Source organism: Talpa occidentalis, unplaced genomic scaffold, assembly GCF_014898055.3.
Source record: "Talpa occidentalis isolate TD23 unplaced genomic scaffold, MPIMG_talOcc4v2.1 talOcc4.16, whole genome shotgun sequence".
In the NCBI taxonomy this organism is placed as follows: Eukaryota; Metazoa; Chordata; class Mammalia; order Eulipotyphla; family Talpidae; genus Talpa; species Talpa occidentalis.
In genome coordinates this window covers 8,666,426-9,184,615 of record NW_023601653.1, presented here as the reverse complement: position 1 = coordinate 9,184,615, position 518,190 = coordinate 8,666,426, and the positions used below count along the sequence as shown (strand labels likewise).

At 47.2% G+C, this 518,190-nt stretch overlaps 6 protein-coding genes and 1 long non-coding RNA gene across 10 annotated transcripts; 4 read left to right on the top strand and 3 right to left on the bottom strand.

Annotated features, from left to right (window-relative positions):
* Positions 1-5,297: 5,297 nt before the first annotated feature.
* ASCL4 (achaete-scute family bHLH transcription factor 4) lies at positions 5,298-6,483 on the top strand. Its single transcript, XM_037513679.2, has one exon. It carries the CDS (start codon positions 5,965-5,967, stop codon positions 6,481-6,483), a length of 519 nt encoding a protein of 172 aa, XP_037369576.1. The 5' UTR covers positions 5,298-5,964.
* A 14,240-nt stretch (positions 6,484-20,723) lies between these two features.
* On the bottom strand, positions 20,724-39,374 carry RTCB (RNA 2',3'-cyclic phosphate and 5'-OH ligase). Its single transcript, XM_037513678.2, has 12 exons — positions 39,193-39,374; positions 35,965-36,043; positions 34,732-34,799; positions 33,416-33,515; positions 31,552-31,708; positions 29,982-30,138; positions 28,436-28,595; positions 27,545-27,720; positions 26,855-27,043; positions 26,059-26,169; positions 24,459-24,578; positions 20,724-22,697 (listed from the first exon to the last, which is right to left on the bottom strand). Exons 1-12 carry the CDS (start codon positions 39,283-39,285, stop codon positions 22,590-22,592), a joined length of 1,518 nt encoding a protein of 505 aa, XP_037369575.1. The 5' UTR covers positions 39,286-39,374; the 3' UTR covers positions 20,724-22,589.
* A 1,180-nt stretch (positions 39,375-40,554) lies between these two features.
* Positions 40,555-86,689, bottom strand: BPIFC (BPI fold containing family C). Its single transcript, XM_037513677.2, has 19 exons — positions 86,055-86,689; positions 78,223-78,307; positions 78,023-78,144; positions 75,394-75,483; positions 68,922-69,045; positions 66,436-66,556; positions 62,841-62,969; positions 61,551-61,706; positions 61,361-61,424; positions 59,244-59,304; positions 56,361-56,452; positions 55,224-55,400; positions 54,043-54,096; positions 52,169-52,339; positions 51,479-51,546; positions 45,428-45,470; positions 44,335-44,398; positions 42,157-42,233; positions 40,555-41,216 (listed from the first exon to the last, which is right to left on the bottom strand). Exons 5-19 carry the CDS (start codon positions 69,043-69,045, stop codon positions 41,094-41,096), a joined length of 1,524 nt encoding a protein of 507 aa, XP_037369574.1. The 5' UTR covers positions 75,394-75,483; positions 78,023-78,144; positions 78,223-78,307; positions 86,055-86,689; the 3' UTR covers positions 40,555-41,093.
* A 307-nt stretch (positions 86,690-86,996) lies between these two features.
* On the top strand, positions 86,997-103,457 carry FBXO7 (F-box protein 7). 2 transcript variants are annotated; one of them, XM_037513675.2, is made up of 9 exons: positions 86,997-87,180; positions 89,313-89,607; positions 93,919-94,146; positions 94,420-94,561; positions 96,940-97,023; positions 99,766-99,861; positions 100,887-101,063; positions 101,731-101,768; positions 102,788-103,457. In XM_037513675.2, exons 1-9 carry the CDS (start codon positions 87,059-87,061, stop codon positions 103,175-103,177), a joined length of 1,572 nt encoding a protein of 523 aa, XP_037369572.1. In that variant the 5' UTR covers positions 86,997-87,058; the 3' UTR covers positions 103,178-103,457. The 2 variants fall into 2 exon arrangements, with proteins under 2 accessions (XP_037369572.1, XP_037369573.1); XM_037513676.2 differs by lacking the exon at positions 86,997-87,180 and adding an exon at positions 87,321-87,375 and having other exon boundaries at positions 89,465-89,607.
* A 5,946-nt stretch (positions 103,458-109,403) lies between these two features.
* Positions 109,404-514,273, bottom strand: SYN3 (synapsin III). The gene is made up of 15 exons (XM_054696079.1): positions 514,161-514,273; positions 511,002-511,202; positions 441,611-442,072; positions 425,968-426,025; positions 396,173-396,264; positions 355,709-355,865; positions 353,439-353,528; positions 165,253-165,315; positions 131,331-131,473; positions 126,814-126,888; positions 122,547-122,649; positions 118,327-118,461; positions 117,407-117,479; positions 112,674-112,965; positions 109,404-109,564 (listed from the first exon to the last, which is right to left on the bottom strand). The coding sequence occupies exons 3-15, from the start codon at positions 441,919-441,921 to the stop codon at positions 109,432-109,434; spliced, it is 1,725 nt and encodes a 574-aa protein (XP_054552054.1). The 5' UTR covers positions 441,922-442,072; positions 511,002-511,202; positions 514,161-514,273; the 3' UTR covers positions 109,404-109,431.
* On the top strand, positions 301,089-349,625 carry TIMP3 (TIMP metallopeptidase inhibitor 3). Its single transcript, XM_037513673.2, has 5 exons — positions 301,089-301,493; positions 340,194-340,276; positions 345,882-345,993; positions 346,638-346,759; positions 347,837-349,625. The coding sequence occupies exons 1-5, from the start codon at positions 301,379-301,381 to the stop codon at positions 348,032-348,034; spliced, it is 630 nt and encodes a 209-aa protein (XP_037369570.1). The 5' UTR covers positions 301,089-301,378; the 3' UTR covers positions 348,035-349,625.
* On the top strand, positions 367,126-382,673 carry LOC119247321 (uncharacterized). Of its 3 annotated transcripts, XR_008552139.1 has the most exons (5): positions 367,126-367,330; positions 373,395-373,681; positions 375,047-375,122; positions 377,175-377,289; positions 382,230-382,673. It is a non-coding gene; the product is annotated as an uncharacterized LOC119247321 (long non-coding RNA). The 3 variants fall into 3 exon arrangements; XR_005125711.2 differs by lacking the exon at positions 375,047-375,122; XR_005125710.2 differs by lacking the exon at positions 375,047-375,122 and having other exon boundaries at positions 373,395-373,852.
* Positions 514,274-518,190: the final 3,917 nt, after the last annotated feature.

Here is a 518,190-nt window from a genome sequence, read left to right as displayed (position 1 = left end):
TAAAAGGTTGAATTATTTCACTGGTTTTCCATGTCTATTTTTTATGAACAATTTTATTAATTTCAGAAGCATCTGTAAAAATCAGGTCAGATAAATTGTAAGAATGAAAATTACAATACTTACAATAGAAAATATAAAAGAAACTGTCACCTTGCTAGGATACAAAAGTCAGGAACGACTAAACAACTGACAAATCAAACTTCATCAGAATTAAAACTTGTAGTCTTCAAAAGATACTGTCAACAAAATGAAGTCAAGCCAGACATGGGGGGAGGAAAAAATGTGCAAAACAAATATCTGAAAAGGACTTGTATCTAAAAATATCTAAAGAGGGCCTCCCCTGGTGGTGCAGGTGGTTGAGCGCCACGCTGTGAAGCTGTCCGCAGCCTCTGCAACGCCGGTTCAATCCCGGCCTCGATCCCTGCCAGCCGGCGAGGGTCCCACATGGCATGGCAGACCTCTCCTGTCGCACCCGCTGCTCCCCTCAGTAGTGTATTTCATCAGTCTGCCTGTTCTGTTCCCCACTCTGTCTCTGGTGAATCCTCTCACCCTCCTACACATCTGGCCTGTACCCCAGTTCTTGTATAAATAAATAAATCTTTTTAAAAAAATAAAAATATATAAAGAATGCTTTAACTCAATAAGGCAAACAACCCAATTTTTTTAATGGGCAAAATATTTAAATAGCCACATCACCAATGGCTGACAATGGATGGCAATGAAGCACACATAAAGATGACCAACATCAGTTATTAGAGAAAAGCAAATCAAAACCCAATGAGGTAACATTACATACCCACTAGCACAGTTAGGTACTCAATAAAGAGCTGATGAATGAAAGAAAGCCAAATAGGCATAATTCAAAGCTATACTTAATGATTCACATGTCTATTTACTTGGAGACATACAGCAAAATGAATGCCCAAAGACTAACTACAAAGCTAATTTAGGGTAACACGCCACTTTGAGGAAATAGCGACTTACCATTAAGACAATAAAAACTGGGAGGATTACTGCTCCATCAGTAATCCTTTTCAAGTAGAAATGAAAAGCATAGGTGTCCTTTTAAAACCCAAGTATTAGAACGGTGAAGGAAAGATGTAGGGCTGCAATCAAGCACAGATGTCAGAGAGATCTGTATATAAGAAAAACCCAATAATAGCCGTCAGCATGTTTGCTCAATGGCAAGGGTAGATGCAAGGGGAAAGTTACCTTTAAACATTATTGTCTAGCCCTGAAACAAGGACAGTAACAGGTAAATTGGGACCTGGATTGGGCTGCTTAAGATATCTTTCTTTCAATTGACTCTAATTAAGGCTTCAGATCCTGCTTCTGATCTCTTATGTTAAAGAGGGCCTGGAAATCTGATTTTTTTAAGAGGGTAAACCTGTTCTTTGGCATTCTTGGACTTCTCCCCCATAAACCTAATACAAAGAAAATTTATTATACTAGATTCTCATGGACTTGTTGCTTTATTTGATATTTGCAGAAAGGCATGGGGACGCTAGCATTCATTCAGCAAACATTCATTAAATGCCTACTATGTGCCAGGCCTTGTTCTAGGTACTGGGAATATAGCAATAAGCTAAAAGAAACCCCCGCCCCCTTAAAAAAAAAAAACAAAACTCACCAGTCTTTATGGAGCTTACATTAAAATGGAGGAAGACAGAAAATAAGTAAATAAAGTATAGAATACTCCAGGCAGCAAACAATACCATGAAAAAGAGTATGGCGGGCAAGATAGAAAATGCTTGGAGATGGAGACTATAATTTTAAACATGGCAGTCATCAGTGAAACCAAAGAGGTGAGGGAGCACTCCATGTGGACATCTAGAAGAAGAATGTTTCAGGCAGAGGGAAGGAAGGAAAAATGCAAAGGCCTCAAAGCAGAACACCTGACAAGTTTGAGGAGTTGCAAGGGCGTTAGGAACACTAGAACTGTAACAGGGTGGTCCCCAGGAAAGGGGGAGGTTCCCTGCCCCCACCCAAGGGAGGGTGGAGCTGAGCAGGAAGAGGAGAAGCTGAAGAAGAGACTGAGGAAGGAAGCAGGATGGAGCCAGGAGACCTGGAGGAGGCGCATGGAGCCTAGAGACACGTGAAGAAACTGCGCTTGTCTTTTGGTCGTGGACTGGGTGACACAGATGTGGGTGAGACCCATGGGGAGGTGACAATGGCAGCTTTTATCTGGATGTTGATTTTGCTCTTTTCCTTCCGGGCTTGTCCGGTTGTTTGTGACCCTTTTCTGTGGGTCCCCACGGGAAGATGCTTTAGACTTGTGGCAGGCTTTGGGGCCTTGCTCTGGGCCGACCCCATATGGATGGAGTTTTACCCACGAGGGGACGGGTAACTTTGGGTGCTTCATTTAGAAACTAGACTCTTTGCCTCACCTGTATTGTTTCCTAGTTTTTATTAAAGATCCTTCCCATTAAAGTGTCATATGTTTTGTGTTGATGCGGCGGATGGCAGAACCCATCTAGAATAGGCAGGTTTGCGGGGTTTGGGCTGCCCCTCTCCCTGTCCTATAACAGAACTACCAATGGCAGCCCTGGTCCTGTCATTACTGAGCACTTGAAATGTGGCTAGTTCAAATCATGTAATTATTTTAGCATGGGAGAACAAAATAGAATGAATGTGTTAATGGCCCCAATTCTCCATTCCTTTCCATAATAATGCCTGCGAGGTGACTTCACAGTGCATCCCAGGAAGAGGTGGAGTGGGTTTTATTTTCTTTTTTTTCTGCCTTTTGATTCTGAGTTTGCCACAGCACTAGGACTGAGCCTAGACCACTGCCACTCAGGTTCAAGAATGAAATAAATGCTTATTGTTTTCAGCTACTGAGTTTCTTTGATGGCCATTGGGAGTGCACCTCCCTTCTCTTGTTTATCAGTGATTCTCTGCTCTCATCTTTGGAAACTGTTAGCAGCATTTAAAAGACTTAAAGCACTAATGTTTGAAACATTTTGCTCTTGCACCAATGTTCCAAGTTCTTGGTTTAATTCCCTCCCCCCACTGTGTTCCACTAACTCTTTAGACTGTCAAACCTGAACACTTGTGGTGTTGAGCTAATCAGATCTGAATGAATTGTACTAATTTCAGGGGAGGCTGCCCCAGGTTGTAACTGCTGACAGAAGCCTCACTCTATTAAAAGTAATGTGTACCTTTTGTGATAAACAATAAGATCCAAAAAGAAAGATGGATGCCCCCATGCCACCTTTTTTAGGCAACCAACGAGGAAATTTAATATGTGTGTTTTCATTTCTTTCTCTGTGTTCAAGTACATATAAAGACACATACATGCTATAGAATAGTTCATTTTAAATTCGTGCTGTACATATTACATTACAATTTGCTTTTCTCGGGCCTCCCCGGTGGCGCAGCGGTTGAGCGCTGGGCTGTGAAGCTGCCCGCAGCCTCTGCAGCGCTGGTTTGATCCCAGGCCACCAGGCGAGGGTCCCACATGGCGCGTAGACCTCTCCTGCCGCCCGCTGCTCCCCTCAGCAGTGTACTTCGTCAGTCTGCCTGTTCTGTTCCCCACTCTGGCTCTGGTGAATCCTCTCACCCTCCTGCGCTTCTGACTGTACCCAGTGCTTGTGTAAATAAATAAATCTTAAAAATTTTTTTTTTGCTTCTTTCACTTAACTCATGGACATTTATACAAGTTCTTATATACAGAAGGAACTCTTTATCTTTGATACTAGCATAATATTCTAGAAGTATTAGCCCTTCCCCCATTGATGGACATTCAGGTTATTATTTCCCCTCCCCCTTTTTTTTACTCACTACAAGCAATGCCACAATCAGTGTTACTATATGTCTACTTCTACCCTGGTGCCTTTAATTCTATGGGACAAAATTATAGCCATCTCTAGGTCAAGGGACATGTAATGTTTACTATTAACTTTAATAGTTACTTTTCCAAAAATTGCAGCAATTTATGCCTCCTTCCCTTCCCTCAAATCCTTGCCTATTCCGGATGTTAGCAATTTTTAATTTTCATTGGTTGTTACTTGCAATCTTTTTAATTGTTGCCAATCTGAGGGTTTGAAAAGTATCTCTTAACTGTTCTCCCTTTAACTGCCCTCCAATTTACTTTCCACTCTGCGGAAAGAGTGATCTTTTCGAAACACCAATCTTATAATGTCACTGTCTGCTTATTCCCCATCACTCATACAATAAAGGCCAAAACCTTTGATGCCCTGTGGCCTAATTGTCTGCCTCTCCGGTGGGCCTTCTCCAATAGGAAAGACTGTTGGGATTGTTCTCAGTCTTCTGAGAAGTCAAATGCCATTTAGATTGTTGCTGGTACAAGCCTCCTAAGGAGCTACACCTTTGAAAAGGTGACTAACTTATGCCTGAAAGGAATAATTATTTCTATTTTATTTGCCTCGATGGAAGTGTTTTTCCAGTTGCTTCAGGCAGATCACTTAACATAAACAGGGAAGCATAAGACTTGTCCAAAAAAAAAAAAAAAAAACCTAAAAAACAAAAAAACAACATGTTAGGGCGACACCTTGGCTCCCGCGGAATAATAGGCAGAAAGTCTGATCATAAATGTAGGGGGTTTTGCTTCTCTTGTTTTTAAGTTGGACTTTTAAAGTTGAAGCTGCCTTTAATGTTCTGGTTTGCAGAACAGGAAATCTGATTTTCAGGGTGATAACACATTCTTTGACATTACCCAGTACACTTGGATTTTTAATGACACTTTCATCTTCAAAGCCCTTCACCAACTCCGATGGATTAATTATTCATTTTTTGGTTGTGGGTTAAAAAGACAAGTCTTCAAAGCCATCATCCTTTTTTTCCTTGCAACTGGGGCTCTCCACCTTTCAAATGTTGCTTTCCTGCCCCTCCCAAGGGAGAAAATAAATTGCATCCTTTTTTTTAAAAGACAAAAAGAATACAATAGAAATATAATCTTTGTACTATGGAGAGATGATGTCCTTATATCCTGGGTGGGATGAGAAGAGGTCGGGAAGCAGCGTTGAAGCTGTGTTTACTGTAAGCACGGCGAGAAATAACTCCGGTTAAAAGTGTTTGTTGCTGCTCAGCCTTTTGATGTGCGTTTTTTAAAAAAAGTAGCACCAATACACATAAAGTGCGTGCGTTCTAGCCAAGTGGGACGCAACATGCAGACCCTTCTCTTGGTCGCTGCAGTATCTTTCTTTCCTGTTCCCTTCAAAAAGAAAAGTCTAATTGGGTTTTTGAAAGGTTGGATTTTGGAGAAGAAAACCCTCCAGCCTCCCCCGGGGTCACCCTTGGCTTGACACATCTTGCAACCACAAGGGAGCAGTCTTCGCTTTGATGAGGTCTTCCCTCCTCCTCCCCAGAAATGAAAGAGCAAGTGTAAGTTTGCAAACAATCTAAAAGCTCTTTCCATTAGTCCACCACGCCGGAAACCACAAAGGACAGTCAAGTTGGACTTTTCAAGGAGAAAGCCTCGGGTAAAGCTTCCCTCCGCCGCCGGGAGAGCTGCAGGTTCCTGGGAGGGGCGCTCCCGACACCTCCCGATGCCCAGGCCCTGGAGACCCAGGGCGGTGGATTACAGGAATTGAAAAGCTGGGGTGGCTTTGGGAGATTACCCTGTGTTTGGTGTGCGCTCGCATTTCCAGGCTAAGGGACGAGCGGAGGGGCCCTTTTGTTATTTTTCCAAAAAACCCTCGAAGATCAGAGGGGAAGAAGGGGTTTGAAGTGTGGATTAGGGGCTCCCCAAACTTCGCCTGTCACCTCCGTTCGGATCTTTATAAAAGCATCCAGGAGTGCCATGGATTTAGAGAGTCGTGCCCAGTTTCCCTGAAGCCTGTCCGGGGGAACCTCCTGGCTTTGGGGACTCAGAAACCTGTCCGGAGGCCGGCGGTGTCAGGCAGTCTGAATGGACCAGCATCTCCGCTGTGCAGCTTGGAGATCTCCCCTCGCGCTGAGCGCTCCATCTCTGCAGAGATTAACCTGTTTGCTGGTCGGCGAAGGATGGAGACGCGTAAACCCGCCGGGCTGCTGACCTGGCCTTACCACCTGCGCACGGTGCCCCTGGGAATGCGGGCGCCCCTCCCTCGCCTCCCGGCGGGGGACCCCTGCAGGGTCTCCCTGCGCCTGGACGCCGCGTGCTGGCCGCTGGCGCGCGCGGGCTGCGCCCCGGGGCGGCCCTACCTGGCCCTGCCGCTCGGGGGCGCCTTCGAGCCCGCCTTCCTCCGCAAGCGCAACGAGCGGGAGCGGCAGCGGGTGCGCTGCGTGAACGAGGGGTACGCGCGCCTGCGGGACCACCTGCCCCGCGAGCTGGCGGACAAGAGGCTCAGCAAGGTGGAGACGCTCCGCGCCGCCATCGGCTACATCAGGCACCTGCAGGAGCTGCTGGAGCGCCACGCGCCGGAGCAGGAGGGGCCGGCCGGCTCCGGCCCCCCGCGCCGGGCTGAATGCAACAGCGATGGCGAGTCCAAGGCCTCCTCGGCGCCCTCGCCCTGCAGCGAACCCGAGGAGGCGGGCAGCTAGCGGGCGCCGGGACCCCGACCCTGGCCCCGACCCCGGCCCCGACCCCCGGGGTTGCAGCTCTGAGCGTTGGGTGCCTGGGCTGGGCCTCCCTCCGAATGGTTTGCATTTTCATCCTCCTGCCCCAGCTCCTCCCCAACCCCCAGCCCCATCCAGGACTTAAATCTTAGGAAAAAGTAATCATTGCTTTAGGGGTTTTGATAATCGGGTTACTCCCCCAGCCCCTTACCGCGCTTGCAACGCGAAGGTGCTTATTAAGGAAACTTTTCCTGTGTTTCGAAAATGCAAACGGTGCAAGGTTCTGAGCATCTTATTCTAAAAACGATTATTCTGAACGCTCAAAAGGAATTCCCTCCGCTGGGCGTGCGGCCGTGGGGGTAAATGATGTGCTTATGTTGAAATGAATCCAAAGTTAACCAAAGGTCTTGCCCAGAATAAACGCACACACGACAGTCCTTACGACGAGAGGATGGTTCTCCTGCAGGCCCGCCTTTGAGAATGGATCAGAAACTTGGCTGACACCGTGCTTGGCGTGAAGGGGACTCTAAGCTGACACCTGAGAACAGTTTCCAGAGCTCCACAGGACTGAAATGTGGACCGGGTGCGAGAGAAGACATTTAGTGTTTGATGCATCCTGTTTTTATGGCGAAGTTGCCAGACGAGGACACCGTTACAGGAGTTAGCAGATAACCTATGTTAGTGATCTTTTTGGAACAGAGCTCAGATTTGTCTGCAAGCTTTTCCTCTCGGTTGTTTTCAACACTTTTTTCTTTTCTTTTCTTCCCTTTTATCTCCCTCCTTATGGCTCTCGTGCCATCTACCCTTTGGTTTAATTAAAGTGACACCATGACTTGAAAAAAAAAAAAAAAAGGAAATACTTAGATGGTTGGATGGGATGGATTGAGACTGGAATATTCTGGAACTTTTATCGCCATGTGGGCTTCCAGGTATGTTGAACTTTGGCTGTGACTTTGGCTGTGTTCTGGTTATTTTTTTCCCTCTGAAAAAACGTCATGAATTCAGTAGATAAGTCAAGTGCTTGTTGACACAGAATAAGCATTGTTGAAGATAACTTTTCTGTCTTAAACATTTTTTAATAGGCTAACTTGCCTTTTCCACGGATGCAGCTTTGGTATGGAGGGTCGAGGGTGGGGCCAGGCAATGCCCATGGAGAGTAAACCAACAATGATGAGCCTTGTTTCCGGTGTTCCCCACAATGGCCCCCACTAGATGGGCTTTATTACCTCCTATTGATCGATGTGTCAACTGAGCAAAGCTGATCTTTAGTGACCTTCTTTTGCATGCTGGGAATTAGCATTGGGTGTTTTTCATATTTTTTCTATTCTCACATATCTGTGAGGTGGGTATTACATGTATTTTGTCGTTAAAACAGTGAAGCTGGGCCTCCCTGGTGGCACAGGGGTTAAAGTCTTAGCGCTGCAGCATGAGTTAAAGTCAAGCTATCGCCAGCCTCTGCAGCATGAGTTCCATCGATGCCTGACCAGGGAGCTGACCCACGTGGCACTGCAGACCTCTCCTTTCCCGCCGGCTGCTCTTCTCAGCAGTGTTTCAGCAGATCTGCCTGTTCTGCTCCCCATTCTGTCCTTGGTGAGTCCCCTCCCCCAGCCGCCCAGGCACCTCTGGCCTGCTTTGTACCTGAGTTCTTATATGCATAAATAAATAAATCTTTAAAAAATAACCAGCAAAGCTCTGAGAGGTTACACACCTAGTCAGGTTAGTGTCGGGTTAGTGGCTGAGCTGAGATTCAGTCTTGAGTCTGCCTGTCCCTGGGTGTCAGCCTGCTTGCTTCCTGGCCATGATCTCCATTGCTGTCATTTAGCTGGGTGACCCAGCCAACCTTATTTAACCTCTGCGCAACTCAGTTTCCTGGTCCTGTTCCCAGGAGTGGAGTAGTGGAAGGCCTTGGTGATCGGCAAGGTACTATCCAGTGATAAATTAGTAGTTATTTTTCGGAGAAAGTCCTATTTCTTACATCTGTGGAGAGCAAGCTTGGTTAAAAATGTTGGCTAGGTGGAGTTAGTGTGATTTTTTCAGTGTTGCAAGAGGGCAGAGTAACCACATTCTATTAGGATTTAACCTTCTACCATAAAATTCTAGGTAATACTTGCTCTTTGGAACGCTGGATCCACATCAACACATATACTTGCTACTATTTCTAATGAGTTATAATAGGATTTTGTTGTTTCCAACTGTGCCGATAAATGCTGTATAGTGAATGATTCAGGACCAAACTTTCCTTTTTCTTAAATGCTGGAGACTTTCGGTCAAATAAACAAAATGCAATCGCTGTTTCCTCCTGCCTATGACATGAATTATATCCTGGCAAACACCTGTAACTAGCAGTTTTGGTCTCCTACTGGTTGTTATTCCACATGGGGGTTTCATAGAAGCAAGCCCCCGAGTGAGACATATTTACTAATCAGGAAGAAACAGAGGAAACACCCATGTTGCCTTCTTGGCGGAGTTGGAGGAGAAGTTAACACTAGTTGCAGAGAATTTTAAGACTTGTTTCTTTATGGCATCTTACATGCTAATAACACTCTCCATTCTGCTCTGGTGTGGGGCAGGCACCTTGACATTCTCTTTTCTAAAGTAGGAACAATACTACTCATAAAACAGTCTATTTTTGTTTAATCTACAGCGATGATGTGGTTGCTTTTTAATGCATAAAAATACTTTTCTTCACGTACATTCTTTAAATAAATGTATAACATGTATGAAAAATATAATACATTTGGCTGGCTGAGATGGATGATTTATAACAAAAAGCTTGAAGGTAGTTTTAAAAAGAGAAATTTATTCTGAGAAACCTTGTGAGGTTTTTAATATGGTTTTGTCTGGAGGCTGACTGGAAATGAGTGATTTTGAGAAACCTTTAAAAAATAACCCATTTCAATCATATACTTGTAGAGGAAAGAAAATCTGGTCCCCCTTTTTTTTGGAACCTGGCTTACAGGAGGTGCAACAAAATTTTTAAAGATTGTAATATTTTAATCCTCTCGTGGCCATCTATATACTCCCCACAGATAAGGTCACTGCAGAATCTTTAATCTTTACTCCTTCCTTTCCCAGCACTGCGCTGGCCTCTGGCCCCCGAACTTTCTTCATTCTGTGTTTGCAATTTGCTGTTTTCTGGAAGGTCTTTTCCTTCTCCTGAGGGCCGTGTCTGGCAAGTCTATGTCTGGTTCCTTCCCCTTTGCGTATCCAAGGGGTCGTAGATCATGCCAAAGCCGGTTGTCTTGTCTCCACCAAAATGAGTTCTGAGTCCAGATGCAAAGAAGATGGCGGGGTGGTCTTGCACATTTAAGCAAGTTCCTCTGACTTTCTGTCTTAGGTTCTGGTGTCTTCCTGGGTGAAGGACAAAGGTGATCACTTGTTCCTCTGAAGCAGTGGGTTGGTCCTGAACTTCCTGGGCCTGGATAGTTACTATGTAGCTCATGATGGTGGTGGGTTCTTCAGATAGCCAGGGAGGAAAAGGGCAACAAACATTTTTCAATGTTCAATGATTCCTTTTCCTGTGAATGCATGCTTAATGAACTGTACAACAATTAGATGCTCCAAAATTAATCTTTACAGAGTTAATTACCACTAAGTTTTGCAGAAGCAGTGGAGTGAGGGGATTTTTGTGCAAATTAATACATTTATGAAAGGAGAAAACTTCTATGTCCTTCACAGCCATCATCATATTTTTCTTAAATTTTTTGGTCACTCAGCCCAGATATGGCCATTGATTACACTTTATTGATTTAGAATATCGCCTCAAAGCAGAAGAGTGACAGGGTGGAACAGAGTGTGCATCTTTAGGCCTTGTTCAGCTCTGCTCCCCACTGACCTGGTGACCTTGAGCGAGTCTCTAACTTCCGAGGTCTAAGTTCCTTCGGTAGAAGGGAAGATTGGAATACATGATCTTGAAGGCTCTCCCAGCTGGGAAATGCTATTCATCTAACATGTGCAAAGCCCCGAACTGGGGAGAAAAAATGTCACTAAGCCACTCCCACGTCTGGCCATGTGGCGTGGCAGCTGTTTCTGTGTCCTCTTTTCCCACTAGAAAGATCCAATCCCAGAGCTGCAACTTGCCCTTTTTTGAGTCCTAGTTGCTGTTACAATCCACCCCCTTTTTTAAAATGCAAGCGCCATTAATTGGTTAAATGGAATTTGAAGGATTTTACAGTCTGGAGGAAAAATGGACTCATTTCACTTCAGTATGAAGAATAAAGGTATCAGGGTTCTAACTGAGATCCAGAATGAAAAGGCTGCAGAGGAAAGAGGGATCTGTTTCTGCTTCAAGTGAGTAGAAAATCAGGAGAAGAGGCTGCTTAGGGGAACACAGCATATGGCTGGCGAAGATGGAAGAGAACTACAGGCAGAGGCCAAGGGGGGCAAAGGTGTCCAGAAGGCAGGAACTATGGGGACTAGACACTGAGTGGCAGGAAACCAGAACGGATGGCTGCAACAGGCTCCAGGAGGTGTCGGAAGCCAGGCTGAAACAAACAACATACTTGAACTTTATATTTTAGATAATGGGAAACTATAATTAAAAAATTTTTTTTTGGTTTGGAGAGAGGGTGAGGTGTTGGGTGCTGTGGTTGTGGAGTGCCCTGGTGGCAGGAAGCAGCAGACTAAGGACAGGAAGCTGGGCGCAAAGGAAGGCAGCAACAGTGGGATGGACAGGAAGGGAGGCCTTGGGAGAGGATGTGGGAGGGGCATCAATAGGTCTGGGGGAACAGACTGGGGGTTCGGAAGAGGTAGAGGTTAGAGACAACTCAAGTGTGCTCCTATTAGCTCTTGCGGAAACTCAGAAAGAGAAGCAGGTGTAAAAGATGTGAAAGTCTTGTTTTAGATGTGCTGGATTTAAAATGCCTGTAGGCCCTTCCTGCCTGCACGTGGTTGGAAATGCTGATCTCCAGGTCAGAGGGAAGGCGGAGATGGCTGTTGATCTGAGAGTCAGACACATGTAGGTGGTAATAGGAGTAGATGAGATCTCCTGGGGAGAATATTGATGAGAACAAGAGAAGAAAGTCGGGGCAGGCCCACTTTCAAGGAGTGGCAGGAGAAGAGATGTCTTTGAAGAGGAACTGAAGAGTTGGAAGGAGAAGCAGGCATGATGAGATCATGGCAATTAAATGTGGATACATTTTAGAAGAAGGAGGGAGTGGCTGACAGCAACATGTGAGTCAGAGCTGTCAAGGAGTTTAAAAGTATGACAGGGACCCATTGGATTTGGCCAATAAAAGATCACTGGAGACCCTCGTAAGAGCAAACAAGGGGCCGATGCGAGCCCAGAGGTAAGATGGAACACTTCCCTTTCAAGAAGCTTCCCAGTCAGCGGAGAGAGAGCGGGGGTCATACAGGGAGCCCGCAGAGGGAAAGGTGGCACAGCAAAGGCGGTGCTGAGCCTGAGGCCTTCTAGGTGGAACAGAGCTCGTTGATTCAGAGGCTCGAGTCTAAAACCAAGTGGAGGTGAGGGTGCAAGGAACTGAGGGCATGAAAGCTGAGAAAGCAGGGGACACGACTGGGGTGAGTATTAAGTCATGAAAAGTTAGAGCAGGCGCTGCCATTTATAGGTGATAGCTGTGAAATGCTTTCCAATGTATCAAGTTAACTGTCTTTAATGACTTGTTTAAGCAGTTGCGCCAACTTCTCTGTCACGACCTAAAACTTAAGACTATTTATATTTATTTCCTATTTTATAGTTTCAGGACCAAAGGCAAATCTCGACAGTTCGCCAATATTTATAATAGTAGACACAACACACTGCCCAAGAGTCTGGCAGCAAATAATGGCTACTTAGTAGTTCATTAATTTTCTTTTTTCTGGGGTTTGAAAAAATTACTCTTATTGTGTAAAACATCTTCAACTCATCAGCCAGTACAGGGTAAACGCAGTGGATCGAGGACCGGGGAGAAACAAGAAAACAGTACTTTCTTTCCTTCCTTGGGTGGAGTTCCTGGAGATAGAGGAAGAAGAAAATGACCTAGCAAAAAAGAGCAGGGTTTGGAGGAGAGCAGAACTGATGTGCTTTTCAGTCATTCAGGTCTGGAAAGATGGGGCTGCTCCCTTGGTCTCAGACCTCGATACTTAAACTCTCAGCCTCCTGACTCTGGGTACATAAGCCTGAAACTGAATTTGAAAGCAAAGTTCCACAGGCCGGGCATAGCATCAGGGGATGAATCTGCATCACCCAGCTGTCACCAAGCCAATCGAGGTTCCAGAGGGTGCATTTCAAACATTTCTGAGCCATTGCTGTCTAGACAAAAGGTTATCTAAAAAGCTTCCAAAGTTGTCATTGTCATCTCCAAAAGTGGATCACAATCCTACTGGTGCCCTGGGAATGAGACTTGAGATGGAAATGTGGACGGAGGGACTCCTCCTCTTCAGAGTGACCTCTAAAAAGGCAGACCGTACCCCTGGGCGAGCTCTCTTGACCCTTCTCTATCAGCCATCGCTGTCTCTTTCATCTGCGTGTCGGAGGATAGGCTGCCTGCAGAAGGGAGAGGGGCCTGAAGTTGCTTTTTGTTTTCTTTATGGGTCCATGAAACCATAGAACTGTTTCCAGCTCTTTGATTATTATCTCTGAGTTGCATGTGTGTTTTACTCCCAGGCTCTCTGGGTGGTGAGATGGGTTTTTAATCCTTTCGTTGCTATTTAGCTGCGTCCTCTGGTGAAAACCTGTCAGCGGCCTTTTCATGTCGGTTACTCACTGTCATTAACCACGGCCAACATGAAACCGCAGATGCTGCAGAGGAAGCGTTTCCAGATGATCAAACTCTCCAAACTGGTTTTTGCCTACAGAGCAAGCCTGGAGGGGGCCACTCCTGAAGACATTTCTCATTTCCCTGACAGTAGAGACATCTCTGAAGAAGGGATCCAATCTCCGAGTCATAGGGCCAGAAAGGGGTGTAGGAATTGACCTGATTCAACCCCAGAGGTTTTAGTGAAATGAAAGAGAAAACCAAGCAGGGCCGAAAGTCTGTCAGTTCTCCTTGCAAACCTACACTGACAGAAATTCCCCACCAGCAATTATTGTCGGAGGGCCTTTGAGAAGGCAGCCAGCCAAATCTGTACTATTCTCATCTTATCTTTACAACCATTGACGAGGGGTGTATTATATCACTTGCATTTAAAGATGGGGAAAGTGCAACTTAGAGAGATTAATGATTCATCATATGGATAAGTGACAACTAATGGCCTCGCTGCTCACCATCCATTCATCATCAGCAAACATTCACTGATTGTCCAGAGGGAGCTTAGTTTTAGGAGGAGGACAGGAATTAATAAACAAGTATAAATACATATTTCAGGTGGTGATAATGGGTAAGAAGAAAAACACAACAAAATATCTGTTATTCGATTGCTTTTCACCCTTTGGTTATTCTGAAGCAGCCCCTTGAGATTCGAGGCGAGGGCATTTTCCACGCTAACAGCATACTTGAAGACTGACATCAAGCACCCTTTGTCACATGAGATCTGTGGTCACAGTTCAATATCCATGTTTGAAAAAACAAGGATAGGGCCTCCCTGGTGGTGCAAGGGGTTAAGCGTCAGCAATATGAAGCTGTCTGCAACTACTGCAGCAGGAGTTTGATCTCCACTCAGCGAGGTGACCCACATGGCGCAGCAGACCTCTCCTGTCTCGCCCGCTGCTCCCCTCAGCAGTGTATTTCAGTCAATCGGCCTGTTCTACTCCTCGCTCTCTGGTGAATCCTCTCACCGCTCTGCACCTCTGGCCTATACCCCAGCTCTTGTATGCATAAATAAATAAATCTTAAAAAAGAAAAAACGAGGACAAATAAAGTGCATTTGGCATCCTGGCTGCTCAGGAGATCCCCATCCACTTGTGTTCCCATTCCCAGAGACCAAGGGTGACTGAGCACATTAGAACACTTCCTGGGGAAACTGGTTGGACAGCTGAAGGGAGAGCAGATGGGGTCTTCTTTAAAGAAGACCCAAGGTTTTAGCTGCACTAAAAGGACCTCCACTCAGTCCTGGCTTTAGCACTTACTGGCTGTGCTTCCTGGGAAAGTAATATGACCTCTCTGAACCTATTCCCCCCTCCTGGAGGGGGGTGGTAAAGGTGGAATGAGGCTACATAAGTCAAAGTTCTCTATGAGTAGAAGGCTGCCGTCACTGGCAACCCACACACCAGTTCTCTAATGGAATATAGACCAGAGAAACATGAGTCTATCCAGTCTGCAAGAAAATTCGATGCAACCAGTCATTTGGTGTTGGTTACGTTCTTTGGTATACTGAAGGAAATAGTTTTCTAATGCTGTATTAGTAGCCACTCTAAAATGTGCAATAACAAAGATTTATCATTTCTCACAATTGAGATTGTGAGCTTCACCGGTGTCTCATCTGCTGGTCTCCCCTGGGGCTCCACCCGTGGTTGCAGACCAGAATTGGAGGGTGGCCCAAGATGCCCTCTCTCTGTGTGGTCCTTCTTCCTCAAGGAGAATCTGGGTTTCTTTCTAAAATCATCTCACAGTGGCAAGAAGGCAAATGTGTCAGCTCTTTGGAGGCCACAGCTCGAGTCACGCAATGTCTACATTTTTCTGGTCAAAGTTAAGTCATGAGGCAGGTGCACAGTCAAGGAGATGGAAAATAGACTGCACTTCTTGATAGGAGAGGCTGCAGAGCCACACTGCAAAGAGGTGTCCGGGGTAGGAGAAACTGTCATGGTCACGTTCGCCAGTGATCTACCACAAATGCTCTGCATCTGAGGTGTCATTCTATCTTTAAAATAATCTCTTAGAATTACATCAATCTTACACTAAAGTGGCCAGGACAACAAAGATCTCCCATATCGTCCCCCATTCACCCACATTCTCCAGTTGTTCCTATTCCCTGCATTTGCTCCTTTGCCAACTCTGAATACTTAAGTACTAATTAGCATTTGTTGTCATTTTCTGAATGTCTAACCATGATGTCCCATCACCTTAAGCACTCTAGCATGTATTTCTCATGAACAAGATCTGCTGTGTGTTTTCTCCAAGACCACCAAGCAATTCTCCAGCTCTCAGTGGACAAAGACTAGGTGTCCTACAATTCAGCTCAATTCTGCTGCTATCCAGAGATCACATCGGAACCCACAAGTTAGGGGTTCCGTCCCATGAGATGGCCTCCACCTTGGACGTGAGTCCAGGTTGTCAACTGTGCCTCTGACTGACTGACATTAAATCAGAGATGCCTATGGCTCCTGCCTCGGGTTTGATTAATTTGCTATAGTTACTCACATAACTCAGGAAGCTAGTTTATTTACTAGCTACGAAAGAACAGCCAGATGAAGAGAGACACAGAGTGAGTTCCAGAAGGGTCCTGAGCGCAAGGGATCTGTCAAGTCTGGGATGTGCCACCCTCCTGGCTTATGAGTGCATTCTGGTTCACAAATGGGGAAGCTCTCAAACCCCATCTTCTGGGGTTACATGGAGGTTTCATTGAGATTGATTAAATCACTGGTCTCTGGTGATGAGCCAATCTCCAGCCCCTCTCTCTGCCCAGAGGTTGTGGGAGGGGCTGAAAGCACCAACTCTCTAATCACAAGATTGTTTCTCCTGGCAACCAGCCTCCATCCTTAGGGGCTTTCCAAAAGCCACCTCATTAGCACAAATTCTGGTGTGGTTGAAAGGAGCTTGGTAAGAACAAGCCACCTTTATCGCTTTTATCACTCAGGAAATTCCAAGGGTTTTCAGGAGCTCTGGGCCAGAAAGGGGGATGAAGACCAAATACATCTGTCTTATTATAAACCACCACATCACACCAGGGCATAACCTCCAAACCAAGAAATCAACTTTCATGCATCATCATTGACCAATTCACAGATTCTTGTCAAATTCAGGAGAGTTAGGATCAGCGGTCTTAACAAGGCCCGTTTTTCCTTTTTGGTTGATCCGAGATCCCATCCAGGAATCAATACTGCCGAGGGTCATATCATTTCAGACTCCCTTTAGTGTCTGCTAGGTTTCTCTCTCTTACATTCACCATTTTCCCATTTGTCACTGATTAGTATTTGGGGGTGGAGAAATTATAATATTATGCCAGTAACTCCCACCAACTAACCCTAGTGGTCACTGACAATTCCCATCTGTAATTGGTCACCTCCAGAGTGGCTGCCAAATTCTGGTTCTCTATGTCCACTAGTAAGTCCTCCCATACTCATCAGCTGGTATTCTCCTACATGGAAGCATTCACCCCACTCTCTAGCTGGCTTAACTCCTAGTCATCAGTCTGGTCTCTGCTTAAATGCACTTCCTAAAAAAATCCTCTCTTACCCCTAGACCAGATCAGGTATCTTCAGGTTTCCTGACTTTCTCTGTTACAGCAACTAACACAACATAGCCATTTGTGGGGTTATTTGCTTACTCTTTGCCTCCTCCTAGAGACAAAAAGCACCATATGTATGAAGGCTTTTTTACTCACCACTGTCACTGATGGACTGGACGAATGACTGAAGGCCCTGCAGGACTTGATCTCCTTTTATTTTCACCATGAGCGGGAGGTTTGCTGGGAGTGCAGTGGAAAGAAGGCCTTCTTTCCCTGAACGCCTGGAAAGGAAAAGGCACAAAAAAGTAAGTAAAATGTTAAGAGTGTGTCAGAGTGATCACTGCAACCCAAACAGAAGCCTCACAGCACATTTTCTCTCTTTTGTGGGGGATTCCAGTCCAGAGAGAACACGACCCTTTCAAACTCTCTGCTGATACCCTGGCCACACAACACCCCAAAACAAGTTTGAAGCACAGAATTGAACATTCATTCTCCTTAGGACTATGGCTCCTATGGCAGCCACTTTGGAAGGAAATCTTTGTAAGAGGCTGAGTGTATTTTTCAGGAAGGTTAAGTAATGCTGCAATAACAAACATCCCCAAAATCATTATGACTTGAAGCAAATGGCATTTCTTCCCACAAATGCTACATGTTCACTGAGACATGTCTGGGGGCTCATCTGTGCTGGTCACTCTGGGACTGGGTCACGCTGGCTCCACCGAGGGATGGGTGGTCTGGTCACAGCCACATCACACATCTCACTGGCCCCCACCAACAATAGGGCCATGTTCAAGTACACAGGGTAGGGACAGAGTCTCACAGAGGGAGGGGTTCTGAGTATCTGTGAACAATAATAGAGACTACCATATTGGTGGTTTGAGTGAACTTCCCTCGGTCTCGGGTGCTTCGGAGTTCACTCTGTTACCTGGATTCTTCTGACTTATTCTAAATGTTCTGGATGAGGAAGGGATCCAGAGCACAGGGTTGATCTGAGTGTGACTTTGAGATGCTCCTGGAGAAAACTATTGCTCCTTTGAGAGAGAGGTGAAAGGTTTACTTGTGCTGGACTTAGGTAAAGGCTTTGAATTATTTTACAACAGATGTGATAAAGATCCAACTTATGGTCACGTCTCAAACACTTTATGACTAGATCCAAATCACATCGGGAAAATGACTTAATCTTCCTGTGTTCTTGTATGGTTGTCTCCTCTCTGGTAAGGCAGACTGTGAGGTTGGTTAAGTAAGCGGGATCAGTTGGAAGAAGGAAACCACAATGAAGGACATCCAGAGCAGGAATGTGGAGGAAGTGGAATGTAGAGAATAAAGCATGGACAGTCTTGCATTCAAATCCTGTCACTTGTGTGATCTTGAACAAGTGACTTAGTTTCTCTGAGCAAGCTTCCTCATCTGTGAACCAGGAACACTGTCTACTTCATAGAGTTGCTGTGATGGCTTCATGAGACAGTGTTTGCAAAGGGCCTGCCAGCTATTAGGTGCTCAGGAAATGGCGTGTGTGTGTGTGTGTTTACTGTTATTTACAGGTGGTGATGAAAATGGCAGGCTCAGGAATTTTACAGTGATGGGTGCCTCCAGCTGCCTTCAATCTGGTCTTTGCTTTTTAAGTCTGTTCACACTTCCCTAAGACAGGCAGTCATCCTGAGTCACTGCCACCATGCAAAGACGCCCTTTGTGATCCAGTTGCCAGAGGGCAGGGTTCAGTCCACTGCAAAGTACCAGGGCCAGCTGGCCTGGCCCAGGATTCGGTGATTGCACCATGTGAGCTAGTGTCTCTGATGTGGTCAGTTGATGGGTTTGGATGTAGGAGTGGTCTGTCTTGCAGTCAAACTCCCAAGAACCCAACACAAAGATGCTGAACAACATTCTCTCAGAATGTGACTTCTGAGAGGCCTTCACACTTCTGAGAGGCAATTCCTCCAGGGAATTGGGAGGTTCCCTGTCGCACATGGAGGGTGCTGGGACAGGTGGCAAACCCAAGGTGATTTCTTGCCAAGGTCAGTTGCTAACTCTTGTCATCTAAGAGATAAGGAGAATAAATATTCCAGGAACATTCTTGAGTTGAACCTGCACTTAGGAAGGTAAACTTCCTTGGTTTTGCATTGACATGAGATCTTCATTACGGCATAAATCATTTGAGATTCATGTAAGCATTTATCTGAGGAACTCTACAACTCATGCTTTTCCAAAAGTTTACTAGGATATTTATTCTCTTAGGGCAAATACGTATAAAGTGAGTGTACAGAATGGAAGTTGACAGTATCCATGTCACAGGATTGTTCTGAGGATAAAGTGACTAAATGTTAAGGATTCAGACCAGTGCCAGGTACATGTTATGTAAAGGTAGTTGTTTTAATTAACATAAGCACTTGTCCAAATATACTATTGAAAATACACTGGTGTAAATATAAATCCAATGGATGTCATAGGTCTACTTTTCTCAGAAACATTAAGCAAGGTTAAATGAGAAACCTGCTCCCCTATGTGTGTCCACAATATCATTTAGTCTATCTAGCTGTTCTCTCTCATCCTTGCCAAACTGCGCCTTGCGGACAGAGGCCACAAGACTGGCACAAGCCTTTGGGAGAGAGCTTAGCTCCATCTAGTACTCAGCACTTGCTGAATGATTGAAAATGAGCCATTGAAGCAAAAAAGTTGTTTGCTACTTTGTCCTGGCCTCGGCTTCTTCTCACCTAGTAAGCAGAGCTATACTCTAAGCTTCATTCTCAGCCCTTCCTCATACTTACACAGGCTCTCTTGCGAGTATCCCCTTTGTTGAAATCCAACAATCCATTCAGTCCATTTTCTGAACTTCTGTAGCTCACTTTCAGTTGCCACTTGGATAGCCTGTAGCACCTTCAGTCCAATGTAGGTCTAACTTCAAACTCACGCTTCCTTGGAAATGTTTTGTTCAGGCCCTCCCTGCTTCTGTGGGTTGGGGACCCACCTTTCAGCGTTCCAGGCACAGCACTGCAGACCCACTGTTGACTCCTTTCTTTCTAAAATTCCATTGCCTTATCACCATAGCAGTCAAGAATAGCTTGGTTGTAAGAAAATTCCAATCAAACTAACTTAAGCACAGATAATTTGTTTCCCTCTCACAAACCGGCAAGTCCACAGGTATTGTTTTTTAGGGACAGATGAGTCTGGAGTTAAAATCTTGTGTCACAGAAACTGCTTTTTCTACCCCTCAGCTTTGCAGTTCTTTATGTGGGCTCCATTCTCATGCAAGGTTGCTCATGTGGCAAGATGGCCGTTAGCAGGTCCAGGATTCCATCACATGCTCCAAGCAATACCAAAGGAGAGTAACTTCTCTAGGTAACAGAGAACTCCTGAGATTAGCTTTTATTTTAACTGGATCAAGTGACAATCCCTGAGCCAGTTCCTGGGCTGGGAGCTGGGGATGGAGGAAGTGATCGGAGTAGCCAGGTCAGAGTCTAGCAGTAGGGTTGATCGCCCAAACCACATGAACTGGGGAAGGGGGTAGGGTGGTTCTCTACACAACGTGACTTCGGTAGCAGAAGAGGATCTGTGCAGGGCAGGTTACAAGCTAAGGACACACCTGCCACAGTCTAAGAGACAGCAGATATTATCTGAACAGGTGTGTGACAGGCACTGAGAATGAAGAGTTAGAATTGGCAAGACTTAGACGAGGCAGGCATCAAAGACGTCAGTGATTTCTGGGTGGTAGTGTCTTCCCTGAGACTGGGAAGAGACCTTAAAAGAAGAAAGATAATGAGTTAACATGTCAATTTTGAGATGTTTATGGAGAAGAGTAGGTGGCGGTGTCCAGATGTGGGCTGGAGTGACGAGTGTGGGGTCATCAGTCAGATAATGGTTGAGGTCACGGGGACCAAGACAAGTAAGTCAGAGCACAGTCTCAGGGCCCTCTTGGTTGTGTGCACATGACAGGCAGGGGTGTTGATACTCAAGGCAATAAAAACAGCCAGTTACCTCAGTTTCATTTGAACATTTATTTTTTAAGTTTTTTTTTTTTTTTGGTCTCAAATGGGAAAATAACATCTTTAGAACAAGGAAAGCAGTATTTATACTTTTCTTTTTTAACTCAAAATATTAACCATTACTTTCTACTGTTAAAAATGAACAGGGCCAAGTTCACTAGAAATGCTACATATTAAAAAAGGGCTTATAAAGCACAAAGGCCACTGTAAAAACCATTCTTTTCACCTGCTCCTCTCTCACCTTCCTGAAGCTAACTTTCAAAGCATCTAATAACATTCACCTAAGTATTTAAGGTGAGCTGCAACATTTCTGACCATGACAGCAGTTAGTTTTGGGAGCGGTTCTAGCTTTGAATTGTTTCAATGATGTGTCATTAGGCAAGCCTAGTCGAGGGAGTCCACAGACACTCCAGGGGTGTCTCATCTCCAGAGAATCTAGCACCTGCTGGAAGCCTGCTTCACACCTTTAAGTGGCTTTGGTGTTCAATGTTAACTTGTATCCTTAACTTACCTGTGCAGAACAGCCACTGGTTCTGTCTGAAGGCCTGAGTAATCCGTAGTTACTGTATTAAGATCCTTAACTTATTTATTGATAACTTTTTAAACTCTATCGTCAAAAATGCTTATGTTACTGAGTGTGTGGTGTGAAGACATGTTATACTATTTTACAACATACGCTTTTCAGAGGAAGTCTTTTCCCCAGCCGTCTAAACATCTTTTCCCCAGCCTCTGCAGATACTCCAACGGGACCTTTGATTATAAATTGAGGGATGTTTTAGGAAAGAAAAGTTTTAGGATGAGTCTCTGAAAACAACCTGGGAGAAAATCAGAAAAGAGTAAAGTAAATCAAATTCAAATCTAATTGTCCTAAGCTACAATGAATTTAGCACAAAATATAAACAACATACTGTAATTTAATTAGCTTTTCCATTTTACTGGCTATTTAAACTCTACCAAGGCCTTAGTAACCTATAATTTCAACATCTTTGTTAAATTTATAGAGCAGTACAGAACATGAATTCTGATTAGGTGGCACAAGACTAGGCAGCCCATCAACACAGAGCAACCGTCAACATCACAGCCGTGGTCGTTTAGTGCTTTCATAACAATTTAATGAGGAATGTAGAGATGTTCAGTATCATGTGAGGGGTCACTGCTGTGACTCCAACAGATACCACTTTGCAGGTAAGTTAAAACCTGCCTTATATTTAGAATAAGAAAGGTGGCAAGTCTATGAAAAATTATTTTCTCTTTTGGGTCCCTAGTCTCACACCTCCACACACATTCCCTCTTCAATCTGTCTTATTATCTATTTCTATCTAAGATCTTGACATGACCATGGTGGTATTCTCTAAGTAAAAGTGGTATTGAGTTTAGCTCACTGCAGGGGAAGTGGGTGGATGGGTGAATGAAGGACAAACTGACAGAGGGAGGGAACAAAGAAAACATTACAAGCTTTTTTAATAGAACATTCTTCATGACACCTCCCAGGATGTAAATAGAGCTTGGTGTGAAGAAGTTCATTTTGATGATTAAAGACTTACATGACTGAGTAAGACTATTTCTTGACTCATCCCCACTCCCTAATAGATCTGCTGAAAATCTGTGGGACAATGAAGGAAGATGCATATGAAACCCCTTTTCACTGGGGGCAATGTGACTCCTGCCAGGTCATTTAGAACACCTGCTCCTGAAAGCAATCACCTCCTGTCAGTCATTTCTGATGCAAAATGCAGCTATAACTGCACGCAAAGGAACCTGTCAAGTCTCTGGAGGCTGATGTTTAAAGAGTGTTTCAGTTCAGTCCACTTCAGCGAGGGTCAGGGGCATCTGTCAGCCTGGGTCAGGGTTCTAGCCTTTGATAACAGCAATTGGTCTCAGTTTAATGGCCTTCTTGCTGATTCCAGCATCGTGGCAGGTGTTCACCACGTCGGTCACGTTCTTGTAGGACTCAGGAGCCTGCAGGGGAGGAGTTAACATTGTAAAAGTCTACTTACAATGGAATCTTTAGAAGCATTAAGCTTCACTTGTAATGAGGTTTTGTTTTTCCTTTCAAGTACTCAAAGAGTAAAAGAGATTTAAGCTCAGTGTTGGTAAGGGGGGTAGTAAAACATTCTCATCTTGTTTTATATTTTTCTGTGTAGTTCTCAAAATTTCCTCAAAGAACATATATACATTTGTATTAACTAGGAAAAGCAGTAAATTTAATTGGACAAAAACACATTCATCAGTATTCCACTAGAAGGAAATAGACCAAACCATCCTGTTAGTGTGACTGTTTTTAGATAGAGTTATTTGCAATTTTGAATTTCTCTACATATTTCTGTAGTTGCTAAAATTCCTGGAATGAACCTGTATTACTTTCACAATAAGGGAGTTATTATTAAATTCACATATATAACACAGACTATGTGTGTGTATATAAATATGTACACATACATATAGACACACATACAATTTAGTTTCTGGCACCCTTCTTCCTTCCCACCACTCTCACCACAGAACAAATCTCACCACATAACCACCCTTCCCCATCATGTTAACATAGGAAGTTTAGGCTTCCAGAAGTGACTCTCACGGGACTGCATAGCCCCTTTCCAGCCCATCTCTCATTCCCTTCCAATTTCTGAAACTTTCCCACGGTAGCCTCTGGAATTCCCTTCCACTGAGTCAAGTGAAAATCCCCTCCAACTTCCCTTTTTGAACAATCCCCTCGTAACTCTACTATCCTGTAACTCTACTATCTAAAAACAGTCACACTAACAGGATGGTATGGTGTATTTCCTTCTAGTGGGATATTGGTGAATATGTTTTGTCCAATTACATTTACTGCTTTTCCTAGTTAATACAAATGGATATATGTTCTTGCTGAAACATGGATTTTCTCTGAGTATATTACTGCTGCTCCCAACTTTCTGAAGTGGCAGCTGCTGCCTCTCCTAAACTGGGTCATGCCAGTAGGCCCAGACATGACACACATACCTTTGTCCTCTAGACCACTCTCCCCCCTTACTCCTAGTTATGAATCTCTCAGTCATCACTTATACCACCTATTACCTCTTCCTGAGCAATTATCTGCTAGAGTTTGAATCAATCCCCATCATTACTTGATGACTTCTACCTTCTGGGCACTGTCACTCTCTCTGCCAAAAGTGTGAATGATTTCAATACCCAGGAAGTGAACGTCTTCAGTCCTCAGCTTCTTGGTGCTTGATTTCTACTCCTCCATTGCTAACTGCAGTCTTTCACTCCTGTAACTTGTCGCTGCCAGTAATTATAACTCTTCCATTATCTCAGTTTTTAACCACCCCTGGCCAATAAACAGAGTGTGGATTTCTAGCTCCCCACCCTCATGTTCCATCTCCAATAATCCTTTAAGCACGTAAGACTTACATTCCTTTCCAACACCCTCAACAACCTTGCTTTTCTTTTACTGTATACTTGTAACCATGAGTGAAAGTAAAAAAAAAATTCTGGGGCCTCCCCTGGTGGCACAGTGGTTGAGCCCTGGGCTGCAAGGCTGCCTGCAGCCTCTGCAGCGCCGGTTCGTTCCCCGGCCACCTGTGAGGGTCCCACAAAACAAAACAAAACAAACAAACAAACAAAATTCTGTAAATAAAACATAAAACACAATTTTTGTTAATAAACCAAAAATTGCTGTTTCAGTGCACTGGCCTACATTAAACAGTTTTATGCTGAATATTTATCAGTTTCACTTACCTCTTCCATAACCAGTTTGGGTGAGGCAACACGAATTGCAATGCCCATATCTGCCAATTTGTCTAACACATCCTGGAAATCTAAATTACGTCGAGACTTGGCTCGGGACAATGCACGGCCCTAGAATAGAAAGGAATAAACTTCACTTTATGAATTCTGAGCTCAAATTATGTCCAATCCCAGCTAGCAGTCAAACCCTTAGGACAAAAACAAACAAAACCTTAAGGATGATATGTTTCTTTTTTTTTTTTTTTTTTTTTTTTTTTTTTTTTTATTATAGAGGCATGCTTTATTTATTTGTTTGCTGGTTTCTTTGTTTGTTTTGTTTATACATGCACTGGGTACAGTCAGAAGCGCGGGAGGGCGAGAGAATTCACCAGAGCCAGAGCGGGGAGCAGAGCAGGCAGAAGGACCGAAGTACACTGCTGAGGGGAGCAGCGGGCGGCAGGAGAGGTCTGCGCGCCATGTGGGACCCTCCTCCGGTGGCCGGGGAGCAGCCGGGGATCGAACCAGCGCCGCAGAGGCCGCGCGCAGCTTCGCAACCCAGCGCTCAACCGCTGCGCCACCGGGGAGGCCCAAGGATGATATGTTTCTTGATTTCTAAAAACTAAAAGAAGTTACAAACAAGCATTTTCTATTTTATCAACCTTACTATACGCCTGTTGCTATAAGCCTCATTCTACCCTTCTGGAAAAAACTTAAAGTATTCTTTAAAGATTTAATTTTATGTTTCTAATTACTGTTACTATCCATTCAATATATTAATTTTTAATTGTAAACAGTATGTATGTCAACACAAAAACCTTGTGCTCCTGTGATTTAAAACAGTCTGTCAACCTTAGCACTATGACATGTTGGACCAATTCTGTGCATGAAGATGTTTAACAGCATCCCTGGCCACCACTTAGTAGATGTCAGTAACGACCACCTGCTGTGAAAATAAACACATGCCAGTGTGGGGAGGGAGCTGTCACCTTGGTTATTGGAACACTGCAATGTCCATTTCTTTATGTACTGCCTATGGTTGTTTTTGCGCTATAATGGCACAAGTTGAAGAGATGCTATAGAAACCATACGGACCAAAACAGATAAAGTATTTATTGTCTGGAGTCTACAGAAAATTTTACCAACCCTTGGCCTAGGAGAGGCAATATGATGAAGTGGGTGTGCGGTCTATGCACACCTGCTGATGAGGCATATCCCCCAAATCTTGAGCTGACCCGCTCAGTCAGAAGCAAATTATGCAAATAACCAGTTACAATTAATTGCTGAGATAAACTGTGATGTAAATTTGCATCAGTTAAAGCTGTAGCAGTTATGCTAGTATGACTAATTTTGTCTGGATTTTCTGTACATGCAGAGGTGAAGAACAGTCCCTTACTCTGTAACAATGGAGGGTCACACTGAGATACCAGTGACCTCACTTAGTTCACTAAACAGTTTATGTTATGGGGATAAATTCAGGTAGAAGACAGATCCAAACCTCACCTTTGTTGACGCTCATTAGGTACATTTTGACAGGTACATTTGATTGGTATACACCTGTCAAAATGTAAAACAAGCAGAAAAGAGCATTTCTAAGTTTGTTTGTTTTCCTTACCGCTCCATGACAGGTTGTTCCAAAAGTCTCAGTCATGCCCTGTTCAGTGCCGGTAAGAACGTAACTACAGGTTCCCATGGTGCCACCAATCAGCACTGGCTGGCCTGTGAGCTGAGGACGCATACAAATCATACATGTTAACAAATCAGGAAAGCATGAGTCTTTTATGCTCGAGACTGAAATTTCCCCATCCACTGGATGGAGAATTGTGGGAATAACTAGAACACTAAACACACTGCTCTCACAACTACATTAAGAAATTATTTGGTTTCTTTGGTAATTGGGAGGAGAGGGAAGAGGAACGGGAAACGGGAAAGCTGGCTCAAACAGGTAATGGAAGAGCAAAGCAAAACGGCAAGGTGCAGGGAAGTCCACTAGAAGACTATCCTGAGCAAAGCAGCTGCTCTGGCCAGGCTTCCGTGCTCTTCTGTGAAATGGGGGCAGGCTAAGGAGGGTCTTTGTAACTCTCACAGCCAGACGCTAAAAGGATAAAAGGCACAAAACAGACTGAGTTTAATCCTAATTCTTTTTTCAATCACTCCAAGGCCATAAAAAGACCATCTTTACTCATTTTAACGGAGTAAAATACTCTTCAGACAGCACTTTTTAGACAGCACACTGTACGCACGAACAGTGGGGGGATGAGTCACTGCTTCAGAGAAGAGTGGAAATAATTGTTCTCAAGATAACAGATCATCTTCTTTAACAACTGCTGCTTTTCTGTTTAACTTCATCCATATTTAGAACTCTTAACCAGGCCCCCGCTGCCTAACATCACGAATGATTTAATACGTACTTGGTAATCAACGGCAATGAGCGGGTGGTGAGGAGGGAAAGCGCGGGTGGACCCCTTGCGGTGTACCAGCAGCGTCCGTTCCTTTCCATCTACCACATGCTGTTCCACTTTGGCAATATTGTGAGAAACATCATAGATCACATGTAGGTCCAAGTCGTCAGGGGTTGTGTTGAAGACCTTGGCGAAAGCCTAAGAGGAAAGCCTAAGTTACAGGCAGTCAGACCAGCTCTCCAGAACCTATCCTGTGGAATTCAGTTAGTCTGTTCCTTACGGGAGTGAGGAGGTAAGAGTTCAAAAATTAATCTTCATGAAAAGGACAAAAACATTTTAGACCACAGAGCAAAGTCTATTCCATCAATTCCAAATGATCGGGTACTCTTGCTCCCTACCCTTCAGAACTGCTTTTTCCTCAGCCTCCTGAATCTAAGCAGATGGTATGTCTATCTCTTCTGCTATGAAAGGGACATTTTAGGAATAATTCTGCCTTCTCTTCTTCCTGTGTTCCCCATGCCTGATACCCTGCTGATTTAGTTTAAGGAGATACCAAAGGTGTGGACACTTATCACAATTTTTGTATTTATTACAAAAATTTCTCAAATTTCTATAGATTTTGATTTGAATAGACTCTATTTTAAAGTGTCAACATCACTGTAAATATAACTCAGAACAGAAAAGCAACTCTGAGTGCACCTGACGGGTTAAGAAGGTCATGGAAGAGCGGTTGACCCAGGCGTAGTTCCCAGCAGCTGCCATTCCCTTGAGATAGTCCTGACCCTCGGGGGACGCAATTCGTGCACAAGCCAGCTGGCGGTCATTGACAATAATCTTGTCTCTCTTCATGGCCTTTTCCATAGCAACCAGTGCATCTGGAATAAGAGGGCAACAAGTTCAACTAGTCAGAGTCCAGCGTTACTGACTAAAGATAGCCTACACTCAAACCCACTCCATAACAAACAAGTAAAATACAACTTTCCCTTAAAAAGTGTTTCAGTCCATCTATTTGCTTGGTCAAGATATACTTATTGAGACTCTTCTGCCATCAGAGGCCCTATTCTCATTATTTTCTGATGAAGAATTGAAGGCCCAGTGAAGTAATTTAATTTATTCAAAATCATACTTGTTGGTTAGGAGAACCAGGGTAAAACTCATGCAGTGTAGTTCCAAAACTTCCTCTCTTCAATCTCTATATGGCTTCCCATCAACATAATGTTTTAGCATATTTTATGTAACATGTTCATAGCAAGTCAAAAATCAGGAGCATGACCTCCCCAGTGGCGCAGCAGGTTGAGCACCATGCTGTGAAGCTGTCAGCAGCCTCTGCAGCGTGGGTTCGATTCCCAGCCGGCCAGGGAGAAACCACATGGTGCAACAGACCCCTCCTGCCTCACCCACTGCTCCCATCAGCAGTGTCTTTGGTCTGTCTGCCTGTTCTGCTCCCAGCTCTGTCTCTGATGAATTCTCTCACCCTCCTGTGCCTCTCACTGTACCCCAGTTCTTGTATAAATAAATCTTTAAAAAAAAAAATAAATTTCCACTCTTTAGAAAAACAAAACAAAACAAAACATCAGGAGCAGAAAATACCTGTGGCTACTTGGTGGCCCAATCCTCTGCTTCCGCTGTGGATCATCACACACACCTGTCCCTTATGATCGATGCCCATTTTCTTAGCAGCGTACTCATTGAAAATCTCATCCACAACCTGGATTTCTGCATAGTGGTTGCCTGCTCCCAGGGTTCCCAACTACAGGAAAAAAACATAAGAATAGATGACAAAACTGAGTACAATTTCTGCACTGGCAAAATGCAGCTCTCCTGAAGGTCCCTCTCTTTTTCTTTCTCCTTTTCCCAATAAACCTGTTCTTTTAGAATGTTAAAAAAAATTGATAAAACAGCCTCTACTTTGGTTTAAAAAGCAGAGAGGCAAAATCAACAACAGAATAACCACACGTTTTATGTAACAAAATAATTTTTCTAAGCCTTAGAAATTTAAAACAATACTCCACACAACAAAAATAAAGCAGCTCCTGATGTTTACTGTATCATCTGCTTGAGGTACACCCATTTGGAAAGCCTCAATACACCAAAAATTCAGACTACTAAATGGCTTGTAGGGCATTAAGTATCATGAAGAGTAGTTAACTCTTAGGATGAACCCTGGGGAATGCTGACTCTTATACAGGGTTCAAGATCAAATGATTGTTAAAACATCTGTGAATTCACTGACACCCAACATTACCATCACTGAAAGAATATATTCCATAACTGTAGTGAACAGACGATCTAGGAAACCAGACAGCTGCAGTGCTGGAAGAGTCTTCAGATTTCACCTATTTTTAACAATCCCAATTTCCAATTGAAAAAATGAGACTCAGGTAGGCAAGAGACTTCCCCAAGGTCAGAATGAGTTAGTGACAAAGCTATCACAATTAGCTGTAAATTTCAAACATCTCATTTATCTTTTTCTCATAAGCATCATGACCTGCAAGGTCTTTCTTTCATCTTAGATGCCAAAAAACAAGGTCTTTCTTTCATCTTAGATGCCAAAAAACATTCAGCCAAGTATGAAATTGTTAAGTATGCACACATGTAATTTTAAACCTATAACCCTATCTGATTTTTCTCCCATCCACTTTAAATTCATGATAGGTTGTTCCATTTTATGAATATCTGAAAATTCGTAAGTTTTTAAATAAAAGATTTATTTATTTATTTATGTATGTATACAAGAGCTGGGGTACAGGCCAGAGGTGTGGGTGGTGAGAGGATTCACCAGAGACAGAGTAGGGAACAGAACAGGCAGACTGACTGAAATACACAGCTGAGGAGAGCAATGGGAGAGACAGGAGAGGTGTGCTGCGCCATGTGGGTTAGCCCCCTGGCTGGCTGGGGATCAAACCTGTGCTGCGAGGCTGAGGACAGCTTCACAGTGCTGTGCTTAACCCCTTGTGCCACCAGGGAGGCCCCGAGAGTTTTTTAAAAGAATAAGGACATATATAAAATTAATTCATTCTTTTCAGTACACTGTGAAAAAAAAGGGGATATGTTACAGAAAGATAAACTTTTTTTACCCCAACAAAAATTAAACATGCAAAGAATGAACAGGTTGCCTCTCCAGAAGGAACATTACCTGAGGAAGGCCTCTTTTCTTAGCCCTTGCAGAGACCTTATTGGGGTCAGCTTGCAGCATCCTTCCATATTCTTCACAATGTTCCTTGTCTTCAGCCCATGCATAGCCTTCTCTTAAGGACCAGTCTACACCCATCTCCAAGGCCTCCTCTAAGTCCCTGAGTGAGTGATAAGTAAGTGCTAGTCATTTTACAGCCACGGAAGACCACAAAGGTGGACATCTCAAAAGGGAGGAGGGAAAGTATCACAATTTTAACTATCTCCTGTGTCTCAGGCACTGTGTTAGACACACAGTTCATGCTCACAGCAACTCTAACTTTTTGAAGAAAGCAGTTTCATAATTAAGCACAACATAAATTGTTAACACCATATTTCAGATGATTACAGTTTATCATAATATTTATACAGCCCATTGGAATTTCCAAATCTTACCTCCATTTGATTTGCCTAATACTAAATTCTATGAGGTGGTGATTAAGCAGCTAAAGAAAATTTATAAACACAACCAGATATCGCTATCCACAACCAACTTTCCCACAGCTACCCACCTTCATTAATAATTTGTTAAAACATTTACGAACAGTAAATAAAGCTGCACATATGTCCTCAGGCAATACATGTTAAATTTTAAAGTCTATTCCCACTTTCACAAAAGTACATTGCGGCTTTACTGCACCTGCACTATGAAGCTGAGAAGCATACTTTAAATCCTTAGGAGGAAAAATGTTTTGATCATCCTTTAAGATCCAGTCCTCTTCCAAACCACTAACTGGAGAGATCACAGTGTTCAGTGTTCCCTCCCACTACAGTCTGTTTCAAACATGATTCATTAAGGCAAAATTCCTATCTATAATATTTGAAAAGGTATATAGCAATTTATTTCTATGTTCCATATACTTGTTATTTACCTAGACTTTTCAAAGTGGGGCTGCATGTTAAGGAACATATGAAATCACAGACTAAATATTTCCCAAGATACCGCTGTCACTGATTTTACTCCAATCTTTTTTTTTTGGAGGGGAATTGTGTAGCTAAAAACATTTCAATATTAATGCACGTACATATTTGAATAGAATACAAAAATTTGCATGAATTTTAAAGTTATAAAAGAAAATGTTAAGGAAATATAACCTGTTAAGCGCACAATTTTGCAAAGTTTAAGGTGCATGGTTTTACCTAAGTTATGACACAGTCCAGTCAATGCTATCTACGAGGCAGTTATGCTGCTGCCTCATTTACTTCTCCACTTTAAAAATATCTAACACTGTGCTGAAGCATACCGTCAGTGCTATCACTCAAAAAGGTGGTTATAGATATAAGCCAAGTGACAAAACAGCACTGAGGTCCAGTATACAGCCTTTGAAGCCAAAGGACCCTTGGCTTGAATGTTGGCTTCAGTTACAAGCTCAGTTACTATTAACTTTCTAAACCTCAGTTTCTTTTCTTGAAAATTAGGGTTAGTATTAGGGACTAATCTAGATGAAATATATGACATATATACCATGACACAGTGCCATACACACACGAAATGCTCAATACATATTCTATCCCCTGGAAGCTTGTGCTCTTACTTGGCATTCATTGGGATGACACCCTTTGATCCCACTCCAACAGGGATGTGGTCAAACATAGCTTGGGCTAGTTGCTCCTTCACAGGCTGGACATCACTTTCATCTAAGTTGGTTCTTAGCAAGCGGACACCACAGTTGATGTCAAATCCTACGCCACCTATAACATACAGAAAAGTTAATCAAGTATTAGCAAAACCAGGTAGTTGGGCTTCCCACCATTATCACAGGATTAAAATGATAGCCACTCATTTAAAGATAAGTTTTAAAGTAGTTAACCAAGTTGTTCTCTGGCTACAAGCTGGTGACACATTTTGAAACAATTTAAAGTAACATACAAACTGATAGTACTTTGTGGACCAGGGAGGTAGTGTATGAACAAGTAACTTCTAGTCTAGAGATTAAAATGTGAATTAAAATGTCCCCTCTTTTTTTCTTGACCACTCTTGTACAGGGGTTATGAATTCTATTCATTCTCAAAAAACCAACTTTACCCTTTGTTGATCCTTTTTATTTTGCTCTTAATTATTTCTATCTTTACACTTTCTTCATCCGTAAGTTGTGCATTTAGGGTGTGTACACACACTCTCTATGTATACATGTATAGCACTAATAGTAACCCACAAAGACCAAAGTGTTTATTAATGTTAAAATTATCTTATAGGTTCCATTATGGATTTTTTTTTGACCAATGGGTTATTTAAAAGCATAGGGCTTAATTTATAAATACATGTTTTTTCTCAGTTGTTCTTGTTATGCTCAGCATAGGATTGGTCCCCCCCCACAAAATCTGCTTCTGTTTGCCACTGCCAGAGGCAGAACTCTACAAGATATAATTTAAACTTTACTTTTTCCCCTCCCAGACCCCAGAAATAAAGTTGTGATTTCTGGTGTGAAATACTTTCAGTGAAAGCATACCCCAGAAGAAAAGACATAAAGAATTGGAGGTGAATAATAATGAATAATGACAACGAAGACAAAAAAAACTTCTCAAGTATTTCCTAGCACTTATACACACATATTTCCTGTATGTTCCTAGCATTGTTTTAAGTATTTTACACAGATTACCTCATTTAGGCCCACAATAATGCTCGGTGATAACATTAGCCTCAATGTGCTCAGGAGGTCATTAGGATGCAAAGAAGGTAACTTGACAGAGAAGTGTTTCAGTTTGTTTTGTTGTCAGTGTGCATGTGTGTGTGGCTTAGTACTTTATTTTTAAAAATATTTATTTATGCATATTCATGCATATAAGAGCTGTGGTGTAGGCCAGAGGTATGGGGATGGGGGGTGGGGTGGGGTGGGGTGTGTGTGTATATTCAACAGAGACAGAATGGGGAGCAGTACAGGCAGACTGACTGAAATACACTGCTGAGGGGAGCAGCAGGTGAGACAGGAGAGGTCTGCTGTGCCACGTGGGTCACCTCCCTGGCCCAGGATAGAACTTGTGCTGCAGTGGCTGAGGATAGCTTCATGGTGCTATGACTTAACCCCTTGTGCCACCAGGGAGGCCCCTGTAGTCAGTGTTTGATTAGTGTCTAGTATATAGTAGGAGTCCAAAGTGTCAATTGTTTTATTTGGCATAAATGCTTTCCTTGAATTAAAATGTGAAATATTAAATTTAATATTAAAATATAGTATTTAATACTAATATAATATAACATTAATATACTTAATATTAATATTTAATATTAAATATTTTAATAGCCTCTGAGTGTCCACAGTGAATTCTCCCCCTAAACGAGAGGAAAAGAGATGGCAGTATATAAGACTGAGAGATGCATACACAATAAGTACTCATTCTCTATTTCAGAAAGGCAGTGACTCAGAAGCTACACATCTGATGGCAGGTGAGCAGTGACCTTACCTGGGGACACCACTGCTTCAGGGTCATTCATATCAAAGGCTGCCATATTCCCAATAGCAAACCCATAACCTGAATGGACATCAGGAAGTCCAATAGATTTCTGAAAGAGAATTAAATAGTAAAATCAGCTTTTAACCCTGGCACTCAAGTTGTGTGATGGACTTGGTTACTGATCCTCAAGTAAGCTATGGGCTGAAGACTGTCCCTCATCAAGATTTTAGTTTCATGGGCAATTCTCCCTGCCGGGGTCTGTGATTATGCAGGTGTCTCTCTTTTTTCCTTTCTCCTTTTCCTGATAAATATGTCCTTTTAAAATGTCAAAAAAAAATTTAGTTTCATAGGATTTTCTGCTAGTGGAAATTAGGAATTTTCTGTTAGCGCCTAGTGATAAAATTAGATATTGCAAGAAAAAAAAGCCTTATAGAGTATGACCATTAACTAAGGAAACCTAAAACGAAGTCTCGGTCTGACAAGATATAGGACGACCACATACTAATTTTAATGTATTATTACATTTTAAAGATGATCTCTACAGATACCGACAATTTGTGGCTAAGCCAGATTAAGAAAGAAATATCCAATTTCGACAGGCCTTTGGCATTTATGTAACCACAGACAAATGTAATCCACTTGATAGTATGAGTACTCTATACTTTCTACATCTGGGGTCTAGAAAAGGATCCTGAGTGTGGAAAAATGCAGGTGAAATATGTAAGGATGAATGAAGACACCTAGATTCTTAGGATTTCCTTAAATGCACAAACCATGTCTTTTCACCCTCCGCCAGTGCCTGGCAGAGTACCTGGCAAAAGACCTCAAAAAAATGTTGAATGGATTCATCTTAACATCTACCACTGACGGTGGACTGTGGTGGGGCCACCCAGTACTATCAGCACTGTTCTCCTGTTACCACTACCCTCCACTTCCCGTCACATCCAGACAGGTATGCTGCCCTCCCTCCCTCCTCCTCAGTCCTAACCTTTAAACTTCTTGTCACTCCTCCAATCACTCTCACGAATGGAGCCAAGTGAAAGCTATCACGGCAACAGCTCACTAACAATGATGTACCATGACAAAGAAATTGGGAAATAAAAAAAACTACTTCAAAGGTTCTTGAAAGCTTACAGATTCCAGTCAGAGACAACCAGAGACTAAAATGTTACCTTAGTGCAACAGTTTCTTTAAGTCCCATGGCTGTTTCTAGATGTCGAAAGGTTGTCTAAATGCACCACTATCACTCAGGCATGGCTATTCATCCACACAACAAACTTTAGATTCTAGGAAATGAATGATTAAAGCTCTGGACATGGACTCACATGAACAATCCCAGGAAGAGCTGCCACATTGCCAATCTGTTTCATGGCTGGCAGGAAGCCACCAACACCTGAAGACAAAAATTCCATATTAGAAAAGAGGGCACATTCAATGTTCATGGTTAAGTATGTTCACATTTCTGGATTGCATTAAAGAAAGGGATAGTAGTTAGGATGGCTAAAACAAAACAGCACACAAGGATGTTTGAGAAAGACGCGGGAAGGGAGTTTCTTCAAGAGGGCAGCACATGCACTAAACGGTGTGGGCAATCAGACCAGTGACTAATGTGCTGCCAGTGTTCTGGGCACCCCATGAGAAGGAAGCCTGCAAATATCACACTGGGAGCTATAAAACATAACCATTAAACGCTATGTCGCCAATATAAAGTATGCATTCTTTCAGTTCATGTTACTTATCAAATACATCAACTGTGGATTTACTCTAAGTGACAGAGAAGAGCAATATAAAAGAGCAGGGAAATCACTGGAATGAGAACCAAAGGCAATGGAGTTTAATCCCAGTTCTGTCACTTGGTTGCTGTGTTATTTTAGACAAATCAGCAAACCCTAGAAGGGAGGGGGTGGTATTTAGTTTGTTGACATAAACAACAGCAGGGTTAAAACCAGTTACCTATTCCACCATTATTGTTGGGGAGCAGTATGTTTAGCTCTAGATCTTAGTGTAGTCCGGATAGGTGGATTAAGTAATTTTATAGATGAGTTAACTGAAGTTTAGTGAATCTCATCAGTGTCCTGGTTAAAAATACTGATTTTTGGGATCAGACACTCCTGAATCTGAATTGTGACTTTGTCAATAAGATGTTATGTAAATTTGGACAAATTAAAATTACTTAACTTCATTGAATCTCGACTTACTAATCTATAAAATGGAGATATCTTCCTTTTAGAGCTACTCTAAGAATTACATGAGATAATCTATGCAAAGTACCTGGTAAAGTGCCCGGCAATGTAAGTGCACAATAAATGGTAGTTCTTGTTATCATCAGTCAAGGTTAGCTGCAACACCAACCAGGACAACCTAGCTCCAAATGGCTTCTACACAGCTAGGAGGCTAGCAATGTGATCACAAATAACAGTTTTTTGGTCTCATTTCAAGTCCTGGTCATTCTTTAACAATATTTTTGTATTTTAAAACCAATTATTTGAATTATCATTTTCTTTGGGGGGAGAGGGAAAACACCACTTGAACTACTCATAGAACTCTGATGTACTTACCACCACCTCGACAGGCATTCCTTAGTTCCTCAAACATTAATTTTTCCAGAGCATCATTCACATAGAAAACTCCTTCAACCTGGTACCAAGGAAAAGGAAAAACTGTCTGAGCACATGTACATGATGCATAGAAACTGGATAGAATATAAATGCTGCATGCAACATTTATTTTGCTTTAGGTTTTTTTTAAATAAAAAGCTTTCATATTACTTTAAACAAGCAGGAAACTTCCTATCAAAAACTGTAAGATGTTCCCATCTTTACATCTTAAAAATGTATTCTGCAATGTCTGCAAATTATCTTGTTTATTCTATCCTCAAAGCCACATTTAATTCTTAAGCATTCAACAGCTTTATTTTTTGTGTGTGAAGTCTTCCAACTATGATCTCACTAAGGTCAAAGGTCTCAGAACTCTTGTGCTTCTAAAGTATTAACGGGTTTAAAAATACAGACCAATCAAAGACTCATTCTAAACATAAACATGTATTCACCTGACCTTTGTACTTTTTCTGTGCTTAAGACAACAGCACATTACATTTTATTGTGCCCTATGATGACTTACAAATGTATGCATAGGTAAACAATGAGTAAAAAAATTAACATCAATCTATGCAGCTATATGTTCAGTTCTGTAATTCACATAATTTTAAGAGGATAACAAAATTTGATGATAAAGGTACACAGAAGGCAGTGGAAGATATAATTATGTAACACCAAAGGTCAGAACATTTTTATCACAGATCAAATATTATGGAGCTGCCCAGTAATGGAGAAGCAAAGATTTAACACTTAATTGACGGGACAAGTAAATTTCCCTTTTCCCAGCCAGATGACTTCTGAATCTTACCACTGCATGAATAATATGCAGTGTTACCCTGTGATGGAAAATGTCTCCAGTAACGGATCATTTAACTGACCAAACATTTACAAGGAACTCATTATATGTCAGGTACTATATTGGGGACCAGGGAGACACAAAAACAATTTGAATTTCTGCTTGAGAAGCACCCAGTTTAGGAAGCAGTCAAGGCAAGAAAATGAAGAGTGAGCTGAACCAGCGCCATCACAGAAGCACACAGAGCTAAGGCAGAACCTGGTGAAAGCGGCAGTAACAGTCCAGGCAGCTGGGGGAAGCCTAACAGTTTGTTCATTTTTGCACTGGCTCCTGACAATAGACATCCCTGGGCACCAGCACATTTAGGAGTTGAGCAGAAAGGTAGCATAAAGACGAGTGGGCAATGCTTTCAGGAAACAAGGATAAATTTTTAGCGCAGCCCAGGGAGTTTAAGGAGGAATGGAGGCTAAGTGAGATACTATTATTAAAAGTGTGAAATTCGGGCCTCCCTGGTGGCGCAGGAGATTGAGCAAAGCGCTGTGGGGCTGTCTGCAGCCTCTGTAGTGCTGGTTCGATCCCGGCCTGCCGCAGAGATGCCCACATGGCGCAGCAGACTGCTGTCTCACCCGCTGCTCCCCTCAGCAGTGTATTTCAGTCTGTCTGTCAGTTCTGTTCCCCACTTTGTCTCTGGTGAATCCTCTCACCCTCCCTTGCATCTGGCCTATACCCCGGTTCTTGTATAAATAAATCTTAAAAAAAAAAAAAAAGTGTGAAATTCTACTCTCATGAGACTGGGAACACAGTTCAAACCTGGCATCGAAGGCAATAACAACTTTGGGAGCAAGATAACCAGATTTCAACTCTGTGCCCAAGGGAGCGCTGGTAGTAACAGGCATCGCATCCCCTCATCATGACCATGGCAATGTGTTTTTTAAAGTTTCTACTTCATTTAGGGAACCAGATCACAGACACTGAAACTTGTCAAATGGAAAAGATCAAAAAGGACTCTTAGGACTATGGGTTTTTTCTTTTCAGGGCCTAACTGCATTGGTGGTAGGGGACACTCAGTAAATTCTGATACTGAATAAATGGTGCAGTGGGTAGGGTAGTTTTATCAAGTCACAGGATTCCAAGCCTTCAGTACATCTGCATGGCAGTTAGAGGGATTTAAAGGCCATTTATTACCACGTGCACCAAGACCTCATAAACACCCTCTTTTTTCACTTAACGGGAGAGAATGAGCAGAGATAGCATAGAGCCAGAGAGCGCCAGGGAGCCCAGGCTTTCAGACTCTCGGCACTGGTACCCGGTCGCCTTCAAGAATACATCGTCATGTCAGAGGAGAGAGAAGTGAACTGGACATGGAGTCCTGGCTGGGCTGTATGCTGCCCTCCTGGGCAGAGGGAGCTGTACCGCCAAGGTCCTCCAGGTCCTTGTGCGGAGCAAACAGGAAAAACAACCCCTGCCAGGGTCTCCCTGGTGGCGCAAGCGGTTGAGCGCAGCGCTGTGAAGCTGGCCGCAGCCTCTGCAGTGCGGGTTCGATTCCCGGCTGGCCAGAGAGATACCCACACGGTGCAGCAGACCTCTCCTGTCTCGCCCGCTGCTCCCCGCAGTGTCTTGGGTCTGTCTGCCTGTCCTGCTCCCCACTGTCTCTGGTGAGTCCTCTCACCCTCCCTTGCCTGCGGCCTGTATCCCAGTTCTTGTATAAATAAATACAATCTTAAAAAAAAAAAAAAGGGCTTCACTGGTGGCCAAGGTGTTAAAAAGCAACCTGTGAAGCTATCAGCAAGAGTTTGATCCCCAACAGGGGAGATACCCACATGGCTTGGCAGACCTCTCCTGTCTCGCCCGCTGCTCCCCTCAGCAGTGCATTTCAGTAGATTCAGTAGATTCAGCTCCCCACTCTCTCTCTGGTGAATCCTCTCACCCTCCCGCATCTCTGGCCTGTACCCCGGTCATTGTATAAATAATAAAATCTTAAAAACCCCCCAAAAACCCCTGCCACATTTTTTCCACGTGAGGGGCACGATCGTTTCATGTTAAACCAATACGGTGCAGAGAACACAGGTCTGTGACCGTCACACACATGACCCGTGTGGCTCGGAGACTGAGGCCGGCCGCACCCGCTCGCCCCGGGGCTGCCGGTGCCACCTCGCGGGGGGCAGGGCCGGCGTGGAGGACGCTCGGCCACCGCCACTTTCACCGACTCCGCCTTCTGGCCCCAAGAGGAGGCGCGGCCCGCACCCGCCCCGCAGCCGCGGACACCCAGAGTGGGGTGTGGAAGGGGCGCCCCGCGGGGGGCGAGTGGGGGGTGACGGGGGGTGATGGGGCGGGGGGCGCCGCGCGCCGCAGCCGGGGAGGCCCCGCCACCCGGTCCTGCTCCCTCGCCTCACCTGCATGTTGGGGACGAAGCCCTTCTTGATTCTCCAGCAGTTTTTATTGATCTTTTCCAAGAACTGCAGCTCGTCATTGTAGTTGCGACTCATGGCTGCGCCCACCGTGAGAAAAACCCTAGGCCAGGCTTCGCCGACCGGCCGCCACGCACGCCCGCGGCTCCCACCGGCGCCTTCCGGGGTCAGCGCGCAGGCGCAGCGGCGCCACGGCCGGGCGCGACGGCAAGCGCCGAGGCTCAAACTCAGCCCAGGAAGCGCGTTTCTCTCGCTGAGGTAGACTGCCCTCTAGTGTGCGCCTTTTCGGAATTCGCAGGTCGTTCTCGTCCAGGCTACAGGGACGTTACACCTGGTCATTTTCAGTCAAAACCCACGGAAACCGGGTCAACTTCGAATGCTCTAATAAATATAAATGCTCAGAGATCACATCCACAGTGGGAAGGGGAAGAGGAAACGATGAAATTAATACAACTGAAAATTTGTAATGGTTGAGAAAGAATTCTTGGATACACATCAAAGAACTTTTCTGTCAGAGAAGAGCAGTCCCAAGAATGAAACATAACGGTTTATCATTTATTTCAACAAACACTTTTGGGAGCACTGACTATGGCCAGTGTTCTGATGAGGAGGAAATCTCAGTCCCTGTGGGTAGCCAGGACTACTCTGGGATCGTGCATTTATATGTGGTGTCTCTTGTTCATAATAAGTGAGATTTAAGTGATTCTACCTTCTAATCCTGCTTTATGCAAATAATAGTGGCTTTGGAATCACAAAGTCTAGGATTCAGTGTCTATCTTTCTGTCTACCAGTGTTGTGAGATTCATCTCTCTAAACCTTTGTCTCCTCCTCTGTAAAATGGGATCATAAATCTTTCCAGAGTGGCTGTGAGGATTAAGTGAAATGACACTTGAGAAGTAAACAGTCCAGTGCTTGCAGCATGGTAATCACTCCACTAAATGGCTGTCTTCCCTTCTCCACTAAATTGTGAGTGCCACAAAAGCAAAATTTATGGTTTCTATACATTTCTTAATTCTCCATATCAGCTTCCTATTCCTCCTCTTGTACCCCAATTTCACCCCATTAATTGTTCTAAAAACATTAATCATCATCATCAGCTATGACTTATCTAGGGTTAGCGTTCTGCCACTTCAGTTCATCTGGGAGAGAAAACATCCTAAGACTTAAAGAAGGGACACAACTTGCAGAGTTTCCTGCCATCAGTGTTATTCACAGTTAACATCTAAGAGGCAAGATTGTCCCTTTTAAAGTCAAACCTTGAAATCTCAATTTTAATCAACATTAAACACACTAAATTCTCTTCTTCCTTGTCATTCATATATATTCAAGGACAGGACATTTTGGAAATAAAAAGACAAGGTTCACATTGATAGAAAACAATTTAATTAAATACAGGGGATAGTTACAGTGAATATAAAATAAAATCTAAAATGCAGGGACAGGGAAAATTTACAGACCTGAGAGTGCTGAATGGATCACAGAAAACAATTGGTACAAATCTGTACTTAAAGAATTTCTCATGCTTCTTGTTGGAAATATATGTCTAGCTCTTGGCCCCAGAATCTTATAAACATCAGAACATGTATCACGCGTTCAAATATGAATACACATTCAACACCCCCCCCCACACACACACACCATGGAGAGACACCCACACATATACCCCCGTTTAGCTCTTTAACCCAGCTTGCCTCTTTCTACATCCTAGGTAGAGCTACAATATAGAAAGAAAGAAAACTTTCTTTCAATAAGAAAGAAAACTTTCAGCAGACACACAATTCACCCTGACGTTAAAATTCTAGTGTGTGTTGTCTTCCCTCTCTGTGTTTACAGTAGCTGTGGGCTTAAGGCCCATTTACTTCCTGGAGTGAATTCCAAACAGGCAATCAAGGGGCTGGTTTCCCTCTCCATTGCCAGTTGCTCAGGTCCAGGCCTTCCCAACCATAGAAACCAGGCTGCTGCTTTGAGGACGTTCCAGACTGCAGGTCCGTGGAAATCAAAAGGAAACCCTGAAAAGGATACACGATAAAGATAATGTCAGCTGGGCTTGGGCAGCCACAGGGAGCCTGGGTTTGCCTGAGGGGCAAGGGAGATGTAGTTTCTTGACCAAATGCTATGGTGTCACGCACCTGCCTGCCCTGCATCCCCTCTGTGAGTCTCTGAGTCACAGGAACAGCCATTTTGGATGACTGTCTATTGCTGCCGAGGGGAGGCTGGCAGGGGAGACCCAGTACAGGGTGGAGAATTCAGTTAGTCTTCTTACCGGCTCCCCGAAGGAGCCTCCCAAAGGAAGAAAAGAGGTGTTCAGAAGTTTGTTGATAAGGATTAACCAGGAAGCAGCTTGCAACAGAGCCCAGAACCCAGAAGAGGGGTTTGGGTTCCGGCAGAAGTTTGTAAATGACTTTCATGCCGGAAGAAGCCCTGCGGATTGCCAGCCATTAAAACTGTGTCTACAGCACAGAGTAGAAGTTAGCCACGGGATATGATTGAATTCAGTCTTTCAACAGGTATGAAAAATGTTACCTGTTGACTGACTGAGAGTCAGAAGCACCAGTGCAGGCACAGCCATGCCCTTTTCCAGCCACAGAAGACACTGCCCCTACCCCAGTCTTACTTTCCTCTGGTATAACATGGGGCTAATATTCCCAGCCTCACAGGGGATCTTGTAGAATAAATAAAATAGAACATGATACATGCATCTTCTTTTCCTGTTGTGTGAATACCCTTGACTGCAAAGGGAAATCAGACTTGAACTGATTTTGAAACTCACATTTACACGCTTTTCATGGTTAATTGAAAACTTTTAAGTGCTAAATATTTTGTTTATGAAATTCCTTTGAGTGGGAAAAAACACAGCAGAGCAAAGTTTTAAAACATGAGCAGAATAGGAAGAGGCCTATCCTATAATGAAAAGAAATGGGTCAGTTGAGAGGTGATTTGCATTCTTACCTGAAAAATTTCAATATCTGAATTGACCAATGAGAGATTGTATGGGTTGGGCAGAGGAAATCCTTGCTGCAATTTTGCTAAAATATAAAACAAGATGTAAAATAATTAGACACAGGCCCGCGCATTTTGGCAAACTTTTTAGTTAGAGACTAACAAGCAGCTTTTTAATAATTTAGCTTTTCATTCCCTCAGCTTCTGTGTTTACATTCTCTCTGATTATGCCACTGGCATATTTCTGGAAAAGGTGTTACTGAATCTGTGCTTTGTGAAAATGCACCTGCACTCTTTGGATGGCAGGAAAATGCTGGCAATTTTTCTGATTTCTATTTTGCAAATATCTTATTTAGTGGGTCCTGAGAACATTTTGGTCTCTAAAATACAAAGTATTTTAACCAAGCCAAATTCAAGATGCTGTAGTTTGTAAACAACTGCTGTGCAGGAAGAAACCTGCAGATCGTCATTCATTAAAACTATGCCTATATCAGCAACAGAAGTTAGCCACAGGATAAAATTCAGTTCAGAGTTGCTCAACAGCTATAAAAAATGTTACCTGTCGACTCTATTCTATGTGGACTCCCAATGTGGGTGGCAGTAACCTCACATCAGTTCCTTCATAAAGCATCGATTTTAGATGAATTAACTCTAAGGATTTTTTGTTTGCTTTTCATTTTATTCAGCTCAGACCTTACTCTATTGGGCAAACAGGATTACTTTTAAGAAAGTGGTCACTGAGTATATTTATTTATGGTAGCTATCTTATTTCATTCAAAGACATGTAATGTCCTAGAAGCAGTAGGTGACTCAGGTTAAGCAGCCTGTCTAATGCAGTCAAGAAAAATGACTGATTCTGCTATTATAAATAATTCCTCAGATTTCTAAGGAGCTTTATGACTTGTAAGGTGCATTTTGTTACCACCTCTCCAGCAGGTGCATTGTATTGCATTTTGTATTATCAAAACTATTTACATAAGGCACACTTTTTTTTTTTTAAAGATTTATTTATTTATTTATACAAGCACTGGGTACAGTCAGAAGCATGGGAGGGTGAGAGAATTCACCAGAGCCAGAGCAGGGAGCAGAGCAGGCAGAAGGACTGAAGTACACTGCTGAGGGGAGCAGCGGGCGGCAGGAGAGGTCTGCGCGCCATGTGGGACCCTCCTCTGGTGGCCGGGGAGCAGCCGGGAATTGAACCAGTGCTGCAGAGGCTGCGGGCAGTTTCGCAACCCAGCGCTAAGAGCTGCGCCACCGGGAGGCCCATAAGGCACAATTTTAAGCCTTATCCAACTCAACAAAAAATAAAATCCAATGGTAATTTGATGGGGGAGAGGAAGGAATCCTTTTACAATTATCCATATGGCAAATAATTACATTTTACACATTAATTATCTTGCAGTTTTATTCACCGGATATGCCTCATTGAAGCTAGAAAAAATAAATTTAAAAAATCCAGACACAAGAAGTTGATAACTTTTGAAATTCAAATACTGTCAACTCATATTTTCACCCTCTACCCCTATCTCATTCACCTTCTTATTCCTTCTACAAAACGCTTTACCTCTCTGGCCTGGTGACTTTTGTTCTTACAAACACAGAGACAGGTGCCTCAGAACTTCAGTTTTCACAGTGGCTTTATCCCTGCATCTAACAGTAGGTTTTGATTTCTTCTACTTTGTGTTATTTAATTGGACCTTTTGTTGGACATTTAATTGGACCTTTTTCTTAAAAAAAAAAAACAGTAATTTCACATTTTCCTTTCACATGGTTTGCACTGTCTCCCAGGCTCTCATGTGATATGTTGTGGACTCTCAAAAAACAACCATCAAAATTGTATCTATCCAGATGCTGGAACTTGCCTAAGGACCACAGATAACTCCTCAGGAAAATCATCTCATTTCCAGCTGACCTGAGAAAATGCTTTACTGCCAGCAGAAAGGGGTTTCCATCTCTTTAACTCAACGGGAGTCTGCAAGTAGAGTCATTAACGTGGCTTTGACCCAGAATAACTCATTTCTCAACCCCATCATTGATGGTACCTATTATTGACGTAAATTCCGGTGCTAATAACAGTCTGGACTCATAATAATGGTCCAGAAGTACGAGCCTCTGGGTGGAGAATCCCGAACAATCCCCAACATTTAGACAATATCAGAGTCACATAGTTTTCCGAGAGTCTCTTACCGTTGGCCAGGGGAAGGACACCAAAGTGGAGAATGGAGGACAGAATATTCTCAAACCTCAAGACCTAAAGTGAAAAGAGAAACTAAGTCACTTGCCAAGACAGGGCATTTTGAAAGGACACTGGCCGGCTGGACATGCCCTTTCCCAGACCTAATCAGGACAGGGGACGATAACTGGAATCTCCCCACAGAGCTATTGTAACTATCCAGCTATTTCGTGGGAAACCATATGATGGCACTTCTCAATCTTTTGTTCTCCTTAAGGAGAGACATTTCTGCTCCTCTCAACTCCAGACCATGGTGACAACAAATGTGAGGGATGCCATGGTGGCAGCAACATGGTAGTTTAGAGATTTACCAAGTAAGATGAGGTGGAACAGTGAATGGATTTCAAACTTATAGTCTTCTCTTACTTCACTGGGAACCCCAGTCACAGGAGTTCCTTGCATTATACCATTGTTCTGTAGTTAAGACCATCACCAGAGCATATGACTTATCTTTAACAAATGATGGTGGTTTTATAATCTCTAAGAGTGTTGGTTTTGGGGAAGATGCAGGTATTAAGAATGAATGGCGTAGAGGAACCATCAAGGAGTCTTTGACTCACCATCAAATGACTCACTCAATGAGTCTCTTTTGAGCATTCTGTATGCTTAGCAATGATAAGAACCTCTTTGCAGCTTAACCTTGATCTAATTTTAGGAGATGAGTAGAAGGCCTTGGAAGAACAAACACAGTCATGGGCTAATCACTTATATCTAGCCTCTTCCTTTGGGAGCCATGATCTTAAATTTAACTCTATAGCACTATCTTATCCAAAAATGAGATCTCTCTGAAAATTCCAGGCTTTCCCATTTACAGCCTTTGGAATTCTTTTAAAAGGCTTTTTGCATAAATGAAGGTGAATTGGAAAGGCCCTCTCATCTAATAGCTCATGGACTTGGTGGATGAGTAGCTACACATAGAATTTAAAGTTAAAACCTACACTCCCAGGGAAACTAAGTGCTCAGAGACAGAGCAAACAATCACCCAGCTGCTATGTGGCAGAATCCTTACTCTGCCCTGGACAGGAGACTCCGCTAGCTGTTTCCTACCTCAACATTACTGTGATTGGACTCTGGCAAGGACAGGCGGAACCTGAAACAAACAAACAACAAAAACAAATTTTTTGTCAGTACAAATACACACAAAAAAAAAGGGAGGGTTTTTTTTTTTTTTTTTAGTTCAGTAAATCACTCTTAAAAACACACACTCGTAAGGATATAATGTACTATGGAATCTTTACCCTTATGTTTGCTGCTTAAGGAGCAAAGCAGGAATAACAGAAGGCTGGGATTTGTAACCAGAAAGGGCTCCCTAAGTGTATTTACTGCATGGGACTATAGTTGACAACTTGGAATGCAGAATAATGTTAAAAAAGTTTCCTGTCGGGCCTCCCGGGTGGCGCAGTGGTTAAGCACTGGGTTGTGAAGCTGCCTGCAGCCTCTGCAGCGCAGGTTCAATCCCTGGCTGTGGGCGAGGGTCCCACATGGCTCACAGACCTCTCCTGCTACCCGCTGCTCCCCTCAGCAGTGTACTTTACCACTCTGCCTGTTCTGCTCCCACTCTGGCTCTAGTGAATTCTCTCACGCTCCCGCACTTCTGACTGTACCCAGTGCTTGTATAAATAAATAAATAAATATTTAAAAAAAAAAAAGAAAGAAAGTTTCATGTCTTCTTGCTCTGACCTTAACCTTAGAGCTTCTGTGTGCCATGCTGCTCCCTTATTAATAAGTATGACTATGATGCTGATGATGGTGATGGTGACGGTGATGACACTGCGGGACATGCATGGTTCTAGGAGCTTTATAAACATTTTACAATTTAATCTCCCCATTGATGCTGTGATAGATGCTATTATTATTACCTCTTTTGCAGATGAGGAACTGATGATCAGAAAGCGCAAGTGAATTACTCAAGTCAGAGTCAGCAACTGAGAGACATAGGTAACACGTCTCACTCTGCTTGATTTTAAAGTCTATGCTCACGCAGGCCACTGAAAGGTAGATGCAGGGGCCAGGAATAAGGAAGCCCACATGGAAAAAACAAGATGGCCCTGACACCAGGACCACTGATACCATCAAACCGAAACTGCAGCCACAAACAGGAGAAAAACAACTCGGCTCCATGTAAAACAACTTTGTTCCATCTAAACCTGTTTCTCCCCTTGCCAACCCAGTTTTCCTGCCTAACCTCTCCTCACCCTATAAAAGGGCATCTCCTCCCACAATGGGTGTGACTTCACAGACCCCCACCTTGGGTCTGTGAATTTTGCCTGGGGGTGCAATAAATCCCCCCCCCTCTTTGAGAAATTTCGCCTGGCTCTCCTTTTCTTTACTGTGCCAAACATTTCAGCCACACTTCTTGGCGGCTGTACTGTACAGATTATTGGTTTAAGCTGCTGAAGCCTAACACATAAGGGTATGTTGGCTCTGACAACCATCTGACATGGAAGGCAGTTTAATTGTGAAAGAGAAGGGACTCAGCAGAGTGCCTGAGTTTGAATCTCATTTCTGCCTCTTGCTAACCATGTAGACTTATTTAATCTCTCTGGATCTCAGTTTTCTCATCTTTAAAATATAAAAATATGGATGTCATGAAACCCAGGCTAAATGGCTAAATTGGTCTTAGAATCTAGGATCATAAAGGAGAGAGGAAAAAAAAAACTTATCTAGCTCTCTGTTTGAGGCTTGTATTTAAGATGCAGTCTACCTGAAGCAGCCGGAGCAAGCAGAAGCAAAGAACTTGAGCTGAGCTCCAGGGCTGGCTGGAGACTGAGAGCTCAGAGCTGGAGAGTGCTCCCCAGAGAGAGAGCACACTAACAGAATTTCAAAACTCCAGTTATCTGAAGAAAAGCCTCTTCATACTTTGTCATGTATGAACTGCCTGGGGACTAGACAATGAACTTCAGTCAAGTCCACTTTTCTTTACCCCTTACCTGCTTTCAGCCTATACCAGTTGGTGCCTTTGTTCTCAAGTCTGGTCCCCCAAACCTATATAAGCTCATTTCCTTTCTTATTTGAGTCATCTCCTATCTTCTTGCCAATCAATTAAAGAATTTTTTTTAAAGATGTATTTATTTATTTATACAAGCACTAGGTACAGTCAGGAGCACGGGAGGGTGAAAGAATTCACAAGAGCCAGAGCGGGGAGCAGAACAGACAGACTGACTAAGTACACTGCTGAGGGGAGCAGCGCGCAGCAGGAGAGGTCTGCGAGCCATGTGGGACCCTCGCCGGCGGTCGGGGATTGAACCGGTGCTGCAGAGGCTGCGTGTAGCTTTGCAGCCCAGTGCTCAACCATTGCACCACCAGGGGAGGCCCCAATGAAAGAATTATTTAAAAATAAATTGATTTGTCTTATCAAATATCTGATAATACCTGATCCATGCATGTCAGGTAGAGACCCCACCCGTCATTTAACACCATGAACAAAGTCCACCTTTCCTCCTAAGGCCATCTTAATTCTGTCCCTTCCCTAGTTCTCTGGCCTTATTTACCAGGATCATTTACTCAAAGACACGACTCATTAACTGCAGAGAAACGGGTAGAGCAAAGAGCAAACTCCCAGCCTTGGTTCTGAAAAACACGCAAGCTTAACTTGGACACTAGATGGCGATCGAGTTCAGTCCTTTCACTTTATCCTCTTACAGCCTCTTTTACCTGTTGTTTAAAGAGCCCCCAACCCCACTTGGAACTAATTTTTATTAGAGGGCCACAGAATGGTTGGGGAGAAAAGCAGCTCAAATAGCAGCCCACCGGCCTTTTGTCTGCACTGGCTTCAGGAGCAGCTGAGAAGTGGGTGGAGCTGGAGGTCAGCCAAGCCTTCTCTCTGCTGACCTGCTGAAAGCACCAGCACTGTTCCAACAGAAACCAAATCCCTTCTTCCCAGACCTGTTTTCCTTTCTGGGGTTCTCTCCAGGAAGCTCATGTTGGGAAATGTTTATCTGTCCAGGCTGTGAGGAGTGGAGCGAGGAGGTGATTCTATCTCCTTGTCGTGAGCTATGATAGCATTCTTTGACAGTATGGCGTGGGAGGGGTTGTAGGGTGTGTGTGTGTTAATGGGGGTGGGGTGGGGTGCAGTTTGGGAGTGTCTAGACCCTTAATCATGGCAATTTGCAAAAAAAAAAGTTCCAGAGTTCTAAATGGTTCAACACGAATGTACCTTTGATTGCCTTGAGCTTTGCAAGTGATTAAAGGCTCCATTAAGTTGCTTGGATCAACACCAAGACAGGGAAAGTGTCTTGTAACCTGGTCTCTGAATTAGCCTACAGAATATTTACAATGTGGTCCAATCTGTACTGGGGTCACCTCAAATTGAACTATGTTTGGAACAAAAGCCTCAACTGACACAGAGAGGTAGGAATCTGGTGTATGACTTTGAGGGCAACACCACAGCTTTCAGGACCATCCTGACTTGTCATGTCTCCTGAGACCAACTGCTCCCCACTTCCTTGGGCAAACTTTGATCCTAGAATGGGGAAAGAGGAGGAAATACTTCTTGGTTGGAACAAGTATCTCTTGAGCCAATTGTGCGGGCAGCGTGCCTTCATACATCATCTCATCTGCCAGGACAGTGGCTCCACGGAGAGGCGCCTGTGTTACTGATAAGGAAATTGATTTGTAGGAGAGTTAATCCCCTTGTTCAAGGTGCCACAGCTAGCAAACCACAGGGAAGGATTCAGATCCAGAGGTGCCTGACTTCAGAGCCTGATCTCCCAAGCAGACATACCCAAAGAGGTCAAGTTTATTACTCATGCACCCAGGTTTTGCTCTTTATCCTTTCCTCCACTCGGATCCTTAGGCTGAGTGCTTTTCCGCTTTAGGCCATGATGCCTGTGTCTCCTCTTCTATCAATGCTTAACACTGAGAGGGGACCTGCTGCTGTTTCAATGTAGTGTGACTCATGCTCAGGGGGTTCCTCTTCCAGGCCAGGATATCACTTTTCTGTCTTAGGTCTATGTCTTGTTTTCTAAGCCTTTATCCATCCACCACATCAAAGGCAGTATCATGCAGTAAGTAAACAGCCTCACCCTGGTTCAAGTCTGGCTCTGCCATTCAGTAGCTTCATGACTCGACTAAGTTATTTGACCTCAATGAACCACAAAATGAGGGTAGTAATACCTACCTCCAGGATTATTCATTTAACCTACAGATATTTAATCTACACCATGCCTGATCCTGAAGTTAAAGAGTTGGAAGGTCTAAATGAAATAATACACAGGGAGTGGCTAGCACAGGACCAGGAGACAGTAAAGGCTCAATAATGAAGAATAGGTGTAAATGGTAGCCCCAAAAATCTACAGCCATCCCTGGGCAGGGGGCAAGGGAAGGAGATGTTTCCTGAACAGGGGACCCCTGAAGTGATCTTGCATGATCAGGTGCCTTTTTCCCCTGGCTGAGGTCAGCCCTTGGTTTTAATAATAACCATTGCCAGCATTTCCTGAACATTTAACATGTAATTTATGTGTATGAACTCATGTATTTCTTATGCCCCCCCCCAGCAGATTTTACTATATCCTTCATTTATAGAGGAGGAAATGGAGGTCTAGCCAATGAATGACAGGGCTGGAAATGGCACCAGCTAGTCTGATTCCAAAATCATGACCTCACGCCTCTTCTAAATGCACCACACTGGACAGCCTCTCATTTCTGCATCTCAGGTTGGTGTAACCAGGCCCGAGCAGCTCCACAAAGAGCCACATTCAGGCAAAGGATGGTTAGAAAGTCTGTGCCATCCTGGGAGCCGGATTTGGGGACCATGTGCTCCCCTGTTCTTCTCAGGGGTGCTTCTCTGATCCCCACCCACTCTATACCTTTTCCAGCTATGTTCGAACCAGCTCATCCTGAAAAGCAGCCCTTGGGGAAGCCAGAAGCAGAGGAGTTGGCTGGGGCAGCCTGTGTGGGAGGCAGGGCTCCAGCTCTTGCTGCAAAGCTGAGGCCCTCTTTTGGGATAGCCTCAGCTCCCGGGAGGCTACCGTAGGCCTCAGTGATGCCAGGCCCTCCTGCCTCACCCCCAATCTGCTTAGCACCTGAGGTCTGCTCTAGCCCTACTGTAGGAGCTGCCCTCAGTCCAGTGCTGTGGTTGGGACAGGGCCGTGTGCTCAGAATGGCTGCAGTTTGCTTTAATGCTCTGCTGCTCCATCTCGAAAGTCTTTATCATTTTTGAACAAGGGGCCCCTTCTATGTCTGGAGGGAAGCTATTTTATATGGCTGACAGTTGGGTTTCTGCAGTTCTGCTTGCTCATTTAGTACTATCTTATGGACAGCATCTTCCATGGTTCTGTGAGTCTTCTAAACCATTGTGTGGATTTGGGGTGACTGACTGATCAGTCCTTCATTGGTTCCCTATTCCTTCCTGACTCTCCATTGTCTGTTGTTGCTTCCTCTTTTCCTTTGAGGGTTTCGTCTGGGCTCTGTGATCATTCTGGATGTCCTCCAGCCACGGCTCCACATACTGAGGAGCATGGGCTGTGCAGGCGGTTCTTTCAAATGGCAACCAGTGGCAATGATCCATGTCAATGACCTGCTTGAGCCTTTGCACACCATGTGGCTTGCATTTGAGAGCTAACAAGGCCCCAGGACACAGTTTTGTTAAATCTATGCTCTATAATAAAGTCACAGCATCAGAGCCTGAAGGCGTCTCAGAGGTGATTCAGTCCAATTTCATTATTTTCACAAAATGGCGGATAGACTTCATCATGGTAAGAGAACCAGTTAGCAGGGATCTGAAACTCCATTCTTTGGCCTCAAAGTCCATTCTCTTTCCTAATACATGGATTTCTGAATTTGTTGGAGAACTTTAGTTACTGCTGAATTATACTGCTGTACCCTTAGAATGTGCATTTATAGTTTGGTCATTTATAATTATTTTGTTGCCCATTTTCTCTTATTCTTATATGATGGGGAAAAAAAGAAGAAAAACTTCCCAACACATTTTAAGCTAAGTCCATATGTTGAAATTGTGGGTTGAATACAGGAGAGGTACTTAAGTGATTCATTTTCTATTCAGTGGTAACTTCGCCTGTTCTGTTCATGTTCATTTTGTCTGGTCTGTTGACCTACTTAATACTAAAAATTTCCAACAGTCAGATCAATTGATCTTACCTGTTCAGAGACAAGGAGCAGATCAGTCTTTGTCCCAAAATAGCCAGGCCAACGCTGGTGCTGGCGACCTGCAGACAAGACAAGTGTTCATTACTGAGTGGCTCTGTCCATTCGGACCACACATCATGTCCTGGAGTGGAAACATCACAAGCTCCACTTTCCCTTTTAGTCCGAGAGACTCTAGAAAGAAAGAGCTCTGAAAATACTGTTTTTCAGGTAGGGGAAGTCACTATAGAGACTTTTTTGTTTGAGGATCTCCTTTAAATCATTTAAAAAATTTCTTCTACTCTCTTCTCCATGTATATTCTCTCTCTCTCTCTCTCTCTCTCTCTCTCTCTCTCTCTCGCTCTCTCTCCCGCTTGCTCTTTCTTTTTCTCTCTCTCTCTGACAACTTGCTTAGGTTTGTGAACCTTTTCTTGGACTGATTTGGTCTTCACCTGCTCAAGTAAACTGGAATTTTATCTTGACTTATTTCAAGGAAAAAAAGGAACTCAGCTATCAACTGAAGCAGCAGAAAGGACACACAGGAAGTGGGGAAGGGGGGAGAGCTATTTTCCAAGGAGCACTGGCCTCCCATAGCCCCCGCAGCCCAGCCTCACTCCTAATTGATGCATCACCTCCCAACACTTATGGTCAACTGCAGGAGCTGAAGTGCTATCCACAGTCTGCCCCCTGTTCCTGAAGACTTACAAAATCCATGGAAACGATGGTTTCTGCTGTGGAGTTCTCAAACTTGGCGAGTAACATGATGGAGGCAGGGATGTCCAGGGTGAAGTTCCCCGGCAGTAGGTTGATAACAGGGGGTTCGGTTGCCATGATCCGTACCATGAAGGGCTGGGACAGGATGTAGATCTCTGCAATCTGCCACATTTGGGGGAAGAAACAGAAACAGAGTCATGAATTGGTGAGGCAGTCACAAACTTGGTGTGGCTTGTGGTGATGGAATTTTATTTTATTTTATTTTTTAAAAAGATTTATTTATTTATTTATTTATTTATTTATTTATTTATTTATTTATTTATTTATTTATTTATTTATTTATTTATTTATGTATACAAGCACTGGGTACAGTCAGAAGCATGGGAGGGTGAGAGGATTCACCAGAGCCAGAGCGGGGAGCAGAGCAGGCAGAAGGACCGAAGTACACTGCTGAGGGGAGCAGCGGGTGGCAGGAGAGGTCTGCGCACCATGTGGGACCCTCCTCTGGTGGCCGGGGAGCAGCCGGGGATTGAACCTGTGCTGCAGAGGCTGCGGGCAGCTATGCAACCCAGCGCTCAACCGCTGCGCCACCGGGGAGGCCCGGTGATGGAATTTTAAATCATGCATTTTGAATAGAAAAAAATCTTTTAACAATAATAATGACAACACTTGGAGAACATCATAATCACAGCTGACGTTTTTTGAATATGTACAATGTGCCAGGTACACTGCCAGGGCTTTCTGTAGGGTCTCATTTAATCTTTTTCAAGATTCTGTTTCACAACTGAAGAAAGAGAGTCTTAGCAAGCTTAAGTGATTTTCTCCAGGTTCCAGGTAGAACTGGGATTCAGACCTGACTCAAGCTCTTTGCTCTAGAACCAGGATGCAGGTTGAGGATCTCTCTGCCTCAAGGCTAAGTCTGAGCCAGCAAAGGCACAACATTCACTGCTGCTCTCCTGTATCACAAATGTGGGCATGTTCCTTCAGTTCCCACCTAAGCTGATTATCTCAAGGATGATGGAAACTTAAGGAAGGAATCAAGGACTCATCTTTTGAGCATACACTGCCTTCATAACTTGTTCAGTATATGCTTGCAGATATTTTATTATTATTATTCTTTTTAAAGATTAATTTTATTTATTTATGCATATAAGAGCTAGGGTGCAGACCACAGGTGGAGGGAGGGTGAGAGGATTCACCAGAGACAAAGTGGGGAGCAGAACAGGTGGATTTACTGAAATATACTGCTGAGGGGAGCAGTGTGTGAGACAGGAGAGGTGTGTGAAACATGAGAGGTCTGCTGTGCCATGGGGGTTAGCTCCCTGGCTGGGGATTGAACTCAAGCTGCAGTGGCTGCCAATAGCTCAATAGTACTGAGACTTGGGCCTCCCCGGTGGCGCAGCGGTTGAGCGCTGGGTTGTGAAGCTGCCCGCAGTCTCTGCAGCACCAGTTCGATCCCCGGCTGCTCCCCGGCCACCGGAGGAGGGTCCCACATGGCGCGCAGACCTCTCCTGCCGCCCGCTGCTCCCCTCAGCAGTGTACTTCGGTCCTTCTGCCTGCTCTGCCCCCCGCTCTGGCTCTGGTGAATTCTCTCACCCCACCCCCGCGCTTCTGACTGTACCCAGTGCTTGTATAAATAAATAAATAAATAAATAAATAAATAAATAAATAAATAAATAAAAATAGTACTGAGACTTAACTCCTTGTACTACCAGGGAGGCCCACTGTGGATATTTTATTAAACTATTTTGAGAATAGGAAGTTGGACTCAGATCTGGACTGAAAAGGAACAAAAGAACACATGAGTCTCCCAGAAATAATTGCACTGAAACCAAACTCAAAGGAATCAAAGCCCAAATACTCACCCTGGAGAGAAGGTTGCCAACACCTTGAGAATTCTGAACCAAATGCTTAGAAATCTGGAAAATCAAGGTCTTCATGTTACTGTCGAGTTTTCACCTGGGTTGTCTTTTCAGGGAAAATCTCTCATTCATTATAATTTTTATGAATCATCTTGCACCAAAAAAATGGCATAGTGTTAGAAACAAACTATTATTTTTATAATTCAACCACAGGAAATCTGAGGCCCAGAGAAGTAAAGTGACTGGCCCAAGGTCACACAGGAACGTGAGCGACCTTTTGATCTTGGGAACGCTGTGTGTATCATCTGCATACGATCCTTGTGTAAACATTCTACAGTCATTGCCAATGAATCTTGTGCTACTGCCTCATTTTCAGAGATTACTGAGACATAAGAGAAATTAAGTACTTTCTCTTCACAGATGAATGGTTTTCAAGTCAGAAGCTAGATATATCTGGTTCTTAGCACTACATGGCACCTGGTGAGGTCACACTTAACATTTTGAACATTTTTGATTCATAACTACTTGTATAATTAAGGCCTAGATGAAAAGATTCATATGGGATGTGTAATAAAAGTTGCTGGTTGACTGGCTGGAGAGTGTTCTCATTATAAGAGGGAGGGGCATGGCAAAGGAATCAATGAGTATCTGTACTATTAGTGGTCACTGAAGAGAAGTCAGTTGCAAACACCAACAGGAGAAATCTATGTTGGCATAATACAAAGAATAATAACAGTGATGATTAATAGGCAACACTTACAGAGACTTACTATGCTGTGCCAAGCATTGGTCTGAATGCTATACATGTATTTAAACCTCATTAGTACCCATATCAACCCTATGAATATGGAACTATTACTTTTCTCCCCATTTTCCAAATGAGGGAAGTCTGGCCCAGGGAAGTTAAACAAATTGCAGATTCCCAAGGTCAGAGGTAATTGGTGGTGGAAGGGGATCTGGCATGATCTAAGATCAGTCGAGAGCTGTGGCTGAATTTTAGGGAAGAGAAATGAGCAGAACTGGAAATGCAGCTCCCCAACATTCGTACAGGGCTCCCTCATTCACTGTCCTGCTAGGGGTGTAATCTAAAAGGCACGGGAGTAGAAACATGACATAGAACCCCCATAGTGAGACTCTCATAAAGCAATGAAATGTGGGTATCACCAACCCTGAGCTCTGCTCACCTCCTCGGTGGACAGAGTAACATTGAAAGCCCCAGCGGCAAAATGAGCGAAGGAGGCAGATTTCAGGAAATACTCGGAGATTCCAAAGTAGAGCATGGAGTCACTGCGATTGGGGAGCTCGAAGGGAGCTGGTGAGAAGGGGGGGTCTGCGAGGTTCTCCAGTGGGTAGAAAACGCCCTGTGGGGAAACAGAGAAAGACCGATGTCTCAGCGGAGACTCAAATGTGCAGAACCAAGGGCGGTGGGCCTGCTCTAGTCAGAATAAGAAAAATTCTAGAAACTCAGTAGGGATTTAAAAATGAGGCTCTCTCACTCCTTGACTAGTGAACATATTTCAAAGTTGTGCTGACTCCTGAGCGTATCTGGTGGTATCTATATGGTGAGAAGTTCCTTGTCGGTCCTTTTCTCAGAGAAAGGAAGTCAGGTACATTTTACTGGAGGGGATGGTTCTGAACTGCTCCCAAGGTGACTTGCAGTGATGCCACACCCTTGACCTTTAAAATTGGGGAGTGTTGAGCATCTGGGGCCACAGAAAGATGCAGAGGGCCCAGGACTTTAAAGGGTTTACAGCAGTTATTGCGGTAGTCCTAATGCTATTCTCATTCTATAAGGTGTTATTATGAAATGGTGTCTTGTGTGACATTTAACTGATTTGAATGACTCTGAGTGATCAAAATATAAGCCAATATGCATTTTAAAAAATAATGTTTGCTCTGGGGCAAAATTAGACATCGTTGATTTTTCCAGATTTTGCAAATCCCATTTTCATGTGCTAATGACCCTGACAGAGGTCAGCAGCCTTCAGTTAATGGACTAACCTAAGAGTTAGGAATGGAAGTCTCAATAAGGGGAATCTACTGCTATCTCATGGTCTTAGCCTCAAACCTATGCCTAGAGACAGAGATCTCATGATATTTTAGCTGAAGAAGGCAGATGCATACTGTGCAGTCCAAATGATCATTTCCTAATCAAGAGGATATTCAATCCTTTGAAATAGCACACACGCGAGGTGATCGCTTGAAAGGAAATTAAATTATTGGAAGAGCATGTAGTTAAGATTTCCTCCTGCACATAATACTTGTTCCTGAATCCTGGCTACTGATAACCAGAGTGAAGACTCTGAACAGGATGAAGTTACCTTCAAATTCAGGTCAATGTGATTCTCAGTAATTTCTGGAGAACTGATTAGGGAATAATCCAGCACAGTATAGTCATCAATCTTGGTTAAAACTAAATCACAAAGAAAAGAAGAAAATTTATAATCACTAAAGGCTCAGTGTAACATGACCAATGTCCAAGAACAGTATACTTTTTACATCTCTCTTTTTTAAAATAACAATTACTCTATTTCTTAAGCAATACATGCTCACTTTTCAAAACCCAGGAAAAGTAAGTAAGTTAAAAGAAGTGAGCATGCTTCTTAATCACATCATGCTGGGAGAAATATTAAATTTTAAAATCAATTAAAATTTGGGTGTAGGGCCACCCTGGTGGCGCAGGTAGTTGAGCGCCGCACTTTGTGAGGCTGTCTGCAGCCTCTGCAGCGTGGGTTCGATCCTAGCCGGCCGGCAAGAATCCCACATGGCGCTGCAGACCTCTCCTCTCATGCCCGCTGCTCCCCTCAGCAGTGTACTTCGTCAGTCTTCCTGTTCTGCTCCCTGCTCTGTCTCTGGTGAATCCTCTCACCCTCCTGCACATCTGGCCTGTACCCCGGTTCTTGTACAAAAATAAATAAATCTTAAAAAAAATTGGGGTGTATATCCTTTGATACACTCATATCCAATGCATATATACTTCTTATTTTAAAAAGAAAGTTAGACAAACAAAAGCCACTTATGAATTTTAACACACATATGCCATGTTGATATAATGAGCGAAGACTTTCAAGTTTTACTCCCTCAAGTTTTATTGATTTGCCAATTGTTTGCATGGCTATGTAATACTGGGGCTCAACTTTACATCTCAACATGAGCACACGTCCTCACTCACCCCCACTAGTGCTCCAGGCCCACACACTATCACTCACCCTCCACCTCTCCCCTGTTGTGGCCACTCTATTTTTCATACTCTAAGGGTTATTTTTGTTGAGTTTTGCCAATTTCTTTTCTTGTTCCTCTGCAAATGAGGGGGAAATCACCCTGGAATTCCCATGGAGCTAGGACTTCACTTTTTACAAGGACTATGGATTCTGTTGCAACTAGAACTATTTTTTTAAAAGGAAATGTTGAGAGAATTCTCTAAATTGGAGAGGTCAAGGGAATGCTCAGGGACAGTGCTAACAGTTCAAGTCACTTTTTGTGTTATCACTTTCAGAACAAAGCAAGCCAGTGGACACGGGGAGCCAGGTGGGTTCTCAGGAAGCAGGGATTTCGGGTTGAGTCAAGCTGAATGTGCAGGGGCACAAGGTGAGGGGTGCTGAGTGCAGGGGTGCAGGGTGCTGACATCTGCACATACTACATTGTGATCCCCACCGGCCTAGTTTCCATCACCCCCACCACAGCCCCCTTTACTCACTTCGCCTGCCTCACACCACCCCCTTCCCTTCTGGTAACCAACATTCTGTTGTCAGAATCTACGAGTTGGCTTTTGCTTTCTTTTGTTGGTTCATCTGCTTTGCTTTTTTATGTTTAACGTAGGCGTGAATTCATATGGTATTTGTGCATTCCTGTCTAGTATGAACAGACAGAAGCCGGAGGCACCTGCTTAAAACATAAGTCAGAGCACGTGAACCTTGCCCAGCACTCTCTAAAGGTTTCCATCTCAGGCTAAGTACCTGCCTTCACAGTGACCTGCACACCCCGAGACCTAACCAGTGCCTTCCTCCCCTCTGACCTCATCTGCTACTCTCTCCCCCATTCCCTCTGCTCTCGGGGTGTGCCTTTCTCACAGTTCCCCCATCACACCATGCTCTTGCTCTGGGGCCTTGGAGCCTATGGTTTCCTTCACCTGGAATGCAGACCAAGGAGAGGCTCACTCCCCACAAACCCCTATTTCCTTAGGGTTCTTACTCTAAGGCCACTTAAGGTCACCTACTCAGGGGGTTTTAACTGGAAACTTCTCCCCAGCTCCTTCCCTGCTTTATTTTTCTTCTTGCCACTTATCACCAGGATGCCATAGATTTTACTTATTATCTTGCTTGCTGTCTGTCTCTTCCCACTAGTCTTACAAGGGCAGGGACTTCTGTCCCTTAGGCTTCCTGCTGCATCCCCAGCACTAAGAACAGTGCCCAACCTATTACAGGCACAAGTACACCATCAGTGAATGAATGGATGGGATGCAGAGAGATACATCCAAAAATATCATGTGAGCACAGAGGAAGCCAAACTTTGGGGTACAGGCTGTTGGGTAAGCTTTCTTGGGAGAGATTTACTTGAGCTGAGTCTTATAAGATAAAGAGAAGAGACCAGGAAAGGGGATGACCCGGGGGTAGGGAATGGAAGGGGCTGTATCTCTCAGGACCCTTAGCACACCGTTGGCAAAGAAATAGGTATGGAATAAATACTCACTAAATGGATGGATGGAAGATAAAGCTTCTGTGGGCAGAAAGGACAGCATGAGCAAAGGCCAGAGAAGTGGTTTGATTGGGGGAGCAAAGATGAAGCCGAGAGAGGTCAGTAGGAGCCAGAGCATGAAGGGCAGGATAATCCATTTGGACTTGAACCTGAAGACAGTGGAGGAGACACTGGTGAGAACCAGCGGGGAATAACCCAGATCAAGGTTGGCATTCATCATCCTGAAGAGGATGGATTCAGTGCCAGAGCTGGAATGAAAGTTCCAGAGAGATTAACTCTGGTTTGCATCTTGTTCCTGGAGTCACCCTCCTGCAGTGAGCAGTGGAGCAGCAGCAGAGATCTGCCCTGCACAGGCCCTGTCCTCCCACACACCTTCCTATGGTTCCTGCGTATGGAGCAAGATGCAGGTGGAGGAGCAGAGCTATAGCCTGCCTTGAAAAGCAACCTGGAGTGTGCCAGGGTTTGAAGGTGGGATGCCAACCATCCAGGAGAGATGGTGCCAGACTCACCTTCCAGCATGCTGAGATTGGTTTTCAGAGCTTCCACCTCATTTGTGATGATGGGACAGAGCTGGTCATAAAAAGGAATTAAGAAAAAAATGCAAGTCATCATATGATACTGGAAACATCCACTTGTGGGTGGAGACCCTGTCAACAAAGGCCTCTGGTTAGAAGCTGTTCTCCTTTTGGTCATCAAGACTGTCCCATCAATTGGTTGCTGCCCAAAGGCCCTGGGTTATGTCGAATGGGCAGCATGTCCCTGAGTGCTGCTAAATGCCAGAGCCACTGGGACGACACCCGGTTGGTGCCATAAAGAGTGAGCCCCTGGCTTTCCTCTCTGTGGCACGACAGGACAGGTGCCCCATCCGTGCGAGAGCTGTCACACCTGAGGAATCTGCTGAGCCTCCTGACTGCAGGGTGCTGCCGCCTCCTCCCTCTGCCAGCAGCAGTGCCAGCTGGGAGTGGTCACAGCTGGGCCCTCTCCTTTCCTGCTAGGCTGGTTTGAGAGCCCATTCCACGAGACATCAATGCAGCTCAGAAGCCCTTTTGGGGTTCAGTCTTGAATGATATTCAAGTGCATCTTCAGGGAGGGGAAGAGCTCCATCTGTGGGCCTGCTGTGTGCCCACCTGGGCTAAGTGCTCCACGGGTGGTTCCTAACAGAGGCTTGGGAGGCAGCCTGGGGCTGAATTCCTTGGCGAGTTACTTGTGTTCTCTGTCTTCCTTTGCAACATGGGGGTGCAAGATGCATCTACTCCTCAGATTGTGGTGAGAGGAAGGGTATTCCATGTAAAATCGCCCAGCTGGTTGTAAGCATTCAGTAAATACCAACTGCAGTTATTTTAACCCCATGCCATCCTCACTGCCCCCGAGGTAGGCACTCCTGTTTCCGGTTTACAAATGGGAAGACTGGGACTTAGCAAGGCGAGGCGAGTTGCCAGGAGCTACATTGCTAGGATTTGAAATCCGGTCTGACAGCTAGAAAGCTGTGAGGGTGAACATTCTCTTCTGTTTCCAGTGGCACTGAGGGGCTCATAGAGGCAAAAAAAAATTGGGACTCTGAGCCAGGAGTAAACTTCAGGCAGACTTAACCTTTGGTTTCTGGACAGAGGCCAAAATACCACATTTCATTTCAAGCAGAGAGATGAAGGTGTGTGGGGTGCCTGAAGGTGACTCCCTGCAGGGTTTCCCAGTCTCTCTTGAATATCCACACTCAGTTGTCTGGTCAGGTGGAGAAAGACTGTGAACTTTAGGGAACCCTGACCAGTGGGCTGATCTCGTTAGACAAGTTGCTTAGTGTTCTGAGCGCTAATTTCCCCACCGACGTTCCTCAGGTGGCTGCTGTCTGCCAGCACTGACTGGCAGGAGGGAGATGGAGAGCCAGACACTGCTCTTGCCCTACCTTCCAGAAAGGAAACTCCCTTCCTTCCAGTCCTCTTCACTCTTTCATTGTCTGCCCCAAAATATGGTCGCAGGGAAGGTGTGTCAGGATCGGAAAGAGCAATTCTGATCATTCTCCCTCCACAAACAGGGGTTTCTGGAATTGAAATACTTGGAGCTTTGCAAGTCCTCGCCATTGATACTGCCCCTACTAGTGGAAATATCCACTCTTCTCCCCCATTCCTTACCTGTCTAAGCCCTACTTATACTTTAAGGCCCAGTTCAAGTCCTGTATCCTCCAAAGAATATCTCCCAGGACACTTCCAGACTCCATTTACTGAATTTTTCTATTTCTCAGTTCAATCTAAGGATCATATAAGTACATATTAAAGTTAAGTCATATTTCACTGACCTAATAAAGCTTATATATTAATTCCTTTTACATATCCCAGCAAGCCCTAGCCTAGTGCTAATAAACAAACTCTAGTTGATTGTGGAGGCAAGCATGTGTGTGTGTGGGGGTGCTAGTTGGTCATCTCCAGCCCCATCACAGTATCTGATATACAGAAGGCACTTGAGAAAGTGTTACTAAGTTGCAAAGGATAATATGTGTGAAAATGCCTAGTATGGCACCAAGCACACAGTAGGTGCTCCATAAAGGTTTTTTGACTAAGAATTAATTACAGGACAGCAGAACTGATAAAAACGGATGGGTTTTTAGCACAGTTGTGTAACCTTTAAGACTTACCATTTCATTTAAATTCTTTAAAATGGGTTTTTCCATGGGATCAGCAAAGGAATTATACAGGATGCTTTGGGAAAAAGGAAAGATGAAGGGCTTAGTTGGGGACCATAATCTGCTGGTACAAACCTCCCCTAGAGACCACCTGGGGATCCAACCCCAGATGGGCCACTGCCCCCAGAGGACTCTCACTCACCTGAGCTCCCCAGAAAAGGAGACGTGGGCATGGCTCACTTGGGCGTAGCAGTCTTGGAGCTTCAGGATTGGGTGGCCAAAGTCATTTCTGGCCAAGATCACGATACCAGTGAAGTAGACCCCAGAGAGAAATAGATCGGCTCCCCCTGAGTCTTGACTGTTGAGAGAAAAAGTGCAAAGTTAGTGACCCAAGTCTGGGCAGTGTGGAGATGGGTCTTGTTTCTCTGATTACCAATGGGCTCTAAACTCCACGAGTGAAGGAAAGGTGTCACATTCACCTCTGGTTCCTACAACAGAAGGGGCGCAGTGGGTGCTGAATATTTACTGACCATAAAAGCAGTAAATCTGTGACAACTTTAGGAACTTTGTGATCATCTCATGCTCAGTGCCTGCCCTGCCCTGGGTTGTTTCGAGAGACAAAATGGGGGTTGAGGATTTAGGGGGGGCACAGAGGCAGAAGTGACATTTCAATGTAGCCTGTGAAGTCTTTGAGACAGTGGACTGCGGCTATTCATCTCTATGTTGACACTATATGGGTGATGAGTCAGCAAAGTAATGAATGAATACTTGAGTCTACATTACTTATGGGGGAATGTGTTAATCCTCCACAGTCTACAGGACTGGAATTCTTGAGATGGGGATAAACCACCCTTTATAAACAGACACAGTAGGCACTCAATAAACAGCTGTTGTAATGGCCGAATGAATGTGTTATATGGGGCACCTAATAAAGCTGACTAAATATTACACCAGGACACTGACTTGCACATGGTGGTTGGTCTGTCTGTAAGTGACCTTGAGTTTGAGTCCTCTTTTCTATGTGAGGTGCAAAGACCTTCTGATGGGGGGAGGGGAACTGGACTTAGTTGGACTCCCACCGTTTGACCTCATGTGAGGCTCCCTTTCCTGCCAGCTGTCCCTACAGATGGGGAGTGTGTTGAATAATGGGTTCGAGAGCACACAGCTACCTGGAGACTAACACACTGAGCACTTCTCTCTCACGGTCAGGGATTTCTAACACTTAGGAAATCTTAAACGACATTTTGATCAGTTGCCATATCTTAAGGAAAGGGATGCTTTCAGCCCCCTCCCTCCCCATCCCCCCCTAATTCTACCTCCCCCAACAGAGATTTCCTGATTTAAATCTCTGCTGGAAAAAGTGCTCTTAAGAAATATTGTTAATGATAGAGGGAAAGAAGCCTAACATTAAAAACATCAGCAAAACTATACACTTTCAATTTTGTTGTATCTGCCCCCAGAGATGCAGCAGACTTTTCCATGGGACACTTACAAAAGGGGAGACCTGACTTCCCAGTCTGTGCTGATGTTGGCAGTACCGTGGTTGGTCAGCGCCTTGATCCCCACGCCAGGCACAAAGGCTAACGATGTATTTGGAAATGAAAAGACACTGATTTTTATGCTGCAAAACAAGAAACAGGGGAGTTAGTGCAACTCTTCCAGCACATGTCAAATGAGTAAAAAAAGATAGGAAATGCTGTTGTACAACACCCAGCAGATGACGGGCAGCTGTGAATTCTTCTTTTTTTTTTTTGCATTTTTAAATTTTTATTATATATATTTTTACATCATTTTTCATTGTTGCATAATGTATGCATTTTCATCTTGGTTATAGTCCCCAAACAATCCCCCTCCAATACCCCCCCCCTCCATTTTCTACCAAGGAAGGAACCTCAGGTCTGCAGTGTTGCTGCCTCTGGGCACTGCCTTCTACTTCCCCTCCAGCCCATGCCAGGGAGCCCTTGGGTCAAGTCTACCCTCTCGTCCTCAAGGGGGGAAATGAACAAGTTTAGAAGCAGATTTTCAAATAATCTACTTTTTTTTTTAACTTTTTTTTTAAAGACAGAAAGAGATCCCATATTGTCATTATTTTTTTCCTTCAGTAGTTCCAGTGTTTCTCAGTGAGGGGGAGGTATTAGTATCTCAGATGGGACAACTGTTTTTGCAGAAGACTATTATATAAATCATAGGTCATTTGGTGGATGTACCAATGAGAGGTGGTCCTCTATCATTGCAACAACCCAGTGGGCCTTCTTGTTTCCAAAAGCCCTCTTTGTGGACAGTATGTTCCCTAGTTGAGAAACTTATGTTAGTGTTAGCATTTCCTAGGATTTTCTGAACCATCAAATAGGTAACTAAGAGGCAGTAGCTTACATGAAATCTGTACAGGAAGATGCCCCATGCAAACAGTAATATATTATTGTTACGAACATTGAGGGATTATTACCAGCCAGACACCGTGTGACAAGACCTTACATGCAATAGCTCATTTTAACCCTCTCAATAATCCTAGGAGGCTGTTGCTGTTTTTGCAATTTGCCATCTAGAGAGGACAAGATAAGAAACTCAGTGAGAGTCATATAAAGAAGGAGAACCAGACCTGGAGGTCTTCCCAATCTGTCTTCAGACTATGTTTATAACCACTAGCCTCCTGTTATGTCACATACTGCGCAAAGCATACTCAACTTGGAGCTAAGTATTGTGCTAGCTGGACAATCTTAGGGAAAGCACATAACCTCTTTCAATCAATCACTCCAAGAAAGTATTCCTCAAAGGGAGGACAAAATGAGGTCATTTGTGCCTAACTGTGGTACAGGAGAAAGGCATTTTTAAACTAGGGTTAGGAAGATTCTAAAACATAGATATGGTATTGATAAGAAATGTTTCATTAAACTAAAAAGCTTCTGCACAGAGAAACTTGCATGGAGACAAAAACACACGCTATTGGGAGAGGGTATTCAAATGTCATATATCCAACAAAGGATTAATATCCAAAAAATATAAGGAACTCATAAAACTCAATAGTAACAACAAAAAAGAACATGATCAAGAGATGGGGAGAACACTTGAATAGACGCTTCTCCAAAGAAGATACGCAGAAAAGACACACCTGACAAGATGTTGCTTATCTCTTATTAGGAAAGTGCATATTGAAACCACAACAAGTGATCACCTTACACCTGTGAGAACACTATTATCCATAGGAAAAGAAGCCACAACATTGGCGAGTAAATGGGATAAAAGATGTGTACATGATTGGTGGGAAGGTAAATTAGTGCAGCCATCATGGAAAGCAGTTGGAGATTCCTCAAAAAATTAAAAGTAGAAATTCCATATGATTCAGTCATCCTACTTCTAGGTATTTACCTGAAAAAAATACAACTGCAGCAACAAAAAATAGTAAATAAAAAATTGAAGATATATGTACCCCCTTTGTTTATCACAGTTCTAGTTACTTTTTACATTTCTAAAAGGACAGGTTTATTAAAAAAAGGAGAAAGAGTTGTTGTTGCTTTTGAAAGGAAAAGATTTGTGAAAGAAACACCTGCATAGACACAGGTGGGCAGCCATGGGATGAGAGCCTCTGTTGCAGCATTATTTATAATAGCCAAGAGCTGGAAACAACCTACATGCCCATGGAGAGATGAATGGATAAAGAAGCCGTGGCATATATACACAATGGAATACTACTCAGCTATAAAAAAGATGAAAATATGCTATTTGCAACAATATGGATAGATCTAGTGGGTATTGGACTCAGTGAAATAAGTCAGGAGAAAGACAGACGCTATTACTTCACTCATGAGTGGTGTATAGAGAAAACAAATAAATGGATGAATTAAACAAAAGTAAACTTTTAGACTATAAGAAACAGGACATACCTGGCCTTAACATTCATTGGAATATCATTCATTGGAGTATCTACTATGCCTAGAACAATGTCTCAAAACATAATAGGTGTTCAATAAATTCTTGCTCTGTGACTGACTCTGTTACAGACCAGTGCCCTCTGCCAGGAACTGTCCCCAGGTTGCCTTCCCAACACCCCCCCCCAAAAAAAAAAAACCTCTTAGTTTTATGGGACTTAGTTCATAGAATATTATCCTGGGGAGCAGGGTATTTATTGCTCCAAAGGGCTGGGATAGCAGGGAATTATTGCTGGATTGATAAAACATTGGGGCAAATTGTGAATCACAGAGAATTCGATTTCATAAAAGTATCTTCACATTTGTCACATCTGAATTTCACTGTTCAGTGATTTTGATGGTGGAAGAGATTACAACTGCCACCAGAAATCCTTGTGGGAGGAGAAATTTATTGATTAGAAATTGTTTTGAAATGCATTTAGAGTACAAGGGGGAATTCTTTGGTAGTTAGGAATGGGTGAAACTGCTTGCAAGGGGAGAAACTCATTGCTCCAGAAAAGGGTGGTCCAGATAACACAAGGACAGAAGGCCCCAGGCCCTGCGCCCCAGTCCTGGGACGCCTGAAGGCTGGACTACAGTTGACTGAAATAAGATAAGTCTTGAGTTGAGGGTGAATTCCATATCTAGGCTTATGGGGGCAGGGGCAGCAATGGGTACAAAAGGACAATAATTTCATTTTGAATTCAAAGGGCACAGGGGCCACAGCTGACATGAGCACTGAGTTAGAATTCTCACTTTAGGAAGCAGGTGAGCATGTCGAGCCTCCAAGCAGACACGCCAGGTGCCCGCGACCCTTGTACAGTGGAGATAAGACTTGGGCCCAGGTGTGCTGACTCAAATGTCAACTCTGTCGCTTCCTCTTGGCTTGAGCATCTGCTAAGCCTCCCACCGAAGGTCAGAGAGCCTCCCCTCTGGGTCCTGGTGTTAGAGCAGATGACCATGCACAGGAAGGATACCCTCAAGCATGCCTGAGGTTTTAAAGATTAATTTTGTGGCGAAAAAAAGCTGCTCTTCTCTTTTACTTACTTACTTTTTTTTTTTTTTTTTTGTGGGACCCTCACTGGTGGCCAGGGATTGAACTGGTGCTGTAGAGGCTACAGGCAGCCTCGCAACCCAGCGCTCAACCACTGCGCCAACAGGGGAGGCCCTCCTTTCACTTACTTTGAAAAGTTGTAGTTCACATAGTCAACCTTCAGAAATTCAAGGGATTCAGAACCTTCTAAATCTGGGATGTCTTTTTCTTTCACCATTTGCTCGATCATTTCCATTCCAACTTGCACGCCTGCGAAGCAACCAAAGGAAGTGTTACTAATAGTAACAGATACGATAGAAATATGAATCTTTAGCCGCCAGAGTGAAATTTAGGAAGGCATGCTCTTAGACGCTTAGAAAAGAGCAGCCCTATCAGATGCAGATCATTGCTCCTGCTTTACCAATGGAAAGATGGGTCCCCCGAAAAGCTAAGGGACTTGCCCAGGTCCCCAGAGAGAGTTTGCATGAGAGGGTTTCCTTATATGGCCAGGGCTCAAGAACGCTCCCACGACAGTGGGATAGGAAAAGTACAAAATGTCTCATTTTTTACGTTTTATAGAGGAGAAACCAAGTTTCAAAGAGGGTTAATTTTTTGCCTATATCACACAAGTAAGAACTGGGCAATCTGGCTCCATGCCTTCTAGTTGGTCCCAGAAAGGTATTCCACAGCCCCCTTCCCCATGATCTGTAAACTCAGGAAATTTTGGCTGGAGGACCCATGGCCTGTTGGAAACTCTTGACTTTTTTTTTTTAATAGAGGCATGTTTTATTTGTTTGTTTGTTTGTTTGTTTGTTTGTTTGTTTGTTTATACATGCACTGGGTACAGTCAGAAGCACGGGAGGGTGAGAGAATTCACCAGAGCCAGAGCGGGGAGCAGAGCAGGCAGAAGGACCGAAGTACACTGCTGAGGGGAGCAGCGGGCAGCAGGAGAGGTCGGCGCGCCATGTGGGACCCTCCTCTGGTGGCCAGGGAGCAGCCGGGGATTGAACCGGCGCCACAGAGGCTGCGGGCAGCTTCGCAACCCAGCGCTCAACAGCTGCGCCACTGGGGAGGCCCACTCTTGACATTTTAATAAAAGACTGAATTGTGTGTGTGTGTGTGTATGTGTGTGTATCATATTTTTCACGGGAGAGGGACCCATTTTCGTCATTTTCTTAAAGGACTCCAGCACTCCCAAAAGGTTAGTGACCCCATTTTGTTTAATTCTGGATTAAACCCATCTTTATATGAAGGTACTGCAGAGCACGTTTCTCTGTGCAATTGGAGATAGAAGCTCCCTTTCTTCCGCATTAAAGAGCTCGAGAGCGGAATTTACACAGTAATGATCTTTTAATTTTAACCTTCAGTAGGAGGAGATGCTGCCTTTTGCCCTATACTTTGCAGCTTAAGCTCATTTCCATGTATCCCAATCTTGTTAAAGATGGAGAAGAGCAGTTCTTATCTTGCATAATGCTGCAATTCATGCTGTAAGTGGGGATGTCAGGACAGAGTGTAAAGCTGGAACCAAAGGCACCATTCGAAGCTGAGCTTTGAATCCCAACATGGTCACTTACTAGTCTGTGACTGCACATTACCAAAAATCTCTCCCTTACCTTAACCTGGGGACAGTAGTAACCTTGGAAGTACTGTTGATGTGTGCGGAAATAACAGTAGCCAGTATTTATTGTAAATTTGCTGTTGCCACACCTGTTCCAAGTGCTTTATATGTGTTCATGCATGCACTTCCGATAATAACCCAATGGGTAGCTACTATTATTATTTCCATTTTAATAATATCTTATAGATGCTACCAGTAAGAGGTACATTAATTTTTTTCCTGGAGAGATGTAGGGCATAAATACTTGATGAAATAAAAAAATAATAATAATAATTTGTATTGAGCACTTGTCTCAATACATTCTCTATACATTCTCAGGGCAAACCACTGGTATTACAATCCCTATTTCACCTAGGAGGCAGCTGAAGCTCAGAGAGATTCATTAGTTTGCCCAGAGCCCACAGCTAGAGAGTGCCATTGCCCAGTGCTTGGGGGAATGGGGAGGGAGGACAGGGCATACAGGTTTTGAGATCTGGCAGAGCAGACCTGAGTTGATATCTTGCCTTGGTCCCCTTCTGGCATGTGAGTGGGGACATTTAGCTCAATCCCTCGAGACTCAAATTCCACCTCTGTAAAATGATCTTCCTACGGGTGTTACGGAATTGAAGTAACCTGGGCTCCTGAAGCATAGACAGAAGAGCCTGGCTGTCGTAGATGCCAACGGCTCTGACCTCAAGGCCTGGCCTTCTGCACCATCACAGATGAGCCTCTCTGATCCTCATATCACACCAGACAGAGGCATCATCGGTGGGGGAGAGAGAGAGAGAAAGAGACAAAGAGAGAGAGAGAGAGAGAGAGAGAGAGAGAAAATCTGTGAGTGCTTGGCAATGTTTCTCATTAGGGTGATTAGGCAACAGATTCTTTCTGGCCATCTTAGCAGCTTCTGTGCACAGAAGCACTTGTCTCAGCCATGACGGAACTAGTATGAGCTTCTGGGTTCAGGTCACAGACTCCACCTGGTGGGTGGGGGTGGGGGAGGCTACAGCCTGGCTTTTCAAAGTACTTGCCTCTACTCACCATAGTCCAGAGCCCGCTGAGTAGCCCTTGCCTTGATTCCAGGGTAAATGGTCTGAGAGGCTGAGATGCAGAGATTCCACAGGAGGAAACATCTCCAGAGCACCTGGACTGTCCTTGTACGCATCTGCAATCAACCAAAGTGTAGTTTCATTAAAGGACTTTCTTATCGACTCCATGCAGGATTTCTAGGTTTTCTCATTTTCATTGCTAACTTCCAGAACTCACTCACTCACTCACTCACTCCATCCATCCATCCATCCATCCATCCATCCATCCATCCATCCATCCATCCATTGATGCCTGCATGCATGCATATATCAATCAGTCACTCATTGAACATACCAAAATGTATTCTAGCTGTTGAGGATACAAACATGACCTAAGTGTGGCCCTGGACCTCTGCTTTCCACAGACTAATGGGGGAATCAGACATACACACACACACACACACACACACACACAGAGTTAAAACACAACACAGAATAATGCAACTTGACAAAATAAAAAAAGCTTTGCAGTAAACATAAAGATGGGAATAGGCCTGAGGGCCAGTACCGGGGTGGGGACGGGGGGATTCTTGACTGTTTTAGACTCAGCAGTTTAGAAAGATGGCCTCCAGGGTATGAGGCAGTTACCCATCAGCTTAAAAATCCCCCGGTGATTCTCTTTTGCCCAAAGGATGGGGCTTAGGCTCTTATCACGGTAATCAAGGATTTCAGAACTGTCCCCAGACGTTATTCTAGCCCCTGTCCCTCCTCTCCTGTCCAAAGGGCAGTGTTCTAAGCTGGCCATGCTGAGCTATTTGCTTTTCCTCAATTGGCCAGTTTTCCCATGAGTAAGGGCTTTATGTTGAACCATCCTGATGTAAACACGCATGTGTGTACACATTCTCTCTCTTTTTTCCTTCTTCTCCTACCCACTTCCTCCCTACTTCTGGGTCATGTACCCTCAGGGCCAGTTCCAGACACCTCTGTGAAAATCCCTCTGTGAAAATCCATGGGTCTCTTCACCCTGTCCTGAGTGCTTCTCCACACTACCATTCTTTTTATTTATTTATTTAGTATATTTTTTACATTATTTTTCATTTTTGCACAATGTATGCATTTTCATCTTGGTTATAGTCCCCGCACAATTCTTATCCCCCTTGTTTTGATCCTACTCCCTTTTCCCTCCCCATAGTGTGTCTCTGGTTTATAGTTGCTTATTGATTTTGATTTTTACTTTAGTATAATTAGTCTTTTTCCTGGTCCCTTATTTAGCTTTTCTTATGTGGCATTGAAGCCATGCCACACATGGTGAGCATGCAGACAGGCTCACCGCCTCTGCCGCAGGCTCACCATCACCACTGGGGTTTGCAGGAGCCTTCTGACTGGTCTCTGTTCCTGTCCCGCCTCTGGCTATTTGCCACATCACAGCTAGAGGGGGTCTTTTAAAATGAAGTTCAGATCATGTCATTCATGTAGGCCCCACCAGCTTAAAGCCCTCAGGTGGTTCCACATCTTACTTAGGGTAAAAGCCAAAGAGCCCTTCCTCCAGCCACACGGCCCTGCCTGCCTCCACACCTCTGCTTCTCATTGACCTCCTTCCCTCACACACTTCCTTGCTTTAGCACCTTGAACAGTGGCTGGCACACACTACAGAAATGGGTCAATATTGAATGATGAATTGAATGACAGGATTAAAGTCCCTTCTTTGAGACAGACTGTGACATGGGCCAGGTGTGCCTTTTGAGTTCCCACAACATGCCAGTCATCCTTGATCTTAGTAATGTGCCATTCTGTACTGGGATGGTCTTTGCCCCACTATCACCAGGATTATGTCTAGCTCCTATACCTCCTGAGCCTAGCACAATGTCCAAGGCATAGTAAACACACACACACAGACATCTTAATAAACCTCTCCAAGGAGAGGGACCACATCTTCCTGGTGTATAGGAAATGTTTAGTGTATATCTGTTGAATCAATGGACTCAGTGGATCAATGTCACTCCATTTCCTTGATGAATGAAGGACAGATACCAGAAGCAAGAGTGACATGGGCTTCTTTTAGTGACAGCCCAGTGAGTAACACATTCATGGGCCTTGTTTCCAGTTCTGGCAGTTTATATTCTGGGTGTGTTCTTGTAGCTGCATTTACATATGCCAAAGACCCACAGGCAAGAGGTGCCCACTGAGTTATCAAACAGATATGAAACAAATCAGAGAAGCATTTGTGGGGGTGTCAAGGAAGAGGAAGTTATGGGAACCATGCATTTAGAGAGCGGGAGGGGCCAGTCTAGGTGAGGCCAGGAAGGAGTGAAGAGGGGCTAGAATTCACAAATAGACTGCTGGAAAGGGTCATTGTAAGAAGAGGGGTGTGTGTGTGTGTGTGTGTGTGTGTGTGTGTGTGTGTACTCTTTGGCCAAAATAAACAAGAGGCTTTATAAAGGGGATTGTGTGGGCTTATAGGTGAGGCTACAGAGGTGGCAACGGGATAATACTGACAAAGGCTGTTCCAGATAACTTCTGAAAGAGCAGAGCAGTCTGAGCAGGGGAGGGAGTGTCCATGCAGGGCTGCTGGTAGCCTCTCTTGGGCTTTTGTGTGAAATGGGCAAAGGTGCCCTCTGGAGACACACCAGTCTTCCAGCACAGCGTGAAGTCAGGGGAGAGTCTTCTAGGCAAAGCTCACAGTGTAGTGAGGAGCAATGGCTGCCCTGCCCTACTCACCCTTGGGCAGCATTTTGCTGAGTGTGTAAGCTGCCCAGCTTCTACAGTGGGCCTGCGCTCAGATTCGTGACTGCCCATGAAGGTAATCTTTCTGGGGAGCCAGGAGATTGAGAGTTAGGGTCTCTGTAGTACATACATCTACCTTTAGGTCCCAGAAGAGTCTGGCTCAGTCTAAGCTTCAGGGGCTTCCTCTGTGGCCATTGTCCAGAAAAACTGAGCTTTCTGTATACCATGAATCTTGCCCAAGGCCTTTGCTCATGCTGTCTCCCTTTACTGAGGCCAGTGGAAACACATGAAGATGCAACAGTGCATCCTATAGGTCCATGTCACTTATGTTTATTCTTTCCAGCCCCCTCTCCCTTAATGTCTTTTTTTTTTTTAAAGATTTATTTATTCATGCATACAACAACCAGGGTACAGGCCAGATGTGCGAGAAGGTGAGAGGATTCACCAGAGACAGAGAGGGGAGCAGAACTGGCAGACTGACTAAAATACACTGCTGAGGGGAGCAGCAGGTGAGACAGGAGAGGTGTGCTACACCATGTGGGAGTCTCGCCAGCCGGCCGGGATCGAACCTGCACTGCAGTGGCTGTGGACAGCTTCACAGTGCTGCGCTCAACCACCTGTGCCACCAGGGGAGGCCCCTTCATGTTTATCTTAAACAGGCTTCTGAAGCCATTTCTGACTTCCCTAAGCAAACCTCATTCCTTTATGAACTCTCAGTCAAAAAATATATTCATTCCTGTGTGTAAGCTTATTTCCTTGCTTATGGTCTGTCTCCTCTACCAGAATGCAAGTGCTGGGCAGGCGAGACCTGATAATGGGTCCTGGCAGAATGAATTAGTGAATTCATCCATGATGGACTAGCTCTCACTAAAGTCTTTATATTATAGTTCTTTGTAGAGATGATTGACAAAATTTATCACCTACTCGAATGAATATACTCATCAGAGCAAATGCTGACCCTAGTCTTAGAGCATGGGTGGGGAGGCCAGGCTCATGGGGACGTAAGGGGGTTCAGGGCATTGGGGGTAGATTAATGACTATTTACTCTTGGATACTGGGATATTTCAATATTTAATAGCTCATGGCCTTATGCATCCATGTGATGTTTCATTCCTGTGAGTTAGTCTGGATTACATAAAACAACCAATAGAAAGAGCCTGGGCAGCAGTGTTGGGGGCAGGGCTAGGGAGGGGTGGCTGGCATGGTCAGGGCCCAGACAACCCTAAGGGAAGCACAGAAGAATGACAGTGAGAGCACAGGGGAAATGGTTGAGGCAGGAGAAGAGGCACCCTGGCCAGGCAATGAGTGCTCTGAGGGTTAGAGGACAAGGGAGGCGTGGAGAAGGGAGTGTGAAGTCCTCCACATTCTGGGAGACCAGGTGATATTAAAAGCTCCTTCTACTCGGTTAGAATAGATCCAGGAGCTAGGCCCAGTTACCATCTGTGCCAGGCCTTCTTGATCCTTTTATTGTTCCGGAGGTAGGCAGAGGTGGGCAGGCCTATGGAAATGAGGGTGATACTCCCAGAGCTCAAGTTAGTGACTATGGATCAACTGGTGTGGAAGTGTTTCCACATTTTAACAAGTGGTGAGATCATCCTGATGAACAGTCCTGCGAATATCATCATGGGCCAAGAATTGTAAAAGGATGGCTCATCCTGACGCAGACATAAGAGGGCTGTTTTGGAAGAAGAAAACATTTCAAAGCCGTGGAAAGCAATGGGAAAGAAGGGAAGGCCATTAGACTCTATGCAAACCGAGCTAGAATTTATCTCTCGGCTTGGTAAATGGCTGGACCTCAATAAATATTTACCAGCTGATCAAAGATTCTGGTTGGCTAAGAAAGGCTCTAGAAATGTTGAAAAAAATCCAGAAATCCAAGCTAGCATCTAAGTAGCTCTCTGTTTCTCCAGAGAAAAAGCACAGTAAATCAAAGGAGTGATGTTACTTGCTAATGAAATAATGACTAAAATGATGAGTATTATTTATCATTTGTGAAACACACAATTCTTCGGGCTGTACCCTATGTATGCTAGGATAATAGGACACAGGACTATTGTTCTATGTCCTTTTTTACACTATTGGACACACACATACACAGGCTTACAGTCTCAATGACTTGACACAGGTGACACTGTAAACCACAACACCTACGACTCAAACCTCTATTTCTTCTGGCTCCTAATTCTAGCATTTATAAATTTCTTTTTTCCATGTAAATGACTTGATTAGTGCTAGATTATTTCATTTTCATCTTGTAAACTGTAAGTAGGAATTGTAAGTCAGGATAGCTTGATACTATTTTCTATGTGGAAAAATTTCATTAAGCCACTGGAAATTTTTAAGCATCAAAGTGAAAAATCCCTTTGTATGTCCTTGGGCACAAACAGAATTTTAAATTCCCTTCCAGCAGTAAAAACCTGTTTTTCCTTCTTAGTTAAAGGAAGTTTCTCATGTGGTATACTTTCATGGATATCCAGGAACTCTAAATTGCACATAAAAAAAAGCAGTTTTTCCTCTAGAAATTTTTATGAGTGAATGAAATTACTGGGCTATAAAGGTATGGATTGCATGTAACTTTCAGTTGAATTGCTTGTGAGGATGGTAATTTATGAGCAGGGGAGGAAAGGAACCTTGTCAAGCAAGGAGATGACTCCTAAAAGGTTAAGTAATTTGGCCAACAAGTAAGGGCAGGGTGAGTCGCCTCTTAAAAAAAGTGATACAAGAGGCATTGAACTTTGTCAGCAAGTTACCTATTTTGTTGCTTCTGAGGAATTGCTTCTTTCTAAGATGCTGTGTCTCAGAACTCATTATATTCCCATACCGATATATAGGCAGAAGAACACTTGTGAAGTAAATGGCCCTTGCCTGTGAGAAATAGGACTCCACTAGTACAAGTGAAAAAAAGTTCTGAAATTCACATATTGACTCACTAAGCCTGCTTGAGTAGGAGAGATTAGACAGACTCCGGAAAAAATGATCAGAGTGATGAGTGACTGAAACATAGCCTTCCTTGTAGAAGCAGAGATTGAAAAATTAAATCCAGTTGGTTTAAAGATGCTTAGACGGTAGGGATATTTCAACATAATGGTCAAAGAGAGAATGTATGTAAGAAGTCTAAACCAACAGGCATACAATATGGGCAGAAATGGAGACAATTTCAAGGGATTCAGCTCATACATCTGATTTTATAGCAAGGTTTCTAACCACGATGATCTTGAAGATTCATGGCAAGGCTTTCCTCTCAGTACTCCCTGGTTAACACGGACATGCTTAACAATGCAGGTGAGTGGGCAGATCATTCACTCTGGCAGTATCTAGGTCACTCAAGTGGTTTAAGAGCTGGTTCCAAAGCATAGAGATCAGGGCTGCTTCTTAATCCTAGCCATACCGATTGAAAGACAGCGTAGAGTTTCCAGCTGAAGACTGGATTCCCCCACTGAAATGGAGGTAAAATTAAGTAAGCATTGAGTGATCCTCTTAGCAGGGCTAGGTGGCACAAAACTAACCTTGTCATCCAAACCAACTCACCTTAGAATCATTCACAGTCTTCACTAAACAATCCTCTTGTCTAAGAAGCCTCCAGGTAGGCAAGCATAACAAAAGAGTAGACTCAGAAAAACCCAGACAGACCATAATAACTCAGGATCAGGGCAGCTGACTATTCAGGGTGTCCTACCAGATCTGGGGCTTCTCCAGTGAGAGGGTAATCCCCGTTGGGAGACAGTGCGCTGGCAGAGACCACGAGTTGTCATGATTCTTACCTCAAGCAGAGGAAGTGTCCAAAGCTGGGGAGCACCTTCTTCTCTCTGCCTTTGAAGTCGATGTGCTCTCCACTTGAGCCTTGAACTCAGCTGCCGCAAAGATAATTAAGTCTGAATCATCTAGTGGTGGATTTTTTTTAAATGCCTCTTTCAAAATATGATGCATAGTTGCTTCACTTCAATTACTCAATGGCATGAATGAAACACTACAGTGTCTACCTAGATGAGTAGACAATGCTATCTATGCAATAATTACCTCCCTCAAAACACACAGAGACAGACACAGACACACAGACACACACACAGAGAAAGAGACAGAGAAAGAGGTGAACGTTATGGGTACTTTACGAAAATGATTAAGTCAAGATTTCCAATGTATTGAAAAAGGTGTCAAAGGCTTGAATTGGAAGAGGAAGCATTTTCCTCTCTGAGATCAAAAGCCGGTTTTTCCTGGTCAGAGTACCTGCAGTGAAAGGCTCCAGGGCTGCCCACAATGCTGTTTGGACAATGCTGGTGGATCAGATTCAGTTCAAAAAACATGAGTCTTGATAATGAGGCTGACCTAGTTACCATCCTTAGTTTCCAGCACAGGACCACAGATGGCCTCTGTAAGTGTCTGCTCCTTTTCAGAAGGTTATTCATGACCTCTGGTCCCAGCATTTCTTTGAAGTAAGTCGGGTGGCTTTGTCAACTATTTTGTAACCTGATATCTTTATTCTAAACCCTGTATGCACTGCTGTCTCCCATGTTGTAGTCATTGCATTTTTAATGGCCAGAGATCTGATTACATGAAGCGTCTTATTTGCAATTTTCTGGGTAAGATTAGGTGACCAACTGTCCTGGTTTTCACAAGATAGAGGACTTTCAGTATAAAGCCAGGAGTCCTGGGAGAAGCTGGGAAGACCAAACTAGGGAGATCGATCACTCTAGCAAGAACAACAGGCTTACCATCACCCACATGCTGATGGCTTTCCTGATTTTTTTTAAAAGATTTATGCATACAAGAGCTGGGGTACAGGCCAGAGGTGTGGGTGAGGGGTGGTGAGAAGATTCACCAGGACAGAGCGGGGAACAGAACAGGCAGATTGGCCAAAGTACACTGCTGAGGGGAGCAGCGGGCGAATCAGGAGAGGTCTGCTGCGCCATGTGGGTAGCTCCCTGGCCGGTCAGGGATCTAACTCGTGTTGCAGAGGCTGTGGATTGCTTCATAGGTTGTGCCTTAACCCCTTGCGCCACCAGGGAGGCCCCTTCCCTGGTTTCATACCTAGAGTACCTCAAGATATATTGCCCTATTTAACCCGAATTTTCTTAGGGGTAAAATGGGGCTAGAAATAGTATCTACTCCCATAAGTTCTGGAGAAAAATTGTCTTAGTCCTTTTAGACTGCTCCAACAAAATCCCGGACTGGATAGTTTAGAAATAGTTCTGGAGGCTAGCAAGTCCAAGTTCAAGGTGCAAACACGGTTGATTTGGAGTGAGGGCCCCTCTTCCTGGTTCATCGCTGGTAACTTGTAGCTGTGTCCTCATAAGGTAGAAGGGGCCAGGGGTCTCCCTCGACCCTCTTTAATAAGACACTAATCCCATTTATGAGGGCTCCACAGTCACAACTTAGCTATCTCCCAAAGTCCCTAAATACTAACACCATCAGCTTTTAGGATTTCAAGTTATGGATTTTGGGAGACACAAACATCAGCCCACAGCAATAACCTGTGGGAATGTGCTCTTAAAACTATAAGCGCTATAAAATTTCATTTGCTAATATATGGCTATATCAATGGTGATATGAGCCTGTAGACATTCTCCTCATGGAGCCATCTGTTGTCAGTCAGTCCAGATGAATACATTCATTAACTCAGCAAGTATTTATTGGGCATCTACCATGTGCCAGGGTCTCTTCAACTAGAAAGACAGAATCCCTGTCCACAAGAGGTTTAAGTTTTAGCAGATGGAGAAAAAAATAAACAAGTAACAAAAGAGGTAAAAAAAAATAGATTGTGACATGTATTATAAAGAAAATTAGGAGATATGGTTGGTGAGGTGGTCTTGTAATTAGAGGGGTGATGTAACTGGGGGAGGTGTGCTCGTTTTGTTAGGATGGTCCAGGAAGGCTTCTCAGAGGAGGTAACAATTGAGTTCTGAGCATTAAAAGCCAGGCAGGCAAAGCACTAAAGGAAAATGGTGGAGGCTACAGCAAAGGTGGTCCATGCGTTTGAAATGTAGTTAAGGGCAGAAGAGGTGTTAAGAGATCCAAGTGGTGATATCAGTTGGGAAGCTGAAGTTCTGGAGAGAGGTTGGCTAGAAACAGGAATTTCTAAGTCATCATCCTAGAGGTGGAATCAAAGTCACAGAAGTGGATGAGATAACCCAAGGTGGTTTCCTATGATGCCTGGGCTACCGGAGGGATGCAGGAATTGAATTGTACAGTGACTAGTTTTAGTGTATTAGGAAAAAAAAAAAACACGGAACCAGATGTGGAAGAAGATGAATGACATCACCCATCATATGGGATAGAAAATCATACAGTACCTCTAAATCTTTGTGTCCTTTCTTCACAACCTTCTCCAAGCAACACTAGCCTCCCGCCCTCTCTCCCTGCCTGCCTCCTGCCCTCCTCCTCATCTCCTCTCACCTTTTGGCCTCCACCTTTCTCCCCTGCTCTTTGTCTTCAGTCTTGCCCATTCCTTTTCTCTGCCAGTTTAGATCTTGCTCATATTCAGTAGCCAACTGCATCTGATCCACTAGACTCCAAAGCTGAAAAATGTAAAGTAATAGCATTTTTCTTGATGCAGACAATTTTCCTTTTTGTTGCAAAAGACCCGAAATTCTCACCACATCTTGGTGATAGCTGACGTCATTGCTGCGTAGTCAGTGACCCTGGGTGCAGGGTCTGGGGAGAGTCCTCAGGGAGGGCGACCTGGATGGATGACAGGAGAATGTGAGATGTGGAGACTCTGCCCAACAGTCTAGGATGCTCTTCCTCACCCTCCCCTGCTCTGTCCACCCCAATTCTTGGGCAATTGACTTCCCTTCTCTGGGTCTCAGAGCAATCATCAGTAAAACTGGCGATCCCATTTACTTTGGAGAGTCCAAATGAGAATTTGACTAAATGAGCTAAGCTTTCCATCCGGTGTTAATAAATTAGATGTACTGTAACTTGCATTTCCTCTATTTTTATTTTAAATCAATAACTTAAAAGATATTTAAACTTTATTTTAAAAGGAATATACAAAATTTACTCTGTGGCTTTTTTTTTTTTCCTTTGTGGCATTTTTTTTTTTTATTTACCCTCTTTATTTGAAAATTAGTGCAAGTTTTCCCTTTACATAGTTCCCCCTTTTAACAAATCTATATGCCATTTCAGGCGAGGGTTGATTTGTGGGGGAAAAGGAAATAACAGTCCAGCTCATGTGGGACATGGAATAACGTTAGACCAAGAGGTTCAAATAATTGAAGTTTAGGAAACAAAGTTTGAGGAAGAAAGGGTAGCTAATTTGTTTTACTTCATTTGAAAGGGATCTTAGAAGTTGGTTCATTAATCTTCTTTTCTACTGGAGGAATCATGGTGGGGCAAATTTGCCGCATTCATCATTAAAAATGACAAGCACAAAAGCCAGCAGCACCGTCTCACTTTCATTATTTCCATTAGTTTTTCAGATTGAACTGAAGATCTGCTGAGAACTCTTGCTCTTCCAGCCTGCCCATGACGGCAATCTAGAAAGCTAGATTAATTATTTCACACTAATGGCCAACAGTGTATTCATCTCTGCAGATCAAGGGCCACCTTTAATTAGAACGCCAAAAGAAAAATCATAATCAACTAGGTAGAATAATTGTTCATTTAAGAAAGATATCGAGATACAGTGTTAAGAATCAGGTATCTAATTCTTGGCTTCTAGATTGTTTGGGCTGTTCCCATATGCAAAGCAGCTTTTAATAAATTAATATTGTATTAATAATACAATATTAAGTTAATAAAACACTTTCTTGAGTTTGGAAGATACACGATGTTCTTTGTGGGAGACAAAAGAAGAAGGGGCAGGGGTATGTATATATAGGGGGACAGATAGAGCTGTTTTAGGGTAGAAAATAATTGGAGCTCTAATCTCTCATTGCTCCATCCCTAACATTTTGTGTTAGTTAGATCTGGTTAAAGGACCCCCTGAAGAAGGCTAGCGAAGGCAGAAAATAAGAGCTAACATTTATTGAGTGTTTATTATGCTCATCAAATCTCCACCAAGATTGTATGAGGTACTATGCCCATTTCCATTTTATGGATGAGGAAACTGGAGAGTTAAGCAATTGCCTTCACGCAGGCCTTGCAGCTTGAAAGGTGTGGAGCAGGACTTAGGACCCCAGTGTTCTGCTTCCAGGACTCTGTCCTCTTAACTACTAGGTTAGGCTACCTTTGTAGGCAGGTCACTAAAGGACAACCTGCAGCCCAGGGGATGTGGAAGGTAAGGAGCGAGAAGGATGTTGTTGCTAGGCAACCCATCTGGTTTTCTGAGCTGCTAATTGATATGTGTGAGTAACTCAGCTATATGTGTTGTTTGAAGTTGCTTATTCCTGACTAGTGGCAGCTGCTTAGGGAGTGTGTGTCCAGAGAGGAGTGATGCTATAGCTCGTTCTGGAAGGGCTAGAGGGCCATTTCCGGCAGAATCATCCTATCAACTACCATCCCTTCTCCTCCCAACTCTGTCCCAGGCCACTCTTTCCTGATGTCTGTGTGATGATGTTTCTGGGTGGACACCAATGACTGACTCAGATTGTGGCTTCTTGCACCAGTTGGGTCTGGCATGGTTTATGGCAGTGAATCCCTCTTGGTTTTGAAGAATAAACACTCACTTACCCACTTACTTCATTTATCGGTTACCTCAAAAGGAATCACATTTTATCTTTTGCAGTTCAAGCTAAGTTTAAATTCATGCTAAATTAAAACATGTGACTTATGAGATATGAGGGATTTTGTGGAATGAAGCAAACAAGATAGTGGGATAAAATTCCAGACCCTGGGACTCACTGGTGAACCCAATTCAACTGGACAAGGACATATAAGCAAAACAAAACAAAGCCAAAAGCAAATGGATGGGGATTTCTTCAACTCCATGCTATTGACATTTTGGGACACATAATTCCTCGATACAGGTTGTTCAACTGCACCCCTGGCCTCTACCCTGCTAGATATTAGTGGTACCACTCCTGACAAGTTGTGACAAAATTGCCTTAAGCCTACATTAAGTAACCCTCGGCAGGCCTCATTTGAGAACCAAGGAATTAAAGTATATTCAAGTTTTCTGTTTAGCCCTTATAGTCGAAAATGCTATTCCTATTGAGAATATGATTCTAATATTCTTAATAATATTTTTCTTAATTGTCCAATAGTTATGTAAATATATTCTTTTGGTGAAGGATTCAAACAATACTGGTTAAATCATTGGCTTCACCCCCTCCCCTCCCATCCCTGTCTTCTGTATGTCTCCTTTTAGTTTGCTTTCCCGGAACAGTCTATTTCATTGGATTATAGACATCTTCATCTGGCCCCTAGATAGGGTTAATCATTTCAACAACTTCTACAGATTATTTTTTTTCAACTTGTGCAGTCCTAATTTCAATTCACAACATTTTAGAAGGCCAATTTCAATTTCTCACCAAACACAGCTACCTCAGTCTTTTTTAAGTATTAAAACAAAACAACCACTGCAAGAACACATGGTATATATTACATACTATAGATAGATAGATAGATAGATAGACACCTGAAAGTGTGAGAATTATTGGCAGATAAAGCTCGAGGTCAGGAAAAAAGGTTTGATTTCTAAGAAAACACCCAAGCAAGGCCAACCTGATTTTCTCGGTCAGAAACATCTTTTGATTTTTCTCTGACAGAGGTGGAATGAGGACATTACTTTTCCAAACAGACTTATCAGAAACTCAGAGACAACACGGATATCTTCATATCATTTAAAATCTTGCTTCATGAATTTTCACATTGGAGGTGTGGGTTGAGGATTCTTGAAGATATTCATAACCTTGGATTGGAAAAACCCTGGTGTGCAAATAATCCCATGTGATATGAATAACATTGAAAAGTATGTACCAAGTGCTCTTGGGGCAAAGGGAAGGAGCAACCTATTCTTTTTTTTTTTTTTTTTTAAATATTGAGTGGCTAAGTAATACAAGGTTTGCAAGGCTCACAAGACAAACCTGAGTTTATTTTTACTTTTTTAAAGATTTATTTATTTATTTATACAAGCACTGGGTACAGTCAGAAGCACGGGAGGGTAAGAAAATTCACCAGAGCCAGAGCGGGGAGCAGAGCAGGCAGAAGGACCGAAGTACACTGCTGAGGGGAGCAGTGGGCGGCACGAGAGGTCTGCACGCCATGCGGGACCCTCCTCTGGTGGCCGGGTTGCAGCCAGGGATCGAACCGGCGCTGCAGAGGCTGCGGGCAGCTTCGCAACCCAGTGCTCAACCACTAGGAGCAATCTATTCTGTCTGGAAGAAGGGAAGGAAAGATATTCCAGGCCGAAGAATCAGCAGGTGCAGAAGCACAGAGATATGATTTGGTTGAAGAGGATGTAAGGGGAGAAGCACTTTGGAGCAGTGTAGAGGGAGCAGTCTGTAGGGGTCATTGATCAGATCTAAGAAAGTGATTTTCCTGCCGAATTAGGAAAGATTTTTTCCATGTACAGACATTTGATTTTTGTTCAGGAAACTAGAAAAGAGAAAAAAAAAGAAAAACCAACTCATTAAAAAAGTGGTGAAAAACGTCACTTGTAATCAGGGAAATGCAAATCAAAACTACCATGAGATACCATCTTACACCAGTGAGAATGGCACATATTAAAAAAACTAGCAACAACAAATGCTGGCGAGGGTGTGGAGAAAAAGGAACTCTCCTGCACTGCTGGTGGGAGTGCAAACTGGTCCAACCACTATGGAGAGCTGTGTGGAGATTTCTGGACCTACTAAACATAGAGCTTCCATATGATCCAGCAATTCCACTCCTAGGTATTTACCCAAAGGACACAGAAACATCAATTCCAAAGAGCACCTGCACCCCTATGTTTATAGCAGCACTGTTTACAATAGCTAAGCTTTGGAAACAGCCCAGATGCCCAAAAATAGATGACTGGATGAAGAAGATGTGGTACATATATACCATGGAATACTACTCAGCATTTAAAAAAGATAAACACATGCAATTTGCAGCAACATGGATGGCGCTGGAAGGGATCATGCTCAGCGAAATAAGCCAGAAAGATAAAGAAAAATACCGGATGGTCTCACTCATAGCAGGAATCTAGAAAACTTAAATAAGGGACCAGGAAAATGAATAACTGTAAGAAAGTGAAAATCAAAATCAACAAAAAACTATGAACCAGAGACACTTTTTTGGGGGGTGGGGGGCAGGAGGGGAGGGACTGGGGTCAGAATGGGGGGTTTGAAATTGTATGGGGAATATAAAAATAAAATTTATTATTAATTAAAAAAAAGTGGTGAAAAGATCTAAACAAACTTACTGAGGAAGATATAGTGATAACAAATAAGCATATGAAAAGATGCTCAGCATTGTCATTAGAGAATTGCAAGTTAAAACAATGAGAGATGGGGAAGGGACATGATGGGGGCTGATATAGGTATAGGGGGTCAAAAAATATAAAATTTCAGTTGTAAAATAACTAAGTCATGGGGATGTAGTGTATAGCCTAGTGGTTATCCATAGTGTACTGCATATTTGAAATTTGGTTAGAGGACTTCAGTCCCCCCCATCAATAAAAATAAAATTGTAACCCGATTTATTGTGGTGATCACTTGGCATATATATATATATATATATATATATATCAAATCATTATGTGCTATATCTAAATTAGTATAGTTATATGTCAATTATATCTCAATCAAAAATAATGAGTACATCCATATACCTATTAGGATGGTTAAAAAAACACCACCACCTTGACAATACAAACTGATGGTGAGGATGCAGAGCAACAGGAGCTATCATTCAGTGCTGGTGGGAACGCGGTACAGTCACTCTGGCGAAAAGCAGTTTGTACAAGAATAAACCTACTCCAGCCATAAGACCCCAGTAATGTTCTTAGATATTTATCCAACTGATTTGGAAACTGAGGTCCACACAAAAACCTGCATAACCACAAATGTTTAAAATAGCTTTATTCATAATTGGCCCAAATTGGATGCAACCTAGATGTCAATAGGTTAACCATAAACTATGGTATAGCCATACAGTGGAATGTTATTTAGCAGTGAAATTGAGATGTGGAGTCACAAAAGGCCATGGAATAAATGAATAATGTGAAAGAAGCCCATTGTGAAACCAGAAAATGCAACATACTGTATGATTCCAATTATATGACATTCTGAATGTGACACCTTGATAATGTGGACTTTCAGGAATATGACAGTCTGGAAAAAGCAAAACTAAAGAGACGGTAGAGATGATTGCCAGGATTTAGTGGGTAGGAGTGGAGGAGGTTGAAACATGGATTTTTTTGGTTGGTGAAACTATTCTGTATGATACCATAATGGTGAATACAAGATATTACATATTTATTGAAAACCATAGAACTTTATAAGTAGCTTAAAGAGTAAATCTTAGTGTATGTAAATTTAGGAAAAAAAAAAACCACTCAGGAGACTGAAGGACCAGGGATGGAATATAAATGTAGAAAGATAATCTAAATGTATTTCAAATGTATAAAACAACCTTGTTGTAGGGATAAGGTGCTGACTTATGTAACTTTGAGAATGAATGGCGTCTGTAAGATTAAAAGCTTCAGAACTGTTGGTTAAGCACTGTTCTCTAGTTGACAATGGTGTTTCCCACAGGGTTACGGATTCACATTTCTGAAACCACTATATGTGGTAAATGGATGGTGGGTGTTGGGAGCCAAGTTGTCACAGGATTAGGAGATTATAGAATCAGGAAGTCAGAATGATCCAAGTGGTGGTGGATTAGAGTTCAGAACTCATGCTTAGTTTAATATAAATATTTGCCTGTAGAAATAACACACACACACACCCCCTTCTGCTCTGTCAGCTGAGATAGCCTAGAAGCGACAACACCCCTGCAGCAATGACTACATCTGGCACCCCGATCCTGATTCTTAATGCCATTCTCCAATAAAAGGAACAAAGGCTCTTCTGAAAAATGGATGATTCAGAAGTTAGGACAACAAATACACAAAGTGATCCAAGTGCATCTTAACTGAAGATGTAAGAAAGTGCTCGAAGCAGAACAAAACAAAACAAAACAAAGATCCACAGTCCAGTCCAATGGATATAGTGTGAATGGAAAGATCTCCCAATGGCATTTTGTGGACAGATATCAGGGATGTTGCTAAATGTCCTACAAAAGACAGGACAGTTCTCTACAACTTAGGAGACCCAAAATGTCAATAGTTGTTGAGGCTAAGAAACCCTCATCTAACATCTGCCAGTGACAGATTGGCATTTCAAGTCTGACCCAGGCCCTGTGTGGTGTACACCTGTCACATTCACAGCCTCCTACATTGTCTTTTGAAAAGTATTTTCCCGTATTTGGGAAAATTCCAATATTATAAGTCCTGCCTCCTCAAGGAAGAAGCTAAGACCCCAAATCAGTCTCTCTTGCAGCCAGGCAGGCACAGGGTCTGGACTCTCTCAAACAGCTGCATTCCTAAGAGCTTCCTATGATTCAGAAGTTAAGCAAGGTGCGGAAACAGGCTTTTGGAGAAGCATGGTGTTTTGTTGGTGCAGAAGGATGCAAAAACCTGTGGCCTTGAAGGGAGCAGCTGTTCCCCACCGGCAGTGGTGACAGCAGTCTCCTCACTACTGTATTGGGTGGGGCGCCTCAGCAATCCATCATGGGGGTTTCCTTATCAGGCCAGTTCAGTGTGGTTCTGAGCTTCATTCCTGAAAGCTTAGCCTGCAGCCACCTCTTCGGTACTCTCCACAAGTCCCTGAACTATGCAGTATCTTAATGTTCCTTTTGTGCTTAGTCAGAGTCAGCTTCTATAGGTCAGATCTAAGAACCCTGATGGATAAAGACCTCCCTGCTCCAAACTCTCCAGTGGCTTCCTACATATTCTAGAATGTGTCCATTCTCTGTTCAGCTAAAGGCTCTTCTTTATCTGGGATATACCCACTCAGTCCTCACTTGGACACAATGAGCCACCCTGGTACTGCCACTCATCTTGTTTGCCAAGAATGACCCCCATTGGCACAGCAATCCTCCTTTATGCACCCCAAACCCAGTACTGCTCTTACCCCTATCCTAAACAAGACACTTCTTAGGCTCCACTGTAAGAGATGACCCACTAAACTGAGATCTCCATGGGTGGGAATGTGCCTCTCTAGTGTCTGTGTCTCCAGCACTTAGGATGGTGCACAAAGTAGGTGATGGGTACCTGCGAATGAATGAACCTTAGGATGTGGACAAGTACTGCCACCTACTGGGAGGAGCTTGATTCAACTCAAAATTTTTGGGGACAATGACAATCATATAAAGATGAAACTGGATGATAGTCTCTCCCTCATCTAAGTCATCATGGGCAGCACTGCCAGACCTTCTATGGTGGCCAGCCTCCCAGATGGTCTCCAGTGATTCCTGCCTCTGGGTATTCATTTCTTTGGGCTGATTCCCAAGGTATACATACCTTGGGTTGATCCACATCTAAGGATTGCTTCTTGACCAACAGACTACGACAGAAGTGCTCGGAGGTGACTTCTGAGGCTAGAAATAAACAGCACGGTGGCTTCTGCCTTGGTCTTTCTCGGCTCTCTTGCTGAGGGAAGCCATATACCATGTCATGGGGACATTCAAGTAGCCCCATGGGTAGTCCATAGAGTGAACACCGAGGCCTCTTGCCGACTGCCATGCGAGTAGCCACCTTGGAGGCAGACTCTCCTCCGGAGTCAAGACCTCAGATAAATGCACCTTAGCCTACATCGTGTCTGTAACCCCAGAGACAGAAACAGAACCACCAGCCCAGCTCACCGTGCCCCAAGTCCTAACCGATAACCGAACCCGTGGGACAGTAAATGTTTTGGGGGGACTGTCATGCAGTCACAGCTTCCGAGTGCCTCGTCCGCGCTCGCTCACTGACCACCCGCGGTTTCACATTGTGCCGTCACCAAGGAAACTGCCAGGGCCGGGGGCCACCCAAGGCTTTTCAGAGCAGAAGCCGCTAGAAGTGGGCGCCCAGGGAAAATGGGGTAAAACCCTGGCCCACGCGGGGCTCGGGGAGTGGCGCGCGGCACCGCCCGCTGCATCCTCCCCGGCACCCCTGTGGTCCAGGAACACCTGGAAGGCGGCGGTGTAGACGCCGCCGGTCGCAGGGCAGCCGCGCCACCCGCGCGCCGCGCGCATAATCTACGCCTGCGCGTCGCCCTCCGCGCGCCCCCAGGCGGCGCCGTCGAGCACCGAGTCATCGATCGCAAGTTTCCCGGCGGCCTGGCCGGGCGCCGACGCCAGCGGCCCGCCGGGGGTGGGCTCCAGGGGGCGCCCTCAGCCCGGGGGCGGAGCGCTCCAGTTCCGGGCGGCCGCCGCGGCGGGCCTCCCCCCCGAATCACCTCAGCCCCCGCCCCGGGCTGCGGAAGTCGCTGGTCCCGGGCCGCCGCCGCCGTCGCCTCGGGCCCAGGCCCCTGGCCCGCCGCCGCCATGAAGCTGCGCGTCCGCCTCCAGAAGCGGACGGGGCCGCTGGAGATGCCGGAGGCCGCGCCGACGCTGGGGCAGCTGCGCGCGCGCCTGGGCCAGGCCCTGCTGCCCACCTGGGGGTACAGGTAGGCGGCCGCCTCGGGGCTCGGCGGCCGGGGGCGCGGGCCCGCCGCGGGGTCACGTGAGGCCGGGCGGGGCCGGGGCGCGGCGGGGCCCGCGCCCGGGACTGTGACGCGCGCGGCGGGCAGCGGCGGCAGCGCGGGGGGCCCGGCGCGCGGGGAGCATGGCCTGGCGTCCTGGGGACCCCGATCCCCTCCAGGGTGAGCCGTCGCCCCGTTTTTGCCGCCCGCCTGCCCCGGGCTGGGCTGCAAATCCTCGCGCCCCTGCACTTGTCAAGTTGGAAATGGACGAGCTTGGCCGGGTCCTACCTTTCCGGGCGCTTGGGGGGGAAGCCCCCCCATCCCCCGCGGTCGGGGGGACTTCGGCGGAAAAGTTGGGAAAGGATTAGAGGTGTCAGAGCTTGGCCCTCCGGCCGGTGCCACCTGTAACTGCGGCTGCTGCGAGGCTGCGCTCGCGCGGCTGAGTGTTCAGGTGCCCGCGCCGTGGGAGCGCCGGGCTTACCTGCAGAGTTTCTCCAAGTGCAGGCGGGTTTCTAATTATTTTGTATTTTCCTGGGTGGCAGGTTGCGCCTTTTTTCTTTTTTTTTTGCAGTGGTGGTTGGTGCTCAAACTAAGTAGACGTGGGCCTTGAGATGACAGAGCTTGCGGTTTGGGGAGAGTGACCTGGGAAATAAAGGATCAGATTCTGTTATTTAGGGGCCCAGGTGAAGCTGCTTTGTCTCCACGCAGTGTTTTGTGGCAGCAGCAAGCAAGGAATAGAGGGGAAAAGTAAGGGTGGGCCTCATCAAAGGCTGAGCTAGCGAGTTTGAAGCTTAGGAGCGTGCTTGAGAATACATGCAGGGCATTTTAGGTGAATTCTTCAAAGGAAAATCTTTCTGTTAAGTAGTTCCTCTTATAAGGCTTATTCACTTTAATTTTAGGAAACTCAGTAAAAGGAGACCTTTAAAAGATTATATTAGGTGACACGTCTGTTTTTTTTCTTAGTGTAAAACCTAAGTATTTTGCATGCTGGACTCCTTACCCCACACGTTTTCTCTTTTAAAGATATTTCCGTACGTATATATGAAATAATATACATGTGTTATAGGAAGGGCAGTCTTGAAAAGATGTGAAACCTAATATGACTCTTTGTTTACCCAAGAGCCCAAGTTCGCTTCACTTTCAGGTTTGTTTTTACAGTGAGGTTGCTTAACTCAGGAATAATAGTTTCAGTTTTTGAAAGTAAATTCATTCTTTGGAAAATAAGTTCATTTTATAAGTGGGTGATTAAAAAGTGTCCAGCTGGCATTATTTTTAAAGTGCTTTTACTGAGTTGAGATAACCATAAGAGATTCTTTGAAAGACTGGAGATTTCTAGGCTGGCATTTCTTGAGGAACTTAAGTTTTGTTTTCACAATTTTGGAAATTAGCCATTTTTTAACTCTTCTCCTGGAAGACCAGGTACTACTAAACTGTTCCCTTTTTCTAACAGGGGACCAAATGCTGACATTTTTATTTAATAGACAATTCTTTACCTTTTCTACAAATAGGTCTCTGAATGAACATTACAGTAGATACCGTTAAACAAACAGCCTTTTGATATGACAAAGATCCATAAACACACAGTTCATTTGAGGTGTTTTTCTTTTTTCTGCCAAAGTTTGGATGTTTTTTATTCTGGGCAACTGGCAGATTTCCAACATTTTATTTATGGAAGAATTTGAAGACAGAAGCATAGCCATTTATTTTCTAATAAACAGGAATCGTTTCTAAAATTCCAGTAATTTCTCTGCCAAAGACAATTTAAGTGGTAAGAAAAAATGTATTTAATTGAAAGAAAAGCATCAATTATTTTGAACACTTACGAAAATGCTATACTGTTAAGGAAGAATAAAAAAAAATCTCAGAAAATTAATGAAATCAGCATCACTGAGTGTAAGTATCTTATAAACTGTTCTGTAATCTACAACCTAGGGATTCAGTGATAAGAGTAAATAATTTTGATAGTTTCCCAAAACTCTAACTTCATATTTGTGTTTTGTTTTCATTAGTTAGTATTTCTAGGGTCATACCATATGCATTAATATATGTACCAAATGTTTTATTGGGGGGAATGGTGATAGGTAGCTCTTACTATCCTTATCCATCTTTCTTGGCAGTTCTGATACCCGGTTTGCAATTACATTGAACAACAAGGATGCCCTCACTGGAGATGAAGAAACCTTGGCTTCATATGGGATTGTTTCTGGGGACTTGATATGTTTGATTCTTGAAGATGCCATTCCAGCACCTAACTTACCTTCATCCACAGATTCAGAGCATTCCTCACTCCAGAATAATGACCAACCCTCTTTGGCCGCCAGCTCCATTCAGCCCAGCACACAGCATGAACTATCGAGTGATTCAGTCCAAGAACAGGCAACCCAGTCCGATGTCTGGAATGATGACAGTATGGTGAGTATTAAAGAGGAAATAGGGTGTTTTATAAATCATACAAACACCTGGATTCAATTTTGTATCAATCGGGATAATTATCATTAGTAGATTGCAGATTATATGCTTCTATAAAGTTTTTTAAACTGCTAAATCCTGGGCTGGTATTCCAAAGAACCCAGTTTTCACTTGTTTTGTTCAGACATTTACTTTTCAGATATCAATAAATTATCCCTGGGCTTATGTTGTTGCCTTGAAGCTCATGAGTCTCTGCTTTGCTTCTCTGGTCTACTCTGTTAAGGCTGTATATCCTTCCATTATTTCCAAATGATTTATAGGACATTTGTCCTTGGATTTTAATGTTGTTACCTCAGATTATATGTGCCACCATCAATTTGAAAATAAGTGCAACGATGTCCTTTTCTTCCCAGGTCAGCTACCCCTTTGTCAGTGGCACTGCTGTTTTCCTGCATTAAGACCTTGGGATGATTTTTGACTCTTTCTCCAACCTCTTAACAAGCCCTGTTTGTTTTTTCCTTCCATTCTAGGCTCCCAGAATCTGTTCTTCAGCCTGTTTTCTAGGTTCATATTTTTGATCATGTTAGTCCCTTGCTTTTTAATAATTGTGTCATAGATACAGCTGTGTTCACAATTTTTGAATGAAAAAGACTAAATATCTGTAGTTCAACCCTGTCCTGTTACAGAGGAAGAAAAGGCTGCCTGTCCTGCTATACCTGGTTTTTAAGGCTTTCAGAGAAGTTGCCCCACCCAACCTTTCCAGGGCTAGTTTCTGTTCTGCCCTTCTGTAAACTGTAAACCAGACGCCTCATTTTCCCTTCACTAGCCAAGTGCGCTCACACGCTTGCATATACACATGCACACCGCCGCGCCTCCTGTCTAGATCCCTCCCGACCCATTCCCAAGCCCTGCCAGCCAGAGCCCAGTATTTATTCTTTATTGCCTTATGAACATCTATTTATTTTTCTGCCTTTTCATTTCTTGGATAGCACATATGACCACTTGTATTACTTAATTTCTTAGTACTGATATTTATGCTGTCTAGTTGATTGTGTTGTATGTGTATACTTACTTACCACCCCAACTTAACTTTTTATGAGTATAAGTATTCATTGTGCCCTCTGTGACATTAAGTGTACACAGATAATGGAAAATGAACAGATTGGTTTAACAGATCTGTTTTAATAGATTGGTAAATTATGAAAAATATTTATGTTCAGATTTTTAGTCATAGTGTCTGGAGTGATTAAGCGTTATTATATAAGAATTATTCTAAAGGATTAATTTTTATAAAGTTCAAAGTATTTTTTATTTTTTATTTTTTGGAAATTATTATGGATGTCCATATTCTGGTCTTATAGAGGTAATTTGGGGAATGAGTAAGAATATTTAGTCACATATATAAATTATATTTCAATTTTTTTTTTTTTTTTTTTTTTTTTTGCTGATATCTCATTCAAAGATTCTGGTAGAAGGGCCCATTCTTTTACTTTGTTAAAATTGTCCCATAAGATAGAGCTTTTCATCAGATATGTGAATTACTTTATTAGTGTCCCTTTGGAAAATTTTGAGAAATGAACACTGCCTAAAGTTAGTAATTTCAGTTCTAAAAGCAGGTTTTGTTTTCTAAGACTTGTATAGGGTGACTGTAAAATCTAAGTGTGGAAACTGAGCTTGACATCTCATAAATAATGCCTTAAACACTGGAAACACTATGATCTGCCAGTTAAATGTAGAATGCAGTATTAGAAAAGAAAACTGGATGGATAAAATGTAAAATAATAGGAAAGTTTACTCTTGCATCTAAGTATAAATTAATTTTCTTATTTCATTCTCTTTGGAAATTCATCTAATACTTGTTGAGTCTTTAATGGGGTGCAGGGAATACATGGTATCAGATCCTCAGATTAGCTCTAAACTGCTTTTTAGTTACTTGTTCCAGTCTTAATAAATGACAGATCTGGTCAGTGAAAGGTGATGCTGAACTTTCCTCCCCCATTTTCACACGCATGAAGGGTATGATAAATAGTCATATCTTATCAGAACCACTCAGAAAATGTCAGTGGATCTCATGGAGGGGGAGTAAGGTTTGACAAGCTCACCAGGGGATTCTGATATTGCCCTCCCATGTCATTATCAATTTGGGGTAACCCTTTAAAATATTTTTTCTACATATATTCATGCTTTCCCGCACAACTGTCAGTAAGTAGTAAATGCACAAAGAAAGCAAAGAGCTTCCATGTGTTTCATAGTTTAACTAGATATTAAGTTTTTTTTTTTTTTTTTAACACAGTGGTTTCTATTTACTCAAACATATGAGGGCACCTCCTTTTTAGATAGTGTAAATTGTCAGTGGCTTCTGGGTTTTAACAAGTGAATTTGGTGGTGTTCCACAGCCCATCCTGGGGTATGGCCTTGGATTTTGGAAGAATAGCCTCTTGTTCCCTTACATCTTCTACCCTTTCATTCATACTACAGGACTTTAATTTCCTCTACTCCTTATTTAATGGAAATACGAACTTAAAAAGAAACATGTGCTTTGCATTTAGAGTTGAACACATGCCTAGGAAACAAACTTTCTGAGCAAAATTAATATAGGTAACTTAGTCTTACTGAAGCAGTGTATTATGTCTAAAAGCCCTGAACTCAGCGAGTCTGGAAATCTGGGGTTATTTCAGAATTACCTGACAACCTGGATTGTGTTACTTAATCAGTGTCATTTACGTATTTATAAAAAGCATATACCAATTTACAGAATTGGTATATAGTGCAAAGGAGAAATTACTGAAAATGAAAACATTATGAAATTATAAGGTATTATCTGTCAGTATTTGTTCAAGAATTTATTGAGTACCTACTATGTGCCAGGTAATATATTTGGGTTACAAAAAAATGGATGACCTGTAGTCTTTTCCTTTCTTTTTTTTTTTTTTTAATAGAGGCATGTTTTATTTATTTATTTGTTTGTTTGTTTTGTTTATACATGCACTGGGTACAGTCAGAAGCGCGGGAGGGTGAGAGAATTCACCAGAGCCAGAGCGGGGAGCACAGCAGGCAGAAGGACCGAAGTACACTGCTGAGGGGAGCAGCGGGCGGCAGGAGAGGTCTGCGCGCCAGACCTGTGGGACCCTCCTCTGGTGGCCGGGGAGCAGCCGGGGATCGAACCGGCGCCGCCGAGGCTGCGGGCAGCTTCACAACCTTGCGCTCAACCGCTGCGCCACCGGGGAGGCCCAGTCTTTTCCTTTCTAAACTAGAGGTCATGGTAGGATGTAGGTGTGTAGTCAGAGAATTGAATGCACTATAATAAAGCACAGCAATCAAAGCCTTTGCAGAGTGGAGGTCTGTATTGCCTCTGTTATGAGGCGGAGAATACTGGAGTGGGCAGGAGGCACTGGCAGAAAGTGAATTTGATACAGTGTCAGGGATCAGGTAATAAAGGAGCTGGTATGTTACGGAGTCTAGGAGCTTGGACTTTATTTGTAGGCCTGCATTTCTCAGCATGTCCTCTGTGAATAACCTGTTTCATGAAATTATAAGTAAGTGTTATGGGGATGCTGAGTGTTGAGGAAGGAGGATAGTGTTTCTTGATTAAGTGTTATGCACAGCTATTATTATTAAACTTCTCAGAGCTTTGTAATGCCAATAATGTATTTTGTGAATATAAAGAGTGAGGTTAGGTGGCTATAGCATGTGGCATTTTAAAAACTTGATAGCAGACCGCTGTTTCCCCTAAAAACATTTAGGGTCACACTCCAAGGCACAATTTGGGGAAATGGTACTATCTGCATTGGGGAAATACTGGCAAGTTTTAAGCTGGGACATAGGGCATCACTGGAGTCTTAATTATTAAGAAACTGGCAGCAGTGGGTAGAATCTTTCTTGGAAGACAAGAAAGAGGAGTAAGTATAACTAGAGAGGATATTGCTGGAAGTCAGGAGATAAATGAGTCTGAGGTACCAACGGAGTAGGAATAGGCAGATTTGAGAGAGATTTAGGAGATACAGTCAGTGGAACTTCATGAGCAATCAGGTTGAGGGTGGGACTTAGTAAGGTGGTGGGAGAATTCTAGTCCAGGTTTTAGACTTGTCAGCCAAAATTAATAGAGATCAGGGATTCAGGATGGAAGACTAGATTGCAGGCTCACTTATTTAGGAGGGCTTACTTACAATATGTCCCATTTTTGAACCCAGTAATGTATTTTGACATTGAGCCCTAATCTCACTTCTCTTTAGGAGTCAGTTTATACTGTGCACAAATAAAAGATTATGTAAGTAATAAAAGATTAAAACTTACTGTTTTTGTGACCCTTTTCAGCCAGGGCCTAGTCAAAATTTTGAAGCTGAGTCAATTCAAGACGTGGTGGATATGGAAGAGGGCACAGGCGTCTACCCCTCAGAACCAATGCTCTGCAGTGAGTCGGTGGAAGGGCAGGTGCCACATTCACTAGAGATCCTGTATCAGTCGGCTGACTGCTCTGATTCCAATGATGCCTTGATAGTGTTGATACATCTTCTGATGTTGGAGTCGGGTTACATACCTCAGGTGAGTACTCCAAGCTGCCAACACACTCCTTGTTGGGGTGTAAGTTTCCCATGGTGGCGGAGGTGGGGGAGGGTGTACCAACAAGCACCTCCAGGCTGCTGTGGTACTCTAGATTTCTTTGTCAAAATTTTATTAATAGTAATATTAATGACTTGAAAAATTGTACTAAGGGAATGCTTGTTTCTAGATAAGTTGGGGGCCTCTTGAACTTTTAATCTTTTTGATAGTAACATTTTTCTTCATAATTTGTTCCCCTTTAATTTCCTTCCCCAGGGAACTGAAGCCAAAGCTGTGTCCATGCCAGAGAATTGGAAGTCGGGCGGAGTGTATAAGCTGCAGTACACACATCCTCTCTGCGAGGACGGCTCTGCCGCTCTCACCTGTGTGCCTTTGGGAAACCTCATTGTCATAAATGGTAACTGGAGGGAATAGTCGTGGTCATCAGTTTATGAATACTTGTATTTCTATCGAAGTATTTTATAGCCATTTCACTGATGGGTTAGTATGATATAGATGATACAGTTATGAGTGTCTCCCAACTTTATTTTATCCCTAGACCACTGATGACATGAGTCTGGAAGATTCTAGAACCCCAGGGTTGATGTTTAGACTAGCTGCCTTCACTCTTGGGGCAGCCATACTCTTTTACTGTCTTAACATTGTGACTTTTTTTTTGCCCCAGTGGAGTTGTGATAATAGGAGTAGGTGAGTTACTACATATAGACTCTTTGAAGAATACTTTTTCTTTATGCCTGAGGTTGACTTTTTAATTTTTTTAACGAAGGTCTTAGAACTGGGAGACTATGAGCTGAGTTCGCTTTTTAACGAGTTTGGCATCTGTGAGCACTGCTGGAGGTTTCGATATATGTGTTTCATCGCCCAAGAAAGTCACTGCATAGTTTTTCTTTTTTTAGTTCTCTTCACATTAAGAAACTTCACTGAGATAGCAGTACATTCCATCTTTGCATTTCAGTTCAGCTCAGCTGCCACCCCAAAGTCCATACCAGCTGCTAGCAGTCTATGGAGTAGTCTCAAAACTACAATCTGGAGGTCCAGAATAGTGACGAAGATCTTTCATTTTCTGTTTTGGATTTTTGAGGTTTATCCTCTAAATAAGATAGTAGGGTAAGGCTAGGATGACTGTATATTGTCTTTTTTAGTACAGCCCATCTGTGTAGCAGAGACAGTCACTCTGACATGCCTTAGCTCAGTTTTCAGTATGTTTTGCAGCTACTAGCTTAGGAGGAGGCTTAATAGAACCCCCAACACCACTTAAACCTTGAGTAGCAACATGTTTGTTTTAGTTATTGAGATTTTTTTTATCATAAGATTTTGTTTGAGAAGTGATTTTTCTGCTGAAAATATATATATATATATATATATTTTAAAGATTTATTTATTTATTTATACAAGCACTGGGTACAGTCAGAAGCTCGGGAGGGTGAGAGGATTCACCAGAGCAGGGAACAGAGCAGGTAGATTGACGAAGAAACACACTGCTGAGGGGAGCAGCGGGCGGCAGGAGAGGTCTATGCGCCATGTGGGACCCTCCTCTGGTGGAGGGGGAGCAGCCGGGGATCAAACTGGTGCTGCAGAGGCTGCAGGCAGCTTCACAACCCAGCGCTCAACCGCTGCGCCACCGGGGAGGCCCTAAAATATATTTTAAAGGTCACTGTCTTAACACTGTCTGGATCCTTGAAGTAAAAGATAGTTCTGTATCCCTTACTACATCATTGCTGCTTTTTAAATCACTGTATTTCTTGAAATGTTATTTAAAAGTTTCAGAATTCCAACTTTAACAGCTCTGGTGGTGGTCCACGTTTGTCAGGACATGGCTTTCCGAGGGCGTTAGGCCCTGGCATTATCTCTTCGGCTCATCACAGTTAGCACATGTCACTTTAGTTGGGTGCCTTAGACACAAAGGGTGTCTAATCAGTAATCATACAGCAGGATCTTTTGATTTGTAAATGTAAAGTTACCAAATAGTAAATGTGAGGTTGTACTTTTTGCCTCAGTTTCTTATAATTGCACTTTACCAACATGGTATGATAATTTAAAGATACTTAACAGAAAGTGAATAGGTGCTGAGTGTCTCTATGATGTCCTAAAATTTCTTACTTTGTTTCTTTACTATTCTTGGCAAATCAGCTGCTTGCACACGTCTGTGGCAGACAAGCAGACCCGAGTCTTTGGTAAGGAGCAGTTATGTCCTTAAATCTTTCCTTCACCAGAGACATCCTGCTCACGCACATAAGCACATCACTCGCTCTGCAGGGGACTGAGATGAAGCGCTCTTTGTAGATAGGACTAAAATTGAACTCTCTGGTGATACTGAGAATATTTGTCCTTTGGTCTAGAGAGGAGATGATGCTGTCCAAACTAGCAGGATTCTTTTAACAACATGGGAAGTCTCATTGCCAAGGTTAAAAAGTACATGGAATTTTTGGTGACCTTGTTAGAAATAATGATTTTATTGTGTTTAACTTTCTCCTACTAACCTTGTTGCATATCTTTTGAACACTGATCGGTGCTGTTGGTAATACTGAGTGGATTTGATGTAAAGGTGCTTACCGAAGTTCTTCAAGGTGGTGCTTTGGAGTGACTTTACTTCATTGAATGGCAGGTTTACACTTTGGACTTCACTCTGAAGGAAGGAAATAGGCATTTGAGCAGTTTTGTATAATGTGTCCTTTATCTATTGGGGCAAGGAAATGCAAGCCTATACAAAAACAAAATGTAGACAACTGATAAAGTGACAAGATTTTTTGATCATCATTCTTTTGGTTTTTACAGCTACACTAAAAATCAATAATGAGATTAGAAGTGTGAAAAGATTGCAGCTGCTGCCAGAATCTTTTATTTGCAAAGAGGAACCAGGTAATATAACAGTGATTTAACTTTGGGGATGAAGCTTTGAGAGGGTCACTTAAAAAAAATCTGAAAGGTAATATTCAAAAGGCTGAAAATTTCTGCATGAGAGTAAAGCAAGTGGTGGGCATTGTTGCAGAGTTTCTGTTATTTGTAGGGCCTTGGGGTGCTGCATTATTAGGCATATTGCCGCCATGGAATGCCAGTAGTATGCAGTCCAGCACATGGGGATGATGCTTTAGCTCCTGAATTAATCTTTCTGTGGATCTTTCTAGCAATGTATTTGACCCATTTGGATTGGAACTGTTTTGTAATTGTGCAGTGCAACTTCATTACTGAAAATTATTGGAGGAAAACTGCACTCAGAGTGTATGCTTAAATTGATGTAAATTTGGTTGCTATTTGATGCAGATTGGAATTTTACCAAGTTTGCATTATAGGCATGATTTTGCTTATATGCTCTTAAATTATTGCTACAAAGACAGAGTGTTCCTTTTTATTTTTTCAGTTAAACTTAGCTGAGAGGCAGGTTAGTAGTCGAAAGAGAAGAGATGGGGTGGAGAGGAGCTAATATCTTTTAAATGGCTGTTTTGTGGACATGGGCCTTAGTGAACATTACTTTATTTCATCCTTATAGTAAGTAAGCTGAGGGGTTTTAAAACCCATATAGAGTGGTGTGGTATGGCAGAGATGATATTTACAGTAATGTATTTTAAGGGAAGGCTGTATAGGTCTAGATCTTTGCTTTGAAGACCTAGGGACTTGTTCTTGTTACTTCCCAGTCAAGATCAAGTCCTGAGAGACTGGCTTTCTCTAACTAAAACTGATAGGAAAAGGAGACCAGTGTTCCTTAACTTATTTACCCCCCATTATCAATCCTCTAAGGAGCCTTTCTACACATTCCCCCCATTACTCTCTCCCAGGAGATTTTTCATGCCATTGGTATTGTGTATTTATGTACTATGGCCCTTTGGAAAGTCATAAACCAATTTAATAGGATTTTTTTTTTTTGCCCTTCAAGAGCCAGTTTTGCCACGTGGGGGCGTTTGTTGAGAATGCATTATAGATGAATACAACCTGTAAAGATGGTCTTACCATTAGGACCAGAAAATCATGAAATCCTTGGCTGCAGCACTGCATGTTGACCTCCATACTACTGGGGAGGACCTTGCTGTGGGGGGTAGAAATACTCTATAGCAGTGGAGATTACTGTGCCCATTTTATAGATCAGGAAACAGGTCAAGAGGAGGTGACTGACTTCAGGAACACAGAGGTAATAATGGTGGAATTTAGAGTATATTTGACTCGTAAGCATATTTTAAAAAACTTTGATAGGAATTAGCTCAGATTCATACTTTCTATCTAGTTTCTGTTAAAGAAAAAGGAAGTGAAAGGGAAGGAGGAAAGTTAATATTGTTATAAGTTTATGGACTATTTTAATTGAATATTTTTAATACAAGACTTTTATGTTGGGTAGGAGTATGCTGCCGAAGTTTAACAAGTTTAATTTTTACTGCAGCTTATAGTACTTAGTATGTACTAGATAATATTATACATCCTTTTACTTAACTTTCAAATTTCTGATGTTCTTTTTTTTTATCAACGGTATATCATTTTATATCCTTGTTTTTTCATGATAAGGGTTTTATTCCCTCAGGTGTGGTTACCATAGTTTTCCTACCATCAAAGCACCCACAGTCTAACCCTTTTATTTGTAAGCTCCTTGCTACTTTATATATGTAATAGGTCACTGAAGGAAAAAAGTAGCTTAAAGAAAATCAGTTTTTGCACTTGAAAAAAAGACCATGAACCACACTGATTTTTAAAACACCTTCACAGAGCAAGCATAAACTGAGTACCTCTCTACCTGTATGCTAGGCACTGTGTGCAGAGCTTTAAATTTAACCACTTTGGTGTAGTGATGGTGTCTTCTTTAAACAGGTAAGCAAACAGGTGCAGCTCAGAAGGTTCAAGGTAATACACTTGGTCAAAATAGCAGAACTGTGGGGGTGACCTCTGCTGTTTGACAGTGCTTCTCACATAGCGATGTACAGGTGAGGCATCTGGGGCTATATAAATGCAGGTTCTGATCAGGACGCCCAAGAGTCAGTATTTCTAAACAGTTCCAGGTGATGTCCTTTCTAGTGATCACTGGCCATACTTTGAGTAGGGGGTAAAATCATTGCTTTGGATCCAGACAGAATTAGCACATACCCTGTCCTGCTGCTGATGGTTCTCTCCACCTTGTCCTGTGTTTAAAATGGGGGTTGTACTGTGTATCTCATGATTACAGGGGAGTGACTAATTTGAAAGAAAATTTGAAAAATGCTTGACACAGTTACTGGTACATGGGCCTTACGTGATAAATACTGTTACTATCCTATTAGCCTTCGGCCCCCACAAAAGAAGTTAGTCCCCCACTGTATCCCTGGCGCCCAGAACAGTAGATACTCGTTCAATCTTTGTGTGTATGGCGCTCATACAACAGTTTCCCTTGTGTAATGTAGCCTATGAGCTGTGTAGGTCGGTGCAGCTCTGGTCTTTTGATATCCTGGGATTTTCAGCTTTGCACTTGAGGGTCAGTCTTCAGAGTCCGTGTGCTTCCTCCTCCTCTAGGGACTTTGGTTCATGTCTGTGTAGGAACCGTGACGATTTATTACCGCTTTGCTTTGGTTTGGCAGAAGTAGAGGGCACCATTGCAAATTTTTCCACTTGATTTTGTGTTTTGATTTTTCATTAAAAATATTCCAGGGGAAAATGTAGCCAAGATATACAAAGATCTTCAGAAGCTTTCTCGCCTCTTCAAAGACCAACTGGTGTATCCTCTTTTGGCTTTTACCCGACAAGGTGAGCGTTGATAAATCATCTCAGGTTGAGTAGCTAGAAAAAAAACAGTAAGTTTACATACCATGCTTGTCTCTGACATAGGACTTGCTGCTTTTCTCCTAGTGAAATTCCACTCTTTTAAGACTAAGTTTAAATGTTAATTTATTAAATGTTACTCGTTTCCTCTGTCTTTCCATGGCATTTTGTACATATCTTTATGCTAGCCCCTTTTCCACTATATTGTTTATATGATGTCTTTCCACCTGAGGCTAAGAATATTTTGAAAGTAGGAAATATATCTTATTCACCTTTGTATTTTCATGGCCCACTGCAGGGTCTGTATAGATGTTCAATAAACACGTGGGGAAGTGTAATTACAGGGTAGAGAGTGGTTGAGAATTATAATTTACAACAATATTTTAGCTGTTCAGTAATTTCAGACTTAGACAAAGAGACGTGGTTTTATTTGCTATTTGTATGTAGAACAATATTTTAGGTCTCAGATTGCATGTTGCCAAGGCTGTTAGTACCATAGTTTTCTTCTTCAGTTGATGGTGAGGGAAAGGTATAAAATGAATTTTAAAACCCTTTATTGGATTTTGATTATCTTAGCTAACGGACAGTAGTATCACAGGTATTCCCGAGGGACTAATAATCAAAACACAATTTTCATTTGACTTAGAATATATCCTTCTTTGTTTTGCTTTGCTTCTGAATTTATCTATATCCCTCTTTTTTTCCAGTGTAGTAAACATCAAATGATAGTAATTGCTGACATAAGAGTGCTGTTATTTAGAAACTGTGATCTTTATTTATTTGATGTGTATTAAAAGTGTGTATTCCCACTAAGACATAACAGGAATAAGGGACTTAGACTTAATGGTAGTCTGGTCACGCTGGGATTAAAAAGTTGATGTCGCTGAAGTATATGCGGATTGAGACCACCACCTATTCATCGCCTCTTTAGAAAGGGAGGAAATGGTAACTTCTCTTTACTCTGTGGGGAGAGCTGGGTGCTCTCGGTGATCCCGTGTTTTTCCTTTTAGCTCTGAACCTCCCAGATGTGTTTGGGTTGGTCGTCCTTCCTCTGGAGCTGAAGCTGCGCATCTTCCGACTCCTGGACGTCCGTTCCGTCCTGGCTTTGTCTGCGGTCTGTCGAGATCTCTTTATCGCTTCAAATGACCAACTCCTGTGGAGGTGTTTATATCTGCGGGATTTTCGAGGTGATTTCCAAGATAACATGTTAATGTGAAAAAAACTCTTTCTTACTGAGATCTTCATTACTCAACTTGCCAAACTTAGTCTTTTTTTTCTTGTGAGTTGCAGAGAATCATAACAGTATCACCTTACTGTAAAGCAGATCTAAGCTTTATATGCCTTTCCCCATGTCTTGAAAACTCCCATTCTTTTTTGTGTTTTCTGAAACACAAATTGCCCGTTAGACTAAGTTGACTATTTCAAGATAAAAAAATGGAAGCAAAACACGTTTATTCTCTCTTTAGATCACCCTCGGTATCTGACCTGGAGATCCACCGCATTCCTAACTTGCCACTAGAGGCAGAGGCCACACCCAGATGAGGTTGGGGCAAAGAGGTAGTGTGGGCCAGTCAGTGCTGGGAGAGGGGACCACACTTTCCTCTGTGTCCCTGAGGGAATCACTTGAGTGAATTAGCCACGGAGCACAGAATGGTGTGGTTGCCCTCAGCTGTCAGGAGAGATTTGAGTTAGGTTCTGGAATGTGCAGATGATATCATATCTGTTAAATGATTCATGTTCCGTTTTGTGTTTAATGAGTAAGCTTCAGTTTCCTTAGGGACAAGAACAGAGCCTCTGCTTAATGCCAGATGAATGAACTGTTTTAAAATCTTGTTTTTTGTTTTTACTTTGTAGATGGAACTGCCAGAGTTCGAGAGACAGATTGGAAAGAAGTAGGTACTATCAAGGCGAATATTCAATAGTCACAGCATTAGAAGTAACTGATGGATTAATACATTAAGGGCTTATTTTTACTTTTATTATGGTAGAGTGAGATTTGTTTATATTTATAGCTGTTTTTCAGTAAAGGAAAATGTTTTCAACTTTTTATACTCAATCCTTATTTTCTTGTAACTATACAAGGAAAAATAATCTTAACAAGATGATTGTCTTTCACCTTCACTTAAAACATTCTTCCTTCTGTTAGAAAAAAATTTCTAAATGAATTATATTTGTACCAGAGTAGTCTTCCTCATGTATGACGATTGGTCATGTTTTACCTGCAGATGACCACTGTGAAAGACATTGCTAGCACTCAGGATGACTTTGCATAAAGTACTAGTGGGAAAAAAACCAACGACAATGAAAGTCTCAAACATGTACAAAAGCCCGGTACTGTTCTTTAGACTATATCCCATCCTCTAGAATGGGCATCATTTGTTGTTATTTTATTGAGGAAAGAAAAAAAAATGAAAGAGAGATGCCTGCATAGACACAGACAGGCCATCTTAAAAGACAAGAACTGCCTGTTTAAATTGAGACCCACCATGGACATAACGAAAAAGTAAATTTAAGTGCTCACCTTAACTATATTTTGTGTGATATTCAATAAATATAAGGAATTTACACTTTCAAGAAAGACTGACCTACTATTGCTTATCAGCTCGAGAGCTCTAGAGTGCATGTCAGAATAGAAAGTACCTGTCTCTCATTTATCCCTCTTTTGGATTTCTTTTTCCTTCAAACCAGCACAGCAGCTCCGTCGCAGTGTGGTTAAAGAACGGGGCTCCTCTGGCATTGTTTGCAGAGCGGCTGCTGTCCTCATGCACATAGAAACTGCTGAGAGTTCTTCTCTGTGCACCGGCTTATCTGCCTAGACGCGTGGGAAAGGGAAAGCGTAGGTCTAGACAACAAAAGCCAACTTAGAATTTAAGGAAAACATCCAGGTTGCTAATTTCTTGTTTTTCTACAGCTGTACAGGAAGAGGCACAAGCAAAGAAAGGAAGCTCAGCGGGGACGACACGTGATGTTCCTGCCATCGTCGCCTCACCCCATTCCATTCTACCCCAACCCCTTGCACCCCAGGCCCTTTCCCCCCAGTTCTCTGCTTCCTCCAGGAATTATTGGTGGTGAATATGATGAAAGAATAATACTTCCCTATGTTGGGGACCCAATCAACTCACTCATACCTGGGCCTGGGGGGACACCTGGCCAGTTCCCCCCACTCAGACCACGTTTTGATCCAATTGGCCCACTTCCCGGACCTAACCCCATCTTGCCGGGGCGAGGTGGCCCCAATGACAGATTTCCCCTAAGACCCGGCAGGGGTCGGCCAACTGACAGCCGCTTACCGTTCATGTGATTGATTTGTAATCTCACTTCTGGAGCTTTTCTGGTTTTGTTTTTTAAAAACTGCAGCTGTCATCTCATTGGGGTGCTGTTCTCTAGTGTTTTCTAATGGCGTGGAGAGAAATGCACTCATAGAAACCTTTCAGTAGATCCATGTACAGCTCCAGGGGTGGGGTGGCCCCGGTGTCTGCATGCCAGGGTTGGCCTCGGGGGTAGTTGGCTACTCACTCCCTACTCTAATTCCCCGTTGTTCACGGATAATATTCTATACCAGATTAAAAAAAAAAAAAACATTCATGGCAGTCTTGACTTTTATTACAGAAGATGTGAAATGAATTTCAGAACAGCTTCACAACATTACTTGGACATTTCAGAATTATCAGAGAACGTATTCATTGTCATCAGATTGTTGCGGGGGATTATTTTTACTGTTTGGTGGCACCCTTTCGTCAAAGGAAATCGCTTCAGAAGCCTGACATAAATGAATAAAAGCAGAGCTAGTTGGGTTGAACGGGGCTCTGCAGCTCTTTCTCATGCTCCAGGGTGGAACCTACTAGGTCCTGAAGCAGTGCTATTTGACAACCATTGGGTTACAGAACTCTCGCTTCTGCTGCTTCTGGAGAGGAGTTGGATCATTTCTCCTTGTGTTTTGAACACCTGGTGCCTAATCCATAATCTGAGGAGATGACATCTTTTAACCAAGTTCTGCTTTGCATGCTGGTCAGGCACTTGTTCTTCAAAGATAACCTCTTATTATTTGAAGAACATTTGTTTTGAAGACTTAAAATGTCCAAAAATCAAGATTTATTTTTCCTACAAGAAAAAGGCCAAACACAAATACCTCATACAAACAACTGTAGAAACATGCTATAGTGACAAATTAAAATCCAAATTACAACACGGGAATAAAAGGCTATTAGTATTTGCAGAAAATATTGAGGACTATTGCCAATGTCTTCCTGCTTCTTAAAAATGTTTTGCATATAAGGAAATGGCTTGGAATGTTATGTGCTGCAAGAATATTTTGAGTCCTTCCTACATGTGAAAATTTTTTTTTTGCTACACAGATTTTTTTTTTCCATCACAGTGAAGAAAATTCAATCAATAATGTGATTTTCCAGAGCCATGTTGCCTTTTAGTAGCTTAATGTACAAGTAAAGGATTAGGACTGTTGATACTTCCTTCTGTGGCGTTTTGTGGTATCTGAGCAATAGGACAGTTTTTGAAAAACTGTCCACTGGATGCCATATGGCTTTTATTGGGGCTGGACTGAAAAGAGCCACCCTGAAGCTTTGATGGGTTGAAATACATCCTAGTTCTCCAATACACCTCCATGTGGCCTTAGAAGTTTGGGTTGTACCGGGTGGGGGGCGCATGTGGTGGGGGTGGAGCACACAGTGATAACTAGAAGCACCAAATACTATAAAACAATGAGTTTTCAAGATGCAGTCCTTTCCGAAGGGTCCCTGGGGGGTCCATGGCGGTGCTGGTGTCACGCAGGTGCTGCCTTCCCACCGGACCTCGGACTCTGCCATTTATCACAGACCTCCTAGTTCAGGGCATTGGCGGGGTGCCAGACACCTAAATTGGCAGTCCTCTCGCAGCAGCTCATCTACAGTCTTAAAACAACCCTCCAAACTTTTCCTCTTGAATAGCTAATTTATAGTTAGAAGCTTATAAAACCCTCCATTCGTTCCGTGACGCAGACTGCAGCGTTATATATATTGCTGGTGTGTAATGACGGCGGATCATGGTGGGCAGCAGCCCGTTCACTGTGGCTTTCTGACACCACTGATTTATTGTGATGGAGGCAAGATGGCCGAGAGCCTGGGGAGCATGGTAGCATGAGGTGGTTCGGGACCATTGGCCTGTTAACGACTTCCCGTGGCTCCTTCCTTCCCCTTTGAGTTAGTTTTATTAACTGGATCTTGCTCTTTTTCACTCCCTTCCCTGCTTATAAATGAAACGGGCTTAGCATGCCTGTTGCAAATCAAATCATGGGAGAGATCCTCTCTTTCCAACTTAAAGTTTTGTGATCTGGTAAAAAAACAGTTGAATTGTATCCTTCCTCAGCAATGGCTGACTCTATTCCTGAGATCACTACCTAGCTTAATGCTGCTGTTGTCTGATGGAGCTGACACCCCTCCCTTCATTGCCCGTACGAGGGGTCCAGCCCAAGCTGCACCTTTCTCCAACCCTGCACAGTAGCTGCGGAGGACACAGCCTCAGACCCCAGATCTCTGCTGTGCTGTAGAAACATGCTATAGTGACACATTAAAATCCTAATCACAACACGGGAATAAAATGCTATTAGTATTTGCAGAAAATATCGAGGACTATTGCCAGTGTCTTCCTGCTTCTTAAAAATGTTTTGCATATAAGGAAATGGCTTGGAATGTCATGTTAACATTCTGGTTAACACCCTTCCATTAATTTCCAGTTCACTGAAGGAGACATGGAGTCGATAAGACTCCTGGGAAGTCCTAGGTAACTCACACAAAGGTTTAAGCATGACTAACATCTCTTGGGATTCCCCAACACAACACTGAAGTTTCTATTTCAGAGGAAAGCAGGGGAAATGTTCATTGAGACCCCAAGATAATGTTATCTCTTGCTCTCGACTACCAATGCAAGGCCAGAGAGAGAAAATACTTAAAATGCAAAGTTTGGAAACTGAAAAGTGAGAATCAGAATAAACAGAAGGTATTTAGGATTTTAAAGAACCCACATACCTTGTAGAAGGAATGTTCAGTATTAGATTGGTTTTCCCTTAAAGGGATGCCTCTCTACTTTCAAAGAGCACTTGCAGGCCATTGTCATCGTTTCCTCCAGCCTGCCCGTTGAGAGAGCTCTGAAGACACAGCCCGAGTGTCCAGCCTCATCTCTTTCGGCTGCATGTTGTGTCTACGGAAACAAGACGCCTCTGTCCCCTCTGTGCACCCTGTGTGGTTAATGGGCCGATTGGACTTCCCTGGAGCCCGGCGTTCCAATTTGCCTCCAGCCAAACCCATGCTAACAGGGTCTAAATATTAGCCTAAAACTGTGCATTTAATCAGGGACCGCTTAGGACTTAAGGCCAGCTTCTGACACTTGTCTGCAGGTGGTAAATGACCTGCTTGCTCTCTGGGGTAAAGCAAGCATGTAATACACAGGAACGTGCCCTCAGGCTGTTTCTCCACAGAATTACATTCCCACGGCCCCTGCAAGGCTGACCGAGGACGCGTCACCCGTGACTCCAACCTGCATCTCTCCTAAACACACAAAACGAGCCCCTGTCCTGCCAGCAGATGGACAAAGGAGAGTCTTAGAGCCCTCCGTGGCTTTTCAGGCATGAATGCCCTTTCTACACCAATTGTTGTGGGGCAAGCCCGCAGGCTGGTAAAGCAGGAGGGCTGGCGGGGCAGGGGGAGGGGACCGCAAATCTTACTCTTTTTCTCTGGGCTCTCTCTGGCGTTCTCCCATGGCCGCTTCCTCTCGTAGTAGCCGTTGCCTGTCCTCTCAGAGCCATTCCGCCATAGCTGTTCTCATGGCTGAGTGACGCCGCCCTTATGGAGCCTCCGCCTCCAGGCTCAGGTGTGCCCACTTACGCCTGCCTGCACCGTGATCCAGGTGTCCACAATCAGGGAGCCCTGCGCCTGCCTCCCAAGCGTCTCCTGCATTCAGGGCTGCAGGTGATGCCACAGAGGCCAGTGATGTCAAAGCCTGACCCATTTCACTTACCCTACGGTTGCCAACCTGTTGTGTGAAATTGCACAAAGCACAAGATCCCAGTCTGCTCGCCAGCGCTGGGGGGACAGGGCTCTGAAGTGACACCGCAGTGGGAGGACGCAGCTGGGGCTCTGCAGTGGTCTATCTCAGGGTGTGTGGTCTGGGAGGGGATCCATCGTGCTGTCTGCCCCCTGCACCCTCTCACCTGGGCTGACAATGGCACCTCACCTCTTCCGCCCCAGCCCTGCAGTCAACTCACCATGAGGGAGGGTCCATCACCTGCCCTTGTCCCCATTCTGCTTTGCTCCCGTCCCTTTTCAGACTCAGGTTAGTGGAAAAACTGCCATCGACTTTCTTCAGCTTCTATATTTCACTAACCTCTCTGTTGGTTTTATTTCCTGGGCAAGGAAATTTGTCACATTGATGCTCTTGGAAAAACAGCTTTTGTCCTCAATCTAAACACTACTCACATTTTAGCAACTTCATAGTTTTCTAAGAAGGCCAACCTGAAACATGCCTGCACTCCTACTGTGTGCCAAGGCTCTCTCTGCTTCCCTTACACAGCATCCCTGGCAGCTCCAGGCCAGCCTAGTTTGCATGACATGGGTTGAGCAAAAATAAGGGAGGGGAGTCCCCAGCAGAGCAAGCCCCAACAAGCTGGCAGGGACTGCCCTGGAGACATTGAGCCAGCAGGGCACAGAGATGGAGTAAGAGTGGTGGTTTTGGGGATCTGGAAAGAATACTGAGCCCTCCCCTCACACAGTGCCCATCATATTCACTGCCAATCCTAGTCAATGCCAATCAGGCCCCATGAGGTCTCCAGCTGTGCCCCATGGTCACTGGCAACTGAACCCATTTGACCTTTCTTATGCCAGGGTGGCCATGTTCTACTAAGTCCAAGACCAGAGGTCTGAACAGAGGAGAAAGAGGTGTTCTTGCTCTTAGTACTTATCTGATCACGAGGGAGGGAGGAGGGCAAGGTAGAGTCCGACAATCCTAATGGCCACGTGACTCTCTGACAGCCAAGTGCAAAGCCAGAACTTTGGAATCTGAGCCAGCTTCTAGCCAATCATCTGTGGGGAAACCAGCTTAAAGGTAGGCTCTTCTGAGGGCAAGGATGCTGGGTGACCCAGTGCAAAGGAGAGGGTCTCTGACCTCACCTTCACCACACCCATCTGACGTTGGAGGACCTAAGAGATGGTGACTACTGTTATGTCCTGGGAACCTGGACAAATCTCAGCTGATTACCAAGGGATCCAGATCTCTCGGGCCTTGGAAGCTGCACCAGACCAAGTACACTTTGATTCTTGCCTCCCTTGTTTCCCAGTGAACAGAGGGCAAGACATGCCTCAAACCACCAAGTGGTGGTGAGGGGATGGAATAGCTGTGTCCCAACACCCTGCTCTTTTGGGACCAAGAGGTGGTTGTGGCACCTGCAATGTGTCTAGCACCAGGTGCGCAGTGATTCAGGTCACCCTTGTACCCCATCTGATCACGGAGGAAGTCTGCTTGGCGCGGAAGAGCCCCTGAAAGGGAGTCAACACTGACCTATCTAGCGCTGCAGTTAACTGTCAAGTCAATTAAGTTTGGATTCAACCAGGTTAAAGCCAATTTCTTTACCGTGGGAATTTCAAGAGGATTTGCCATGGGAAGTGCGTTACCAATCTCAAAAGAAGAAACCAAAGCAGTGTTTCCTACACACATTTGACCATGGGGTCCTTTTGTAACTGGATAACCACTGCCTTGTGCAGGGTTTGTGTCCACCTGCTGACCTCCTCTGGCTCCCCCTATGGGCTGGAAGAGGAAACGCGCCTGATGGGAATCGTCCAGTGCACAGGCCGGGCGGAGCAGCCCTACGCTGGCGCCTTCCTGGGGAAGTTCAGGTCCTGGTCCTCCTCTTTATGATTCCTGCAAGGACTCAGGTCGGTTCTTGGCAGTCCAATTTAGGGTCATGCTCAGGGCATGGGGGCGTCGTGAGGATCTCCCTGTTTCCATGTCACACCTGTTCTGGTTCCTGATGTCCTCAACTTGCCATGGTGGCCAGATGTGATGGGCCTCTGCCGGCCTGGCCTGCGGGGTGTTCTCTGGGGTCTGGATGGAACTGGCCATGGTAGGTGCTTCTCTTACGTTTGCCAAACACGTCCAAAGAGTATTGCCTCCTGGACTCTGAGGTCTGACCACAGTGTCTGCAGTTGATGGAGGTGGGGTATGGCTGACACGGCCCCTTTGCCAGAAACGAGCAAAACACTAAGAAAGGTGAGGACTGGCCACGCACAGCATCTCACTGGAATATCTGAGGCAGGGAAGCAAGCATTCGGGAAGGCAGGGTGGCAGACACCGTCTTCACGGCCCCCACGAGTCAGACAGCGCCACAGGTCAGGGTAAAAGGAAGTGGGGACAAGTAGAGGAGTCAGTTTCTGGAGCAGAGGCATTCAGACTGTCCTCAGGCCCTCCGTTCTGTTCCCACCTGGAACTGAAGCTGAGAAGATGAGGCGGGAGAGGCCAGGGTAGCGGGGCGCCCCCATCCCTGCCCCCAGCCAGTGGGGGGGGCTGGACGAGCTAGTCAGAGAACAGGCTGGCGAAGGACTTCCTCAGGTTGCGGATGGTCTCGGCCTTGGCCTCGTCCTCACTTGGGACCCCACGCTGGGAAGTGTCAGATGTGCTGAGGCTGTTAGTCAGGGACTGGGATTTGCTGAAACAGAAAGGCAACGGGAGTTGAGACTTGAGGACTGGGCTCCTGAGGAAATGAGTCGGGGGCTTCCCTGGAAGCCTGCTGGCTGAGCCCCATCCCCACCAGGATCCTCAGACGGCCCCTGCATTTACAGGATGGGGGCACATCTCACATGGTGGCACCTGTAGTGGGTCCCAGCATCCTCTTGTTTAGAGGTACAGGCATTGGAGCAGCTGAGGCTCATGGTCTGCTAAGCCAGGCTGCTCAGATGGCGGGGTCACTGGAGAGGGGCCTGGCCGTTCTCCCACCCACTGCACAAACCTGTCCAGAGCTCAGGAAATCAGGAGGCCTGAGTGCTAGCTCCTCTCCCCTCTCCTCCACCTCCTTTAGCCTCACCTGTCAAAGGAAGGTGTGGTAGAGCCCACCCTCTGGCCTCCTGTAAGCACTAACATTCTGGGCTTCAATTCCTGCCTCTTCCCTGAAGACTTTAGAGGCCCAGCCCCTAGTGGGAATCTCACCAGGCCAGCTGTGAGGGCAGTGTGGCAGCCTGCAGCAGCCATTTTGTACTGCCTAGGGCTGGGTGATGGGTGCAGGCCCTGCCCTCAAGGGGCTCACAGTCTACTAGAGGCGACAGACGTAGGAAGAAGTGATGTGGCCAGTCGCAAGCTTACTAGTCTGCTCATGGTTGTCGTCATTAGAAAAATCTGAAACCCTCCTCTTCAAAGCAAGGAGTTTTTACCCTTGCTAATTCTCCACAGGTGTGCAAACTCAGTCTCACCCTTGCAGTAACCCTGTGGGGTAAGTCCTGTTTTGCAAGTGAGGCTATTGAAGCACAGAGAGGTTAAGTAATTTTACTGAAGTTGTGCAGCTTCTAATTAGAAGAGCTGAGATTTCAACCCAGGTCGTCTGACTTTGGAGTCTGTGCTGTGAACCACTGTGCCCTATTTCCTGGAAGGCCACTTGCTAAGATCTATCAAAATATAAATGCATTTACCTTCTGATCTAACTATACCATTTCTATAGCTGATCCTGCACAAGTAGGAAACAACATAAGTAAGAAACAACTTATGTTCATTGCAGCCTTCTTTGTGAGGCTGTTACAAAGACCATGTTTTCATGGTGGATTCATTATGGTACAATAAAACAGTGGAATACTATATAGCTATGAAGAGAACGCTTCAATGAAATGAATGGAAGAGTTCCACAACTTGTTAAATGTCAAAAGCAAGGAGCAGGATGGTGTGAAGAATGAATACTACCATTTGTGTTAAAAAGTGGGGGAAGGAATTAGAATATAGTTTTGCATTTGTATAAGGAAATGCTGGAGGAACATACGAGGAACTAACAAAAGTGGTCACCTTTGGGGAGAGCAGGGCAGCGAAGCACTGAAGAGAATGAGGTGGGAGTTACGTTTTGCAATGTATACCTTTGATATTACTGATAACTTAGATGTCTGAACATGTGAATATATCACCTACTCAAAGAACCTTCTGGCTAGCATGATCTGTGGACTGGATGTCTTCTGTTCAAAATCCTGCCTCTTCTACTTAGTATACACTAGGCAGATGACAACATGCTAGCTGGGAAAGTCTGGTTTTCAATATTAGCACTGGAATTGAAGGAAGAGAAAAAGAAAGCACATTTGGGATTTCTCCTTCTGACCTCAATCCAAGAGGTGAGTGGAAAGAGAATATGTGTGTACCATGAAGGCTGTTTACAAAAATGCTGCAACAATTCCTCCAGTTCCATAGACTAGCCTTTTGCAATGTGATTTTTTGGGTCCTCCCCTGCAGAGTCTATTTCCCTCTGTCTTAAGTCTGGGTTTGGCTATGTGACTTGATCCTAACCAAAAGTATGTGATGGAATGAAACAACATTGTGTGACTTGTATGACTTGACCTCTAGAGGCTTTGAAGTGTCTACTTCTACTCTCCTTCTACCCTTTAGGAATGTAAGTCTACCACATTCAATGGATGAGGCCCAGTAATAGCCAACACTAACAACCAAATGCGTGTGTTGGCGCTCTTGGGTCATCCAGTCCGGTTAAGCTGCCAGGTGATTGTAGTTATGAGTAATTCTGTAGGACTAGATTGCTAGATTTTATAAATAAAAATGCAACACACCCAGTAACATCTGTACTTCAGATGACACATACTTTTTTAGTGTAAGTATATCCCATGCAATATTTGAGGGTGTAGTTTTACTCAAAATTATTCACTGTTTAATCAATTCCAAAGAACACCTGCACCCCTATGTTTATAGTAGCACTATTTACAATAGCTAAGCTTTGGAAACAGCCCAAATGCCCAAAAATAGATGACTGGATCTAGAAGATGTGGTACATATATACCATGGAATATTACTCAGCATTCAAAAAAGATAAACACATGCAATTTGCAGCAACATGGATGGCGCTGGAAGGGATCATGCTCAGTGAAATAAGCCAGAAAGAACAAGAAAAATACCGGATGGTCTCACGCATAGCAGGAATCTAGAAAACTTAAATATGGGACCAGGAAAATGAATAACTCTAAGAAAGTGAAAATCAAAATCAACAAAAAACTATGAACCACAGACACTTTTTGGGGGGTGGGAGGCGGGAGGGGAGGGATTGGGGTCAGAATGGGGGGGTTGCAATTGTATGGGGGAATATAAAAATAAAATTTATTATTTAAAAAAAAATAAAATTCCAAAAAAAAAATTATTCACTGTTTATCTGAAATTCACATCTAATTGGCTATCCTGTGTTTTATCTGGCCACTGCATGGGAGAGAGCAGGAGAAGAACCTCCCACCTGAGCCAAATTAGAACAAATTGTTGAACCAAAAAGTTGTAAACAAAGAAGATGACTCCTTAAGCCACTGTTTTAGAATGGCTTGTTATGCAGCAGGAGATAACTGATGCAAGCACATGTACATGGGGAATCCTGGTGGAACATCACCTATATTCTCACCTTGCTGGGTCCTGTCTGCTGTCCACGTTCCATCCTTGAGGCCTGTTTCTACCTATTTAGAGTCTGGGTGAGGTCTGCTGGGTCTTACTTTGTCTCTGAGTCCCTGACCCCGAATCAGCCCAGCTCCCTCCGTACCCCAGCTCCACCCAGTAGCTTTCCCAACTCCCACAGCACTTACTTGAGTTGGGGGTGGGGTGGTGCTGGCTTCTTGGACTCCTCACCCTGTTGGGAGGTGCTGCGGCCTTGCATTGGGGGCCGGGGCTGTGAGGTGAGGGTGGTGGCCTGCTTGGAGGCCTGATTTGGAGAGCTGCCGCCGGATGCCCGGGACAGCTGGGGAGAGCCTGGGGATCTCTGCTGCTGTGGAGATCCAGAAGAGGGGCTCAAAGGCTGCTGGCCTTGAGGGGAGAGCCTCTGTTGAGAGGGGCTTCCAGATCTTGGGGCCTGAGGAGACTGAGCTTGGCGAGGGCCCCCTGCAGGATAAAACATTATCACATTCAAATTCCTCTTAGGACAAATTTGGTATATAAATGTCACTTTAAGGATGTTCATTACAGTGTTTGTTTATAACAGCGTAAAAGTGAGAACAATATAAATGTCTAAACTTAGGGGATCTAATTAGGACCATTAAGATACTTTCCTATCATGGAAGATGCTGTGGCATGATGTGGCAGAATAATATTAAATGGCAAGGGATATTGTTGATAATATATGCTGAAATATCTATATGTTAAATATATCTTACACATATATAGCATCTGTGATATATGCTAAATATATACAGCTATATATTAAAGGGCAGCTTATAAAACAGTCCAGATGGTTTTATTTCATTATGGCATGAATGTATAAAGTTAAAAAAAAAAAGTCTGGATGGTCATGCACTAAAGCCAGCATGTCTCCACTTTCATGTGCATGTGAATCACTGGGGGATCTTGTTAAAGATTCTGATACAGCAGGTCTGGCTGGTGTTATCAACTGACTTGTATCCCCTTCTGACTTCCAAATTTGCTTGTTGAAGTCCTAACCCCCAATGTGAGCGTATTTGGAGACACCCTTAAAGGAGTAGGTATTCTCAAACGAGGTCAAAAGGTGGGGCCCTAATCCACTAGGACCATGTCCTTGTAAGAAGAGACACCAGGGGCTGTGCACACACGGAGGAAAGGCCATGAAGACACAGCGGGAAAGAGTTCTCTGCAACCACAGAGATAAATTTCCCCAGAAACAGACCCTGCTGTCACCTTGATCTTGGACTTCCAGCCTCCAAAACAGTGGGAAAATAAGTCCGCTGTTGGATCCCCCAGACCGTGCTATTTTGCTACTGAAGCCTAACATGTAGCAAGGTAACAGGCCTGGGCAGCTTTCCGCCTGCCTGTGACTATGCAGGTAACTCTCTTTTCCTTTCTCTTTTCCTAATAAACCTGTCCTTTTTTTTTTTTTTTTTAAGATTTATTTATTTATACAAGCACTGGGTACAGTCAGAAGCGCAGGAGGGTGAGAGGATTCACCAGAGACAGAGCGGGAAACAGAACAGCAGACTGATAAAGTACACTGCTGAGGGGAGCAGCGGGCAGCAGGAGAGGTCTGTGTGCCATGTGGGACCCTTTCAGGGGCCGGGGATCTAACTGGCACTGTAGAGGCTGCAGGCAGCTTTGCAGCCCAGCGCTCAACCGCTGCGCCACCAGGGGAGGCCCTAAAACTGTCCTTTTAAAATGTAATAATGGAGGGCCTCCTCTGGTGGCTCAGCGGTTGAGCGCTGGGCTGCGAAGCTTCCTGCAGCCTCTGCAGCGCCGGTTTGATCCCCAGCCACGGTGCGCGGGTCCCACATGGCGCACAGACTCCTGCCACACCCGCTGCTCCCCTCAGCAGTATATTTCATCAGTCTGTCTGTTCTGCTCCCCGCTCTGGCTCTGGTGAATTCTCTCACCCTCCCGCGCTTCTGACTATGCCCAGTGCTTGTATAAATAAATAAATAAATCTTTTAAAAAAATGTAATAATGGAAATGGTAGTTGATGCCTAAGTGGGCCTGGGATTCTGCATTGCCAACAGCTCCCAGGTGAGGCAAAGCATGGCTGGTGCTCACCATACCTCGGAGTGGGGGCACTAACCATGACTACACACTGGTGGGCTTCCACTTATGTTCTCTTCTTATTGCTCATGGATGTTTTCCACACTGAAGATGCTCGTTTGTCACGTAACTAGCCCTCAACCACCCTCCACCCCCTTCCCAGCTCCTGCCCCCACTTTCTAAGTCAGATCAAGCTATAGCACTAATGTAGGAACTGGCTTTGCTCACGACTTGAATTCATTCTCTACCTCTACCATGATCATATGTCCCCTACATTGGACGATTAATCTCAAATCTAAACATCTACAGGACCAGGGAGGTACATGAATAAATAAAACAGGTGAGTGTCAGAAAAGTCATGTGGGTTTAATGTTATACCACTTGACATAAAAATGTTCAGAGAAACATTTCTCTGAAGAAGCGCAAGAGCAAAGAAAATAGCAACTGACACTGTGCCACTGTGGAAGTGACAATGGGGAGGAGTAGAGTCTGAGGCAAAGGAAGGAGTCGCTTCCCTGTCCAAGGAAGAAGTTGTTGCTAAATGTCGGTAAACAGTTGTCATGGAGGAAAATCAGCCCACTGTATTGAGAGTTTCTGCTCTTTCAAGAGAAGCTAGAAATCTACATATTTATGTAAAAGCTCCTGATTTTTCAATGTAGGTTTACTTTGCTTTTTAAACCCATTGCAGGTCAGTGAAAACATCTGTTTTCTAATTTCATCTCGTCTCCCTGCCCTAGTCCCTCTACTTCCCAGAGTGGATAATATCATAGAAACCTGGATAATTTCTTTCTCATTCACTTTTTAACTATTTGTTGAGTCCCTATTATACAGCTGGGATTTATCGGGAGATACTCTAGTTATTTCTCTCTTGGCAAAGCAAAGCAAACAATTCAGTACTTTTTTTCACTTGAACACATATAAAAATCTTATCTGTATATCTTCTTGTGTATGTGAGAGAGAGAGAGAGTATGTGTGTATGTGTGTGTAGTATTTGCCTAAATACAGGATTGGTGCTAAAAAAAGATCCAGTTTATTAAAAGAAAACTTCACTTTTATGGAGACAAACATGATCCGTGAGTTAAAAATTCAGTGAATAATGTGACTTGTTAGTTTAGAAACTCAAGGAAAGCACTGTTTTTAAATTGGTTTTTAATTTTTAATCGGAATGTTAATTCAACAGGCATGGTATGCTCATTAATTATCTTAATTGGCTTAAATCTGTTGTTTTTCAACTCCCTGAGAGTGTGTTGAGTCTTGTATCCCTTAAAATAATCTCTCTTTATCAAGCATGTCTCTACTCTGGACCAGAGAGCAAAGCAGAATACAGTAGCTCTCTGTTTTAAAAATGCTCTGTTCAAATGTATTTAAAAAAGCCAGTCCTCTGGCAGTGTGCGAAAGGACAGGGCAGGGCGAGGCACAGCCAGGAGCCTGGTAGGGTGAGGAATTAGTCATTTTGAACAGTTATATTATTATTGCCAGGCAGAAGGGCAGTGGGCTAAATGAGTTATATGGATTGTGAAGGATCTCACTCATTAAGAACATGTGTAACTGTTAATGAGACAAGTTATTAATAGGAAGCTACTAACAGTATGAGTTACATAATGTAATTAACATAAATTAGAAGGACTAAGAACTAACACCTGTGTGCAACACCTCCATGCAGGACACCTTCCTAACTACACATCTCAAGGGCAGCTCCCGGTAACTAGCAGAGCAGCTGTTATTTCCCCCCGAAGAGTTGGGGGACACCCAGGCTGGGAGGATTGAGGTGGCAAGGCTCACGCTGCAGGGGGACGCAGCCTGGGATCTGGATTCAAACGCACACTCTCTGCCCGAAGAAGAACCCCAGTGTTCATTGATACACAGTGGTCCAAGTCGGGCTATTTCCTCTTTCTCAAATGCTTTCTGCTGTCCCCCTAAGAGAGGCGCAGACCAGAAAGATGAATGGGTGGTTTTATGGAAGCCTGTGCAAGCGGAAGCGTGCAGAGCCCAAGGCTGATTTTCCCAAGAAGCGATGAATCTGTAACTTGTGTAAAAGGGAAGGGGAAGACCACATGGTGATAGGGCTGCTTTCTCTCAGGTGGGTTTTTAAAGCCCATCCCCAAAAGGTCGCCGTGAAACTGCCTGGCCTGGTTTCTTGCAGCAAATCCCCCTGAAGCACCAGGCTGTCCCCCGAGGGCTGAGCAGGCCAGAGGGACACAGGCATTCCCCAACCAGCGTGTGAGCGCCCCCAACACCCGCCCATGTTCCCAGAGGGATCACGATTTCTTTTCATCTGCGTGTCCACAGTCTGTCCATTCCTGAGCAAGTGGCGTCTACATAGCAGTGCTACAGTATTTATTTATTTTTTTGAGGAAGAACTTCAGTCAACAAGGTTATATATAACAGGCTGTTTTTCCTTCTCACTCTAGTTGGTGGGCTCATAAATGTATAATCAGGCACCAGCAGTGGCAAAGGAGCAGAACTTTCTAGAAGATCTGAAAGGCCCTATTTGTAAATCGGCCATTTTCTTGTTGGGCATCCTCGAGCAAGGCCTCAAGGGCCACCTGTGTTAAAAAGGAGTTTTCGAAGCAGGGATTTTTCACTCTAGAGCGATTGGGAAGCTGGAACGAGACAACAGATGGGAAAGCCCTTCTGATGCACGTTCACTGGCGTCCCCCGCCTTCCTGACTTCGAGGGGCTGACAAGCCTCAAGTCCCCGGCAACCTGTGTTGAGCGAGTGCACGTTCCACGGATAAAGTACTAAGGTGGAAATTTCTAGAATGCTTCCAGGACGTCACAAGGGACGCCTACATGCCTTTCCACACCCTGACCGGGCGGTTCCCAGTGGCTGTGGGGGTCCTACCTTGCGTGGGTGGACGCGGCTGCGATTGTCCCAGGGGAGGCCCTGGGGATTTTGCTGGCTTGCTCTGGGGCGCCTAGAACAGAAGGGAACAGCAGCCTCGTGATCGTCACGGCCATTTACCGCCTGGGTGTGAAAGTCTTTTTGTTACTGATGTAAGCTCACGTAGGGTACACAGACCTGACATGACAGTGAAGTTCACATGCTTGCACATCCGGTAACCACCCCCAGGGTCAGGCCAGAACATTCCCAGGGAGCAGACATCTCCCCGCCCCGCCCCCCACACCCCGCTGCAACTCCCTCAAGTACAGCGATCATTGGGACGGCTATTATCAGACACTATTTTTGTGGGGGAAAGGGCTGGGGGTGCAGGTTTCAAGCTTGGCTTTCCAGGAAGCTGGGGAGCTGGTCCATTCTTTGGAGAATGAGCTGGTAAGCCACGGTGAGGCTTGTGGAGGGGAAGAGCTGTGGGGAGCTTGGCGAGGTTGGGGCTTGGGGAAGTGGAAGACACAATTGTATTGACTGGTGGCCTGGAGACACACACAGGACACGTGTGTACACACATGTGCGCTCGCAACATGCACAAGCTCCCCTCTCAGGGATGGAGGGGCCTGGCCGGGACAACTGACGTCACATGTAGAATCTGCAGACACCCTGTGCCGGTTGAGACAAGGTTTTCTCCGGGATGGAGGAGGGGGACAGGCCCTGCAGGGAACCTCCCTGACTCACCCCTCAGGAGTGGAGGTGGGGAGGGAAGGGGGCAGAAGCTCTCCCCTTGTCCAGTCTTGGTCCACACTCCATCCCTTGCTTCCCTAGGTGGTGCCCTCCTGGGAGCTATCTCCTTTGGACCCAGGGACTCCCAATTCCCAGAAACGCCAGAATTTCTCATAACTAAAAACGTCCTTTGTTTCCAAGGACCTTACCCAAGGTCTCAGGGGTGAGGGCACTGTACCCCCTGGCATCAGGAGTTGGCTCATTTTGGAGATAACAAGGTCGGCCATCAACTGTCTGTCCTCTTCCACGTGCTCTCCGATCAGGGGCATTGAGCTGTCCATCACCTGTGGGACAGAAAGGAAGCCTGAGGGACCCCCAGGCGCGGGGAGCCAGGCCACTGGGCTGCACACCCCAGGAGGGCGCGCTCAGCGCTCAGAAGAGACCACTAGATGGTGATGTTCTCCACGGAAACCGGCAGCTCAGCTGGGCGGGACCCCAGGCAGACACCCTGCGGCCTGCAGTTCAGTCTAAATCAACCGGCTGGATTCAGTTCAATCCAGCCCACGTTGGGGACTACAGAAATGTGACCGAGGCCTGGGGCATCTTTGCTGACCTTTTCTGCTCTTTTCTTTATGGAGCCTGCATCCACCCCCTCCTTTCCCACCTTGGCCCCAGCCCAGGCTTGGGGTTGGCCTTCTCAACTTTAACCCAAGGTCAAGGCTTTCCATAAAGCTGAAAACAGTGAAGGTGGGGGCTCAGTTATGACAGAGAAAAAAATAGATGTGGATTGGGGTTGACCCAGGTTTCAGAGAGAAGAAGGCCTGTGCTCCAGGGCTCTGGCAGAACATGTGCCCGGAGACACAGTCCCCAGGGTGTTCAGGAGGCACAGGGCTCATGACAAGGGGCCTCCGAGGCCCAGAAAAGGGAGGGGGCTCCTCCAAAATCACACAGGTCCCCCCCATCCAGTGACCCACCAGCCCCAGGCAGCTATGGAAAGTCTTGAGGGGGAGCGAGGCCTCTCCTCCTCCACTGTGGAATCTAGCCCTTCACCCTCTCTGCCCCCATCGAACTCACGGTCTTACTCCCTCTCTTCACAAACTCTGTACCTGCCAGGTTCCTGTTCCCACTGGGGTCCTTCTGCACGTCAGTCCCTCTGCTCACTCTTTACCAGTCTGACTGCTCCTCCATCCGGGAATTCCTAGCTCGCTCTCTGAGGGCGGCCCTCATCTGTTTTCCCCTGTCCTCACTTAGTTGTCCCATTGGCCAGCTCACCCCACAGCCGTCACCTCCTATTTACTTGTATCTTCCCAACCAGGACCCCTGAGGTCCTTGGGCCTGTTAAACAGGTGTGCCCTCAATAACTACCTGTGGATGGAGGCGTGAGAAGTCCTGGCTGTGAGTCCTGCCCAGACAGGACACTGGTACGAGCTGCATTTTACTGAGCACTTAGTGTGCCCCAGGTGCTGTTCTGAGCTCTGGGTGTGGAAGGACTCACACAAGCTCAGGAGCACACTTGAGGCAGGTGCAACTATTGGCCGCATCATAACGATGAGGAAGCGGAGGGTCAATGAAGTAGCAAGTTCAAGGACATGTCGCGTTATCAGCAGACTGGTTCTCACTAGGCCCCGAGACAGCTCTCTGTGGTAGGAACCGGGAACAGGAACCTGAGGCTCCGGTCCTCAGCTCTGCTGGGGCAGGCTGTGCGATCTCGGGCAGGACACTTGATCTCTACGCCTACTGTTTTCCTCAACTGTGAGCTCATTTTGGAGAAAACTCAAGGATGTGAATGCAGATTCCAGGTTCTGAAAACTGTCCTCAAACTGAGCTCCTGATGGGTTGGCCTGGGTCCTTGGTACCTGGGTTCCAGTGCCTGGCACACGGGCCATCTCTCAGCCTGGACTGAGTTGAATTCTAACTCTGGAGCCTGTCTACACGTATACAGGCCTGTCCTTGTTCCCCCTGGCCCTGTCCACCCTTTATGTTCTGGTTTCTGTTCCCTCTGCTCCCCGTGGAGGAAAACAGCCACCACAAGGAACCTGAGGTCAGAGTGTTTTGGGATCCCCACGGTGGACACAGCCAAAGGAAGTGGACATTCTGGTCTCTCCTGGGAAACATTTTTTCCAGTGAGCAACATCATTCCCTGGACAGGTCATGGAGGACAAGTTCAAGGGTCTTTCCCCTGAGTATTTTCCTGTGAGGATCTTCACAAAACATGTCACACAAATTTTATGTTCTCAGCCCCGAGGTGGCTGAAGAAACCAGGATTTTTGGATCTCATCTGTCTTTTTTTCCAAGCCGGGGAAAAATACCTTTTATATTCCCGGTAACAAGTTCCCCTTGACCTTCCTCCAAACCCCAAAGCAAGGGAAACAACTCTGTAATGTTTCTGAGAGAAAAAACAACAATCTAAAAGGCCGTCTTTTTTTTTTTTTCCAGAACATTTTCGAGAGGTTATTTTCTTGTTTTTTTTTTTTTTTTTTTTGAAGTCCAAACCCCCTAATTTTGCTTTTTTTTTTTTTTTTTTTTAATGTGCAAAGTCTTTCATTTCTGACCCTCTGAAAGTCTGGGCCCATGGGTGAGAGTGAAAGTTGAGGAAATTCAGGGAGCAGGAGCTCTTGGGAACAGGGGGAGGGGAGCCCTCACTGCCGACTGTGGGGTGGGGGTCAGCAGGATTGCTGGTCACTTCTCTGGATAGAAGCTCTGGAAGCAGGGTTCTTGCCAGTGTCCACTGCCGCACCCCCATACCTGGCTCAGGATCGGGCGCCCATTTAAGGGTCCCGTAGTGGAGGATGAGTGACTGTGTGAGTGCCCAGCGGAGCTCATGTCTGGTGGTCCCATGAGGCAGGAGGGCCGGGGGTTCTCGGGAGTGCAGTGCCCCAGGCAGAAAGCGCTCGGTCCCCCTTGGTCTCAAGCTCCCGGGGCTCCTCAGGAAGGTGGGGAACAAGTTCCCCCAGGGAGTAGCCTGGCTCAGAAGGGAGTGTGCAGGCCTCACAGCCCCTCCCCAGCTTTCATGGTCTCCTGTGAGAAGGAGCTACTGGGGAGTTTCAGGTATGGCAGCAGCCGGAAGGAAGTGACTCCGGGCTTGAAGGAGAGCCGTTGTCCAGAGCAGGACTGAAACCTCAGAGATAGGCGCAGCTCTTCCGAGGGCGCTTCCTGGCCTTTCTGGGGTGGTAGAGGAACCGTGATCTTCCCAGCTTGCTGGGCACAGGTGGGAAGGCCCTCTTGGCATGGCTGGTGGAGACCCAGGGTCCTGCCCACTGAGTCCCCTGGTCCTGCCGCGCTGTGGGGCCAGGACACGCAGGACTGAGGACGGGCTGGCCTCTGTGATCACCCCAGCCATGTGCTTCCCGCTAGCCACCCATGGCCAGGGGGTGGGGGTGATGGGAGGGCAGCAGGTTCTCCTCTTCTGTCTAGGCCTTGGGTGGGCACTGCCCCTGTGCTGTGGCTTGAGGAGCAGGCATGGAGGGGAGCACTGAACTGGCTCTGGGGTGTGTGGGCTAGGAGATGTGAGGCTGGGAAGAAGGGAGGGCTCTGAGGCCAGGGGAAAGGAGTAGAGAGCCAAGAGCTGTGCTGGTGGCAGCAGGGCAGGGAGTTGAGGAGGGAGAGATGGACGGTGGGCCAGGAGATGGACGGTGGGCCGGGAGATGGACGGTGGGCCGGGAGAGACAGGGAGGAGCTGGGGGGGAGGGAGGGGATTGTGGGATTGGGAGTAGCATGACGAGGAAGCTGGGTGGGAGGAAGAGGAGGATGGTCAGATTACAGAGACCTTGGGGATAGTCCTGGGGCCAGCATGGGGTTAGGCCTGGGTGGCTGCAGGGATGTGGGGGATTCTAGGTCCCACAGCCCCTCCCCAGCTTTCCCTCTTGGAGTTCTATTTCCTTACCTCTTTCCCTCCACTAGAATCCCCTGTGGCTGTATCCCCTTCGCTAACTTTCAGTCCCTGCCATCCCTTACCCTCTTCCTGGCCAGGCTGCACAGCCCATGTCTGTCTTGCTCAGGACTGTCTCCCCAGAGCTGCACCAGGCCTGGCCCACGGGAACACCTAAGTGCGTGTTTGTTGAGTGAACAGGCCATATGACCAGAGATGGTGCCTGCTTTACCTTGGACACCAAGAAAAACTGAGGAGCCTGATGGTCAGGATTTTGCTGACCCTTGGCCTGATGTTCTCGTTCTATGCTTAGGCCAGGTCGGAGGACAGTTGTCAGACTTCATGCCAGGATCCTGGACACAAAGTCTTGGACGCAGCTGAGGGTGGGAATGCAAGGGTTTGTGAGAAGCCCCAGTAGCTGCTTGCTGAGCCCTGGGTGGCATGTGCCAGGCTGAGAGCCAGGCCACGGCTGACCACGCTGGAGGCCACACTTGGATTCTTTCCCTCTGGCAGGTCCCAGGAGCCTGACCAGCCAGGAGGACCTCCCTCTTCCTCTCTCACCTCGATGATGTAATCCCTGCCGTCCTTGCTGTGCACGGCCTTGACAGCACAGATATCCAGGCCGCCAAACATTTCCGAGCAGCTGTCCACCCACAGCCTGTACCTGCAAGAGTGGACAGACAGACAGTGAGCATGGGGGGGCGGGAGGGGGCAGCGAAGAGGGGAAAGATGGACACAGGGAGGGGTAGAGACACAGACACACACACATAAACAGCAGCGCCCCCTGCCCCCAAGAGAGACAGTAGCCAAGAGCGAGAGTGAGGCCCTGGGAGCGAGGTGATGGCGAAAGGGAGGCAGAGACATAGATGGACAGTGACAAGACAGTGGACAAGAGACTGGAAATGAGGCCAGGCAGGCAGGAGAGAGGGAGGAGGAGAGGGGATGAGAGCTGGGAGGGATCGAAATCCAGCCCCCACCCCATGCCACCCCAGAACCTTGCTGGCTCCCCAGTAGAGGGGAGCTTGCCCTGCCCCATCTGGAACCATCCAGGACACCAGCAGCTGCTGCAGTCCTTTTCCCTTGGGAAAACTGCTCGAAAGCTTCCAGAAATCCCTCCCAGGCGGCCCTCCCAGCCCCTGCACAGTCCAGATGAGAGCCTGCGGGGGACAAAGGGCGCATTCTCTCCGAGCCTGGGGCAGGCAGGCAGGGGAGGCTGGCAGGCTGCTCCCGCCAGCGGCCTGGTCCTCTGGACGGACCCGCTGCTTTTGTTCTGTTTCCAGCCACTTGATGGCTGCAAGGCCAGTTTGCTTTGCAGGGGAAAGATCTCAACGCTGGACTTTGACCCGGCAACAAGGGGATGGTTGTATCTGGAGAAGTCTTCCTGAGCCTGCACTTGGCTTCCCCCCTGGTGGCTGCCTTTGGGAGTCACAGGGCACTTTGTGTCAATGTTCTAGCTTCTCCCCCCACTCTTCAAGGTCACCCGGGGCACGCCTGCTCTGAGATCTATTTGTGTCCCTGAGCAGTAAGGGCCAGAACGAAGGGAGATCATGGCTGAGATGCTTTCAGAACCAACTCTCTCATCTTATCCACCAATGCCAAGGCCCAGAGGGAGAATGGCTTTGCAGGGTCACACAGCAAGAGGGTTAAGACAGCCAAGATCACCCAGTTTTCCTTGTCCCTCGTCTCGTCTTTCATCCAACTGAAACAAGGAGCATGTAAGATCATATTCAGGTCACCTACTGAGACCTGAATGCGCACCTGGCTGGCTGGCATCTCCCCCCAGCCCCTTCTCTGTACGCATTAGTGGAGGGTATGACTTCTTCTCCCTAACCCCTACAACCACTCTTTCACCAGGGTTGAACCCATTTTGCAGATGAGGAGACTGAGGTTCAGAGAGGTTCACAAAGAGACCACGTTGGCTTTGGCTTTCAAACTCAGCTCCCGGCTGACTCCACATTCCAAGCAAACCACCCTTCCTTGCGGCTGGAAGGCGTCCTCCATGGGAGACCGGTGACGTGGACAACTGCGCTGGGTGAGCCTCTCCTTCTTGCAGCCTCAGCTTCCTTCTTGAGCCATCAAAGGCTTAGGTGTGGTTCTGTTTGTGCATCAGAATCACGAGGAGAGTCGAGCAAAAACACACCCACACACAAGCCCACTGGGGTCCTGGTCGATGCTAGAACCATCCTATTAGTTCTGAAAGCTTCTGAAAGCTTCTGGAGCTCTAAGAGTCCCTGGGCTTTCTGATCAGGGCCCCTGTATTTGGCACCAGTGGCTGACTAGGACCCCTTAGGGCAACGGTGCCCTGGATCACCCTCAGAAATCAATTTTTTTCCCTCTCGATGGAAGGTAGAAGTCTGGGCCTGGCCCAGAGGGAACTGGTTTCTAGAGGCTGTTTTTAAATGATGAACTCCCAGGTTATTACTGGCTACACCTCATGGGGCCCAGCCCATTGCCACCCCCTCTCCCTGGTCAAGGAAGAGGCTACATGGGAAGAAACTGGGGAACATGGGGTCCAGGCACCCCTCTGCCAGGTGGGCCTAGTACCCAGCAGGTCACACCATTGGTTTTGCCCTGGAGTCACATTACCTGACCAGCAGCTGAAGCAGGTAGAGGGGTCAGGGCCTTTTATGGGACTGGGGTGCTCTGTTCCAGGCCTGGGGCTATTGCCCATGACTCTGCAGGAAGGTAAGTGAATTCCAGGCCTGAGCAGACTCGCTCTCATGGTGGGCTTCTGCAGAGGTGACTCATGTGGCCTGGGACTGAGCAGAGCCAGGGAGAGGGTGGCCTGCTGGAGGCACCTGTGAGTGGCTTGTGAGAGACTAGGTAAACTGGGCTCACATTCTGGAAAGGGCCATGGAGAAGGGGGTCATTCTCTCATGAAAGCCCCCTGGGGTTGGGGACAATGTGACTAGCCCAAACCAGATGATCCAGTTGCTCCAGGTAATGAGCAAACACCTCGCCCACTTGAGTTAATATAAGTGGGTCCCATATTGAAGGCAGCAGTTGTCACCTGGGGTTGACAGGAAGGGAAGGAAGCGAACACTTAGAGCACCCCTCTGCCACGGAGCAGTACAGGGGTTGCTACTGCATATCCCTCTCATTCAGCACTCTGACTCGGGTATTTTTACCTCCATTGTACAGTTGAAGAGGTTCAGAGAGGTTAGTTAACTTGCTGGAGGTGATGCAGCATTTGTCCATGCTGCTTCCTCAGCCTAGATCCCCGGAACCAGAAGTTCTAAGAGGACAGGTATCCATATCCTGTTTGTCTCCCCATCTCCAGCCCCTTCCACTGTTTCCCCAGGGTCTGGATCTGTAACACCAACTCCCAGCTGGTGTTCAGCAAATAGCTAACAAAGAAATAAACGATTCCTTCCAACTCCTCCTGATTCTGTGCAACATGATGCTGGCGTCACCTCCTTCAGGAAGCCTTCCCTGATCTTCTCCTCCCTCACCTGTGTTACATGCCCCCTGCTCCCACTGCAAGCTCAGTGCTCACTTTCACCCTAACATCACCACACTCTGTCTCCTTTGTTAGCTGGGCACACAGGAGTGGACATCTGTTGTTTTAATCTGCACAGCATCTACTTCCCCTCCTACTAAAGTCTTCTTGATATCTCTTGTATTATGGCCCTCTGGAAGTCTCCCTCAGTCATCGCAGCTATAGCAGGTGGGCGGACCCCATTCTCCAGGGGCAGACACAGGACCTGGGCCTGGCCAGTCACAACATGCAGATTTCTGGGGAGTAATGATGGTTCAGGAGCGATCATGTGACCCAAGCCAAGCCAATCAGCGAATAAGTTTCAATTGCAGGCTTTGGTGGGGGAAGAGATATTATCTTTCCTCTTGGACTTGACACTTTGAGGATGTAAACCCAGAGCCACCATTATGAACGACTGACTGGAGTGAAGCTGACGGAAGAAGGCTGAGTGGAGGTGGGTAGAATGAGCCATGAAGTCTTACCTGGGGCTGTGCCTCTGGAGTCTCTGTTGCCACAAGCTAATAAATCCCCTTGGCTCAAACCACTCTGTGTTGAGTTCTGACACAGTGACACAAAACTCTTAAAGGGAGGGACTGGATCTTCTCATCTTGGACTCCGCAGTGCTCAGTACAATGTGGCATGCAGTAGACACTTGATAAATGCTCACTGAACAAAACTGACCCCAAAGTCCATTGCTGTTCCGTACCATTGGGTACTTGCAAACAGAGGCCACTTGCCATGCCGGGAAGGTTGCGAGTGTGCTCCTGTGCATAAAGGCAGGTGTCTGGCCCTTTCTCAGGTGAGCAGGGCTCATGCACATAGTGTCTAAAGGGAGAGAGATCTGAGGACCCACCAACCTCTACCCCTGACACATTTATGAGTCACAGGGAACCAGCCTTTCCCTCCTTACACTGTAATGAGAGAGGAATGCCACCCCCCTCACCACCGTAGTTCTTGTGCCTTGTAGAGATGGCTTCACAGCTGTCAGAACACAGGAAGAACTGGAACGGTCACCTGCTCTCTCTGCAGCAGGTGGACCAGGCTGGAAAGACCCCTGGACTTGGAGTCAGGTCATCAAGGTTCCACTTGCAGTTCCATCATTGATAGGCTTCGTGGCCTGGACAAGTCACTTTCCCACTCTGAACGTTCGCCTCCCATCTGTACAATGGGTTATTATCATAGCAGCCCTGCAGGCTGTTGAGTGTAGAGAGGTGTTGTGACTAAGACAGTGCTCTGTGGGTGGTGAGGCACTGGACACAGGGGAGGTGGCATTTCTCATGGGCTCCTCATAGCCACACCCTCCTCCCACGTGGCTGTTGCTTCTTCCTGTGCCTGTCCTTTGTCTCTTACCTCTCTGTCATGGCCACCTGCTCCAGCATGGCAGAGCCTGTGTTGGCCTTCCAGTTTCCAGAGATGGAGGTTCTCCTGTATCAGAACAAATAACACGTGGAGGACATTAGGGACACCTGTCACCACTCTGCTCTCCTATCTTGCTTTGGCTGCCAGGAATTCACTGCATTACAGCAATTAGCCTTAAGTATATGTTCTATCCTTAGCCTCAGTTTTATGTTCATCTCTGTATTTCCCTTTATGTTGACTAGCTTATTTATTTGTTGGATCTTATGTATCTTTTTCTAAGTCACCTTTGAAATCTAAAAATTAAAGGAAAAAAATGCTCACATCATCCCATGAAATCCTTCCAGACTTGGCCTCCTGGTTTTGAAAAGGATAACCAGGGCAGTAGAGATGCTAGTGGTTCTGGAATTTTTTTTTTGGGGGGGGGGCGGGGAGGCCAGATGTAGGAAAAATGATCCATGGAGAGAAATGACCACATCTAAGATGAAGGGCAGAAGGCCTCATCAGCCTCTCTGTTCCTTTATCTTTTCTGTTCCAGTAAGTGCTGGCTTCCCTTGGGAGCGCCAAAGCCTGTGTCTCTTTGCTGTGTTGAGGCCTCGAAGCCCATTCTTCCCTTTATCCATAGTCTTCATCTCCATCTTTGTCTCCCTAAGTTCTACTCATCCATTAAGCTTCATCTGAAATGTGACTGCCTGACAGCCACCTCCCCTGACAATGGGTAGCCCCCCAATGACCCTCTGTGCTCATCTTCAGTGATGCTCATCTCACTTATAAAGGTTGTGTCAGTGTCCTGTCTTCCCCGAGGACAGGGAACATGTTTGACTCATCCCTGTGCCCTAGTGTCCAGCAGCACCTGGCCTATAGCAGGTGCCCATAACGATCTACTTACAGTAGGAGTCTGTGTATACTGGGAAAAAATCCAGACATACTATCTCCAGTGGCTTATCTGGACTCAGCAAAGGCTAAAGGAGTTTAAGCCAAGTGACAGCAGTAAAATGATTTGTTTTATGGCCAAAGGGTGATCCAGGGATAGGAACTGCTACAGAAACGTCATCCCAAAGGAAAACGAAAATGTATCTGAGAATAGCAGCTGCTGAGACTAGCTGGTGGCCAACAGGAGCCAGCCTTATGAGGTATTGGTATGCTGTATATCAGTTTTGTTTATTTCCGTTCAGTTCAGCTCAAGTCAGTTTGACAAACACTTACTGGACCATCCTCTGCACTGGGGACTGGCTAGTGTGCAGCGACACCCTCTCCTCTGGCTGCTCACTACCTAGACGGGGGGAAGAGCCTAAAACCATAGTATCAGCATGGGAGGATCAGAGGTGTACATGTGAGCAGAGAAGGCTCCAGGGAGGCAAAGGAAAAAGCAGAGTCACTTAATGTGACCCCAGTCGGTAGCCATTGAGATGAGGCTTGACACACAACTCTTAGAGGGAGGGATTGGATTTTCTCATCTGCACGTAGTGTCTAAAGGGAGAGAGACCTGGGGACCCGCCAGCCTGGTGGCAGAAGATAAGAGCTGACTTGACAGATGCAAGTGTGAATCTCGGCTCCAGCATTTTCAAGCTGTCTTATCACAGACAACATCTCTGAGTCTTTATTTTCTCATTGGTAAAATGGGAACAATTCTAGTACCATCCTTACAGGGTATAGTGAGGGTTAAAGGAAACATTCCCCTACATCTCTTAGCACGCCGGGTGCTACTAGTGTTTTCCAGTAAATGGAGACAAGAAAAGAAGGCATTCCAATGCCAGCGGCTGCAGGAACACACGCCAGATTGCTCTCCTTCCAAGAAGATAATGAGAGTAAGAGTAGCTATTTAATGAGTGCTTTCTATGTCTGAGACATGGGTCTAAGAGTTTTATAGTCACTGGCTTATTTCAACTGCACAAAACCCAATGAGATGGACATTGTGTTACTCTCATTTCTACTTAGTGGTAGAAGCCACCAAACCCAATCTGGGGAACTCCGTGCCCTTAGCCATGACTCTCCATAGCAGAGTCCATCACAGGTTTAGGAAAAGGGCCAGTTGGTGCAAATGAGATGAGCTGCTGGTAGGAAGGAAAGAAGGTAGTAGGTGACGAAAGAATCCAAGCACCTTACAAATGTATTGACCTGCTTATTGAAGAGGCTAGAGGTGGGTGTTAAGGTGCTGGCTTGAAAACTTGGAAATGACTGGAGACTGACGAAGTACAAAAGGGACTGTATACAGCCCTGGCTGCAGATGGCAAAGTTATTTCCTTCGGGATGTGGGTTTATAGTCCACCACTGTACTGGGAGTGAGCAAATGAGGGAGCCAGGTTTTACCCTGCTGGAGTGGGAATTGCTTACCTGTAGGTAAGCAATCTGGAACGGCGAAAATGAATCACACAGTACTAGATGAATGTGTGAGGCATCGACATGAACCCTATTTAGCTCCAGAAAAGGGTGGCTATATATAGAGGTAATTACAGAGATGCGCGCATGCACAGGTTAAGACACACATTTCCTGACTCTGTCTGCTGAGGGGACTTAAAGCACAAAGTGCTTTAAGCACTTTGAGGCAACAAGCACAAAGGCCCAACTGCAGGGCAGGAAGTGGTCCTGAAAGGAGGGTGAATGGCCAGGGGCAGAGAGGACATTCTACGCTGAGGTCTGACACGAACCCCCTCCCTAGGATGTGGGCCAACCCAGCGTCCAGGAAATACCATTAACTAGTGACAAATGGGAGCCGTCAGGGCAGAAAGGCTCAGCGTACAGGGTGCGGCAGTGAGGTAATCCTCAAGAAGAGAAACTGGGACAAGGTGCCGTCAATGTCAAGTGACAATCCTAACAATGAGGAGAGGAGGGAAATGACGTCATGACGGACGTGGTGCCTGTCTGGGGAATGCACCAGCCAGCCGAGCTGGAGGCGCCCTACTTCAGTGGGGCAGGAGGAGGGGATCTTCTTACCCTGAGGACAACTGGGAGCAGTGACCTGGCTCATGGGTGGGGGAGAGGGATGGGCAAGACTGGGCAGAACTATTCCTTGAGAATTGGCTGTATCCTTTTCTTGGGAATATTTCCTTAGAGAAACATTCTGCCTGCGCCTTCTGCAGTTTCCCAGGCAGTGGCCAAGTGCAGCAGATGCAATAGAGACTGTATGAACAGTAAAGCCTAAATTTAATTACCATCAGGCCCTTTACAGCGAAGGTTTCCTGACCCCCAGTATAGGCAATGCAGGTAGAGCCAAAGCAACCCTACATAACACCCGAATGGCTGTGCAAACCCTGAGCAATAAAACTTTATTTATAGACACAGGCGGCAGATGGCTTTGGCCTGTGGGCTGTGGCTTGTTGGCCTTGACCTAGAGCACAAGCTCCACCGCACAGCAGCACGTGGAGAGACTTTCCAGCTGGCTAGAGCCAGCCATGGCCACGCTTGAATAGGGAGCCAGGCACAGAGTCAGTGCTCCATGAATGCCTGGCAGCCAGACACTGACCTTTCTGGGGTCTCATTCTTTCAAGTGGAACCAGCAGCAACGTAAGTGAGAGACAGGACTTGGAGAAGGTACGACCTCTCCAACCAGCGGGACCGCCCCCCAATCGATGACGCCCACTCATCCTTATAACCACAGCTCAGGGTTGAGTTATCCTTTTTGGTGGGTGGGAGAAAGAGCATTGGGTTTTCTGGCATTAAGTGCTCTTCCTTTGGTCAAAACGTTTCCCTTTCCATTGGAGAATGAGGCTGCCCATCTGATGCGCCATCTTGGTGGGATTTCCCTATGGGCTGTCTGTCTTTCTCTCCCCTTAAGCATCTGACCAAAGCTGGCCTGTGGACACTGTTTAGGTGAGTAACTCCTTGAGTTAATCTCTGAAATGACTGGGAAGATTCATTTCCCAGTGGGGGAGCCATGAAGATTGTGTATTCCTTCTGGCTACCCAGATTCTGGGGCTGACCTAGATCCTAATATTTCTGAAACTGACAGTTTTGTGTGTATGTGTGTGTGTGTTTACGTTTCTGATCATCCATGGTTTTCTAATAAATTCCCTTTAAATAACTCTGTCAGCTCGGTCCAATGTGGTTCTGTTGCTTGCAGTCGGAGGAATCTGATATGATTTCCTAACTGGTCTCACTGGTTCCAGAAAAACCCCTTTGCAGTCTTTGGCCCCAGAGCCATCTTTTTATAAATGCAGGTCAGAAGAGAACAGAAGAAAATCCAGAACCCTCAGCCAGGCATTCTTTCATTTGTCCCCAGTGTCTCTTCCAGTCTTATCTCCTATGATGTATATCCTGTATATACTTCAAGTTCCCCCAAACATGTCAAGTGTCACAACCCTCATTTGGGCAGACAGATTTCTACCCTGGGATAAGCTGTAACAGAACATCAACCCTTAGCTCCACTGACTGGAGAAGGGCAGTGAAGGAAAAAGAAGGGGAGGAAGACTATGTGCCAATGGGGTCACTGGCCTGGGAGGGCTGGACGTGCATGTCTCATCTCCATCCCTCCCACACTTTCCTCCCAGACCCCTTGTGCCTGAGGGACTCACATGTAAGCCTTGTAGTTGGATCCAATTTTCTGGATGCGGATGTCATACTTGGAGTCAATGAAGGCCTCAGTGGTGGCATAGGTTTTGGCCATGGCCACCATGCTGGTGATGTCCTGGTAGTCGAGCTGGTTCTCCACTTTGATCTGTGTAGGGGAAAGAAGGGCTTAGTGCCACCCAACCAGCCTTCACCCATCACCTACCCAAGACTAAGACCCAGGTTGCCAGACAGTGACCTTGAGAAGGTCAACTGCCCAGCAGGGGAGAAAGGACATAGAAAATAAGTCCTTCCATGTGTGCTACTTGGGTAGTGAAGGGAACCTTTATAGAAGGTAAGCTCTGAACAAGATTTGGAACAAAGAATGCGATTTTCCAGCTGGGCCTCTCTGGAGTGGGATGAGGATGGGCAAGGCAGACATGGGAGGAGCTGCCTGGGGACAGAATGGCTGACGGGGCAGGAGAGAGGGGGATAGGAAGGAGCTCAGGGAACAGACCAGGGTGAGCTCAATAGTATTGGAGGGGTCTTGAGTTTTAGCCAGAAAGCTCTGGAAAGCCACTGGGAATTGATGAGTTTAAGTAAGAAAGCCTCATTTGTGTTTTTGAAAAAAATCACTCAAGTAGTGGGATAGGAAGAGACCAGTCAGAAAAAGGGTGTGCAACATATGCGTGTATATGTTGTGTGCATGTTTTTGTGCATGCAGATAGCATGTGCATGTGCGTGTGTGTTTATGTATGTCTGTCATGTGCACTGGCAAGGCTAACACTTACACTATTTATGGAGCTAATCCCAGAAAAATGGGGTGTCGCTGAGGGACTGGTGAGAGGCCCCAGCAGAGCTTCTAAGGCCAGGTACAGGCTAAGACACCAAGGTTCCGTGATATCTGTCTCAAGGTGGAACAGAAGCTGACTCCCAGCCACCCAGAATAAGTGTCACACTTCCCCACCTCCCTGGCACCTGTGTGTTGCCATGTGGCCAAGTTCTGGATGTGAGCCGACCTGGGGTCTGCATTTCTAGGTCTGCTGTTAAAGGGAAGAGGAGGGTTTTCCACTTCCCCTTTCCTCTTCCTGTGGCTGGGATGTGGATCACCTTGGATGGGCTGACGGGCTGAAGGGCAACACCCCAGGAGTGGATGAGCAACGAGTTGGGAGGAGGCTGGGTCCTGGCAACAAGGAGGTCCCATACCCACTGTGGGCTTTTTTTTCGACTGCTATGTGGGCGAGAAAGCCCAAGCTTATTAAGCCTCCATGCGCTTTTGTTACAGCAGCTGAACTTTATCCCAGTGATTATAGGAGCCCTTAATTAAATATTTGTTGGTTACATCAAGCCTGCATTCACTTATTCACAGGGTAGGCAAAAGAGCAAATTATAGACCTCGTGGTTTAATCTGCCAATTGATTAATTAGTGTTGCAGCCCATCTCCCGTTGTGAACTCTTCCTCCTATCTTTTTTTTTTTTTTTTTTAGAGGCCTGTTTTATTTATTTGTTTGTTTATACAAGCACTGGGTACAGTCAGAAGCGCGGGAGGGTGAGAGAATTCACCAGAGCCAGAGTGGGGAGCAGAGCAGGCAGAAGGATCGAAGTACACTGCTGAGGGGAGCAGCGGGCGGCAGGCCGGGGATCGAACCGGCGCTGCAGAGGCCGCGGGCAGCTTCGCAACCCAGCGCTCAACCACTGCGCCACCGGGGAGGCCCTCTTTCTCCTATCTTGATCTGGGGGGTTGGGAGCAGGGTGCTCATCCTACCCAATCCAGGGTTGTGCTGGTAACCCAGGATTTTCATGCACTGGCACTTCCAGAACCCCAGGAGAGGCTCCCCTCAATGTTCCTCGTGAGTTTATGTTCTTTTCCTGATAGAGGGTGTAGGGTAAGTAAATGATATCAGGCTTTTCTGCCCTCCCGCCATTAGGATGGATGAGGGATCCCTGCAGACCCGAATGCATGCCTGATGGCGGGCACCTGGAATAGGGTGTGGGAATGCGTAAGTGGGTACTCCTGGGCTGAGAGACTGAACTTATAAGGGTAGCGTCAAACGGGAGAGCGGAGAGCAGAACCACGAGAGAGGCCCGGACAGCCCAGATAGAGTGAAGGATTGCTAGGGGCTGGGAGGCCTGCCAGCCTTCCACACCCCCTCCCCCCAGCACCCCTGCCTGCCATGTACCTGGTAGATTCCAATAAAAGCCTGAAAAGCCACCGAGGGCTCCAGCACTCTCTCCTCCTTTACCGGGTCTGCTGGATTAGAAAACCTGCACTGTGCCCTTCCTGCCCGCTACAGAGCGCCTCCCAAATTGTATCATGTTGGGGGGGGGAACCCATAAAAACCTGGCTCCACCCACATCTTTCGCCAGGAGACTGCAAGCTCCTTGAGGACAGAATGCAAGTGTCCTTTGTCCTCAGCTGGGACCCTGCCTGGCACGTTGCCGCTGCTCCAAGGGTGCTTGCTGGATTGAATTGAAGAAGCTTGGATAAAGATCTGCTCGAAACTTGGAAGGGGGCAGAAGAATGGAAGGAAAAATAAGGGAGCTTGGAAAAAGGCAATGAAATTGGGTCTCCGGGAAACTCATCTTTCATAAAGTAGCTCTTTCTGTAAAAGGCGGGACTGGATTCTACCCTCTCAGAGGGTTATGGCTTCCCTGGTGAGCCCTTGAGAATCTATAGTCAGGGAGCCTGGCGAAGGGGGCAGGTGGTCAGGAGCCCAGGAAGGGGGTGGTGGCTCTGAGGGGCTTTGGGCTGGTCTCAGGAGGTAAAGGGTAGGTGGGGCTAGACTGGCGGTGAAATGGCTGCTGGTCCCCGGGGGCGGTCTTGGCGCTTGGCTTTATTTACTAGCTGGAAACCCCTCTGAGTGTTCCCAGGATATGCTGAAAACAGGAAGCCCCAAATGAGCTGCGATTCAAGACTGCCCATTTGCTGCTCTGGGGACCTGCACCGTGGTCACCTCGACCTCCCTGCCTCCCCAGACACCCCCTTCTCCTGCTAGTCTCCTCTCTCCTCTTTCCCATCTCTCACTGCCTTCACTCCCTCTCCCTCCCGCTCCCCAACTCCTCTGCTGGCTCGCTTCCTTCCCCTCCTACTTTTAACATCATCTGTCCCCTCTCCGGTCTCATTCCCCCTTCAGTTTTCCTTCATCCCCTTTCTCTGTCAGTTTCCCCTGGCTCACCTCACTGTGGGGTCTGCCCTTCCTCCTGCCTTTCATTTCTTCCCGATCCCTCCCCCAGCTCCTCCCCTGTCCTCTCCTCCCCATCCAGTGCCCCCTGCTCTTCTCTCCTGCTTTTTGAATTGCTTCACCTCCCTCTGGTGGCTGGTGCGGTGCCATGCTGTGTGTCTGTGTGCTCAGTCCCGAGGAGGAGCAGGGAGGGGCAAACGGGAGAAAGGCACGAGAGGATACAGTTCTGAATCTTCTCAATGGGATTCCCCTCAGAGAATCCCCTCTTCCAGGTTCCAGCCTGGGATGGGAGAGTCATTGTTTACATCTTAGCTAGATTATCTGCTAGTCGCTTGAAGACCTCCAGTAACAGGGAGCTCACTTCTGGGAAGGCAAATCCCCCCACTTTAGGGAACTTGTTCTGCTGTACCTTACAGCATGGACGCATGGGTGGTCCCGGGTATTGATCACAGGAGTAAGTCTTGATTCTTTGCATTGGTCTGCTCTGGGTACTACTTGAAGACAGGTACCCAGAGAAACCAAAGTTAGCCTGCTATTTAACCCACCCTACCATGGTTTCAGATCCTCTACTACCTTGAAACGCTTTCATTTGACAATCTCTTAGATTATGTAAGGCCCAGGCATATATGTCATACTCCAGATGTGCCTTCACCAACACAGATTCAATAAGACTGTCATCTCCTTTATCTGGAATATATCTGGCAAATGGCCACCCCAGGACCTTTGCACTTGCTTGCAAGGCTCACACCCTCACTTCATTCAGGTTTCTGCTCCAGCATCACATCTATGTGATGTGACTCCTGCTCCCTCCAGCACACCTCATCTACCTTATCCTGGTAATTTTTCTCCATAGCACTTCCACCACCAATACACACCATTGTTTTATCTATTTCGTTGTCTTTTGTCTTCTGTCATTCCACTAGAATAGAAGCTCTGCAAAAGCACCACTGTATTTCAAGCATCTATAATCACAAATGCTCAGTGAATTAGTTTAATGATTAAATAAATACATCTAAGGATTTACAGTGATGAATTGAGTGCCCATTATGTCCAGGTAATTACTGAGTGTTTTTCCAGATACTACGCTGGAGACTGGGGGATGCAATAGGGAACACGAGATTTATAATTCTTCTCCAGATGGAGTTTTTAGTCTATTAATTATCTTGTTCCTATTAATTCGGCTCAATAGAATGTTAGCTTTTCTAAGATCCACATGAAACTTGTTCTCAGTTAATATCTCTAGGTCATTTCTTAAACATAAGATCCTGATAACTCACCTTGCTCCAAGCTCAGACTTGAGTGGTTTAATCACAGAGCAGGACCTTACATTTACCCAGTGGTAGTGATCAACTCTCATGTCTTCATCTATCCCTATTTGTCGTCCAGTATGGATTCTGTTCTCTCTCCCTCTCAGTCTATGCCACTCACAATGTTGGCTCACGTTTCCCTACCTAATTCAAGCTGAAGTTAGAATCAATGAAGGGGCCAGTGATGCAATCAGCATGGTGAAGCAAGTCTAGACAAAGGCAAAAGCAGGCATAATGGTCCTGGGGCCAACCTACCAGTTGAAGAGAGATTCACAAACAGTAGAAAACTGAAACTCAACATCTTTCTATGAAGATGTGGGCTAGTGAGGCTCATACTAGGGCAGAGGCAACTCCATTTTCCTTGGTGGTATGGCCAAGTTCCAGAAGATGGCTCGGAATCAACCCTGATGCAGAAACACACAAGCAACTGAAGTTCATGGCCCTATTTCAATAGCCTAGAGACACTGAAGGCAAGTATGACCAGCAGCTCACCCCAGCCAAATCCAACTCCATCAAGTTTCCATAGAAAGTCCAGTTTGGAGCCTGCCAGTGTGATGGCTGAGACAAAGCTGTTTTTTCTCAAAAAACACAAATAACTGCATGAAGCAATTTACTGAACCAGGTTATTTACAAATAAACCAGAAGCTGGGAGGATAGCTACCAAAAATAATAACTAGCTTTAGACCAGCTGTTCTAAGGTATCGTTTTCTGGCAATGATTAGCTGGCAGAGCCTCTCCTCATACAAGATAAGAAAACCACAAATGGATGCTTGTTTTTCTGATTTTATGAACAGAAACTAGTTAGGTGTGGGGAAGAGGGATGGGCAATATCTCTGTTTTACCTCCCAGTAAACTTTAACCAGTCTTGTAGCTGCTGGCATCTGGAGGCAGGATGAAGTATAGGTTGTAGGCTGTGTATGTTAACATCAGGCCATGTTAACATCAGGTCACAATGATTAGCTCAGAATCAATTCATGAACTCGGGATTAACATTACCTTAGAAGAGGTACACGGGAGTGGCAACTAGCCTAATGTAGACGTTTCCAGAATTTCTGGGTTCACAGTTCCCATCTCAGGAATTATTTTACAGCATCCCTAGGCCAAAAGAAATCCGATGCGTTTCTTTTATTAAATGAATAAAGCTGACTAGCTTAGTAAATATTTTTGTCCTAACAAAATTTAATTATTTAACAAAAAAAAATTTAAAAATATCAGAAAGAAAAAACAACTTACTCACTGGGAAAAACTGTGCATAGTTTTTATTTCATTCTTCAATAACTACAGTTCCCTGCTAATGGGCTGCGTATGCTCATTAAGCATCTCACAAATCTCCAAATCCTAAGCAGACACCATCTCTCTCACTGCCTGTTCCACACTGATTTTCATGGGAACTTGCTAAAAAGCACAATCTTCACCAAAAACCCAGTGTTGTAAAGATATGATGTCCTTGAAAGGAATTAGTCGATTTAATCATTTCAACTGGTAATTTGCATGGCGTCTGCTGGATGCCAAGAGCTGCTGGGTTTCCTTTGAAAACTCTTCTACTAAAACTCTTCAATTAAGCAATCTTTAAACAGAAAGAAAATTAAAAATACGCTGTGTGGCTCCAGGGCACCTGGGTGCAGAATTTGGGAACTGGGGGGCTCGTGTTATTGTAACAGGATGGTCCCCAGGAAAGGGGGAGGTTCCCTGCCCCACCCAAGGGAGGGTGGAGCTGAGCAGGAAGAGGAGAAGCTGCAGAAGAGACTGAGGAAGGAAGCAGGATGGAGCCAGGAGACCTGGAGGAGGCGCATGGAGCCTAGAGACACGTGAAGAAACTGAGCTTGCCTTTTGGTCGTGGATGGGGTGACACAGATGTGGGTGAGACCCGTGGGGAGGTGACAATGGCAGCTTTTATCTGGATGTTGATTTTGCTCTTTTCCTTCCGGGCTTGTCTGGTTGTTTCTGGCCCTTTTCTGTGGGTCCCCACTGGAAGATGCTTTAGACTTGTGGCAGGCTTTGGGGCCTTGCTCTGGGCCAATCCCATTTGGATGGACTTTTACCCACGAGGGGACGGGTAACTTTGGGTGCTTCATTTAGAAACTAGACTCTTTGCCTTTCCTGTATTGTTTCCTAGTTTTATTAAAGTTCCTTCCCATTAAAGTCTCCTATGTTTTGTGTTGATGCGGCGGATGGCAGAACCCATTTAGAATAGGCAGGTTTGCGGGGTTTGGGCTGCCCCTCTCCCTGTCCTATAACAGATTACTTTGGAGCTGTCCCCTAGCAGTGAATTACAGAGGTGTCTGGAGCATCCTTCATGGTGAAAAGGATGCCTGTTCCTTACGTAAAACTGAGAAAACCAGGGGGGCAGAGTAGCCCATAAACCATTCTATACTTGAGAACAGTGCATATTTTAGGAAAATTAAAAGGATATTCTGTCTTTAAAGATGGTATAAATTCTTTGGGGGATCTATTCATCGGGCGCACAAATGAATGCTTGTTTCTCATAGCAAAGGTGGGTTAGTTAGTAAACTTGCCATTTACAATAGTCCTCAGACATCTCTGAAAAGAAAATGCCCTTCAAGTGCCCTCTCGAGAGAGAATTACGGCACAGCCCCTCTCATTGAGGATGTCACAGTCCATAGGAGAGACAGACACACAGAGAGACTACGACTGAATAGAGGGAGGGCAGCGCCAGATCCTGTGGGTGTACAGCAGAGGGCCCCATGCACTCTGGGCTGTTGAGGTGTTGGGTTCCATCGACTTTCTATGTCATGGAAAATAGGATGAATTTAAATGCAAAGCTTCTCTACCCTTTGAAACAGAAAAGCAACAATTCACAGAATACTGGCGGGGCTTTACATATACAATATTTTCACATTCAATTCTGTCAAGATCTCCTTTTAAAATCTTCACACTGCATGTGACTTAGGGCTATAGATTCACACTTCTCAGACGTATGTTTCCACACCACACCCACCGCCAAAGCACCCACAATGCGCCCCCACGGCACTGGGGCCTCCTCCCTTGGCTCGCAAGCTGCCCTCCCCCTCAGGTAGCCTCAGTTCTGCAGTCAGATTTCTAGGGTCCTATTTATTTAATTTTGCCTTTTCCTTTGCTTTTTTTTTTTTTTTTTTAAATGACATTGTGTATATTAAGGGGCACAGGGCCCTAACTCTCCAGGTGCATGTTACAATACCTGGCCCACCGCCAGGGCCCCCAGGGTCCTCCAAGTCCTTTGGACCCTCTTTGCTTCCCTCTCTGATTTCACTTTGAAGGCTGTTTCCTCGTTGATTTTCTGTGTGGTGTCTCTGTCCATTATGTGGGGCTTTCAAGATCTCTTACTTATTTTTTATTGAGCGTTAACTATGTGCCAGAAACTGTACTACACGGTTTATATATATTATCTCATTTAATCTGAAAAGAAAGCCTAGAGGGTTCTGCTCATGATGTACCCACAAAAGCTCTATCTCTGCAAGCAGCTATGAAACTGGGAAAATTTTTTGAGGCATCTGTTTGAGACCGTGGGAACAGGCAGTGGAAGGCGGTGGTCCCCGAGAGAAGGGAAGTTCAGCACCTGGGTCCTCTGTTCAACTGCCCCCATTCCCAGTCTCCTCTCTTGCCACCCTGCCCAGGCCCATCCGTGACACTATGGCCTGCAGGTCTCCTGGTATTTCCTCAACACTCCCAACTCTTTCCTGTCTTTGGACTTTTGCATAAGCTATTTTTCCCAGAAAGTTTCTTCCTGCACATTCTTTGCATGACCTGGTCATCCTTTCTCTGCATGACTTGGTTTAAATATCACCATCTGGAAGTTTTCTCTGATAGTGCCACCATGTTCTTCTCTTTTCAAACAGCCTGCTCCTCTCCTGGCTAGTATGGAGTAAAGTTATGACTGTGTATTTATTTGCTAAGTTACACATTTCCTGCCTCACCCGTTAGATTGCGACTTCCACACCCCATGCCTGGCACAGCACCAGCACACAGTAGGTGCTCGGATAAATTGATGTTAAATGAATGAAGGAAAGAAGAATAAATTAGCCTGGCCCTGCTCTTCCTGTCCTTTTTTTACTAAAGTTACCGAAACTCAGAGGCTTGTAGGGCAGATCTGGAAAGACTTTGGGGGGGTGGGGGGGGATTTGGGACTTGCAGACTCCTTATGTCCACTCAGCAGCCTCCTGTAACCTTGACAGGGAGATGGTGTTCTCCTCATTCACAGGTGAAGCTCAGAGAAGTGAGAGCACCCAGCTGTCCAGGGTCACCCAGCTAATAAGTGGAGGAATAGGGACTCAAACTCAGGCCAGGTGAATTTGCAGCCCCATGACCCATTTATGACACGGCCCTGGTTGGAAAACAAAGGATGGAGGCAAGCTTTCTCTTTGCCTATCTCTTCTCTTTCCTGTTTTTTTCCTTTCCCCACTTAATCCTCACCTGGCTCTTTTACAAACTCTACTGACAGATGGACTTGCACTGGCCAAGTGCAGTTCCTGAGAGCACAATGGGCAGGTGCCCAGGCTCTTCCTGGAAGGACCCGGGGAAGGCAAGTCCTACCAGCCAAGCTCCACAGCCAAGGTATCCCCAGCTGGAATTGTGGCCCTGATGATTCAACCAAAGGGCCTCGTGGCCAAGGCAGCCTGCGCCAGGGGACCCCAGCATGGCCAGGGCTCAGGGCTGACTCACAGGGCAGGCTGCCACCACCTGAATCACCCACTCCACCTCTGGCAGGAGAGAGAGGCTGGGGGCTGGGGTGGAGCACTGGGCTGGGACCATGACTCATCTCTTGAATTAATAATAGTGCCGATTGTAATAACAATGATGGATGATGACAGCTACCTTCAAAGAGTGCTTTTCATGGGCCAGGTGCCATTCTAACAGTTATATATTAATTCATTTAGTCTTCATAGCAATCCTGTGTGGTAAGTACCATACTGTCCCCATTTTACACACGTAGCCGGACAAGGTTATGGAACTGGCTGCAGGATTAAGAGTTGGCATGTGGAAGAACTGATATCCCACCGAGCCCTTTATTCCAAATGGCCCAGCCATTTCTTTGACAAATACCCTTTGAGCCTCTACTATAAGGCAGGCACTGTGGCAGGCACAAAGCAATGGTGGAGCTGGATGAGAAGTTAGTAAACAAATAAATATGTGACTAATTAGGTGGAGGTGAGTTATGAGGAGAATAAATTTGGTCAAGGAGGGTAAGGTTTACTGGGGGTTAGGGTGGGGATGTTATTTCACATAGAACATGCTGGAGCCCTCCCTAATAAGGCAGCCTGGGGCTAAGACCTGAAGGAAATGAAGGAACGAGTCACAGGTCTCTCTGGGCAGAGACAGGCAAGCGCCAAGACCTGAGGCTGACGAGAAGCAAGGAGGCCAGTGTGGCTGCAGAGTGGACCAACGCCAGAGTGGTGGCTGGAGATGTGAGTGGTGGGGTAGGGTTCTCAGAGTTTTGACTCGGGGAAGCCACGGAGGATTGGGTCAGAGGATGAACGTAATCTAATTTAGGGATCAAAAGGATTGATTTTCAGGCCTCCCAGGTGGCGCAGTGGTTGAACGCTGGGCTGTGAAGCTGCCCGCAGCCTCTGCAGTACTGGTTCGATCCCCAGCCGCCAGCAAGGGTCCCACATGGCGTGCAGACCTCTCCTGCCGTTCCCACTGCTCCCCTCAGCAGTGTACTTTGTCAGTCTGCCTGTTCTGCTCCCCGCTATGGCTCTGGTGGATTCTCTCACCCTCCCATACTTCTGACTGTACTCAGTGCTTGTATAAATAAATAAATAAATCTTTAAAAAAAAAAAAAAAAGAAAGGATTGATTTTCTGTGAGGAGACATTTTTAGCACGAGTTAAAAAAAAGGGAGACCAGCTAAAAACCAGGGAGACCAGTTAAAAGGCCAGTTTAATAACACAGGGAAGAGATGACAGTGATTTAACCAGGGTGAAAGGTTCTAGAAATATATATTTTCTAGTCCAAGGCATGTGGACTAATATCCCTGCTGATACTTTCTTTCTCCCACCTCCTTCTAAATCTCAGGCCAGGGGTGTCGCTCCCTACAGGAGTTTGGAAAGTAGGAGATTTCTCCTCATTGCTCTCCCCCAGCCTGACGCTACTCTGCAGCTTTCTTTCTCACACACAGCATGTAACCTGCTCAGCTTCCTGGACTGTAGGAATTTCACATCAGGCCTCAATGTAGGAAGCCAGGGTGGCCCAGCGCTGCCAGAGTTCCATAGGTGAGCCTAATTCTAGGGTTCAGACCCGGAGGCCATTTGCTTGCATACTAAGCCACATCCTTTAATATTTTTATTTGTATGAAGGTGAGACATGATTTTTCAGATTCCTTCTTCTCACCACACCTCAGTTCCTCGCTGGGGGCCCGCACCATGGCTGGCTGTTTGGCATGTATACTGTAGGGGTAAAGCGAGGCATGAGATGGGTTCGTTATCTCTAATGCTTTTTCTAGCCGGAGCCCAGTGACTCTATCCCCTGGCAAAGGGATGGGCCCCAGGTCTGTTGAAGAGAAAACTTTACACCGAAGAGCAAACGGCACCATTCCTAGTGGTTTTATGAAAGCTGTTGAGGCTTCTGCTGGGCTGCCTGGAACATCCTCTGCCCTTTGCCCATTTTCCCAGGATGACCCCTGCTTGGTGGAATGAAGAGAGGGCAGCAGGCACTCACAGAGCTTGCTTTTCCCTTGTCCAAAGCAATTCTGAGTCGATCTCCCCTCTGGAGCTTGACAACTTGACCTTCAGGCAAGGCCTGACAGAGTCCATCTCTCCCAGGTCTCTGTCTAGCAACCCTGTGTCTGGGCATTTTGGGAGTGACCCGACCCTGGACTTGACTGGCTCTGCCTGTCAGCACTTTTTGGCTCAGCTGCTCCACCCTCTACTCTTCTCTGCCCAGCACGAGAATAAAGGCAGCCTCGGTGCCTTCCAGGCAGGGTCGGGTTCCAGATAGTCTGTAATGCAAACACACCAAGCCAAGCAAACAAAGCAGATTCTCCCTCAGCCATGCTTATTATTTCAGTCTTGGTGTGGACATTCCATTGCTTTGGGCTATGTCTTCAGGGCAGCTGACCAGGGTCCCTCCTTTCTGTGTCTGGGGGCACCAGCCTGGGTTTTCACAGTGAGGGCACATGCCCAACCCCAAGCAGGAGAAAGAACATTGAGAGGCAGGAGCCTGGGCTCCAGTTCTGGCTGGGAAGGGACCTCACAATGTCCCTTTCCAGCAAGTAATTTTCTCACTCTGAACTCTAAGCTCCCAACATAAACAGTGCTTAGGTTATAAAAGTCAATTGGGGCAGAATTCTGGACAATCGTCAAGGGATGGAAACAGCCTAGGTGTCTGTCAATGGATGAGAGGATGGAGAAGAGGTGGCATATAGTGGCTGTATACTATGTGTAACATGTATGTGATGGAATATTATTCAGCCATGATAAAGGACACCCTATCATCGGTGACAGATGGAACTGGAGAGCGTTATGCTAAGTGAGACAAGCCACACGGAGAAAGACAAAGACTGTATGGTCTCCCTTATATGTGCAATCAGAAAAGCTGAACTCAAATAGAAAGTGGACTGGTGGTTGCCAGAGACTGGGGGATGAGGAAATTAGGGAGCTATTACTGAAAAACATATATGTGCAAATAAAAGACAAATAAGTCCTGGAGATCTGGCACACCGCAGAGTGATCAGAGCCAATATCACTATTCCTATACTTCAAACTTGTAAGACATTAGGTCTTTCAGGTCCTCACCACCAATGGTAAATAATTACGTGCCCTGATGGGGGTGTTATTAATGCCTCGGTGCTAATCATATATATTGTGCACCTTTAACTTGAACCATGTTGTCTGCCAATGATACATCACTAAGAAAAAGTACCTTGAAGTTAAAAGTGTGATCTTTTAAGCAGTCAGACCCCCTAGCTTTGAACTCTGCTCGCCAAACGCCAGGGGCGGTGCTACTCCACCTCTGTACTTTCCAGCCCCCTTCAACTGTAAAGTGGTTATTAGTGCCCAACTCAGAGGCTGTCATTAAGGAAATGAAACCAAGACCAGTCCTCAGGCAGCGGCCGCAGAGAGCATGCTCACAGTCAGTTCATCGCCCTTGTTCCTAAGGTGCTGCAGCCTGGAAGTACGTCGGCATGTTGGCTGAAGGGGGCTACAGGTGAGCAGCAGCACCCCATCTAGGGGTGGGTGGGTGCGAAGGGAGGTCACACGTAGGAACTGGCTGCATAATTTAGATGCACATCCCACCTCAATGAACCAAGTGTCCAGAGCTCAGCAGGCCCTCTGGGCTAATGGCCACGGAATCAGACTGCATATGTCTGAGGAACTCCTACAGCCAGCAGGAGAAAGGGCCAGGAGAGAGCCAGGGCACGTGGGCTGAATGGCAGAGGAGGGGAGAGCAAAGGAAGCAGAGTCTAGCTGGAGAGGAGGAGGAAGGTGGCTGAGAGGGGCTTTTCGGGGGTTCTGGGTATGTGTGGGGGGCTCAAGAGTGACAAATGGCCAACGAGCAACCCCAGGGGCTGAAGCCTTCATCAGGTGTGTCCATGTGGAGGGCACAAGTGATCTGGGCAGATAAGGCCTTCGGGGAGGTGTGTGTGGGGACTTGGAGGCTGAATGGAGACAGCAGCTCCAGGCTCTTCTCTGAAGAAACTTGACTGAAAGTGGAGGCGAGGAGAGGCACACGGGCTTGCCAAAGATGCAATTAGTGCTTTTCAAACCAGAGGGAGACTGAACCTGCTCGGTGTTGGAAAGATGGCCGCCGAGGAGGGTCAAGGCGTGTCCCTGAGCGCCAGGGGAGAGACGGCAGGGACAGGCAGCCAAGTCCTTAGGAGATGGGTGAACATGAGAGGCGGGGCCCCGAGGTCACACAAACCCTAGACAGGAGAAGAGGCGCCGCTGAGTCAGGCAGGAAGAGGGTGAGGCTGAGGGAGGGCAAAGGGCGGGAGATGTGTGCGGTGAGGGGCCAAGACAGTGGGAGGGGTCGGGGTCTGCCAGTGGGGTCTGAGACGAGGGCCATGTGGGTCCTCTTGTTTTGGGGGGAGGACACGGGTTTTGAAGAGAACAGTGAAATTCTAGAAGCATTTCTGTGGGGATGGGAAAGGCAGCTGAGAAGGGGCAAAAGCTTTGCTGAGACCCAGTGGGGTCCCGTGAGGCTGAGTCAACGAGGTAGTCACAGCACTACGTGGGCGATGACCTTCTCCTCAGCAGTGCTCAGCCGCCTCGGCTGAGGAGAACAAGGCCACGGATGGCTTTTCAGCAATGGAGATGTAACTGACACGGACTGTTTTACTGGTTTCAGGTGTATCACATAAGAGTTTGATATCAGTATATATTGTGAAATGATCACCACAGTAAGTCTAGTTAACATCCATCCCCACACAGGGTGACACATTTTTCCCTTGTGATGAAAACTTTTAAGATCTTATTCTCTCAGAAACTTTCAAATCTATATTACAGTACTGGCAACTGTCGTCCCCATGCTGTGCTTTCAACCCCATGACTTATTTGGTTTTTATAACTTGAAGTGTATACCTTTGGGTCCCCTCTGCCATTTTGCCAACTCACCCAACCCCCTGTCTCTGGCAACCACTGATGTGCTCTCTGTGTCTCTGAGCTTGACTTTCACATATATAAGTGAGATCGTAAGGTGTTTGTCTCTCTCTGTTTGACTTAATGTCACAGCGTAACATCCTCAAGGTCCATTTTGGATGTTGTCACATATGACAAGATTTCCTTCTTTCTCCAGACTGAATAATACTAATATTCACCCATCCATCCATCCACCCACCCCACTTTCTTCATCCATTCATCTACTGATGGACTCTTAGGTTGCTGCTGTGTCTTGGCTATTGTAAATAATGCTGCAATGACATGTGCAATGAACAGTTAACTTTTTGAGTTAGTGTTTTCTTTTCCTTCGGATAAATATGGACTTTCCATATTGTTTTCCATAGTGGTTGCACCAGTTTGCATTTCCACCAACAGTGGACAAGAGTTCCCTTTTCTCTACATCCTTGCCAGCACTTGCAATCTCTTGTCTTTTTTTTGTGAATAACTTTTCTAACAGGCATGAGTTGATATACTGTTGTGGTTTTGATTGCCAATCCCCTGACTAGTGATGCTGATCATCTTTTCATGTACCTGTTGGCCATCTGTATGTCTTCTCTGGAGAATGTCTGTTCAGATCCTCTGGGTCATGGCTGAATGGATCCAAGTTTGGGAGTTCTAGGGCAGATGTAACAGAGAACCAAGAGCTCATTCTTGAATTCAGCAAACATGTATGAAGTGGCTGTGGTAATAAATATTTGTAAACTAAGTGAATGAGCACATGCTCTGAACCAAACAATAGTAAACACCCCGAGTGGTACAGTGTTTAAGGAGGAAGGAGAAATTCCTATAAAATGGACCAGAGATAGGTGCTAGAGATAGTATACAGAGTCAAAGAAGGCAAGATTTCTGCCTCCATTGAGCTCACAGGAATGATTTCCTCCAAACTCTTAGTTGGAAAGAGAAGTGTTAAGTCTCAGCATGTTTGACAAAAATGTGGGGTATACCAGAGCTTATCATTCTACATGTGAAACTGGGGTGCTCCACTGTCTGTCCAGGGGAGAGGGTGGCTATTTTGAACAGTGAGTGGATACTGATCTTGAAGTCATGTTGCTACGAGCTCTTCTGTGGACACTCTGCCTCAGGGTCCTGGGAGATGCTGACCTGGGCTGTGTCCTTGTTCTGGTCTTTTTCCTTCCTGGAATGCTCTTCTTGCTCCTCTGCCTAATACCTACTCACCCTTCAAAGCCCTAAAACCATCACTGACCCCATTAAACCTTTCTGTTCCATTTTATAGGAATTTCTCCTTCCTCCTTAAACTCCACAAAGCTCTGTACCACTCGGGGTGTTTACTATTGCTTGGTTCTGAGCCTGTGCTCATTCACTTAGTTTACAAATATTTATTAGAGGCTCTGTGCTAGGCACTGAGAATATGCTAATAAACAAGAAAGATACAAAGGGATAGCGTAGTGGGTGGGGGGATGGAGAATAACAAGCAGATATATAAAGAGGTGGATAGATAACTGACAGGATCTACAGATAATCAACAGGAACAGCTAACTTGTAAGTACAACCAGGAGCAGGACAGAGTGTACTAATGTGTTCGTTTGCCTTTTCAACCTCCTGAATCAAGAGGTTTGTAGAATTCCAGTGAATGGATCTGGGCTCCCCTGCGCTACAATTTGCCCCCCTTGCAAATCACAACATTGTTAGAGAAGCCAGGGAGAACTTCCCAGGCAACAGAGTGAAGCAAAGACTATGGGATCAGGCTGGTCTGGTTTCAAATGCTGACTTAGACTCTTACAAATGCATGGCCTGGACTGAATCCTTAAATTGTCCAGGGCTCAACTGGCTCCTCTGTAATACGGAGATGATACTATTTATACCTCTCCTCACAGGGCAACCCAGATAACTAATCTACCTGTTTATTTAAGTGATGGTCATTATCACATGCGTAAAAGTTCTAAATGATATAAAATGACCCACAAGTGGAAGGCATTGCTATGGGAAGGCATTGCCTCACCACTTACTCGTTCTGTGACCTTGGGAAATTTCTTAACTCCTGTAAATCTCAATCTTCTCATCTGTGAAATCGGGTTTATGATTGCACATGCCTCATAGAGTTACTGTGACGATGTAGTGAGATAAACAATGTCCAACAATTCAAACAATTTGGCACGAAGCAGCGAATGCTAGCATGTCCTGAATTTGAAATCTTGACGTAAGATACCTTTATATATAAGGTGTCTAGAGGCTTTGTGAAGTCCAAAGCACACTAACAGAATTCAAACTATGTGACTCTTCCAGTCCTAGCAACTTCTGTTTTCTGGGCCTCTCCCAAGTATCTATTGTGTGGTGTCCACAGGGGCTGTGCAGCGGGCATGTTAGCGGCACCTAATCTTTGTACCCAATCTTGCTCATGTGCAGATTCTGCAGTCCATTAAACATGGTATTTAACCTCCCTCTCTCCTTATGCTGCCCTTTTAGGGAGGGTTTAGAAACCTGCTGACTTTCCTGAAGGAGGATGGTGGTGTCTGAACACCAGATAGAGACAGTGGAGGAGGAGGCTGCATGTGGGGGCCCCACGGGGAATGGTCGGCGCCTCGTCTGTCTGGCTCCTTGTGAAATATGGTGATATTAAAGGCCACTGTAAACATTTTTCAAAATCAATAAAGCATTGTGTGTGTGTATGTGTGTTGGGATGGAAGTCCCTGTCAAAGGGTCTCACTCACTTCACCACTGTTAAAGGGGTGAGAGCACTCTGCTCTGCTGAGGGTTGCAAAAATTGGAGCATTTTCTGCTAATTAAAAATGTAATTTTGATTTGGGGGTTGGAGCTTCCAAGCTTCTGCCCCAGGTAGATCTGCCTTGCAGCATGGAAAGGGGGTGTAAGAGGCTCCAATCATGGTTTTTACCACCAAGGTCTAGCCCAGAACACTGACTGGGAGATATCGGATTGCAGGGTGGTGAGATGGGGCAGTAAGAAGCATCTGGGTTAGGTGCACAGCTGGCTGCAAGGTGGGTAGGAGGGCGGGGGGCACCGTGCTTGGGTAACACAGAGCTGTCTTTAAAGGGGCAAAGATGGTATGCTGGATCTAGCAGGATGAGGCCCCAGGAGGAGACATCCATGGCATGATCTGAGGTGTGTAAAGTGCAGGTGGGCCGGGAGCACTTGGCTTAAGAAGGGGTCACCAGGCCTGTCCCTGGGGTGACACTGTAGGCATTCCTGAACAAACCAGTTCCTGAACTTGACTTCAGTGCCGTCCTTCCTGGCTCCAGCCCAAGGTCTCAGGGCCTTGTGTGCTATGGCAGGTCAGTTGGGGGTGTGCTAGCATTCAAGGGGGCCCTACCCAGAAACCCTAACTCTGCAGGAGGGCTGGATACAGTGGTGTTCTGGTGCTGTGTCACGCCAGCTCACGAGAGGCAATTGTTAATTATTTAGAAATCGTGTGAGTCAGGTATTAAACCACTGTTGGCTTGAAATTGTCCACAGTGGAAGTATTTACACCGCAGAAATTGGCAAACGCTACAAAATAGGGTTTTTTCTTTCCCCAGAGAGTCATTCACCCGCCTACCACTGCCTGGGAGACAGTTTGAACCGACTGTATTTCAAAGTTCCATGGGAGGATTTGAAGTGTTGCAACAATTGTTTGATTATTGTTTTGTTAGAATAAAATATTTAAAAGCTTGACTGTAAAGCATCCAAGAAGCACATGCAAATGTTTGCTATACATTCACTTGGGCTGCTGGCAAGACTGTTCTTTTTTATGCAGCCTTTACTATGGGGCTTCTCCTTCCATCTTAGTATATTTGGAAAGTAACCTGAGATTGCAGAGGGAGATGTAGAAACTGGGGCTTTTTCAAAACCATGCTCTGCAAGGACACCGAACAGAAAGGTAAGTTGGCTGCTGAGGCTACTATAAGACCAAGTTCATCAAAAGGGCCTCAGTGTTCTCTGGATGGACTGGATAAATGTGACAAATAATACGACTTTCATGTCTGTTGTTATTTCTAATTCCATGTTGGGTCTCACTGGAAAGGAGAGTTCTGATAATCCCCAGTCAGCCTGTGTTACAGAAGAGGAAACTGCAGCCCCTCAGGGGGACAAGGCTGCTTTGCTACTGATGGTGCAGCTTCCAGAAAGGAAAACTTTTAAGTTAGGCTCCTGATTCCCAATTCAGTGCCCTTTCCGTTATGAAGGAGAAGGGATCTCAATTTCATTATTTTGGCCTGGAACAAAATCACCAACCTGGCAGCTGCCAAAAATATCCGAACAAAGCCCACCTCTGCTGCAGGTGTCATAAACACGCCTCTGCAAGGGCCTCAGGTCTGGGTCCTGCTGATGTCACTGACCTCATCTCTTCACCCCCCTCTTGCAGTTCCTGGAATTGTCAAGTTCAGTGCTGCCCTGGGGCCTTTTCACTTAATCCTTTTCCAGTAAAATTCTGCCACTGGTCACATAACTGGCTCCTTTTCATTGTCTCTGTTCTGTTGTCACCTCTCAGGAGAGGCCTCTCCTGATTTTCCAATCAGAAACAGCCCTTTTCCTCCCCTGTCACACCTATGATATTACCCGACTTCCTGCTCTTTCTGAGCAATGTCTCAAATAACCTGCTATTTGTCCACACCCCCTGACAGCAGGAACTTGTCGTTTAGATTGACTAGTATACCCCCTCTCCTTGAATGAATAAATGAACATAGTAAGTGCTCAATTAACATCGATAGGTTCTTGGAAACTGACTCGAAGTGAAACAACGTACAACAAACCAGGTCTTGGCTCAACATTGGCCCAGTGTTATTTTTTCTTGTCACCGTGATAAAGAAATAACATGGAGCAAAATGACATTACTTAGGAGCTGCTGGAAATCAGGCCAACCATGGTCCCTGGTTGGCTTAAGGGAGTGGCTTTCAAACTGGACTCTATAGAATCTTGAGATATCTTGGAGGAACTGTGGGGATCCCTCCTTTAGGACAATGGACCCATGCAAGAACAGTTGGGCAGGACTCTGAGTTTCCTGATTTTTATCTGGAGCTGCTCCACATGGATCTGACTCATCGATGGACTATTTCTGCCATTCATTCATAGAGGACTCCAAGACCCAAGGGCAAGGCCAGCTCATTGCTGAGGAAGGCTCGGGGGGAGGTTGGGCTCTATACCTTCAGCCTCAAACTTGAGAGCTTGTGACTGGGACACAGATGGACTAAGTGTCGGTATGGGGTGGGGGGTGGTGGTAGCAAGAAGAGCAGGGGTTCGGCAGCGCTATCACCTGGGAGGGGAGTACCTAGATGTAGGCATGGGTCTTGGGGGCAGTGGTGGTGATTCTAAGTTTTCCTTCCACTTGCCTCAGCCCTTGCGCCCGAGTCATGAACTAGTGACCGACTGACTGAGGCTTTTTGCTGAGGCCCTGGTAAGACCGGCATTTTCCAACCACGACTCTAAACATAATGTTTGCTCCGACACTCACCAAGAGAGCAACAGCCTTGCTCTCCATGGCCTCATTAAATGGATTCCATTTTCACAGCACTCACTTTTAGAACATTCTCATTTGCTGTTCCAGGCCTTTAGAGAGTCAGCCCAAAGGCTCTGCTGATAAAATGACCCTGGGCACGCTAGAGATGGGGAGATGCTGAAATGAATAGCAGCTGTGTTTATTTGGCATTGCAACAGGCGAGACGAGCTACATTAAAAAAAAAATCAAGTTCCCTTTCTCTTCACAAAAAAACCCCAAAAAACAAAACCTGAAGAAACAAAACCTACTCTGGCTGCGTGGCCAGAGAACAGAACAAATGTGAGTAGGTTGACATTAACTTTGGGAGAAGAAATTAAAACAACAAGATAATGATGGGGTGGCATGGGATGGAGTTGGAGGGCGGGCAAGATCGAGGGGCAGTGGGATATCTATTTAGGGGGCCAGATAGGAAAAGCAGCAACAGCCTGAGCATGTGTACAGGTAGACAGTTACACCTGCATCTCTGTACGCAAGCGCCTGACTTCCTACCCCTGGGGCGGCAGAGGCGAAGGTAATAACATTTTCTGGGCACTCACCCTGTGCCAGCTCTGTTCGAAGTGTCCACAATAACTTGCTCAGCGTCCCTGAGCTTCCGTTTTCCCTTCTGTAAAATAAGGGTGGTCGGATGCCCTGCCTCAGAGCTGGGGTGACAATGAATTAAGACGCTGCGCACAGAGCCGGAGCACAGGCTTGGCCCCTGGTAAGTGCTTGCTAAATGGCTTCTGGTGATACGGATGGCGCCATGGCCACTGCGATTGTCATGCTAAGATATTATTATAAGATCTTTCTACAGGTGCCTCCATCTCAAAATGTAACTGAACTCCCTGACTGCCCAGAAGCCTGCCCTTCGTGAGTTCATTAAGGTGAATAAGATGGATAGAATCATCCCCTTCTCAGATTTCTCCTCCTGCTCAGAATCTTTCTGCTTTTCCTACCTCTCTCGCCTCATCCCTGTCTCCTTCCTCACTGCCTTGTCCCTGTCTGGGTTCAAACCCTTATTTCTCTGAACCTCTGGAGTTGCTTCCTAATGGGTGCCAGAGGCCTTAAGCTCCTGCTCCCCACTTCCGCCCCTTGCTTCCTTTCTCTCACTGTTAGAAATCCAGCCGTGCTCACTCTTTGCAGCAGGTCTCTCTTGTATCTGGAAGATGAAGCGCTGGTTCCAGAGCGCAGCATCAGAGGCATCTCATGATCCGGCCTAAATTGCGGGTCTCACCTGCTCTCAGCTCTCACTGCAGGCCACCTAGAAATGCTGGCTTCACATTGGCAACACCAGGAGATACAAATCAGGGCCGGGGCAACTCCAGCCAGTCACAGAGTCTCTGGGGGTGGCCCCAGAGGGGGTGCTTCTAAGGCACAGCCAAGCTGGAGAAACATCGCTCACAGCACACCTGGCAGCTGCTGACACTCTTGGGCCCCTGTGCTTTAGCATGTGCAGTTCGGCTGCCTGAGATGCTGTTCTTGGCTCCTCCACCTGCAACATGTGCTCATCATTAGAGACACAGCTGAAGCTTCCTGCCGTGTGGGTCTCCCTGGTGCCTTTTGAAGGTGCTCTCAAGCCTCCTGACATTTTCTTCTATCACATTGTGACGTGTCACTTCATTGGCTCTATCAGAAAGGGAGCTTCTGGAAGGAGGGCCCATGTTTATTTGTTGTCTTGCACAGTGAGGCAGACACAAGACGTAGTGTTCTGACAAGTGAATATGTCAGTGAAGAGCACCTCTCTGTCAAGGTTCAGGTTTATCTGGACTCCTTTCTCAGCACATGACTTGTATTTCTGCTTTGACTGTCACCCATTGTTGACATGCGCTTCTTCCACCACATCTCCCCAACACTCTGACTTTATTTCCTATCACTTTTCACCTCTGGCGTGTTCTCCAGCTTCCCTGGCTTTCTGCTTGTTAGAGGAGGCTCCTGCCCCAGGACCTTTGCACATGCTCTTCTCGCTGCTGTCATATTCTTCTCCCATTTGTCTGTGAGCCTCACACTCTCCTTCCTTTACCTGTCCGTTTACAGAAGGGCTTCCCTGATCACATGCCCATCACACTTTCATCCCGTTTCTTCTTCTGGGCCTGTCACAGTTTTATTTGTTAATTCTTTTATCATCTTCCTCCTGCCACCCAGGATGTAAAAGTCCCATGAGGATAAGGACTTTGTGGTGCTCAAGTCTGCATCTTGAGTGGTTAATGGTGTCTGGTGTGTGGAAAGCATTTGATCAATGTTTCTTGAATAAATGAATGCATACACATGATTTGCTATCCATGAACCAGTAAAATTGTGAGTTTGAAATGAGTCATCAAATAATTTAATGGATCACTACCAACATTTTGAAAAATGAAGTAGACTGGAACAGGACACACTACCTTGCCTATCAAAAGGGCAAGTGTTATTCTTTGAAGTTTACCTCCACATATATTTCATATCTGGGCCTCAGGAGCCATGGCTAATGTAGTACTTATGTTGATTTTTGGAAAAGCACCGCTAGAGCAGAGATTGGATAACTTTTGCTGTGAAACATTTGCTGGTAAACATTTCAGACTTTACAGGTCATGCAAACTATTCAACTCTGACCTTGTAGTGTGAAAGCTGCCATAGACAGGGCTGTGTTACAATAAAACTTTATTAACAAAACCAGGTTGAAGGCTCGATTTGACCCATGGGTGGGGGTTCACCACATCCAGCACAACATGATGGTCTAGGGCTTGTATCTTTGATGTGTAAATTCCCTGCCTTTAGGAGTTTTGTCTTTTCATCTTTGAATCTTAACCTGAGAGTCCTCCCTTCCAAGGTCTAGCCCACGCCTTGCATATAACAGATGTTCATAAATACTGACCAAAATATTCAATAAACATTTACTGAGTATTTAATGAGGTGGACACAAAATCTATCAATGTTTGTTGAATGACTACATGAGCGCTTGGTCTCAAATTCTCAAAAGCTTTTGTTCTTCCTCCAAATCTCCCAAAGGCTGAGACCTGGAGCCCAAAGAATGTTCTTGCCCTGGCTGCCTGGGTCGTGCGCTGCCAGGGGTCGGAAGGGGTGGTGGGAAGTGATGGAAACAACAGAGGGTTTGATGGACTGTTTAGGGAACTGCCCAATTATCCTGCTTATCAGTTTGCTAGTTCCTTTCCTTTGCTCTTCCCCTTTAATAAATCAAACTCCTTCTGTTGTTATGGAGTTCTCGGGTCACCGATTTCTTTGCCCACATGTTTATAGAGTTACAGTGTGACCGTGAGATTGAATGGAAGGGAAGGGAGGCACCTGACAAGTGTCAGCCCTGAGAGGCAACACCTCAGCTTCCCAGGCTCCTGCGGGTGGTGCAGGGGTGAAGGCAGGGCTTCCGCTCCCTGGCACCAGCCTCTGCAGGGAGAGGAGGTGGAGTCGGTGGTGGCAGCTGGTGCACCCAGGGGCGAGTTTACAGTCCGGCAGGGCAGCTGACCCTGTTCAGACTTGAAGATGACCTGGAACAGGGGACCACAAACTTACGGCCTGAGGGTCACTGCTAGTTTTTGTGCAGCCTATGAGTTAAGAGTAGTTTTTAATTGTCGGAGGGGGTGGGAATCAAAGGAAGAATGCTATTTCATGGCCTGTGAAAGTGATGTGAATTCCAATTTCAGTGTCCTTAAGGACACTGGGACATGGATGCTCACTCATCTACCTGTGGCCCAGGATGATTTTGCACTGCTATGAGTTGGCACAGGTGGGTAGTTGCAACAGCCTTTTCATGGCCTGAAGGCTTAAAATATTTCCCATCTGCTTCTCTACAGAAGTCTGTTGATGCCTGACTAGCATGACTAGCTGTGAGGCACAAGCAGCGCGGACATGAGGGGAGTTGTTAGAAATGCAGAATCTCAGGCAGGCCCCATTCGGGCCTCATCAATCAATCTGCATTGTGAGTCTGCCTTTGGGGGAATGGAGTTAATTTTATTTCCTTATTTATATTTTTCTGAATGTTCTACAATTTCTATAATCATGATGTGAATTTTTAAAAAATTTATTTGAGCACAAAAAGTCATTTTAAAATTATTCTCTTCTACTTTGGTTAAAAGACTGCTCTTTTAACTTTTTTTATTTTTGAAGATCTCCCCAGTAATGCCAAGGCTGCAGGTCCTGCCACAGGGCACATATGCATGGCCTAGTAACCAGAGATTCCCCTTGGCGCCCTCACTGGTGCTCCCTTGTTGCTCTGGTGCCTTGAAACTCAGGCCTTCTCCTTTAGCTGTCAGCAGCCCCTCCACCAGCCTGCTGAATCCTCTAAACACTAATCCTCTGAACACTGCTGTTTCCTACCAGGGTGGTGACGAGAAAAAGCCTGAGGAACATCACTCCAGGCCCTACCCTACCTGCCTCACAGCTTCTGGCCTCACTCTGGAGGACAGGGTGCTGATAAGGAGGTTCTGGGCCTGGAGGCAGGAGTCAGAACAAGACAGCAGGGCCAGCCACTGGTGTCTTGTCTGGAGCTTAGTAGAGGCTGCTGACATCTGCTCACCCTGGCTGGAGACATGCACGCACACGTGCGTGCACACACACACACACACACACACACACACACACATACTCTACAGTGTACCAAGCCCACGGTTCATCTCCTTCTTTGATTTTCCTGTTAACAGCCCTTCCATTGCTCCCCTCAGCAGCAGTGCCAGCTGCCCCCCTAGAGGAGCTATTTCTAGGAAGTGGGGCTGGGGTGGGGCTCACTTCCAGGAGGCCCAGGGGGCAGCTCTCATCCAAGACCTCTGCCTCGGACCTGCTTCTCCTGCCTCTCTTGCACATTTTGGTCCAGGAAGGCCTCAGTAGACACACTGCTTGTTCCAAACAGGCTGGCAGAACTCTCTGGAGGCTGCCCTCTGGCTTCAGTGCCAGGACCAGGGGGAAGAATGTGCAGCTTTCACAGCTGACACTGTGCCACTGGGCAGTTCCATGCCCCTTCCCCGACCTCTGCTATCTCATCTGACAAATGGGCCTTGTGATGGCAAAACCCACTGTAGGGGCTGCTGGAGCCTCAGCTGGTCCCCAACGTGGCTCCAGCTGTAAACTGCATGTGACTGCCTAATGCTAAGGAGCTGGTGGTCCTCAAATAGCGGTAAATTACCTTGCATTCCCCCATCCCAGCTGGAAATGCGTGCCCCCCTGCTTTCGGGGTGACTCCTAAGAGGGCGACTTCTCTGGCCTTACATCTAATGCTAGGATGACTCAACAGGCATCACCAGGAAACAGAGAACAGACAATGTTACTGCTTCTCCGAGTTTGTCCATTCAAAGATACTGTTTTCTTGGAGGAGCTGTGTGTTCCGCACACACGAGAATAGGTGACTCCTTCTGAATGACACTGTTTCTGCGCCTTGTCCCTCAGGACAGACGTGGGCTTGGAGGGGGGAGGCTGCGCCAGGTCTGCACAGCGCAGAGCCGGGGCCGAGAGGCTGCTGCTGCTTTTGCTCTCGCACGAGTGTTCTTGGTCTTGGCTGCCAGCCTGGGGTGAGCTCAGCCCGCCAAACAACAAGAGCAGTTCACATGGAAAGGTCAGTGCTGGTCTCCAAGGTTCAGGCATGTTTCTTGGGTGGAGCCTTGCGAAATTCTTTATAAATCAACTCTCCAATTAAGTTGGTTGGCCGCCTTATAAGGGGAAGAGATGATTGCACCAGGGTGTTCCCGAGGGTCCCAGCAAGAAGGGCTGAAGGATTTGCTGACCTCTGTTCGGATCCCCTCTGGCCACTTACCTGTGACCTGTGGCAAATGACTCCTGGTACAGCCAGGGTCAGTAGTACCTCGCAGGTGCCTCTGAGGGTGGGAGCAGGGTGGGTGGTGGGTGTCCTGGTGTAGGGACACTGGGGTGCTGGAGGATGAATATGTCCTTCTTCCTATTCTTCAATCCTCCCATCTCATGTGCTTTGAGTGATCCCAGAGAAGTTGAGGATTTGCTCAAGGTCACAACACTGGCACATGGCCCAGCCAGATCAGAGCCCAGGGTGGCCTGAGTTCAAAGTTCATCCTCTCTCCTTTCCAACCCCCCCCCAACTCACATTTACATAGAGATTACCAGTTCTTCATGTGCTTTTCACTCACTAACTCCTTTCAGGAAAATCACACACATTGACCTATTTGACACTGCGTTTATATGTTTAAGTGACTTTCCCAGGGGGATCCTGCTGGTCCCGGGGAGTGTGGGGCTGCCATGGGGACCCAGGTGTCCTGAACCCAGACCAGGGTTCTTCCCAGTGACCCAAGGACGGAGCAAGGTGGCGCTCTTCAGAGAAGGTACACCAGTGAAGAGCTTGTCCTTTAACTCTTGTATGAAAAATGAGTTGATGAGAGACACTCTATGGGGAGTGGGGGGCGGGGAGGGGAGGGATTGGGGTCAAAATAAGGGGATTGCAATTGTATGGGGAATATAAAAATAAAATTTATTTAAAAAATGAGTTGATCCAGGTGATTTTGCTTCAACATGACAAACGTCAGGCTGCAGAGAGTCATAAAAATCACTGCTTTTGTTTGCTTCTGTTTATGCTTGGAATCATGGTATTTTGGCAACCAAGGGAAAGAAGAAATCTTTAGGATTCTCACTATGTGTGGTGGTTATGTTCTGTAACCCTGCAGCCAATGCTGAATTAGTGAATACCGAATCATTGCTCCCAGGGGTAAGATAGCATCAGGTTCCTAAAGGAGCCTCTGATTGCAAGGTTTTCATCAACTGATCAATATAACACTTTGCATTGTGTGTTTCTGCTTGAGGATGCCTTATGTAATACCTGTTGATTCACTAACGTTCTCATAGCCAACAACACTGTAACTCAGGAAGCTGATCTAACACACATTTTTTTCCATTAGAAATATCACAGTCTTGGGCCTCCCTGGTGGCACAGCGGGTTGAGCGCCGCACTGTGAAGCTGTCTGCAGCCTCTGCAGCGCGGGTTTGATTCCCAGCTGGCCAGGGAGACACTCACATGGCGCGGCAGACCTCTCCTGTCTCGCCCGCTGCTCCCCTCAGCAGTGTATTTCGCCAGTCTGCCTGTTCTGTTCCCTGCTCTGTCTCTGGTGAACCCTCTCACCCTCCTACACCTCTGGCCAGGTTCTTGTATAAATAAAAATAAGATCTTTAAAAAAAAGAAACATCCCAGTCTTTGTGCACTTGGGGAGACAAGGCAGCAGTTCAGTGCTACACTTGGGAGGCCTGTAAAACAATGAACTCACTAACAGAAAGCACAACATGAGACAGGATGGCACTCAATAGACAGGAAGAGGACGCCAGCTTACAGGTGAGCCCCGCCAGAGGAAGGCAGTGGCCACCTTCCCTGACCTCAGCTGGAACACGGACGGCGGGGTAGCAAATGATTCGGGGCTCTGCGTGCGTCTGTAAATGGCCACGAAAGAGCCATGAAAATCGATGTGGGGATGACAAATACATCTTAGCTTGGGGGCACGTGGGTACGCACGGAACCGTGAGCCCTGGGATGGACGGAGGTGCTGCCCCTGTGGGCAACACCTGCTGGAGGCTCCGTGGAGGGGAGCACAGCATGGAGGTGTAAGGATGGACGGAGCCCCTGGACTTGCTTTGCTCAAGAGAAGCAGAGAAGGGGTCGTTTAAAGAGGGGGGCAGCGCAGGTGAGAGGGGGCGGAGGGGAGGCAGGAGTGGAGTGGGAGGGGAAGTGGGGGGGTCCTCCTTCTCCCCCACAGTGTGGCAGGGACCTGGAGCGCTGCTTCCCCGGAACTCCCTGCTGGCTGCGCCTCTCCCCTTGTCCTGCTCCCCACTCTTGCTCAACGTGGCTCCCCTGAGCCTGCGACTCAAAGTGACCATCCTTTTCGGTGGTCTCCCAGGTGGCGGGAACCTTCGGATTTCTTGACGGCTCCCCTGGGCTTCTGCCTGCCATTTGCTCACTTCCCAGCCCTCCTTCTCCACGGCCAGGGTGCCGGCCGCCTGCTCCCGGTAAAGCGCAGACAGTGTCAGGAAAGCTCATTGAGTGAGTCAGCCTCGGGGAAGAGACCAGAGCCCAGGGCGAGGAGCTGATGACAGCAGCAGCCCTGGCCGAGCGCGGGTGTGCAGACGCCTGGGCTCCTGGAAACAGCTGCCACCTTGCTCTCCAGGGCAGGCGGGCTGGCTGCCTCACCCCGAGCTCCCCCTTAGAAGGACCACAAACCCTGGGCGTTCAGGGGGGCTGCGTGAGGATGCCCGGGCCTGGGCTCATTCAGCCGTGCCTGTGTCAGTGCCCTTTCCTCCCCGGGCTCAAGTGCTGGAGGCAGATGGCCTGGGTTATATACTCCACCTCCACCACGGACTCCCCACGTCTCTCACTTTCCTCATCCGTAAAATAGGGATACCCACCTCACAGGTGGGTACCTACCATTGCACTGAGCATAAATATAGCACTGAGGGAATATAAATATCTATGTATATACACACACAGCCTTTAGAACAGTGGACAGTCAACTCTCTAGAGCATTAGTTTTATTATATTGTGGTTATGATCATTACTATTCTTATCTCTAAAGTATGCAGAGGGCTGAATAATCTCCAAGGTCTTCCTTTCCCCTCCTGCTCTGTTCCTCGGGATGCTCCCTTGCTGTGTGGTCTTGGGTAAGACCCTTCTCCTTGGGTGCTGATCTCCTGAGTGAGGAGCTGGGACTCACACCCTGAGAACCTGTCACTCTGGGAAGCCAGATGAAGGCGACTCCCAGGGTGGGGTGAGCTGGTTATTTTGGCATCTCCTGGGGCTACTGCTGAGAAAAGCACTTAAGGAATTAGAATAACAGTTTATATTTGTGGTGGACTTTAAAAGCGCTCATTTAGTGAGTTGACCAGGCACACACCCTCCTGAACTTCCACTGATTTATTCTGTCCACATGATGCCGCCAGGAGGGAGAGATTGTTTCCATATAACAGAGAGCTCAAGCAACTTACCTAAGGACACACAGGCAGTAAATGGAAAGTCCAGATCTAACCGAGAAACTCTGATTCCAGATTTTCCAAGTTTTCATCATTGGAAGGTAATGGAGGCATTACCTCCAGAGCGTGTTAACCTCTGGGAGGGTCATAAGTCTCCATGAAAAGCTGAAAGTCGCTGCAGACACTTACACCCTCAAAGTTCAAGCCATATCCACATATGAACATACACAGAATTGTCTCAATGTCAGGAGTTGCAAGCATCTCAGGCAACGACCTGACACAAAGCCTACGTTCTCTCACAACTCTCCAGGACACATCCACCTGCGCGCCGACTCTGCTGTGCCGAGAACCTGCGATCTAAAGGGTCGTCCATTCCTTCAACATTCACCTCTGATTACTAACAGAGAGCTCCTTCAACACCCCCGGCCTTTGCGTTGTTGGCACCTTAATCCCACGGGGCCTGTTCCACTTCCACAGAATTGTCGTAAAGAAGCTGGCCGCACCATCTCGCGCCTTTCCAGGCCAGATGACTCCTCTCTTCATTGCTCAGTTCATTTTCCCTGGACACTCTCACTTGTCAATGGTGGCCACAAACACCCAGAGCCCTGGACAGCCCAGAGCCCAGCACAGCCTTCCATCCATGGACTGACCCTAACATACAGTGCTCTCTTTGTTCTGATATCAGATCTCCATTAATGGGTCCCAAGAGTGGACTGAATTTTTTAAAATTTATTCATGCATACAAGAACCGGGGTACAGGCCAGATGTACCAGAGGGTGAGAGGATTCGCCCGAGACAGAGTGGGGAGCAGAACAGGCAGATTGACGGAATACACTGCTGAGGGGAGCAGCGGGCGAGACAGGAGAGGTCTGCCGCGCCATGTGGGTTGCTCCCTGGCCGGCAGGGATCGAACCCGCACTGCAGAGGCTGCAGCGACAGCTTCACAGCGCTGTGCTCAACAGCCTGCACCACCAGGGGAGGCCCTGGACTGAATTTTTAAAAACTTAATTTGTTTCGAAATGTAACATGTACAGAGGATGGCAAAGACAAAAATGACAGTTCAATGGACTCTTATGTGTCTGAATTGTTGTTGCTTATGGATTTTGAGTAATTGAGTCATAAAAAAATTATAATAGTCTGATTGTCTTTTTATTGTGACTTGAACTTCTCATGACTTGGGGGTTCCCTGAAAAATTACTTGCTGGTAGAATATTTCACAGACTAAACAACCACCCAGGTCAAGAACCAGAATTTTGCCTTGTGCCTCATCCTGATGACAATATCTCCCTCCTCCACAGAGGTCATGTCTATTCTTTTAGGATAAATTTGTTTTTGCCTTTCTTAAAGGTTGCACCACCTACGTATGTATCCCAACTAATGTGACAGTGTAGTTTCCCAGCTTCTGAATTTTATATAAATGGAATCATATGATTAAACCTTCTTATGTGTCTGGCTTTTGCCTCTGGTTGGTGAGACCCACGTAGTTCCTTGTTTTCCTGCTGGAAATGGTCCATTTGTCTGAATATACTGGCATTTAATTATCTATTCTATTATTAATGGAAACACATGCTGTGTCTGAGTTTTGGGAATTAGGGGCAAGATGCTGTAAGCTTTGGTGCACACATACATGCATGTAGGGTAGGAATACCTAAGAGAAGAACTTTGGACAATATTATCCTCATTCATAAGAGGAAATGAAGGTGGGGGAGGTTAAGTAACTTACCCAAGGTCTCATAATAGGTAGTGTAACCTAGAGACAAATCAATGCCTTTGGCCCTTCTCACCTACCGCCTCCCAAAGATGGGTACATTCAACCACATTGAAAGAAAAACTTTAAACATGGTTAAAAACAGGATAATAAAATGGACAGGTAGCTAACTGTCCAATGGAGAAAAATAGTTGCAAAGCATGAGAAGAGTTTAATATTCTTAATACGCAAGGAGTTTTTTTTTTATAAATTAATTAAGACAAGCACCTCAATTAAAAAAATGACCAAATGTTTCTGGGGCCAGGTAAGTCAGGGCATTTCTGCATACTTTTTAAAGTTCTTGTAGCCCTTCCATACATATGAGCAAACCTGTGACTCAGAGAAGTTCCACAGTAAAAACTTACTTAACATAGACTGTTCCAAACCTATTTGACCAAAATAGCCTTAAGCATCTTGAATAATTATAATTCTTTGGAACAGACTTTGAAACATGTCGAACTCTGTAACAACCACGGCTTCCTCTGGTTTCTAGTCTGGTATGACTTTCAACAGAGGAAATAAAGTTCGTTTTGTCCAGGGTTTCTCAACCTTGACACTATTGACATGTGGACTGGGTAATTCTTTGTTGTGGGAGGCTGTCTTGGGCACCATGGGATGTTCATCCCTGGTTTCCATCTGGTAGATGCCAGATGCCAGCAGTGCCTCCCCCACTCCCAGTTGTGACAACCCCAATTGCCTCCAGATGTGGCCAAATGTCCCCAGGGGTGCAGAACCCTCCCTCCCTACATAGGAACACTGGGTCTGGCCCGACTGGTTCTAAGGAGCTCACAGGGCTCACCTCTGACCTGTCCAAGAGCTCTCTGAACTGCATGGCTTGTCATTATTTTGACAGTGTTTCGATGTGCCTCTGACATCCATTACCTCTTTTTAAGATAAGAAGGTACTGGCCATCTACTGTCTGCACATCTTCCTTGTTTGTTAGAATTCCTTAAATCTCCAGGCACACCGAGCCATGCAGTTTTCCCCATGTGGAGTGGCTTTCCACCTTCTACCCCCTAGGTGGGATTAAGCTCTTTCTCCCACCCCCGTACTCCCTACACGGCCTTCAATTATACGCCCAGCACCTCTCATTTATATTATACTCATTTATTTATGGGACTGTCTTCCCAACTCCTTGACAACCGGGACTAGGCCCCAAATTCATCTGCTGATTCTCAGTACCCATCACTAATGCGTAAACAAACGTAACTGAGGATGGGTCAGTGATCTTATCCCCAGGTTGGAGGTAGGTTTCTAGCTACCCTGAGCTCAGTGACAACTTCTTTGCCAGCATCCTGCTAGGGGTGCTCTCTTGCTGGTCCCCTGGCAGATAATCTTCCTTCTCGAGAGAAGAGAGAAGTGCCATGGAAGGTGCCAGTTTTGTGTGTCACCCTCTCAGCCATGACTATGACATCATCTGCCCAGTTGGCATGTCCAGACTGTTCTTGATGGTTTTCTCTTTCCGAACAGAAAAGTCCTTTTCCTTTGATCTCAGTATATTTTCAAACTTCAGTTTATTCTGGTCAGTGACATTTTTTATCCCTGGAGATGCATCTGCCTTTCCATATTCTGGAAATCCTTTTTGGGCCTGAGTTTCTCAGAGGGGACCCTCCCTCCCCATGCCAGCTTCCCCCCAGCATTGCGTCAATCTCCTTAAGAATTTCCTTCTTTTTATTTCCTGTCTGGGATTATTTTAAGCTTGAGAAACAGAATTTAATTCTTGGGGGCCTCTAACTTTTCCAGAATTATCCAAGATGGTGGCAGTGGACGGCAAGAAAGGGACAGGTTTGAGACACAGTAACAAAGGGCAAATGATCATTTGGACATGGAACTGGGGAGCTGAGGCCCAGATTTCTATGCTGAGACACTGGACGGACTGGTGGCTCCTGCTGCAGAAATGGTAACGGGGGATGAGGATGAAAATGAGGAGGGGGTGCTTTCTGGGAAGATCATGGGCAGGGAGGGCACATCAGCACAGAGGTTTCCACTGGACAGGCAGGGGAGGTGATGGGACATAAGGACCTGGTGGCCTGGATAGGAAATGCAACTGGGGGCTGGTGGCCTGCAGATGGCGGGGAAGCTGAGTGAGGCACTCAGAGAAAATGTGCTGGTGGAGTAGATGCAGTAAAGATGGCACAGGAAGAAAACTCTGGAAGGAGACTGTGAAGGTGTGACCAGAGAGAGGGGAGAAGCAGGAGAGGAAGCGTGACTCGGAGTCCCTGGAGGAAGAGATCTGGGACAGAAGGGAGGGCCGTGGCTGTAAATGTTCGAGTGGTCCATTCAGATGTGGATAGAAAAGTGTGTACTGAGTGAGCACCGGGGGCCAGGGGGATGGGGCCATAACCAAGAAGATAGCGGTGGAGAAGGGTATGGGAGGGGACCAAGCGTGGTCTCTGAAGAGGGGGTCACTCAGTTATCTTCTCAACCAAAAAGTGAGGGGCCACTATGCATGGGTGGGGGGTGGCGGCGACAGTTCTGGGGCCTGGGATACCATGGTGTAAAACAGTAAAAATCCCAGCCCTCATAGTGGTGCTTTTTAGGGAGATGTACTATAGAGAGGGGGTTCATTCTAAAGCCAGTTATTGGAATGATATAATTCAACAGACGAAGAGACCAGACTTGCTCAAGTTCACACACATGTCAGACTGCGGGTCACACCCTGAGCCTGCCCGGCCCCTCGGGGCCTTGGTTGCCTGGTGGGGCTTGGGTAGGAAGAGATGATACAGCCGGTAGAACAGGATGGGAGAGCCAGGGTCGGCGGGGTGGGACGACTTGTGGCTAGTCGCTGCTGGATCCTTCCATCTCTGTCCAGGACGCTGTGTTGGGCCTTGTCCAGACTCAGGTCCCCACAGAAGGGATGGCAGCACTGGGGTTCACATGTTCTCACCTGTTCTGTTTGAGCCTGAGGCTTGAGAGGTAACCCGTGGTGACCCTCATCCCCCTCCATATTCGGGAGTAAATCCTTTCCTGCAGGGACCCTAAGCATACGGTCCAATTGGGTCTGAATATAGCTCTGAACCCATTTGCTAGGGTGCGACAGCCCAAGCAAGCTGATCCGTGCCCTCCACGAGATTAGACAGAGCTGCTGGGTCTTTCGTCCCCAGGATCTAGGTGGGCCACCCACAGCTCTCTTGACTCCGTGAAGAAAATACCAAGTCGAGACAAAAAGAGACAGACTGAGTCCGGCCATTCTCATTAGAACTTCTGGATCCAGTAATGCCCAGATCTATCTAGAACTCTCTGAGGCTTCCTGACGGCCTGAACCAAGGAAGCATCCTTCCCCCTGAATTTGAGTGAGTTTCCACACTTGCAACTGAGAGAGTCTGACCACTAGAGTTTGTCACAACAAGTCAGCCGTGACCGTGTCACATGTATTACTCAGTTTTGCAGAAAAGCACTGATTTCCAGGAAGCCATGTATATTCATTGCTTTCTAGGAGCTAGCTCTGTGGGCGACAAAGAAATGAGTAAGATGTAGCTGTGGAGATGACGGCAGCACCGAAACAAACACTGTCTATACAAACTCATTGGAGCCATTCCTCTGAAGCCACAATCACAGAAACCAATGAATAATTCCAGGTAATGTTCGGCCGACGGGAACAGAGGCGGAGGATGGCCATGTTCCACTTCAGGAGCTCAGAGGACGGCGGGTGGGGGAGCAGAGGGGAGCCTCTGGGGTCCACGAATACACTGTTCTGGGCAACTCGGTGAAGGTGGAGGTGGAGGGGGGCAGATATTGGGGAGCAGGTAGCTTGGGGGAGTCATGTGAATGTTAAGGGGAGTGAGTGTAGGTGCACTTACCTTCCCCATTCCGGCGTGGGCATGTCCCAGCTTGACCACCACGGGGAAGTGTGGGGCTGTGAGCTGGAAGAGACACGAGAGCGTCATTAGCAACCCCAAGCATGACCACCAAGGCCCTGGCCCTGCCCATTCTGTAGCAAGATTCTGTTATCGGATAATTTCACAGATGCTTTGACCAAGCACCACTGCGGATATGTAAACACCCTCAATGCTGGTGTTTTCAGCTCATAAGGCTGCTCCCAGCTCATAAGGCTGCTCCTAGCTCTTAAGACCAGCCCACCCGGGGCAGCCACCAAGCTGGACGATGGCAGAGCGGAGCTCACAGACTGGTTTCTAATCCTGGCTTTACCCTCATGCAACCTGAGGCCAGTTGCTACAGGATCTGCACCTCAGGTTCCTCATCTGTAAAATGGGGATGTGAGAGCATCCATCTCCTGGGAATTCAGTAGTTTCTACATGCAAATGGCAGCTTAGCCACTTTCGTCACAGTTCCGCCTTACATTACTCCCCCAACAACTTCAAGTATCTGAAAACTCTTGTCAGCTCCTTGAAGAGCGCTCCATGCTGACCTATGAGGTATCTTAAAAACAGTGGTCACATCCGTGAGCATTCACTGGCCACAGTGTCGAGCATGTGCTGGGAGCCTGCCTGTATTATCTCCTTTGGAGAGTTAGACCGGGTGAGGACAGAACCCTGGCCCATTTGGTTCCCTGCTTCCGCCCCACCTTCTAGAACATTGCCTGGCCCAAGGAAGATACTGAACCTATGCTTCAGTCAGTCCCCACCCCACAGCACGCACTTTCCCCTGAGATACAGAGGAGGACAGCAGGGCTCGAAAGATTTGGTGTTTGCCCTTGAGAGTGCCCTTGTCCAAGGTCACGTGGCTAGGAGATGAGGACAACAGGTTCAACCCTAGGCTCTGTGTTTTCCCCTTCATGCTGTTCATATGTTGCTTGAGATGTGTTTGCTTGGTGTCTGGAAATACATCTGGAGTTGAGAGCCACCTTTATCCTCTCCAGTTGTTTAGTAGTAGTTATTTAGCAATAACATCACCCCTTCTATGTGGTTGAGTCCCATTCAGCAGGAATCATGTTCCAGTCTCTGTGCCGCACAGGCTTCTGTTGCGGTTCCTGTGTCCTGGATTGTCCCCTGACAGTACTGTCCATTTGGACACCCAGCGACCCTAAAGGAGGACCCCTTCCCTCTTGATGCCCAGTGCCTCGTCTGACACAAAGGAGCTGCTGCAAAGGGGACCCGACCCCCACGAGTCACAAAGCGATTTGAGGGACCTCATCTCAATTAGACTCCACAGGCAACCAGGAAAGGGCATTTTCTTTTCACAGATAAGAATATTGAGATTCAAGGCAGCTGCTGGGAAGGGGTGAGCTGGGACTTGAACTTGGGTCTGTCAGACTCCAAGTTTGTCATGAGTATGACACGCTGATCTTCTTCATAATAGCCAAGAGCCAGAAACTGCCTAAGTCCCTATTGACAGATGAGTGGATAAAGATGTGGTAGAGACACACAGTGGAATATTACTCAGCTATAGAAAAGATGAAGCCCTGCCCTTTGCAACAGGGCCTAGAAGAGATGATGTTTAGTGCAATAAGTCAGAAGGAGAAAGACAAATCTCTGTAATTTCACTCATGGGGACACATAAGGAATCCTAGACTGTCAAAATATCAACAAGGACATAAAACAACGGCACTTTGTTAAAAAAAATAAGCAAATGAAGTAACTATAACAAAAATAAACTTATACCAGTGGCCACTGGGAGGGAAACTGGGTAAATGTATGGGGAAAGATGGAACTGGACTTTCAGTGAGAAGCTTTAAGTAGTATATGCGGACACTGACAGGCTGTAATTCAATGCTACTTCAATAAAAAAGAAAAGAGAGTGGGTATCATGGTATTGCAAATCGAGCGAGCCCACCACTGCATTTATTGAGTGTCTGGTAAGGGGCAGGACTGGTGCCAGGCACTTGATACAGGCTAGCTTTCTTCCCGGCGCCCACATGGTAGACAATGAAATCAGCAGCAAACCATGAGCCTAAATCTAGGCAGTTAGGAAACGGCGGCCTTCTCCCTGCCATCCATGTCTTCCCCACTACCCCCACCCTTGCCCTTCCCAAGCTGTTCAAATGGGTCTCAAAGGGCATTCCCACCTCCACCCATCTGCAACATGCCAGCCCTCCCGGAGCACAGACAGGTCACAGAGGACAAAAAACATCTTGTCGGCTATTTTCTCTCTTCCCTTCCCAACAATAGCTTTATTTAGTTCCCGGGGGACATGAGGCCCTCACCAGTCTCTCACGGGCTCCCTGCCCCGGCTCACATGCCCCCGGGGGCTCCAGGGCTCAGGGCTGCCAGCTGGCTGAGTGGCCTGACATCCTGGTAGAAGGGACACTTCACGTTCTGAAACCAGAGATCCTTGCCCTGATAAGGGACCTATTCAAAAGTCTCCCAAGAAACCAAAATAAGTGGGGGTGACCCATTGTCATGCTTGGTGTGTTCATGGGGGGTTGGAGTCAGAGCGGTAGAAGCCTGGAGCAGCATAGCACTGACCTTGCCTTCAAGTTGTGGAGGCAGGGCACTGAAAGGTCGGTGCCGCTCCCCACAGAAGGAGGCCATTCCCTCTACCTTCAGGACTCTGCAGATTTAAAGATATTCAGGGTCTGCCCATGGATAAGAGATGGAGCAGGCAAGACCTGGAAGCATCTGCAGTTGGAAATCAAGGACCCAAGAAGCCTGGGGAGACTTCCAGGAGGAGCTGGGCCTTATTCCCGGTCTGGGAGGCTCCGTCTGATGTAACTCTTGGCCACCTCTTTTAGTTCATCTTATGTCTCTTCCTTCTTCCCACCCTACTGCAGCCTATCAGTTCTATTCCAACCAACGGGTCTTTTAGTTCTTTCCTCTGGGCCATTCTCCTTCCAGCCACAGGGCCTTTGCTCATGCTGCCCCCTTTCTCTGAAAGACTTTGCCTACCACTCTTTCAGGCCCAAGACTTCTCACACCTGAGATCCGAGTTGAAATGCTCTATCCCCACACAGTATTCCCTGGTCACTGGACTAAAGTAGATGCATCTAACCTTTGTTGTTACACCTTGAACACTCCCTGTACAGCCCTGGTTGCCCTGTAAGTCTAGATCCATTTCCTTTGTGTCCATCTCTCCTCTCCCTGGCAAGTACTCTTGACAAAACAAGGTGCCTGCTTGTTCTGTGTACCACCGTATCCCCAGGCCTCACACCGTAGACAGCATGTGTGGTGTTTTTGTTGGATGGCGTGAGACAAAGCCCCCCGAGACAGGGACAGATGACAGATGCATGAGTGACAGAATCAGGAGAACGTGGGGACAAGTTGTTGGGAGAAGCAGTGGAATCTGGGTGGAAACAAGGGCAATGGGAAGATTGGGGGCCCTGATGGCAGCAGGAGGTGTTGGGGTTCTACTCTGCGGGCACCAGGCAGTCAGCAGCTTGGCTGCAGCAGGCCAATGTCTAGTGTGCAAAACAGGTGCAGGAAGATTCTTCTGGAGGGTCTGGTAACCATGGCTCCTGCTTTGGGGAACACTGGTAGAGAACCAGGCATGGTGCCAGCACTTTAGCTTTACTCTCCATTTTAATCTGTTGACACTTCCATGAGGTCTATCCCCTATATCTTTTTTTTTTTTAAGATTTATTTATTTTTATACAAGAGCTAGAGTACAGGCCAGAGGCGTGGGAGGGTGAGAGGATTCACCAGAGACAGAGCAGGGAACAGAACAGGCAGACTGACTGAAATACATTGCTGAGGGGAGCAGCAGGTGAGACAGGAGAGGTCTGCTGCACCATGTGGGAATCTCCCTGGCCAGCTGGGAATCGAACCTGCGCTGCAGAGGCTGCAGACAGCTTCACAGCACTGTGCTCAACCTGCTGCACCACCGGGGAGGCCCCTATCCCTTATTTCTATCCCCATCTTATATTCAAAGACATAAAGGCTAAAAGAGGTGAACCATCTTGTTTAAGATCACTGAGCAAGAAAGTGGAGGTGCTAGGACTCAGCCAGAGCCCACCGCCCTGCCACCATACAGAGCTGCTTCTGAAAAATGATGCCCTCTGTCATCAAGTGCTTCTACGTGCCCAGAACTGTGTCGACTCCTTTGATCTGTCAGGGGGGAACATTAAGACAAAACTGATTTCTGTTTGTGCCAGCAGTTCAGGGCATGGCAGGAGCCCAGGAGCCAGGACGATGCCCAGAGTTCCCTTCTGGCTCTATCACTATGGATTAGCCCCCCTTGGGCAAGTGCCTGAACAACTTGTGACGTGGCTTCTTCACTGCTCAGTAGGACGGTCATTTGAGGAACTGACATGATTGGTGCGGGTCAGTAAAGGGTCACTGCCAGTGGAGAGGCTCCATCGAGCTTGAGGATGCCATGACCTGGCACGTGGCAGGGGATGGGATGGTGCTCATGCCAGTTCCTGTTCCCTTAGTCTATGATCTCAAGGGCATGGTGACCAGGGCAGGCAGGAGGACATCAAAGGTTGATGTACGGGACTCGGTTGGTCTCTCTTTAGAAACAAGAAGGGGAGAAGTGAAGGGGAAGGGAAAGCTCATGCCCAGGCTGTGAACAGGGAGCAAGATGAAATGGGGTGGCCCAGAAACAGGGCTTGTTACAGGCGTTCAAAAAGATTCATTCAAAACAGAGGACAGAAACATCCAGGCTGGTGCCTGATGAACCTTAACCTTGGGATGTAATAGCTGACAGAATTTTCTTGGAATTTAAGCACTGCAAATACAGACACTCCTGTTGGGAGCAAGGAGAATAGCCAAGATGACTTTTGAAAGCGCTTTGTAATCCTTTAATGTTGTGACAAGCCCATCACATGTCACTAAGAGAAATGAAACAGGTCAAGAGAAAACAAGTTGATATAAATAAAACTCCTGACCGTACCTAAGGGCTCTGAGATCTGCCTCCCCCCGCCCAACTCCCCATCTTATACAGATTCCTCCCTCAGCATGTCTGACCCAGGCTTGTTGACCTTTTTCTACCCCTGATTTTAGCTTTGCTTCCCTGGCCACAGGGCCTTTGCACATGTAGTTCTCTGACATCCAGTCTCCTGTTCATCGTTCAGATCACAGCTCCAATGTTACTTCCCCAAGAGGCTGACTGTCACCTCCCTGTCCAGCTCATGGTCCGCTCTTTCCTCTTGTTGGCACCTCTGTGTTTGTAATTTATCTGTGTGGTTGCTGGAATAAGGTCAGACTCCTTCACTAGACTATAAACTCTGTCTGTGTCTGTTGATGCTTGTCACTGAGCCCTCACACTTATCTCGAATTTTCTGCCTCCTGAACCCTGGGCCCCCGTGGGCCCACAGGTTACTCCAACTCATCATTTCCAACCCAGCTCATGAACTTCCCACCAGAAAAGCTCTCTCCTTTTCCTGTACCTCAACCTCAGTCGATGGTCTTGCCATGCACCCAGGGGCCCAAGATCGGGATCCCTTGGGACTTCTTTCTTGTCTGCCCCATAGCCAGGGCTGGTGTGCAGGAAGGGCCCCCGAAACGCCTGCTGGGTGAGAGCTGTGGTCTCACTACCCAGCCTCATGCTCTCTGCCTTTAGAAGGCAACCTCTGAACCCTCGCACCTCCCTTGCTGTATTTCCAACGCCTGCACCAAACTCCTTTCAGTATGTCTTGGAAAAATACTGGTAGCATATTTAGAAAAATTAAACTAAACCTGCCCTACGAAAATACAAACATTCCTTTCTCTTACATTTCCTGTTTCCCTGAGAAACGGAATAGTCAAAAATAAACATACCGATAGGATGGCAATATTTGTCTGCAAATATGCTTTTCTTGTTCTCACCCCTCTGATGTTTATGGCACAGGACAGGCCCGGGTGTTCCTCCCACGGGGCTTCTCCAGGGTGCCGCCCACAAGCCAGACAATATCCCAGCGAAGCTGCGTCTGGGGAGGGTCTGAATGATCCCAAGTGCTCAAGGCCGAGCTGACCCCCACAGATACATGAGGTCATAGAACATTTCAACCAGACCCCACCCTTGGTTTTTGCATTGTCATTTCCTTTGATTCAGTCTTTTTTTTTTTTAAAGATTTATTTATTGATTGATTGATTTATTGATTTTTATTGATTTATACATACATACAAACAAGCACTGGGTATAGTCAGAAGCGCAGGAGGGTGAGAGAATTCACCAGAGCCAGAACGGGGAGCAGAGCAGGCAGACTGACGAAGTACACTGCTGAGGGGAGCAGCGGGTGGCAGGAGAGGTCTGTGCGCCATGTGAGACCCTCCTCCAGTGGCCGGGGAGCAGCTGGGGATTGAACCAGCACCACAGAGGACGTGGGCAGCTTTGCAACCCAGTGCTCAACCACTGTGCCACTGGGGAGGCCCTCCTTTGATTCAGTCTTGTTCCAGCTTCGTCTCTAGGTGGGGAAAAGCCCCCTTACAGGTCCGATGGTTCCACCCTGGGGAATGATCGCTCCTTTCCTTAAGTTACTTTAGAAAACAGCTAAGCAGTGATTGCACTATTTCAGCATCCACATGTGTTTGCATCACTTTTAAGGTTAAAGGTAAATGTAAGACTTTGGTTAAAGGAACTCTTTTATGGGGTTGCACAGAGCAGATCCTGTTGACTTGGGTCCCTGAGCAAAGAGGTATCATTTCCTGTGGTTCGGGGAAACTCTATTTGTGATGTTCCATAGAATGAGGAGGTAGAACAAATTCAGACTTTGAAGTCAGAAGGATTTGGGACTGAATACCACTGGTGTCACTTCCTCTTGGAACACCCCAGGCAAGTGTTTTTGCTTCTCCAGGAAGCTCAGTGGCTTCATCCATAATTGGGAATAAACACACTAGCAATTAAGATTACTGGGAAGATTTGAGTTTGTATGTAAAATACAGAGCATACCTAGCTGGGTCTGAGCCAGAAATTCCCTGCGGATCACTTGAACTAACATTGGTTAGTTCAATGTCAATCCCAAATGCCCAGTGACTACCTGGTGCAGTTGTGGACATTTTGGAGGTCATTAAGTTAATGGGATGGGCCGATCTGATACACCTTTCTTATAAGATGATTCTATTTATTATTATGTAGAAATATACTCCACTCTGGCTGCACACTGCCTGGTTTTTATCCTGTCAATCTGATGTAATCTTCTATTCAGTATGGGGAGAGCTGACCCACCACTGCTGCAGTGATAGTGCCTTTAAAAAAACCAGATGTATTAAGATACAAATCTTCTTTCGTTTTTAAGGTACAGAAAATTATTTTATTTTTTAAAAAATTTTATTTTATATTTTTTTACATCATTTTTCATTTTTGCACAATGTATGCATTTTCATCTTGGTTATAGTCCCCGTATAATTCCCACCCCCCCTTGTTTTAATCCTATTCCCTTCTCCCCCCACCATCCTGTAGTGTGTCTCTGGTTTATAGTTGCTTGTTGATTTTGATTTTTACTTTATGAGATACAATTCTTGTATCAAAAAAATCAGAGGAGACAATTTAGTGTTTGTTGTACATTCAGAATTATGCAAGTATTGTCATTGTCTAATTCCAAAATATTTCATCACTCAAAAAGTAACACTGTTATGGAGTAGCCCTGATATAAAACGGGGTGCCTGGCTGTGGGTCCTCACCCGCGAGCTTAAAGGGAACTTATTAATACTCCACTACAGGCACACACACAAGGTTAATAAAAGGTTTATTTACAAGGGAAAAGGAAATAAGGAAAATGTACAACTCAGGGAGAAAATAGGGAAATAAAGTCTTTAACGCGTCCTACCCGATCCGCTGACCTGGAAACCCAATGGCACTCCAAGAGCTGGCCGAGAGCTGTGAGCTGGTAGAGAGCCAAAAAAGGGAACCCCCCCCCCCCGCCAAAGCCCACATGTCTGGTTTTATACCAAACCTGGCTGCTTAACCCCACCCTCAGGTCCCAGCCACCTTCCCTTTGGTGGTGATGGGATTTGTCTTTCCCAATGTCCTGATGGCTTTGGCCTGGGGTGGGGGTGGAGTCCACAAAGCCGGTATGGAATTAGCTTTAGGACATCCTTTTCCCCCTAACAACTCTATTCCCATTACCTGCTCCTCCCTATTCATCCCATCCCCCAGCCCCTGGTAGCCAGTGGTCTACTTTCTGTCTTTGTAAACTGGCATATTCTGGAAATTGCATATGAATGGAATCATACAATACTTGACCTTTGGTGGCGGGCTACTTTTTGAGGCTCATCCATGTTGTGGCATAGGTCATTACTTCATCCCTTTGCCGGGCTAAATAGTGTTCCATTGCATGGATGCTGCTGGAAAGGCCTGGGTGTGTATTTCTGTTGACTGCAGACCAAATGACTATCTTAGACAAGGAGTCGGTCCGGAGGGGTTGACAGAGCTGTGGACCAGAAATGATGACCACAGGCAGCTGGCATCTCATGAATTTGTGATATTTGAGAAGGAGGGGAATTTTTAACTGGCAAACCCACACTGGCTTGCAGGTACTTGCACCCTGTGGGTGTCATAATTGTCTGCCTCACTCCCCATGGTTTCTTCAGCCTTGGAAAGTGAGGATCTGAGCCAAATTGAGACTCCAACTATTAGAACAAAGAAGATTTTGCTTCTGGCACATTCTCACTGCCTTTGTCGGCCGATGAACAAGTTGATAAAGAGAAGAATCAAGAGGCAAGAAGGTCCAGGGGCTGAAATCTGATTTTATGAAATATGAACTGTATCTCAGTACAACTACGATTTTTAAGGCACTATCACTACAGCGATGGTGGGTCAGATCTCACCATACTAAATAGAAGATTACACTAGATTTACAGGATAAAACCTGGCAGTGTGCAGCCAGAGTTGAAGAAGTATTTAGAAATATTGATATTGGCTGCCCACTAAGAGAGAGAAAGGTATTTCGTATTCTCTCTCCCCCTCTAAAGACTATCACCCCTTCCCCTCTGAAAAGGACCTTAATTTTCCAAATCTTAGGTCCTGGCTACCTTCAAAGCCATTCAGAGGATGTTTTGAGGTATGGGGTTTTTGATGTCACCAACAGAGCTAAAACTGTGATTACCCTTCAATAGTTATTTCTGTGTTTGCTGAAGCTCCCTGAGGGTGAGGACAGTGTTCAGTTTTTCTCATTATTTGCCCCAAACAGAATAGGCATTCAAGAAGCGTTAAATGAATTCATTAGCAAATGAAAGTAGAAATACAGAAGGCTGAGAGCCACATAAGTGTTAGAAGCTCTGTATTATGCATGCACAAAGCTCCTTTTTGGGGTGCCCTCCCCCTCTGTGCTAAACCTTTGGCCATTTCAGGTGACTGACTGGTCCTCTCTTGGTGTCTCTGTTCTCATGCAGACACTGCTGAGATCCTCAGCCTGACTTCAGCCTTTAGGATGCCTGGGTTTGAAGCTCAGTCTACCACTGCTGAGCTGTGTGTCTTTGGGCAAGTTACTTTACTTCTCTGTGCCTCATTTTCTGCATCCAGATGCAGGGCTAGAACTACTATGTTCCAGTTGTTGTTCAGAGTTTCCGTGAGTTAACTTGCACAAAGAGCCTAGCTGGGCACACGGTGGGTGCTAGCTTCATGGTCTTTACTGCGTTGCTATAGGTAAGTCAACTCTAGCTGCCCCACTTCCTTCCTCGCTGCTCTTGGCTTTCCACAGGGACACTGGCCACGGGGAATATAGGCGTCCATGGTGGAGGCTGCCGGGGGGATTGGGCTCCCCATGTGGCCATAAATCTGCAGCGGATGGATGTGTGTTGGCCACAGAGACGATGTCTGGAGGGGTTGACTGAGCCCCTCTGGAGATGGACAATGGTCACTCCAGCTCTCTGCTGGGCCTGGGGTGGGCAGCTCTCTAGGATGGGTGTGATGTCCCTTGAGGGTCACTCAGATGCCCGCCACTCTTCATCACACGACACCAGGCTCTGACCTGGGCGGAGCTGTCCTGCCCAAGGGGATCGGATGTGGGAGAGACCCCAGATCCATGGGCCCAAGAGAGCGCCTCATTACACAGGGGGGAAAACTGAAACCAGAGAGGCAGACCCCGCGGGGGTCAGGTCTCCAGTTCCCATCCTCAGTCCCCTGTCGCTCTGCCTTCGTGGTTATTATTGATGATCCACACCAGGCGGCGTGAACAGTTTCCACTCGATAAAGGAGGAAACAGGAGGAGAGGGAAGGCGCTGCCCACGGCTGCAACATGAAGCTGTGATTCCTCGCCTGCAAATGAGGGTGCGGGCGAGGTTCCCTTCTGAATCAGAATTCCTTCTGATTCTGTTCCATTTCTGAAAACATTTCTTTTGTGGACCCCAGGCTGTGCCCCGTGGGGGCGGCCCCACACCAGATGAGTGTTCAATGAGGAAAGATGGTGGGAAGCTCTGACGAGAACCGGCCAGGCCCTGGGAGTTGACTGATTGCCCCTCTCCTGTGAGCTGCCACTGCCCCCACTGGAGTCTCCCAACTGCCCTGTGGGGACTTGGGAATGGGAAGGGGGTCCGGGAAGCTCGGGGGACACCAGCAGAGCCCACGGTTCCAGCCCAGCTCTGCCTCCAGCTGGAGGAGGTGAGAACTCTCAGCAGGTGGAAATACACTTTCAACTTGGGGGGGTGTGCGACAGAGGGATGGATGTGCACCCCAATAATGGACTAATACTGGTGCCAAACCCAGTTAATGTCACCCCAGTGTCCAGAGAAGATATAAGATAGGCTGCTTTCCCCTGCTGGCCAGCAGGGACTGGAGATTTGAGGGAGAGAAGGGCCAGCGCCGGCTTGTTCTCCTATCTCCCTGCACAGTGCGTGGGACAGGTACCCCAGGCGAAGGTGTGGGTACTCAGAGAGGCCTGCGACAGCATCTCAGGGACAAGGCTGAGGCCTGGCGTCTCCATAAGTCCTTTACATGGCAGTGTGGAAACAGACTTGGCTGGAAGCGCAGCCAGAGACGCACCCCAGCTCATGGCAGGCCTGCGAGACAGAATTCAGGGAACCTGAGGGTCTCCCTGGTGGCGCAAGGGGTTAAGACGCAACCTATGAAGCTCTCTGCAGCCACTGCAGCACGAGTTTGATTCCTGGTCAGGGAGCAACCCACATGGTGCAGCAGACCTCTCCTGTCTCACCCGCTGCTCCCCTCAGCAGTGTGTTTCAGTAGATCTGCCTGTTCTGCTCCCCACTCAGTCTCTGGTGAATCCTCTCACCACCCCCCCGACACCTCTGGCCTGTACCCCAGCTCTTGTATGCATAAATAAATAAATCTTAAAAAAAAAAAGAATTCGGGGAACCTGAGGTTCCCTGGGAACATGGGGTGGTGACAAGCATCTGGGCAAGCTGGAGGGAGAGTGGAAGGCACCCCAGGGCAGGGTGCAGCATGCCAGGACTTGCTCTTCTGCCCAGGAAGGCAGACAGTGAGGAGTGAGCAGGGCAGTACCCTCCATGCCCACTCTGTGGCTCAGGACGAGCCGGGGAATTTCCAGCTTCTCTCAGGGAAGGGAAAATTACTAGGACCCAAACAGACAACGGAGCCTGTGCCAAAGGGTGAGACAAATTCCTGGTGGAGGGGCCTGTTGAAAGGAGGAGTCGCACTGGCCACTGGCGAGAGAGGCAGGGACTGCTCGCTGTCTGCATGTGACCAGCTAGTGACTGGACGCGCCCCGCTGCATCCTCCTGAGGCTGTGCGTAGTGCTGGGATTGCTCCCAACTTGCAAATGAGAAAACCGAGGTCAGAGCTTATGTTTGGGGACCAGATTGCTTCTCACACATTCCCCAGGGGGATGCAGAGAGAACCCACGTCCTACCCTCAAGGGTCCCAAAGTCTATGGCGGGCAGAGGGTCTATAAGTGAATGATTGCAACTCAACAAGAGAATTATGACAAGAACGTGATAGAAATAGGGCCTCCCCCGTGGCGCAGCGGGTTGAGTGCTGTGCTGTGAAGCTGTCCACAGCCTCTGCAGTCGGGTTTGATTCCTGGCCGGCCAGGGAGAAACCCAAATGGCGCAGCAGACCTCTCCTGACTCGCCTGCTGCTCCCGTCAGCAGTGTATTTTGGTCCTTCTGCCTGTTCTGTTCCCCACTCTATCTCTGGTGGATTCTCTCACCCTCCCGCGCCTCTGGCCTGTACCCCAGTGCTTGTATAAATATATAAATCTTTAAAAAAATGTGATAGAAACAGAAGAGCAAGCGAGCTGGCGTCTAGGGGTTGGGGTAGGGAAAAAGAGTCACACACAAGGGGACTTTTATATTGGGCTTTGCAGATCAAGCAGGAGCTTGCCAAGTAGAGGAAAGGGTAGCCCAACACAAATTCCTCAGGACTGGGGACACACCAGGGCCAACCACAGGGGCAGAGGTCAGTAGAGGGTGATGTGGGAAACCGCAACTGGCAGGGTTTCAGTCAAGAAGGACTTCAAATTTGGACTTATTAATACTCTCTCTAAATAAGGATTCACGGGCCACCGTGGTGGCACAAGGGGTTAAGATGCAACTTATGAAGCTGTCCGCAGCCACTGCAGTACGAGTTCGATCCCCAGCCAGTCAGGGAGCTACCCACACGGAGCAGCAGACCTCTCCTGTCTCGCCCTCTGCTCCCCTCAGCAGTGTATTTCAGTCAGTCTGCCTGTTCTGCTCCCCACTCTGTCTCTGGTGAATCCTCTCACCCCTCGTACCTCTGGCCTGTACCCCTGTTCTTGCATGCATAAATAAATAAATCTTAAAAAAATAAATAGGGATACACACAGAGTCCTTGCACTCTGTGTGTGTGTGTGTGTGTGTGTGTGTGTGTGTGTAAAACAATGCCTTGAATGTATAAATTAAAACCACATCACAAGTTTGGTTATCCTGTTTTGGAATTTTTAAAAATATACCTGGAACCTTAAAAAAGGTGTCCTCATTTTCAGAAATCTGAACTGAAGTCTTTTCAGATGAAAGGACATAATGTCTTTGAAAGGGTCTGGAGTGGGTTGGGGGCGTCGAGGCGACAAAGCTGGGCATGGACTGAAGCGGGGGGTGAGGGGTACACGGAGCCTCATCAGGTCACTCGAATTTGACATGTGTCTGAACATTTCCATAACAACACAATTGTTGTTGTTTTTTAAGAGTGGGACCTCCCTCTTCATTCTTGGGGAGCCCCAGGGTGCTCCTCCTAGGGAGAGAGGAGGGGAATCATGGGGACAGAGGGCATAAGAGTAGATTGGAGCCAAATCGTAAAAAGCCTTGTAAACTGCTCTGAGAGGCTTGGACTTAATCCCACGAGCGATGGGAAGGCCAGTAAAGAAGTTTCAGTAGGGGAATGACACCCTTAGAGTCACTGGTGGGAAAAAACACTTCCAGCCGGCGTCCAGGAGATCGAAGGGGCACGTGTGTCCATTTGGGAAGGAGAACTGGGGTTCGGCAGGGCCGGAGCCACGGCCGGTGGAGAGCAGACGAGCGGCCCTCGTCTCTGCTGTGCCTAGACTGTGCCACCTCGGAGGACACAAACGCAGGCAGTGGCCACGGGAAGAGAGAGAGGAAGGATGTGTCCTTGGAGCCGCTGTTACCTTAGTCTTTCTGGTATCACACTCATCTGCGGTTCCTTGTCACAACGAGTCATTCCTTATTGTCACATGTCAATAGGAATTCCTTGCTGTCTTTCTGGCTGGACTTGGAGTAGCCAGAGCCTGCCCATCTTCCTCCCAGCTTATCCCCAAAGCTGGCCTCACGCCTGGTCAGAGTCCCTGTCCAGTGACTGGAGGGAAGCACAGCGCAGGGCTGCCCCAGTCCACGACGTCTCTGGTGAATGAAGGAAGAAACCCAGCACGGCATCCGCCACATGGTAGCCCCTCATAAACATCTGTGCCTGGACTGCACTGATGAGAAACTGCAGGACCCCGAGGCCGCAGGCGGCAAGGAGGCTTCAGCCCTCCCCGTAGGAAAAAGCAATTTCCTCTTAGCACAAGAACTTCCAAAAAGGCAATGGATTCTAAGCTGAAAAAAAAACAAAAAAAACCCCAACAAAACCAGCCACAAGGTTTGCCCATTAATATGTCAGCCCTTGAAACTTATGTCTCCATTTCTCTCTTGGCTCCTTGATGAGGTGCTTCCTCCATTTCAGATGGATGGTGTTTTTCCCCCTTTCTATAAAAAGCTTCTAGATGCTTTTAAATTAGGCAAATGAGCAAGGGCAGTGTTCATTTTTTCCCCCTTTCATTTTGAAAATGTGTGGCGTGCCAAAAGGCCTTTGGACGGAATGTTCAGAGGCTGCATAATAGAACGGCAGAGGCTGCCAAGCTCTTAAATCACTAACCAGACAGGACAGTCTCAGCCCCTGGGACTCAGAGACCCCTGGGCTGGCACCATGAGTCCCCAGCAAGTGAAAAGATGGGCGTGGTAGCAGCAGGAGAGGACGCCCTCACCACGAGGCTCTGGGGATCCCAAGTGGGCCCCCAGCCCTTGAGCTCACCTCTCCCAGAACTGCTTCTTAATGGAGCTAACTGGGTCCTCTCCTGCAAAATTTCAGGGAGTAGGTCCCGGGCCAATACCTGCAACCGACTCACTGGTAACTATGGGTCTCAGCTGCAGGCCAGAGAGGCAGTAAGTGCAGCGGTCTCTGTCCCCCCACTGCCCTTGTTGGTCCTCACTCTATGGTGTCTGCGAGGGCTTGAGTTTGTTCCTCAAAGTGTAGCTTTGGGCCAGCAGCGGCAGAAGCACCACTTGGGCCCTTGTCAGAAATGCAGACCCTCCTCCTGCACCCCAGCCCGACTGCTGATTCTGCTCTTAAAACACAATGCTCAGGAGATTCGTGGGCACGACGTATATTAAAGTCGAGAGCACGGGTCTGCTAATGATCTGATCTTAGCTAAGTCACCCGAGCTCTTGACTGCAGTTTACTCGCATTTGAAATGAAAGGCGGTCACTTCAGTGACTTCTAGATCTGAAATCCTAGGAAGTTCAAGTCCTGCTAAGAGCCATCAAGCTTTGATCCCAAAATGTACATAGCAGTTCCTTCCACTCCTGCCCCGGAATACCAGGTTCTGAATGGGTCAGGTCTTCACCTAGGGTTCAGAGGAGGCCAGTGGGCCAGGCTGTGTTGGGATGAGGGGGAGATATAAATATCACCAAGCATCTGGAGCTTCCGAGGCAGTCCCATTTGAAATACCGTGTCACATTCTCAGCCCTGAAATCCCAGATTTGTGTTTGGAAAATACAGATTCCAGCAGCAACAGACGCAGTCTCAACTCAGGCGGAGATGCACTGAATTCACGGTTCCGGTTAACGGGATCTGTATCCATGTCCTTCCCAAAGGGACTTTACAGATCCCTCCCAGAGAAGAAGTCTATTTCCCCACCCCTGGACCTTGTGCCTTTCTTTGGCTAAGACAATGCAGCACCAGTGATGCTGGTGTTCAGAGCCCAGTGCCCTTGAGCACAGCATGAAGGCAGCGGGGAGACTCCCTGTGCAGTGCCCCTTGTGGGTACTGGTTCCTTAGATGGTGAAGCAGGGTGGAGTTGTCCTCAGGGCCAGGAAGGGCTGGGTCCTTGCTACCTTTGTCCTTTTCTGCCTTTGTTACGGTGGGAAGGAACCAGGATCTCATTCATACTAAAGTGAAATTGACTTTCTTTACTGGTAGCCCTTGTAAACACTTGTAAGGCACATTTAAAGGGGATCAATGACTTTGCTAAAAGACTAGAGCTCTAATAGAAAAAAAAGCTCTGCCAAAGGTCAGCAAGACAGTTGAGCTTTGTGGTGGTTATTTGCACCTTGCTGTGTGGGAGGTGGTCAGCACAAAGGTACCTGGCTGAGGAGGTGCAGACAGGGACTCAGTCCATGCTTTATATGCTGAGCCGGGCACCTGCAGGTGGGGACTGCTTCTCAGTTGGGAGACGTGAAGGCTGCCTTTTCCAAATTGTCCCCCCTGTAAGGGGTGCTTTTTCCCTAATTCACCTGAAGTTTCCATATATGCTAATTTCTACTCCAAAGAGAAGGATGAAGGATCTCTAGGTGACCAAGAGGCACTTGGGGCATCTACTGGTGACCAGCTCTGTGTTGAGAGCTGCCTGTAGCATTTTCACTATTGTTTCCTCATTTCTCTAGTCCAGTGACTCTATAAGGCAGGCATTATTGTGGCCATTTTGCAGATGGGAAAACTGAGCTGAGAGCACTGAAGAAACTTCCAAGTTTACCCTGCTTGGCAGTAGGGCAGCAGGATCCCGACTCAGAGCCCATCCTCATGCCCGGGTGAGACTTGCCAGGTTGAGAGTGGTGACGGACAGGTATGAGTCCTGGGCTCAGGTTCAACTTGGCCAGCCTTACCTCACCTCCTCACTGCCTCCCCTACAGAAAGGATGGACCGAGCACTGTAAGCGCAGGCGTGTGGGGACCTGAGCCTCCACAAAAGGCCCTGTTTACTTTCAGCCCCACAGCTGGCCTGGATTAGTCCAGCTTCGTAAATAGCTTTCAAAAACCAGCAGGCTGGAAACGTCCAATTTGTCCTGGACAATATGCAGAGGCCCCACCCACATTCACTAGTGTCCCCAGCCCCATACCCCCAGGCCTGGCCTCTCTGTTGTGTGGCCCATTTCCACCTCCTTTCTGTGTGCCTCTATCAAAAAACATCATTTAACATCCCCGGCCCCCACCAACCCCATCCCCACCTTTGTGAAACTTTTGAAATCTGGAAGGAGAGGCAGAGAGGGGAAAAATCCTTTCAGGTTGAGATGCTTGATTTCCTTTTGCTTTCACCTCATTTCTGTGAGGCCTACCCTTATTGACTTGAGGCCTGGGTCTTGAGGATGCTAGGGGCTGTTTGGGGCCAGTGCTGAGTTCCAGGCACCTCATTCCTGAGGGAATGGCCGCAGAGAAGGGCAGCTGGGATGTGTTTTCTCACAGTTGCACTTTGGGTAACATTCCAGAAAGTCAGGGCCGGGAGGGATTTACAGATCAACAAGTCTAAGAGGCTCTGACCCTGGGCTCCCTCGCCAGGCTGCAAGAGGGCCGTGGAGCTCCAGAACTTGGATGCAAAAATGTCCCTCTGTATGTGGGAGGGATGCATTTGCAGGGAGAGGCTCTGTGGGCTGCACTGGTTCTAGAAGGGGACTGAGCAACACTTCCCTTAAAGTTCAGGACATTGGAGACTCTGAGTTTATCTTGTATTTTTTGTAGAAAAGGAACTAAGGTCCCCAGGGAGAAGTGACACGCTCAAGGTCATTGAAGTGACCTGTTTAAGGTCAGAGGACACTAGAAGGGGAGTTTAGGATCGGTAGTGTGAGACTTGTTCTGCTCAAACACAGTTCCCCAAAGTGGGGCCTTTTTAACAGTGATTGACCACTATAGGTTGATCAGATAGCTGGAAGGGGTAAGCTTAGGATCATCAACAGCAGAAGCATGAAGGTGAGATTGTGAAGCATGGAGAGAAGGCAGTCAATGCCATCAGAGGCTAGACTGAGCACACCCCTCCACCAGGCCAATCGGTGGCAGCCCCCACCCCAACCAACCTGGCTGCCCAAGCCCAGCTGGCGCACCTGGACACGCCCTCAGATCCCTGGAACCCAGGAGTGCTGTTTCCCAATTCCTTGCTCCTTCCTTCTTGTCACCCATTCAGCCAGTTACTGGGTTCTCAGCTCTCTACCCGATGCCAAGATATAGCAGTGGCCAAGGCGCCTGCCTGCATGGACTTATTCAGATGGAGAAAACCAAGGACCAGAGATGTCTGTATCATAAAAGAGGTGATCCGGGCCCAGGGTGGGGTGGCACAACTCTGTCGGAAAGAGGCTCCTCCTTGTCCTGTGAGGTGCCCCCTCCACCCCCAAGAGAGCATTCTGACGGGAAGAGGTAACACCAATGCCCACTTGTTTCAAATGCAACAACCTTCTTCTCAACAGACATTCCTGCCTCCAAGGACATTGCAGTTTCCCAGCTCATAGCAAATGACACTCGCGAGCATGCCAGCCCTCTCTCTCTATGAGGCAATCCTTGGGGGCCTTTGCCAAGATAAACTGTTTGGCCTTCTGCCTTGAAAGCTGATCCTCTTCCGAGTCCGATTATTGCTTTTCTGAAACACAGGGACAATGACATCATTGCCCCCTCCCTGGCTTGGGGATTTGATGGTCAGCATGAAGTCAGGGTTTGGAGCAGTGCCTGCTCTCTGCCAAGGCCCAGGGAGGCCTGGGGTGGGGGCCCTGCAGTGAAGCAAGCTTGTGAGGGAGGGGTGGGCTCCATGAGACCCCTAGAGGCTGAGAGGGGAGCTCACTTTCTGATATGTTGCTGGCATCTGGGGCTGCCTGGCTGTGGACAGGAAGGGCAGCTTTCTGGGGCACGCAGAACTGCTATGCAGTGGACTCACATCTGAGTCAGCTGTGCAAGTATTTCAATACTTGCACTCCCATTGGCAATCAGTTTTGGGTTACCTTTCTTCCACCCCAGTTTCCCTGGCCTCTCCCTGGGCCACAATTTCTACCATCCAACACCTCTGGGGACCTGGCTAGCAGCCCCCTGATGGTCGAAGTCTTGGCCATACTGCAGGGAAAAGTGGCTGCTACACTACTTGAAGGGATGCGAGGATGCTGGCTGGTCCTCCGGAGACCAGACACTCACAGGGAGGCACTGACAGGTGAGTTATGGGCAAGGTCTGCTTCTTAGGCTCTCAAGCCTGGCTCTGCCAATAGGAATTCCCTCTTGTCCCTGTGGGGTCGAGTCCTTGCATAATCAAGGGTGAACACTTCCTTTGCCAACATCTGGAAGGCAGTCAGAGGTTCTAGCCCAGCTCAGTCTTTGTACAGAGGAGAGCCTACAGCTCAGAAAGACGAAATCATTCATCAAGTCATAGGACTTTGGCAAGTCTCAAGTCAGGACACTCAAGATAACCCCTTCCATACTCCAAAAGACCTGAACTTGGGGAGAAAGGTCAAGAATGCTGAAGTGGTCCTTTTATTCTACCTAGAATACAGTTACCAACTCCCCCCCCCCCCAACAAAAAGCAAGACAGTTGTCATGTACAGGAAACTGGGCCAGGCTGGTAAGGTTGAGTGTGCAGAGGGGCCAATGAATGACTCTGCCAGCTGGGAGGAGGTGGTGTCCTTATACCATACCCAGGACCAGCAGAGACCTGAGCTTCGAAAGTCATGAGGATATTCCAGACAGTCTCCTATCCATTATCTGCTCCCTTCTGCACCCAAATTTGGTTTAGCTGAGCAGCTGCCATTTTCTTTAGTGTGAGTGGATTTCTGAATCAGCCTTAGAAGGGCCTCTGTCACACCCAAGTTGCTCTGGAAGTTGGCATGTGCCTAAGCAGAATCTTCCTCTGGCTGTCCACGGGCTGAACGTGGCCTGTAGATCTATTTCATGGGCCTACCCAGTGTTGCTGATTTTTTAGAACTAATATGTTGCCAGCGTTTATGAATTGGGAGATTCCATATAAAAACCCGGATATGGGATTTTTCTGGAATCATTGTTAGGGATCTGGATGCTGTGTTTCTGCGGTCAGGGCCAGCTCCTTTTAGATGGGGTAGTTACTTGGAGTCTCCCCTCTTCCAGGCTGGCCCCGAGGCTCTCAAATTTGCCATTCCAGCCCGGGGTCTTCCTGCTACATGACACTGATTTGCTTCTTGCTTCTTGGAAAGCTGTGCTCTAGGTGAAGTAAACACACCCTGTTAGCATCATTATCTATGTCTCTGAATTCTGTCCCTTTGGGTAGGGGAGCTGTTGAGGCCACAGGCCTATCTCAGGCACAATCACTGGTGGACCATCTGGAATTCTGAGATCCCCAGCAGGGTTCTCCCCACCCAGGCTCCCCAACCTGCCTCGCATGGCTGAGCAACCAGCTGGGATAGCGACTGCATAGGATTTAAGCAGGGGAAAGACATATTTCCTGATATGCAAGGATCCCAACCATGCTGTGGGGACGAGACAAAGACACAGATGACTAAAAGTCACGGCCAGATATGTGGCATCAGATGAACAGTTCCTAAAACACACTTCAGCTCTCCTGGGAAAGGATTGGAGAAATCAGGAAAGGTTTGATGAAGGAGAAGAGCTTCAGATGGGTCTTGAGGATGGCTAGGGCCTCTAGGGTGGGGTGAAGGAAGAAAAGACTGTTTTGGGGGGCCGAGGGAATAGCTGGAGAAGGGGTGGGTGGGGGGAGGTGGGTATGGAGGATGTGCATGTAGCGGGGCGTGGCAGGCAGAGGGGAGCAGGAGGATGTGGGCGCTGAGATGGAAGATGGCTGCAGTCCTGCCCTGAGAGTAGCTGGGGTCACATGAAAGCTGGGACCCCATTAAAGCATACACAAGGGAGAGAAGTTATTGGTAAGTTTTATCTTCCAGGGAAATGAGGACAGGTTCTGAGGAGGGGGGTGGGGGGAAGGAAGAAGGGAGACGAGCATCTGGGCAGAGGTGGGTGGGAAGGGGACCCTGCTGACATGCTCCAAGCAGGAGTGGGGAGACAGGAGAAGTGTGGGAGTTTGGAGGCACAGAATTGCCTCCAAGGATCACAGGATTTCTGATCTGAGGAAGCTTTGGTGTGAGGCTCGAGTGGGAAGGTACAGCTGTGAATCCTGGGGGTTGTTTTATCTTTCAGTGTCTTACGGTATTCAGTAAGTGTGTTGAGGTGATTACAGTGATGATTTCTTTCTAGAACTGACCTGGTAAAATGGAAATGCCTAGTCCCCAGCACCTAGCTGACTGATAATAAATTTCCCATGAAGGTATCATCACTTGTCTCCCCTCCCACCGCTTCCAGGAAGCCCTCCTCTTTGGAGCACTCCCTGAATGGTACACTTATGCCCCCATGTGGCTCTCAGCTCCCACATAGGGCCTGATGCTGCTCAGGAGTTGGGGTGCCTGGAGCCCCATGGCTCCACCTTCCCACCACCCTCCTCCTGGCGTGTTATGTAAGTGGGCGGCGGTAGCCCTGCGGGCTGGTGGCTTCCTGCAGCAGTAGTGGTGGGGCTGGGCATCCGAGCTGGCACCATTCAAGTTCACCGCAGCATTTGGAACATTCGGGAACACAGGAAGGACTGCATTTTTAAGCTCCCTTTGTTTTCAAGGAGGGTCCGGAGCAGAAAAACAAAACCAGGAAAACAGATGACTGACTTTGCAAAGGCAGGGTGTGCATTCGCGCAGCTAACGCATCCTTGTGAGTCCTAATGCACCCCATCCCTGCACACGTGTGCACACCGACCTACTCTCACACACCTTTACTTACACCTTCCTTAGGCATGCAGAGACACAGACACACATATCCAGACAGACACACACCCAGGAGCTGAGATTCTGTACAGATGGACGCCTCCCAGACCTGACAAGAGGGGACATTTACCTAGGCAGGGAGCCCATGCAAACATACGTAACTCTAGACACCAGGTGCCCAGACACATATCACACCCAGACACGTACCATCAAGGCACACAGAATGGAAACACACAGAGAGACAGGTCCCGAAACTCTGAGACAGACATTCTGCTAGAAAGTCACAGACTGAACACACACACACACACACACACACACACACACACACACACACACCCCCAATGTGCACACGTGCCTTCCTCTTACCCCGGTTCCACCTGAACAAACACAGAGGAGTGTTATTCTAAAGGATCAGGGAGCCAGCTGGCTCTGGGGAGCCCCCCACCTCCATTCTGCGTCTTTAAAGAAGACCCGAAGCTCTGCTCCCTGCACCCCCTCATCCTGCTGCCCATTTAGCCTCTGGGGAGAGTGGGGAGGCAAGACAACTTTCCAAAGCTTCCACAGCGAAGAGGGGGCAACTGTCTCCATTTCCCTCTGGTGTTTGTGTTTCTAGCATGTTCCCCTTAGTGTCCTTGTTTAATTTACAAGCTCAAATTCTTCTTTCACAAAGTAAACCCATTAGGATTAAGGAGAAGAGAGTGGGGCGGGGCAGGGAGAGGCCCTGGGAGGCTCCTGGTGGGGCAGCTGTGGCCCAGGTTTTCCCCTGGGGGTTTCTGATACTCCAGCTTGGTGCTGAAAAAGCCTAGCCCAGAGGGCTTGGGGAAGGAGTGCGGAAGAGAAGGTCTGGGGAGCGGGGTGTTCTGTGGTTTCTCTGGCAGCAAAATGAGAAAGACAGATGAAGGTCACACAGATCTAATAAGCCCCCGCTGGGGGACCCCTGATTCACCCTCTTGTAACCTGTCTGTTACCTGGAATGTTTCCTTTGGTGTGTGCTCAACTTCCTGCTCTGAAATGGGAAAGTGGGGGCCTTTCCTCTGGAGGGAGAGTCTCCTGGTTTCCTGTGAGGCAGGGCGGGCTGTGGGGAGCAACTGGACCCAGCTGGCTCCCCTCACCTGGGAGCGGGGCCTTGCTGTGCCTGATCCAAAGAGAAATCTGTAGATCTCTGGAAATCTGGGAAGGTCAGCAAGGGGAGCCCGGGAGAGGGAAGAGGAAGCCACAGGTGCTTCCCTTTCTAGTGTGCTCCCCAAATCTGTGGTGAAATCCCGCGCACTCAGGATTGGTTTAGGAATTGGGTGTGGGCCTCAGGTCAGCGATGTGGGAGAGCAGCCCCGGAGGTGGAAGCACAGGCCTCCTGGTCCTCCAGGAATTTGTATAAATCTTCTGGGACAAAATCACAACAAATTACATCGAGATCTCAGAGAGGCAAGGAGAGAGTCCCCGCTGACATCTGGGTAACATATGGAAAAACGTTTGCAAACTAAAGCTCTATGCATGCAAACAACCATTTCCATCCTTGTAACATACACAGAAACCGTCATCAAATGCTTGTGTTGAGTGATTGATCATTATGGACAGATCCATGCAAGAGGCTCACAGGGCAGGCTCCCTGGGCGGATCCCTGGGGCAGCCAGCTTGGTCTTGCTCCCCGCAGCTCCTCTTACCCCCATCAGGCCACATACAACCCCCCACGCCTTTGCTCACTACTTCTTCTGGCCGCCACAGTCTTATTTAAACACCTACTAAATGCTTTTCTTTCTACTTTGCCAGAGACGAGCTCTGGAAGTCTCCGCTGCAGTTTCCTGGTGGAACAATCTCTTAGCCTGTTTGCCTTCAGAGCTCCGTGGGTCATGATGGTTGAGGGCATGTGCCCTGGAGTGGGCCAGGCTGGATGGCCAGGGTCTGGACGAGGGCACAGAGAATGAGTCGCCTCCCCCAGAGGCAAAATTTAAGGGGGGTTCCTCCAAACTAGTGATCAAGATACATATTATAGTGTAGTTGTTGTAAATATAAAAAGGACACATGAAGGCATCATCAATAAAATGCCAACAATGAAATGCCTCGGCGTATCTCACTGGGCTCCCCAAGTCCCAGCACTTCGTGCACTGGGACTTGACTCTGCCTTTCACTAGCTGGGCTATATTTTCTGAAAGCTGGTATGTAGTTTAAAGGCAGTGAGATGTGCATGTCTAAAGTGTATAACTGTTTACATGTGCATACAGCTGCTTGGCCACACTTGATCAAGAGATAGGTATTGCCATGATTCCAGAAAGTTCTCCCCTAGGACACCCTTTCTTGCTTAAAATCCTTCAGTATGTTTTTCCTACTGCCAGGATCAAGATCAAACTCCTGTGTCTTAGCCCTTCCGTGGGCTGCATGTGTGTCCCCTAATGTCTAAGGGAAGCTGAAGACAGGTGTTTGTGACCTGAAAACTGTTGTCTGGTACCCCCACTGTCGAGTGGTAGAGGTTAAACTTGACCCTGAATTTAACTGATCCCTAATGCTCACCCTAGCTGGAGGGGCATGGTAAAATGCCTTGAAGGCAGAGGATGTTTGGAGCGTCATTTTTTTTGAAATCTGTTTTGAAATCCTCAGTTCTTTGGGTCCTTAGGTTTTCTGAGCACATTTTCTTGAAACTCTGTTAAAGACTTAACACTGAGGCTCTTCAATTTCCCTCAGCAGAAAGGAGAAGAGAATTAAAATCCACCAGAAGTCAATTCACAGTTCCCTAGAGCAGGAAGGACCTTTGGAAACTGCCCCACCCACACTCTGGGCTTTCAGAGACAACTTAGAGATGCTCTTTCTCTCTTAAGGTCTCAGTAGCAATCACACTTCCTATTGATAAGTTACTGGAAACCAGGCATCCAAATGCTTTACGTTCACTATCTCATTTCATCATCTCATCACCCAGTGAGGTGGGCACTGTTAAGATTTTTGTTTTAAAGAAAATAATCCAGTCAAAAACGGGCAGAAGAGCTAAAAAGAAACTTCTTCAAAGAGGAAATGCAAATGGCCAACAGGCATATGAAAAAATGTTCAGCATCACTTGTCATCAGGGAAATGCAAATCAAAACTCTAATGAGATACCATCTTACACCAGAGAGAATGACACATATTAAAAAAACAACAAATATTGGCGAGGGTGTGGAGAAAAAGGAACTCTTCTGCACTGTTGGTGGGAGTGCAAACTGGTCCAACCACTGTGGAGAGCTGTGTGGAGATTTCTGGACCTACTAAAGATAGAGCTTCCATAGGATCCAGCAATTCCACTCCTAGGTATTTACCCAAAGGACACAGAAACATCCATTCCAAAGAGCACCTGCACCCCTATGTTTATAGCAGCACCGTTTACAATAGCTAAGCTTTGGAAACAGCCCAAATGCCCAAAAATAGATGACTGGATCAAGAAGATGTGGTACATATATACCATGGAATATTACTCAGCATTCAAAAAAGATAAACACATGCAATTTGCAGCAACATGGATGGCGCTGGAAGGGATCATGCTCAGCGAAATAAGCCAGAAAGAAAAAGAAAAATACCGGATGGTCTCACTCATAGCAGGAATTTAGAAAACCTAAATAAGGGACCAGGAAAAAGACTAACTATAATAAAGTAAAAATCAAAATCAACAAGCAACTATAAACCAGAGACACACTACAGAGGAGTGGGGGAAGAGAGGAGGGATTAGGGTCAAAATAAGGGGGGTGCAATTGTATGGGGAATATAACCAAAATGAAAATGCATACATTGTGCAAAAATGAAAAATGACGTAAGAATTATATAAAATAAAATATATTAAACATAAAAAAATTTTTTATTTTGCGAATGAAGATACAGAGGCCTAGAAGGGGTAAGTGACTTGCTCAAGGTCACACAGCAACAAGTAGCAAGTGGCACTTGCACCTGGAATAATCTCACCCCAGCACCTCCTTGTTAAAGTCTGCTCTGCTCAAGCCAGAGCACCAAAGCCAGCACCAAAGGCAGGGAATGAGTAGTCTATGAGGTGAGGAATTTGCTTTTGGCTTCTAGACTTACTTCCTACAAAAACAAGTCAGATAGTGAAGAGCCAGGTTCCTGTTGCCCCTACTGTTGGTTCACCAGGCGCCAGAGAGACTCTGCTGATCACCAGATGGGAGCTGCCCTGGACAGATAAAGGTATTACAGCAACTCTTGGATCTGCAACTCCACTGCACAACACAGAGGCGTTGGGGTGTGAGTGGGTGTGCTCACATATCACCACGCACATTGTGGAGCCCTGGGTGTTCCAGCACTGACTGCTGGGCTGCAGAAAGAAGAGGGGGTGATGAATCTCCCCAGGACACTGGCAGTGGCAGCTTGGGTGTTGAGAAGAGTCTTGAACTGGCAACTTGGAAGTGGCATTCCGTTCCCTGCTGGCCAGCGGGCTTCAGCAGCTGAGGCCTCACCTTGCCACCTGGAATTCCAGCTCTGGCATTTTTTAGTTATGTGACCTCTTGCAAATCATTTCCTCTTTCGGGGGTTCAGGATCTTGTCCAGAAATGAAACTGTTAGTGAGTGTGCAGTGTTGGGTTAGTCCTTGTGGGAAGTAGCACCTTGGACAAGAAACCTTCCCTTAGGGGCCTTAGCTTTGAATTATTGGGGTGGGGCAGATCTTCAAAGTTTCTTCCTGCCTTGGGATTTTATGACCGTGAATCTTTAGCTCTGTGCTCTAGGGTTTGGGGCAGGAAGCTCAGTGCAGGAACCCTCTAGGCATTCAACAGCTGTTTGGCAAACACCCTCCATAACCTTCACCTTCCTATTTATTTCTCAGCTTGGCTCAAGGATTGATTACATTTCTGGTAGAGAAATAAACCAAAAAGCAAGGGCAATCACTGCTTCAATGTGTTTTCTTAATCTCATTTTCTATTTATGTAGCACACACAAGACCTAGGGGCTGCTGTGGACATCTTGGCGAGCACTCTGTCAGTGCATTGGGTAGTTATGGACATTGACATGGAGCCCATCATGCCAGTGCTTGGCAGTTTATACAGTGGTCAAGAGTGTTGGTCGTGGAGTTATAACGCCCGGGTCCTATCCCAGCTCACCCATAAAGAGACAGATGACTATAGGCAAACTACTTCCTCTCTGTACCTGGATTTCCTCATCCATCCAATGTCAGAAGGAATGGCATTCTGCCCCACAAGGCTGTTGCAAGGATGGATTGATTTTGACATCCGGGAACTCACTTAGCATCAGGCCCACAGTAAAAACGTAAATATCAACTCAATATAGTTGGAAAATGGACAGAAAACCTGGCTTAAGATCTTTGACTTCTTTAATGTTTTCTTTTCCTTGGATATCTGGAAACCCTAGAAAGAGTTCTTTCATGGGGTGTCAGGAAACTGGCCCCCAAACTCAATTCTTCCACTGATTTGCTGTGTAACCCTTGACCTTTCTGGGTCTCAACTTCTTTATAAGATGAGACAATCCTTTTTTTTTCTTTAAAGCAATGGATCCCTTTTTGAAAAAGTCAAATTGCGTCTAGTGCCCTAGTGTATAAGATAGACACAAGTGAGCCTGCTGTTCTGGGGTTCCCCATCTAGCCTCCACCAAAAGTTTGAGTCCCCCAAGGAGAGGCTGATATGCATAATCTGAGAACACTTAACTAGAAAGAGCAACAACAGTTAGTATTTGCTGCACGCTGTCCTGTTCTACCCCAGCAATTTGGGGGGCTATGAGGGTCCAAGTCATACCAGATGCAAAAGGAGGGGTTGGTTTTCAAGCATGATCTTTAGAACCAGACTGCTGGGTTTACATCCTGCCACTCCTGCTTGCTTGCTGTGTGGCCCTGGGCAAGTTTCCTAACCTCTCAGTGCCCCAGTTTCCTCATCTGCAAAAGAGGATGATGATGGTTCTGCCTTCATAAGGATACTACGAGTATGTGACACACATCCTTCTATCCACAGTGTGTTTAAAAGCAGGCCAGGTACAGTTTGTGCTGTGGACATGCCTGGTGTCACATGACTGTCTATCTTCTTTAATGTCCATGGCCAAGTTCTTTTTCTTGGACGACAGCTGTTGTTGGAACCTATTGTGTAGCCCCGCCCTGGAAGCTGCTCTTTGTGACCCTCAGGTTCCCTCTCCTTCCCACTTGACCTTGATCCACCTCTTGATTCTCATGGACTTTCTGCCTCTTCTCTCTACAAAGCATGAATTCTAGAACCACAGAAGTACTAGCCTTCCACAAACAAGCAGGCTTCCACCTGCCTCTTTACTTCTGCTCCTGCTGATCCTGTGCCTGAAACGATCCCTCCCTCCACCACATGATGAAGGGCCATGTCTTCAAGTTGCAGTTCAGGCCCCACCTCCTCCAAGAAGTCTTCCTTGGTAACCCCAGGTCATGTTAGCTGCCTTCTCTGCCCATGCTCCATGGATGAACCTTTGGCACAGCGTTATAGGCACTGCGACCTGCCTCCCCTATAGATTATAAGCCTCTCAGAGGCAGGGACTATGCTTTTAAATTTTTCAAATGTTTTATTACATGTCCAGAATCTACAAGGTAGCTCTTTAGAAATATTGGATGAATTATGAAATGGTATCAATCTCATTTAGATTAAAATCCCCTTGAGAGATGATTTAGAGTTCCCAGACCAGCACTTTTCAAATTGTGTTCCTCAGAGCATTGGGGGTTCCAGTAAGAGGCCTCAGGGGCCACTGTTGGAGTGGGGGAGGGGCTGAGCAGGTAGAACCACATCCCCAGCCCTTCATTATGCGTGTAAATATGCTCATATCTGCTGGGGCACATGGATTCATCTTTGATTTAGAAAACAGTCAGAAGTGGCATTATGGACAAGCACTGGACTTTATGTCAGGAGGTCCTGGTTTACCTGCAGTTTGCAGCTGGCTGTACCAGGCATTGGCTACATTTGTCTCCTTGCAGGAATACGGGGGCAATCATACTAGCCTTGCAGACTGGCTGTGATGATTAAATGTGGTTCCAGGGCATGACTATATATGAGTAAAGCCTAAATAAACTGCACAAATGTTAACAAATGGTGCCATCTGAACACTGGAGCTCACATATCAGCTCACTCAAGTCCAAGGTTCTGACACTCGAGTGCACTGCAGAATCCCTAGAGTGTGTCTTAAAATCCATATTTGGTCCTCTTACCAGAGCATCTGATTAGAAGGCCTGAAATATCTGAAGGTCCAGGAATTTGCATTTTAAACAATTGCCTTTGACCAGTATTCTACCCCTTAGTGTCTACCCAAGTGAAATGAAAATATAAGTCCATCCAAAATGAAGTTTATGAGTGTTCATTGCAGCATTATTCATATTTGTCAAAAGGTGGAAACAACTCAGTGTCTATTAGCTCATGGATAGATAAACAAAATGTGGTATATCCACGTAATGGAATATGACTCAACTGTAAAAAAGGGAGTACGGATATATGCTACCACATGGATGAACCCTGAAAAGATTATGATCAGTGATGATTTCACTCATGTGTGGAATATAAAGAATTAAAGTAAAGGACAGGCCAGACCAAACCCAAACAAACACTTGAATTCTGAGTGTAGAATGAAGGTTACCCCAGGTCTCAGATGGGGATAAGGAACCAAGAGGAAGGGGTCCAACGGACTATGGCGGAGGTTTATGGGCACCTTGGTGGTGGGTGTGCAGTGATAATATACAGTGAAAGAGTTGTGAACCTATTCCTCTAAAATATATACAGTGTTGTAAGCCAATATCTCAATAAAAATAATAAAACCATTAAAAATAGGAAAACAAACTCAAAGAAGTGCTCTCTGAGGGAGATGGGGGGACCCTACTGTTTGAGAAACCCTTTTCTGGTTTCCTGAGTTAAGCAATGCTGGATTCACAGCGGGGCAGACTGCTTCTCCTTGGCCTCCAAATTGAGGGGCCCCTCACTTCTAGAGTACTTCCTCTGAAAACCTCACGCTGTGATTTTGGGGTTCCCTACATTTTCTAGGTGGGTTATCTGAGGACAAAACTGAAAGGACTTGAATCAGGATCAGTGCTTTTGGTCATGTGCCCTATCAGCATATTTGAGGTGCCTCTCAATATACGATGAGTTATTTATGCTTAAAAAATCTATTTGCAAATTAAACGTGCACTGCAATGCAGACCCGTTATGAACATGATAAATGAAATTGGTGCACAATGTACATTATAAAAGATGAACTTTTTTTAAAAAAAGGAGCAGAGAAACCCTCCTTGAAGGAGTGAGATTTGAGCAGAGGTCTGCATGATTTTATTCCTACTCTTTCTTGCTGAAACCTAATCTTGTCCCCAGTTGGAGGCCCAGAGCCAAGAGTCAGGTCTCTAAGAATACTTAGGAGGGAAATTCAAAGTGTTTGTGACTCAGGCAAAGTATAAATCGGAGACATTCAGCAGGGGCGGGGAAGGGAGAGGGATTAAAACAGGGCAGGGAAGAGCCCAAGAGTCTTTGGTGATGGTTCTCGGGTGACCTGGTGGTGATAATTTTATGGGGACAATACCTGAGAGGAGAAATCAAACATTGTGCACAAACAAACAAGGTAAAAAATAAAAAAAAAAAATTAAAATTTTTTTGTAAGTGGACAGAACAGGATCAGAAAGGAAGGACAAGTGAATGAAGGGACAGAGCGGGAAGACTGTCATGGAAAGAAAGCAGAAGGATCCATGTGAAACCTCGGTATTTCAGAACTCCAATATTTTACCAGCTGGGTGAACTTGACCTTGAGCTAAGTCTTCTCATTCATGAAATGAGGATGATACTTAGCTTCAAGGGTTGCTGAGAGCATTGACTGAGAGTATGTGCTTAAGGATGGAGCTAAGACAGATGGTGAGAGGAAAGAAGTGTTAACAGAGCATGTTGGGAGGCTGTTCAGTTCCACCAGCATACATGGAACACCTACTGTATGCCTGAAACCGTTCTAGGCAGGGATTTGAAGAGGAATTCAACTACTCTGATAGCCTCAGGGAACCCTTATATTGGGGGACAATATATTGGACGATCAAGAGACATAAGCTGAGATGCACAAAGCCACACATACGGGGCTAGATACTGATGGAATTTGGGGGGGACAGAGAATGGAGGAGGAAGGGTAGGGAGATGCTTGCTACAGGTCCCAGAAGCCAGAACTCACAATAAAGGTCCTTCTCGGTGCCAGGTGGCAGCTGACCTGCCAGGTGGGTGTCAAGGGTCTTAGGGGCCCTTTTCAGCAGGCCCTGGCTCTAATGAACCCTTCCAAATGAATCCTTTCCAGTCCAAACAAACGGGGAGCTGGCTAGGCCGGCAGATAGACAGACGCTCACATACAGACACACGCACAGGAAACAGAGCCAACCGCCAGGCAGATTATTTTTGTTTTCCCCTCACCACCACCAGAGCAATCAATGACATTCCTTTCCCTCCTAAACAAACACGTTTGTGTACTGGAGCCTGCCAGGAAGTGAAGAAATCCCCTTTGGAATAGCACAGGCGGCCCCGCTCCGCTGCTGGCCTCCTACCTCCCTCCATTTCTGGGGAGGCTGCATGGGGTCCCCTCTTTCCTGGCTGTTTCCGGAAAGTGGAGGGGGTGGGGAGAAACTCCGTGGCCCTGTGTGGAACCACTGACTTGCTGAACCTCTCCAGCCTCGCCTCGCTCACGCCCAGCCAGCTCCGGCTGCATTTGGAGAATGATTTCAGCCAGTGGGGTGAAGCAGCTGGGGAGGCTGTGGAGGTGATGGCTGTGCAGAGGGAGGAAATACAGAAGGGGCAGAATCCCAGGAGGGCGCAGAGGGGACACTGGTGCTTTGACAGTGGCATTCCTTCCTTCAGAACATTTTTCTTAGAAAATTAAAAGCCGGGTACCAGAGGCCCAGAATCCTTCCGAAAGTCACAGCGTTGTTGGACGAGAGGGAAGGGCCTGGGAAGGGAAGTAAAATACCTCCTTGTGTCTTTAGCTTGGCTGCTTTAACTATTTGCTCTGAAAGTAGCTAAGGCTTTTGTGTTTGGTTAATGACTGTGAGGCTGAATGAGATTTCTGAAAACACTTAATATTTTTCACTCAGGTTCCTTCTTTCTTGAGACCCTCCCCCACTGAGCTACTGGTTTTTCTGTGGTCACAGCCTCAGGAAAAAGGTGTGACAGCAGAAAGCAGGGACAAAGGGAAGAGCGTCCTGGCTTTGAGTTTCAAGCGTGGGTCCTTAGGAAAACCCACAGATTCCAGTGCCATGTTTGCTGCTGCAACTATATCACTGAGGAGGCAGTAAGACCCTCGAGAACATGGCTGCATGACCTGTTCAGGTGGATGAAGCCTCCTACAGAAGTTGCCGTGCCTAATGACACAGCACCCAGGAGGAGAACAGCAGAAGTCTGGAAGGGGCCACAGGAATAGAACTGATCAAATTCAGCCTGCAGGCCTCAGGGAAATGGATATCTCTTGGCCCAATGATAGTGTCCTTGTCTCTGTCCTCCCAATGCCTTGGAACTAACTTTGGCACAACTCTAGGAAAAGGGCTGGGGACCTCCCATTGACTGAGTTTTGTCCGTCCTGGGCCTTGAAATACAAAATAAGCCGAACCCTAGCAATGGAACCCAGTTCCACTTCTCGCATCTGAGTCCTCTTGACATGGTGTGTTGAGATCCCTCTCCCCTGCTTCCTTAGCGCTGGCAGTTTTCATAAAGGCTGCGTCATCCTTCCTAATTCTTCACCCCCCTCTGCAGCCATCCCTTTTGCCAGGCGACTTCGTAGTTTCTTCCCCTAGAAGAGGAGTCTACTCCTCTGTCCTTAATTCTGCACTTGGCCGTGGACTTGCTCTGGTCAACAGGAAAGTCATGGACATGATGCAAACAGTGGCTTGAAGTGTGCTCCTGGGCTGGGCACCACAATCTCACCCTTCCACAGTAGCGATGCTGGGAGCATGGCCCACTAGCCCGTGGGTGCGCGGGGGCCAGGGCCCATTAGCCTCAGTGTAGCTGAGCTCATTTCCACCCAACCAGTGAGTGCAAAAAGAGGGATTATTTTTTAAACTACCAAGTTTGGGGGTGGTTGGTTGTGCGTCATTATCGTGGCACTAGATATTGATGAACTTTACCAAGTACTGACCTTGGGCTTTCGCTCAGGTTGTTTAATCCTCAAATTTCCCCGCTTACTAATAAGGTAACTAAGGCTTGAGAAAGTGCACTTGGTCCAAGATCACACAGCAAGGGACAGAGCTTGGGGGAAACCTAACTCCCTCCAACTTCTCAGAACATGCTCTTTCTACCACATCGCAGAAGAATGGGGTGGGTGGTCAGAGATGGAACACAGTGTGACTGGGTTCACAGCTGGGCTTCAGCCTGGTCCCATCTATAGTCATCTCTCAGACCACACCGGCCAACATCGTAAACCTAGGGCTGTGACATCACGGGGTGACTCAGGCAGGAGGGGGCAGGACAGGGAAGCCCTGGTCAATTCTCGACCTCAGTCTAAATAAGGACAGGGTGGTTACATTAGTAGACAGGGCTGGGCCACAGAATTGGGTGGTTTGGGTCAAATAATGACTTGAAATTTATTTTGGAAAATATTTTCCCAAGTGTCTCACTGAGCCTTGTGGGAATGAGAAATTGAGGGGGCAGGCCAAGAGGGAATGCTGACAGGGTTGAGAAAGCATGACCAGTCAGCAGAGCTCGATTTCATAAAATTCAGGGCATCAGATGTTCTGGGGGCAGTCTTACTCACCCTTCAGAAATCTTCTCCCAGCGCCCCTACTCTGTAAACTGTCCTTGTCTTAAGGCAGACTCCATTCCAATCCCTCAGTTAATTCTTTTGTGATTACAAATAACAGCCACTATTCCTTGAGCATGAACTAAGTGCTAGGCACTGTTTTAAGCATTTTACACCTTTATTTGCTCTCTCAATCCTGAAAGCACCCTAAGTGGAAGATACACCTATTATCCCGAGAGGAACAGATCAGTGAAGTGAAAAGCTCAAGCTCACACAGCTCTCAAGAGGCAGAGCTGGAACTGAACTTCATTCAGTACAATCTCAATCACTATGCTTGTGTTTACTGCACAGGGTTGTGATGATGTAATCCCACTAGTAAATGAGATAATGCTCGTCACTTAGATCATCACCTAACATTAGGGAGGGGCCCAAATATTATTGAAATACCAAGTGTTATGAAACTGATATGAATTTCAGTTTATTATGACAGCTGCTTCCATAGTTCTCCTTAGGGAGGGAAGCTTTTATAGGGGAACTTCTTTGGTAAGTGGTTGGGACAGAAGGTAAGTCTCTGAAGGGTCAGGGTCCCTGTGTTACCAGTTCAGAGGCCAAGGCTGGAGCTGGGGTCGAGTTCTCATGGGCAGCAGAAATGTCCCCCATGGGAAGGTGAGAAGAAATTGGAGAACTTGGTGAAGTGGGAAAGGGTTGATGAATAGAGATGGAGGACTAGGCAGATCAAGGAGATGGAGGAAGGCTCTTGGAGGAAGGAGTCTCATCCTTGGTAGGAGAGGTTGTGGTTTGTGTTGGGAGCAGGAGGGGTTACTGGGTTTCATGCTAGGGTTGCTGCATTGGGAGACAATGACCATGTCTTCTATAGCCTGTGTCCCAAAGCCTATGAGTTCCAGAGAAGATGAACCCACAAGGGATTAGCAAGATCTTGAGGGACACCAAAGAGTTTTCCTTAGATCCTAAAGGGTTGGGTGGTCTCCAGCTGACATCAGGACAACGTTGTTATCACCAATGCCCTGATCAACAGACCTGTCTCTGCACAGAATGAAGGCTCCTCAAGGGTAGGTTTCCTGAAGGGCAAGTTGCTCATTTAACTTGGCTTCCCAGTCCCCAATTCATTCTTGGAATTCAGCAGTCCTTCAAGACATGCTTCTTGAGTGAATGAATGAAAAAGTTTTGAACTAAGCATCGCCAGTGCCTGCTTAGATGGATGCCAACTCAGCCATTCTTAATGAGCCTGGACAGCTCAGTTGTTAATATCTGAAGTCATGGACCTGCTCGCCATGTTACTAACCTGTTCCATTCCCAACTGTTTCCCCAACTGCTACTGATGTCAGACCCAGCTCCATTCCTTAGCCTCGAGTGAGAGTGTGGTATTTATTGTACGGCCCTTGTAGCGGCCATCTTTCCTCCTACTTTGGGTTGACATTTGAGCAATGGTTCTCACCTGGGATAATTTTTCCCCTTTCAGTGGATATTTGGGAAATGTCCAGACATTTATGACAATGGGGGAGATTGCCCTTGGCATCTAGTGGGTAGAGACTCGGGGTGCTTCTACACAACCTATAGTATACAGAACAGTCTCCTGTCTTGTTTAGCTTGGGCTGCGACAATAACATACCATATTTCATTATAGCAGCATGTATTCCTCACAGTTCTGGAGTCTGGCAAGTCCAAGGTCATAGTGCTGGAAGATTTAGCTCTTGGTGAGAGCCCTCTTCTGGCTTAGACATTTGCCTTCTTGCTGTGTGCTCATATGGCCTTTCATGTGTGTGCACACATGTGTGTGCACGCACATGAATGTGTGCTGTCCTTCTTCTCACAGGGGAACTAATCCCTTCATGAGGGTCATTTGTCTTGGCCTCATTGAAAGCTAATTACCTCGCAAAGTTCCCATTCCAGATAACATCACATTGGGCTTCAACATATGAATTTTAGGGAGACACAAACATTCAGCTCACAACACACCCATAACAAAGAATTACCTAAAATACTAACAGTGCCGTGGTTTAGAGGCCCTGCATTAGAGCATTGTGGTTAAGAGTGTACTTATTGGAATGTAAGAGAACTGGTTTGGGTTCAGACTTTACCACTTACTTGAAGACTGAGATGAAAATTATTTCTACCTTCAGTGCCACTAAGAGAGTAAAACTGGTTCTGGCCAACAACTGGCTCCTGCCCTCTTCTGCCCTCAGTCCTCACCCCAACACACAGACATTCATTCTAGAATAGACAGATTTCTTCATGGCCCAGGGCCAGGTGCTACCAGTTCAGAGACCAAGCCTGGAGCAGCCAGTTCTTTGTCCCATGGGCCATGACATGCTTCAGTCCTTCCATGCACCCACTTCTGGGTGTGACCACCTTTGTTGAAAGTCGCTAATTATCTTTGCTTTGATTATCTTATGCTCTTATGCTCGCAGGAGTTAGTTTTGGTGCAGAACATAATCGTGACTGCAAATGGTAATATGCAAGGAATAATATGACATAAAAGACTGGTTTTAAAGCAAACACTTTTTGGGTGGAGATATGTAGTGTAGGGAACAGGTGGCTTTATTCTAAGAAGCAGAAGCTCAGTCTCACAGAATCTAGGCTATAAAATTTGATTGCAAATTGATAGAATGTCACAGCAGGAAGTGACATCTGAAACTGTCTTGTAGACGCCCCTCACTTTACATTTGAGAAACTGAGGCCCAGAGGGAGGACTGTACCCTCGGGGTAACATCCTAGTTATGGATTAAGAGGAAATCAGAACTGAGGGCTCCCACTCCCATCATGCTGACTCTTGCTAAAGGGAGTCCCTCTAATTCGATGCCAAGGCAAAGATGATTCCCTGTATGTTTGAAGCTCAAGCTTCACACTTATCAGGCACTTGATTCTCAGATTATGTATAAGGGGGCTTTAACTGAGCTTCTCCCTTCTGCTGGGCTGAAGGCAATATTGAAACAATTCCCCCTGTGGGTGCCTTGCTCCATAACCAAACACATGTCTACCATATACACACAGGAACACACATTTGTTATTCCTTCCCAGAATGACTTAGTGATTTCCATGTAACCAATATGTTGCAGCTGTTGGCCTCCTTCAGGCTGAAGTAATCAGAAAATAATCAGTTATCAAGTTCCTTTCCCACCACTGCTTTTTCCCAGCCTGGATACATTTCCCCATTAAAAAAAAAAAAACCAAAAAACCAAAAAACCCAAAACAACCAAGGGGGGAAAAAACACCAAGTTTTCAAAAAGCAAGAAAAAGAAAAAAAAAAAAAAAAGACAGGGTAAGAAAAAAATATTGAGACTCTACTTCCAAGCAAAGCAAGAGCCAGCATCCCTGGGGAAGGGTCTATTGGAACAAGGCTGTTGCTGTATTTTTTTTTGGTGGGGGAGGATCCCCAAAAAGGATACTTTTAGTTTGCTCAGACCCCCCAGACAGCTTCTCTGACTGGGAGCGCAAGAGGAGAAGGGAGTCTCTCTCCACCTGGTAAAATCTTGGTCAGTTGTTAACATCCAGTTCAAAGCACCTTCCCCAGGCTGCTGTGTCTAGCCTTCCCCTACCCCATCAACACAAGGCCATTTAGGGCTGACCACTCTGCGGGGGCTTCCCAGGCCTGTCCCGTACTCCCTCCTGATACAGACTGTAGTCACTTGTGCAGATGTTGCCTGTCTTGTGTTATTAGCTATTCTTTTTTTTTTAAGATTTATTTATTTATTTATACAAGCACTGGGTACAGTCAGAAGCGCGGGAGGGTGAGAGAAGTCACCAGAGCCACAGCGGGGAACAGAACAGGCAGACTGATGAAGTACACTGCTGAGGGGAGCAGCGGGCGCGACAGGAGAGGTCTGCGCGCCATGTGGGACCCTCGCCAGCGGCCCAGGGATCAAACCGTCGCCGCAGAGGCTGTGGGCAGCTTCGCAGCCCAGCGCTCAACCGCTGCGCCACCGGGGAGGCCCTATTAGCTATTCTTGGACAGGAAAGTAAGCCTCATTGATGCGCCTCTAACCTTCAGGGCAAGCACAGAATAGTGGGGGAACCAGGCCTTGGAATCACACGCAACTGAGTCGGAACCTGAGCTCTGCTGCTTGGCCACCTTTGGGTCTGACTGGCAGCCACCTGTGAAATCGGGAAAGGCTTTTGGGAAGGTGGACGCTAGAAGTCTCTGACCTTTGGCAGGTGCGTAAGGAAGACTAAGTTTCCTTCCTTCAATACAAGGTTTCATGAGTGTATCTTGTCATCCTGCAAATTCCTAGACAGTAGGTCTCACGGCCACTGCGGCTCAGTGGTTCTGAGCCAACCCTGCTCCAGTTCGGGTTTCCTCAAGCTCTTGCTGTTTGGCCCAGCGCAGGAGGGCTCTTCCCTTGGCTCACCTGTAAAATGGATAAATACTGGAACCCACCTCCGAGGCTGCGGGGAAGATTAAGTGGGGTGATGCCGACCACTGCACGCCCGAGGGGAGTGCTGCTGGGGCCAGGATCACATTTCTCAAAACCTAATAAGGTGCAGTGTCCTCTTGGTACACTCCCTGGGGCGGACCGTCCCTAGGGCTTGCCTGGCCCGCGCTTTTCCGGGGGAGGATCAGGAGCAAGACAGCACCAGGGCAGCGGCTCACAGGATCGCGCACACCTTGGGTGATCTCGTTGAGTCCTCGCCACAGCCGACAAGGGGGGTTCTGCTATCTCCCCATTTTACAGAGGAACAAATCGAGATTATCTTGGTCCAGAGTCAAATTGATGAAAGTGACAGGGAATTGATATTCAACGTTCAATATTCCGAGTAGGCGTTTCTGGGTTCATAGCATCAAGCTCTGCAAAATTATTTTTGCTGTTATTGACATATGGGGAGTGGGATGTGGGTTTCTTATAAGAGGGAGAGTGGGTATCTCGTGCTTTCTAGGCTGAGCCGTGAAGCAGAAAGCCCACGGGAGGAAGACACAATTAGGGGAGTCCACGGCAGAGAGGATGAGGAATCAAGTTGGGCTTCTCCATCTCAGAGGTGGTGGGAAGAAGACAGGGAGAGAGAAGCAGAGTGAGGGACCCTGTGCACTCTGATGCTGATGTCGCCTGGAGCTCAAGTGCGGGCTCAAGGGGCCCCTGTTGGGTGAGGCTTCTCCCCACTCCCTTCTGGAATCCCGGGAAGAGACCCCTGTCAGCAAGGGCAGGCCTTCTCCCGGGGCCTTGCCAGTGCTCAGAGGGCAGACCGGCTGGGACTCATGCTCCAGGGTCATCAGCTCCATGCCCAGGGCAGGATCAGGCTGACCACCCCCAACAGATGCCAGCTGGGCACAGCCAAAGTCCAGGCCGCAGCCCCTGGTGGAGACAAGCTAGGGCCCATGATGCAATCAGGAGACCCCCACCCTCTCTCCTTCTGCTGCCCCCAACACCCTAAAGACACGGGAGCCTCTCGACATTTAGAAACCATGTTGGCGAGGCAGAGGGAAGTGAGACGTGGGAAGTCTGCGCACTGATCTAAAGAGACCGAGTCATACCGGAGACTACGCCATGGCTGGGGCCTGGGATGGCCTGACTCCCTAAACTGAAGGGGGACTCTACACCAAGAGGCAGAGATATCACTGGATGGCAAGGCTGAGTTTCTCCCCTGTCTGTGGAGGGAGGATGCTTGTGAGCTGGAAAATCTAGATACAGAATTTCTTTGCGTCTATATGTTGGCATAAGCCTGGCACCCTGGTATGTAATCGTTATAATAGATGCGTAGTAAGCTCATGCTTGAATGAGTGGATGCAAACATGGGTCCAGGAAAGAATGGAGGCTGGGTTGTAAGACTGTTTCTTAGCTCCCGCTAATACCTGCATTACATGTTCTTCACGGTCCCAGGAGCAAACAAATAAAATAGACCCAACCAGAATACAAGTGATTTGTGTCAGAGAACCACCTGCACTAGAGCCTCCGCCCACTATGTGGCATTAGGCAGCAGACTCACGGTCACAGTAAATATAAATTAAGCTGCATATTCAATAACCGATAGATAGTATATTGGGGGGTAGTTTCTGACAACGTCCTCATGTGACATCCAATTCTTAAATTCATTACTAAATTTCAGGGTTCACTGAAAACAACACAGCAAATTGGGGAAGAAGGGAAAAAAGTGTCAGGGTCACGCTAGCATTTGGTCCCATGCCTTTGTCAGCCACAAAGGTGGGTAATAGAAAACAGGGGTATGTACAAGTTAGGGTGTGTGTAAGACTTACCCTGCAGGAGCTATGAAAGGCTAGAAAGCATACAGGGTTTGGACTGGACCTTAAAAATGAGCTTTTTTCCATCTGAGGAGCAAGGTAGGGAAGAGCATTCCAGGCATAGGGAACAGCATGTGCAAAGGGATGAAAACATGAGGAAACACGGGATATTCAGTGACACTTGGTGAAATCTGGGGGGACAGATTCAACGAATAATGACAATTATTATACAGCGAGCAATCACATATTTCAGGGGTTGAATTAACCCTTTGTAGTCTGATGGTGATCCTATGAGATAGATATTATAGATGAGGAAATTGGGGCACACAAAGTGACTTGCTCAAGGTCACACATTTTCCTCACTTAATCTGTACAGTAATGCTCTGCGGTGTAGGTTCTGGCATCACAGAGGCACAGAGAGGCTGGTTAACATGCCCATGATCACACAGCTGGCAAGTGGAGGAATAGGGATTTGAACTGGGCAGAAGCTAGAGCCGCCTCCTAACCCTGAGCCCCACAGCCCCAGGGCGCTGAGTGTACTTAGGGAAATTGCCAGTGGATGCTGACCCCCTTCTGGCCTTGGGCTACTTGGGCAGGGATCATGCTCATGTGCTGGCCCCAATCCTCAGCACCCAGCACAGCAAGCACATGGGAAGTGCCCCACCTTGTATAAGATTTGCCTTTCGACTCTCAAGTGGCAGTACAGTAAAGTCACCAAGCGCCCAAGGGCCAAATCTCTCCGGGGCTCAAATCTGAGTGCGGCCACCTCTAACTGTCATACTGGGCTCATTTTTCTCCTTGATGCCTCAGTGTCTTTATTGCTAAAATGGTGATAATGACAGTACTGACCTGTACCAACCTCACTGGCTGTGGCATTAGCTGAGCACCAGAAGCACTTAGAGGCTCTGTCACCTGTACTGCATTCTTTTTCACATTTTTCCTAGGTTCTTGCCAGCACCTGGGTGGGGAGCTGGTTTAGGGAATGGGAGACAACTGAAATGATGTGGGATCTGTAGCTCAGTCTGGGATGCACAATTCAGGAGGGGCTCGGCCGTGGTGGGTAGCGTGGTGACAGCTGACAGAGTCTGTCCTGACCTGCCTCCAGAGTGCTTATTGCACCGACAGTCTGTCCTGACCTGGCTCCAGAGTGCTTATTGCTGGGCAGGCCACTTATCTCTGTGCCCTGCTGTGTGCCTGGCCTGAGGGTGCAGCTTAGAGAAATGATGCAGGTTGAAATTTCCTCTCTGGCCTCTTAGCAGTGAGGCAAGTTCCCTCACCTCAGCTGTGTCCTTGGTGAAGGGGGGGCTATAAAACAGCACTTACCCCAAGGGGTTGGGATTTAGGGGAGGAACCCTGGCACCCTGCTGGCAGGGCAGACCCCCCCAGCCAATGTTTGTCCCTCTGCCCCTCCCCCGCTGGCATGGGCATCTCCATGGTGGCTGACCTGGTCACATGCCTCACAGAGAAAAAGAGCTGCACAGGACGCAGGGTGGACAGAGAGAGGGGAGGGTTGGGACAGTCCTGGCATGGATTTGAGGACGGTAAAGCAAGAACTGGGGTGTGGGGGTGGAGAGGCAGGAGTCAGCGAGAGTGGGTGGCGAGCCAGGAGGGCACCTTTCCATTTTGACTCTAAACACAGTCCAAGTGGGTGGAGAGGAGGGCGGACAGGGAGGCCCCGGAGTGGGGAGAGCCCAGGGGAGGGGGTGGGCGCGTGGCTGGTGGGCCTCCCGGGCCTGGCGCATAGGTGAGGAGCCAGCCGAGCCGCCTGCGTCTTTGGAGCCGCAGCCTGCGTGGGCGAGCAGCTGCAGAGAGGGAGGGACCCAGCTGGGGCTGGGGCTGCAGCCCCTGTGGTGGCCGGAGGGACAGGTTGACCCTGCCTGCAGGTCAGAATCAGGACAGCTGACACCCCCTTCTGTAATTACAAAAATGGCAGAGTGGGTCAGTGGGGCGGGGATGAGGTGGGGATCATGGGCACATATGGAGGACTACAAATGTAACACCCCCAATTAAAATAATAAAAGAAAAATCCGCTTCTCTCCTGCTTGTCAAGGACCTTGACATTTGCACAGCCTGCGGGGACTCTGAATGGCCCGTCTGAGCCCTGAGGCACTGCAACCAGCAGATGCAGTCACTCCTCTGAGATAGACCAGGGGTATTGAGGGTGCCTGGACCACCTTGTATGTATGCAATAGGGGTGTGTACAAAGATGGGGGCACAATGAACTCCTGTGGCTAAAAGGGAAGCCCTGAGCTGATTCTTACAAGAGCTGTTAAAAGAGGGAGAAGGCAGGAAAGGACATTTCAGGTACAGGGAACAGAATGTGCAAAGGGATGGCAGTATGAGGAAGCTGTGAATTTAACAATAGTAACAGCAACTTTTGAGAACATATCGAAAGCATCCATGGGCTGGGCAGTGTGCAGGGGGCTTTACATGCTCAACTCACCTGATTCTCACAATGACCTATTCTGGGGGACACTCCTTGTATGTCCATTTTACAGATGAGGAGACAGGCACATAGAGTTAAGTGAGCACAGTGTTAAGTGGTAAAGCCAGGACTGGAAGCCACTCAGGACAGGCAGTGGGATCAAAGTGTTAAGGGCTAGACAGTTAGGGCTGAGCCACATGGCTCGTGAGAGGAAGTGGGACCAGATGATGAAGGAAGACCAAAGTATTTGGAGTCCATCCTGCAGGCAATGCGGAGGTACTGATGGCTGAAGCCAGGGAGTATTGGAAAGCTCCGTGGGACCCAGGGCAGGGGCTGAATAGGAGAGAATAAGGTCATTGGGGTTGTACTGGGGCAAATGCAAGACCCTTTGTTCTCACATGTGGACCAGTTTACTCTTTCCATCGGGATAATCATCACTCACCCTGGAGTTCAAGCTCACACACCATTGGGACATGGGTTAGGCTATTTCACAAGCTTTTCCTTGCAGGGACAAGAGCTCTGCACAGCCCTATGACATGACTGTGCCACTGCCTGCATCTCATTCACTCTGCCCAGTGTCTCAATCTGTCTTCCCTTTCTTTGTTCTCTGGATTGCTAGACATCTTTACCTTTTTATTCAGTGCACAAGCTAGGAATCCTAGCTTCCTTAGGAAGACGGGATAGCACTAGAGTCCTTGAAAAAGTATTTTGGATACCCTCAGTGGAAAGCTCTTCTGCCAGGATTAACTGCACAAATGCCTGCTCTGGACAAATGTGCTGCTTTGCTTTGTTCCTCGACAAGCTTGGGCTGGCCCTGCCAGGCAACCAGAGTGGACAGTCGGACGACACCACCAGATCCAGCTCTAAGATGAGCCGAATGATGTTGGGCAAGTCATTGCAACTTTCTGGGATGCACCCAAGAGAAAGGAGGTACTAAGCAATATAGACAAAATCTATACTCTCCCCCAGCTAACATGCTTACTATTTCTATAACTTTACTTTCAAGTGTCTGATTTCATTCATCTGTTTAACACATAGTCATAGGCCCAGGCACCATGCAAGCTGCTAGGGACACAGTGGGGCAAGGCAGAAAAAGCCCTCGCAACGGTTCTGGCTGAATCGATGCCATTTACCATCCATGTGCTAAGCACCTATTATCTGCCTGACTTCTCGCAGCGGCTTTGGGAGACAGTAAGAAGATTAAGACATATGTCTGATGTACAGAAGCTTTTCATCCAAGTCCACCTCCTTACGCAGGAGACTTCCGGAGCTGAATGTGGACGGGGGGCTTCTTAAAACCTGCTCCTTTCCCCTTCACGGGTTGCTACCAGCAGGTAAGTAGCCATGACAGAGGCTGTTTCTTTGGGGCATGGCTTCCATTCCTGCTTCAACCCACCTGGGCTGCGTGGCGGGAGCAGTGGAGTTGTGAACTAGACAAGGCTCAGCGTGCCCACAAGGTGGCGACGTTCTAGCATCTTCCCCAACAGCCGGGGCCACTGGGAAGCAGCACCCTCTGTTGGCACGGAGGGGAGCCAGCATGTCAAGAGTCGGTCTTATCTCCATCCTTTAGTCCAGGTACTGACCTTCTGGAAAGTCCAGGAGTGATAGTGGCTGGATAAAGGAAAATGGTGCTAAATGTTGCCTTTCTCCCTCTGAAAGCTCTCCCTACACGCTCCTGTCCCCGTGTGTGTGATGGCCTCCTGCGGGCCCCTCCTCTGGAGGGCACTTGCTGTATTGAATTTGCATCACTGATTCGTCTTTGTCTTTTCTGTACCTGGGACCATGTCCACTTCCTCTTGGCATTTCTGGGACTTACACAGAATGTGACCCGGAAAGGATTAAAACTCTCTGTAGAAGGGACTGCACTTCAGCCTCCGTAAGAGTGTGAAACAAACTAGCATCACCTGGTGAGGCAATCTTGCACCATTAATATCCTTCTGTCCTCAAAGGTAGAAGCTGCAAGATGGGGCCCGAGAGACACAGTTCAAGATCCTGCAAGTCCAAGATCACCGGAGGGGCAATCGCGATTGACTTCACATCTGCCTTTGCCTAAAAGGTGTCAGCCTTGTCCACATCGGGCAGAGAATCAAGGTGGAGAAAATGGAAATCCAGATCTGGCCCCATTTGGTGCCTGTTGGAGAAAACGGTGGCCTTTCATCTGGGTTTTCACTTCCCTTCTATCCCTGGCCAGGGAGGAGGCAGGGCTGTGATCGTCACAGGGGGGTCTAGCAGCTGGAACAGGCAGGTTCAACCTGCTTCTCTGCCGCCTTCCACGCAGGCCCCTTCGCCCTGCTGCCTGGCCTTTCCACCTCCCCTGCTGGAGCTCCAACACAGAGGAAAGGAGGCAGAGGCGCTCCAAAGGGGCCCTCCTTGTATTCCAGCCCTGGCCAGACCCAGCCAGGAACAAGTGGAGAGCCCCCTTGGAGGAAGTGATTCAGAAACCACGATGGCCGGCGGCCCGCCGTGACTCACAGCACATCAATGGGGGAATTGTCTGTGGAGGCTGAGAATACCAAAGCTCTTTTCTTTCCTTCCTTTCTCTTTTTCCCCCTTCTTTTTTGTCCTCCCCTTGGCGGCATTGTGCAACACCAGGGCTGCCCATAAACATGTGTTTCTCATCATTGGCTCCAACAGACGCCTGGGAGGACTGAGGAGAAAACAAGACGAGAGGGAACAGGCCATGGGGGAGCTGCTGCCGTTAAAGGGGAGGGGGCTCCTCTGGGTCACCATGGCCCAGCCCTGCTTCACCTTCCCCATCAACACCACCATCCCCAAAGAGTATCTGGGACAGTGAAGAAGAGAATTTTGGACCTGCGCAGAAAGTCAGAGTATGGCTCTCCCCAGGTGCTTGTCTACAGATGAAGAAACTGAGGCCCCAAGAAGGAAGGAAGTGGGTATTTGCCAAATACCCCCCAGTCAAGTTACATCTTGCATCTTGCTGCAGTTGCTGCATTTTCCTGTACCCCAAATCTAGAAATGTAGTTTGGCAAAGGATGATTTTTTCCCCCACAAGTATGGAAAAGGGAGAAGTCGTGCTATGTTTGCTTATCAATCTGTCAATTGTCCCTTTCTCCTTACTGGCTGGTCTCAGGAAGCTCTTCCACCCAGGTGATGTGTGAGGTCATTTGTAAAAACTGCAGTCCTCATCTGACTGGCTGTCTCTGGATCACGTGACATTGGTGTCGTTGGCTTCCCCACCTACCACTCCAGTTTCCCCTTTTCAGCATCCTTGGTCCCCCACTGATGTCCTAACCCCACAGGCTCTGTTCGAGGCCCTCTCCTCTACTTACTCATACCAATGTTCATGGTTTCAGGAACGACCAATTAGCTGATGACTCCTGAATCTTAACTGCAGTTGTTCATAGTCCCTGAGCTACAGATGTGTATGCACAGCTGCTTTCTCAGCACCTTCTCTGGATGCCCCAAACTGAACTCACCATTTTTCTCCAATGCTCTTCGATTACTTTGATTTTATTGCCAAGCAACTATGGGACCAGTAGAGTTAGTGTTTAGAAGTATGTGTTCTGGAATCTATATACCTGGGCCACACTCCCAGATATGCCACTTAATAGGGGGCATCAGCCAAGTGACTTAAACTGCCAACTTCCTTGTTGCAAAATGGGATAATAAAAATACCTACTTCATAAGGCTGTCATTAAAAGAAAATGAGTTAAGACAATAACAGCATTAGCACAATGCCTGGCACATAGTAAATGCTCAGTAAACGTTGAGCTGTTATTTTTATTACACATCTCAGCACCCTCCCCACGAAGCCACACTGAATTCTTATCATCTGTCAAAGACAACAGGCCCTTTTATGACTCCAGGCCATTCTCTTGGTTTAGGTTTTCCTTCATACTCTTTGAGACCAAGTTCTATTCACCCTTCAACTGAGTTCAAGTGTCACTTCCCTTGCAAGGAGTCAGCAGCTCCTTCCTTAGTTCACTTGGAGCATTTTGTGCCATTGAGTCATCACCCACCTCTCCAGTCTCATCACTCACTGCCTCCTCCACTCACATCACTCACTCTACTCCAACTGCATGCAATTGCTCGAGATAGTCACGTTGTGCAATCTTGACACCTCTCCTTATGCTGCTCCCTCAGTCTGCATGGCCTTCTTTTAAGGGCACATTATCTCTAAGAAGATATCTCCTCTGAGAAACTTCCTGAAAGCTTGAGCTCAGTCAGCTGTTCTCTCTTGGTGCCTCTACTGCCCCTCCAGTGAGCTTTTGTAATCCAACTCACTTCAATGCCAAATTTTCTGTCTTTCCCATTAGACATGATTGTGTCTAACCCATAAAACTACTCATTGATCATGTGCTGTGTACCTGGCACTGTACCTGGCACTGTTTTGGGGTACCGAATTGCATGAATGGATGGATGAATGGATTTTCTCTTTTAATGTCTATGCTGTTCCAACTTGTGAGCTTCTTGGGGTCACATAGAAGAAGCTAAATGAATAAAATCAGAGGTGATGAGAACTCTCAAGGAAAAGCTCCACTAGTGTCATGGGCTAGACATTAGAGAATGACATGTTCATATAGTAATATTACTCCACAAACATTTTCTGTGTACCTACTAGGTCTCAAGCTCTGGGCTAGGTACTGGTGCTATGACATAGCAAGATGCCTTGCAGTCCACTGGGAAAGAAAGATGAGGAAAACCAAGTCTTTTGGGGCAACGTAACCAGTGTCACAATGGTGTTTGCAGAGAGAGACCAACAATAGAGCCAGCTTTCTGGGCATTTGCACGGGGCCTCACAATCAGATGGACCCCTTGCGTGGCTTAATTCTCTGCTATTGCCATCTTGAAATTCTTAATAATTTCTCCCTTTGAACTTGTGTTTTATAAGTGAAGTCTGATGGCACAACTGAACATGTATGAACTTCATGGATATGAAGATGGGAAGATATGATCTTCTGAGATGAAGATCATCTCAGTGACCCTCTGGCCCCTGCTCACCACCCGCCATATTGCATGGGAAGAAACAGAGAACTAGAGGTCTCAAGGTCACTCAAGATGCCAGTGAATAATCCAGGACTTGAACCCAAGTTGCCCAAGTCCTTTCCTTCCTCATCTAATGTTCTTTACATAATATGTATTCTTCTTTCTGCCAGGACTTCCACATTAGGATTTGGAAATAAGATCCTACTTTTCAAGTTCAATCACCCAATCAGTACTTGGGGGATGATGAATACAGTAATATGCTTTTCATCCAAGGCCAGGAAGGTTCAACTGCCACCTGGTCAAACAAAATTTGTGTTCAGGGGAAAATCAAGTGGTTTGTATTGTAGATCTCACCTGTCTTGACTTAGCAGCAGTATTTAAACACTCACTCTTCCTTCAACACTCGCTTCTTTTGGGGTCCTCTGCTTCACCTCCCTTATTCTCCATTGCAACTTCCTCCCCATCTTCCTGACTCTGTAACACTGAACTGTCCCAGTGTCAGTCCTTTGACCTTTCTCTTCTGGTCACATCATGCATTTAGTGATAACATCTCATCTAAAGACTCCTAAGACCATCATAAATAGATGATGACTCATCTATTTATATTTCTAGCTCTGAACTCTCCCTGCATTCCTTGACATATCTGACTGCTCACTTGACATCTCTGCTCTGATGTCTAGTGGAATCTCGCACATATCATCGAGATCTGAGCCCATGGATATCTCTGCACTCTCAACAACTCCCCACTCAGTTAATGGCAGCTCACCCTCTCCAAACGCACAAGTCCAAACCTTGGAGTTGTCCTGTCTCTTCCATTTCTTCTACGTCTCATGGGCAAATCCTTAAGAATACTTCCAAAATGGCCATTCCCCCCCCACCGCCATTGCTGTGGACTGAGTCACTGTAAACACTCACCTGGATTATTCTCACAACTTTTGGACTGATTGCTCCATTTTGGCTTTTCCTCTTTTTTAGCCAGAAAGATCTCCTTAAACTATAAATCAGGCCGTCACTCTCCAAACTTTCCAATCATTTGTCCAAGGGCCTTACAACCTTGGGCTCTGAGGCCTCTCACCTGCCCACTTGCTCATTCACGTGCTCTGCTCCAGTCATGTGACTCCTTTGCTCTTCCTTTATCTCCCCAAGAGACTCTCTCACCTATGCTCTTTGTCTCTCTCCAGAAGGCAAGTTCCCCAGAAATCTGCAAAGTTCACTCCCTCATCCCCTACAGGTCATTATTCAGTGCCTTCCCTGAATACCCTATTGAATACTACAACCTGCTCCACTCCCCAGGCACATTGTTAGTCTTCTCTGATTTTCATTCTGTATAGCACTGATCACCATCCAACATGCATCAGAGTCGACTTTGTACTCCACAGACTCTCTATCCCCCACACCAGAACGTAGCTGCATGTTTGTCTTTTTGTGTCATTTATTCAAGTGTCTGAAGCTGCCATACTGAGGACGGGGGCCTTGACCACCTTATGGACAATGATTTGCTAAAATCTAATGGGCCACTTCCCCTACTCAGCCATGCCCATGGGCTTCTTTGATTTCACCTTCCAGCCTCTACCTGAAATGTCCTTTGCCTGTTTCTCTGGGTTGAAACAAATGCCATCATTGGTCTGTTTAACAGTGACCTCTTCTTAGAAGCTTTCCCTGACTCCTGATCTTCCATGACCATGAAAGACCTTCACACTACCAGAAAAGTAAATGAAATACAAGACAATTGAGAACCTTTATATGACTGCTCATGAAAATGAAAGCGATTCCACACCCAAGTAATCACTGATATATATTTGAAAGGCAATCTGGCAATTTCACAAATTAAAATGTGCATACCCTTCAACCCAACAACCCACTTTAAGGAACTTAACCTACAAAAAACCCAGAGCAAGTGTATAACAAACTGTGGGCCAAGACTTTGCAGCACTTTTGTACTGTCAGCAGGAACTGGTTAAATAAAATTTCATTCAATAGACTGCTCCATGCTGATGGAACAATATCAAGGTATTTGCTAGGTGAGAACTAACTCGTAATAGGTAGGCATATTAGCCCATTGATATTAAAGGAAGGATGATGGGAGCAAGTAGAAGGAAGAGGGCAAGGAAGGAAGATAAGAAAAAAGGAGAGGGTTGTACATTATTCTGGGATTTAGTTCTAAAGTATGAGAAAGACAAAAACATGCATCTGGTGAAAATTGCCCTTGAAGACCCCTGCTATCACTTATAAAACACTGTACAAAGTACCACAATCTCTCAATGTTTTCTTCCAGTATTGGGGTAGATTTCTGCTTTTTCCAACATGCCCCAGATAAAGCAATTACCAGGCTATATATTGAGGCTGCACTTCCTGAGCAATATCCACTGTGTCATAAAGTGCTAGAGCACCCCTCACTCGGTAACAGTACCTGTGGCAAGGCAGGTTGATAATTCTCTTCTTGGGTCTCCTCTTGAACATATGTGCATTAAGGAGGAAGGAGAGAGGAATTCACTGCACTATTTAAATCATCTCTGTCCCCATTTCTTTTTTCTGAGTGTATTAAATATGACTTTGTTGGGACTTTGTGTATCTATGTGCCACTGGCTTCTAACTTTATACTCCTTTTCATGGTTTGATTTTTCTATGAGTGTGTATTACTATTATAGTGAGCAATAAGATAAATGTTTGAAAAAATCACTTTATAAATGCAGAAAGTGGAGTATATATCAAGATTCTAAACTTATTCAAATTGTGCCACTTGGGCATGCGGATTGTTTTGAGTTGAAGGCAATAAAGACCCAGCAGATTCAAGAAAAAACATTGACCTCTCCCTTAACTTCATAAAAGAATGTAGATGGGAGGCTGGCCCAGAGAGACAGTTGTTACCAGAGATAACATTTTATCTGAATGGTCTATCATTGACAAGGTAAACATCTAACTAGCAAACATCTTCTCTTCTTAGGTCCTGTGAATTACCTTTCTCCTCGTTACAGTCCCAGATCCCTGCCCCATTCTTTAACTCAGGATTCCATCTAAGCGTCATTCTTCCGATTTGCCCTAGATCTCTTATCTTTAGGTCCCTGCAGGTATGAAATTAACTTGTTTTTCTCCTATTGAGCTCTCTGTGTCAATTTTGAGTTTGAGTCAACAAACTCAAAAGGGTAGAAGAAAACATTTTCTGCCCCTATAAAAGTAATCATCGTCTAGAAGTGCTAAAAAGAAACTGTGGAAGTTGACTTGTTAATGTATTTTCAATGAAAATGATAACCACCCATTTTATTTTTCTCTTCACCCTCACCTCCTCCCTCCCTCTCTCTCTAGTTTTGATTGGTATTGGAAGCTACTAGCATTGCAAGGAGGCAGCAAGTTCTTTGCAAAACGGATGTGAAAGGACTAAGAAAGGAATTAGGACCATACAAATATGATGCATGGTACACAAAATTCTTTAGGTGGTCTATTTGAGGTCAACGGCAGAAAGAAGATGGCTTTTGCTTTATCCTGGCCCTCTATCCTCCAGAATCTTGCTGTCTGCTCCATGAAAGATCTCAGTGCTCAGATACTGCAAGCTATCACCCCATTGACCCAGAGTGGGTCCAAGCTCACAGAGTTTTGTGTTTCCAGGAACCACATAATTTCAGTGACTCACCCTTATATTTCTTTAGCATGGTACTGGAACATAGTAGGCATTTAGCAAATAATTGGTATTTATTGTGCTCTTACTATTATATGCCCAACCTGATAAAATCTCTCCAAAATCCTGTGAAACATGTTCATAAATCTATATTTTGAAGATGAGGAAACTGAGTCCTAAACAGGTTAAGTAATAAACTCCAGACTTGAAAATGTGGGATTTGAAGTCAGATTCTTAGACTCTAGGGCTACTGCTTTTAACCTCCACTTTGTCTCCCCAAATTATGCTGAATAAATAAGTGAAGAATGAGTGCATCAGACCTGCCCTAAGTCAAGACCATATTTCCCAGAATCCTTTCAAGTTAGATGTGACCATATGACTATGTTTGGCAAGTGATCATATAATAATTTTCTGAGAAACATACACATGTACACACATTAGCAAACACTATTACACCCAGTCTCTCACACACACTGACGTACACCCATCTGGTGGACTCTGAATCATGTATGCCCTTCAGAGTTTGCTGAATTTGGATGATCTCAAGTGCTTCTTACAAGTTTTAAATGTCCATGGGTCTATACATACAAATTGGGAACTGCCTAGGACTTTGAGACTTACATTTTAGAAAACAGCAGTTGATACAAAGAAAGGTAATAATTATGAAGGTCCCAAATGTCCTAGACGTTCTATGTCCCTTTCTCTTGCTTCCCATCTACCACAGGCAGTGGCGAGATTTATCCTCTCACCAGTCGTTGAGCATCAAGTAAAATCTGTAGATCCCCAAGGAATGGCACTTCTAAAAAAAGGTCTGATTGTTGGGACATTAGTGATAGGCAGAGTATAAAAACATAGATGTGTAGAGGCTGAACCTAGAGTCCCTGCAGCAGATACCTTAATAATCAAAATCTGGGGAGAAAGTCTGTAGAAGCTCTATCTTACTCATCTATGGATATCTATTGATCGATCGATAGATCATTAATCCATCCATCCATCCATTCATCCATCTATCTAATCCATCTATCTCTTTAAATGTACATAGGTTAGGAATAAAGTTAAGGTGCATGGTACCTTTGGTTTGGGGTTATTTTCTGGACTCACAGTCACTCAAGTAGAGAAACTGATTTTGATTGTCTTGGAGACACTGGGAATGACCTTTCTCAGAGTGAAGTTTGGGTCTAACCCAAAAGACCAGACTCATCCCCCCAGGGCAGGTATGTTTTTCCAGTTTGTCTGTTGCCTGGGGCTGCTCTCCTTCTCTCATCCCCCTGGTTCCTCCACCAGACAGGACTCCCCTGTGCCGGGTGGGAAGACAGATGCTGCCCAGCACAAAGCCACGCTGTCTCGAGTTGGCACCTTCCTGCGTGGGAACTCAAAGTCACTCTCAACGGTCCTTTCTTCTCTCTGTGGCCTGCAAGCTGGGGTGGTGGCCAGCTGGGTGGTTCCCACAGTAAGAAACTGGGTGGGGCCTGGAGAACCCTTTGGCCTTGGTGAAGGAACCAGACCTAGACCCCTCCCTGGGAGGTCTATATAGTGCAGAAATGGCCAGAGAAAGAGAGCTTTGTGGAGTGTCCCCTTCCATCAGGTCACACATGGGTTGGTCACTCACACTGATGTGGGCAGGGAAAACTGGCTGACTGTTTCATCAGGGCGAGCACTTGGCTAGGCTGGCACCCACCCCACTAGAGAGGCCTGGATGGTGTGTAAGTGGGGAAAAAAACAGATCTTCATGGAGAGTCTAATGTGGATCTCCTTCAGGGTGATGTAACACACAATACAACACAACAAAAATCCCCCATTTCCCTGAGGAAAAGGGGGGCAGAGGGAGGGGGAAAGAGAGGGATAGGACGACGGCACTGGGGAGGTTGTGCTCCCAAAGAGGTAGTTATGTAAATGACTGACCAAAAAAATATGTAGAGACACCCACAGAAACACATTAGACTATGGTTTACATGCTTATGGTTCATCTCCCTCACTAGAATGTTCGGGTCATGAAAACAGAGACTTACATTGTTCTCTATAGTATTCTAGTTGCTGGAGTAACACCTGGCACACAAGAAACTCACAAATTCACATTTGCTCGGTGGAAAAATGATGGCGCCTACAGGTGTAGGAGCAGAGGATTTGCCATTCTGATCAGTGGGATGGAATGGTCGGGCTCTTTTGAGATGTCACAGAAATGTCATCCAATGACTCTTATTTCATGATTCCCTATTATCAGTGGGAACTATCAATGGAAGACAAGGATGGTGCAAGTGACCAGGACAGGTTGAGGGAAAAGGATGGTATTTGTAGGCACATTTACCTGATGTGAAATACCTACTCCAGCTAATAAGGAAATGCACACAGTGGTGACCTGGTAGCTTGGTAGCGGCCGTTTCATTGTCTGTCATCAGCACCATTACCATCACTGGCTTTGACTGAGACCTTCCTGTGCACCCGGAACCAGACTCTGGGTGCCCTATATGACCACCTCATTTAATCATCATAGTAACTCCAATGGAGTAGAGCCTGTTATAAACCCAGGCTTTGGACTTTTAGGACACTTCTCTCTCTTCTGAGCTCTCATCTCAGATAAGATACAAAATTACAGCTGAAACAGAGACTGAGCAGAGTGAAAACCCTGTGATGACCTGGGAGGCACCTGGGTTTTGAACTGGGACTACTGCTCCGACCCTGACCTGACGATCAGTCTGCAGGAAGGTCATCTACCTTCTTCTTGTCACGTAGTTTCCAGACTTGACAAAACACTGAGAAATTGTCATCTTACACAACATTGTATCCTGCTTAGTCACTTTCCAAACCACCCCCAACTCTGAGTGCTCTGCTGGGGAGAGCAGGGAGCAGGTGCCCGAGATGTTCGTTACAGAGATCATGGGGTGCCCCCAGGGGTGTTGTCCAGCTACAGTGGGCAGAGCAGCTTAGGCAGGGGTGGTTCTGAGCTGGGTGGTAGGTGGCTGATGTGCTGGGCAGACCCTGGAGATATTATACACAGGACTTCATGCAACTCTGCACACCCACTCTGGCGTTTCTTGCATTGAATTTCTTCTTTGCACCCAAGGGCAACCTCTGCAGAATTTATGAGTCACTGCTTTGGAAAGAGGTTACTATGGGATCTGAGACTGAAGGTGCTCCATGTCTGAGGATTAAACTGGAAATCAGTTAGGCTAAGTGAAGGCTGACAGATTCACTTGCCTGCTTGTATTCTGCTTGATCTAGTGGTAAGGAGGGCAGTGATAAAGCAGACAGGGGCCAAGGAGGAGGCAGAGAACCACCTCTGCCCTGGGCACCCCACGAAGGACCAGAAGCTGACTCAGTGCAGAGATGTCCTCCCTTGGCCAGCCTATAAGGGACTGTCAGAAGGATGACATGGAATACTTGCCATTGCTCGGCTCTTATTCCAATTGCCATTGTGGGATCAGCCCTATCGAGTGGTCTAGGGTACACTGAGCTCCCCCAAAAGACTCTAGGATGGGGTGGAGTGGAAAATTGAAGAAAAAAGAGAAATCCTCTCCCCATCTGGGTAAAAAACCTGACCAAAAACCTGACCAGTATAGTTCAGGTGACACCAGCCCAAGACTTCCCCTGGGACCCTTCCCTACCCATGCCCCAGCTGCACCCATGTCAGAAGCAGTATCGCTCACCCCCACCAAGCCTGCCCCCTTCACAGCACAGAGTATCAGCCCGGAGAGAACTTTTGGGTGATGTCTGCAGTGCTTGCCGCCAAGGTGTGTCACGGGGAATGGAAGCCAGTCATCACCAGAGAAGGTCTTGTTATTTAGAAGGAGCTGGGTAGAAGCAACAGGTCCCAGACAGCTTGGCACCCACAAGTTTTTTCTGGGCATATGTCAGGGAAATGCCAGCTTGTTCTTGGGTGTTTCCCTATCTGGGGAGCCCAGAGGTGCATGGAAAAGGCACAGTGCCAACTCAAAGTCTCAAGCACACACCAATCATAATAGTGTCCATTTCAAACACCACCCACGTGCTAGGCCGAGTGCTACATGATCTCATTTCATCCCTCCCACAACCATACATCACTAGTGATTATTCTTCCTTTTTATATAGATGAGAAAACTAAGCACACAGGCCAAATGATACAATTAGTAAATGACAGAACCATGACAATTCGAATCAGCTGGTCTGGTCTCAAATCCCAGTTTAGCACTCTGCTAAACTGAGGGGATTTAGAGATGAGTAGCACCCTCCCAGCCTCCAAGGATCTTATCTAGTAGACTTTTACTAGCAGTTTCTACACCTCTGAAAATGCTATGGCAGAGCTGTAAGAAGATAGGACTATGAGGAAAACAGAAAGGAGGGAGGGAGTCATTCTTCCTGGCTCATCAGGGATGCTGTTTTTCAGAAATAGAATCCTTGAACTGATTGCTGAACAATGAGTAACAGTGTGCCAGAAGAATCTTCTAGATCTGGTACCTAAAACATAGGTTCTATGAGGTTTACTGAACCACTGTTCATAGAACATTTGGAGGGTGGCTTGGTAGGGGAATGGCTGAATAAACCATGGTCTAATCACACCAAGGAGTATTTTGAAACCATTAAAAGGAACAAATTAGAGGCTGATCAAAGCAACACTAGATTTGTTGAGTGGGGCGTTGTAGAAAAGTGTCTTGTATGTGTTCACACACTTATCCATATATGTTGATGTGAATTCAGAGACAAGGATTCCCTGTAGAAGGCACAGTGTGGTGGAAGGCAAGGAGAGCTAGACCACTGGTTGGGGAACTACCAAGAGCTCTTCTTTTGGCGTGTCACCAGGCAAGACAGCCCTGAGGGGAGGGCAACATGTTCCCAGGAGTTGAAAAGCAGGCGTGGTTGGAGTGAAGGTTTGATTTGGCAATTGGCTAGGCATCTTCTGGCGCTGACCTGAGCTGGGAACACGCCAGGCTGGGTTCCAACAGGGATTTCATGTTGCAATAGTCATTGCCATTCGGCGAGTTTTGGAACTGAATATGGATCTAGAGTGGTGAAGTAGGAGAAATAAGCCCTGGGTTGTTTCTATGCCTTGGTCAGGCATCTATGGCACAGACTCACTGTGGACTCTCAGAAGTCCCTTTCCCTCTAAAGACCTTTCCTGTCTATTCCCAATCTTATAAAGTGTGGGGTGTCAGATCCCTGACATCCTAACCACACCCAGGCAAGGTGCTTTCATGATGAGTCCAGACAAGACGATGAGCTCCAACTACATTTCTGTCCCTGCTGTTCCACTGAAAACACCCTTGCTAAGATCATCATTTTTACCAAAATGTTATTTCTTCTTTTTTTCCTCAAAGGTGTTTGACTTGGGGGTCATGCCTCCTTCTCAAAAATGCTTCTCACTCTTAACTTTGTGGAAGAAAATAGGCTTCTGATCTTCTTCATTGCAGGTCTCTCTTCCTTGATCTTTGCTGGCTTCTTTTCCTTGATCTGACCTGAAATCTCAATGTTGCTGTTATAGATGTGATTCTGAGCCTCCACAGTCTCCCTGGGGAATCCCACCTAATCTTTTGTGAGAGCTGAGGAGTGTTTCTTCCTTATTCTTCTGTTGTCACAAGGAGGAAAATTTCCAGAATATTCTGAGCCTCTTGCACTACTCCTTACTCTGTCCTATAGAAACAGAGTGTGCTACTTACTTGGTGAGATCAGGAGAGAACTAAGCCTCTATGTTAGTTCTCTTGGTGTTTGTCACTCTCCAAAATTATCTTGTTTATTTATATACATCTTTCATTTCTGTCTCTCCACTAGAATATAAGCTCCACGAGGGCAGGAACCTAGTCTGCCTTATTCAACACTATACCCTTTATACCTCAATGCTTACACATAATAGGGTTCAGTAAAAAATTTGCAATTGTATTAGTGAACACAGAGTCCTTGATTCTGATGTCTAAAGGGTCCTTCTTTTCCCAGAGAGGTGACAGGATGACTTCTCAACCACAGGTCCCCATGGTTTCTCTGACAAATCCAAGCTCAGTCCTCAGGTATTTTTTCCTGCTTTTCTGTGGTTCCAGCTCAGGTGCAACCTCCCTCAGGCAGTCTTGTATAATTCTCTACCCCTCCTTTCTCTGTGCTCCCACAGCATTTTGTCTCTCCCTGCATTCTTGAAAAATTGTTAATTTTACCTTATAGTAGAATTTGTCTCTTCCTGTTTAATCTCCCCCACCAGACCATGAACTTCCTGAGGGCAGAGATCAGGCTCTACTTTTCTCTGTATTCCCCCAAGCTATTGTTCACCATGTTTTTCAACTCGAGATACTTTATTGAAAGGGGTAGAATTTGGTTGATGGTGCTTTCACAGCATTGCTTGCAAAGGCTGGCCAACTGGTTTACCTGCTTTGACCAACAAAGCCTTTTTAGGTCTAGGTTGACTCCCTGTTCCAGAAGGCACTCCTCTCTGCTCAACTTGCCAAATGGGTTTCATCCTTTTGGGTTCATATTTTCCTATTTATTCAGAGTTGTACTTTTTCAATGGCCAGGCTACAAATTCAGGTCTATTCATTATCCTGTCTCTTATACTCATGGAATATTTCAAAATCAGCATCAAAAGTCAACAATAAAATTTCCAAAATAACTTTTTCTTCTTTCTTGAGATTCTTCCCATTTACGTAGGCTATCACTAGCATCACATATCCCAGTGCCAGAAACACAGACTAGGCAATATAACTCTATTTCCAGAAGAAAGTCGTAGAACTCAGTAAAATGTGGTTCCTTCCCTCCTTAACATGTGTTCGCTTATTATTGTTATCCTTTAGCACTTAGCACAATGAAGTCTTTTGTGTTTCACTTATCATTTTTGTCATAATAATCTTAGCATTTATTGAGCACCTACTATGTGCCTGAATATGCCCTAAAGGCTTTCACCTATACAACCCTTAAATGTCCCAAGAACCATGGAACATACATACATATTATCCAATTTACCATATGAGAAAACCAAAAGTTGAACGAAGAGAGGTGTTTGACCATGGCTACCCAGCTAGTATGTGACCAGTTCAAGACTAGACTCCAGAGCTGCCTAAATGGAAAGACTTTGATTTTCCCACCTTATTAAGCTATCACTGCTGCTGACTCAATCCACCATTGCACATCACATTAGTCAACAAATACTAATCAAACACCTCTTTGCACCAGGAACTATTCTAAACATGCAGGATATGTTAGGAGACATCGTAAACCCATGCCCTTCCTTCATGGAGGTTAAATTCTACTGGAGGGAGATAAACAAAATAATAAAAAAATAAGTTAAGAAGTACTGGGTAAGAAGTACCAGCAGCCTCCAAGGGTATGTTACTGAATGACAATAGGGGTCATAGAAGGGGTGGGGATAGATAGCCCTGAGGTATGGGAGATAAATGAAGTTCCAAGTACGTGATCAAAGAGTCACATTGATGCAGTGATGCTTGAGCAAAGATAGGAAAGAGGCAAGCAAGAGTTAGTCATGTGGAGTTGGGGAAATATTCTGCGAAGCTCAGTCTGGGGAAAGGGTAAACTTCCGAGAAGAGAGCAATGCAAAGGTGCTGAGATGGGAGCTCAGCTGGTGGGTCAAGAAATGGCAGAAGACTAAAGAAGACTAATGTATCTTGATGAGCTGGAGGAGGAAAGGGTATAGAAGATAACATTACAGAGGTCACAAGTTACCGATAGTCTAGAGTATGGTTCTCAATTTTGATCCCAGGAAATATTTTTGACCATGTTAGGAGATAGTTTTGGTTTCACAACTTTGGGGAGGCAGGAATATTATTGTCATCTAGTGAATAAAGGCCTAGGATGCTGCTAAACATCCCACATGCATAGGACAGCCTCATGTAGGAAATAACTGTCCAGCTCCAAAAAGCAATAGTGTTGACAGTGAGAAAGTTTGGTGGAGTGTCTCCTGGGATGTCGACCTTTGCTAGGAGTAAAATGGGACATCTTTTGACCATCTTGACCAGAGGAGTGATATGATCTGATTTACGTTTCAAAAGAAGCCTCTGGTTGCTGGTGGAGAATAAACAAACTGCAGGGTGGAGGCAAGGGAAAAAGCAAGGAGAGCTACATAGGGGATATTGTCATAACCTAGTCATGAGATAAGGGTGACTCATGCTTCTCAGGGGTGAAAGGTGCTGGAAGCCAGGCAAGAAGGGAAACAGCAAGAGTTGAGTACCTCGAGGGGCCAGGCTTTCACATTCAATGTCTTTTCAGATACATTTGATCTTTATTAGCCACAACATTTAGAGTTAATTTATTTAAGGAATTTGACACACCTTAATGTGAACAAAGATGTTTTAAGCAGAAAGAAGAGCCTGTTTTTATCTCACACTTGACCATTCAGTGTTTGTTCTGGATGCTACTATTTCTCCACCCATTGGGTAGATGCCTGGGCAGCCGGTAGTCACATGCCCTTCTAATGGTGCTTGAAGAAAGCTCTGGGGATGCCCAGATGGAGCTTCCTGTGATCCCTGTGTTGTCATTCAGTAACCATGCCCTGGGGAGCTGCCTTGATGAGGCTGTCAGTGACACATTCCGTTGTCCTGAGGGGGGGGGGGCTGAGGCCAGGCATTTGTTATTATTCCTCCTGGAAGAGCCAAGTCCTTGAAAATGTCTCTATGTGGGTTTTTCCCCCAAAGACTGTGAAATCATATACACAAGACTGGACAAGTAGATGGGAGAGGGTGGGGTTTGGGGGGCTACAGGAGAGCAAGAAGTGAGCCAATAAAATCCCAAAATGGCGATTCATACCAAGTGGGCATGAAAAGTGAATTGGCTGGGCTGGGCCCATGGAGCCTCTGCACTGTGCTGCTATTTTGCCTGTGGTTATGAGAGGGGTTGGGGCTGGGGACTAGTGTAGCAGCGTTGCTGCACCTCTCCTCCATCTTTGTTGCTGTCCACATTTCAAGGATAGGTGATCAAGCAACCAAGCCCCTCTCTAGTGGAACCCTCTTTTCTTGAGCCTTCTAGTACCACCCTTTTATCCTTGCATGCACACTTCTTCTGCCCAGCATGCCTGCATTCATTTCCTGGGGCTGCTGTAACAAATGGGGTGGCTTAACATGGCAGAAGTTTATTGCCTCACAGTTTTGGAGGCCACTGAAATCAAGTGTTGGCAGGGTCCCATTCCCCTGACACCCGGAGGGGAATCCTTCTCTGCCTCTTGTAGCTTCTGGTGGTTTGCCAGCAGTCATGGGTGTTCCTTGGCTGGCAGCTGCACCCTTCTGATCTCTGCCTTCATCATCACATGACGTTCTTCCTGTCTCTGTTTTCACATGGCCGTCATCTTATAATGATACCAGGCACATTGGATGAGGGGTCCACCCTGCTCCAGTGTGACTTCATATTCACTTAACTCATTACATCTGCAACAACACTGTTCCCAAGGAAAGTCACGTTCTAGACACTAGGGATAGCACTTCAACTAATATTTTTTTTTTGGGGGGGGGGAATTCAACCCATAATAATGTCCCCTTGACTTTTTTCCCTCATGGCTAGAAGTCCATGAGCAAGGCGAGATAGCCTTGCACTTGGGGGAATTCTAAGGCTCTTTTGTTATTGGGGTCCTCATGATGGAGGGTTGCAGATTTCTTCAAGTTTTTCTATTGCTGCATTAAGGTCTTTTGGTAGCTTTTATACATCTCTAAGGAAAGCAATGTGGTCCTAATGCAGTATCAGTCATGATGGTAGATTCCCTGACAACAGATTTCTGCATGCCCCTGGATATAATGAATGATCCAGTGGTGGATCCATGAGCCAAGAAGAGATGATCAGAACTCTTGTTCTGATATATATATTCTTTTGATATGTGGTGTCAAGAGGGTGCATCTCCCTTTATTTTGAATACAATTGGACTTGGCAAAAACCTTCTTGTTCACCACATAAAAACTGCTACGGTGCCTCCCTGGTGGTACAAGGCGTTAAGTCTCAGCACTATGAAGCTACCAGCAGTCACTGCAGCATAAGTTCGATCCCCGACCAGGGAGCTATCCACATGGCACAGCAGACCTCTCCTGTCTCGCTCGCTGTTCTCCTCAGCAGTGTATTTCAGTAGATCTGCCTGTTATGCTCCCCACTCTCTCTCTTGTGAATCCTCTCACCTCTCTGCACCTCTGGCCTACACCCCAGCTCTTGCATGCATGCATGCATAAATAAATAGATAAAATGGATATGGGGATTAGCAGAACAGAGAGAGGAGACGGAGACAGCACCTGAAATACCCTTTCAGACCCTGGATCCAGCTGTACCTGAAGCCATTACCCCTGGGTCTTCAAGATAGAAGAACTGATGGATTTCCCTTTTCTTTTAACTACTCAGAGATGGGTTTTTGCTATTTTCAATGGAACAAGTTTTATTAATTCCACCTTCACCAAGCCCTTTCAGAAAGAGCAACCACATCATCAGCAAACATCGCCATTAAGACAAACTCTTCAGAGAGACATTTTAAATTGCACTTCCTTTGTCTAAGGCACTGAATTATGATCCTTTCCCCAAACTCTGAGGCTTCAAGCAGACCATCTACTTGGCAAAATGCCTTTGTCATTTTGGGGGGCACTTTTAGCTACTTACTTAATTTACATCACTATACATTCACGGAAAAGGGTTCATTACGAAGTAGAGAAAGTTCTAAATTAGGAATCAGAAAATCTGGATGGAAATTTCCAACTTTCCACTTACTGGAAACCAAGGACAAATTTCTTGATTTCTCTGGGCCTCAGTTTCTTTGTCTGTGGAGCAGGTGCACACATTCCTGTCCTATCTAGAAAGATCTTAAGAAGATGAAATGAGATAAAGTAGAGGTTGGCAGCTATGACCCCCGGACTAAATCTGGCTCACTAGCTGGTTTTGTAAATAGAGTTTTACTGAAACCCAGCCATGTCCCTTTGTTTATATACTGTCTACAGCTGCTTTCTCATGACAGCAGAGTTGAGTAGTTGTTACAGAGACTTTATGGCCTGCAAGCAGAAAATTAACATCACAGAGGGATTTCTGAAATCTTTTACAGACAAAAATTGCTGATTCCTGTCCTCAAATGTTCTGTAAAAACAAGGCATTGCTTCTTTGGACAACAGGGTTTTGTTGTGTGTCAGGTTTCTGAAGTTTTTACCTGGAATGCTCCTTGAAAAAAAGAGTATTTCTAACATGATAGCACTCAGTATTGGCAAGATGTGATGAGCAAGGGAAATGGGAATATACGGGAGGGCAATCTTACAATACTTTTCTAAAGCCTTCAAAGCAAGAGGAATAACCCTAACTCTAAATCATACATGCCACCCCAATGAAAAATAATACCATGCCTTTCCCTTGGCTCCACTGTCCCCTTTCAAAGATGTTGTTAGTAAAAACAATCTGAGTTGAAATTTAAGAAATGATGGTGGAATAGTTACATAAATTGCCCAGCATATTAAATATTCAAAATCTTGTTTTCAAAGGATCATTCACTATATGGGGAAGTGATCCTGTTATGATATTAGTGAATAAAAAGCTTTGTTAAAAAAAAAAACATTATCTATAGTATGATTATACCAAACAGGGTTAATAAGAAGCACACCCAAATTGATTTTCCTTGGCTAGTGGAATTACAAGAGGCTTTTATATGGTTAGTTACATTTTTTTGGTATAAGTAGATAATTTGGCAAATAATTATTGGTTGATAAGCTTGAGAGATAGTTAATGATTTGAATCAATCTCCTGTCATTTCTTGGAAAAAGGGAGAACAGGGCCATATAAGAAGGGACAGGTGAGCACCAGGGGTGACAGGTGAGCTCCACCCCTGCCCCTCTGCTTCCCAACTCAGCTGACTGGTGCTAAGTGGGGATCTGAGTCAGACTCAACAACATGGATCATTTTTTTCTAAGAAAAATCAGAAATCTAGATTGTGACAGGAATTTACCATGATGAAACTGTAGGCCAAATAAATACCCCTGGGGCCTGAATTGAGCCCAAGTCACCCATGAGACTTTAAAGCTGGAAGGACATTTGCAGGCCATCTAGTCCAATTGCTACATTTGATTCTGATGTTGTGAAATGCCTTGTTCAGGGTCACACAAATATTAACCAAGCCAGAACTAGAGCAAAGGGGTTTTGATTTTCAGACCAGAACAGATTTTTTGGTTATGCCATTAGTGAACTGGGGATATTGCCCACCTTCTCGTCCGCCCTCCTCCAGCCATGTCCATCTCAGAGAACTGGCACCACTGTCCCGCCGGGTCCCCAGGCCAGAATGCTGGGTGTTCACTTTGGCACTGATCAAGCATAAAGATCATTAAGTCTACCTCCTAAATAAATCTTGCATTCATCCTGTTTCTTTTCCTTTTCATTTCTTCCACCTAAGTTCAAGATCTAGTTATCACTTGTGTGACCCATTGCAATATCTTCTACCTACTCTCTGACCACATCATCCCTCTGTTTAAAATATTTAGCTTCCGGAGGCTGCAGGTCTGGCTTCCAGAATTTACTGGAAGACCCTGAATGGCCCCACCTCCATTTTTGATCCCATCTTTTGTCTGGAATTCTGTGTCTACACATCTTAGTGTTCATTTCAACTGATCCTCAAGGTCTTAGAATAGTGCTAACTATTTGAACTACTGCACAGTGTTAGCTATGGAGATTTTTCTCTTGTCATCTCAGTCCAGATGCCACCCTTTTGGGGAATCCTTCCTGGGTCAGGTCAGCTGGCGATTTGCCTCCATAGCACTCAATGCAATCGTAGTTCAATAATGTACTGCTTTTAGTTGTTTCCTGGCCATGGCCTTCATGAGACCTCAGGCCATCCCCTGGGATCAAGACTGTCCTGTTCCACTATTTCTGCCCCTGTTGACTGTCAGAGTTAATGTTAAAGCATTTGAGTGGCTGTTGGCCACGCTGAGTCCCTGCTTGCCCTGATTTGTACCATCAGGCCTCCGTGGAGCCATCACTGCCACTTTCATGTTGGCCATTTTACAGATGAGAAAACTGAGGCTCCCTGGGGTAACAGTGACTCATTAAGTCTGTGGCACATGGGAAATAAACCCCCCAGGGAGTCATGAGCCTGGTCTCCGCCTGTGCCCCTGGCTCTGAAGGCTGGCTGGAGGTTTGACGTGTACCGTTTCCTGATTCAGAGCTGTGCACACATATATTTTTCAGTGGCAGGAAGCCTAGCTCTGCGAGAACGCTATTCGGCGAGCATCTGGGGAAAGACACGTATTTTCCCTTTGTTAACTGGCTCTGGGCAGCCTGAAAACTCTGGAACCCCACTGTCTGCTGCTTGGGATGTAATGACCTGCTTTCGATGGCTTTTAATTATGGGATTTCTGATCGGAATTTGGAAAACAACTCCTAAATCCCGAGCTAGGGTGGTAGCCTGCATTTCTTCTCCACGTCTCTGTTCTCAGTTTTTCAGAAAGACTTTTAATACCTGCCCTCAGCCCAGCCCCAGCCCCACCGCTGCTTTCCTCCCAAGCTCCCCATTTGGGGGCCAGCTAAGTCATGTTCAGCTCGGTTCTTTACTCACTGGATGGAAGCCCCCTTTGCCTCCGTGCTGGCTGGATTCAGGTAAAGTATCTGGGCTGCTGTTCTGTGGAAGGCAGCCTGGGATAGTGGTTGGGATCGAGAGCCAGGTCTTATTCTTCCATGTATTAACACTGGAGTCTGGGGCAACTGAACTAGGTCCCAAGGCCTCGATCTCCTTAACCATAAAATGGAAATGATATCTTCTTTAGGGCTAGCGGTGGAAAACCCAACCAACACTAACCATGAAGGAAATTTTTTTTCTTTCTTCATGTAGTTTTGGTAGGGCCAGGGATGGGCAGGGTAGGGGCAGGAGAGCCTAGAGAAGGGGTGAAGATTGCAGGTTCTCCGCTAAGATTGGGCAGCTGAAAAATCCAGGCTAAGGAGAGGGAAGGCACCCCGAGTGGGTGTTAATACAGGTGCCAGCAAGGGTAGAAAGTGCACAGCCTCTGGGTACGAGAGGCAGACAGACCTGGTTTGGATGCCAGCCCTGTCCCCTACCGGCTGGCTGGCTGAGTGACTGATGGGCTCTGGTCTCTGTTGCTGCCTCTGTAAAATAGGAACAATGATCCCCACTTCATGGGGCTGCCCAGGGACTGGAGCTAACAGGCTGCCATTCATTCTGCTCAGTGACTTTGCTCTGGGGTCTTCGTCCAGAGGAGACCTGGCAGCCACCTTGTCCTGAGCCTGCTCTGGGGACATCCCGGCAAGGCATAAGTAGGAACTGGAATTTATACCTGTTCTTTGTTTCCTAAATAATAAAAATGACAGTGGCTACCTTCTACTGAGTACCAGCTATTCTTAGTCCTTTTTTTTTTACAGGTGAGAAAATGAAAGCTCAGTCACCGTCATTTGCCCAAGGTCACCAAGCAGGCTGATGAGAGAGCTGGGCGGCTGGCCCCAAAGCCCATATTCCTTTCCCTACACCAGCCTCCTTTCTGCCCCTCTTCTTGCTGCCTTGGCTCCCTGCTTCCTGAGCCTAAGATGGACCCACTTCAGCTGTTCCTTGGATTCTGGTCATCACACAGGGAGGAGTTTCTCCCCACATCTCTGCATACAAGATCCAATTTCCAGCCAGATCCAATTTCTACACTGCCCCAGCATGCCAGGCGGGAGATGTGCTGTGTGCAGAGTTCTTTTTCTCCACCTGCCCTGCACCCTTCCAGCAGGTGGGAGCGGTAGAAGCAGAAGGCAGCCATCAAGTCACCCTGGAAGGCAGGGAGTGTGAAATTAAAGATGTTCAGGGAATGGCACCAGGGACAGCTCTGATTTCGGAACAGAGGCCACCTTATCTTCATTCCCTGGCTTGTGTGGGATGGCGAGGGCTCATGTGTCCGCTTCCCCCCAAAGGGAGAAGGAGGTCTACAGATTCAACACCCCAGAAATGGGAGGCCATGCTAGTGGGGAGGTGGAGGAGGCATGGGGCAGGGAGGATATGGCCTCTGACCTCAGGGCAAGCCAAAATGGCAATGAAGAGAGAGCCTGGGTGTGATGCGTTGGTGGAATAAACTCCTGTAAACCTGGTTTCTCAACCCATGGCTGCTCCCTCTTGTCTTTCCTTCAGGACTTGCCCGCCACCTCCTGCAGTCTTACAGAGACTGGCCAGTGGGGCCTCTGTGTGGGTACCAGCCCCTTCACCCTGACCTTGGACTCGGGAACATTAACTTTTGATTTTGAATCAAAAACTCTCCCTCAGGCAGTGCTGTGCTTTTCCAAGTCGCAAGAGCAATCTACCTGCGAAGGCTGAACTAGGGGCAGCTAGTGACCCTCTGAAGCCTCTTAGCTGTGAAAAGGAGTTTCCCTTTGACGGTGGATCCCGGAGGAAGTGGCCAGGGACACCTTTCAAGTCTTTTCTTTTCTGGGAGACTTTCCCAAGAAGGCAGGTGCTCAGGTGTATGGCAAGGTGTAGGGAGGTGTGTGCTTAACAGAAGACACAGAGACTAGGGGAAGTGTGGACATTTCTCCATCTGCCTCGCCATGAGCTCAGGGCATCTCAGTGAGTCCAGTGATGAGAGTTGAGGACCAGCAGGAGCACTTTAGACTTGAGGCAAAAGAGGAGCGTAGTTATGGGGAAGAACACTTGGCTTACCCTTACCCAGAATGCAGTGAGCCAGGTTTGGGTCTGAGAGGGGTAAGGAGGGGGTAAGTATAAGGGGGGCCTGGGTCAGAGAGACAGGGACAAATAGGAAGGGAACATGCTTACCAATAAGAGTCTAGAAGACATCTTGAGGCCCCCAATACCTTCTCCAGAAACTGTCCCTCAACTCGGTGCAGAGAGCAGACTCCTGAGGCGTATTCTATTCCTACACTTAGTGCCCTGCAGATGGCCAATCTGCAGGATCCTGGACTCATAGCAACCAATCAGATGGTCTCTCTTGAGAATTTGAAACCAAAGCAGCAAAGGCAGTGGGATGATTGGTAGCCCTGCAGCAGGAGTGTGATGACCCCTTAGGGCTGATGTGGCCATTTTTGGGCCATTGGCACAGAAAAGAAGAAAGATAAAAATAATCAGAAGCTGTTGAGAGAGAGAGAGAGAGAGAGAGAGAGAGAGGAAAGAATAAAGCAGACATGCAACCACATGAATCTTGACAAAAACTGCAAGCTTATCAGTCCTTCCATTCAGAAACTGCTGCAAACATCCCCTGCCTGAGGACAGCCGGAGGTTGGGGGAGTGGAGGGAAGCAGAATCCACCTCTGTGTCCCACCCTCCTGCTGCAGCTCAGAGTAGGCCAACCTTCTGTCCTCTCTCCAGAAACATGCTCATCTTTCTTTTGCATCCTTTTCTGCAGGGTTTGTCAATTTGTCTGATTCAGACTCTGGGACGACAGACCCGAGCCTCCAACACACACTGTGTGTTCCCACCACCCCGCAATACTCATCATTTGTGAAAGACCTGTACTTTTTTTCTGCTTCTGTCGCCTCTGCTTTGTCTGCCTGATGTGTTCCTCAAAAAATGACAGTTATTCTTTAAGACCCAGCTATTGTGTCACCTACTTGCTAACTCCCCCAGGCATAATTAGTTCTTCCCTCCTGTCACCTCCCAAAGTCCTTTGTGTGTTCTGCCACTAGGTATTTTTCATATTGTATTATACTTACTGAATAGGTAAGTTACATTTTAAAATGCAGGTGTAACACATGTCTTTTGTATAAAGTGAAGAGTAAAATCCCCTCTGCCCTCCAATTCTTCCAGCACCCATCCCCAAAGCTAATCACTATTAGCAATTTTTTGTGGAGGGTTTCCAGAAAGTTCTATGTATAAGATGAGGTTGTGGGTATGGATGAGTTCATTATAAATTGATCATATAAAATGACGTTCTGCATCTTGCATTTTTCACTTATTGGACATCTTTATTTTTTTGTAGAAAAGCATTTTGTTTGCATTAATGTTCTATCAATATGTTTGACCTAAAGTCTTATACTTTCTTAAAGAAAACTTCTTTTTTATTTAAGACCATAACTATCGTCTATTCTTTCCCTTCCTTCCTTCCTCTCACTTTCTTTTATTTGTGAGCTTTATTCTGCCCCCTTGTTCTACAGGTTTGGAAGGTATATAGTCTGTTTTTTAGCCATTAAACTGGGCATTATTTTAACTTTAAACAGTATACTTAACTATTTCTTAATCAGTTTTATTCCATATCCAGTTTACCACGGGGCTCTCTACCATGACTGATATAGAAATTGGGGTCATATACGCACATGCTTCCACTGCTGTTATTGTTGGGTAAGCTATTTCTTTTTATACTGCTGTGGTTTAGAATATTTACATTCTGTTCTGTAACTATAAACCCCACAGCTGTTTAGCCTTAGTTCTATATTTAAATGAATATAATGTTTACCACCAACTCATGTATTTCATAACTTATCCATTCCTAAACTGGTAATTTTGATATATCCTTGGGGGACTAGATTTCATTATCCAGATTTCTCCCCCTCTCCCCCCAATGAACTTATGAGTGCTATATGCTGTTTTCTCTGAGTCTGGTTACTGGTGAATGTCTTTCATCTACTTTCATACTTGAAAGAAATCTAATTTAGTATCAGATTTGAGAATGTACCTATTACCCTGAGGCATCTGTACTCTTTGCTACCCATGTCTTTTGGCAATAGAGAAAGATCACAGTCCAGCATGAATTTTCCTTTGGAATATTTCCTGATTTTACTATCTGAATATGCTCCATCAAAGCTCCAAGATACAGGAAAGCTATTTTTTTACTTTTTAGATTTGTTTAGTTCAGAAAAAGTTTTCTTCTATAATATCATTGATTATGTTTGTGTCCCTTTGTTCTGTTCTGTAAGAATGCCTACTATGTATATTTGAGTATTTTTTTTTTATTTCACAAGTATTGCCTCCCATTTTAGTTCATAGTCTGTTTTTTTTTCCTTTCCTATCCTTACTTTGTATCTGCTCTCATTAAGTAAATTTTACATCTTGTTAATGCTGATTTCCCCCTCTTCAATTGTTTTATCTTTAATTTTGTTTCCTTTCACATTGGATCCTGTCTCCTTATTTGTAATTTTACTTTGGAGATGTTTCAGTTTAGCCTGATATTTTCTCAGGGATATAATGGGTGGGATAAGGAAGAGAGACAGGGCTGCCAGCAGATTCTCCTTGACTTTCTTGTCTCAGTTGATTACCAATATGTTCTGCCCTAGGGATGCATCTTTCTTGGGTTTCTAAGCAATCACTAGAGATAATGTCAGTGTGAGTCACAAGGAAGACCCATGGTTTATAGTTCCTCTGATTAATCATTTAATCTTTATGCAACACATTTAATCTTTATGATTGTCTGCAAGTTTGACTGCTTTCATCCCTCTCCCAAATCACCTTTAAAACATTTAAAAAATGGGAGTTGAAAAAATAACACTAGCTACCCACATAGTGCCTCCTTTGGCCCTATCTTTCTTGCCCCTCCCACCTTGTGGAACTAACTCATTATCGTAAACCATATTTTTTTCCATGGGCCACCCAAACCTCTTCTCCTTTGTTATCTGTTAAATTATCATTTTTTAGGCCTTTAGGTGTCCTTTTTCTGACTTTCAAGAAAATCTGGAGGCTTATATGATTCTTATTTTTGTCTTACTTTGATGAAGCAAAAATCTCACTGAATGTGGCAAAGATGGATTTCAGCTGGTTTTATTTAAACTATAGGGTTTATAGCTTCTGTAACAAACAAGCCCTCTCCCAAATGTCAATGGCTTAGCATGATATAAACTTATTTCTCACTTGTGTAAGAATCTAATGCAGGGCCTCCTTGGTGGCGCAGCAGGTTGAGCACAGCGCTGTGAAGCTGTCTGCAGCCTCTGCAGTGCGGGTTCGATTCCCTGCCAGCCAGGGAGATACCCACATGGCACAGCAGACCTCTCCTGTCATGATCACTGCTCCCTTCAGCAGTGTATTTCGTCAGTCTGCCTGTTCTGCTCCCTGCTCTGTCTCTGGTGAATCCTTTCACCCTCCCACACATCTGGCCTGTACCCCAGCTATTATATAAAAAAATAAATCTTTTTTTTTTTTAAGTATCTATTGCCGACATGCCTAGTCAGTCGGCAATTTGCTACATGGTAAGTCAGAAGCCTGGGGTCTTTCTGTTTCTGTGGGGTCTTGAAGGCCACTGCAGCCAGTAAGAGGAACCAGTAAGATTGAGAGGAAGAAAGAGGAAGGAAAAAGAGAGAGAGAGAAAGAGAGAGAGAGAGAGAGAGAGATCCAGAGGAGACATACACTTAATCAAGAGAACCAGGCACATGGTTCAATGACATGCAGTGGGAAGGCTGGGAAGCATAGAGCATGGTCCCTGCTTGGGCAGCTGTTCCCTACCCGGCCTTCTCTTATGGAAACACATAACTACTTAGTCTGGTAAGTACTTAATTATCTTAGCCTCAAAGTCATTTTCTAGGTTTATTGAAAGTGGAATTTTATTTTCATTCATTGTGCTGTTTATAGTGGGTTTCTGAGAAGAGAGTACAGTAAACATCTTTTAACTTGTTTATAAGTCTGTCTCTCTTACTAATCTGATCTCTAAATAAGCACCATCACTTAACTGTTTGATATTTCCCAGCGCCCAGCATGATGTAGATGCTTACTAAATGTTTATTGGGTGAAAGCACGAATTCCTATCCTAAGTGGGTGAAAATTGCTCTTCCCACCTCCTTCCTCAATTTATTCCTTTTATCTTCCCTCTTTTCTCTCTTTTGAAGAAAATTAAGAGAAGCATCTGTTAGAGTTGCTTTATTGTCTCCTTCATAGTTTCATCATGGTTTGGTTGAAGGATTGTGCCTCCTGTATTTCTGCACTGATTCAACCCTCCCTTGGAGGAGATCTGGTTAGAGCCTGGCCTATGACTCAGTAAGCTTCTTGTTACCAACTTAACATTTAATAATGCATCTCCTTGCATTTGCTGTATGATTTGACACTGGGGAAAGAAAAATCTCCCTGTGTTGGGGTAAACATAAATCACTGGTCAGGATGCCAGGTGTCCTACCTCTCCAACTGGTATGAGAAGCCATGGACCTTAGAAATAAGTCATGGACATTAAGTGGGATTTGGTTATGGAGCAAACGTGCATAAAGGAGCCATTCTAGGGAAAAGAATCTTTTCCGCTTTAAACACTCCGAGTGGACAGTTTGCAGGAATGAGAATGAACATAAAAACAGCAGAATAAAGTAGTTGAGAGCATGACCCCTGGAATTCATAAGACCTGTGTTTGAATTCTGTCTTGCCATGTACTGGCTACATGACTTTGGACAAACTAAGCAATTTGAGCTTTAGTTTCTTCATCTGTAAGTTTGAGGTAATAATATCTATCCTGCTGAGCTATTATGAGGATGGGTTGAGTTCAATCTTAGACATAAAAAGGACAGCCAATGAATGAATAAATAAATACCAAACATACACCAAGTTTTTATCATAGTACCTGGCATATTATAGGCAAGCAATATAAGATGGTTATATTCGTAGGCTAGGTTTGCTATTTCACTTTGGTAACAAAACCACCAAACATCACATCCTAAAACATAGAAGGTTTATTTATCACTCATGCTATCTTTCCAAAGAGCATCAGGTGGGGAATTCAGTCTAAGTAGTCCTCAGTCTTATGGAACAGACACTGCCTAGAATGCTGTTAGTCACAGTCCATTAACAGGAAAAGTGTATTTTTTTTTTTTCATATCTTGGTTCTGAGTTTGGTCATCTGACTTTGGCCAGTGGGATATTCAGAGACTGGAGCAAGTAGAGACTTGAACAAGTACTTGAACTTTTCTGCTTGAGCTCCTGTAACTCTGGCATCAACATGAAAACATATTTGAGCCAAATTTCTGGAGCAAGAGAGGCAGGTGTAACAGAGCCAAGATGTGCTAGTCACTCAGTCAAAATTATTTTATACCAGCCCATACCTAGCTGACATCTGAGCAAAGCCAGTCAAGATCAGAAAAGCCTCTTAGCCAATCTCTGCTGACTTCTGATTCATGAGGAATAAATGCTTATAGTTTCATGTTAGGGTTGTGGGGTTGCTTGTTACACACCATTACTATGGCAATAGATAACGAATATATTGACTTCCAGCTCTCCAGTACACAGGATCCTGCATCCCTTCAGAAAAACACTCACATGGTATATTTTACTGAAGGAATCTAAAGATCATATAGCTCCAAGAATTTCTATGCAACATGGCTCTTTCCTCTGTGTATTTTTTCCCCTTTGGGCTGAGATACTAATTGGGGAGTCTCTTTTACTCTTATCTCACATAGGACACATTCTTTCCAGATTATATCTATTCTATTCCCCATCTGCTTATCCCCTCCTCAAATTTTTCACTCTTTCTTCCATAGAACAATTCAGACTTGTCTAAGATATTCAAGACCCAAGGACTCATCAAAGTCTTTTTGTTTGTGGGAACTACCCTCTTTAGAAACCACTAGTTTATAAATTACAATAATAATAATAATGCTTGTTTGTTTTTCTTCATTATTTGAAAGCCCCTTGGGGACAACGATGGTGCATTATTAGTTCTGTTATCCTTTGAACCTACCAAAGCTCTTGGATCATTTTAGGCAGTTGGTAAATGGGTTTGGAAATAGTCACTATTATTGAAAGAACTTTACAACATCCATCCCCTTAGTGCCACTCTGTAACAGGTAATTACAAAGAGTAAATATTATTGACACTGTCTGTACAGGAGGACGATATGGGGCATTTAGACTTCTGCAACTAATCAGTGACATGTGGGAGAAAGTGGATCATGTGCTCCAAGATGGAAAGGTAATATTGTCCCCATTGTATCCATTCAAGGTCATGAGGCCCCAACAGGTCAACTAGGCCCAAGGTCAGAAAGACACCAAGAGGTCAACTGGAGGCAAGCATCTGGACTTCTCACTCTCCACTGATCCAGACATGTAGCCTTGGCATTGGACAGTCTGAAACTTGGCCTGGCATCACACAAAACTTGGCCCAGGGTCTCCAGTGGCTCCACTGGGCTTGGCAGGCACATTGATGGAGTTGGCCTAGAGGCTCTAGGATGGTGCTCAAACTCACTAGTGCCCCTGCCACAGACCACTTGTTTTGGGGACTTTAATCGACAGAGAGCAGCAGTGTGTGGACAGCCCCTGGCATGTGGACTGACGTTGGTTCTGACAACCCAGGGCTCCACATGGACTACCAGTTCCTGAGCCAAGGCCTGCTGGGCTCAGTTCAGGAGAGAGGCTGTTGCCAATGGGCAGTGAGATTTAGCATTCCATCCCTGCTCTTTTAATCCCCTGTGCAGGAATGTTCCACTGCAAAGACAACAGAGCTTGCAGAGACAGGAGATGGTGCCAAAAGGGAGGGTATTGTGGAGAAACAACTTTATGGGATTTAGGGTGGTGTGTGTGTGTGTGTGGGAAGCTGGGTTAAGCTCAACCACAGACTCACTGTGTGATCTTGGACAACTCACATCTCCTCTCAGTACCTGGTTTCTGCATCTTCAAAAGATGAGGATAGAACAAAATCATATAAAGGATTAGTTTCAGGATAAAGTTTGAAGATTCTAATAGTTGATTCAGTTGTCAAATCCGAGGTAGGTTTCTGTTTTTTATCTACAAGTTTTCTGCTGGTGGCTGCATAGATTTCTATACAAGCACTTTTGCAAGAATGAGGCTAACTGGGCTGGTGGGGTGTCAGCAGGACAGTCCACTCTTCAGTTCTAGCATTTAAGTACCTTGAGGCAGGGCTCATGATTCATACTGCCCGGAACACAGAATTCCTCTGACAGTCAGAAATGGAAAGGCACTTTGGGGTTATCTAGACCAATCTCAGTTTTAACCTGGGAAACTAGAGGACATAGCTGAGAAGTTATTTTCTCAATATTGCACAATGACTCTCAAGTCCAGATCCCAGGCTCTCTGATCCTCAGGATAAAACTGTTTCCAGTAAATGAATTTTTCTGCTTAAAATTTCATATAGGATTTTGGAATTCCAAAGTTTTCAGATGCTTCACCTTTGAAAAAAATTTTGGCTTTTCCTTCTGGGGGCAGTTTTCAGGGTTACCTCAGGAACTGATCACGGAGACTAGGAGGGACACAGATTTAAGTGAAATCTGTGAAATCCAAAGGATTAAGTGATCCTTGGGGATGCTGGAGATTTCCCCAAGCAACCCTGGACAGCAGCCACCCTGGAAGAGGTGCAGACTCTAGCCTAGCTGGTCCCAACTCCAGTTCTAATAAGACCTGTAAGTTGACATGACACAGGCCTATTGTGAACAAGAGAGTCATGACCCTCTACTGATGACTAACACGCTAATTTGAAAAGTTTGCCTGCAACTAGAAAAATAAGGAAGAACAACAAGACTTAAGCCCAATTTTTAGACAACCTGGAGGTAGTGGGAAGCTCAGAGCATGAAAGGAGTCCTTGAATGTTATTGTCTTGCTCACAAGCCCTCACCAATCACCTTCCACATGCAACTAATAAGTCAGACTTGGGAGCCTACAAAGAGGAAAACAAAGTCTGCCCTCTAAACACTCATGATTGAAGGGCATCAACCAGGACTCACATAGCTGGTCTTCTAGGCATTCAATGAAAATGAATAGCACTTCATCCATCCCTGTAGCTTTAAAACTATGTCAAATTATGTAGCTCAACCCAGATCTTTCTTTTGAGCTCCAGACCAGCAGCCTACACAGCATCACAACTTGAATGCCTGCCAGGCAACATAACTTCTTCAAGTAGAACTCCTGTCTTTTACCCTAAAAATCCATTGTTTTGTTAGAGTAAATGGCACTATAATTTACTCAGTTTCTCATTCCACAAACGGGAGTCATCCTGGATCCCCACTTTCCACGTCATCCCTTCATGTCTAATCAGTCATCGAGTGCTGTAAGTTAAACATTTTAAATATGCCTCAATTTGTTCCAACTTAACTGCTGCTTCCCTGAATGCAAATCGACATCTTGTGCCTTGACAGACACAGAATTGGCCATCTAGAATCCACTATTACTTAAAACCTACTCTCCATGGAACAGTAATACTGATTTTGTTCAAACACATATTTGACTCGGTCATACTCCAGCTTAAAAAGTCTCAATGGAGAATTCTGATTCCATCTATGAATAATTTCACTGTTAGGGGAATTGCCCTTGCACCATAAACAAATAGAAATCTGGGAAAACATATAAAACAATGGTTTTCAGACATTGGACAACAATCCTCAGGAGAAAGGAAGCAGGCAAGGGAAAGCTTGTGGTTGCCCCATATAACTGCTTGGAGTCAGTTTCTGAGCTGGAGCACAAGGAAGGGAATTAAAACAGAAGCTGATAATCACCCACACAGTGGTTCCCAGGGAACACAGCTCTAAAACCAACCTGGCTGAGGCTTCCATGGCCTCTAGGAAAGCTTCCAGTGACAGGGTCCTAACAGGGTCCTTTGGGAACCACATCTAGCAGCTGTAGTGAGCCAGCCCCAGTGCTGCCCCAGCTCATTCTGTGAGTTCTGTGAAGAAGAGTTCTTCGAGTTTTGTCTAAGGCAGGAGCTGCTTTCTTCAAGGCTGCCTTTTTTATCAAGAAGACCTTTAGGTTTTCTTATAAGAGTAATGAGTCCTCCACTCCATTAGGGGGTGATCCTTAAAAACTGTTAGGAAGAAGCAAGATGCAAGGTGCTCAGGTCACCACTAATACAATCCTTCAAACAAGCCATTTCCTGGCATGGGCAGCTTTGGCTGAACAATTACATCATGCTGCAGCAATTTTACCACAGGTTGCACAGTCCAGACCCCTTCCAGGGCCTTCCACCCTGTTAGGATCCTGTACCTGGAAGTGTTCCTAGAGGCTATGGAAGCCTCAGCCAGGCTGTACAGTCCACAGGTCACACTGCTGTGGATGACTATTCAGGGGCCTGGCATGGAACTAGAAAAGCCCCAGGCCCTACTGAGTAGTAGGGCCAGCTCCTGTCTTGGGAAGCAAGGGGAGATTAAGAATTGTGGTGGAGCCAATGTCCTAGAGCAGTGTAGCTCTGGCCACACCATGGTCAGAGTCAGCAGGCCTTCTGAAAATGATCCAGATTGGCTTTATTCTGTGTCCTGGGGACACAGAATGCTTGCAGGCCCTTCCAGGCTGAGAGATAGCAATTTTCTGGACAATTCAGGCTCCAAACCCCTCTCTGCCTTTATTCTAATTACTCTATGTTATTGTGGGAATTCTGAGGAACAACTTGAACTGCATCAAACCATGAACCAAGAATAGGAACCAACTGCTCAACTGGCTGAATCCTCAACCAAACCCCAATATTAATTTTCTATAAATGCAATTCAGATGGACTCAACATTGTTTTTGTTTTTAAACAAAACCAAGCTCAAGTGGATCAGCTGGAACCTGAATCAAACCCCGATGTGTTCTAAAATTAATGGACCAGAACAAAATTGGAAAATAAAAACATTTTTGAATGAAAACACCATTTCATCGAGTTTGTTGGACCAGTATTTTTTGTGACTTTAAAAAATGGGAAAACATCCAAATATGGAAATAATAGCTACTTAGTGCAAAACATTCAGAGAAATCAAAACAGTTTAAAGATGGATATCATCTGCAGTACTACCATCAGGAGAGCTTCTCAGCTTTTCAACCCCACCCCTTTTTTTAATGTAAAAGTGATTATATGGGCCATATAACCTACCTTCTTTTTTCTTTTGGTTAAATATATCCCATGGAAAAGTTCAATATCATTATCTAGGAAGCTACATCACTCTTTTTAATAATTGCAGGATATTTATTGGCTCTCTCCTGGTTTATTTCACTCATACTCTTTTGGTGATTATTTAGGTTACTTCCATTGTTTGACTTGAATAAATCATGCTTCAATGAATGACTTTGCACATGAATCTTGTTTATTTTGGATACATTATCCAAGTGTTTCCAAGTTAAAGAATACTCACACACACACACACACACACATACACTCTCTCTCTATCTCATACATATATATTTATATGGTATATAAATAAATATATATATTTGCTTTTCATACATATTTCAGCTTTTCCCTCCAGAAAGGTCATAACAACTTCCACTCTCACCATCAGTGGGATAAATGCTGATTCCTTTTTCCCTGCTGATACCAGCATGCCAAAGGTATCTGTCATTCTACGTGTTCTTACAAAGGCCCAAAGGGAACCCTGGAACCCCCAACCAACGATGACTGTGTCAGTTAGTCCAGACCTGAGGAGGATCCTGGGGCATGAGACTTCGAGTTTGAAGACTGGCAAAGGCCTCAGCAAATTGGGACAAGTTGCTCATCCTGCACACCCCCAGATAGTTGTGTGGCCAGGACCTTTTTGGCAGCCCCACATGCTCCAGTGCTAATTGGACCAGGAGTGGAAGCCTAGAGGACACCAAGGAGGGCTAATCCTGGACATAAGCGATGCTCAAAATTGATCAGAGTCTTCCTTTTGGGCATCTGCTTCGAGAACAATGATTTATAAGGGAGCAAAAGTAGATAGATCTGAAAGTTCATAAGGTAAAGAATGGACACGGAGGTGGACTAGCCAAGCATCAGCCAAAGTAATGTGGAAGGAGAAAGCAAGGAGTAAAGATGAGGAGGGGCAGCGGGGCTGTGCGAGGCAGAGGTGTGACTGACTGAGTTGTCAGTGGAAAAGCAAGATCCTCTGATGTCCTGTTCTTCCCAGGACCTGGTTTGTTCTCCTTCTCTGGATTCCTGTGCAAGAGTCTTCAAAACAACTGTGGGTGCCCCTCCCTCTGGCTATCGATTCAAGGAATCTCAGTGCCTGAGATTAAGAGGGAGAGAAAGAGTTAAAGGGGAATAAAGGATAGTGGTGGGGGAAACAAGGAAATAAACGAGAACAATTCTAGCAATAAAGAAATAAAGCTTTGCTCATCTTATTATCGCTCATTAAAAAGATGTTTGAAAAAGAAAGAACGGAATCTCACCTGCAAGTCAAAAGGTCTGCTCAACACTTCTGGGTATGACCCACCTTCATCTTTGCCAACCTGACTGGCCAAAACAGTGCTCTCATCTAATTTTGCTAGGCTTCTATATTGTGAGTAATACCAAGTTGCAATACCTTCTTGGAAGATATTTACTTCTAGGAGTGAGTCTTTGGGGCAGAGGTGGTGAAGAGCAGACCAGCTGGATCCTCTGATGGAGCATCTGACGGCTGCTCTTTGACCTCCCCTGTCCAGCCCCATCTCTAGCGTGGTAGCCTGAGTGTGGTCACATGGGGCCCTGCCTGAGTGCCTGGTCCTGCTAGCTTCTTCACCCTGGTCTGTTAACTCGACCCTGATTCAACCCGTTTTGGTAGCTGTGCAGAGAGAACTGACCCTTCACTTTAGGCTGCATTTGCTGTTTCCTCTGCTGGGAGCATTTTCTTGTTGCCCCATGGCCAGAGGCTTCTTGTCATTCAGATTTTAGCTCTAATGTCAACTCCTCTGAGAAGCCTACCATGACTGCCTCATCTATGTGTGTTCTTCCTCTCTCCACCTCCCATTTGCCATAGCATTACCATTTTATTTTCCATATAAAACAGATCACAATTTCAAATTATATGATTAATTTTTATTGTTTGTCTCCCCCCACCAAATGTAAGCTCCTTGGGACTGGTCTAGTATATTCTGCTTACTGTCTAGGACAAAGCCTCACAGGTGAGCAGGTACTGATGAGCTAACTTGTTGCAGCAAAGGTAGTTTGGCCTCCTCCTTGTGGTCAGCCTGAGGGGACAGCTGGTGAGCTCCCTAGCTTACAAGACCATGCGATTCAAGGTCCTGATGTATTTTCCAGGACATCTAGCATGGTCAGCTCGAAACCCCGTAGTGATTTGACCTCTGCTGATTTATCCAATGTTATCTCCTTCCCTAATACAAAAGCTCTACTCTCCATGAATTTTAAGTTTCATGAGTAAAGAGACCATCACTTTTTGTTGTTGTTGCTCTATCACTATATCCCCAGACTCAGAAGAGAGGCTCGGTAAATATTTATTGAGTAGGAAAATGAATGACAGAGCTATTTAAAAATCAAAGCCAGTCACTACAAGACTACTTCCAACATTGAACTGATTTATGGTCAATAATTCTGAACATCAAATGAACACACCTACACACCAGATAATTTCTGCATTTAAATCATCTTCAAGGTATGCCAGAAATCTCAAGATGAAGCACAACATGCATTACAGAAAATATGTGGGCTTTAGTCATTGGTAAATTAAACAATTTTCTGTCCCCAATATGCCCAAGTTCTGCAGGGAGAAACTTCAGAGGCTGGCTTTGCCTCTCATGCTTTCATGGGCTCCAGCTTATTTGTGAAGATCAACTGAGCTCTGTCTTTGGGACATTCTGGTACTTCTTGCCCAGGTGGGCTGACCCCCCACTCAGATTCAAAAGCATGTCTCAGCAAACAGATGTTCTAGGGCTCAAAATCAAAATCATCAACATCAAAGGGAACCACACCACAGAAGGTGAAATGCTGCTGGGGGGGGAACTTGGGGTGAACTTCCTAGTAAGCCTGTCAGGCCTAACGAGGGGGCTTCCTCCAAGGAGCATAGACAGACTCTGGCCCAATTCTGCATGCAGCTCAGAACAATGTCCTCCTTCCAAGAAACAGCATCTTTCCCTTAAAAGCTTTAGCTGATGAACATAGTAGGAAACATAGGAACATACTAAGTTTCCTTAGCAGGAAAGTTACCAACCCTCAGTCATCCCAAATAGGTTTGGATTTCAGGCTGAAATAATCTGTTTTACAAGCAGTGAGGTTTGAAAACTGTTCATGCTAAGTAGAAGGGGAATCACACGGGAGCCATGAAACCCAGGTTCTAGTCCGATGTTGTGCAACTGACTGCTGTGTGACTCTGGAAGGCCCCTTTCCCTCTGTGGCCCTCAGTTTCCCCACCTGTAAAATGCATGCTGTCTAGGGGCCTTCCACACCAATGTTTGTGGTTCACAGTCCTTGCTGCTGGTGAGAACTGTCTTTGGAAGTAGGTGGAACTCAGACACTGGCCTTTTCAAAAGTTCCCAGGAGATTCTGAAATCTGGAATATTCTGGAATGTCAGATAGGATGTGGTCCAGCTGCCATATTGGTAATATTCTGTTGTTTTCTAAAAGTTACCTAAATTTTGTTGCAAATATTCCCCTTTGATATTATAATCCCTTTTTAGAGACAGGCTTTGTGTTGCCACTTCCTGGCCATGAGAAGTTGGGAAAGTCTTTGATCTTTCATTTCCTCATTTATAAAATATGGCAACTATTTATACCTTTTCCAGGGTTATGAGAATAAATGAGATAGTTACATGAAGCACCAACGTCACACGGGGCACACAATCCATGCCTTATGACTGTAAATTTCCCTTACTCATTCCCCTTGGCATTTAGTAACAATATCTTCACATAAGATTACTTTCCCCAAGGTATGTCCTGTGAAATAATGTATCCCCAAGATGCTTCCCCCAGATGATAAAGGCATGCTATTATTAAATATGTTAGGAAAACTCTTGAGATGCCAGGCACACTTATGAGAACTTTACATATATCAACTAATTTAATCCTGATATAACCTTACTAGGTAATTCTCTCCACTTCCCACATGAAGATTGAAGAAATGGAGGTCAAGTGGTTTTCCCAAGTCTATGGCGGTCAAGTGGTTTTCCCAAATCTAGGGAGGTCAAGTGGTTTTCCCAAATCTAGGGAGGTCAAGTGGTTTTCCCAAGTCTATGGAGGTCAAGTGGTTTTCCCAAATCTATGGAGGTCAAGTGGTTTTCCCAAGTCTATGGAGGTCAAGTGGTTTTCCCAAGTCTATGGAGGTCAAGCGGTTTTCCCAAATCTATGGAGGTCAAGTGGTTTTCCCAAGTCTACAGAGCTAGGAGCAGAGGAAGTGGAGCTGGAAGGTGAACTTAGCCAGAGGGGAACCTTAGGCCCTCACTACAACACTCCCTGTTCACTTCAGGGCCTGGGCAGGACTTATTGCAGCTTCACCAAGAGGAAGGATGCCCTGTGATGGCCCCAGTGGATGAGGGATTGAACCCCTCAGTCTTTGATGTCAGTACCTAACATGTTCCCCCTCCCCATCAAATGATCTCCAGCAGAGGAGATCTGGGGCAGCCAGGCCACCCTGAGCTCTACATGAGGCTGGGAGGGACTGTGCCTCTCCGGGCTGTAGGCAAGAAAGCTAGGGATGGAGTAGGACTAGGTATGGTGATCATAGCCTGAGGCTTCTCTTTATTCTGGGTGATGGGGTTTAAGAGTGATGTCAGACTTGGACAAGCAGAGGGTTGGGGCCAAGGAAGTAATTGGCAAGACAAGCTCTTGGAAGAGGTGGCTCTTTCTGCACCAAAAGCAGTCACCTAAGAGTCACCTTTAACACATACAAACAGTCAAGCTAGGGAGTGGGGGCAGAGGGGAGGGATTCTGGGCTGTGGAAACAGATTTTTGAGGGACAAGGCCTGTCAAACACTCTGCATTCATAGCTGACTTGAAATTGAAGCCGCGAGCTCAGGTTCTGTATAGAAGCCCACATGGCCTCACCCCTTTGGTGGCCCTGTCTTAAACCTTCCTGTTTGTGCATGCAAACATGTGTGTATCTATGTGGGTTCAAAACGTTCAATAATGAGACTCTCTGTAGCTATTTCAGACCCAATCACGTCAAGTCCAGACAGAGATCTGAGGCGACTAGCTTGTGTTGTTTCCTGTCAAATTCCTTGGCCTTCTTGGAATTAGACTCATAAGGTTAGTTTACACAGCCAGGATGACTTTCCCAGCTGGAGCAGGGTGGAGTGGAAAGTGATTGATGCTGTATTGCTCCCAGTCTGGCTAGTGGGCTATTACTAGAAGGGGCCCAGACTGGGGAGTCCACACCCTGTCACCCACATTCTTCCACATCTTCTTTCTGAAGCCCACCTTACTGTCCTGCCCTCTCCATCAGAATTGCCTCAGATTCTGCCCCACCAAATAAGTCCATCATGGTATCTGCAATATCCACCATGCCCTTTGAGGGAATGCTGTTCTGCCCTCAATCTCTTCCAAGGAAAAGACCCTAGACCATTTCTATGAGCAAGAGGTGGTCACTGATGGGCACCTGGACCAAAGTCAGCCGAGCATACTGTGGTTCAGACAAAACCAAAGGAGTGAAAAAAACAAAACAAAAAGTAGACAATGTAAACTGAGTCACAGGCAATTCACAGATTGGTGTTCTCAGTCACAGATTGTAAAATAACTAATTCATATGTTTAAGAAAATAGAAAAAAAAGATGGAAATTTTCTACAGAGAAGTGAAAAAATCAGCTGGAAATTCTAGAATGGACAGATAGGGTGACTCATTTTATATGCCCAAAGATAAATTAAGCATCAGTTTAGATACAGCTGAAGAAAGGATTGGTGAAGAGGAAGCTAGATAAATAAAATGCAAGTGTGATTGGGCCACACTCACACTTAAGATCTCCTATGACATCTAATTATTTATCTGACAGCACCCAGAGTCCCCATAATATTCTCCTGTCTCATCTCTCCCCTACAGTTGCCCTGTTATTCACCTACATAGGAATAAACACTATATGTTGCAAACATGTTGTGCATATATTTGCTTCTGTGTCTATTATTTCCAGGAAGTCTTGCCTTACATTTCTATCTGGTGAACTCATCCTTATCTGTCAAGATCAGTTCAGATATTACCTCCTCCATGAAGCCTTCCTCAAGCTTCTCCTGATTTTCCCATCACCCCCTTTTTGAGGTACTAAGGAAATTTCTCCAAAATGGTTCTTAGAACACATATTCATTTTATTTGACATTTATCATCCCAGAATAGACTCCCACCATAGTCAAAACACATTTGTTATTCATTTTTTAAATCTCAATTTCTAGCATAATCCCTGGCACATAGTAGGTGCTAAATGTTACAAAGAATAATGTAAGAACAAAATTATTTTAGGGCCTCACTGATGAGTATTTTACTAATAAAGAGTATTCATTACTAAATGAAGAATTTTAAATTAATCCCAACTATGACTTCTTGTTTCGTGTTTTCACTTGTCCATTTGTCCATTCACCACCTCCCTGCCCTCCATAATATAACCTCTCTGAGGACAGGGCCTTTTTCTTTTTTGTTCTGTTCACTATTGCATCCCCAAATGTCCAGCATATAGTATGTGTTGAAGAAATGCTTCTTAAATGAGGGAAATATTCTTCTAATGCTCTGGAGAAGAAGGATAGCAAAGGGTACCAGCTAGATATACTCTCTGAGTTCACTGAAAATTGGACACAGGCTTTATTCTAGGAGGTAGTAGGCACACAGGGGGTAGGGAGAAGGTTACAGAGAGAAGTCCTGAAGAACTGATTAGTGTTTTAACACATCAACTCCTACTTCTAGTTGCTTGAGGAAACAGCAGTGCCTGTCCCACATGCTATCTATAAAGAAAGACTAAGATTTGGGCACACAGGGCATGACAGTCACTCTACTATTGTTACCTTTATTGTGTTGTTTGGCTGTGGGCCCAGCTTGGGTTTGCTCACAGAATGTCCTGTGCCTTGTAAGCTTTTTGGGTAAACCATGCTACATCCTTATCCTTCAGCACCTTGAAAGTGCCAGTGCTTTTTCTGTCTCTTTTCACTTAATCCTCACCAAATACCTATGAACTTGATATTATTGGTGCTGGTTACAGACGAAGAAACTGGTTCAGAGATGCCCAGTGACTCACCCAAGTATTCCCCACAAAGTGAGAAGAATCGGAATTTGAAATCAGGTCTTTTTTTTTTTTTTTTTTTAAATCATCCAAGGCTCATCACCCCAGTTTGCCCTATCCAAGGTGACATACCCAGGAGAACCAAGGTTAGAACTCAGGTCTACTGGGTCTCAGCCTAGTGTTATTTTCACTGCATGATGGGCAGCCACCATGGATCATCACCAGTGTGCCCACCGGGTACAATGAAAAAACTGAGACCCAGAGGACACAAGCCAGGTCTTGTGGCCTCAAAGCCAGTGCCTTCCCACTGTGCCTCCAGAACAAGGAAACCATTGTTTTTATTAGGTGCTGCCCACCTTGGCTTTCAAGCCTAAAAAGAACTCCATGTAACTGGAGGGGCAGCAGCTCAGAAGCCCTTCCCCAAGATCCCTCTCAACCACCTATGGGGACTCTGCTCTTGCCCCCAGCCCCATCTCTCAATGCTGCTGAGACAGGTCCATGGATGCAGAGAGAGGGGAGGAGAAGAAGGCCCTGCGGTGCACACATTCACACTCAGGTTCTTGGGGGCTCTCTTTTGCCTCCTGGGCTCCCAGGGCTGCAGCCGGAGCCAGAGAGTCTGTTTCTCATTAGCTGTACTTTTGCTGTGAAATGAAGTATTCTTTGAACCTGTGGGAGCAGGAAAGCCATTTACACCCCTGAGAGGACAAGGACGCAGCCTTGCCAGCACATTCCTTTGGTTCCTTTTATCTCCTGGGCAGAGCCCTTGCAGGAAGCTGCCGCTGCCACCTCCCTGGTTCAGTCATGGGGAAAGGTGGTCTATGGGGTGAGTGGAGAGGAAGGAGGGGACACACCCTCTCTCATGTGGGATAGGAGATGCAGACTTCCACTGCAGGTGTCTGGCCCCTCCTCTGACCCCATCTTCCTCCTGATAACCCCTTTGTCCTGGGTGGCTTCAATAAGAGTCCCAGAAATCATTAATCTATCTGCCCCTATGACCCTCTGTTCATATGTTTGTCCATCCATCCATCTGTCCGTCCATCCACCCATCTGTCCATCCACCTACCACCCAGCCACCCACCCACCCACCCACTCATTAAAATTCCAACGGGAACCTGAAAACCAAGAACTTTCTTGGTTATGACCCATCTGCTCCTTCACTTGACCAATGGGAAAATGGAAGCTGAGAGATTTAACTTATTCCAGGTCACACAGCAAGTGCAAGGATTCATTTGGCAACACTTACCATGTGCTTTATCCCCATTTCCACCTCCCCCCACCCCCTTGGCAGCCAAGAAAACACATCTGAGTGTTTAGCATCCTGCAAGCTAAGGGGGTAGAGACTAAGTGGGTAACCACATTAAATAAACATGATCATGTCAGATGATGGTAAATGCTCTAAAGAACCAACAGAGGTCTTTTCTGAGAGGATTCAGGAACCATTGGGAGACAGAGTCAAAGAGCTGACATAATTACTCATGATTAGGATGTGGACGAGGATGTGGTGAGTGAAGGAAGGAGGGATGAGGGTTCGTGCCTGAGCAGTCAGGGTGGATGGCCTGACACTTACCAAGGGGACGGTGAGGGAGGAGCCTGTTTCGAGGAGAAATCACTAGTTCTGTTTGGGTAGATTAGTTTGGAGATCTCCCTTAGATACTCAGGAAGTGCCAAGAAGGCTGATAGATGGAAGGCAGTGGCTATGGCTGGCCACCCAGATGCCCAAACACAGATGCCCACATGCAAACTCACAGGGGTGGGGGCGGCCAAGCCCACCCTCCCAGGACTGTCCACTCTGACCCAGAGCTGCTAAGATGTTGTCCCCCTCCAACTATAAGCCAGGGAGGGAGCTGCAGGATTCCGATTGGACCTTCTTCCTGGGGTACTCCCTAGTAGAAGCAGACCTAGGTGATGGTGGGGGTTAGTAGACCACACAGAGATCAACTTCTTTGGAATAATAATAATAATAATAATAATAATAATAATAATAATAATAATAATAGGCTCTATTAGGAGATTGTCTGTCTTGGTTCTGAGTTTCTTCATATTTCCCATAGGCTCTGGGAGATTAGCAGTCTCAGGCTAGCAGAAACATTTTATAGACAAGGAAACTGAGGTTCCAAGAAATTCAGTGACATCTCTGAGGTTCCCTAGATGATTGGTCTAGACTCAAACCTGGACCCTCTGAAACCAAATCGGTGGTGCTGCTCCCAGGACATTGGATGCCCCCAGGAAGGTCTCATTTTGACAGAGCTTGTGGGGGTGAGCTCTGGAATCAGACCGCAGGGTTCAAATCCTGGTTTGACCACATCTGGGTTATGTGACTGCGGGCCAATGAGTCACTCTCACTCATTCGGTTTCCCACCTATGAGTTGGGGAGAGTAAGAGCACCCAGAGGGCTGTTAGGAGTGTTAAAAGAACTGGTAATTAGGAAGCGCTTAGAACTACACAGCAAATGTTACACTCAAAGCCACACTGAACAGTCTAACCCAGAGGCCTGGGAGTGCCTGGAACCCAGAGAGGGAGCTAACCTCCTCTTGCAGCAGATAGGGAAACTGAGGCCGGGAGAAGGGACGTGTTGCAGCTTCCTAAGCTTGTGGGGTCCACGAATCTGGCCATGGTGGGGGGAAGTCTTCCTATTCACTGCAACTCACCCCCAACCAGACTTTTTTCCTACCAGAGACAGACTTCCAAGCTCCATATACCCCTAATTCATGTGGAATTTCTGCTCTGGGCTCAGCTCCCAGGAGAAGCCCCTCCACCCCTTTATGAAAATAGAGTGCAGTCATTCAGCAAAACCTCAACCTAATGCTTTTAAGGAACTGGCAGGTTGAAATAGGAAACTGTTCTAAGTAGAAACCACAGAAACAGCACATGCTTGCGGCTGCCGGCTGCTGCCTGTGTCTTCTGAGGAGGCCCGGGGTCGGGGAGCTGCGGGTCGAGCCATGTGAAGAGTCTGGGAGGCTGGCCCTGGGGCTGCTGAAGGCACATGGCCCTGTCACAGCAAACCCCACATCTCATGGGCATATATCAAGGTCAAACCCCACATCTCATGGGCATATATCAAGGTCAAAACAACGTGAGGTCGTCAAACAGACCCGCAGCGACAAACACAGCATGATGGTGTGGGGCAAACCTGCTCCTGTCCTGCACACCCGGCTTGTTGTATCTGTTCCAAATGAGGCCCAGGGAGCACAAGCAAGTGTCTCCGGTCACCCAGCAAGACACAATGAAGCTAGGAAAGAACTTATATTTTCTAACCCCTGCTCCGAAGCTCTTTAGCAACGCCCCCTTGCTCGACCCTTCTGGTACAGGGCAATTGCTCCAGAGTCTGACTGCATTCAGCAGACTGCAGCTCAGTCGAGACAGTATGTTTTCCTAGCTGGGTGATCTTAGGCAAGTTACTTAACCTCTCTGTGCCTCAGTATCTTCTCCCCTGCACCCCTCATCCTAAGATTCCTTTAGTCCTTTCTCCCTCTCCCCAACTTCAGAAATGTCACTTCTTTTATTATTGTCTGCTAGTTTTTCCCTTTTTCACAGTTAATTTTTTCATCATTATAGTCCCCAGAGTTCTCCCACCAACATATCACCTGTGAACCATCACCCTACGCCCTTGTGCTCTTCCCTCTCCTGCTTTGAGCACCCTCCCTCCCCTTGCTTTGCTGTAGGCCTCACATCCGTGGTCAGCTTGCTTTTTCTGGACCTTTTCTTTGGTTTCTCTATATTCCATACATGAGTGAGACCATCTGATATTTATCTCTTTCCTTCTGACTTATTTCCCTTAGCATAATCCCCTCCAGCTCCATCCATGTTGCAGCAAATGGCATGAGTTTGTCTTTTTTGATTGCTGAGTAATATTCCATTATGTAAATACACCACGTCTTTTTGAAGTATTTTGCTTTGTCAAATTATGGGTGATATAAATGCCCAGCATTTGCCTTTGTCACTCTGACTTGCTTTACTTTATTTTTTTTTGAATCTTTTTTGAATTTTATTTTTTGAATTACTTATTTTTTTACATCATTGTTCATTTTAAAGAAATATTTGCTTCCCTCTCCCCAGGTGTAGTTCCCATAAAATTTCAATAACCCCCCCCCAACTCCTTCATTTTGCTGTAAATGGCAGCATTTCATTTTTCCTTATGGCTGAATAGTAGTCCATGGTGTGCATGTGCCACACCTCTTGATCCAGTCCTCTGTCTGTAGGCACTTAGGGTGTTCCCATGTCCTAACTATTGTAAATGACACTGTGATAAACAGTTATTTTTAAAAAATAAAATGGGGAATAATATGATGAATGCTGGCAGGACTCAATGTGAAGCTCCAAGTGAGGAAGTTCTTAGTGTGGGGCTCACAAATAGTAAATGCTCAATAGAGCTTTTATCTCTGATGTATTGAGTGCCCAGGAAATGCCCAAGCACTTTGCCTTTGAGAGCTCAGTCAAGTGGGGGAGACAGAAAAGTGAATTTTGAGATATTGCTGAAAATACTATGCCAGCAGGAAGCAAGAATGCCCCGGCCTGGGTGAGCAGGTTGACATGGAGATGAGCAGGTGGGTCAAACACACGTTAGGTGTAGAGATTAGAACCGAGGTCCAGGGGCTTCCTTCCATCCCACCAGGCTTTCTGCTGTTTTTGAGGATGATGCTCATGGACAAGTCTTGTTTCCCCAGGATCAGGCATAAATTGCATGGGGATACTCCCACTCTTTTGCCTGCTGTCTGGACTGTCTGCTGGTGTTGGGGTGCTGTCTCAGCCATCAAACAGCATCTAATAGTTTCTTAGGAAGCCCAGCACAGAATTTAGGTTTTACGTTCCAATCTCCACTCTAAAAGCCCACTTATGTGCTGTGGTAGGCAGAACAATGCACCCCCTTCCTTACCCATCTTGATCCCCAGGGCCTGTGAACAGGTGCTTACATGCCGAAGGGCTTTTGCAGATGGTATTAATTTGGGATGGGAGATCATCCTGGATTATCCTGGTGAGGCCAGTGTGATAATTAGGGTCCCCTGAGAGGGAGTCTCTGAGTTAGAGAAGGAGAAGAGATGACAGAGGCAGAAATCAGAGTGATATGAGAAAGGGGCCCTTAGCCAAGGAATGCAGGTGGCTTCCAGAATCTGGGAAAGACAAGGAAACAGATTCTGTCTTGGCATCTTCAGAAGAAGCCAGCGCTACAGACCTATTTTGGACTCGACCACCGAACAGCAAGACAATACACTTGTGTTGCTTAAACCACTCAGTTTGTGGCAATTTGTTACAGCAGCCACAAGAGACTCATACAGTTAGTCAATATTTGACCTGACTGGACTTGAACTTGGCCACCTCAGCCTTGTCCTCTGTTATGCATAGTTGGGTCTTATTTTTAGCACACTCAAATATCACAATTACTCAAATAGGAAAAAGTGAGCATGACGTACAAGGACCTGCCTGATCTAGTTCCCCCTTGCACTCACCTCCTTTCACCTTTCTTATATGGCTTAGTGGTACAATGAGACACTGTGGTTTGGCTGTTGCTGAAACAGCTCACAGTTCCTGCCCCCACCAGGTACCTCTGGATCAGTCTGCATGTTTTGCAAGGTGTTGGGGGGAGGGAATGGTCAGAACAGTGTTGGAGGGAAATGCCCGGAATGACACATGGGCTTGTCTGGCCTCTGTCTGGATTACATCCTCAACGGGCATACGCGCAGAACCTGAAGCAACTGTGTAAAGGTGCCTCAGAGACTTGGGTCACAGCAGAACTAGCCTCCCAGGTGGTTCCCCTGGCTTCTCTGCTCATCATCCCACAACCTGAGGAAGCACCCAGAGGAATCTTCTAAAAATACTATATGGTGAGGCCCAACCCTTACTGAAAACCTTCCAAAGCTTCTATTAGGCTTAGAACGAAGTCCAAGCTCCCTAGTATGACCTCCCTGTTTTATCTAGATAAATTTGTGGTTATTTGTTACACAGCAGAGGAACTAATACAGAACTCAAAGTCTCTCTTGTCTTGCTTCTACCTACTCACCAGCCCCACCTCTTGTCACTGGCCTTCTCATTGCCTCTAGTTCATTGAGTCTCCCTTTAGTGCAATGGGCTTCTCTCTAATGCACACCAAACTTTGAGCTCACTGCTCTGGCTGGAGCACCCCTTTCTTCCCGTCACCCAGAGAACTTTCCCTCAGTCTTATGCTTCACCATGAAAGACAATGTTACAGGGTGGACTTTTCTGATCTGGACAAGGCATGGCACCTGATACACGACTCCAGGTTCCCTTGCTCTGTTCTCTTTCTAACATTTATCAGAGTTGTAATTACTCAGTTATCTGCTGGCCTCCCTGCTGGCCTCAGAGCTTGGAAGCGGCAGGGACTCCATCTACCCCATTCACCTTGGGATCCTTACGTCCTACTGAGGCACATAGTAGGTGATCATCCAATGCCTCTTCAGTGAAATAATGCGTGCAGTGCCACACAGGGGAAAGGGTCTTGGATTAAGAGTCAGGAACACACACTTCCTGTCTGACCTCTGCCGTCCTCCCTGTGTAACTTAGGTCTCTGGCCAGTTGTGTTTCAGATGACATCTTGGGCCTGGGATTCAGGAAACCTGGATATTAGAGACATCTCTGCCAACAACCGTGCTGGGTGATCTTGAAAAGGTCACTTCCTCTTTCTGGAGCTTCCAGCTCCACAATCTATAAATCTGGGATGAGGCTGCCAGCCACATTTGCTGGGGAAGTTGATAGAGGACAAGTGAGGTAATGCCCAGGAAGTTCTCAGAGAGATAAAGCTTCTAAAAGCCCATGGCCAGGTTTTTAGATTCAGGACACAGCCCAGGCTCTAGACTTGGCCGGCAGTGCTGTGGAGCCCAGGCTGGGTGACCTCGCCAGAGAATGCCAGGGCACTCAGCTGCCAGCGCTGCAGTTGACTGTCTTTCTGTCTAAACTAAGTGCAGGATCAGGACCAGGCTTGACAAGAAGACATGTTTAGCGATAAAGCCCTTTACAAGTCTGCCAGGTATTCTAAATAAACTGCTGAGATCCAAAAACCCAGAAGCACTATTAAGATGTACCAGAGGGCATAGAGCATAATGTTGAGGACTAGATGTTCTAAGGCAGACAGCTTAGGTTGGCAAATCAGCTCCACTACCCAACTGGCTGTTAATTAACCACCTCTCTGGGTCTCAGTTTTTTGTGTGTGAAATGGAAAATAATTCCAACCCCTACCTGCAATGTTTTGAGAAGATTACTGAGAAAATCTATGCAAAGTGCTTAACATAGTGCACAAATAGTGCAGAGGGAATGCTTAATAGATATCACTGCTTTTGTTATTATTGCTGTTTTGCTCTTATTAAGTCCCTCTAGGGCCGCAAGTACTTTCACTTGCTTCATACTAATGACAAACCTTTATTTGGGAAGTACTTGCAAGTACATGAGCTCATTCTGTCATCGACAGCAAGGCTGGCATCTGCTTCAGGGCTTGCTTGTGCCTCTTGCTCAAGGCTTCATCCCCAGCACCTAGGACAGTGCCCAGCACATTGCAGGTTTTCAATAAAGCAGTTGAGGAACTGCTGGTTCTAACATCTATCCAAGAACACTCAGGCAGAGGTTATTATTGGTGCCGTTTTGTGAATGAGGAGATGGAGTCATCTGCCCATAGTCACCATCATTGTGAAGTCAGATTCCAAGCTTTTGGATTTCACTCCTGTCCTCTTTCCACAACCTTTTGCTTCCTGGTGATTTCCCACACCCCTCACTCACCTACAGTCACTGGCAAGATGGTGCAGATGAATTGACAAGAACATAGGCTCTGGAACTAGAGGTCAAGTTCAAATCCTAGCTCTACTGCTTCCCAGTTCTGTGACCACAGAGCAGCCACTCAGTCTCTCTGCACCTCCTTATCTTACCCTCGGGGTGAGGACTGACAGTGCCTACATGTCCTGTCTTGTGACTTGTACATATGTATCTCGTGGCTTGATCTGCAGACGAGGCTGCTTCACACAGCTGGCTCTAGTCACCCACTTTCATGATAAAGACTAAACTATCTTCACACTAAAGATGGTAAGTTTCCAGAAGGCAGGGCCATGTCTGTTTACCAAATTTGCTTAGAACCTCAAAAGGGGAATCCTATTTATGGAGCATTTACTCTGCCAGGCAAAGTGCTAACTTACATAAACCCAACGCACAATTTTCTATATACTGCTTATTTAATCCTGACATAACACTACGGAACTGTTTATATAAGTCTTACTTTACATAGTGGACAAAAATAAAACAAAACAAAAAAATGTAGGTTCGGAAAGATTAAGAAAATCACCCAAGTCTTCACAACTGGTAAGCTTGTGATTCGAACTGATTTGAACTGAGGGCAGTTAAACTTCAGAGGCTGTGCCTTCTCCTTGTACCACCACATCTTTCAATGGCATCTGCGCCAGATCAATGGGTGAGTTGATTGATCTCTACATGGTGGCAGAAAATGGGGGGTGGGATTGATGGAAGGTAGTGGTCCCCAGATTTCTACCTTCTCGGAAGGTCAAATCAAAGGTCACAGAAGGAAACTTGATTGATGGTGCGCACAGAAGCTAAAGCATCAACAGAAATTTATCTTGCCTGACCAGGATATGTTAAGGGGTGGGGCGGAAAGAGGGCAGCCATATTACACAATTATGATGACGCAAAGACCTTTCTTGAGCTTGAAATGCTTCTCAAGTCCCGAGGGGAATAGCATGAATACCTCATTGTACCCATGGAGGAGGAACTAACAAAGACTTCTTATCTTCCAGTTTCCTAAGCCAGGATCAGAATTATCTCTGACATTCTGACTGCTGTGTATTCTCCTTTGGCTGCCTGGGCCCAGGAGATCAGTTCTTCACAACTGGCTCTTAGCTGCTACACAGCATTTAACATGACCACTGCCTACTGGAAAGCCACAGCTTGGTAGTCTTCATCTGTGTGTCCCATCGTCTGGCTTAGAGCTTGGTGCAGAGTCCAAACTCATAGGGTACTAAAACCAAGAGCTTGGTCAAGCACAAATGGTCAAGACCCATGTGATGCTCTTGTAGTCCAGGGACCTCAGATTAGTCCAATCAGGGTGATGACCAACAACAGCTGGAAGTGGAGTTTGAGGCCATGGGCAAGACCTTCCTGAAGATACTCCGGACATGGAAGGAACCATAGGCTCACAGGCCATGCTAAGTCAAAGTCTATTCGAGAGAAGAGACTTAGTGTGGAAACCACAAACTGACAATTAGCCTCAAGGGCCAGAAGCCAGTATTCAGAGTCAAGTAAGAGGAGATGTGATCTGAGTGAGTAAAGCTCCAGAAATGAATGAACACTGTCTGGGGCGCTTGCTGCCATGGCCACGGGTATACAGAGTGATGGGATCTGCTGCTTAAAGGGCCAGAACAGGGAAATAGATGTGATCCCTCACCTGGTCTCTGAATGTCAAGAGCTGAGAGGTTTCTTTGCACATCTGAACGCAATCTGAAACACCTTGATTAGGCTAGTGAATGGTACGGAGTGGATATCTGTTGGCAGGATATATCCTGGGCCATGTTCTTAACCTCTTGATCAACAACTTCCTCCTCCCTCTACGTAACTGCCCACTTTCTTTCCAGTGGTAGGAGATGGGCGGGGAACGAGGATGGGCAGCTGGTCTGTACAGCACATCTCCTGCTGTTCCGGCCTGTGCCCCTGTGACCAGGGGTGCACCTGACCCAAACTCATGCAAATCCCTACCCTGGGATCTTGGCATTGGTGGCGGAAAAGAGAGAGGTTGAAGGATAGTGAGGCTGGCCCTGGAAGTGACGGTCACCATGCGGCCTGCTACATGGATCTGAAGAATCCATCAAGGAAGGAGAAAATTAAAGCAGAGCACAGATTGGGGACAAGACCAGAGAGGAAGAGAAAGTCCTAATACAGTCTCCTGCTTCCAGATCATGATTGCCTTTAGAGTCTGTGGAACTGACATTCCCCGAGTGTCACGTCAGTGAGTTTTCTTATACTCGTGTCTATGATCCTCGTGTCCTTCTCTCCGTGCATCACCTCCATGGCCTCTCACTGCCCCCAGCCCAAAGCTGCCTGTCAGGGTAGGTAACATCCTCAGCACCATTCACTCTTCTTCTCATGGACCTACATGTTCCAGAAGAATCAGGAAAAACAAAAATGAATTCCTAGACTTCATTGGAAGTAGGGCCCAGGTGTGGTTTAGGTTTCTCTGACAGGTACATCTGTGCAGGATTTGGGAGCCCAAGATTGGGGGAGGCAACACCCCTGCTGCCTCTGCTCTGTCATGGGTTCTTCTGAGGAAGTTTTTACAGAGCACCCCGGTTCTGGTCACAAGTCTTGTGTGCGTGGAGGGGAAGCCTTCTAGAAACCCTCCGCTTTATACATGCTCCGCCTCAGACAGACTGGGTCCACGTCCTAGCTCTGCCACTTGGAGCTGTGAGACCTTGGGCAGGTTACTTAATCCCTCTGTGCCCTAGTTTCTTAATGAACACAATGGAGGCAATAATGGTATCTAGGTCATGGGGTATTACAAGGGTTAACAGAAGCAGTGAATGTAGAATGTTTAAGGATGTGTCCAGCACATAGTAAATGCTCAATTAATGCTACCTGCTAGTGTTGTTCCTGCTATTAGCAGTTCAACCCAAAATGTCTCAGTGGGAAGCAAAGGAATTGGCATCAACCACCTAGCACATGCTACATATCATTCCTGGCCCCTTTGCAGGTTTCTTCCATGTCTGGAAATTAGGCAGGGGTTCTGGTCACCTAAAAGGCAGGGATGTCTTGTTCCTGAAACAGTTGTTAATAGCTCCCAAAAGCTTACCAGGAGCTGGCTCTCCTGTACCTCTCTCACTGGCTTGTGATCATGGTCTGCACACCCTAGCAGCCAGAGGGGTCTGAGTCCCTTAGCCTGGAGTGGGGCTCCCACCCAGGCCTAGGACCTTGTACCACCCACCATGCACCCCCATCTTGGTTTACTGACAAAGCAGAGAGTGGCAGTTGGTTGGCCTGAGAGCAGAGAATGGGACCAGGATACACACAGATAGAGCAGAGGCCAAGAAGGGAGGGGGTAAGAAAAGGGCTTTTGGCCAGCAAGTCCTATGTGATGGGCAGGGCAGGGGCCCACACCCGAAAGGATCTCCTAGAATCAGTTGCTACCCACAGAGTCCAACTGTTTCATTTTTTTGGTTGTCTTGTTAGTTTCTTGCTAGTACAATCTACTGATGTATAATTTACATGCAATTCAAGCAGTGATGTAAGTGTTCAGATCCACAAGTGCTGACAAATCTATATACTCACATGATGTTTTCACAGTCAAGATATAGAACATTTTTATGTACCCCGAAATTCCATCATGTCCCCTTACAGTGAGACCCTGTATTAGGGTTCTCCAGAGAAACAGAATCAATTGGATCTCTTTCTCTATATCTATCTATTTTCTATCTATTAATTATTTATTATTTATCATCTATTAATTATCTATTCTATCTATCTATCTATCTATCTATCTATCTATCTATCTATCTATCTATCTATCTATCCATCCATCCATCCATCCATCCATCCATCAGTCAATCACCTATCTCTCTCCAGCTGGGACCGGTGGACTGGGAGGAAGGGGTGGGAGGCACTTTCAGATGGAGCTGGCTCTGAGCTCATCTACCTCCTCCTTTTCTTTCTTTCTGGCTATTGACCTTGCAGGCTGTGTGGCTCAAATGGTGTAGCTACCAGATGGGGGAGCCCTGACCTATATTAGATGTCACTTAAGCAAGAAATTAGTGTTTATTGTGGTAAACCACTGAGATTTCAAGGGTTTGTGTGTTGTAGCAACGGAGCACTAATTATTCTGACTAATACAGTCATAATAACCACAACTGTTACCACTTACTTAATGCTTACCCTGTGCGAAGCGCTCTACACTTGCCAATTCCTTGACTTGCTTCCTACCTTTCTAGCTCACCTAAAGACTTCAGAGATAGGTGGTCTCCAGTGGGCTCTGGAGGAAATACTTTCCCTAGGAGGCAGAATCCTCAGGCCTCAGCAATGCCATCATACACAGAACACAAACAGTGGACAAACCTGTGACAAGCCGGTTCCCATGAGTGTGGACACTGAGTCACCCAAGAGAACCCACACTTATTTCATCAAGTAGCACGAAGTGCAGGGCTAAAATGGAAAACAGGAATTAATTTGCATACATGGGATGGGAAAGAAAAGCATCTTGTAGGGGGCTCCCTCCCTCCTCCCTGTTGGTAAATACAGGTTGCTAAGAGGACGTTCTCACCGCATGTCTCTGAATATGAAGAAAGTTCTTTCTGACATCTGATTTTTCCAAAAAGTGAATTCCATTGGGATATTCCCTGCTGGCTATAAAACACTTGAAAATCCTCAGATGATGGTATGAGGGATCCTAAAACCCATCCCCCTTGATAACTGTAGCTAAATTTGGGGGCCAATCAAAATGTACCCAGGACTGGAGGGTAAGCACCCCTAATCCATGTGTTGTTCAGGGGTCAAGTGCAGTTACTTTTCTAGTTGAACAATTTTCACTTAACCAGACAGGAAGTTAGAGCACCAGGCACCTGGCACCACAGCCCAGAGTGGCTCTTTGACCTTAACCTGAGCTTTCCTAGGATCTTGCAGAAACTTTTGGAGAAGCTGAGGACAGAAGGCCGAAGACCTGGCACAAAGCGAAACTTACATACTTGCTAGCTCAGCAAAAGGGATGCAAGGGGAGAAAGGCCTGGAGGGGCAGGGAGTGACATGATAATCATGCCTAGGGAAGCTGTGTGAGCGCAGACTCTGGACCAACCAGGGATGCTGTTGTCACTTTAGAGAAGGAAACAGAGGTTCAGAGGAGAAAAGTGATTTACCCAAGTCACCCAGGAAAGAAGCAGTTGAGCAGGGACTTGAAATAGCTCTGCCTGACTTCAACACCCCTGTCACCTCCTAGGGCTCATCTGCAAACGAGCAGTCTGCTTCGTTACCAACTAAGTCCTGATGACACATGGTGTGTTTTATGACATCAGCAACACTAACAACAGAAGAGATAACAATGAAGCACTGGGTTTCTGGAAACGTTCTAAGCATTTTGTAAGTATTAGCGCATTTAATCCTCGCAAGAACCCTAGAGGTATCATCAATAACTTCCATTACAGATTAGAAAAACAGACACATTAAGTAACTTACCAAAGGTAACACAGCTAGTTGTCTATTAAATAAAAATGAATAATTACAAACTAATCAAACCCTTTGGGTAAATCAAAGTCCTCAATCAGTTATTTGATCTGAGATAAGTTTTTTGATGCTAGGGATTTCAGTCACCCCCTGCATGGATACAAAGGGATGATTCACATGTTGGTTTTGGGAAATATAGGAAACTGCTAATGAATTTCTAAGGGCTGGTGGGGGGTGGCATTGGGAGTGGGGTCCACAATGGCAGTCATGGCGATCTAAAGTTCCCCCCCACCCTAGATTCTGAACATTTCGTGTCTCACCAGCAGCACAGAACTTAAGGAACAATCCTTGGCTGGCTCTGCAGACAGCTCTGAGTCAGCCTGGTGCTTGAGCCAACGAATGACCTGGATCCCCTTCTAACCAGGGTGGTGCCCACGAGGGAAGCAAGATTGGAGGCAGAGGAGAGGGCGGAGCATTACGGGAAGAGACAGACAGAGGCTGAAGGCTGAGCTGCAGCTGTTGCCCACTCTTGCTGACCTGCTTGGGAAGATGTAAATGTCATGGGTTCCATGAATTTTACCAAAGTGACTACATGTCTGAAAATGAGAGCAGCAGAGACAGGCCACGTTCTCCAGGCAGGCTGAGTGGGCTGCCTGTATCCCTGTGGCTCAGGTAACAAGAGTTTCCATCTGCCCCTTGTCATGGGCTCAACTGAGCCCAGAAGAGCTGGAAAACCTGCCCCCCCCCCGGTCCATCCCTCTTAGATATGGGACCTTGAGGCACCCTGGGTGGGCACAGCGAGTCGGTCTTCCTAGGGTCCAAGCCTCCTCTTTGGGGCCCCTTGTTATATTGGGTGGCATCCAGAGGTGGCAGTTTTCATGGAAAAACCAGTTCTGGGATCAGATGGCTGGAGGTTCGAATCCTCACTCGCATCTCCGGTTGGGTGATCTGGAGCCAGAGAGATTAAGAGGTCCCTTGCCTGCTGGGTGAAGGGATCCATTTTGTGCCCTCATATCTCGCTCCTCATTGTCACCTCTCCCTTCTCATCTGTGCCAACCTGCTCTCAGGGCAGCCTGCCCACCACCACCCCAACCTCAGGAGTGAGGGGCCAAGAAAGCCCAGAGGCCAGCTCCTCCTTGTAACAGAACCGCACTCCGTGGGTATGTTTTTCAGAAGACTAAGCCAGTCTCCTCTTCCCTCTCTGGGCCTCATCTTTCTCTTCTAGATGTGGAAGTGGGTGGCCAGCCTGGCTTGTTCCTGGAATCCTCCTGAGTTTGAGAGACCAGGAGCTCCTGGGAGTCCCTGCTCAGCTGAACTACAGCAGAAACTCACCAGTGGGAGCAACTGACCTCGGACAGCAATTCTAGTCTATTCCATCTGCTCATGAACGCCTGGCTCCTGACCCCCGAAACTGTCCTGGGCCAAGGGAGCGAAGTCGCCATTAATAACAGCCAAAGTCAGACTGTTCCTGGAGGCTGATTGTGTCTACTGCGAAAAGGGCTTCAACATACAGTCCTGCTCCATTATCCCATTTCACAGTTAAAGTCATCGCCTCGGTGCACGATTATTAAGTAGAGAAGGTTAAGTTCCATCCTGGTCTAGCTGACCTGGAGTCCACACCTTTACCCAATATCCTTCAGTGAGAATAAGACTTTTATTTTTTTATTTTTTTTAAAGGTGTTTTTTTAAAAAAAGATTTTATTTATTTATACAAGAGCTGGGGTACAGGCCAGAGCCACGGAAGGGTGAGAGGATTCACCAGAGACAGAGTGGGGAGCAGAACAGGCAGATGGACTGAAAACACTGCTGAGGGGAGCAGCGGGTTAGCCAGGAGAGGTCTGCCGCACCATGTGGGTATCTCCCTGGCCGGCCGGGGCATCAAACCCACACTGCAGAGGCTGCGAGCAGCTTCACAATGCTGCGTTCAACCAGCTGTGCCACTGGGGAGGCCCAAGAATAAGACTTTTAGCTCAAGACATTGCCAAGGAGAACCAGCAGCTGGAGCATCAGGGAGGAGATAAGGTGTTGGTGGACAGTCTGAGAACGACAATAACAACTCTGAGGCCGCCACAGCGGCAGTAACGCTGTGGGCATCCACCAGGCAGGGAGTCTACCTGGAGGGGACGCCCCAGCCATGAAGACCAACAAAAGGCTGTGGGAAGTCAGGCCAGAGGGCACTGGGAGTCAGGCTTGTGGGGAAAGCCTTTCTGGAAGGTGGAGGAAAGGACCAATGTGCATGGCTAAGCTCTGTGCCAGGCCCTGTCGGGAAGTCTCTCCACAGGAAGAATCATTTCCCCTGCGGACAGGTGAGGAATGAGGGCCTGGGGAGCAGCCCCAGTGGTCCAGAGGCGCTCGGCTACAGACGCGAGGAGCCAGGCGCCCACCCGGCTCGCGGGAGCACAGCGCGTTGGTCTCCACCCCTCTCCCTGCAGACCCAGCCTCGCCAGACCGCGGCTCCCTGTCCAGGGCACCAGGGAGCGCGGACACTGGCCCGCACGAATGTTGGCTCCTGTGTCCCCATCCGTCGCCTCCACCCCTCTTGCTCAGGCTGGCTGCGAAGTGGCTGCCCGGCGCGCCTGCCAGCGGCCAGTGTCTGGTATCTGAGGGTGGGACTCTTGCCTTCCTCAGAGCAGATGTTTGGGGGCGGAGGGGTGGGGGGGTGGGCTGTCGCTGACCAATGCCTCCTGTTTGTCTCTTTTCTGGAACTCTCCTTTCCTTTCTTGCCAAGGGAATGCGCAGCTTTGGGCAGGGGCCATGTCGGATTTCTCAGCAGCAACTCCTCCCGCTGGGCCCGGGGCTGGAGGCTGGGAGCCCAGCAGGGCTGCAGCAGGCAGCGCGCACAAGCCTGGGCTCAACTGCGGGAGCTGTCCCTGCAGAGGCTTCCTAGGAGGGGAAGTGGTGGGGGAGGAGAGCAAGGGACAGAAGGACAGGCACAGAGGTGGGGGGAGGGGAGAGAGAGAGAGAGAGAGAGAGAGAGAGAGAATGAACAAAGAGACAGGGAAGGAGAACTATACACAGATATACACAGAGACACAGGGAGACCCAGACAGAGCACAGAGAAGAAACAAGAGAGGCAAAGGTAAAGCAAAGCGCTGGAGGACAGATTTGGAGAGACAGAGGCCCAGAGATCAGGGATGGTGACGAGAGACAGCGGTAGAGAGACACAGGCAGAGAAGTGCTGGAGAAGAAGACAGAAACGGACAGGAAAGAGGCAGAGAGCCGGGATGACAGGGGCAAGAGACACGACAGAGGCGGGACCAGGAGGCAGGCGAGAGCCAGCCGGAGTCTAGGCCCACCTCCTGCTACGTGACCACCTTCTTCTGCTCCTTAGAAGGCAACTTTATAAAAGACTAGGAAAGAAGGGAAAAAGAAGGGTTGGAAATAGTGACCCATTCCTCAGTCATAAAATGGGCCTTCCAGTTTGCATCAACCGTGATGTTGACCCAGGGCTCCCTAACTTCTGAAATCCTCCTCAGTGTCACAGTCACAATTAAGGACTTGTGCACAGGCTCATTTTCCTTATCTGTGAAGTCTGTCAAGTGATAGTTATCTCACAGGTAGCTGGAAGTGTGATAACTCGTGTTAGCGGTGAAGTCCTGTGGAAGGAGAGCAGGCAGAAGAAAAGGACACTCCAAGGATTCCCCCTGTGGACTTATTTTTAAAACCAGTTGGTGTCCTTTCCTAGGGAGCTGGTCTGCTTGGAAAGCGGTGCCCAAGAAGAACCTCTGACCTTCACATAAAAGTTTTCCCCCATTTCAGCAGACCTAGCTGGGTGAGCATGGGGTAGGCACATCAGTTCTCTGGATCTCTTTGCAAAGTTGGATGAAACAATATTTCAAAGCTTCTTCTAGCTTGGTGTGTCAATATGTCTGAGACCGTGGGGATGAGGAGTTGTTAGTGTGATGAAGGCATTCATATTTAGACACAATTCAATGAGGTTTAGACTTCTCTCAGATGCCCCCTCCTCCAGGAAGCCCCCTTGGATTCTCCCTCAGCCTCAATAGAGCCTTCCTCTGGGATCCTTCTCCCTACACTACTCTATCCTATTGTATCAGACTGTCTTTATCTGTGATGTGACCACTTTTCCACTAGACTCTGAGCTTCTGAAGGCAGATACTATCTTGGTCTTGCCCAAATCCTTGATGCCCAGGGCCTGGCAGAAAGCAGACAGTTAGCGGGCACTTGTGGACTGGAATGGGACTGAACTTCCCAACCACATTCTTTTCCATTCGGCGAGACATTTTCAAGAAGGAAGATCTGGGGCCAGGCTTAGCTGCCGGAGGCTTTGGAAGCAACCTTTGGACAATGTGTGCTGTGCTCCAAATCCTTTCTGGAGCCAACCAAGATTCCAGGGCAGAGGAGAGCCAAAAAGGTTGGGAGTAGAATTGTTGGCTGGGAAAGCCTGAGTGGGTGGGGGACAAGAAAGGGAAACCATTTTAACAAAATAGTTAACATTTCCCCAACATTTTACGCTTTACATAACATTTCCACATCGACGATTTTGTTCCAACCTCATGGGACTCCTAGGGGCTAAGAAGGGCGGGTTCCAATATCACCACTTTTCTTTTTCAAATGATCATGAGACTTGAGAGATGGAGTGACTTGTTGGAGGCCACACAGTTAGATTTCATGTTGGATCCATGGACTCCAGGTCCAGTGTTGTTCTTCCAAGACTAAAACAAGGTGGGAGAGTGTCCGAGAGATCGGGATTGCTTTTCCTATTCACTGGTGGCGTAATGGGTAGCGCAGTCTCTCTTAACCCACGTGTATTAAAAATGATTATAATTGGGGCCCGCATTGATCAAACACCGATAAAGGGCTGTGTTCCAAGTACGCTACTAGCGTGAACTTACTTACTCTGGTCTGCGACCCTATAAGACAGGTTCTATTATTAAGCCCATTTTACAGATGAGGCAAGTGAGGCTCGGAAGGAATGAGGAACAGAAGATCATACAGTCCCAACAACTCACCATACCAAGATTAAATCCTCTTTGCCAAGATGGGAATAAGGCAGCTAATGCCACCAGTGTCCAGAGAGGAGACTGTGAACCACCAGGCAGAGTAGAAGCATGTGTTGACCCTGTTTCTCCAGACCTAGACAATGACCTGTCCTGAGCCTGCCATGGCCACTGAGTCCTGGGATTCTTGGCCACAGTTTGCAGAGCTAGGACAGCACAATACTGAAAGGTCCAAGGGATGATGCTTTGTTTGCAACAGCCTGTGCCCATCACCAGGTGTCAACTGACCTGCCTGGACACTGCCATGTGGCTATCTGGGAGAAAGCTCATTCAGGTAGGGGAAAGCAAGGGCAAAGGACCTGAAATTAGAACACATGTGTGTGTCCAAACTATAGCCAGAATCTGGACTCCTATTATCCAAAACCCCTTAGCCTGTGAGATGAGGAGGAAGGAGAAATGAGCAATATAGAAATGACAGGAGGTGAGGGTTATGGAGCACCTTGTAAGACCTGGCAATGGCTCTGCCCTTGACTCTGCGTGAGATGGGAGCTACTGTACGGTTTGGAGCAGTGGAAGGGTAGACCTGCATTTTCAATATCACCCTGCTCCACGACGCATACACTGAAAGCAGGCAAGGGCAGAAACAGGAATACTAGTTAGATGACCACAATAGCCGGGTGAACACTGATCAGATTCTGGATAGATGTTGACTGACAGTAAGGACTGTGGATTTACTGATGCACTAGATGGTGGTTGAAGAGGAATGGTGAGAGTAGGAGTACTCAAGCAAGACTCCCAGTTTGGGGTGGAAGACAGAGTTGCAAACGTTATCTTAGATGCGGGTGGTTAGGAGACAAGCAAATATGGGGTGGGGGCAGAGATCAGAGTTCATTTGAACTTGAATGTCTCTTAGACCTCCTGAAGATGCACTGCACAGCAGTCTTGGATACATGACTCTGGAGTTCTGGCTTTTAAAACGATGACACTGGGTGAGATTAACAAAGGAGTGAAGGCATGGGTGCAGTTAGAGCAGATTAGTGAGAGCTCAGAATCCTGACTCCAGATCCATTCTGTAGTCAGTGTGAAGAGGTAGGAAGATGACCATTGCCGAGGAGACTGAGAAGGAATGGCCAGTGCAGGAAAGGGGCCACTGGTGTGCATAGGATTGAGGAGCCCAGTAAAATAAATGGGAGGGGAGTGGTCAACTGTAGGACAAATAAGACTGCGCAGTGCAATTGGAGGTCACTGTGACCTTGATAGAAGCAGTTAATTGACCAGAGACTGAAGGCCACAAAGAACATCCTTTGTCTTGACCTGAGAATTTAGCTCAGATTTCCAGATGAGGTTGAACAAATCATGGACTGGAAGAATATATTTACCAAATATGTTTACCAAAGATATCTGATTTACCAAATATATTGACCAAAGATATAAAGGTTTGTTATCAACATTTACAAAGAACTCTTAAAATAAGAAACAACAACCCAACTGAAAAATGGGTCAAAGAACTTAACAGACGTTCCACCAAAAAATACACACAGGTGTGCAAATCAGCATATGCAAAGATGCTCCACATTCTATGTCATCAGGGAATGCAAGTCAAAACCACAATGAGACACCACTACACACCTATTTGAATGACCCAAATCCAGAACCCTGGCAACATCCGATGCTGGGAAGGATGTAGCACAACAGGACTCTCCATCACTGGTGGGAATGCAGAATGGCACAGCCACTTTGGAAGACAGTTTGGTAATTTCTTACAAAACAAAACATATTCTTAACATAAGATTTAGCTATCATGCTGCTTGCATTTACCCAAAGGAGCTGAAGATTTATGTCCACCCAAGATCTGCACAGGGATGTTTGTATAACAGTCTTATTCATAATTACCAAAAAAAAAGCATTTGAAAGCAATGAAGCTGTTCTCCAGTAGGTGAATATATAAACGACCTACTGTACATCAAGACAACAGAACATAATTCCAAGCTAAAAAGAAATGAACTATCAAGTCAAGAAAAGATGTGTAGGATCTTTACATGCATATTACTTAGTGAAAGAAGCTGGTCTAGAAAGGCTTACAATACCATACCTAACTACTTGACATTCTGGAAAAAAGATAATAAAAAATCAGTGATGGCCAAGGGGCTGCGGGAGGGAAGTAGGGATGAACAGGCAGAGCCAAAGGATTTGTGGGGCACTTAAAAGAGTCCATGAATTTATAATGAAGGGTTTATGCCTTTATACATTGGTCCAGACCTGTAGAACATACAACACCAAAAGTGAACCCTAGTGTAAACTATGGATTTGTGGTAAATGTGAGGAAGGCTCATCCTTGGTAATAAATGGACCATTCTGGAGGGGGATGTTGATCATGGAGGAGGCTATGCATGGTTGGGGGCAGGAGTTAAAGGAATCTCTGTACTTTCCATGTTGTTATGATCCTCAAACTGCTCTAAAAATTAAGCCTCTAACAAAAAATGCACTAGGTGCCTGACACATACTTGTTGAATGAGTGCTTGAACGCAAGTTCCCTGGGCACCGGATTTGATGATCCTTGCTGAGGGGATCTCCGGAGCATGAGTCAGCTTTTATTCTTTTTTTTTTTTTTTAAAAGATTTATCTATTTATTTACACAAGCACTGGGTGTAGTCAGAAGCGTGGGAGGGTGAGACAATCCACCAGAGCCAGAGCGGGGAGCAGAGCAAGCAGACTGACGAAATCCACTGCTGAGGGGAGGAGCGGGTGGCAGGAGAGGTCTGCGCGCCCCGTGGGACCCTTGAGGAGGCTGGGGATCAAACCGGCGCTGCAGAGACTGCGGGCAGCTTCGCAGCCCAGCGCTCAACCGCTGTGCCACCGGGGAGGCCCGAGTCAGCCTTTATTCTGCGCTGACTATATGCCTGTGCCGGACCATGATCTCTAAGGATGGGCCTATGTCCCCTAGTCACCCTGGGGCTGCTGTTCTGGGCCCCTGGATCAGTTTAGAACACCCCATCTTGCTCGCTGTGTAGTGGTCCTCCTCACTACTGAAGTCTTGCTCACTCTAAGCGCCCCTCCTTGGAGCGCCTCTGACTGAGACTGCCTGCCTCTGACTCCAGTGACCTGGTCTCTTCGGTTGTCTATAGAACAGGAAAAGGGGGGTGTTCTTCTTGTTGTGAGCATTATGGGAGACGAGGCTTAGGAAGGGATAGTAGAGAGCTGGCACAGGTGAGTGCACAGTAAGAGTGGTTGTAGTAATAGTGGGGGTGGTTGTAGCAGCAGCAGCCGTAGTAGTAGTAACAGTAGTAGTTGCAGTAGTAACAGTCATAGTAGTAGTAGTAATAGTAGTGGTGGTTGTAGTAGCAGTGGTAATAGTACTGGTGGTGGCGGTGGTAGTAGCAGAAGTAACAGTAGTAGTGAAGGTGGTGGCAGTAGTAACAGCAGCAGCAACAGCAGCAGTAACAGTAGTGCTAATAGTGTCAGCAGCATTAGTAGTTTGAACCTAAGAGAGTAGGAATCTTCCGGGAGACTCTCTGGCTGGATTAGCTCCACCACAGGAAGGGCTCCAGCTGCACTGGACTCCCCAGCAGAAGCTTTCACCCCAGGTCCCATTGGAGATGTCCATGGCTCTCCAGGGCTTATGGAAAAGTCCAGCTTTCTGGCATCCAAGCCCTGCACCTTCCTTTCCGTTCTCATCTCATGCTTCAAAAGCATCTTTTTTTCTTGAACATCTTTGACCCGATCCTTCACAGGAACGTCCTTCATCTAAGCATCCACTCAGCAGACAGTTGCCTGGCCCAGGTTTTATCGCAGGCCTAGGGGGACCAGGGAGACGGGGGCCTGCCCTTACAGACAGCACCTCCTAGAGAGGAATTATATCCCCATTTGACAGATGGGAGGGCACTGAGGCTCAGATAATGATTTACCTGATGCCAAAGTAGTCCTTTTTGTCCCTACACTTCCTCCCTTTGAAGCCCCAGACCAAGTGATGGTCCACACCTCTGGGGTTCTGTACCAGCTGTTCCCTCAGCCTGGAATGCTGTCCTCACTTCTTTTCCATACAGCTGATCAATCCCCTTTCCTCCTTCGAGACTCTTCTCAAGATTCACTCCTTTAGGAAGACTTTCCCACTGCCACGTTCCACCCCCAGGCTCGGGGGGTTCCCTCTCCCCTCCCAGACACCTCAGCTTCATGATGGCATCGCTCATACCCTTGTTTGATGGTCCCACTAGAAGGTGGGTGTCTCCTCAGGCCCCTGTCACCAATGGCCTGCACGCTACTGCTCAGGGTGGCAGCTCAACCTCCCCCTCATCCTGACATGCCCTCCAGGGCTCACTGGGCATAGATGACAAATCACTCCCTGGAAGAAAGTGTTGACTCCTTTGGAGATGAAACAGCTGCCTTGAGAGCCAGTTGGATCAGGGGCTCCCTTCTGAAGGCCTTGCTGCCAAGCGTGGCCCACAGGGGGTGCTGCAAGAACGGGCTCCCTCCCAGTCCCTCAGTACCAGTCTTGGACTAATGAACATTCTGCAGCCAACTGGGCCATCCCCTCCTGCCACATGAAGATCCCCACCCTGAGAAGGCTAACATGGTTCGTCCTGAACTGGCCTCATCTTAGCCCCTCTGCCCTGCTGGCCCTTCCCCTCACTCTGAGGTACATTATGAAGTTCTCTGATGTTCTCTGAACCTACCAAACGTTTTACACATTTGCATCCTCAGCACACACCGGCCCCCACCTGTATACAGCCTCCCAGCTGAGAAACCCCTTTTCTCTGCTCTTCCCAGTGAGTGGGCCTTGAGTCAGGGCCAGAGATGATTCCAGAAATTCCTCAGATCTTAGTCACTTTTCTCCCCATGGATCCCCACAGCTGGCCAGAGAGGGAGGTGGAAACTCCCAGTGTAGGGGCCTTCTAACCTTTGCTCTGTGTGAGGAAGGAGTGAGGACTCAGCTCTTCACATCCTGCCCTCCCTGCCCCGCTTTGGTACAGAAGGGACAGGGGTGGGCAGGGCTGCAGAGGTGGGGAACTGGTTTGGGGATTTTGGGAGAGTGGGGAAGGTGTGGGAGGAAGGGCAGGAAAAGCTAACGCTACTGAATTCCACCTTGTGCAGTTGCTACCCCCCAAAGGTTAACAGAACTCCAACAAGGCAGGGCTGTGCTTATTCCCATGAGGCTGAAACTAAGGTTCAGTGAAATCGAATGATCTCTCCGAGGTGGCACACCCAGATTCAACCCAGGAGGTGCTCTTATCACCCCCCCTCCCCAAGCCTCCAGATCCACGCTGCTGACTGTTTCAGAAGCACAAGAATCCTCAGAGCCCTCCAAGACAGGGGTCCTAGATCCAGGAATGTCACAGAGCAAGGTGGCCTCGTGCTAGTCCCAGGGACCCCAGGGGCCCCCGAAGGAGGTAGAAACAGGCTGGGAGCTTTAGTCCGGTGTCACTGTCAGGAAGAGGAGGAACCAAAATTCAAATTCATGTTTTTTGCTCCTCAGGGCTCTTCCTATTCAGTCATTCACTCTCCCATCAGCGGCTAGGCCAGGAAGTCCTGCCCCAGTTGGCACAGCGTCCCTCGGACCTCAGCCAGGTGACAGAGTGATAGGGAAGGGCTCCTGACCCTCACCTGTCCTGGGCCCTTTTTATAAGCACATGCTCTAAACTCCTCGTACTAAGTTGAAATGAAATCCTTAGCTACTCTATAGACACATTTAAAAAATGGAAAGACTCTCCTAATGTATAATCCAGCCAGATGCTTCCAGGTATAAACACTTGCCCGTGACGATGCTGGGAGACATAAGGAGACAGCCTGCTGGTCACACTTAGGCAGAGAAGTGCCCCGATGAACAGTCACAAAGGACGCCATCCTGACGTCTCCTTACCACCTCAGAGACCAGGAGCAGGTCGCCACTGAAGACATGATTTTTGGGAAACAGCTTTGGGACAGTTCAAAGCAAAGTAGAATCTTCCTGAATATACACAGTGGTTGCTTCTGGGGGTGGGGTGCAGATGAAAGGAGTCTATGAAAATGGTTTCTAGTTCAAATGTTTGGAGTTCGAATCTACTGAGGATCTGGGGAGGTTTGTGTCATGACAGTGTGTTTTTACCTCTGGTGTTCGGTGGGACAGTCGAGGGTCTGGTTGGGTGCAGGCAGCTCCTGGCTGCTCAGAACTGTTCAGCCCTGGCATGTGCAGCCCCTCCCACTAAGTGCCCACAGGGCCGTTGCTTAGATGACGACTCAGTCTTCACAACAGTTCCCTAATTACACCCCCGGGGTGGCACTGCCCGCATGGAGAAATGCATTTTCAAGTTTCATCAACACTCAAAGAGAATATCCCACCCTCCTAAGTATCTCTCATGGCTATTCAGCCCGGATTTCCTGGTGGGAGGGGAGGTGGAAGGGGCTCCAGAATTAGTAGGGGATCCAGGTTGCCTGGCTTCCTGCTCTATTTCTAGGTCTACTGGCACAGACCAGGGCTCCCTAAATATCTGTAAAATGAAATTATTAGCTGTATGGCCTTGGGAAAATTATTTAACTTCCTCAAACCTCAATTTCCTCACAGTGAAATGCCCTTGAAAGGATTACATAAGAGCAAACGGGAGGGACCCTGGCTGGGGGAGACGGGCTGGGGGAGACTGTGTCCTGCTGTGACCTGGCAGGGACAAAACACTGGGTCATGGACGAGCTCACAGATGTGTCTTCAAAGCAGCCTCGGACTAGACCATTTGATCTTCAGCAAAGGTGGTTGCTTCCAACCCGGAGACTCGGCCGTGTCTAGACAGAGCTGGTGGTGGGGAGACACTCCCGCCCACGCTGACCCCCATCGCTGGCCAGTGCCCGGAACCCCAGGCATCGTTCACTGAGTCCAGACATTCCGGAGGAGAGCTCGCCCACCTCCTGCTCCTCCACTCTGGCGATCAGGTGAAGAAGGAAATCGGCGCTAACTGAGTTGCTTCACTGCCAGGTGCAGCGCCTTCCCTCACGCTGTGCTAAGTCTCCTCCTGGTGACGGGAGGTGGGGAGCACCGGCCCCCATGTGAAGAAATGGGGCTCAGAGACTGAGCCACCTGACAGGGACTCAGAGTGGGATGGGGCGGCACACCCGGGAATGACTTTCTTCCCTCATCCCTGGGGGAGGTTGGTAGAGGCACCAGCTGGGCACCTGTGAGCACGTCCACCAGCGGCCTCCACTGCCCAGGCTCCTGGGCTCACCAGGCACAGCGCGAGCTTCCTCTGTGCTGCACCACTTCAGAGGGCAGGGCTCAGCGGGCTGGGAGAGAAGAGAGGAGGCATTGGCGGCCTTTAATGCCACGGACACCGGAATGGACTGGAGCTGAGGCAATGGAAGGGTTTTGAGTGGGTGAAAGAGGGGAGATGCTTCCAGAAGACTCCACCACAGTGATGGACAGACTGGTAGGGAAGCTGCCGGGAAACATTGCACCTGCCATTCGCCTGCTCTGCCACTCGAGCTGGAGCTCCCGGGCCTAGGCAGCTCTTCCAGCTTGAGGACAGCAACTGCACCAACCTCCGGAGGGCCTGGTGAGCCAGCCGTGTCTTCAGTTCTCATCTTGACTCTGCCCAGAGGTGCCAGGTGGCCCAGGACCAGCGGCCTCTCCTCATAGGCAAGATGAGGGATTATATAGGTTGATAAACACCCCACTTTCATTTCATGGTGGAGAGGAGATACTCAGGGAAGTAGCTGCCCCTGAGCAAGAGGTCAGGGTTGGCTGGTGGAGTCCATGTGCACAAGTCACCAGAAGGGGTGTGTGACCCCCAAAGAAAGCCCAGTCAGGCCCCAGGGCAGGTCATTCTTGGTTCTTCTCTTGCTTTGGGCAGTGAGGTGGGGGCGCTTCATGGGCCCCAGGAACCAGCAGCTTGTGCCTAGGAAGAAGCGTGGTCTCCAGGAGGCCAGGTCCTGCAGATTCCTTTGGTGATGACAGCTTCTTTTTTGGGGGGTGTGGTGGGGGGGCAGTGGTGGTGGAGGGAAGCAACAGAATTCCTTTTGAGCAAAATTTCCTTCCTCCATTTATTTATTTACTTTTTTTGCTGAGTGATTCAGTGTAACAACCTCAAAACCAGTCTCCAAGGGGAAGCAGGAAGAACCAAACCCTCAAACATTGGTGTCCCTGTGAGGTTTTGCCTTGTGGAACTTTCCTTAAAATAACTGCATCAGGAGATTACTGGGGTGGGTTGGGGGTGGGAGGAGGGCTGAAGCAGAGTCCTGTGGGCTTCTGATGACTCAGTGACCGAGAGTGAGGCCCCTCGGCAGCTGCCCCTTCTCCACAGCGGGGCACGGACAGTGGTTTTACCCCTGGCTCCTCCATCTCATGGATTCTAGCAGGTGCCATCTTCTTAAAGAAGGAGTGCACCAGGGAACTGCATGGTGCAGGAGAAGGGACGTGGTCTCAGGCACTCCGCTTGCAGCGGTGGCATATGAGCTGGAAGCTTCTGTGATGTCCATGTGTCCACCCATCTGCAATAGATCCCCATTCCTCATGCAAACATGGCTTTGCTTCCTTTAATATATTTGGAGAAACAAACAAACAAACAAACTCGTCTTTTTCTTTGTTATAATGCATCCAAATTAGAAACAGGCCAACAAGATAAAACTTGAGCGGAAATAGTGCCAGACTGGAAATTCAGGAGACTGGGTTCTATTTCGGGGTTGCCATATTAAGCCGTGGGAGTATATCAGTCACTTCGCCAAGGGCACAGAGATCCCCAGGGTCGAGGAAACGGAGTGTGAAACCAGGAAGTCGGGCAGGAAGTGAGAACAGAGCTGCTGATGGGCAGAGCAAGGTGGGGTGCAGGCCTTGTTTGGAGGTCACATGCCATGGGGGCATGTCCTGGTTCTCTGCTGATGGGCAGGATGATCCAGGCAAGTGCCTTCCATCTCTCTGAGCCTCAACTTCCCTATCTGTAAAGCGCAATAACCAAAAGGGAGTGGCTGCACAGCAGAGTGGTAATTGCAGGGCATGAGCCAAAGGTGAGATGATCATTGTTGTTCTAAATACTTAGGAGCCAGGACATGCGTCCTCAGAGGGACCAAGGTTTAATAAAAATAGCTACAATCATAATAATTGAGCACATACTATGTGCTGGACACTGAGGGTTACAAATGCATGAACTAATGCCAATGTGTGAACTGATTTAATCTTTCTTAAAGTCTATCATGGGCCTCCCTGGTGGTACAGGGGTTGAGACACAACCTATGGGGCAATCTGCAGCCACTGCAGTGCAAGTTTGATTCCCGGATGGCCAGGGAGAAACCCACATGGGGGGACAGGTCTGTCCCGCCCGCTGCTCCCCTCAGTACTTCAGTCCGTCTGCCTGTTCTGTTCCCCGCTCTGTCTTTGGTGAATCCCCTCACCCCCCCGCATCTCTGGCCTATACCCCAGTTCTTGTATAAAAATAAATATTTTATTAAAAAGTCTATCATATATGCAGTTAATTAATAGTAGAGCTCTGCTGGGTGGATGTTGACAATGGCGTATGGCGTGAAAACTCAATTCATATTCACAAGAGCCCTGCCGTCCATCCCATTGGGTGTGGAGAGATGCACACAGAGGTGGGCCTGGGACCTGGTCCTCAAGGTCTGTGTGCAGGTGGTTAGCTGTGTGGTACTGCCCATGGATCCAGAGAGTGGCTGGGAGACCCAAGGGTGCCCCTGGAGCCCATGGGTGATTGTGCTCCAGCAGGAACCTTTTATTTACTACTCCAGGGGAGGAAAACCCAGGCCCAGGAGGTCTGAAAGAGAAGGAGGGCAGGAGGATGAGGGTCTCCTCTTGGCCCCAGCTCTGGCTGCACAGTCTCGTAGTCAGGCATGACCTTGGGGTGGTCCTGGCTCAGCCACCAAGAAGAGGATTTCTGTCTCTTCCACTTTAAGATCCAATCCAATTTCTACCTGGGGGGAGCTCCACCCTTGCAGTCCCTGCTGCAGAAACCATGGAGGTGGGAGGGATGGCAGGCTTCCATCTGTCTGTCCTCACCCTCACGGCTCTAAGAAGGTCTTCGTGCGTTCAAAACTGATGCCACAAACATCCTTTCCTTATTTGGGAGGCAGGAAGCGGCCCCCCACCCCACCCTCCTCTGTCCTTGCAGGATTCCCATCCCACACCCCCTCCATTCAGCTTCCTGCTTCCTGAGGGTCTTTGAGCTGGTGGGGGGGGCCCGGATTACAATGACTCCTCACTGATTCGAGATGGATTGTGTGAGCCAGAGGGCTGGAATGAAAGCGCCTCGCTGAGGGGAAAGGCGGGGGCCAGGGTCACTGAGAACAAGACAGTCCCAAGAACCTAAAATTAGCTCTGGAGCTGGAATGTCAGCGTTCCAAGGAACCGCAGCTGTGAAAAGAAAATAGGAGGCAGGCGAGGAAAAGGCCCCCAGCCCACACCCACCGCCAACTCCACGCGCCCACTCCCTCTGCTTCGGGGTCCACGCTTTGAACCTACCCCAGAATATCTCTGGTCAGTGGGAATCCCCCACCCCCTGCACTGCCGTTTTTCTCTGGTGACCACAGAACAATGTGGCTCAGGATTCCTGACAGGACGAGGTCTGACTGGAAACAGGAAAGCGGAGCTCGGGTCTGGGGTGGTGACGATAATGAGATAATGACAGGCCCGGCCAGGAGAGAGGGTGACAGCGGAGGAGGGTCACATGGCAAGGAGGGCCACCGCACGCGGACGGGCCCTGGGAGAGGTGGACACGTGGGACAGAGCAGGCCGGGGCACAGGCTGTCAGGACGGAGCAGCCTGGGAAAAGGAAGGGGAGGGAAGGCCTCTGCTCCCCTTTGCGCAGACGCCGAGATCGGGTGCTTAAGAAAAAGAGATGGCACACTACTGAGGGGTGAGGTCGTGTTTCCAGGCGACTGGAGCTCAGGCGTCAAACACAGGCCATGGGGAGCGATGTCTGAGAGGGCCCCCGAGACAGGGAATCGGGGGAGCCACCTCTGATAAGTGGGGCCTGAGATCCCAGGCTAGAACCCCCGGGGCTCCAAGCACTAGGTTTCCTCCTCCAACTCCTGCCCACATGGGAGAGCTGAGCTTGCATGGATTTTTCTTGTGGAAAACTGAGGAAGGTAGTACCTGCGTGGTGATGTGGAGTTGGTGGACAGGTAAGCAGAGCCACACAGTTCTGCCAACCATGGGGGCCTTGCCTGCTTTCTTGGTCCCCTCTGCTGAGGACGCCACCTTCACATCAGGCCATCTCCAGCTCCTATACTCACCCTGGCCATCCAGTCCCACAGGCACCCCACCACCTGGCAAAACTGACCTTGCCTCCTCCTTACTTTGCCCTCAGCCTGGTCTCAACATGGCTGCACATGGCCATGAACTTCAGGACTCAGGACTGCTTCCCTAGCCCCCTGGGGCCACTCTTCCAGGCAACTATTAATGCTGTACCCCGTCTTTCTGGCTTGTGCTATGCCCTCCTGCTCTAGATTCTCAGAGCGGATGACCTTGCTCCTGACCACAATGAAAACACCAGGAGCAGCCAGGAGGGATCTACCAGGGCCCCCTACACATGCACCACTTCTAGCGTCTGCTCCAGGCACGGTGCCCCCTTCTTAACTCTCTGGAAGGACTCTGTGCCCCCCCCCCCGTGGGAGCCCCTCAGTTGTGCTGCAGAGAGACCTCCACCCACTTCTCCTTCCACTGCTGCCTCAACTTCCCTGTTTCCTTAATTTTTTAAAAAGATTTACTTATTTATGCATACAAGAACAGGGGTACAGGCCAGAGGTACGAGGGGTGAGAGGATTCACCAGAGACAAAGTGGGGAACAGAACAGGCGGATTGAATGAAATGCACTGAGGGGAGCAGTGGGCGAGACAGGAGAGGTCTGCTGCGCCATGTGGGTCAGCTCCGGACAGCTTCATAGTGTGGAGACTTAACCCCTTGCGCCACCAGGGAGCACCCCATCCCCGCATTTTTCTCAATTTTATCATGCTTTTCATTTTATTTCATTTTATTTTTATTACTGAGGGGCCAGTGGCTTACAACTCTGTACATGATTCAAGAGAGTAGGTCACACCTCCTCCGACGGACATCACCCACTCCCACCCGCCGCCGAGCACCCAGTTTCCCTGTTGCAACTGGATCGTCCTACCACGGTCCCAACGTGTGACTAGAGCGGCTCTCTTACAAATAGAAACACTTTCCTGCCCCTGTGTGCTTTGATGACCACCCGATTTTCACATGTGCTTCGACAGCAGTAAGTCTGCGCTCCTGGGCTCAGCTTCCTCTCTTCCCTTCTCTCTTGAGCGCACCCCCACTTTGCCTTCAATCCCCGCCTTGTGGCTACATCTAAGGACAAGTCTCGGCTCAGCTCTTGTTTGTGTTGACCAAGCAGCTGAGTTTGGCACAGTGGATCACTCCGCCTCTTGGAAACACTTCCCCCCTGGGCTCTGAGACCGCGCTCTTGAGCCTCACCAGCTGCTGGATCTGTCACCTCCGCTGGTCCCTCTCATCCTCCTGACCTCTACACTGTGAGGCACTCCGGTCTCAGCTCTTCTCTAGCCACCTCCGTCCATGGTGATCTCGTTAGGCCTCGTGACTTTAAATGAACCCCCAGACAAGCTTCCCCTCCATCCCAGACCCACGCCTCTTCCTCGTCTCTGATGGACGCCTAGTAGACGCGCCTAGACTAGTGGTCAGCAGCCAGGCTCATTTCCAAGCCCTGAGTGGATTCCTGTGGAGTCCCCACCTCAGTGAATGAGAACCCCTTTATTTGACCAGTCCCAAAGCCTTGGCGTCACCCTTGACTCTTCTTTCTTGTACCCCCCACATCCAACCCACTGGCCAAATCTCACCAGCCACATCTTCAAAATGAAATCAGAGTTGATCACGATTTACCATGTCTACTGCTGCGCCCCGACCAAGTCACCATCATTTCTCTCCCGGATCCTCATAGCCACCTTCATCTGCTGCCTTCGCTCTCCCTCCTCACCTCCCACTGCATCCCACTCCCTAGTCTGCTTCCTCAGGACAGGCAGAGCCTTCAAGGGCTTTGCAGCGCTCTGCACCAAAGCTAAATTCCTTGTCATGAGCCACAAGGGCTTGGCACCCTCTCCATCCCCATGCCACCTCTGACCTCATCTCCCTCCCCTCTCCTCCTGCTCCTTGCACCCACCATTGATAACCAGTTCACAACCTTCTCCCGTGATATTGCTTCCTTCCTTCTAAAGATTCTTTTCGATGCACACATGGCTTGCTCTCCCTGGCTTTATTCTCGGGTCCTCATCAGAGAGACCTCCCCTCACCCAGCTTTGTGACACACAACTTTCTTAGTCCTGGCACTATATTCCCCAGCTAATAGGCAGGTGGCTTCAAATCAAGGTTCTTAGCTGAGCTACATCTCAGTTTTCTCCTCTGCAAAGTGGCTATAATAACAGCACTGACCCTACAAGGATGCTGTGAGGATTAAATAAATGAATCCCTGTAAAACACACAGAGTAGGGCCTGGCACATAGTAAGTGCTCAATTAAATGTTGCGGTTATGACTAGTTCACGCAACAAGCCTAGCTCCCTGAAGTTGTCTACCACACAGATATTAAAATTCTAAAAATTGAGTATTGAGAGAAAAAGCTCCCCCAAGAATTAGTGACAGGAAGCCCCCAGCAGCAGCCTCCTAACCCTCCCCACTCTCTCCATGACAGGCTGCCCAGGTTGATGGAAGCAACACTAGGTGGAGAAGGGCTCCAGGACCAACTCTGCCACCTACTAGCTATCTGGCCCTAGGCCAGTTTCCAGACCTTTCTGAACCTCAATTTCCCTTCTTTAACATGGAAATAGTAACATCTGTCTACCTCCCTCGCAGGGCAAGATCACCTAACACTCTCATCCCGAGAACCCTGACGCCCACACTTGTACATGATTAGCCATCTCAAACACCCCATAAATGATGATCGTTGTTCTTTGCTCATTTTCAAGTTTGTGCAAAAGGATACACATTCCACATGTAGATGACCCAAGCACTCGTGTGGCACTCGTGCGTTCCACAGCAAGTGTTCAAGTATCACTGCATTTGTGTTGGTTTTACCAGCCAAGGAGGACACCCAGAAAGTAATACTGCTTTTTCCATGATCAAACTTGTAGACTAGTGAAGACTACACATCTCGTGTGCTATTTTGGGGGGGCAGCTTTGTACAAGGCCTGTACAAGGCCTGGGGTACAGAGTGACTTGGCTGGGGAAGGATGCTTGTTTGCAAGGGGCTGGGATCGCATGTCTGGAGAGCAGTTTTAGCCCAGAGAAGATGGGGCACAGTCCTCCTAGGACATCTGGAAAAGCCATCAAGCCTGTAAAATTAGGTGAAGAAAGGGTCCCACACTGAAAAACAGAATTTGTCTGCGCAAAACCTCTCTCATTCTTTCTGTCCCCGAGGACAGTGCTGGACCCCAGGGGAGATAAAAGCACAACCAGAAGGTCAAAAAATGCTGCAGATGTTAGTGGTATTTTATGATTTTTTTTCCCCAAGGGGAGTGGGGCAGGAATGAGGAGGACATAGGCAGTCCCTGGAAGGATTCAGAAGCCTCGTGGAGGTCAAATGTAGGAATGGGGGTGATCCCAGATGGGCAAATCTGAGGGTGGGAGCTGACCGGTCTGGGTGGCTTCCTCATCCTTTCACAACAGAGACCATGGAACTTTTTCTGCAAAAGGCCATGTGATAGGCTGAACTCTCCTTCCCCTGCACAATATCAATTTCCTAATCCCTGAAACCTGTCAAAGTTACCTCATTTGGGAAAAGGCTCTTTGCAAATGTGCTTCAGTTAAGGATTTGAGATGAGATTGTTCTGGATTATCTGGATGGGTCCAGAACAGAATCACACGTATCCTTACAAGAGGAAGCAAGAGGGAGTTTTCCGACAAAGGACAAGGCCAGGCCTGGTGATGCTGACTCTGGACTTCTGGTCTTCAGAAATGTGGGAGAATGTATTTCTGGCATTTTAAGCCCCCCCAGGCTGTGGTCCAAGAACATATACAGTTCTTGGAAGCTGCAATTTTAAGCAAAATTGTGTATAATGAAATCAATTTGACTATAGGTTAATTGACACAAACAGGAGTCCAGTTCCTAAGGCCTCTACTGGTCACACAAAATTCATCAAAATAAAGATCCAAAACACTTCTATTAAACAATCATTCGCATTGGTTCATTCATTCATTCATTCATTCCCCAACCCGCTCACTCCAATTCATCGTCACAGTGAATGTATCCTGGCAGCTCAAGGAGGGACCCAACCCTGGACAGGACACCCTTCCGTTACTGGGGACCTCTCACACCCACACCCCCACTCAGACCAGGACCATTCAGACACTCAGTGAACCACATGTACATCACTGGGATGTGCAAAGAATCCCACGCAGACACAGGGCCCATGCAAATATCACACACTCAGTGGCCTCTTGAGAGTTAGTTCCTCTGCCCCCAATGTTACAGTGAAAATACGCTGAACAAAACAGTGTTATTGCGAGACCTGCGTGCTTTCCGACAGCAGCCCTGCAGAATGAACACACCCACAATCTCAGTAAGTCCTCCCAGTAACCCACTTGGCTGCGGTAGAATAGTATCACTCGCAGTGTTCACTATTCACCGCCACCTCCTGGGGGAGGAAACGCTACTTGTCTCATTTTACAGATGAGAAAACTGCAGTGTGAGAAGAGGGGTCACAGAGCCAGTGCCTGGGGGGTCTCTGACTCCCAGGTCCCCACGCCCTGGGCCACCTTGGGGCAAGCTCTTGGAGCACAAGAGGTACCCTTCCTACTGAACCACACTGCCTTGCACCATTGGGTACCACCCTCCCTCTGTGCAGCCTCCGCTGGGGGATCCCCTGGGGCTTGAAAAGAATAGAGGACAGGAAAAACATTCAGTAAACCCTAAATTGCAGTCCAAGGGGAGACATAAGAATTCAAAGTGGAAATCAGCCTGCTTTGCCAGCTGGGCAATGTGAGGCTGCCCTGACCGCCACTCCCGAGACAGATGGGGGCCCCAGCAGCAGGAGGCACCCCTCCTAGACCTGGAAGTGCTTGTAGGCGACCTCACAGATGTCATTACCCAGAGTCACCCATGATGCTGACCTTGCAGATGCTCACTGGATGTCACGGAGGCAGGGCTTCGAGCCAGAATCACACCCTGCACCCCCTTCTGCCTCCCCTGTCCGTTTCAAACCCAAAGCCTCTCCTAGAATTACAGGGTTTCTTTCACAGATATGACTCCTTCATTCACAGAGAAGGGACAGGCACAGAGGCCCATCTGAGGCCACACAGCAAGCATGTTCTGTCCAAAAGGCCCTTGGCATGCTCGCTGCAGCAAAGCTCCTGTGCCACTCACGCAGAATGTCTGAGAATGGTGGGAAGAACCCAGGAGGGGGAAGCTGACATTTGGACATGTTAGACTTCATTTCATGACCTGGAACCAGCCGTCCCTCCTTGTACCAACTGTTATCACACAGACACTGTTCAGAAGAAAATTCCTTGAAATGCACAGGTGAGTCCCCAGCCCCCGTGCATCTCTCAGAATCCAAGATGCCCAGCCCGTCCGTCCATCCAGCCTTCCATCTGGCACTTTTGCACCCATGCACCCATGTTCACGGAACTGACTGAGCTTCTGTGTCAGGTACGTGAGTGCCCGCGGTGTCAGGAATGGAGGGTGGTCTCTCTACCGAAGGAGCTCAGAGATTAGCGGGAGGAGACAGGAAGGAGGCAGCTGCAGCACCTGACACACACGCCAGCTGGCACCTGACACACACACCACCACACATCCTGAATGTGGATTCAGGATTCAGACATTTTCTTTTAACAGTATTTACTCAGCATTTTCTTTGAATGGAGGCATTCCCACTCTTACCCAAGCGCCTGCTTTGAGTTTATCCCAGGCGATAATACCGATGAATTCATGGATTTCACTTGCTAGTTACTATTTTATGCTTTGTAGGGTACTACAAAGGTAACTCAGATACGAACATGAGGATGCCACTTAAAACCTGGGGGAAGCACTAAATGATGGCAAAGAAGGGGAACAGAGCCGCAAAGGGGGGGAACTGTGGGATCCCACATTGAGGAGGCCGCTGCCCTCCTCCCAGATCCTGGCTGGTCAAGACACATCAGGATGAATGGTTTGATAAACAGCCTCTCGAGGCAGGAAGTTTTATGGCAGGAAGCAGATAATTCTGTATGCACAGCATAGGGTCTTAGAAGCATTAACTTCTCAATGTTCACCATCCGAAGGAGAGACAAGGCCATTCTCATCTCCAATTTTCTAGACCAGAGGCTACAGACAGAAGGAATCTGTGAAGCAAGACCACATTTTTCAGCTGTTTCCATGACGGGTTATTCCCGTGGGAGACATTCTCGCGGGCCTGGGGGGGCAGTGTTGGGTGGAGGGTGACCCCAGTACTAGCATTGATCTGTGAACACACTAAGAAAGCACACTGAAAAGCAAGCCAAAGGGGATAACATGATTTTCAAGAGAAGCTTGAGATGTATGATTTCTTAAAAAGAAAATAATAAACACTAGGACTTGCACTAACAATAAGCAACACCCCTTTTGAAATAAATAGAATACATTAGAGTGATGAGAAGGTCCTACTCCTTTCTTTCATTAGCTTTCTCCACAAATATTTATTGAGCACCTATTATGTGCCAGGCCAGTGCCAGGCACTGGGGTTACAGCGACGACCCAAGGCAGACACAGTCCTCCAGAGAGGCAGTGAGGGAGGTGATGCAACCAAATAGCCCTGCAAGTAAATGTGATGAGCCATGAAGAATGAGTATGTGGTGCTGGCTGGGAACCCTGGATTCTCCCTGGTCCCAGAATTAGAAAAGGCAGCCCAGAGGGAAGGACGCTGTTGGAGAACAGTTTGTGGAAGGCACGGAATTACTAGTCACCTCTCATTAGTTTTTTTCCAGGAGCCCAGCACCATCTCATTGAATCTTCACAGACACTCTTTGAAGTGGGCATCGTTATCCCACTGCACAGGGGAGGGACCGGGCAGGGGAACCTCTCACCCAGGTACACAGGGGGTTCGTGGCAGAACTGGGTGTCAACCCAGGTCCGTGTGACTCTTAGGCTGTGCTTTTGCCCAAGACATGCTGCGTGTTTGGGAAATGCATAAATCAGAAAAACACAATTGCAGGTTCCAACTGCGATGTGTCTATCAACATCCCTGACCCCAGGACCATCGACCACACAGGCAAGCAAGCACGCACGCCCTGGCTCCACGGCAGGTGAGCCAGGGCAGACAAGGGAAGCATGGCAGAGGGAGTGGAATAAAGAGCTCCCTCTCACAGTGAGGCTGGCATCTGCCTCTAGCACAGCCAAGTCCAACATGGGACCGGTGCGCCTGGCGTGCCCGGCTGAGCCCCTGGGAGACTTACTTCTGCCTCAAATTCTCCTGCCATTTGTACCCTGCCTGGGTACAGCTGCCAGCTTATTGCTGTGGGACTCTGCGTCTGGTTTATGCTTTCTGAACTGAGCTGGAATTTTACGGGCTGCAGCTGCCCCCTGGTTGGGGGGGGTGTGGGGAGGTAAATGAGGTGGGTGTCTCAGGATTGTGCCCTAGGGAGTAAATTTGCGGGTGACCAGAGCAGCTTTGCCCAAGGCAGAGCCAAGCCTGATGCACCGGGTGTTCAAATGCCCTGAGCAGAGCAATGACGACTGTTCAACTGTTCTGTTCACATCTCTGCACGCCTTGGTATTTCCCCTATGTGAGCTGAGAATTGTTGGCTAAGGACCCCGGAAATTTCTGTCGCCATCTCTGCCCTTGGAAACCTTGCAGCTGAGAGCTTTGTCATCCACCAAGTACCTTGCAAACGGGAGGGCTTAGACCTTGATCTCAAATAGTCGCTGCTTCCATTACCCGCTGACAGCCTGTGCACTAAACGACACTGCCTGCTTGGTACCAGCTGCGTGACCCTGGACAGGCTACTGAACTCCCCCAGCCTCAGTTTATTTACCCTTCAGTTGAGGATACCAGAAGGTTGTCATTTTGAGGATTAAACGATAAAATGTGGGTAAAGCACTCAGCACCTGGTATAATGAATGCTTGCTAAGAGCTCGCTGCTTTTATAATTATTAAGGTCTTATTGTTTCTACTTCTTTTCTATCTCCTCGCTCTGTCTCTCCCCGCCAATCATCTCACCCTTTCTCCATCCTTCCATCATCTTTTAAAATTGTTTAAAGGGCCTCCCTGGTGGCGCAAGGGGTTAAGACACAACCTATGAAGCTAACTGCAGCCAGTACAGCACGAGTTCGATCCCCGGCCAGGGAGCTACCCACATGGCGCAGCAGACCTCTCCTGTCTCGCCCGCTCCTCCCCTCAGCAGTGTATTTCAGTCAGTCTGCCTGTTCTGCTCCCCACCTCCCCACTCTGTCTCTGGTGAATCCTCTCACCCCCTGACCTCTGGCCTATACCCCAGTTCTTGTATGCATAGATAAATAAATCTTTAAAAAAAAAAAAAAGAAAAGAAAATTGTTTAAAGCCCTGAAACTATCAAGACCTGCAAGATTTGATGGCTCACAGTCTTGCCGAAAGTCCCACAGCCAGGAAGCAGACCAGCTTGGAGGAGTCAGCTTTTAGGGCCTTGCTCTTTCCTTAGCCCACCCTCCTCTTTCTCACCTCCTCCATACCTAGCTCAACCAGTCCCGGAGGGTTTAAGTAGGTCATCCTTAAGAGCACATATCCTGGCTCTGCCACTGATGGGCTGTGTGTCCTTGGGCAAGTTACCTAAACTCTCTGGGTTTCAGGTTCCCCACCTTTGAAATGGGATTATGGTAATGTGCTGACCCTACAGGCTGGACTGCTGTTCAAATGTCAGCTGCTATTATTGCTGATGCGATGGGCCGATGGGCGGAGGCAGTGTCAGTCAAGGCGTGACTGCTATTTGAATGATTCTTAGCTTCCTTTCTGATTTCTGATGCATTTTCCTTTAGAGGTGGCGGGGTGACTCCACTGGGGTTCCTGGACAAGGAATTAAATTCTGAGTAGATCTGCAGCGGAGTATGCTTCTCCTCTTCTGTCTCTTTCATTCTTTTGCAGAACAGTTTTCTTTTCAAAATAGAACAAGCATCAGCCAAGAGTGCCTTACCCCACAGTGAAGCTTTCCCTCCACGAGCCCTTCCCTTCCATCTTCTCAAAGGAATGGGTATTTTCCCCCTTGACAATGATTTCTGAAGGAAAATTCCACAATAAGAAAGAAACACAAGAGCACCCAGGCCGTATCCTGATGTAAGGAATGATCCTGATGCAAGGAATCTGACTTCCCTTGGCCTGTGGATCTGGGCTTTGGAGGATGGCAAGGAGTTCATCTGATCCCCAGGGCTTCACTGGGTCCTCCTGAGGACCGGTAGGGCCAGAGCTGTCATTGCCATTGTAGACGTAAGGGGGCTCCAAACCCAGGATGGCGAGGGCTTGGTCTCCTCTGCAGTGGAAGTTGAACCCCTGATGCTGAAATTTTTGACCTGTGACTTTCTTCCTATATGTGCTGAGCACTCCCACAGTCACTAAGGACTAGCTTTTCCTTTGCTGCCTCTCATGACCACAGGTTTATATTAGGGTATAGCTTGAATGCCTGAGCTAGGCGCTCCTGGTGCAATCTGGGGTCTTGAAACACACAAGTATGAGAAATAATAGACCTCCAGTTTCCTTGAAGAGACAACAGGGAGTGGTAGAGACTGAGGTTCACTGGAGTCCACTTGCCTAGTTTAAGGGCAACATCTTAATTATGCCCTGGCAATTTGGACTTCGATTCATCAGCAGTTGGCATACTGAATTTTTCTGAAAGGTTGTGGATTGCATTAAAAAAATGTTGCCTAGGGGCCTCCCCGGTGGTGCAGCGGTTGAGCACTGGGTTGCGAAGCTGCCCACAGCCTCTGCAGCACCGGTTCGATCCCCGGCTGCTCCCCGGCCACGGGAGGAGGGTCCCGCATGGCGCACAGACCTCTCCTGCCGCCCGCTGCTCCCCTCAGCAGTGTACTTCGGTCCTTCTGCCTGCTCTGCTCCCCGCTCTGGCTCTGGTGAATTCTCTCACCCTCCCGCGCTTCTGACTGTACCCAGTGCTTGTATCAATAAATAAATAAATCTTAAAAAAAAAAGATAAAATTAAAAAAAAAATGTTGCCTAAATCAAACAAAGACCTTGAGATCACAGCAAATTTTTTTAATAGTCTGATTAAAAAGAACTTTAAGGATGTCTCACCCACCATTCTTTATAATATGGGGGTACCCTCCATACCACTTCTGAGATATATATGGGCAGCCTTCTACTCAAATCCCCCCACTCCATGATGAGGAGCTTGAACTTCACCAGGACTCAGATTTACTTGCTCTTCAAAATTATAAGGCCCAAATTTATGACCTAGTAGCTTTAATCCTTCAATCCCAGTATTCCTTGGAGGAAAAGCATCCTTTGCTTCTCACGACTGACTGTCCTTGTTAGGCACGAACTCTGGAAGCAAAGTGCCTGATTCAGCTCTACTGAATCAGTGCCTGCATGACTGCTCCATAGCTGTGCACTTTGGCATGTTACTTGAAGTAGGTGCTTGGGTTCCTTTATCTGAGAGATGGGTTGATAATAGTGTCTACTTTATAGGGTAATATGAGGGTTAAGTGAACCAGTATGTGAAAAGACCTCAGTTAAGGCAAAATAACTATTTCTTCTTATTATTATTATCCTCTCTTCCGGGTTAACTTTTCTTTTTTTTTTTTTTGTTTTATTTTTTATTTATACAATAGCTGGAGTACAGGCCAGAAGCGCGGGAGGGTGAGAGGATTCACCAGAGACAGAGCGGGGAGCAGAGCAGGCAGAAGGACCTAAATACACTGCTGAGGGGAGCAGCGGGCGAGACAAGAGGTCTGCAGTGCCATGTGGGTTTCTCCCTGGCTGGCTGGGAATCAAACCCACGCTGCTGAGGGTGCGGACAGCTTCACAGCACTGCTCTCAACCCTCTGTGCCACCGGGGAGGACCCAGATTAACTTTTCAAAAGCTTTTAGCTGTTGTCCATGTTCTACAATTTTTAGGGCTTTCAACATTTTGATCATTGTTTGGAAGGTGAGCCAAGTGGCACCGATTACCTTTCTACTCCCATATTTATATCCTTGCACAATCCCCTCCCCTTGAGGGTAGGCAGAGCCTATAATGCTTTGACCAATAGGATATGGCAAAGGTGATGGGGTAGAAGTGATTATGTGAATGAGGTCACATTACATAAGCCTGCTATGCCTGTCTTGGGAGGAGACTTCCCAGCTTGCTCTGAAGAAGCATAGAGTGAGCTGGCAATGGAAAGGCTTGTAACATGGAAATAAAGATGGATGCCAGCCCCTTGGCCAGCAAGATGCGGAGTCTATAGAGCACTGAGTGTCTCCGGTGGTCATGTGAGCAGGGGAGTAGATTCTTCTTCAGTCGAGTTCCAGATGAAACTGCAGCCCTGGCCAACATCTTGATGGCAGCCTCACAGAGGACCGGGCTAAGCTATGCCTGGACTTCTGACCCACAGCAGCAACTACATGTGTGTTGTATAAAACCACCATGTGGTAATATTGTCACACGGCTACACATAATTAACACAGCCAACTAAGCATGGTGATGGGAGCCCTCCCCAGCCACCCTTCTTTGAAAAAGCTCCAATAGGTAGTGGCCTGCTTCAAACAGTCCTGGAATAGAACAGCATGCCACAGCAGGCACAGTGTACACACACATTATTTTAGGTGTGGCCATAAAATAATGTCAATGCTTTGCTAATTGGTGCAAGAGAGTCAATGTTCCTGTTCATTCAAGAATAGTGTCCAAGGCCCAACTGTGCACTGGATGTGGTGAGGTAGAGGAGTCCCCTCCCCTTCCATGTCCCCCTCCATGTCCCCCTCCATGTCCCACTCCCTGGGTTGAGGTGTGACCATCTGACATGGGTGATACCTGCAGCCATCTCTCCTAATTCTCTTTTTAATTCTCTTCTCTCTTTGTGTTAGTATTCTCCCCCAACAAGGAGGCAGAGGAAGAAGAAGGCTAGGTGAACTCACATGTTATGGCGGCAAGGCATGGGAAGGGCCATCCAGAACCACTCTGTGTTATGGAGGGGTACACTGAGACACCCAGACTCAGAGGGACAGCGAGAGTTGGGACTGTGCCTTCTAACATCTCACGCAGTGCTCTTTTCTGAAATTGAACTGGCCATTTTCTTCCTTGTAAGCAGTAAGAGGTGGACCCTGTGATTCTGGATGGAGTTTTGGTACCAGGTGCAGTCAGAGTGCCCCTCTTAACTTCTCTACATTCTTGAGGAAAAGGAACTTGCTTCTCTGAACCTCAGTCTCCTCATCCATAAAATCATAACCAAGGCTAGGTGGTTAATTGTTTTCAGACTCTTTTAAAGCACAACAGAAAAATAAAACATCTCTAAACTTTTCTCTGAGACTTGCAGACAGAGCAGAACCTGGAGGCTTATGGACTAACCCTGAACTGAGCTCCAAGCCTGCTGGAATTGGGAGACACGAATGCAGAGGAGGGATCTACCCAGAGGCAAGGGGCCACCAACATAAATTCAAAACTGCAGCCATCTAAAGAAAAGCCTCTTCATGCTTCTTCATGGATGAACTGCCCATCATGTACGAACAGCCAAGTCCACACTCATTTACCCTTAGTCCACTCCTTCACCACTATCATTCAAATTCTTTGTTCCCAGGCCCAGCCTCCCAAGCCCTGCATGACCACATTCGCTTTCTTAATGGAAAGGCAGATTTGAGTTTATCGCCTACCTCCTTGCCAATCAATTTGCAATAAGGTTTTCTTTCTATTCTCAAAACCTGATTTCATGGTATGAACAGCTGAGCACGTTGGGTAGCAGATCCATTGCTGAGTAACAAAAATGAGGCCATGGCAGACCTGGGGAAGGTCAAGGGAGGAGGTGGAATGGTCCTGGAGTGGGGACTGAACTTGGCTTGGAGAAAGAATGGAGAGGAGGCCAGCAAGTTGTGAACATGGTGAAGTATTTAGGACCATTCTAGATGCTTAAGGATCCACAAAGAATTTTGAGCAGGACTGTGATTTCTAGTCTTGAAATCTGATCTTATATGTAACATCATTAATACAGGACCTGTCACAGGGTAGATATTTAATAAAAGATGACTTTACCATTGTTTATCATTCCCGGGCATAACCACTAATCATGACAGACTTTCAGGAGGTGGGTGGTCCGTGTATCTCTTCATTCCAGAGGCTATGTACCTGGATGTACCTGCTAGGGAAGGGGAGGACAGTAGGAGTGACTCCTGAGCCCTTGATTTCCCCCCTCTTTGCTCTCCCCCTCCTCTGTACCCCAAAGCAGATACCAGCCACCTCTGCCAGGCCTAGGGGCAGCCAGGGTAGGATCGCTGGGCCCCCCTCCAGCTGGCTCCGGCTCGAGGCCTTCAAGCCGCCTTCACGTTGCTATAAAAATGCAAAGCATTCCAGCCATTTTAATTACTGGGCGTTTCATAAGCCAGCAACCAGTTCATACAAAGGAACAACAGACAAAAAATGATTTTTTTTTTTACATGCCTTCAGCCTTTCCCCTCCTTTCCCCCTGAAATCAGCAACCAGTCGCTGGCTCTGAGGCCGTGAAAAGCACTCCAGGTATGCACGATCTCTTTGGAGTTTGTTGATGTGACATCAAGGTCTTTTTTTCTTAAATACTTGAGGCAGAGGCATTTCCAGTTACCTTCAAGCAGTTTGGAAAGTTGTTGGTCATATTCCTTCCTGACATGTTCCATATCAAACACACTGAGACTTTGTTATGAACCAGGGTGCTGTGTGTGGTGGGTCTGACTGGGCACCAAGTCAGGGGCTTAGTTCCTGAAATTCCAAAATGCCCTTATAGTCAGGTACTTCCAAGGCACGAGCCCTCAACACAATATTCCAGCAATGCTTGAAAGTGGAGAATTTCTGAAAAGTTTGTAATGGGATTAGAGAAACCTCAAAGTTTCCTAATTCTCATTTTTCAGTAGCTTCTGAACTCTTTTTTCACTAATAATCTAATCTAGTAGTTTATTGAGGATCTATTGGTTATCAGGCCCTGTGCTGAAGTCTCAGAAAGCTCAATGGTCAATGAGCTCACTTTCTAAAGAGGAGGAAATGACATGGAAATTGACAATCCCAACATAGTGTGATAAAGGTCAAGTCAGAGGTAATGTTTGAATGGGGGAATCCAGCTTGGGTGGAAGAAAGGCTATTTGCAGGAAATAATAATAATAAGCCTATATAAAAACATGTGCCTGTAATAATAATAAAATTGTCTGACCATTCACTGATGACTGACTCTGTGCCAGGTACTCTGCTAAATCTTTTCCATGTATCATCTTGTTGATTCCTCACAATGCTCTCCCTATTTTACAGATGGAAAAACTAAGGCAGAGAAAGGCCATTTGTCTAAGATTGTGCAGTTAGGAAAGGTCAGTATTATGCTGGTAAATATTTAACAACTAGCTCTCCAGGGCAAAAGCCCTGAGTTGTAGCTTTACCAATTGCTGTGGTGTAAATGCTCCCAGAATGGCCAATTTTAAGTTTCAAAGTGATGTCACTGAATGCAGGGTTGGGAAGAGCGTGCAGCAGGCAGCATTTCAGGACAAAATATCTCCATCATATAGTTACTAGAGCTGGAAATAACCTCAAGAGCCTAGATATGAAATAATTAAAGTCAAAAGTCACAGGACTGTAATAGCATTTAGTGTTTGCAAAACGTTTTCAGCTGATTACTAGAGAGTCCAGAGGTGGTAAGGAGCACAGAACTGGAGGCTGAACTTCCAATTTTGAATCCACCTTCTATTAACAGTACAACTTCAACCAAGCTACTGAACCTCAAATCCCAGCATCCCTGCAGCAGCATCGTCATGCAGTCTCGAACATGTTCCATAACCTCTCTGTATCTTTGTTTCCATATCTGGAGAAATAAGGGATGGTGAGGTTAATCCCACCCAGCTCACAGCTTCTGCAGTAAGGATTAGTATGAACTAATACATGCTAAGTGCCGAGGGGAATGTTTGGCATCCTTAGGCACACTGAAGGATAAGCTATTATTGTTAAGTCTTTTACTTTGCCTCCTTCCTACCCCCCACTACCCATTCCTTCTTTGGGTATTGCTTACATGGTCATAGGGGATATGAGATTTGCTCCCTCTTAATAAACACAAATATCAGACTACAGGCTACCTGAGAGCAGGTGCTGGTCTCATTCATTGCTATACCTGCAGAGCCACACCCTGGTACCTAAACATTCTCAATATGAATTGACACAGATCTGGGCCGTGTGCCTTATTCACTTATCATCAAACCTTGTTTGACCCTCCTTTTCACCATTAGACAGCTGAGGTTCTGAGAAATTGAGGGACTGGTTCAAGGTCACAGTAAAGAAGTGAAGGAGGATCAAAACTCAGGTTTACTGACATCAAAGGCCTGTCCCTAACCTTCTTGTCTGTCTGCCTTCCAGAATATTCAGTGGCAAGTTTTGAAAGATTATAAAATCCAACCCCCTTCTTTTATATTTGAATAAAGAGAATTCATTGATTTACTTAAGGTCACCCAGCTATTGTCTATGCTAGAACTTGGATGAAAACCTGGTACACTGCTTCAAGCTCATGCTTGGAATTTCAGGAGGAAATGAAGTCATATTCAATAGCTGTTAAAATGTACTGATCAGTATTCTATCAACTTGCCTCTGGATTTGGGGCCCTTTGTAATACAAATGTAATTTTCCTGTGGCATCTATCCAAATTCTGAGTAAGGAAAGGCACACCCACACCCCCAGAAAGTCTCCTGCCTTCTCCCCCCTGTGAACCAGGCAGAACAAGAGCTGCAGCTCCCTCGCCTGATGATAAAGCTCCCTCACCAGCCTTGACAGGAAGGTACCTGTGCCTCTCTCATTTTGGTTGCATCGCACAAAGATCAGAAGTTCTGAACACTCAGTAGGCACCCAGATGATGAAAAGAAAATGCCAAATACTTTAAATGCCCCCATGAACCTTTGGGCACAGAGATTTTGCAGGTTCCAGAAAGATGGCTGGTTTAGAAAGAGACCTCTGGATTTGATCACAGCCCCACCCCTTCCTTGCCCACAAGACATTGGCCACAGAATAAAACTTTCCATTTCTATTTTTTTGCTGCAAAATGGGCATACATGATATCTATTATTTAGGGTTGTATGGAGTGAAGGAAATAGGGTATTGAAAGTGGCTTGTATATAATTGATACTCAACTAGTGTGAGTTTTCCTCCCTTCTCCTTGTCTGAGAAATCTTATTCACCTTACGCTGCCGTGGCTGATGAATATTAGAGGCCAGGAAACACTTACTTACTATCTACCTCTCATGGGCCCAGGGCTGAGTTAGAGAAGCCTGGGATGATGGAAAGATGAGTAGGTTAAGGAGTCTGATTCTTTGTCTTGTCATTGCCAATAATCCTATGTGCCCACATAAAAGTCATATAAAATGACAGATGAAAGAGGCATGGCCACCTCTCTGGGCCTTTTTCCATGTCTGAGAATGAGAGGGTGGGTTTGGTGACCCACAGTTCTCTCCTAGTTCTGATCTCTGTCTTACTGTACTATGGGTTCCCAAACACCTCCCCACCCCCAGGCTGGCTAACCCAGCTCATGGCACACTTGACCTTCCTGTTGTGCTTTGCACCACCCACTGTTGTTCCCATGTGTCTTTACCATCCACTAGATTGGGAACACCTTGAGGGCAGTTCTGTGCTTGGCTGTTAGATCCTCCATGTCTAGCAAGCAGTAGCGGATACTCCATCCACATCTGGGGAATATTTGAAGGAAGGAGGAAAAAGAAGGAGGCAGCCTGTTCCTTTTCTCCACAGAGCTGGTAATTTCACAGTGATGCTCAAGTCGAGGCAAACAGAGACGTGTAGCAACAAAGGCCCCACCCCAACTTTTGGAAAGTGAGAGCACTGAAGCTGTAGGTGCTCATCCACCTGTGACAGTGAATCTAGAACCCAAACTAGTTGACTTGTAGGTACTATTGGAGGGTGAGTGTAATCTAGGACATAAAGAACCAAAAGAATTAGAAAACTCCCAGGGCAGAAAAAGTCTGGGCGAGAGAAGGGAGAAACAGACTGTCTGGGGCAGAAAAGCATGAAGACTTTGCTCAGAGTCCAGTGGGCGTGTGTGTCTGTGTGCATGGCAAAGCCTTTGCTTCAGTGGGAAGGAGACCAGCTGAAAGACCCTTCTTGTGATGACTTCAGTGTTCTGACCCCATCCATACACACCAGAGCAGCCTTGTGATATGACGCTAGCTTCCTACAAAGCTCTCTGACTTCAGGAGGAAAATATGGAGGTCATGTTGACATGAGTGGCCTAACCTATGGGACAATGAGAGCGCACTGGAAACAAAGACAGTGGAATTGGGGTTGGCTTGCTGGTCTCTTTTGAATCATCGTGTCCCTGGGACCCATCAATTGTGGGAGCTCAATCTAGTGGAGCTTCTGGGCCTAAGAGGCTGAATTCCAGAACCTATGTTATGGTGAATCTGCGGTGGGGGTATTCACCTTCCCTCCCTGTCATTTGCATTGGTTAGCCTAGTTTTTCAGTATTTAATAAGTGCCCACGAGGTGCGGATGTTGCACTGGGCACTAGAAGGGCTCCTGGATCTGCTTGCTGTCTAGCGGAGAGACACACACATCAAGCCCCAGGGATAACAGAGCTCGGGAGGCCCCGAGTGGGTGTTGGAGTTGAGTGAGTGGGGAATGATGGAGCAGGAGGGAGGGGTGATCCGTGTTGCTGAGGCAGCAGGGTCAGGAAAACATCATGAGCTGGTGACACTAGCTGAGTCCTGAAAGCTCTTGGTGGAGGGTGAGTTCCAGGCAGAGTGAGTGTGAACAAGCCTCAGAGGCAGGAAACCAAAAGCTGCGACATCAAAGGCTGGAAGATGGGAACAAGGGCATAGGTTTGCAGAGATAAGCAAGGACAGGCCTGCTGTTTCATAACAGCAATCACATTGTGTTCACGTAAATGATTCTCCTCTGGGGTGGGGGTGGGTTGCTGCAGAGACCCAGATCACAGAGCGCCTGGCATGCCTTCCTTTGGAGTATAAGACTTTGTTCAGAAAGCCCTGGAGAACAAATGTAGCATTTTAAGCAAAAGACAGCATGATTTCAGATTCAGATTCGAAAAACTTTACATGAGCAGCAGTGCAAATATTGAATTTGATAAAGACTGGCTACAGTGACGACATGGCTGTGGAAATTGTCAGGAAAGAATCTATGGGGGTCTGAGCCGAGGCAGAAATGGGGAGAAGGGGGTGGCTAGAAGGGATCAGTGGAGAGACTACAGGGCTTGGTGAGTGGGGGTTCCTTCAGCTGGGATGGGGAGCGGGTGGGGGCTTAGGGGAAGCAACAACGAGGTTTGGAGTTCAGGGGCCCTTGAGACCTCCAGGTGACATGGCCCAGGGGAGGCTGGATATGGACCAGAACGCGGGGGTGCTGCTGCATTTGGGGCCCATTGCAGCGCACGGAGCATGGCGGCGGCCCGAGGCAGGCCAGAGGGTGGGATGAGCCAGCGAGAGCGTGGAGGCTGGAACGGAACGGAGCCGAGGACAGAAAACTGGGAAACACCTGCATTTTCATGACAGGAAGAGCCTGGAGAGGCTGCCCAGGAGACCGAGGAGGACACTCGGAGAGGGAGAAGCTGGAGAATCAGCAGCCAAGTCGAAAGAAGGAGGCAGCCGGCGGCGTCCCATGCTCTTTGGACCATCCCCACGGCACGGGGCAAGTCACTTTCAGCCCCAGCGGGTCCCGGAAGAAGCTCGAGTGCCTGGGCAGAAACAGCCTGGTCTGGGAGACCGACCGCATGTCCGCCCTATCGCTCCCAGGCCAGGAGTGTGCCCGCAGACCCCGTGCTGTCGTCTGTGCAGAGCTGAGCTTGCAACCTTCCAAGAGACCACAAAGGAGCTGCTCACTTTCAAAGGAAAAGCGCATGAACTCCACGGACATAAGGAAGACATTAAGACCGGGTCGAGGAGGAGAGGCTTTCCCTCCACTCCTAGTACCCTTCACAGAAATAATCCCCCGGCTGAGCACACAGTCATAAAAAAAGAAAGGCAAGAGCTGGAATATTAACTGTTTCCCAGCTCCCACCACCCCAGAAAAAGTCCTTATAATGCACATGTGTTTTCTGGCTTAAGATCCCTGGGAGTAGCTCCCTGTGGAAAGAAACGTCAAAACCCCAGGATTCAGGTGAATGCAGCCAGAGACTTTTACTAAGGAGTCTTCACGCCCTGGCAGGGCTGAAAAGAGGCAAGAGACGCCCTGCAATTTTACTGCCGTGAAATTGGCTCCAGATGGAAGCCAGGGAAGGTGTCTGCTCCCGGCCGGTGCCAGACACAGACGGAACCTGCGCGGCCTACCATCTGAGTTAGGCCCATTGTGCCACGGAGGGCCCGGCCAGGGCTCCCGCGCACGGGCTGGGTGTTGCTTGGAGAAGGACGTTTTAAATGTAATGACTTTCAGATGGGATGAGGGTTTGGGGAAGGCACTGAGGCTGGGATCTAGAGGGGCAGGGGCAGACAAGAGAAGGGACGTTTCTCCATGAGGCAGGAGAAATGACACATGTCAGTGTTTTCTCCAGGTTTCATTTCCAGATGCAGATGCCAGCTCTGCTCTGGAAGAGCCGGATCATGGCACCCTCTGAGTCTTCACACTTCTTCCTGATCCCCCAACCCTGTGATTCACAAGGGCTTAGCTTCGAGAGAGAGCGAATCTCCTCGGGCTGACATGTGGCCAGCTCGGGGGTGGAGAGGCTGGGATGCTGACGGAGAGCTTTGTGGCCATTGCAGACGGGAGGGGTGAGCCTCACCCACTCAAAGGCACCCGCACCCCACTGACTAGAGTGGAATCTTGTGCCTCTCCTGGCTGTCTTCTCAGGGAGACTGGTGGAGACTGCAGACTAAGGGGATGGGTGTTTTCTGGCTTATAGTGCCCCCTAGCACTGGCCAGAGGGATAGGACTTGGAGAGCTCTCCAAGGAGCTACCACCTGCATCTCGGTACTGGAAGGGGTGGGTGGGGCCAATCAATTCCACTCATACAATCTACACTTATCTATTACTGTATCGTTGTTAGAATAATCCATCTGTTACCCAAAGTGTCTTCAGTAGGCTTGCAGTCCAGGAAGGGAAGCAGGTGGGTAAACAGTCACGATAAAATGGACTAAATGGTGTAAAAGAAAGAAGCACACGGTGCAGTGGGGATACCTGGGATAATGAAGACTGGGGAAATGAATCAGAGGCGGCTTCCTGAAGGAGGTGACATTTAAACTGCGCTCTGAAGGCAGTGTAGGAGTTCAATGAATTTTGGAAATAAGTTTTGGAAACAGTGAAAAATATTTCCTGACTGTTTAATGTCCTGAGAGAAAGAGGCAGATAAACAAGTAATTACAATGGGGCTCCATGAGAAACAAGGTCGCAGTCTTTCTGATGCCATTGCCACCACAATCTATGCTTTCAAACTGAGTCTTGGAGGAGAGAGCAGAATAGGAACTCAATCAACTCAGTTGAGAGATGGATAGATGCTTGAGAGATGGATAGATGATTGAGAGATGGATAGATGCTCTTCAGTCTGGGCACATTTGATTTGTCCCAAACCTGTTTAAATGGAAAAATTTATCTTCCCTTCAGAAATATCCACCTTGCCCTTGAGACTTCCATAGACTTTAGACTTTGGCAGCCAACGGGGGTTTTGGAGACCCTTGGAGTATACTTCTCATCCAATAAACATGTAAGTCGAGGCCTGGAGAGGTGAGGTGACTTGTCCACCTTGTTCTTTTGCAGTAATCTTTGCAACAAATCTCAGGTCTTTCACTTTTTTTTTTTTCACTCTATCCCCTTTTTTTTACCGCAGGAAGAAAGTTTTCCCACATCTCTTTGCAGCAATATAGCTGCATCTTTTCAAAAGGCATTAGATGATGATTTAGAAAGGGGAAGAATAAACAAACAAGAGATAAACCTTTGCAGAGTAGAGCTAGAGTCCCTCTGTTTGGCTCAGAGGTGATTTTTCATCATGGAAATCTTTGCAAGGGTGGGGTTCTTCACGTGGTAGGTCACTTGGCCATGAACCTGCCTACTTCCTGAAATGCAGATCTGAACTGCAGATCCAGGGCTATGGTGACTAGGGTTTCCACGTCACAGGGCAAGCGTTTAGTCATGCACTGTAGCTGCGGGTGTGGAGGGTCAGTGTGTGGGGAAGAGAGCCCAGGTAAGGAAGGAATCAGGCCTGGGGCCCAGCCTTGACTCTGCCATCTGGCTCCTGTAAGCATTTGGGCAAATTCCTTCACCAGCCTATGCCTCTTTTCCCCACCACTGAAATGGGGGTGGTCTCTGATGTCCTCTTTAGGAACTCTCGATATCTATAGGACACTTCCCAGAGATCCCAGCATGCTGGTGTGGGTGCCACACAGACTCAGCTTTCCTAGCAAAGTTCCCCGGAAAGGGAATACCAGGTCAGACTGGTAGGTTGAAGGACAAGCCAGATCGATTTTGAAACTTTTTAGTTCTGCTGAGGTTTATAAATCTATCATTGTTCTTAGTTGTCAAGAGAAAGTGGAAGAATGATGTTTTCATTCTTACTATTTGCCCAGGTTCACTTCATCTGACTTAGCAAGTGGTCTTAAGAAAGCAATTCTTACACATCATTAGATTGGGATTGATGGCTGTGAGGTCCGCCTGCTGGAGGGCTTGTGCCTGGCTGAGGGGGTCCCCTTTATAGGGATTCCTAGAACTGGTTTCTTTCTCTCCCTCAGGGTGAGAACTGAGCTGCCCTTTCATAGGTAGACTCCTCAGGTTAGTCACTGGGGGCACTCTCCAAGTGAATGGGAATTTGAACTCCCTATCCTGAGCTGTATGGACCAGTCACGACAGGGACCAAATGGAAATAAACCAAGAGGCAAATTCATTACCTTTCGGCTGGAAAAGCAATCAGATTATTCTTGAGCTTACATAATTAGCTAGCTGTCAGCATCAAATGCTTCAGATGCTTTCTCTAAGGAACCTGTGGCTTTAAGTGCAGCAAAGGTTATCTGCCTCCTAGTCAGATTCTATGCAAGCCTTTCCTTGGAGGAAACCTTGGCATTTTGGACCAATCCTTAATATGAAAAGAAATAAGAGAAGGCCTGGCTCACGTGAGATGCTTATCCAAAGTGGATTAGGTCTGGAAAGGTTTATAAAACCTTCCACATGACTGTCGCTGAGCAGGGATGAGAGTGTCTTTCACACCCCACCAAGCACGTCCTCGCTCAACCCGGGGGCTTGCAGGAGTCCCGGACCGCCTTTCGCTCAAGACTCAGTGGGCTGCTGGCCACACCCACGTCTCCTGAACCCCATTTCATGTTTTTTCGGGCTAAAACACAGGGTGGCCAAATATCTCAGGCCTCAATATGTTTCCAGTGTGCTTGGATGAAGACGACAACCACATTTCATGAGATAACGGGCAGCGTGCTGGAGCAAACACAGAGAGAAAGAAAAATCTCCATGGATCAGGCGCTAGTTAGAGTTAAGGTGGGAAGATTCTTACAAGCTGGGAAGGAGACAAGACAGAAACATGTGGAAACCAGACTCCAGTTTTGAAGGAGGAAGGAGTTTCAGAAGTGCTCTTGGAAATCCCATGTCCAGTGGGATTTTCCGCTTCGGCCACTCCCGTGTCACTTCTCTAAGGGGTAAATGGAGGAATTGCTGAGAAAGAGGTTGGAACTGCATTTCTGAGCAGCGGCCCCAGATCTTATTTTGTTCCCAATTTTTAGCATTTTTGTAGCCAACACATTCAGAACGTCTTCTAAATGGGTTGAGCTGGGAGAGAATGAGAGGGAGACAGACACAAAAAGCAGAAAGAGAGAAGTTTCCAGCTGCAAAGGGGGTTATTTGCACCGAGTTAACTGCTTCTGGAGCCTTGGCAAAGACAGGTGGAAATGAGCGAACCCAGATCAAGCCAATCCCGCCACCTTCCAGTATCAGTTTTCTCATCTGGAAAGTGCTAATCGTACCTTAGGTCTCTCCCAGGTAGAAGGAAGGAGTATCGTGAGATGTCATGAGGCCAGGTAGGGGAACAGAAGACAGAATCAAGATGTTTCTTAATTATCAGAATAGTCACAATATTACTTATTAGCAGTTCTCCATCACAGCTAGATCCAAGGATCCATGCCTTATCCAGGATCTGGTTTTGTCCCAGTTTTTATCAGTTCTCCCCAGAATTCCTTGCTGAAGGATGGATACCTGTCTGCCCTGGGTGGAACTGCCATGTCCTCCTGCCCTTTCTTCTTTCTCTGTTTCAAATAACTCAGCGCCTTTGCACCTGCTGTTTGCCCCTGCCTGGCATTCTCTCCTCCCAGACTGCCACATGACTGCGATTTTTCTTGTTCACGTATCAGCTGGGGTGTCACCTGCCCCCGAGGCCTTCTCTTTCTACCCCGCAGAAAGCAGTGCCCTTTCCAATCATTTCTAACTTATGACTGTTTTCTTTTCTTCATAGCGCTGTCACCCAAGCAAACCACCCTGTGCATTCACGGATTTACTGCTGCATTGCCTGCAAGTTCCACAGGAGTAAAGACTGTTTTGCTCACCCCCAGCATCTAGAACCGTATGTGTTGAGTGACTACACAATTTACTCCTTGTCAGCCCGCCAAATAACCAACTATTACAGTCAGGCACATGGTTTCATCCTATCAGGAAAGGCAGAAACCAGGGACAGGGTAAAGAGTTGAGGGTGGGGGCTTGGGTCATCTCCCTGCCTCTTTGCCCTCTGCGCTCTCCAGGTGGAGAGACACCCTTTGACCGAACCACCTCTCCACCCAGCGCTGTCAAGATCCCCAGGATCAGGGCCGTTCCCGACCCGTGGAGGGGTGGGTGCTGGCGTGGGTGGATTCTGGTTTGGCTCCCAGGCGCCCAGAGGTGCAGGGTGGACGTGTGGCCACCGGGTAGGCGAGAGAGGGCTGGGGGCGCCGATCGGGGGGCCCCTCGGCCTGCGCGGGTCGGAGGCGCGTCCCAGCCCACCCACTCGCGTGCCCACAGCCGCATTATTCCCTATAAGGATCTGAACGGTCGGGGCGCCCCGCCCTGTCGCCCAGTCGCCCCGTGCCCCGGGCCCGCCCCCTTTTCGGAGGGCCTATGAGGTAATGCAGCTCTGCTATTGGTCGGAGGGGGCGGGCCCCGAGCACCCGAGAGGGGGTGCCGGGGGAACCCGCGCTATATCACTCGGCTGCGGGGCAGCGGCGCAGAGCGGGCAGCGCGCGGGCGCTCAGACAGCCTCTCCTCCTGCGGCTCCTGCGCCTCCGGCTCCGGCTCCTGCTCCGGCTCCAGCTCCTGCGCGGGGAGGCCGCCCCCGGAGTCGTGCGCCCGCCCCCAGGCAGCCTCGCGGCGCCGGGTCCCGTCCCGCTGGGCACTCGCAGCGCTGCGCGCCGAGGCCAAAGTTGCCCCGCACGGCCGGCGGGCGAGCTCAGGTTGCAGCGGCCCCCGCGGCGGCGCGCACAGAACTTTGGAGAGGCGAGCGGCAGCCCCAGCAGCGGCAGCGGCTATGACTCCCTGGCTCGTCGTGCTCCTGGGCAGCTGGAGCCTCGGGTATTGGGGTGCCGAGGCGTGCACATGCTCGCCCAGCCACCCCCAGGACGCCTTCTGCAACTCTGACATCGGTAAGCGCTCCGGGCGCCCGCGCGCACGCAGCCTCCCGGACTGGGGCGCTGTTCCCAGGGGCATGGCGAGCCCCGCTCCTTTGCTTGCTTGGCCTGGGCTTGGGGCGCGCGGTGGGACGCGGTTGCCCCGGGCAGAGCGCTAGCGTAAGTGGGGAGATGCCCTGAGGAGGGACCCCACGGAGGTGGGAGTGCAACCCTTGCAGGCTTCGCGTTCCTGTTAGGGCTTGAGGTTCCCGCTGGTCCTGTTGACATTTGGAGAATTTCCCTCTCCATGATGGTGGGAGCAGAGCTGGGGGGGAAGAGAGGCCAGGGCGCCTCAGTTTTGGAATGCCAGCCAAAGTGCGGGAATGCTGGATTGAAAAAAAATAAAAAAGTTGCCAGCCATGTGCATGGAAAGTTGCAGAGAAACTTGAAGTTTCCTGAGTTTGCAACACCTCCTGGCCCCAAGAAGTTTCCTCTTTTTCTTGAGACCCACCTCAGGCTCCCCCTTCCCGGGCAAGCTCGTGGAGCTTCTTGGTCTGCCAAGTCTGGGTGGATTTAAAGGGGAAAATAAGAAACCTGGGGGGTGACCCTCCCCGGGAGGAGCTGTATTTGAGAGTGCCGAGAGCCAGCAGGAGGTGGCGTGTGTGAGGATCACCGCGCGGAGCTGTGAGAATTCACAGGAAGACGCTTTTTCCCCTTTGAACGTGTGTGTGGAGGGGGAGAATGGACCGCGGAAAATAGATTTGTCACCCCAAGAACAAAGATGCCCAGGGTCACAGCATGGTGGCGAGTCCAAGCTGGACTTCATGTCTTGCTTGGAGGGGCTCAGTAAGACCCAGACCCAGCTTTTACTGGGGGCCCCGGGAGTGCTGGGAGAACTCATTTGGGAATGTTGGGGACACCGATGTAGGAGGTGGGGCGGCAGCTGGAAAACATCTCTCCCCTCCTTTCCAGCTCATAAAGCATGGAGTCCAGTGGCCCCTGCCGTGTGTGTGTGTGTGTGTGTGTGTGTGTGTGTGTGTGTGTGTGTGAGTGTGTGTGTGTGTTCGTGCGAGTGTGCTGGGTTGGGGGTGGGGTTGGGACACAGCCTAGCGGCCCTCTGCCTTGTCGATTCAGAGGTGAAGAATGGACTGTGTGTGTTTTAAGCACAGTCGTAAAGGGAAGGAAAATTTCCACTGGATTCTGGGTGCGGGCCTCCACAAGTGCGCTGCAGGGGCGGGGGGGAGGAGGCAGGAGCCTGGCAGGAGAGGCCGCAGAGGCTGGGAGGGGCGATGCTGGTGGGCTGGGCAGAGCCTCCAGAAGTCAGGGAGGTGGCTGTGGTGACCAGAAGGTCAGTAGAGTTGGCAGGCGCTGGTGTTTGTGTGACCCGGGGGCACCCTTGTGAGAGGATTTCTGGGGCCCTGCACTGTGTGCACCCTTCCCTCTCCGGGGAGCCTGGCTGGCGGCTGGGGCTGGGGATTGCCTGGAAGGAAGCTGCCCAAGGCCTGGAAGGTTTTCAGCCTCTCCCCCTAGGTGCCTCAACCCAAATTCCACTTGGCCTTCACCCCTTTGGTGCCACCCACCTCTGCGGAAGTGGGAGCTGAGGGTGGTAGTCCTGCGCCATGAGAGAGCGCACGTCCTCGGGGCCCAGGCCAGCAGGTGGATTGGGCTTCCTCTTCTGCTTGCAATGGCTGGGGCAATGGCTGGGGTGTGCTCCATAGGAGTTTTTGTTGTGTGAAGAGATGGGAGTAGGGGAGGGACTTCCCTTGTGCCCTTGGCTTTGGGGTTTCCATCTGAGAAGCTCACCAAGGCCCAGTGGAACCCAGAACAAGGAGACAGTGGCTTCCCAGGGGGGCACTGCTGCGTTCTCAGGCTGTGGGTCTGGGCCGTTGCAGAAAGTTTCTTGTTTTGTGTCTGGATTTATTCAAGAAACAGTCCTCGTCACTGCCCCCCCCCATGCCCCTCCCTTTAATAAGCTGCCCAGAGAAAAGCTAAGTTCACAGGCAGTCCCCTGAGACTAGAGCAGGGTGGTAGCAAAAATAGAAAAAGAAACGAAAAATCTTCGATGGGCTGGCACCCGTCCAAAACTGTTCTGCCTCGGCTTGGTGCAGGGATGAGCTAATGCATTTAAAAATGGGAGGTGTGGATGAGGGCTGCTGGCTTGCTGACCTCCCGCTGCCTTGCAGCGCCCTGCTGTCCGGTAGGTGGCTCCCAGATGCCCTTGCGCACGCTCGTGGGCTCATGGCTTCAAGGCTGCCAGTCGGCTGAAGCTCTCGGCCTGTTCTCCCCTCGGAAGGAAATGTGTAGCTGCTGAGCCCTGCGACCCCACAGTCAAGGCCGTAGCCCATTCAAGATGCTCAGCCCTCCTGCTTCCTCTTCCAGAAACTTCCTGGCTGTTTTCTCTGTGGCTGGGTGCCATGCTGCCTGGGGAAGGACATGGCTGATCTGGCCCGACTTTCTCTGAGGACCCCGCACGGCCTTCTCTGTCCTTTCTCCTCATCCACAGGTGTCTCTTTTCGCCTTTCTCCCCCAAAGCCCCAGGGATTGGCATTGCCTTCTGGGTGAGGAGGAGTTAAAAGGTGTTTCTATGGCAACGCCAGGCCCTGCACCCTAGTGAAGTGTTTAGGAGAAGAATAAACTACATGCTGGCTTATAAAACATAATGTGGGGAAAAGAAAAGAACTTGCTTGGCAGCAGCCAGGATGTCTGCGGCCCCCTCCCCACCAGTCACTGCCCCTGAAACTCTTGACAAAACCTTGACTCCAGAGGAGGAAGCGGAGGGGCTGGGAAGGAGCAAGGTGACCCCGGCTGGGCAGACCCTGCTCCCCAAGTCCGTCCAGCTCAGGAAGGAGTGGTAGTGCCAAGAGCCTGCAGAAAATTGGGGTGTGTGTGCCTGAGCATGTGTGCGCGGATGGTTTCTGCAGAAGGGGGATGCAGTAGAAATTTTGCTTCAGTTTGCCAAGTCCTCTCCGGTCTCCCTTGCAGGAAGGAATGGGGCTGTGGGATGGAGCTTCAGGGGCCGCCTCCCCTGAGCCTGTTGGGAATATTAGAGTGAGGCTTAGCTGGTGGGGGGCAGGGGGGCGCTGGCAGCCCAGGAGGATGGTCCCTGGATATCTCTGGATTGTTTTGACAGGGACGAGTGCCAGCGGATTCTTTCTGTATCAGATCTGAGGTTGTGGTTTTAGCAAAGAAATCATTTTCAAAGGAGCCAGATCTGTTCTCCCTCCTCCCCTCCACACACGCACAGAGTTACATGCCACACTGGGCTTGGTGACTTAAGAAAAATAAAAAGGCTCAGACTTCAGAGAGGAGCCAGCTACTTGGGGAGGGACCCCGGCTGTCCTGGAAAGGTGGCCTGGAGGGAAGACCTTCCATTGGGCTGGAAGAAGGAAGGAGCATTTCTCAGACTCCAGCTCCCCCCTAGCAGATCCTGCGCCCTCCACCCTCCTGGCAGTCTGGAGAGTCATTTTTTTCAGTTGCAAAGCTCCGAGGCTAAGAGAGGCTGCTTGCCCAAGGTCACCCAGCTGCTGAAGGGTGCGGCTACACTTCCTACTTAGGTGTGCCATTCTGCGAACATTTTAACTTTCACCAACCCACGATCGTCTAAGCAGATGATTTCTCCTCCGAGGACTGAGATGGAACAGACAGTTAGCTGCTCCACAGCTTTGCTTATGGATTTGGGATGTTTTGTTAAAAATGGGAAGACAGCCAAGCAGAGTTCTCACAGTTATGCCCACCATCAGCATCCTCTTACGATATAAATAAAGAAAAGCAAAGGAAAATTTCTAATATTTTTGGCTATCGGAACTGGAAGAGACCCTCACAGACATCAAGTCAAGTTAAAAAAAAAAAAAAAAAAAACAAAGATTCTGTTTGTCTCCTTGAGGCTCAGGAAGAAGTAAAGTGAATAGGGATGAGATGGGTTTAGCCTCCCCTTGGGGGATGTGGTGGGTCGGGCCTGGCATCTCTGCAGAGGGTTGGTGTGTCCAGAGGAAAGCCAGAGAGAGTGGGGAGGTTGGGATCTGGCTGGCAGGAGAAGCCCCTCGCCCAGTGTCCCATGTCCCTGGCTAGATACGGCTAAAAAAAATGGCCAGAGAGGTGGCTTAGGTGGAGGGACTTTTGTTTGTTTTGCAGGAACAGCAGGAACCATTCAGCTCTACTGCTGAATGGCACATTCCAACAGGTTCATTAATTACAAACAAAAACAACAACGCAATTCTCCATCCTGGTTGGCTTTTACCATTCTAGCCAGTATGGACAAGGAGGCCCCTTTTGCTAGTCTTTGTCACAGGCGACTCCTGGGTGGCCTCAGAGAGGCAGGGTGGGGTGGTGGGAAGGCCGGCGCGTGGGCAGAGCTGGGCTGAAACCTCTCCTCCGGGGCCGACTGGCTTTGTGCACCGAGGCACGTTATTGGATGTCTTTAAGCTTTCACTCCCTCGTTTCTAAAATGGGAATAATGTGTATGACCTTGGCCCTTTAATTTTTATTCACATTTTTAAAACTACAAGTATTCTATGAACACAGCCTGTGTTTTTATATGTGTATGCATGTATCTATATGATCTATCCATTCATCCTCCATCCATTCACTCATCCATCCACCTCTCTCCCTCTCTCCATGTCCATTCTTCCACCCATCCATCATCCATCCATCTAAAATCGGATAAAGGTCAAGTCCTTTGCAGCATTGCCTCTAGTTCTAGACCCCTTTCCAGTCTCCAAACCTCCTTTTCTCCTGCATCTATATATGTAGGTACCCACAGAAAATGCATAGTTTTTTCTAGAAACATGACTAGTAGAACACTATAAATAATGGACTACCACATGGAACACTCTCCTTTTCTCTCCATTGAAAAAATGTGTGTTAGAGATCATTCTCAGTTAGTATACTTATAGATATGCTCAGGACTTTTATATATAGTATTCCATAGGGCTATACTTTTAAAAACTAACATTATGGAAATGATTGCTATGTGCCAGGCACCTTTCTAAATAATTAACACAATTAACTCATTAAATTCTCTTGATAGTCCTATGAGGCAGATGTGCTACTGTCCTCTCCATTTGACAGATGAGGAAACTGAGACTTAGAAATATTAAGTAACATGTTCAAGGTTATAGCAGAACCTGTATTTTATCCCCTGCAGCCTGGATCTAAGATATATACAACTACTATGCCATATACTTCATTATTTCATGTGAAATTCTATTGCATTATATATGCTATATTGTAGATGTTGCTATATACTGTTATATTACTATAGTGCTGGAATATCCCTGTAGGTATATGATCATTTATTCAGCCATTCCCTTATAGACATCTAGGTTTCTAACCATTTTTCATCCTTACGAAGAGCACTACAACAGAGTCACTGTACAACCCTTGCTCACATGTGCACATAATTCTCTAGGGCAGAAATACACTTGGACTCACAGAATGTGCATGTTCCAGTCTCCGAGGTCCTGCCTTCCAGCGAGGCTGTGTTAACACGGGGCATTCTGGGAGGGCAGCGAGGGCTGGAGGGACCCTCACTGCTCTGTGCTTTTCTGCTTCTCCCCAAAGGGAAGATGTCTTTCTGAGTTTCTCTTTTCCCTTACCTTTTTGCCTCTTTGAAAGGGAGCAGACTTGGGGTCACTTTGACCAAGTTAATAGGAGCAACTTTACAGGGAGAGGGTCTCACATGCCAGGAAAGTCAAGGCCCTGGACTTGCTGCAGTTTGGAGTAATTCAGTAAAGATGATATTAGTTTTTTGTTTTCAAAAATCATCCAGTCTTTTTATTACATTGAGCTGCTGGGCTTTGGGGCTTCACATGAATCTGGTTCGAGTCTATGTGGCTGTGTTTGAAGACACTGCATGGGGTTTGTTTGCTGATTCAGAGGATGTCCTGCGGTCACCTGGCCCTTGTCAGGCATCCAGTGGCCTGAAGGGGACCATCCCTCTGTCCCTTCTCCCCTTATCTCGGCCTTCAGTCAGTGGTGGGAGGTCCATGGGGATGGAGATGGACTGGGAGGGAGGGAGGCAGAGTGGGTTTCAGCCAAGAAAGACCCTGGGATCTTGCCTGTCATTACAGAATCCAGAAGGGCTGGTTTAAGAGAGACTCTCACAGTCCTGATTGAAATCCTCAGTGGGCTCTTGGGATGGGTGTCATCAAGGGCCAGTCTGGCCACCATCTGCCTCTTCATCCTCTTCTTATCACTAGCCCTTGCAGCTGAGCCTACTGTCCCTCCAGGTGGTGGCCATGCAGTCCCCTCTTATTTTATGTAAGATTTGGGACACCTGTCATTAACATCTCACTCTTGAGGTCTCCTTCCATCCCATTTCCTGTGCACTCCCTGGCAATGGTGCAGAAAAATAGCCACACGTTGCCCAGGTTTAGACACGTTAAAAGACACCATCTTTAGGAAAAAGCAAATTCCAAAGCTTCCTGAATAATTCCCAAAGGGGTCATTTTTGGGCTAAGAACTGTGGACCACGCAGAGGGGTGCAGCTCACCCTGAGAGGGGAGGCTCCTGTTCTTCCATCTGCATGAGTTGAGAAGTCCAATTACTTCTTGTGGATGTAATACTCCACCATCCTCCCAGAGGAAAGAGGGTGGGGATTTCTAAATTCCACCCCCACAGGCGGTACCCAAAAATGATAACGACCTTCTTTTGAGTAAATAAGCCCCTTAGGTAGAAATTTAATAAGGCTCAAGAGTGGAATTCATGAGTGGAAAAAAAAATTCCAGTTCCCCAAATTCCATGACAAATTGTACTTGCCAAGTGCCAGGCACTGTACCAAACTCCTTCCCTGCATGTCAGCCCCTGAGCTGGGGGTGAGGAGGGGGTGACCATCCCACCTGCCTGCTGAGTGGTTTGAGGTTAGAGCAGTGAAAACATTCACCCGAAATCACATTGCTAAGAAACAGACTAGCTGGTACCTATATGGCTTAGCCTCTCTCCAAAATTTGCTTTCTGAGTCAGATGCCTGCATAGACCAAGAACTAGCTCTTTCAGACCAGGAAGATGGTCGCCCCTTGCAATTCCCCCACATTGGCTTTTGGATGCTGCTGTTGGATGCTTTGTTTTGATTTTCTCCCATGCTGGCCTCTCCAGCCCTGCCTCCCTTGCTGCCCCCAGCTTTATCACAGTAACAAAACCAGCCTTGAAACTTATTTCTTATTCCAAATCCTCTTTCCACAGAGTCAATGCTTCTCTGCCTTTGCAACACCCCAAACTATTTTTATTAAGTTTCCTCCCATGGATTCCATGTTTGGAAAAATTCTCTATCACAACTTCATGGGTTGAGTGTTGATGTTTCCATTAAAGAAACCAATTAAAACATATCTATAAAGCCTGATACCAGCCAGTCATAATGGTGACCTAGTCAGCCAAGCTGTCAATTAATTGTAGCCAGAAGCCTTGGCCTGGGAGGCATTGCATGGGCGACTGAGTGATTGCAGAGTAGGATCTGGGGTGGTTTACCAAAAGGCTGGGAATAGCCCATGGCCCTCTGGGACTCCCCTGTTCTTCACTCCCTGAGGATGTTTGTGGGTTTCACTGCAGTTTGCCACTTCTGCCTGCTATGGGCAGGTGCCCCTGGTCTACCTCTCTTGCCAGAGTGCTGAGCCCAGGACAGGTGGAGGGAGCAGGTAACCCATGTGTCCCAGTTGGGTTTTATCACTTTTCAGGGAAGTTGATATGGGTTTAGGTGTTTGTTTTCCTGTTTAATCTCCTCCAGATAAAGGGATTCCAGTTAAAGGGACTCACTACACAGTGTCTGATAGGAGGTTCCGTGGTATCTGACCCATCTATGGTGGAAACAAGATTTTTTGCTTGGGTGCTAAAAATTCAGTGCCTGGGGGAGGGGATGGCCTGAGAACCTTTCCTGATCATTTTGTACCATCTGCAGGGCTAGAATGGCTTAGCTGCGGCAGGAGCCATAGTCCACACTTCCTGGGCCCAGTTCTGATTTATGTTCATGTGGCCTTATCACCTAACCACCTAACGGTGGCATTCATGCCTCAGAGTATAGGAACTTCAAATGTCCCAGACCTGGGGCCACCTGGCTTTTTGTGGGGGCTGGGGAAGGTAAGGAAGGTGGTAAGGTGTGGCCTCAGAGAGCCCAAGGTCAAGTTCAGCTGGTGGAAAAAACGAGAGCCCTCGGTTGGGTGGAAGGGGGAGGAGACATAGATGTCTATGGAAGCTGACCATGGACATTCCAGAACCAGAGACCTTACATATCTATCGCTAGGCTGTTATTCCCTCTCTCTCCCCCACTTCCATCCCCTGGGAGGGAGAGCTCCAGGCATCCAGCAGCCCCACTTCCTGCAGAGAGGGACTGTTGAATTAAGAAAGCCCAGGGCTCCTTTGATCCCCAGATTAGGCCCTGGGAAGGCAGGGCTGGCTACCTAGGTCAGACTTGGTCAGACTTGGAGGACGCAGTCTTGAGACCTGAAGTGGCTCCAGTGTTTGTCGCAAGTCATTTGTGGTCAGGAGCTTGGCAGGACTGCCCCGGGACTCCCTTTTGACCTAGATTTTGTCATCCCGAGTAGACACACAGCCCTGGAGACTTGGGAACAGAGTAGCTGCTGTGAGCTCTGCGGCTCACCAGCTTGGACAAGGCCTCTGGCCTTAGTTTCCTCATCTGCAAAACCGGGAGATTAGTACTATGACGTAGCATGCTGGGCCGGTGACTAGGTGAAATAATTCATGGGAAAGATTTAGCTCAGAACCTGCCACATACTGAAAGCTCAATAAATACTAGGTCACATACAGGCGGCGCCTATGACATACTGATAGACAGTGGCCCTTGTATACAGTGTGGCCGAGATGTGTCGGGGTCTCTACCACCTCAGTTGCTGTTATTACACTCTCTGTGGTTTGCACAATGATGAAATCACCTAAGGGCGCATTTCTCAGAACATGTTCCCGGCATTAAGTGACATGTGGCTTATAGAAAAGAACATGAATTCTGACTTCATTTTCAGGAAAGAAAATGGGGTCCTGAAGGTGATGGGTGTTTTCTAGGGTGACAATACAGAAAGCTGAGTTTCAAAATCATGGTTCTTTGACAGCCTCCTCCCTGCCCCCACCCCAGTCTCATGGTTTTCCATGTTGTCACTCTGTCTTATGCAGAATAGAGAAACAAACTATGAAGTTCCCTACTCAGTCTTTTCTGCTTTAGAGTCTTAAATCCACTTGATCTTATTTGGTGACCACATCATATATATTTTACATATATATATTTAATACTCTATATTTTCCTGAATACTTAGTATGTGGCAAGTGTTTCTGGCTCCAGATTCCCTTCAAAGGGCTCTCCAGTCTAGCTAAATAATTGATCACCTAAGTCCATCAACAACACCTTTTAGGAGGTAACTTCTTTAGCAATAAGACCTATTAAGATAAGAGCCAGGATCTCTGTGGTTGGAAAAGTGGATGAGGGCTTTGGCTGAACAAAACCACTAATGAGCTGAGATACTTTATCAGATGACATATTTGACCAGCAAGCTTCCTGTTGCTGCAAAGCTGATTTGCCAAACAGATTGCAATGCAGAAGACCTAGTTGATGGCTAGAATTAAAAGTCAAGGTCACTTTGGTATCTCTGAAAGATCGCTGGAGGGCTTGGTAAAAATTCTTCTGAACCCCATTAACACCGGTACTGAAACTGATGGACAAGACATAGAATTGAGACTTAATAATCATCCAGACGAGGCCTTTTCTTGACCCCTACTCTACATGTGCAATCCCATCCCGGGAAACATGTTTAATGACTCAGCTCAAACATCTGAAGCTAAGAAGACTGTTCTCATGGAGGACCGGCTGGGTGAAGGCCTATGATTGAGAGCTGATGGAACCTTTGTTTATAAGGATGGGGGTGGTTGGAAGACCAGATCAAACATGTGCCCTACTGGATCATCACGGTCCACTTCCCTCTCCAACAACAGGACAGAGACCATTGAAAATCTAGTGACTATAGCTTCCTGATACACACGCTCACCAGAAGGACTGGGAGATGCAAGAGAACCCCAACATGCCAGATTTCTTGGGAGTGGGGAAGGCAGTTCTGAGCTCATAGGTACAGTGCAAAAAGGCTATCCTCTGAGGCAGGCAGGTCTAGCTGTGGCCCCCAGTTCCTTCTTTGATTGATTCTCTCTTGGCTCTGTGCTTCTCACCTGTCATCTAGATCAGATCACAAACCCAAATGTCTACAGAGTCCAGAAGCTGGATGTTTGCATTGAACACATTGTACACATTGAAGCAGTACTTACTGCTACTAAATCTACGTGTGTATATGTATGGTTCCCTAGTCTCTTGTTTTCCCATTTGGAGAAATAAAGGGGTACCAAAAGTTATTTATTACAAGACAAACAACCAAATATTTGGCAGATGTGATCATCAAAAACAACTCATCTTTGGCTTTGGATTAGGGGAGATAATAGAGTGTGGTGGTGACTGTGGAGAACTGAAGAGTTCAAGTTCCTTCAGAAGGTGACAGCTGGATTCCAGTGCCAATTTATCAGCATATGACCCTATTACCAGTTTTCTAGTGTCTTAGGATAAGCTAGACATCCAAATGTGAAGTCTTCTGATATTTAAATGTTGGCACAATGAATAAGAAACACACACACTCATTTGGGCCAAACAAAACCTGGACCAGATTCAGCCCCCTTGGGCACCAGTTTTGTGACCTTGAGTTCAGGTCATCTCTGAATTTCCTTCAGGTAGTAGGCTCTCTGAGTGAATAAGATCAGCTGCTTTTTTCAGGAAAAATAATATACACTGTTCTCTGCATTCCCAGAGGCCACTTCGCACACTTGCCAAGCTTACTGAGGTGGTTGAGGGCACAGGTTGGAGCTAGGCTTCCTGGTTTAAACCTTGGCTCCACTCATTGCTAATACGATCCCAGGGCAGTCAATTCTTCTCAGATGCAATTTTCTTATCTGTAAAATGGAGTATGTAATAATGACGCTCTTCACCTCACAGGTTGTGGGAGAATTCACTGAGATAGCGGGTCTTGCAGTCTTGGCCCATTGCCTGGGTGCAGAAAGGGCTTGATAAATGTTAGGCATCACATCCTTGTTACGTGGGGCCTCCGTCTGGAGGCTGAGCCAGCTGGAGAACAGGGAGTCTCATCTTACTCACCAGCTCATTGCCTGATGCACAGTAGGCATGCGATAAAATGTCTTGAATGTTGAGGACATTTGAGAAAGATAGCATTCCTGCAATAGTGGAGTTGGGGTGTGTGTGTATGTGTATGTGTGTGTGTGTGTGTGTGTGTGTGTGTGTGTTCAATTTGACAGGTTAGGCAATGACCAACTCAATGAGAAAAAGCTGTTTGAAGCTGCAGAGGAGCGTGCTAAACAGGGCAATTGTCTTGGGAAACATAACAAAAGCCACTGCTCATCCTTTTCTAACAGAGAAGGCAAGAGAAGGCTTGGGGGGCCCAACGTGAAGATGCAGGCGAAAGTGCTAGGTTCATGGGGTGCAGTGGCAGCTCAACAGATTTTATTTATTCAGGGCTCCTTCAAGCCAGAGAGAATCTGGAATCTCATAAACTTGAATGCCCCACCTGGATCGTTAACATCTGTGTTTTATTTTGTTTAAAAATGTTAACCCCAAATAGTTCAAATTCCTTCTATATCCCTGGAAGAAGAGTTTCTTTCCGGGTGACTCACAAAAGGGGCACCCAAAAGGGTAAGACTTAGATCGCTACCGTCTGAGAGAAGTAATATTGCTCAAGGCACAAACAGGGGGGAGGGGAGAAGGCACACACAGCATTTAACATTTTTTCATAGCTGCATTTAAAAATAAAAAGGAAAACTAACAGGTGGAATTAATCTGAACACTATTCTTTACCCAATATATCCAGATAATTTCATTGCAACATGCTGTTACTTAAAAAATATTATTAGTGAAATTTCAATTAAGTTTTTGCAATCCAGGATGTATTTGACACTCACAGTGCATCTCAGGTTGGACCAGTTGCATTTCAAGTCAGCAACAGTTAGCGTGGTCAGCGGCCACTGTGTTAACAGAACAGCTTGGGTCAACACAGTGTTTGTGAAGGCAAACGTCTGCCCCCTCCTTTCATTAGTTTTATGAGAGGGCCCATTGCCGGATCATGCCCAGGGAGGGGGAAACCAGAAGTGCACTGGAGCTGAACCAGGCTCTCAGGCTACTGATTCAGTTTAGCTGCAAGTGACTTTCTAGTCAAGTGTGTCCCAGTGCAGGGGACCCGAGTGCTGTGGCACCATGAAGGCACTGACTCGGTGTTCTCCTTAGCAGATGGGGAAACTGAGACCCACGGGTTGAGAGATCTGACCCAAGAGCTAGAACTAGAATTGGCATAAAAGTAACAATACTATTTGATTATTTCTTAACACTTATCGAAGCATTTTCATATCCTAAGATCTTTTCATGCATTATCTCCTTAACTTCTCATACCCAGCCAATGCGGGGGCACTCATTTCTGTTTTGCAGATGAACTCTGGGCTTAGAGGAGTTAAATATCAAAGCAGCTAATATTGCTTGACCACTGTCACACATATATATTAATTCTACTACTATAAACCTGCATGTTAGGGATTCCCAGCATCACCAGCATCCACTGTACAGATGAGCAGAGAGACAGAGAGGCTGTCACTTGCCCGAAACGCAGCCAGTATGTGGGGGGAGGGGGGTCAGCATTTGAGCCCAGACTGCCCCACTTCATTGTCATTTATACCCAAGGTCGCCCCCCAACCATGCAGTGGCAAAGCTGGGGTCTTTCTTCATTGTCCTCCTTGACCACTGGATCATACTCTTCTTGATTTCTAGCACTTTCTGTCTGACTGGGCTTCCAGGAAGGACAGAACAAGGGGCACTGCAGCACTGATTGAGACACCAAGCAGAGCAGGCACATCCTCAGCTTGGCGGATTCCCAGGCTGCCCTAGACCACGAGGACAGAATTCCTGGCCTGTTGAAGGAGGGTGGAAAGAACACTTGTCCGTGCTGCCTTCCAGTGGAGCGAGGTCGGTGTACCAGGTTGGAACTCAGTATGTGTCTAATTGCAGGGGGGCAGGCTGAGAGGATTAACACTCTTTAAATAGACACCAGAAAGACTAAGAATAGCCCTGCTGCCTGGAAATGCATGCGTATGCTTGACCGTAAGCCAGCCCACTTAGTAGGTGCTCAATAAATGCAGGTAGACTACAGGAATCTACAAATATTGAATATGGGTCATTGAGAAAGCACCGAGCCTATCAGACTGTGCTCTGTAGAAAAAGAACTTCAGCCTGAGGTTATTTGAGTCTCCTTGCTGGCTGGAGACCTCTGCTACCTTTACTTGCCTACTTTCCTTGTCTTGAAGCCAAGGTCTTTATTTTTGGCCTGGAGAATAGCAGGCGATAAGAATGCCAGGGAAAGACAAGCTCAATTTATCTTTCCCTCATTTCTGGCTTGTTGCCCGCCACCTCATCGGATTGGAAACTGGGAATTACTTCCTTTGGGTCCTATTATCGCCACTGTGGTATCCCCTAGGGCACTGTGTAGAACCAAGTCCTTCAGAGCCTCAAGATGGGTGCTTCCACAGTTGCATTGCACAGGCCTTGCACCATTCCACAGTTGCATTGCACAGATCCATGTAACACCAAGCTCCTGGGCCTTCCCAAAGGCTGCCTCCCTGTCTGGCTGAGAAGAACCGAGGTTGCCCCCCTGGCAGAAATTCAGCCCCAGCACCTCTTGCAACTCATGAGGTGAGCTGCAAGGACAGGGAAGGGAGACTTCCTTGTCCTGTGGGAAAGCAGACAGCAGTGTTTCCCAGTGTGTGATCCTCTGACCAGCCTTCAGAAATGTTCTTTGGGCCAACACGTATAGAAAAGCTGTGCATTGCTTCCTCCTCTTGGAGACACTTGATGTCATGTACACAGTAAAGGCTGGACGTCGCCTTCCACTCGGGAACATGGTTTGCTCTGCTCGATCCAGTGTTCCCCAAACATTTCTGATCAAGGAGCTGATTTTTTTCCCAAGAAATATCTATCAGTCCTGCTGAGACACTGCCCAGAGGACGATTCTGCAAAGCACTCTTTGCCCACATGTCCGCCCTGTTGGGGAAGAGAAGGTAACATTGCACAGCCAAGCTGCTGCTCTGGGGTTGCCCACAGAGGTGGCTGCGCTGGTGTGTGCACAGGGCAGGAGAAAAGGAGGATGAGAAGACTGACTCTCACACTCAGGTGTCGGCCAGATGGAAGATTCCATCCTATGTCCAAGACTTGTTTTAGTGTCTAACTTTGGCTCCATTCTGGGCTCACATTAGAATTTTCATCCTAGTATTTTGTTGATAACTTGAGGGGTCAGATGGAAGGAACTGTTGCTGGTGTGAAGGTGAGGTGGTTATGAATTGAAAGCCCAGGGACAGGTATTGTGGGGAGAGGGTGACGGACAGCATGGGGGTCATGCGCGTGTGTTCCCACCCCTGGTCCCCAATAGTCTCTTCAGTGGGTGTCATGATCATTCTGTGGACAGGAGGCTGTCTGAGAATCCAGTCAAAGCCCTACATACCCCTTCCTGGAGGTGCTGAGACCTTCCTGAAAGCTGCCTCTAATCTCCCCACGCACCCAACTTGGAACACTCGAGACTATGCAGACCCTCGCTGAGTTGGTGATGGTGTGTTAAAATGAAAGAATAACTTGAGTGAACCTGGGATTGTCTGCGAGTTAGTGGCACTGCAAATTCAGCAGCTGCTTGGATGTTTTGGTGGATGAACTGATGGCAACTTTTGCCTCAGTCCACACAGGGTTTGAGGTGGCTGACTGGGATTCCATCACCTGGTTCATGGTTCTGGGCAGAGCAAGGGCGGGTCCTCCCTGCCTGCAGTACATCCTGTGTGTTCACATTTGCACGATAAGAGTCTTGGCTAGCCAAGGTGCTGGGTGAGGGTGGGGGTGGGCAGCTGTAGAAAAAGGGGCCAGTGCTCCCGAGGGAAGGGCTGGGGCCTGGCTCTGTTCCCTGGGATTCTGGGTGAGTGCCCTGTGAGGTCCCTTGATGGAGTTAATGAGAAGCCTTGGGTCCCAAGCTCTGACCATTCAGACTCTGGCTTTAGGGGTGTTTAAAGGAGAGAGGGAAGGTGAGAGAGCAGGGTGCGGCTGGCAAAGGGGACAGGCTGGGTGTTTGCCCACTCCGCCCCCAATGCTGGGCCTCCTGCCTGGCCCCCAGCTTCTGTATCATTAACTCTGGTCGGAAAAGCTCATGTGACTGTGGTCAGACTGAGGAAAACCCTCCGGACAAAACTGTTCCACAAGAGCCTGGAGAAGGGTGGGTGGCTGGCCAGAGAGCAGCAGGTAGCTCTGAGGCCTGCAGGACTGGCCTGGGAAGGAGCCTGCTCATGGCGCTCGGAAGCCAAGGGCCAGGCGGCGGATTCCGAGCCAGCAGGGTCACTGGCCCCTGCCACTCCTCGCCCCTCCCTCCTAATTTCCTATTTCCTGCCTCCTTCTCCTCTGACAGCTATAAATAACCTCCGAGCTGGCCTCTCTGTGTGGGTCTAGGTGAGCCAGAGGAAAGTGGGGACAAGGTGGAGCTGGCCTCTTGGCCAGGGGGCCATGAGGTTTCAGGTTGCTCGGGGGAATTTTGTTTTCTTATTTTTTCCACCAGGGAGAGAGGTAGTGAAAGAGGAAATAATCTGTGTTGGTTTGAGGAGGCTTGGCCTCCCTCGGGACTGGGCTAGGTCACGCCTGCCAGGAGCTGCCTCTCTGCTCGCTGCAGGTCCCCGGGGCCATGGCTGGAAAGAGGCTTAGAGAAGGCGTCTCAGGATACTGGGGGGCTGGGCGCCGTGTCAGCAGGACCTGTGGCCTTCTTCACAGTCCCAGGCGGGAGGCCAAGTACACAGAAGGCTGGGTCTCCACTTCCACCTTTCCCTCAGTCGCCGGCCACGCTGTTCACCCAGCCCACCAGGCATGGGCCTCCACCACCTTCGGCTTCACATCTGAGTGTCTCCCGCGCGGCCTGGTGTCCACGCCTGGAGGGGGGTCTATGAATACGATCCTTGCAGTAGACACATTCAGTAGAGACCCCCTGAGAATCTCCTACATTCCAGGCTCTGGGCGAGGTGCTGAGGCTCAGGGGCAAACTGGCCGGGGTCCCGACCCTCCAGCCCTGGCGGGCCATGGCTGTGGTCTTGTGCATCCATCTCTCTCTCTGCGGTTCCAGCTTGGACAACCAAGGACCTTCGGGAACCACACTCAAGGGCCCCCGTTTGCCATCGCATCTTTCATTTTCAAAAGTTTAGAAAACAAAACAGGGATTCTACTGAGGCCAGTGCATCGACTCCCTTGGGGCCCACTCATCGCCCAGTTTCCTTTTCTGTCTGTGGGCCCAGGGAAGGCTGAGTGACAACAGTGGTTCTCTAGGAGCCGTCCTGCCTCGTGGCCTCCATGGGGCCTCCCCAGCTTGTAGATATTCTGGAATCCAAGAGTTCCGGGACCCTGGAGGTATCTTTCCTTGTGGAGCCAACACCTGGAGCGGGAAGCCATTTTCTGGTTCACATAAAGGTGCAGTGTAGCTGCCACTCCTGGCTCAGCAAAGGCAGTGAGTCAGACTGGTGCCCTCTGGCCCTTCGGGAGGCTGGCTCTGTGCCCAAGGCATTCTTGTTACCTGTGGGCACGACCACTCGTCACTCCCCAGCATTTTGTGTGCACGTGTGTGTGCGCGTGTGTTCCTGCTCTGCCTAACCCCCGTCTGCTGGCACCACCCGAGGGCCTGGCAAAACTATGCTTATGGACAAGGTCTGGCATCAGGACCAATGAGCACCCAGCTTGTTCTGATGATTCTACTCCATTTATCTTTAGGATGAGGGGCTGGCATCAGAGTCAGCCTGAGCTTTGTCCTGTCTCACATTAGCTGTGATTTCTTGATCCTGAAACATACTTGCTTAGAGCTGGGCAAGTTCTGGCATCACCAGGAACTGTTTACTTCCAGGTGCCAGCATGAGGATTGGGCTTTGGTACCGTCCTGGTGGAGGATGACAAAAGTTCCCTCATACCTCTGTAATCTGCATCTATAGACTCTGGGTTCTTGGAAGGCAGAAAGGGGACTTGGCGCTTATGAGAAGAGACATACCGTGGGACTGATAAAGAGGCTGAGCAGGTTTCTCTAGACGTTGCTAATTATGCCTCTCGCTGCTCATTTTATAGACAATTAAGTTAGGAAGAAACATGGGCCTTGGCTTCGAGGCCTGTGCGCCAAGCAGAGCACCCTGGGAAATCCAGGTGACTTCATGCTTTTCCAACATTCAGCCCTACATGAGGGAACTTCCTATTTCTGAGCATGACAGTGCCTCTGGAGGGCTGGTTAGAGAGGCAGTGGAGGGGGTTAGCAGGAGATGGAGCTTAAGATCAAGGAGACTTAGGGTGAATGTCAGTTCTGCTTTTTACTCATGGGGTCTCCGTGACTAACATGTTGTGAATTCTCAGCCTCAGTTTTCCCAACTGCAAAGGGGAAAGACGCAGTTTATAATGCGGGGTTTCAGTGACAATGCACGGTGAGATGTGCAGTTATGCTGGATGGTGGCAGGGCGGCGGGTGGTGTTAGCAAATGCCAGACTGAAGCTGAATTTGGAAAGCATGTTCTTTAGGAAGATCCTCCCTCTCTCCTGCTCTCCACTAAGATGCTCCAGTGCTATGATATAAACACCAAAGTGAACAAAGGTGGGGGGGTCCCACACGAATGTAGCGTTCATGAAAATGGATATAATGGGGAGACCTGGGAAAGTCCAATAACTTGGTGGAGGGAGACTGGAGTGGAAGGACTTGTCTGCACTGGCCTTAAGGCTGGTTCTGAGATCAAAGAATTAAGAATGTCTCAATTGATGGAAAGTGGAGGTCCAGAGAGGGGGAGCCCTTCTCCAGGGCTCACATAGCTCTTTGGGGATGAGGAGAAGGTAGCTTCCAGTGACTGGACTGCTGGGCTCAGTGGATTCCTGATCCTTTAGGCTTGACTCAATGGAGGGATGACTTGGGACCACAAAGAGAACCTCAAGTGGCCCCCAGCACTCACAAAGCCCCTCCCATCTGTCCTTTTCCCAGTTGCCAGCAAGTAGTTGTTTTCACATGCTGACGCTTTGGGGGGTTTCCAGATAGTGTGCCTCCACTGGGCAGTGTCATGCGAGGAATGGCGGCTCTCAGGTTTTCTGTTTGCACCGAGTTAGGCTCTCACCGTCACAGGATGCTGATGGGAAAATCAATTGGTGCAGCCTCTCTGGAGACTGCCTGGCCTCCAGAATCAAGAGCCTCCAAACTGTGCTTACTCTTTAACCAGCAATCTCATTGCTAGAATCAGAGTACAGAAATTATGAAGCCATGGTGCCCACTGCCACAGGTTTTATAATTACACACAAAGAATTAATCTCAAGGTCTCTTACGAACAGATTTTGTGTAAATTGTGATGCATTCATATAGTGGACTACTGGGTAGCCAAAAAACAGCTGGAGGTGGTCTCTATAAGGATGTGGGGGATATTCCCAGGATGCACTTTAGAGGACCAGAAGCCAGGTGGTAAACTAAAATTACAGCACGAATAGGAACAGAGATGCTTAGAGGAAAATCTGAATGCCTTTGAACCAAAGGGGCGGCACTAGTAATCTCTGGGGTTTGGAGTGATTTTAATTTTGATCAGTATTTTCTAGAAAATCAAATTTAACAATGGTGACCCTTCTTTTAATAATCACATAAAATAAAATAACAATGGTGGGAAAGCAAGGACTTGGTGGACCCCCTGGATTTGGGGCTTGTGCACCTCGGTGGGAAGCTCGCAGCAGCCTGCCCCTTCCCTGGATGCTCACCTTTGGCTAGGCAGGTGGGGGAACTCAATCCTGGGGTCGCTTCCTGGGAGCCCCAGCTGCCCATGTGTCATGTGTCCTGCTCCTGAGGGCTGGGCTGGTCTCCCTCTATCTCTAAGGGACCTGCAGTGGGGGTGGTGCCTGCTATTTACCACAGGGGTGCAGGAGGGGGCATTCCCATTGGCAGCTGTGGGCAGGGTGGGTTCCTTCCACTTCTCTACTAAATAGAGGAAGCAAATTTGCACCGGAGGGTTGCCAATGAGAGTTACCTTTGAGAAACCAGGGTGCAGTGAACCCTCTCTGTCCCAGCCAGGGTCGTGTGGATTGGCAGAGCAAGTCAGGCTGGGGGAGACAAGGTTTGGGACTGGGTGAGCAACCAGCAGCAGGAATAGCCATGGGCAAGGTCTCTAAGAGAAACTTGGACCACAAAGACCAGGCCCTGGACATGCAGACTGGTGACTGCTGAGGCTGGAAGACAATGGGTGGGCTCTCATGGGGGTGGAAGGGAATCTGCCTTCAGAGTGAAACGACTTGGATGGCAAACTAGTGACTTGCTCACTCTGGGGCAAGTCACTCTAACCCAGGGCTCCCCATCTCTACTGCTGAGAAAGGGGGTGTCCCTGCTTTACTTTGCCACAACATGATTGTAGGGGAAGAGTTTTAATGCCTACGGATGGAGAGGTACTGGAGCGATGTCTCCTATGGGAAGTCAGCATATGGAAAGGCAAGAAGTCACATTGAGAAAGCCAGAAAACCCTTAATTCCTCTACAACACAGTATCACCTCTCTCAGTAATGCCATCGGAACCTATTCTTCACCATTTCTTTGTTGAACAGCCTTAGTTCCAGCATCTGGGATTTTTTTTTTTTTGGGTGGGGAGAATCAGTAGGCGGGGAGAGTAAAGCATAAAACAATCTGTATCTCATAGTCATGCAGAGACTGGCCCTGCCTGAGACAGTAGATCGCTGGCTGCAGCTCACTTGGGAATCAGAGATGGGAGGACTGGCCAGACACCTTTTAAAATGGAAAGTATATATTGCATAATAACATGCACACAATGTGACGCCCAAGAGAATCACTGCATTCAGACTGGTTAGAGGCAGGCGTGCATGGTGCAGCCCCTGGACACCTATGGAAGGACGGTCCTGGGATCAGTTGAATGGGTTGTTATTATGGCTCTCTTTGCTAGAAGCAAGAAGCATTCTGATCTGTTTCCTCTCCTTTCAGTGCTGTTCTTTTGCTTCGGGACCAGTGTTTGAAGCAAATGCCTTTGATACTGAGCAAAGAGAGGGGAAGGCAGAATGCATTCACTCTTTGACCAAAAAGGGATGCTCCCTACCCGCGCCGCATACTAACACTGCCCCTTACAAGTGGAGAGCTTTTGCAAGTAGAAAGGGACACGCAGAAGGCAGGAAGGGACCTGGCCTGGGGAGGTGGCCTCGGCCAGTAAAGCTGTGTCATCAACGATTGGGCTCCTCCTGCCCCTGCCTGTCCCTGCCTACTCAGACCTTATAAAAAATGTTGACATAGCAGGCTGGGTCCAATGAGAAAGTGCTGCGTGTCAGGCAGATAAGATTCCTTCCAGGCTTGATCACTGGCTGGCCTGTGTGGGGTAGGGGTAGGGGCAGGGTCGGGAGTAGGAGGACAGGGGAGGTAGGATGAGCAGCAGGACCTGAGAAGCCATGCCGAATGTCCCCTTCATTATGCTCCAGGCAAGATTCAGGTGATGGCAGAGTAACTGGTCTCCTGACTTGGATTCAGTGAATATTAAAATGACAGGCATAAAAAGTGGTGGTAATTTTTGGATCCAGAGGAAATAATCAGGTAAGTATGCTAAGAGGTGTGGATATTATGGACCCATATGTTTGTGTATAAATGTCTATGAATGTATATATTTATATACACAAAGGGTGTTTATCACAGAGTGGCTTATGAAATTGTCTAAGAAACTGTCGCATATCTATGCCATTGAAAATAACACAGCTCTTCAAAGTGGGAGGCAGAGTTTTATGGACCAACCTATCAGAACGGAATAAAAACAAATTACCAACCGGTATGTTCCATAGAATTCTATGGAGTTGTGTGTGCAGTGGTTGGGGAGAGGTCTATCTGGGGGTTTGTACGTGCATAGGAAAAAGTCTTGGAAGTAACATTTACAGATGAAGCATAGTTATCATTGGGCAGTAGGAGTATAGGTCATCTAAAAATTATTATTGTAAAAATTATTATTTTCTTATTGCTTGCCTATTCCTCTTCCCCTCAACTTTTCCTTGTGTTAAAAGGAAATAATGCAAGAAAGGAAAAAAAGAAAAACAAACAGAGAGAAAGCCCCAGAAGACACACAGGTAGTGTGTGGACCAGGAACTGTATTAGAAGAGCAGATACCTTCATCAATCTGATTTTGTTAAATTCTAACCATGAGGCTTGAGAAGTTTCACGGTGCCTGCTTTACAACTGACAGGCAATTGATGTCCTGAGATGTTCACACTTCATTTTTTAAAACTGAATCCTCAGAATCTGTCATCCTGTTAATTACTCTTTTCTCTGAAATTGTGGACATTTTAGATAGTATTACATTTAGCTGGAACACAGTCCATGCACATCTTCAGATTCCCCAAACATCGATTAGGCCCGGAGTCGCCCACTGTCTGGCCCCAAGTTCATCGCCCTAAAAGGGTGCATGCATGAGTGACCAGTGGCAGGCCCTGGCCTTTCCATGTCTGTCTTCCCGATTGTCCCCATGATAGCCCGAGAGACTGCTGTTACTGACCCTCTCTAAGACCACTTGAGAAAACCCAGAGGCAGGAACAGGATTTGAACCCAGACCTCTGGCTTCTAAGTCAGTGCTGCAAGCCAGCAGGAGCTAGAGGGTTGGAGCCCATGCTGTTGCCCTGGGAGTCTCCTCCGGGTGCTGGGGTTCACCGAGTGTTGTCCTTGCCAGAGGCCACTCTGAAATTAAAATGTCCCTAAGTGAACAGACCTCTGGCTCTCCTGCTCTTTCCTTCCCAGTTCTGAAAGTGAGGCCACGGGAGGGGAGCTTCTGCCAGGAATTCAGCGAGCGAGTGTGCGGCATGTCAGCTTCTCTGCATTGCTGGGTGTTAGCTTACCCCGGTCCGGCACCAGCAGCACCAGCAGAGCCAGGCGTGGCCGAGAGCAAAGCTCCCGGGTTAAATATGTGAATTCATCTGGCCTGGACAGCTGCATCGCTCAAGCAGGGCAGAAACTGCCACCTACCCTGTTTCCTTGAAATGCATACAGGAGCACAGTTCCAACAGCTGGTGCCAGGTCCTGCAAGCTTCTACTTGTAAAAATGGATTTAAAAACCTGTGAGGACGCTGGCCTCCTCCCCTGCCTCTGGACTTTTCTAGGTGACAGCATAAATCTCCTGGGAGCCTACCAGGGACCCTGGTGGGTGGGCAGGGAAGGGATGGTATGACTATTATTAACTCCCTTGCTTCTACTCCAGTCTTCCTCCAATCATTCTCCCAAAAGCAGCCAGAGTGACCTTTTAAAAATGTCAATTAGATCTAGCAATGCCCTGCTCAAAGGCTCCCAGTGGCGTCCCAACTCCTTCACACATTCTAGAAGGTTCCATGGGATCTGACCTCTACCTCCCCTTGCCTTGCTGTGATCACATTGCTCTTCTAGCTGTTCCTTGAGTGCTTGGGGCTCCACGTGTGAGCCTGCTGCCCCCTCTTCCTGCAACACCCGTCCCCAGATCTTCATTGGCCAACTCTTTCTCACCTTGAAGGTGTGTCCACCTGAAGGTCACCTTCCCGGAAAGGCCTTCCTGCACACCCCATCTTAACATGCCCCCCCCCAAACGTTCTCTAGCCCCCTTTTCTCCTAGCATCTGATATCATCTTGGGTGCCTGTTGTTTGCTCTGACTCTTGCTTATTTTTTAAGCACCAAGAGAGCAGACAACTCATTTGTTTTGTTCACCGCTTAGGACATACTCGAAACTCTATTATTTGTTAAATGCATAAGTGAAGGCCCTCTTGATAGATGAGGAAATCGAAGCTCAGACAAGTGAAGTGTCTTGCCCCAATTTACACAGCTAGTGAGTGACAGGCTGGACTCCAATTTGGCTCCTACACTGGAGCCTCGAGTGGGCGAAACTCAAGTTCTTACAGGGCCACTTAGGAGCCAACAGCCTCTCAGGACAACATTCTTTTATGTTGATGTGAAGCAACAGATCTTTCAGAGACAAGCCTCTGGGAGATTCTGCCATCTGTCGGCGGCCCTGGAGGGAGGTCAGCAATGCAGCCACTTGCGGGTGGTGCGCATCGGGAAGGAAGCACCAGAATTTAAAGAAGCCTTTCCTTCCCATCTTGGTGAGCTTCCTAGACCACAGCCAGGGCCTTAGGGACTCAGAATTTAAGGGCCTTTTTTTTTTTTTCAGTCCTAGTCCCAACTGTACTTCCCAATTGGGGGAAACAAGTTTGGGGAGCAGAAGTGACTGGCCTGAAGTGACCCATGAGTTGGTGACCCACACCACTAGGGTTTTCTGGCTCCTCTGGGAGTTCTTATGTACCCACTGCAGACCCTCCGGGCTGGCAGACAGAGTGCATCACCCTCTGCACGCATTGCTTCCATGTGTTTGGCTCATGAGCTGGCTGGATTGAGTTTTCCCAGATTCAACCCTGGGGCCAACAGAGGGGAGTGGTGTTGGGACTGTAGAGTCTGTTGACCAAGCTGTGGGGGAGAAGGAAGCCCATATTCTTCCTCTCTTACTAGAGGTCCCCATGATGGGGAAGGAGAAGACAAAAACAAAGACCTCTGGGGCACTGCTTCTCATTTCCTCACTGTCTCCAGGTTATGTTGGGTGGAAGGAAGACCTGCCAGTGGAGCTTCCTTCCTATAGTGAACTTGAACTTGGCACAAGGAACCAGTACAGACTGGTTCCATTTCTACCCACCAGCATGCACTGCTGGAGAAGAGGGGGCAGGGATAAAAAAAGGAACTGCTGAATGCAGCTCAGCCCTTCTTAGCAGCCCCACACCCCCACCCATTGCTGACTTCAGTCCCAAGCCAGAGAGGCGTGAGTGGTGTTGAAAATTAAAACGGGTGCCCTCTTTGATCTGAACCTTCCTTTCTTGATCATGCCTGGTGGTTGAAAGAATTGCTCCCCAGCTTAACTATTCCTGGTGGTGCTGAAAGAATACCCGTAATTGTTACCAAACAGCGGATGGAGCAGGGAGGCATGTCTGTGCTGCCCAGCGGGCTCCCAGTCGGCGCTTCATTACACAGATGCAGGGGGGCGGGGGGGCTGCCCTCAGCATTTCATTTGCACCCACGTCTAGCCTGCTGCTGGACCTGGGAATTTAATGGCTGGGAGATGCCCTGTTCAGCCAGTGTCCCCACCACAGCAGTGCTGCCCACCTCCTGTTTCATGAAACACGGTCCTGGTTTCCATATCCCCTAATTGGACTGCATCTGGTCTTCGCTCTACCACAGCCTCCCCACGGAACGCTGGCCGCTGGCTATTCCCTCCTCCGGCCAGAACAATGCCAGGCTCGGCTGCTGACCCTGGCTCCTGCAGGCCTGCCAAGCCCCATGGCTCTCAGGCCTCCCTTTGCGCATCAGGCTTCCCACACCCACAGCTTCACCACAAGGAAGGCTGGGGGGCTTGCCCACACACTGGGACACACCACGCTGGGCCTGTCCAAGCTGGCCCCTCCACCCTGCCCCCAGTCGCCTGGGTAGAAAGGGACCAAGATGTGACCCTGAGGGCTTGATGATTCATTAGCATTTGCAGCAGTGCTTCCTCTCCCAGTCTCTTGCTGGGCCTCTGTGCACTGCTTTGGGGGTGTCCACCCCACTTGGACTGATCCCAGTTAATGTCCCTGGCAAGGGGGCCTGAAGCGGCAGTGCCCTGACCCAGAAGAAGTGGGGCAGCCGACGCTTCACCAGGGGAAGGTTGGCAGCCAGGCCGTGAGCTTGCAAGGCCCCATATGGGCCCTCGCTAGTCCTTTTCATTTTCTTTTCTCTCTTTCTGGAACCGCTCTGTTCTTTTTCCTGCTGCCCTCTAGCCTCTTCGCAGCCTTGGGAAAAGCAGCCGCGGGAAATAATCGGCCCCACTGCTGTTCAGCGAGTGGTGAACACGGATCATGGCCGGGCTGAGCGCCTCAGGTTCTGGGTCTTGTTATGCTCACAGCATAACCTGTCCACTGTCAAGGCCAGGGGGTTAGCAATGAGCCCCACGGTCGGAGCTGATATGCCACCCACCACCTCTGGTGGCCAGATCCTCCCATTTTTGCACCACCTGTAGCTCTTCCACCCAAACTGGGGCTGCTGTGAAATCTGGGACCTTCAGACTCTTGCTGCCTCTGACTTTTTTATATTGAGTTCCCGCAGCTTAGACCATGCACAGGGGGCTGGGAACAGATAGGCAACTTAGAGGAATTCCCAGTGGAAAGCCCCCGAGGACTCTTCAAGCCCCCCACCACCAGCCCCAAAAGCCCCCTTCTCCCAGCTGTGTGCTTCCCTCCCTAGGGCCTGGAATCCCACCCTACTTCCTGGACCCCGGCCTGGAAGCCAGTCACATGGACCCACAGTGTATCCGCCTCTTGGCGGCCCCTGCTTCTCCCAGTGGATTCTGCAAGGTGTTTCCTGTAGATTTACTGATGGTCTTTGCTGGCACGTAGCAAAATCTGTCCAGAACATCATGATCTGCTGGTCTCGGTCTGGACAGGGTTTTGTTTTTGTTTGGCCTTTAAATTCTAATTTTTCTTTTCCAAGCAGGGGCATGGAGGTAGGAGGGAGATGAAGGTAAAAATATTGACAGAGTGCAAAATATTGAATATTCCTTCTGTTTCAAAAATAGAAACCTCTGAGGCTGGGATGCAGCCTGACTGGTTCAGATTGGACTGAGGTTGATGCTGAGATCAAGGGCACTGCTTGGCCCTTAGGCCACAGAGCATGCTTTGGGTGGAGAGAGCTCCCTCCTGTTTTAAGAACAGCTTTTTTTTTTCCATCCCTGAGAAGCTCAAGGAGTAGTTGAAATAAGGCATCCAGGGAGGACGGGGGATGCCCCCTGCCCCATGATGCAGGTGAGTAGGCGGGGCCCAGTGGGGAGGTGAGTCGCGTACAGTTACTTTGAACTTTGCTGTGGTCTGGAGAATCTACCTGTCTATTACAATACTACCTTATCTTCTACCTAACCCCTCAGGTCAAGGGAGGCTGAACTTTACCTTCATGGATATGGCATGTCCCCTGGGGTACATGGAGATCATCAGAACATCGTCTCCACGGAGACACCATCCTAGAGGCAGTTTTGTTACTGTGGATTAATACACAGGTGGGAGGTGAAAGGCAGAACTCTGTTCTCAGCAGCCTCAGTGTTCCCCTTAGGTAGACAGAGGAGCACACAGGGCAGGAGGCCCTCCCTGGCATTTGTGTCAGGACCACCTGCTCCTGCCTGGCCTTCATGCTCAGCGCTGCCATAATGTGCTACAAACAGTGACATGATCCCAGGTTTAATGAGGTGTTTGGAAATGAACTTTATGCTGGACTATGAGACTGGAAAACAGGGTGCTTCTGCAACCACCCCAACAAGACAGTGGTGCCTAAAAAAACCCCAAAAACCCCAGATGGTGTGGGCTCTTGGATCATAAGTTGATGGGCCAGGTGGGTCCCTCAGAGCCAGCTCTGTGCTTGCTGCTGTCCCCGGCGCCGGCACTATAAATCATCCAGACAGACAGCAGGCCGGGAAGGACCTCTGAGACCAGATCATCCTAATTACTTATTCAGGTTTGATCAACTTTTCAGAAACATGATTCTAGATCCAGCAAACATGATGTCCTGGGCCATTACTGACGGCAGGAAGGAAGAACCCAGGAGGCGAGCAGCCAAATAACCTTAGCCTCTTAGGTTGCAAGGGCTTTCATTTTGGAGAGACCAGAGAGGGAAGTGATTTGTCAAACTCTCGCTGCCAATGAATGGAAGGTCTGCGAAGATAACCCAGATGGCACTGCTGCCCGGGGCTCTTCCTTGTGTGTGATACTTTCTATGTACTAAGTCTTTTGTTTCCCACCTCCCCCCGCCCAAAGAGAAATTCCTTTACTTCCACACCCAAGTAAGTAAAGCTATTTAGTGGAGGAAGTAGAGTTATTTATTAATTTATGTCAAAGCTGGAGACAGAATCTGTTTTGAAAGCAGGAAAGGTTTTTAGCAGGTGGTGGTGAAGTCTTGAGACTGCATTGCCAGGAGCGAAGCATCTAGAGTGAGGGAGGTGAAGTGTCTCTCAACCTTGAACCCTGAGGGCTAACCCTGGGGACATGTGCTGTACCCCCCACCCCCACCCCACACACCATCAGACAAGCAAGACCCTGAGAAAAAGTATTTATCCTGAGGCGACCTATGGAACACAGCCACACTCTCCAAATACCTTGTTTTATGATAAACTTAAGATTTCATCTGGTTGGGCAAAGGCCACAGAGAAGAATAAAGAAGGGTTTGCCACCGTGGAAATATGGCTCAACAAGGACAGGCTGATCGGGGTCAGAGATGTCTGCCTGCTTAATCCCCAGATTAACCTGGGGATGGGTCTGTGGGAGACACTGGAGGAGGGTCCGCTGACGTACGTGACGGCCCCAGAACCCAGTCTGCAGCTTGAGGAATGTGCCTGCCCAGGGCGCTGGGGTCAGACTCAAGCTCCTGGAAGGCAGGTATGAGCCCACGGTGGCGTGCTGCGCCTACCCCCCTCTTTGCTCCCAGATCCTGGGAAAGCCACGCCTCTGTCTCTGAGATGGGTCTCCCGGAGGCTACCAAGGACTCTTTGTGAGCATGATCCAGCCCGTCACACCAGGCGCCTGACAGACGAAGGCACCGTTACAGGGAACGCGGTGTCGCGGCGCCCGGTGACCCGCGGTGGGATGGTTCCTCTCAATAGGGAAAGCTGAGACTGGCCTCAGGGATGGTTCTCCTGCTTTTTGTGGCCGTGTCTAGCCAAACGTGTCCGTCTCTGACACTCACTGCCCACTCGCCAAGACCTCCGGCCTATAGAGACAACGTGGGCCTCTGCTCTGCAGCTCCCTGTTAGGAACATTGCAGGTCAGTGGGCGGTGAGCCGCAGCTCGCAGAGGGAGTGGGCACGGGCCATGTCGGTCACTCTGCAAAGCCTGGCCAGACCTCGAAGTGCAGCAGAGGTTGGGATGGTTGCCTGTGCTGCTCTCGGTGGCATGGCAGTTGGCCTGGTGGGCGGTCCAGCACCCAGCGGCAGGGGTAGCTGTGCTCACGCACATGCATGGCTTATCAGGCCGGCCCTCCTTCAGGAGAGCCAGACGCGTGCTCCGTGGGGAGCAGTGCCCTCTGGGAGGTCCACAGAACCAGAAGACCTGACTCTGGCCCAGCCTGGTGCAGGGGCCAGCCCGAGGCAGGATCCGGATCGGTGTGAGATCCAGAAGCTATGACGGGGTCATCCATGTTCCCAAGACTTCTAGGGGGTCCTTCTGGGTCCACAGGCACCATGGTTGGGAAGGAACAAGCCTGCGCATTGCAAAGTGTCTGGGGTTGTGGTTCTTTGGGAAAAAGCTCATACCAAGTGGTTCCCCTCTTTCTTCATTTCTGTTCTCATAAATATGATACACACTTCTTTAGAATGAGGAAACAGAGGCTTGAAAAGCTTGTGTCTCTTGCCAGATGGGAGGGTCAGTGGGCTGCGTGTTCAGTAGTCACTGATAAGCTGGAGCATGGCATGTGTAAATGATCAGGACAGGGCCAGGCAGGGGCCCCTGGGGCTGAGGATCCTGGGCTTAGAGAGGTGGCGTCACTGTCTGCAGGCACAGTTGTGGGGCAGTCCTGAGAAGCCCCCTATTCAAGCTCCTGCCACCCAGGGAAGGGGCATGTGTCTGGGTCAGGTGAGCTAAGGGACCCCCTCTGCTTCTCAGCCGGGGCTTCAGGGCCCCTTAGCCGTGTGGCCCTGACACTCCAGGCTGTCTGACCGCTGTGTCTTTGCTCATGCTGCTCCTGGAATATCCCTCTGCTTCCTTCCCTATGATTACAACCCAGTGCGGACTTCTCGGTCAGCTCCTGGCAGAGGAATTGGCCCTGGAGTCACAGCTAGAGATGGTGGAGCAGAGGAAGATGGAGGGAGACTTGGGAAGGCACAGACAGGTGCTGAGCTGGAAGGGGCTTCTCTCCCATTGTTTGCTGGTGCTGTGTGGGGTGCTGGGGACGTATGGGGAGCCAATAAGACAGGAGGAGAGGGGTCAGGGCGGGCTAAAGCATGCAGAAGAGGGTCCCATGCAGAGGAAATAGCAAGTCCAAAGGCCCTGGGCTTATACTGCTGAGCAGAGAAAGGAACCTGCCCATCAGGTTTCCAGAAAAGCTTATGTAGCGCCCCCTTGCCAAGCTCCTTCATCCTCAGCCCTGTGGGTCTGTGCTCCCCGCACCCAAACTACGAGACCTTAGGCTGGTAACTGGACTTCTCTGTTTTGGGGAGTGAATGCCCCTCAAAGTTCTCAAAGACAAGATGGGCTTGTCTGAGCCCATCTCTGATAATTTCCCTTTTCTCTGCCTTTCTGACACATCGGTCAAGGCTGGTTATTTCGGATTTGCTTAATGTCGAGGTGTAGAGGGATGATGAGCTTTGCTGCTGGTTATATGTGGATTTAAATCTTCCCCTGTGATGTCTGACAGCTCTTATCCATCCTGAGCCTTGTTTTCTTTATCTGCCCAGTGGGAATAATGCTTGTATTGCAAGTTAGTTTTAAGGATTAGATGTTCTGTTGGTTAAGGTGTGTCTGTTTTGGTCACTGTGGGTTTCTGCCACCCTCAGGTGCCGGGGTGAACAAGAGGCTCGGACACTGTGGGGTGCATTCGAAAGGCATTTATGAGACAGTCTTTCTTTTTTCTTTATCACCGGTACCCTCTCCCCATCACACAGCCAGCCAGTGTGAGAACAGAGATCCGCTTGGGGAACCTGCCATTACCCGCGTTGACCAAAGAGGGCGGCAGTTGGCACGCTCTCCTTATTTTCTTTAAAACAGAGGTTGGCCTCCTAAAAAGGTAGTTGGTGCTTATCTCCAGTCATCCCACGAACCCTCAGCCTTAGCTGTCCCTGATAAGTGTCTTGGGACTTGAGTATCTATAATCTGGCCTTATTTCTCCTCAGACCTGTTTCTGCCTGGGTGTCACTACCTGGTACCCTGGCTCTAAGCTGGGGTATGTGTGTGTGTGTGTGGGGGGGGGGGGTGTCAGTATTCTGAGTAAGCCAGGTTGGGGGAGCACCTGCTTTCCATGGACCCTACAAGCTGTGTTCACTTGGAGTCCACATGGCTATGGACGTTGGAGACAAAAAGAGCCAGCCTTGATCATTTGAAACACTACCCAACGGGCAAGTTATAAACACCAAGGTCTTCCTGGCCTCTGGAGTAATCCCCAGGGCAGAGCAGAGCTGACATTGCTGCCCCCACAGCGAAGTCCCCTTCCATCCCTGAGCATTTGGGGAACAGACTTGCTGTCTGTCTGCAAAGATGCGTCTGCAGGTCTGGTGTGCAAACGAGGGGTCCCTGGCCTAATGGGGGTCCAGCTCCTAGACCTATCCCAGGGTTCCTCCACTCTCCTAGCCAACAAAATCCCAATTAGCAGAAAAATAAAATACTATAGACAGCTCCTGGGGTGTTGCCAGCTGCTCTGGACTCACAAAACGACCTGACCTGAAAGCTCAGCGTTCTGAGAGCTGTTCGTCCACACGGTATTTTTCTGGGCACGGCTTCAAAGGGGCTGGGGTTGGAGACCAGGCTGCTATTCTGGTGGCCTCCTGTGTGGGAGAATGCTTCCCATGAGCCCCTGGGGAGGGCTGGAGCACAGGGCGGGCAGTGGGGGGGTTCCCTAGGCACCCGTGGCCTGCATGATGGTGAGCAGGTTGGCGCCTCTGTTCCTGATGGAGTAGTACTTTCTAGAAGCCAGCATGCACCCCCAGACTCTGGGATGTGTTGGAGCTGACCCCACTAACATACCCAAGGCAAAAATCTACTCTAAAAGGCTAAGGGGGTTGAGAGTAAGCTCTGGGGGACACAGTGATTCATTAAATCTAAACTTGATGATCTGAAATGGGGTGCAACTGGTATGGACCCATGGTGGGTGGGGCTGATGCAAAGTAGGGCAAGGGAGGCCTGGACTTGTTTCTAGGGGCTTCTCGAGGCTTGGAGCCTCTTGTCAGTGGGCCATCCCAGCACCCACTTGGGCACATGTCATCCTAAAGGCTGTGGATGGGGACAGTGATTCAAACTTGATCATTGCCCTCCAAGAGAGCAGACCCCCCGAGGCTTGACTCACCCAGCTGCAGAGCTGGGCACTTCTTGGCTTCCACCCCTTGTCACACGCTGTTTTCTGTCACTCAGAGGGGCTGGGCTCTCTGCCTCTCCTCCTTCCTTCCTGAAGTTCCTTCCTCCTCACTGACTCCTGGTTTTCCTGCGCAAGCAGATGTCTTTCCCCACACCCTGCTGGTGTGGCTCCTCTGGACTATCACTGCCTGTCTTTGGTCTCACACCATAGAAAAAAGCTTCTTGAAGGCAGAGGCTTTGTCTAGCTGCTGACTGCTGGATCCCCAAGACACAGCAGGGAGTGTGAGGCACATGGTGCCCCGGCTTTCTGAGGGACTAGTGGGTGAGTGCAGAATAAATGCCCCGGAGACTCTGATCGTGCTTGGCGAACATTTGGGGCAGCTCCCGCCAGTCCTGGCCTCTCAGAAACACAGATCACAGACTCACCAAGTCCCTGTTCAGGGATTCCTCACTCACTCCCAGGTAAATGGGGCTGCCTCTGGGCCCTGGCCCACGGGGGCCTTTTGCCCTGACCTGAACCAGATGACTTTTCTCTTCCTCCCACTTTGGCTGCGACTACGGAAAGACACAGGGTGGCTGACTTTCGAAGTGACTGGCTTCAACATGACCTGTCGCAAGCCCAAGTCTAGGCGCGCGCTGAGAGGGTGACTCGTGAAGTGTGTCTTCTGAGAGTTTAAATTTGAGGTTCCCTCTATAACGTGAAGCAGGAACAAGAGGACGATTTTGTGTGTGTTCGTATCTGGATAATCTCAAAGTTCCAGCAACTTGACTCTCCCGGGAAGCACATCAGCGGGGCTGGGTCTGTTGCTTCCCGCTCTGCTCAGCAGGAATCCACGGGGCTCAAAGGCCAGGAGAGTATCCCTACGACAGCCTCACCGGGGTCCGGGGAGACCCCAGCACAAAAAGCAGGCTCTGAGAAGCAACCGTCTACACAGAGGTTTTAATATCCTCCTGCTTTTAATAGCTTTCCCTGAGATGGAAACTTGGGTTGGAATGATTTGTAGCTCTCCAGATTTTTCTGTGTGTGTGTGTGTGTGTGTGTGTGTGTGTGTGTGTTGGATTTATTTTTAGCCTTAGGGGTTCATTCCATGCCAAGAAATCTGCTTAAATAAAACTAAGATTAATATTTTTACTTAACGGAAAGAATTAGTCAGGACAGGCTTTGAACTTGGAGACTCCCTATCTTGATCGGGAGTGCATCTTCCCTGTCTGGCCCCGGCTTTGACAACAACAGAGAAGGCCTTTGAAACCGACAAGGGAGCAGTGCCCTCAGGGGACCAGGGAGGATGCAGGAAGAGCCTGTTTGTGAGACCTCGCACTGCTGCCCTGCTCCACACCCCTCCTGTTCTCCCAGGCCATCTTTCCCGAAAGGTGGGAGGTCGCCTGGCTGTGCTCAGAGCTGGGGTGAATCAGCCTCACTCCCAGCTGCTCTCTTTAGCCCTCCCCCCACCCAGGGGCCCTCCAGGCTTCTGCTTCCTCTGGATTCAGATAAAGCAAACTTGAGTCTCTTCTCCAGGATGGACTCAAGCCCAGATCCGCTGTCACCTCCAGGGAGCTCGCCTGCCGCCCTCCCCCGGGGAGAGACTTCACCCCTATCTGTCACACCAGCTCTTTGTTCTCACCCTTACTGCCCTGCTCACCATACTTGAAGGTCATCCACCTGTTTCCTTGCCCATCTTTCTTACTGCTGTCCCCCGATCTCTTTGATCTCGGGGTCCCTGTGAGCCTGCAAGATACTCCATAAATGATTGTTGAACAGATGTTTGTCTGTCCTGTGATCTGAGAACTGCCCCCGTCCCCTTCTGATCGATGAAGACTCAGAGACTTGGTCACTTGCCATTGCTTACACGGGGAGTTATTCATCTTTAAAAAAAAAAAAATCACCTCTGTGCCTGGCACTTTTAGAGTCATATTCAGCAAATACACAGTGAGGCTGTGAAATGTCCTAGAGCCAGTGAGCCCTGCCAGGGGGTAGGGAATGCATGGGGAGGAGGGGGTGGTCGGGAAGGCCCCCCGTCCTGGTGACATCTGAAACAGGAGAGTGGGGAGCCACCTGACCACGGAAGGACTATGAATGGTCCAGCCAGGGGTTAGGGGAGCCCTGGGGGATGTTTGGGGTGACGGTTGGGATGGAGCAGCTGCCTTTTCCTGAGATGGGGAAGGGTGTGGGCAGCCTGGTGTGGGGTAGGGCCATTATCAGGAGCTGGGTTTGGGGTGCATCTAACTTGACGTGCTACTAGACTTGCAGGTGTACATGTAGACTCTGGGGTGTCTGAGGTGAAAGGAGTCCTGGGGTGAAGTCTGCAAAGAAGTTCTATGATCCGTCTCAAAGCCCCGAGCTGCTGACCACACTGAGCACAGCGGCGCTCCAGGGTTACCCTAACCAGGGCCGCTTCAGTCAGGAGGGGAGGGGGCTGAGTTAGGCCATCTCTCAAGAACCCCTGAAGTCAGTCAGTCATCACCCTGACTTCTAAGCCGAGATGGGGACATCTCTCAGTGACGGGCAGTGACTCTACCCAGGTCCCACTGGCTCTGAGCCTGCTTGTCCGTCACGCCTGCTTCTCTGGGGGTTTCTTTAATGTGGCCTTTTAGCCTCCTAGTCTCTTGAGGGGGGCTTTGGCATTTGAAGGCAGAGGAGGCCAGTGAGCAGAAGATCCAGGCAGAGCAGACCCATCAGGCTTCTGCTCTCCATCCTCAATTCCTAAGACTCTTTCCTCAACCATGGGCCTCATCAAAACACCACCAGAGGCTTGATCCTGGAGGTGGATACTAGAGATCCTTGGGGCTGAGGAATCCTTTCGGGTTCCTTGCTGTCTTCTTCCTCCGATGAGTGCCCTGAAGAACCCACAGTAATCAGCGCCAGCAACCAGCTGCACCACCCAGCTTCAGGCTTGCAAAGTGACATTTCCATACACACTGTCCCATCTGACGAATCAGTCTAGTTAACCTCAGACTCCTAGGGGTCATCAAGCTCTGTGGTTTCTAAGTTATTAATTTTCTCCCATGAAAGCTCTGCCGGGGAGCACAGTGTGCTGAACAGATGGAGAAGGCTCTAGCATTTCTAGATGCTGAAGAGTGTGAGAGACAGGGGCCAGCTTGCAGGTGTCCTGACCCCTCTGAAGATGCTGATGAGCAGAAGATGTACAATTTCTGGACACCCCATTATGCCACCGTGCGCCCTCTTTGCTCTCGTGGTTGGTCTTTGTTCAAAACTTTTTCTTGCTTGTGGTCTTGATGACTGCGGATGGAAGTGGGTGCAGACAGAACACCAAAATATTTCCGGAAAGAGTATGTCTGTTTTCCTTTCGTTTGCAGCCTCTTTATCAATCCTTCCTCCAAAGTTATTTAAAGGGATAAAAGAGGGGCCTCCCTGGTGGCGCAGGGGGTTGAGCGCCGCACTGTGAAGTTGTCCGCAGCCTCTGCTGTGTGGGTTCGATTCCCGGCCGGCCAGGGAGAAACCCACATGGCGCAGCAGACCTCTCCTGTCTCGCCCGCTGCTCCCCTCAGCAGTGTCTTTGATCCATCTGCCTGTTCTGCTCACCACTCTGTCTCTGGTGAATCCTCTCACTCTCCCGTGCCTCTGACCTGTACCCCAGTTCTTGTATAAATAAAATCTTTAAAAAAAATAAAGGGGTAAAAGATAACCCTACAGAGGTATTCCTTTATAGCAGATTCTTCAGGTGTCTGATAGATTTACATTCCTATGTGCCAAAGACATCAGCACACATGTCCTGGTCAGTTTCTTCTTACATATTTTGAAGCCAAAATACTATCAATTCTTTTCTTTTGACCTCCCACATTCCCTTCCTAGGAGGCTAAGAAGCTCCAAGACCAAGGTTTAGGCTGCACCTCATCCTCCCTTCACTGACTGGTGCTTCTGAACCTTGGAGACCAGCCCTCTGGCCATGAACTTGTAAACTTTGTCTTCCCGCTAGACTGTATTCCATGGAGGTAGGAAATAGAACTTCAATATCTTGTTGTCACCTGTCCCCACCCCATCACCCAAACCATTTCCCAGACGCCAACCCAGTTCACACCCATGTTGGTTTAGCTGCTGGAGGACTCCAGGTGGGCAGATGGGAGGCCAGTCCCAGCAGGAAGTAGAATAAAGAAGACCTGTGTCCCGCCCAGCCCCCCTGAGCACAGGACTCTATTCACCACATCAAGGTGGCCGGGGCAGAGGATGCAGCCAAGTCCAAGTCTGGAAACCTTCTGTTGTTGGAGAGCTGTGCCCTCCTCCCACCTCCCCTGCCCACTGCCCCTGGCCCTGGGGATGGGGGGCAGCGAATGCGGGGAGCACCCTGATTGCCAAACAAGAAAGTACAAAATAGCAGGGCTTTGGAATTGCAGAGGAGAAGCTGAAGCAAATAAAGACACACTAACTGGCAGACCAAACAGGCGGACTGGCATCTGGCCGGTGATTTTACTTTGGAAGGCCTTTGCGAACGTATTTGGGAAAGCTGTGGGTATCTCGTTTTAGTTCAGGGGAGCGCGATTTTGATTTTGTTAGGAAAACACGGGTGTGGTCTCTATGCTGGGCCACCATGGCCTCAGTCTTTCTGGACTGAGGCCAGGGGGGCTTGTCTGTCCCAGTCAGCTGCCTTTGGGTCATGCATGGGGATGAGATGGGACAGGACTTGTGATGGAGCAGGTGCTCCAGGTCTGAAAGTACCTAGCACGTTCGTGGGTGCCTAGACGAGTTCGTGGGTGCCCCCCCATCATTCTCTGAGATTTTCAAGGCCAGAGTATGCTTGCCTTTCTTCTCATTATAGGAAGATCCCTCAAGCCTTAGCCTGCATTGCATGTTAGTAGTCCCTACGATCCCCAGCTTCCAGGACGAATAGATAACAATGGAAATCATAGCAGTCGCAGCAATATTAGTAACAGTGACTGGACACAGGGGCCATGAGTGGGGCCACACTCTTGGTGCATGTACATAACCCTCACAGCCCTCTTAGGACTTACTGTTAGCATCCTGCTCATTTTCCAGAATAGGAAACTAAGGCACAGAGAGGTTTAGTATATTCCCTAAAGTCACATGACACCAGGGCTAGGATCTGAACCCAGGCAATCAGGCCAGCCACCTTTAGTGGCTGCTCCACTAGTAATAAGTACATCACTTGTCTGGCATATGATGGGCACTGGGCCAACATAATCAGAGAGATTTAGGAGGAAAGAGCTCCTGAGACATAGGGGTTTGCCTGAGGCCACAGGGTAATGGCAGAATTCAAACTCAAATGTGGTTTCCTGACTACAAAACTTACACTCTTTTCACTGAACTATTCTCAGATGAAAAGGTGCCAAGCTTAGGTCATTTCAGGGTAAAGAAGGAATTGGTTCATCGTGCATGCAGAAGCTTCCAGAAGTACCCAGCTTTATGGGACAGGTCATGCTATAGCTGAATGAAGTCAGATCTTTTTAAGACAGAAGAAGGTAGACATTGTTATTTAAAGGAATTCCTCTTGCTCCCCCTCGCCAAGCAAAGACTCATTCACTAGTTTATCTTCTGTATTAATGAAGCAGCCAAAGATGGAGCCAAATCAATCCAGGAAGAACCAATAGTGCATTCCTGGCAGATGTGCTTTCACTCAACATTTGAGCTGTTACAACCTGCCTGTGGGAGTTAATATGGAGGAAAAGGTCCCTGGGGCCCTGAGGATGGCTCCCTGCCAAGGATGCTGCTGTGAGGTTAGGCACAGAGGTGGATATAGACTCTTGAGGGAGTTTGGCCTGGGACCTTGCCAGCCTCTCGTTTTTACAGCAGACTTGGAAACAGCCACTCGCCTCCTTCCAGTGTAAGCTGCCCCACTACACTGCTGACTTCACCCATGGGCTTGTGTTCTGCCCTTCCTGGCAAGTGAGGTCTGCAGGGGCTGCTGCCCTTCTGGTCCTGACTCATGTCTGACCGCAAGAGTAAGCTCCAAGCTCATGTTGGGGAAGACCAAGACAGATTCCAGCTGGGATGGGGGGAACTGGTTCCTGGTAAAGATCTTTTAAAGAGATTAGAGTCAAAGAAGTGAGAAACATGGTGGAATATTGCAAATGGGGGAGGTTATTGGACATACCAGGATGGGTAAGGGTGTGTGTGTGTGTGTGTGTGTGTGTGTGTGTAAAGATACTCTAAGATACTTAACAATCATTTCGTGTGCACCTACTCTTTTGGATGAAGCACAACTTGGGAAGTAGGCAGGGGTGATAGGATCTTAGAGCAGGAAGACCTTAATTTGCAATTCAAAGCATGGCTGCTCCACCTGCAATATCCACTCCAGTGTGGTCAGAGTCCTAACTTGAGGGGATCCAGCCCCCTCTATGCAGACCCTCCCTTCCCACCTTGGTAATTCTTGTTATCGAATAACTTTTTCTTTGGTTGAGCTACTTCTTTGACATTTCTGAATTCTGTCTTCAAGACCTGACTGTTTTCTTTTCCACATGATGGTTTTATAAATACTTGAAGACAGCTCCTGGGATCTCCTTCACACAAAGCAGAAAGAGAAGACATAATCTCAAAGTCAGTTCTGCTCTTCTCTGCGTTCTCACTCATGACAATGCCTCTCTTCTAGCCTTGGACACATGAGGTCTAATTACCTTTGTACTTATAGTCAACTAACATTGACTGAACAGGTCCTCTCTGCTGGATGCTGTAGTCAGAACTTTCATAGGCTCTTTTGTTTAACCCTCAGTCCAATTCCCTGAGGTAGGGCTGATGCAAAACTTGGCAAGAGGGAGTGGCTTCATTTCTCTGTCAGTTTCCTCATCTGTATAATGTGATTGCTAATACTTAATGCCCTTGTAAGGCAGCTGTGAAGAGTAAATAAGTAAACAAAAAAAGTGTTGTTTATATAACAAGTGTGTGCAAATAGGAACTATTTTTCTGGTAGTAATCCTTTCATGGATGGCGCATTCCATTTTTGATGTGGTGGTGATGATGATGATGAGGATAGTAATAACATTTACCTAATGTTCACCCTGTCCAAGACATGGTGCCAAGAGTTTCACATGCAATATCTTGCCTAACACCTTCAATTTAGAATATTGGTGCCATATTACCCTGGCCTTATAGAGAAGAAATTGGGGAGCAGAAACAAAGTTACTTGTGCATAGTAGTAACAGCCATAGGTGCAGAGCTGGGATTGGAGCAGTTCTTTTGAGTTCTGAGCCCAGCTCCCAACTGCCACCTCCTCTACCACATCCTCACTGAGCGACACTCAACTGGATCCCCTGCCTTCTAAGCGCTAGGTTCTGAGGGCCCATCAGAATGCCAAGTGTGGGGCATGGAGGGAGGTTGAGGTATCTCACGCACTCCGTGGCAGCACATCTCCTGCAAAGGAAGGGCCTCACCCAACCGAGGTGGAGGTCAAGAAGGGGTCCGAGTAGGAAGAGAGCAGGTCTGGAAGACCAAGGGATTGCCAGGTGGGCAGTGCAGGGAAAGCAAGAGGCTCTAATAGTAGATGTAGATTTGGGGCGATGGTGAACCACAGAGTCAAAAAGCTCCTCCAGAGAGGAGTGCAGTCCAGGGATTTCTGGGGCAGGCAGTTGTGAACATTGGGGGTGATTCCCTCCGATAATGGCTGCCTTCACCTTCTCACCACCCTCACTGTCTCCCATCAGAATTCTTGCTCTAATAAACATGATCTGTCTTGCCTTTTCCTGCAGTGATCCGGGCCAAGGTGGTGGGGAAGAAGCTGGTGAAGGAGGGACCCTTTGGCACCATGGTCTACACCATCAAGCAGATGAAGGTGAGCAACAGCACTTGGGCTTTCAGAGGGTTCCTGAGTCTTTTTGTCAGGGGAGTCCTGGCTGAAGGAGGCAAGACTGGCTGGCACTGGGGAGTGTGTTTGCTCATGTGTGAACCCCAGAGCCCACCCTCTGCTCTGCTGGAGAGGGTCTCAGGGAGGTCTTGGTAAGGGATGCAGGGGGCAGGGGCGATGGGGGCTGCTTGCTCCAGAGCCAGGTTCGTGGGACCCCTCAGAGGCTGCTGTAAAGAGGCTGGGCCCTGAAGCTGAGAGCAGTCACATTACCTGGTAACTGAGATAGTGACCACATCACTGTCCCTCTCCAGGACTCAGGCTTCCCTTCTGTGAAATGGGGGTGAGGGTTGGACTAGATTGTCTTACGGGTCCTTCCGAGTTCTGGCTTTTTTAGTTTCCACGGTGTTCCAGATCTCGTGCGGTCATTGAGGTTGCAACTTAAGTTGGACTGCTGTGACCCTGCAGCAGGAGCTGCACCCCCTCAGCCCTGCTTCCCCAGCTTGAGTGTCTTCCTGCATCAGGTGGTTAGCTCCACTTACTGAGCCTGCTGCCGAGCTGCACACTCCTGAACCTGTGAGCACTGGGAAGTCCAGGGAGGAGGGAAGCCTCCAGAAAAGGAGCACTAGATCCAGAATGCAGAGAACCTGCTACTAGTCTCAGCTCCTCCTGAGTATCTTGGAACAGTCCCTTCTCCTGGGCTTCAGCTTTGCCATCCGTCAACAGTGCGGGGTGGGGTGCGGTACCCCTGAGGGCCTTCTGGCCCCGGGCACTTCAGGATTCTAAGCACCTGCAGACATTGGCTGTGTTGCTACTAAGTAGGAGCAGGTGTGGGTGCCAGAAGGGGGTATTTATGTTTGCCTTCACACAGAGGATCAGGCTTTGCTTCAAATAACTCAGCGACTGGTCCATCACCCCACCTTTGTAGGCACCTCCCAAGGGCAGGCTCTGCGCCAGGAGCCATGGAGCCCACAGGGGAGATACAGCTCCTATGTCTGTGAACAATAGTCGGGCCAGAAGTGTGACTAATGAGGTCAGGATGGTGTGCTCAGGTTCAAGTGAGCTAACAGCCCTCAAGCTTGGATTTGCATCTCCGACAGCTGGGGCAGGACTGGGCAGGCCACAGGACTTGGGAGGACTTGTCCGTCTAATGGGGGAATGAGGATGAGACCCTGTTGGCCTGGAAGCTCCCCAGATCACCATTCCTACGTCCTGAGGTCAGGGGTTAGATGCACTAGGTTTGTGGAGCCTGTTGATTTGGAATCAATTTTGGAAATAGCCACCGCCTTCTGGTTATGTAATGTCCAGAGTCGGCCCTGGCCCTTTGCCCTTGGCCGCACAAGCTTGGTCATGGGACCAGCTTAGGTCTTCAGATGGCTACGGGGAAAGGAGAGTGGGTGGAGGGGGAACCAGCAAGAGCAACAACAACCCTCCAACCCACAGTGCAACCCCTGGCAGCTGGCGAGCAAATGCCAAAGCTTGTCAGACAAAAGCAGATATTCAGAAACCACATTCCCTGCCTGCTCTGGAACCGCTCTGCCCACGGGGAGATGCTCTGTGGCCAGCAGAGAGCTGCCCGAGGACGGGGCAGTGTTCCCAAGCTTGTGTGACATCTGTCCTACCTTCAAGGACCTGGGCACCAGGGTGACCAGACACACTTTCAGAGGCCCATTTGCTGTCCCCACCAGAATTCCTGGAATTGGAGTGCGGGGCATTAAAAGTAAAACAACTCCTTTTATTACTGCCAGCCAGAGGCTTACAGGGGAATGACTTGCCAAAGTCAGGCTTCCTGGTTCGCATGGGTCAGTTCCCTTCTTAATCCTGTGTGTTGTCACATGACCCCCACATCTCCTTTTCATCTCCCTTTGATTATCAATCATTATCTAATGCCTTTTATTAGCTGGGTCCCACCCCGCTGCGCAGTACCAGATAATCTAGACTGGGTCATGCCCTTTAACCCAGAGAGGCCACTGGATTCTGCTGGTCTCGGGGTACCAGTCTGTGAATTAGAGTAGGTGCAGATGCAGGAGAAGGAGGAGCCCATCCAGCCATCCTCTCTGACCCCCTCCACCTCAACCTGCACTGAGCACTGAGCAATGCTTCCATTCTCTGAACAGCCAAGAAAATATTTGTGATAATGAACTCAAGACTCCATATGAGTGATATTTATGAGCATTTGCTCTGCACCTGCATTCTGCCTTTGCATGGATCGATCTCACAATAACCCTGGAAATAGACACCCATTTTCCCCTGTTTTACAGGTGAGGCTACTGAGACTTGCAAAGGTTATACATATATACACATAACAGTCAAGATCACATAGTCAGAAAATGACAAACTAGAACAAAACCATCATCTTTGCCTGCAAGGTCACAGAACAGGGGAGCAGTCAACTGATGTATCATCATTCCTGCGCACTTTGGGGACGACTGTCCCCCACCCACTTGTATCTAGTTCCCGGCCAGCCTGGCTTGTAAGATAAAGAGCATACACTTGGTATCTCAGTCAAGGAGCTAATGTTCCTGGATCTCAGGTGCTTGGCCAGGTCTGTCAGTGAGGCTACATGGTAGATTTAAGTGGATTCCTGATGGAAGGCAGCATGGCGCACAGTGCTGATATCTCCTAGGCAGGCCAGGAGTATTTGACATATGGTGACATTTCATGCTGTCAATGTAGAGTGCAGACCAGACATTCCCTCAGAAATGTGCAAATCCCCCCAGACTCAGGAAGTTCTTTCTCCTAGTGTTTGTCCCGTCATCCCAAAGGAAACTTTGTGTGGATAATACCAAGAAGCGAGGCCCAGAGGCATACACACACTCACATGCATGCACACACACACACACACACACGCACACAGTGGAATGTTATTCAACCTTTAAAAAGAAGGCAGTTCTGGAGCCTGATGTGCAGTATGGTTAATAATCCTCGCATGAGAAATCTACTAAGAGAGCATATCTTAAGGGTTCTCACCCACAAAAGTGGTAACAATATGAGATGAAGAATTTGTTAACTAGTTTATGTGATCACTTCACAATGTGTCCACATATAAAATCATCATTTAATTCTCAAGCATCCTATGAAGTAAGCACTTTGCCCCATTTTATAGAGGAAGTGACTGAGGCTAGCAGAAAAGAAATAACTTTTCAGCGCTAGTAAGTGGCAGAGACTAGATTCAAACACTGGTGTTCTGTCTCTAGGACCTCAGTTTACCAAGTCTTCCACTGCATTGGTGGGATGAGATTATGTTTAACATCCTTCCCTATTCTATCTTTCTCTGCTCTCTCTGGCTTCAGGACGCAGAAACCTATCATAGCACCACAGAGACACCTCTAGGCCTTTATGACTACAGACCCAATGAGACTTTTAGGGTCCATGTTTAGGTCCAGATGGGGCTGTTACCCAGAGAAGTCAACAAAATGAGGAGAACCTGTCTTTACCACATCGCTATTTTCATCAGGGACCCTAGAGGACAGTCATGCTCGTCAGGCTCAGCCATCTAGAAGGCATCCACATTTTGACTCTGCATACAAACGCTAGAAGCCATGTTCAAATTCAAAAGCGACAGCGGTGCTAGGCTGATTTTGATGAGTTTGTGGAGTTCCTGCCGACCAACTTAGGTCACCGACTCTGAACAGGGGCTTGATTCTCACCCATAATGCAGAGAGGAGATCAGAGGAAAGAACAGACAGGGAGGAAACTGGGGCACCCCCAGCCTGCACCTAGCCTTACAGGAGTGCTGAGCTGTAACATGCGCAAACACTCAAGGACCTGCCACACCAAAATAAAAGGCTGTGGGCACAGAAGCGAGTGTCAGGATGTTTTCCGCAGGTCACACCTAAGGACACAGGCAGCAGCACCCTCACGCGTGGTTGAGGCCAGAGCACCTGCATCCACCACCTGATTTCACACATCCCTGGCCCCCTGAGAGTAACTGAAAGCTGGGTGTGGGCAGCATTTTCCGCAGCGCCTGGCTGCGTGGCCTTGTGCAGGTGGCCAGGCTCTTGGGAGAAGAGGCTAAGAAGGGAAGCCAGGCAAAGGAGACCCCTGTGCTCTGACAGTTGCACACGACCAGCACCGCTCTCCCCTGAAGCAAGGCAGAGGCTCCCAAACCCCAGGCCCCACAGACCCTTTATGATGGCAGAGGCCCTACTGGGCCATCTACCCCCGCCAGCCAGTCTCTACTTAAGAGAAGACAAGGAGAAAAAAACAGCCCATTAAACTGAATGAGAAGCATTTCGATGAGACACCCATGAGGTGATGTCTGGCTTTTTATTAATTACCGCAAGTAAATTAAGACCGCGTGCCAGAAACTAGAGTAGAGACTTTGTCCTATTGAAAACCCTTGGGACCAGCCCAGAGCCCACCAGCTCACCAGGGTCCTGAGCCCGTGCACTCTGCGAAGGGGGGAGGGGGTGGGATGGAGCAACGCCTCGGGCCTCCTCCACCCCCACTGGCTCCTACAGCAGAGTCGCCTCATCAGACCCAAGCAACATGTGAACTTGACCTGGAATCACCAAGTGGTGATTGGGCTTGTCCTCCGTGTGGGGTCACACCAGTGGGTCTGCACACATGCTGGTAGAGGAGGCCCAGGACCCAGAAAGGGCATGTACTGGCCTCTGGGGTGCTGGGCACGAGCTTTTGAGGTACGGGGGAGGCCCGTAGGGTAATAGACTCTGGGGCAGAATCTCCTGCTTGGAATTCGACCTCGCCTTCTACAATCTACTTCACCTCCCTGGGAGTCAGGTCTCCCCTCTATAAGATGGGTGCCTCCTAGGGCTGTCATGGGGCTTGGGTGGGTTCATATTGGAGTAGTTCTCAACCTCAGTGCTGTTGACACTTGGGGCCAGATCCTGCTTTGCTGTGGGGGCTGTTCAGAGCACTATAGGCTGTTTAGTATCATGCCTGACCCCAACAACAGAGGCCCCCCACTTCCCAGTTGTGACACCCCAAAATATCCCCAGACATTGCCTAGTATCTCCTGGGGTGGGGGTCCAGTTGCCTCCAGTTGAGAACCATTGTACTCATTTACATTGTAGATAAAGTGACCAAATCCAGTTTCATACAGTTCAGCTTCATAATTCTACACGCTTATTAAAGTGTTTAGTCCAACATCTACGGATTTCGTACCCAATCGTCTGTGCTCTAGCTGGGCTAGACAAAGAGGTACTTTCATCACTGCTCAAGAGAATAAGAGCGCCGAGAATACCTGGCCTGGGTTCATCTTTCACAAACAAATTCTGCCAGAGACCTGGCCTGTCTGGTGGGGTCATAACACCCCCCCCTCCCTGGGTTCATAAGAGGGGGGTGTCTGTGAAAGTGGAAAATGCCACAGACACGTTGCCAGAGTTTGGCAAGGCTGGAGGGGTCCTGTTCATAGCAGATCTCTGAAGAGGTGTTGAATTTGAGGAAAGTGTGTTCTTGGCAGTTTGAAGAAAGGCTTGTGAGCAGCTGGACAGGAAGCTTACTCAGAAGGAACTGACCTCGGCTTAGACAAGAGCAGCCCAGGTGGGGTGGGTAGATCTGGACAGGCCACACGCCAGCCAAAGGACAGCAAGTTGCAACCTGCTTCCCTCTCACGGCCTCCTTCCGCCCGCAGATGTACCGAGGCTTCACCAAGATGCCGCACGTGCAGTACATCCACACGGAAGCTTCCGAGAGTCTCTGTGGCCTTAAACTGGAGGTCAACAAGTACCAGTACCTGATCACAGGTAACCCCCAACACTAGCATGGAGGCAGGGGCTGGCCCCTGTTCCTTCACCTCAGAAAGACGGAGGAGAGGTTGTCCCCTCAGAACCCTGGCCACATGTCCGGTGAATTAATTGTAAGGGGTCTCAAGCACCGAGTCCATATTGCTCAGCCAGCGTTGCAGCTGGAGGCTGTATGTACCCCTTGTGGGCTTTGCTCTCAGCAACACCCCTGACCTTGAGAAGATGACCTCCACCCGGGCCATTTCTCAGCTCCACTATAAGTAAAAGGGAGTGCCAACACCTGTTTGTCAAGCGATGAGGCCTAACGGCGAAAGCCACCCATCTTTAGGCAGTCGTGTAAGAAAGGAGAAGAACAATCCAAACACCATGGAGGGGCTGGCGGCTGGGCTGTGGTCCCAACTCCAGGGCTTCCTGGGTGGGGCCTTCAGCAAATACACTTGACTTGAGCTTCATTTTCCTCACCTGGAAAATGGAGGTACAGTTTGTCTTACAAGTGTTGGGGGGAGATGAAATAGAAGCGTGGGCTGCAAAGTACTTAGCACAGTCCCCGGCCAGTCCTGGGTGCTCAGAGGTGAGAACTTTTTCCCTCCAGCTGGACTCTGGAGAGCGTGACTCTCCCCTTGCCATCTTCCGCCCTCCCCTAGGCCGTGTCTATGACGGGAAGATGTACACAGGGCTGTGCAACTTCGTTGAGAAATGGGACCAGCTCACCCTCTCCCAGCGCAAGGGGCTCAACTACCGGTACCACCTGGGCTGTAACTGCAAGGTAAGTCCTGGGGGTGAGGGGGCAGGCAGGGGGTTCTGGCTCACAGCCCCGGATTATCAGCTCCTGCTGAGTCGGGTGCTGGGCCCTTGAGCTAGAAAGGCGGGTGGGTCAGACCAAGGTCAAGGAACAGGTCGGAGCAAGGGGTGAGGAATGTGGCCCCCAGGCTGAGCCATGCAGAAGGCAGGAGAAGAATGCCTTTCTGCTGTCATAAGCTGCCTCTGTGCTCCCCACTTGGCAGCTGCTAGGGCACAAGGGCTCTTCAGCGCTTGCAGCCCCTCCCGGGGGTTCAAGGCAGTGGCAGGTACAGGATCCTGACAGGGCAGGTCCCACCAGCAGTCCCAAGCGGGCTTATGCTGGCAGCTGACTCCCTGCAGCCTCTGCTCCGGGCGGGCAAGCTGGAGCCAGAAGCCGAAACCACAGGCTACAGCGGTCACTCTCCACCCAGGTCTGACCCCTGCCACACACACAGGGTCAAGGCACACTCCCTTCCTGTTGTCGGAGAGATTGGGACATTCTCATGCTTAATCCTCACTACAACGCTGTGTGGTTTGAATCATTATGATCCCCATTTTATGGATGAGGATGTAGAGGTTCAGAGAGCTTAAGTAACTAGTCCTGGGTCACACAGCTCACTCAGTCTGGTTTCCAGGCTAGGGCTCCTGGACCTTTAGGTTTGTGCTTTAATCTTTCTAATTCTTCCATTCCATCCAACAGTGGACCTCTCTCATCCTTGCCTGTCACCATCTGAGAGGATGTCTAGTTCTACTGCTTACTGGCTGTGTGACCTGGAGCCAGCTCCTTAGCTGCTCTGAGCCTCTGTTTCCTAATCTGTCCAAGAGAGATCAAAGTGCTGTGAGAATTGAAGAGAATAACACAGAGGCACTGAGCAGGGTGTCTGGAACACAGTGGGTGCTCAGCCTCTGTTAGCAGGTGTTAGCTGTGTTGTTTTCACTTAGGGACTGAAGTGGCCCCACCTGCATTAATCCCAGGTTCAGACTCCTGACTTAGTCAGCATCAGGCCTGGGCCCACCAAGCAGTGTCCACCAACCAACCATGTTGCCTATTATCTAATTGCAGATCAAGTCCTGCTACTACCTGCCTTGCTTTGTGACCTCCAAGAATGAGTGTCTCTGGACCGACATGCTCTCCAATTTCGGCTACCCTGGCTACCAGTCCAAACACTACGCGTGCATCCGGCAGAAGGGTGGTTACTGCAGCTGGTACCGAGGATGGGCCCCCCCAGACAAAAGCATCATCAATGCCACCGACCCCTGAGTGCCAGACCCTGCCCCACCTCACTTCCCTCCCTTCCCACTGAGCTTCCCTCGGACACTAACTCTTCCCAGATGATGACAATGAAATTAGTGCCTGTTATCTTCAAATTTTAGCACTTGGAACACTTAAAGTCTATGCTGTCATATGGAATTTAATTTGAATGATCCTCCTGGCCCTATCCTAGTCCTTCTTTTTGATTTTGACATCACCCATTTCTACCTTGGAATTTTTGGTGCCATGCCAGAAAGAATGAGGACCGTATGCTCCTCTTCTTCGTGATGATATAATCTATATTTTTTTAGGAAAACAAAAATCGAAAAACTATCCCATTCGGGCATTGTAACACCGACCCTTCTTTCTTCTTCTCCACCTCACCATCTCCCAGACCCTTCTCCCTCTGCCCTTCTCGTCCACCCCAGCACATAAAAGACATAGACAAGGAAGTTGCTGAAAAGCCGACTGTTCGAGATCAGTCGAGGGCAGCAAGCAGATAGACTCAAGGTACGCGGACGATCTCACACACTGAGGAGAGGCGACTGCACGGCCCGCGCTGACTATGTCTGTCTGTGTCTTCATGTTAGGGTGGGGGAGGGTAGGAAGACACTGCAAGAGAGGGTCTGAGATGACACAGCACACACAGTCCCCCCAGCCCCTGGCGCTGGGGTTGACCAGATGTTTCTGAGTCTGGAGCAAGTAGCCAGGCTGGAATCACAGAACTTTTTGTAGTGGGTTAAGATTAAACCATCTGCCTGAGGTCGGGAGGCAATCCGCCTGCCTGGTTCAAACACTCAGGTGAAAGACACGCCAATGTCTTTCCTCTCCCCACCTCCCGCAGGATTTCCTCCTGGAAAACTCTTGGGTTAGATTTGACCAGGAGCTTGCCTTTCTGTAAATTGGAGAACTAGACAACACCACACACTATCCACAGATATAGCCAAGTAGATTTGGGTAGAGAATACTATTTCCAAAGTAGAGTTTAGCTCACCTAGGGGGATGTGTTTGTATACACATTTGCATATACCCACACTGGGACATAAGCTAATTTTTTTCTAGGACACAGAATTCTGTTCAATGCTGTTAAATACGCCAATAGTTTAATCTCTTCTGTTTTGTTGTTGTTGCTTGTTTGAAGAAAATCATGACATTCCAAGTTGATTTTTCTTTTTTTCATTTTAATTAAAATTTGAAATTCTGAACACCCTCAGCATCCCCCTAACTGGGGTCATCTGTCCCTCTCCTTTTCTCCTGCTTCATGTTTGGGGCCTTCGTTGAACTGCCTTGCTGACTTGGCTCAGATGGGACATGAGAGTTAGTGTGGGTGAGGGGCCTGGGCACAGGAGGGGAAGCTGCCGTGTCCTGCCCTGGGTAGACGGACACCTTTCCCGGGTTTGGGGACAGTTCGCTCCTCTCCCCTCAGCTCACCCATGGGTGAATACCACCTCCTGAGGTCCTCACCTCATGGAATTAAAACTGGGGGTACTGGGGAAGCCTGACTGTGCCATCAGCGGTAGGGTTATTTTTTGTGTTTTTTGAAAAATAAAACTATAATATAAATCCTCCAATTAAATAAAATTATTTTAAGTTTTAGTGTTGAATGTGAGATGCCAAGAGTAGGAGATAATGTATATTTTACAGAGTTGGGGATGGTAGAATGGTGACATTTAACCTGATTGCTCTGTCTCTTTTTTCAGATTATGGGTATTTATCCTCTATTAGTATTTGTATCTTCAATTCATTCCACTTTAGGAAACAGAGCTGCCCATGGAAACAGGAGAAAAAAAAAAAAGAAGTAGACAACATGGAATGTCTCATGCCGGTGCCCAGGCAAGGCGTCTGGCAGAACTCCAGAGCAGGAGGGCAGTACGGGCACCTGGCTGGGGGGCTGATTTCATTCCCTTGTAGCTCACCTGTGGTCAAGCTGCTGGGCAGATGGACATGGGAGCTTTGCCCTCTTGGTGAGGCAGTTCGAGCAGGAGCTGAGGTCAGTGGTCAGTGGTTTCAAAGGGGTGGGCCTTAGACTTGGTGTTTGGAGATTATCTTCATTTCACCTACAAAGGCTTGCAAGGTGGAACCCCTGAGCCGCCCCGCACACGTACCCCCCTCACCACCACCACTGGACACCAGCATCTCCGCCTTGAGGCATCTGGCCACGTTTGTCTCTTAGGGGATCACTGCCACTCCCCTGAGGGAAGGACGTGGCGTGAGTCGTCAGGAGTCATGCAAGGTTTCCCCGCAGAATCTAAAAGCTGACAGAATCGCTGTCTCGTCTGCCAGGTTCCTGGGGGGGAGAACAGCGGGTCCTGGGCAAAGAAAGGGTCCTTGGCACAGCCTCGCTGTCAGAGGGCGGTTGTTGAGCTTTCTCTAAGCTATAGCTTTGTTTATTTCACCTGTTCACTTACTGTATAATTTAAAATCATTTATGTAGCTGAGACACTTCCGTATTTCAATCATATCGTGGACGTTTTATTTTGCTAAATCTTGTGTCGTGTAGGCTGTCCTATGTGTACCTTGTGTTTAAGAGAAAAAAAAAAAAAAAACCCACATGCCACCATTTTCCTGAATCAAATTCTACAGTGGAGTGGAGGGTAAAACGCTTCTGCTGTGCAGGCAGCTGGACTGGTGAACTGGGGAGGCAAGGAGGAGCTGGCACGGGAGACTCTTCGGCCCCCGCCCTGGCATCTCAGTGCTTGCTGGAGCGGGAAGAAGCTAGAAGGATAGCAAGTCCCTGCACATCCTTGCTCCGGGACTGACCCGGCCGGTCTGCTGGTCGTTCCTATTTCGTTTCCTCCTGGTCCCTTTGTCCACCCAAGGGAGAAGCTACGATTTCTCCTAAAAATCAGTGCCACGGAAGCTGATTCCAAGCTCTCTTGGCTCCCTCTGGCCACCTGTACTGCCTCCCAGCTGGGAAGTGCACACCGGGCTCCTGCCTCTCAGGCCAGTGGCCTGTGAGACTGAGTCGATAACCCTGCAGACCCCTAACCGTGGCGGCCGAGCTACCACCCCCAAGCACTGTATTTCATCCCCTGGTTTTTATGCAATTAAAGAAACAAATGACTTACTGGAACAGCTGTCTCCGTGTCGCCAAGGCCCCCGCGAGACAGCGCCCTCCCCTGCCCCGGCCCTTCATCTTGCGTTTGACCATCGCCAAGATGGATTCCCCAGATGACACCACATGTTTGCATCCGGCTTCCTAAAGTATCACTAAAATCATAACATGAAAGCTAAACACTTAAAAGATCTCATGGTAAAGACGAAACCAAATGGGGGAGGCCCGGGGAGGGGCGTTAACAGCAGCCTGTGAACTGGTTGTTGGGGCGCGCGGTGGGGGTTCCCGCTCCAAGGGAGGGGCTTCGCGGGTTCTGCCTTGCCCCCCACCCTGCCTCTCCCCGTAGCCAGTCTGCTGCCCTGAGACCCAGAAGTGATGGAGAGAAACCAAGCAGAGAAAACCCTATCTGGAAGGAATGTATTTGTTGCTAAATTTTGTAGCACTGTTTACAGATTTCCTCCATGTTATTTATGAATTTTATATTCCGTGAATGTATATTGTCTTGTAATGTTGCATAATGTTCACTTTTTATAGTGTGTCCTTTATTCTAAACAGTAAAGTGATTTTATTTCTATCACACAACTGCTGTCTCTGTCTCCTTGTGTCCTACTCGCCGGCAGGGGTTAAACAGATCTTGGAGGGCCTTGGAAGCCGGCCCTGCCCGCCCTGGCTCCCGCTCCCTGCCCCCTCTCTCCCTCCACTCCCTTCTGTAGTGAGATAAAACTAACACTCACCCACTTCTGCAGTCTGGACCCACCCTGCCTCAGTCCTTTCCCCCAGCAGCAGGAATTTCGGGAGAGGCATTACCAATTTTCAGCCGGCTGCTAATCCAGCCTTGACCTTGCTTCCTGATTCTGTGGTCAGGTTCTCCATGGTTGTCTGGCATCTGGACCTCCATTGGTGATACAAATATTCCCAGACCGGGGTCCTACTGGGTCCTTCCTGTTTTTGTCCTAAGAATCTCAACCCCCATAGAAATGGGGAGAGGGAGTGTGCAGACAGCAGTCCTTGATGTCAAGGTCAGCTTGAAATTCTAAGTATCGCTTGGCCCAGATGGAAATGCCAGGAACTCCTGAGGTCTCACACGAGCTGGTAAACCCTCCCATGCTTACATCCCGGCCTATCAGCCCTGCTCCGTGGTTGGCTGCAAATCCCTCACCCAACTTTCATCCCACTATTGACAGTGTTCCAGGTCATAGCTCCTGCCTCTATGTTAGGGCTACTCTGCTGTGGCCGCCTAGCGTGTGCCAGGCACAAAGCTTTAGACACTAGATGACATCGACTCTTAAAGACTTGATGACATTGTTCGACTGTCATCTGTGGGTGTCAGTCAAGGAAGTGGAGGTTTGCTGGGTTCATTCCTTACCCAAGAAGTATTAATAGTAAGTAAGCAGAACCGGGACTCAAACTTAGGCTGGTTTGATGGTAAACCCTGGATTTTTGCCCATGAGTTCATGCTTTATTGGTATATGTTGGGTTCCACATGTCTTTCTTATTCCAACCAGCACACCCTAGATCTAGCAGTTCTCACTGGATCAGATACAAGAGACAGATAAATCATATAATCCTGCAGTCCTCCCGATCGGTGACTCCAAACGGGATTGTCCAGCTCAACAGCCCGAGCTTGGGATTCCACACACAAGATGACTGTTCCCCAAGATGCCCATCCCTCACAGAGCAAGCATGGGGGGGTGGCCCTGAGTGCCTTTGACCATTGAACCAACATGTAAGCGGGCGCATCATGGGCTGCCTCCCACCGCCCCTGCCCGAGACTTCCACTTACCATCTTCTGGCTGTGGGATGGAGCGCTCTCCACCCTATTCAGAAAGACATTAACCTCTCCCACCCACCCCTTCTCTGAATGGGAGGCTATCCCACACCCTCCAAGTTGAGCTCCACTACCTCCCAAAAAAGACCTTGGGTATAATTACGATGCTAAGAAGACACGCAAGGAAACTGCCCTTTGACAATCAATGCAAATGACATATCACTGTTTTCATTAAAAGGAGAGTTGAAACCAGGTCCTACACAGGTATCAAGTGAAATAACATCCCATTTTTCCAACACCTTTACCTTTACCATCAACTTTTTGCTCCAACATACTAGTTCAAGATGTCCCCTAATATGCGGATGTCCCAAGAAATGCTGTCCACCATTGTCCTCTGCCCTCCTGCCTAGACTTTCGCCTGGAGCGATGACCAGGAAAGCCAAGTATTCCCACAGGGTATCACGGCTCTTCCTTAGAGCCTGGGTGGTCAGGGAGCGGCTCCCGACCCCACCTCCCTCATCCAGAGTGAGAACATGAACATCTGTGTTGGTTCCATATCACAAAAATAAGCAGAATAAAAAAGCACTCACCATTGGCTTATGGTTGGGGAAAAACGTTTGCTCCACCAGTGGGAACTTCTCAGGACCCAGGGAATGGAAGATCTTAATGAGTTGGGAGAACTAGGACAGAAGAGGCGAGAACACTAGTAAGCCATTGTTAGCCAGTCTGGAGAAACCACCCAGGCCTCAAGCTCCTGGCTGTTCTGAACTGAGCTCCAGTAAGCTGTCCCTTGTCTACCGGAGAAAGGCCAGCGTCCTTGGCCAACACCATCAGTCACGTTGGCTGCTCAATTACTGCCGACTCCTCCTCAAGTTGAACTCAATCACATTTAATGAGCTTTTACCAGGCCCTCAGCATTTTACACAAGCACAACCTGCTGACGTTCTTGCCACGCCCTCTACCTGTAATGCCCTTCTTTCTAGAGAGGTAGTGTTATGTGACAGTTCATGGTGTAGATTGGGGTTTAATTTCTCCACCACTTACTAGCTGGGCAGTCACTTCAGGGTTCTGAGATTCAATTTTCTCACTAGACTGGGGCAAAACCAAGCAGGGTAAGGGATTTGAGAGTATTTGGGGAGTGAAGGAGTGCATTTTAGGAGAAACTTCTTTTACAGGTAACATTTGAAGGGGGACTCCAATCAAATGAGTGAATATCACAGTAATGAATACAAGTCAGCGGGAGGAATCAAGTCTTGAGGGTCAGAGAGAAATGACTGGGTGCTGGTTTTACCCTCACTCTCTACGTGACCCTGAGCAAAGTCCTTAATTAGTCAGCTGAGCTTTGTTCTCTGCAAAATAGTATAACAGCACCCAAATCCCGGGTACCCTTGCCATGAGCACTGGTGACTCATTTTCTGGTACAGTAGGTCGTCACTTAATGTCACCCAGAGGTCCTGAGAAGCTGACCAATTTGATCACAGGCTAATTGATATAAGCAAGAGTTAAGGTCCTAGGGGGACCTAAGCCAGTTGGGTCCCAGGCCCTTTCCTGTAATTATTGCCTGGAAAGTATGATATAATCATATTATGTTATATAATATTTGTGTTATATGAGGGTCAGAGAGAAATGACTGGGTGCTGGTTTTACCCTCACTGTCTACGTAACCTTGAGCAAAGTCCTTAATTACTCAGCTGAGCTTTGTTCTCTGCAAAATAGTATAACAGCACTAGGGGGTATGTCTGTTCACAAAAAGCACCATATTTTAAATAAAGACTCAAGGGCCTCCCTGGTGGTGCAGGAGTTAAAGACAGCGCTATCAAGCTATCAGCAGCCACTGATGCACGAGTTTGATCCCCGGCCGGCCAGGGAGCTAACCCACATGGCATAGCAGACCTCTCCTGCCTTGCCTGCTGCTCCCCTCAGCAGTGTATTTCAGTAGATCTGCCTTTTCTGTTCCCCACTCTGTCTCTGGTGAATCCTCTCACCCCCTCCCCATACCTCTGGCTTACACCCTAGTTCTTGTATGCATAAATAAATCTTTAAAAATACATAAATAAATAGACCCAAACCTTTCTAATATAGTCACTTGTATTCATTCATTCATTTTCCAATCCCCTTAGTCCAGTTTTAGGGTTCAGGTGACTAGAGTCTATGCCTGCAGTTGAGGGCATGTGGAGGGAACCCACCCTGGGCAGGCGTCCGTCCGTAGCAGCCAACAGTGGGCTGGCACCCTCTCTCTCGTTCTTTATCTCTTCCCTCTACCGCCCCCCGACACAGTCACTCCCACTCAGACTGGGATAACAGAAATGCCGATCACCCTCATGCACACATCTCCGCGATGTGGGAGGACCAAGAGCACCCAGAGAAAACCCACATATACAGGGGCCTGGGGGGAGCCTGCAAACCCTACACAGATAGTGGCCTCGGCTGGGGATCCATTTGTTTTTTCTCATCCACGTTATCATGAAATGAGATATTGAATTATTTGAGGTCTTGCTGCACATAAGTAAATGCTCAATAAATGGTGCCTGCCAGTCACAGCCATGATGATGGACAGAACATTACTAAAAACATACGGACCCCCTCTTACTGCTGACATTATTGCAACATAACGCTGTATCAAGACATGCGTACAATACAATATGTATATATAACATATAACACAAATGTTATATAACATAATATGGTTATATCATACTTTCCAGGCAATAATTACAGGAAAGGGCCTGGGACCCAAATGGCTTATCAGTTGCTTAAAAAAAGACTTCTGGGCCTGTATGCTGGGAATGGGGCTCCTTGAAAGGCCGGGGCTACTCACTGCCCCCCACTTTACTCTGGGTCATCCTGGGCCACTACCTACCACCCAGGGCTTGCTGCAGAAGTTGTAGACTGAATAGAGGGAGTTGACAGCAGGCAGCCCCCCGTACTGGAGGCCGATGACCAGGCTGCGGTAGTCCTCGCCCAGGGCCATGCTGTAGGCGTGCTGGCGGACCAGGATGAAGTCCGGCTTGAAGGACCTGCCAAGAGAGGAACAACAGTGGTGTTAGCACACCGAGAACTGCCGGCCATCAGGGCACGGCTGCAGTCTGCTGGGGGTGGCTCTGACGAGCCTCATAATAGGGATAGAATGGGAGACTGGTGATGAGAAGCATCAGGTGCAACTACTGAGTAAAGGGGCTGTTTCTTTTTTGGTCTGTTTTCTAAATTTTTAAACACTGAACACATATCTCATTTCATTCCTATGAACTCAGAAAAATGCGTGGAATACTCAGTGACCACACCATGATTGTACCAGGCACAATAATGACCTTGCTGAGTCCCCACAGCTGCCGGAGGATGTGGGGGTTGCTGCCACCAACTCTGCTTTACAGATGAGCCTCCCGAGGCTTGGGATGGGTAAGTCACTTACACAAAACGACACGCTGCAGGCAATCGGAGGGCCAGGTCTGTGTCGCCTCAGTGCCCCAGTTCTCAACCACCTGTACATTTCAAGTGGCTCTCATCTCTCTTAAGTAGTAACCTGTGAAATGCAGCGAGAGTGCTAGGCTCTTTGCTAAGACCCTCTGGAGATCTGGACCAAGAGCAGATGGGTGCAATGCTAGAGCCAGGTTTTGCTAAACGAACAACAAATAGATAATTGAGTGAGAGAGATAACAGAGGCATGTCTGAGATATTAAGATGGCCCAAAGAGTGTACTCAACTCTGAGGGTGGGTGTAGATGAGTATGTTCTGGAAGGCTTGGGTCTTAAAAGTAGGGGATCCTCCTGTAAGCTAGGGCTTTGGGGGGTTTCCGGGGGCAGGGAAGGGAAATAGAGTACATAATAAAATCATCCTTTATCAGGGAACCAGGTTTTCCTGAGCAGAAACCAGTGTAAGGATGGCACTTTTGATGTAGAATGGGTCCATCAGAATCCTTCTCTAAGGGCTGGGAGATAGGAGAGGCCAGCTAAGCTGGCATGAGAAGCTGGGCTGATGGAGACCATTGTCTCACTCTGCAGAGGGATTTCATCTTAGAAGAGCCCATGGAACCCAGACGAGGAGGGAGGCCCTATTAGCATCTGCTGTGTCCTTGACTCCTGTTGACTGCACACCACAACCATCTTTAAGGCTGAGGCGTAAGAGTTATTTTAAGTGGGGTCTGTTGCTTGCCACCATGAAATTCTGCCTGCTCAGGGAGGAAGGGGCAATGTCTGAAACAAGCGACTGGGCTGGAATATAAGGTCTGCTGAGGTGGCAGCAAGAGAGGAGGTTGGGTAAAAATCCCCACAATTCTTGCAAACCCGTCCAGCCTCCTGGGATGCTGCTCCAGTCCCACTGGGTTCAAGCCCCGTGTCTTTCATGTCCGGGCAAGAAGAACCTCAATCCCACACAAGTTGGCACATCCTGGTGTACCTGGGTTTTCTTGTTATTTTGCCTTTAGATATAATACGAGCTCTCTTATTTGGGTTTCTGATTCCCAGGTCTTTCTCAGAAATGGCTGTCGGCATTGGAGAGGAAATGGAGGACAACATATAATTAACTGGTAAAGACGGGGCAGGTTGATGCGCTGCCAGGAGATTACTCGGCACCCCAGGCAGCAGCGAGCAAGAGGCAGAGGGCCAACGGCTGGCTTTTAACCCTTGGAGAGTGTCGTGTGACAATTCTCTCAAAGGCAGAAGCCTGCAGCAGCAAGAGCAGATCTTGGTGAGGCTCTTCCCAGGACCTAAGTTAATGAGCAGAAGCCTCGTTATTCTGTCACTTGACTGCTGTTTTGTAACGGTCCCCAGTCCAGGTCCCCAAGAGCCAGCTAGGCCAAGGGTGATGCATCTGCCGCCTTTGGTGACACTGCCCTGCCATGCCCAGACCTGACCTCAGCAGCCATGGGAGGTAAGGGGTGTGTGTGGCTTAGACCCCCTGTGTCCACCAGCACAGGGACTTCTTCCAGCTGTTTCTGTCCTTTCCACAGTGCTTCTCCATGTCACTCTTCCTCTGGAAATTCAACCTTGGGGCTGGCAGGAAAGGGCCTAGGGAGTTGAGCAAACCCTCAAAAACAGGGGTCCTGAGGAAAAGAGGTCAAAACTCGGAAGTGGTCTCTGAGGCCCTCAGGTTGTGTGACCACCGCCCTGCTCAAGGAGAAGACAGAGGGGGTGGGCAGCTGTGCAGATACAGGGCTGAGTGGCCCATATGGAAGGACTTTGGGAATTAGCAATGCTTCCCGCCAGCCTGAGGTCTGCAAGAAATTAGTCCAGGCTGAAAAGAAATTAGGTGGCAGCCAACCAAGAATCTGGCGAGGAGCGGACAGCAGGATGCACAACTGCCAGCTGCACGGTGTGTGACTGTGGGGAAGGGGCCGGTGGGGCTTGCGGACGGCGGGCTCTCTGATGAGTCCCGGGCCCTCCTTGTGAAGGACTAGGAGGTTAATAAAACACAGACTTGAGTTGCTGGAGGAAGCCCTTCCTCATCTCCCTTCTCACACTCAGAATATTCCTCCCCTTCCAGTTCAGAGGAGTCCCCTTGCTGCTCCAGCCAAGCTCCTTCCCCCTCCAGCAAAGTGGGGACCTCACATGGTATAGATAGAAGCATGTGTCCCCAAAAGATAACTGGAATCCTAGGCTCTGTTAACTCTGAATGTGAACTTCTTTGGACATAGGTTCTTGCAGATTGAAATAAGTTAAGATGAAGCCAGAGTGGGGGAGTGTGGGCCTGAGTGCAGCGGCTGGACACAGACACACTCAGAGGAAGAGGAAGACATGATAGAGTGCAAGATGGGAGGGAGGCAGCTGCACCCCAAGGAATGACAAGGATTGCTGGTGACCCAAAGCTAGGAAGAACCCAGGGTGGACGCCCCCACCCCAGGCCCTTGATCTCAGGCTTCCAGCCTCCTGAATGACGAGCGAACACCTCGTGTTGCTGAAGTCCCCCCGTCTCTGGCATGTGCTGACACAGCCCTGGGAAATGAACACAAGGCCCAGTCCCCAAAATGCTAAGCTGGCTATCTGTGAAGGGTGGGATGGAAAATGGGGAGTCTTCTTCATACTTTTGGTAGTATCTGCATTAAAAAAGATTAAAAAGCCATGGAGCATTTTTTACAACCAGGAAAAAACCCCAAAACAATGAGATTATGTTCATTTGGGAGAAAATGACAAACGTAACAACAGTGAAACATCATGGAAAATGCCTGTGGGGCAATTTCATGTGACAGAGAACAATAGAGAAAAGAATGTGTGTTATGACTAAAGCAGTGGAAATGATGGGCCTGGAAGGGGAGCTGGAAAATTGTTCCCTTGTTAGGGTGGTGAGGCTGCAGGTGATTTCTTCTGTTTTGAAATTTTCCATTTTTGTTAGAATGTCTTGTTTGGGCATTAATCAAATATTTCAATTGGCATAAATAAATGAATGTGAAACAAGTCCCCTCCACTTGGCCTGGCCTCTAGAACGAGTCATTGATCCCTTCCTTCCATTGCTACACCTGCCGGACAAGAACAGTTTATGGCTGGGGCTGACCCTAGCTCCGCATTCCCATGCACCCCTCTGCATCACCCTCTGCAGCTGGCTGCCTGTCCCCTTTCCAGCCCAGTAAAATCACCCTGAGGTCATTCCCAACTGCCAAACTCTGGGATCACATGGGCTCAGTTCTGCCCCGAGTTTCCCTGACTTTGAATCATAGCCAACCACCATGAGCCTCTATTCTGAGCCCTCTGCTTATCATCACTCACTTAACCTGGACGGCAACCCTATGACGCAGCTGTGATTATATTGCCCATTTTCCCCATGAGAAGACTGAGGCACAATGCAGCGTAAGGCAAACATCACACCCCTGTTGGAACCCGAGTTCTGAGTGTGGAGCGCTATGTGGTTTTCCTGCCTCTCCCCAGGCATCGCCATGTAAATGCTAACAAGGTGCAGGTAGGGAGCATCAGAGAGGGATGCAGGGGGTCTCTCGTCCCTAGTGGCATCTTAGGATGTGTCTTTCTAACAGGGTCGATTCTAGTCTCTTCCAGTGGGCTCTATTCCTCCAAACACACAGGCATATTCTTGATGTCCACAAAGCTCTCTGGCTTTTTTGAGGCGCCTGCATGTGCCTTACTCTAGCTTTCAAATTGAAATGAATTGTGACTTGGGGTGGAAGAGCACAACCTTGACGCCAAACTTGCTCCCTAGGGAGCAAGGAGGGAGAAGCAGGACAAGTGACCTGGAGAAGGCCTGAGCTCCAGCCGCACTGCTGCCGGGGAGTGAGGGCCGTGGGGGGCCCTAATGACATTCTCCAAGAAGCCCAAATCTGGATATTTACTTGAAATTCTCAATTTCTTAAACGTCAACGACTTGTTCAAAAACTTCTAAATCACTGTGCAGACTGGAGATAGAAAGAAAGAAATGTGGGAAGCAATCCAAGCAAACCCACGGCTGCCCCAGTGGCCGGCACAGAGGGGCCGCCTGAACGTAGTAGGCCCGGGCTGCCAAATCCTTTAGTTTTTCATAGGAAGCTGGAAACCTGCCTTTTACGTGAAACCCCTCATTTAAAAAAAAAAAAAAAATTGTCCAAACTGCACAGAACAAGCCTGTCTGGAGGGGAGGTGGCCTGGAAGGGGTCAGTGACTCCTTGGGCAGTGATTCGCCCAAGACCTCCAGTGCATTCTGCCTCTGGACCCCAAACAGCCTCGTTTTCCTTGGCGAGTGGCTCGGCACCTTCCCCAGCAGCGTGGGCTCCCTTCCCGCGCCGTGTCACATCCAATCAAGGCGTGTAGGTTGTTTTTGAAGACATAATGCAACAGCACGCTGAACAGACAACAGGACAGTGGAAACAGATCTTTGATAGGCGCTGGGGAACCAAAAAAATCGTTGCGATTCACCTTACTGCCACACTTGCGTGTTGTGTTCATCCCTTCATTGTGCTGGCCGGAAGCCAAGCTGCCGTGTCCCGTGCTGGGACCACGAAATCCTGCTTTCCGCACTCGGCTGCGCTGTCCCTGGACCTCCCATGAGTACTGCTGCCTGCAGGCGGGGGCTGATTCCTCTTCCCCTGGAGGGGCAGTGGTCCCCAGGGTGCCGCGGGCCTCCTCTTAGCTCCCTCTCCTCTGTCCTAAGAAACCCTTCCAACCGCCCGACACGCTCACCTCCCATCCAGTCATATACGCTCTGTCCAAGCCACCTACCCGCCCCGTCAACCCCCTACTTAGGAGACAGCCCCTCAAATACTCCTGGACTCGAATCCCACTTTCTCGCCATGTCTCTCAGTCCTTCATTCCCATCCCACTCTGCGTGTCTCCCTCAAGTGGAAGTTACCCACCCGAGGTCTCCTACCTACTCAGCCCTCTGGGTCTGGGCACAGGGTGTCTTGCCTCTCCAGTCTCCTTGCCGTGTTTTCAGATCTGTATAGACGCACCTATGAGTGTGTCACCCTGCTGGCCATGGGGCTGGGGGGCTGCCTGTCGTGGGTACATTGGAGCCCAAAAACTTCAGCCTGACACACGAGGCTTGCATCTGGGAGGCTTTGCTCTACTCCTTGAGTCCTGCTGTGGCATTCCCAGGGAGGCACCCAACATTCCAAGCACCTGGGGAGATGGCTGACCCAGAAGCCACGATCTGGTTCACATTAGTAGCTCCGTGCATACTTGGGGGAAATGAGAGCCATAGCAAAGAACCACACAGAGAGAACACTGTGGAAATTAAGAATGACCCCGTGTTTCATACAGAGAAAAGTGATTCCAGGAATGCCTCTTCTGCCTGGCTGCTCTTACCAGGCCTTCGAAGCTCACTGTCAAGAAGACCTCCTCTCTGCAAAGGGTTAATCACTTCCTGGGGGAGATGACATCAAGTACTCAAGCTCTCTGCAGAACCAGGGGTGGTATTGTATGTTCATGGCCCTTCCCTGAGTGCTCAGCAGGTGTCCAGCACATAGTAGGTGCTCAGGAGCTCCACATGGTAATGGGATTGTGCCCTGGCTTCACATCTCAGGTCCCTGGTCCGTCTAAAGTCAACATACTTCAAGAGCCAGTGGGGATCAGGATTGAAGATGCCAAGGCCACCGTGTCGTGGGGCAGCCCCGCTCTGCCCTGACTTGCAGTGGCTGCTGAGACAGCGGCCCTCTCTGCCTTAGTTTCTTCACTGGTGAAAAGAAATTTTGGCCTCCTGGGGTAAGCTGTGAATTCCTGGAAGCAATGGAAGCTTTCTACACCCGCCTCTCCATCATTTCTGCTGGAGTTCCCCTGTGACATTGTCATGCAGCAGTAGTTTCTAAGTCCTGAGCCCTGGTCACTGGGAACCCCCTAGGGTCAGGCCTCCCGAGGGCTTCCCGAGCCTTATCGTGTGGAAGCCTCATACAAAACCCTGTGGGGAGGGAACTTATCTTGGGCTGGGTGCCCGAGAAGGAGCCCAAAACAGGTCTCCGAAAGCCTGTGATGCCCAAGGAGGTGCCCTTGAGGGAAAACAGTAACAGGGTGAGGGCAGAAGGACTGGCCGGAGCAGGGGCCAGGGAGGAGAGGGGTCGTGGGGGAGACTCCCCTCCCATTGGCCTCGTCCACGGGCATCTGTGGAGCATGACCAATCCCACCTTGAGGAGAGAGGGCTGGCCTTCAGCATCCCCAACATCAGACAGTTACCAGGAGCCCTGATGACAAGGGGAGCAGTGGCAGGAGAGTCAGCCCCTGCCCTCTGGGACCAGGTGATCACCAGCCAAAGGCTCCAGAGGAGGTGGAGGCACAGCCATTACCACGCACTCTGGCAGTGCCGGGGGCCGGATATCCTGGCAGCAGGGCCCTGTGCAGAGACGCACGGTGGCCATAATGCACTATTGTTGGCCAGTGCCGCAGATGAGGATGCCTGAGACCTGGGGTGGTTCTCCAGGTTCTGGCCACATGTGCTCAAGGTCACAGAGCTACAGAGTGCAGAAATCTGTACCACTCGGCAAAAACACCCTCCCATGATGATCTGCACCCCGAAGGGCAGAGCCCATGTACCTCTGTTTCTTTGGCACTCACAGGGCTGACTGGGTGCTGAGATACACTTGGGGTGGCTGGGTCCCTGAGCTCTGGGGCCTTGGGGTGGCATGTCTCGGTGAGGCTGGAGTTTAGCTTGTACCCCACTTGGGGGCTGGGGACCGCCCTGCTCTCGACAGCTGCCTGGACTCCAAGAGCTGTCAGCGGCCTGCTCGCTGTGCACTCGCTTGGGTGGGGTGGGCCCCCTGCCAGGCCGCACTGCTGGGGAAGAGGAATGCCATTCATCAGGGAGATAAGGCGGCTGATGAGAGACGGGCCTCAGTGCAGCTGTTCCTCAGCAGCGGCTGCAACGGATGCTGGCGAAGCGGAGGGGTGGGCAGAAGGGGGAAACCCATTTTGAGATAAAAAATGACGGTGCTCCTGGGGGGTGATGGAGAACACATCTCCAATCGAGGCCTGGCACGAGTATAGGCTTAGACCCCAGGCCTTCCTCACAAATATCTATGCTGACAAATCACACATGTGCTTCTGTCAGGTTCACTACTGAGTGAGCCGGGGCTCGCCTATCAGCTCTCTCGGCAAGAAACACCCACTTGGGGTATGTAGAGCACCCAGAAAAACTCTCTCCCCTAACCAATTGCTCAGGGTCAAGAGAAGCCAAAACTCCTGGCAGGGCTATACCCCAAACCACTCACTTCTGTCCCCCAGGGTGCTCAGGGGCCATGACTTTAGGGGCATCAAGCCCCTTTTCTGCTGCTTCCCTAGGTCGCCCCCAAAGTTAGGCTATATAGGGGGTGGAATTTTCCAGACGGGGAGTAGCTGGGATGGATGGTTCTTTATTTTATCTTGGGTTGTTTCTTTGTTGAAAGGGTTATGAGAAGGGACCCTGAAGGTTTCCTGGAGAGAGTTGCTGTGTTTGTAGGTAAAGAACCGGGCCCCCCGGTGGGTTCATGGACAAGGCGAGAGATCCTAATAGTCTTTCCTGATGTGCTCCCGTCCCTCTCCAGCTCATTCCCTTCCTCTCTGACCACACTGCGGGGTGCCCACAACCAGGGCTCCCCAGCCTGTGCTCTGCGGTGTACTGCCCCATCCTGGCTTCTGGGCTGGCTTTTACTCTTCCTCACTGGGTCAGCTCAGGGAGGGGTGTATAGAGAGAGTCTAAAAAGTATCTATAAAAGTATCTTTGTAAAAAAATCTAAAACAAAGGTGGCAGCTTTGACAAGGGGTTGTGCACACAGTAACACAGTTCATGCTTGTTAAGCACAGAATGTGTGCGAGGCAATTTTTGTCTCTTTTAAGAGTTTCACTTTAATTCTGACAACTTCTTTTGAAGTAGATGCTCAGACAGGGACACAGAGAGGTTGAGTAATCTCTCTAGTGTCACACAGCAGAGCCGGGTACCCTGGCTCCAGAGTAAGCCCTGCTAACCATCCCAGTACAGGGAGTTTGTTCTATTTACTATGGACTTTTCCTAGGCTTGAAATAGGCAGGACTTGTTTTTAAAGGCTCTCAAGTAAATTAGGCAAAATGTTAGTGTTTGCAAAATTGGTGTGTTCAACTCTATATGATTAGAATTATTCCAAACTTTAAACAAATAAATATTGGTATGGCTTCTTCTTGGAAGCCTTTGGCACCCCCCTGCAGCCCCCTGCTCTAAACCCTCCTTGCTTCTCTTATTCTCCAGCCTGGCCTTCTCCACCACATCTGAGCTGATGATTATCTCCTGTTGTTCCTCGCTCTGGGCTGTGAACTCCACCATGCAAGGGGTGATGCAGGATTCATCTCTGCATGTCCAGGCCTGGCTTCTTGTGAGGAAGCTACTGCCTCTGGGAAGTGTAAGCTCTGCACAGCTGCTGAGGTGAGAAACTACACCCGGAGCCCATACATTGTTCTGCATGTCTGTTACCTCCATAAAAAAAATTGTTAAGCTAAATGGAGCCATGTGGGGGGCCCCTGTGGATGAGGCCAGAGCAGTTGATGGAAGAGGCTACAGAGGCGGGGGAGCAAAGTGCCCCCAGCTGCCCAGCGGGGACACATGGCGACGATCTTTAGAGCATTACCCAGTCTGGTTCCATCATAAACACTCCCAGCTGCACCTTCCTCCATGCATGGGATCTTCTTCAACAGGATCTTCACTGCTTGCAGCTCAGCTCATGCGCCCATCAATGAAGTACAGGGTGGCTTTCAAGGAGGCCATCTGAGTTCCACCCACCGTGTCACAACCCATGGCTGCTGGGTGGGCAGCTGCCAGAAGCACCTGCTGCCACTGGGCTCTCAATGCAGCCCAACTGCATACCCAACTGGCCTTTGATGCTCTTGTTTCAAGAAGTTGATTACACAAGCCATTTCCATGTTGTCGATGCCCCAGCAGATGTCACAGCTTTCCTGCTGTCCCTGGCACCAGGACTTCCTATGGGTCCCATGGTACCACTGCTGTTTAAGGTCTTCAGTGAGCCCACCCCTGCTCTTAGGGTCTAGTGTCCACCTTCTGTGTTCCTTCCCTGCACAATGGTCCTGACAACGAACCTCAGATGTTTTTCCATGACCATGGACTTAAAGTCTTCTCTATACAGCTTGACTCTTGATTTTCTGCTTAGCAGCATATGTTGTAAATCATTTCCCATCATGCAAATGGAGAAGCTTCTTTATTTTTAGCTGTATCCCCTTGGTGACCCCACCCCAATGGATTGAACCAATCATCTACAGATGGAGGATTTCTCACTTCTAGCAGGTGAACATTTCTAAAAATGAAACCAATCTTAGCATTCACCCAGTGGGTCACCTTAATTGTCTGCCACCGAGTTGGAATGTAATGGGGTGGATACAAGTGCGTCTAAGAATTTCACACACCATGGAGTTGGGTGCAAAAACAGTGCTGGCTTGTGTCTTCTTTCTAGGAGATGATTCTGGCTGCAACTAAGTGATGTCTAAATCAATGAAGAAGATGCTTTGTTCACATCTCTGAGATGGGTCAGTCATAATGGAAAGGGAATCAGAGGCTCCGCTTCCTCAAGGCCCTGTGCACTTTGTGTCCTTAAGAGCAGGAGTGGATTTGTGTCTTCACATTGCACCTCCATGTCATCAGTGAACCATCCCAGCCCCCTGGGTCACACCTTCACACCTACAAGAAAGCCCCCCTTTCTTGTGTTGCTTTTAAGAAGTCGAGTGAACTTCCCAGAATCCCCTGGCAGCAGGGCTCTTGGTCTCACTGGTCAGTACTGCACCTCACACCCTGACATAAAGACATCAGCAGGAACAGAATGCCCACAACTGGCTGAAGCAAAGCAAGATCGTGGCCTGGCACCAGGGAGGGAGCTCTGTTAAGTGGAATTAATGCTACCAGGCATCCGAACAGACTCGGGATTTGGGAGGCAAAGGCAGAAGGCAGGTGACCACAGTGTACAGCACACCTTCTGACGCCTTGATTTTCACAGAGCGCCTGTATTGGTCCTTTAAAGAACTGGCTCATAGGATTACATTTAAGAGAACAAATTAAGTACATTTATGATGACATCTGGTGTAAATTTTTAAATGCACTGATAACTCTTTAAATCTATTGCAAGACTTTAATGAGGTCCTGTGCTGCAAAGAACGCTGACCTAGGATCAATAAACCAGAGCTGCAGGCTGTGCCACTTACGCCAGGCCTCGGCACCCTTCTCCAGAGTCCCAGGCCTCTGGCCTCTCCTGAGTGACAATGGCAGCTTGAAGGGAATGGAGATGTCAGGCAGGAGGAAAAGAGAAACGGCTTGGCAGCGTGACCTGGCCTAGAATCCCAGCTCCAACTCTGTCATAAAGGGCAGGTTTTGGGTCTGTTTCCTCAATGGCAAAATGGGGATAAAAATTTGCCATTTGTTGAACCTTTAAAAAGTGTCATTTATAGGGCCTCCCCTGGTGGGGCAGCAGTTGAACGCTGGGCTGCGAAGCTGCTCGCAGCCTCTGCAGCGCCAGTTTGAACCCCGGCCCTCAGGGAGAGTCCCACATGGCACGACAGACCTCTCCTGTGGCGCCCGCTGTTCCCCTCAGCAGTGTATTTCATCAGTCTGCCTGTTCTGCTCCCTGCTCTGGTTCTGGTGAATTCTCTCACCCTCCCGCACTTCTGACTATATCCAGTGCTTGTATAAATAAATCTTTATAAAAAAAAGTGTCATTTATAGAGATATAATTTGCCTAAAATAATGCAGCCATCTAAAACCAACATTCTGATGGATTTTTCCAGCCTCTGTAGATACACTCATCATCCCAGAAGTTACCTAGTTCTCCTCCACACTCAACCCCCATTTCCTTGGTCCTAGGCAACCACTATTCTTCCAGCAACTGTACATTCATTTTGCCTGTTCTAGAATTCTGTATGAATGGAATAACAAAGTATACACATGTCTAGCTTCTTGTACTCAGCACCATGTCTCTGACATTCATCTGTCATGTGCTTTGAAAGATGGACTGGCAGGAAGCTCGAGTGACCCCTGCCTCCTGGTGTCCAGACCCCGAGTATGGGCAGGCTCTGTGACTTGCTTCTAGAATCCGGCAGAGGTGATGGGCTATCACTCCATGGTCATGTTATGTGAGGTGAGTCTCCATCATGCCCACAGACTTGCTCTTTCTCCCTATGCTTGTTTTAAAGAAGCAAGCAGCCATATTGTGAGAGTGTCTCTGGGGAGTGACATGTGACAAGGAACTGCAGGTAACTGCTAGGGCTGAGGGTGATCTGACCCATACGCAGTGAGAAGCCAGGGAAATTACAGTCATGGAAAATGAATTCTGCCAACAGCTGGCATGAGCTTGGAAGGAGTCCCAAGGCAGTCAAGCCATCAGACAAAAACATCTTGATTCTAGTCTTGCAGAATCTTAATCTAGTCTTGTTATCTTAATAAGCTTGTGGTGATGTATTACTCAGCATAGAAAACAAATCAGCTGTCTGTTCCTTCTGATCACGCAGAAGCACTTCACTATTCTTTATCCACCACATATACTTTCTCCATTCCTTCACCAGCTGATGGACATTTAGGGAGCCTCCAGTTTGGGGTAAAGATGAATAAAGTTGTCACTTCATAGACATATTTCATTTCTCTTGGGAAAAGAAACTGCCAAATGATTTTCCAAAGATGCTGTAGTACTTCACACTCCCACCAGCAGTACCCAAGAGTTCCTATGACTCCACAGCCTTGCCAATGGTTTCCAAGGTTAATCATTTTAAATATGATAGCTTGTTATAGTCTTATTTGCATTTCTCTGATGATTGATGATGCTTGGCATCACATACTGTGCCTATTGGCCCTGCTTTGTCTACCTTCTTTTCTCAAGTGCCTGTTTAAATCTTAACATATTGTCATCCAGTTGGCTTGTTTTAGGAAAGCAATACCTATGTACAGTGATATTATTTTTAGGATCACTTAAGAGGGCCTCCCTGGTGGCAAAGGGGTTAAAGTTTCAGTGCTATCAAGCTATTGCCAGCCACTGTGGCCCAAGTTTGATCCCTGGCCAGGGATCTAACCCACATGGCACAGCAGACCTCTCCTGTCTCACCCGCTGCTCCCCTCAGCAGTGTATTTCAGTAGACCTGCCTGTTCTGCTCCCCACTCTGTGTCTAATGAATTCTCTCACCCCCCCCTCCAACACACACACCTCTGGGTTACACCTCAGCTCTCATATGTATCCATAAATAACAATCTTTTAAAATCACTTAAGAGAGAAAATTCTATGAGATAAATTCTAAGACATAAAATTCTACATAGGCTATTGTTAATAATAGGATCCAAATCCTTGTCTTGAAGGAGAGAAGGAGGAGAGGGGGGTGCTGAATAATCAGAAGGGATGAAGCAGGAATTCAAGAGCCCCCAGGATTTGAGCTGGAAGACTTCATGGGCATGAAGTATTGCCCAGGTTAGGGAGGATGGTGAGTTTTGGCTTAGAGGATGTTGAGGTTCAAGGGAGAGCTGGCAGCCAGGTGGACCTTAAACTAGGGTGAACTCTGAGGGCCCAAGCTCTGCCAGACTTTCCATCCAAAAGGTTACAGACACCTCTATTTAAAGCAGCAGAGACTTCAAGCATTGTGTTGCAATCTGCCTTTTACCAGTGCCTGTGTTAGGCCTGCAGTTACTGGGGTGGGGGCTGGAGGACACAGCTAAGCATGTGTGAGGGACATTGTAGGAATCTTGGAACCACTCTCTATCAGAGATGCTAAAATTAGTACATCTCCCTCCTGCTTCTCCTCCTGCCCAACTCTAATTACTCACCTTTGCCCCAAGCTGCATTCCTGGGTTCTAAACACCATTGCCTCAAGGAGCCTCTGACAGTCAGTTTTCTAAAACCTCTAGAGAAGGATAAGGGCATTGATTGTGCCCAGCAAGCATCTCGAAATCTTCCCCTCAAAGGAAAAAGTCTTTTAAGGGCTTTTCTGTTAATAAATGAGACGTGTTTCCTTAAAGAAAAAATGAAATAGAATGGCAAGGTACAAAGGATGAAAGATGCAATCATCCCAAGATTCAAAGCTCATAGTTACATCCCATCGATTTCTTCCCATAGTTTCAGTATATACACATACATATAAAAGCATATATTTCTACATAAAATGGGGTTATACATAAACACCATTTGTAATCTTATTTTTACTGGGATAGTTACATGCCAAAATGTAAACATCTAGACCTTTTGATTGACTATCTTGTATTCTAAAGTTGGTGACCATTTAGATTCATAAAAATTATTACCAAAGCCCTAGGAAGAATGCCTCTATACCTACATATTTTTGTGAGTTCCTGACTTTTTCCTCACCAAAAGACTTTAGGAGGGTATTTATTGGGATCAAGATTATGAATATTAAAGTTTATATTGCCCTCCAGGAAACATGCATTATCACCTTTATCAATTGTTTATTGAAAGGTCACTTTACTCTCAACAATATTAAGTCAATCTTTTTTTCATGAGAGTTGATTACTTCTAGTATGTGTGTATACACACACACTAATACATATATGTATACATACTGTGTGTGCATACACATGTTTGCATAACATGTATACATACATGTTACATACATATTTTATATATTATATATTGTTCCTCTTGGTGGTATTTTTCTTGAGAACCCAGATTAATGCAGACATTGAGGTGATAAACTTGAGAACAAAATGTCAACATGCTAAGGACAGTGGGGCAGAAAGGTAAGAAAAGTCTAGAAACTTAATGGCAAATTCTCTCACTGTACCCAATCTGGAAACACCTACGTTAAACTTTTATTATGTGAGAAAAAGAAATGTCTGTATTGTCTACATTGCTAGGCCGGGTTCTCTGTTACATGTAGTGAAAACATTCCTGACCCTCTCAATTACCTTATATTTCTGAGCCTCATTTCCCCAGTTACACAAGGAGATTAAGATAGGGAAGGGAATGGCCTCCTGGATTTGGGATTCTGAGTGAGGGGCTTCACAGCAGGCAGAGGAGTGAATGCCTAAGGGCGTGGTCATGGCCAGATCACCTTGAAATCAGCATTGCTACCGACTTAGACATGTCACTTTTACCTTGCTGTGTATCAGTTCCTTGTTGGTCAAGTGTGGACCATAATAGTTCTATTTAATAGTTGCTGGAAGATGAAATAAATGAATCCATGAAAGGCACTTAGGACATTGCCTGGCACATAGAAAAATGCTCAATAAATGCTCATCATGGATCAGAATTGGACACAGGTCAGACCATTGGGAGTTTGGAGTCTAACTTAGAAGTCCAGAAACACATACCCGAAGAGACATGACCTGGACACTTGAAATGCATTCAAGATTAAAAAAGGGAAGAATCCTTCAACTTTTTTCATTCTAAAGTAAACTTAACTCCTCATTATCCTTAGAGAAAAGAGGTGAAAAAACATAACGGCCTTCAAGGATGATTTAGATAAATAGGGGATGAAAAAACCATAATACTATGATAACAAAAGGAGGCAGGCATTTCGAGGGCCACCTCAGGATTTGACATTAATTATAAAAATATCAAATAGTAAAAGAGAATACTTAATAACATTATTTACTTTAAAGTTTTAACGCCTCTTCATGAAAGCATACCCCTCTGCAAGGAAAGGGTAATTACTATGTGAACTTCTTTCCAAACCTGACTTCCTTTTGAGCCTCACCTCTTAGTAATGGGCAGATTCTCATTGCACAGATGAGAGACCAAGGGTTTATTGTGGGTTCATGTGAGATGATGCAAGTCAACACACTTTCAACTTTCCTAAAAGTTTTTTTAAAAAATGTGCAAGCTTGCTTGTCACCACGTGGTGGCTCAGAAATCATTTTTCTAGTGAAGGATGGTGACTGATGCTCCCCACTATACCCCAGACCCCCCAAGAAGGGCCTGTTAAGCCCAGTTTTTTGCAGACACCTGGGCTGCTCCTCAGGGAACTCCCTTTGGGTCTCCAAACTCTCTGTCACTGGGACAGGCAGGTTATGAAGGATCTGCTCTGGATCCACCCCACCAAACCACCTGCCGGACTGGTGAGCACCTGCGACCCTTCAGGAATGTAAATGCCCAGTCCTGGAGCCTGTTGGTGCAGATAAAAGTGCATGGGTGGGTAGGAATCTTGCTTTTCTCCCCTCTGAGTTCTCAGATTCCTGGAGCATGAATCTCTCTCCAACTGCCTGACACCTGAGGCCCATCCTTAGGGAGCCTCGTTTATTCAGGGAGGTGCTTATGGAGCCAGGCTGAACTGTTTTGGAGTTGTCCTTATGTGGGAAGGGGATCCTTGCTTTCCTGAAGCAAGGCTCACAGTCATGACAATTAGTTACACATGGTGGGTGGGAGGTGTTTCCAGGATGCCCTGAAGGGCAGAGAATGTGAACCTGCTTCTGTTTCTTCTGCAGAAACAGCAGTGGGGCCATCAGTCAGACCTGGAGTCAAAGGGTTTAGAACACAAGCCCTGTATAGTCAGCCTGACTGCCTGGGTTCAAATCCCAGTGCAGCCACTTCCTAACTCTGGGATCCCAGGCAAATTGTTTTCATGTGATCTAGGTTCCTTTTGGGAAATGAAGCAAATAATCCTTCTTCATAAAGAGGATTTAATTCAGTTCATGAGAAATGGCTAACATCTAGTTAGCAAACACTGCGTTTTGCTGTTTTTACAATCTGTCTTATGATTTTGAGCAAGTCTTTAATCTACCCATGCCTCAGTTTCCCTATTTATATAATGGGAATAAAAACACATGTTTTGAACTCCAATTTCATAAAGGTTGTCATCTTCTGTAGGACAATTTTCACTTCTGTTGGCAAATAGAGCAGACTTGAATGTGCCTCAAGTCAGAGGTCACAAACAAGTAGCCTGGATAAAATACAACCCTCGGAAGTAGAAAGAGTCAGTGATTTTAGACATACTTTACAGATGAGGTTTAGAGCAGTTAATAACTTGCCTGAATTTGCAGAGCCAGAATTTGAACTATGATGGTCTGGATTCAGCGTCCACAGTCTTAAGCAACGCACTCAAGTATTGAGAAACGGCAATTGACATTTAGCTCCTACATCTGAGAGACATTAGGGAGTGGTGGGGACTACAGTGAACTAGACACCATCCTCTAACTAAAGGAATCCACTTATGAATGTTTCCTGCTCCAACTTTCTCCTCTATAAAATTGGCACGATAATTATACTTAACTCGCAGGGTAATCCTGAAGATGAAACTAGTTAACATGCCAAGTGTATAGAACAGTCATGCAGTGCTTAACAGTGGAGATATGTCTGAGAAATGTCTCACTAGGTGATTTTGTTGTGCAAATGTTACCAAGGTAATTAAATGAATCTAGATGGCACAGGCACTACACACCTAGGCTGTACGGTATAGTCTGTTGTGACAGAACATTGTACACTTAACACTACATGTAAGCTGTTGCTATTGTTACTATTTGAGGGATGGCTTGTCTTAAAGATTCATAATGCCCACTTTAATATGGGCACACGACTGAGGAGCAAGTTTGGACAACATCACTCAGGCCTTTTCCTCCTCCTTCTGAGCAATGCTGGGCTATGGAGGGTTTGGAAGAAGAACCAAGGTCTCCAGACACAAGCCACGAGTTTCACGCATCAGCGGCAGTGTCCCGAGCTGGCTGCTGCAGTCCCTTAGTGAGCTCATGGTTACCAGCGGCCTCTAGGCTGCAAAGAATGTGAGGTGCAACGGGCAGCCTTCCAGGGGCCCAAGAAGGAAAGCCTCATCCTTTCAGGATGTCTCAGGCTTCAGATAAAACCCTTCCTATATTCCAGCTCATAGCTGGCAGGCGCAGACGGCAATGACTGATTGCAACGGGTGAGCTGTCAGAAAGATGTGTGTGTGAACCAAGCGCCAGCTAGCCAAGGCAAGGCATGTATTCAGGAGGCTGCTGGGAAGACCGTTGACTGCACAATGTGTTGTTGTGTACCTACCATGTACTCGGTTCTGGGCCAGCCAGGCAGTCAGGAGTTGGTGAAGCTGGTAATAGTAGCAATATTAGCAGTTCACCTGTACTTTCTGCTTCTGAGCACTGAGGGTCATTACCCTGTGATACAAGAAGGTTTCCTAGGTTTAATGATTGGTAGTAGACTAGATTTCTTCAGAGTTATAAAGTATAGCAGATACATGTTGTTTAATTTAAACTTATTTCCTTTTTTTTTTTTTTTCTAGGTAACCAGCTGGACTACATTTCCCAGTAGCCCTGGGGTTGGGTGCAACCATGTGATTGAGTTCTGGCCAGTGGAATCCTGGAGATGATGATGGACTTCCTCTGGCCAACCAACCCCATAAACATCTTTCCAAGCAACACTTTACCCTCTTCCTCATTGGTTCTAAGATGCAGGTAGTCTGCAGAGGATTCTGAGGGCATAGGAATAATGGAGCCACAAGATGAAAGGAGGTTGATGGACTACTGAGTTAACTAACTCTTCTAAAGTTCTGCCACATTGGACTCTTAAGTGAGTGAGAAATAGGCTGCAGTTGTATTAGGCCACCAAGTTGGCTTTTCCACCATGGTCAGCCTGCTGCAATATGTCCTCGCTTAATGTTGCTGATAGGTCCTTGGAAACTGCAACTTTAGGTGACATGACCTAACCAGCCTGACCTTAGCCAACTGGTATAAACAAGAGGTGAGCTCCTAGGGGTACATCTGGCCACCAAACATCACCAAACTTCTAAATGAACACCCCACATACTTCTAATATCAAAACAATCATTTATAGTCACTAATTCACTCATTTTCCAGCCCACTTACAGTAGTATAGGGCCAGATCTTATCTCAGCAGCTCAGGGCACAAAGTGGGAATCCACCTTGAATTCCCTGGAGAGAATATCCTTTCATCACAAGGCATAACACACACACACACACACACACACCAATTGTGCACATGACATGTACATTTTGGGGTGGAGGGAGGAAACTAACTGAGAAAACCCACGAAGTCCTGGAGGAAAGCTCAGACTCTACACAGGCAGTGGCAGGGAACTTATTTAGCTTGTCTTTTCAATATTGAAATAAAACAACTTTGAATGAAACACTGACTCGGAAGGACCCAAGGTTCACATAACAGCAGAACTTGGGCTTTAGCGGCATTTTGCCACTACATTTGTAGTTTTTCCTGTCCCTTTCCAAACAAGTAGGCCAAGTCCCTTATGCTTGTAGGGCCTTTAGATTTTACAAAGCACTTGGACAAATGATGGGCTAGGCCCTTTCTCCACCCCACTGACCAATGGGCTGTGACTATTACCCTCTGTGTGGGGCTTTCAGATGGAGGAAGGTATCCGGGTGAACTGCAGCTCTGGTACCCATGAACTCAGCCCTTCTCAACTATTCTGGGAGAAAATTAAGTCCTGAATTCAAAGGCATTCCTTGGATGTAGTGAATTAGCTTCTCTCCTGTCCATCTGTAATGGTACATGATATATACCTCATCTGGGAGAACTTTAAAATAGTCACATCATTCTCTGGGTTCTGTGTTTCAGATAAGGGTTCCTAAATACAACCCAGTTCCACTCTCTAAGCTTTGGTTTTTCAACTATAAAACCAAGGGTCAGATCAGGTGATCTTGGAGTTTCTTACCAGCTATAATTTGCTATAATCTCACTTTAAAAAGCAGGATTTGGGGCCTAAGCTGAATCAGACACGTTCCCACATTATTTCATTGAATTACAAAATGAAAAGGGATTTAAATTAGGTGGGGGGGGGTGATAAAAAGAGCATCTAGAATCCCCAGCATGCAAAGTTGTATTCAGTCACCTTGAAGTGAGCGATAAGCTGATGCAGAGCGTGACTTCACCTGCAGGTTCACTGAGCCTGTGCTCTAGTTAGCAGGACAAGAACCTCACAGACAGACTCAAAAAATGCCCTGGACAGCAGAGCCTGGCGTCTAGAGGACAAGAGGTGAGCAGAAAGTAGGGCCACGCTTGTCTCCCCCTCACCCAGCCCTGCAGTCCACTCAGAACTCTGCTCTGCAATAGACAAAACCGCCTCAGGAACACTCGCCCTGTTCCAGGCCCTGGTTGGGTGCTCTGCCGTCACACTGCAGTTAGTTTTCCCAGGCACTCTGGCAGGAGGGCATGATTCTCCCTGTTTAAAAAGGAGTCCCAGAGGCACAGTGATTATGCTGTTATCCAAGGTCCCTACATTGTTGATTAGTCCCAGAGCCATGCTGCTTGGGCAGGTCTGTGTGGGTGCACAGCCTGCATTCCTTCCACTTGCCTCTGTCCTCCTGGAAGGACAGTTCTGTCCCCTCTGCCTCACTTCTCCAGCCCTCAATGGAAAGATGCCCCTTGACTGTCAAGTATGGCAGGGTCAGAGCCGGGGAAAGCTCAGAGTGCAGGGCACCTCGGGCTGAGAGAGCTCACGCTGAGCAGAGGGGTGCAGCAGGGTGGTGGCAGCTGTGGCAGCAGTGCCCTCCAGACACTAGCCGGGAAGTCCCTGAGACAAGAGAGCCTGAGGTTTGCACAGCTGGAGGCCCTGGGGAAGGGCCTGGGAGCAGCTGGACCCCATCTGAAACGGACCCCATCTGGAAGCAGAGCCCCCTCTGGGGCTCAGTGAAAGGAAAGGAGACAGGAAGTGGTTGATCTGCTTGTTCTCGGGAGCTGCAAGGAAAGAGTGCTCACTTTCCCTGCAGACCAAAGATCTGGCATTTCTCAGTGTGCGCCTCTGGGGCCTTCTGTATCACATTCACCTGGCACGTTGGAAAAGGGGATTCTGGGGTCACAAGCATAAGAAACCCAAATCCCTATGGGGGGAGACAAAGCTCTGCATATTTAGTCAGGCTCATCAGAGGGTTCTGATACCCACCAAGATTTAAGAATCAAAAAGCTCAGTTCTATTCAGTTATTTCTTACTCATTTTGGCCATTTTCCCCATCTGTGAGCCTTAACCCTGGGAGGGAACTCTTAGTGTCTGTGGTGTGTCCCTCGCTCTGTGGTATGTCTCCACCATGTCAGGTGGATCTACTCATTTTACTTCCTCACAGCATCCTAAGAAAGTAGGTAGTATTATTAGCCTCATCTTCCATATAAGAGAATTGAGGCACAGGGAGGCTAAGAAACTTTAAAAAGTCACAAGGTAAGCGGCGGGGCCAGAAGAGGGACCCACGAGGTCTGACTCCCAAACCTGAGTTCTTCATCCCTAAGGCACACAAATATTGCGGGAGGTTCTATTTATTGAAGCCCCACTTGGTATCACACCCTGTACCCAGGCACTTCAGGCAGTCAATAAACATTAACGGAATACCTACTATGTGCCAGTAGCTGCCAGGAGCAAGATGAGATAATGTTGGGCACAAAAATTGAGAGGCACCTAAAAATTTAGTGATCAACATAAACAATTCTGTCATGAAATATTAGAATTAGCAAGCCCCTGGGTTGGCCATCTGCTGTTGTCAATAAAGTTTTATTAGAGGGCGAACAAAACACTCAAAACCCACACCCTGCTGGAGCCCACAAGGACAACATCATCCCATCCTTTCCATCCGTGGCCCCAGGTGTGAATGTCCTTACAAGTGTCATTTCACATAAGCCACTCCCCCTGCAGGCAGCTAATGATCCTGCAGGCTGACAATATGCTAGGCACTATTTTCATTGGCCTTGCCAATAACCCTCTATTCCTCATAACTTCCCGATAAGAAAAGGGTCAATTCTTTCCCCATTGTACAAATGATGAGACCACAGCACAGAAAAGCATTTAATTTGTCCAAGATCAACACAAACAGTAAAGGGGAGAACCAGGGTTTGAACCCAGGTAGCCATACCCCTGAGAGCACACAACCCAAAGGCCCAATCTGGCCAACCCTGGCCCACCCATCTTTATAAATAGAGTCACTAGCCCACAGTGACACTGATTCGTTTGTCTACTTTCACACCACAATGACAGTGTAGAAAACTGTGACAGAGACCACATAGGCTGCAGAGCTGAAAATATTTGCTGTCCTCTCCTTTACAGAAAAATTTGCTGACCCTGCCTCTCACCACTGTGGAAAATTCCCATGATCGACTCAGAAGCTCCAAGAGGGAAGTCGCCCCCATAGCCAGACGGAACAGAAGGGACTGGGTTGCAGGTAGGTTTCCAAACACTATGACTTTCGACATTATCTGGCAATGTACCCTAATGCTACCCCAGGGTTTAGCATGCTGCCTATCCCAGGAAGGCGCTTCATAAACACTAGATGGCTGGCTGGCTGGCTGGCTGGCTGGCTGGATGAATCCTAGCCTTTCATATTGTGGGAAGGCTCCAAAGAAACAAGAATGGCCAATTTTTCTGTTGTACCTATTACAAGCCAAATTCTTGGGCCTCGTTGCCATGGTACCTGCCCAGACAGCTTATTTATTTTTTATTTTTTTAATAAATTTTATTTTTATATTCCCCATACAATTGCAACCCCCTTATTTTGACCCCAATCCCTCCCCTCCCTGCCCCCCAGCCCCCATAGAGTGTCTCCAGTTCATAGTTTTTTTGTTGATTTTGATTTTCACTTTCTTATAGTTATTCATTTTCCTGGTCCCTTATTTAAGTTTTCTAGATTCCTGCTATGAGTGAGACCATCCAGTATTTTTCTTTTTCTTTCTGGCTTATTTCGCTGAGCATGACCCCTTCCAGCGCCATCCATGTTGCTGCAAATTGCATGTGTTTATCTTTTTTGAAGGCTGAGTAATATTCCATGGTGTGTATGTACCACATCTTCTTGGTCCAGTCATCTATTTTTGCCCAGACAGTTTAAATTAATTGGTAGATTCAGTGTTCTGAGGACGTCTTGACTTCTTTGCACCATGCATGCCATCCTTCCCAAGCAAGAGTGTCTCAATGGTCTCCATGTACACCTACTAGTTAATTTTAACAACCAGTCTAGACTGCTTTGCCCTTGACTCCAGAGGCCTGGGTCCTTATTTTAGGACCAAGTCTTAATCAAAGGAGTGGGGATTTGGGAGTGAGAGAAACTTTGCTAAATCTCGGCTCCTTCACCACCACCCCGCCTCCGCCCCTGCGAGCTGTGTGACTGTAGGCAGGTTGCTTCAGCTCTCTCAACCTCAGCTTCTAACCTGTGCCGAGCAGTTTAAGCAGGGAAAATATCCCTGAAGAGTTTTCGGGCGCACAGTAGGCCCCAAGGATGGTGATCATTCTTCATTATAAAGATGGAGACAGTTTAGGAGTGCTGTCTGCTCAGAGACCCTGAATCCATTATGCATGTTTTATCTTTGTGCTCCCAGGGTCTTGAATAAACAATGTCTTCATCCAGTTTTTAAAAGACACTAATTCCGCCTCAGAGTAACACCTCCCTCCGCCCTCCCAGCTGAAAGTTGGCCGGCTCCGGGCCTGGCTGCTGGCCTGAATTTCCAAACACTGTTGGTGTAGCATTTCTCAAATGTATCCCATTAACACTGCGAACCTGTCAGCCCTCCCTCCTCTCTGAGCTTGAGTCTGACCATCACAGCGAGAGATGGAGCCAGCGCCGCCAGGCCAGCCTCCTGGACTAGCCTGTGTGAAGCCTGTGTGAAGCGGGGCAGTGCCAGGTCAGCCGGCCTGGGACTGGGGCACCTGGCAGCATTTGCAGGAGGGGTGCAGCCAGGTCAGAAACAGACACAGGCGGTGGGCTCGGAGACCGGGAGAAAGCGCAATGGAATGAGGGTCTGGGGGAAGTGCGAGCAAAGTGCATTCCCGGGGTTGCCACTTGGGGGGAACCAACAAGACCAGGAAGGAGGCTGAGCAAAAAACCACTGCTCCAAGATGAAAATGCAGGCATTGTGCAAAAATGAAAAATGATGGAAAAAATGTATAAAATTAAAAAATAAAAAAATAAAAAATAAAAAAACAAAAACAAAAACAAAAAGCCACTGCTCTGGGAATCAGGAAACAGATGTGCCTCTCCCTGCTTAAACTGCACGGCACAGGTTAGAAGCTGAGGCTGAGAGAGCTGAAGGAACCTGCTTAGGGTCACACAGCTCATGGGGTGGGTGGGGGGAAGGAGCCGAGATTTAGCAAAGTTTCTCTAACTCCCAACTCACTGGCTGTGTGTCCCTGAGCAAGGCGCTTGCCCTCTCTGTGGCACATTTACTGGATGAATGTGTAGCCGGGCCATGTGTTTTTCAACTCTTACTTGGCATCAGAGTTCTTTTTCAAACAAACTTCAAATTTTAATATATAAAATAATGAAAATAGAACAGACTCTTTGGGTGAAGGTGGCGGGGTGGGCGGGTGGGGAGAGGGAGCTGGAATCCTGCCCACTATGCCCCTAAACATCTGAAAGAGGGGCTCCCTGGTGGCACGAGAGGTTAAGCACCGCACTATGAAGCAATCCGCAGCCTCTGCAGCACGAGTTCGATCCCCGGCCGGCCAGGGAGCTACCCACATGGCGCAGCAGACCTCTTCTGTCTTCACCCGCTGCTCCCCTCAGCAGTGTATTTCAGTCAGTCTGCCTGTTCTGCTCCCCACTCTGTCTCTGATGGATCCTCTCACCCCCCACATCTCTGGCCTGTACCCCAGGTCTTGACCTGGGACAACTTAACTAATCTCTCTGTGCCACAGATGCTTCAACTGGAAAACCGTTTAGAGGACTAAAGGAATGAACCTGATTAAAAAGTGCCTAGAACAGTGGCAGGCACACAGAAAGCAATTCATGCTAATCATTTCCTTCAATCAAAAAATTTTGATTTCCCCTTTGTTAACATGACTATGATTTCCGAGTTCAGCTTCACAGTTCCACACGAGCACATGAGTCACTCACCCACACTGACCAAAGCTCCGGTTTTATGAGCCATTTCTATCATGACGACATCCATTATTGTATCTCATCTTGAAGCACCGCTGCTTCACAGCACAGTTGAGGCAACCAGGGCTCAGAGAGGTGGAGTGAGCAATGCCAGGTCACACAGCAAAGAAATGACAGATGGAAGACCTGCATCCAGATGTGTGTGACTGCACAGTCTGTGGCCTTAACCACTCAGGAAACTACTTTGCTCTTGACCCCAGAGGTCAGGGTCTTGTCCCAGTAATTTGCCTAAGGAATTCCATGCCTCCATGGAAGGGTAGTTAATGATGATGGCAGTGATTTATGCTTATGAGAGTCTGGTCAGCAGGGTCTGGAGTCTGGGTATCTTAGGGAATACAGATCCTAAGTAGAGAGGAAGTGTTTGGTCACCAGCCCAGGGCTATCTAACAATCTCTTCCAAGCCACATCTCCAGTCTTTCCCACCAACCTATAAGAAAATGTTGTGCAAATGGCAGAGCCCTGTGCCAGCAGGCAGGTGAGCAGAGAACTGACTGATTTCAACTTCAACACCATCCCACTCCTGCAAGGCACCATATACCTTTGCAGAGTATACAACTCGTCCATCCTTACATGACGACCCTGACTCTTCTGTCTCAGCATTTGGAGGGAGAAGTAGAGGGAGAGGAAAAAGTTGGGGAAGATGAGAGACAAAGGGTCAGCCCCACTGCACGTGGAAGTGAGTGCTGGGTGCAGGGAAGGAACAGGAGGCCCTGCAGTCAGGAGGTTCTGGTGGCCGCCCAAAGCCAATGCAAACCACACAGTCACTTTATTTCTTTATGCTTCTTTCTCTCCGCTCGGAGGGCGGTAATAAAAGATGGCTGTATGGCTCTCCCTGGGGAGCTGAACGGGAGCCAAGCCTTCATATGGTGAACAAATGCTGCCTTCGCCCAACTGCAGAGCTGCTGCTGCCTGTCATTAAAATGGCAACAACCTCTCCCCTGACCCCTGACCCCTTGAAATGGGCAGCCACCAGCCCACCCACCTGGAAAGCCCCAGTGCCCTGCTGCCAACAGTGTCCCAAACACCAGCTCCAGCAGGAAGAGAAAGCAGGGGGCGTGGCTGAGCTGTAAGAACCCTGCCTTTAAATTCAATTAGAACTGGGTTCAGACACCGGCTCCACTCCTCAGGAGCTATGGGGCTTTGGGGAAGGTACTGAGCCTCACTGTCCCAAAGCTTGTCACCTGCCTGTGCTGGGAGGGTGTAAGGATTAGCGATAATAAATGCAAAGCGCCCAGCACAGAGCCTGAGTCACACTGGGTACTGATACTAGCTATTGGTTTAAGTCCCTGCACTTGCTCAGTGAGAGTGGATGGTCAGGCTGCTGGGAATCGGGCCTGGTGAACATCCCTTGGGGTATCAATGTTTTCCCAGAGGAGGCACTTGAACTGGGCAATCTGAAGATGAGCAGGAGTTTCCAGGGTGGAAAGGGAGGGAGAGGTTTCCAGGCAGGTAGCATGGAATAGGTGAAGACCTGGGATTGAAAAACGGAGGAATGTAGATGAGGCAGCTGCAGAGAAGCAAGGAAGGAGAAGGCTGGTCGGGGGGCGGGGGCAGACTAACCAAGATTTTGGTCCCTTGCCTAAGAGTACAAGGTGGGGACGAAGGGTTTTAACCGCCAGAATGATATGATCAAATTGGTTTTTAGAGCTCACACAAAAAGGAGCACATACTATAGATATATGATTCCGACTAAAAGACATTCCAGAAAAGGCAAAACTACAGAGATCAGCGGCTGTCAGGGTTGGGGGTGAGGAGGGATGAACAGGAGGAGCACAAGGATTTGTAGGGCAGTGGAACTAGTGTGTAGGATACCATACGGTGGAGTTAGGTCATTCTACATTTGCCAACACCCATAGAAAAGGCAACACCAAGCATGAGCCCTAATGGAAACCATGTTCCTTGCAGGAGAAATGATGCATCCATGTAAATCCATCAGTTGGCACCCATGTGCCCCCCAGGTGGGGGGTGCAGAGGGTGGGGGAGCTGCTCATGTATGGGGACAAACTTCAAAGGGAATCTACAGATGAAGTTCTGAGTGAATGAGGAAATAGGTCATACCAGGATGGGGCAGGAGGGCGGCACAAAGACTAGCCACGATCAAGGACCCCACCAAGAGAGGCGCTGGGGCACTGAGTCAAGAGTGTGGGTTAGGAACAAGCCTGTCTGGGTTAGCTGCTCAGTGCTCCAGCCTGTAAGCTGCTCTCCTCACTGGCTCCTCTCTCTCCCTCCTCCAGGACTTTGAGGGCCTCTTCCCACACTAGGCAACCTGGTGGAGTGACAAGAGCCCAGAACAGGGATGGAGTGACCTGTTTCCAGGCTGTCTCTTCACTTAACTGTTGCCATCTGGTTCCCGAGGACTTGTGACCTGCCCGTTTGTGACTTTCAAACATTGCCATGAAGGTGAATGATCTAGGAACTCAACCCACTACTTACTAAAATGCAGATGCGTAGTCCCCATCACCAGAAAGTCTGATTCCTGCATGGGGCCCAGGAATCTGCATGTTGTCAAGCTCTGCCTATGGGACATCAAGGCTAGGGGTCCGCCAGAGACACCACTTTGAAAACCACTGCACAACTGTCCTGCGCGGGAGAGCAGCTGGCAGACTCTTCGGATGAGCTTGTCTGGGGAGCCCGGGAGGGAAGCAGGGACAAACCCAGAGGGTAGTGGGAGGGTGAAGAAAGGCTGGGGAGCACCTGCTGGGTTTCAGCCTCTCGCACATTCTTCCTCTTTGGGGTGTCAAATACTCTCTCCAAATGCCACAGGGACCTGCCCCAGCCCTGCCCTGGGGCCATGACTTCATTTTCCAATGGACCCAGGAATCAGGAGGAGAGGTTGCTTGTGCTGTCACACAAACAGCAAGTGGGGAGTCAGGACTCCCCCCAGGCATGCCTGCCACTGAGGCTAGAGTTGCCCTCAGGGTCAAGCTGGGCTGAGTAGCCGGAAGGAAGGCGTGATATCAGCCAGGAGTGTGAGCCCGCAGCCCCTGCTCGCCAGCCTGTGACCTCGGAGTAGGCATTACTCTTCTCCCAAAGACTCCATTTCTTTCAAAAGCGGATGAAATGACCTGTCACCAAGGAGTCCGGACACCCAGGGTCCTTTTAGGAAAAGGTGACTTCCTCTAAATTAGTACGGGGTTAGGACACAGGATGCCCACACCAAGTGGGTGAGGTGCCCACCAGGTCATTTCCTTCCCAGTGGACGGGGTCGGGTTCGTGGCTGGCCCCCTGGAAGACCGGGAGGGACCCGTGGAGGAGTCCTGCTTGTGGGAGGGTTCGAGGCGGGCAGGGGCTCCCTGCTGCCTCCCGGGTCTTTCCCATGCCCAGTTTCTATGATTCTGGGAATCAGGAGCCATGCTGTCTTTCTCCTTCAGACGCGGCTCCCTCTCCTGGGGGAGTTGGCAGATCCGCGCTGCACTGTTGGCTGGAGACGCATGGGTAGCGGAGCCTGGCATTTCTTTACAGACTCTCACTGTCTCTTTCTTGCGCTGCTTTCTTCCCTTTCCCACGCCCCACCTCTGCAAGTCCCCAGGGATCCTGCTTTCTCCTGCAGTCCTGAGGCCAAAGGCCCTGGGCGAAGAGATAGATCGGGCCTGCCCCCTCCCAGAGGCGCTGCTGGGACCCTCAATGCCTCATTGTCCCTGGCCTCCCAGACCCCATCCCCTCCCAGGGAGAGAAGGCCGTGGGCAGCGTGCTGGTCAGCAAGGCCGCGCCTGTGCGAGCCGGGGCTGGAGTCCTCTCTGTCCCGAGCTTTTACTGTGCAACATCGTGGGATGCTTATTCATTCCAAGAGTCGGCTGGCCCTGAATGCTTTCAGCAAAGATTTAGGCACCGTGCCAGCTGCTAGGGTGCAGCTTGGAAAAACAGTGCTTAACCTGATCGTCAGGGAAGGTCCATTCCTGCGGGAGACATGGGAAGTAAATAATGATTTGGGCTAAGGGCTGGTTCATTTCATTTGTTGAATGGTTACAGAGAACCTGATCTGTGACAGGCACTGTTCAAGGGGCTGGGGCCCTGCCTACATGGTCCTCTGCTCTAGAAAATACTACAATATGATCCAAATGATAATGGATCATATGTTTGCATTGTATGTTCTTTATATTATGCTATTTTATATTATTTATCATATCCTATAACATTGATGTATCTATTATCTGTCAAACTATCATTTCAGGCAGTGGTAAATGCTTGGAAAAATGCATAACTAATAAATAAAACAAAAGTGCTTAGACTAGAAGATCAAATGAATGATTACCAGAAGGGAACAGGGAAGATATGGGGGAAGGGAAGCTGGGTAAAAGGGGACAAGTGTATGATGAAGAACAGAATTGACTTTCTGTGGTGAATATAACGCAGATCTTGTTTTATAATGATGCACACCAAAAACCTATATAACTGGGCCTCCCCAGTGGTGCAGCAGTTGAGCGCTGGGTTGCGAAGCTGTCCGCAGCCTCTGCAGCGCCGGTTCGATCCCCGACCGCCAGGCAAGGGTCCCACATGGCACGCAGACCTCTCCTGCCGCACCCGCTGCTCCCCTCAGCAGTGTACTTCGTCAGTCTGCCTGCTCTGCTCCCTGCTCTGGCTCTGGTGAATTCTCTCACCCTCCCACGCTTCTGACTGTACTCAGTGCTTGTATAAATAAATAATAAATAAATCTTTGGAAAAAAAAACTATATAATACTGTAACAGTAAAACCTTTCTAGCATTACTTCAATCAAAATAAAAAATAAATAAAATAGCCCTCCACCCACCCATGAAGAGTCAGACCTCAAACTGGAGATAAAATGGTCAGGCAAGGTTATTCTGAGGAGGTGGCATTTGGCCAGAAAGGTGACAGGAACTGAGAGGTCCCCCCACGAATGGTGAAAACAAGAGCCCCGGTAGACACCCACCTGGGGTCTAGCAGGTAGAGGGCCAGGCTGGGACATGCCAGCAGTCAGTTTTGCCTCCACAGGTGGACTCCGGGCCTCGGAGCCACACCACCTCCCGGCAAGCTCTAGACGCCTTGGGCACAGAGGCCGGGATTCAGGCTTGGGAGAAGCATCAGAGAAGGGGATATGGAAGCCCAGTTCCGGGCACGTGAGGAAGGCGCCAGGCCAAGGAGGTGCTGTCTCTCCTCTTTGCCTCTTCCGGCCGCCAAGCTGCCCCTCACCTGTGCCCTGCCTCGCAGGGAGGGGGCGCTCCTCCCATGTCCCTTTACTCTGCTCAGGTCACCTCCTCGGAGAAGCCTCTTCTTGCTCACCCTACTTCAAATACCAGTTGCTGTCTATCTTTTCTTTGGCTTCAACCATCTTACTAGAATACATATTATTTATTCCCCAGTTTGCCGTCCGCTTGCGGCAAGTTCATCTCCGCTCCACATAAGCTATTGTCTATTTTGGTCACTGCTGTATTCACTGTGCCTGGCACATCTTTCATGAATGAAATAAAGTTGGGAGAGCTCAGAGGGTGTGAGGCCACTGAGGAGAGCTAATGGCAGCATGTTTCCAAACAGACGCAGGCCCAGGGGCGTGAGAGCAGAGGCTGCTTTGGCAAGGGTTGCTGCGGCAGGCCGGGCACCTGACTTTGCTTGATAACGATCTGCTGGCTGGAAGAATATCTGGAATTTGAAATCCCAAGTTCAGGAAGCTCAGAAGACTCTGAGCAATAATGTGTGAAAGAAAAGGTAAAGGGAGGTTATTTTAGAATGCTCTTTGATGGGATATTTGCAAGCTCCTGGGCTAGAGACCCACGAAAGTGGAGAGCCGAATTCCAGCTCGGGAGCTCATGGGCCAGGATTTGGACCAGTCTCCCTCCTCCCTGCCTTATGGGCCACAACTTATCTGTCTGCAGAACGGAGACGCACAGAAAAGCCTCAGGGATTCTTCTAACTCTGGACCTCTAGGATTTTATAAGACATCCTCTCCTTGGGGACAGGCCTATGCACCTCTGCCTTGCTCGAAACATCCTCTCTGGAAACAGTAAGCCTGGGGTGGGTATAGGGGAAATTTTGGAGTCTTTGATGCCTTTCTTTAAGGTTTTGTGTTACTTCTGCTTTCTGGCTCCCTCTCATCCAACTTCTCTGAGGTCTGACCTTCTAATGAGCGGATGCACATCATCAGCCACTGTGGTTTGAACGGGTGCCTGTAATTTAGTGTTGCCTAATGCTGGAAAGAGAGAGCAGCCCTGCCTAATTAGGCTGGGACCTCATTAACGTCTGCCTCCTTGGGTGTTTTTCATTCTTGGGTTCTCCTGGGCCGCATTTTGAGTCCATCTGTCTGTATAGACCCTGCTGCCTTTGTTACCGCCCTGTGGCGGAGCTGGGCATGAACAGGGTCCCAGAATGGCCAGGGCCATCCACGGACCGTGAATCTCAGCATGCCCTGGAATGGCCCCTGCTCTGATCCTAAAGAGAATGTGCAACATTCCCGAGAACCTGGATGTCTGGGTCATTCTTAAGCACTTTGGGTTGGCCAGCAGAGCCGGACGGGTCTGGAGGTTTGACAGAAACCAGAGTAAGGGACGCTATCAATTTAATTGCCACAAATTACCGATAATTTAACCAACTTGCATGTAATACTTTGCCATTTACAAAGTGCTACTAGAAAATGACCTTGAGCAGAGACTTGGTCTGTTTTGATCACTGATGATTTCCTAAAAGTTATCCCTTTAACACTGTGATGCTCTGCCCTACTCTCCCGTCTCATGAGCCCCAGAGGTTGACCTTGATGGACCACATTGGGCTCTGCTTGGCCTCAGTGTGACCCCAGCAGGAGACTAGAGGACCGAGGCACCAGGAGTAGTGGCGCTTCTCCCAAACCCCACTGTCCCAGTGCCCTGGTTTGAAGCGAGCAGAGTTCCTCTGCAGATAATACTTCAGTTGAGCGGCTCTCCACCCCAATCCACATGAAACCTACTTGATTAAATCCAGTCATTCTACTTCCTCTCCTGGGATGATAATGGCTTCCTGCTGTTGCTAGATTCTGGAAGCCCCTGTCTCCCCCACACCCTCCTCTGTAAGTGGTTCCTTCGTTAAAATCTCTTTATTTAAGCCATTTGGGAGTGGTGCTGTTTTCTGCCTCGTCCCTGTCTGATATAATTCCCAATATCTGGAATAGAGCCTGGACATAAGAAACCCTTAATCAATTTTTATGGAATGAATGAACAAAATTTCCACATACATCATTTCATCGAATGCTTACAAAATTATGTAAAATAATACTACTGCCTATTACAGGTAAAGAAATGAGGGTTCATAAAGCAATACAGTCTTGGGTCTAAGAAATAGATTTCTAAGAGTTACACTCCTAGCTGTATCCTGGATGAGCTCACTGTTTTGCTGCTTTCTGTACAGACTCAGATTCCACTCATGCTAGCCTGGGGTGGGCTCAGCAGGACCAGACACTGTGGAGTGGTCAGGGATTTTGCAAATAAGAGAATAACAAAATCTCAGGATCTAAAGATATCTGGAAATTCACTGGCCATAAAATCTGAGACCTGGATTCAAATCCACGTGCTGGTGCTTTTCCCCCCCAGCTTTAGTGAGGCATATTTGACAAAATTTATGTTATTTTAAGGTGTACATTGTGATATTTTGATATACATAGACATCATGATGTGATTACATCATCAAATTAATTAACATGTCTATCACCTCACATAGTTAACCATTTTTTTTTTCATGTTAAGAACATGAGGGCTATTCTCTTAGCAAATTTCAAGTATACTGTACAATATTATCAACTCTAGTCACTATGCTTTCATTAGATTTCCAGAACTTATTCATCTTAAAAGTTTGTAACCTCTGTTAACATTCTCCCAGTGCCAGTTCCGATTAACCACTATTCTATTTTTTGTTCAACTTTTTTAACTCTTAACATATAAGCGAGCTCATGCAGTATTTGTCTTTATGTGCTGGCTTAATTCACTTAGCATAATGTTCTCCAGGCTTATCCATGTTGTTGCAATGGCGGGATTTCCTTCTTTTTTAGGGCTGAATAATATTCCATTGAATGTATGCCTGTGTCTCTGTATCTTACATTTACTTTATCCACTCATCTGCCAGTGAACATGTAGGCTGTTTCCCCATCGTGACTGCTGTAGAAAATGCTGCAAAAAACATGAGGGTATGTAGACATCTCTTCAAAAACAGTGATTCTATTTCCTTTGGCTATCTACCTAGAAGTGGTTTATGTTGCATAGCAGATATGATTTCTGGATCACATGGTAGTTCTCTTTTTAATTTTTTAGAGAAATGTCCATACTGTTTCTTCATAATGATTGTGCCAATTTACATTCCCACCAACAGTGAACAAGGGTTTCCTTTTCTCCACATCCTTGCCAACACTTGTTATATTTTCACTCTTTGATATTAACCATCACAACAGATGTGAAGTGACAGCTCATTGTGGATTTTGATTTGCATTTCCCTGATGGTTAATGATGTTGAGCATCTTGCCATGTATCAGTTGGCCATCTGCATGTCTTTGAAAAAAAAAAAAAAAGTCTATTCAGATCTTTTGCCCATTTTAAAAATCAAGTTATTTGATTTTGGGTTTTATTTGGTTTTTGAGTTATATGAGTTCCTCATATATTTTGGATATTAATGTCTTCATTAATAGATTATTTGCAAATATTTTCCCCATTCTGTATGTTGCCTTTTCATTTTGTTGTTTCCTTTGTGGTACAGAAATGTTTTAGTTTTGGTTTTTTTCCTGTTATTTATTTCTAATTTATACAACAGTGGTCTGAAAAGATACTTGATGTGATTTCAATCTTCTTAAATCTGTGAGGAATTATTTTGTGTCCTAACATGTGATCTATCCTGAAAAATGCTCTGTGTGCACTCGACAAGAATGTATATAATGTATATCCTGCTGTTGGGTGGAATGTTCTACGTAGGTCTGCTAGGTCCATTTGGTCTAAAGTGTAGTTCAAGCCACTGTATTGGTTTTCTATCTGAATGATCTATCCATTGATGCAAATGGGGCACTGAAGTGCTCTACTATTACTGCATTACTATCTATTACTCCCTTCAGATTTGTTGATATTTGTTTTACATATTAGGTGCTTTGATGTTAAGGGCATATTTATTTACAATTGTTATATCCTCTTGATGAAATGACCCCTTTATCATTGTATAATGCTCCTCTTTGTTTCTTATAACAGTTTTTGACTTCCAGTTTATTTTGTCTGCTGTAAGTGTAGCTATCCCTGTTCTCTTCTGCTTTCTATTTGTAGGGACATCTTTTTCTAGTCCTTTACTTTCAGTCTTTTTGTGTCTTTAAAGCCAAGTGAGTCTCTTGTAGACAGTATATTGTTGGATCTTTCAAAATTGACTCAGCCACGCTGTATCTTTGAATTGGAGAATTTAATCCATTTAAATTTAAAGTAGTTATTGCTAGGGAATGACTTATTATTGCTATGTTGTTAATTATTTTCCAGAAGGAAACTAAAGATCCTTTGCTCCTTTCTTCCTTTTTTGTTGTGTTTCTTTATGATTTGGTGGGGTTTTTTTTTTTTATAGTGGTATACTTTGATTCCTTCCTTTACCTGATTTGTTTTATGGTTGCCGTTGCCATGAGACTTAGATAAAATATTTTACAGTTATATCTATTTTAAGTTGATAACTTGATCCTATATAAAAACTCTTTATTTCACCCTCCCTACATTGTATGTTTTTATATCATCATTTACACATTATATATCATGCACTCACTAACAAATCATAGCTAAGGCTATTTTTAATACTTTTGTATTTTAACCTTCATACCAGAGTTAAAAGTGATTTATATACCACTATTATATTATTAAAATATTCTTAATCTGACTAAAATTTTAACAACCTCAATGAGTTTTATACTTTCATGTTACTAATTAATGTCCTTTCATCAAGTCAGATGCTTAGATCCCCTTACTAATTTTCTACCAAATGGTTGTACTTTTGCATACCCCTCAGAATGGGGAATTTACTCCCTCTTTAAACATCTCTGGCCATGAAACAGACCCCTCTTGTTAAAGAGGCAGTCCAGGGCTCTGGTGCCACACATAGGCTCCGGGGCCAGACTGCCTAGGCTTGCATCCTAGCCTTGTCATTTACTAGTTGGATAACTTGGTTCCATTACCCAAATGACTAGAACTTCAGCTTCCTTATCTAGAAAATGTGGATCATAATTGTACATATAAGGTTGCTGAAAGGACGAAATGACTCAATACCTGTTAAGTGCTTGGATCAGTGCCTAGCACGTAGGAAATGCTATGAGTGTTTGTAAAACAAATAAAAATTCATGAATTCTGCATGTGCAGTTCAAGTTGGCTTAATCTAAAGGGATTTTTTTTGGCACGTGTTTGGTGATGAGTCTGGATCCAGGATCTTGAATAACATCATCAGGTCATATTCTCTCTCTTTCATTCCCACTCTGCTCTTGGCTGTGTTTTCCTTTGCCTTGGCTTCACTCTCAGCAGATCCTTCCCTCAAGGAGGAGAGATGGCCATCAGCAGCAACAGACATCCATGCCACCAGCTCAGCAACTGCAGCAGAACACATGTATCTCTCACCCAAGATTCCAGCAGAAGTTTCACGTGGATTTTCATGGCCTGACTTGGGTCCTATTGTGATACACTGATTCCAGGAGTGGTTCAATGGCATCAACTCCAGATATTACACAGACTTTCAGCTGGGGAGGGGTCACCCCAATGGAAAATCTAGGTTCTGTTCCCCACAGCAGAAAAATTGGATGTTAGGGAGAAAAAAATAGCAGTGATGTGGTTTCCCTGAAAAATGTTCCCCATGAATAACACTTCGGAAGCTCTAAACCTTGTTCATATAGCACACTTGAATGTAATTAAGGGCATTTTAATGGAACATCTAAGTCTCTGAAAGAATATACTGCAAGTCAAGAGTACATCCCTACGTTGGGAGTTGGCAGCTAGGTACTGGAAAGGTATATGCCTGAGGAAGACTCCATGGACCCCCCACCTGCAGGACACACTGAGAACTGGGCTAGGGCTACCAGTTTTGTGTGCATGTTCTCACAGGCCAGTAACCTGTGACTTGCCAAAACTAGCTACCTGGCTGAGACTGTGGGCAACATCCTGGGCATAAACAAAATAAATCTCAGCAGCCCCATGGATTCCTGAACCCAGGGCATCGGCTATCTTGGCATGGCCCTCACAGCCTTGGCTACACAAGGTATGGTCGTTCACAGCAACAACAGCAGCATGTGGGAGCTTGTACACACCTCTAACAATTCAAACTAAAGTCTGCAACACCAGCCACATGGGCTTTATCTGAAATTCATAAGAAATTCAGAATCCCAGGCCCTCTCTGAAGACCTAATAGATGAGAATCTGCATTTTAATGAGATCTCTTGCGGGGTTTGTATGAACATTAAAATTTGAGGAGCACTACTATATTGGTTTTCTAGGGCTGCCATACCAAGTAGCACAAACTGGATGGCTTGAAACAACAGACGTTGATTCATACTTCCAGAGGCTAGAAGTCTGAGACCAAGGTGTCAGCAGGATTGATATCTTCGAAGAGCTGAGGGAGAATTTGTTTCATGCCTGTCTCCTAGCTTCTGGTGATTGATGGCAATCCTTGCCATTCCTTGAATTACAGCATCACTTCGATTTTTTGCCTCTGTCATCACATGGTATTTCCCCTGTGCCTCTGTGTCCAAATTTCCTTCTTCACGTAAGAACATCAGTCATATTGAATTAAGGGCCGACCCTACTCTGGTATGACAGCATCTTAACTAGGTACATTTGCAACAATCCTATTTCCAATTAAGATTACATTCTGAGGTTCTAGTTCAGGACTTAAATCTCTCAGTGTCTGTGTGTGAGTGTGCACATGTGTAGGAAGGGGGCACATGATGTCTTCAGAGTCTGTCATTCCGAGATGCTGGGAGATCAGCTTTTTAAGACACGCCTGGAACATTTTTGCAAAAAACTTGTAAATTCAGGAAAGATATGGCACATCTTCTTAGGAATGTCTGTTTTTGCAGTGTGATTCTTGTCCTGACAACATACCCCACATAAGCCCCAGTGCAGGGTCAATGTGAGAGCTATTTGGAGAGATTCTCCTTCAGGTTGCCCATTGGAATCACTCAGGCAGCACTAGAGCTAGTGACACCTAACTCCTGCCCCAGATTCTAACATGGTTGATTTTTTTTTTTTTTTTTATTGTCTGGGCAACAGGATTCTAACACATTTGCCACATGCAGCCAAATGTGAAAATCAATGTTCCCATTTTTTGCATATTACAAAAGAAGACCATCCAGTTCCTTTCCCACACGGAGAGGCAGGACATTAGCACAAACAATCCCAAATATGAACATATACAAATTCCTAAACACTGAATTTTTGATAATTCACAGTTCCTTTGTGCCAAATGAGGGCCAGGTGAAGAACATGAATACATGTATCTAGCACCTTTCTCAAAGGCTCACATTGGTGGACTTGTTTATTTCTCCTTGAAATTTTACCAATTTTTGAAAAAAGAGTTTGAGGCATTTTTATTCATTGCGTAAAATTTAGAATGCTCTCTTCTTAATAAATGAATCCTTTACCAAAATTACTTATTTCCTGCCCCCATGGGGTACTTTTCATCTGAAAGTATTCTTTCCCTTTGACATTAACACAGATACATTGGAAAACTTCCCTTTGCCCAGTGTTTACACAACATATATCAACAAATTTACTTTTCTCCTTGACAATAACCCCGCAGAACACCTTAATTCCATATACATGTGTTTCAGATGAGTCTTTAGAATAGAATAGAATTGGATTATTAAAAATCTACTCTAACAATGTTGTTGTATATGCTTTATAAATTAGAACTTTTAGCTCATTTATATTTAATATAATTACAGCTATATATTCATGACATTATAAATACTGAGCAAATAAGGGGACTTTGCGGAGGTTGCAGTTCTCACAGGACACCACGAGAGGGCCTGGGAACCAGGCATTTGATGTTTGGGCATTCTCTGACCATGGAAGAACAAGGACATTGAGGGAAGGGGCTGGTGAACCGGGGCACAAAAGAGCGGTCCAGACCTCATGCCTCTCATGGGATGAGGTAACTGAAGGCTTTCAGTCAGGGAAGAGCCATTTACCAACTTATATAGACAAATTTCAGGGTCTTACTAACCAGGAGTAGCTGGACAAGCCCTTCAGAAAGACACTAGCCTGTTTATGTATTTGGATTTAAATCTGCCATCTTATTTTATCTGTAACACCTATGTGTCATGCTGGTTTTTGCCTCTCCTTTCTTGCTTTACTTCTTTTGTTCTGAGATTTTTTACTCTCTCCACACATCTTTCTTATAGTTTGTAAGTGGAATATTCTGTTTTTTTACTGAATATTGTCTAGAAACTACTTCATGCATCTGTAACTTTTCAAAGCCTGTTATTAGTCAATACATTTACTTTTCTCCTTGACAATAACCAAGGGCCTCAGAACACCCGAATTCCATTAACCTCAACCTGTGCTACCTTACTATCATGTATTTTAATCCTTCATATATTTTTTTAAACCACTAAGCCATTTTTATTCTATTGCTTTTTTGTCAGTTCTCAAATTTATTTTTTTATTTCACCCCCTCCCTTTCTTTTTAAGACAATGCTTATTAACATTACCTCCTTTGCCTCTCATAGCTTCTTGTAGTTTTGTTATTCTAGGTTTATTTTCATTTTGCCTAAAACAATCCTTTGCAGTCAGTGAGGGTCTTTTTTGTAAATGTTTTTATTTTTTTCCTTCATTGCTAAAAGATGTTCCCCTGAGGATGCAGTTTATAAGTTGGCAAATTATTTTCTTTTAGGTACAATGAAATTATTTCCATTCCATCACTGCTGCCTGTGGATGGACCATGAGTTTGTTACTCCAATCAAAGTAATCTGCCTTCCACCCATCTCCCCTCCTCTGGCTGCTTTTTATTTTTCTTCATCTTTCTAGAATTACACTATTCTGGCTTAGTGTAGAATTTTTAAATTTATTCTGCTTGAAATTTGTTGAGCTTCTGGTTTTGGTAGTTTGGTATGTTTCTGAAAAATCCTCAGCTATTCTGCCTCTTCTCCATTCTTTGTTTCCCCTCTTTTTTTTTTGAGGCTCTGATTAAATGAATGTTTGACCTTCTCACAAAATCTAACCATCTCTTCTGCATTCCCAGTCTTTTTCTCCATAGGATAATTTTTTCAACTCTACCTTTCACTTCATTAATACCTTTTAATAGTATCTAATTTGCTGTCAAACAACATCCAATAATTTTGGTTATTGTAGCTTTCATTTTTTTAAATTTTTTTTTTATATTTTCCTATTCCCTTCTGTTATCTTCAAATAGGATTTGAAGATCTCTTAATCTGTATGACTTACTTCTTTTAGAAATTGTGTCTGGTAATTCAAATATGTCATGTCTTTTTTTTTTAAAGATTTATTTATTTATGCATACAAGAGCTGGGGTACAGGCCAGAGGTGTGAGGGATGAGAGGATTCACCAGAGAGAGAGTGGGGAACAGAACAGGCAGACTGACTGAAATATACTGCTAAGGGGAGTGGCGGGCAGGACAGGAGAGGTCTGCCTCGCCATGTGGGTTGCTCCCTGGCTGGCCAGGGATCGAACTCATGCTGCAGAAGCTGCAGACAGCTTCACAGTGGGGGTGCTTAACCCTTTGCACCACCAGGGATGCCCCAAATACCTGATGTCTTTGAGGGTCTCCTTCTCTTGTCTATCATTCCTCTTTCTTCTCACTCATGGTGTTGGTGCCTGGTTATCTTTGATTATGTGCTAGCTATTGTACAGAAATTATTTGAAAAATTATTTTAAACCTAAGAGGAAGGCATCTTCCTCTACCTAGGATTTGATTTTATTTATGGCATGCCTGGGATTACCAGGTTTAATGTGTGAGGTTCCTGGAAGGCTAATTGAACAGCAATTCAACTTCAATTACTTAGGACGGCTCACCTACTTGTGCAGGTGTTTTCCATTGGGGTCTCAGCTTATTGTGGGGAGGATCTACTGAATATTTCCCACTCTGAGTGAACTGAGATGTTAATTTCTGTCTCCCTTTCCCTTACTGGGCTATCAAAACCAATTTTCAAAATTTATGGACGTAGCAAGTACTCTCAGGAAAAAGATTGCTTTTGGTTTCATTTATCTCTTTGTGTTTCCATTTCCTCACCATTCTTTTCGTAATACTGTCTTACTGTTATGCTAACTCTTTGATGACTTTTAGGTTATCATCATATAAAACAAGTTTTCACATTGTCTTCTGTGGAAGATCTGGTCCAAATAATCTAACCCATTATTAGAAATAGGATGTTATGCAATTTCTCTCTTGGCACATGGCTGGCATTTTAAAAATGCTGACTGGATTAATTCAATTATCATAATTTCCCAAACATGCCTGTTTGCATTTGTAAAACCTGTCTCCTATGCTCAAAATACACAGAATGCCCACATACTACAATTTGACAGGCTCCAAACAAATGTTACCTTTTCCTCAAAGTGTTTCCTGTTTTCTGTTACCCCAAATCTGCATTCTATCTTCCCTCAACCAAATGCTTACAAAGCCTGGTCTGCACCATTTATGAGTACTTAACTAGAAAGAGATGTATTTATACACTTTTTTCTCTCTCCTGTGAATTTGTACTTGTCATTTCTGATATTTGATGAATCCCCTTATTTCCCTCCCAGCTCAGCCCACAGTAATTATAAACAGATTTTTTTTTTTTTTGCAAAATATTACATGCAGTACTTCTAGGTTTGATTCCTAGAGGGATTCTCTAAACACATTGCCAGGATGCAGTCCATCCTAACAACCACTTATACAGCAGTTCAGAATAAGTGGGGTGCATGCACAAACATACCTCCTACTTCAGAGCTCTGTCACCATGCTGCCCAGGACAGACAGAGGAAGAGAGAGACCAAACAGCAGCTCTGAGCAGACACGCAAAGCCAGATACAGAACCCGAGTCTTTTCTCTCCATGGGTTCATGCTGGGATGAACCACGATTGCCTCCCCATAGTATCTGTGCCATAGTCCTTCCCTTCCCAGTGATAACTCTGGAAGCAGACATTCTGTACACGCAAGTCTATGCAGTTCAGGAGTTAGATCAAAAGCAGTAGAGAGAGGGTTTGACCATGTGAGTGTCTGATACACGTCTCAAGTGAAGCTTTTGGGATCTCAGTCCTCCTTACCTTACAACCTTCGTCCCATTTCTCACAACTTGCATGTCCACCATGCAGCCCCCAGTAACATAGGCAGCCAGATTCAATTCAGAGAATTCAGCCTGAAGGTGAAAGCAAAACCAAAAGAATTAGCCAAACACCAATGAGACTAACAAGGACTAACATTTACTGAGTGCTTATAAATGTGCCCGATACACAATTATACCTCATCTGAAATTTAGGAAGTTGGTAATATTTCTCTTTTTGAAAGGCAAGGAAGCCGAGGTGCATGGTGACATGTCCAAAGTCACATAATTAATAAATGGCAAAGGTGGATTGAAATACACACATCTCTGATTTAAGGGCCTGTGCTTTTAACCACTGCTGATTTCTGCCTCCTTGAAGGAAGAAGCAGCAACTCTTGCTCCCTGACTATATGAAGCAAAATGCTGTGGAATATAGCATTTCCTCCACATTTCTTCAGCTTCACAAAGTGGTAGTACAACATCGTAGTTACGCAATCCTGTATCTCTGTTAAGGGAATCTTTGGGCTATCTGCTATCTGGGCCGTCTCCTCACTCCATCCATATGGTTACAGTAGAAGCACCATGTTTGTGCACTGAGGTATTGCTTCCCACAGTTGATGGGGTTAGCACCTGAGCCGGCGTGGAGAAATAAGATGTCTTTCCATGAGGATTTGGAACTGCTGAGTGATTCACGCAATTTCTTTCTAGGTGGCTATATCATTAATACACAAACATGGGTATAATTGGGTACCATGTTTTCACCCATCTGGATTGCGGGATCACAGAAAACAGGGTGGAGAGAGAGAAGAGAGAAGCAGGAAGAGGAGGGAAAGGGTGAAGATAATCACCAAAGGGGTAGGCAGAGGCAAGAGAAGGGAAGTTCTCTTGATGTTTGTGTGCCGATGACGATCCTGCCTTTGGATTTTATGCCTCCTCTATATTCTTAAAGTTCATCTCTCTGTTTGCTTATTTGTTTACGCAAGCTTTAGTGAAGTTCATGTGCTTGTGATCAGAATCGTATGGAATACACCCCTCCCACCAGGTTATATGCGTACTGGGGATATGGATTCCATGTGATAAACATCTGTAGTCATTTCCTAGGTTTGCTATCACAAAGCACCACCACTAGGTGGCTTAAACAGCAAAATACTGTTTTCTCAAGTGCTGGTGGCTAGAAGTCCAAAATCAAGGGGTTGGTAGGTTATGAGAAGGACTGTCTCTCCTTGGCTTGTAAATGGCCTCTTCTCTGTCTCTTCATACCATCCTGTGTGTGTGTCTCTGTAGCCAAAGTTACCCTTCTTCTAAGGACACTGTAGCGGCAGGATGGCCACAGGGCAAGATCTCTATGATCTGAGCAGACGGAGCAAAGGAGGAGAGCCCTCAGTGGCTTTTCAGGCTTTTATTGGGATTTGCCAGGTACAAGGCAGGCAGGGGTTCTGGGGGGCCAGGAGGCTGGCAGGCCTCCCAGCCCCTAGCAAGTCTTCACTCTGTCTGGGCTCTCTGGCGTTCTCTCACGTTCTCTCTGCTTCTCTCATGGTTTGTTCTGCTGGCGTCCCCGTGACACCACCCTTATAAGCCCAGTCTCTCAGCACAGGTGTATCCACTTACGCGTGCCCACACTCTACTCCAGGTGCCCGCCATCAGGCATGCATTCAGGACCACAAGGATCCATCATCCATCCTGATGGCGGGAGGGCAGAAAAGCCTGATACTTTTTCACTTACCCTACAGACACCATTCATGCTGGATTAGGACCCACTCTAATGACCCAACTTTAACTGGCTTAGCTCTATAAAGATCCTTCTTCCAAATAAAGTCACATTCTGACGTACTGGGGGTTAGGGCTTTAATGCATAGAAAGGTGCAATTCAGCCTATAACCCCATCCTAAAAAAGTTCATAGTACCCTACTGTGTCTTATACACAGTAGATGCTAAAGTTATTTCTTTGGATTTAATCAGTAAAAAAGTAGCAACTCACATGTATGAAATAACCACTGCCTGCCAGCTGCTGTCCTAAGCATTTTCTGTGTGAATTCATTTAATCCTCACACTTGTCCATGTGCCTCTCTCTGGGGCAGAGAGAGGTTAAAGAATGTGTCCACCATCACACAGTAAGGAGAGAGGTAGGATCGAAACCCAGGCAGTCTGGCTCCTGCCTGTGCTTTAAACTGTTGCACATGACCCCCTCCCCTCGCCTCCCCCCAACTGCTTAGTTGAATAAGGCATTAGGTGGATTACAACTGGGAATTTAGGAATCTAAAAAAACTATTTAAAGAGAAAAACAAGTTTACATTGAAGGGAAATGTAATTTTGCATTGATTTAAATGCATCCCCTTGGAATCATTTAACAGGAATTATGACCAAAGGCCTAGCCATTTCCCCAGATGGCATTAAAACAAACCCAGAGTGCTTATGTCTTGCTCTAATTAATAACCTCATTATGCTGTGGCAAGGTGAAATGAAAAAGAGCCCTGTTAATGAGTCCAGGTTAGTAAATAGTGGTAATGACCTAGTTATTAAGTCTAACACCTTAAAAGTTCAGTCCCATCATGTTTAAGATACTTCATTGGCGAGGTTACAAAGAAGAATTAGCAGGAAAAGCTGCTGCTGGAGTGTAAAGTGAAAAAGAAATTAGGAGAAAGTTGCAACACAGCAAGTTTCTGGACCCCAAATAGATGAAGAAAGGGGGCGATCCAGACTCTTGGATGGTAAAATCTCTAACCAAAGGTGAGGAAGCCCTGGGGGCTGTGTTGCTGCCCCAATGGAAAGAGAGGTGGCATGTAGATAAGAAGGCACCCCCAGGCTTGGATCTAGGAGTTACAAGTTCATCTTGTTCAGATCAGGATGTGGAGAATCACTTCCCAATCATGGTTCATGAATAATTAGAGGGGGTAAAGGCCTAAGTTATAGGGTTAGTAAGTTTCTGTAGATCAAGCAAAGAGAACTGGGGTGGCAAAGCAAAGACACCCCTGTGTTTAACTTTCAAAAACTTCATCATGAAAATGAACTCAGAAGTGTCCAAGTCACTTCTCTTTCATGATAACCTTCCTAGAATCTTAAAGAGCTGTCATTATTGAGTTCTCATTAAACTGCAGTGGTTTGAAGTGTGTCTCCCCCAAAGATACATCACGTCCTAACTCCAGACACCTGCAAATTTGACTGTCTTTGTAAACAGGGTATTTGCAGATGCAATTAAGGATCTAACGATGATATCATCCTGGATTAGGGAAAGCCCTAAATGCGACAGTAAGTCCTGATAAAAGAGAAGGGGAGACAGAAAGAGACAGGGGTGATGGAGAAGAGATTGGAATTACACTGACAAAAGCCAAGGAACACCAGAAGACACTAGAAGCTGGAAGAGGCAGGAAAGGATCTGTCCCCTAAAATCTTCAAAGGGTGTACAGATTGGGCAATACCTTGATTTCATATTTCTGGCCTCCAAAACTATGAGATAATAAATTTCTGTTGTTTTAAGCTGCCAAGTTTGCACTAATTTATTGCAACACTCCTAGGAAACTAATAACATACTTTTGGGAATTGAATGGAATTTCAATACTGCACGCAAATGTGCCAGGGTTCAAAGAAGACTGATGTGGTTAGGTAGGGTTCCTTTATCCAGTTCACCAAACACAAACATGTATGCACATAAGTATACATATTTGTACACACATTCATTCTTTCTCACTCTCTCTCTCTTTCTACACACACACACACACACACACACACACACACACACACACACAGAGAAATACACTGGCTATTCACCTGTATTTTAAAACCCTGCTTTCGAAGTCACTTAGGTTTTCTGCATAAGTTAATCATTTGACGTCAAAAACATCTTGGCCCCAACTCTTTTGAATGTGATGTCTTTTTAAATGCTACACACTCAAATATAAGCTGTTCGATATACTAGCTGATGGATGTCGTGAAGTTACTAACTGCTTTAAAGCTCAGTTCTCAGTTTTGACATCTCTAAGATGGAGATGATAATATCAATAACATCTGTTTTTTAAGGTTTGAAAGGGTCAAGATACTGCACATTAAATACCTAATAATAGAACACAGAAGAGCATCTTCATAAAATCAGTTGCCATTATTAATTTCAAATATTTCATTTTCTCAGTAAGAATAAATGGAATGCATAATAATGATATAACCAGAGAATAAGCGACCCTTTCAACTATAACATAAATTTTAGAAAATTGAAGGATAATATAAAGGTTGTGTCTGCTTATGTCTACAGTGAAATTACAGGACTGTATTTACATTCTCATCTTAAACAACTAGAAAACCAGACAAAATATATTAAGTAATAGTTTTCAGACATGGACAAGGCATTGCAGAACTATGATTTCTGCAAGAAAGAAACAAACAAAATTATCACTATGATTACCCCAGCTTACTGCCTGGAGGCAGTATCCAGGCAAAGAGCAACATGGGCAAATGCCAAGAGAGCTCAACCATCTCACTGAGCTAAGGAGCCAGATATTAGAGTTCAGGGAGGTCAAGGTGGCTAGAATTTGCAGGACAGAGTGTAAATAGGATGCAACAGCACAGAAAAAGACCTCCAGGGGGATCTGCAAGTCTTTGAGTACTAATCTGAGCACATATGAAAAGAAGCTACTCAAGGTGAAGGAAAGAACTGTCAGTGAACAGTAGACTCAACAATCTCCAAAGCATGCAAAGGATTGAGAGTAATTCGTACTTTCACCAACTGGACTATAAAGATTTTATAAAATGAACAGGATCCTCAAAATTTGGTAGTGGAATCGAATTATCCCTGGACTACAGCATGCTCTGGATCTAGGAGGAACAATCTGTGTAACTTTGCTTGGAGCCCTCCTGGTTTTCAAACTGAAAGTCCATCTTCCCAGAAATCCCCCCAGTCTGGCTTTTAACTGAAAGTTTCATGTAGGGAGGAGCTCCTTAGCCCAGACAGATTGGAATGATTAATCACTGTCTCTGGATCTGTCCTAAGAAAAAATTAAAAGCATGCCCTGAAGGTATCAAGTTTATTCCAATAAACATTATTTCATCCCAAAACAAAGTACATTATTTAAAGGAGTACATATTACAAAGACTAGCATAAAATTCTCTATGTAAAATTTAGGATATTTGATGATAGATCATCAAGCATGCAAGGAAGCAGGAAATTATGACCCATAATAAGGAGAAATTAATGACTAAGAACAGGTCCAGAAATAAGAATGGTAGGAAGAGCAAAAACTGAAGATAAAACAACTGGAGGGAAAAAAAGAGGAAAGAAATGGAAAAATTAAAAAATGGAAAATAGGATTTCTTGAGATAGAAATGTAATATCTGAAATGGGAAGTGTCATGCATGATTAGACACTGCAGAAGAAAATACTAGTGAACTTGAAGACAAAGCAATACCAACTATATTAAATGAAGCCCAGGAACAAATATACTGAAAGGATAAAAGAACTTCAGTAGTTACAGCACAATACCAAACCATCAAATATATGTGTAATTGAAATCACAAAATGAGGATGGGGGAAAACATAAAAAAAAAATTGAAGTGGTCAAAAGTGGGGGAGATGTAAGTACCCGTTTATGATTAAACTCATGTCCAGTTCCAAGAACACACACAGAAAAAGGATGGAACATGTTCAGTTTCCTGTAGGGTTTTTCCTGTAGGGTTCAGTTTCCCTGTAGGCTGCATCCTCATTGGAACTGGCACCTGGTAAGGATGAAATGCTAGGCAGATGTTACTGAAAACATGGGCTTTTCATGTTTATTTCCTAATAATTGCATTTGCGATGATGATAATGCTGATGACAGAATAGACAATGGCAATTACAATCATCATTCTGATAATAAGTTGGAGGATGCCATTAGGCCAATAGATCAATGGGAAAGAAACTGAAATGGGGACTTGGCATTGGAGGACTGAGTGGAATGTACACAAGAAATCAAGAATGTGTGGGAATGTGGAGGTAGCAGCTATCAGCCTTGACTGTGCAGGAGGATTTCAACACAAAGAGATGTTGTCCAGAGTTCTTGAGAAAGGCAAGAAGCTGGCAGACAGATTGTTCTGGAATCCAAGGGTAGCTGATAAGATACTGGAAATTCCTGTCAGTTAATGAAGACCTATCTTGTCCAGATTGTACCCTTAAACCCTCAGTGTGCCCCTTTACATGGCTTTCTATAGTCCATATATTTTGCAGAGAGAGAGAGAGAGCAAGAGAGAGAGAGAGAGCAAGAGAGAGAGAAAGAGAGAGAGAGAATGAAGCAGCTCACAGGAGAAGGTGGGCAGCCTCTAATACCTCTTCTAATGATAGACAAGTTCTGAACCTCTGCCTATTCTTTGACCTTTCTTGCTGCACCTCAATCAGAAGAACTATTAATCAACTAGTGGGGACATCATGCCACTACTAACAGTGGGCAGGGCCACTGCTTGGCTGAAAAGCCAGGCAACCACAGGTGATTCTGGCTTCTTCTCTGCATCTGAGTGTCCGCTGCTCTGGGTGGTCATTGTGTTAACTTCCTCTCTGGCCTGTAGCTCCTCAAAGACTCTGACCTCAGTACCCATCATCTCTCTGTCACTGTCTCTCCCTTGAGTTGGTAGTAAATTCTGATTCCCAAATGGCCAGATGTTGTGACAGGAATTTTGTTGCCACTTTGCAGGGGGAATGCAATGAGGAACGCAGCAGTTGTGGAGCAGGTTTGCAAGGCAAGACTCTGCTATTTGAACAGAAGTTCTTGAGCCACTTAATGAAAGCACAAAGGCTAGTAAAAGCTGATCATGCAACAATGGTATGAGAAATAAAGCCTGGAGGGTGGGTAGGAATAGGGGACAAATTTTTAGGAGGCACAGGGGACATCGTGATCATGCATCAAGAGCCATTTGCATCAACAAAGTATTTGCTGTGATAACAATCACAGGCAGAGTTACCCCGAGACTACCATGTAGATAGTCACGTAATCAGGTCAACAGCGGCCTAGGCATCCCTGGGCCTGCCTCGTGATATGACCTATATTCTAGGTAGTCAAAGAATATTCTGCTGTGATTTGTAGATAGCAAAGAGGTCACAGTTGCCCATGAGTGGCCAGCTAATAGCTAGCTCATAGGAACCCACAGCCAGATGTTTTGCTCTGTTTTCCACAGTTGTGTGGAATGATTTAGTAACAACAAAAATGTATTTAGGAAGTACCACTCACAAGTGAGATTTTGCCTTAAAAGAGGGTAAGAGTCTGCACTGCTTCAGTCTAGAGCCTCAGTTGAGGGGTGGGACCGCAGAGCACAGGCCTACCTTGGTAGACCTCGGCCACTAACACTCAATGGTATTTTGACTCTCATTGGCTGTCTCTCCTTGCATTTCCTGCTACCTTAGGAACCTGGAATAGGGGTGGTAGTGATTGTCAAAATAGGATTAGGGCATTTCTGAGTCATGTGGCAAGTTATCATCAAAATTCCACCCTAATCCCTCACAGATTATTATGTTTATCCCTGGGAATGAAACTGTGTCATTAACCAATTCCTTAAAAATATCAGGATTCTACAGGCACTGTGACCTTCACATCTTAAACTTCTTTCACAGAAAGTCTCATAGAATCTAAGAGACTCATAAAAGGATAAAGAGCAAAGGCAATAATAACAATAATAAATATAGAAAAGCTAAGTCCTACATGGCCAATATCATGCCACATGATTTAGACCCTGACAGTCTGCGTGACACTACTTCTCACCATGCCCTCTACCTCCAGTTCCGACTCACTCTGCCATGGCCACCCCGACCTTCTTTCCACTGTCAAACAGACTGACCAAGCTCTAGGCCCCAAAATCCCAGGCATAAGCAATTCCTGAGCAGACAGCATGGCGGCTTCTTCCCGCCACTCACCTCTGCTCACTACCCCACCCCACCCCCACCCAGCCGCCCAGGTGATTCCCTGCAAAGCACGTGCTGTATTCCCGGTTCATTTCCTTGCTCGGTTCTCAGGCTTGGGGACCCATCTGGCATTAATATTTATAGTCCATCCCAATCAAATATTTAATCGTCTCTCACTAGGACAGAAGCTCCGGGAGGTGGCAAGGGGCAGGCATTTTGTCTGTTTTGTTCACAGCTCTATCCCAGCACCTGGTGTACAGCACAAGTGCTCATTTTGTTCAAAATGAACAAAAGTCCATTTTGCAGATGTTAAAAGTGAGGCCCAGTGAGTCAGTGACTTTGCTCAAAACCACACCCCTGTAATTGCATCAGCGGGAACCCCAACCCAGCAACCCTTCACATTGCACCTCGTGGCTTATGTGAGCTGACCTGGGTTCGATGCCACCAGGCAGGCCTCAGGCATTGCCTGTGCCTGTGGCTGGCCTCCTTTTTATACTTCCCCAGGTCCTCTGCACCTCAGCTGGCAGGTCTGTCAGCAAAGCCCACGGGCCCCTGCCCCCTTTCACCACTCTGCCTCTTCCAGGTGCCCCGCCGCTGGCAAACACTTGGCAGGTGGCCCAAGGCCCACTGTCTACAGGATGTATTTCCTGTCAATTTTCCTGAACTGGCCGTGTGTTTCGTTCCAAGGGCCAGGTGGGTTCAAGTAACTCCTTGGCTCACATTTCGGACCTAACCTCTTTCCACCAGGGAGACTCACCTTGCAGACAAAAGAGGCCTGAAAGGTGCACAGACTCACTTAATGATCCATTCCAGAGGAGGAAGCCTGCTCCACAGCAGTGCTGGGCATCTCAGTGGAGACCCAGGCCTCCGGCCACTGTGGCTCAGTAAGACTGTCGGCACATGCTGGGCGCATGCAGCGTTTTGATGCTGCCCATTAAAAAATCATGAGAAGATTTAATGCAAGCTGCACCCCCAGGGTGCATATGAGAACAGCTGGGCCCTGCAGAAACATGGCTAGGTTTGAACTTCAGACATGGAGACCCTAAGGTCTCCGTGCATCTAAGGTCTGGGACTAGGTACTTCAGAAAGACCAGCAGCTTGAGCACTCAGGGCTAAATGCTGGAAGAACGAAGCAGGGAAGTGGCACATTGAGAGATGTGTGCAGGCGTGGGGGATGGGCGTATAGCTCAGAGTGTGGTTAAGCATCTCTGAGGAGGTGACATTTGCACAAGGGACCTGGAGGCAGTGAGGAGGAGTTGAGTGTTACCTGGAGGAAGTGAGTTCCTGCAGTGCCAGCAGGCACAGCAGGTTTTCTGTGATCCGGGCAGACGGGTAGAGGAATCCTGGAGCCCTCGCTTTTTAATCCTCTTTCTACACCATTGGTAGTGAGGCAACCAGGTGCAGGGCAGGCAGGGGGGCCGGAGGGCCAGGTGGCTGGCAGGCCTCCTAACTCCCGCAAATCTTCACTCTTTCTGGGCTCTCGGGCATTCTCTCATGGTCTCCACTGGTTTCCACTCACTCTGCTGCTGGGTCCTCTGCCACTCATGCCTCTGCTGCCACGCTCTCTTCTTTGCTCTGTGTCTCTGTGACCCCGCCCTTATATGCTCTGCTTCCAGACTCAGGTGCGCCCACTCACGCACACCCACGCCACACGCCAAGCGCCGCCATCAGGCAGACGTGTAAGACCACAGGTGTTGATTACAGACGCTAATGGCAGTAGGGCTGAAAAAAAATGATCACTTCGATTTACCCTACAGTTCTTCACAAAACAGCAAGACCAAAGGCCTGGGGGTGTGTTTGCTTGAGTTTTTTGTAGTCGTTTTCATTGTGTTAAGTAAACCCAACATAAAATTTGTCATTTTTAAGTATATAATTAAGTCCATTCACATGGTTGTTTGAACATCACCACCACTCACCTCCAGAACATGTTTGTCATTTCCAACAAAAACTTCGCTACCTATTAAAGAAGACTCCCCACTTCCCATCCCTGCTTACCACTAGTATCCACCAGGCTAGGACCTCTGAATTTGCCTCTTGGTTCCTCATATAAATGTAATCAGGAGCATTTGTCTTCTCGTGTCTCACTTATTTCACTGAGCATAATGAATTCAGGAATCATTTCTGTTGAAGTCAGTCTCCGAATTTCCTTTTTGAAGACTGAGTAATATTCCACTGTATGGGTAGACCACATTTTGTTGACCCATTCATCTGTTAGTGAACACTTGGGCTACTTCTACCTTTTGGCTATTGTGAGCAATCTTGTTATAAAGGTGAAGTGCTTGCCAATATCTTCACAGTTTACACATTTCTATTCGAGTCTCTGCTTTCAATTCTTTTAGGTCCTCACCCACAGATGGAGTGGCTTGGTCATACAGTAATTCTAGCCTTCATTTTTTCAGGAACTGCCAGACTTGATTTGCAAATTTTTCAAAGTGGCTGCACCATTTTGCGTAGCTACCAGCAAGGCACAAGAGTCCTGATGTCTCCACATCCTCCCCCACACTCCTGATTTTCTGTTGCTTGATTCTAAGGAACAGTGAGAAGGTTGGCAGGAATGGATCACATGACTGAACTGGCGTCCACATGACAGACAGAAGGCCAGAGTAGTCTAGCTTTGCAGTGCCTGTGGCATCAGGAAGGATGCCGGTTATAACTCAGAGTGAGATGTGGTACCTTTGGGAGATGTGAGCTGTGGAAGGTCATGACTCAGTTACAGAAAGGAACTCAGACTCATGCTTCCAGCTCCAGAAACATCAGGTCTCCATGATCCTCCCTTCTCCTGACCTGCCAAAGGGTTAAGTAAATGCAAACATGGGCAAAGGCGGTGAAAAGAGATATTTCCTTTCCCTGGCGGATACACCTGATGCAGGAAGCAGACTCGTGCTCCGTGGGAATGAGAGGCTGGCCAGACATGGGCTTTGAGAAGAAAATGAATGTCGCCTGGACACAAGATGGCTTAGCACTTCCCGGGGTAGTTTCTGAGAGCTACTGAACCGCCTAAGGCCCCATCTGTTTTCAATCTTCTTAAAAGGGCCTCGTGTGCTGGCGCCTCTTTAAAATAATGCACACATGGAGTTTCTAAAATGCAGGAGAAAAAAGGTCCAAGCTTTTCCCTGCCGGCACAGCTTATGTGTTTATTTTGGAGCAGGCTTTGGGAGTTCTGAGACCAGACCCAGCTAATTTCTCTTCCTGAGGTTGATTTGAAGTCCCCATAGACTTCTGCTCCAAGCATTTAAAGTAGCTAGGGATGAACTGATCACCCTTCCAAAGTCCTCTAAAATACCAGCAAATGAAGGCCGGACTCAGGACAGGGGAAGCCATAGGGCCGCTTCCCTCCTTGCTAAAGAGTCATTTCCAGATTCCTTTCCCTCAATAGGGACTTGTATGTCTAAAGGTCAAGCTCTTGCCCTCGATGCTCATTCTCTTCCTCAGGACTTTAAAGACAGCAGGGCCAGAGAGGGCTCAGAGCCCACAGGGACCAAATCCCCAAACGGGGCCTCCCACAGGGAAGCATTAGGGAAAAGCACCCTCGTGCATTCCCATGTCCAGAGCTAAGGTGCGGTGACAGGAGCAGGCAGGCCTGCTGGGCCGTCCCCCCCAGTGTCAGCCACCCCACACTGTCGACACAAATGCGTGGCCCTGTCCAGGACCATCAAGAGCAGGAAGGGGTCATTTCTGTTCTCCGGTTCAGAGCCATCACCTCATGCAGAATCACACAACCTCAACAACCGTGTCCCAGGGGTGATTTCATAAACAACCTTCTGGAACCCGGAGCAGGAAGTGCAGAGAAGATGCTGGAGAAGCGGGCTGTGTGTCATTGGTGGCCCAGCAGGCACGGCGGATGCCATGATCTGCACAGTCACACCGCTCCATGCACAGGGCCACTTGACACTGCTGATGTGGCAGCAGCAATGCCCAGGGTGACAGTGACGCCGGTTATCAGTCAGAAAAACCATGACAGAGGCCAACAGAGGAGCCCCGATATCTTCGGAGAAGGAGAAACAGCAGTGGTGAGGCTGGTAACAGCAAAACTAGGAGGAGCGGGGCCACATGGGTTTGGAGCCACTGACGGTCCCAGTGGCAGTCTCATAATAGAGCACATTTATAATTTAATATTATAAATTATATTTGCATTAGGACTGAACAGTATAATCATCTCAAGCACAGACCATGTGCTGGGTGCTGTTCTAACTATTCATTAATTCTTACAGGAACCCTGTCGGGCATTATTCTGATGCCCACTTCATAGCTGGGCACAATGACATTGAAAACATACATGGTCCCCTACTCAACTATGATTCCACTTGGGGTTTTTCAGCTTCATAATGGTGCAATCGTGATGCACATTTGGTGAACCATCCATGCCTTGAATTTTTTTCCTCTCTCACTGGACAAGTCATGTGTGACCACACCTTCTCTGGCTACCCTCCAGCTAGCCCTGCCATCACCGAGGAAAATGACCACATGCTACAGACCATTCTTACTGTAGTCAGTGTCAGGATACTAAGCACTTAGCATAAATGAGGCTGTGTGTTACATGATTTCCTCAACTACAGACGAACCTAAGTGTTGAGCATGTTTAAGGCGGAGGAGGCCAAGCTGTGATCTTCAGTAGCTCAGGTGTATTTAATACATTTTTGCATTATGATATTTTCAACCTACGATGGTTTATTTGTAATGTAACCCCAATATGAGTCAGGGAAGTGCTGTATTTCCCAAGGTCACACAGCTGGGAGGTGACAGACCAAGTCTACAAATACAAATGGTCTGGCTCTAGGGTCCCTGCTCTTAACAACACATCGGGTTGGGCTCCCCAAAACCCAAGGCAAATCCAAGTCCAAGAGGGTAGCAGGCCCAGAGGTCTTAGCAGATAAGAGAATTACTACTGAGGCCCTCCCTGGTGGCGCAAGGAGTTAAGCACTGCACTAGAAAGCAAGCTGCAGCCTCTGCAGCACGAGTTCGATCCCCAGCCAGGCAGGGAGCAACCCACATGGCGCAGCAGACCTCTCCTGTCTCGCCCGCTGCTTCCCTCAGCAGTGTGTTTCGGTCAGTCTGCCTGTTCTGCTCCCCACTCTGTCTCTGGTGAGTCCTCTCACCCCCCTCATCTCTGGCCTGTACCCCTGCGTGAATAAATAAATCTTAAAAAAAAAAAAAGAGAATTACTACTGAAGAGGCAAGAGGGGGCCTCCAACACTTTTGCGGGGAGGTTCAGAGAATTAAGGCCCTTCCAGTCCTGCATCAAACAGAGCAGTAATTTTTATTTCTTATTTTGCTTACATTTGGGGTTTTATGTAACACTGAGTTGGAAACAAAAAAAGTTCTGTTTGTGCAGGAGTTGTTCCAAAGCAGCGGTGTGGGGAGGCCTGGGTGTTAGACAGCTGTGTTACCTTGTCTTATCTTCCAGATTCCGAGGCTGTGACCTCCGGGAGCCCGCCTCTCTCCAAGCAGGCCAATTCTTAGACACAGCAAGCAGCTCAACTCTCCATGGAGCACAGCTTCCAAATGCAAGCCAAACATCCAGAGCCACCTTCATGGTCAAGGCCTGCCAGCCAGGCCACAATGCCCCTGCCCTCCCGGAGGAGCTGAAATGACTCAAGTCAGCCAAGTCTAAACCTGCCTATCCTGCCCGAGAAGCCCCCTACAGGCTCTTGGCCAGTTTCCCTTGGTCCCTCCGTGCTCTGACCTGCCTTGGTTGTCCAGGCACCGCTCCCAAAGAGGAGGGCCTGTCTCCTGCTTTCAGGGGGTCACGGGGATAAGACACCTCTCCCTTCACGGTGGTCATTTCCAGGCCTATGTATCTTACCATACCCCACGAAAACAAGTCCAAGTGCCTCACACCCGCCTTTGGTCTGCCTCCACCCAGGCCTGACAGGCTTCCGACTGGCTTTGGGCCTCTGCTGGGTGATGGGCACAGGGCAAGGACCTAAAAAATCAGAGTAATTCATCTCCTGGTGATTTTTCTTAAATTTGACTTGTGGAGTTGTGCAGCGTCAAGCAGGACCTGGCTTTCCAGGACCCCATTCTGTTCTTGGGGCTGCCTAGAGAGAGGCCCCTGGGGGAAATCATGAAAACTTCTGCCTGGATGTCCTTTCCTGTAGCATGAGGGAGAAGACCCCGGCCCAGGGCCTGTCCCACAGCCACTGGGATGGCCAAGAGGAGAGAACAGGCAGTGTCTCTTCCTTGTGCTCTGGGGAGCCCACACCATCATCAACTGGAAGCGCCTCCTGATTTCAGGGTGCCACAGGATTTTGGGGTGCCACAGGGATCTCGACACAAAGGGGGCAGGTAGCCTGTGGCTTGTTTCCACCTAGGACAGGCCTCCTCAGCTTGGCACAACTGACTCTCGAGTGGGGCTATTCTCTGTGGGGAGAGGCCATTTTGCACTGCAGGTACCTCAAAGGCAGCCGTGACCACAAGGCGAAAAGGCCAGACGCATCCCCTGCTGGGATGAACAGGAATGTTTCCAGGTATCACTGAATGTTCCCGGAGTCAAAATTGCCCCTGCTTTCCAGGCATCAATGAATGTTCCCGGAACTAAAAGTGCCCCTGGTTTCCAGGCATCACTCAATGCTCTGGGAGTCAACACTGCCCCCAGCTAGTATTACTGACACAGAAGGGAGGATTTAAACTCTGTCCTCAGGTCCCCTCCCCTCTCTCCCCCACCTGTCCCCTTCCTTCCCCTCCTCTCTCCCTTCCTCCCCCCTTCCCTGATCCTCTTCTTCCAAAAATGCTCTGCAGCTTGCAACCCCAGGTACCCTGCGGAACCCCAGTTTCTAAGGGTATGATCAGAAAACAATTGCTAGAGGACGGCTCCAGGCTACAGATCACAGAACAGAACTCAGAGCTCTGTCGGTGTGGAGAGGCTTCCTTTTCAACATGCATTTACCAACTGAGCTCACCTGTGCAGGACCCAACCACCTTACCCATAACTGACCACCCTTCTGAAGTAGGCTCATAGCAAACCCACAGAAGGTGAGACGTGAAAGTTCCTTTGGGGTCACCCAGTGGGCTTCATCTTGGGCTGCTGCGTGGGCACCGTGAGTCTCCCTGAGCTCAGCTGGAAAGCATGCCCTCATGGAGCGGGGGTGCCTGCCCTGGTCGGTGGGGGGGGGGTGTTGGTGGGTAGCAGATGCCTGGGAATGCACCTGTTCCTCTTTTACAACTGAGTCAAGCTGGCTCCAGAGTGCCCCTTGATTTAACTAAAATGAACCAAATTCCTGCAACACGCTAGACATAGGTAGCAGCATTGCTATCGCTCTGTCCACTGTGCAGATAAAGAAATTGAAGCTTAGAGCACCGAGTCACCTGCCCAAAGCTCTGTAGATAAGAGGAGACAGGGCCAGGTTCAGTCCCTTGCTCTTCTGATCCACGCACTGCTCTGCCCATCATACCAAACTGTCTCAAAAGATGCTTCTTTCTCCTGAGTCAATACAAAATTTTCCCCTGTGCAAATAAAACACTATGGAGTAATAACAGGAATTTGTGAGAATGGGCCTCTTCACTTTCAGATCTTACTATCATTTCCCAATCATTATAGATCAGGAGCAGTTAAAGGAAGGAAGAAGAAACCAGAAACGACATAGAAGGGTGCAAGGGCTAGCGGATGGGAACCCAGGAATGAGGGTGCATGAGCAGGGGCGTCAGGAGGATCCAGCTTTAGTGAGTATGGGTAGCTTGGGACCCTGTCAGACAGGAGTTCCAATCCAGCTCTGCCAATTGCAAGCCACAATGCTGGACCCCACTGGACTTTAGGCTGCTCACCTGGAACAGGTAACTCACAGTGCCACAGCGAGGACAGGGTGAGGCTGGATCTGACAAACGCCTGGCATCAATGAATGTTCCCGGAGTTAAAACTGCCCCAGATTTCCAGGCATTACTCTGTTCCAGGCATTACTCTGTTCCAGGCATTACTCTGTTCCAGGCATTACATTGTTGTGTGGGGACACACTGTCATCATTATTATTGGCATTATACCCTCAATTTCATGCTGGTGTTTAAGGGAGAGAAGCCTAGTTCTGAACTGATTGGAGGCCACAAAAAATGAGTGGGGAGAGACTTGGATTATAGAGGGATGGGTGAATAAATACACGGAAAGGTATACGGGTGATGGAAGGGAAGGTACAAACAGTCACAGAAATATAGAACATTGTGGAAGGTGAGGGAAAGTCACTGTGAAAGGAGACCATCGAAATGAAGTATTTGGCTCCTCCAAAGACTCTCGGGGGACCCCTGAGTAGGGAGAGAAAAGAGAGGTGGGAGACATCCAGGCTGGGGCTCGGCTGGGGCTGCCTAAAGACTTTGGCCTTCATCCCAGAGACACGGAGGAGCGTGGACCAGCAGGAGCAAAGGGAGCCAGAGAGACCAAGGCACAAGAATTAGTAAATTAAGACAAGTGACAAAACCTGGTTCTGTCCAGTGAGTGAGAAGTTGGGGCTCCTGGCACTTGGCTGGCCCCGCCAGGGTAGCCCATCCCTTGCTCCCTTGCTTTTCCTGGCAGCCCCAGGGTGGATGCCTGTCTCCTCCCTGTCTGGACAGAATGTAGGCCCCGAGGTGGGGTGGGTGGGGAGGTCACCTGGTGCAGCTCCATCTAAAACAGCCTGAGAACCCACCCAGAGGCTCAGGAGGGGATGCAAAGTTTCAGCAGCACAGATAAAGGAGGTGCAGAAAGTGCAGGCGCCCCCATCTGTGGTCTCGGCAGAAAGGAAAATGAGTGAGGCTGGAAGAAGCACATTTTGCTTCTAGGTCGGAGGTGGAGGGGCGGGCGACAGGTAAGCTGAGCTTGGGATCCAGGCAGACACGGTTTCAACCATGTTCACCTGGACAATCACGGCACTGTCACCTCAGGAGTTGCAGAAGGACCCAGTAGAGCAACATGTCAGTGTCCTGGGTGTGGTGAGGAGCAGGCAACTGACTGTCAAAAGTTACTTCTCCTTTTTTCCCTTAGCATACACTTGGAACCCCTAAAACGCAGCCCTTGATCCCCCAAGATGTGTGGCACTGACCTCTTACCATCACCAAGTTCTTCCCCTGACCGGGATGGAGGACACAGGGTAAGGGCACCTTGGCTCCATCCTACCAGCACTATGATGAGAAGAGCAGAGAGGTGGTAGAAGGCAGGGGTCATGGGGTGGGCCCAGGGCACTGGGAGCCCCCAGATCTCAGGTCTCCCACTTCCCACTGTGTGCCCTTGGGTAGAACACTTAATCCCCCTGGGTCTTGTTCCCATCGGTATTTCCTTGGTAGGGCTGTGGTGAGGATGAAAAGAATTTACATGGACAAGTTCTTAGCACACTGAGCTCACGCCGTGCTACTGGGTGGAAGCATGTACCGTCACTGCTTTCCTGTACCCCGGCGTCACACAGTGCTCTGCTGGTCGTATTTGCTGCTGGAAAGGCACTTGGGTGGGCCTGTCCCCTGGGAAGGGCTGATGGCACATCTAATGTTTTCTCTCTAGCTCTTCCATGTTTCCCTACTTTGGATAAATCACATGAATATTTGTTGAGCACAGATTATGTATCTGGGTACTTGGAGCAACTGCTCCAATGGAGTGCCAAGTGAGTGCCAAGTGGCAGCCTACAACCCCTCACACCACTGTAACAGTCAGTATCTTTAGCTCACAGCTTCTAATATGCTAGTAATTATGGGGGGGGGTGCATGTGTATGTATGTGTGTGTGTGTGAGAGAGAGAGAGAGAGAGAGAGAGGTGATTATGTGATTAATAGGTCTCCCCCAGAGTGCAAACTGGTCCAACCACTATGGAGAGCTGTGTGGAGATTTCTGGACCTACTAAACATAGAGCTTCCATAGGATCCAGCAATTCCACTCCTAGGTATTTACCCAAAGGACACAGAAACATCCATTCCAAAGAGCACCTGCACCCCTATGTTTATAGCAGCACTGTTTACAATAGCTAAGCTTTGGAAGCAACCCAAAGGCCCAAAAATAGATGACTGGATCAAGAAGATGTGGCACATATGCACCATGGAATATCACTCAGCGTTCAAAAAAGATAAACTCATGCAATTTGCAGCAACATGGATGGTGCTGGAAGGGATCATGCTCAGCGAAATAAGCCAGAAAGAAAAAGGAAAATACCGGATGGTCTCACTCATAGCAGGAATCTAGAAAACCTAAACAAGGGACCAGGAAAAAGAATAACTATAAGAAAGAAAATATCAAAATCAACAAACAACTATGAACCAGAGACACTCTATAGAGGGTGAGGGGTGGGGAGGGGAGGGATTGGGGTCAAAATAAGGGGGTTGCAATTGTATGGGAATATAAAAATAAAATTTATTTAAAAAAAAATAGGTCTCCCCCATTGGATTGTAAGCTCTACCGGGTAGAGATGATGCCTATGTCTAATCGCCATGGCAGCCCTATGAAAGGCCAGTGACTAGTAACTTCAAAGCAACTGATGTGCAACCCGCAGGAGGTGTGTGATGAGAGAATGGATAAGAGGGCCCTCGCCCTGCCTGGACGGAGGGGGTGGTCGGGGAAAGCGGAATAGAAATTTCTGTCTGAACTAAATCTTAGAGAATTTCTGGCGGCATTTGGAAAAGGCTATCCCAGGAGGAAAGACTTGCATAAGCCAAAGGTAGGGATGTGCCCACCCGGTGTTAGGACAAGTGGGAACCACCGTGGTCTGCTTGGACCACAGTCTGGGCAGACAGTGAAGGGGAGGAAGCAGGAGAGGGAGGCAGAGGCCTGCTCAGAGGACCTCGAAGGCCAAGCTTGAGGCCCAGGGAACAGGTCTGATGCACAGGAGAAGGAAATCACCAAGTTTGTGTGGATTTTCCTTCTCCAGGGAACACCTTCCAGCTAAATCTGCAGGAAGGTTAAAGCTATGCACAGACTAGAGTCAGGCGGTGAATTCCAGCTCTGTCACCGGTGAGCTGTGTGACCTTGGGTAAGCCACATACCCTTTCTCTTAGCCTTATTTCTTCATCTGGAGAATGGGGGAACTTGGGGCACCTACCCTTTTAATGGGTACTGATGAGGGTTAAATAAACGAATCCGCTGGAAGTGCTCAGTGAGCACGTGACTGGATATTTGCTGTAGGTATTAATCCCTGCAGAGTCCAGGCTGCAAAGCGGTCACCTCTAAGCCAGTACCACCAGTGGCAATTCTCTAGTGTCACCCTCCAAACTGGGAGAAGTGGTTCAAGGCAGGCTCAGCTTTGGCTGAATCCTACTGGAAAGCAATGCTTGCCTGGGATGTGAAGGACAGACAATGCAGGACACACAAACTCAGTCTCAGATCACAGCCTCTCCTCTTTCCCAGGGACTAGAAAATGCAGGCAGGCTGGGTGGGTTCCAAAAGAAGCCATTTCAAAGCCTAAGTTCCTGTTTCTGTTTCGGCCTGCTCCCCTCCTCGGGAGATTCTGATCAGGGTGGGCTGGGAGATTCCTTAGACAATCTAATAGATTAGTTTCCAGTTTAGCATAACAGCCAGACAGATTTTTGTGGTGAAGTCATCCAAGTCAATTAAAAGGCATTTTTCCCTGCTGTGAGTTCAGAAGTGCCTCTGGTTTGTTCCAGCTATCTGGGATGTTTCATAATAGGTTCCGCCTTGGGTTAATTAATAACCCTCCTTGATTCCTACTGAAATGCAAAGGCTGAAATCCTGTGTGGAAGCACATCCGGCTGGGGCTGCTGGCAGAGCTGGGGTGAACCCAGCAGGGATGCCTCTCATCAGGGCGAGAGCCAGGCCCCGAGGGGTGGGGAAGACAGCAGAGCTAGTGATGATCCTGAAGAGAGGCCAAGTGGAACCTGAGGTCACAATGGCAGGAGGATGCAGGCAAGGGCAACCACAAGCACTGGAGGGACCACAAGGCCAGACACTCAGTAGGTTGGGAGAAAATGGGAACGTGGGGCATGAGATGGGTCAGAGGGTCAAGGTGGTAAGTAAGAGGCAGTAGATGGGGCTTGCTTTTATGTGATGCCAGTTCAAACACATCATGTTGGTCTGGAAAATAGGTTCTTCTCTTCTTAAATACAAGTGACAAGTACGAGGCCAGAACACAATGGTTGAAAGACACGCACATTCACTTCACATTCATGAAGACCTTTCCATGAACCTCAAACCCACGCACACAGTTCAATAAGATGCCTTTTTCATCAGATCAGGGCTGAGCTTTGCCTCCAGGCTCATGTCCCCATTCCCACCCAGCCCATTTTCCAAAACTTCCCTTAGCACGAGCATCCTCACATGAAAATGTGATCACATCCCTCCCTGGATTAAAATTCCAATAAATACATCCCCAAAGGACACATGGTTGGCCAAACAAAGCCCGCCCTGATTGTTTGCTCCCTCTTCTTTTCCAGCCTTATTTCCACCCACCCCTCATCACGCACCTTATACTCTGTTACTTCCCCACATATGACAAGCTGAGATTTAAATGTGCTCTTTATCTAGAAGACCTGCCATGCACATCTGGCCTTTCCTGGCCTGGTGTTCAGCTAGGTCTTCTCCCCAAGTCCCAGCCAAGCATCCGCTTGTCAATGAAACCTTCCCTAAGAATATCCCAAGATAAGCTTGGCAATCCCTCTTCTGAGCTTTGGACAGAGTTATGACAATGCTCATCACAATATATTATAACCCCTGTCCCTTATGGTTAGCTCTCTACCAGATGGAGAACCCATTGAGAGTGGAAGGCGCTATTGTTAAGACCAAGTACACAGCAGGTGCTCATAAGTGTTTCTTGAATGAAGGAGCAGGTTTAGATAAACAAGGTCTGTTTATTTTTTTCTTACATATCCCTCAAGAAGTTGAAGGGCTTACTGAGTTCTCCTTTAAACTTCTACTCAATTTCCATTGGAGTCTCATTCATCTATTTATCTGGTATTAACAGGGCTGTGGTGATAAGGAGGGTAAATTATCAAACATGGTGGGTAGAGGCTACAGAACTTTGAGCTGGATTTCCCACTGCAGGAAGATGGAGTTGCTCACTCCCATCTCCCCTTTCTTCTCATTGCAGGTCAGGGAGCTAACAATGGGTTGACCAAACTGGGAAGCTAGAATCTCCTTTAATAGAAGACAAGGAAGACCAATAGGATCATCCAACCAGTCAAATAGTCCCTGTTGGGTTTAGAATCAGGGCGATCATCCAACAACTCTCAACACACCCAGCCATGACTGTTGAGCTTGCCTCTGACAACCAGCTGTTACCCAGAGCTCCATCCTAGACTCCCCCATGAGGTGGAACTCTTGCAAGCAAATGTGGAAAATAGGGACATAGTGACTAGAGGGTTAGTTAAATTCATTTGCTATCAAATCATCAGAAGGGACTAATGGCTTCATAAGAGGAGAAGACCAAAGACCACACTGGCAGGTAGAGAAATGTAGTGGGAAAACAGTGACATGGGAGGTGGGAACCTGCTTCTCACACTTTGAATTCTAAAAATAATTTGGTTTATGCGCAAGGTCTAGTCACTTCCTCTCTCTGAGCCTCTCAGCTGGTCAACAAAGAGGTTGGATCAGATGATCTGCAGAGTCCCTGTCTAGCTCCACCCTTCTTTGTATTACTCATTCATTCACACATCCACTCAACAAATGCTGAGTGGGACAGTTAGAAGGTTTTACCAGGTGCCAAGTGAGCACCATATGTCAACGGGAAAGATGACTGGACATATATGTAAATAATAAAGGCCCACATGTAAATATGAATTTTTATATTTCTTATCCCCACTACACAGCAAAGTTTTTGAAAGGACAGATTATAACTTTTCCATTTCTGAATAATCCTAGAGACTGACAATGTATGTTCAATGACATGAAGGTGACTGTAAAAACAGCCAACACTGAGCACTTCAATGTGGTGACATACCAATCTCGCAACAACTCTATTGCTCCTCCTCCTCCTTCTTTTAATTATTATTGGTATTTTCATACAGATGAGGAAACTGGGACATGGAGAAGTCAAATACTTGCTCATGATCACTCAAGAAGTGGCAGAGCCAAGATTCAAACCCAGGTGGTCTGGCCACAGAGTCTGAGTGATCACACTATTCACATAGTCTCAACACTTATAACGATACTCACAAACAGTAAACTTGAACTCTAGGGAGAAATAAAGAACAAGCATAATTGTTAGCAGGGGAGTTATGCAGCAAATGATGAGTCAAGACATTAGGGTCAGTCACGAAAGGGGACGTTTGCCAGAATATCTCATCTGAATCTGTAAAGTATCCAGTAGATGAATCGGATGAGAGGCAAAGGGACAGAGGGCTAAGTGTTCAAGGAACTCAGTAAGAGGGAACAGGCAAAAAAAAAGTTTGAAGAAGACCTATTCAAGATTTAACGCACATTTTCTCATTTTTTCCATAGCGGTATTAGTTAATTTTCTTGATTGAGGTAACACTAGTTTACAACACTAGTTTACAAATACAACCCTTTCAATTTAGTGATTTATATTCTTCAAGTAAATACTGAGAGGTAGAATTGCAGGGTCATGTGATAGATTTATGTTTTATACCTTAAGGAACTGCCATAATGTTTTCCTTAGAGGCTGTACCAGTTTACATTCCTACCAATAGTGTCTGATGATTCTTTATGCTCCACATTTTTGCCAACAATTATTGCTTCTGGTTTTTTTTAGTTAAATATGGGCCACTCTCACTGGGGTGAGGTAGTTTTCTATGGTTTGCATCCCCTTACGATAAGTGATGATTTGCATCCCCTTATGATAAGTGGTGTTCAACATATACTTTGATAGATCTACTTTGGTCAAAACCTAGATATTTGAGTCAGCCAAATCTGGGTTCATATACCACCTTCCCCACATGCTTACTAGCTGTGTGACTCAGCCTGGGCAATTTGTTCAATCTCTCTGAGCCTCAATTTCCTCAGCAACTGGCATATTGTGTGGGTTAAGTGAAATAATATATGGGGAACACATAACATTCAGTCCACGTTCAACACAAGTTCACGACCATCACTGTTGTTATTGTTTCTCCATTTCTCTATTGTCTCCTTCAGTTGGTGAACTAAAGGTGGACCCACAATGGTGGTAAACCCACATCAATCAATGCCACAGTTAAGGAGAGAAACATTTGCTCCTCCGTTGAGTTATGTTTAGGTTAATACGCCTGACTGTCCCACCTGCTTTTTTTATTCCCCCAGCTGGTTCTTAGATTTGAAAAGAAAAAGGCCTCCATGGAGACCTGCACGCTTTAAAAAATAATACAAAACAGAATGTCTGAGGTCAGGTTAAGCCAAGCCAAACAAATAAATCTCGCAGGCTTGTGTTAACAAAACAAGGTTTAGTGGATCAGAGCGGGCAGGGTTCTGCCGGACCAGAGAAACACCAAGCTCTGGTGAAATTCTGACACAGGAGGTCAAATAAGAAGACCACATTATGGGCATGTCCAAGCTCAGAATTAGTGCTTGAGTCAAGCATTCTGTCTAAGAGAGCACTCTGCAAATGGATAGCCCTGCCCACGGTCATGTAGCACCCAGAAATCCAGGCCAGGATGTCTTCGAGATCATTGCCATAATCTCTCGGGAGGGTGATTTGGCCATATCTATCGGAATTGTAAAAGTCCTGAGGTCCACTCTGGGATGGGGTTCATTAGCGAGTGCTCTGGGAGTCATCCCCACTGGGAGGGAGAGTGAAGGAATGGGATCAGGCAGAGGGGGCCATTGGGCTGCACTGCTTCCAACTCTGCTAGGAACCCTGAAGTTGGATGCCGCCTCAGGGTTGTCCCAAATTGGGGAGAGTCTTGACAGTGTAGGTGAGTAGAAGGGCATGTGTGGGTATTGAGTGACTAACAGGTCCACTGGGAAGCACTGGCCTTTGCCAGTCAGTCCCATTGCCATCCTTCTATCTTCTCTCTGGTACTATGGGAGCTGAAAGCCTAACATCCCCATGTAGATTGTACTGCAGAGCTCCAGGTCATGTCTACCTGTGGGAGGCAACCATGCAAGGGCTGACATTAGGGAGAAGGTGGCAGCCATTGTTTCTTACAGGAGCTACAGAAGCTTCACCAGCAGCAGGAGCTGAGGTGGCAGACTGGTGGCAATTCCTGCAGCATCAGTTGGGAGTGGAGACTCCTGCTTCCCCCAGGCAAGGCTGGTGTTTCCAATAGCAGCAGCACCAATGACAATAGTGAATCTAGGACTTTTGGGCTCTGGGTAATACAATTCCCCTCTTTGGCCAACTTGTAATTCATCTTCATTAGTCCCTATGGTACATCTTCTGAAATACCTATAATCATTTATGCTTTTTCTCACCAACTACCATTTATGAAAAACAAAAGAAAATAGACATGTGTATGTATGTATGCATGTATGCATGTATTTGGTCCTGTATTTATGATCTCTTTGGAAAGTTATGCAAGAATTACTGATGGTGAACTACATAAAAGGGAGCTGTGTTGGTGGGGGCAGCTGAAAGTAGACTTTCTCCAGATACCACTTTTTAATTTTGACCATTTGAATATACAGCCTTGCCAAAAAAAAAAATAAATAAAAAGCACTAAAAGTTATCTCTTGCTTGGTAAATTTCCTATGACATATTCCCCAAAGAACCATGTAGTTTTGCATAGGGGTTGCCCTCCTACCCAAAGGGCATGGCCCATTCAGCAGGAGTCAGCTCTGCTTAATAGTGTCTCTTGACACAAATTGAAATCCCTGTTCTTGTGCTCCCAAACCACTGGAATGAACCATAATCCCAGGGAAACAACAGAGGGTGGAGGTTCAGCACACATGCTGATCAAATCCGAGTTCTCATTCCTCCCGGCTCTCAGGCCAGACTCTGTGTAGCCTGCCTGAGCCTCTGTTTCTCTCTCTGCCAAGTGGAGAGTCATAGTATCCGCCTCGGGTGGTGCTAAGATGGAAATAAGATTATACATGTGGTTACTGTTGCTGATATCTGCCAGCCTGGCAGAAAAGAGTGGGAGAAGAGAACTCTGATGTCAGACTGCCTGGGTGCAAACAGGCTCCTGTGAGCTACAAGTAGGGGTGGGAGATAGTTGCTAAGAGAGACTGGGTCCTGTCCCTCTTTCTAGGGACTGAAGATCTCCAGTTCCTCTGATCATAGAGGTCAGTCTCTTCTCACTGCAATCTCTCTTCAGAAGATATTCTGGGCTGTGACAAGCCCCTTACACTGTGTGTGTGTGTGTGTGTGTGTGTGTGTGCTCACGTATATATACCATCACCTTCCTGGATCCTAAATGTTGTACTTTAATAACATAGCCTGAAGTGGCAATCATAACCATAGTTTATTGAGCACCTAACATATGTGTCAGAGACTATGCTAAGCCTGTTTCTTACACTTACTCATTTAACCACACAATGCCACCAGCAGGTAGAAATTATCATTAGCAGAGGCAGCTGATGCTTGAGATGTGACAAGTGGCAGCTCAACATGGTTCAATTAGGGTGAGCCTAAGAGGCCCCTCCATCTCCTTACTCTGAGGCCACAGCCTTAACCTCAACACTATGCTTCTTCCCATCAATAGTAAGAATTTTTCCAACTCAAATCTCAGGGTTGTTTTCATTTGTCATTTTAAGAATTTAAGTCTCCCCAATCCTGCCCTTCTTCAGCTGACATTTTGAAAAGGACCATCTACTGTGTCCTTATTCAGTTTGACCAGATGAGTTTTAATCCAGAGAACTCAGTCTCCAGGTCAACTTCGAGTCATCGGCAAATGAATTCTGTTGTGACAGGAACTTTGCTGCCCCTTTGCGGCGGGAACGCGATGAGGGACACAGCAGTTGTGGAGCAGGTTTGCAAGGCAAGACTCTGCTACTTGAGCAGAAGTTCTTGTGCCATTTTACTGAAATCATACAGGCGACTAAAAGCTGATCACGCAACAACGGTAGGAGGAATAGGGTCCGGAGGCTGGGGCAGGAATGGGGGACAGAGTTTTATGAGGGACAAGGAAGGGGACATCATGACCATGTGTCAAGAGACATTTGTGTCAAAAAAGTATGTTATCACAGATGGAGTTATCCCAAGACCGCCATGGATAGAGTCACGTAATCAGGTCAACAGCAGCCTAGGCGTCCCTGGGCCTGCCTCGCGATACCAGCAAAACTCTAGGTAGTCAAGGAATGTTCTGCTGTGATATTTAGGTAGCAAATAGGTCACAGTTGCCCATGAGTGGACAGCTCATAGGAACCCACAAATTCAATAAATTACTGCTAAGATGCAGCAGCAGAACAAAGCTGGGCTGTGCTCACCAACAAGCCACAGGTATGCTTCCTTCAAGGTGTATCAAGTAATCATTTCCTAGTGGAGGTCATGTTCAACCTGTAACCAATACACCAAACTGAATCATGCAACCACCTTCCATTTCTCTTATCTTGTTGACAATTATTTCTTGAAATACCACATGGTCTTGTGGTCCATATCTACAGCTCAGGTGCATAGCAAGAAAGGTTGTGAGAAGAACAACTTGTGGGTGGAGGATGAAGTGGATATGAGAAAATAATACGATGTGACAGTCCTGATCGTTAAAAATATGTTTAAGTTGAGGGAATCCAAAAAGGGCAGAAGTTGAAGAGGACTCCTGGCATCCATTCCCATCTGCTTCACCCCTGTTGGCTGCCATGCCACATGACAGGACTCCCAGGGAGCCCCCAGCATGGTGTCCAAACCAATGGCTTGCCCAGCCTCCTGTATCCCGGGGCAGGGTCTCTACCATCTCTGCCTTTCTCTCCCCCTGCTACAGAAAGGCATTTTTCCTTTGGCCTTGGTGCTTTCATTCACAACAGAAAGGCTGGCCCTGGCAAATGCAGCCCTTTTTTCATTAGAGAAGAATGAAGCCCAGGGCTCTGTCCCTCTGGTCCTGGTCATCTAGTCTACCAGAAATGGGAGTCTACTTGGTATTAATCCCTTCATCAACCTCATCACTTAGTTCCACCGAGGGCTGACTCGTACCATGGAGAAAAAGACCCTTTGCCTCAAAAGCAGACAGGATTGCATATCGTGCCAGCCACCCTGGCTGGAACCTCTCCGGCCCTACAGGACCTGCTGAGAGGCCCTGCAGAGCCAGTAGGGCATTCTGGGTAATGGAAAGCAAAAGGATGCTGTTCCCCACACTGGCCTCCCCAGGGCTTCTCGAGTCCTGGCTCTGTAAAAACACAGGCAAGCAGTTTTTGAACTGGGAGGGAAGAGGGTGGAGAGAAGGGGCGTAGGCTTCCCCTAGGCCAACCACAACTAACTTATTCACTCTGTCCAGCAAAACCCAGACAGTGCAATTATCTGGTGAATTTGGCCCTCCGTTGGGAGACAGACTTCCAAAATGTGAGGCCAGCTCAGACTAAACAGTGGCTTCCATCCTGCAGCTTTTCCCCAAGCACATGAGCTTCCTGAGGGATTGCCGATGCACTCCGCCCATTGATCCAGATGGGAAAAGGCAAACAATTCACTCTGACATGGGCTTAGGAAGGCAAGTCATCCAAACTACCTGCTAATTGGTCTCCTGGCTAACATGCCTTCTGGACTCCATGGAAGGGGATGATTAGAACTCAACACAACTCTGAGTGAGCCAATGCTTTCAAGCCCTCATAGAAGGGCTATGCTCCCAGGGTACTGGGGTGAGTTATTCTTAGGGTAATTCCCTCCGATGTTCCCTGCGCAGAGATTTTTGCACACATCAGTTGGGCCAGGGACAGCAATGAGATAAAAGGGCAAAATGAAGGCCCCCCTCTGTTGTTTTCATGAATGGGGTGTGGCTGAGCTAAGTGAAGCTGGCACCTAAGCATTTGCCAGATGGTTTATGGAAAACCCAGACTTTTTGAGGGGAGAGTAAGGAGCAGTGATTTATCTCCCTCGGAAACCAACAAGAAGCCTGGAATCTTTGGATTCTATCAGTTATTCATTCTGCAAATATTTGCTTCAGTTCTAGTGTGTGCCAGGCCCTGTGCTAGGGAACTAAGTGAGACCCAAACAACCTCGATCTCCCGCTCCTGCAAAAACCTCCACACCTAAAGATATCATTAAAAATTTGGATAAGGGCAAGGGTAGAAAGTCGGGGAGCAATCAAAGGCAATTGCCAGGAGAGCTGAGATTTGGGTATCAGGGCTCAGAGGGGAATCTTTGAGAAGGGATTTTAAATCGAATACCTTAAAAAATACCTTAAAATATTTCAGAAATTCAATGTTAGCATTGAAGAGATGAGCAAGGAGGTCTTTGAGTGGGAAGAGAGGATGAAAATCAGTGAAACTGCAGCCAAGAGTCCAGTAATGGGGAAGGAGAGAATGAACTGACCGAGATGTGGGATGTGGAGTCAGAGGAATGGGTGAGTGAAAGGGTGCAGTGGTAGAGGAAGGGAGAGGCACCCAGGAGACCACGCAGGCTTCTGGCTAAGTTGGAAGGTACATGAAGCCCCTGAGCATGAACTTGGTGGGGGGAGAGGTACGTCAGGGGTGGGGAGACATGATGTGGCCCCACCACTCGCCACCTTGTCCTTTAGTCTTCATACTTTAGCTCATGTTACTCTGACCTCAAATCCTCTTCACGTCTCTTCTGCACTTGTTGAAATCCTATCCATCCTGTAGGATCCATTTCAAATACCAACCCTTCCTCCAAGTCACTTCTAAGTCTCTCAAGTAGTTTGGACCAAAATTTGGACCTTTTTTTCCGGGACCCACCTGTATTGAGTTTCTGGGAAGACATATCTTGCCTCCCTTCCTAGACCACAAGCATTTTGGGACAGAGCCTTTGCCTCTATATCCTCGTTCCCCACATGTTAGCTAACCAGCATAGTAGACATTTGACAAATATTTGTTAAGTGAGCAAAAATAACCTGCTCTTTGCATGGAAGGAAAACCAGTAGACACTGGACTGACTTGAAAGCCACAGGATCAAATTGAAATTCAAGCTGTAGATGTTTTCGTACTAAACCAACTCAAATTTGATGCTCAGAAAGACTTTCTGTTCCTCCTTCTCACCAAACTCAAAGAGTTCTGGGAGATTAAAAAGTCACAGTCCTCTTTGATCATATTGCACTTTTCTGAATTCATTTTATCGCAAGGACCTTGCAGATCTTGATCTTATGGTTTGTCTTCAATGAAAGTGTCTTCCATGAAAGTGAAAGTGGGTAACATTTACTAAGCAACTGTTATGTGCCAGACCCTGTTCTAACTACCTTGCACAGATTAATTCACTGACCCTCACAGCCATCCTAGAAGTCGAGGTTATTATTACCCTTGGTACAGATGAAGAAACCAAGTTGCAGAGAACTTAGTATTGGTCAGGCGAAGTCACACAGTTAGTGACATGAGGGATTGGGATTTGAACCTAGAGTCTGGCTCCAGAGCCCAGTCTCTGACATGCCCTCCTCATGCACAGCGGAGGAATCCTTGATCTGAGGGTCACAAGCTCCGGAGCTAATTCTTGCACTGGCTTCCTATGTAACCCCTCCATAAAATGAGAGGTATGGGTGTTGGTATTAATGGTAATAATAACAAGAGCTGGTCTTCATGATCCTAAACTCTTTTGAGCATAAATTATTTAATCTCAACAACAATGCAAGGAAACTGAGGTACAGGAAGATTAAGCCACTTGCCCAATATCTAGACAATGAGAGAACCAGGATGGAAACTCATTATGCTCTTATGCTGTGCTCCCCAGCCCAGGAGCTCCTCAGGAAATGCCATGGGGACCATGGAAGGATGAGGGGAAGATGGGACTGGACTTAGGAGACAGGCTTTAGGGCTCCCCTGCTCGAGATGTTCTACTTGACTCTAGTTTATAGATGGGCTCCTACTTGATCTTTTCTCTGAAAGGTCCTGCTGCTTAAAAAAAATAAATAAAAAGGCTGAAAACCATTGGACAAAATACTTCTGGAATTTGATGAGACACGTGGGTATGAGCCAGGAGTTTTCTGGTAATATTGTCTCCTGCTGGCCACATAAGATAAGGACCAGCTTGCTCCCAGGAATGGCTGCAACTTAGAAAAGGTCAGAACAATCATGCGAGAGACTCAGCTCCCACTTACCTGTTCCACTCGAATCTCAATCTCTCCATTCACCTTTTTTCCATGGAAATACTTGGACCTGTAAGGAGAAGAGGAAATCCACTGAGTAAAGATGCAGATGGCTTTTCTTTTCTCCCTTTTCCAAATGCTTCATTCCCAGATCATCATATCCACACATCTTCTCTACTTTCTGCTCTCTCTTCCCACCTAACTGCCGATTTTCTCATTATTTATACATATTGTGTGGGTGAGGTGAAATAGTACTGGATGAGAGGATTGAAGACTCTGATTCTGGTTATATCAAGAGACTCTGATTCTGGTTATATCAAGTCCCTTAACTTCCCTGTGCCTCAGTTTCATCCTCTGTAAAAGGAAGATATAAATGCCTGCAGGATGTATCTCTGTCATTTTAAGGCTCAAATAAGACAAGGAATCCTATAGAAAGAAATAATGCACAACTATTTTAATAAGACTCAAAATACTCCATCATAAATTGATCTACTCATTTCTTTATTTGTTCGTTTGTCCAGTGAAGCTGATTTCATCTGACCCTTTATCTGTTCATCCATTCCTCCATCCATCTGTCTGTCCATCTATTATCCATCCATCCATCCATCCATCCATCCATCCATCCATCCACCTGACCATCAACCACACATGCACCCATCTATCCAATCATCCATCCATCCTCCATCTTCTACCTGTCTGTCCGTCCATCCATCCATCCATCCATCCATCCACCCATCCATCCTCTTTGCTCTACACCCCTGCCCTTCAGGCTTTTCCAATATCAATAAACAATATCCCATCTACTTATTACTCAAGGCAGAAACACAGATATCACTCTTGTTACTTCTTTCTCTCTCCCTATTCTCATTGATTCTACACTAATTATTTCTCAAATCCACCCACTGGTTCATTTTTCTCTATAGGCACCCTAGTTTTGGACCTACTTCATTTCTTATCTCATACAGATTGATTTTTTATATTGTTTTTTCTCTCATAGCACTCATTACAATTACATATTTGTTATATAACTAAATATATAAATATAGATAACTAAATCTGTATTTAGTTATAACTAGTAACTGTGTTTAATGTCTGTGTCCCACTAAACAATAACAGAGCAATCTATCACATTCACCTCTCTATTCCCATCATCTACCTGAGTGCTTAACACACAGTAGGAGCTCAGTTAATATTTTAATAGGTGAATGAACAGATAAATAAAAAAAAATCATTTGTGCTTTGTGCCAGAAACTATGTGATATGCTTTAATTTATAGTCTTCACTTACAATCACCAACCGAGGTAGGATTATTTCCATCCTAAAGACAGAAAACTGAAATCCAGACTGACGAAGTACTTTGTCTACAGGACTAGAATCCAGGCCTTCTAATTGCACATTGCATTTTTTTTTTTGCTCATCCCTGAAAATGAGCAGCAAATGTTGGGGGACTCCTATTTTAAATGTCCTCTCCCAGACACTTCGTCACTTGCTGTAAACCAAGTACCCTGTCAAACATTTCCATAAAACTTTTCTGGGGAGAAACAACTCTTATTTCCCAAAATCTATTTTCTTCTTTTTCCATGGTAAGGGAGGTTATAGACTAGCAACCAAAAATGTTTTTTTTTTCCAACTTTCCATTCAGCTTAGTGACTGAGTTCTAATCAACAATCAGTAAGTATCACATACAAGAATCTTCCTCATAGTTCCATCTATTCTTTTCTTTGGGACATCAATCTTGCCATCGATGTTTTTAATCTTCCACTTGTGAAAGAAAGAATCCTTTCTACAAATTCTCTCACCAAGCTACAGTCTGTCTGCTTCCAAAGTCTGTCTGCTGCACTTAGCCCACACCGGTAGAGTTCACCTCTTTCCAGACCGCCCGAATCACTGAATGACAGCAATATCTACTATTAACACCACTTTATCTTGTGACACTGACAGGTTGAGCTGTCAACCAGGAGGGACTTTAGAGGGACAAGAGTTGTTATGTTACTTGAAAGCAAGATAGTGTGTTTTCTCCCAGGGATGATGGTCTTCAACAAAATGTGTGTCAGCCAGCCCCATGCAAAAGGGATGTTCTCATGTGGTTTGTGGATTTTATCACAAACCATTAAAGGTAGTGTTGGTAACCCCAGACACTGGATAAATCCACCTCTGATATCTATAGTGTCTGGGGCAAGGAGTAAATGGAGGCCTACACATCATATGCTAACATTTGAAATTGAGAACGGTAGCCACCATTCAACTAGCACCCCTCCATCCTACTTTCTTGACACAAACAAGCTCATAGTGGCCTGGAAGGGTAGAATTTAGACTTCTTGGATTCTTGGAGTTTTACCCAAGAACATGGCAAATGAGTATTGCCAGCTTGTGGCTCTTATTGTCTTCCCAGGCCCTCTCTGTCCTACATTACTGGGGTTTCTAGTGCAGGCGTATAGTGCCCAGCCCATGTGGCCAAGCCTCCTCTCCTTACCCACAGCCCCACTGCCAGTTGTCCCTTTGCCAGGGTGAAGGATGGGTCAGGGAATTGGCCTACACAGACCCTGGAATTGGCCTGGTTCCCTTTGAGCAGGGAAATACAGAGTTCTGGGTAACCAATGCATAATAAAATGGTGCAATTAGCAGGATTTTGGTGCAGGGCCCTTCCATGCTGACAGGAGGGGTTTCATCTTATAAAGGTGAGAGCTGGGCTTAGGATGTGTGTCCCACTTGCTGGGGGTTAAGTCCTGGGTTGGCCTGAGACATCCCAGCAAGGTAACTGAGTGCGAGCATGGCTCTCCTGGAAAAGGCATGGATCTGGAATCACACAGCCTTGGGTAAAATCTTAGGACTGCTACTCACTCACCATGTGTTCTAAATTGAGGTACCCAACCCCTTAAGATCTTATTTTTGTTGAGTGAAGATACCAGCCAAAGTTGTGGTGAGAAATTTGCTTGATCCTCTACACAACAGGCAGGAGAGTGGCGTGGACTCAGCTGGACCGCCTGCAGGAAAGCTCAGCTCTCCTGCTTACTCATCCAGCAAACTTGGGTAACTCATTCAGCCTCCGAGGGCCTCAGTTTCCATATCTTGGAAGCAAGGTCAAGAATAGTATCTATCTCACAGTGAGTGAGGCATTCTCCTTTAAGACGTCAAGGATTCAGGACAGATTTCTGGGTCCTCTGCCCCTTTTGGTCTCTGGGCCATTGCAAAGTCTGTTCTCTCTGCTTAGGATGGCTCCCTGCCCTTCCTTGCCTGCTGCCTCTTTGTCATGTTCCAGAACCTCACCTACACACTCAGTTTTCCTTGAAGGCACCTCCCTGGGGCTGCGCCCCTCCTGTGGACTCTGCTGTACTCACACCCACCCTAACACATACTCCGTGTTGTCGCTACACGGAGTCTGTCCCCTGTCCCCACGCACCCCGTCTATGAGCTCCTGGAAACCCGAGACTGCATCTCCACACTCACTGCATCCCAGGATCCGGCACCAAGTGCCAGCGCACAGGGCACATGTGTAACAAATGTTTGCTGGCTGAGTAATGTCCTCCAGGGATGGGCCACAGAGCAGGCTACCCTCGAGATGCTTTGCTGCCATCTACTGGCCCATGGCTGTACCGCAGGTGCAGAGCCACCCCGATTGAGACGCGCGGTCATTGTCCAGCTTCTAACCTGCGCAGCTGGCAGGCCAGGACGCGGTGCTAACCTGGAGCCCAGTGCACTGGGCGTGACGGCAGTACCACCCAAGCAGCTCTGACCTTCACGTGGTCTCACCTTCCCAGGAGAAACACTAGTTTTGCCCATCTCTGGAATGTTTACTGCAGGGTCTGGCAGAGGGGCTCAGGCTAACACTGAAGGCCAGGCGGTCCATCCCCCTGCCTGGCCTGGAGTCAGAAGTCTGTCTCCTGACAGGCCACACAGACTGCTGCCTCCTTGCCGGGGGCTCATTCAGGCTGGAGCTGCCTCTCAACAGTCCTGTCTGGCAGCAGCAAGGGTAAGGATGGTCTGGAATTCTAGATGCCTTGGGGGCGGGGGTTGCTGCCTGGTAATTGCACGACTGTTTGACCTCAGGCAAAATGGAGGTCCCCCTTCCCCTGCCCTGGCTTCCTAATGGAGACCTCTTCCTAATGCCCCGGAATATGTTTATTCTCCTAAAGAGCTCCCTGAACATCAGGGCCAATCAGCAAAGTCCTTGGCCTAGGAAGGGGGTGGGGGAGCTCTTGATTCCACAAAGCTTCCATCTCAGTGGGTGGTCTCATATTTTACTGCCACATCAGAGGCCTCAGGAAGGAGAATATTACAAAACCGGCGCTGCCTGGGGTGGGGAATCCCTGGTTTGGAGAGGCGGGATGTGGTGTGCAAGAGAGATTTACGAGGAGTGGACGCGGAGTTCTCTTGTGGCTACAGAAGGGACGGGGGAAAGAGGAGAATTAGCACAAACAGGGTCCACCTGTGTCGACACAGGACCCTTGTAGAAAACCCACCTAGGATGCAGACTTCCAGGCCCTGGGTTGCGCTTCCCACGGAGGAAGGCCAGAAAGCTCTGTCTGGGCATAGCTGTCTTCCCACAGGCCGCCCCTGTTGGGGGAGTAGAGGGGAGAGGGCAGGAGATGGGGATTCAGCTCCATAAAGAGAATTTCATGTTTCCAGTGCAATGCGATGTGGTCCAGACAGAAGTGGGGAGAGGGATGGTGGACCCCGCAGGAGCCTGGGAGACAGACTCAGGGCTTTGCCCATCGGCGAGGTGGCGGAGAGGCACATGTGGGCTGGTGGACTGGGGGGGGAAAGGCAGGGCTCTGAACAAAGAGCTTCAATTCAGAGACCCCATGTCTGCTGCCTCACTCACTTCTGCGAATAACTAAGCCTCCTGGGCCCTTCCTGCTGCCAGCAGGGCCCCTGCAATGACGCTGGAAACTCCTTGCAATCCGTGGGCACTAGTGAGTTAGAAAGGGGAGGATCCTCTGAGGGTGATGAGGTGCCTTGAGGTCCCTTGCACCTCACCTGAAGGTGAAGAACTCAGACCGTGAGGGCTGAGTCACAGGGTGTGACAAATGTCCCCTTACTGGCTTTTGACATTAATAGGAGAGATTTTCGTGGAAAGGTCTGGCCACCAAATCACAGTATTGATTCACTCCTTCATGTAAGCACTGCTTTCTGGGCCTCATGTGGGGGTGGGGGGTGATAGGCTCTTGGGGGAGTCAGCACACCACCAGGTGAAAAAGGGATGATGAGAAAAAGGCACAAAGCAGCTGACGAGATGTGGAGAGCAGGGCAGGTGGGGCTTAGGCGGCGCAGACGAGGCTTCTTTGAAAGACACTTAACACCATTCACTGAGCACATCCATGTGCTGGATCCTACGGGCTCTAAGGAATCAAGGCTGAAGACAGTCTGCTTCTTGGCCTGGAGGGAGAGACACACAAACGGGCAATAGCCACACCGAGCATTAGCCCCAAGATCCAGCTCCCTTCCACCGAAGGGCTGCCCCATCCATTGCGAGGACCAGGACCTGTGTTCCTGGTGGAGCACCCCAGTTTGTCCATGGATGCTCATGCCCAAGGCAGCCCCCTTTGCTCCCTGTCTCTGCGCTGCGGTGGAGACCCAGAGGGGCTGCTTTCCTTGCAGCGGGAGAACAGTTCTCTACGCTTGTGCCCACTCCTACCACCTGCCCTTCCCTGACCTGCCAGCTTGTCTCCTGTGAGCAGCTGCACAGGCAACCACCAGTTCAGCTAATTCCCGACTGAAGATGGCAATTAGCTCAGTGCAGGTCTCCAGGATCCCTGCCTGCTAAGCCAGGAGGGAGGGCAGTAAAACGGACACGCAGCACCGTCTTCTCGCCATCACCACAGCCTCCTTCCAGCCAAGGAGATGGTCCCAGGCAGGTTTCCACAGGCCCCGGGGAGGAGAGGCTCAGTAATGAGGCTGGCATCTGCCCCCGACCTGCCTCCCCCCCGGGCACGGCTGGAACTGGCGGGAGGAAGCCCTTGGACTCCAGCACAGGAGCAGCCGTGGCTGGAAACCTCATGGCCTGGAGGACTCCATCGAAAGCAGGAGACTCAGAGGAGCTGGGTGAGAAACCACGTTCCGGAGGATGAGGCAAGACTCGCCAAACCGAGACAAAAAATCAGGGAAGGGAAACACTGAAAGGCTGCGGGGCCAGGACTCCTGTGGAGGCCGCCGCTCCTCTGCATTTTCCAGCCAGGCGTGCTTGAACACCTGCAAGTGACGGGGAGCTCACTCCCTCACCTCGCCCACTCCATCTGCAGATGGCTCTGCCCCTCCAGGTGCCGCGCTGAAACGCGTCTCCCTCTCTGTTGGCTCCACTCGCCCCAGCGCTACTGGTTAGTTGGGAGCCACATGAAAAAAGTCCTTGACATCAACAGTTTAGTAACGTGGCTCTTCATCACTACAAGAAGTTTCCTGAGCTGCGCTCTGGCCATGCTGACTCAGCAGGTCTAAGGGGAAGGCTCAGGTGGCCCGTCCTGCTCCCCTTCTGACTGTCCTAGTGAGGGGCCTCATGTGCCTTTGCTTTGATGGAGTCCAGCTTCGCTCCTGCGGTCTTGCTGGGACCATCCCAACGTGTCCCTGGGACACACTGTGACGCCAACCAGGGTTGGGTTCCCCAGGGAATGTGATTCTTGAGGCTGGAGGCACAGGGCTGGGTGGAAAGGGAGCTGACGCGGGCAGAGACTGCCCACAGCGCTGGGTGGAGCCCAGGGCCCTGGCTTCTCTGAGGCACAGGTCTTCATATTCGCTTTGATTCTGAGATGCCCCCACCACATATTTCCAGGGCCAACCACCCCCTACCCATTTTGTATATGCCAGACAAAGCCCATTTATTTTTTTCTGTTCCTTACAGGAAGCAGGGGTGGTGCCTGGGAATCTGTAAGCCATCCTGAAGGGAACAGGCTTGGGGGGACCATGATCTTAGTCCATTAGTCCATTGTCATTGTTCCGCTTATGAGGAAACTGAGGCCCAGAGTGAAGAGGCTCCGCCCAGACCCCACCACACCCGCAGGGAAGGGAGCGCCCATCAGACTTCCCCCACACTCCTTCTGCCCAAAGACATTTCCCCCAGATTTGCCGCAGTCTCAGAGGGTTAAGACTCTACCAGGGCGGGAGACAACTCCCCACTGTTCCCCTCCCTCCCTGCCTAGCGGGTAGGAAGCAGCAGGGGCCGCCGGCCTCTGGATTGGATGGTGGGAAGACCTCACGGAGAGAGGTCAGCACTTGAAAAATGCCTCAAGTCAAAGGGCTCGGGGCTTGGGTGCCACACAAGGCCCTCACTGTGTGCGCACATTGTCCCCTGATAAAAGGGGCCAGGCCTGGGAAAACGGAGCCCGTCTCCAGGCGACTGGGTAGGCTGCTGGGGAATGCCCCAGGCCCCTCCTCTCCCCCAGGCACCAGCCGGGCCAGCCAGGCAGGGGGAGGAGGGGCAGGGCAGGATGAATCCAGAAACCAGGCACTCCAGGTGGTGACCTGGGTGAGCCGGGCCTGCAGAGGGAATAAAGGACAGGGTAGGAAAGTGCCTTTAGGGCTTTCTGATCCCCTTCCCTCCCATCCCAGCGTTTCCTCACAGGAAGTGGGCAGGGCCTGCCATTGATGCTAGAGTCTTCTGGGATCCTGAAGTGGTGGGGGAGGCAGAGGGATTTTGCTTCCTACAGCCAGGCATCTTCCAGAGAGGTGGAGATCTCAGCTGTGAGCCTCCCCCAACCAGCTGTAGGAGAATCCCGACTCTGCCCCCACCTTTTCATCTTCAGAGTAGAGGGACTGTCAGGCTACCAGCCTCCAGACCCCCTCCTCCAGCGCTTCTGGAAGACAGCCCTCGAGCCTGAGCAGCTGAACTGAGAAGCATGCCAAGTGGCTTCCTTCCCCCTGGCTCCTGGTGCTGTTATATTCACCAGCAATTAGTAATTGCAATTAATTGTTAATAACAGTTACCATTCTGAGCTTGTTAAGACAGGCTGAGGCCACACTAGCCCCACCCAGGCCACCATCCCCAATCTACACAATGACCCTTCAAGAAAGATGCCAAGCCCCTGCTTACTTCTGAGGAATGTGGGATTCTCGAGGTCCGAGGTCGGACTTGCCGGAGGTCACATGAGTCAGAGGCAGAACAGGGACCTGGCTGTCCACCTGGTTTAGCTCCCTCCCTGCTGGTGACTGACAGCCCTCAGTCCTCACAGGAGGGAAAGCTGCTCTCTGAGAATGGGGTGGATTGGGGGGCCCAGTTTGGTTCCCCCAACCAGAAAACAAGGGAACTCACAGGGCCTTTCTCTAGGGTCCTCTAGGCTCATGTTAAAGGGCCAGTGTCTCTCCTTTCCTTTCCCAGAAGAAGGCGGGGGGAGGGGGCACATAAAACACAGGACATGCAGGTGTGGTAGAGTTTCAGATTAAGCAACACATAATTTGATATATAAGTCTGTACAAATATTACATGGGCTCCCTTATGCTGGTGTATTGTTTACCAAGATATTAACTGGCGTCCTCTATTTTCATTTGCTGAGTCTGCCCACTCTACCCAAAAGTCACTGCTGGTGATGCCAGCTCTGAGCTCTGACTCCCAGGCGGTGACACGGTGGGGAGAGGAATGTCCTGTCCGCCCTGGCACCAGCGAGGGCTAAGGTCAGGCCACGCTCATGCCTCCTCAAAGCCACCAGAGCTGCTGGGGCCCAAAGGCAGAGGCTGAAGCCTTTGAGTTATCAGCTGGGGAACAAGGAGGAAAGGCACTGCAGTGTCGGGTACTCTTCCTGAATCAGGGCAGCTTTTTCCTGAGAAAGATTCATCACCTCAACCCCAGGCCTCATCCCCTCATCCTCAATCTCCAGTGTTCCCCTAATAATAATAGCAGCCTTTGGCAAGAGCACCCATCCATCTAATCCCACATGTGCCAGGCACACCGAGGAGAGGTGGTTAAACAGGTGAGACTGACCCCTGCCCTCCTGCAGCTTACATCCCAGCACAGGTCTGCAGCACAGGCAGACTGAACACGCCAAGAACTGGCCTACGAAGGAGAGGCACAGTGGGCGCTCACTGGAGAGCACAGCATCTCTGGGAGCTCAGAGCATTAAGATCTGCACTTTAAAGAGGAGGAAACTGAGACTCAGAAAGTGGAGAGGCTAGATCTGGCGCAGGATGCCTGATGGCGCCCATAGAGCCTGGCCATGCCCATAGAGCCTGGCCATGCCCATAGAGCCTGGCCATGCCCATAGAGCCTGGCCATGCCCACAGAGTCTGACCACGCCCACAGAGGCTGGCCACGCCCATAGAGCCTGGCCACACCTACAGAGGCTGGCCACGCCCAGCTGATTTGGTCCCGCCCACAGAGCGGGCCAGGGCTTCAGGGCCCACCTGCTACCTGCCAGCCTGAGTTCTCTGCATTTCCTCTCCTTCTCAATTTTAACCGCCTTGGGAAACATGTCTGACATGAATCATGAAATCACTTCTTCAATATCAAAACATACAGGGAAAAACCAGAAAGACTGTGTTGGAGCTCCTTGGTGCTTTTGAAAGAAGAAAATAATCCAAGAGCAACTTTCATGAAAGGTCCACTTTCTAAACCTGAGGTCATGAGTGTCTGAGCCCTTTTCCCAGGCACCTTGACATCCTGGCTGCCCAAAGGGCTCTGGCAGGGCCAGGTCCTTCCCACCGAGGATGAGGTCACCAGAGTCCTGTGCTTGGCTTTGCCCCCATATCATGGATCCCTGCCACGCATCCCTCCGGCTCAGACACAGGGTGTGTGTGGGGTGTACATGTAGGAGCCTCCGGAGCCTGCTGGGTGGGTCTGCCTCCAGGTAGGAAGAGCAGCAAAGAGCAGGGGTGCCCAGGTTCCTCCGTTGGATGGCCTGAGGCAAATGCTAGATGTACCAGCATCTGTTTGGAGTTTGGGCCGAGAGCCCGTTTTCCTTATTTACCAGATAAGAATATGGCAGCGGTTGGCAGGATTCAAGTGGAGAATCTCTGAAGATGCTGAGCACCATGTCTGGTTGGGGAAGGTGCCCCAGGGGTTGCCATATGACAGTGATGAAGATGTGACCCCGTCCCCAAAGATTGTAGGGTTCATTCATTTGTGTGTTGACCAGAAATTTTAGCATCTCACTCTTGCCAAACACGGACAGCTCGGGCAGCGGGCAGCGAGGGGGCAGCCCCATCAGAAATGTCCAAGTGCTTCTGAGCTGCTCTCCTGTTCTGGTTCTCGAGCAGGTACATGCTCCCACACGCACACCTGTAAGACTCCCCCCCAGGCAAATCAGAACGTGCCAAGGAGGAGCATGGCGTGTTCAGGTGTCCAACAACCGGCTCTCTGGGGAGAACTGCAAGCCCCGGTTTGTAGCATTTGCCAGCTTCTGTGATGCAAGCTCTGCTCCCTCCAGGCTGCTGTGACTTTCTGTGATTGCATATAAGAGAGGGGGTAAGAGGGTTTAGGGGGCATCACTGTCACTCCTGGGCTTTACTGTCATACCCCCATAACACATCACCTCCAAAATCACTCATTTAGTCCACAGGCATTTCTTAAGCACCTATTTTCTGCCTCTCCTGTTCTGGGCACCGATGCATCTACCAGTGGGTGGGGTGATTCAGTCACAGCTGGTCACAAGGTGTAATATCTCTGGGTGAATCTAGCAATGCACACGATGCTTTCGTGACATCATTAACCAGTGTGTAGTAGGACAGTGTCGTCTGTTAGACTCCAGGCCGGAAGGATGTTAGCTGGGGGTGTTTCAAGCCCTTTCATTTCCTCCCTGACAAATAAAAGGAAAAAAAGAAGCCACAGGGAAGGGTGGAGAATGTAAGGGCAGGTGACAAGAGATCACTGTTGAAACGGAACAGCAAACATTCCAGGACTGAGGCCATGAGTGAGGTAAGACGCAGGAGAGACAGAGCCCAGGGCCACTGGAGGGAGGGATGGGGGCAAAGTTTTGCTTTTATGCCCCCAGGTCCTACACCCTCTTCCCCAACCCTATCCAGCCTCCAGAGACCTCCCCATGAAACAGAGGAGGGAGTTAGAACCAAGCCCCAACTGAGTGATAAGCAATCTTTTTTTTTTTTTTTTTTTGTCACGGTCAATTTTTTGACTTTGAAAACAAAACCTAGGGCTCTGGTATATTTTGGGGGTATTAGTAGAAAAATCTGCTTATTAAAAAAATTTTAAATAGCAGCCTTATAGTTCTTCTTGCATACTGGAAAATAAAGAGCCAAGATTTGACATGCAGGTGAGTGAAAACAGACACCCCTTCATTGTCTGTTTAGTGGAGCTTCCCCAACTGACGATGGTGTTACGTCCCAACATACCCATCTGAAAGGGAAAATATTGTCAATTGAAAATGCATTTCACGCACCTAGCCAAGGGAACATCACAGTTGCGCCTCACCAACTTAAATGTGCCCAGAACACTGACATCAACCCGCAGTTGGACAAACTCATCTAACACAACCCTCCTTTATAATGAAGCTTTGGATATCTCCTGGCCCTTGTCGAATACTGTACTCAAAGTGAAAAATGCACACGGTGTGATGCAAAAACCACCATCTCCAAAAAACACAATACGCTGTAGGCTATTGCTCCCCCATGATCAGGGAGCTGACTGGGAGCTGGGGTTCCCTGACACTGACCAGCACCGCGAGAGAGGCCTGGGCCACCTATCACTGCCCAGGAAGAGACTGACAGTCAAAATCCCACGTACAGGGCCTCCCTGGTGGCGCAGCGGTTGAGCGCTGGGTTGCGAAGCTGCCCGCAGCCTCTGCGGCGCCGGTTTGATCCCCGACTGCTCCCCGGCCACCGCAGGAGGGTCCCACATGGCGCTGCTCTCCTCAGCAGTGTACTTCGGTCCTTCTGCCTGCTCTGCTCCCCGCTCTGGCTCTGGTGAATTCTCTCACCCTCCCGCGCTTCTGACTGTGCCCAGTGCATGTATAAACAAAAAACAAACAAACAAATAAATAAAAATAAAAACATGCCTCTATAAAAAAAAAAAATCCCACGTACAGATTCTAGGGCATGCCAGGCACTTTCACCCCATCTTAAAGCTGAAAAGTCCTAAGTGGAACCATCAGCCCCCAGGGATGCACAAGATGGTTCCCTGAAAGGTAGCCTGACTGGACTGGGGTGGGGACAGGACATATGTTAATTGAATATTACTGGGTCTTAAGCACCAGGGATATAAAAGAATGAAATGCAGGCTTTGCTCCTACAGAAGAGACAAACAGCCAGTTATAACATGGTGAGGTGATGTGATGTGATGTGATGTGATGTGATGTGATGTGATGTGATGTGATGTGATGTGATGTGATGTGATGTGATGGAATGTGATGGAATGTGATGGAATGTGATGGAATGTGACATGATATGACATGACGTACAGTGAACTGCGTTACAAGTCACACAAGGGAGGGAGTTACTAGCTATGTTTTCAGGCGAGGTAGGTTGGGGAGGACGTCACAAAGAGGTGACACTTGAGCATGCATCTGAGGATGACTGGAGAATGGCCAGGTGAACAAGATAAAGAAAAGCATTCCAGGGAGCCCACAACTGAATGTGATAAAGCAAAAATGCACCTCTGAGAACTGTAAACTGTTTGCCATTCCAGCGGAATAGGCAGCAAAGCAGAACAGGAGCCCAAGATGGACCTAGAGAGACCAGACATGCAGTGACTTTGAATTTGAACTTGTGGGCAATGAGGTGCCACCTGAAGACCACACATGAATGCACGGATGGCGTGGCAGCAAATGGATCAGATTTGTGTTTCAGAAAGAAGACTTGGGTGGTCATGTGGAAGGTAACCCGGAGGCAAGGTCAAGACCGGAGGTCTGAGACCAGTGAGGCTGCTAGAAAATTCTAGGCAAGAGAACTAGCAGAGACAACATAGGACTAAAGAAAACTGAGTTTGATTTCTTCTTTCCCTGGTGGTTCTTGAGACTGACAACCTAGTGGCAGCACCAACTTTTTAGCTCACCTGCTATTTAGAGCATCCCCTAGCCCAGCTCACCTCTAGGGCAACCCCCAAAAGGGTAGGATCTTAAAATGCTTGGCCATGAGACTCCCCCAGGTTATAGGCCAGGTCCTTGGGGGCTCAGGAGGGTCAGAGTCTACAACCTGGTCTCAGCCAGGAGGGGATATAGCGGGGTGGGGGTGCTGTTCCTGACATTCACTAGCCTGCAAGGAAACCTGTTCTGCAGGAAGGGCCTGGACAGGGAAGGGAAGACAGAGAAGGATCTGGGGCTGTGCAGGGAAAAGAGGGAGCAGCTTGTTCCCGGTGGGTTCACTCTCAGTCCAGACAGATGGTGGATCATCTCCCCCCTCATTATCATCTCAAAGGGGGAAGAAAGGGGCTGTGTGAGCTGGCTTCTCCCCCTTTAACAACTTCTTCCTCTCAGGAGACAGTTCACACAATGAAGGAGGGCCTGACCCAGGCAGCCCAGGCTCTGCCAAAGCTGGCCAGGGACAGCGGGGCTGGAGCGCCACCTGCTGGCCACCGTGGGAGCAGGGCCACTGCCTCTCTCCGGAACTTGGCAGAGGAGGGTTTGGAACTAAGCCAGTTAGCATCCCTTCGGAGAAAACTGGGAATGTACTGAGATTCAGAGTGGTTAGTAAGTTCCTGAAGAACATAGGATGGAGTTCTGTATGAGAAGCTGATGTGTCTGCAAAGAGGAAGTCTCCATCACAAACACCCCATGGTTGCAGAACCAGCTTCTAGGTGAGTTCATGAATCTCTCTTTCTCGATTCTTTTCTTACCCACTGAGGGGCAGGAATAACATTGCTGTTCCCAAGGCATAATTAAAGTATGGGCATCTAAGGTATGACTGGAATAGATCAAGATGCATTCAGTGGCCAAAATCACATCCCCATCGATGGGCTCATCCTGAATTAAGTCACGCATGGGTCATGCCAGGAGATTTGAAGGAATGAAACCAAAATGAGAATGTTCCCTGGCTAAGGCCATTCATTGCCTTACAGACACGTTGACTGCGCCCTCACACACCCGATGGGTTGGGGACCAGGGGGGACAGAGATTAATTAAGATCCAACTTAATCACTCAGGAACTCATGCGGAAGACTGAACATCACAAAACCCTGGTGCTGTGGGGGTAAATCTTAATCCCTTCTCCCAATACTGGGCTAGTAGAGAGCAAACAGGCATGCCCACAGGGGCTGTGGCGATGACACACACACAGAAGGTCACAATGACCTGCAGCAAATCACACCTCAGCAGCACTTACTGTCTACCAGACAGATCCGAAGCACTCGGCTATTAACTCCACCCACACTTATAACCACAGGGTGGCTATTCTTATTATTCCCATTTTAGGTGCTGTTAACTTACAACAACCATATAGCTACTATGGGGTAGGAATGGGGTGTGCACCTAAAGGGCCTAACTGAAGTCTCTGTTCTCAATCATGGGCAGCATATAGCCGCTAATGCAATCCACCTCCTTACAGGAAATAACTTTCCTGACAAACAGGGCTTTTTTAAATTTAGGTATAATTGACATGTAACATCGTGTAAGTTTAATTGTACCCCATATAGATTTGCTACATTTATATTGCAATAGGACTGCATTGTAGCTTTAGCTATGGCTCTCTCTTACCACATCATTATGATTTTTTTTTTTTTGCGTGAGTACAATTACAATCTAGTCTCCTAGCAAATTTAATGTTTATAATGCAGTTTTGTGGTCTATAATCACTGTCCCGTTATCAGATCGCCTGGACTTATTTATCTACCAGTTGCAAGTATATACCCTTGAATAGTAACCCCCACCCACCCCTGCACCCCCTGCCTCTGTAACCACCCCTCCCTCTCTGGTTTTTGCAGTTTGGTTTATTTAGAAGCCACATAGAAGAGTTATCTAGCAGTATTCCTGACTTAGTTTCTAAATACTCCCCCATCACATATCACTGAAAACTCTGACTGGGCCACAGGTAACATAGTCAGCTGAGAACACTCAACATCAAGGTCAGGCGCTGGGCTAAAAAAAATACAGAAGCCTGCAAAGGCCACAGAGGCATTTTGGTTACCACAGATGGGCAGAGGGATGGACAGGTCAGGTCAGAGGGCCTGGAAGTAACACCTCTGCAGAAATTAGCCCCTAAAGTCAGGACCTGAAGATGATGTTTCCAGCAGCACAGAGCAGAGGGGCTGCAGGCTGCAGAGAGGAGCCTCGAGCAAGCAGCAGGACAGGAGATGATGCAGACTGGGCCAGAAAGAGGACAGGCACTCAGCAGCCCTGGGGACAGTGAGGTGATTTCTTAGCAAGGAAGTAGACTGATGTCTGAGCCTGCTGAACAAGCTGTGATTTGACTCTGCTGACTGTGTATTACAGACTCTAAGTGTTTCCTGCTCCCAAGTGCAGGCTCCGTGGCTCCCAGCCTGGCCTGCCTTCTCCAGGAATGGAGAGATGCACGGAGAGTCAGAGTGTCAGGCATACGTGACCTGGAGGCATTCATTCCTGCTTTTAATGCACACTTACTGGGTGCCCACTATGCGCCACAACCAGGTGGGACGTGGAGGAGAGTGTGGCAAAGTGGGTGGCACACACCTGGCTCCCCGTAGCAACAAGGTCAAGGTGAGTCTCCTTCCCTCCCTCCAGTCTCCAATACCACGGAGTCTAGCCAGGCCAGAGCTGAGCTCAGCCCCTGGCCTCCCTTGCCCCTCAGTGGGGGGCACCCATAGATTCCTGCTTACCAGTCGGTGTGGGCATCATCGATGACCAACAGGACCCTGGGTCTTTGAACAATGGGCGTGGAGGGGCCTGGTGGCTCCATCAGCCCTGAGGGGGTCTGCAAGCTCTGCTTCATGGCACTGGAAAAGGAGCTGAACAGGCTGGACCCTGGTGAGGAGAAGGAGGCCGCCAGGGGTTGGGGGTGCCTTCGCTCCATGGCCGGGGACGCAGGGGAGCTGGTGGAGCTGTCTGGGCGCTGCAGGTCCGTCATGTAGCCATTGGGCAGGTTGGCCACGAAGCTGCTGTCCGAGAGGCGCCGCCGGAGGAAATTCATGGCTGCGGATGGATGGATGGCTTGTCTCTACTCAGATGTGTCCAGGTGTGCCCAGGACAGAGGCAGCAGGTAGAGGGGGTGGGAGGGTCTTGGACCAGAAGAGCAGGGCAATCTTGCACCTGCTGACTTCTGTCTGCTGTCTTTGCTTAACCTGTGGGGACAAACCCATACATTAGTGAACGAGACTTCTACCTCCTCAAGGGCAAATAGATATGGCCCCTTCCAGTCGTGCTGCTGGGGCGATGCAAATGGGGGCCTCCTTTTGGAGAGGAATTTGGTGAGTGTAATTAGAGCACATCCTTTTAGCTTACAGTTTTCATTATTCTGGGATTCTATCCCAAGAAAGGAATCTGAGTTACAAAAAAAAGCCTCCTGTACAAATATATTTATCATAACACTATTTACAATAGCACAATACAATAACACTATTTACAATAGCACAATACCACGGTCAATCACAGGACAATGAACAAATAAACTACAACTAGTCACTCGGTGGAAGCTTCTGTGGCTATTAAAAAGGGGCACTTACAAAGAAATATTAGTAATGTCAAAAAAAAAAGCCACATTTTAAGTTAAATTTAAAGGGTCATGACCCAAAAAGGTAGGCTACAGGATGACTACAACCACATAAAAGTTGAAATAACAGAAAGAAAATGCGTCAAAATATTAACAGTGACTTCATTTGCATAATGAGATTACATGACTGTTTATCTTTTTCCTTTCACTTACTTGTATTTTCCAGATATTCTAGAATACATATTTCTATGGACTAAATTGGGTTCCCTGCCCCAAATTCGTATGTTAGTTGTGTTTTTTTTTTAAATAAATGCACTAGATCAAATAGCGACAGCTCCCTAGTAATCTTAGTTGATTGAATTTTTATCATGAATGGAGATTGAATTGCCAAGTGATTTCCTAAGTATTTGAGAGGATTATATCTTTTTTAAAAACCACTTATTTGCTTAATGTAATGAATTACACAAATTTTCAAATGTTACACCAAACTTGCACTCCTGAGACAAATCCTACTTGGTCATAGTGAGTTATCCTTTTTATGTATTGTTTAATTCAATCTGATAATGTTTTGTTGAGGATTTTTATGTCCCTACTCATGAGAAATAGTGTTCTATAATTTTCTTTCTTCGCAATGTCTTTGCCAGGTTTTGCTATCAGGGTAATGCTGATATCACAAAATATATTAGGAAGTGTTTTCAAGTTTTCTATTTTCTGAGTTTATGTAATATTGGTATTTTTCCCTTAAATTATTGGCAGGAGTCAACAGTGAAGCCATCTGGGACTGATGTTTCCTCTGTGGGAAGGTTTTTTTAAATAATGAACACAATCCCTTTGATAAATCTATTTATAATCTGTGTTTCTTGTTATTTAAGTATTGGCAATATGTGATTTCAGGCAATGTCCCCATTTCATCTTAGTTGTGAAATGCATTAGCATAAAGTTGTTCATTATATTTCCTTCTAACCTTTCATTTTCTGTAGGCTCTATAGTGATTTCTCCTGAACTTCCTAATATTGGAAATTTATTTTTCTTTTTGATTCATCTGCGTACTAGGAATTTATAAATTGTATTAATCTTCAAAAATACATAGTTTTAAAATTTTTCTCCACTGTTTTCTATGTCACTTAAATCTGCTCTTTATTGCTTCTTATTTTGGGTTTAAGGGTTCATTCTCTGGATTCTTTTTTTTTTTAAAAAGATTTATTTATTTTTATGCATACAAGAGCTGGGGTACAGGCCAGAGGTGGGGGCGGGCGGTGAGAGGATTCACCAGAGACAGAGTGGGGAACAGAACAGGCAGACTGACTGAAATACACTGCTGAGGGGAGCAGCGAGCGAGTCAGGAGAGGTCTGCTACACCATGTGGGTTGCTTCCTGGCCAGCCAGGGATGGAACTAGTGCTGCAGAGGCTGCGGATTGCTTCATAGTGCTGTGCTTAACCTCTTGTGCCACCAGGGAGGCCCTGTTCTGTGGATTCTTACGATGGAAATGGGGACCATTAATCTGAAGTCTTCTTGTCTAATATAAGCATTTAAAGAAATGCATTTCCACCTGAGCACTGCTTTAGCTGCATCTCAGAAATGTGACCCATATTTTCATTATTATTTAATTTAAATTATTCTTAATTATTTGAGATTATTTTTGACTCATGTCTCATTTAAACATGTTTAATTTTCCAATTCTTCTGCTCTTTCAGATATGTTACACTCATTGCTTTTAATGTGATTCATTGGTGCTTAATGAACATAGTCTGTAAGATTTAAAAACTGTCATCTCTGACATTTATTGAGATTAATTTTATGGCTCAATATGTTCTACCTTGATGAATGTCCCATTTGCACTTGAAAAGAATGTGTATTTTGCACTTGTTGGGGATAATGTTCTATAAATATCAATTAGATTGTTGTAAGTCAGGTTCCCCAGCCAGGAAGCTGTTTTGTCTTGGTGATTTGCAAGCAGGAAGCTTCTCTTCAAGTGCTCCCATGATTAATAACCATGGGTGAGTATGAAGAGCAGAAATGGGCTGAAAGAGGGATTGAACTATAACACAGAATTCACACAGACTCAGTTGAGTTTACTGGAAACAAGGAACTGGGCATCTCTTTAAATGTCCCCATTTTCCAGGCATTCTGACTTGTTAAGCCAGTAAAATGGCTACTCTTGGCTGAAGGTCTAGCAGCTACTGGTCATGTGGACCAGGGGTGCTTTCAGAGAAGAAACGCCAAGGCAGTGGATCTTCCTAAGTGGTGCAGGAAGTTCCCTTCTTCAGCAGTCAAATACCCTCTCGATTCTACCAACTATTTAATTCGTTCTAGGACTCGCAAATAGTTTCTTTTAAATATTTTATTTAGAGTTTTTCATTATCACCTATGAACAGATGAGTCCAACACAAGGTTGAAAGAACTCAACCTCTTTCATTTTGGAAATACTAGGTAGAAAAGTCACCAAAATGCTAGTTATCCTTTGCCCAATTCCAGTGTTGGTCAGAGGCTTGCCCTGTAACTTCTCCCCACCACAGGGCCCAGTGGAGCTTACAATCTGGTTAAGAGAAGCAGATCATGAACAAGTGAGCAAATATTTATGAGTTGGGACAAATGGTTGGGAGGAACACACAAAGCGCTAGCATAGAGAGTAATTTGGGGAGGGTCTTCAGACAGGGGGATCAGAGAGGGCCTCTCTGAGGAGGTGACCTTTAAACTAATTAATGAAGGAGCAGCGAGGGAGAAAAGCATGTTCAAAGGCCTTGTGGTTGGCAAGAGTAGGGCACGTTTGGAGAATAGAAGAAAGGCCAGCTCACCTAGGAAACAAGAAGGAGATTTTTATGAGGAAATCTTTGGCGACATAGAGGCCAGATTATAGAGGGCATACTAAAGATAATTTTGATTTTAATCCAAGTGTGAAAGTAAGCCATGGGAAGTTATAAGCAAGAGGGAGACCTCACCTAGACTGCCTGGCTACCAAACTGTAGAAGATATGTATGAGCAAGAGAGGTAAGCAGGGCACCGAGGCTGCGGTAGAGATTAACAGGGAAGCAGGAGTGTGAGTCAGGAGGGTGTTGTGGCCATCTGGGTCCTCACCCAAGAATGAAATGTTGTTATGTGATTTGAGAGCTGTCTTTCTGTGTGTGGGCCACTTCTTGTGCCCCTAGACACTGGGCTCTCCTCAGTGGTAAACAATCTGATGGAAGGGCAAGGTGAGGATGGGAGGGGTTGTGGGAGGAAGAGCACAGAAATGAAGGGAAGAAGATTCCTAATAGAAGAGATGAAATAGAATCCAGTAAATCTGCTGAGCACTCAGCCCCATGCTGTGCCACCACTGGCCAGTAGAGGGCAGAGGTGGCCACAACAGATGGAAAACTAACACTTGATTCAAGCAACTTTGATATGGTGGAAAATTCTGCCCTTCAGCATTATCTAAAAAAAAATCAAAAATTGTATTTTTATAAAAGATTAAGAAATAAAGAATGGAGAAATAAATAAAATGTCAAAGAAAGTAGAGAAACAGAAAGTAGGGGAGAGAAAGGTAAAGCAACTTTGCAGGCTTATTCCTTGGAGGCTGTGGCGTGAGGAAGACTTAACTGGGAAGGGTAAAAAAAAAAAAGCTGGAGACTTGTCAGTAAGTCACAGGGACACAGATTTTGCATCAAAGCAGGAAGAACTCCATTAGAGTAAGAGTTGCTTCAGAGTGACCCAGTGATTTGGGGGAAAGATGGGCATCCAGTTAGCCTGGACGTGACAGTGGACATCCCTGGTCAGATGTCTCGCAGACACCCCGTCCAGCAACTTGCTCTTCCCCAGACGAGTTTAAGCTCCTGAACATCTCCTCGCCACTCCCTCCAGGAAGTCCACCCTCCATTCACTCACTTTCGCCAGAAACCCACGTCTCCTCCTTGACTGCTGCTTAACCTGCACCAGCCACCAGCAGCTCCAGCCACTCAGTCACCAGACCTGTCGGTTCTGTCCCCCCAAACAGCTGCCCTATCATCTCTCAATTGTTCCTACCATAGCTTTGTTCACATGCTGCTAAATTAAAAAATGGGCCAAAGACCTTCACAGACACCTCACTGAAGAGGTGGCAGGATGGCAGGTTAGCATAAGAGGCGCCAAGTCACATGTCTTAGGGAAATGCAAACTACAACCACAAGATGCCACTGAATACCTGTCACGGTGGCCAAAGTCCAGAATACTGATAACACCACATGCTGACACTTGGGCACTTGAAACAGCTCTGCAAACATCAGTGGGATGGTGTTTCACTAGCTGACACCCGCATTTCTCCCAAAGGTACATCAGATAAGAATTATTCAAGGTGACTTCCAACACCGACCTTCCTGCTCATCAGTTACCGCAGCCCTGGCTGTTCCTTCACCTGGAACGTTTTTGCCAGGTACCCTCATCTCTTGCAGCTAGCCAGTCAAAGGTCATCCAGAGAGTCCTGCCCTGCCCACCGGATGTTATAATCCCACTGCTTGCCACACTGGATCTCTCCTACTGTTTACTTGTTCTTTTTCCATAGCAAGCATCTCCTGGTATAAATGATATCATTTACTTATTTACTTTGCTTTGTTAATTTTCTGCCCCCTCTGATAGGTTGCAAGTGTCCCAAGATCAAAAAGCATTTATTTGTTCACTGGTGTATCCCAAGCACCTAACACAGTGACTGGACGTAGTAGGGACTCAAGAAGTGTTGAGTAAAACTCTTTAAAATAACAGGGATGAGGGGCCTCCCTGGTGGCGCAAGGGGTTAAGACGCAGCACTCTGAAGCTATCCACAGCCACTGCAACATGAGTTCCATCCCCGGCCAGGGAGCTACCCACATAGCACAGCAGACCTCTCCTGTCTCGCCCGCTGCTCCCCTCAGCAGTGTATTTCAGTCGATCTTCCTGTTCTGCTGCCCACTCTGTCTCTGGTGAATCCTCACCCACCGCATCTCTGGCTTGCACCACAGCTCTTGTGTGCATAAATAAACAAATATTTAAAAAAAAACAAAAACCAGGAATGAAATGAAACTATGCTCACCACTGGTTTGGAAAGACTAAAGGTGTGATTATGTGAAAGAAAGCAGCCCTCACAGTGCCTGACACATAAGCCTGCATTGAACCAAAAATGGGACATCTGATTTCATTGTTCAGTAAGCTTCTCCCCTACATAAGCCCATCCAGACCCCATTTTCCGCTCCAGGAGTGCTGAAAGATTGTCTTTTTTTCTCCCTTACTAAGAACCTGCATTTGGGTAATTACCAGAGGCTAAAGTCCCTTCTGCAGGAGCAGAAAGTTAAAAAATTCATGGAGACACGTGGACGGGGGCCAAGTGGAGTCCAGGGGGAGGCTAAGAGCCCAGACCGTGCCACCCCTACCCCCCAGTGCAGAGCTAAGTGACCTTTAACTTCCTGGAAAAAGGTCAAACTCGCCTCTGCAGCAGGGAGCAGCTCCTTCTCCACACACAGGCCCTGGGGCCTTTCATCCTCTGTGCTCTTCCCCAGCCACAGCCACATGAAAGCGGTGCTGCCTTTGATGAGTTCAGAGCCACTCACACAGCCCTGATCTCCTGTGAGTGGCTGTGCTGGTTCCCACAGGTGGGAGGCAGGAGGACCCCAGCCTCGGAGAGCGGAGCTAGGGTTTGTAGGTGTGAGCTGGCAACTCCCTCCCCTGTTCGCGAACACCCCAGAGGGTCAGGAAATATCCTGGGAGAGATTCCCCTAGAGGTCCAGAGAGGTGAGACTCCCCCCATGTATTTATAACCAGCCTTCCTGATCCAAAATATATTCAGAGAAAGGCCAAAACTCGGGGTTACAAAACATGTTCTCGTACATGTAGGGAGGGATTTCTAAGATGATACATTGGAAGGCTGGAAAAACAAACATGTTTGAATATTTATTTCAGTTTTTTACTTCATTTCTCAATTTCTTTGTCAGTGTGTGTGTGTGTGTGTGTGTGTGTGTGTGTGTGTGTGTTCTTCTTACAGGGGCAATATGTTAGTAAGGTGTACATGATTTGTAAATAAATAAATACACCTATGTGGGGGTGGGCAATTCTGTGTAAGCACACCAGGGTTCGACTCCAGACCCCAATAAAGCCAGCAGTTAGTCACAGGAAGGTTTTGGTTTCCCAGTGCCTGTGAAAGAGAGGTTTACACTGTCATCTATTAAGAGTCCAATAGCATTATGGCAAAAACAAAAACAAAAACAAACAATAAGCACAGCTTAATTGCATGGACGTGATATAGAGCAGCCAGGGCCACTAACACCTGCCAAGGACACTGTCCAAATAGTGTATGGGTCACTGTTTGGGTTTTTTTACTAGTCATGGGTTCAACCGTCCCTTCGGGTAGTTCTACTTCACCACCACCCACTGAATAAAGTCTTTATTTCTTGAGATAAATCTAATCAATACTTGCTGTGGCCCTGTGTAAAGGATGTATGATGAACTCACTTTCCCTAAGCCAACCACAGCGCTGGAGTTGCTGGGCTCCCCCAGGTCCCCTTTTCTGCCAAATGCCGCTTGGTGACCGAGGGCACCCCCAGGCTGACATAAAACCCCGCGATCATATTACTGCAACATCTCACCCCTACAATCAAATCTCCCAGTGGCCCCAGGGTGAACTGTGGCCCAAGTTCTTCTATATCTTTGAACAGTGCAGTCTCCATTGCACCAGAACAGGGTCCCAGAGCACCTCCCCATGGACTGGCCCCTGCTGGGGTCCTATGGCCACTCCTAGGAGAGCACCTGAGACTAAGGGCTATGGCTGCTGTGCCACCTGCCTGGAAGCACACCCAAGCCCCAGCCTCTCCCTCCATCCCTGCCAAAGAACCCCAGAAAGCTGTGTCCTGATTTCATTAAGAACACTTGGCTATTGGGGCTCCCCGATGGCGCAGGGGTTAAAGTCTCAGTGCTATCAAGCTATTGCCAATCACTGCAGCATGAGTTCGATTCCTGGCCAGGGAGCTGACCTACATGGTGCAGCAGACCTCTCCTGCCTCGTGCGCTGCTCCCCTCAGCAGTGTATTTCAGTAGATCCGCCTGTCCTGCTCCCCACTCTGTCTGGTGAATCCTCTCACTCCCTACACCCCAGTTCTTAGATGCATAAATAAATAACAATAAATCTTTTTTTTTTAAAAAAAAAAGAAAGAAAACCTGACTATTGTATGCTCTGGGGAACACTGGTATCAAGGGACACAGACACATCAGTGTGGGTCTGAGTGCAGTCCCCACGGATGCGCCCCTGAAGCATCATGTGCCCGAAAATCTTGCTCACACCTCACTCTCTAGCAACAGGCCAGAACACAGAACATTTAGATTATTTCTCAATGCGATCAGGAAGCTCTGAGATTTGGGTATGTCATTGGATGCAGCGTGCGGCTGGGGGTAGGGGAAAGCAGTGGGACCACTTGATGGGTAACACAGATCTGGAATCTTCCTCCAGCAGAGTCCCCCTGGCTCATTTTACATGTGGGCTTGCTCAGAAGATGCAGGGGCGGAAAGACAAATACCAGATGATTTCACTCACGTGTGGAATACAGAGGAACAAAGCAAAGGAACTGACAGAACTAAACCAAAGCAAAGTCTGGAAATGGCTGCAGAATTGAGGCCACTAGATGGGGAGGCGGGGTGGGAGCCAAGGAGGGGGAGGCCCACTGGTGTGCAATGAGGGGAGAAGGGAGCTCTGGGGTGGGTGGGGCGTGATGATGCACATCTGAGTAGGTGTGAGCCTCTTTCTCTGAATCACATACAGTGCTGTGAACCAGTGTTACCCCAAATAAATAAGTGGTAATAAATAAAGAGGCAACGTGGGCAGCATCAACTCCATCTTCTTTGTTTTTATCCCTTTGCCAAGGGCACTTCCAAGGAGGCGCCATCTTGGTGAGGAAGCTGTGCTTTCTGGCCCCCCTCGGCTTGCCTTCTCTGCTTCCCTCTTCTCTGCCCTCTCAGTTATTTATCTTCTATTCCTCCCCCAGGTCAGAGCTGCTTCTTCTGACTAAAACTGAATTAGCAAGGGACTTGGGATTTGATAGTGTTTCTTACTCAGTCCATTTAAGTCAACGCCTTTCTACAGCATTTCCAGTGTAAGGTGAATTGTTATCACTTGGGGAGCACCTAGGAGGTACCAAACACTCAGACAAGCTATACAGCTTGGTGCGCAAGGATAATAAAGTCCTAAGTTTCTCTATTGTGTCCTAATATTATATTTAAAATGTAAGTCACAGCCCGATATTATGTATATCCTAATGCACCTGTTCTCATTCACATATTAATTAGAATCATCATGATGGTGTTATTTCCTATAAGCAGATTCTGCTCGGAAGCCCCCAGTGGGGTCCAGTGACTTATCCAAGATCCCGCAGCAGGTCAGCATTAGGAGTGAATTCATATCCACTTACTGCAAGGCCTAAATGCACAGGGATCACAGGATCCCATTCAACTGCCTCATTTAATGAGGAAAGAGACAAGAGCTCAGCAGAGAGGAGTGAGTTTTATTTAACACTGGCTCCTCGAATCATCTCACATCCTTATGAGATGTCAGTCATTATAAACACTGTCTCCATTTTCAGGGGTGGAAACGGAGGTCAGTGGCTTGCCCAAGACCTTCCGTCTGCTCCCTGGTGGAGCTGGGCCATCTCCCCCCTCAGTAAACACCCCACCAGCGTTCAGCTGGAAATGTGGGGGGGTTCTAGGACTCTGCCCTCCCCAGCCTCCCACACCCAGCAGCTGGCCTGAGTCCAGCAGTTGGGTCCTGGCTCCAGTCTTGACCCCACTCTGTTCCTTCCTCAGACGGGCACAGGGCACCAGGCAGCCCGGCCACAGCACCCAGGAGGCAGCCCTCAGGTCCAGTTTCATTGTCAGTGGGACCAGAGCTGGGCCCAATCCCATGTGAGTGGAAGGAGCAGAGTGGGCCGGACTCAGGATTTTCTGGTCCTTATCATCTTCCTCTCTCTCAGAACCAGGCCCAGCAGTCATGTGGGCCACGCTGATCAGCACCAGCCACACGGAGGAGCCTTCAGGCCATGCCTGTGACCGAGAACACATTTGCCTCAGGCCAGCAAAGCACAGGCTCTCTGCCCCCCATGGGAGTCTTTGCAGGACGTAAATTCCAGCCGCTGGGCTGCGTGTTCCATGGTGCTTTCTCGACAGGGGGAGGGAGGCGTGGGCAGGACTAGGGCTGACAGCCCGCGTGAGAGAGAAGAGCAGTGGTGATGATGGGGTGAGGTGGGGGTCAGCTACTGTTCATGGAGCCTCTTTGGGGAGTCTGGCCTGGCATGGACACCCCAAGGATGGCCCCAAAGCTCATAACCCTGGCCGGGAAGTGCCGTCAGCCCTGGTTCATGGTGGATAGAACCCAGGTCCAGAGATAAGCAGCTCACTCAGTCACCCAACTTGTAAACTGTGTTCACTGCTGTCAGGGACTGTTTGAAGCATGGGACATGCATTGTCACCTCTTCCCTCCAGCCTTATGGGGTAGGTGTGCCATTATCACCTGCATCTTAAAGATGGGGACCCAAAGTCACCATGGCCTCAAACCCCAGCCACCTTGCTGCAGTGCGTGGCCCTAACCACTAGGCAGCACTGCCCCTCCATGGGATTAGCTTGTTACCTGGCCCCTCCGGAGCGAGGGCCTATTCATTGTCTGACACGATGGTGCCAGCCCTCCATGAGCTGGATCTGGCTCCTCACGTGTAAACAGCTCAGCTCTACAGAGCTGCTCAGTTTTCCCATCCCCTGCACCGGGCCCCACAACAGCTCATACAGCCTGTCCCTGTGCCTGGCAGGACTGCCCTTGGCTGGCCTACGATCCTCAGCTGGTTATTCTGGCTCAGCCCACTGGCTCTTCCCTCCTCCTCTAGGAAGCGTCCCTGACTACTCTCACCAGCCAATTAGGATTAAGAGCTGCCAGCCCCTGCAGAGCCCTGCACTGGCCTGTCACTGCAGGTGGAGGAGGGGCAGGTCTGTCTGCAGACTCTGAGTTGGGGACAGCGGCAGCAGCACCTGTCAGGAGGGACACCCACGTGGCCAAGGGCCAAACCAGATGTGCACTCCGCCTCTCTGCAGGTCAGAGAGCACAGGGGGCCAGGCACGCAGCCTTCTCCCGAGAGATGAGGGGGCTCTGGGGGGCCCACTCAGACCTGCCTTGAACCTGAGGATGCAGAGGAAGGGCTGGAATGGGGATACCTCCTACCTGGAAGAGCTGAATGAAGCTATTGACAGGTGAGAGAGACAGAGACGGGGTGGGAAAGTCAGACAGCGAGGAGGAGAGAGAAACAAAGAGACACGCAGAGATGGAGACCAGAGAGAGACAGGGAAGCAGAAAGAGAGAAGCACACACGTAAACACAGAGACACAGAGACGGTCACACATGCAGTCGGAGACCGAGACATACACAGAGACAATAAGACACCCAGAGAGACAGTGAGACAGAGACACACACTCAGAGAGACACGGCGAGATACGCAGAGAGATAGGGAGAGAGAGGCATGCGCAGGGTCAGAGGAAGAAACACACAGGGAGAGACAAAGAGACACAGAAAGAGAGACACGGAGACAGGAGTGGAGAGAGAGAGGAATAGGCAGGGATACCGGGAGAGAAAAAGAAAGAGAGAGACAGAGAGAAAAGAGCGGCAGCGAGAGACAGGCGCTCTAGACGGACCGACGCGGAGAGACAGGTGGAGAGAGGCAGGCTGAGGAATGAGACAGACGCGGCGGCAGAGAGGGAGGGCCCGGCGCCGCCCAGCCAGGCCAGGCAAGGGCAGGACTCAAGCTCATCGACCTTCCCCCGTGGCTCCCGGGTCCCCGCCCAGGCCGCCTCCGTGCAGCTGGTGCTGGCCAGCTCCTGGCCGGGCACCCTGGGCCACTGCGGCAGCTCATGCCGGGGGCAGCGCAGACAGAGCCCCAGACCTCGTCATTCGACCTCGTCCACGAGAATCCCGGGTCCCCCGCCTCTCCCAGCCGCACACTGCCCCCTTTCCATGCACCCCCTCTCAGCACACACCCCACCTGCGCTCAGCGGGAAATGCGGGCGGTTCTCGGCCTCTGCCCTCCGCAGCCTCCCACACCCAGCAGCAGCAGCTCCGGCCTCTGCCTCGGCTTCTGGACACCCACATCTTCTACTCCACGGTCACCGCCCGGGGCCGCGCCCCCTTCCTGTCTCAGCTGGGGGCCCGGGAAGCTCTGCTGTGCCCCCACGTCCCCACCGCGTGTTTTATGACCCCGTCCTGCTGTGGCCGCCGTGGTCCTGGGGTGGCGGCCGGCGTGCATCACCCCCACGCAGCCCGCAGCCCCTGCGCCCTCACCCCGCACTCGTGCCGCATGCAGAGTGGCCTTCCTTCCGTTTGCAGACAGGCCAGCCGCCCCCTCCGTCACCCCTGCCCACCAGCCCTCAGGCCCCCGCCCTGGACTGTCCCTCTTCCTTGTGGTTCAGGTGCCACCTCCAAAGTCACTTCCTCAGAGCCCTTCCCCACAACCCCATGAAATGCCGACCCTGCCCCCACATTACATGTCCATGATCCTGAGGCATTTCCTTTAGAGCGGGAGGGCCTGCACCCCCGCTGGACCCCCCACGACCTTGCTGCTTGTCCTCCACGCCCAGGATAGGGACCGTCCGCGGGGCGCCTGGCAATCACCCGGGGAAGAACTCGGGCCCCGGGAGGCCGTGGGGTCTGGTCTGGAGGACAGAGCTCTGCGGGGTGGGGTGGTGGTGCGGGGCCCTCGCGAGGGGTGGGAGGAGGTGCCTGTGAGACCTCAGATCCAAGCACACGGCACCGGGACCCAGCACCCCGCGCCCGGCACTCTACCCCCACGACGGCCCAGACGAGGGTGTCACTTGTCCAAGGTCCCTCAGCGACATGGAGCCCAGGCCAAGTTCACGCAGAGCTCCTGAGCCTTCAGCCAGCGTTTTCATCCGTCTCCCAAATTCTCACCCTCACCATCCAGGCTTCCAGGCTAGCAGCGCACACGGGGAGTCGCTCCCTTCACCTTCTCCAGATTTTTTCTCTTAAATAACAAAATGATCATCACCGCCACGGGCCGGCTGCGTACTCAGGCACTGAGCTAGTTACAGGCATCCTCGCGCATCCTCCCTCACCCCTGTGAAGCGAATAATCATCAAGCCTTGTACAGATGAGGAAACTGAGGCTTGGGGCACAGCAGGGGTACAGCAAATGCAGAACACCCCGTGCCCGGTAGGTGGCAGAATGGAGTTTGGCTTCTAGATCAGGCCAGTCTGGCTCCTGGGGCAGCCCAGGACCCCCGACTCCCGGCCAGCTGGCCGGCTCCTCTCACCTCTGCTGGCACCATCACCAGTGGGGAACTCCCTGGCAGCCTGCCGGAGCCCTCTGCTGCAGAGTCCGCAGTGCCCTTCACCCAGGGAAGCCTGAGTCTGGGTGCTGGCTCGGAAAGCTCTGGGAACAGCCGGCTCAGCTGCAGGTTTGGGGACACACTCACCTCCTGTGGCTGGAGGGGCTGGCGCCTCCCTGCCTGCAGGTACAGTGGCAGGTGTGGACACAGCTGGCTTGCAGGTTTTCACGAAAGAAGGTAGGTGGCTGCTGCACTGCCAGCTCTGTGGGCCTAAAAGTAATGATGGTGATGGTGCTAGAACAACAAGAAAGCGCCCGACGTTCATACGCTGCCCCTGTGTGCCGAGCCTCAGTCACAGAGTCAGCCAGACCACACAAACCGCGATCCTTTGTTCTGTCCCCGCTCTACGTACACAGGAAACTGAGGCTCCAAAAAGTAGTCACCTGTCCAGTTGCCTGTGTGCTCAGTGTGACTCAGGATTCAGCTCAATGGGGTGACTCCTCTCCCCCACCCTGCCTCCATCATCAGCACCCCCGCATGGCTCCCTGCTATCAGCCCTCCTACAGGCAAGCCCTTCAGCAACCCCTCTACTCCCTGCCCAGGGTGGGGCCTCTTCTCTCATTTGTTCAAGAGGCTTTTACCAGAGCTGAGAGCCACAGCTTTCATTCTCACCTTCAAGGGCAAGAACTCAAGCCAGAAAGGTGATCATTTTTCCACCTTCTTTCATTCCGATTTCTAATAATACTGGTCAGACTCAATAATAACCACATTTTCTGCATTCTTGCTCCCTGCCAGGCACTCGTATAAGCACATTACTGTCACTCTCCTGTGGCCCTAGCCACCCCTTGAAGAAGGTTCTGCTGGGCCTCCCCCGGTGGCGCAGTGGTTGAGCCCTGGCTTGCAAAGCTGCCCGCAGCCTCTGCAGCGCCGGTTCAATCCCTGGCCCCCAGGTGAGGGTGCCACATGGTGCACAGACCTCTCCTGCTGCACCCGCTGCTCTCCTCAGCAGTGTGTTTCGTCAGTCTGCCTGTTCTGCTCCCTGCTCTGGTGAATTCTCTCACCCTCCTGTGCTTCTCTCTGTACCCAGTGCTTGTATAAATAAATAAAAATAAAAATCTAAAAAAAAAAAAAAAGAAGGTTCTGCTACCCTGATTTTGGAGCAGAAGCAGCTGAAGCTCAGGTAGCTTCAGTCACTTGCCCAGAGTTGGCACAGAGAGGAGGTGACAGGCCCTAGCCCCCAGCACTGACTGTGGTGTTCAGGACCTTGACCCAGTGGTGCAGAGTCCCCTGTTACTCCTCTTCCTCTCCAGCAGCAACTGACTTCCAGGGTGCAGGAAAGGTGTTACCTGCACCCACGGCTTTAGTGGGCGCTGAGCAAATGCTAGAGGAATTGATGCTGAATTAACATGTGGTCTTATGCCTTTGTATACGCTGTCCACACTGCATGCCATCCTATTGAATTCTCCTCTAACCATGGCTGTGCCCACTGGATTATTAGTAAATGCTATTCCTCTTCCAAAACTCAGCAAGGCCATCCTCACCCAGAAAACCTCCCTCTTTCTCTCGGCCAAAGGAAACTTCTAGACTCTCCCAGACCACGTCGTGCTCCTGCACTATCTGGAGATCTTCTGCACTGCAAACGCAGCCACCCAACGCTATGGATTGAATATTTGAGTTTTTCCCCACCCCAAAACCCTTATGCCCAACACGAGAGTATTTGGAAAAGGGGCATTTGGGGGAACTAGCTTATGAAGTGGCACCCTTGTGAAGATTAAGAACCCTTGTAATAAGACGGGCAGGAGAGAGCTTGCTCCTCCTCCCTGCTCTCTGCCATGTGAGCACGAAGCATGAAGAAGTGCACCTGCAAGCCAGGGTGAAGTCCTCACTGGAATCCAGCCACGCTGCACCCTGATCACAGCCTGCGTCTCCAGAACTGTGGGAACTAAGTGTCTGCTGCTTAAGCTCCCGGTCAAGGGTCATGTGTTGGGGCAGCCTGAACTTACCGAGGCACCAATGCAGCGACAACTTGCACAGAAAAGGGAAAAGGTCCCAGGCCCCCTGGTCTGCAGCATCTCTCTGAACTTTACAAAAAAGGAGAAAAGCCCTTTCATCAGCTCTTATTGATTCTTCCTTAGGGAACAACACACGTGTATTTGGTTGTTTGCCTTCCCTGATTGACTTCAGCCACACAGACATGGTAAGTCAGAAAGAAGTTTGCTGCAGGAAGCACACCAGCTGCTCGGAGCAGGAGTGAAGGAGACAGATTTAGGCGAACTCTAGAAACACAGGGGTACGTGACCTCATGACACTTTCTGTTGCTCTTTCAAATCTCACAAAAGACACACCATGTTATTAACTAGATGAGAGAGAATAAAAGCCTTTGTTTTAATCCAAAAACTAAAATCAAAAAGTAAAATCTTTATGACATGAAACTTCATTATGCCTACGTGGAATTCCTCTAAGGAGAACACACATGTTTGTTCCATAGTAACCTGTGTGCTGTTGGTGTTACTACCACTTCTCCTGCTTCTCACCATCTGCAGATATTTCTAGAGGATCTATGCACCATAATAGTTAAAAGAATGGACCCTGAAGTCAAAACTAACTGGGCTGGTATTGCAGTGTTCCCACTTCCTAGCACAATGCCCAAGGTCATTCATTTTTCTGTGCTTCCGTTTGCTCATCATAAAAAGGGATAATGATTCTATTTCATTCACAGGCTTGTTGGGAGAATGAAATGGGTCATCCATATAAGCTGCTTGGAACTGTGCTTGGCACACATGCATGTGTGATCAACTAGTAGTCAGGCCACACGAAGATGAGCTGGCATCCTTGGAAAGTAGGCAGGATGGGGCCTCCCTGGTGGCGCAATGGGTTGAGCGCCGTGCAGCATGGATTTGATTGCCGGCCAGGGAGAAACCCACATGGCACAGCAGACCTCTCCTGCCTCGCCCGCTGCTCCCCTCAGCAGTGTCTTTGGTCTGTCTACCTGTTCTGCTCCCTGCTCTGTCTCTGGTGAGTTTTCTCGCCCTCCCATGTCTCTGAGCTGTACCCAAGTTCTTGTATGAATAAAAAAATCTTTAAAAAAAAACAAAGTAGGCAGGATGGTGGGCAGGAAGGAGAAGCAGAGTCTGTGAACTCTGCATGGGGCAGCCTTTTACAAACCTCTGCATGTATAAGAGCAGCCCCAGCCAGCTTGTCCACAAGAGCAGCAGCTTTCCCCAAAGGTGCTTCAGCACACAACACACAAATCCAACCACAGAAGCTACCATTTGCTATTAGGGAAATGCAATTAAAGTCATGATGAGTTGCCAGTATTTTAGCCTATTAGGATGGCGAAAATAAAAAGTACCAAAATTCAAGTACTGACAAGGATGCCAGACAATTAGAATTTTCACACTTTTGTTGATTGGAATGAAAATGGTATGGCCACACCGGAAAATAGTTTGGCGGTTCTTACAAAGTTAGGTGTAAATTCACCATATGTCCCAGCAATCTACCTCTCGGGTATTTACCCTAAAGAAGCGAAAACATCTGTTCATACAAAAACCTGAACACAAATGTTTATAGCAGCTCTATTCGCAACTGCCAAAAGCTCAAGTGAAATTCACAACTCAAGTGAAATTCCAGGGGTGAACGGCTAGACGGACCAGGGTACATTTGCACAACGGAATGCTCACCAGCAATAAAAATGAACAAACTGTTGACACACACAAAGCATGCTTGGCTCTTGAATCATGATGCTGGGGGGAAGAAGTGGTCTTTGAAGGCTACATACTGGACAATTTCATTTACGTGACATTTGTGAAGAGACAAAATATGAGCAGCGGAGAGTGGAGCTGTAGTTGTCAGGTGTTAGGGTGGGGAGTCTGGGACTAGACAGGGCGAGCAGGAGGGTGGCTTTGGGATGACAGAGTATTCTGGGCCCTCTGTGGGGAGGGGGTAGTTCTATGAATCTAAACATGTGCTCAAGGTCCTAGAACTCCACACATAAATTATTTTTTACCATATGGCAATCTGAAAATAAAATCAATTATAAGAATAAGTCAAACCATGTAGCCTTCTTGCTCAAAACCCCCAACTTAGGACAGAATCCAAACTTCTCTCCACAGTTCTTGAGTTGCCACCAGATCTGGTTTGGGGTACCGGCCTGTCACATCTTTCCCACAACCCCTTCCCCCACCCTGCTATCCCTTCCACCCCCTTGGCCCCATCTCTCTCCCCTCCCTCTTGACCTCAGCAAGCTCACTTCATTTATTAACATCCACTAGGTTTTGTCATTACTTTCCTTTGTCAAATCTTCTGCTATGAGAGCATTCACTATTTTTCCTTATCATTCTGATTCGCTTTACTATACTCCAGGGCTTTCCACATTGCTGTAAAGTGGCGCATTCTGTCTTTCCTTCTGGCTGAATAGTATCCTGCGGTGTGCATCTACTGCCTCTTCTTGATCCAGTCATCCACTGATGGACATTTGGGCTGCTTCCATGTCTGGCTATGGGGAACACTGCTGCAACAAACGCTGCAGAGCACACAGCTTTTTGAGTGGATAGTTTCATGCTCTTTGGATAGATGCTCAAGAGAGAGATGACTGGGCCCACGGTGCATGCATTTTTAGTTTAGGTAAATCCAGATCACTTTCCATGATGGCTGCACCTGTCACATCTCAGATGCTGCTCCTTGAGTCTCTTTACCTACCCTGAGACTCGCGTGCTGTTCCCTCTACCTGGAATTCTTTATTGCAGGTATTTCCAAAACCCACAGCCAAACTTCAGTAATGTCTTTGCTGAAATATGAAGTCTTCAGCGAGAACTTCTTTAAGTTTCCTATAATGACATCTCCCTTACGTTGCTTCATTTTTCCTCATGGCTCTCATCACTAACTGACATCACACACCATATTTGTTTTGTGGTTAGTTTCTATTATATTTCCCCTCCAGAATATAAGTTCCATGAGGGCAGAGATCTTGTCTATTGTATTCATCTTTACATCCTCAGCACCTGCCCATCACAAGGCAAGAGCTCCATAAATATGTTAAAGGGATGAATGAATTTGAACCAAAAAGAGATGAACATTCCGTGGCGACATTCCCAATGCTTTGAACTTAGATTTATACTTGTCGTAGCACTCTGCAAATAACCTACTCGCCTGAGTCAGGCAGTCCCAGCCTGGAGTATTTAATTCAGCTATTATTACCTTAAAAATGTATTAAGTTGAACAGTTCCCTTTTAATGCAGTTTTCTGGTGCATGTGCCTGGCAGGAGAATGAGCTTAATGTCACATAAGGTTTCCTAAAGTTTGCAGACTGCTACCAGAAGTGCTGTTAATGTGGACAAAGAAGTCTGGGGGACTTGGGACACACACACACACACACACAAACCACCTTTTCAAGGAGAACAAATAAATAAGCATTTACAAAATACCTACTGTGTGTATCCCAGGCACTCCCTAAGGTTTCCCTTCTAGTCCTCCATCCACCCTGCAAGGTGGGTGATTGATCCCGTTTTCAGAAGTGAAAACAACAACAGCAACACACCCACTGTCGCACAATGAGAGACCACACCTGGGGTTCAACTCAGGTCTGTGAGGCTTCCAACCTCATTCTTTTTCCACTTTGGATTTTAGAAGCAATATTCAGGGGCTGGAGGAACCAAACAGGACGTGTCAACCTCAAGAAATACCGAGAAATACCGAGATAGATAATTTTCAAAGACCAGCATGGACAAGTGTGCTAAAGCAAGTTGCTGATAACCTTCCAGTGAAAACACGCCTGCTCTGTGACAGTCCCTGGGCTCAGGGGTTCACATATAGTATCTCATTTAATGTGCAACATCATTCCTGAAAAAGTCACTAACATGCATGAAGGCATGAGAGACTGTTTACCCAAACAGAATGGCATAAACCCCACAAGCAGGCAGCTACCGAGAAGTCTCTACCCTACTCCATGCCAGGGAGCAATTTACAGTCACCTTAAAGACAGAACAGTATGAAGACACAGACAATTGGACAGAGAATGTCTTTGGCTACTTCTTTTATTTTAGGTCAGTTTTGCACCCAGCATAGGAACTATTGTTCAGGAACTACTGGCATCCATAAAAAACATTTAAAATGCAAATTTTTTGGCAATAAGGATATCTTCAAAGGGACTTTTGGTGATGAATGGTTTTTACCCCAGACAAAGGCTTTGGAGTCCAAAGAATGAGGACAATACAGCTCTATTTACTTCTGCTTGATAGAGAACAAAAAAATCTTCAATCTAGAAGTTAGAGGACACCCAACTGCTGCTCTTTGCCAGAGCAGCCATCCCTGAGGGGTACACCCTGTCCGAGGACAGGGGTGTGGACGGCGGAGCCTCTTCATGGACACCTGCCGCCACTGATACTCTCCTTCTACTTACCTGCTACATGCTCCTCCAACTTCTACCCATGGCTGCTAGCTTTGCCTGGCAGAAGAATCAGAACCTCTCTTTCCTATACTCAGTGGAATATTTGAAGCCTGGTTTTAGGATGATTCTTTGTTAACATTGCAGCAATCAAGAAAAAGAACCAAGTATCAGCTTTTTCCTAACTGCTTGATGGTTTTTATTTCTGGGTATACATCTCTGCAAATCCAAGATACTGACACCCACCTCTCCATGAGGCGGTTCTGCCCATTAATGAAGTTCCCTATTTGGGGAGCCGCACCCTTGGAAACACACAGCTTCATTGGGAAGACAAAGAGACCACTTGTCATGTAGGAAGTGTTGTCACGGGGGTATAAATCCAGCGCCAGTCACGTGCAGAGAGAGGGTCAGGATCACGCCCACCCACCCAGGAAGATTGCTGACTGGGTCACCTAGACCCTGGGGGCACAGCTTGCATCCTGCGGCTCCTTGAAGGAAAGGAACCAGGTCTGTTTGCTTACCAGCCCTCCCCCAGCCCCTTGCCTCAGACTCCTGCAGCAATGCCAAGTGCAGTCTGTGCTCAGTGCACCTGACACCTCACTCTGATGTTTCAGAGGGGTTTGGGGGTGAGAATAACTAAATTCCAATGACCCCAAAGTTCTCAATGAAGGTTTCCTTAAAAACCTCATTAATAATAACACAACCTCGAACACCTAAATCGAGGCGCCTTGGTCCCCATCACCTGTCCTCTATCAACCCACTGGGTGACATGGGACAAGCACACAGTGTCTCTGACCTCCGTCTGGTAGGGGCTTGGTTCCTAAGACTGTGAGGTCCCTCTCAGAAGCCAGTCATTATCTAATCATGTCCCAGATTGTAAACTGGATTATCCACAATAATCTGGCATGACAGATTGATTTTCAAATCAGTGTGTGATTTCTCAGAGAAAGAGAAGAATGCAAGGAGGCAAAGGGAGATAAGATTCCCACGCCAGCCCTTCCACGGTCCTGCCGTGTGCTGCTGCCCAGGATATTCCCCCGCACAGGACTGAATAGCAATCTCCCACCTACTGAGCACTCATCACCATCAGCCTTGATTTTCACATCTGTAGAGTGGGGTTAACCCCACCTACTCCCAGGGCTATCAGGACAGTGTAAAACACCCAGCAGCACCCAGCTGACACCTGTTGTGTGTACAATCCTTTACTGAAACATTTGCTACCCGTCCAACCCACGCAATCGACAAAACTCCAATTCCATAGACGTTTCACAGTCCTGTCACAGCTAGAAGGACTCTCCAGGTCCAGTCTTCAACTTTCTTCTGCCTCTGAGACTGATGAATGGGAGGGGTACAGAGGGGTACAGAGGCTGGCCCAAGGACCCACATGTTCTGCAGCAGCAAAGCCTGACCCAGAACACAGAGTGGCAGATGCCAGAGGTCATCCAAGACGCAAAACCACTCTCACTAAAGAAACTGAGGACTGCCTACTTACAACCAATTCTGAAAAAACGAAAATCACAGGACTTTTTACTTTTGCATTGTGTAGAAGACGGCAAGAGAACAGCAGCATGGTCGTCTGTCCACGAGATGCAAGGTTTTCTTGAATGAACGAGGAAATGAAGGTCAGCGTTCCTTGCTAGCAGCCTCTCCCAGGCACTCTGCTCTTCCTGTCCCTCCCCATTTCTACTTTTTTCAATTTGTACTTTGAGCAGATATATTTCCACTAGAACTCTCTCTGGACAAGGTGAGCAGGTTCGGGCTGGGGAAACAGTACAAGCCCCAGCAAACACAAATAAGACGATCACTCGGCTGTACTATCCAGTGATGCAAAAGGAATTCTCCCCATGCCTAACAGCTCCAGCATGGGACAACTAGAAAGTGCCAAAATTCATAAGGCACATCAATACCTCAAGATTCAGGGACCCAAGGGTCCTTGCAAACCATCTGCTCAAAATCCTGAGACCCTCAGGTGCTTCCGAAGAAAGCTCAGTCCAGACTCTACCAATGCCACCGGGCTGAGCAGGAGCACTGGAGAGGGTCCCCAGACAATGTAAGGAGGGGCCTGGGCTACAGTCAGCTCCAGGAGGGGGCAAACTTGATGCTTCCCTCCTGCCCCAGATTCCAGAGAAAAGTATTTATCTCCGGGGAGCATTCAACAGAAAATCACACCAGATCACGCTGTGCATAGCTCCTGGCAGCACACTCCCCACACAGTGTCTCCCAGATCTCCCAGATCTCAAACCCAAGCCTCACCTCGTGCACCTGAGCAAACAGATCCAGAGAGGAGCAGGTGCTGCCCGGCTCACAATGCAAGCACAGGTTGCTAGGGGCAGCCCTGCGGAGGACTTCAGTCTAGAGCTATTCCCTCCCACTGCCCCAGGCCACCCCCAATTCCAAAACCCTGGGCTCACCTCCAGGTTCTGAGGATCCCACCAGGACAAACTCTCAGAAGCAAGTGGCAGTTTAGCGGTGTCCAGAGGGAGCTCTGCAGGCCAGGGCAGCTGGGGCTGTGCCTGTGCCCAGTGGCAAGGAGAGACTGCAGCAAGGAACTTTGCAAGGGCTGTCTCTTCCCCAAAGGATCCCCTCCCTCTCCCCGCTCCTCCTCCTCCTCCCCCCTCCTCTGTAGTACTACAGAGACATGTGCTCGGCTCCAGGGAAGGTGAGGAGCAAGGCTCAGCTGCGCTCTGGGAGGAGACGGGCAACCATCTGCCGGCCGCTGTACATTCACACCTAGCTGAAGAGGAATAGAAAAGAAAACCCAGAACGCTCTTTCTGCTGCCACAGAATTATTAACCCTTGGTCTCCAGCTCAGCTCCTCACACAGCTGAAGCGCGAGAAACAATCCACTCACCCAATGGAGTGCCAGCCAGAGACATTACATCACCGGCCAGCACCGTCATTGGCTGATAATTCCTAGAAGGCAACATTCTGCTTCTAGGTGCTTAACCCTTCCACTTCACCAGAGCGACCTCTGGATGCTGGTCTAATCCAGCGGTTCCTGCGCTGGCTGCCAGGACTGTCAGGGTGCTTTCTAAGCCCCCAGATGGCTGTGCTCCACGCCACCCATCTACATCACAGCCTCAGAGGGAGCTCGGGCATCCGTCTTTTAAATAGTGTAGGGCGTGTGGGGACCAACGGTGCATTCAGAAACGCCTCTCCCCACTGAAAGATACGCGCAACGACACTTTCCTGAGAATGAACTGTGTGCCCGATATATTCTGACATCATCTCATGTATTTCCATGCTGAGCCGTGGGTTACACTGGACAGGTATTACAAGTGGCTCACAGAGGATAAGTTGCCTGCTCAGGAGATGGAGCCCGGCCCTGAAAGCCCCTTTGAAGTCACCCCTTGGAAGCTCCCACTTGAAACAAAAAGGTCATTTGTCTATTTATTGCCCCCAGGATTCTAGAAAATATAGATCTTCTTGATGAGCTGGAAAATGGCAGGAAGCTGTGAAGAGCTGGGATGAGAAGGGAGAGTTCTCACAGCAGGTGTGCAAGGCTCATGGACCCTGAGGAGCACCGTCCTCTTTCTCTGCTCAATCCTTCTGTGGCCAATCTCACTTTCTCTAGGAAGCCTTTTCCTAGCCCCAGACCTGCAGAACACGACCCTGCCCCAGGCTCTGAGAGCCCCCGTGTATGGGCTATGGCTATTTGTTTACTGGTAAAACTACAAGAGTAGAGCGGTTTCTAACTTCTCCACCAACATATGCCCAGGGTCTACCACATGTGAGAGCTCAACCAGCTGTGGCTAGAAGGGAGGGGAGGGAGAGAGGGAGAAGGAACTTAGGAAGGAGGGAGGCTGGGGTAACGGGAGGGGTTATCTGCAGAAGTTCTAAAACACATCACCCCAAGCTGGGAAAGGCAAAGAACTAGAAGCCAGGAGAGCTCCATGAATTTTCATAGCCTAAGCAAGTTTGTTGTTGGGGAGGCTAGGTTTCCACATCTGGAATCGGGACATCAGCTCTTCCTCCTGGGAGGTTGTAAGGAGCTGATGAAAGGCTGACCCGGGCTCGGATGTGCTTCTCTCTCCCTAGATCTCACCCACTTTGTTGGTTGGCATCTTAGTGCTGACAACTCCCATATATCTCTGGTTCAGACTCTTCCTACCCCAAAGTCTCCCCATGAATATCTTGGGGCATCTCCAAGACAGCATCTGAATTTCCTCCTTTAACCATAGCTTGCTCCTTAGTGATCTCCTCCAAATAATATTTTTCTTTCTTTTTTTTTCAAGATTTATTTTTGTTTATGCATACAAGATCTGGGGTACAGGCCAGAGGTGTGGGGGGTGAAAGGATTCACCAGAGACAGAGTGGGGAGCAGGACAGGCAGACTGACAAATACACTGCTGAGGGCAGCAGCGGGTGAGTCAGGAGAGGTCTGCTGTGCCATGTGAATAGCTCCCTGGCTGGGGATTGAACTCATGCTGCAGTGGCTGCGGATAGCTTCACAGGTTATATCTTAACCCCTTGCGCCACCAGGGAGGCCCCAAATAATTTTTTTCTAATGGAGGTAAATTTCAAATGGCATATAGTCATCTGTTCATAAAGTGGACAACAGAGTGGTACTCGCAATTTTGTGCAACTACCACCTCTATGTAGTTTGAAAACATTTTATCACCCCAAAGGAGACCCCCTACCCTTTAGGCGGTCATGACCCATTTACCCAAACCCTTGAAAGCATCAGTCTGCTTTCGGTCTCTCTGGGTTGACCTATTCTGGATATTTAATATAAACAGAACCATACCATACGTGGCCTTGTGTAGCTGGCTTCTTTCACTTAGCATGCTTTCAAGGTCCCATTCATGTTGCAGCTTGTATCAGCGGTCTATTCCTTTTCATTGCTGAGTAATATTCCATTATGAGTATACACCCCATTTTGTTTATTCATTCACCTATTAATGGACATTTGGCATCTACCCAATCTTAAACCTCGATTCTTCCCCTACCCATATTCCCGACATCTCATGTATCAGCAAATCTTTCATCCATTTTACATCCAAAATATAGCTCCAGTCCTTCTATTTTTCTATGGCAATGCTAACCTGTAGCCAAGACACCAACATCCCTCTCACTTAATTCCTAATTTGTAACAAGATCCCATTATCTCTACTCCATTTCCCCCCAGTGGCTGCAAACACAAATCCATCTATTCAGTTCAGCAATTTGTTCTGAGCACTTTTCTTCATGGAGCTTGCCTCCTAGATGCATGAAAAACAGCAAGCCAATATATTCTGTAACACCAGGTCCCTACGGGCTTCAAATCCTAGTGACGTTTTATTGCACTTTCAATAAAATCCAAGCTCGACGTGTCCTCGCCAGGCCCCATCTACTCGAAATATCTCAAGCCACTTTCCAATCACATGGGGGCCCATACTTCCACCCATGACCCTTGAGCAAGCCGTTCTCTCTATCTCTTCATCTTAGCATTGCTGGATCTTTCTCACTCTTGGACCGCAGGGTAACATGTCACCCTTTGGAAGGACCTTCCCTGACCGGCCCTAGGCAGGCAAGATCTACTCGTCATTCATTTCAGCCATTGCGCTGGGCTCTTGGGAGAAAACCATGTGTGATCCTCTGGAGCCTTTGGTCTAGTAGAGAAGTCAACAAAACGGATAAACCAGTGCTGTGAAGAGAGAGCAGAAGGGAGGGGACCCGCTATCACAGGATGGTCCGAATGGCCTTTCCGAGGAGGTGATGGTGAAGATGAAGGCTGAGGAGTCTGTTGCCCATTATCACACGCGGGCCATGCAGGCGGCACGCCATCCTCCCATGCCTGCTTTTGAAGAATCAGCATAAACGTCTGTCTCTCCCCTGCTAGACTGAACTGCATTCCCAGCACTGAGGACACTCAGGAGGCACTCAGCACACATTCAGTGAATTAATAATTGATACATAAATACATTCACTAATTAAATAATTAATCCACCAATGAAATCACTTCGTGGAATCTAACAAATCACATGGTTTTGATGGTTGATGTTGTTACAGTTATTATTTCATGGCAAAAGGACACCTAATCCGTGGGGCTTGGGAGAAGGCCAGATTAACTGTAAAACAAGAATAAAAGTGCCCTGTCTCGGGGTGTTGCTGGACAACCAGGAGAGAATGTGGGTCCATAGAGCAGGCTCGACAACGGAAGTGGTAGTCACAGTGGCTGTTATCACGAAAGGCTGATTTGAAAAACTGATTTATTCAAACTCCAAAAGCCACTTTCAGAGACAGTTATGAAATTCAAAGGCAAGAGAAATGGACACTTTTTAATAGCCTGCTCTGCCCTGGACTCAGGGCAAAGCACTCCTGGTCAGTTACCTCCTTGACTTCCCACGTCCATGCCGCGAGCCCCTCCTTCAAGGCCAAAGCCCTCTCACCTCCCATGCCCATCTGCCTGGAATGTTGGCTGTTCATAGCTCAGCGGAGTTCCTCTTCAGGAACTGTCCTGCCGAGGGGACAAGCAAAGCCCACGCCCTCTATCGGGGCGACCTGCACCCACTGGCTGGTCAGCAGTTCAAAGGCCTGACTCCCCTCCCTTGGGGATCAAATGAGGCCTTGGGGGACTGCACCACAGGCCAGCTGCTCTCTCTGGCCAGTCCTGACCCTCACTCCTCCCCGGTGGAGAGTGAGGCCATTCCCCAGGAATCCTCCTACACATGAATCTCAGCATCTCTGCGTCTTTGTTCAGGGGACCCAACCTGTGACTAGTGAGTAAGATGATCTCCTTTTATATCAGAAAACTGAGGTGCCTTTCACAACCACCCAGGGGCCTCCCAGGCCTTCCAGATAAAACAGAAGACCTTCGGGTTGGAAAAGCAAACATCACACAGTGACGTGTCCCTGCACAGACCCAAGCCCAGCAGCCAGGGAGCAGGGTCCTGGGCAGATGTGGCTGCCTCAAGGGGCCAGAGTCTAGGCAGCCAAGTCCAAAACAACAACCACAACTTAGCAGCTTCAGGTGCTCCAGCCTCCCCCCACCTGCCACGGTGCTGCAGAGTGACTCGGTCACCCATCAGAATTCTTCCCCTGCCCTCCCTCATCCCACGATAAATCCCCACATATGCTCAGGCTGCATTCCAAGGTCTGTGTATGTTTTGGTCCCTGTCACGCTCACCCCAGCTCACTTACCACCACCAATAAACCCTGATCCTATTTAGTGATGCCACAGCATTATCTGACATTCTAAGTCGGGATAATGGACTTTTCCCAGTTTATCTTTGCCAAAGAAAATCTAAGTGGAATTCCTGCTATCTCATCAAACAACCTTCCCCGCCAGCCCCCACCCCCCAATCAATAAAGACAGCTTTCAAGTCTGCCCTTCCACTCTAGTCCCTAGCCAATGGTCACCTCCTCCAGGAAGCCTTCCTGGCTCCCTCGGCGTCCTGCTCTCCACCCTGGGTCTCCTTTATTCCAGACCTCTGTGATGGTGCCTCCTCCTGTCTTTCCTAGCCCCGGGAGAGCCTCCCAGGCCCCTCTCCGGAGCTGCCAGGGCTTAGCACCCTGCGTGGCACACAAGGAGAGTCCCACAAATGCGGGACAGAGAGACACAGCGGGCGCCGCATCAAGCGCTAGTTTCTGCTCCTCGCTTGGCCCAGGAACCTGGGAGAGTCTCTCCGGCGCCGCAGCGCGCCCGGGAACAGAACCCGGCTCCACGCACCTGAGCTCAGGCCCCGGGGCAACAAGTCCTGCGGGGTCGCGGGACCGCGGCAGGTGCAGGTCGGCCGTGGTGGTCCCGCTCGCGCGCGCTCCCCAGCCCGGCGCTGGGTGGGCATCTGGGGAGCCGCTGTCCTGCGCCCCTCTGGCCGCGGGCCCCGCAGGCATCGCCCTCACGCCGCCCCGTCTGTCCCGGAGCGGGGCCCTGGGCCCGGCAGCAGCAGCCCGAGGAGCAGCGCGGCGCGGCGGCTGCCCCTGGCCTCGCTCCCGGGCCCTCGCGCGCCCGCAGCCCGCGGGGACCCAGCCCGAGCGCCCGGGGACGCAGCCCGGCGCGGGGACGCGGGAGGGCCCCGCCGCCTGAGCCCCCAAAGTCCCCCGGCCGCCGCGGCGCGCTGCCTACCGTGCGAGCTGCAGGGGAGCCGCGCCGGGGGGCTCCAGCCGCTGCGCCCGCCTGCGGATGCGCCCCGGGGCCCCGGCTCAGCCTCGGTCCCCGACCGCTCTCCAGCGCCTCCGCCCGGCGGCCCGGCCTCCCCCACCGGGGAGCCCCCCATTGGCTCGGCAGGCGCGCTCCGCCCCCGAGGGCCCCGCCCCGCGCCCCTCCCGCAGCGCCGCGGCTCCGCGGCCTCTCCACGCAGGGAAAGTTGCCTCCGCGCGCTCTGCGCCCTCAGCGGCGAGGCAGCCCCGCCAGCTAACAAGCCTCCTCCCAAGCGCCCGCGGCCCCTCGGGGAGTGCGCAGAGTGCAGTGTCCTTGGAAGCCGGCTTCGGGAAGGGCGCCTGGCCCCGCGGGCCTGACGAGGTGCCCCCGGAGAAAGCGGGCAGCCGCCGTCAGCAGACGTCTGGGGCGCTGCGCTGGCATGAGCGCAGGGGTGCAACCGGACGAGGGCGAAGTCCATCGCCCCCCAAGGAGCTTGCTGGGGAGCAGGTCTTGGGCAAGTGAGCAAAGACCAAGGCCAGATGGGCACAAGCATCGAGAGGAAAGATGTTTATAAAGAAGGGGGCTTGGGATGCTATAAATAAGATGGTCTCTGAAGGCCACTTGGGGAGCTGACATTTGAGCTACTTGTTGAAGGATAAAAGCGATTCCAGGGCGGGGGGAAGAGCATACCCAGAGGAGACAGCAAGTGTCTGCGGGTTCTGGAGCTGGAACTGGAGACTGAACGCAAGATTCAGGGGCCGGTCTGGTTAGAGCTCCCTTCCTGCCTTGCAGACCACCGGCTGCCTTCCTCCCCACTGTCCATGCCCCACCTTCTCCCCACATGAAGGGGAGCAGCAAGCTTCTCTCTGATGCCTTCTCTGCAGCACACTCATCCCACTGTGAAGCCCCCACCCTCCTGACCTCATCCAAACCTAAACACCTCCCAAGGCCTCCAACTCCAGATACCATCACCCTGTGGGTCAGAACTCAAATCGGGGCAGTGGAGACTGCTGTGCTTATGGGGTGGAGCGGAGAGTTATTGCAAAAGCCCAGAGATGATGGAGACTTAGGCTAACTAAGGTGGTGACAGCAGATAGGGGAAAGAGGACTGGCTGAAACCTATCTGGAGACTGTCCATGACAGTCTTTTTTTTTTTTTTTTTAAGAGGCATGTATTTTTATTTATTTATTCGTTTGTTTGTTTGTTTGTTTGTTTATACAAGCACTGGGTACAGTCAGAAGCGCGGGAGGGTGAGAGAATTCACCAGAGCCAGAGCGGGGAGCAGAGCAGGCAGAAGGACCGAAATACACTGCTGAGGGGAGCAGCGGGCGGCAGGAGAGGTCTGCGCGCCATGTGGGACCCTCCTCTGGTGGCCGGGGAGCAGCCGGGGATTGAATAGGCGCTGCAGAGGCTTCAGGCAGCTTCGCAACCCAGCGCTCAACTGCTGCGCCACCGGGGAGGCCCTGTCCATGACAGTCTTCATGATAAATTGGATTTGGGGGTGAAGACAACAGCTGTATGAAGAGTGGCTCCTTCATGTTCAGCCTGGGGCACCCCTGGGATTATGTGCTATTACCAACATAGGAGGTGCCAGGGAGGACCAGGTTAGAAGCAGAAGGACATCAGAGGCTCCACTGTAGACATGTGAGGCCTATTACATACCTCCCACAATTCTGCCAGAGGTTAACTAATTAATATTCTCATAATAACCTCCTGCTGGAAAGTACTTCCACTACACCCGTGCTGTAGAAGAGCACCTTGTTGTAGGTGAGATTTTGTAGAAACAAAGCACCGAGGGGCTGAGGAGCTTGCCCAAGCTAGGTGTTAACTCAAAATCTTGGGAATCCTGGGGAGGGCAGAGTTGAGGAGGGAGGAAGAACTGAGGCCCCTACACAGATTGGGGGTAGGTTTAATAAGTAGGGGAACTTACAAGGTTTGTCTTGGGCAACCATAGAATGAGTAGATCACACCCGCCCACCAGAACCTTAAAAGTTTATATATATATATCGCCTTAACCAGGTTCAGCTACATATTCAGTCCAGATGGTCTCAACAACACATTACTAGAGCCTCAAGGGAGCATCCTTGAAGCGCCTCCAGCTATGGAAACAGTAGGCAGGAGGTACATTCCAAGGACAGGGGGAGGGGTAAGGAGCCTCTGATTGCCCAAATCCTGCTCTCAGGTCAACCGGTGGCCATGTTTCCTTGATGGCCTTCTCCAACAGAGGTGGCGGGACACACCCGTCTAGAGCACGGGTGACAGTCTAGGGCTGGAGATCAGGGCCAGGGAGTGCCTTGGCTGGGGCTGTGTGAGACCATGGGAAAGCATGGAGCATGAGACAGGAGTGCAAGGACTGAGTGAGCCCTTGGGAGACTCTTTTCCAGCATCTCTACTGACTGCATGACCCTAAGTAAGTGACCTCTGTTAATAAGCAAGAGTGACCTACATTCAGCAACTAAGAGGGACCAGGACTAGATCAGGGATTAAAAAACTCTAATATTCGTGGGGACAGGCAGTGATGTAACAAATGAAGCTGGCAGGGGGGCAGGGGGTGATAGAACAGGGAGGGGTGGGGGCTGAGGCATGCTGAGGTGGACACAGCTGCCTCAGGGACGTCATTACTCAGCAACAACTTGTTTTTGCCCTTTGGGAACACGGACCCTGCATTGCCAGTTGATTCGATTATTATTAATGGCCCAGAAATGCACTGTTAAATCTTCAGATTTTTAATGTTGGCAATTAATTAAGACATTTTTAAAGGACCATGTGTGTCGATAATGTTGGATGAAATTAAACCCATGTGCAGGGGGGATGTGCCCTATTGGCCACACCTTTCCCCCTCTGGATGAGACAATAACTCAGATCCTTTCAAGAAACTTCCTCACCCATTCCGTTCATACTCAGAACAACTGTGAGAAATAAGAGGACCGAGGAAATCTCAGCTCAGAAATCCAGTATAGTTTTGATGGCATTTGGCCAACCTCTGCTTCTACCCACCTGGCATAGCTTTTCTAAGCCTCAGTTTCCCTACTTGTAAAATTCCTTGCAACTCCAATACTTGAGTATTGGAAAATTATCTAATAATTCTATCATAACAATAGTTTTTAAAAAAATTTGTATTCAAATATGCACAGGTAAGTTCTGTGGGGGCAAATTGTCCAGATGTGTAACTCAAAAAGCCTCACTAGTATCCATTTCAAACAAAGAGGGGAAATGAAGCAGGGATGGAGAGGTTTAGATGAGAAGCGAGGCAAATTATGGCACAGAAAATTATTTTTTCATTGCATTATGAATAAGAAAAAAAGCAATTAGAGGAAGAAGCTCTTAATGGTTTCTATGGAGAATCCAATGTATCGTAACCAGTCTATGTATCACCAAGGGTTTTGCAGTAATAAGATTCTCCCATCCTATACTGGAGGTCACTGCATCCCGGCATTATTTATTCTTATGTGCTGGGCTTATGTAATGAAAAGAGCTTGAAAGCAGATAATTGCTCTCCATAGAGTCTACCCCTTTTGTCCTCACTTGAGATAATGTTTAAAGCAGGAGAAACAGCTTATGATTTTATAAATCACTGGATTTTGTGTAGGAGAGTAATGTGGGCATGGAAGCCAGGAGATTTGACACACCTCTTTAAAACTCCTTTATCAATAAAAAGAGAGCTGGAGGTAAGGTGGCTTCCTAGAAGATCTATGTATTCATACTTTCATATTTCTCTGGGGGAATTTTTAATTGTAGGGAGACCTGGCAATTCCCAAGTCCAGGTAGTTCCACAATTCTCTACCTCCTGGTCCACAAAATTCTAGAAGCAGGGGTGATGTCCATGTGGAGCCAATCAGATGCTCTCTGTCTCGAGGATGGAGAGAGATTGAACCTGAGGGTGAGCCTAGTGCTGGTGGCTGCAGCAACTGCAGCCTGAAGATCCCGGATTAGTAGCTGCTGGTGGGTCAGAATCTTGGTGGCCAAACTCCAGAGCCCTCAGCTTCTGCCATTGTTCAAGCCTGGTTCTTCATGCTCACCCTGTGCCCCATCAGATTTTATTTGTGACTCTCCCATCTCTGCAAATTCCCAACTTGCGTTAAGATCCCAAATTATTTCGTTTGCTTTTAACCAAGAATCCTTATGGCTCCAGGAAGGAAAGAAACATATTGCATCATAGGATCCTCCTCCAGGGAACAATTCAGTGCAGGAATTTGCATTCGTGTGGATGCACACATGTGGCTGGTACACACATTGTCTCACCAAGAAATCAAGCTCCATGGGGTGAGGGTGATTAAAAAGGATATTTTTGATAAGAACTCAAATCTGCGTCTCTGAACACAACTAACCAAAAAAAAAAAAAAATAAGCAGACCTTATGACAAAACAGCTGCAGAAATAAGACCTCTTGTATGTAAATTTGGTAGTTTGTAAAGTCCTTTCACATAAATTCTCTCATTTCATATGCACTCCGTGAGGTTGGCAGATTCACTCATATTCATAGTTCATAGATTATATTAATAATAACTATGATTTATTGGGCACTTTTTATGTGCCAAGCACTGTGTTAAATGTGTTACATACCCATATAGCAATCATGTGAAGAAAATGTTATTCCCATTTTATAGGTGAAGAAGGTGAGGCTTGCACAGGTCATACAGACAACACAGAGTTGAGGGGAGAACTCAAACTCGTTCTGACAATATATGAGTCACGTGTGCTGTTACCCGGCGTCATGTAACACAGCTAGTGGATCATAGCTGGACCAATCCAGCTAAGGTTAGCAGGACTAACCTTTTTTCCAGCTAACCATTGTTTTTATTTATTTTTATTATTTCAATTTTGGAGTTACATTTTTGCCCTTCCACATGTGCACATATCCATTCACCGTCCCCCCAAACAACCCTGCCAATACCCCTTCTGCCTTCCTTCTCCACCCGCTTCTCCTTCCTCCCTGTTCCCTCTGGTCTTGATCAAATTCTTTCACTGAGTTTTATTTAGCTGTTAGAAGCCAAATCCCAGTCCTGAGTTAGGAGTTTCTGCTCTCTTTAGCTATGACTTGTTCCTACCGACAAGAGTTGATTCGGTTGTGTATCCATGGCGAGACTTTTAAGATCATAGGCAAGGTCTTTTTTTATTTTTAAAGATTTATTTATTTTTACACAAGAACCAGGGTACAGGCCAGATGTGTGGGAGGGTGAGAGGATTTGCCAGAGACAGAGTGGGGAACAGAACAGGCAGACTGATGAAATACACTGCTGAGGGGAGCAGCGGGCACGACAGGAGAGGTCTGCTGTGCCATGTGGGACAGCTTCACAGTGTGGCGCTCAACCACCTGTGCCACCAGGGAGGCCCAGGAAAGGTCTTTTAGTCTATCTTCCTACCTATCTATGATGGTGCCAGAATCTGCACAATCAAAGATGAATTGCTACTGCCTGAAGATTGAGAGGGGGTCCAAGTGCAAAGGTGCCTGTGAGGGGCATAATGCTGTGCTATCAGATGGAGGAGCAAGAGCTCAGGAGTGTATCTAGAAAGGGTTGAGAGAGTCATCCTTTCCTTGTGTCAAAGAATCACATTGTATACCTTAAATACCTCCAAATTGTATTAGGAATAAATTCATTTACAAAACAATGAAAAGTTCATTTGGCACACGAGAGAAAATGGAATAAGTAAAAGTAGAAGAACATTCCAATTTCACCTGCTTCTTCTTCAGATTGAAAAAGGGTCCTTTCAGAAAGAGGGGGAGGGGGGCAGAAATCTGGAAACACTAGTTCATTTCTCATCATGAGGCAATTCATTTCCTCTCTGAGCCCTAGCAAAATGAGGGGCAGGCTTAGAGTGTCCTGACATCCCCCGTTCTCAGAAGTCCTAAGTAAAGACAGAGGTGGCGTGGCCTTGTCTGGAGTGAAGGTGGATTCCGAGCTGAAGATTTTATGATTTCTTGCCTGCTTGTTTGTAGCACAAAGCATTTTTGCTGAAGTTGCAAAAGGTTGTCATGGCAACCAGGAAAAAGAAGTTTCCAAGTCCTTGGAGTCCCCCTTTAGGGGAGGCAGATGTCAGTGGGTGTTCTTTTGTAATTAAGGGTGCTTGAAGGTTTTAACTGATCGAATCATTTTCAAGGTAAAAATCGAACTCATCTGCAGGCACAACTCAATGGGCAGTAGCTCCAGTGGGATAGGATAGTATATTATATATGCAACCACATAGGAGGTGGTTCTTGGAGTCCCCCTTTAGGGGAGGCATTATCTCTACTCTATTTCCCCCCGGTTGCTGCAAACACAGATCCATCTATTCAGTTCAGCGATTTGTTCTGAGCACTTTTCTTCATGGAGCTTGCCCCTGAAGCTCCAATAGTGAGAGCATGAGGACTGGGTGTCAATAGGCATATGTGTGTCAGCCTCCCAGGTGCCACCATTGTGTAGTCAAGGTTAAAAAGGGTTGAGCTGGAGTGTGAGTGCCAGGGTCACAGCTCCCATCTGCTGTGTGATGATGGGTCAGAGTTGGGTCCATCATCCCTCCAAGCTTTGGGAGCTTCCACTATAAAACTGGGCACGATACTTGAATTTGCAGGGTGGTGGTGAAGCTTAAACATGAAGGTACCTGGCGGATACCATGGCCTCAGTATTCCTTGCATTTAAGTTAGAGCCATTATGGGATTGGGGGATCCAGAGCCACTTTCTTTTGGATGAAAATCTTTCTTGCTCCCCAATTCTACATAGTTTCTCAGGTCTGTCAGCCTTGAGACACATCAAGGAAGCTATCCCTTCCTTACCATTTTTTTTCCCATTGTAAACCCCACTGAAGTGTGTCTCCATATAGGTCATTTCTATACAGAAGCATCTCATTTCAGCCAAGTTCAATCACCACAGGAATGGCCAGACAAGAGTGAAAATGGATTCCCTGCATGGGGAGGCAACAGCTGGTTAAAGCGTAAACCCTGGAATTAGACTGGACTAGACTGTGTTTTAAATTCTTGCTCTACTACTTGCCAGTAGTGTGATTTGTCTAATGTTACTGACCTATAAAATGGGGATAATAATGATGCTGATGACACCTAATTTTGAGAGTTGTGGGGAGGATGAAATCTACTAAAATACATAAAGTTCTTAGAACACATAGTGTTCTTAAATCTTTTCTAGATTTCCTCAAAAAGAAACACAAACATTATCATTTAAAGACCAGACAAAGAGGGGCCTCCTTGGTGGCGCAAGGGGTTAAGCACTGCACTACGAAGCAACCCGCAGCCTCTGCAGCACAACTTCGATCCCCCGGCCAGCCAGGGAGCAACCCACATGGTGCAGCAGACCTCTCCTGACTCACCTGCTGCTCCCCTCAGCAGTGTATTTCAGTCAGTCTGCCTGTTCTGTTCCCCACTCTGTCTCTGGTGAATCCTCTCACCCCCCACAACTCTGGCCTATACCCCAGCTCTTGAATGCATAAATAAATAAGTCTTTTAAAAAAAAATAAAGACCAGACAAAGAGCAGACCCTTGCTCTCTGGTCTATGAGGGTGTGTGTTTGTGTGGCCAGAGGTGTAGCGCTTGACATTAAGTGCCACTGGTTTCTATCTCATTTCTTGGAGTAGGGGTCATGGGTTTTACAACATTATCCACCACGTCTGGCATCTACTTCATCCCTGTCTCTGAACTCCTGGAGCCAGCTACAAAGATATTTGTTCCTCCTGCTTCTCCCTCTTTCACCTTCCGTCTCTTTCCTCTGACCTCTTAGGGATGATGTGATAGCCCACCTTGGCTGATGGTCTTTGGAAGTCACCCATACTGCAGGGGGAACTCCTGAAGAGGAGTCAGAATCATAGCAATGGTCGGTGTCATCATCCTCATCAACACCACCACGACCACCATCATCATTTTATTAGATTTCACAAAACCTCTGAAGTTAGAATGATCGTTGATCATAGAAGAGGACTTGTTTGCTCAAGTGTTTACACTTCGTTGAATAAACGAATTATACTAGCACTAGTGTCACGAGTCATCCTTCTAAAATAGGAGATTGATACACTCACAAGAGCCTGATGCTTAATGCTTCTTCCCAAAGAGGGTCCCTACAGAGGGAGCGCTCAGGCACTGCTGCAGCTAAGAGGCGCTGTGCTTTGGGCTGGGGCTCTGGGCACCCTTGAAATCCTTCCATTTACACATAAACATCCCTTCTGTGCACTCTCTATTTTCCAGATCCATCTGTTCCTGTGCCTGTGGTATTATTTAATCAAGAAAATATTTTATCTCACTTCCTCTTTACTTGGCAGAAGTAACCCTCAAGAGACCTATAGCCATCAATAGAGAGGATTTGAGGTCACAACAAAATGAAAAATGCTTTTATCTTATGATTCGGTTATTTCATCTCTGGGAACCTTCCCTGATGCCAGGGTCACTCGTGTGCAGAAGGAGGTGTCCACTGCAGCATGAGGAGCACCGAGCTGTTCATTAGTGGGGGAATGGTTAAGCACACAATAGCTGCATGTCCGTATATGGAATATTATAAAGTACCAAAAGTGATGCGTTAGGTCCATATGTGCTAATAATGGTCAAGGCACATTGCCGAGCAAACCAAGCTATGGAAGAAAAGGGTGCACAGTATGTGTAAGTATTTATCGATATAGAGACACTATATATACTGTATCGCTACAGACATTTTGCATATTTTATTTGTATATATGTATATATAATCTATCTGTCTGTCTAGCTGCCTATCTATCTATCCCTAAAGACACACTATACATGCACATATACTGTGAGAGCACACGCAAAAAATACCCCCAATGTATCTTTAATGATAGCAAGGGGAAACCTCATTATGTGTGTGCTTGTGTGGGTAGTTTCCAAAGGGATATTTTTTCAGTTCTATCCAAAAGGGCAGGTTTATTATATCAGGAAAGGATGTAGACACATGCAGACACATGCGGGCAGAAAGCGCTTGCCCTGAAAGGGACAGGTTTGTGAAAAGAAACACCTGCATAGTCACAGGTGGGCAGTCTTGGGATGAGAGCTGCCTCCAGGGGTCTTTAGCTTTATCTATAATGTCTAAATTTGCATGAGACTATATTCCTATTATTATTGAAATAACTAAGCCTTAAGTTCAAACCCAAACTGCTGCATTTTCTTATTTTTCTAAGTTTGAACAATGCATATTTTAAATGTGAGGTTTTAGAATGGAAACTTGAAAAAAGGTCGTATATTTAGTGCTGTGCAGAAGAAAGAGCACTAGACTGAGAGTCCAGCGCTGGCTGTGTTATCGTGCTGGGCCTGAGACACTGGGTGAGTCACGTCCCCTCTCCAGCACCCTGTAGAGTGAGGCCTTTGGACCTCGTCAGTGCTTTCCTAACTGTACTCCCTAGCACTCCAGTGTGCCCAGAGGTGACTCAATGGCCATGGCAAGGTGTGTGTATGTGGGGGGCAGGGGTGTGGGCAGTGTTTAGAAGGGGGAGGAGAAAGAGAAGAGAAGGTGTGTGAGAGAGGAGGAGGTAAGAGGGTGATTGAATGAGGAGGAAAAGGAAGGAGACAAAGAGGGAGGGAGCAAGACAGAGACACTAAGCTGAGGAGGAAGAGGATTTCTAAGATTCCATTCAGCTCTGCTATTCTAAGAAGAGGCAAGTAACAACAGAAAACTAAATGACTGGATTTAAATGTGTGTGTGTGTGTGTGTGTGTGTGTGTGTGTGTGTGTGTTGGGGGGAGGCAGCAAAGACGTGCTTGGATATTTCTCAGCTGCCACCAGCAAGAACAGAGTCAGCCTGGATTCCAGACATCTGGCCACACAGGGTTTGGCCTGGAGTCCTTAAAGTTGGTTTGGACAAACGTGAGGGAGGAAGGCCAGCTGACTGAGCCTCCAATGACTGTGAGCCTGGGTTGCTGAGTTCCACCAGCTTCTGCTGTCCCCACCACCTCCTACCCCCCTTCACCCTGCTGGCTCCACCGCGTGCAGGATGGGGTTGGCTCTCCTGGGTTTTAAGGCCCCTGTGAGAAAAGCAACTTCCAGAGACAGACTACTGCTTTCTCCAAAACCACTTCTGCCTGGACATCAAAGAAGTGGCCATAATATTAAGTGCGAAGATTAATGTGAAAGCATTCCTGGTTTATACAGTGTTATATAAAAGATAGATGCAATTTTCATCACAGAATGGCTCATAAATATTAGTTGAATGAACATACTATTCTGGTTTTGCCTTTGGAATGAGGAATAAAGCAATGGCAGAAATGTTCCTTGACATTATTAGAGGCCTGGATTCAAATCCCAGTTTTTTACTAAGCAATAACAACTATAAGGACAATGATGATAATTGTGCACTTATGCCCCAGCTTCTGAGCTATGTGCTCACCTCCATTATCTTATCCAGTTCCTTCAATGGCACCTTGAGATAGGTGTTAACATCCCCACCTTACAGATGGAGAAACTGAAGCTCAGAGAAGCTAGGATGGTAGCTCAGTGTTGCATATTCTATAAGTGGCAGAGCCAAGTATTGAACCCAGCTCCATTTTACCCTAGAGTGATCATTCAATCATCAATTATCTACACTGCTATTTGTTTTTCTAAGGGTTTCCTTACTTGCTGAATTTCAGCTCTAACTGCTTTTCAGACTCATCATGGGGATCAACTGGGACAATTCCTATGACCTGTCTATAATCCAAAACTTGGGAGGCATATTTAAAGGCAGATGGAACAGTGTAACCAGGACATGGAAGGGAGAGTAATCAGGCAATCTTAAACTTCTGAATGGGAAGGAGAGAGAGGATCTTTGTTATTAGCAATATTAAAACACACATCTGTGCTTATGATTTTTGTGACAGGGACACCTCCTTATGGGCAGGTAGGATCGTATATCAGGATTTTTGCCACCTTCAGAGTGGAGATCCTTTTTCTATCCCCTTACCCACATTGGAGGGGGTTGCTCTAGCAGCATAATGGGGAAAACACATTCTGGACAGGTGGAGTTAGGAATTCTGCAATGCGATACTCTGGCTGTGGCCTCTGCTCCCAGTGAGATCATCTCTGCTCATTCATTCATTGCTCCTCTGGGAACTAGCAGTCACCATCACCGTGTTGCCAAGCAACCAGAACAGCACCTGCAGCAGGAGGTGAACAAACCAATCAGGACACTCTGAGGAGGAGCTTTACCTGGTTGGCCTCCAGGATGGAAAGAGGTCAACCCAGGCTTATGGCTGCTGGAAACAGCATCAGAGCTGGAGGGAATTCAAGAAATCTGCAAGCCCCCATTTTGGAGGGTTAAGGGGGGACTGTTGGATGGAAGTGGAGTTTGAAGGTCACATAGCTACTCTGTGGCAGAGCCAGGAGGACAATCAGATCGGATCCCTAGCTTATTGTCGAATCCCTTGCACTTTACTGCCACTGTATCAAAACTCCTGTATGGGGCTCCATCTACGTATATCAGGCTCTCTGCTAGATGGTGTGCAAGATGCAGAAGCTTTTAGACCCTGTCCCTCATTTAGTCATCTCACATCTATTTTCCACTTCCATAGTCGAGGCAGTAAAGCATGGTGCTTAAGGGCACAGGTTCCCCCAGTCAGAGAGAGCACAGATGCCAGCTCAGGCACTTAACACTTATGGGGAATGCTGGTGACTTAGCCTTTCAATGATTCTTACCACTGAGTGATGGGAAGGAGAAGAATCAAGGAAATAATTTATTGTGTTGTGATTATGCCAAACCCAAAGGAAGGTCCTATCAACATTGGTTAATAACCTGTGGGCCAGAGTCCAGAGTGTGGACTCTAGATCCAGTCTGTCTGGGTCCAAGACTTGGCTCTGCCTTGTACTTGATACGTGATCAATGTCCAGTTACAATGTCAATGCTCTCACTTGCTTATCTGCAACATGATTATAATAATAGAACCTCATAGGTTCACTAGAGAGCAAAATAATATATATAAAGTATTTAGAACAGTTTCTGGCTCATAGTACTTTATAAATTCTAGCTGATACAATTCAACAACAAATATTTATTGAGCCTTAGTATATACCAGATATGGTCCCAGAGCTGGGGATATAAAAATGAACAAAACAGGCAATCTCTCTCAGGCTGCATGGAACTATCATTATTAGTACATTCTTAATGATGTCTGTTTACTTTTCATTTCCTGCAACTAGATTAAAGGCAAAGATGCATATCGTGTTCATGTTTGTATTACCTGTACCTGGCATGGGGACTGACAAGCAGTACATGTTTGGTGAGTATTTGCTGAATGATATAGGACAGTGCACTAGATATAAGACAGTGGGTCTCATCCAGGCATGACAATGATGTCTGAAGACATCTTGATACTTGCAACTTGGGAGAGAAGAGGAAGGCGTTGGTGGTGCTCATAGCATCTAGTCGGCAGAGGTGAAGGATGTTGCCAAATACCCCCCAGTGCATAGTACAGGTCCACAAGAGAGTTACCCAGCCCCAATTGGCAATAATGCCAAGGCTGAGAAGTCTTAGTGTGGGAGAGCTAGATAAAGGCTCATAAAGACTCCTTCCCACCAAAGCTCATGGTCTATAGCACCGTGACATGGCCCATGGATGGCTATGCAGGAGACATGAGGGAGCACTGGGAGGGCACAGGGAAGAGGGAGTCAACCTCAGAGGCCTTGGTGGAGCCTATGTCTGAGCTGAATCTTCCAAGACATATCAAGTCTTCAGGCAAATTCTGTGCATGCTGGGAGAAGTTGCAGAGTTTGGGCAAAGTGAGTTGGGGGGAACAGCATGATCAAAGGAAGAAAAAAATTATAAGGAGGCTGGTTTTGTTAAAGTGCAAGGAGAGTGGGGAGCAGAGGCACAGGCAGGATATATGGGAACCCTGTCAGCCCAGAGTCACCCACCCCAGCCCACAGCTCACAGTCCAAGATATTTTTTCATCCATTATTGGACCCAGCTCATTCCAGCAAAGGCTGTTCGCAGTCCTGGCTGTCAAACATTGGTCTACAGCACCCCAGGGCTGATCCCCATTCCAGCTGCTCCCCCTTGCAAGTCCTTAGCGTTGGCATTTCTGGACAAGGGAGAAAACCAATTTTTCCTGCAGCTATCCCAAGAGATATACACTTTCTATCCTCGGAGTTGTTAATTTTCCTGATGATGTGAACATCATGTCAACTCTCATCCAATTTAAACAGGTCATCTATAGACTGTGCCTTCATGACTCCTATTTTCTGCTCAGGAAAAGAGTGACAGATTTTGTTTCATCCCCTTTACATTTTATTTCCAAAATTTAAATTAACATGGAGATATTTTCTCATTGCCTTCACCAACACTTCTCTAGTAGAAGAAAAGAACTTGTCTTTAATAGAATAAAGGGCTTGCATGTCACAATCCATGTCTTTAGTGAATGGGGGTGAAATTCTAAAGTTCAGTGTGCACATACAGAATCCTGATTACTGAACCCCAAATCAAACTCTAAATAAAATTATATTTTAAAAAGTCAAAGTTAGCAATCAAAAGGAATGTAAAACTGTGCCTGACTTTCTTGAACAGCAACAAAAGGTGTGTATGGCATAACCGAAAACACTTTCTAAATCCCCTTTTAATCTTTCTCTCCTTTCTTTTTCACCCCATACATGATCTGGGACCCACTTTAATGAAATCCTTCAGACTTACATCCAGTCCGTACGGCTTTTATTTTTATTCTCTTTTTCCCTTTCTGTTGGATATTCAGCCACATTCTTAAAATTCTTCTGAAAATGTTTCACAAAATTCTAATGACTGGAATAGTAAACCAACCAATTGTTCAATAAGAAAAAAAGTTGCTTTAATGGGAGTGAAGCAGAGGGTATGGAGGCTAGGGACATATACACACTAACTAATCTTGTCTCTCTCTCTCAATGTGTTTGGGGTTATCTTCTGCACTGAGGATCATGGAATTGTCTTACGATCAGCCCCCCACAGCAGCATGAAGACGTTCAGGCTTCTCTCTTGTAACTAGAAGCCTCCTCTCTGGGTATCTCTTTCTTATTCTCATCTTAAACTCTTCCAGCTCCAATAACTGCTCATTTTGGTGAGTCATGCTGTGTTCTATGCTCTGGACGGAGCTCAACAGGAAAACAAGGTGAATTGGCTGAGTCAGTGGAGGTCTAGGTTAGCATTTGTAAATGTTGGGGTGAGCATTGGTGTGGTTATGTCTTTTATGTCTCCTGCTCCTTCTACCCTTACCATAGAATTCTCCTCCTTCATTCATCATAGACTAAAATACCTTACATATGATGCAAATCCTATGGCTTTTCTACATTTGGCTAGCTGAAGAATTTCATTGTTGTTGACAAGAAATAAACCTTATGCAAAACTTTAGGGAGATTTTCTTAATTCTTTTTCCTGAAAAATGCATTTTATCTCTCTTAGGCAAGTGAGTCACCTGAGGCCCATTTCCTCTGCTTCTGCTTGCCAACATTCGACACCATGTGATGGCAAATTATCTCAGTATTCTTCACAATGCCCCCAGTGAGCAACCATGAGTAAAACAGTCCTCATTATATAGCAGAGGTGGATGGAGCTCAGAGAAGCTCAGGAATTTTCCATAATTGCATAGGTAGTAGGTGGGAGAACTTGGATAATTGTGGAAAGGATTTTGGAGGAGAAAGATTAATGGTGAACTTTGTGTATATCAGTAGAGACTTCCTTGAGAAGCTTTGTTCTTCAGGTTGTTATAATGACTATAGTCTTGAGTGATTAAATCTATAATTCTATAGTCCTTCCCACAATCACTTTCTTTTCCCTTTCAGCCTCTCATAGCTGCTTTAATTGAATGGGACTACCACAGGAAATGGAAAGTTTTCCTTTCATGAGCTCCAGGGACTATCCACCTTAAATGTATCTTCCAGACAAGATGATGTCATCCAGATTAGACATGTCCTTAGAAACTGATAGCACGCTTAGTCTGAATGAGTCACCTTCCTTGGGGATGTCAGAATTAGGCAGCATCACATTTAATAAGCATTGATAGACCGGAAAGAATTATAATGTACTCAATCAGGTCAAAGAAATTGAGTGTCTGAGGCTGGGCAGCTTTAACTTGGATCTGTTTCTCCTCTAACTAACCTTGAAACTTATTTTTCTCTCATGCTTTCAAATATACTAGGAAATGTACAAAAAAAAAGAGACAATAAATAGTAATATTAGGAAATAGATGTTCCCAACTGATTAAACCAGTGATTCCTATTTAGCTTAAATTAGAATGTCTGACTTCTTGATTCTTACTTAAGGAATCGTCATAGGACACCACACCCATGTCACTGAATGTACACACAGTTATTCTGCCTGCTGGTGATAGTACACTTGAGATGGGATGAATTATAAATAGAGTTCTAGGAACTAAGTTATTTCTTGGCTTCAACTATGTGGACTTGGATGCAAATTTCCCTCTCTGTTCCAGGGACTTGTGTTCAGTAATTTCTAGGATTCTTCTCACGATCTCTTTGAATATCTTATTTGTATGTGTGTGTTAGTGCACTGAAGTACCAGACCTTTGTTAACTCTAAAAGGAAAGCATCACAATACAACCCCAATGGGATCTGTCCACTGTCCCTGGTGCTGAAATGAACATGAGCTTGGGATTCCAAATGTGGATACTTTCAGTTGGAGAAGGGAAAGGTAAAACAAAATCAGGTCGATAGCCCTGTAAAGTAATATTAATCCATATGCCTATGATCAAAATGAACCTGGATATGGACAAACGTAAAAGAAACAATATATCGATAGAAATACTTATCAAATATTTGTGAGGAGAAAATCCCATGTCTCCTTTCTTTAGTACTGAATCTCCAGAAATGAAATGTGACTTGACCCAAGCAGATTCTTTATTAATAAATACTTTTTGAGTAAATGGGGAATAAATTCAGTCACAGTGTTCAAAAGAATGAACATCGATTTAACGTCCAAGAGAGAGTGCTCTGGAATCAATTGTCAGGGCTCATGACTAACTTAAGGACTTAATATGAGGCTTAAAAGAGTTCATTACAAAAAATCTCTCAAAACTGAACCTGCAGCTTTGAAAGTGCTGTGTCTTGTGGTTATTACCTTTCTTCCCATTCCTATTTTTAAGGACATTTATAAATAATTTATACAGGACACATAGAGTGATTAAAATTTATTGAAAGATTATTATGCATTGGCCATATAATTTACTAATCCTGATAACAGTATATGATCTAGGTATTTTTTTTTTCCATTTGAACATGAGGAAGGTCAAAGAGATCTTAAGTAATTTTCACAGAGCCACATTGTGATTTGATAACTAAGATTTGAACCTAGATGATACAGATCTAAATTCTGAACTCTTAAACTAAATGTTGCTTCTCAATATTTGGATTCTTCAATGTTGGTCATGTGAGGAGCAGGCAGGATACAGAAGGGGCATTTTTGTAAATGAGAAAGTAATGACTCAAGGGCAATTTTCAGACTCAAAGAGAATTTTTATGTTAAAATTCATCCTTCATTATTGAGGTATAATAGCCTAATATAAAACAAGATGAATTTCTAAGGTTTTTTATCTTTTATTCCTTGAGGGGATAGGAAGGAAGGGATATTTTCCCTTTCTAATGAACATAACTAATAATTCCCATTCTCATGAACATGACTAGCATGTAGACTATATATATATATATATATATATGTGCGTGTGTATGCTTTTTGATTTACTGTCTTCACCTCTAATCCAGTTATTAAAACAACTTTGATAATCCATTTTAAGTTTCTTGTGTCCATAGTCTTCAGTTTGAATACTGAATATTTCTTCACTTGCAATTCCTCTTAAACACTGAGTATAATAATCTGCACTTCATGTCTAATCACGATGAATGTGCTTATACCCCATTGCTTTGTTTCCGTTTCTTTTCAAAACTAGGCTTCTTTTCAGAGAGATCTGAATTGCATGTACTATATTCAATTTGCAGTAGGAGACTGATATACAAAAGGAATAATGAAAGCTACATTATTATGGTCCCAGAAAATAACCGGTAATGGTGCAATCAATTTTCTCAGAATTATTTCTTTTTCCCCATTTTTGACTGTTCAACCTCCATCCATCTGAATGGGAAAAAATGCTAAACATATGCTCGTGGCTGCTGGGCAGGGACTAAATGACTAAAGTACAGAAGTTTTAACAATAAATTGATTTACACCTCTCCTTCTGCCTAGTTGTCATCCTGTAGACATATTCATGTGAGCTCTTATATCGTTAGTCAGCGCTAGGTAAAACTATAATGTATCTTTGGTAAGAAATGTACCAGGTGCTCAGCAGTAGGAGCTAACATTTATTAAGTACTCACTATGTTCTAGAACCCAGGCTAAGTTCACTGCTACATTATCTCATTTAGTCCATGCAACGGCCCATGGAGGTGTGTAATGTCACTGTCCCCATTGTATAGACCAACACAATGAGGCATGAAAAAAATTAACATACCATGGCCATACCTGCTAACTATGAAAACTGGTGGTGGGATTTGAAACAAGTTGTCTCATTCCAGAGCCAAAGCTCTCTGATTCGACGTTCTGCTGCCTGCTGCGTACTCACATTTTTTCAATCCTTACACATCAATTCAAAAGCATTAAATTCATCTTTATTTTTGTGCCAGGGATTGCACAAGACATCAAGGATGCCAGGATTATTGAGACGTAGTCTCCTCCTCAAAGGCACGTAGGGCTTACTATGAAATTGGATGTGATAAAGGCATAGCAGGTCATTGAAGAGAAAGTGACAGCCTCAAAGGGGAGGGTGGGAGGAGAGGTCAGGGCAAGGCCCTCAGATGAGATGGCCCTTGATCTCCGTTTTAAAAGCTGAGAGGAAATGCCATGTGCAAAATCATGGGAGTATGAAACTGCAAACATTTAAAACAGATGGGAGAAATTAGAGCATGGGGATTGGAAGCATACACCCTGGAACCAGACTGCTTGGATTTGAAACTGCCTCTCTACCCAGTGACTGGTGGCAAATTCCTTCGCTTCTTTGTGCCCCAGTTTCTATGCCATAAGGATGGTGGTACCAGTAACCCCCGACAGTATAGGGAGGATTAAACGGGTTGATGCATTTAGACCATGGGCTAGCATATTGAGAGCAGTAGCTAGTTATCACTCTTATTATCCACAACTTTTATTATTTTAATGCTTATGAATTCCTCATCATTATGTATTTTATTGCCTTTTTTATTTTGATAACATTGGTTCACAACACTGCATATGATTTAGAGGTATAGCTTCACACCTCTTCTGTGTGTTACTACATCACCCACCACCAAAACACCTATAATCCTTCCCTTCCCTTTTCTCTTTACTCCCTACTCTTCCCCACTGTAGCCTCAACTCTACAGTCAGATGTTTAGGGTTTGATTTGGTTTATTTTTCCTGTTTGTTTTGTGTCTCTATATTCCACATGAGTGAAATCACCCTTTATTTGTCTTTCTCTCTGAACTTATTTCACTTAGCAGAACCCCCTCCAGTCCCATCCATGCTGTGCCAATGACAAGATTTCATCTCTTTTTTTTCATTACTGAGTAGTATTCCATGGTCTACATATACTTCATCTTCAGACACTCAGCTTGCACTGGGCACTTAGATTGTTTCCATAACTTGGCTACTATAAATAGTGCTGCAACTGCAGATAACACAAACTAAACTGGACCATAGACTGTCATTTTCTTTCAAGCCTCTCTAAGCTTTCCAGAGACATTAGTATACATCCATTCTCCCCACAAGCCAGGTTGTCAAGAAACAGCCTTGTCCTCTTTTCTTTTCTTTTTTTTAAAGATTTATTTATTTATGCATACAAGAGCTGGGGTACAGGCCAGAGATGCAGGGGGTGAGAGGATTCACCAGAGACAGAGTAGGGAACAGAACAGGCAGACTGACGAACTACACTGCTGAGGGGAGCAGCGGGTGAGACAGGAGAGGTCTGCTGTGCTATGTGGGTTGCTCCCTGGCTGGGGATTGAACTCATGCTGCAGAGGCTGCGGACAGCTTAGTAGGTTGCATCTTAACCCCTTGCACCACCAGGGAGGCCCTATCCTCTTTTCAAACTGGAAGGAATAGTGACTCCTTGAACGCCCCATTTTTCCAAGGAGAGTCCAGTCCCTTACTGCTTCTTGACAATTTCCCCTGAAGGCACAGTTTTTCTCGGGGCCCCACAAAAATAAAAAGGAGAAGAAAAGATGCTCTGGGACAAGTCCTGAAAATGAACCCCAGCAGTGAAATCACTGCTCTGGCGGGGGGGCGGAGAGGGCTCCTAGTGACCGGCTCTTGCATGGACCCAGGAACTTGTCCTCAGAGCCATCGCCCCTCCCACCTGTGAGTTTCTTAGAACCAGAGGCAGCAGGCAGGTGGGATCAGACTTCTGCTTGTCCTCTCCCCTCTTTCTCTCAAGTCCTCTTTTGCAGATTTAGAAATAACAAACTGCAGTGAAAATTCACATAATTATAACCAGCAAAGCTGGGTTCCAGTCTTAGCTTTCACATTAACGGGGGTTATAATTGCAAGCACTTATATGGTATCCGCTGTGTGCCAGACACAGATCTAAACGTGTTAATTTCACCCATTCATTTAATCCCCAGAAGAGCTCGGTGATTGGCATATGTACTAGTCAGGCTAAGCCAGGTTAAGGTGCATCAACAGGCACCCACCATATTTTAATGATTGTTTCTTGCTCTCTGTTCATTGTAGGTCTGTGGGGATTCTGTTCTACTGTGTACCACAGGGTCCAGGTAATAGACCGGCCTCCAACTGGAATGTTTCAATTTCATGCCAGGGGAAAGGAAAGGGCACATCACACATTGCTTTTTAAAAGCTCCCAAGTGCAGCTGTCATCAGCATTTCAGCTCACATTTCACAGCCATACTGACTTTGGGAATGAAAGAGAACCTTATGCACCCAAAAGAGAATTACAAGCAGGGATGAGGCAGGAATGAGCTTGGCATGTTTAAGGAACAGAGGGAGAATTAGAGTAGCCGGAGTCCAATGAATAAAGAGGAAAATAATAGGTAGTAAAAGTTGCAGGGGAAGTCAGGAATCAGATCATAAAATATATACCAGTGATTTTTCAAGCATATTTTTGGTTTTAAAACCCAGCTGGGAATCTGCTCAAAACCATGGACATGCTCACCAGAAAACATCACATTCATATATTTTATATATAATATCAGGAATTTTATAGCCCTCGGCTCTTACGTCCATGCAAACCTTAGGTTGGAAAATGAGGAAGATATTTTGAACAGTACATTGGAACAGAGACGTGAGAGAGAAACTGGCATTGCTTTCAAATTTTCTCTGTGCCAAAAACTTTGCCAGATAAAATAAATTATTTAGCATTTTTTTTCATGATCCTGTAAAGGACAGACAACAGTTGAGTTTGGTTTCACTCCTGAGATGTTGCTGCTGCTGTTAGATTGAGGGTCTAGTTTCACCTGACAAAGGTATTTTTATTGTTAAGTGAAGGCTCTATATTTCCAGCAGCTGAGACAGTATCCATTTCCTTTTCACTGACTCTAGGTGAATAGCAGAATAGCTCAGATTCTGTTGCAATTTCTTGACTGCCACACTGATTATAACATTAGCCTTTATTACTCCCAGAAGAGCAGTGAAATATAATCCCTACACCACTACCAATTAAGGTAGTATCAACTCTATCCACATATGTTCCCTCTGTGTGGATGCCAGAAGACCTACTACAGTTCTTTTCCGGTGGTTCAGTATTCTGCTCAAAGGAATCATTTGCTGAGCATCATCTTTCTTAATTAGAGGCCTAATGTATTGTAGATGATCCTTGAACAAGAAGGGGATGGAGACCTGAAAAGGAGGCGTGACCATTTATTTCAAGGTAATCAGCTTTGAAGCTTCTTGACTATGGATATTGATTTCTTACTGCCTGGAAAGCCTTCTGAGAGAGGTTTCTGATCTCGACAGCCCAAGCAATCCATGCATTTACTTATCCACTCATCATACTAGGCCAGGAAATTGCTTATAATGTGGTGAGCAAAGAAGCCACCTTCTCTGAAAAACCACAAGCATGGGAATGATTGGAAGGCTCCTCCCAGACTATAATGAAAGAGAAATGGCTGGCAGCAGACACATTTACAAACCACTCACTTGCCATCTTCCTACCTCTTGTAACCTTGTGTGGAAGCTAATACTAACTCTATCCTCTACAGAACACACTCTAAATATTCTATTTAAATTTGTCAAAAATGCTAGTTTTATTGCTTTTTTTTGGAAGAAGAAACTGAGGCTCAGATATGTGAGTTACTTTGTTCAACATCACACAACAAATAGTTACTTGAGCTGGGAAATGTCTAAGTCTGATTCTTTATTCTTTCACTATACCAGGCAATCTTATTTTTTTTAATTTAAATATTTTATTTTATATAATTCTTATATATTTTTTCATCTTTGTAGGCAATCTTATTTTTCTGGATATGTATCTTTCCCCTTGACTTTGCACTTTCTGTAATTTTTTGAGTCAGTTAATACAGCATCATTTGGTGATAATGATTCCTTGATGGTGTGATTTGGCGTCTTTAAGTACCCTATCCAGGTGAGTACGGACTGCAGGAGAGCTAGGTTGCAATACTACATGCTGCCAGTAGGCGTCACCACCTTATTTAATGTGCTATTTATTAAAAAATAATAATAATTTGCAGAGTATCTACTATATGAAAGACTCATTGCCAATGTAAGGATACAGCCATGAACAAGGCAGAGTCTACTTCATGAAGCTTACGTTCTAGTGAAGGAGTCTGAATCACAAATATATAATATTGCATTAAATAGATCAGTGGAATAAATACATGCTGAGATTTAGAGTCAGAATGTGAAATTAATCAGCTGCATTAGAAATATATTATGTGAGGGAGGACTGAATCTAGTTACATGAAACCAGCTGCTATACAATGTGTTTTTTTTTTTCAAATATTTTAGAGTTTGTATTTTTTTTTTTTTTACATTTTATTTTATTTATTTATTTTATTTATTGATACAAGCACAGAAGCGCGGGAGGGTGAGAGAATTCACCAGAGCCAGAGCGGGGAGCAGAGCAGGCAGAAGGACCGAAGTACACTGCTGAGGGGAGCAGCGGGCGGCAGGAGAGGTCTGCGCGCCATGCGGGACCCTCCTCCGGTGGCTGGGGAGCAGCCGGGGATCGAACCGGCGCCGCAGAGGCTGTGGGCAGCTTCGCAACCCAGCGCTCAACCACTGCATCACAGGGAGGCCCTGCTATACAATGTTAAGAGCTCATCTCTCAAGAAAGTTCCCTGCAACTGACTCGTTCCAATCAGGGAAAATAATCAGAGCTCCCACTTATCCAATGAAACAGATTAGAAAAGGAAAAATCCTGTTTCTAGAGTTTACAGAATTTACTGCCTGTGTGTCCAACTAAAAGCCCTTTACCATCATTTATAGAATTAGCCCTGATCCTAGCATGGTCTACTGGGCCCATCGTGCTCCAGGCTGATTGTTTAAAATTCCAAAAATATTAGAATCATATTTTAAATCTATCATAACTAGAGCATCATCTATCATATTAGAAATTTTTCTTTTACATCTGAGTTTCATTGGACAGATTTAAAAGATTTTAGAATAACTATGCCACAAGTTTTATATTTTACACCATGGACTGACAATATTTATAGTAAATTCGTGGCAACAAATATACAAAGTATTAACTGGGCTGTGTTTCTTATATTTCTCCACTCATTGAAAATTGAAAAAAAAGAACTTGTAACTTTTCAAATTTGGATGAATCTACCTTTGATTTTGTTAGAAAGGTTTTGTAGTCTATAGAAAATTGGTGGTCTCATTGAAAAGCTTCTACTTCTTGGAAAATATAATTTTTAGTCCTTTCTTCATAATTTTTAAAACAATTTCCATATGTGAAATAATTCACGTTATTATTTCTCCATCAAAAAGCACTTCCATGCATGTGTAAGAATCTAAGTCATCTTACACTTGCTACATTTAAAAGCTCAGATTTTGTTACAAATCATTAGTTTTAGCTGATGTTTAATTCTGATGTCAGGTGACTAGTTAATTTTTTGTACTGTTGAGTAGTGTGAATTGCCATAAATCTCTCTAATATTGTCTACAATCTTTTTTCTCTTAAACAAAACAGAGAGTCTCTCTGCTGCAGAGACAATATCCAAGTTTAATACCCTGGTGGGGAGTCTAGAGATTGGGATGTATGGACGGTCTCTGGAGCTGAAGGCAGCATGGTAGAAAGACGGAAAGCTTTGGATCTGGGGCAAATGACTGGCCTTAGAGCCTCCAGTGGACAGCTGGTTCCTGTGTGTGTGAGCGTGCTCCTCTTTAAAAGAGATCTCTTAAGTACTTCACATATTTGTTGTGAGAATGAAATAAAAATATTTCTATTTATAAGTTTTAAAACACTGTCCAAATGGTAGTGTTTTTGCCTTGTCTGTGCCAGGGGAAAGCTGTCTGAATGCCACGCCATTCAGAAGGGATCCCTGTTGTCAGAAGGAGGGCAGGCAGCAGAGTTCAGTCACTGGGGGGCCGGGTCTCACGCAGTGTGTCCAGGCCCAGCCAGTGCCAAGGTGTCTTCAATAGCCACACACAAGCTCAGAGACCACAGTCCTCCTGCTGCCCACAGTCCTGCTTTCTATAGCTTCAGTTACCCACCGCCAAACTTGGCTTGAAAATATTAGAAACTATATACATATATATATATTTTAAAGATTTATTTATTTATGCATATAAGAGCTGAGGTTCAGGCCACAGGGGCAGAGGTGGGGGTGAGAGGATTCACCAGAGACAGAGTGGGGAGCAGAACAGGTGGATCTACTGAAATACACTGCTGAGGGGAGCAGCAGCTGGGACAGGAGAGGTCTGCTACGCCATGTGGGTTGCTCCCTGGTGGCTACAGACAGCTTCATAGTACTGAGACTTCACCCCTTGCACCACCAGGGAGGCCCCAACAATAGACATTTTGAGAGAGGAGACAGAGGGGAAAAAGAGAGACACCATTTCACATAAATTTTATTAGTGTATTGTTTTAATTTTTCTGTTTTATTATCAGTTATTGACATTAATCTCGTACTGAGCCTAATTTATAAATTAAATTTTATCACCGTCATAAGAAAGCATAATATGTACAGGGTTTGGTACCATCAGTGGTTTCAGGCATCCACTGGAGGCCTTGGGATGCACCCCCAAAGATAAGAGGAGACGACTGCATACTTACACCCTGGTTCTTGTATGCATAAATAAAAATAAATATTAAGGGCCTCCCTGGTGGTGCAGCAGTTGAGTGCTGGGTTGCGAAGTTGCCCACAGCATCTGCAGCCCGGTTCGATCCCTGGCTACCGCGTGAGGGTCCCACATGGCGTGCAGACCTCTCCTGCCATGCCCACTGCTCCCCTCAGCAGTGTATTTCATCAGTCTGCCTGTTCTGTTACCCGCTCTGGTGAATTCTCTCACCCTCCCGCACTTCTGACTGTACCCAGCGCTTGTATAAATAAATAAATAAATCTTTAAAAAAATATTAAAAAAGAATAAACAAGGATGTTTAAAGGATTAAATTAAATAAAAAAGGAATGGGAAATTGAAAGGAAATCTCATGCAGTCATGCACATATTTATTCTTTCCAAAATATTTATTGAGTGCTTGCTTTGTGTCAGACACTGTTTATGTACTTGGGAGTTTACAAACTATGAACAAAATGGTAAAAATGAAAATCCCTGGCCTTGCGGGGTTTGCATCCTAGTAAGGAGAGAGTGGCAATAAATGATGGCATAATAAATAAGCAAATGATTCAATGTGTTAGAAAACTATATGCATAATGATAAAAAAAAATGAGCAGACCAAGGGGGTTGGAGGTCTGAGATATAGGGGTATATAATAATAAAGAGCAGGCCTGTGAGGGACCAGCACTGGAAAGGCCCTGAGCAGGCGTGTGTCTGGTGTGTTCAGAGTTCAGCAAGGAGACCAACGTGTCTGGAGCAGAGTGACAGAGGCAGGGTCATACCACATGTGACCCTGCAGGACATTGTAAGGACTGAGAGCTGCTAATTGCCTACTTATTTCAGGCCAGATTTGGGAACTGAGAGTATAAATAGGCCACAAAATTGTGTTCTCTGGGCTCTTAGAGACTTAGAAGGGACTGAGTCTTTTGCTCATTAGTCCCTGAATCCCTTCCCCAGCCTTGTTATGTGGCCCATGTGCCTGTTCTTGGACCCTCTGCTGGCAGGGTGTTCTGTTCTTCCCAGAAAAGCCCACCTTTCGAGTTCTGCCTAGTGGAACAGTCTCTTTTATCGAGCTGACATCTGACTGCCTCTCATTGCCATCCATCACTTTTATTTCTACCCCCTGGGGGCCTTTCTGAAGAAGTCTAATCCTTCTTCCTCATGACAGCCCTTCAAATATTTGAGGACGGCTGCTACCTCCCTAGAGCTCTCTCTCTCCCTAAGTCGATAGACTCCGGTTCCTGCTATCATTTCTCATATGACAAATACACCCATATCTGCGCTCTCTGCTGACTCTGATCCAGGTCTATTTACAGGAAGGTCAGAAAGGCTGGAGAAGGCCAGGCCAGAGCCATCCGTCCTGGGCCTGGACCAGGTTCCAGGCGGAAGTGGGGTGTAGGGGAAAGATCTTGGGACCAGAGGCATGGACTCATACCCCAGCTCTGCCCCTTCAGTGCTGAGTGGCTACATCTCTCTGCACCTTTGTCCTGCAGAAGTGGAGATGGCAGCACCAATGGGAGCTGTGGTTAGACAGTCTGGGGTTTGATCAGTTTGCAGTGGCCTGACACCAAGTAATGGTTCAAAGTCGACTTTTTAGATCTCTGCTGTACCTTGGGCAAAGTTTTCCTCCCTCATCTACTGTAGTGCCAAATCTTACACAATCCAGCCTCCTGAGTCTCTAACAAGAATATTCTTTATATTCTTCTTCTGACTCATTGAGATATGTAGCATGCAAAGGTGTTTTTTTTCTTTTTTCTTCAACAAATTAATAAATACAATGGAGAAGTCTCACTGGTTCAAGGTCCAGCTCCTGGGGAACTGTAGAGGTGGTGTAGGGAGACATTTTAGAGGGTCATAGGTAAGTAGTACTGGGAAGAGTAGATGGAATGATTGACTGACTTTCTGGCTGAGTAACCTTATAACCAATAAAGTAGAGGTTTATTCTAATCCCAGATAATGGATCTTTTCTTTGTTCTGTAATATAAAGCTATAACTAGAACTTTCTAACTGTCTCAAAACATCATGGGTGCAGGTCTGGGATGAACATGACTTTCACTGCTCATCTCAAACTGAAGGATAAAGGAAGACACTGCCCCTAAATGGTTGTAGCCATTCTGATATGGGGCGTGGGGAGTTGGGGAGAGGGCTGCACCGTATCTGGGCCATTATTGTTACCCAGGCTTACAAAGCAAACTTGTGCTATCAGGAAAAACCCTTAGAGCTATTTAGTACTTTTAATTGAGAGTCTGAACTGGTTAAAAGCAATGAGTCCAGCGAGGATTCTCTGTGTCCTCACATGACCTCAGGTTCATTAATACCGTTCACATAGTACAATCCCCACCCAAGGGGGTGCTTGGCTGTCATTAGCTGAATATGTGATTCAAGAAGAGGCAGGATCTGGTCATGAAACTACCCTGTGTCTACCCAATCAAGATTCCAGACATTCCACTCAACTACCCATATACCAATAATCCTATAAAAACCCTAACTTCCTTTAGGAAGGCAGGACATACACAATGGGAACAATCCCTGTCTGTCTCCTTACTTCATTCAAGTAATTAAAACTCCATTCGCTATGACCCTTCAACTTAGTCTGGGCAATTGATGGACACACACTAAATATGACCACATGGTGATTGACCACATGGTGAAATTGAGGCATCCTGCCCATTCTCCTGGTTGATCCTCTCTTATATGGACAATTACACTAATGATTTCTTCACCAGGGCCCTGAATTCAGTCTCAACGTGATTCTCTGTGATCTGACTAAGCCTGTTACTCTCAAAGGCTGCTTTGGCAAAGACCCCTACACACTTCAAACTCTGATCTCAGTGGAACTTTCCAAGATGATTTCCCAACTCTCAGCTTCATCTATCAAAATTATCTACCAGTTCCTAAAGACACCACTTAAGGCCAAGCCTCCAATCCTTTGCATGTGCTGTGAATCCTGCCTGAAATCCCTTCTCCAATTTCTTTGCTTACTGAACTCTTATCCATTCTTCAAACTCCTACTAAAATATCCCTTCACTTCTTCATGAGGACTTTCCTGGTACCTCCAGGAAAACTTTATTTCTCTCTTCCTTCTGTTCTTACTGCATCTTGCACATAACTCCACTGTAGTCTAACTGGCATAGTGTGTTGCAATTATCTGCTCATGCATCCATCTTCTCTACTAGAGTGTGAATGCAAACATTCAAAGTATTACTTTCCTCGGGCTGTCACAATAAGGTACCACGATCTGACTTAAAACAACAGGAATGTCCTGTGTCACAGCTCTGGAAGCCAGGAGTCTGGAACCAAGTGCTGAGGCTGCACTTCCTCTGAAGGCTCCAGCGGAGGACGCTTCCTTTTCTCTTCCAGCTACTGGTGGTTGTGGGCAACCTTGATGTTCCTTGACTTGCAGGCTCATCACTTCAGTCTGTGCCCCTGTCCTCACATGGTCTTCCCTCCTGTTTCTCTGTGTCCAGACTTCCTTTTCTTTTCTCACTGAAGGACCCCAGTAACTACGCCCCTTCAGTATGACTACATTGTATCTTGACATCACAAAGAGCTTATTTCTAGATAAGGTCAGATGTACATGTGGGATGAGGGTGAGGATGGCAAAATATCCTAATCTACCCACAACATTAGGTTTTACATGTTAGCACCATTTCCTGGTATAGAAATGATGCATTAAAACGTCCATTCAGGAACATGGACAGTTTGTTCAATAGATGGTGCTGGGAAAACTGGACCACCACATGCAAAAAAATGAAACTAGACCACTACCTTTCACCATGCACAAAAATCGACACAAAATGGATAAAAGAACTGGACATAAGACCTGAAACCATAAAATACATAAAAGAAAATATAGGTAAAATACTACAAGACATACATCGCAATAACATCTGTAAAGACTCTTCACCCAAAGCAAAGAAAATCAAGGAAAAGATAAAAACCTGGGATTACATCAAACTGAAAAGATTCTGCACAGCAAAAGAGACTAACCAAAACAGAGAGACTGATTGGGAAAAAATCTTTGCACCCCAGTCAGCTGATCACAAACATATACAAAGAACTCACATGACTCAACAAAAACAAAATAAACAATCCAGTCAAGAAATGGGCAGAAGAACTTAAAGGACATTTCTCCAAAGAGGAAATGCAAATGGCCAACAGGCAGATGTAAAAATGTTCAACATCCCTTATAATCAGGGAAACGCAAATCAAAGCCACATTGAGATGCCCCCTTACACCAGTGAGAATGGCACATATCAAAATAACAAACAACAACAAATGTTGGCCAGGATGTGGTGAAAAAGGAACTCTCCTACATTGCTGGTGGGAGTGCAGACTGGTCCAACCACTATGGAAAGCTGTGTGGAGGTTCCTCAGTCTACTAAAAATGGAGCTGCCATATGACCCAGCAATTCCACTACTAGGGATCAACCCAAAGGACACAAAAACATTGATTCAAAAGAACACCTGTACCCCTATGTTTATTGCAGCACTATTTACAAAAGGTAAAACTTGGAAACAACCCAAATGCCCCAAAATAGATGACTGGATCAAGAAGATGTGGCATCTATACACAATGGCATATTATTCAGCAATCAAAAAGATAAACTCATGCCATTTGCAGCAACGTGGATGGAACTAGAAGGAATTAAGCTCAGTGAAATAAGCCAGAAGGAAAAAGAAAAATATCGGATGGTTTCACTTATAACAGGAATATAGGGGAACCCAATAAGACATCATTGTAAAAAAATAATAATAGTACAAAACACAACAAAGCAAAAAATGGACAATTATAAACCAGAGACATCCTGCAGGGGAGGAGGCTGGAGAGGGATCAGAGGGAGGGAGGGTGGAGCACAGGGGACTGAGGTGAAGGTGCGCAGGTGCATTGGGGAAGGAAACTCTATGGGGACTGCACCTGAGGGGGCGGGGGGGGGAAGCAAATATTATTTAAAAATGAACAATGATGTAAAAAATAAAAAATTAATATAAAAAATAAAAAAAATAAAATGTCCGGTCAATGATGAAGGAATAAACAGAAGAATGAAGGGAAGACACTCATTCACTGTGTGTCTCTGTCTACATCAGTCTGTGCCAGGGTTGAGGTTACAGACCGGGACAAGATGGGGCTTTGACCATCACTTCCTCCCAGGGATGCGCTTGAGTTTCCCAGTCATGTAGCTTTTGTAGTCCTTGGTTCACCCCGAGTTCTTTAGCTTTAAATAGACCTGCCAGGGTGTCTGATGCCAGAGAGCTCATGACTAATTCAGGTCCTCCCTGGCAGGGAGTTCAGGGGCGTGGGAGTCCAGCTGGGACCCCCCACTCCCCTAGGATCACTGGGTCCTGTTCCCACTCAGCAGCTGTGAGGATTTTACTCTCTACATCTAGACACAGAATAAATCTGCATCCTCTTTTGGATGCAAGGACTTCCCCACCCTTGTTTGGCTCTGAGTTTTATTTCCTCATTGTAAAATGGGAATAATACCAATACTTTACTGTTGCTGAGAGAGTGAACACGGAAGTCACCAATTGTCATTTTTTAGGAGCATTCAAAATTTATTTTGACACACATTATTCCTATCCTTAGTGCTACCTCTTCACAAGGCGTCTTTGCAACTTCTCCCACCAAGGGGTGGAGACTACTTACTTCTTGAATATAAGCTTAGCATATAATTTACATTGGCCAATGAGATAGTAGCAAATATAATGCAAGCACAGACTGAAAAGCACTTGGACATTGGCAACCTACTCTGTGGTTCTTACTAGTCTTTAAGAAACTTCTTGGGATTTAAAAAAAAAAAAAATGGTAGAGCCCACTTTTTTTCTTCTGCACAGTCCCAAGTTCAGAGATGCTTTTGTCATAACCTCAGATACAGTAAACCTCATCATGTTGCAATCATCATATACTAATGGGTCTCTTTATTTAGACTATGGGCTTTATTTGTATTGGCCATGGCTTCTAGGAACACTTGGCCTAAGACCAGATACACTTGGCATAGTCTACAAAGACAGCCTGAAATAGTGCTGAGTAGGAACATTAATTAACTATATCAAAATATGTATGAATCTCATAAATTGATCCCAACTTAAAGATTTTAAAATCATATTTCAACTGACCCTCACAATATTTCTATGAGTCAGGATGAGATGTTATCACCTTCTACTTATAGAGAATCTCAGACTTTGAGAAGTAACATGACTCTCTCAAGGTCACACAGCTAGCGCTTCAGTTAGTGTTTGCTGCGTAACAGCCATCCCAATACCTAGTGACATAAAACAATCATTCACTTGCTCATGTTCATGTGGGTTGGCGATCTAACTTGAGAGCCCTTGGGCAGTTCTTCCGCTGGTCTTTCTTTTTTTTTTTTTTTTTTTTTTTAAAGTTATTATTGATAATTGTCTCTTTTTTTTTTTTTTTTAAAGATTTATTTATTTTTATACAAGAACCGGGGTACAGACCAGATACACGGGAAGGTGAGAGGATTCACCAGAGACAGAGCGGGGACAGAACAGGCAGACTGACGAAATACACTGCTGAGGGGAGCAGCGGGTGAGTCAGGAGAGGTCTGCCGCGCCATGTGGGACCCTCACCCGCAGGCTGGGATCGAACCGGCACCGCCGAGGCTGCGGGCAGCTTCACAGAGCGGCGCTCAACCACCTGCGCCACCAGGGGAGGCCCCCGCTGGTCTTTCTTGAACTCATTCTTGTAGCTGTATTCAAGCTGACAAGTCATTTGAGATATGGTTGTATTAGAATAATCTCACTCATGTGCCTGACATTTGGTGCTGGTTGTTAGCTGGGGTGATAGAAGTGATTAGGTCAAATGTTTAGTGGACTAACGGGGACTTATTCATACAGCACTTGCTACAGAATTTCCAAGGGCCAGTTAATGCTAATGCTCAAGTGTTTTTCAAACTGTATTTCATCATATTTACTATTCTCTAATTGGTGGCAATTAGAGATGCAAATCACATGGCCAAGGTAATAGTCAAGAAAAGGCCTCTTCCTTTTGATGGGAGCAGAGTGACAAGAATCAGGCACAGGAAGATTTTTATCTATTTTATAACTACTATTGTTAGCACAAGGTAAATATGGGGCAGGAACTAAGTATTATTCAGGAGCCTAAGAATGGGTTCAACTAAAGTTTCACCAATCATTGTCTTTTTTATTCCTTTTGCTTAATGTGTTATAATTATGATTCTGCCCTATATGTATAGCACATTACAATCTAACAAAGAAGTTTATGCCCTAACCCACAGCCAGCTCATAAATGTAAACTGAGAGGTGTCAATGACTCATCAATCTCTAAGTCAATGCATTTTTACTGAGCATCTATTATTTGCCTGACAGTGTGTTAAATTCATGACCACAAAGATGAGTAAGTCCTGGTCCAAATGCTCAGGAGTAGAACTCTCAGAAGTCTAGTGAGCAAGATAAACATAGGACAGAAACTAATGATAATGTCGTTGGGAAAGTTCTACAAAGGATGTTCCATGTAGAGCATTTTGGAGCATGCACATGAACAATTAATTCTCTCTTGAAGGTGTGGTCAGAGATGTCTGCAGGGAGAAAGTGCTGGTGATAGGTGTAGTTTTACCAGTGCAAAGGCACAGGGGTGTCAACCTGCATCAGATATTCTGGGAACAGCAAGACCACAAGCACATGGAGGGTGAGAGGGAGAACAGTGCCCAGGGATGGAGTCCTGAGAGGTATAAGTGGCTTTGAATACCATGCTAAAGAATTTTAAATTTGTGCTGAGAGTTATGGGGTGACACTGGCAACTTTTGTAGTGGTAGGGTGGGGGCAGGGAGATATACGTTTACATTCGCAGAACAGAATGGCTGCAGGCTACCTTTAGGAAGGAAAATCCAAATTGTGGGAGACCAATTAGGAGCCCAGTGCCCAGAAAGAGGTGATGATAGACTAAATCAAGAAACTGCAAGTGGGACAGAAGAGGAATGAATGAATTCTAAAGCTATATTGGATGAGGACTTAAAGAATCATTGAGCATCAGAGATGACAAAGAGGCGTGGAGGCTCTAATATTCCTGGGGCCTTGTAGCCTGATACAGAGGCAGACTGAGGGAGAGGACAGAGAAAAGAAGGGGAGGGTAGATGCAGATTTAGCAGGTGCCAACTTCAGCCAAAGGACTTGTGAGGCGCTCCAGAGACGTATCAGCTAAGTAGCTTATTGAATACACACATCTGAATCAAGAAAGGGATCTGGACAGGAGTTGTTACACTGACACTCATCTGCTTAGAGACAGAGAATTTCATAGAATTCATTTGATAGTAACTGACAGAGAGTTCAATTCTCACTAGCTTAAAACAAAACAGTGAAAAGGTGGGGGCTTGGGGTTCTATTAACTGCATGCTGGATCCAAAGGTCCGGTGATGTAATTAAGTCTGTATGTCTCTCTTGACTCTGCTTCCCTCTGTTTTGCTGGCTTTATTTCCAGGCAATTTTTCTTATTCTCCGTGGTAGCAGTATGATTTCCAGCACCTGCTCATTATGATATTGTATCATTCCATCCAGATGCAGAGGACACAGTTTCAGGACCTGCGCTGGCCAAGGCCAGAGCATCCCCAAGGAATGCTCCCCCAGGCTTCTGGACTCATTTGCTTTGGAGACTTCTGGAAGATCTGCAGGGGTTTGAAGTATCTGGTCCAATCAGTAGAATGACTGGCCATACACCAATCACATTTTTTTTCCAGAGCTAATTGATTGATTTTATTTTATTTTTAAAGATTTATTTATTTTATACAAGAACTGGGGTACAGGCCAGAGTCACGGGATGGTGAGAGGATTCACCAGAGACAGAGTGGGGAACAGAAGAGGCAGATGGACTGAAAACACTGCTGAGGGGAGCAGTGGGCAAGACAGGCGAGGTCTGCCGCGCCATGTGGTTATCTCCCTGGCTGGCTGGGAATCGAACCTACACTGTAGAGGCTGCAGACAGCTTCACAGCGCTGCCCTCAACCTGCTGTGCCACCAGGGGGGCTGGAGCCAATTGATTTTAATGCCACTCTGGGCAAGGCTGGGGCACCCCCCTCCCAAAAAAAACCTCTCCTGAGATTAATGATGCTAGAATTCTAGGACTTTCCACAAAAAAAGAAAGAGGAAGAATATGTTCAAATACCACCCCTGGTGTTTGGGTTCGTTATGCCCTTGGGCTTCCCTATCTTGTCTCCTGAGACACCAGGTGAATGAGATGGAGAGAATAGAGTACCCGAAGAAGGGGCATCCACATTTAAGGAGTTGGGGAGAAAGATATTAGTGAAAGAAAATGAGAGCGGAGAGTGAGTTTGGAGGAGAATCAGGAGAAAGCACTTCCCTTATCTTCCTTCCGGAATACCAGAATTACCAGCATCCCACCTACCTCTTGCTCATTTGTCCTCTGGAATTCCTGATGCCAGACAGTTAATTTCTCTAGAATGTTAAGTACTTCATCAGTTGCTATAAACAGCCCCAAGGTGCACATCCAATACCTACTGTGCAAATTAAACTATTAATATGGAGGAAGGAGCCGCAGAAGAGATAATCAAGTTAATTCAATAATTTCCCCAAGAAAAACATACATCAAGATAAATTATTATATCTTAATAGCCTCTGAAAGAACGTCTATCCACGAGAATTAACTTCTTTTTCTTGATTTTGGTATTAGGCACTCCAGTGCCTCCCACAGGAGGATCTTTAGTTATTTCTAAGTTTTTCAAATGTGTCTATGACTAACTCAAGAATTAAAGAGTTTAGGGGAAATAAGAGCAAGGTGGGTGCACTAATTCTTACTGTCAGTCTCTCCATCTAAAATAAAGGGTGGGCCTCCCTGGTGGTGCAAGGGGTTAAGCACTGCACTATGAAGCAATCCGCAGCCTCTGCAGCACGAGTTCGATCCCTGGCTAGGGAGCAACCCACATGGCACAGTAGACATCTCCTGACTGGTTCCCTGCTCCCCTCAGCAGTGTACGTTGGTTGATCTGCCTGTTCTATTCCCCACTCTGTCTCTGGTGAATCCTCTTACGTCCCACATCTCTTGCCTGTACCCCAGCTCTTGTATGCATAAATAAATATATCTTTAAAAAACAAATAAAATAAAGGGTGTAATGCCCTATGCCCTCTCAGGGAATGGCTTATATGCTCAGGGATACTATAAAAATTAAGCAGAATATGGTGGCAAACTTAGTTACATAATTCTTCCTAAATAACTAGATAACTTCCAGATAACCCCGTTGGAATGTATTTTTCCATATTCCTAGCATTTGTCTTCATGAAACTTTTGCTGCACTGAGACCATACACAAATAAACAAGATAAAGAGCATGCACAGGGGGTCAAAAGGTGCCATCTCAAAACATGCCACTTTGGCATAAGGATTATTTTAAGCTGGAATCAACAAATGCAGAAAATGCCTTTCTGGAGCATCCCTTCTCTGACTCAAAGCAGACACTTCTGCAAAGCAAGAACTACTATAAATCCTCTCTCCTGGGGACGTTTTATGATCATGAAGAAAATGGAACATCAGCCAGGAGCTGGAACTGTGCAAACAAATCCCATTCCGTTAGTTCCCCCGTATATTCACATTCCCACCGTTTGCCACCCTTGGCAGCCTAAATCCTTCTCCTTTGTCTTGCTGCTTCTCTACCCGTTTATTGTTCTTTGTTAAGATGCTGTGAAAGTCTCACTGCCTACCGCCCCTTGTGTTACTCATCCCTGGGTTTCTCCCTGGCAGTATTCATATGCACGTATGAATAAAAATCTGCTTATTTGCTCTCATTAATCTGTTGTTTGTCCATTTAATTTGCAAGGCTTCAGCGGGATCTTGTATAGAACTTACAAGGGTAGAGAAAAGATGACGTTTCTTCTCCTCCTCTGTGTATGTCAAATGGGAATAAATGGGACAGAGACCAGTAAGGTGTGGAAGGTGGGTAAGGAGCGAGGAAGAGAAGGGTGGTTATTTAACATAGGCACATAGACAAGGTTCCCAGGGAACATTTTCCCCTCTCCTTATGGCTGAGGGCATCTGGAGGACATCTGAAGCTGCCAATAAAGCTTGGTTGTGGTCTCCTAGGAGCTTGCCACTGGGGGTAGATCCAGCTGAAGACTCAGAAGGTGATACTACATGTGTGAGCACAGAAGGGTCATGAAGGAGCACAAAGGCCTGCCAGGCAGGCAACCAGCTCGGTCAGGTCACGGAATACCTTCTGGGCTTGGTTCCTTGCCTCCTTTAATGCTCTGACCCATGCCAAGAGGAGACACCCCCCCCCAGATATCCCATAATCTGGCTGTTTCAAGGCAAGACTCTTCTAATGAGACCCTAGAAAATGTTATTGGATCACAGGGAAATAAACACAGGGGAATAACAAGTCCAGAATCTGTGTCATCCAATATGGTAACCACTAGGCATATGTGGCTATTGGATCTAAATTTATCAAAATTACATAAAATAAAAATTTCACTTCCCCACCTGCACTAGCAACATGCGGCAAATTCCACTGTACTGGATGGTGCAGATTTGGAAGAGTCCCACTGCTAGAGAAGGGTTATAGGACTACCTTGGCCAGAGCTACTCAAACTTGGATGTGAATATGAATCACCTGGGGATCTTGTTAAAAAGCAGATTTTGATGAATTAAGTCTGGGAGTGATGCCTGAGGTTCTGCATTTCTGGTAAGTTCCCTGGTGGTGCCATCTTATAGATTTTAGTATCAAGGGCTTAGAGGTCATCTTCTGTGTTTGTTGGAGATAGAAGTGCCCGGACAGCTTCCACGTTCACCCCTTCCACACCCACCCTGTCTTATTAATCCCATTGTCCGTAGTAGGGGTTCATGGCTTATGGACAAGTGCATGGTCTAAGGACTCGGAATGCCTGTTAAATGCCTGGCTTTAGACTGTATTAGCCGTGTGACCTTCAGCAAGTCACTTGACTTCTCTAGCTTCCATAAGCAAAACAAGGAAAATAACAATAACATCCTAGAATGTCTGAAACTTTGTAAAGTGTTTTTGCAAATATTAGCTACTATATTTAGTAATCAAATAGGTCTGGCTGCACAGCACATTTTCTCAGCTATCGAGTGTGGGCCAGGGACCTAGAAGCAGTGCTAGGAGCAATTCACAGGTGTCTGGCTGTCATATAGGTGTCTTTGGGAATGCGGTATTAGGGACTTTGCTTAATAAATAAAAACAAGAAATCTTTTTATATTAGATGACATAGTTGCATGAAGATCTACACTTCGTTTTTACCTTGCAGCCCCCTATGTCTCTTGACACTGTGGGCCAACACTGCTTGTGAACTAGTAGGACAGACACTGACACGTCACCGGGAAGGTGTGCCTCTGGGCCGGGGTCACACTCCGGGAAGGACAGTCCCGTGGCTCCCGTCACAGCACAAGCCCAACACTTGGTCTGGCTGCTATTTCACACTCAGTGACAACAGGACAGAAACTCTTTGCAGGCTAACAATTAACCTCACCTTCAATCCTTTTGCCTAATTCTCATTTCCATTTGGCAGGTTTTCTCAATGTGGGGCACGCTGGTCACCCAGCCAGGCTGAGCCCCAATTCAGCAGGAACCTTGGGCCCTGGACTTCACCTAGACCGAGGAAGTAACTGTCTGGGCGGTGCCGCCTGAGGAACTGGAGGGCTCGGGGCTCTTCCCACAGGATCCTCCTTCTTGTTCTCTTTTCCTCCTCCAGAAACGTGGGGCTAAAATAAGCCCAGAGGCTGAGGAAGGGATGAGTCAGAGCTCTCCTCATGGAGCAATTGCTGCCTGGCTGCTCCTTGTAAGAAACATCCCCACTGAGCCTGGGTTGTTTATGCCAAGAGAAGCACGCCTGAAAAATGAGCTCTTCGAAGACAGACTGGCAGCAGGCTCCCCTTCTAGGTGAAGGTCTGGAACTCGAGGAGGAGCATGGAGACCTCTGTGCTAGTAGCTGGTGTAAGGAGGAGACTGGTTGCTTTGAGCCAGGGAGACCTGGGGGCAAAGGAGGCCGAGACTGGCTGGAAGCTAGGTGGCCTGAGGCTTAGTCTCAGTTTCACAGTTCACCAAATGATTTTCAAGTTTCCCCATGACCCTGACATTCTTTCAGTTTTACTAAGCAGCTCCCCAAGTGCCAGGCCCCCAGGCTCCCTCTCAGGCCTGGGCAGAGTGGAGTGTTGGAGGTGGAGAAAGGAATTCCAACCTGACCTGTGGCCTCTGTGGCTCAAGTTAGCCAGATGCCATGGGCACCCCCTGAGTGAGCCTCCACTCTGCCTGGCACCTGGGAAACAGAACTACAGAGGTGGAAGAGACACAGTCCCTTCAAGAACTCACTGTCCCGAAGATGAAGGTGAGGACAGATCTGCACACCCACAGCACCAGCAACACCAGCTCCTGTTAAGGCCTGATTGGATGAGACTTGGAAATGGGCTTCAGCAGGGAGCTCAGTTCTGTTATTAGGGGGACAGGATGTCCTGAGCTAATTCCATGCAGGCTTTGTGGACTCCACCCCCACTCCAGACCAAAGCCATCAGGACATTGGGAAAGACAAATCCCGTCACCACCAAAGGGAAGGTGGCTGGGACCTGAGGGTGGAGTTAAGCAGCCAGGTTTGGTATAAAAACCAGACACGTGGGCCTTGGGGTCTCATGCTCTGTCGCTCACCTCCTGGCTCGCGGCCAGCTCTCAGAGTGCCATTTGGGATTCCAGATCGGTGGATAGGGTAGGACGCATTTAAGACTTTATCTCCCACTTTTCTCCCTGAGTTGTACATTTCCTCATTTCCCCTTCCCTTGTGAATAAACCTTTTATTAACCTTTCGCGTGTGCCTGCAGTGGAGTATTGGTAAGTTCTTTTAAGCGCGCGGGTGAGGACCCACAGTCAGGCACCCCATTTTGTATCGGGGCTGCCCTATAACACTGTTACTGGATTGTTCTATATCTCTGTCAAAAATTTCATGGAGAAAGAGGTCAGCATGCAATGACCAAAGAAGTCAAAATGTATTTTCTTCAGATGCTGTAACATTTTAATATCCATGTTTGTTTTCTCCAGACAGCAAAATTAAAAAAAAAAAAATTCAGGATTGGTATCCTCCCCGGGCGCACCCACAAGGAAGAGAAAATATTTGCACACAGAGCTGGGGTCAGTCAGCTGAGAAGACGGAGAGTAGGAAACTGAGGGGTCCCTAGAGCTGATCCTCACCCCACTCTGCTCATCTCACCACAATCAGCACTTCCAAAATGTCCTCCAATAACTTAGAAACAATGACGGTACTGAATTTTAAACATTTTAAATAAATATTAAAACAGAATTATATAGTTTAATATCCCCATTATCACAAGGTTTCATTTCACTTGATTTTATGAGGTATTATTTTCCCTTCCATTTTTTGTTTTGAAGCCTTAAAAAGAAAATAACTAAGATATCATACATAAAGAACATAAATAAAACATATATACAGAAGACTGAATAAAAATTAGTATATGTTAAATTAGTATATCACATATTCACATACACATATAATTATAAAGCAAACATTTTTTAATCACCAATCAGGTTTCATGGTCTTATAAATTCCCTTTTCATCTAAGCACATCTCAATTGATGTTTATCATTTGTAACCACACTAGTAATACAACATGTACAGCTGTGGGGTATACGTAGTATACAGTCGGTGCTCAACAGATACTCATTCTAACTGTGATTCAGTTATTCAGTCAACAAACATGCGCTGAGCTTGTATCATAAGCCAGCTCTGTATCAGGAACTAGAGAAAGAAAGATGGCCGGACAGGACGTCCCATCCCAGGACCAAGAGGAAGGCTGACAGAAACAGAAGAAACTGCTATCAGTTACACTCCCTGCTACTGGAGCTCTCTGCCAGTGGTTCTGGAACCTCCAGGAAAGAGTAATCCCTGGAAGGAGTTTTTGGATCTGCATAGGGCAGAGCTGCCCATTTTCACCACAGGGAACAACATGAACAGCAGAGACCTGGTTGGGCAGGTGTTGTACAACCATTCCAGGCTGGGTCGGTTTGTTATAGGACAGGGAGAGGGGCAGCCCAAACCCCGCAAACCTGCCTATTTTAAATGGGTTCTGCCATCCGCCGCATCAACACAAAACATATGACACTTTAATGGGAAGGATCTTTAATAAAAACTAGGAAACAATACAGGTGAGGCAAAGAGTCTAGTTTCTAAATGAAGCACCCAAAGTTACCCATCCCCTCGTGGGTAAAACTCCATCCATATGGGATCGGCCCAGAACAAGGCCCCAAAGCCTGCCACAAGTCTAAAACATCTTCCAGTGGGGACCCACAGAAAAGGGTCACAAACAACCGGACAAGCCCGGAAGGAAAAGAGCAAAATCAACATCCAGATAAAAGCTGCCATTGTCACCTCCCCACGGGTCTCACCCACATCTGTGTCACCCAGTCCACGACCAAAAGACAAGCACAGTTTCTTCACATGTCTCTAGGCTCCATGCGCCTCCTCCAGGTCTCCTGGCTCCATCTTGCTTCCTTCCTTCCTCAGTCTCTTCTGCAGCTTCTCCTCTTCCTGCTCAGCTCCACCCTCCCTTGGGTGGGGCAGGGAACCTCCCCCTTTCCTGGGGACCACCCTGTTACAGGTTCACTGTAGGTTCTCAGGCAGGCCTCGGTGACTTCACCAGTCTCTAACACTGAACAAGGAAACCAGCCAGCAGGGAGATAGCAACTTCTAACCCCACCTCCCAGCCTCTCCACTGAAAGTGACACTGTCCTTTATTCCCTCCCTTCTAGAGCCAGGTGCTCACACCTACACATGCACACCCCATGCTTCCTGGGACCAGGTAGCCGTGATCATGAGGAGTGCAGGATGGCAGGTGCCGGTTATTGAGGGTAGTGGCGGGAGGACATAAAAAGCCTGATTACCTCATTTACCCTACAGCAGGCTTGGCCCAGAGCACCGCAAGGAGGGTGAGAGGTGGAGGAGAGTCAGGAAAGCAGCTGAATTTTTTTCTTGGGGGAAGAGAAAACCAACAGCATCATATAACATAACAAATTAAGAGGGAAGATTCTCCCCACAGTGGGGTGGAAGATTTCCACATTTTGGGCTTAAGTAGAAATAATATTTATTGCCACATGTGACGAGTAATAATAATAATTCACAATATTTATAGTCTGCTGAGCACTGCACATGCGTTATAACATGTAATCACCACAAAAATCCCTGGTGGTATGTATTATTTTACAGAGGAACCATAGAATTTGATTATTATGAGTGTAAGCTCTGAAACGAGACTCTTTGCACTGAAATCCTGGCTTAACATTCACTAAACATGCACTCCAGGCAAGTAACTTACCCTCCCTGCCTCTGTTTTCTAATCGTTATAATGGGTATGAAAGTGCCCAGATTATGGACTTGTGGGAAGGGTTAAATGAGATTCTATTTGTGTACCTTTCAACCACTCTGCCTGAGCATGGTATCAAGGAGTGTTGCCTCTTATCATCCCATGGCACAAAGGAGAAAGTCGAGGTTTGGGGAGAAAAGGTCACGTTTCCAAGGTCACACAGCCCGTAATTAGCAAATTCTAGATTTAAGCCCAGGAAGTCAAACTAAAGAACAGAAGCTCTTCAGCATCAACTGAGCCAGGCTTGGTTGCTCAAGTGTGGATAGATCACTGTTTAACTTTGCCTCAAGCACTTTAAGTCACAGGCCCGAAAGTATCCAATCAGAGGAAGATGAGAAAATGTTAATCTCTTAGGTCATTGCCACCTTCAGGAACCTGATTAATTAATGGGTTCAACAAGTATTTATCCACTTATTAAGTCCCTACTAGTATTTCATCATTTTACATGAATTATCTCAGGTTCCTCCACCATGAAATGTGCAAGAATATTCCCATTTTGTAGCCCAGGGAGTGGATACTCAGTGGTCCAAAGTCACAGTTACCACTGACTTCTCAACCTGCGCCCCACGCCATCTGCAGGATGGGGCCTGATTATTCTGACCTTAATATGAAAATGGGTTCTCCCATGAAGAACCCAAGCCTAACCTAATTGGTACAGGGCATTCCACTGGCCATGAGGTTTGTTCAGAAATGAGCATAAATTTGAATGAAAGAGAGGCAAGGGCTGAAGTCTAAAAATGGAAATGCCCTATGACCCAGCAATACCTCTCCTGGGTAGTTATCCAAGGAATGTGAAAACCAAATTCAAAAAGATATCTGCACCCCTATGTCCAGAGCATCATTCACAACAGCCAAGACATGGAACCAACCTAAATGCCCATCACCAGATAACAAAGATGTGGTATACATACACAATGGAATACTAGCCAGCCATTAAAAAGGATTAAATCTTGCCATTCGTAACAACAGGTCTTAAATTTGAGATGACTATCCTAAGCAAAATAAGTCAGAAAGGGAAAGACAATTACCCTGCATGGGTGATCTCCCTCCCACATGCAAAATATAAATAACCAAAGCGAAAGATGAGCAAATCACAACAAAAACAACTCAAACTCTGAAAAACAGAGCGGTTACCAGAGGGGGAGGGGATGGTCATGGGGTGAGGGAGCATTGTGGGAAGGGCACAGAACTTTGGTGGTGAGTGAGGTGAGGTTTGTATATACATAGAGGCAAAGAAGTACCCTCAGAATTTATGCAGTAGTGTAAATAAACAGTAAATCAATAGAATGTTATTAAAATTAAAAAAAAAATGCAAGGGAACTGACCTGCAGCTTCTGCAAATATTGTCCTCACTCTTTGGAGCAAGCCTCAGCAGGAGACCATCTTGACCCTTGACCTCGCAGTGTGTGGATTTCAGCTCTGGGGTGCAGCTGCCACCTCCCTGTCAGCCTGAAGGTGTCTGGTGCGGGGTGGGCATGGCCAGGAGAATTGGAGACCAGATTGAGACAGTTTGGAAACTTCCAGATCTGTAAATCAAGGGCTGTCCTTATTGATCCGACCAGTCTGAGTGAAGATTTCTGAACAGATGGGGAGCTGGGTTCCAACACCACATGCAAACCAGGTGACCCCCAGTCTATGCTTTCCCGCCTCGACCGGGGGCTGCAGACTCGCTGGTACTCGCGCTGTTACCATCTGGCAGGAGGCTCTTGGCATTTTGCTGCTGTGGCTGATTTGATCATCAGACACAGAACCAGAGTGATGGGGGGTTGAGTCACTGTTTATCTGTTGGTGTAATTCTCCCATAATCAATATGCATTGCTGAGATAATAACAACAAAAAAGAGGAAAATTCCATGTGAGGCAGCGAGCAACAAAAAAGATCTGCTAAAAAAAAAAAGCTCATAAAAAAGCACAGCAGCGTGTGTGCGAGGCCTGGCGAGTCTGCTCACTGGACGGGTTCAAGGCGGGCCTGGGCGGAGGCCAGAGCCTGCAGCACAGCTGGCCCCAGAGCTCTTTGAGGCCTGATTATTAACTGAAAGAAGCTGGCTGCGTGACTGCTCCTACACTCCCCTGAGCTCCCCGGTGCAGAGAGGCTCTTCCATGGAAATACCCTAAGCTGAGGGCCACGGGCCCTGCGAAGGTCTTAAGTTTTTTTAGAGAGACCCTACAAATTCCTGTAATTTTCAAGTCAGAGAAAACCAGAGAGCTGGCCAGCTGTGCCCAGGAAATTTGGCTTAACACTGTTTCCACGTGGATCTGGATCTGGCCACCGCCCTCTCTCCAGACTAAGAGCTTCAAGGACAAAGCTCCGAGAGCGCGCTGAGGTGAGGCTTCACCACCAGGCTTGGGAGGTTGGGCTGAGGAGAAGTATTGAGGGGAGTGAGAGCACAGAGACCTCCCGTGGAGACAGAGCAGGGCGTCTCCCTGCCCAGGGCCTCCAGGAGCCTGAGGCACCTATGCAAAGCGCAGCGGGCTGGGTAGGTTCGCTGTGGGTGTGCTTCCGGACTCTGGCCCTGCACCTCAAACATATTAAAATGTCCCCCACGTCCCACCCCACATTAACTAGAATTGATAAATGATAAAATTACAAGTTACGAAAGTTTTGTACAAGCGGCAAGGATGCACGTTGCAGACACGCTGAATGAAACTTCACTTAGACTTTACGGCTCTCGGGATTCTGAGCCAATCACTTCACACCAGAGATCTTGACGATTTCTCTAGGACCTTGGAATTCGCAGGCCCCAGGCGCTGTCACCGGCAGGGCACCTAGAGCCTTCGAGTTTTTGCAGATGTCAGCGGAGTGACGCTCGGGGGAGACCAGGCTGAAGGAGATCAGATCCTTTCAGGCAAATTAGGTGGAGGTTTAAAGGTTTAGACCAAAAGCCGTGGGCACGAGGGGAGCATCCAATCCAGAAATCCCCTGCATCTTCTCAATCCCATTTTTCTAGGTACAGGGCAGTTGGCCACATAGAAATCAACAAAAGAAGACTCTGCACTAGTCCCTCTTAACATATAAAGCTTGTGATGAAATCAGCAAGACCTTGTGCCTGAAGTAGCGCTTGCTTTATATTTTGCAGATGAGGAAATGAAGCTGAATAGGTCGGGAGGTGATGAAAGTCACACAGTGGAGTAAGACCTCCAAGAATTTGGCAGACAGCAGAGCCCTCTGTTTAGAGCTTTCCAGCGAGCACTGAGAGTGGGGTTGAGCAGGGGTGAGGAGGGTATGCAAGGGTGAGAGGGGTTGAGATGGTGAGAACCCTTTGGAGCCCAGGTGTCTGGGGCTCCTGCCTCCTTGGCACATTTCCCTTCTGCTCCCATACAGGAGGCCTGCTGTGCCCCAGCTTCCCAGCCCCGACCTCAGCTACCCTGTGCCGCGAAGGACAGATCATCTTCTTGGGCTTTGTCAAGGGCATTAATAAAACAGCTCCTGTGGTTGTAGCCGTGTAAAGACAGACAAAGAAAATGCTCTGATTTGGAAAGCAGAGACCCACTTTCCAGCTGGAACTCAGCTCCTGCCCCCACGTCCCCATTCAGGATTAAGATTCCATTTCTCCAAATTTATAGGATTCATTTCAACCTCATGGATAATCCCTCCCTCCGGCTGCATTTACCTGCTGTTGTTTTTAACCTTGAAAAATGTCATGGCAACAAAGCTCAGAGGGAGGATCACAGTGTCCAGGGTTGGACAGACCTGAGCATGATAGAACTTGGCTTAAATAAATGAAATAATGCGTGAACAAATGGGAAGGTTGTACATGTAGGTTGCTTGAGGTCAACTTCCTCATCTGTGGAAGTTTCATGATGAATTAAATGATGCAATTGAAACCCAATAAATGTATTAAGTTACCTGGGAATTCAGGTGATTTGTGGGGAAGTATAACATAGAAAAGAAAGGGAGATGCCTTTGTTTTCTTCCAGGGGTAAGGGAGGAAGGCAAGGAACAGTGTTTGAGCTGAGGGAACAGACAGTGCAAGATCTAGAGACAATTGTATATTGCTTTCCTAGATTTGACCTCAACCAAAGTCTGACAAAGTTGGGTCATGGACTATGGGGAAGGGGTCAGGAGGAGTAAATTAAGGCTGGAGCACTCAGGCTAACTCAGGCAATTCAATGGTCATGTAAGGACCTAGAACATTATCCTAAGAGAAGTGAGAAGCCACGAAGGGCTTTAAGCAAGGGAGTAACATGATTTTTTTCTGTCTTATAACTTCACTTTGCTGAGGTAGATAGAGAACAGATTGCAGAGGATCAGGGCTGGAGAAACGTGACCCATTTAGAGGCTAGGGAACCAGTCCAGCTGCTGGCTGGCAGCCTTGACCAGGGAGATGGAAGTGCTTGTAGAGAAAAGTGGACAACAGAGACTCCTGCTTATCCTGTGGCTTCAGGAAGGGTGCTTACCCTCTCCAAGCCTGTTTTGTTCAATCATTTATGGAGGTTAACAGCAGGCTTCTTGACCCACAGTTGTAGAGGATTAAGATCACACACCTGCGTTCCTCTGACAGCTTCTGCTTCATCTGAGCACCAGCAGGATGGAAGCCATAGTGATCACTGTGAATGGTGGCAGAAAGGAACAAGGAGACATCACCGGAGGCACTTAGGATGTCTCTGTAATGACAGAAACAAACGAAGGGGCAGTGAGTACAGGAAAAGGCCTTTTTCAAAAAGAAATCCTGGTCAAAAGGCACAAATGGTCCTATGAGGAAGGAAGTGGAATGGAGAGAATAGTTGTCTGGAGAGGTAAATGTTCCTGTCTGGAGGTTGGTGACTCTCTGGAGAATTGGAACACAATGAGGCTGTGTCCAGAAGGAGGTCAGATGGGGTGGGTAGCTGGAACCCTTTTGAAGAAGGTGGGGAAATGAAGCCTGAGAAACACCCCATTTGATGGAAGCCTGACAAAAACCCCACTATTCTGGGTTTGGTTACAAGGAGCCCACAGAAGACATATAACCTGTAACCTGAGTCCTGCCTACCTGGCCTCTAACTCCCTGCTTGGAATTTGTATCCTTGCAGGAGTTGGGAGGGTGAAACCCAACAGGGGTGGAGGAAATAAATAAAAATTCAGGCAAGATGTTAAGGTGAGAGCATCTTGCTCTGTTAAATACATGCAAGTCTCATTACTCAAACAACTGACATGTGAAGATTCATTGTAAAATGGAATATTTTTGCTTTTGCTGATTTTTAAAGGAATTCACTTGTGAAACTCTCAACCATTGATAGGGACTATTTTGAGCATGAATATTGTGGCAGGAACTTGGCATTGAGCTTTACATATATTCATGTCCCGTATCACCCCAAATTTGTGTAGGTGGGTGTAGGGTAAGGAAAAATGTCAGGCTTTTCTGCCCTCCCGCCATCAAGATAGATGATGGATCCTTGTCCTGAATGCATGCCTGATGGCGGGCATCTGGAATAGGGTGTGGGCATAGGTAGATGGGATTCACCTGGGCTGAGACTGTGCTTTTAAGGGCGGCATCACGGGGATGCCAGCAGCAGCAGAAGCTGTTTGGTATCACTTAAATGTGGAATTTTTAAAAGCCATACTCCTAGAAGCAGAGATCAGAATGGTGGGTTACCAGGAGCTGGGGTGGCTGAGAATTGGGGAGATGGTGGTTACAAGGCACAAACTTGCAGTTAGAAGCTGAAGATGTTCTGGAAACCTGAAAGTCAATATTGTGATTACAACCAACAATACTATATTCTATACTGCAACTTGCTAGGAGACTAGGTCTTTGAAGTTCTCACCTCAAAATGAAATGACAATTCTGCGTGATGGAGGTGCCAATGAGAGCAATGGGAGCAATCACATTGCAATTTGCAAGTGGATTGAATCAACACGATGTGCAACTTCAATTTAAAGTCATATGTCAATTACATCTTAATTAAAAAGACACAGGAGAGCATGGGAGGTAGACTCACTTGTTTCAGATTGAACTTTCGACTGAAAATCTGGAGTGAGTGAATATGAACATTTGCTTGAAGACATCAAAGAGAAACAAAGGAGTCAATATCATTAAAAAAATAAAAAAGTAAGGCCTGACACCAATATTTGGTACAATTTTACCTTTCAAGGCATTTTATTAATTTTAATGGGATTGCGAACAGCTGAGCAGACAGCTCTCCAGAATCATAGGGTGAAGGGGCAAAAATTAGGATCTGGTGCCATCAAAGTGGAGAATTCTGGTAAACATACCAGGCTTTCCACTGGAACCTCTAAATGTTTATCTGTGAGGACCATAGATGAGCAGACAAGAGACCAGCTCTCTTAAACTCTGCAGTCAGCTTTGAAAAGCTTATTAACTTATTGGAATAAGATGATCCCTACCCAAGTGAAAGCAAACCCACTATGGGGGAAGAAAACGTGGAGAGCAGAGTGGCTCAATCTGGCCATGACTGATATTTTGGATCAGATAATTCTTTGTGGTAAAAGGGTTGGGGGTCTGCTGAACCAACCCCCTGGCCTCACCCTCTAGATGTCTGTAGCACCTCTATCAGTTGACAAACTGACCACCTGCAGACATTGCCAAAGGTACCTTGAGAGACAAAATCACCTGTAAAAACTGATGTTGCTCCTGGGATTACTCATATTTTTTCATTTCCAACATTTAACACTAAAACAACTGCAGCTTTCCTGCCCACTGCATCTATGCAGGTGCCTTTCTTTTTCTTTCTCCTTTTCCTAATAAACCTGTCCTTTTAAAATATTAAAAAAATGAATAAATAAAGCAAAACAGCCATGCACTGAAAAGATGGAAATCAATTGCAAATAATGAGGAACAAAATACACTCACAGGAAATACAAATAATGGACATATCAGACATGGATATTAAACAACTCTTAATAACATGGCTAAGAAAGTCAATATTAGATGAAGAATGTCAGTAGATCATGAAAAACAAATAAGGAATAAAATATAAGCTTTAGAATTTAAAATGCAAAAACTGAAATTAATAACTCAGCAGAGGGTATAATAGCAGTCGATGCGAGATGACTGAGTAGGGAGCGATAGCAGAGAAAAATATATACAAGGAAGCTCAGAGAGACAGGAAGAACACACAAAAAACATAAGACATACTGCATGCACAATTTAGCACATGCATGTATCAGCGAGGACTCGGTTATGACACAGAAGCCACCCTTATTATTCCAGATACGAACATTTCATTAATGAATCTTGATTGCTTGTGCTCAGCTTGCATTTTCCAATGCAGCAGGCAGTTCATTTCTACATATTATAAACAAGCAAAGACTACAGCACCAAACACGTAGGTTAAGAGCCTTTACCTCTTAATGGCAAAATTAAGTGATCTTGGTCTTTTAAACTAACTCCTCTAAGCCTCATTTCCCTTCTGAAAATAGTTACCATCAAATTTTTTTCTCATAGTAATTTTGTAGAACTTAAAAAAGAATGTTACACAGATAAGTGTTAATCATAGTAGCAAAACAATACGTCCCAGGTACTCTGTAAATTTAATTGACCGATATGAACACATTGAATAAATAGTACCAGGTCTAGGCATTCCATTAGCAGGAGTTTCTCAATGCACTATGTACTTTTTAAGGACAAATCCCCATCCCAGGCCTGTTTGACCTATACTCAAATTCCTGCTTGGAAAAACATTTTGAATGATCGTGGGATAGACTTAGGGATGAAGAGAACCCACTTGCTTGAGCCTGGCTCTCTGTGTGTGCAGTTGCTCCAGAACAAACGTGGTGAGTCACCATCTTAGAGGTTTCAGCCATGGGCCATGGCCACTTCTGAGCTTGAGGGCTGTCCAGAGTGACCTCAGGCCACTGAGCTGTTGAGCATCAATCTCCTCTATGTCGCTGCTCAGGACTGGCGGTAAATATTTGAAGAATCTTCATAACTTGTAATAGTGTCTGGTTAGGATGCACCAGAGACCATGGCCAAGCCTTAGGTTTGGCTGCTTGCACACCCCAAAACCTCTGCATGTATGCATGCATGTGTGTGTGTGTGTGTGTGTGTGTGTGTGAGAGAGAGAGAGAGAGAGAGAGAGATACCAGAGCAGAAAGTTTCCCTCTTCTCTTCCCCAAAGTCAGCTTTTTTTTTAACTTGTCCCACTTAAGCACACTTCCCTTCCCACCCCTCACTAAATTTCAGAGTTGACTGTACAACCGTCTCACCGGTTCCTTGGGTGGGATGATTCTCAAGAGTCTTGTCGCCTGTAACATGCTTATTTAAACTCTGGGGCTTCCTAATGAGCCTGACCGCCTTGGTGGGTGGGCAGCGCCGCCCAGTGCTCGATTATGGGAACTGCAGACATGATCCTTTTTGTCTCAGCTCCCACGTGTGCCAACAATGTATTACTGGGATGGTTTGAAGGTTCCGTGGCTGTCAGTGTGTCTAAGTGGGGATGGAAAAGTTTTTTTTATCGCTAGGGGAGAGTGGCGTGAGATGAATCTGGAAAGGCAAGCAGAGGCGTTGAACTGCATCCCGAGACCATGTGAAGCTGCTCATTACCTGCCAGCATCTCAGGCAGTTCAGGTTTTTATGCC

Bases quoted from the DNA above. Each gene is read 5' to 3' on its own strand.
- BPIFC (XM_037513677.2), bottom strand. From the start codon at position 69,045: ATGCGTACAAGGACAGTCCAGGTGCTCTGGAGATGTTTCCTCCTGTGG. The intron at 66,557-68,921 runs GTGAGTAGAGGC...GTTGCTTCGCAG, and splicing joins TCAGCGGGCTCTGGACTATG to GCGTGCAAGTTGGAATGGAA. The intron at 54,097-55,223 runs GTGAGCAGAGCT...TTGATTTTCCAG, and splicing joins TTACTCTGTCCACCGAGGAG to ATTTCTAAGCATTTGGTTCA.
- RTCB (XM_037513678.2), bottom strand. From the start codon at position 39,285: ATGAGTCGCAACTACAATGACGAGCTGCAGTTCTTGGAAAAGATCAAT. The intron at 33,516-34,731 runs GTGAGTCCATGT...ATTCTCTTTCAG, and splicing joins CTCTTCCTGGGATTGTTCAT to AAATCTATTGGACTTCCTGA. The intron at 28,596-29,981 runs GTAATGTTCCTT...TTTTTCCTGTAG, and splicing joins AGAAAAGAGGCCTTCCTCAG to TTGGGAACCCTGGGAGCAGG.
- FBXO7 (XM_037513675.2), top strand. From the start codon at position 87,059: ATGAAGCTGCGCGTCCGCCTCCAGAAGCGGACGGGGCCGCTGGAGATG. The intron at 97,024-99,765 runs GTAATATAACAG...AAAATATTCCAG, and splicing joins TATTTGCAAAGAGGAACCAG to GGGAAAATGTAGCCAAGATA. The intron at 101,064-101,730 runs GTGATTTCCAAG...TTTACTTTGTAG, and splicing joins ATATCTGCGGGATTTTCGAG to ATGGAACTGCCAGAGTTCGA.
- TIMP3 (XM_037513673.2), top strand. From the start codon at position 301,379: ATGACTCCCTGGCTCGTCGTGCTCCTGGGCAGCTGGAGCCTCGGGTAT. The intron at 301,494-340,193 runs GTAAGCGCTCCG...CTTTTCCTGCAG, and splicing joins CTTCTGCAACTCTGACATCG to TGATCCGGGCCAAGGTGGTG. The intron at 340,277-345,881 runs GTGAGCAACAGC...TTCCGCCCGCAG, and splicing joins ACACCATCAAGCAGATGAAG to ATGTACCGAGGCTTCACCAA.
- SYN3 (XM_054696079.1), bottom strand. From the start codon at position 441,921: ATGAATTTCCTCCGGCGGCGCCTCTCGGACAGCAGCTTCGTGGCCAAC. The intron at 353,529-355,708 runs GTAGGTAGTGGC...CTTCTGTCCTAG, and splicing joins TCTGCAGCAAGCCCTGGGTG to TTCTCCCAACTCATTAAGAT. The intron at 126,889-131,330 runs GTGAGTCCCTCA...GTTCTGATACAG, and splicing joins TCCAACTACAAGGCTTACAT to GAGAACCTCCATCTCTGGAA.
- ASCL4 (XM_037513679.2), top strand. From the start codon at position 5,965: ATGGAGACGCGTAAACCCGCCGGGCTGCTGACCTGGCCTTACCACCTG.